At 38.1% G+C, this 576,716-nt stretch overlaps 5 protein-coding genes and 2 long non-coding RNA genes across 17 annotated transcripts in view; 3 read left to right on the top strand and 4 right to left on the bottom strand.

Annotated features, from left to right (window-relative positions):
* NR2C2 (nuclear receptor subfamily 2 group C member 2) overlaps nt 1-97,432 on the top strand; it is a 115,228-nt gene extending 17,796 nt beyond the window's left edge. Inside the window, exons 2-15 of one of the 3 annotated variants that reach the window (XM_031955691.1) lie at nt 3,948-4,031; nt 49,120-49,230; nt 57,418-57,618; nt 60,074-60,176; nt 62,899-63,078; nt 69,995-70,142; nt 71,239-71,332; nt 73,784-73,917; nt 74,815-74,992; nt 76,163-76,284; nt 78,380-78,519; nt 80,231-80,368; nt 82,589-82,694; nt 89,604-97,432. In XM_031955691.1, coding sequence (XP_031811551.1) covers nt 3,972-4,031; nt 49,120-49,230; nt 57,418-57,618; nt 60,074-60,176; nt 62,899-63,078; nt 69,995-70,142; nt 71,239-71,332; nt 73,784-73,917; nt 74,815-74,992; nt 76,163-76,284; nt 78,380-78,519; nt 80,231-80,368; nt 82,589-82,694; nt 89,604-89,778 — 1,890 coding nt within the window. In that variant the 5' untranslated portion in view covers nt 3,948-3,971 and the 3' untranslated portion in view covers nt 89,779-97,432. The remainder of the gene's footprint in view (nt 1-3,947; nt 4,032-49,119; nt 49,231-57,417; nt 57,619-60,073; nt 60,177-62,898; nt 63,079-69,994; nt 70,143-71,238; nt 71,333-73,783; nt 73,918-74,814; nt 74,993-76,162; nt 76,285-78,379; nt 78,520-80,230; nt 80,369-82,588; nt 82,695-89,603) is intronic. The other 2 variants (XM_031955697.1, XM_031955706.1) reach the window with 2 other exon arrangements.
* Nucleotides 97,433-101,075: 3,643 nt separating this feature from the next.
* On the top strand, nt 101,076-108,447 carry MRPS25 (mitochondrial ribosomal protein S25). The gene is made up of 4 exons (XM_003762451.4): nt 101,076-101,271; nt 104,589-104,695; nt 105,208-105,295; nt 106,972-108,447. Exons 1-4 carry the CDS (start codon nt 101,138-101,140, stop codon nt 107,162-107,164), a joined length of 522 nt encoding a protein of 173 aa, XP_003762499.1. The 5' UTR covers nt 101,076-101,137; the 3' UTR covers nt 107,165-108,447.
* Nucleotides 108,448-110,403: 1,956 nt separating this feature from the next.
* Nucleotides 110,404-130,067, bottom strand: RBSN (rabenosyn, RAB effector). Of its 3 annotated transcripts, none has more exons than XM_031955659.1 (12): nt 129,979-130,067; nt 128,578-128,887; nt 124,714-124,851; nt 123,360-123,460; nt 121,811-121,856; nt 121,551-121,712; nt 120,159-120,403; nt 119,042-119,112; nt 116,431-116,517; nt 115,600-115,702; nt 114,707-114,811; nt 110,404-114,286 (listed from the first exon to the last, which is right to left on the bottom strand). In XM_031955659.1, the coding sequence occupies exons 2-12, from the start codon at nt 128,723-128,725 to the stop codon at nt 113,156-113,158; spliced, it is 2,337 nt and encodes a 778-aa protein (XP_031811519.1). In that variant the 5' UTR covers nt 128,726-128,887; nt 129,979-130,067; the 3' UTR covers nt 110,404-113,155. The 3 variants fall into 3 exon arrangements, with proteins under 3 accessions (XP_031811519.1, XP_031811530.1, XP_031811536.1); XM_031955670.1 differs by lacking the exon at nt 129,979-130,067 and adding an exon at nt 129,916-129,935; XM_031955676.1 differs by lacking the exon at nt 129,979-130,067 and adding an exon at nt 129,554-129,654.
* Nucleotides 130,068-165,022: 34,955 nt separating this feature from the next.
* Nucleotides 165,023-172,117, bottom strand: TRH (thyrotropin releasing hormone). Its single transcript, XM_012543649.2, has 3 exons — nt 171,998-172,117; nt 170,028-170,236; nt 165,023-166,705 (listed from the first exon to the last, which is right to left on the bottom strand). The coding sequence occupies exons 2-3, from the start codon at nt 170,221-170,223 to the stop codon at nt 166,230-166,232; spliced, it is 672 nt and encodes a 223-aa protein (XP_012399103.1). The 5' UTR covers nt 170,224-170,236; nt 171,998-172,117; the 3' UTR covers nt 165,023-166,229.
* A 102,394-nt stretch (nt 172,118-274,511) lies between these two features.
* TMCC1 (transmembrane and coiled-coil domain family 1) lies at nt 274,512-520,384 on the top strand. Of its 7 annotated transcripts, none has more exons than XM_031955615.1 (7): nt 274,512-274,684; nt 279,022-279,273; nt 352,699-352,755; nt 357,465-357,721; nt 499,785-500,725; nt 513,998-514,133; nt 516,172-520,384. In XM_031955615.1, the coding sequence occupies exons 4-7, from the start codon at nt 357,506-357,508 to the stop codon at nt 516,484-516,486; spliced, it is 1,608 nt and encodes a 535-aa protein (XP_031811475.1). In that variant the 5' UTR covers nt 274,512-274,684; nt 279,022-279,273; nt 352,699-352,755; nt 357,465-357,505; the 3' UTR covers nt 516,487-520,384. The 7 variants fall into 7 exon arrangements, with proteins under 7 accessions (XP_031811475.1, XP_031811472.1, XP_031811481.1 ...); XM_031955612.1 differs by having other exon boundaries at nt 279,019-279,273; XM_031955621.1 differs by lacking the exon at nt 279,022-279,273.
* LOC116421869 lies at nt 347,317-348,749 on the bottom strand. Its single transcript, XR_004232454.1, has 3 exons — nt 348,633-348,749; nt 348,283-348,500; nt 347,317-347,545 (listed from the first exon to the last, which is right to left on the bottom strand). It is a non-coding gene; the product is annotated as an uncharacterized LOC116421869 (long non-coding RNA).
* Nucleotides 498,257-507,896, bottom strand: LOC116421871. The gene is made up of 3 exons (XR_004232457.1): nt 507,708-507,896; nt 504,566-504,720; nt 498,257-498,795 (listed from the first exon to the last, which is right to left on the bottom strand). It is a non-coding gene; the product is annotated as an uncharacterized LOC116421871 (long non-coding RNA).
* Nucleotides 520,385-576,716: the final 56,332 nt, after the last annotated feature.

Genomic DNA, 576,716 nt, shown 5'->3' with positions numbered 1-576,716 from the left:
CCTGACCCATCTCTCTACTGACATCCAATCTCACATCTCCAACTGTCTTTCAAACACTCTGAATTGGATGTTCAGTAGACATCTTAAACTAAATATATCCAAAACAGAACTGATTGTTTTTCTTCCTAAACCCCTATCTTCCCTATTACTATAGAGGGCAATACCATTCTCTTGGTCCCTGAGGCTCACAAACCTAGAATTCTTCACTTCCTCTCATCCCCTATACCCAAGCTATTGTCAAGGCCTATCAGTGTCCCTTCTGCAACATCTCTTGAATATGTTCCCTTTTTTTCCTCTGAACTCTGCTCCTCTGAGCATTTCCTCATCCATCTCTTAGCTGGATTGTTTATATATTTGGCAGTGGGTTTGCCTGTCTCTCCCCATCCCAATCCATCCTGCCTTCAGCCACTGAAGTGATTTTCCTAAAGCACAGGTCTGATCATGTCTGATCATGGAGGAATCCAGGAACAAATACAAAATACTTTTTGGTGTTGAGAGCCATTTGTAATCTAACCTCTTCCTACCTTTCCAGTCTTATTATTGGACTCCTTAGTACATACTCTTCAGTCCATGAACTCGACATTCCATTTCTCAGCTCTGGGAATTTTTTCTGGCTATCCCCCACGTTTGGCTACTCTCCCTCCTTTTCTCCAATTACAGACCTCCCTGGTTTCCTTTGAGTACTAACTAAAATCCTAACTTCCATAAGAATCCTCTCCAAAACCTCTTGATTCTGGTGCCTTCCCTATTTAAATTATTTCCTATTTTCCCTATATTTGCAATTAGATTGTAAGATCCTTCATGTGTCCCCAGAGTTTAGCATAGTTCCTGGCACATAGGATATGCTTAATAAGTGTTTATTGATTGCATTCTGAGCAGCAGTGGACTATGCCAATCTCATGAACATTTGACATTAATTTGGTGAAATAAGTAGTAGGATCAGTCTAATGAGTAGCCCCTGTACTTCTAGCCTCAGTGAGATAGGAATGCCTACATGTTGATGATGATGGCGATGATACAAAAAAATCTTGAGGGAATAAAGGCATTAGCAGCTCATGGCACTAGGAAAGACTTCAGCAGATATTTTAGTTCAGTCTTGTGGGAAATAAGGAAAAGAATTTTTGATTTATTATATCTTACAGATAATCATCTAGCCTCTGCATAAAATATCCCTAATAGGAAACCCGTTTAACAGCCCCAATTGCTAGAAAGCTTATTTTATTTTGATCTAAAAACTTTGTATACCTAACACTTAGCACAAGTGCCTGGCACATAGTAGATACTTAATAAATGCTTTTGACTGACTGATTTAGTTTTGCCTTTAAGAACCATACAGAGCAAAACTATTCACTTTTCCACTTGAGAGCCTTTTAAATAGTATTCTCTTAGTCGTCTCCAATGTGAACATCTTTAGTTCTTGAAATCATTTTGTCTTCTCCATCCTGTTCAGGACATATGTTAGTTTGTCAGCTTTTGCATATGAAAATTCATAAATGTTTGATAGCATAGTATTTATAGCATGATTGAGATGATATTCTGCAAATATATGTAAAAAGTATGTTATTTAGAATAATTATTAGAATTATTTAGAATAATTGCAACTGGGCATGATCTATAAATAGAGATAATTCATTAATATGTCTTGGAATGTTTTCAGACCTTCCTTCATCCTTTTTAAATTTTTGACTTTAACTGAAAATTAATATTTTTACTAGTGATCTATGAAAATTTTCTAAAAGCTATCTTTGAATAAAATAGCATCTCATGACCTCTTAATTGGACTCTTTTAGCCCTGAATTAATGGGAATTAATTGTTCCTAAAGTATATATTGCATATAAATAGAGGACATAGAGCTCTGTGTTGGTGGCTATAAAGGGAGAAAGAAGCTCCAACAGATGGAGGCAGCCATTCCTCAAGCTACCATTTTAGAAAACAGTTTAAAAAGTCGGAAGAGCCCCCAGCTTTAGTGTGGATCAGCCAGGCGATGTTTCCTCTTTCATAGCACCTTGCACTTAATGGGCATCTAATGGTGGATCAGTTGCTAGTTAATCAATGGATAGTTACAGAAAGTTTGGGGAAGTTATCTAAATGTACATAAAGTACTACCTTTGATCATAGATAGCATTTAATTCCAGTCATTTAAGCAACTTTTTCAAGTGAGAAGAAGAACTTCTAGTGCTGTTCTTTCCGCTCTTTATGCATGTATTTTTCTTAGTTTCACATTTCCTCTAGCAGATTGCTGTTATTAGTAGTACAGGAGTCTGGTACTAGTAGTGCAGCAGTAGATCCTCGAAAGGTGATAAAAATTAGAAGTTAAAACACCAAGCAAGGTAGGATTTTTATCATATTGTATATAACAAATCATTGGCAATATTTATCTATTATATTATTTGGAAGACTATTATTTACCCTTTCAGGGGAAAAAGGTTAGATTTCTGCTTCACAGGGCTTTTGCAAATAATGGTAATGTGTTTTTGTAATATTTGGTTTGGAGAAAAGTAATTCTGGTTTTTCTGGTAGTCATACATATTAAGTTATTTTTATGTTTGTTTTATGTTTGTTGAGGTAAAAGGATATATAGAGGGAAGAAGGAATTAGAGAGAGAGAGAGAGAGAGAGAGAGAGAGAGAGAGAGAGAGAGAGAGAGAGAAGGTTCTATAAGTTTGTACAATAAACTATTACAGGTAACTAAAAACTTAGAGCAGTCGGGTAAATGGATTTTTGTATTATGTGTACTACATAGATACTGTATGTTATTTGCATATATGAAGGCTAAAAATAAACCAGTGGAATCTTCCTGTGATGCTAAATGCTAAATTTATGGTCAAGCCAAGAAAATGAAAACCTTCTGTAGTATAGTAGAAAAGAACACTGGCAGGAGACCTGGATTCTAGGTCTTGCTTTACCATTGAGTCACTATGTAACTTTGGATATATCTCTTTGACACTCTTGGCCTCGAATCCCTCACCTAGTTGCCAGTAATATAGCCCCATCACATAGCTAGCTCACTCATATCTGTGCTGTTGTAATTATAATGAGACTGTAATGTTGTTACAATGAGCATCATAAATGGTTTCAATTAGATTCATAAGCAGCTCGGCACTGGACTAAGTGACACACACTAACGTGCTACACATGAATTTGGCTTGTGAGAAGCTTCTAAACATTCATGCTGTTGAAAAAACTGATGAGGCCAAATAGAGCTTTATCACTAGCATAATAGCTAAATTCCAGTTTTTGTTTCTTTTTTGAATTAATTTTTTTTCACAATTGTCATTTTCGAGGGAAGACTTTAAAAAATTAATTTCCTGAGGAACATATTCTTAGCATGCTTTAATACTGTTAACGTTTTGTTGTCCTATTGTTGTTGGTTTTATATGTATATATTTGTTCCTTTTTTGTTAGTGATAGCTGTTGTATCAGCACCTCTAAAGAATTTTTCCTTTGCAGTAACACTAATACCAGAAGTAGAGTTGATGATAGCAGCTTAAAGGCTCAGTAGTAGCCAGAGTTGATCAAGAGCCGTTCTCAAATAGCCACACGCTTATCCAATACCTGTCATAGGAGCTGCCCTTTAAGGTGTGATATCTACCTAAGCATTTTGCAGGTTGCATTAGCAGTTACAGTTCCAAATTAGTTTTTTTTCTGTACTTGGACTGGAAGGTTTTTCCTTATGTGGAATGTTTTTGTTGGTCTGGTTTTGCCTTTGGGTTTTTTTTGTTTTTTGGATTTTTTTTAAGTCTTGTAGATAATTGAAGAAGATATTTCTAATGAACAGTATCCCCAGATGTGCAGTAAGCATAATACACTGCTTGCTTGCTGCCATGTCTCCAGCAGAGGGTAAATTCACATTATATTATGCCAGAGATTAATTTTGATTATTAATAATTTTCAAGTAGCCTAATTTCTTCTTGCCTGATGGAAGTTGCTGGCATCTTTCCAAACAGGTTCTCTAATGATCTTGCTTCACCATGGCAACAAATATGGAGGTGCTGGCTCAGCAGATAGTGGAGACACAGCAGGTGGCTGAGGTGAGTGACAGATGCTCTTCCAAATAGCTGGCACACTTGCTTTTGCAAAAAGAAATATGTCAGTGTGCTCTGTTGATTCTAAGTGATGGAAACAAGGTCAGGCATCCTTACTGGGCAGATTCTGTTTATGCTGTGGAATAGATGAGGTGTCAAAATAATATATATCATCCCATTCTTTTTGTAGGTTATGTGAGAAGTAAGGTGTCCTATTCTAAAATCAAACTTCTTTGAAAAATTTTAACTTTAACTCTCTTACTTACTCCCCAACCCCATGAGTAAATTGATGCTTCTAAAAATAAGAGGACTACATTTTGACTTGAACTCCATTTTAAGTTCTCACACTTGATTCCAAGCTAATGCTGTGGAATTACTGAAGACCAACTGCTTTTGAACTGCAGGATGTATTTCCAAAATAAATACACAAAAGTATAAATGTGAAACTTGTAAAGCATAAAAATTTGGAGGGATTTAGAAATTAAACACACAGGCATTTAAAGCAACAAACATGAGTAGATCATTCAGATTTTATATTAGCTTTAAAGAAATCATTCACTTACTCTATAAATAATGATTTCTATCAGCTGGGAATAAAAGAGATCAAAGCAGATTCATTTCATTAAAATATTGAACTTTTCATATAACTTACTAGTTGTATATTATGAAAAAGTCAAGTTTGTAAAAATATTTACTCTTGTAAAATTTGTGTACTTATTTCCTGTTTTATGTTTTGTTTGTGAACTGATAAGAGAAAGAGTAATTGCCTTCAAAATCCCTACAGACTATAGTACAAATGTAAAACAGGAATGGGGAGTAAGTTGAGTCACTAGGCTCACTTTGCAGTCAGTAAAGTTTATTTAGGGAACTGATTTGGAAACTTTATTTTATGGGTCATTCCTTGTGGGAACAGAGACCTTGGGAGCTAATGGAGGTGGGTGCTACACCTATATTCAAAAAATTGGCACCTGAAGAGTCCTATGGATTCTGCTTTGCAACTTTATTTTTTTCTGGGTGTTTATACACTGATGTCTTTCTCAAGGGGGAATTTATTTAGCATGTTGTCTTGATTCCAGTATTATTTCTTTTGGCAGAAATTCAGATCTATAAATTTATAAAACAAAAGAAGCCATTTTAACATTTACCAGTTGTGGGATCCTGAACAAGTCATTTTACTTTTCTTAATCTCAGTTTCCAAATGGCCAAAATAATTGTATTTCCCTCCCAGGGTTATTGTTGAGGAGCACTTAAGATCATCTATGCTTTGTAAACCTTAAAGCACTATAAAAATGCTTTAAAATTTTTTTATTTTTATATAAAACATATATATATGTTTACATAGTTTATTTTCATATTCACAATTTGGATTATACAAATGATTTTTAATGTAAAAAAATTTTATTCAAAAATGATTACATTTTCCTTCAAACTTTTAATTTTCTTTGAATTTTCCTCCCATCATTCAAGCTTATTTTTTAGGGGGGATAAGGAGGACAAAAGGGAGGGTTCATTTATAATATTTTAGTCTCAGTAGTCTGGCAACTTTAACAATTTCCAACTGAGAGTTAGTTAACAAAGGAAAACCTAGAAGACCTAGAAAGAATACTTGTTAGAGTGATTCAGAAATAGATAAAATAGATCATTGTTTTTCGACTTTACTTGATAATCAATTATAACACAGTTATGTTTATATCACTTACTTTGTCAGTATACAATCATAGATCTTTAAGTCAAGTGAGATAATATTTGTAAAATGCTTAGCACAGTTGCTGGCACATAGTAGGGCTTTGATAAATGCCTGTTCTCTCTCTGCTTCTCACACCCTGCTTTATGTTACAGCCAAACTGGCCTTCTTTCTAGTCCCCAAAATTGTCTTTCTAATTATCTCTTTTACTTTAATACAGGTTTGGAATTTGCTTCCTCTTTACCTTTGTCTCTTAAGACTACCCAACTTTTTCAAGGGTTTAACTCTGGTACCACCTCATATAGGAATTTGTAAGCACCTTAGAGGCTTTCTAATTAAACTGATGAGCAAAGTGAAGCCAGAGGTGGCTGCTTTGTCCAAGGTCACACAGGTGGGAAATATCATAAGTGGGATCTGAAGTTATGGCCTCTTGGAGCCAATACTCTTTCTTTTCTTGTTCTTCCTGGTAGTTAGTGTTCTTTCCTCTTCCAATTATTTTGTACACATTAATGTACCTGCTGTTTCCCTCTCTTCCCCCCAACCCCAATAGATAAGCTTCTTGAGCTTGGTGCAATTTTTAGTTCTTGTAGTTCCAACACCTAGCACCATGGCTTGCACATCATACTTGCTTAATAATGAGTGAATCATATGGTTTAATTTTTTCTTTCAGTTATGTGAGGCAACATGATTATTATTATTATCCCCAACATACAGATGAAGAATCCCCAAACTAGACAAATAGTGGTTACATTATCAATAATGATAGAGTCAGAACTGGTGTAATGTACATTAGTGTGGAATAAATGGACCATTTTATCAGCCAGCTGCTAATAAGTGCAAAAGTCTGTAATATGCTGCCTTCTCTTTGTGAGTCTAAGAATGATATATACCTAAAGAACTGAAATAAGTATCTAGTTTTATGATAAATTAGTTGTAGTTCACAAAGTTCTTGGTAACCTTGTTCATTCTTAGTAGAGTGTTTGTAGGCCTTCATTCCCAATCCCTTTCCTTTACCCCTTTCCCCCCAAAAAACACCTACACAAAGAACAATATAATTTCAGGAATTGGAGGCATAGATCATTTCATATGCTTCAAGTTTGAAATTCTTATATGATAGTATTTTTGGGTTTTTTTTAGAGAACTTAAAGAACTTAATTTCTTAGGAAAATATAATTTTAGAGCATCAGTGGTTAAAAACACAAAAATATTTTGAATGGAAAATCTAATTAAAATCCTTCTAGATAATTATGAAATAAACTTTTGAACACAAGCTAAGGATCTGTGAATGAATTTTGGACATGTTTATTTAACAAATTTGAAAGATTATTTATATGTGATATATTTTAAGTTGTGTTTATTTTGTATTTAAGGTTTTAAAATGAGATATCTTATTTTTAACTTCCTCTATGGCTTGATATTATGCATAATTAATGTGTGACATTTATATCATCTATATGCAAATAAATTGCAAAGAACTCACAAATTATAATGATTGTTATGAAAAATCCTGTGCTTTAGTCCTAGTAATTAAATAAAGTCTTAAGATCCAAATACATGGTTAACAAAAGTATGTGAAGACAATGTTAAGAATCAATCTTTATTTTTATATTAGCTGCCATATTGGATTAGATATGTCTTATAAAAGATAAAATTCAATGACATATCTATTCTCAACAATACAGGGTTCCAAGATAACTTTGAAGAACTTGCAATGACAAATGCTGTTTATCCCTGGGGTGAGGGTGCGGATGGGAGTGGGGATTTGATGGTGTCTGAATATAAATTGAAGTTTGCTTCTTTTTACTTTTATCTTTTTTTTAAGGATAATTTTTTTGTTCTATGTTTTCTTTCACAACATGACTATTATGGAAATGTTTTGCCTCATTACATTATATAACCTATATCAAATTGCTTGCATTTTCAGTGTGGGTACCAGTTTGGTCTGGTAACTCAAAAGTTTTAAAATCTAATGTTAGCAAATAATTTTTACATATAACTGGAGAAAAATGAAATACTATTTAAAAAAATTAAAATTCAACAAATGAGCAGCCTTTTCCAAAAATATTAGGTATTTGTATTCAGATTAATCCTTGAATATAAGAAAAAAAGATTGATTTTTTTTAAAATGGGAGTTTTAAACATGTTCAAATACCATTTATAAAACCAGCATCTTTAAGGAAGCCACTTATATCATTCATCAAAAATAATTAGATGGAAGAAAGAAAAAGAACTAACCATTTATCAAGCTGAGTATACTCATTTATCTGTCCACAGACTGTACTAAAAATTTTAGGATATGAATTTTAGATGTTTTTATATGATGTGAATAAGATATAATAGTGATTGATTTTGCACATACCCAAACCACTCAACAACAATTTCAAACTATTCAAATTCCAGTACCTTTTTTCCTGTTACTGTAGATGGTAGAGGCTGAAAAAGGAGGGAATATAGCAAAAACAAAATAAATCATTTCATTCTATCAACTTAATTGCAGTTCACTGCTACCTCCACATCGCTTTTGAGTCTTTCAAATATTGGTGATCTTGAAATTTCCCCATAACTATACCAACTTAGAAAGATCCTGATTTTGGAATCTTTTTTTTCTCCTCATGGGAAAGATAGTCACTTCCTCCAAAAGACTAATAGACCAAAAGTCTAGTTTATATGTCATATCCAGTTGAATCATTCCTTCTGCTATGGTATTATATCCTTTCTAATAACAGAAAGTTGGACAGCAATCTATTTTCTCTTGATATAACACCTCTTAGAAGAGGATTTTTAATCTAACCTAATTAAAAATTTTAAGAGTAACTTTTTTTCCAGATGACTTACAGAAATACCTGGGTTTGTATTCTTTCGCTCCAGTATCTCCTGGTCTTCAGTCCTACATCACCAATTGCCTATTGAACATTTTACACTAAATGTTCCAGAGACATATTAGAATTACCATAACCAAAACTGAACAGATTCTTTCCCAATGTACCACCATCCTTTAGTCTTTCAGATGTAACATTAGCATTAACTTCTACTTTTCATTCTTTCCATTTCTACCTTCACAACATCTCTTGCATCCAACTCCTCTGCAATCACATAGCTACCACTTTAGTTCAGTCTTTCCTTGCTTTTCACCTAGATTATTGCAAGAAGGCTCCTGATTGGTATCCCTGCCTTAAATCTCTTACATCTCCAGTCCATCCAACAATGCTGTTGTCAAAGTAATTTTCCTTAGATACAGAACAAGCTATATGACTCCCTTACTCAATGATTTCCTATTTCCTCTAAATTAAAATATAAACTACTCTCAAAACCCTATACAGTTTGATCCCAGTCTCACTGGATTTCCCCTTCAGTGCTCCAGAATAGCCAAAATAACTTTTACTCCTCATAGAGGTCATTTCCATATCCCTTTTTATGCCATTATTTATGTCATTTTTACCGACTGTTCCAAATGACTGGAATTCACTTCCTCTTTGCATCTGCCTCATAGATCCTCTCTTCCTTTAAGATGCCCTTCAAGTATTATCTTCTGCATGAAAGTTTCCCCAACTTCTAGGGCTAAGCACTAGTGCTTAGAGCTATAAGGAAGCAGGATCTTGGGCAAAGACTACTACAGACCAAGAAAGCAGTGACCACACTTCTCCATGGATCACACCACCTTGGAAACACTAATAACTTGGAATTTCCCAGAACTAGCTCAAAAAACAACTGCACAAAAAAGCCTAAAATTTGGAACAGGACTCTCAAATGGTACTTCCCACCCTCTAAGTGAGCAGAGCCCAGCTTTAATATAAACTTCAAAGTTGGGAAATAGGCTGGAACAATGAGCAGGCAAAAGAAAAGAACTTGGTCATAAAAAGCTACTTAGGGTAGCAAGGAAGACCAAGGCAAACTCAAAAGACAATAACATGAAAGCAGCTACAAACAAAATTTCAAAGAAAAATGCTAATTTGACACAAACCTAACAGGATTCCATGGAAGAGATAAAGAAAATGATAAAAGTGGTAAAGGACAAATTAGGAAAAGAAATGAGAGTGGTGTCAAGAAAATTATAAAATTATGAATTATAAAAATTGTAAAAGAAAATTATAAAAAAGAATTGTTTTTTTTTTTTTTTAAGACGCAAAAACTCACTTAAGAAAAGAATTCTTTAAAAAAGCAAAATAGATCAAATGGAAAAAGAGATTATAAGCAGTTCCTGAATGAATGAAGCAGAAGTGGCCAAATAGATAAAGCTCACTGAAGAAAATAATTCCTTAAAAATTAGAACAGGGCAAGTGAAAGTTAGTGATTCCACAATACATCAAGAAACAACAAAACAAAAGTTAAAAGAATGAAAAAAAAAAATAGAAAAAAGTATAAAGTAGCAGAAAAATGACTGACTTGGAAAATAAATCCAGGAGAGTGAATATAAAAATTATTAGATTATCTGAAAAGCCAGGATAAAAAAAAGAGGAGAAACCAGATACCATATATTATTAAGGAAATTATCATCAATTTATCAAGGAAAACTGCTCTGATATCTTAGAACCAGATAATAAAATAGAAATGGAAAGAATCGACCTGATCACCTCATGAAAGAGATCTCCAAATGATAACTCCCAGGAATATTATAGTCAAATTGCAAAGCCTCCGGGTTAGAGAGAAAATATTCCAAGCCACCAGAAAGAAATAATAATATTATGGAGCCACAGTCAAGGTAACACAACATTTATCAACTTTTACATGTTAGGATCAGAAGGCTTGAACTAAGATATTATGGGAAGGCAGAAGAGTTAGGATTACAACCAAAAATCAACTATCCAGAAAAATTTAGTATAATCTTTTGGAGTAGGGGAGGGACGGATATTTAATGAAATAGAGGGCTTTCAAGCATTTCTAATGAAAAGAACAGAGCTAAATAGAAAATTTGACATTCAAACACGAGATTCAAGAGGTTCACAAGAAAGTAAACTTTAAGCATTTTTTTTTTTTTTTTTTTTGCTGAGGCAGTTGGGCTTAAAGTGACTTGGCCAGGGTCACACAGCTAGGAAGTTTTTTTGAGGCCAGATTTGAACTCAGTTCTCCTAACTTCAGGGCTGTTGCTCTGTCTACTGCACCACCTAGCTGCCCCAGAAAGTAAACTTGAAAGAGAAATCATAAGGAATCAATAAAGTTAAGCTGCTTATATTCCTATGGAAAGATGATACATGTAACTCCTCATTTTCATGGTCTCTAAATACATAAATAAGTTGATTATGTTGTGATCTCCAAAATAAAAAAGGAGAAAAAGAAGTGAGAAAGAGGGATGTCCTGGGAGAAGCAGAGTGGTGAATTTTTATCACATAAAAGAGCTTTTGCAGTGAAGGGGAAAATGGAGAGAGGGTGGCGGGAAATGTTTGAATACTTACTGAAATTGGTTCAAAGGGAAAAAAATTTATATGTACACTATATATCTTTTATCCAATTGGGAAAGAATAGGAGAAGAAAAAAGGGTGGGATGGGGGAAGGATAAAAAAGGAAGGTACATCAAGGCAGGCAGTGATCAGAAGCAAAGCAGACTTTTAAGAAGGGACAAGATAAAAAGAGAGAAGAATAAACAGAAGAGAATGAGTTAGAAGAAAATATACAGAAGTCATAACTATGAATGTGAATTGGGATAAATTTACACATAAAACAGAAGTGAATAGTAGAATGTATTAGAAACCCACATTGAATAATATGTTGTTTACAGAAGATTCTTGGAACAGAAAGGACTAGAGCAGAATCTGATATGCTTCAGCTAAAGTAAAAAAGGCAAGGGTAGCAGTCATGATCTTACACAAAACAAAAGCAAAAATAGATTTAATTAAACGAGATAATCAGGGAAACTACATTTTGCTAAAAGATGCCATAGACAAAGTAATATCTAAAATTTTTACAGCAAGTGTCTCTGCTAAAGACCTCATGTCTCAGAGATAGAAATGAGTCAAATTTGTAAAAATAAGAGCCATTCCCTAGTTCATAAATGGTCAAATGATGTAAGGAGCCAACTTTTGGAAGAAGAAATCAAAAGGATCTCTAGTCTTATGAAAAAAAGCTCCGTCATTATTGATTAGAGAAATGCAAATTAACTTTATGGTAACAGCTCACATCTACAGAAATGGCACAAATGCTGAAGTGGATGGGAGAAAATAGATACATTAATGCGAGGTTAGTGAACTGGTTCAGCCATTCTGGAGAACAATTTGGAACTACTTCCAAAGTTCTGTTAGACTGTCCATACCCTTTGATCAAACAGTGGTACTACTAGATGTATATTCCAATAAAATCAAATGGAAAGGATCTATATATGCAAAACTATGTCTAGCAGCTCTTTTTGTGGTGACAAAGAATTGGAAACTGAGGAGATGCCCATCAATTGATGAGAAACAACTAAAGTCACATATGATTGTGATGGAGTATTACTGTACTATAAAATATAAGTGAGATGATTTCAGACCTATATGAACTGAGCCACAGTGAAATGAGAGGAACAGGAGATCATTGTGCACAGGAACAGCAATGTTATAATAATTAACTATAAAGGAGTTAAGCTACTCTGATCAATGCAGTGATCCAAGACAATTTCAAAGGATTCATGATGAAAAAATGCTGCCTCCAGAGAGATAAATGAGGAACACTGAGTACAAATTGAAGTATAATTTTCTCATGTTCTCTTTTTTTTCTGCTTTTTTGGGCAATATGGAAATGTTTTGCCTGATTTCATATGTTAAATTGATTTCATATTGTTTGTCTTCTCAGTGGGTGGTGGAAGGGTGGGAGAATTTGGAACTTAAAATTTAAAAAGAAAAGGCATCAAGACATTAAAAAAAAAACCCTACATACCAACTTTTTGTTTTCTTTTTTTGAGAAGCAATATGTATAGAATGCTATATTTGGAGTCACAAAAAAAGCAGGGTTTGGAAAACCACATCAGATACTTTGGAGCTATATGACCCTGGGCAAGTCATTTAATCTTTCTTAACTTCTGTCTCTTCATCTGTATAAAGCTAATAATTGTAAAGGCTTAACACAATGCCTAACTTATAGGAGGTACTGTACTAGTTTTTAGTCCCTTTCTTTACTTTCTTTGCCAACCTTTTCTAGCAATGATTTTTAAAAGAAAGTTCTTGACACCAAAGTCCTGCCAAATGGGTGAGCATCAGAAAAGGATATTGTTCTATCAATGAATATAACTATAGAGAAAATGTATTGTATTTTAAGGGTCATGGAACCTTCCATCTTGACAAGGAGTAAAAATTGTCCTATTTACATTTCTCTCTATTAGAATATGAGCTCCAGGGAGAGAAGAAACTTTTTTTATTTGTATCCCCAGTGCTTAAATATACTTCGAATAAGCACTATCACTTACTCATTTGGATAAAAGACAGAGAATTTAGATTTTTGAGCCAGATATCATGACAACAAAATAGTAACTTCTATGTAAACATTAAAATGCTCTTACCTATCTGTTTTCATTCAGAGGCATTATTTAGCAGCCAACATTTGCTAGGTTCTATGCTATCCATAAGGACAAAAATGAAATTGTATCTGCCACAGGGAAGAACAACATGTTTGCTTATAAATGTGTATGCAAAATAAAACTCATTATTTGATAAAAAAAAAACTGCTGGAAAAACTGGAAAACAATAAAGCCATATTAGATTAGACCAACATTTCATACTGTATATCAATATAAGATCAGAATGGCTACATGATTTAGACATATAGAGTGATACCATAAACAAATTAGAAGACTAAGGAATAGTCTGTCAGATCTGTGAAGGGAAGAACTCATGACCAAATAAGTTAGAGAACATTACATAATATAAAAGAGATAATTTCTATTATATTAAATTATGAAGCAAAATTTAAAAATTAAAATATATAAAAATATATAAAATTGTATAATATATAAAATATATTAAATGAAAACATTGTTAAAAGGTTTTTTTGCACAAGCAAAATCAATGCAATCAAGATTAGAAGGAAACAAAAATCTGGGAAACAATCTTTACAGGATGGATGTATCTCTCTGACAAAAGTCTCATTTCTCAACTATATAGAGAACAGAGTTGAATTTCCAAGAATATAACCCATTCCTCAATTGATAAATTGGGTAGTTTTCAGATGAAGAAATCAGAGCTCTATAGACATATAAAGAAGTATTTTAAACCACGTTTGACCAGAGAAATGCAAATTAAAACAACTCTGAAATACCACTTTACACCTATCAGATTGGCTAATATGGAAAAAAAGGAAAATATTAAATGTCGGACAATATGTGGGGAAATTGGGACACTAATACACTGTTGGTGAAATTGTGAGAACAATTGGAAACTATGCCCAAAAGATTACCAAACTTTGTATAACCTTTGCTCCCAAAGAGATCATTTAAAAAGGGAAAGAACCTAAATATGCAAAGATATTTATAGCAGTTCTTTTTGTGGTGACAGAGTATTGTAAATAGAGGGAATACTCGTCACCTGGGGAATGGCTGGAGAATGGGAAAATATTGTACAAGAAGAATTGATGTGTAGGCAGATTTTAGAAAAAACCTGGAAAGCATTGTATGAATGGATGTAAAGTAAATTTACTAGAACCAAAAAAAAACTGTATACAATAACAGCAGCATTGTGTGATGATCGACTGTAAATTACTTAGCTCTTCTCAACAACTCAGTGATCCAAGACTCATGATGGAAAATGCTGTCCACATCCAGATAAAGAACTCTTGGACACTAAATGCCACTCAAAGAATAGATTTATTCACTTACTTAATTTGTTCACTCATTTATTTATTTATTTGTTTGTTTATTTCCTTTTGGTCTGTTTCTTTTATAAGTGACTAATGTGGAAGTCTGTTCTATGTGATTACATATATGTGTGTGTGTATGTGTAAGTAAATTAACAGCTGGAAGAATCTAGGAAAAAACTTGGAATTCTTCTAAGAGAAAGAGGTTAGGAAAAAGAACATTGCTGGCATGGGAGACTTGCTGGAGAAAGACATGAAGAGAGGAATTTATATATGGCCTTAAGTCCACTGGTGCCAAACTCAGAGAAACAGGGGCTATTTAAAAAGAAATTGAGACTAAGTGACATATCCAAGATCACAAAAATAGTGACAGATAGAACACTTGTATTTGTCTTGTATTTGTTCTACTGGATCAAACTAACCCTAACAAGAATCCAGGGTAGAGCAGCTTTTGTGGAAAAGGGGCCCAATGCGGGGGGGGGGGGGGGGGGGGGGGGGGGGGGGGGAGGGAAGGAGGGAGCAATGGGCGAAACCCCAGGAGTTCTTTGGATATATGGGGCAAAGAAGAGGGAACAGACAAAGATAAGACCAGAGAGCAAATCTGGATGATTTGGGAAGACTGAAGTTCCCTGACAGAAGTAGAGAAGTTCAAAAGAGGGACCTTTGCAGAAAAAGATAAGCTCTGTTTTATCTATGTTGTTTGAGAAGCCTGTGAGTCATGCAGCTGGTAGTGGTCCACTTTGTATCAGGTTTACAAAGCAAAGGTGAAGAATTAAAGAATTAAAGGTCAGGGGGAAGGGAAGGGAGTGTGCCCTCCTGGTTAAGGAGTGGGATATGAGTGCTGATCCAGCAAACCAACCTGAAGAGAAATTATAGATTTGGAGGAAGAAAAGGAAGAGGGGATGGAGAAGAGAGGAGAAAATGGCCACATTTTGTAATGTTCAGTGTGATTTTATCCTGTTGCTAGAAGAGGTGAGTCAAATGAGCAAGCATTTGTTAAGTTCTTGTCACATCTCTTACTGTGGAAGCACTAAGGACTCAAATAAACCACTCCCCTCAAAAAAAAAAAAAATCCTTCCTTTCAAGGAACTCTGTCTAATGCAGGAGATAATATGCAAAATAACTATATGCAAAAAAAAAGAAATATAAGTTGGAGATAATTTCAGAGAGAAGACCCCTAAGATTAAGGAAGATTAGGAAAATGCAGAGACTTGAAGAAAGCCAAGTAGATGAGGAAGGAAAGAATTGTAGATATGGGATACAGCCAGAGAAAATGCCCAGAATTGGGAAGTGGAGTACCATCTCCAAGGAATCGTGGGCAATTCAGGACCAAGGCTCCCAAGATTCAGGGTCCTGGGCTCTTCCCTCTCTGAATCAGAGGGGAGATGGTGGTCAAGGCAATGGTAGTAACTTGACTTCCCTGAAACATGCTGCCTTCTTTCTTTCCCTCAGAATACCCTGCTACTTTAGTTAAGCTGGCTTCCCTTACCTGTTTGTGGAAATTGGTGGAGATGGCTGGGCCCTTTGTCTTCTGGGGAGTTGCTTCACTATTTTGTAATTGTGAAGTTGATAGTGATATCCAAAGTGGAAGGTATCTGCAGATGAAAAGGTATGCTATATGATCCATTGGGGTGCTGAAAGAAAATATAAGAACTTCTATTTCTATTCATTTTATCTAAAAGAAAAAAAATTTTTTTAAGATCTTAAGCTTTACTATGGTACTCTCATTCATTTTATGTGGCAGACAATCATATATCACATGAGAGCTATCTTGAGGGAAGACTAGAAGTTACAAAGCATGAAAGTGCTGACAATGCCTCCTCCATTCAAGCATTCACTAAGCATGTTGCAGTGAGTGAATGAATGAAAATAGCATTTATCAGTGGGCAAAACACTCTGCTAAACTCTGAAGATACAAATGGCGTAGCAGGGGCAGTTCCTTCTTCCAAGAAGCTCGCTCCCTTTCTGAATGGAAGGACAACTCTGTGATGTATTGCAGTTTACATATGCCCAGTTAAGTTGATTTATGTATTAGATTATCTAGTTTTAATCAAACCAACCCTAACAGTTGGAAAGTATCTTTAAAAGATTCTTGAAAGGAAATCATGGATTAATAATATTAAAAATATTGTGAACATAAGCGAACAAGGACAAGTGGGTGGCACAATGGATAGAGTGCCCAAATCTGGAGTCAGAAAGACTCATCTTTCTGAATTCAAATCTGGCCTTGAGCACTTCCCAGCTGTATGACCCTGGAAAAGTTCCTTAACCCAGTTTACCTCAATCTTCATCTGTAAAATGAGTTAGAAAAGGAAGTCGAAAATTACTCCACTATCTTTCTCAAGAAAACACCAAACAGGATCTTAAGGATTTGGGCCCAACTAAACAACTAGCAAACAAGAAAATAGAGTTGACATTTCTACTCCTATTATAAGATGTCACCCATCTTTTGAGATAAAAAATGCTCACAAACTAATCAGATCTAACAAGAAGTATGTTTGAGAAAAAAAATAGTTATCAAGATTTTTTGAAAATGATTTATATTCATTGTCCTTAACAATAAACTTTCCCCTAAGTTTATTTTGTTGCTTGAGATACTAGCCAATGATAATTTAAAGCTGTCATGATTAGCAAGACATTTAGAAACTAAGTTTTTATTCCTGAATATGATTTGTGTCATCAATAAAAACTTATTTTTACACTTGAAAATTTAGGAAACAGAATTTTCTTTTTATGAATCTTCCAAATAAATTTTTTGGTAACTTTTGAACTCATTTGTTAAAACATTTTAAAATGTAGCACCTTCTGATTATGAGAACAACTGATTAACATTAGGAAAAATGAAACTTAACTAGCCAAATTTCAACCAAAAAAACCTCAAAATCTTGATTGTCAATAACAATAATATTGACTGATATTTATAAAACCCTTATGTGCCAGGCTAATCACCTTATAATTATTACCTTGGTGATCCTCACAACAATCCTACTCTGCTAGGTAGGAGCTATTGTCCTCTTTTTTTTTTTTTTTTTTTAAACAGATGAGGAAAATGAGACAAACAGAGGTTTCATAACTTGCCTACAGTTAATAAATGTGTGAAGTTGTATTCAAACTTAGGTTTTCCTGCCTCTAGACCTAGTGTTTTATCTACTGTGGTTCTTAACAATGCTAAATGTGGTCAGTGCTGATCTTCCATTTAGATTTCTGTCTTTATAAAAGTATCTTGTCCAATCAAGATATTAAAATAATGTATCAGAGTAATCTGTACTTAAAATCAAATTTTTGAATCTTTTGTAGTATTAAAGTTTTTTGAAAAATGAAGTAATTTGATCATAGTACTCCCACTAAAATGATTATTATTAATAACACTTTTATTTTTGGACCAGACATGGAATTTTACTGGTATTAGTAACTTTCAATTAGAAAATTTCTTATGTTAGTATAGCTTGGCACCTGCTCTTCAATTTAATCCTAGCATATTGCCTCAGAATATTAGGTTCCTTTCAAATTGATAACAAATCATCAAATGTCTTTTTGATGCAATCATTTAGCCATCATGAACTTCCCCATCTTGTCCACAACAATAATCTGAGGTACTTGTTCAAAGTTTTATAGAAAGATAGATAGATATAAATTACTTCCACCACATTCATTCCTCTGATCTACTAGTCTAATGACTCTAAAACAAAAAGGGAAATAATATACTTCTACAGTCTATTGTTAGGGCCAAGCTTCCTCTTCTCTAAAGATTTACTGATCACTTTTTTTTAATAGCTTTGTTAATAAGCTATTAAGAGTTTTACCAAGAACTGAATTCAGACATAATGGTGTAGAATTCTCATTGTCCTCAAGAACATTTGTCTATCTTCAGTGTTCCATTCTCTATAATCTTTTCAGTATTGCTGATGGTGGCCCAGAAGTCATATCTGCCAGTTATTTTAGTGCCTTAGGGTAGAATAAATACAAATCTGGTGATTGGACTATATTAAGGACAGCTAGATCTTTTCTCACTATCTCCCTGTTTACTAGTTATTGCCTTCTCCCAAAGCTCATTCTCTTTGGCAGAGAAATTGGAAACAAAATAAAAGTTGAGTAGCTTTGTAAACTGCTGTACGTCACAGAGTTGTCTTCCCATTCAGAAAGTGAGTTGCTAACCCCAACTTGAGAAGCACTAGCTTAATGAAGATCTTTTCAACTACTTCAGATTTTGACCTACCAAGGCCAGTTCACTATTAGTGAATGAATGAAAGAGAAAAATTGAGACATGAATCCATATGTTTCAGGCTTTAATCCTAATTTGATATCCAATATTTATATATTATTACTATATTATAGGTTTTATCTGAAAGATATTTATAACATAAAATTTTTATTACTCCCAATGAAAGGTATCCACTTCACTGCTGCAACAACACCCTATGCAGTTACAGCCCAAGTAGGATTGGAAAAGTTCACAGCAAGAAGACTGAATAGTGCAGAAGAGAGAATAGTAATAATAGAATAGTAAGGGTCTGAAGACTTGACAATTTACACTTCATAGTATATTGTTTCATCTGCCTCTGATCCTGTTCTTTCTTTGGTCCTCTTTTTTCTGTTATGCCAAAAAACAACCTTTTTCCCTTTAACTTTCCTTATCCATTTCTGCTCATTCTGAACTTTAGAATCTCTGACATTTTTCTCAGAGGATTGGGTTGTACTATATTTTTATACTCATCTTCCATTATGTGGCCCTTCTTCCACCTCTAGTGTGTGCCTTCTAAAAATCCAAATAGATGAATGAATTCAGTATGCATCTACATTGTTTACTAAAATGTTATAAATGGCTCTTCTGAGTAGTGTGTGATTACTATCTAATTGTACTGTTCCAAAGAGCCAAATTGGTCTTTCTACAATCTCTTCAATTTGTTCCTGTCTGAGAATCAGTATGACTTACCATACTGATACCATTCTGATTTTTATAGCTTATAAAAGAAATATTCCCCCTTGAGACTATTGGGAAGCCTTCTCTTTGAAATAGATTAAAACAATAAATGAGTGGTGTTGAGTCATTTCATCTATCAAGAATAAATTGGGAGAAATGGAAGGACCAAAATTTCTCATTTGTGCTTTTTCTTGACTTCTAATTTTATGGTAAAGTTTGGCTCTGCTTCCAGGATGGAGGGGGCACTATGCAAAGCTTCAGGTATTTTGTGCAGCTCTCTTCAGAGCTAGTTCTATAAGCTTTCTTATGAAGAGAGGTAAGCTATAAAATAATATATGACCTCCAAGCAGTCAGAGGGCAAAAAGAAAAGAAAAGAAAAAAGGGGCAGCTAGGTGGAACATGAATAGACACTTAACAGTTCCTGGCTGTGTGACCTTGGCAAGTCACTTAACCCTAAATGCCTCAGTCTCCCCCCCCCACCAAAAAAAAGTTTTTTAAAAAAGCATTATTGAAAAATTCTGGGAAGATGATGGAATAGGTCTGTTCAATCCTCCAAATTTCCTCCATGGTGGAACAGGAAAAATATGCCAAATTTAGGGTAAAACAGTTGTTCTATTAAGACAAAGAGTGGGGAACCTCTTTTCTGCCAAGGACCATTTGGATATTATAAATATCCATTTATGGGCCATACACAATTATCAACTTAATAGAAATTCAGCTGTGATAGATTATTGTACCTAGCTTTTAGCTCATCATTGCCTGCAGTGGCCATAGCTAATGATTTTGTTGGCCTTAATGTGGTCAGAGTCTACTCCTTTCCAAAGACAACCTAAGAAGACCCCAGAAAAGATCTGCCCTCCTGAAGCAGAAAGGGTTGGCCTGAGTGAAGTGCAAACACCTCCAGGCCAACTCTGAGATCAGCGGACAAGCTCTGTGGGCAGCTGGGATTTGGGAAACTCCTTGGAAACTTTCATCTCTCAGATAGTGTGGGGGTCCGAAGGCTAAGTACAAGAGTGAAGGACCTTCCACTATCAAGAGACACCAAGTACAGCTATGTTGACCAGAAGATCCTGGCTGGACCACTGCAGGGGAGAAGGAACTAGCACACACCTGGAGGAGCGGGGGTAAGATGGATTCTGCTAGTGGTGGGCACTTGCAAGTGAGCAGTCACTAGTGTCAGTTCTAAGGCAGAGAGGATGACTGTAGTTTGCAACCACTAAAGGGATAGTAGGAAATAAGATCATTTGTAGGATTTGGGATTACACCATGGTTTAGGAGTAGAGCAGATCTCAAGATTGAGACCCATGACAGACTACAGAAAATAATAGAGCTTGAGGTATTATTCCCCATATCTTAGGACTAGAACTTAATCACACTAATAGCTTATAAAAAATTTTTTTAATGACCATCAAAGAAGAAAGAACCCAACTATGCATAGTTACTATGGGGATGGAGAGTATTAAGTTCATATTCACAGGCATCAGGTAATGGAGTAAAAATGCCACTCCTTTTTCAGGGAGAAACGTCAAATGGTCCCAAGCACAAAACGGTTTCTTGGAAGAACTTAAAATGGACTTTAAAAACCAAATAAGAGAGACTGAGGAAAAATTTGGGAAAAAAAAAAATAAGAGCAATCCAAAGAAATTTTGAAAAGGAAGTCAACCGCCTTGAAAAACTTAAGGAAGAAAATAATTCCTTGAAAACTATAATTGACCAAAGAGAAGTTAGTGATACTCTTAAGACACAAAGAAACAAAATAAAATCAAAAGAATGAAAAATAGGAGAGATTGTAAAATATCTCATCAGATAAACAACAGACCTGGAGAACTGATTGAGGAGAAATAATGTAAGAATAGTCAGACTACCTGAAAATTATGTTTAATAAAGAAACTTGCTGCAATATTACATGAAATTATCAAGAAAAAAATGCCCTACAGTTCTAGAACAAGAAGGCAAAGTAGAAATAGAAAAAAATCTACTATGGCACTACCACCTGAAAGTGATCTCAGGAAGAAAACTTATAGGATGTCAAAGCCAAGTTTCGAAGCAACAAGAAAATTAAAATTTCATTAGAGAGCTGCAATAAGTACTACTACACTGGTTGAATGCTATGTTTTGTAGAGGAAAATAACTAGAGTTATGACCAAAAGGGTATTAACAGCAAAGTTAACTATAACCTAAATTTAAATTAAAAAAAAAAAAAACTATAATGAACTGAAAGATTTGTGGGTATTTGTGATGAAAACAGAAGAACGTAAGGGAAAATATGATACATAACATCTTAGAGAAATATAAATCAAACAAGGACATGTATAATATAATATAATAATATAAGCAATAATAAAAGACTCAATAGGATCAAATCATTTTGGTTACATATGAAATTATTTTCAGTTCTTTTATGACTCATTTTGGGGGGTAGTTTGAAAGAAAGGCTTAGGTTGAGTTGAGTGTGATGGGTTGGTTCTTAAAAATACAACTGTTGAGATATAAAAAGGAACAATTATTTCATACAGATGAGGCAAAAAAAAAAGGAAAAAATTGATACAAAAGAAGCTAGTAGAAGGAAGAGTCAATAGTGCTGAAACTCTTGGGAATGGGTTAAAGAGGGAACAACATACATACAAAAAATATTCAGAAAGAAACAAGAAGGCAAGGGGATAGCTTGGGGGAGAGAATAAGGGAGGGATTCTTGGAGGGGTGGGTAGGTTAAGGAATAGGAAGGCAACATAATGGGGTAGGAGTAAAGCAGAGGACTGAAAAAGGATAGGAATAGGGTAAGAAAGATAGTGAGGAAAAATAGGTAGTAGGAAAATTTACAGCATGTAATTATATCTTAGAATGTAAATGGGATAAATTTACCCATAAAATAGAAATTGATCACAGATTAAAAATTTGAAGTCAACAGTGTTACTTTCAGGAAATGCTATAAAAATTAGAGATACACACAAATATAAAATAAAGGTCAGGAGTAGAATTAACTGTGAAAAAAAAGGGGGTAGTAATCATGATGTTAAAGTTAAAGCTAAAAAAGATTTAATCAAAAGAGAAAAATAGGGAAACTACACAATATATAAGCCATTGTTTTAGATCATTTAAAATAACTAGACAATATAAGACATCTAACAATATACTTGACAAAACAGACTCAGGAACAACATAAACATAAAACACTTTATATAATAAAAGTTAGGTCTAAATAATTAAAGTGTATTTATTGTTCATGAGTAGATAAAGCCAATATAATTTTTTTAAATGACAATGTTACCAAACTAAACTATGTAGTTCCATCTCAGTTAAGTTATTAAAAATTTATCTTACTGCATTAAAAAAAATAGTAAAGTTTATTTGAAAGAACAAAAAGTCAGGAACTTCAAAGAAATGGGAGCAGAGGGGAAATGTAAAGGAAATAGATTCAGAAGTATGACTCTAAACCATATATAATGTGAGAGCATTGTTGAAGTGTAAATTGTGTGATTTTGTGTATTTCAAATTAAAATTGTGTAAATAAAACCTAAACAATCAAGAATAGAAGGAATGCAGAAAACTGGTAGAGGGGAGGGACTTTCATAGATAGTCTCTTAAATAGAATGGGATTGGTTTGGAATATTACTGTGGAAAAAGAAACGATGAGCTAGTTGATTTAGAAAAGCATGTAAAGGCTGAGATATATGAAGGAAGATTCTGTCTATCATCAGAAAAATGAATGACAAGTGGAAATAAATGTTGTATGATCTTATATATATGTGTATAAGTATATAGATGAATATGTGTGTATACACTCAAATATGGTATATATACATTTAGATATTTGTGTACATAAATAAATATGTGTATGTATATATTTTATATATATGTGTGTGTGTGTGTGTGTATATATATATTATCCTTATGTCTGCATTTAATTGTAGCCTTCTTTGGAGAGGATGGAAGTGGAAAAATTAAAATAAAAAGTAAACAGAGAACAACAGAAAACCTACAAGGAAGCAAAGAAAAAGTGGACAGTTTTGAAAACAATATAGGTTTTCTTGAAATGGAAATTTATTGTTTTATATTGAATCCTCTCATGTTCTGCTATGACAATGTTTTTTTCCCTTTGTATTTATTGGAAATAAAATTTAAAACTTAAAAAAAAAAGATTATTGAGTTGCTGGAAAAACAATTGATTGAAAACCCTAATCCTTTCTGTCTTTTGTTATAAATGCAAGTAATAGAATACAATCCAACTAGCCTCCGTTGTAGTGCAAGAATTGCATAATTCAAGCCTTAGTTTTACTGTGATATTTCTAGTTTAATTGAAGATCAGACTTATTGAAACCTTAAGCATTTTTGATGGTGTCAAGCCCAGAAATTGGAAAGAAAGAAAAAAGTGAATGTTGGGAGGGGGGGCAAGGAGAAGATCAAGTGACCTTGGGGAGCAAAATATGCCCTGCCGGAGAACAGAACAAGGAGTAAAGAATTGAGGACCCAGAGATTTAACCTGACACTTCTCTTTGGCTGATGATAAATACAACTGCTTAGCTACTCAGAAGCTCAGAAAAATAATAGTAGGGAGTGGAAAAATAGAAGGAATGTAAAGAAGAAAAGAGTAAACTACAGAAGCAACAGCAGAAATTAGGGGTGCTAAGAATATGAACAATATCTTTGGACAACAGGGGAAAAGACTGCAGATAGCAGAAGAGAAAAGATAAAGCATTTCAATAAGGGAAAACAGGAGGAAAGGATAGTTGACTACTTCTACATAATTAATTTCCATATACTGTATAATGACAAAATTGTACCTGTCTGTAAAACTTTTATTTAATTAAACTGAAATGAACAAGGATTATTAAACAATTACTAAATTATGAGGCCAAATGCTGGGAACTGGGGGTATCAATCTAGGAAATTAGAAATTTTCTATCAATGGATGTTTTTCTCAAGAAATAGGAGGGAGATGAATATACTCAGCAAACCAGAATAACTGACATATGTTTGTTTTTGTGCTTTCCCCCTCCTCCCCCTTCTATGCACTATTCTGCAGTGTCATTGCATCTGACCATGAGGAGAAAGGATTTTAATAGATAGAGATGGCGATTAAATCTTTCCTAGGCAAGGGGGACATTCAGGCACATTCCCATTCTGGCTGCCATGTTCATGCACAAAATCTGAGATCTGGAAACAGCAAGTTTATAAAATGCAGTATGTTCAAGAAGGGAGAACCATAAAATAAGGTTGGAAAGGGTAATTTGGAGTTCTGACTAATAAGCTTTATATGCCAAACTAAGGAGTTGGTATTTTATAATAATATGGGTTGCATTCAAATAGCAATGTGAATTTTAGAAAGCTCTTTCCCTACAAGAACTCTAGGAATTTAATGGTGTAAAGGTTATTATCTGCATTGGGTAGATGAAGGAACAGAATCAAGTTTTCACTTAGCCAAGTCAGAAATGGGAAGACACTTTAGGGACATGATGCAATGAAATTAGAAAGATTATTTGGGTAGGAATATGAAGAATGGGTTGAACAAAGGAAAAAACTAAAGGCTTGGGAAACCAGAAAGGTATTATAATACTACAGGTAAAAGATAATTAGGGATTACAGTTAGTGGCTACAGTGAGAATAGAAAGGAAGTGATAAATGCAGACATTTTGAAATGACAGGGCTCGGTAACCAGTTGGCAGGGGTGATGGGGTAAAGAGTGTAGATGAGTGAATGGGAAGAGTCAAAGATCACTCCACATCTTTTAGCCTGCATGTTTAGAAAAACGTAAGAAAGAGAATTTAGGAAGAGCAGATTTTAGAGAGAATTCAGTATACCAAACATTAGTTAGTGTTTACTGTGAGCTAATCATTGGAAAATGGATGAACCCTATTTGGGCCATAATTAAGTTGGAGGTATTGGACAAATATTTAGGTAGAAATATTGAATAAGCAACTTTAAATCAGAGGGAGTTCAAGAAAGGTCAGGCCTAGAAATATGCATTTCATTCATTCTAAAACTATTTACTAAGTAAGTACATTGTGTTTAAAAGGAACTGTGCTAAGCATTCTGGGTTCAGAGACAAAAATGTAACAGTCCCTGCCCAAAAGGAACTTATTGTCTACTGAGGGAAAACAGTTTGTACCCAGATAATTCAATATAAAATATATACAAAGGAATTTCAGAGGATAGAAGAAAGGCTCCACTTAGGGGGAAGGGAGGGTCAGAAAAGGGCTCCTATAGGAGCTAACATCTCAACTAGATGTTGTAGAAAGAAATTCTGGGAACCAGGTGAGGAGTGAAAGCATTCCTGGCATGGGGAAATGGTTGTACATAGACTTTTTTAAAGTACAAAGGGAATTGAATATTATGTACAAGGAATAGTAAGTATGCCAGTTTGTCTCAAACTTATAGATAGCCTAAGGGGGAATAGAATGCAATTGATCTAACAAGACAGGTTAGAGCCAGATTGTGAAGGGTTTTAAGTGAAAATTCAAAGGAGTATGTATGTATTTTATCCTAATGGCAACAGGGAGTCACAAGCTTCTTAAATAGGAGAATGATGTGGTCAAAACTATGTTTGAAAGATTATTTTAGTAGTTATTTGGAGGATGTATTGGAGAGGGGAAGAAACTAAATGCAGGAAAACCAATATGGACACTATTACAAAGGTACAGATAAGATTTGGAGTGACTGAGGTTGGAAACCTGGGAAAAGCACCTCAACAGATATGTTAATTAAGAAAAAATAGAAATGGAAAGGGAGGAATAATGTGTTGTGTCTTAGGCATGTGGAAGATTGCATATCTGTATCTGTAAGAGAACTCTGAGGCTATGTGATCCATCACCTCTTGAAAGTTATGAGGCCTTATTTCAAGTCATAAGAACAGAGTAAGATTCAGATCAGACCCTGACTCCTGACCACTAATAGGAAAACTTATGTTATGTTATGTGCCCCTGGGGCTGGATAGACAAATTGGGATTCCTCTGCATAGAGATGGTCAGTGAACCTATAAAAACTGAACCCACACTGTGGGGAATGACCAGAGCTGGGAATCAGACCAATTGAAAGTCATTTGCGTATTGAAACCCCCAAAATTGATGAAATTGCTACTGAAAAAGATGTAGTAAGAAGAGGCTTACACTATGCTCCCATATAGGAGATACTGTAGTTTAAGATGCTGGAAAGGACCTTGAATACCATTTGATTCAATATCCCCCTTCTCTCCTGCTCTTCCCACAGTTTCATTTTTACAAATGACAAAAATGAAGTAAAAATAGCCCAGGTAACATGCTCAAGATTCCGTAAGTAACTGGGTTTGGAACATAGGTCCTCTGACTCCAGTATCTATCACTTTACCAATAATATGCTGCCAGCTATAGAAGGGGGCAAGAGGAAGAAAAAACAGTAAAGGAAATGAAGGGATGGTAAGAGAATTAGGAGGAAACAGCATTGTAATAAATCGGGGAGAGAAAGAGAATCAAGATATAGAGGAATCATAGATTCAGAGATATTTAACTGTCGATATGGAAAAGCCAAAGACAATAAGGACTAAGAAAAAGCCATTTGCTTTGGCCATCAGGAAGTCATTGATATACTTTACAGAGACCAAATTCTTCAGAAGAATGATAGGAATAGAAAAGAGACCACAGGAGTGTAAGGAATGAGTAGATAGGAAAATAGTAGGGGTAGTTCAGTATAGACCAGTCAGTGTGAGAATTTAGCAGTAAAGGGACAAGAACAATAGCATCCATGGACTGGAGAGTCAGAGAAGATATTACGAGACTGGGAAGATCTGAATATGAAAACAACCAGGAAACTATCTGTACAGAAGAAAGATAAAACAAAGGGGGAAAATGATCATTTAATAATAGCTAACATTAATAGAGTGTTTTAAGATTTACAAAGCACTTTCCATATATATATATATACCTTATTTTATCCTCACAATAACCCTGAAAGGTAGGTGCTATTATCACCATTTTATAAGTAAGGAAACTTAGATTGAGGTTAAATGACTTGCCCAGAATCATAACTAGTGTCTGAGATGGAATTTTGAACACTGTTAGGTAATGAAGTACAAGGTGTAGGTGGAAACTTTCATTTCCTCAAAGAAGAGGGCCAAGTCAGGGAAGAGAGAATGGCAAAAGAAGAGAAGGAGATTGGATGCTTGTTAGTTGAAGAAAATAAGATCCACTCTACCATCTTATTGTTTAATGAGACCAAAAAAGTCAGTTGGGGCAGAGTTTAAAAAAGCTTTAAAAACTCAACAGAAGTTTCTACTATGATCTTGAGCTAATTTTTAAAAAATGAAATAGATCATTTTATAATCAAATCCCATTATTAGTGGTATTCAAAGGAGTCACAGATGACTGTGTCACTTTGGGCCTGGGTAGAATTATTATATTTAGTAGATGCCAGAGAGCTCATAACTTGGTTTTAATTTTTTTACTTTATTTTCTTCAACCAGCAAGCATCCAATCTCCTTCTCACTCACTCCCAACTTAAGAGAAACTATATCCCACAACTAAACCAAAATAAATAAGCGTAATCAAAAACATTCTTCACTTGTCATGTCTAAAAATGCGAACTTTCCTCAGCAACCAGTTTGCTCTCTCTCCAGAAGGATATAGTCAGCATAGCAGCCATTTTGAGACAATTACTGACCGGTCTCAATTGACAGAGAAGGAAAGAAGCCCATAGAGATGAACTAATTTGACCCAAAGTCACACAGCTAACTAATGGCAAAATAAAAGTTAATATCAATGTCCTATTTTGTAATTCAGTATATTCACATTGAGTTGTTGTCTTTTTGAATATGATTCCCTTAAAAAAAAAAACCGCCTAGAGCAATGAATGTTTACAAGTTAGAGATGCTAAAAGGTCAAAGGAGAGGTTTCAACAACTCCACTTGTATTAACTGGCAAAGTCCTGTTACACTTATTATAAAATGAGACATTAATAAGTTGAAATGAAAGTGATTTATCATTTTTTTCTATGATTATACTGGAGTCTTTAAGAGAATGGAGATCTTTATTGTAATTGTACAAGACCAAACATACTAACCTTTTCTTGAAACAGATAGAAAGACAATAGTTATATTTATATAGCACTTCCATATTCATTATCTTGTTTAATCCTCACAATAACCCTATGATGTAATTATGATCTCTACAGAGAGGGAAACTAAGATTTGAAAAAGGCCAGAGATGGAGTGTTGTATGAGCCCTATCTATTTAGGGGCAGGTAGAGTGGGAGAGGAAGAAGAAGGATATGTAAAGAGGTTGCTGGAAAAATAGATTGGGACCAAGTTGTGCAGGACTTGGCTATAAAAGCTAAACAGAAGAGTTTATAATTGATTTTACCAATGGGATTGAGAAGATAAGTAACTTCCATCTGCACTTAAGGAAAATCTAGAGGATTGCAGGGGCTTGGAGGCAGAAGGGAGGAAATTTGCCATAAAACAGATTCTGAATTGGAACACAGCTCTATAAAGAAAGAGTTTGGATGTGAAGAATATTGTCAAAAGTAGTAAACAACAGCATTCGATAATTAATTGGATATATGGGATGAATGTCCACTTGAGTTAGTATGTTGAACCAGGTCATACTGACTAGCAGATTATAAAAAGACCATTGTGAGCATTTTCAAAATTGAAAAATGCTACAAGTCAGGTTTTGGTTTATTGTTTTGTAAAGGGAAGGAGAATGAGCATTTATGTAGTGCCTACTATATATCAGACAAGGTGCTAAGTACTTTACAAATATTTCGTTTGATCATCACAGTAGTCTAATGAGGTAGGTTCTGTTATGCTTATTTAACACTTGAAACTGAGACAAACATATTAAGTGACTTGGCAGGGTCACACAATTCCAGACTCAGCAGTGGAAAAGGTTAAGCTCTATCCTAGGTGTCATCTGATGTCATCTGGTATGTGCTATTAGCATTTTCCTAATTGTATATATACATGTGGAAACAGGCTGAGAGTGGTCCAGTCCCTAGAAACCACAGCCAAGGAGGAAAGAGAGCCCACAGTGGCTAGGAAACCTCAACTTCTCCCAAATTCTGTTAATGAGGAACCCTCCCTTTCCCAGTAGTGACAAGGGTACTGGTCTGAAAAACCCTAGCCTAGAAGATATTGTTGTTATTCTTGTACTTTTTTTTACTCTAGCTAATTTCCCAATTCTTCTCAATTATAATTGTCCTGTATACTTAGGGTTAATCAATTAGACAAATGCATATTGATTATATGGAATTCATTGGACATATAATTCTATTAAACAAGCTCTTATGGAGTCAGAACGTCAACAAAAATACTCCCCTGTAGAAGCCACTATTGGTTGTTGTCCTTTGTTCTCAGGGGTCCAAAATGACCTCACTATGTTAGAGTTGGGTTGCAGCATGTCCGATGTGTCAGATCAATATGAGCTCGGAGTTCTCAGCCACAGGTGGGACATAAACAGTCTCTATGGATGTTTGGGGATAGCTTTTCTAGTTTTGCTCATTTCGTGTTTCCTTTAGGCTAATTCAGTTCTGCTTTGCTCATGGCGCACAGCACCTTCTCTGATGAGGGCACACCATGCTGGACAGTCCTGTGTCAGTGTCTCCCATGTCATACAATCCAAATTGCAGATTTATCTACAGTCAGATTATCTAAATTTCTTGATAGACCTTGAGAGTGTCCTTGTATCGATTTTTCTGACCATCTTGTGAGCACTTTTCCTGTCTGAGTTCTCCATAAAATAATTTTTTTGGCAAGTGTACATTTGGCATTAGAACAATGTGGCCAGTCCAACGGAGTTGTGCTCTCTGCAGAAGAATTGGAATGCTGGGCAGTTTAGTTTGAGAAAGAACCTTAGTGTCTAATACCTTCTTCTGCCAGGTAATTTTCAGTCTGCCCAAAACAATTCAAATTAGGGGTACCTAGGTGAGCCAGTGGATAGAATACTTGTCCTGGAAGGGAGAGGACCTGAGTTCAAACCCAACCTTAGACACTTGACATAGACACCACTGATAAATTGACCAAGGCCCATGGACAACTCATGTGCTATTTTTATGGCCCTGAGCTCTTATAATTTCCTGTGCATATCATGTACTTAAGTCTGTATTCGCTAAAGACAGCTCGGACAGTGAATCTGAAATTATGCTTGGCATGGATTCTGGAGCAGCACAGTCATTGACCCAGGACTGATGCTGACCTTGTGAACCCTCCTCCTACCACTCTCCATACCCTAACACTGCCAGCATTGTCTGGGCTCTGCTCTTCCTCCTAGCCTCTTCTCCTGTTCATTCTTAGTTTGTGCTCTACTTGTACAGACTAATGTGGTCGAGGATGTGTCAGTTTTCTTTTTACTCTCTGGCTGCCTAAGTTCTCTAAGTCAGAAGTGACAATGGGTTGACCTTGATAGGACTGAACTAATAGGTTCAAAATCTATTAGTTAAACCGTATTATTAGATCTCAGTTAGAATATCCTGAGAATCCTTAACATGCTGATCATCTGAATACTCTTCCTCCCTCCCTACTCTACAATGCTCTACTTTCAGAAAAGTGGTTTGTTGTTGAGTTGTTTTGTTTTGTTTTTTGTTTTTTTGAAGTTTTCTATGATACAGTGATCTCTACAGAAAACTCCCATCTAATAAGCACATGTGACTCGTTCTTGAGGCTATTTGTTGCCTTTGGAATAAAATAGAAGCTCCTCTAAGCATTTAAAGGTCATCATGATCTGGGGTTGGCTCACCTTTCTCAGTTTATTACACATTATTCCCCACCTCACTTTATGCTAAATTGATTGGTTTTTGATAATCCTTTTAGATAAGATTTCATCTCTCATGTTCATTTTTTTGAAGTCTCTCCTCCATGCATATACTATATTTCCTTCTTATCTTCACCTTTTGAATCCCTTTCTCTTTTCAAAGCTCACTTCAAGTGCCATATCCTTCATGAGGTCTTTCCTAATTCTCACCTAGTTTCCCTCATGAAATTTCTTTGTTTTACCCTTTATATGTTATAATTATTCTATGCACATATTGTTTCCCTACAGTGGTATATAACCTTCTTAAAAAGGATTTTTTGTCTTTGTATCCTGAAAATTAATATTATTATTAGCATATACTAGGTGCTTAATAATTATTTGTTGATTGGTTTCTTTTTACTAAAGTACCACCCTGTATCCAACATTCTAGCTTTGAAACTAGGTAGACCTAAAGTTTAGTCCTGTCTCTTACATCTACTAGTTCTTTGACCTCAGGCAAGTGACTTACCCTCTCAGTGTTCTAGGAAACTTTCCATGACTAGAAAGATGCAAAGCCAGGTTCAGTCTTCACTAGTAGAGATAGTTCCTTAATGGGAACTTCCTATACTAATATAATTTCAGGATTAAGATTTAAAAAAAAATGTATAGTTCTTTACCTGAACACTGTCTTTTAAAAAGTGTCTCAAAATGATTCTATGATATATTTTTACAGATGGAGAAGCTGAGGCTCAGAGAGACCATGTTGCTTGTTAGACGTAATACTGAATGAAGCCTTTCATTGTCTTATCCAGCTCCTTTATTTTCTATCTAGATAAAAACACTGAACCCAGAAGGTTTAAGTGACTGCTCCAAGTCCTCTTGCTAATTAATTTCATATGAAATTCCAAATCCCAGTTTCTATACACTCCTGTGTATTTTTTGTTAACCTTATTTATACTGCTTCTCTTCTCCTGGGGTTTCTCTGAAAATAAGCCTCAGAGCATGATAATGTCATGTAAACTACTTGCAAAGGTATAGAAACAGTTCAAAGTGTACAAGGCTGGCTATAATTGTATTTAAAAAAGAAAGGCTTAAACTAATATTTTAAAATGCCATAATACAATAAAAAAATGAACAGTTAATATATTTTACAAATCTTATTTTAGGGAATTTTCCCCAAGAAAATGATGTCATAGTCCTTAATTCAGTACTTTAGTACTTTCTCTCCCCATTCAGTTTTTTCAAGTCTAGCATATCTAACTTTTCTAAAATTCTATTCAACTTCTTAACTTCTTGTTTATTTTGCAATTAAATTTATCTAGGTTCTAAGATGGTGAGGTTGAGAAACCCCAGTAGTAGTATAGTTTTACTATTTCCTCTTGTAACTAATTTAACTTCTCCATTAGAAATTTGCATGTTATATCATTGGTGCATATATATATTTAGTAGTAATATCTTCATTGTTTTTGATACCTTTTAGCAAGATGTAGTTTCCTTCCTTATTTCTTTTAATTAGATCTGTTCTTGCTTATGCTTTGTCTGAGATCACAATTGCTATCCCTCCTCTTTTTACTTCAGCTGGAGCATCATAAATTCTACTTTAGTCTTTCATTTTTACTCTGTGTGTATGTGTTTCTCTGCCACAGATGTGTTTCTTGTAAACAACATATTTTAGGATTTGGGTTATTAATCCATTCTATTTTATGAATTATCCCATTCACAGTTATGATTGCTGTGTATGGAAAATCTATCTTATTTTTCCTATTTATGCTTTTTTTTTGTCTCTCTCCTTTTTATTCTGTCCCTCCTCAACAGAGTTTTCCTTCTAACCCAGGGCTGTCTCACTCTGCTCTCCCTTCTCACATTCCTTCCTTGTCTTGTCCCTCCCTCCTCCTACTTAAGGTAAGATACATTTCTAGACAACTGAATGTGTTATTTCCTTTTTTGAGCCAAATCCAGTGAAAGTAAGGTTCAAACAATATTCACTCCTTTCCTTTTTTTCCCCATCTACTCTTCATGTCATATAATTTACCACTTTCTGCCTCTCCCTTTCCTTTCCTCCTAGCACAATTCTCTTTCTCACACCTTAATTTTTTATATTATCTCAACAAAGTCAGTTTATACCCATACCCTCTATATATACTCCTTCTAGTTGATTTTATTATTTGAGATACTCTTCTTTTTTTATTTAAATTTTTAAAACTTTTTACTTTCAAAACATGCACAGATTATTTGACATCATTGACCCTTGCATAGTCTTGTGTTTCAGATTTTCTCCTCCTATCCTCACTCCCTCCCCTAGATGGCAAGCAATCCAATATATGTTAAACATGTTAACATATATGTTAAATCCAATATGTATAAACATATTCATACAATTCTCTTGCTGCACAAGAAAAATCAGATTAAAAAAAAAAAAGAAAGTAAATGAGTAAGAAAACAAAATGCCAGCAAACAACAACAAAAAGAGTGAGAATGTTATTGTGATTCGCATTCAGTTCCCATAGTCCTCTCTCTGGGGGTAGATGACATCAGTCATTTCATTGTTGGAAAGAGTCATGTTCATCAGAATCGATCATCGTATAATCTTGCTATTGCCATGTGCTGCTCATTTCACTCAGCATCAGTTCATGTAAATGTCTCCAGGCCTCTCTAAAGTCATCCTCCTGATCATTTCTTATAGAACAATAATATTCCATAATATTCATATACCACAATTTATTCAGCCATTCTCCCTTTAATGGGCATCCACTCAGTTTCCAGTTTCTTGCCACTACAAAAAGGGCTGCCACAAACATTTCTGCAATTGTGGGTCCTTTTCCTTCCTTTAACATTAAAGAATACTGTTCTTAATGAGTTCCAAATATTATCTTCCTATGTAAGAATGGAAACAGTTTAATATGTTTGGTGGTTTTTTCTTCCCTATTTACCTTTTTATGCTTCTCTTGAATCTTGTATTTGAAAATTAAATTTTCTGTTCAGCTCTGTCCTTTCATCAAGAATGCTTGAAAGTTCCCTATTTCATTGAATGTCCATTTTTTTCTCCTGAAAGATTATCCTCAGTATTGCAGGGTAGTTGATTCTTGGCTGTAATTTAAGCTCCTTTGCCTTCTGGAATATTATGTTCCAAACCTTCCAATCCTTTAAAATAAAAGCTACTAAATCCAATTTAATCCTGACTTGACTTCTTGATATTTGAATTGTTTCTTTGTAGATGCTTGTAGTATTTTCTCCTTGACCTGAGATTTCTAGAATTTGACTATAATAATATTTCTGAAAGTTTTCATTTTAAGGTCATTCTCAGGAGGTGATTGTTGTATTCTTTCAATTACTATTTTACCCTCTGGTTCTAGGATATCAGGGCAATTTTCCTTAATAGTCAAGGCTCTTTTTTTTTGATCATAGCTTTCAGCTAGTCAAGTAATTGTTAAATTATCTTTGGATCTAGTTTCCAGGTCAGTTGTTTTTCTAGCAAGTTATTTTTTTTTCTATTTTTTTCATACTTTTGATTTTGTTTGATTGATTCTTAGTGTCTCATAGTATCATTAGCTTCTATTTGTTCTAATATTTATGGAATTATTTTACCTCCTTTTCCATTTGAACAGTTATTCTTTTTTTTCCCCTGAGGGAATTGGGGTTAAGTATTCGTCTTGCCCAAGGTTACACAGCTACGAAATGTTAAGTGTCTGAAGTCAGATTTGAACTCAGGTCCTTCTGACTTCAATGCTGGTGTTATATCCACTGCACCACCTAGCTGTCCCCATCGAGAATTATTCTTTTTAAGGAATTGTTTTCTTCAGTGAACTTTTGTACCTCCTTTGCCATTTGGCCAATTCTGCTCTTTCTAAGGAATTGGTTTCTTCCATTTTTTGTGCTTCCTTTGCCAAGTTCTTGACTCTTTTTTCCCCCTGATTCTCTAGCTTGTTTTTCCATTTTTTCTTTAACCTCTTTTATTTGATTTTTTGAAATCCTTTTTGAGCTTTTCCAGGAGGACATATTTTGTCTGAAATTCATATTACTCTTTGATGCTCTGCATGTAGGCATTCTGACACTGTTGTCCTCTTCTGAGTTTGTGTTTTTCTCTACCCTGTTGCCATAATAGCTTTCTATAATAAGAATCTTTTTTTTTTTCTTAATTGCTTACCTTCCAGCCTATTTCCTGATTTTTCAAGTTGAGCTCTGCTTCTAGGGTGCAGGGATCATGGTCCCAAACTTTTAGAGCTGGAGGCCAAGGGCCTGGTCATTGACCCTTTGTGCTAGGGCTTCTGGGGTTGGCAGCTCTGCTGTGGCACTAGGAGGACTGGGCCTCTGGCTTGGGGCCACATTATTTTTTCTTGGATAGCTCTAATTTTTAGGAAATTTTCCTTGATTTCAAGTCTAAATGTGCCCTTTTGCAACCTGGGAATTACTCCCACTAGTTGCTCCCAAAAAAGCAACCATCTTCTCTGGTAAGTCTTGCCTTCTTCAGCTTCCTGAGCCCCCCCCTAGTCATTAAGAAAATTCAACCTAACCCTAGAGGAAAGGGAAAAGAAATGAAGAAGAATCACTGGTGTTCATGCTGTCTTTCAGTCATTTTAATCATGCCCGACTCTTTGTGACCCAGTTTGGGGTTTTCCTGGCAAAGATTTACAAACATTGGCCATTTCTGTCTGCAGCTTTTTTTATAGATGAGGAAACACAGGCAGACAGGGTGAAGTGACTTGCTCAGAGTCACACAGCCAGTGAGTGTCTGAGGCCAGATTTAAACCATGGAAGAGAAGTCTTCCTGATTCCAGGCCTGTTGCTCGGTGCACTGTGGCACCATCTAGCTTCCCTGGTTAGCATTTATGTAGTTCTTTAACTTTGTAAGTCATTTTATTTGTTCTTTCCGTAGATAGTCTCAATTATTATCCCCATTTTACAAATTAAGACACTGAGGCAGACAGTGGTCATATGACTTGTCCAGTCACACAGCTAATAAGTAAGGTAGGATTTGAATGAAGATCTTCCTGGCTCCCAAGTCCAGTTCTCTATACACTGCACCACCTAGCAACACATCATGGCCACATTGGGATAAGTATCCTTGATGTGGATGCACTGTGCTAAGTACTTTATAGATATTATCTTTTTGATCCTCCCAACAATCCTGGGAGGTGGGTGCTCTTATGATTCCCATTTTACAGTTGAGGAAACTCTGTTGCACCACTAGTTGTATAGACCACCCATGGAGCTTGGATAAATATATGTACAGAATTGGGGAGCTGGGGCCAGAACTGGACAGGAAGAGAGACCGAGTTGGATTATCTTCATAGAGTTAGTTATCTTAATAACTCTGTGCTTCCTGAGATATGAGACCTGTTTTTTAACACTGTTGAGTCTTATAATGGAGTTATATTACTGGGTATCTTGGAATAACTCAGCCTCTGAATAAATGAAGCTGTCATACAAAGTACAATGGAGAGGCTCATGGTGGGCATAAACAAACATTACAAATGGGAAATTGTCCTGGAGAAGCATTATAAAGGATGTCATCAAAGCATCAAAGCCATCTTTCTTATTGGGTATGTAAGAAAGATAGACCAGTCATATTGTGCAAGTGAGGAAGAATCAGTGAATACTCTATTAAAATCTACACAACGTGAAAAGAACAGGAAGAAAGCCCCTAGAATGCTGGATGGAACTTTTTTGATAGATTCATAGGAAGATAATGGAGATGAGTCACATTAAATGAGTATGTGAGTTGAAATCTCTTAAGCATCAGTGGAACACAGTTGGTCTTGTTGGGAGGTGTTACTAATATCATTGTGACCACAGACCACAGATCCATAGGCTTATTGGTCTAAGGATAAACTTTCCAACAGAGCTTCCCAGAACTGAAATGGGCTGCCCAAAAAGGAGTGGTTCTCTAGTTCCCCTGACTAGAGACGACTTGGGATTTGTTTAGATGGAATTCTAGTCCCGGCATAGATTGAACTAAATGGCCTCAGAGATTCTGAATACCCATATCAATGAAGTCATGGATCCATCATCAAAGTAATAATACTCAAAAGAAGCCTGAGATCTTAATGGTACTAAATAAAAGTAGAACATTCTCTCCCTAAGGGGGAAAAAAAAGGAAATATAACCTTCCCTCCTTTTGACAGGGCTTTACAGTTTTCTTTGAAAATAAAGGAAAAAAAGATTTCAAATAACATTTGTACTTTGAAACATTTTATATACAAATTAAAACACTTTGATACCAACACTTTTTCTCCCTGTCTTCACCTCCCCCCCCCCCTTTTTTTTTCATCTAAAAGATTGTATTAGTAAATTGTAAATATTTACATCTCACAGCATTGGCATGCAATCTTCTCTCTTTCCATCAAGTGATGATAATGTAGACTACATGCAGAAAATTTAGGGCTTTTATTCTTTCCCATTCCCAATCCCAAGGGTCATATTGCTTTCATCTCTTTATCTTTAAACCATACAAAATGACATATATCTAAAGCCCCTCGATGTATCCAAGCATAATTCTAAATATCTGTGGGGGGGGGGTTCATTTAATTTTATAATTTTCCAAAACTCACTGTGATGAACGATATTTTTTCATAATATTAAGGCAAATAGTCACACACACACCCTTTTCAGGAGAAGGCTGATATTCATTGGGTAAGAGAAAGGCCACTGCTCTGGGAGCCTAGGAATCTTGCTTCCAACTTTGACTCTGCCGTGACTTGGTGTGTGACATGTTACTCTTGTCCTGGGTCCGTGTATGTGTGTGCGCGTGCAAGTACCTGTGTCTGTGCGCATGTCTGTGTTGGAGGATTATTGTAATCTGATCTCTGAAGTCATTTTCTGCTCTCCCATTCTGTAATTCTCCATATAGGTGGCTCTGTTTTTGTGACTTCATCTTTGAAAAGGATTTGGGATTTGTAAGGGACCCTGTTTCTTTAAATCCATTAGCTTAATGAACTATTCAAATAAAGATGCACTGAGGGGAGTATGGTGACTCTGTTTCTTCCTTATTGTGTCCCAGAATAATGAAGAGCTAGTCAGAGCCTCCCTAGGATAGCCTTCTGTTTTCCACCTTCTCCGTGCCAAGAAGGGCTGCTGTCTGAGGGATGTCTATTCGGGTAGAGGCAGGAGGGCAGGTGAGGAGCAGAGGCTTGCCAGAAGAGCTGCTCCTCCAGAAGAAATTAATCGCATTATTAGACAAACTGCTCCAGCAGCTGGCCAACAAGCAGGAGCCCGGCAGGCAGCTCTGCCTCCTTGGTTACAAGGCATAGTGCACTTGACCTTCAGACGAGCAGGGTCACTCAAAGGGCAATTTTTAAAAATCCTCTCTCAATTCTGGGACTGGAATTGCCCTCCTAGAGCTTATATTCAAATGCCTTTGAATGTACTAAAAACAAAAACAAAAAACCTCACTACTTTTTTGAGTGGATTGGTTTGGTTTAAGAGGTTGCTGAAGAAAAATGTAAATAAAGCTGCAGGAAGAATTTAACACTGTGAGTATTGGAGTTTTATAGTGTATAGCTTTATAGCTGCTCCTGGAAGCAAACAATATAGGGGTTTTTGAAGCAGATTCTCTTTCTTTTTTGAGGTAGAATGGGATTTGCTGCTTTTTCTTAAGGGGACAGTATCAAGAAAGCAATATTTTCAATGAGTACACATTTCAAAGAAATATTAAGTATGTTTTAAATGATGTAGCCTTAAGATTTATTAGGAGGTCCATTTTTTCTTATTGCCTTACCAAGTTATTTCTAATTAAAGCTGTGTGTTTGTATGACCAAAGTAGAATTGAGCCTCAGCTTAGGAATGAAAGTTTTATTTTTAAAAATCTACTATCAGCCTTTAGTCTACCCAGTTGCAACAGATACAAGTGAATATTAAAGGTTTTCTTTTTGAATTAGAAAAAAATTTACTCTTAGAGATACAGAACCCTTCTCATTAGGCTTCATCCCATTAGGGGCACCCATCTGAATGTTCCTTGATGGCTGTGACCACTTAAGTTCTCTGCAGGCAAGTTGGCTGGATTTTGTTTTTTTCCTTAACCTAGGTCATTTTCTAAAAAATGTCTCCTCTCCCATTTTATTGTAAAGAAAAGCAAATCTCAATCTGTACCACTGTGTCTGAAATTTAAAAAATAATGCAACCTGTACTTACTGGATTTGTGTTATTTTTCCAGTTCATATTAGAAATAGTCTCACCTGAAACAAATTAGATTTTATACCTTATAATCTTTTAGGTGAGAGTGATCTGCATTTTCCTGTTTCCTCTAAGATGCAAATTGTGGCTTGGAAAGTTTAGTTTTTTCCTCTATTGACCTTTCACTGTAACTGGAGTTTAATTCTCTACCAACCTCAGTATGATAGGAAGTTATAGTATATGCTAGTTTAACTATTGCATATGTTTCCAACTTGAAAAAATTAACCCCACTGAGGCACTTAAGTCATTCTTTCAGTCTGGAATATTATAAAGAGCATAAGTCTGTTGCTGGGGGGAAGTGAGTCTGGGGGCTATTAGAGTGTTTGGGCCTTACACACAGGCCAATGTAATGATGTGTTCTGCCACAGAATCTGAGTATCACCATCTTTCTATGAACCCATGAGCTGAAAAACAAAAAAGGCATTGTTACAGGCAAAGCACATAATTACATATTTGGGAACTAACATGGTTTTAATAATGAAAGTTTTATAGGCTTGATGTGATGGGCTTTTCCCTTTTTTGCCCATCTATGAAGAAAATATAGATATAAACATAAATAGTACAAAAATCTTTTCCTAAACATTTCTTTTGAAAAGTGAAAAGCAGTATTTTTTATTCCATTCTTCCCCAGTTAAATGCTAGTAGGTATATCTTTCCTATAATTAGTACTAAGAAATATAAACAGTGGTTTGAAATTTACAAGGTTCTTTCCTCACAATAATTCTGTGAGGTAAGTAGTGCTAATATTAATATTCCCATTTTTAAAATGAGGACACTAAGAAAGTAATGAACTTACCCAGGGCTAATCATAGAGTTAGTGACAACACCCAATCTTTCCACCAAATCTCCTGATTCTAGATCCTTTCCACTTTTTTCACTTCAGCTCTTTCTACAGTACACTATGCCACAATATGCCCTGACTTTTAGTAAGTGGATTTTCTTGAACAAAGGGAGTCTAAGAATTTTATTAAGTAAGATCTTTTATTAAATAACTTACATATTAAATATTTGTATTTTGTGCAAACTATTTGATTATGTTACTTAAGTAAAATAATGTATACTTAAATCTACAATAGCATTTTGTTTTTCAAAGACTTTTCATAACTATTTTCTGTGATAATCTTATGAAGTAAATAGAGTGAATGGCAGAACCCCCATTTTCAAGATAAGAGATTTGAAGCCCCCCAAAAGTAATTTGCCCAAGATCACAAAACTACTAAGCATCAAGGCCGACTCCAAGGCCTAGGAGTCCTACCTCATTTATATGACCAATGCCAACTTTGCCAATATAGTATGGTGAGAGGGACACCTAGGAAGACTTATGTGCACATATGTCTTCTCTGTCTTCTTTTACTGATGCTAGGAAATTTTATTTTATTTTTAAAAATTTGTTTAGAGTATCATTCTTTTTTTTAATAGCTTTTTTTTTTTTTATTTACAAGTTATATGCATGGATAATTTTACAGCATTGACAACTGCCAAAACTTTTGTTCCAATTTTTCCCCTCCTTCCCCCACCCCCTCCCCCAGATGGCAGGTTGACCAATACATGTTAAATATGTTAAAGTATAAATTAAATACAATATAAGTATACGTGTCCAAACAGTTATTTTGCTGTACAAAAAGAATTGGACTTTGAAATAGTGTACTATCAGCCTGTGAAGGAAATCAAAAATGCAGGTGGACAAAAATATAGGGATTGGGAATTCTATGTAATGGTTCATAGTCATCTCCCAGAGTTCTTTCACTGGGTGTAGCTGGTTCAATTCATTACTGCTCTATTGGAACTGATTTGATTCATCTCATTGCTGGAGATGGCCATGTCTATCAGAATTGATCATCATATAGTAATGTTGTTGAAGTATATAATGATCTCCTGGTCCTGCTCATTTCACTCAGCAGCTAGGAAGTTTTATATTGAATGTTTATTCCTCTGGATTAAGGTTTAGTTCTCAGATTGTGAATAGGAGTGAACAGAATGTTGAACTAGAGTTCAGGAAGACTTGACTTGAATCCCATCTCTGATATTTTCTGATTTTGTGACCCTGGGGAAGTGATTTAATTTCTCTAGGTCTCAATTTTCTCATCTGTACTATTAAGGTGGTAAACTATGAAAACTCTCAAGTCTATCAAAGCTCTTATTTTATGATCCTACAAATCCTTGGGAAGGGTAATAGATATTGAGCAGGTATCAAAATCTCTAATGTAACACAACTTATTTCGGAGGTAATGGTTGTTCAGTTGTTTTGGTTATATCTGACTTTTCATAACCCCATTTGGGATTTTCTTGGCAAAGATACTGGAGTGGTTTGCTTATTTTACAGATAGGGAACTGAGGCAAACTAGATTAAATGACTTGTCCAACATTGCATAGCTAAGTGTCTAAGGGCAGATGTGAACCTGGAACTTCCTGACTCCAGGCTTGGCTCTCTATCCACTGTACCATGTAACTGCCCCAGCTAATAGAGAGTTAAAAGTGATTTCAGATCCTCTAGTATAACCCCTTTATTTTACATGTGACCCACCTTTGCCCCCAACAGCAGAAAGTAGCTTTAAATAGATAGAATGTGAGGGCAGAGAGCATAATGACCCTGGAGGGAAGGAAGACATAGGTCACAGAAAGGAGGATTTGGGAATTAGAGTAGAGACACATGAGGAGCAGTGAACTGACTATAGAAGACATCTTCACAAAGTCTTTTCTTATAGGTATAAGAGAATAGTGAGTAATCTGGACCTGTGATTTCATTGGTATTGAAAATTCCCCTTGTAGCCCCTCTCCCTCTGCACATATCAGCAGTCTTTGCTGACTTTGAATCTTAGGGTCTTGCTTGGGGGGGGGGGGTGACTAAGAGGTAAAGAGGTCTATATCAGTGAGGATATTTATTTATATATATTTTATCATATATATATCATGTGTGTGTATGGGTGTATGGATCATTGCAAAAATGTACTCTCTCTTACCAAGACCACTAAGGTATCTCACCCCAAAAGTTTACTTTGCCAGCCTTGAATTGACTTCTCTTCCAAAATTTAGTGGATTAAATTCACATGGATTATATGGAGAACATATTTTTCTATCAGCCCCTAAGACTAAAAGAGAGTTTTTAATTAATATTTATGTTTACCCTATTCCAGGACCCTTTTCATTTACAGGCAATGTGGTATTATAGAAAGTATGCTGGGTATAGAATGCGAAACTGGGTTGAATAAACAATTCTGGCTTTTACTTTGCTTAAGAATTTGAATGAACCACTTAACAAGCTGATCTTAGCCTCAGTTTTCTCCCCTGTAAAAATTAGGGAGTTGAATTACATATAAAGTTCTTTCATCCTAAACTCACAGTTTTCCAAAGATCTTCATAAAAAGATATCCTGTTAGCTAACTTGGACCCATCTCAGTATTTAATAGCTATCAATTTTTCAGTGGCTATTTTACCTTCTGGTTCCGGGGCATCAGGACAGTTTGCCTTGATGATTTCTTGAAAGATGTCATCTGGGCTCTTTTTTTCATCATGGCTTTCAGGTAGTCCAATAATTCTTAGATTGTCTCTCCTGGATCTATTGTTTCAGGTCAGTTCACTTTTCGGTGAGGTATTTTACATTTTCTTCTATTTTTTTTTTTTTTCATTTTTAAAAATTTTGTTTGACTAATTCTGGATAACTCATTGAGTCATTCACTTCTATTTGTCCAATTCTAATTTTTAGTGAGTTGTTGTTTTCAGTTAGTTTTTTTTTTTTTTTTTAACCTCCTTTTGCATTTGGTCAATTTTACTTTTAAAGGAGTTGTTTTGTTCAGTGGAATTTTTTTTCCATTTTGCCAATTCTGGTTTTTAAGGAATTGTTTTTCCATTTCACCAATTTTTTTTTAAGAAGTTGTTTTCTTCAGTATATATGTTCTCATTTTTCCAAATTTATTTTTTAAGAAGTTGTTTTCGTCAGTATGTATTTTTTCTATTCTGCCAAAGAATTGCTCTCCAGTCAATTTCTGTGCTTCTTTTTCCAAGGTGTTGACTATTTCCCCCAAACTTTCATAATTCTCTTGTATAGCTCTCATTTCTTTTCACCATTTTTCTTCTTTTTCTTTTATAAGATCTTTTTTGAACTCTTTGAAGAGAGCCTTTTGAGCTTGAGACAAATTCATAATCTGCTTTGAAGCTTCACCTTGGGTTTAGTGTCCTCTTCTGGGTTTATATTCTGTGCTTCCCTCTCTCTATAGTAGCTCTTTATGGTCAGAGGTCCTTTTTGCTTTTTTTCTCACTTTTAAAGTTTGAAGTATGCTCCTAGGGTATTGGGGAAATTGTCCTGAACTTCTTCTTCAGGGTGGTTACTAACTTCCCTACTGTACTTGGTGGGCCTGGCCACATTTTGCCGGATTTCAGAGGCTCACTATTTGCCTTTTGTAGTTGTGTTGGAGGTCTCACAGCTGGTCTGGTGATCCACTGGCCTTCTGAAGCAGGACAGAGTAGCCAGTGCTGCTGTAATTTGGCTAATTCCCTGCACAGAGTCTCTATGCCTTGGGTCTCCTCCCACTTCACCTGTGCTGGACTGCATTCTCCCCTGCTCAGGTGAGACAGACCTTTCCTGAAGTCCTTCTAAGATATTTTAAAGTGGGAAAATTACTATATTCCAACTGTTTGTGGATCCTGTCACTCCAAAATCCATTATGAGACTTGATCTGGTGTTGATTTGAGGGAAAGAAGGAAGAGCTCAGGCAATATTCTGTCTACTCTCAATCCTCCCAGTCTAATTGGAACTAGCAAGGAGCCATCTCTCATGAGTCAGCATTTACCCACAATGCCTTGGAGGTTTTTGTTGAGGTTTTTTGGTGATTTTTTTTTCTTTTATCGGTATCTTCGTAATGGAACATTCTCTGCTCATGATATGTATTGCAGATCCTCCATGCCTGCCCGTCTGGGTCATGTTTGTCTATATTCTTCTCTTAGGTATCATGGGGCACCACCAGAGATTCTGGGGCTCCTTCCCTTGTATTCTCTCTACATTAGAAAGATGCCAGTGGAGCCCTTCTCTTTCCTTCTTGCCACATGACTGCCCGTTTCTTAGATGTCTTTTACAACACTTTTTACACAAGTTATTTATGATGTAATGTACCCTGCTCACACCTACCATTTATTTGCCTCTCCATTGAATAGATATTGTAAATAGAGTAATCACATTTTAGAGCTCAAAGATCATGTAGGTAGTTTGAATCAATAGAAAGTAGACTGGGTTTGGAGTCAGAGGAATGAGTGTGCAGGGGATCTTATCTGGCCCAGAGAAAATCACTGAATTTCTTTGGGCTTCAGTTTCCTCAGCTATAAGATGGAAAAGTTGATGAGATGACCTTGAAGGTCCCTTCTAGTTCCTAAATCTGAGGATCATGAGTGTTATCCCAGTCTTGGCATTTGAAAAGAATCAGGCTGATGGAATCATTTGCCTGAGACCACACAGTCGGTGAGTGACTGAGCTGTTAGCAAATCCTACTTACCCTACCCAGTTGTCTCTCTAGCCCACCACTGTTCATCAGTAAGGTGACTATTGATCATGCCAAATTAGTAACCCTTTCAGCTTAGAGACCTGAAAATATTCATTTCCAGGGAAATTCCAAGGAAAATAGCAAAAAAAAAAAAAAAAAAAAAAAAAAAAGCAAATAACCTAATTTAATCGGAGGGGGAGGGGACCTGGCAAGGTAATTTTTCAAAATTGGATTCTGGGATTATAGATTTAGAATCCAAAGGAATCCCAGTAGCCTAAAGGAAAACTAGTATGGTTTCCCTGTCATTTAGTTGGTGTAAATTTAACAGGCATTTATGGAAAGTCAAAAGGAAAGCATCCCCTTACTTTCAAAAGTTTACATTTTATTTGGGAAGAGACAGAAATAAGGGTATATAGATTAGATATGCTTATATACAGAATAAAAACAAAACATCAGGGCAGGAGGCAGCATAGGGAAGAGAGGTATGCAGAATGCCAACAATTACAGGAATGGGTAAAGGCCTCTTATTAAGAGGTACCACCTACACTGAACTTGGAAGAAAGCTAGAAATCTTTTGAGGGAGGTAAGGTAGAAAGCTTTCCATGCCCAGTGAGGAGAGGGCAAAGGCACAGAGATGAAAAATAGAAACTACATATACAAGAAAAATAAGTTGGCCCCACTCACTTGAAATGTGAAATGTGAGGAGTAGTAAACAGACAATCTGCAAACAGAGGCTGGAGTCACACTGAAGTGGTTCAAATGATAGGGTGTTTTTTTTCTAAAGGCAAATTCTAAACTGAAGCTCCTTGAGTAGTTGAGTGACTTTAGAAGTATTACTTTGGAAGATGGATTGGAAGACAACAGGGCTTGAGGTCTTTTCAGGAAGTTATTGTAATGGTCCAGCTGAAATGGCTATGTGAGACAAGGGAATGGATGAGAGAGAAGTCATGGAGGTAGGTAGAATTTTGCACCCAGTTCAGGAGGTTAGGAGGGTAATGAGAGTGAGTGAAAAATCTGACAAATTTAAGGGAGAAAGAAACCTGGGTGACCAGAAGGATAGTTGACAGAAAGAAGGAAACCTGGAAAAAGAATGGGCTTGGGGAGAAATGTATGTGCAACAGACCAGTTTATCTCCCCCCCCCCAATTTAATTGTATTTTATTTTTTTTAATTACATGTAAAGAGAGTTTTCAACAATTACTTTTGTAAGATTTTGAATTCCAATTTTTTTTCCTTCTTCCTTTCCTTCCCATCTCCCTCCCCAAGACAGCAATTTGATATAGGTTTATATATTTGTGTGTGTGTGTGTGTGTGTGTGTGTAATCATTTTAAGCATATTTCAATATTAATTATGTTTTGAAAGAAAAAAGGAAAATCACAAGAAAGAAGAAACAAAAACAAAAAAAGATGAAAATAGTATGCTTTGATCAACATTCAGTCTCTATAGTTATTTCTCCGGATACAGATGGCATTTTCCATCTCAAGAATGTCTTGCATTACTGTATTTCTGAGAAGAGTTAAGTCCATCATAGTTGATCTTACAGTCTTGCTGCTACTATATACAGTGTTCTCCTGGTTGGGCTCATTTCACTTAGCATCAATTCCTATAAGTTTCTCCAGGCCTCTCTGAAATAATCCTGTTGATTATTTCTTATAGAATATACAACTTACTCAACCATTCCCCACTGATAAGCATCCACTCAGTTCCCACTTTCTTGCCATTACAAAGAGGGCTGCCACAAACATTTTTGCACATATGGGTCCTTTTTCCTCCTTTATGATCTCTTTGGGACACAGGCCCAGGAGTGGCGCTGCTGGATCAAAGGCTGTTCCCAGTTTGGTAGCCTTTTGAGCATAGCAGCAGACCAGTTTTAGACACTTTTACAATTCAGACAAAACAAACTGCTTCCCAGTGTGGCTCCCACTTATCTTTCCATACTTTCTTCATATTACATTCCTTCACATAGCCTACATTCTAGCCAGAATGACCCATTTGTTCCCATCTCCTGCCTCCTTTCTTGCCTTTGAAGAGACATACCACTCTGCTAAGAATGCCTTCTTACCCCACCTCATTTGAAATTTCTAGGTGAATTCAAAAGCCCCCAAACACTGTTTTCTTCATAGTGTTTGTTGATTCCTATACTTATTAGCACTTTCCTACCCTAATACTCCCCCCATAATTTTCTGTTTACTTTGTATGTTATATTTAATAAACTATGTTCATGTTGCACACAACAGAATTGTAAGCTCTTTGCAAACAGAGACCACCTCTATATGCCCCAGCATGTGCTTATTGAATTGAACTGAAATATTTTTAGGGAAATCTTGATTTTTATCCCTAGCTCAGCAGCTACTCAAGCATCATAATGGGCACTTGGTAAATACTGCTTTATTGATTTACAAGTCTGATTGTGTGAAGATGACAGTTTAAACCAGAAATTTTGCACACAATTCCAAATCATCTTGGCATTTTATATGAGTCAAAAGCTACCTGATTGATTTGCAAAGTAGCAATAGCTTCATTCAAAAACACAATTTTAAATAGGGTTTATTAAGTGTTTTGTCAGGAAGACATTCATATTTTATTACTTATTAGAAATATAGCTAGCAAAAATTCAAATTCATGAATAGAGAAAGATATTGAGGATTATATTTTAATTCTAATTGTAATGTGATTTCGCTTAAAAAATTGTCATAGGAATCAATTTAAACAAATATTCATTAAAAATAATAGCAGGTGTTTATATAACATTTTAAAGTGCAAAGCCTTTAAAAAGATTATTTCATAATTCCCATAACAAACCCATTGTTATAGACAATACAAGAATTATTAGCCTCATCTTTCATATGGAGAAACTGAGACTCAGAGGCCATGGGCAGGAGTAAAATTTGAACTTTGATCTCTTCTCACTCCAAGTCCAATACTATCCACTCTCCTCCCCATTCCAATTCATTGTCTTCTTGTTTGCTATAGTGATTTTTCCCAAAGCATAAATCTAACAATCTTACTCAATAAACTTCAAGGGCCCTGTTGCCTTTAGGACTAAATATAAATAGAAGTTCTGTTTGACTTTTAAGTCCCTGCTCAAGTTGGCTCCAACTTAACTTTACAGTCATGTTGAACATCACTTCCCTTCTGGTGCTACCATCTAGCCAGACTGATCATACTCTACTTACCATATATCTTTGCTCTCTTTGCTTTAGCTGTACCTGGTACCTTTAATGCACTGTCTCCTCCCTTGTGTAGGTCAGAATCCTTTACTTCCATCTATCCTCAACTCCAATGCCTCTTTTTACAGAGAGCCTTCTTCCCTGGTACTCCCAGATTATTAGTGCCAGCCTCCTCTCCCAAAAAAAAAAACCCACACCATGCCCACTAATTACTTCATATTTATTTTGTACATACTTAAATATGTATATGTTGTCTCCCTTGATGAAATAGGAGTATCTAGTAGTCAAAGCCCATTGCATTTTTGTCTTTGTATCCTCAGTGCCCAAATAGTACCTGGCAGACCATGGATACTTAATCATTTCTTGTAAAGTGATTGACTTATGTGTATGGCACATACTGGGCCTGGAAAATGGAACACTCATAAGACCCATGAATTGAAGAGTCTATTGTCCAATGAAGAGTGATGTGGTATAAAACAACACAATGTGATGATGTCATGAGAGAGATAGTATGTGGGAAACCTAGAAAAGGAGGTTCCTCTAGTTTAATGGATGCTGTCATTGGTTGCCTGCTAATCATCCACAGGAAAATTTATACTTTATCTGTAGATTGGTTTTCCACGAAGCCTCCAGACTTCTCTGTGATTGATTGCCACAAGTCATCCACATGGAGCAGCTCTTGATTTATGTGCGAGCATCTGTTTAGTATTTTAAATGTCAAATTCACTTTACCTTACCATACCAAACTGTTTACATCCTTCATGTCAAATCAGCAACCTCTGAATGAGCAGCCTACCATCTCTACTTGTCTATCAAAAATTGGTGAGAAAATTAGGTGACTATTTCTGAAAAATTCTTTCTTTACCTTTGTTCTGATATTAGATGAAAGAGGCACTGTTCTGTTTCTCATTCCTAAATTTTAAAGCAATCCAATTGTTTTGTTTTGAGATCATGTTTTTTGGTAACAAACCTGTGTTCTAATTCTGTGTGCTGAATCCTAACCAGTTTGAAATGCATAAGCATTTATCTTCAATATAATCTGATGGGCTTTAAATATTTCCTGCTGTATGTGTAATGAATATTTGTTTTGAAAGGACTACCCTTTAAAAGGATGGAGAAATGGCACACTGTTCATGGCAAAAACGAAATCCTTTTAAATGTATTATCCTTCTTGTTTGAGTCTCCTGTTTCACTGTTCACACAAAGTGAAACTACTTTTTGGTTTTTAACAGGTACAGACTGTGCAGACATCACTTTCTGAATCTCCAGTAATGACCAGCCCCTCACAGCGCATCCAGATAATCTCTACAGACTCTTCAGTTGCTTCACCACAACGCATTCAGGTAATTCACTTCTTTTTATAGCCTGGGGTAATCTTTCCCTTTTAGTGCCTCTCTATATACTAGAATCTTCTCTAGATGTAACCCAAGGCTAAAGATTTGACCAGATTATTCCATTCTTAGTGATCAAGAACAGTACAACCTCATAATTCAAACTATAAGGAAGATGTCTTTTTTTATTTTAAATTTTTGAATCATTTATTATCTTTTTCTTCCATACCTCATCCCTTTCCCCTCCACCTTCCATTGAACATTATTTTTAAAAGAGAAATTTTACATTGCCCATGATCAAAATTATATATCTTATTCTGTATCATATATCCTTTCTGACCAAAGTTAGATGACTCTCTATCTCCAGTCTTCAGGACTCAAGTATTATCATTTCATTGATAAGAATTTTAATCTCTCAGAGTTGATTTTTCTCTATGATGTTTGTGTTCATTGTATAAATTATTCTCCTACTTCGTCTTACTTCACTCCACATCAGTCCATAGATACTTTCCCATTTGCCTCTAAAACTGTCAATTTCATCATTTTTTATGGCACAATAACATTCAATTACAATGTAATAATTATATTAATAAAATATATTTGTTTAGTAATTCTACAGTAGGCAGGCATCCCCTTGAGATGCAATGTTTTTGCTACTACAAAAAGAGCTGCTATAAATATTTAACTATGTATAGGTTCTTTTCCTATTTCTTTGACCTCTTTAGGATATAGGCCCACTAGTGATATTGCTGGGTCAGAATAGGGGCAGTTTAGTGACCTTTGGGGCATGATTCCAAATTGCTTTGTGAAATGACTGAGAGCCATTCATGGTGCAGCAGTGTGTCTCTTTTCTTATAGCTTCTAACATTTATTATTTTCTGCTTTTATAATATTTGCATGGCTTTTGAGACAAAATCTCATAACTAGTTTTTTGCCTTTTTCTAATTATTGATGATTTAGAGCATTTTTTCATATGGTTGTGGATAGCTTGATTTCTTCATCTGAAAACTGTTCATGTCTTTTGTCTATCTATTGGAGAATGGTTGTTAGTCTTATTAAATCATCCCTTTTATATCTTGGATATGGGACCTTTATCAGAGAAACTTGCCACAAAAATTTGTTTTCCTTTTACTTATTTCCAAAGAGGAAGTTTTTTCAAAATTCTAACTGAAAGTTAAAATATTTTATAATGTGGACTTTTCAGAGTAAAATATTTTTTGTTATATATTGATATCAATTTGAAGAGGGATGGCAAGTGATGTATCACTGAATTCTTTTTCTTCTTGATTCTGTGACATTTTTCTGTCAGTAGCCTAAATATAAAGAAAGTATACTTATCAGATTTTAAGATACCTCAAAGTTAGGAGGAATAGTTAATATATTGAAACACAGAATCAGAATTTAAATTGTTTTCATTAAAGTAGAATGATGATCTCAAACCAATAAATTAAATGTTAACTTGGATAAATGTGAAGTTCAGAAATATATAGTTTGGGGAAAATCTGCCTGGATAGAAATTCATGAAAAAAGACTGAAGGAGTTTTCGTTAACTTCCAACTTTATGTGAGCCACAAGTGTGCTCATTTGCAAAGAAAGTTGATATAATCTTGGGCTGAATTAATAAAAATATGGTCTCCAGATTAAGGGAAATAGTACTCCTATTGTTTTCTTTGCTGGCTAAATTGCATCTGGAGTATAATGTTCATTTCTGGCCCACATTTCAAGAAGGACTTTGGCAAACTAGGCTATAACTGAAGGAGAATGACCATGATGTTAAAGAATCTGTAAAACGTTGTTTTACAGGATCTGGGTTTGTTTATTCCAGAGAAAATAAAACTAAGGAGAGCAGGGTGGTCATCTTCACATCATAAAATTGTGACCTTTCAGAACTAGAAGGGAAGTCAGAGGCCAAATGGCCTTGCCTCTACCCATAAATACTCTCAAGGCTGGCAGAGAGGGCACAGCAACTTATCAGTGCTACAGCGAGCAACTGTAACAAAGGGCACAAGTGGGGTTTGAAGGGAAGAGGTTGCAGCTCTGTGTGAGAAAGGGTGCGGTCAGCTGCCATTTGTGCTTCTTAGACTAGTCCAGAGTTTAGCAGTGTATTCAGTGTCCTTTTGGTGTTAAAATACAATATTTGAATGTCTAGTAGGCATTAATAAAACTTTATACACTGTTGATGTTTGTCTTTAAAAAAAAAAAAAAAACACCAAACCCCCCACAATTTTTCCTGGTTGTTGGTACTTAGTCTGGTTCCCTTTAATGAAGTTCCTTTCTTTAAATCCCAATGAAGGGAGAGTAGGAAGGGGTCCGTTATGGGTCAGAGGTAAAAACTCAGGTTTTTGTCATGGGGTAGAGTATAGTCATAGGCTGCCTGCATTGGAAGGTGTCTTACTGGTTCTGTAATCTACCCGCTTCACTTTAGATGTTTGGGGATGTTAAAGGCCTGAGTTTATACAAAATGCACCGTGCAGCTGGGGCTTGAACTCCAGCCTCCTGACCCACCTTCTTTTCACAGTGTCATCATCCTACCTCACTTGCTGGCATTTATTAAGTGCCTGTTATATGCCAGGCCCTATGCTAAGCCCTGGAGATACAAAGAAAGGCAAAAGCTAGTGAACTTTTCAGGGAGATCACAGTCTAATGGGGGAACCAACACACAAACAGGCTTTGTAGGGAATATATATATAGGCATAATCAGGAAAGGGAAGGCACGGAGTTAAGAGGCCAGCAAAGGCCCTCTCTAAAGGTGAGACTTCATATGGGATCTTTGGGAAGCCAGAATCGAGAGTGCGCTGCGTCCTGGACGGCTCCGAAAATGTCCCGAGCCAGGAGATGGCAGGATCTTTGAGCTCCAGGTCCCGGAATGGAAGGTTACACGGTGGCGTCTGAGGCGTGGGGGAGGGCGCAGGAGTTTGTAGGAGCCACTGCAACTTAGTCAGTAGTGGGGACAACTGGAGCGAGGAGACTTGAGGCAGCAGAGCCAGCAGTCCGGAGTCCGGATGGGGAGGTGCTGTCTCAGGAGAGCAAAGGGAAGGGAGAAGCTAAGGGTTATGGCAGCAGATTAGGTGGAGCAGGAGAGAGGGGACCGATGGCCCGAGGCGCAACGGCAAGCCCTCAGCCAGACTGGGGAGGAACTGGGGGGCGCGGGGGGTCATGAGCTCCATTTTGGCCACGGGGTTTGAATAACGGAGAGGAAGCTGGAGTTGTGGAAGTCGAGGTCAGCAGAGAGGCTGGGGCTAGATTAGGAGAACCCAGGCTCCTAACGCCATCACCGCATGCGTGGGAGCAGGGAAGAGCAGCGGGCGGAGGAGGGAAGAGAGCCGGGGCCCAGCACGCAGCCCTGTGACTGACTACCCGGGTCTGGGGAGGGTGGGCCGGCAGAGAGGCCGGCCGGGAGGAAGAGGTCCAGAGGGGGCTGAGAAAAGGCGCCTTGGGTGACCTCAGAGCGCGCGCGGGGTGGCGGGCGAGCCCGACCGCAGCGGAGGCGGCGGAACTCCCTGGGGGCGCCTCCCCCCGCAGTGGAGCCCAAAAAGCGGAAGAGGCGGGGCAAGGGGTGACCAGGGTGGCGCCAGTGCGAGGTGCGGACTAGGAGGTGGGGGCCCTAGGCAGCCGTTAGCCAGGCGGCGCCGTCTCCTCATCTGTGGTCAGGGACCATAGTGGCCTCCACCTTCGGGGTTGTCGGGACAATATGAGGGAATATCTGCAAAAGGCTTAAGGGCCGGCTGCCCTCGTGGGAATGGAGGAGATCAGTGGACTGGAGTATCAGGCTGCTCCGAGGGCTCCCCTGCGGTGGAGAGGAGTTAGGGGGATCCTGGGCTGAACCGCTGGGAGAAGAGGGGAAACGGGGCTCCTGGGTGGCCGCCGCTAGGGGGCGCCTTCTCAGTGCGGGGAAAGCCTGGCCTGGAAGTCGCCCGACCCATCGCCCTGAGTCCCACTTCAGCCGCTAACGCTTATTAGGGGTGATCCTGGGCAGGTCACTCCGTCCCGGTGATCTCAGTTTCCATCTGTAGATAAATGGCAAACCCCTCTCGTGCCTGTGCCAAGAAAAGCCAAAACGGGGTCACAGAGACTCAGACGGGACGCACATGTGTCTGCCGCAGGAGAACTGTTGTCACGTTTTTCTTGGTGGTCCTGAGGCCGCCCTGCCTTCGGCGCTGATCACCGAGAACCAGGATGATCAGTCACTGTCTCTGTGCGCGCGTGTGTGTGACTTTAATAACAAAAGAGAGAGGCGTTGCCTCTGCCCTTCCTTTGGCGGTTTGCTTTTCTGTGAAGCAGCGGTTATTAAGAGATGACTGTTTCTTCCTCTTCGCATTTGGAGAGCGGGAATCATAGGCCTTTACGATGTGCTCCTAGTGGCTCTGGAGGGGCTTTGAGATGGCAGGCCTCACTCAGGCAGCGCAAATGACCGGATCGTGTAGGGAGCACAGTCGTTGTTTGTCCGTCCTTCTCGAAGACATCCGGGAGGTGGCGCCGGGGCATGCAGGCAATCCAGCGGCCAGACACAGACCAGGGCTGGAGATGGCCCTGGATAAAATGGGAGGCTGGGCCTTTTTCAGCTACGGGGCGGCACCCATTCGGTGACTAAGGCTAGGTAACCGAGGTGAAGAAGGTCCTCTTCTGCCTAGTCCAGGTAGCCGAGTAGGAAGTTTGAGAGATGGGGGTGTGGTATTGGGGATAAAGAAGGACCCATAGTCATTACATTTGAAGAGAATTGGCAGACTCTGCAAGGTGAGCTTAGTGATGAAAGAATTAGGGGCTTCCATGACTCGGATTTGAAAATTAAGACTTGGACTGGGGAAGAATTAGGGATAATGAAAATCCCTTTAAAATGTACTAGAGTCTGGTTTCTGGTTGTAAACTTCTTTAAAACTGCCATCACTCTAGATTTTGATTTCTTGAGATGATTTGGTTTTGGGTTGGGGAGTTTTGGATTTTTTTTTTAATACACCTTTAGGTTTTTTAGTCAGAATCATTTCTCAGGGAACCTTTCGTTTTATAGACCTCATCGTCTGACACCTTCTTGACAGATCCTCTCCACCCTGTGGTCATTCCCTCAGCCTCTGAACTGATTAGCTTTCTTCATTCTGTTCTTTCTTTTTCCTGTTACTTTATACCAGAATCATCTGCTTTGATGCTTTTTCAGCCAATTACCTTTTTATTGGGACAAACTAGATAAATATAAGCATGGCGGTATTTACCCTTTCTAACACTACTGTTTTGAAACCCCCAGAATCAGTCAGCCAACAAGTATTTACTGATGGTCCCAGTCCTTACAGAGGTCATTCTTGCTTGGAGAAAAGACTAATACACAAAGCATGTAGAGAGTATTCCATGACAGATTTTATCACAATCAAAGTATATGGTTTGCAATTATGTGCGGACTTATATCATACAGATTGTATTCCATAGCACTTCCAGAGTGAAGATTAGTGAGCTGTAGTGTTGTCCAAAGAGGGTTTACAGGGCAAGTTTAATTTTATTTGGCTTTTAAAAGATAAGAATTTACATAGGAAGATAGAAGGCCACTGTTCCTGTTGAAAGCTGACTGAAGGTTTTAGGACTGAAGTGAATGTGTTATGATTGTGAAATAGTAAGGGTACCAGGCTGATCTAGAGTGAATTGCACTTAATGGGGAGTAGAATAAGTTGGATTGAAAAAAGGTGGGACCAGATTTTGGAGTAGCCTTGAAGAGACCCCAGAAGTCAAATATCTTCTTCTTCTTCTTCTTCTTCTTTTTTTTTTTTACTCTGGTCCAGGTTTTTATTGTTTACAACTTCAGAGTAAATATATAAAGATTTTCACTTTGTAAATGAATGCATTCAACAAATGTTTTTTATGATGACTATTGTGTGCCAAACTAGCCTTCCCTCAAAAAACTTGCACACTTCTAAGAAGAGCTAATTAAATATAAAGTTTATAGAAAGTACTTTTAAAGAAAAGAAGCGCTGATAGAATCAAAAATAATCTGCAGGAGCTAGACCCCAACCTTGGCTTTGGAGAAGCTTGAGATTGATTCCCAGAGGTAGTCTTACATTTGTGTAGCTTTCTAGTTTACAAAGCTTTCATTATTTCTTGACAATCTTGTGAATTAGGTAAGATAGGCAGAGTCCCCATTTTGAGATTTACAGGAGTTAAATGACTTGCCCAAGATTCTACAGCTAATAAATAGAAAAAATAGAGTTCAGATTACAAGCTCATTAGTTATATAGCCGTTCGAATTTTCAGTGAGGTTTAGGGAAAGCTTAGCAGTTGTGATATTTTAGCAAACTCATTACCATAGGATTCTATTTATTTGTGTTTACAATGAATGATAGATATTCTTAGAGAGTAGTTACTTATGCAGTTTTAGACTGGCATATAAATCACAACAATTACATGTCAGCACAATACAGTATACTTAAAACTTCAGGCTCCATATTAAGGTGCTTCCTACAAAGAAAGCATGCAAAAATCCCATAATATTTGCCAGTGGATTCATTTTGTTTTGTTTTTCGTGTAATTTTTATTTTATTTTACTTTTTTTCTCTCCCTAATTCCTCTTTCCGACTAAAAAGAAAAAAAAACTTTTCTTTTTTAATAATAAAAATGCATAGCTCAGTGAAACAAATTCCTGCATCATGCTACTGTTTTTGGAAATAACTTGTTATATCCATCTAGAAAGCATTACATTATAATTAACTTTTAATTCTCCATGAGTAGTATAAATAGCTACCCAGAATCCTTTTTGTGTGCCTTTCCCAGCACCTACTATCCTGCTTAATAAACATGTGATGAGCTAAATGATCCCAAGGTCCTTCTAACTCTTAAGATTTAGGATAATAAAAGACCCCAGCAAAGGAAGGTGATAAACATGGAAAGAAGACATAATTTGTGGAAATGTGAACATTTGGCTAAAGCTGAGAACTAATTATACATTAAGATTCTTGTCGTGAAATTATGCCCTATTTTGAATTTCTTAATAGGGAAATTGCTTTAGGAAAAATTTATAACTATATGTGTATGTATTTATAAAAGGAAGCAAAAAAAAAAAAAAAAGAATAGAAGAACAGAGATGGGAGAAATCTCTAAAAGGTCATCTAGTTCAACTTCCATTCCAAGCAAAAATATCTGGTAAGAGGTCAGCAGCTTCAGCTTGAACATTTCAAATTAAATATCTTAAAACTTTATAAGCAGAAATATCTTAAAATGCCCTTGTTATATATACATTTCTCTTCTGGATTTTTTTTGGGAGGGTATTTATAACAAGTATTATTTCAAGACAAAACCAAAAATCTTGGTTTTGTTTTTCCCCTTCCCTCAAATTCTCTCTGTTTTTGACCTATAAGACTGCTAGGACTGTCCATACAGAGATTGTGGACCCATTCACTAGTCACATATTTTACATTAACACTTATTATTTTAGATCACATTTGAAACTATTTAATCTCTATTCAAGGAAAATGGTCCCTTTTAAGAGATATGTATGTATATATACATAGATGTTTGTCTCTGCATATATGTTTATATATACATACACACATATACACTCATTGAATAATAGGTATTCCTTCTGTACTAAGTTCCAAATTTATCAGTGTTCAGTTTGTATAATTCTGTTCTCATTTGAGAAGCATAGTGATACAATAATAATTCCCATTTCTGCATCACTGTACGATTTCCAGCCCTACTGTGATTGCAGCCCTAGAAAGTGCATTGTGCCAGTATCTATTATTCCTGTTTTACAAACCAAGTGAAGTGCCTTACTCAGGGTCACATCACCAGTTAGTGTCCAGTTGTACCTGGAATTGAGGTCCTCCTAATTCCTTCCAGGCCGCTCTGATCTCCACATCCATGACTGAGAGCACTGGACCTGAGCTCTTCCCTGGGATCCAGTTCTTAGTAGAATGGTGTTAAGTTTATACTGGTCACTTAATTTCTCTGGGCCTTAGTTTCCTCATCTGTTAAGTAGAGAAAATATTGTTGGCCTACAGGGATGTTGTGATGATCAGTTAGGATAATGTAAGTTAAACCGCTTTGACAACTCTAAAGCATTCTACATTTTTATATGGTAAGTTATTATTGTCATCATGGTAGTAGCCAAAACCTCAGTTACTTATATTGTTTCAAACCCATCTCCCGTCTGTAGCAGCATTTAGAAATATCAATGTCATCTTGTGCTTCTCAAAACCCTCCTTCCTGCATTTTATCTTGTAGATTGTGACAGATCAGCAAACAGGACAGAAAATCCAGATAGTGACTGCAGTGGACTCCTCCGTATCCCCGAAACAGCAATTTATCTTGACCAGTCCAGATGGAACTGGAACAGGAAAGGTGATATTGGCATCACCTGAGACATCCAGTGCCAAGCAGCTTATTTTCACCACCACGGACAACCTGGTTCCAGGCAGAATCCAAGTAAGCACAGTCAGCAGGAACCAGGGTGTATCATGTGAGCAGACATTAGACGAGAGCTTCGGGCTGACCCCTTCTAGTAGGACTAGGGACAGGCCTAGCAAGTTACTGTCCTGCAGCAGCTCTTGGAGCCCCAGGCCTTGAGCTCCAGCCAATCACTGGCTCCTACCTTAGCTGAAAGGTATTTTAAGCCTTCTTGCCAGAGACAGGCTTGCTTCATTTCCAAGTCCTCTTGTCTGCGGCATGTTCTATCTGTAGATGCCTTCCATTTATTTCAGCTCTCCTCACTTTAAACCACATTTCTATCTTGATTCCCACCATTGACTCTTTACTTTCTGCTAGTCTCGGTCCTGGGTTTCAGTCTTAATTTTGACTTTCAGTCTAAAAGCATAAGATTATAGATTTGAAGCTTGAGGGAGGCTTTGGTCTTAGCCTTTCCCTCAGTTGTATACACCTGACGAGTCAATTATGTAGCAGTTGGTGACATACTTAAGCTCACAAAGGTGGCAAGTCCCAGGGCCTCTGATTCCAAATCTGCTGAATAGCCACATAGTAGATTTTGCCCAGTCTCCTTTAACCATGTATCCCGGTACTTGGCACGCTTGCTTATCTCTGTTCCATTTGAGCACTACTAAACTAGAGAGTGGTTGTAGATTCATACGTTTTATAAGCCGAGGGGTCCTTGAAGGTCATGTAGCCCAAAAACCGTTAGACCTTTACCACCTAGTTCTTTATTAGACTTACTTAGGCAGTTCAGTATTTGGAAGCTTCAAAGCATCTGTGGGAAGAGGTAGAAGAAAGATTTGTGTGGAAGTGTTAGGGGAAAGAAAAGTGTCAATAGAGTCGAGCCAGAGGTTATTTCAGTGCCACATGCATGTTGTGAGTCTGTTCTGTGTAAGGCACTGTGCTCTGGATTGGGCTTAATAAAGACAAAAAAAGAACCCCCTCCCCCCAAGGACCTAGATTACAGGAAACAGGACAACTTTTCATTTCCCCCCACGGTCAGTGGCCAGGAGATGTAGATTCCCCCCCCCCCAAAAAAAAAAAAAAATCCAACATTCAGAAACTTCCATCACCCCTAGCCATGAAATGTACCATAGAGCTTCTGAGGTCAGAACCAGCATAAGTCCCTATAGACCATTTCTGGTTTTAGTAAGCACTAAAAAAGAAAGTAGGAGTGGAGTATTAGGATGAACCAGAGTTCAAAGCTGTAAAATATCAACTTCAGATTCACTTTTAAAAAATTAGTTAACCTTTTTCTTCCTTTCTCAGAGAATTTTCACTTCATTGGAAATCCATCAGCTATTTTTGTCTTACTGAATTATTTGATTATACAGTTTTGATGATTTTGTTTTTTGTTTTTTATAAATCTCATCCCCAAAAAGTGAATTGTTGTGATTTTTTAAATGTATGTACTGTCAGCATTAACAGTAACCACAATCAAGGATATGATATGACCCCTTTTTGCATTATCCTGTCAATACAGTAAGTTGATTGCATATATTATTGGTGCATTTGAAAAGAAAGCCAAAGATAGAAGGTTTCAGAAGTAATGTGGCTCCTCAAAAAAAGAGTACTGAACTTGCTATGTAACCTGTAATCAGATCTGTAGGGTTGCCTGCCAGAAGGCTGCTGCTTGCCTAGGATTTTGTCACTGAGGTTTTTCATGCAGTTATCACCTAGAAAGCATGAGTGGTAGAAATGTTTGCTGGACACAGCATCACACCCTAGAAGGACCATAGACGGATGCAGTTGGGAGACCTGAGTTACAACACTTGTAATCTGTGGGGGTGGGTGACCATAACGCTTCATATCATGGTCTCCTGGTATTTAAAAAAGAGTGCTGATGTTTGTGCTATCCAGGTCACACTATTATTCAAGGGAAGATACCTTGATGATCTGCAAGCATCATAGAAATATAAGGTACTATTGTTGTTATTGTCAAGTGACCCCCAGAGGCATTTCATTTCCATGAATTTGTTAATGAGAGAATTCTCAGTCTTACATTCTGTGTATTATGCGAAGTGTATTTATTTGCACACTAATAAGATATTATACAGTAAGAAGGAAAGCTATCAGGAGTACTTGGCAAGTGTCTCTAATCTGGATGATCTAGGTAGCTGCCAGGTTCTGACCCTCGTGTAGACTAGGATTCCACTCTACTCTGTGGACTCTTATCTTACAAATGTATGCCTTTGGTGACTGCAGCGACCTTCAGACAGAAGCAGTTAGAAAGATGGTGTGCATATATTCTTTTTCTGCCCATTTTTACTGATGACTGGTCAGAGGAAACAGTGATAAAATTAAACCTCTAAAGCCTCATATCTGCTGTCTTGGTGTGCCCATAGGTGCCCCTTGTTTAGATTCACAGGATTAGGACTTTGTGGTTAAACAGTCCTATATGCTAGGTAATTCAGTTGTTAATCAACAACTTAACTGTTTGCAAACTTCTTCTTAGATTGTGACCGATTCTGCTTCTGTTGAGCGCTTATTGGGGAAAGCAGATGTCCAGCGGCCTCAGGTGGTAGAATATTGTGTGGTGTGTGGAGACAAAGCATCAGGTAAATATACTGAAAGTACGGGCTTTGTAGGGAAATTTGCAAAAAAAAAAAAAAAAAAGCTAATGAGCCGAATTTTGGTAAGAGACAGTTCAGAGAAAGAAGCTAGGAAACGTCTCAAATAATTTGAAATACAAAATCAACTTTTCTAGTTACTGCAGACCCTGAGAAAATGAAAGGGAAGTAGATAAAACCAGGTTTGATGAGCCAGCTCTTGCACCCGTGTGGATGCAGGGGTTGGTTCTCTGGTGCTATCCTCAAACAAGAATAGGGCCCAGTCACCTCCTGGACTTGGCCTCTCTTTGATTTGCCTTTTGCCATCACTTAGAAGCCTGGCAAGCTAGTGATATGTGTTCCTATGACCTAGAAAACATCTTATTCCTTGTTCCAGATCACTTATGCACACAGCCCTGCCCAAGTCTACTTTCTGGGAGAATATATATTAACGTCAGAGCCATTTTTAAGAGTGCTTGACCTTGTTTCTTTTCAATCCCCAAAACACTGAGTGAACACAGCCACAGTGTTTGTCACTCTTGGGTGACTTGCCTGATTTCTGGTACTGCTTCTAGTAGTAACAATTCCATATTTCTTTCGTGATTATCAAACACACATATGTAAGTTACATTAGGATCTAGGACCAGTTTTATCAGTGGTTAGAACACAGTGCCACTTAACCTCACTCTGTTTCATTTCCACAGACCATGCCCTGAACTCTGCCCAGTAAGCTCACTGTTGTATGCTATTGTTCTTAAGGAAGACTAGATGAGAGAATGTGGATAGATAAATGCAAATCCATCCCTGCTTCTGGGAAAACAATTCAAGGCTATGAATAAAGGCCAAGGGAGCAAAATGTCCCTAAATTCGATTGCACTTCTTGGTTTTGCTGGGGATCGAGTATAATTTCAGTCCCCAAATTGTTGTCTAGTTTCCTTAGTAGTTTTTTTTCTAACAACAATGGCAGTGTACTTCCTCAGCACCCTAGGAAGATCAAGATACAAGTAGAGATGTAAGTTCTTTCTGTATTTTTACAAATCATGTGGCTTTTTAAAATATTTTAATTTGTATGATAAGCAAGGGTATTTGCAAATTCATTTTTTAATCTTACAAAACCAGACATTGACTATATGTGTAAAGAAAATTCACTAAAGTGAATGTTATAGTTACTTCTAACAGTCTTGCCATCATTTAAATTTATAGCTATGTCATTTAAGCTATTTTAAATGTAATCTACTTTTATATTGCCTATAATATGCTTTTTAAAATTTGTATATGTCAGGCAAATGTTTTTGTTTCATCATAAGCTCCTGTCTAATTTTTCTTGGCATTCTGTTCATATTACAAAACTTTTTGAAGGAATGGCATTAATTTCTCAAAAGTTGTGAATACATTTTTAGATTTAAAAGTTAGAAAAAGAAAACAATTCCAAGGCACAAGATAAAAATAGTGGTGTCTTCATGTAAAAGGGAAAAAGTGGCATAGCAAGAAATTTGAAATGACCAGAAGTTTCCAATCTTCATAGTTTTCTTTTTGGTCTTATACAAGAGCAAAAAAACTCAACGTAAGGCGTTAATGGTATTTTCACATATTACTGAACTATAAAAATTCAGTCAGAAAAAGTACCAAAATATCTACTATGTGCTAAATACTGTTTTAGACAGACCTTGGGTACATAAAAATGAAATGAGGTAGAATTTCTGCCCTCAGGAAGTTCACAGTCCCAGTCAGGGTTTAAGATACATGAAGAACCTTACAAGACCCATTTTAGTAAGTGTATCTGAGGTACCCAGAGATGATGTGAGAGATTTGGGAAAGTGGGGTTGGGGTATGAGATTCCATATAGCCCAAGAGTTCAAAAAAGGCCTTCATGGAAATAATAATGACTCTGGAAGAAAGAAATGAGATGGAGCAGCCAGGTGGCGCAGTGGATAGAGCACCAATCCTGAAGTCAGGAGGACCTGAGTTCAAATTCGGCCTCAGATACTTAACATGTCCTAACTGTGTGACCCTGAGTAAGTCACTTAACTCCAATTGCCTTAGCAAAAAAAAAAAAAAAAAAAAAAAAAGGGAATGGGACAATAGTGAGTGACCAGTGGCATGAGCAAAGACACAGGGTTTGATGATGGCAGGATGAGATGGGGAGAATATCAAGTAACAACAGCACTGGGGGTGGAATGGGACAGAAAGAGCAATGTGAAATAAAGTGAGAAAGATTAAGAAAGGTCCAAGAAATTTGTATTTCATTCAAAAACAGTGAGAAATCAGAAGGAAAATCAGCCCACAGAGATATGCAGGATGAATTATAGAAGGAAACTTGGTGATGGGAATTTAGGAAGGCAATAAGGAGGGAAAAAAGATTTGGATGTGGAATTGCATTTCATAGTTGTATTCTAGGATGACCAGAACCCCAGCAACTCTCATCTCCCTCAGAATCCCAGAACAAAAGGGGGCCATTTAGCCATGGCACTTGTCAAAAAGTCTTTGATGACATCATGCCCTTATCTAGCATTCTACTTCTTCTGAGAAAAGTTATATGCATTTGTGATCAAAGACACAGTCTGAAACTAATGAACTTCTCTCCTACTGTAGCCTTCACTGTTGAAAATTATATTTTAAATGATTTAACTGTGCGGCTCTTCAAGGCCTAACTTAGAAATGTTATTGGGATTGGGGGGGAGGGGACTTAACTTTCTTTCGGTGAACTCTCATTCGTTTTCTTTCTCTCTAGGTCGTCACTATGGAGCTGTCAGTTGTGAAGGCTGCAAAGGTTTCTTTAAAAGAAGTGTAAGGAAGAATTTGACTTACAGTTGCCGAAGCAACCAAGACTGTATCATCAATAAACATCATCGGAATCGCTGCCAATTCTGTAGACTTAAAAAGTGCTTAGAGATGGGAATGAAAATGGAATGTAAGTAATGAGTAGCACTAAAAATTATGGTATACTTGCTGCAAGAAAAAATGGGTACAATCCTATTCAGAAAATGAAAATTTTTAAAACATTCTGGGGGGAAAAAAACAGCAGCCATTTAATTTTACTTTCAGTATAAATTTGGTAGTTAAAGCAGTAGGTATTTTTAAAAATTAACTTGGTAGTTAATGCACTGAATCAGTGAGTAATCTATATGTAGCACTCATAGATAGGACATTACCCTAGTTTCGTTAGGGAGATTTAAAAAAATAAACTTTGTTTTAGACATTATTTCTTATTTTTCAAGAACTAAGACTAGAGATATTGAAGATTGATTCTATTCAAATACTCTTGCATAGCATTCATGCTATGGGCTTATCAGTCTTTTAGAAAAATGTTAAATTTCTGTAGTGAGTTATACATCAGTGCTTTTCCCCAAATATGGAAAGAAAAAGATACATTGACAGTTTGAGTGCATATCAACATCTTTTGTGTTCTTTTTTAAGCAGTGCAAAAGTATACTTTTCATCCATGAAAAAAGGAGGAGGTTTTCTACTACGTCTAAGTCCTGAGTTGTATATATAATGAAACTGCTGGATAGTCACATGTATTTGAATTCATACTATTCAGAGTTATAATTATGTGAAATGTAGTCATTGGTTCCAGTCCAGTGGAAACAACAGGTTATGTGAATTGTATGTGAAAGAGGGGCAGCTATTTAGGACAACTTATTCTGGAGTTGTTCAGGGAAGCTGAACTTCCCTGATACTTTGATACTTCCAGGTAAGTCTCTCCAACAGTGAACCAAAATAATTGAATGATCTATGTTTTTAATGTGTTTTATTGAAAAAGTCAGCCATCAGTCATCCTGATGATGAGCTTTTTTAAACTTAAGTAGGCAAATTCATAAATGATTAACATAGAAACCAGTCACCATCTCTGTACTAATATTTGGTATGTTATACATAGGACCAGAAATTTTTTTAAAGTTCATTTAATTATTTAAATAATAAAATTATTTATGTTTCCTCAGACATAAAAACAGTTTTTAACATTCATTTTTAAAACTTGTAGTTCCATATTCTTTCCCCTCCTCTTTTCCCATCCCTCCTTATATCGAGAAGGCAAGCAATTCAGTTTAAGTAATGACTGTATGTGTAGTCATGCAAAACATTTCCATAATAGCCATGTTGGGAAAGAATATATACATTCCCCACTTTCACTCCCCAAAATGCAAGAGAAATAAGGAAAGTAAAAAAAAAAAAAAAAAAAAAAATGCTTCAATCTATATTCAGATACCACCAGTTCTTTCTTTGGGGATGGATGGCCTATTCATAAAGAGTCCTTCAGAGGTATCTTACTGTAGTGTTGAGAATAGCAAACAAACCAGAAATTCTAAAGTGAAACTGTCATGAGAAGAGAGGAAAAAATAATTTAGAGAAAGGATGTCTCTACAAAAACATGGAGATCAAAGCCTAGGAAGAAGTGGAGACCATAGACAGGAACATAAAAATTGCTCAGAAGGCTTACCCAACTTAGATCAGAAACTCAGGAAAATTAAGACTAGTATTTGGAGAACCAGCCAGCCTGGAGGCATTCCCAGAAAAACACCCTTTAGTGTGACAAATCATTTTGAATCAGGTCATTCCATAGACTCACCCACTTCTCTTTCACCTTTTCCTACATAGTCTTGTGGGAAAGCTGGTTAATGGCACATAAATTCGGGAGAATGAAGGCAAGTACCTGGAGAGGTACCAGCCTGGAGGCATTCCCAAGAGGTGACTAGATGAAAGATGGAGCAGGGACCTGGTCCACATTACCTAAGTGGCAACTTTAAGTTAGTCATTATTACTTTGCAACAGCAGCAGTGGCCAGAGTTAACACATTCCAAATAACAGATATAGCAGCAAACTTAGGATATAATCTTAGTAATACATTACCTGGCTTCTGGCCCAAAGGACACTTTCTTATTCTTTTCCTTTTGAAAAATACCATCCTTGGTATTTGAATATTATGGATTATTATTGTTCTGTAAGAAACGATCAGCAGGATAATTTTAGAAAGGCATGTAGAGAGCTAAAAAAAACTGATGCTAAGTGAAATGAGCAGAACCAGGAGATCATTATATATGGCAACAAGAAGATTATAGAATGATCAAATCTGATGGATGTGACTCTCTTCAACAATGAGATGATTCAGACTGGTTCCAGTGATCTTCTGATAAAGAGAGCCATCTGCACCCAGAGAAGAGAACTGTGGGAACTTAGTGTGGATCACAACATAGCAGTTTCACTCTTTTTGTTGTTGTTTGCTTGCATTTTGTTTTGTTTTTCTTTTTTTTCCTTTTTGATCTGAATTTTCTTATGCAAAGTAATTATATAAATATGTATACATATAATTGATTTAACATATATTTTAACATGTTTAACATATATTGGATTACTTGCCATCCAGAGGAGGGGAAAATTTGGAACACAAGATTTTGTAAGGCTCAGTGTTGAAAATTATCCATATATATGTTTTGAAAATAAAAAGCTTTAATTAAAAAAAAAAAAAAAAAAAAGGAAAAATAACACTATGTTGTGATCCACACTCAATCCTCACAGACCTCTCTCTGGGTGCAGACAGCTCTCTCCATCACAAATCCATTGGAACTGGCTTGAATCACTTCGCTGTTGAAGGGCCACATCCATCAGAATTGATCATCATATAATCTTGTTCCTAATAACTGGATTCTTTATAATGACTAGGTGTTTGGGATACATTCTCCCTGGGTACTTTTTCTTTAGTTTTGATATTTTCTTTAAGTAGATGTTTACTTGAAGCAGGGCAATACATACAGAGTAAATGTGAAAGGCTGGAGCAGAATCTACTATGCTTCAGGTGATGTCAAAAAAACATCCTGATCTCAGATCAAGCAAAAGCTAAAATTGATCTAATTAAAAGAGATAAGGAAGGGCACTATATCTTGCTCTAAAGGGCAGCATAGATAATGAAACAATATCAATATTAAACATATGCACCAAGTGGTATAGCATCTAAATTTCTAAAGGAGAAGTTGAGAGCTGCAAGAAGAAATAGAGAGCAAAAACTATATCAGAACTAGATAAATCAAACTACAAAATAAATAAGAAGTTAAAGAGGTAAATAGAACACTAGAAAAATTAGGTATGATAGATCTTTGGAGAAAACTAAATGGAGAAAGAAAGGAGTCCACATTCTTCTCAGCAGTTCATGGAACCTATACAAAAATTAACCATATATTAGGACATAAAGACCTCAAATTCAAATACAGAAAGACAGAAATAGTAAATCCATACTTTTTAGATCAAGATGTAATAAAGATTACATTCAATATAAAGCCAGGGGAAAATAGACTAAAAAGTAATTGGAAACTAAATAATCTCATCCTAAAGAATGAATGGGTAAAACAGCAAATCATAGATACAATTTGGGTTAATAATTTAACCCAAGAGAATGACAATAATGAGACATCATACCAAAATGTGTGGGATGTAGCCAAAGTGGTAATAAGGGGAAATTTTATATTTCTAGAGGCCTATTTGCATAAAATAAAGAGAAAATCAATGAATTAGTCTTGCAACTAAATAAGCTAGAAAACGAGCAAATTAAAAATCCCCAATCAAATACTAAACTTGACATTCTAAAAATAAAAGGAGAGATTAATAAAATTGAAAGTAAAAAACTATTGAATTAAATAAAATTAAGAGTTGGTTCTATGAAAAAAACTAACAAAATAGATAAATCCTTGGTAAATTTGATTAGAAAAAGAAAAGAGGAAAATCAAATTGTTAGTCTTAAAAATGAAAAGGGAGAACTTTGCACTAATGAAGAGGAATTAAAGCAATAATTAGGAGTTACTTTGTCCAACTTTATGCCAGTAAATTTGATAATTTAAATGAAATGGATGAATACCTTCAAAAACATAGGTTGCCCAGATTAACAGTGGAAGAAGTAAATTGGTTAAATAGTCCCATTTTAGAAAAAGAAATAGAACAAGCTATTAATCAACTTCCTAAGAAAAAATCCCCAGGACCAGATGGATTTACATGTGAATTCTACCGAACATTTAAAGAACAATTAACTTCATTGCTATATAAATTATTTGAAAAAATAGGGAATGAAGGAGTCCTACCAAATTCCTTTTATGACACAGACATGGTACTGATACCTAAACCAGGTAGGATGAAAACAGAAAAAAAAAAAATTATAGACCAATCTCCCTAGTGAACAGTGATGTAAAAATCTTAAGTAAAATATTATCAAAAAGATTACAGAAAATCATCCCCAGGTTACTACACCATGACCAAGTAGGTTTATACCAGGAATACAGAGAGGTGGTTCAATATTAGGAAAACTATTAACATAATTGACTATATCAATAACCAAATTAACAAAAACCAAATGATCATCTCAATAGATGCAAAAAAGGCCACTGATAAAATTCAACACCCATTCTCATTAAAAACACTAGAGAGTATAGGAATAAATGGACTTTCCCTTAAAATAGTCAGTAGCATCGATTTAAAACCGTCAGTAAGCATCATATGTAATGGTGATAAACTGGAACCATTCCCAGTAAAATTAGGAGTGAGACAAGGTTGCCCACTATCACCATTACTATTCAATATTGTATTAGAAATGCTAGCTTCGGCAATAAGAGATGAAAAAGAGATTAAAATAATTAGAGTAGGTAATGAGGAAGTCAAATTATCACTCTTTGCAGATGATATGATGGTATACTTAGAGAACCCCAGTGATTCTACTAAAAAGCTATTAGAAATAATCTACAACTTTACCAAAGTTGCAGGATACAAAATAAATACACATAAATCATCAGCATTTTTATACATCACTAACAAAATCCAACAGCAAGAGATACAAAGAGAAATTCCATTTAAAATAACTGTCAATAGTATAAAATATTTGGGAACCTATCTGCCATGGGAAAGTCAGGAACTATATGAGCAAAACTACAAAACACTTTCCACACAAATAAAGTCAGATCTAAACAATTGGAAAAATATTAAGTGCTCTTGGATAAGTCAAGAGAATATAATAAAGATGACAGTATTACCTAAACTAATGTATTTATTTAGTGCTATACCAATCAGACTCCCAAAAAACTATTTTAATGACCTAGAAAAAATAATAACAAAATTCATCTGGAAGAATAAAAGGTCAAGAATTTCAAGGAAACTATTAAAAAAAAAAAATCAAATGAAGGTGGCCTAGCTGTACCTGATCTAAAACTAGATTATAAAGCAGCAGGTCACCAAAACCATTTGTTATTGGCTAAGAAATAGACTAGTTGATCAGTGGAATAGGTGAGGTTCACAGGACAAAATAGTCAATAACTATAACAATCTACTGTTTGACAAACCCAAAGACCCCAACTTTTGGAATAAGAATTCACTATTTGACAAAAACTGCTGGGAAAATTGGAAATTACTATGGCAGAAACTAGGCATTGACTCACACTTAACACCATACACCAAGATAAGATCAAAATGGGTTCTTGATCTAGGCATAAAGAATGAGATTATAAATAAATTAGAAGACCACTTCTAATTTAGTTTACCTCTCAGACCTGTGGAGGAGGAAGAAATTTGTGACTAAAGAAGAACTAGAAATCATTCTTGATCACAAAGTAGAAAATTTTGATTATATCAAGTTGAAAAGCTTTTATACAAACAAAACTAATGCAGACAAGATTAGAAGGGAAGCAATAAACTGGAAAAACATCTTTACAGTTAATGGTTATGATAAAGGCCTCATTTCCAAAATATATAGAGAATTGACGCAACTTTATAAGAAATTAAGCCATTCTCTGATTGATAAATGGTCAAAGGATATGACAATTTTCAGATGATGAAATTGAAACTATTTCTACCCATATGAAAAGGTGGTCCAGGTCACTATTGATCAGAGAAATGCAAAGTAAGACAACTCTGATACTACTACACACCTGTCAGATTGGCTAAGATGGCAAGAAAAGATAGTAACGAATGTTGTAGGGGGTGTGGGGAAACTGGGACACTAATGCATTGTTTGTGGAGTTGTTAATGGATCCAACCTTCTGGAGAGCGATTTGGAACTATGCTCAAAAAAGTTGTCAAACTGCATACCCTTTGATCTAGCAGTATTACTACTGGGCTTATATCCCAAAAAGATCTTAAAGGAGAAAAAGGGACTCACATGTGTAAAAATGTTTGTGGCAGCCCTGTTTGTAGAGACTAGAAACTGGAAACTGAATGGATGCCCATCAATTGGAGAATGAGCAAATTGTGATATACAATGTTATGGAACATTATTGTTCTGTAAGAAATGACCAGCAGGATGAATACAGAGAGACTTGGAAAGATTTACATGAACTGATGCTGAGTGAAATGAGCAGAACCAGGAGATCATTATACACTTCAACAACAATACTATATGAGGATCAATTCTGATGGAAGTGGCTCTTTTCAGCAATGAGAAGATCCAAATCAGTTCCAGTTGATCAGTAATAAACAGAACCAGCTACACCCAGCGAAAGAACACTGGGAAATGAGTGTGGACCATAACATGGCATTTACACTCTTTTTGTTGTTGTTTGCTTACATTTTTGTTTTTCTTCCCAGGTTATTTTTACCTTCTTTCAAAATCCAATTTTTCTTGTGTAGCAAGACAACTGTATAAATATGTATACATATATTGAATTGAACATATACTTTAACATATTTAACATGTATGGGACTACATGCCATCTAGGAGAGAGAGTGGAGGGAAGGAGGGGAAAAGTTGGAACAGAAGTTTTTGCAAGGGTCAATGTTGAAAAATTATCCATGCATATGTTTTGTATATAAAAAGCTATAATAAAAAAATAAAAATAAACACGTTTATGTTTTTTAAGCTGTTCAGAGTGAAAGGAAGCCTTTTGATGTGCAACGGGAGAAACCAACCAATTGTGCAGCTTCAACAGAAAAAATCTACATCAGGAAAGACTTAAGAAGTCCCTTAATAGCCACACCAACTTTTGTAGCCGACAAAGATGGAACAAGGTCAGTGGAACATCCTGTCCCTTTGTTTGTAGGATATAAGAGTGAAGGTATAAAATTAAGGTAGAGGGAAGAGGCTCAGGATACTTGAGTCAGACTCCCTGAAATGGATCATGTTATATCTTCTTCATGCTTCACTGTCTTCACTTGCTGACTAATAGAAGATGAGCTCTAAGTCATTCTCTGTCCTATCTCTTCTTCAACTGATTCCCATTATACCCTCCCAGTTATACCCTTATGAGAAAAGGAATTGTGCCTAAAATGTTTTATTTGTAACAGTCATGATACCTCTACCAAAAAAAAAAAGAAAGAAAGAAAGAAAAATCTTGAATCATTTGGCTGCTCTCTCTCTCTCTCTTTTTCTTTTAATATCAGAACTTTTTGTTAGATGCATTTCAATCTCTGAAACTTTTACCAAGTATAGACTAAAAAAATCTTTTTTGCTGAGTTCCTTCCAGATCATATTGGATACCCAGTAAATGATATAGTGACACCTGACTAGACTAATTAATTATTGTGTCAAACAATTTAAAAGATGCAAGAAAGACAAGGAAGTCAAAGATCTATGGAGAGCACTGGTTCTTGAGCTGGTATCCATGAACTTATATTTTTGGTTTAGGATTTTAATTTAAATAACTACATTTCATTATAATTGACCGTCTTTGTAATCCTATATATTTTATTTCATGTATTTTTAAAAAATTGATTTTGAGAAGGGGTCCAAATGCAGGCTTTGCCAGGGCTATAGGATACTAGAAAGTTTAAGAATCCCTGATACAGAGGACGATGGAATTGAGACCAAATTTGTGATATGCTGAAGGGAACTTCCCTTCCCTGGCAGAATTTCTGTAAACCACAGCCAAATTGGAGACTTCACAACACTTCAAAGTAGTCTTGTAGGTTGTTGCCTCAGATGTCCACATCCCAAGAAAAGGAGCGTTATCTATTCATTATAGAGATTTTTGTCAAGAGCTTTCATCTTAGTCCAAACCTTATTGCTAAGAATTTTGAAAGTTTTAGTTTATCACATGAGCAAATCCTAATAGTGTAACTAATACAACACCAGAAGTTGCTCTCATGGTCTTTATGTCTCTACTAGACAAACAGGTCTCCTTGACCCAGGAATGCTTGTCAATATCCAGCAACCTTTGATCCGTGATGATGGCACAGTCCTTCTTGCTGCTGACTCCAAGGTAACAGCCGTCCCCTGGGACTTTATTTTCCTTGAGAGAACTCTGGGCTTGTAGACAAGAGAGTCAGGCTTGTAGCCTGACTCTGCATCCATCCTAGTGTCTAGGGAAATTGCCACAGTTCGCCAGCCTTGAGTTCTAGCCTCAAGATCCAAAAAAGTCAAAATATCTTAATTACATAGAAGTAATATTTTTACTGCCAACTTTACAGGGTTATTGGGTCATTCAAATGAGATGAAGCATGTAAAAGTATTTTGTAGCCCTAAACAACAATAAAAAATGAGAGTTATTATTTACTTGAAATAAATACTGTGGAGGTTTTCTGGAGGCAGCCTTGGTCTCAGTTGAAATAAATAATTACTCCAAAATCGCAGCCAGCTGGTAAAAATGCAAACGTTTATTTCTCCTTCCAAATTAACCCAGTTAGCCCAGAGACCTATCTCTCTGCTTGAGCTCTTGCAGCTTTGTCCTTGGCTTCTGCCTCTGCTTTCTTCAGCCTCCAGCCAGCACCAAGGTAGAAGATACGATGAATCTCTCTTGCCTCTAAGATAGGGCTTGTAGGCTTTCTTCCAGAGTGTTCTGTCTCTGACCCCCATTGATGTTCCGGAGAAATTCTCTCTAGCTCTAAGAGCTTCCTCCATATATATCATCTCCCAAAGGTTAACTCCTCCTTCTCGAGGCAGGGATTATGGGTTATCTCCCAGAGTGTTCTCTGGTCCTAAGAACTTCAAGGGAGGTGTGAATTCAGACTAAGCCATCCCTGAATTCTCCCAAACGTGTGAACTCCATTGAGTACTTAGATACTTATGAGCTCTCTAAAGGTATGAACACAAGCATTGTTTCCATCAGTTGTACTTAGTGCTTTGTTTCAAGTTCTGGCCCAAAATATCTTTTTCTAAGATCAAATCAACTCCAATGGCTTAACAGTTTGTAAAGATTCCAACAAAATACATCACAAATTTTTAACATAAATTATCACCTTGGTAGTATCTGTATCTGTGCCGGATTTGTTGTCCTCACTGAAATAATTTGCTATTTATTTAGATTATGATAAGGACCCATCACCAATAACCAGCACCTCTCAACTCAGTACCATTCACGAAAATGTAAATTATCTTAAGAGAAACTCAATTTTTGTGTGTGTGCTGCATTACTATTGTCATCTCGTAATCATTAAAACATGTTATTATGCAGATTTCACTTGTTGAAAGTGCCATGGCTTCATTCTGATGAAAATAATTTGCTTTCTAGCACACAGACATTTATTATGTAGTAGTTATGTTTACTTGTTCAGAATTCCTTTTGAAAAAGTTCATTATTATTACCTTTTTATAAAATTGTTCTGGGATCATATATTCACCTAGGTTTCTAAAAATGAACTTGGTGGTATATTAGCTGTTTGAAATTGAATACACAGCAAGTCACAAAATAAAATGGTACATGCATCATTTGAGAGACATGTCTGAATTAAAACCAGCTAAAGTAAAGGCCTAGGAAAACAAATACTCTGAGGGAAAAGTAAAAACAATTTCATCCCATGAGAAGACAGTATCCTAAATGATATTGGATTGCAAAATTGCTTTTTTCATTGCAGTTATTATGTTGATGAAGCTTTCTTCTTGATGTCACCCTCTACAGCAGAGCTTAGAGACTTACAGCTCTAGGAGGGCCCCTAGAGATAACCTAGTCCATATCACACATCACTCTGCATGCCCAGCTCTCTGACCAGTGTATTTTCTGGTGATGCAGCGTAAGAATAATAAACTAAAATCAAACTTTTAGTATAATTGTTAAATTATGTTAAATGGAGCAAAAGTTAGTGACTGTGTGATTGAGATAATTCTGTCCTTGATAAAAAGATTCCTCTTAGTATCTGTCTAGTAGTTTTTGTTTGTCTCACATTCAGTAAAAAGCCTGAAGGATTGCAGATTCACCAAGGAACATTTCTCAGAAAAATCGTTTTTAAGAGAAAGCAAAAAGTGAGGGCTTTTCACAAACCTGCCTGCAGGGGGGAGGTGGTCCTATTCTGCTATGCAACAAACTCTCGGTCTTTTGGCAGGGAGTAAGTGTATGATTGTAGGTAGGTAAAACTGTAGCAGTTCCACCACATGCCATTGAAGGAAGGTAAGTGATTGTGTCAAGGTTTTGAAGAATCCACAGCAGGGTCTCATTAGTAGAGTACCAAAATCTGAGCTTGGAGACCTCAGACCTAGTCCCAGCTAACTTTATCTCAGCTTCTTCCTTCACTGATCTATCTCAGAAAATGTGGTATAGCTCACTTGAGTGAGAGGACCTATTTGAAGACTTTGGATCCTTTTTCAAATGAAAGGAGCAGAGAAGCTAAACAGTTTGCATCCTCTCTGTCTCTTTGACTGGGGTTCGAGCAGTGTGGGAGCCACAGAGTGAGCACATATCTGCATTTGACCATGTGATTTTTGTGTTTGTTTTTTCTAGGCTGAGACAAGCCAGGGTGCTCTAGGCACATTGGCAAACGTAGTGACATCCCTTGCCAACCTGAATGAATCTCTGAATAATGGTGACCCTTCAGAAATCCAACAAGAGGACCAATCAGCAAGTGAGATCACTCGGTAGGAACTCAGGGTAGCAGTGTGCATGAAGGCTTCCTTAGGCGGCGATTGGATTTTTCTGCTCTTCTTTAGACTGTCATGTCATCTACATCCTTTATTTAGACAACTACAGTATAACTTTGAAGTTGTTACTGTGAGCCTGTCTCTTTTTTTACATAATAGTTATTAAGATCGTTTCCTATGTGAGCAAATCAATCAAAAGTGGTTGCAGTAAGTAACAGAATTACATAATTGCACAAATAGTGACAGACACACAAAAAAACAAACCCCAACTCTAATAACACTTTTCTTTACTAAATGAATGTTGCTTGCTATTCAGCATTTTTGTAGTATTTCGCTTTTATCCTTCAGTTTTCCTTTTTCTTTTTCCTAAGTAACTATAGACTAATAGCATCAGTTGGTTCCAAGCTTCTATAAATGAAAAAAAGTAGATATTTCCCTCCCAAAATTCCACTGTTATATGTTATACCAAATGCTTTGCAACCAGTTTATTCTTGTCATCAGCTTTCTTTAAGAGTAAACAAGTCAATTCCACCTTGTTGTTTGCTGTATTTTCTAAGTGGAAAAATGAGGACTAGATTTGGGATCCCATTCACTTGCAGCCTGAGGTAGAAAACTAAAATCCATGTTGTGGCTTTATTCAGTTGGTATAATTCACTGTCCTTTCCCTACTTCAAAAGTATATTGTATATTTGAACAAGATTCCAATCTTAAAATATCTTTAGTTATTCAGGAAAAAAATGCTGCATTAAAATTCAGGATGATTGTTTTCTCTGTTATGTTATGTAAAATGTTGAGAAGTGTCATGTCATCCTGGAGCTGCACAAAGTTTATGATTTATTTCCTCTGGGAAATTATTGATTCACATACTTGTATATGATTTGTTTTTGCTTTAAGGGCATTTGATACCTTGGCAAAAGCACTTAACACCACAGATGGCTCTTCACCACCAAACTTAGCAGATGGGATGGATCCTACAGGAGGAGGGAACATTCATGTCATCAGTAGAGATCAGTCAACACCCATCATCGAAGTAGAGGGACCCCTACTTACAGATACACATGTCACATTTAAAGTATGTGCCTTCTTTGTTGTGTTGTCCTCATTTATGATGTCATAATAATGAAGTGATGAGGGTTAGCTTGAATTGTTGTTGGTCCAACCTTGGAGTTAGGTGTTTTTAGTGAATTGATGTTTCATTTATATGCTTGCTTCGAAAGGTTTGTTTTCGGAATGTCTTCCTTTTAGTTAGGAGAAAAGTACCATATTTTTATTCTTTAGTCCAGCATTCCTTCGATCACAGACCTTCAGTGATTAAAGTCTGCTTGTTTCATTAAATCCTGATTAAAATCCTTTTCTTTGTTAACTACTGATTTTTCTGATTTTATAAACTTTTGATGATGATCTATCCACACTACAGATATGTCCCTCTTGTCTCCCTGTCATTTGAGTTGACATATCTTCCATTCAGTCCTGGAATTTATTATAGAACTTGTTAGCAACCTGTATCCATCAGAGTTCCCAAAGTCTTTCCCAGACAAAATTGAAATTTTTTGTTATTTATCTTTCCTAAATTTGTATTCAGTGTTATCTCATAGCTAACTATAAATCTTCTTTCATATCATTTCCAATGAATACTATTATTGAATACAATTAATACTATTATGAGTGAATTTTACCCTATTTCTTCTTTCTTAAATAAAGATTTTCATCACATCTTCATGAGCTGTTGACATAGAACAGCTTATGTTAAGCCAATAGCTGGTTAACTTTAGACAGAACCTCTCCAGATCTCAGTTTCTTCTTCTACAAAATGGAAATAACAATACTTCATGGGTTTGTTGTAAGAACAACAACAACAACAACAAAAAATGCTGTCTATACTCCTAAGCATTACATAAATGTGAGATGGTGGTGGGTGGGAGTGGTAGTGGTGAGGAAGAAAAGGAGGAAGAGGAGACCTTAATGAGCCAGGTCTTGGTGCCGTGTGGTTAGTTAGCATGACCTGGCCATTTAATTCAAATACTGAAGCCTCCTGTTCCTAGAGAGAGGGAGCAGAAGAGTGTAGTTGGATCAGCCCAGCCTGGCAAAGTTCAGACCTTACCGATTACTGTCAGAAGTACTACCTTCAGAATAAAATCTGACTTTAGGGTTGTTTAATTCTGACTACATAAGTTAAAAAACAAACAAACAAACAGCATGTCTGCTGTTGACACTACGCGCCTTGTGCCTCCTTCCTCCCCAGCTCACAATGCCTAGCCCGATGCCAGAGTACCTCAATGTGCATTACATCTGTGAGTCAGCATCACGGCTGCTGTTCCTCTCAATGCACTGGGCCAGATCCATTCCTGCCTTTCAGGCCCTTGGGTAAGTGAACCTCTTCTCTGACTGAGTAATTTAATCTCTGGGCATAAATCAAGGAACCCTAAGAGGACAGTGGCAGCACAAAGGACAGAGAGGTCCTGCTTCCATTCATTTAGGAATTTGTTGTTCTTCCCTTTGTAAAACACTCTGCTAAATATACAAAAAGGTCTAGAACAAGGAGGTTATACATACATCAAAAATGAGATGATTTCTTATACTCTTATTGTAAGAGATCTTAGAGTCAGGACTCTTCCGGTCTTCGTTCTGCCACGAACTTCTCTGCTTCAGTTTCCTTTTCTTTAAATGAGGGCATCAAGCAACAGGCATGTATTAAGTGTCTCCTCTGTGCCAGGCTACTAGCCAGGTGTTCACCTCTGGACCAAGAGTGACACAGGCCCTATCTCAAGAGCAAGCTTTCCAACAGATCAGTTGAAACACCAAGATCTCTTCCACCTCAAACATCCATGTCTCTAAATGTTACAAAGCCATGTACCATGAGGACTCAAAAAATACTAGAGTGAATGATAGGTTATAAGACACAAAGAAGGAAGAGATGATTGAGCATTTTGGTTGTTGGGATAGGTTTCAGAAATAGCTAGAAAGAGAAAGCAAGCATTTATTCAATATTTAGTGCTGGGAATACAATAAAAGCAGCATTGAGAGTTCACAGAGCTTGCTTTCTAATGAGGGGAATTGGAAAGCAAAGGGAGCCAGGCTTGGAGTAAAAGGTAAGAGACAGGATGATGCCCTTGGGGAGTCAAGACTGGCAAGTGTCATGGAGGTCCCAAGTTTCCAACAGAATGGAAATGAACCAAGGAGGATTATAGTGAGAAGACAGTGGATTCATTTTCTTTAATAGTAGGAGGGAAGAGATTTGTTGTCCATATCTTCTAAGGTAAACTATACAGGATATATCAGATAGTAGCCAGTGACTACTAAAATAAATATTAATTAGTGATAGTAAGATGACCCAAATTTGTATCTACTCTGTGAAAGGAGATCTACACACTGCCCGTGACTCCAGACTTTGCTGTCATAACCTCAGTGTCACTGATATTGAGAACTATTCTTGAAGAGTTTTTAAAAGCTCCAGATAGGGGTCATTCATGGGTCTTCCCAGTCTTGCTTTGATCAACATGGGAGCTTTCACTTATTTTGTTTCTGCCTTGACCCAATTCCTACACCAACCTGGTGGCCCCTTCTGTTCTTGAGAGCATATTGATTCCAAATTTGATATGGGCCTCTGATCTGTGTGGCCCATGACTGCTCAGACTGAGACCTCCTGGCTTCAGCCTCCCTAGGGGCTGGGATTGCTCACATCTGACATTGCTCACATCTGACATTGCTGAAGAACTTTTAAAAGTGGAGGGAGAGCGATTTCTCACTAGATGTATGATTTTGGTTGTGTTATTTGGAACTTATTTAAAATCTCACATAAAATATGAAATCTGTCTTTAAGAACTGAAATGCAGGATTGGAATGCTAAACTTATTTTGACATTTGAGAAAGATGAATATCATTGTGAAACTGCATGTGAATAATGGTCCCTCCACTTAGCCCTGGCCTAGGTTTGCTGAGTCACTTCATAGGTCTGGTTTTATACATGTCTATGCCAGGGCATGGGGATTGCTGTGATATAGGAAAAAGATCCCTGGACTTGAATTTGAAGAAAGTGCTATGAGCTGCTGTTGTCGTTGTTATCGTTATTGTTATCATTGTCATTAACATTACTGTTAGTAGGCTGATGACTACTTATTTTACCCACTATAAGCCTCAGTTTCCACATCTATAAAATAGAGCTAAAAGTAGTTTCAATACTAAACCTACAGAATTTTTGTGAAGAAAAGGAATTATAAAGTGCTGTGAATTGTGAGCTGTTAGTATTAATCACCAAGATTATCTGTCAGACAAGTTTCTTTTAACACATCTTGAGAGAGAATATATAAATTCAGAAAGTTTTTTTAAAGACATGAAAAGAGAGTTATAAATGAAACACTTCTGTGTTGATCATTAAAATAATGATATCTGAAGAAATATCTGGAAAATATAAACTGTATAATCTGTCCTTTAAAAATAACTTTTATATCTTTCTCTCTAGTCAGGACTGTAATACAAGCCTGGTACGTGCCTGCTGGAATGAGCTCTTCACCTTGGGCCTAGCCCAATGTTCCCAAGTGATGAGCCTTTCCACTATTCTAGCAGCTATTGTGAACCACCTACAGAACAGCATACAGGAAGGTAAGTGGGGTCATTACAGCTTTTCTGTAGGGCTTGCATTTGGGCTTCTCAGTTTCCAGTCATTTTCACAGATAAAAGTTGGCCCTAGAATAATACATATCTTTGTGGTAAGGTCAACTTCTAAGGAAGGTACGGCTTCTCAGACTTAAGAATTGCTACCTGTTACTGACATGCTTTAAAATTCTATAGTATGTCATTAACATTTTTTTGTCTTTAAGCCAAAAATAATTTAATTTGGCTATTTTAATCAGCAGAGAATGCTACAAGTCCATACATTGAATTTTTTATACAAACTGTTCTAATTTCCTCCGAATGCGGAAAATTATGAGTAGAAAAAATTTTCAATGCTCAACTCAATAGTGACACAAAAAATTATAGTGATGGGAGTTTTGGTAAAACCTACAGTATTGATAATATCATCAATTTAGTTGACTTACTTTTCTATAGTACCCTACATTATCTCCATTTCTTCACTTGAAGAGCTTAAAGCTCAGATTCCACATGCCTCCAAATTCCATTTTCTTTCTACTGGACCACAGGGCATAAAACTGTCTACTCAATATGTAGTAAAAAGAGAAGAGAGTCTGTTACACTAATAGGATAGTGCATAACTAACGTCTCCATAGACAAGAGAGGCAGGAGATGTGTTCAGAGCACAGGTCCATTTTGGTACAGAGGATAAGGAATAAGATGAGATGAGAAAAGAAAGTTATCTCCAGATTGTGGAGCATTTTGAATTCCAAAACAAGAAATTTGCTACTGTATAGAGTTAGTTCATGAAAAACTGAAAACATTTAATCAGAAAAGGAATAACATAAACAGGCTTGTGTAAAAGGGAGACTTTGCCATTTGTAGTATAAAAGGCAGATTAGTGGTGTGAGAAGAATAGCAAGCTATGAAGAGGACTTAATTTGAAATGAGAACACTTAGGTTTGCATCCTTCTTCAAATATGGGAAAAAAAAGAAGTTGATTTAAATCATATCTAAGTCCCTTCCAAACCTCAATCTTCTGATCCTATAAAATCATCACATGTGGCACTAAAATTTAAGAAGAAATAGTTATGAGGTCAGCAACCCAGAATTTAGGCAGAGGAGGAGAGCCAACATTTACATAGTGCTTTACCCATATTATCTCATTTGACAAAGCTGAATAAATAAGGAAAGTTTGCTTTTGTTTGTGTGTTTAAGAAAGGATAAGCTCTTTAAATCAGATTATAATGAGACAAGTAGAGATCCCAGGCCTAAAAAAACTCTGATTGCCACTCTTGAGAAATTACAAATTAAAACGGGTGACACTAATGTAAACAAATACTTCTGGAACTTGAGAACAAAATAAAAATAATAGAATTGTGTATGTTAATATTATTAGAGTGGGAATCAGAGAGAATAGATATGAATTTTTGATGACTAAAGAAAATATAGTGAAAAGCTGTTAACTCCTCAAGGTGATATGGATGAGGGAAATTTAGATGTTAAGATAATGGTTTGGCAAGAATGGTGGCAGTTACTTTGCACAGTGAATTACCACTTTTCCTCTTGCATTTTGTCTCAGTTCAAAAATTAGGATTTGAACCTGTTGAGATTTTAGTGTTAAAATTAAAATTTAATTTATTTTCTAGTTTCTGTTGATCTTGTCATAAAAGAGGAGAAAAGTATTTCATTGGGTATATTCATTCTGCCTTTTTCAGAGAATTTCATTTGTATTTTCTAGATAAACTTTCTGGAGACAGAATAAAACAAGTCATGGAACACATATGGAAACTTCAGGAGTTTTGCAACAGTATGGCTAAGCTTGATATCGACGGGTATGAATATGCATATCTTAAGGCTATCGTACTCTTTAGCCCAGGTAAGATGGCATGCAAGAGTTATTACAAGGCTTCCATCAAATTTTTAATATGTACATGAAATGATTTCATCAGTCAAGAAGTCATACCAGTCTATTTATAAATTCTTTTTTTATAACATTTATTTTTTTTTTCCAAATGCCCTAAATTTATTTGAAGAGGGGGGAAAAAACCACTTAAAACACAAGAAATAATAAAGTCCAGTCATTTTCTTTGTTACATTATTTATTACATTATAGAGTCTTTTCTGATAGGTAAATGTTTGTGATCTTTTTTCCTTATCTATTTTTAGAATTCATTAGCATGTGTAAATCAGTATTTTCCTTGAAATTACTCTCTAAAACATACATTTTAACTAAACAGGAATTATAGAATACAGGTTAGACAAGGGCTGATTCTCTGCATGTTAAGGAATTCTATATGCTTTTGTTTCATCATTCCTTCTCATCTCCCATCATTCCCTATAGATTCAACTCAAAAAATTTTGAGGAATAAATGTGCAACATTTTTTGTCTTCATAATTTACCCTATGCTGTGTTATTGTGCCTGTTAATAGCACCAAGAGCTGAAGGATTGGTAAAAGCAGGTTCAGGGAAGTGAGGGACCCTGTTTGGAGAGTGGGAAGATTTGGTTTGGTAAGGAAGGTGTTACCTTCTTACTAAATTAGGAATCCATTTCTCCTTAGCAACACTCTAAATGACCTCTTCCCTTCCTACATGTGTTTAACCACTATTCACCTGGCTTCAGCTACTCTCATCAAGTTTTGTGATTTCTTCAAATGAAATGTTTGTTTTGTTTGTTTTTCATTTTCAAAAATGTATTTATTTTTTAGCATTTTTTAAAAATTTGAGTTTTATATTCCCTCCTGTCCCTCCCCCATCCACTAAAAAGGCAAGCAGTACATCAGTTTTACATATGAAGTCATGGAAAACATTTTCATATTAACCATATTGAAAAAAAAAAGCAAGTAAAATAGAGAAAGTGAGAAAATTATACTTCAATTTGCACTCAAAATTCATCAATTCTCAATCTAGTGATGGAAAACATTTTTCATCATGAGTTCTTTGAAATTATCTTATATCATTGTCTTATTCAAAGTAGCTAAGTCTTTCACAATTGATCTCATTACAGTATTGTAATTACTAGGCAGAATAATCTCCTGGTTCTGCTCATTTCACTTGACATCAGTTTATATAAGTTTTTCCCAGTTTTTTTCTGAAACCATACTACTTGTTATTTCTTAGAGAACAATAAATTCCATCACAATCATATGCTACAACTTGTTTAACCATTCCCCCCCCCCAAAAAAAAAAAAAAACTGCTCTGAATATTTTTGTATTATAGGTTCTTGTTCTTTTTCTTTTCATTTCTTTGGGGTATAGACCTCATAGCAGTATTGCTGGGTTTAAGGGTGTGGATAGTATTATAGCCCTTTGGGCATAGTTCCAAATTGTTCTCCAGGATATTTGATTGGACCAGTTCACAACTCCACTAACCAGGCAATAGTGTCCTTATTTTCTCATATTCCTTCTATCATTTGTCATTTCTGATGGATATGAAGTGTAATATCTCAGAGTTGTTTTAATTTACATTTCTCTAATCAACTGTAACGTAGAACATTTTTTATATTACTATAGGTAACTTTTATTTCTTCTTTTGAAAACTGATATCCTTTAATCATTTATCAACTGGGGAATAGTTCTTATTTTTATAAACTTGACTCAGTTCCCTGTATACTTATGAAATGAGGCCTATACCAAAGAAACTTTCTCTGATAAAGAATGAGATTTTACAAAATTTCTTTGTAAAGAAATTTACAAAAATTATAAATATTTTTGATATTAAATGAATTGATATTTCAAGCTGCAATGATTAGGTTTTTCTTCCCACAGAAGTTAACAGCAATTTACTAAAGTGATTCTTCTCCCTTTCTTCCTTCCCCCCTACCCTTGCTCTACACCTCTTTAATAGTAAAATATTGTTAAAAAGAAGGAAGTAGAAAATTATGTGAGTAAATATATTCAGAATAGGTGCTAATGTCTAATAGTACTTAGTTATTTTTTTCAAATGGACACAGATTTTATGTTCTTTATCTCAGAAATCTTCAGCATCTAGTCTTTTACCATGTCTCAGAATGTATTCCCATAATAAACTGGACTGAAAATATTAAATTATTCTACAGAAAAGCTCTAAGAATATGAGTCTTTCTTTTCTGTTTTCAGATCATCCAGGTTTGACCAGTACAAGCCAAATAGAAAAATTCCAAGAGAAGGCACAGATGGAGTTACAGGACTATGTACAGAAAACCTATTCAGAAGACACATACAGGTATGTAAACATTAAATGATTGACTGGGAGAATCTGATAATTCATCAATAATTTTAGTAATTATGGATAATTTAGTTTCATTACCAAAGTACATTAAATTAAAGTTGCTTAGCAAATGGCGAACATGATTAAGTAACTATAATTGTATTCATTATTGTTATGATAATATGCTTTTAGCAGTGTGATTTAGTGTAATAATCAATGAACTGAGTTCTAGTTCTTTATTGACCACAAGCTAACTATGGGACTTTAGTTTTGTAAATGGTAAAATGAGAAGATTAAGGGGAATTCCTTCTAAGGTTTCTTCCCAACACTAACATTTTATTTTGATGAGAAGATTTGCTCAGAATAGGCTGTTTTAGTAAAGTTTCTCAAGAGAGGGTGACTGGCTGAAGAGCTATGGTCTTAAGGCAGCATCTTTTGATATATGGATGTATTTCACTGAAAGAAGTGAGATCATTCCTATCTAAAGGAATAGGGGTCTAGAAAAAGAAATGATATCCTTACTCACATACATGTTTCTGAAATTGTTCAAATGACAAGTTACTATTTGCAAATAAATTTTTTATAAGTTGGGATTTGCAGTTAGAACTGGGACCCTGTTCATACTCTTCTTCTTAAATTTATCTTTAACACACATTCCTTTTGTAAATCATGTTGGGAGAGAAAAATCAGAGCAAAACCATGGGGGAGAGAGAAAAAAAAAATCAGAAAAAAGAAATGAACATAACTTGTGTTGATATATATTCAATCTCCATAATTCTTATTCTGGATGGAGATGGCATTTTCTGTCCAAAGTCTATTGGAATTGCTTTGAATCACTGAACCACTGAGAAGAATCAAATCTTTCATAGTTGATCACCTCATATTCTTGATGTTATTGTGTACAATGTATTTCTGGTTCTGCTTATTTTACTCAGCATCAGTTTGTGTAAATCTTTCCAGGCCTTTCTATAATCAGTTTGTTCATTATTTTTTATAAAACAACAATATTCCATTGCCTTCATATACCACAACTTGTTCAGCCATTCTCCAATTGATGGGGATCTACTCATTTTCCATTTCTTTGCCAGCACAAAAAGAGCTGCTACAAACATTTTTTATATGAATTCTTCTAGCTTATTTCATTGCTTCTTTCTCACTTGGGTAAGGAGCTTCCTAATGGATCTCCCTGCCTCCAGATCCATCCTCCAAACAGCTGCTTGAGTGATTTCCTGGAAGTGGTGGTCACCTCCCTTCCCCTCCATATACGGTCAATTCCCTGGTTCCGCTTACCCCCATGAGCAAGTCTGGCTCCCACCTGCCTCTCTAGGTTTGTGCTCTGTTACTCTCCTCCTCAGTCCGGCCAAAGTTTCTGATCTTCCTCTTCTCTCCCGGCTTCTGCACTGACTGCACCCCACTGGCACAATGCACCCACAGCACAGGTGCTAATGTCTTCATGAAGTCTTTCTTGATTCTTCCAGCTACTTGCACCATCCCATTGCCACCAAAAAAAAATAATAATAACTTTTTTATTTTGCATATATTTCTATGCATTTTTGTGTACGTGTACACACACACACATACACATGCGCATGCTCTCACCCTAAGAGTAGGGACTGTTGGTTTGGATCTTTCTATCCCCTGGTTTGGATCTGTCTAACACAGAGCAGACAAACTTGAATAAACGCTTGTCTCCCTACAATCACTGTATAACCCAGATCTTGGTATAGGCTTGAACATGAGTTTTAATGTCAGAGTCATGAGGGCCGAAAGGGCTTTTAGTTGAACCCGTGTTGCTGTAGCCCTGCTAGTGTGGGATGTGCCTATCTTGGGCAATGGAGAGTGTGGAAGGTGCCTTCCCCTCCCTGGTGGTGCATCCTGCAGCCTCACTCACACACGGCACTCCCTTTGCTTTCTGGCCCCTCATTCTATATCTGTCCAGGAGAAAATGAGGTGGACTCTGGGGGTGCAGTACACTGATGGGAAGGGACTTGATTTGGAGCCAGAGGGTCTAGGTTCAGATCCTGACTCTGCCTCTTCCCCCTTGGGTGATTCTGAACAAGTTACTTCTCTCTGGGTCTCATTGTCTTTATCTGTAAAATGAAAAGTTTGGGCTGAATAGATAATATCCGAGTTCTCTACCAATTGTAAATCAAATAGAAACTATGATCATTTTATATAGGTTGTGATTTTCAAGTAATTTTTTTATTTAAAGGAGGAATTAGGGGGTGGAGTAAGACAAGCTAGGATCACTTTTGCAGTGGATGAGGAGAAGGGAGGTAGTGGAGAGCTTGTGTCCATTCCCTTCACTTCCCCCCCAAAAAAATCAAGAATAAAGACCAAGGACTTTTGCTTATCCTGACTCCGGCTGATTCTAAGGCATTCAGGGTGCTAACCCAGACTTCACAAATTCCCATACCACACTGTCAATTCGTGCTTAGCTTTGAGTCCTAAACTCCTGTCTCCCCACCTTTTTTTTTTTCCCCAAATAAACTATAATAGCCACATTCCACCCAGTTGTAAGACTTTTCACTTTTGCTTTGACCCAATATTCCTTTTGACCGGTTGGTATGGTAAAGGGTCACTTTACTGCTGAGACTCTAGAGCAGGGGTCCTCAAACTTTGTAAATAGGGGGCGCTGAGACTCTAGAGCAGGGGTCCTCAAACTTTGTAAATAGGGGGCCAGTTCACTGTCCCTCAGACTGTTGTTGGAGGGCCGGACTATAGTAAAAACAAAAACTATGAACAAATTCCTATGTACACTGCATATATGTTATTTTGAAGTGAAGAAACAAAACGGGAACAAATACAGTCTTTAAAATGAAGTAAAGTTAAATCAACAGACTTACCAGTATTTCAATGGAAACTATGGGCCTACTTTTGGCTAATGAGATGGTCAATGTCTGGTTCCATATTTGTCACTGCTAGTTGTAACAAGTGATGCAAGTGTGCATCCGTTAGTCTTGATCTGGTTGGAGATTTCAAATGTTTCATTCTAGAAAAAGTCTGTTCACAGACATAAGTGCTGCCAAAGATGGTTCCTGAGATGAGGATATGTCTCAGAGGGGAGAGATGCATAGAAATTATGAAGGCTGCTTGACTTGAATGCGTCTTTCAGAGTCACAATTCTGCAGCTCAGCCAGTTCCATTTGGTAAATTGTATCCACATTTTCAATGTCAATAGAAAATGGGTTATGGAAAAGCTCTATGTCCTGTTCATGGAGATGAAGCTCTTTAAATCTAAATTGGAACTCCTTTTGTAATTTTTCCAGTGAATCCACACATGTTTTGTTTGGGAATGTAATCAGCGGTTCTTCCACTAACAGATTTTGAGTTGTGGGGAGATGGCAGAAGTTTTCCTCCTTCACTTGTTTGATGAGGAGGCCTAATTTTACTTCATATGCTTTGACATGTGATTGCATTTCACAGATGAGCTTCCCCTTTCCTTGAAGTTGCATATTGAAATTGTTGAGTAGCTCTGTTACATCTGTCAGAAAGGCAAGGTGCCATTTCCATTCTGCATCATTGAGCTGTGGTACTTCTTTATTTTTTGAAAGCAGAAAAGTTGTAATCTGTGGAGTAAGTCATAGAAATGTTTCAAAACTCTCCCTCGACTCTCAGCCAGTGGACTTCTGTGTGATACAGAACATCTTCATACTCAACATTTAGCTCAGACAGAAATTCCTGAAATTGTCTGTGATTTAGTGCATTAGCTCTAATGAAGTTAACCCAAGATACCACAATTTTCATAACAGAGTCCACTTCAGTGATTTACTACACAGTGCTTGTTGGTGGATAAGGCAGTGTATGGCTATTGGATGAGAATGGTTATGTTTGTCCATCTCTTGGTTAATGCGAGCAATTACTCCTTTCTTAGACCCCACCACACTAGGAGCACCCTCAGTTGTCACGCTGGCTAGTTTAGCCCAGTCTAGCTCCAAACCATTCATAGTTTGGCAAACCTTTTCATAGATATCCTCTCCTGTAGTTGTTCCTTTGATGCTTGGAAATGCAGCAAGCCCTTCTGTGACTTCAAAATAATCATTCGTCCCATGAATAAAAATTAGAAGTTGTGCAGAATCACAAACATCATTGCTTTCGTCGAGTGCCAAGGAAAAATATGAAATTTTTTTTATGGAGTTTTGCAAATGCTGATGCAGATTGTCTCCCATTTCTTCAATCCTCCATGTAATTGTAGGTCCTGAAAGACTCACTATGCTAAATAAATCGGCCTTCTCTGGACACATCTATTTGGCAAACAGAAAGAAGGCATTTTTTAACAAATTCTCCCTCAATGAATGGTCTGCCAGTGTGTGCTATTAGCTTGGCCACTTGAAAACTTCCTTGCAATGATGAAATATTTAGCTGCTTCTGCTTCTCAAAGTATTTTGCTGAGTTGTCGATGTATTTTTCAGTTTTAATATTTTATCTTTTCTCACTTCTCCAACCAAACAATCATATTTATCTTTATGTTGAGTTTCATAGTGTTGACGCAAATTATATTCTTTGAACACAGACACTATATTTTGGCATATCAGACATACAGCTCTTTCCTTGTACTGCATGAAAAAGTAATCATAAGTCTACTGTTCTTTGAATATCCTACACTCTGAGTCAATTTTTCTTTTTCTTCACATCATTATTTCCTAGGGCTTCCAAATTGCTATTAGTAAAATACCTATATATATATATATATATATATATATATATATATATATATATATATATATACAGTACTACAAAAACAATATACCAGCAATAACTTTGCCCACACAGAGGCATACAGACTGCAATGCCCAACTTCCTCCAAGCTGCCTCTGCGCTGTGATGCCTCCATTTCCCGCACTCTCTCTCCTGCTCGCGCTCCCACTTCCGACCTTTACTGCTGCAGTGAATTCCCCCTGCAGTGGCCATGACATGCACAGCATGCACTGTACATCCCCCGCCCTGTCTGTTGTGGTGGCTGCTGTTACTGTACAAGGCCACGGGCCATCAGTTCTCTGTCTTCTGCATCTCTCTCCCTTCCCCACACCACACACCCCAACCTGGGAACTCACCTCACCTCAGTATCGCCTCACACTCTGTCTCAGCCTTCCTGATCAGCCTCAGCTCATTCTGAGTTTTAACACTCTGGACACTATTTTTTTTAAGCTTTTTATTTACATGGGTATTTTTTCAACATTGACCCTTGCAAAGCCTTCTGTTCCAAATGTTCCTTCCTTCTCCCCACCCCCTCCCTTAGATAGCAGGTAGTCCAATACATGTTAAATATGTTAAAATATGTGTTAAATCCAATGTATGTGTACATATTTATACAGTTATCTTGCTGCCCAAGAAAAATTGAATCAAGAAGGAAAAAAAAAAAAAAAAACCTGAGAAATAAAACAAAAAGCAAGCAAACAACAACAGAAAGAGTGAGAATGCTAAATTGTGTTCCACACTCAGTTTCCATGGTCCTCTCTCTGAGTGTAGATGGCTCTCTTTGTCACTGAACAAGTGGAATTGTTTGAATCGTCTCATTGTTGAAGATGGCCACTTCCACCAGAATTAATCATCATATAGTCTTGTTGTTGTCGTGTATAATGATCTCCTGGTCCTGCTCATTTCACTTAGCAGCAGTTCATGTAAGTCTCTCCAGGCCTTTCTGAAATCATCCTGCTAGTCTGGACACTATATTCTTCCAGAACCATGCCATGACCTAGAATTCATTCTTGTTGACCAGCCTTGTATATGATGCACATAAAATCTTAGCTGACTGATTACATCCTATATATCCATACCATTCTCCTTAGACTATTCTCCCTTTTCTCCTGTTTGGAACTTGTTTCTTTATATCTTTAGAATTTCATTACTGAGAGTTTTTCATCTATCCTAGGCCCCCATTCCTCTGAACCTTTAAAAGCCCCAAATTTGACTTGCACATCAGAGTCAAACCATCACAGACGGGGCAATCATGTCCACTTTTCTCAAAGTTCTCATCATTTCTACCCTAGCAACCAGTTAGTTTTTCTGGGTGGGCATCAGGTTTAGGATTAAGTTTGTCTTACTGGTCCTTCCAGTTTTGAAAAATTGAATTACCAATAATGCATGTCACTAAGTAGTTAGCTGATCTGCTTTTGATAGAGCAAGTGCTTTAAAAAGCATATGATTTCTGTTTCCCAAGTCCCTCATCTAGTTTCTCTTTCACTCCAGGTGATCTGTAGCCTCAGTTCTGTTTCTGCTCTATTGATCTTCACTAAGATACCCTCTAGTTCCTAGTTTTCCTCACTATATAACTCTATGTCATTAATATATAAATACTACCTGTGGATAGGAAACTTTGAGATAACATATACCCTTCTTGATCCATATTCCAATCCCAGGTCCCTTCCCACCAACCTTAGCAATAATTCTATCTAATTTGTCTCCTGGTGTTAAGGATATCTTGGTCACACTGCCCATACCTTTTTTACCTATACTTTCTAGATTTGTATACATACATATCTCTTAGGAATTTCTGCCCATCCCTCTTGCAGTTTTATTCCCCATGCTCTAGCTCCTCTCTATGACATCTAACCTGGCGAATAAAAGTTTTTTCTCTCTAACAAGCTGAAAAGGCTTTTATTATAGCCTCAGTAAATGATTGTCATCTAAGAATCAAACTAAGACTAATCATCGAAAGGTTGGCCACCAATTGATGTATTTTTTTAGCCACTGCAATCCATGATTCATGCTTGGGTAAAGAGGATCTTCCATAAGTAAAAACAGAGCAGATGCCCACTTCTGCTCTGATGTATTAAAATGAAGATGTGGTACCATTAAAAGAAGCAGCAACCCAATAATCAAAACACTCAGGAGGAAGAGACCCTGAATTGAAAGGACAGTCCCTTTCCAGTTATAACAGGCTCCAGAGTTTCATTTTCCTAATGTTATGCATTTCTCTTCCAGGCTGGCTCGGATTCTTGTTCGTCTCCCAGCACTCAGGCTGATGAGCTCCAGTATTACTGAAGAACTTTTTTTTACTGGTCTTATTGGCAACGTTTCAATAGACAGCATAATCCCCTACATTCTGAAGATGGAGACTGCAGAGTACAATGGCCAGATAACAGGGACGAACTTATAGTGGGAACAACACATCTTCGTGGATCAAATTCATTTTCATAGAACCAGTAACTACCATTAAGATAGAAAGAAAATAAAAAATAGCGATATTTTGGTATGTACAGATAGTTCCCGTATGTTAACCATTTCCTACCTGGTTTCTTCTCATCTAGGAGGTCCCAAGACTAGCTACTGAAAGCATAGGCTTCTTTTCTGCCACAAGGAATATTTTAATGACTTTTGATTTCAAAAAAAAGAAAAAGAAAAAAAAAAAAAACAAGGCGTCAGATTTCTGAGCAACCTTTTAACTTACTTTGTATTTAGAAGTTGACAAAGGGCAAAAAAAAAATGTTTTATAATGTCAGAGACTAGTATTAAAGAATACTAAAAACAGTATCTGTATATACATATATGACAGTGTCCTTGGGAATATTTAGCAATTTACTACCAGGGTAATGACATGAGCACTTTCTAAGAACTTCTTGTCCACTTGATAATGTTATCAGTATCTTGCCTGTGAATAGGCGAGGAGAAAATGTTCTGTGTCCTTGGCCAAAATGATGATTTCTATGAAAACTTAAAGGGGGACAGAAAAAAGAGACAATCACTTCTACTTAAGGCAGAAAGGCAGCGTGAGTTTGTATGCACATGTTGGTGATGTGCATCTTTAGAGTCCTCAAAAGTACTGAGGGTGTGGTTTCTTTGCGGCATGTCTATAGCACAATTAGCAGCTAAATAACTGCCACAGCCATGGCCCACGCAGGGACAGTCAGTGATCGTGAATGCCCTAGATGGAGCTCTTGATATGATCATGGAAAATCAAGACTTGTTCTAATCGCTGACTCTGAATTGCAGTGCAATTAGTCAGTAATTAACTGCCAAGATAGACATCCAGCCTATCCAGTAACTGAACACATGCCCATACTTCCTGCTGTTGGCTTCCCAGGGTGGTGGGTATTTTGTTGGCTTTTGCAGGCCCACAGTAGTGCTGCTTTGATCAGTCCCAGATAAGTACCAAGTTTTCCATTCCTTGCATTAGTTCCCTGAATTCTCCCATTTCATTTTACATTGATGTCCCACTTGGGTTGGCATTCAGAATTATATTCTATTAAAAAAAAATCATGTGCTCCTGCAGTTAATGACTAAGTAATTGTATTGAGGTCACTAATGTCTTTGGCTTTTGTCCTGGAGAAGTGACTCACAGTATCACGGTATTGATTTGGTATTGATAAGTTCCTTCTTAAACTGAACAGATTATGTGTGACTGGGGATTCTTCTCTGTTGTCATTCAGACAGCAGTCATATTGTTTTTATTGTGTCCTCATCAAACTGCATTGATAAAATGTAACTTTTCTATTTGTAAGGCCAGTCACGAAGATGAGGGCACGGGCATCTGATGTGCAATTTTGTTCATCTACCTTTATAATGGCCAGTTTCACATCTTGGGCTCCTGGGTGTAAGGATTCAAGCAAAGAATATAATATGCCCACTATTACTTTAAAAAATGAGCAGCCCTAGATGATAGGGCATAGATAAAGCATTTAAATTATCTCAGAAGTATGTAAATAAGGGCAAAGTGATTTGTCCAAAGGGAATCTAGATTCACCACAGTTCCTTTTTTATGTGTTCATGCATAAAAGACATGTTTTTTGGTAAGAAAAAACATCCCATAATGTGGAATTCATTATTGCGTCCCTTGGCAGAAGGGTCTGTTAGCTATTACAGGTGGCTGTTTGGAAGTAACAAATATTTTCTTTAGGTAGCTAAATAGGCTGTACAGGCTTCAACATTACCCATTCACAGTAAGACTTTTTCCCTGGCCACACTTGTCCTTTGCCTTACGGGTACGGCTTCTTCCTCATTTTGATCTGCCACATTCCAATAGCTCTCTTTTCATAACAATTGGACAAATTAACTGCCCAGTATTATATACAAGGTGCCAGAGAAAACTCATCACCCCTCGAAATGCACCTGTAGTTCCCTGTGCCACCTTGTTAAATGAGCTAAGTAAAAGCTGCCAAAGCTTTCTGGAATCTCTGCTCAGAATCAACCAAAATTAAGTATTAGTCACTCTTTAAGACGGCCTTTGTTAGTGGGAAGCTCGTTCACTTAAGACATCAGCTCCCCACTTCTGAACTTCAATTTTGGTGGAATATCTCATGGTATTTTTAAATTATGAGCATTTTTTAATTATGTAAATATAAAGAAAAAGAATATTATTTTTCTCTTTGGGGACAAGGTTTGTTTTGTTTTTTGTTGACTTCCCTATGTTTTGAATGATAAAGGAAAAAAGAAATTTGGCCAAAATAATGGAGTTGATGACTGTCTGTAGCAATTCAAAGAATGTGGATAGATGTCAGTTGTAAACAGTAGGTATCCCATAAAAAGTAATACCTTTTTTAAAACAGGCACACTGATGATCATGTGGTATAATTCTAGAAGAACAGTCTGTTGTCTTTCAAGGAGCCATGATGGCTCTGAGCTCCCTCTTGGGAGTGCCTTTGAACAGTGATGGCATTCTAGTTCACCTGATTCCCATTTCATTTGAGGAGTGAGGTGGGGGATGCTTTCCATGTTCATTATGTTGTTTTGATTTTAAACTATCTTATCAAATTGTGTTAGATCATCATAAAACTTAGAATAATGTCTTCAGAGACAAAATTACTTCAGATATATTAGAAGAATGGAATAGAGAGATCACCATAAAATTTATTTTTCTTTTCTTTAAATTACTCAAATGCTAAAACTTTGGTAAAGATTCAACCTTAAGAAAGATTAGGGTTTCTGCTACAGTGACTTCATAGTGCCTGAAGAAACAAGTCAGCTTTGGTTCTTTGTTTACATGATTTTAAACTTCCTTGCCAGTGCTCACCAAACTGCTTTTAAGGAACCAAAATATTTTAAATTTTTGAAACATTTTCCTTGATGCCTAGGTTCTTCTTGATTTTTTTATCAAAGAATAATTTTCCATAAGGACTATTTCAAGTGAATAGGACAGAAATTGTCAAGAGCTTAGGATTGCCTTTATAGCCTTTTTATTTTTGGCCATTGGACAAAGAAAAACAAACTCTTGAATCATGACTTCTTTAAAGGAATTCCTTCCAAAAGGTTGAATTCAAACTTTGATTAAGCCTTAAGTTATGAAATAGTAAATATAGCAAGAAGAGAAATCGGGTCTTTATTCACTTAAGTAATCTGAATGGTAGAAATGAAAGTTGTCTTTAGACAGTGAAAGTCATTTTAGTCTACATTCATAAAGAGAATGCCTTCAAGATGGAGAGTGCTCTTAACAACAGCCAGATAGTTTTAGCTATTAGCTTATTTCCTGGGATAGAGCCATCAACACTTAGATTTTTTTTTTATTTTCAATTTATGAGACATTTTCCCCAGCTCTACACATAACATTCTGCTGCAGTGCAGTCATATATCCAGGAAATATGAAGTTGATATCATTACTGATAAAAAGAGTATGCCTTAAGTCTAAGAATAAAAATAAAAAACACCTACTTCAGAAATTCAGTATCTCCACTTAAAGAAAGATATGGCATTTGGTGATAGGAGAAATGATTATATCCTGTAAACCAGTCCATAGAAATTACCAGGAAGATATTTGGCCCGGGAGAATGAATGCTTCCAGGTATTTTCTTAAAACCTGAATGCAGAAAGGGTTGCTGCTTGGTTCTCTGATTTGGAAATGGAGAAAGAGGGAGAAGGTGGGAACACTTAAGGAAAGAATCTCGAAAGAAACCTGACCCTGAACACTTTTACATTCAACAAAAGTACAAAAAAAGTTGAAATCTATTGTGATATTTATACCATGGCTGTCCCTCAGCCAGGCTTCCACTTACTGCCCTCCTCCCTCAGATGACCGTCAGGAAAGAGATTGTTTCCAGAGTCTCAAGGTAGATATGGCCTTCATTTCCTTCACAAACACATGCCCTTTACTTCTTCTGCTAAATAAAACCTTGTTTTGAAGACTTATGTAGAATCAGTTGATTTTAGAAGACAGTGATCTGACACTTGGAATGGTCTAAATCATATAAGAAAAGAATTAACGTTTTCTGATTTCTGTTAGGTTTACAAAGATCAGAATTTCCAAACAATACTAAGCATTTTTTTTTTTAGAGTAAATATAACATTTCTCTAGTTGTGAAATTTGTGGTTCTGAAGATTTTTTTTTAATATTATTTATTGTCCAATTCTTTTCCAAGAATGTGATGTTTTGAGTTTGTGTGGGGGTTTTTTGTTGTTTTATTTTGTTTTTGCATTTTAAGGTAAATTGTTGTGTGTTAGGTATATAATTCTCCAATTTAGGGATTTTTTTTAGGTTTTGTTAGAGTCAGTGTTTAATTAACTTTGGGTTCATGATGTTTTAGATGCCAGGCTAATGACAGTGTAGCTGCATCTGTTCTATTACAAGCATCTTTATGTTTTTAGCAACCCCTTATATAATTTATTTGTGTCCACACTACAGACCTAGATTTTTAATTTACTTATGGGGTTGATTCATAGAGCTAGAGTTTTATAACCATTTGGCTGGATATGGGAAGTACATTAGGCTGGGGGAGAGGGAAAGAAGAGAAATCCTTGTCCTTCTGGCAGAATTGTATTACAGATCCATCTTAAAGATCCAAGACTTGTTCCATACCACATGTGCATATTGTAGTCATTTTTTGAAGCCAGGACAGCTCCAATTCAGAAACAGTTGTCCATTTTGGTAGACAGACCTCTTACTCAGAATAGAGTCTGGCTGTGAATCATCCCTATTTTCCATTGCAGATTCTACTGTGACCCCCTAACATTTCTTTTACTCCACAGCACCATTTCCTGATGTAGCTTAAATTGGAGTGGGTTCTCAGTTCATTATGAAGTTGGTCCCAGTTGGCAGAGTAGAATACTCAGCTCTACATGCTTCCTTTGATCTCACTTTTTCAAACCCTTTGGATTATGGGAGATTCTTTTTAAAAGAAATATCTCAACTAAGATATAAATGACAAAGAGAGAAAGCCCTAATAGATTTGGGGTTATTTGGGGGGTGGGTTTTATATGCAGGTTTATAAATATCTTCTTTTTGTGCCTCCCAAAATTGTGCATTTCTGCATGTCCTGTATTAGGAATCACTTCAACTATGTACGTGTACAGATTTGTATGTACGTGTGTATGAATGAATGACTTTATAAGTGTTTATACCTTATATATATGTACAGTGTAAATATGTGTGTATGTTTATATATATATGTATATTATGTATACAGATATGTAGCCATGTATTCAAACATTTTTATGTTTAAAGAGAGTTTATGATTGAGTTGCTAATGTGAGCTAAAGTGTCCTCAATGTTTATACAATCCCCCAGCATTGGAGGTTTTCCTAAACCTTTTTATATTTTTCTTATTTGGGTGGTCGGATTGGGGGCGGGGGGAGGGGCGCAATACACCACCCAGGGTAAGAAAAGTTAGCTAAGTCCTAACTGTACGAGTAAAAAAAAGAAAGACAAGATGAAATAAAAACTATTCCAGTAGAATGCACATGTCCATCTATTCCCTAATTATGTAGAAGAGGATATTGGCTTGAGTTCAGAGGGCATGGGACAAGGGGCATTCTAATTCACTGTGTTTAAAATATGGTCATTCAACTTGCTTTCTTCAGTGCCCAAGTTGAAGTACATTGTGAGGTGCAAAACTAAATTCGTGTTGCACTTCTCTGTTTCTCAGAGCACACTGGGAATATCCCACTGTCAACTACAGTTGTCCCAACTCAGATTCAGACATGAAGAATGTTATTTCAGTGATGTGGACTCAGTTTCCAGGAGTGGTGTTAGTTTCCACTCTTCTTGGTGCCTCAGTCAGAAGGATCCTTTCATGCTGACTATGTCTGTTGGTGATAGTGGGAGGGGTGCTGTTTTCTAAGTTCCTGGTGAGGATGGGCTTGGGGAGATGAGGGAAAGGGGAGCCAACAAGCAAAAGATGTCATAGAGAGGGGCAGTTCTAGAAGGTGATATGTATTTTTTTAAAACAGTATTCATTTTTGAAGGAGGAAAAAAATGTATGCATATTTTTACTACTGTTGACTTTTATGTGGCACTTATTTTAGCCAAATTACATTTAGTCACTTAAAATCAGTGGGGAGGGAGTTTACTGCCCATGATTATGCTTACTTTCAACTTTGGAGCTACAAACGGCTCTTGAGAAATGCAGAACCATCCGTTAGATTCCATACTGATCTTTTTGTATTTTGTTTTGTTTTTTTAAACATACCGTTATTTGGATTTACAATTAGAAGTTCCACCTAAGGAGAAAGCTATTATCCACATCAATCATGGTACAGTTTTAAAAAAAAAAAAAAAAGATGGCAACATTTTGGAAGAATTCTCTTGTGGGAAATTGGTTTACAAAAAAGAGCATGCTGCAACAATTTTAGTGACTAACGGAAATATAAGAGGGATAGAATCATATAGGATTTTTAAAAAATACAAAATAAATTGCCACAGAGATTACTGAATTGTTTTGACATTTATGAAAAATTAATAAATGATGGCTATCCCTAATCAAATAGGAGGCTGTGGGAGTTACTGCTTTTCAACATTTTAGGTTTCATCATAAAGTTTTAATAACAATCATCCCATTGATTCTTTCTGAGGAAAGGTGAAGGAAAAAAGAGGTACAAAAAATGAAGTTTTGATGACAACATAATTTTTAAAATATCAAATTTCCTTAAAAGTAGATTGATCATACTGACTGACACCATTTTAACGATAAACAGGATTTTAAAGAAAAGGCACTCATATAGTGAGTGGTATGATAAGTGAGGAAAGGAAGAGTGTGTCAAGGCTTTTTGTGTATTTTATGTTTAATGCATAGATTTTTGATTAACCCGGGAAGTGTGAAGACCTTTTTTTGTATATTTACATACACCTAGCACCTAGGAAGCCATATTGGAGAGGATCTGCCATTATTGCTTCCTCAGAATGTTTATTTTATGTTTTAGTTAATAATGAAATGAAGAGCTTTCACTTTAAGCAGGGGTCTTATGTAGGAGAAGTACAATAATCATTTAAATTACCATAGCACCATGAAAAGAAAGCTGCTGCCACATAAAATTCAAGGACTGGACTGTCTCTGGAGAGTCTGCTATTCTCCAGAATGCTTTGTCAACCTGTTTTCCCCTTGGTTTTCGGACTGACAACCCGCACTCTCTCTGTAGGCCCAGCCTGGCCTCCTCTCCCTGCTGCTCGCTGTGCTGTACCCGAGGCTGCATCTTCAGTCTCAGGAAATAGTGCCGCTCCAGACATCGGGCGTCGTTTGCCATGGGACCTTTTCTGTAACCTCTGCTCTTCATCCTTAGCAAGTGTTGTTTATGCCGTTACATTGGAATTCCAGGTTTCAAACCTGCTGGAGGCTGTTGCTTCTCCCAGCTCTGTAGAAATCGACTTTGTATGTGTGATGGCATCTAAAAAAATAATAGCATGTTCTTTTTTATCTGGATTTTATATCTAATCAATGTCTTCAGACACGAAGAGGAATTTGCATTGTTGTGTTTGTATATAGAGTATTGCAGTGCATGAATTAGCTTATGCATTTTATTAAATGCTGTTTAAATGTGGCATTATATTGTTGTGGCTTAATACTACTACCTAAATGAGGTTTATACTATTAAAAGTGAATTATAAATGGAAATGTATCTTTGACTTTGTTTTTTAAATAAATTGTAATAGAATGGTGGGTTTTATAGACTCCCCTTCCTGTTACCTGAACACTCTTTTCAACTACTCCTAATCTGTTTTAGAAACTATTGTTTCTATAAAGATGTTTCCTATCCAAAGAAAACTTGAGCTGTATACTCTTTCTTATAAAATTTTATACTTGGGGAATCATTAGTATTTTTTAGAGCTGGAAAAAAGAGTGTGGCAGCTAGGTGGCCTAGTGGATAGAATGTTGGCCCTGCAGTCAGGAGTACTTGAGTTCAAATCCAATCTTACTGTGTAATCCTGAGCGAGTCACTTATCCTACATTACCTCCCCCCCCACCCCCCCAAAAAAAAACCATAAAAAAATAAACATTGCCTAGTTCTACTGGAAATGGAATTGCCATTTGAGTCAGAGAGCCTGAACTTAAGTATCTCCTCTCAGAAGCCAGATAACTGAGGAAGTCTGTAAAGGAAATGGTCTTTAATTACATATAAGAAAAAATTTAATAATTTGGGAAGTCTAGAATTCTCCCCTTCTTCTAAAGTCCTGATTAAGCTGATAGTGAGCCCAAGGCTGAGGTGACCAAGATATAGGGAAGGTGAAATGATGTCGCTCAGGCCCTCAAATTTTTTTTTTTTCAGATTAATATCCTTTATTCATGAACCTAGTTGTGGTACTCTGCTCAAAACTTTTAGTCTTCCTATTGCAATTGAATACAAGATTCAGAGTACTCAGTCTGACATTCAGGATCCCTCTATAATATGGTGTTATTCCTTCTTTCCTGTCTTTACTCATATTACTCTCCTATACATTCTCTACATTCCCACAAAATTATTTTCAGTTTTTCATACATGTTTTATTCTTTTCCACATGTGCCTTTGCTTATAATGTTTCTGTTGAGGAATGTTCCTCTGTCACTTATCCTTTCTTTTTCTTTCTTTTTTTTTTTTAATTATATTAACTTTTTATTGACAGAACCCATGCCAGGGTAAATTTTTTACAACATTATCCTTTGCACTCACTCCTGTTCCAATTTTTCCCTCCCACCCTCCACCCCCTCCCTCAGATGGCAAGCAGTCCTATATATGTTGAATATGTTATAGTATATCCTAGATACAATATATGTGTGCAGAACCAAACAGTTCTCTAGTTGCTCAGGGAGAATTGGATTTAGAAGGTAAAAATAACCCGGGAAGAAAAACAAAAATGCAAACAGTTTACATTCATTTCCCAGTGTTCTTTCTTTGGGTGTAGTATTGTTGTTGAAGTATATAATGATCTCCTGGTTCTGCTCATTTCACTTAGCATCAGTTCATGTCATTCTCTCCAAGCCTCTCTGTATTCATCCTGCTGGTCATTTCTTACTGAACAATAATATTCCATAACATTCATATACCACAATTTACCCAACCATTCTCCAATTGATGGGCATCCATTCATTTTCCAGTTTCTGGCCACTACAAACAGGGCTGCCACAAACATTTTGGCACATAGAGGTCCCTTTCCCTTCTTTATGATCTCCTTGGGGTATAAGCCCAGTAGAAACACTGCTGGATCAAAGGGTATGCACAGTTTGATAACTTTTGGGGCATAATTCCAGATTGCTCTCCAGAATGATTGGATTCGTTCACAACTCCACCAACAATGCATCAGTGTCCCAGTTTTCCCGCATCCCCTCCAACAACCATCATCATTTTTTCCTGTCATTCTAGCCCATCTGACAGGTGTGTAGTGGTAGCTCAGAGTTGTCTTAATTTGCATTTCTCTGATTAATAATGATTTGGAACACTTTCATATGAGTGGTAATAGTTTCAATTTCATCATCTGAAAACTGTCTGTTCATATCCTTTGACCATTTGTCAATTGGAGAATAGGCCCTCAATTTTTCATATAAACCATTTCCCAGTATGTTAACCAGAGTTGATTACAGCTTCTCAAAAACACCTACTCTTCAAAGGGTATATAATGTGAGCCTACCACCAGAACTGTCTTTGATCTGTCAGGGACCAAAGCCAATCTTGGTCTTATTAATAAAATGATTAAATTGTCCAGAAATCATGTCTCAAAAATTTTTAATCACTACACCTACAGATTTCACAAGCTTCTGAGGAGTGAATGACATAACATTTGTGAAGTATTTTATAACCCCAAACCAAATATGAAAAACGGCACAAGGTAGCAGAAAGACACTAACCTTAGAATCTGTAATAATAATAATTGAAGCCTTAACTGCCTTTTCTAACAAAATAAGTTCTAAATAAGTTGCCAAGTTTTCAAGCAGGGACTTTCCTGTATTTGTGAAATCTTAGCTCCAGGACCTTCCCTCCCCCCCAACCCCCCCATAAAACTTTTCTTTAATAGCACACACACACACGTGTGTATACAGGTAAATATAAATATGTTTAATATAAATGTAAAATCTGTTCTAGATATGTCACTAAACACTGAGTAAGCGGGGTGATGTATCTCTCACTTATCCGCTTTGAGCCTCAGTGTGTTCATTTTCAAACTGAAAGGGTTAGATAATCTCTTTTGGATCTTCAAATGCTATTCCCTTCCCAAGGCCAAACAGGTAACAGCTAAGTATGAAGGCGGGGATTCCAACCCAAACACAAACTGTTCTTTTCCTGCCCTGGAGTAATAAGCCCTTTCCTGTTCTTACGCCCAAACCACAGAGTGGTACGTAGTGAGCGAGGAACAAGAAAGGACCTGCGCTGGATAATGAAACAGAGCGTCCCGTGCACGTTCCAGGACGCGACATCCGGGGCCCCGCCGCACCCGGGGCCGGACTCCTCGGGCCCCCGTGGGTGGTTTCCTTGGCAGAGACGCCGCTGGCGGACAAGGGACCGCCGAGGCAACGAGCTCGGGGATTGGCCCAGCGTCGCCCGGCTAACAGATGCCCGAGGCCGCATCTTCTTCCCCGCAAGGCCAGCGCTCAAAGAGAGACGGGACGTGAGCACAGGCAGTGATGGATCACGCGTGCACCGCCGCCCGAAGCGTCGGTGTCCCTGCTGGTGGGGGCTCCGCGGGGCCCCAAGCTTCCGCAGTGACGGGCACAAGGGGACGGCCGAATCCCGGTGCTGTTTCCGCAGCTGGAGGACGCCCTTGGTCCAGGACGGGGCAGCTCCCCGCCCCAAGGGCTGTAGCGGCCGCCAGCCTCCGCCCCACCTCCTGCCCCCGGCCGCCGACTCCAGAGGCGCAGCTCGCCCCGCCCCCAACTCGGCTATCTCAGCCGCCGAACCACGACTCCCAAGCGGCTTCGCGGCGGCGCCTGCGCAGCGCCAAGGGCCGCGGAACCTGCGCGGATCCGCTCGGTAGGAGGAAGTGCTGAGAGTTTGAGGCCGGCTCTCCATAACTACATCTCCCAAGCTGCCTCACAGGAACTCCTGCCGCAGATTTGCGCAGTAAGCGGGAGCGCCGGGACTACGGGGCTGGGAGGCTTCAGAACCACATCTCCCAGGCTGCCCCGCGGCGGCGCCTGCGCAATGCTCCGGGATGCATGCCGAGGCCGCGCGAATCTGCGCAGCAGGCGGGAGTGCCGGGACTACAGGGCTGGGAGGCTTCAGAACCACATCTCCCAGGCTGCCCCGCGGAGGCGCCTGCGCTCAGGGATGCATGCTGAGGCTGCGCAAATCTGCGCAGTAGGCGAGAGTGCGCTCCGGTTCACGTTCCCCTCACCGACCCCGCCGCCGCGATGCCGATGAAAGGGCGCTTCCCCATCCGCCGGACCTTGCAGTACCTGAACCAGGGCGACGTCATATTTAAGAGCTCGGTCAGGATCATGACGGTGAATTACAACACCCACGGGGAGCTGAGCGAGGGAGCCAGGTCAGTGAGCGCGCCCGTCCCAGAGAGGGAAAACCGAGGCCGGGGGGCGGGGGGCAGGGGCTGAGGCTCGGGGGCGGAGCCAGGTCAGTGAGCGCGGCCGGGCCGCACAGGCGCGCCCGTCCCAGAGGGAAAACCGAGGCCGGGGGGCCGGGGGGCGGAGCCAGGTCAGTGAGCGCGGCCGGGCCGCACAGGCGCGCCTGTCCCAGAGGGAAAACCGAGGCCGGGAGGCCGGGGGGAGGGGCCGGAGGAGGGGGCGGAGCCAGGTCAGTGAGCGCGGCCGGGCCGCACAGGCGCGCCCGTCCCAGAGAGGGAAAACCGAGGCCGGGGGGCCGGGGGGCGGAGCCAGGTCAGTGAGCGCGGCCCGGCCGCACAGGCGCGCCCGTCCCAGAGGGAAAACCGAGGCCGGGAGGCCGGGGGGAGGGGCCGGAGGAGGGGGCGGAGCCAGGTCAGTGAGCACGGCCCTCCTAGGGACAGAAAACCGAGGCCGGGGAGCCGGGGACGAAGGCCAGGGAGCCGGGGGACGAGGGCCGGGGCCGGGGGCCGGACCCCTCACTGGGCCCGCTGCGTTGCGGGAGGTCCCCTGCCTGTCCAGCCAGGGGCAAGAGTGCCGGGCGCGAGTTCTTACTCTGAGGCTTTTCATGCAGCGGGGCCTTGGGCCCTGGTTCTTCCCAGGCTCCCCTGCCGGTGGCACTTACTAAGTGTGTAATCCTGTGCGCATTAATTAGGCACCTGCTGGGTGCCGGGGAGTTGGGCACTAAAAGGCAGACTGAGGACCGGGCCTTGTCCCCAGGAAGGTTGTGGGGCCCCCCCCGCCAAGGAGACCCCCCCTTTTTCCTGCGCTTGGAGGCGCCGCTTGCTTGCACGTTGCTCTCAGCCCCTGGCTTGGCATCTAGCAGGGACAGGGTAAGTGCCCGTTGACTCGTGTCCCGCTGTTCCCGCCTTCCCCAAGAGCCCTCACTCAAGGCCCGCAGAGTCTGAGCCCGGGGGAGGTGCCCCACACAGACTTCCCTCCGGGTTCCTTCCCCGTCACAAGCCGTTTGTGCTTCCCGTGCTCCCCCCCGAAGGTAGTTCCGGGCATCCCCCCAGCCGGAGTGGCCCCCGAGGTGTGTGGGGTATGTGGGAATAAGGGGAGCGGGGGGGCCCCGGGGGGGGCCGGGGGGGGGGGGGGGGGGGGGGGGGAAGGGAGGGGCAGCAGCCGCAGCCGCCTCCTTTCTCCAGGCTGTTGCAACCCTAGGTCAGAAAAGGCCTGAGGCCCGAACCTTCCAGGATTGTCTTCCTTGTGGCCTCGGGGAAGCCTCCCAGCCGGCCTCCCTCCTCCTCTCTGGAGCTGGCTTTCCCGGGCCCCTTCCCCAGTCCTGCGGCCTGGTTGTCGCTGCCACTGAGAAGCAGACCCTTGGATCCAGTGCCCGGAGCCGTCCTCCTGCAGGGATCATGGGGGAGGTGGCAGGCCCTTCCCTCCCGCAGTGGCACCGGAGCTGCTCCCTTTGTGGGCTGCGTTACCCCGGGCCACAGGGCCTGGGTCTGTGCTCGGCCCCCTCCCCAGGGGTGTGGCGGGCACCCCTTGTCACCTCCTGGGGCAGCCCAGCCACCACTCTTCCATTTGTCATTCTTCAATCCTGCCCCACTCTCCATGACCCCATTAGGGATTTTCTTGGCAAAGATACTGCAGTGGTTTGCCATTCCCTTCTCCAGCTCGCTTTACAGATGAGGAAACTGAGGCAGACGGGGTTAAATGACTTGGCCAGGGTCATCCAGCTAGGAAGTATCTTGGTGGGCTTGAAATTCCCTGACTCCAGGCCTGCACTCTGCACCGTGGGCACTCTCAGCACCATCCACTCCAGGGCAGCTGGGATTGATAGGAAAGCTTCTTACCCAGGTTTCAGAGCTCCCTCCGCTTCCCTCTGGGGCCCAGCACCGTGTGGCAGCTCGACCATGAGCTGGGTCTTTCAGATCCTTGAAGAGAGTTTATTAAATTTCTCGGTCTGCATCATCTCTCATTGTCAACACTCGCACATTCATCTCTCTCTCTCTCTCTCTCTCTCTCTCTCTCTCTCTCTCTCTCTCTCTCTCGTCCTCCCCTCCCTATTTATATATAAAGTTTTTGTGTTTGACTTAAGTACATTTGCAGTAATTAGTTCATTGAGTTTGCGGGCTATTTACTACAGGAGAGTGAGTTTTCTTGGGTCCTAAAGGCCCGCTTCTAGGCTTCAGGGAAGCCTTTATTTGCAGCTCCATGTATTCTAAGTGGGCCCAGGTTGTTTTTTACCCTGTACTTCTTGCCTTTCATGATGACCTTGTCTGGCCTTGAGAAGAACCTTCATCTGTGCGTTAGAGCAGGGGACCAGTGACCACAGCACAATGTCACGTCATTATTTTCACATGACATCTTTCTTGGAGTCCAAGTCACCAGTCATTAAGCACCTACAATGAGTGACAAGATAGAGATCCAGAGGGGGAGAGGACCCCAGAGGTTACTGAGTCTGTTTTACAGATGAGGAAACACACCCTGGGGGTTCATGCCAAGAATAGATAAGAAGCAGCCCTGTGCAGCTCCAGGAGCTTATTTGCCCAAAGTCTCAAGAATTGGGTAAAACCCGTCCCTTGATTCCAGAGCCGTTGCTTTTTTCTCTCTCCAATTGCCTGTGTTTGTAACACACTCATTCTTGAGAGGGGAGCAGAATATGTGAGTAACATGTTCTAGGGGCAGTCTAGAAAACACCTTCCTGTTCTCAGCAATCCACGTAGAGACCTGGGCCCTGCAAGAGCCAAATCCATGGCAGGGGTAGCGGACGGGGACCACCGTCAGCCTCTTCAGTCCAAGTGCTCACACGGTGCTGTCGCCCACCTTTCCCACCATAGGGTTATCTGCCTCAGTTTGTCCAGTTGTCAACAGGACAGGACATTCTGAAATGTGGCCCTAACCCAGTATTCCTTGACTCCCCCTTCCCCCCCCACCTCCCATGAAACTGCGAGGAGAGATATCACACACCATTCCTCCGCTTTCTCTGGAAGGTAAAAAGGGGAGGAAGCGCCCTGAGGTGACATGGGTCGGGGTCCCCTGTCCCCCTAGTCCAGGGCTGCTGGCATGTAGTTTTGGGTACGGAGCCCTGGGGAGGGAACAGTATTGGGTCTGCATTCTGGCCCTGGTTCTGCACCAGCCCGTTCCAGCCTTTGTTAACAAATTCTCCTCAGAGGCCTCCCGCTATGGTGGGTAACCCGGGGAAAACAGCGCCCAGATTCATGGCTGCTGAAGGTGTCCATGGATGTCATTCTTGTACCTCCTAATAGTCTTTCCTGGTTTTTTTTCCCCTTTGTAGGAAATTTGTGTTTTTCAACATTCCTCAGATTCAGTACAAAAACCCTTGGGTGCAGATCATGATGTTCAAGAACATGACGCCATCGCCGTTCCTGCGGTTTTATTTGGGTGAGTGGGCGGGGCTGGCGGCCAGGCTGCGGGAGTGCCTACGCTCTCCTGCCAGCCACAGGCTCTAGCTGCGGCCCCAGAGCCCGGGTTTGCCAGCAGCAGCCACCGAGGCTCAAGGCCTGGCTTTTAACATTCTGCCTCTCAACTCATTGGACCAGTGACCCTCCTTAGCTCTTTATCAGCAGGCCAAGCCTAACCTCTTTCTATAAGACACTTAATCTGAGTTCAGATTGCAAAATGAAGCTGCCTTCTAGGGGCTTTGCCAGGCGAGGCTCAAATAGGGGAACTTCGGGGTGCAGATTGCCCCCGATGGGTGGTGTGCGTTCCCTTAGAGGACCAGCTTTCTTCAGGTACTGAGGATGTGCTGGATTCTGCCCCTTCCTTCTCTGCTTCCCGGCAGTGTTCCTTTCCCTTGTGTCCCTTTCTTTGGTGAATTGGTGTCAAACATGAGAACTGGGGCCTGGACTGGTGAAGGGGTCATGGTAGGATCCTGTACTGTGCTTCTTCTCTAGATTCCGGTGAACAGGTCCTGGTGGACGTGGAGGACAAGAGCAACAAAGAGATCATGCAGCACATCAAAAAGATCCTGGGGAAAACCGAGTAAGTTGCTTGGGGGCTAATTGGTGGCCATAGGAAAAAGTACAAAAGAGTGGTTGGCACATGAGGGTAAGAAAGAGCAGGTTTCAGGTACCCACAGTCTCCTGGATCCACAATCACTGGAGAGCTCCCACTTACATTGGGGGTACTCCACCTTCTGGAACTACTCCCCTTGATGGACAGTGATCACTAGCATAATGGGTCCTGACAGAACGCTCCCTCTAGCGTGTGCTGAGGTCTCAGGCACAGCTCATTTGGTAATCGGGAGGCTTTCTGATCACTTAAACAGGTTGGCTAACATTGTTAAGTGTTTGTTAAAACCACAAGGGACTGTGATAGTTGCCGTCTCAGTGTTTTTGCTTTATAATTGTCAACTTTTGAAAAGTCATTCATCTTAAAACAAAACCAGAAACAACCTGACCTACAGTGCATGGTAGAGGGCCACAGCCACTTAAAGTCATTAAGTAATCATCTTACAGCACACTTAATCTGAGATCATCATGCTTTTTTCTTTTTATTTTTTTAATCCAAAATACAACCCAAAGTTTTTTTTTTTGTTTTGGTTTTTTTTGTTTGTTTGTTTGTTTTTTGTTTTTCAGAAAAAGGTTTTGCCACAACTCATGCTGAATCTAGCTTGGAATTATAGTCTCCTCCCAGTCATTCTAGCTCCTGCATAAATTTTCTAAGCATTAATCCTTGACTCTTCTTTGTTGGTCTTAAAGTACTGTAAAGGTGAAGTGAAAGTCTCTACCTTTCCAGCTTCCCCAATTTTAGGCTCTTTCTACATGTAAGCATAAAAGAAAGAAGAGAAAGGCTTGGTGCCTCTTTTTCCATAATCCAGAAGAGATCTTTCACTTCAATTTTTATTGTCCCGTCGGTTTTTTCTAGTAGGGAGTTAGTGGCTTAATTTTTACACAATAGCTGATTTTATAGACTGCTTTTATTCTAAACAAAATGTCTTAATTATCAGCAAAAGTGTGTTAACAAGGGCTTAAAAACTGGTTTCATCATCGGTACTGTTGGCATTTCGGGAAAAAGGATTCTGGGAAGAAATTCTTAGTATCAGCACGCATGTACCTTACTGTATGCATCAAGAGTATGTGGGTGTTCCTGGCTGTGTGACCCTGGGCAAGTCACTTAACCTCAATTGCCTCAGCAAAAAAAAAAAAAAAGAGAGAGAGAGAATATATGAGAGGATTTCTAAATCCCTTTCCCCAGGCTGAGGATGATTTGGGGGAATGCAACCTAGTTTTTGGATTGCCTCCAAGGGAAGTAAATCTGGCCAGTGGTGGGATGTTCCCTGTAAATGATACGAGGCTTCTGCTCACCACCTATCCTGGGCTTGTCACCGAATTGACTGGTCTTTGTAACCATAATAAACAGTTGCTATCATTATTCTTTCTTTGAGAGGGGAAATGTTGACCTAAGTTTTTATTTTACATTTTAGAAGGGGAATGAGGCACGAGTCCCAAGATAAATTGGGAATGTAGCAATAGAACCTAGGTTTAATATTTATTCCAGTTCTGCCATCAGTAAAACACTGAGCAGTGATTGGTGAAGAGGTACAGCATAGTGGAATGCTTCCAGACCAGCAGATTCTCCCCCTTCTTTTTGTTAATTGACCCAAAGGAAAATTGTCTGAATATCACTTCACTGGGTCTCATCATTTTTTTTGACAGGGAAGTCCTCAAGATGGAAGAGCTAGAGAAAAAGAAGCTTTCTCACCCAGCTAATTTTGGACCCAAAAAGTATTGCCTGCGGGAATGTATTTGTGAAGTAGAAGGACAGGTCCCCTGTCCGGCTGTCGTTCCTTTGCCCAAGGAGATGACGGGCAAGTACAAAGCTGCTCTGAAAGCCAGTGCCCAAGACTGAGGGCCCACTGTGGAGACTTCGGATGCCTGGGACATCCAGGCCGGTGCTGAAAGCCACGGGCCTTAGAGACCAAGTGAGACCAAGGCAGAGATTCACGCAGTCTCAGCAGCTGGGAAGCTCCGAGACCTCTCCAGAGCCCAGGAAGGCCCAAGCTACCTTGTATTCCAAAGGACCCATTTTGGAGACTTGGCACAAGACTAGAGGAAGAAGACAAAACAACAAGGCTGGGGGATAGAAGAGAAAAGACTTGTTTTGCTAATAAAACACTGTGTTGCTTCTAAAAATGTGATTTCCTAGTTCTCTAAGACAAGGGAACATTTTTACTAAGAGATGCATTTGTTTACTGGGTAGTGACGATGTAAAAACTGCCTAGAGTTGGTATCATCAGGTCTCTAAGCCTCTCTTTGACCCAACTTGATGTATTTTGATGCCAAGTCGTCCCCACCCCCATATTCTAGCCTTCATAACCATGAGACTGCTGTGTTTTAAGGGCTGCAAGTGATAATGGGCTTTCAACATTTATGCAACAATAACATAAAAGTCTTTAAAGGTATTGTGTGAAATTAAGAGATTTTAATTGCAGTTATGGGGATGATAATTTAGTGTCAGCATTTCAACCTAAATTTTGTTTTCATATCAAGGTGAATTTAAACTGCAGTCTATCAATCAATTACATGGTATTAAATATCCCATACACAACTGTGTGGGATCAGTTTGCTTTTAAAAGGTCCAGTTCTTTACACTGAGGCATTAAAACCTAGAAATAGTTAACAAAGGCTTGATTCCCTTCTTTCTGGTAACTGGGTACTTGCTTATAGTTCCTGAGTCCTTCAGGAGAAAGAAACACAGTTGTTAGGAGAACTAGCAGTGACCAACCAGAATGCAACTGGAAACCTTTGACGTGTCTTATCACACCAGCATGGAGTCTAGAAGACCTGAGATCAGATCTAAGGTCAGGCACTTACTAGTCCAGCCCTGTGTGGCCCTGGGCAAGGCAATTGACCTGTTTCCTAATAATAGCACCTCTCCCCCAAGGTGTGAGGATCAAATGAAATAAGGGGAATAAGCATCCTTATCACCCAAGCACAGTGTCTGGCACATAAGAAGTGCTATAGAAATATTGATGATTATTATGTAGTTAGCTAAAGGTAAGACAGAAAAAGGAAACTAATAAAGTTAGTGAAACAAAACTAGTAAAAGTACAATGGGGGACTGGAGCCTGCGGGCGATATGAATAGAGCTAATGGAAAGAGGATTGTTTTGAAACAGATTAAGCTAGAAAATAAATGAGAGAAAAATTCAAATTTGGTGTGTGTGGGCTATTACAGATAAATGATAGTGGAAAGTAAAGCTTAAACTTTAAATATTAATGGATTAACCTATCTGATAAAATGAGAAAGAATGACAAAATTTGTTGCTTATATAGAAGAGAACTCCCTTTCTGCTGAAAACTGATAAAACTGGAAATCAATCTGGCAACAATTATACTCAGACTGGCACATTTTACACCATATTCCACAATATATTCTAAATGATGTGTGACTAATGTTTGTTAGAGATCAAACTAATAAAAAATTAGGAACAGATTACATCTCTCTCAGGTATGGATGGAATATACATTTTAACCAAAGGGAAAAGGCACAGAAAATTAAAAGATGAGTCATTACATGAAACTGAAAAACTTCTGCACAGACAAAATTAACATGCCTAGGATAAGGGAGGTGATCAAAAGGGGAAAAATGTGTATACCATACACATACCTTATTCGTATGCATATAAGACCAATGGTCATTTCTCAGTAGATAAAAAGATCAGAGGATATGAACAAAAAGTCCTCAAAAGAAAATCTGCAAAAAGAAAAACTTTACAATTTGAAAGATTATTCACTTTGGGCAGCCAGGTGGTACAGTAGTCTGGAGTCAGTCAAATGGATTCATCTTTCTAAATTCAAATCTAGCTCTGGGACTTTGGGCAAGCCGCTTCACCCTTTGCTTCAGTTTCCTCATTTACAAAATGAGCTGGAGAAAATGGCAAGCCACTCCAGCATCTTTGCCAAGAAACCCCAAAGAGGGTCATGAAGAATTGGACACAACCACAAAACAACAGAACAAGAAGTCATCAATGATCAAAGGAATGCACTCAAAACAGATCTGAGCTTTCATTTCATACCCTGAAAACTGTCCAAATTGATAATTATGTTGGAGGGACTACCGAGAGGCCCATGCATGTTTTTGGTGGAGCTATGAATCAGTATGACCCATTTCGTCATCTTCCCAGAATCCTCTGAAAACTTTTTCATTACATAGCTAGCAGAATTTCCTTGGGTCTTTCACCTTTCCAACAAAGAGTAGTGATTGGAATAAGTACTATAGTGTGGAAAGCAATTTAGAGTTATGCAAAGAAAGTAAATACAATGTCCAAAAATCCACACTTTGGACCTAAAAACTATCATTGGGCTTCTACCTCAAGGAAATTACTGATGAGAAAATCTTCAAGTATGAGAAAATGGCATTTCTGACGACAATCAAGAAATAGAAATAAACTCCATGCCTAGCTACTGAGGAAGAGCCAAACAAATTCCATTAAATGAATGTAATGGAATATTCTTTGCTCTAAGGACAGATGTGAAGATAGAGAAACATGAAAATATCTACATGAATAAAGGCAGAGTTAAGCAGAGACAAGAAAATATAAACTATAACTACTAACAATGTAAATGAAAAGAATCACTGAAAAAAATCAAAAGTGAATGCTGCAAAAATTATAAAGCATTAATTTTAAGTTCAAAAATAGTGAAGAGCTGACACTCCCAATTCACCCTTTTCCAGAGGTGAGAGGAGAGATCCATAAGTGCTGAAAATATTGTGCACATTCTCAAAGGTTTTCAATGTATAGACCAGTTAGGCTTTTTCCCGTTTTAAAATAATATTGTATGTGATGACTGAAAGTGGGGTACTGCTGATAACAAGACGTTAATAACAATTTAAAATTTTTTCATTTCCGAGTTACATTGAGCATAGAATATCTTCTTAGTGTAGCAAAAACATCTTCCAGATAGCGCAAGACTTCTAAGATGTCCAAATAGAAAGGTACTCACCTAGTTACCCACTTCCACAGTGGGCAGGATTGGTGTCTACAGCTCCTGATTCCCAGCTCAGTTATTCACCTTGGTTCACGGTTATTTCTCCTGTTCATTCCTTAAGAGTTGGCTTAACTTTAACTTAAAGCACACAACCACAAAAATTTGTTACTTTATTTTTTTTACATTTCAGTACAAGGATGCGACAGTGCATGCAAACGTACAAACCAACGCTACATGATTCTGGGGACAGGTGGCTTTTTCAGCTATCAGTCTGTATCCCCGTACGGCCCAAGTACAAACAAGTAAGCTTCCAGCTTTTGGTCAGTTACCCGACTGCCTAGTCTACCACATTGACCACAACGACACGGAACTAAAAGGTACACTTCAGCGTCTTAGCAAAAATACACTGAGCTACATGTACAATAAGTATACTTGATTAGTGTATATTAAACAGGAAAAATAGAAAGCATAATGCAGAGAAACCCAATTTATCTGATGTATAAAACCCAAATGTGTCTTAACACATTCTCTACCTTTAAGAAGAGAAGCTAAAAACAGACCAACCCCTCTGGCTTCACCCAACTCAAATCTCTGGTTAGAGATGACACTGCCCCGGCTCAGATGGCTTACAAAGGGGTGGAACATCCACACAGAAGGCAAGGACTTAAAACTAGTTTCAAATCCACAACTCATCACCCGTCGACATTGTGCTGGCACAAGAAATGGATCAAGGGGCAGTAAGTGGTGGATAGTGAAGATCAGTCACAGAGAATTCTGATCCTCCAAATGCCCCTGTGTTCTTATTACATGAATATGGTTCCAGAAGAACTCAGCTTTGGAGTAATATTGTTCCTGTGAGGAAATGGATGTTTTATTTAGTACATTCAATAAACTCGTCTAAAACATACCCTATAAATATGTCTCTTAGTGTTCTTGAAGTTTAGGGACTACTGATTCAAGGGGTAAAACTAAAGCAGCCCTCTTTTAGGAAAAAAATACTATAATTATAACAGAAAAAGAGGGATTTAGTTCTTGAAGTTTCTATGAAGAATCCTGGCAATGCTGTCACCCTAAATGTATATAGTCAAAAACAATGGAAATCAGAAAGGTCCATTGAGAAGATTTACTGGACTTTGGCTCTGCCCACAATTAAAGTAATATACAATTGAAACTTGATTAACACAGTAGCAATTACACACGTCGTTGCTTTGTTCCCTAAAGCACTTAATTATATTTGTGTTGTTCATCCATCCCAAAAACTCCACCTACACACACATACATACACACACACACTCTACCTTTTCATTAATCAGAATCATAAGGCCAAAAGTGCCTTCTCCCAATTCTACCCCTTTTCACTGGCCAGTAGAAGCAGAATGTGCTGAACTTTACAGCAGTCTGAACAGTTTCAAGAGATTTTTTTTTAAGTTTCTACTAGAAATTCCATGATAGAAATAGTGATGAGCAACAATCATTCACTAATAAGAGAGAAATGATTTTTGTCATCTTTTGCAGAGAATCAAAAGAACAGAAATTGGTTCAGATCACATAAACGTAATGGGGTACATGATTTTTAGTCAGTAACACAAATTTTACTGCCAGAAGTCTACTTAAATATGAATGTGGCAATAGGTCCAGTTCTTCATAGGACTACACTAAATTTAACCCTTAAAGTTACTTAGGTTCTGTTCTTAAGAAGTGCAGTGACTACTAAGGGGTAAATTAAATATTCTACTTTTTAGCCTTGAAATTGTGACAATTCAAGTTATGCAGCTGTATTATAACAATCATATATTGTGCTTCAAAACATACAACTCTTGTAATACTAATAGCAGTGGTGAAAATGTCTCCTCTGACTCACTACCTTGAGGGAGGAATATATGGAACTGTCTCAATCTGTCCCAAAAGGTATCTGAATTTTTCCTCTGTTTTAAGAACATACTCCTTTTCCCATAAGTGCTAAAAGAGGCCTAAGTAATAAGGAGTGGCTTTTCCAAAGTTTCAAGGCAAGGAGTTCCAAAAATACATACATCATCATTTCATCTGTCCCTATATATAGTTTTGGGATTATGTTTTCCCCGAGATGGTGCTTGTGTACCAAACAGCAGCAGCCAACTGTTGGGTCTCAATTGACTTGCTGACAATGGGATGTGCAAGCCACTTTAGGTTCAGAAATAAGGAGAAGGGCTAAGGTCTAGAGAGGAATTTTAACATTCCATTGCTCAACCCCTCATTCCCATCTCCCGCCCAAAAATATTTCCACTCAATATTCTAAAAAGAAAATTGCTGAAAAGTCTAATGTCTGTTTCTAAATATCACGGTCCATGTTTCTATTAGAGTAAACAACTACAAAGTTGGGCACAAGCCACAGTGCAAGGGAATATTACCTGCTCTTAAATAGCTGGGAGTTTTTGGTAAGCTACATGATGGAGCTTTAATATGACGTTATTCCCTTTGAGATCACAGACCTCTGCCTCAGCACACCAAGTTTTACTCTTGGTTTGGTGGAAGGCCAGTTTTTAAGGCTGCCCCATAATACTGCATAATGATTAAAAGAGAAGTAATAAAACTGACCCATGTGACTTTAGCTAGTTTTACTCTGGCCCCCAGACCTGCATAGCATTTAGATAACAATTCTGGGGGGACTATTTTCAATCCCTTCTTAAGGGGGAAAAAAATAAGAACAGGAAAACAGCAATTGAATGCTTATTTACCTGTTCATGTACCCCTTTTTATTAAGTTAGTGGAAACACCTCAGTAAAAGTGCATAGCATAAACTGCAGATTCCCTTTCATAACTTTGTCCATCTTATTTTGTCCCCATTTGAAGCCTCCATCAGCCATTGCTCCCATTCTCAGACCACCTTGTGAGCGCCCCCGGCACAGGTAGTATTCCCATGCCTGCTCCCATCAGTTAGTTTTCTCCTTCTGCTTGACCAATGCGCGCTTCAGTTCTTTCAAGTTCTCCGTCAGCACTTCCACCTCATCTAAGCGGCCACATTGCTTAGCATCAAAAATATATGCTTTGATATTGTCAATCTGCTGGAGAAGCAGCTCTTCCTCTATGAGCTCTTCTCTCTCAGTCTCACTGTCATCTATGTCAAAGGGATTGGTGGAGACTGGCTCCTCAAATGGGTTGCCAGGATTGGGAGGGCTGGAATGCTTTTGATAAGGAAGATCATCCACTTCAAAGGGATTGAGAATGGGGCCATCTGCATCTCCAGGGGGTTCATCTTCCTCATCTTCAAAAGGATTATATTCTTTTTTAACACTGGGGACTGCTGAATGAGGTGAAGAACCTCCATGAGCAACATCTTCAGCAAATGGATTAGTGAAGTCTTCGTTTCCAGGACTAGAGATTTCTTCCTCTTCAAAGGGGTTCAAGGAAGCTACCTCATTTTGATGTACCCCAGTACTCTGCTTCACTATTTCTTGACCAAGCATAGGAAACATAGATTTCTCTTTATTTGGCTCCTGGACTGAGTTGGGAGAAGGGCTCTTAAAAGTCACATTATTTCGGACCAAAGAGGGACCCAGGTCCAAAACATGTGCTATCTGGTTCTGAGGTTCCATCCCAGGTTCCTGCTGAAAGAGCTTGTCTTTGAAGTCTAAAGAATGAGTCCGTGAGTGATGAGAGAGTACCTGGGACTGCTCCCTCTCCCATTCTTTTTCCCGAAGAACCTGCAGTTGCTCCCTTTGCAGATCTTCCTCTTCTGCCTGCTTTCGAGATAGTTCAATGGCTTTCTGTGTCTGCTGCTGGTCATACTCATCCTGGAGCTGCCGTAGGTTCTCCTGAAGCATGCGTACTTCATCAATCCGGTTAGCTGCCTTGGCCTGCTTAATGAAAGACGTGATGTTGTGGATCTGCTGCAGGAGGGGGTCTGACTCCTCATTGTGGTCTGGCCCACTGGACATAGGGAGCCAGCCCTCTGCTTTCCTCACAGCACCTTTATGGACAAAAGTCTCTTCTCCATTCACCGCACCTCGGGAACCCAATTCTTTCTGTCTCTCTTCCGATCTTCGCTGTAGTTCTAGAGCAGCCTAAAAAGTCCATGCAGGAAAGAAACAGTAAGATTATCACACGAGACTACATCTCTAAAGTTCCTGCCAGTTCCACAGTCTAAGACGTTTTATACAAGTGAATCCCAGTAATGTCTCTAAAAGAAGTTCAAAATTTGGGGGAGGACAATTACTACATTTATTCTTATGTATTTCTAGGGACTGGGAAGCAACGGTAGAAAACAGGAATAGGTAATGACACAAAAACAATCCACTAAGAGAACATGAAAACAAAGAGCAAGCTCATCTGTCTCCCCCCCCCCCCCCCCCCCCCCCCCCCCATCACCACCACCACCTCCTGTCCCCTGAATTTAAGAGCAGGAATACTAAACTGAGCACTACAACCAACCATTCCCAAAGAGTCGAGCACAAACCTGACTAAGCCCCAATAACTGGCTTCACCTGTCTTTCCATGATCAGTTTCCTTTCGATTTCCTGCTTCCTTTTCTTTTTCAGTTCTTCATACTGTTCTTTGGTTGGCAGTGACATCAAACCAAGTAACTTTTCCTGCAAAGAATCACAGATTCCTTTGAAATAAAATTATCTGGCTGAACATACTTAATTGTAAAGGACCTTAGATTCTGAACATAAGGTGTAGCCTCCCTTAGACCATACAGGGAATTCAAAGACATTAATGATATCAATAGTTGGAAAAAAAACAACACTTAACTTCAAATCTTCACTTCCAAATAAGGGAATCTTTTCTTTGAAAAAACCATACAAACCATGCATGTTACTTCTCTTTCAAAAAGGTTTTTGAAATAAATTATGACAGATTGAGCTCTTTTCAATAATGCAATGATCCAAGACAATTCAGAAAGATTCATGATTGAAAATATTATCCATATCCAGATAAAAAACTATGGAATCTGGATGCAGATCTGAGCATTCTATTTTCTTTTTTTGTTGTTGTTGTTATTTTTTTCTTTCCTCTGGTTCCCTTTGGTTCTGATTCTTCTTTTACAACATGACTAATGTGGATTTATATTTGATATGATTGTACATGTATAACCTTCATCAGAATGCTTGCCATCTTGGAGAGACAAGAAGAGAGTGAGGGAGGGAGAAAAAATTTGGAACTCAAAATCTTATAAAAGTGAAAACCATCTTTACATGTAATTGAAAAAATTAAATACTATTAGGCGGGGGTGGGGAGTATTTTTTTTTTTTTTTGGTCAGTGAACTTCCCAGAAAATGGTTAAAGTATTTCTGTCTTAGAAGGAGCAGTCACAGTGATGAAGAAACATTTAGGAATAAAATGCCTAAACAGAACTTTGCTAAGAGTAGGGCTTTACCTGTACAAAAAGCGTAGCTGAATATCTTATCATTCTCTGGAGCTGCAAAGCTCTGGGATGTGGCTGAGGCTCCTGGTTCAAGCCTAGTGTTAAAATCTTCTTACTGAATTAAAATAAACACATCAATGTAATGTCCTTCATCATCAATGAAAACACAATGGCAGAGTTTATTTTGCAAAGAGTGACTGAGGATGTGAAGGAAAAAACCCATAATGATATCAAACATTCCACATTTGGAAAACACTGGCAGACATACAGCCACTCAACACACACACACACACACACACACACACACACACACGGAGTTGTTACAGTCCCAGTTATCCTAAAGGACAGTTATATCCCTCCACACCACACCTGCTCTTTGCTTCTTGACAGCAAAACCCCAAAATGTGTAAGGGACTCATCCATAAGCCAAAAACTACTCTTAAAAAAGCATCTAGCTGGGGGAAGTTAGAGGGTAGAGTGGACAGAGCACTGGCCTTGGAGTTAGAAGGTCCTGAATTCAAATCTGGCCTTGACATTTGACAGTTACTAGCTGTGTAATCCTAGGCAAGTCATTTAACCCCAATTGCCTCACCCCAAAAAAAAAAAAAAACAAACAACCAAACAACAAAAAACATCTAATTGGAAGCTTCCAGGATATAAAAGCATAAAAGTTATTATCTTTACTTTTAACTATGCATATTTCCATCACAAACACCAGAAAAATATTTCCTTTCAATGGCTTCATAACATTTAAATAAATGCAGGACACTATCCAAGCAAACCAGCTACTAAATCATGACCCAAGTGCCTCATTTTCAACACTTCTCTCCAAATGTACCTTACCTTAAAGCATCTATTAATTCATACACTTTCTGCACTTCTACTCGGAGGTCATTAGCATGTTCCAAACTGTAGGTTGTTTCCCCAGCACTGAGAAGAAAGCATACATTCATCTGTATTAGATCACATTTTGTCAAAAAAAAAAAAAAAAAAAAAACCCACTTAAAAAAATCAAAAGTTACATCACAAAATGAATGACAGCAAAGATATTATCCAGGTAAAAGTGGCATTTCAAGACTTTCTATATAAGATAGCATTTCTTTGCTGAAAAGAAGATAATGACTATTGAGAAGATGATGACTCTTTTAGAAGTGAGCTTTCAGTTTACAGCCCTACTACAATATATTTAAAAGAATATTCATCAAAACTTAATTCAAATGATCTGGTTTGAACTCAAAGGATCTCATCTAAACCTCCATTTTACAAATGAAAAAATGGAGTCCCAGAGAAATTAAATAAGTTTTCAGAGGGTTTATTCAGTTACATAAGGGAATGCTAAAGAGAGATCTCAGGTCTCCCAAATGCCTCATAATCTAGTGCTCTTCTCAATACATAATGCCTCTCTTAGTTGGGTTAAAACTAGCAAATTATACCATGTCCTATAAGATGCATGGGGAGATGCTCTAAACATGTTAGCTTAAACAAATAAAATGTGAAAGGAATCGGAATTTCCCCTCTTAGAGACCACAGCAGGGCAGTGCAAATTCTCTTATGTAGTCACAAAGAGTTGGACATGAAACAACTGGCCAACAACAAAATACTTCAGAGTTGTTGTGAAAATAGTACTTTTTAAGACTTAAAAGGTTACAAAAATGTCAATTATCACAGATAGAAAGGTTGTAGAAGCTGACTTGATCTAACCTCTTGTCCAATTAAAAAGTAACTCCTCTGCAACCTCCTTAGAGGGTAGTTATTCAACCTTGCTTGGATATTTCTAGTGGGGGAAGCCTACTACATATAAAAGTAACTCATTCTGAAGCTAATCAGCTCTCATTTTTAAGGTGGAAGATCTATCTTCTTTTAATTTTTACTACTAATTCTAGTTCTCAAAAAACAAATCAACTTTTTTCCACATGACAGCCTTTCAGACAACTAAAGAGAATGATCCTGTCTCCCTAAGTCTGTTTTTTTCTAGGTTAAACCTACCCAGTTGTTCCTCATTTGATAAGCTGCCTCCTCTAAACAAAATCAGTTTGCTAATACCCAGTTGCAGAAAAAGAAATACATTTCAAAGATCTCTCAGCTGATACAATCTTGAAAATGGCTACTCAGCCACAGCTGAGTTATGCTGAGCAAACTGAAAAGGGCTTTGGCTTTCTTTCATTTTATTGCCTACAAGGCAAAGCTTACTTTTTTTTTTAAGCTGTGAGTTTTAGACCTAAAAATAATTCTTTTCAATGACCAATAACCTTATGATGTGATAGAAAAGAATAAACTGGGAGTGAGGAGAGCTGCTCAGCCATGTCTGAGCTTCAGCTTCTTCCTCCAAAAGAGGGCTCAGAATAGACATCCTTTGACATTCTCTGAGTTTTTTATACTTGCAAAATGGTCTCTGATAATTTGTGACCAATGAACTGAAAGTCTTTTTTCAGTTCTCCAAAGATATTTGTCCCTTGAAAGTCAATCTAAAAAGATCATAAAATCTCATTCACCTCTATTATGCATTTTCAGAACAAGTGTCAAGGGACCTGTATGAGGAAGAATGAAGAACGGTGACAAGAAAGAAGCAAAATTAGGATGGAACAAGAGAAAACTGGAGCCAGATGTGAAAAGCCTCAGGGTTTAAGATGCTTCACAGGATGAAGAGAAAGGGGGTGGAGGAGGTGGTGCAGAACAAAGGCAGAAGAGTATTTCCAACTTCCCACTTCCTATTTCTTCTCTCTCTGTCCCCTTTCCTTTCCTTCTTTTACCAATCACACCAACAAAAGCAAGAGGAAAAGGAAAGACATGTGGATAACAAGGAGTAAAAAGGGTGTGTCAGGATGTGCCTCCTCTCCCATCAGTCCAGACCACCAAGGACCCTACTCCTCAATACTCAAAGACACTTTGGTGAGATAAAAACTAGGGAACAAAGATGGGATGAGGCAGGGATGGGAGTCTCCAGGCCATAAAGCCTACAGCAGCAGAGGAAGAAAAAGGGAGAGTTCCTACAGTGGTTTAATCTGCAAAACTGGGCCCAAATGACTGACTATACTTAACCTACCTGATTTTCTTCACATGAGACATGACATGTATTTGTTTACATGGCTATAGAAGGCCATGAAAGAAAAGTCAGGTGTACACTTCAAGTCAAAGTTAAATTTAAGTAAACACAAGCTCTTGATCTGTTTCATATTTGTGGGCAAATCACTTTTAAAGACCTCAATCTTTCCATTTCCACAATAAGGTAATGTGGAGTACATGATCTTTAAGCCTCTCATAGCTTTAACATTCATAAGCCTTTCTATGATACTCCCCCTCACACACACATTAATTGTACTTAAGATTTTTATTATTATTCTTATTAGCTGATCTTTAAAAGTTTTTATTTTTCAGGTACAAAACGTTATCTAGTAGAGAAAACCCAAAATGCATCACCTTACCAACATGGAAAATAGAGAGCAAGGTGGCTTACTTCAGTGATGCTGCCATTTTAATATACTCGGGAGCTTTCTGGTCAACTTTCTCCATACAAATTCGTAGTTTCTGAAAGAGGAAAAATGATGGGGAAATGGGATTTTTCCATTCCAAGAAAGATTTACTTACAGATCTAGATCAAGAGGCTAAGACATGTCAATTTACCATTTCTTTATCAAATGATTCAACAAGGGAAGAAAAAATAAGGGAAGAGAATTTCTGTCCCTGAGTAAAGCAGAGATGAGTCAAGTGATAAATCAGTTTGTTCAGCATCATGAAAAAGCTGATCCCTTCACTTTTCCTTGACAATAACTGTTCCCAATGCTCTTGTCCATTCTGAAGCAAGAAGATTCCAGAAAACATTTTATGGAATCCCTGCATACCCCTTCTCTCCCACGCCCCACGGAAATAAAGATCTGAGTAGTTATGTACAAAAAGAGAGAGAGAGAGAGAGAGAGAGAGAGAGGTTAAAAAGTAACAAAAGTAATGAAGTCCTTGACCAGAGGCAGCAACTGCCAATTTTCCTTCTCTACCAAAAAAAAAAACAAAAGGAAATCACAGCATTTTTTACCCACAAGGATTAAAAAATCAGCAAAAACACAAATCCCAGATTGGCAGATGGGCTTCAGCTCTCCCTGCACAAAAGGGGAAGATAAAACCACATGCTTCTCTGCTACTGGAATCATTAATAACGTCAGGAAATGAGGTATGTGAGCAGTCTTAAACATGGCAATGGCAACATCTCAATGAATCCTCCATTACCAGGGACAATTCACCAGGGCCAAGGGTCCATCCAGTCCTGCCTCTGGCCTTCACCCATCTTATTCCATGCATTTCAGCCATCCTGCCACCATTTCTCATTGTCACCAAGACATTCACTTTCCTAGTCACAAGTTGGCAATAGTGAGTGAGGAAACCCAGGATGTTGCCACATACCCCAACGCCTAGCTAGAAATAGGACCCCAATCCTGTACAGGAGATCTGGAATAACTTGAGGAAAGGAACCTGCTGCTTAAAGAAGTTAAATTTAAGTAAACATTGTGCTTTAGGTATACTTTTTGCATACACCAATATCCACTTGGTACACAGCCCCAAGAAAGTGAACAATGTTCTACCTCATAGAGTTTTACAATGTCAGGAGTATGTTCCTTCTCATCAATCTGCTGCTCTCTCTTAAGCAAGGCCTCTTTACAATGTCCACAGCAGCGGATACGCTCATCGTCTTTCTCATCCAATACAGAGCTAACACTGCTCACGCTACTGATGCTGCCCCTTCGCGAACCATGGATGCTATTAGGTGACTGGTTGGGACTGCTGTGGGAAGTCAAGGAGGCCTCTTTGCTGGCACTGGTGAGTTTGCCTAGAAACACACAAATCACAAGTGATTCAGTAATGACCCTAAATCAAATTTCCCTTCTCCCATCTCATTAAGGTTCAGACTTGTATCTTCAGATTTGGGAACTGAAATTTTTCCAAGTAGTTCAATTATAATACAGCAAATAGACTATTCAAATGCAGCCTCCCCGGTTCAGCTTTTGTGAGAAACTTCAGGGGGTTACAGGCTAGAACTGGGCGTGGTTCCCTCCTGCCTACTAAACCACCTCACCTTTGCATTCCAGATCCTCTCTAATCCTGTTTCAATCCACTTTTCAGCTTTCTCTTCTATTCTATACACCAATCAAAATGAACTTTTCAGGACACACTGAACATTCCTTACACTTTCCCACCTCCTCGTCTTTGCTCATCCTGTTTTTTCTCTCATGGAATCCCTTCTCATCTCAGGAACTGTCTCAAATACCAACTTCCTCAAGGTTTCCTTAGTCACCAGCCTCCTGCTACTTAGTTTAAAATAAACTGAACTCAACTGAACCTCAAGAGTACTTCATCCCCCTAGTACAGTCATTTCTGTCTTCTCTACCCTAATTTCCTAGGGAGCAGGAAGCATTCCTCGTTCATTTTTCCTAAGCACAGTGACTTGCAGCATGACTACAGCAAGTCCTCAATCAATATACTCGCTGAACAAATAAATGGGAAGCAGTTTTCCTCTACAGTCAGGAAAGTCCAACAAGCATTTTGTCTCAGAGAGAAGAGTTTAAGTTGATGGTAGAACACCGGTGGGATAAAATCAAAATGGCTTATCCTCTCATGCTATTCTCAAGGGCTCTCTCTGACTGTTAACAAAGGGCCAGGTACACTCTTGCCAATTATACACAAAGGAAAGGTCAGCAGTGTCTGATCAAATAGTGTGACATTATGCCCTAATTCTTAAGAAAACTGTTCTATTTTTGTTTGGTTAGTATATATTTCTGATGCTAATGGCAATAACTAGTCTCAAAATATAAAATCAAGTTCTTAAATCTCTTCCACTAATATCAAGGCTCTAAACATGAGGTGTTCTCAGTAAGGTAGAGCCAGGAAGCTTAGTCCTTCACTCTCTTTACCAACATCTTAGTTGCAACACAGCAAAACAAAAAAAAAAAAAACTTCATTCACCCCATGTTACATACTTGCCAAGGGAAGGCTGATCAGTTCCATACACTTCTTGCACATAATTGATCCACAAAGGCGGCAATGGTGACGGCGGTTACGAATGCTGAACTTATTTCCACAGTCAGGGCAGAAAGGAACATCCTGATCGTTGACCCATGGTACAACTGACTTTTCTATTGCTTTTATGAAAAACCAAAAACACAGATGACATCCTTGAAACTGATTTGGTCAGTCAAATACACATGATAAATGACTTGGGAAAACATTCTGAACCCACCTCTTACTTTAGCTGACTCAGTATTTGTTCTGTCAAAGGCTGTAAGCTATCAGAGAAAATGATTCCAAATAAAAGAAGTCAGGTAATGAGCATATTTTTGTAATTATGATTATAATTAAGACAATTATTACATAAAAGTTGAATAATTCAACTGTCTTAAGAACTCTAGCTGTAATCCAAAACCAACTAATCAAAAATTTATTCTCCATTTAACAGATTCACATGAGCTCTGGAGTCAATTCTAAGTCATCTGCAGACAAAGGGTAATAATTCATTCCCCATAACACTTCCCACTATATCCATACTCCTATATCTCAGCTGGAAAATTGAGAGTGTCTTCCCTTCATTCCCCATCCCCCCAAAAATACACAACGATTTCTGCACAGAGGTTGCAAAAATGCCCAACAATACCCTCAGGATAATAGTGCATATGGTAGAAAATAAATTATTTTTAGGAAACAAAGTAAAATGAGTGCAACAATAGAGAGTATATCTATTATTCAAGGATCAGACTAAATACAGGGGAAGTCATAACCAAGCTAACTACAGGTGATTTTTTTTTAAGTGACAGCAACATCTATAATCCTTTCTATTAAATTGTAGAAAAGTTGGCATTTGTCCAGGTGAAGAGAGCATTCACATAAATAAGATAAGATCACTGGAGCAGTAAAGTAAGGCCAAATGATGCCAGAGGAAGTTTACATTAAACAATAGAAAGGCCTATGTATAAATGTGTTACTACATGACGTACATATCCCAATCTAAACAGTCTTCACAATAAAAGGTTTGTTTTTATTTTTTTTTTTTTGGGGGGGGGGGGGTTCTTTGGGGATGGGGGAAGGGAGGAACACTTCCTTCAGATGAAACAACACAATATACCCAATTACAGAATTATCAATAAAGGAAAAGCAGCAACAGGGAGAACTAAAAGGCTTGTTAATCAAGTGTGTCTTTAGTGATGGTTCTAGACACAAATCAGAAAAAAAAAAGCCAAGTCTGTCCAATCTTTCTACATAGAAGGGATTCAAGAGTATATAGTCTTATTCCTTTATTCTCTGTAGATGGAGCAACTAAATCATTTAAATGGTCATTTAAATTGTTTCAGATCTGTCCCAAGTCCATGTCCCCTTGTTTCCAGATCAGTACTTCTAGCATTCTTTCAACCAGACCATGAAAATATTGCTGCACGCATCAAATCCTTAGCAAAATCAGCCTATTCTGTACCATGTGACCCTAGGCAAATCATTTTACCTCTATCTCTTGGCCTCAGTTTCCTCATCTGCAAAATGGGTAGAATAGTACCTATTTTCACAGAATTATTGTGAGGCTCCAATGAGATAATTATATATAAAACTTTTTAAAACATTGAAGCACTATACTAATGTTAGCTATTATTACTAAACTCCAGGGTTTATTAAAATCTTCTTGAATTTGAAATGAAATATTTAGTCACAAAAATTATATATTTGCATATATTATTCATTTTTCCATGGCTTTAATTACCAAATCTACATATATACTTGCCCAAAAATTCAGAGGAAAAATATACCTTTTCCAACCTGATTATTAATTTGTTGACTTCAACAACATAGTGGTCAATTCTGGCAGCTCGATGTTTTTTGAAATCAGAAAGATGACTCCTCACAGCACCTAAGAGATGAAAGGGAAACGAAATAAGATGTAATTCTTCTCATTAATCTGCAGAGCTCTGTATCAATTGTGTAAAAGAAACTACTTATTTATTTACACTGTATTTATTCCCTATCTCAATTCCAAAGAAATTTCAAAAATGGATGAAAAACTTAAATTTTTAGACATATTTAAATTGGAAACAGAACATCCACTCTGAACTGACTAGCTCCAGTAACACATGTTAATCTTATATCCAAAAAAGGTCTCTCAATAGTTCTAGCCCTCACCACCTATCCAACGTCACCTATTATTCTATTCCTAACACCAACTCTGCTACCAAATCACTCCTAATTCTGAATTCTTGTTCATGTTCTTCCCCCAGACTAAAATTCCTCAATGATTACTTGAAACATATTTCCATGATGTTTTCCCTGACTAAGTTATATGGAAAACTCTTTTCCAAGAGTTCTTCCTCCTTCCTGGCACCATTTAGCCCTTTATCATGTGCTGAATTGGATGATTAGTGATTAAATGCCTAAATCTGTAAGCAGTAGCATACAAAGTGTGCTACACTTAGAATCCAGAAGTCTTGGGTTCAAATTCCACATATTTGAAAGTTACTAGCTGTGTGACCACAAGCGTCTTTGAGCTGCCAAAGTTTCTTTATCTGTGACATGGAGACATCTCATAGAGTTGTTATAAGTCAAATGAGAATTATGCAAAAGACCTTAAAAACCTTGAAGTTATAAAAATGCCAGCATTATTATCTTCACTCTTCCAACTATACCATAAGTTCATTTAGGTTAGAGCCCAAAACATGCCTGATTTTCCACAATTGTTTATTAACAATCATGAGCCATGGCACCAAATATCTAGTAAAATTTCATATGACTACGACTGGCATTTGGGTTTCTAGTGTACTGTTTTAGGTTTTCAAAAATGACTTATCTCAGGATAGATTTTGGCAGGCTCTCTATCTTCCCATTCCCTCCCCCTTACCTTGGGTAAAATTTCTATGCTCGTTTGCATCCAAATCTACAATTTTACAATTCAGAATAATACCTCCCATGGTAGATTGTATAATGTAAGTAGAAAACATATCAATAATAACCAACATTAATTATTATAGGCTATATCATACTGTGGCTACTTAAGTTCCATGAAGTGTAATTCATTTCAAAAGGAATCAGTAGCTATACTATAATTAAGCACCTCAATAAAAGTCAACACAGGTTGCTACTTCAGTTTACTGGAACAGAACCTTTTCTTACCAAGTTCCTGTGGTTCCCACATGTATGGATCTACCCCTCCATAGCTAAAAGATTCATATCCTTGTGTCCCAGACTCTGACCGATCATCTTCTCTTTTCAACAACTTATTTTTTGCTTTCTTAGCCTTCTGGACCAAACCTTGGGGAAAAAAATGAACCAAACAATACAAATGAATTGCTAAAGCTCTCGTAATGAGACTCAATCATTTGGATGACAACCTCTGAAAAAAGACTTTTTTTTTTTTCTGCTGAGGCAATTGGGATTAAAAGTGACTTGCCCAGAGTCACACAGCTAGGAAGTGTTAAGTGTCTGAGACCAGGTTTGAACTCAGCTTCTCCTGACTTCAGGGCTGGTGCACTATCCTCTGCGCCAACTAACTGCCCCAAAAAGACATTTTAAAATCATTATGCCTGATGAAAAATCATTAAATATTCCAAAAGGATCAGAAAAGAGACAGACAGAACAAATAGCAAATTATTACATAAAGATAAGTGATGTGCCTGCATTTCCTCTAAAGCAAAATATTTAATAAAAAAAAACATATTTGGAAATTTTAAAAAATTAAACCTTGCTTAACTACATTAAGAATTTTTCTGGCCAAAATTCAATTCTAAAATATAGTAATAAATATAATAACTGAGTACTAAATAAACTGAGCACTTGAAAAATATCAAAAATAGTTGATTTCTGGTGCTAAGAGGTGAAATTTTTACTAATGTAGTAAAGTACTTTGTACCTTTAGAGTTCTTGCTTTGATCTATTTCAAAAATACAAAGCCTTTCTATACATACTAAACATAAGGACAAACACGTGCCTTCAAAAACTTTGCATTTTATTAATCTTGAGTATGTTTTTTCTAAGATTTTTTTTCTCCATATAAGGAAATAGATGTAACCTAGAACTTTGAATGAGATAGAAAAATAAAATTGTTTATTATTTCCTCCATGAATCCTCCTCCCCTGATCTTCCCAGAAGTAATCTGTCCCTTCTCTGGAGAATAGAAATTTTGATATCCCAATTTCATAATCTATATTGTATTTTGTTTACATACATATCTTATCTGTTCAACATGACTGTAAGCTTCTTGAAGGCAGATACCAGTTTCATTCAACTTTATATTCTCCATAATACCCAACTAGCACAATATTCTATACATAATAATCTATAAATCTGTATTTACATGTATATATACATATTTATCTTGTGAACAATCAACATGCCAACACCATTTTAGTTGAAATATTGTTCAAAAGCTCAAATAAAAAATTCTACTTCCATTACTTTGTTTAAAAACAACTTCTTGTTGATTATAATTGATATCTATTTCAATGTTAATTTTAAAATAAAGTGATAGGATTAATATAGTCATCCTACTAATACAAAAAATGTTTTAGGAGTTATTAATAGCAACATATCAAGCAATCATACTAATTATCAGTGACTCTAGAGAATTTTTTCAAAGGCCTACTGAAAACTAAATAAAGCTGTTTTTAAAGTATTATGGCCATGAGCCCTGTTTGTAGTGGCTAGAAACTGGAAAATGAATGGATGCCCATCAATTGGAGAATAGTTGGGTAAACTGTGGTATATGAATGTTATGGAATATTATTGTTCAGTAAGAAATGACGAACAGGATGAATATAGAGAGGCCTGGAGAGACTTTGATGCTAAGTGAAATGAGCAGAACCAGGAGATCATTATATACTTCAATAACAATGCTGTATGAGGCTGTATTCTGATGGAAGTGGATTTCTTTGACAAAGAGACCTAACTCAGTTCCAATTGATCAATGATGGATAGAAGCAGCTACACCCAAAGAAAGAACACTAGGAAATGAATGTAAACTGTGTGCATTTTTGTTTTTCTTCCCGGGTTATTTTTTACCTTCTGAATCCAATTCTCCCTGTGCAACAAGAAAACTGTTTGGATCTGTACACATATATTGTATCTAGGATATACTACGACATATTCAACATATATAGGACTGCTTGCCATCTGGGGAAGGGGTGGAGGGAGAGAGGGGAAAAATCGTAACAGAAGTGAGTGCAAGGGATAATGTTGTAAAAAAATTACCCTGGCATGGGTTCTGTCAATAAAAAGTTATAATAATAATAATAATAATAATAATAATAATAAAAGTATTATGGCCATGCTTATTAATAAGGGGGAAAGCATATAGCTTGAAAAGAACAAAAAGGTGCAAGGCAGACAACTGGAAATATTAATGCACTTTACAAATGAGGTTAGATAGCACTATATTAGAGATGTTATACCCTTTATCTTCTATTGAGTGTCATTGATGTAATTCCTGGCAAACTTCACAAAACAGGTGTGGCCCTTCATCAGGAAGCTAATTAGAAATGATTCTACCATCCTTATTTTTAAATAATCTTTTCTGAAATAACTGAGAGGTCAATTTCAACTCTCAACAACACCTTCCCCTATTTAAGCAAAATTATCACTCTAATAATAACTAGGTCCAAAATAAATCAAGATCCAAAGACCCATACAAAGGAGTTTTCTTAATTAATAATTGACATTAATTAGCCATACAATTTTTCCATGAACTCCAGGTGTACCAGATTCAAAATTAGCTCTTTTCAGTTCAATACCTGTGATGCTTCCACCTCCTTAAGCTAGCACTGTGAAGTCTGATTTTACACACGACTTCCTGGGACCTTTAAGTAACTTTATAAATAAACCTTTTAACTACATAAAAATTAAAATCCCCAAATGGGAAAATAGAGGTACTTTTAAGGATTTTCAGGGTTTCTTTAAAAGGAACAATGTCTAATTTCATCTATTTTAAATGACTCTCCTAAACATTATTGTAGATGTAAACATATTTTATGAAACCATCCAAGAATTTTTTTTGTCTGCCCATCTTCTTTCCCCCCACCCACAAAAAAATTGGGGGGAACTTCTGAGTAAATTTAATTTTAAAAAAGGCATAGGAGATAGGTGATATTAGAGGATAAATCTTACTGATAGTCTAATATATAACCCTAAATCTACTTCATACCATTACTGACTGGTGAATTAATATTATAGAATTACCTGTTATATCAAGTATAAAAAACTAGTAATAAACATACATCACTATATACTAATTCTTTGTAGAGGATAGAGGTGCATATTAGCACTGAGGACCCTAAATCAAAATTGCCACATTAAAGATGCTATTAATCACATATTCTCAAAGCTTTTGGACATTTTGACAGCTTAATGAGAGTTGTCTTGGGGGGGATATATTTAGGGGATTTGGAAGAGATCAGTGAATTCATTGGTATAGGGAGCTCCTAGTCAGAAACCTCTTCCAATGCAGCTTGGCATCTTCTCTGCCAACTTACAGACTTAAGAGTAACCTAGAACACTGAGAAATTAACTGACTTGCTCTCCCACTTCCCCCAACCAGAGATGAAACTTCAACCCAGATCTCCTGATTTCAAGAATTTTCTATCCCCTATGCCATTCTACTTCTCCAATACTCCTCTATATAAGGAATATAGTTGCTTTTTCTCCATTGCCATCACCACTTTATCTTCCGTCCCCTCACCTACCATCATTCTAGGCATATCTTGTAAAAATAACATTTAAAATCATCATCTCATTTCCTCCTGTGTGCAAAATGCCAGTGACGAGAATAGGTTTGCTGGCTCATTAGCAAAGTGGAAAAATGTTAAATGGAAAAGGAATTCAAGTTTCTTAGTAATTCTTACAGGCTCACTATAAAACTAAAATGGTAATGACAGCTGATGACTATTAAACTACTCTGAGGAAAACAAAGTCTGTGACCTGAAAAAGCAAAGCATTATGCCTCTTGCTGCCCAAGAGTCCAATGACAACAATGTTTACACTTCTTACTTTTTATCTGTCCTTTGACATCTCTGTCCTCGCTGGAGTGTTCTTCTTCATAATGTGACTGAAGCTGATAAAAAGACTGTAGATCCTTTAAGCACAGAGGGCAAAGAAAGCCCTCCCTCACTTCCCCAGGATCATCAAGAGATGCCATGACGGTTGTATCAATTCAAGATACCAATCAGCTGCATGACAAGAAGCAAGCACAGAATCTTAGCAGTCCAAGTTGTCTGGTGACATCAGCTTAAAAAAGCAGATGGCGGGGAAGAGCATTATTCCCTAGATGGGCAGTTCCTTGTCTGCACTAAAAAGAATCCTGGAAAATAAATGGGAAAGAAGCTAGATCAGGTAGGTTCACTTAACTCCAGCATTTTCTTTGTACCTCTTTAATAATTTAGCAAGAGCATTTGATATTTGCTGAATTAGAATTTAGAACAAAAGTAACTTCTGAAAGTTCTACAAAGACAGATTCTCTACAGAGCCAAAAGACCCCAATAAAACACATGGCCCATGAGTCTAAAACCCTTTGGCCTTTTTGTAACTTTAAAAACTGAGGGAGGGGGTTTTGTTTTTGTGGGTCATACATATTGATATTTGCTGTGTTTAGAAATTCAAAAGTCTAAGTACTATTATGAAAGTAGTTTTGACCTCAAATCCCCCCCCACAACAAGCTCCTGGAACCCCAGAACCTCAGAACACAGTGGACTACATCCACTCAAGAAGCTAAAGAAATGGAAACTTCAAAAAAAAGAGATAAATGCAAGATTAAATCTGCATCGCTCAGTCCAACGGCCCAGCGCAGCCTTCCTGATCATCTGCATGCTCCGTATTAAATGCTGCAGTTTCAGACCCCGAAGGCCCCGGCCATCCTCCGGCCATTTCCGCTACAGCTTCCTAGGAAGAGGCCAGTGCAGGGAGGCCGCCCGCCCCCCTGGGAACCGGGCAGCTGGGAGCTAATTCCCCTGTACTGGGCTCGATCTACCTCTGGCGGACGGAAGAACGCTAAGGGACCCGCGGCGAGCTTAACATAAATAAAGCCTGGACGCTGCTCTGCGGGCCTGACGGCGCACGTCCTGAGCTGACCGGGAAGGAAGCGCGCAGGAAGGGCCCGGCCCACGCCACATCCCGGCCCCTCTCCCCTTTCCTCCCCGCCAAGGGGCGCGCGCCGGGGCCGGACCGGCCTCCCCGCTCCCGGGGCACAGGCTACGCACGGCGCTCCATCGGGGGGGGCGGGGGGGGAAGGGGAGGCCGCCCCTTCCCCCTCTCCCTCCCACTCCCCCTCCCCCACACCCACAGACACGGCCCACTCGCCCGCAGCCCCGGGCTCTCCCCGGCCCCGCACACCTGCCTCCAAGCGCCCCGCTCGCCACGCCCCCTCCCCCTTCCGCAGTCTCACTGCTGGCTCACCCGGGGGGCCCACGGAGCGGGGGCGCGAGAAAGGGGCGCCCTCCGCTGCGGGCGGCGGGTCCCCGGCTGGGGCCGGTGCCGCCGACGCGGCCGGGCGGCTGCCCCTCCTCCGCCTCTCTCCCTGTCACCGGGCCCCGGCGGCCATCACGCATCCGCTCCCTCGGCCCTCGGCAAGAGAGCCTGCGCCGCAAGCAGGACAGCCACGCACGCAGAGATCGAGCACCGAGTCATCGAGCCACCGGAGGCGGGGAGAGACCAGAGCTGGTGGGAGGGAGCGGAGCCAGGCCGCGCGAGGTGCGCGTCTGCGCAGGCGCCACGTGAGAAAGCAGGAGGGAGGGCAAGAAGGAAAACCGAGTTCTGGGATAAAACGAAGCTTCCGAGCTCGGCCCTGGGCTGACGGTCGCAGCTCCCGAGCTAAAGGGAGCTGCAAAGCCAGCCCGTCCGACCCCCTTGTACTGATGGGGAAACTCTCCACATACTCGTACAAAAACCGCAGAATCCCGTGGTTGTGGGGTCCTGAGCTTGCATACAGGCGTGGGGCCTTATGGGTGCTGCATCCAGTGACGCTGTCGCGCGGCCTGTGTGGTCCTGGAAGTGTGTGTAGGTGTGTGGTTGTGGATGTAATTACAGGCGGTGAAAGCGTCGTGGTTAACCGCGGTGCTGTGGTTTTCTATGCGTGACTGCGGTTAGATGTCGTTCTATATGGCTGTGCACAGTTTTGTAGTTTGCACTAGTTCTGTAGTTTTTGTGTGGGTACATAGTTATAATTCTATATAGTCTCACACACTTATACATTATATACAGTTACATAGTTATAGGTATGTAATTATAGTTACATAATCACAGTTTTATATGGTTACACAGTTATAATTCTATATAGTCTCACATAGTTATACATTATATACAGTTACATAGTTATAGGTATGTAATTATAGTTCTATCATCACAGTTTTATATGGTTACACAGTTATAATTCTATATAGTCTCACATAGTTATACATTATATACAGTTACATAGTTATAGGTATGTAATTATAGTTCTATCATCACAGTTTTATATGGTTACACAGTTATAATTCTATATAGTCTCACATAGTTATACATTATATACAGTTACATAGTTATAGGTATGTAATTATAGTTATATAATCACAGTTTTATATGGTTACACAGTTATAATTCTATATAGTCTCACATAGTTATACATTATATACAGTTACATAGTTATAGGTATGTAATTATAGTTATATAATCACAGTTTTATATGGTTACACAGTTATAATTCTATATAGTCTCACATAGTTATACATTATATACAGTTACATAGTTATAGGTATGTAATTATAGTTATATAATCACAGTTTTATATGGTTACACAGTTATAATTCTATATAGTCTCACATAGTTATACATTATATACAGTTACATAGTTATAGGTATGTAATTATAGTTATATAATCACAGTTTTATATGGTTACACAGTTATAATTCTATATAGTCTCACATAGTTATACATTATATACAGTTACATAGTTATAGGTATGTAATTATAGTTATATAATCACAGTTTTATATGGTTACACAGTTATAATTCTATATAGTCTCACATAGTTATACATTATATACAGTTACATAGTTATAGGTATGTAATTATAGTTATATAATCACAGTTTTATATGGTTACACAGTTATAATTCTATATAGTCTCACATAGTTATACATTATATACAGTTACATAGTTATAGGTATGTAATTATAGTTATATAATCACAGTTTTATATGGTTACACAGTTATAATTCTATATAGTCTCACATAGTTATACATTATATACAGTTACATAGTTATAGGAAAATTATGTAACTATAATTACATAATCACAGTTTTATATGGTTACACAGTTATAATTCTATATAGTCTCACATAGTTATACATTATATACAGTTACATAGTTATAGGTATGTAATTATAGTTCTATCATCACAGTTTTATATGGTTACAAGTTATTTCATATGGTCACAGTTCATAACATTATATACAGTTACATAGTTATAGGTATGTAATTATAGTTCTATAATCACAGTTTTATATGGTTACACAGTTATAATTCTATATAGTCTCACATAGTTATACATTATATACAGTTACATAGTTATAGGTATGTAATTATAGTTCTATAATCACAGTTTTATATGGTTACACAGTTATAATTCTATATAGTCTCACATAGTTATACATTATATACAGTTACATAGTTATAGGTATGTAGTTATAGTATATAATCACAGTTTTATATGGTTACACAGTTATAATTCTATATAGTCTCACATAGTTATACATTATATACAGTTACATAGTTATAGGTATGTAATTATAGTTCTATAATCACAGTTTTATATGGTTACACAGTTATAATTCTATATAGTCTCACATAGTTATACATTATATACAGTTACATAGTTATAGGTATATAATTATAGTTCTATAATCACAGTTTTATATGGTTACATAGTTATAATTCTATATAGTCTCACATAGTTATACATTATATACAGTTACATAGTTATAGATATGTAATTATACTTATATAATCACAGTTTTATATGGTTACACAGTTATAATTTTATATAGTTTCACAGTTATATACAGTTAGTTATAGATATGTAATTATGATTATATAGTTATAGTTTTATATGTACACATTCATTTAGGGTACACTGATCAGTTTTATTTCTCGCTTAGAGTCTCATAAATTCAGCTCCATCTCTTCCCCTCTTTGAAAGATCTTTCTGGGCCACTCTAAGCTTCACATTTTATGATCTTGGAAACCTGTGACTCCTAATTAAGTAGCCCATGATTAACTATAACTGACTAGGAGCTGTTTGCCCCTTATGGAAGAGGGATCATCAGAGCAGGTCTTTTTTCCTGTTTCTCAGATCTAGAAATATCAGCTTATACTAAAGAGCTCCCGGCTGATCCAGATCATGGGTCCATTTCAGTGCCTTTTGGGGGGCACCTTTCTATCTTTATCTTTTCCGTCTAACCTGGCCTAGATAAATATCAATGGCTTCAATTCACATTTCACGCACTCACATCTTTATACAAGGAATGTCCTTAAAGAAAACAGCTTTTTTTTTTTTTTTTTTTTTTTTTTTTTTTTTTTTTTTTTTTTTTTTTTTTTTTTTAATAAGAGATAGATCACTGAACCTGGAGTCAAAAAGATCTGAGTTCAAATGACAACTTTGTTGCTTACTAACCTGGGTAAGTTGCTCTGTTTTCTCATCTGTAAAATAGCAATAATCACAACTACCTCTTAGCGTGGCTGTGAAGATCAAAATAGATAACATCTGTAAAATATGTTGCAAACCTTAAAGAACTATCTAAATACTAGTGATTATTATTATTATTATTGCAATACCCCACATGTTTCATGCATATATTCATAACCATATGTAATTCCTGCATATTATAAGAGAAGAACCATTTATTCACAGTAACTAAGGCTAGTGCAGGATGGAATTTTCATTCCATTATTTTTTGCCTCTGTAATCTTGAACAAAGACACAGCCTTTTTCTAAACCTCACATTCTTCCTCTTTAAAATGTGTAAACTGGACCAGTTGGGAAGAAATATGATAAAATGGACAATGCAGTAGATTTAGAGTCAAGAAGACCAGAATTCAAATCCTGTCATAAACATTAATTGTATAACGCAAGGTATGCCTCATAATCTGTTTGTGTCTCAGTTTCTTCATCTGTAAAATGAAAGAGTTGAAATTTATGGCCTTTAAGGACCCTTATAGTTCTAAACACAATTTATGGCTTCTGTGACTGTCCTGTGATGTTTAAAAGTTCTTTCTGTTTCTAAACTCTATGATCCATGGAATCAAGACTTTTGGAAAATATATCTCCCTCATTAACTGCATCCCCCAAAATATAAATAGAAGAATTTTAAAACAAATAAATAATAGCAGACTAAATGAAGAAGCCCCAATTGTCACTGTCTCGAGAGTGTGCATTATTATCCAAATCTATCACAAGCAGTTTAAAGCCTTTTGGCACAAGGTGAGATTTGCCTAATGGGAAAAACAATGTTCTATGTAAATTCAGCTGGAAGGCTTACAAGCACATTATGTTCATCCCTATGGCATCTTGCCATCTCCGGTATTGATGAGAAGAAGCATGATGCACCTGCCATCTTCTCTTTTAGTGTACAGGTTGTATTAGTTGCACCAGGATTGGGTATGGTGATGCTTGATGAATGGTAATGTCCAAGGAGATAATGAAACTAGTTTAAGGAACATGATGGGAAATAATGGTTTGGTGCAGCTGAAAGGGGGGAATCCACTTGAAGTTTTGACACATACAAAGATGAGAGGGAACATTGAAGTTTTGGCAAAATCTCTGAAACAACCATCAAAAACTGTCTTTTCTAGGCCTATGCAAATCTTGGAAAGTAACAACCCATCAAGAAAAGCCTTTAAAACAAAACAGAACAAGTTTCTCTAAGAAAAAGAGAACTCCTTCCTTCCCACAAAAATTCTACGTAGTGGTCTACACTCTGAGAATGTTTTTCCTCTCTATGTGTACCTGCTGAAGATCCACTTGTGCTTCATGACATCTCTTCCATGATTATCCTCTGCCCAAATGTGGCTCTCTCTCCTTCAGGCTTCTACAAAACTTCCTCTGAGCCTCTCTAATATATTCTCTCTTATAGTATGAAATAATCTATGTAAAATGCTTTTGAAAATATTCCAATTACATAAATAATAATTACTATCTGGATATAAATTTTTCCTGCTTTTCCTATTTTAAGCTTCTCAAGGCCAGGGATATGCCTTGCTCCTCCTCCTCAGCAGCAATAACAACCACCTCATAGTAAGCAACTACTATGTAACAGGCACTGTGAGATTCTCTGGGGATACAAAGAAAGGCAAAAGCACAGTCCCTGTTTTCAAAGAGCTCATATTCTAATGGAGGAGGAAACATACATTTGACAATTCTGTGTATAAAGATATGTGCAGTATAAATGGATTTCAGAAGGAAGGTACTCTCATTGCTTCTTTACCCAAACACTACTAGAAGTATTTTGCTGAAATTGAAATGAAAGAAATAATAAAAGAATAATTCAGAATATGATGAAAATGTGGCCAATGTTGTTGGTCTACATGGTGGTAATAATGATAACTAAAATTTGCAGAGCATTTTAAAATTTGCAAAATACTCCCCACTTTCTACCTAAAGCCTTCCCTGATTCCCCTAGTTCATAGGGCAATTAATCAAATTAATCAAATGACCAAATATATACACATCTATATATGTTGTATAGATAATATCTGTAAAGTACATTGCAAACTTTAAAGAACTATTTAAATACTAGTTATTAGTATTGCAATACCCCACATGTTTCATGCATATATTCATAACCATATGTAATTCCTGGGTATAGTAAGAGAAGAACCAGTTATTCACAATTGAGGTTATAACATGAATGTATTTATGTCCAAAATAACTCTAAGGTATTTTTAGGGGTAAGAAAACAAGCAAATGGGGATCAAAAATGGCTCATAGAGAATGTGCAATTCAAGTAGAATAAGAATTCTTGGAGACAAAAGTCAAGAGGAAATCCATTCCTGGGGTGGAGTCTGGTCATCACAAAATCATAGAGAAAGAGAGATGGAGTATCATGTGTGAGAGCTAGTAAGAAGGTTAACCTATCTGGATCACAAAATATGTGGAGAGGAAAAACAGAATAAACCTGGAAATATAGGTTGGAGCTAAGTTGTAAAGGGCTTCAAATGTCAAATAGAGATGTTGATAATGGAATGTCAATGGAGTTTATCAAGTACACGTCGTGTACTTTAAAAAGGAAATCACTTTGGCAGTTGTATGTAACATAGATGGGAGGAAAGGTAATGAGGAAGTTATTTGAGTAGTCTAAATGAAAGGTGATGACAAGATGGACTAAAGTGGTAGCCATGTGAGTAGATAGATGGAGATGGATACAAGAGTATTGTGGTGGTAGAATTGATAAATCTTGCAACTGGTGGATGACTCCTAGATTCAGAATCTAGGTGGTGAGCAGCCAGAAAGAAAGAATCCAAATACCAAGGATCCACAATCAGAATCACACACAATTTAGCAGCTACTGTTCTAAGGGAACAGTAATATTCTGCACTGATATTGCAAAAGGGAAAAACTTAACAGCTAAGAATAACTTATCCAACAAAACCAAAAATATCTTACTGGGAGAAATGAACTTTTAATGAAATAGAGATTTCCAAGCATTACTGATGAAAAGGCCAGAGCTATATAAAAAATTTGAAGTTCAAATACAAGAGTTAAAAGAAACAAATACATGAACGAACAAAAAAAAAGAGATAGATATATACTTTTAAAAATGATACATGTGTCCCCTCTAACCCCTAGCATCACTGGGGTCACAGAGGTAATCTAATGAGACAGAAGATCGGGGAGCATTCTGTTAAGTCTTCATGATATTAAAAGAAGTAGCAAAAGGAGGGGAAAATTAAAATATAGTTTGAAGGAAAAGGGAAAGAAAAGATAAAGAAAAGGTGAAATCTATACAAACAGGGAGAAAGAGGTGGCAGGAGCTGTTGATACTTAAATTTCACTCTCTTATGAAAGAGAGGAGAATACATATATGTAAACAAACAAACAAGCAAGCAAGCAAACAAAAAACCCAACCTTCACTTGATACTAACATCCCTTTATGCTTTTCCTTCTCTTCATGGCTAAACTCTCTGAAAAAACTAACTGATCACTCTGCATCCATTCTTATTCTCAATCCCATCCCTCTGACTTCTGAACTCATCACTCAAATTAAAGTGCTCCCTCTGATCTCCAAGGCACCAAATTTGAGGGATGGTCTTTTTTCAGGCTTCATCCTTCTTGACTGTGTCCTTCTCTCTTGACCATCCTGTACTCCTGGGTAGGCTCTTCTCTCTTAGTTTTCATGACATTATTCATTATTCATTCTCTTCTTACTTTTCTGACCACTTTTTTAAAGACTTCTTTGATGTATCATCATCCATGTTATAGCCTCTAGACCCAGAGAGGATAAATGATTTGTCCAAAGTTATATAGATGGCAGTCCTATGGTTCAGACTCAGGACGAGATCCCAGTACCATGTTCTCCCTCTCTGCTACTGCAATAAAAGTGTTCCTTTTTCAGTAATAAAAATAGCCATTCTTTTCTTTTGATGGGACCTTTATTAGTGAAATGCATTTGAACCCTTCTCAGGGGATACTCCTATGTCAGAGTAATCTAATCCTGACTGTTGGAAATGCTTATCTGGGTTGTTACTAAGTACAGAAAGAATTTGGGGAGACCTCACCCTTAGGGAGTGGAGAAGGAAATGTCTGAAAGGTGAGTCATTAAAACAACCTGGAGAAGTAAGCAGAATTCAAATACTGAATCAAGGAATATGTCATCACTCATTAAGCACAGAACAATGCTATTCCTCCCTGCTCTCCGAATGAACCTATTGCTGGAGGAGTCTCTAAGAGTGAGATCTTTGACAAAAGAAGATGGAGGCAGCTTTACTGGATTTTAGAGAGAAAAACCTGTTCTAATGCAGAAAACTCAAACTGTGGATGCAGAACCATAGGATTTGATTTAGACATGAAAGAGACTTTAGAGGTAATTTAGGTCAATTTTTTTTAACAGATGAAAAATTGAGGCCCATGGAGGAAACAATTGGTCCAAAACCACAAATATAATGGGAAAGAAGCTACACAACTTCTAGGACAAATAAGACCAAATGCTAGCCTAAGAGAAAAGGTAAATGAACAAGCTTCTTAATAAAGCCTTACCAACTCACTTGAAGTAAGAAAAAAAAATGGCTTAAGAGAGGGATAGGGCATTCTGAAACCAATGCCATGGAACCTTCCAAAGAGAGGCAACTGCTAACTGGCCTGAAGCCTAATCTTCATGTATCTGGTGGGGCAGAAAGAAGGTCTTTCAAATGCATGGAGCCTGGACAAGGATAATACCTTTCAAAGCCGAAGGCATAGAAATTGATATGAAGGAGTCTTAGCAAGTAGACAGTGATTGCAAGGAAAATCAGAGACCTAATAAAAATCATTTACACTCTACATGTCATCTTTTTCATCTACAATATGGAAGTAATGAGAGCAGGGAAGGCAACTGAATTGTATTATCTCTGAAGTTGAGTAAGGAAGACTTTATCAAGTGAGAAATTGGTTTCTAGAAGAGACAAGGAGTCCTGAGTTGCTTTTGACCTAAATCTATCTTAACATAGGAGCCTGAGCCTAGCATGCAAACCAAATGAGGGGTTCTCGAGGAGAACCATGATATCAGGGAGGTGATGCCTTGACATGCAAGTGAATTGGATTTAAGTGAGGGAGGAAAGTTACCAGCCTCACTTTCTCCTCCAGAGATATTTGGGTTCAGGGGCCAGATATGGACCAGGAGAACAGGAGATGGCTCTGGATGAAATGGAAGACCTGGGGCAAAGGACAGAATGAGTGAAGGAGAGCTTAGAATGATTAGATCTGTTTATGGTTCATGGAAAACCAAGATTAGCTTCAGTCAATTCATCAATAAACATTGATTAAGCACATACTAAGTCCTATACTAAGGGATGGAGAGACAAAAAGAGGCAACCGACAATGTTACCATTAAAAAATGTATAATCTAATGAATTAGTTCAATAACCTTCCCTTTTTGTTTGTTGTTGTTCCCCACCCTACCTTTCAGTTACTTTGATATAAGGAACTCTCAAAGTGAAAATTCTTCTCCCCAAAGTCAACCAGCAAACGTTCCTTAAATGGTCTTAGAGAGTTGCCAATGACACAGAGAAGTTAAATTACTAAGCACCAAAAGTAAGAGCCTGGTTAAAGGAAAAGGAAAGAGCAGTGGAAATCTAAAGGAGAAACTTCTGTAGTTCCCCTCTGAATAGTTGGGTTTAAGAGAAGGAGGGCTGGGGGCAGTTAGGTGGTACAGTGGATAGAGCACCAGCTCTGAAATCAGGATGACCTGAGTTCAAATCTCGTCTCAGACATTTAACACTTCCTAGCAGTGTGTCCCTGGGCAAGTCGCTTAACCCCAATTGCCTCAGCAGCAAAAAAAATAAAAAAGAGGGGGGCTTGCAAGGTCACCTGCCTTACTTTCCAGAGCCATTTGGGACCAAGGGCCAGATATGGACCAGGAGTACAGGAGATGACCCTGGATGGAAGACCCAGTGGCAAAGAAGTGAGTGAAGTAAAAAACTCCCATTTTCCCTTTCCCCCATTCTTGGTACCATGGAAAGAGCACTGGATGGAGAATTAGGAACCCTAAGCCTGTCCTGCTCAATACCTTGCTGTGTGGCCCTAAGCAAGTCACTATTTTCTTCTCTGGAGAAATGAGTGCTATGATGCCAGGATGGAGGGAGAGGACTTTGGGGAAGTGTTTATTAAATCTGCCACCAGGTGGTGCCCTCAACTCACACAAAAATCTTTTGATCTATAGCCTCCCCCATCCTAAAAAAGAAAAAAGAAAAGAGATTAGCTTTGTCCCCAGCTTGTCCAGCCCATATCTCCTCACCAGGTCTGCTTTAGAGCAGGGGAAGCTGCTTAGTCCCTTTTTCCAGCTGGAGTTTGTTTGGGTTTTTTTTGGTAATCCTCCACAATGTCATTCTCACACTCTTTCCAGAAGAGAGATAGAAGGCATGGTGTCCCAGGCAGTCAGTCAGTGCCAAAGCCTTTTCGCATTCAAACCCAAGCATTAACCATTCTGCCTCTCCAGGCCTCTTAATTATCCCGATTCACTGGCAGAGGACATGACAGAACGCAGTGAGAACATAATGGGAACTCTGACTGGATGATGAACAAAGCCTGGAGCGTAGAGCAAGGCTCAGGCCTGGACTCACTGGTGCAAAGGAGGCTGTTAAATTTTCTCTCCTCTAGTACAGAAGGCGAAAAATGGGAAGATGAGATAAGGATGACAGATTTGACCCAAAAGTGACTAAAAAGGCAAGTGATGGATTGGTAGCTGAATGAGAAAGATTCTGGAACTTTTATTTTTTTCCCCTACTCTGTCCCCCAACTCTTCCTCAATTAGAATTTAGAGCTAGAAAAATGGTCAGCATCTAGTCCATCCCTTTCACTTATATGAGTGAGATAGACTAAGGAAAGGGGAGAGGGAAGGAGAGAGAGAGAGAGAGAGAGAGAGAGAGAGAGAGAGAGAGAGAGAGAGAGAGAGAGAGAGGAGAAATGAAGCAAAATGGAGAGAATGGAGAGAGATGGGGAGAGAGAAATGAAGAGAGATGGAGACAGAGAGAGACAAACAAAGAGAAGTAAAGAGAGATGGAGAGACAGAGAGAGAAAGACACAGAGGCAGAGAAAAAGAGATAGACAGAGACAAACACACACACACAGAGAGAGAGAGAGAGAGCGCTTTTGTTTTTCATACCACCTTCATAGGCAAAATATATCGTATATCTGAGGCAGGGTTTGATCCCACTTCTTGGTTTCCAAGTCAACTCTCCATTCATTCTCTCTTACCTTGTAAATAGTAGGTGCTTAATAAATATTTACTAAATTGGATTGGAAATGCCGAGAAGATGTAGAACTGGAGTGTTGCTGAAAACTCAGAGGGATCAGAGAAAAAGGTTTCATGTGTGTTAGGAATTAGGAGTTTTGGAATTTGGGGTAGTCATGAAACAGAACCTTCTTTGGAAATGAACTGTGCCAGATGGAGAAGCTCTGACTGGACAACGCTGAACCTGGTGAACACAAAAGTAGATGATGTCATAACCCCAGGAAACATCGTTAGAAATCAGGCCTTATTGGAACAAAGGCAGGAAGAGGGTGCAGAGACCTGGAATTTTATGGAGAATAGGCAAAAGGAAACAACACTGCTATTTGAAGGCAAACATTCCCCTTTGCAGTGGGAAGATAGACTTTAAAATGTTTGTGCAGACTTATCTCAGGGGCACTGAGAATAATCCAGGTGTAGACTTGTTCCTAAAATTCTTTGGTGAATAAAAAACTCTGTTTTTTCAAAGTTCTTTCACACAGAGTAATTCATTTAATCAATTCCATTCAGTAAATCTTTAGATGGCTCTGGAACAGAGAATGAGGCAGGTGACTTTGCACAGTCCTCCCTCATTTAAATCCAATTCACTTGTATGTCATGGCATCATTTCCCTCATGTCATGGCTATCTTTGAGAAGAAAAAACAAATGACAACAACAACAACAAAAAGATACAAAGATACAAAGTTGAAAATGGAGCAGTCCTTTCCTTCAAGGAATTTACTCTCCAGTGATATATGTTAGCAAATAAATAAATACAGGGTAATCTCAGGAAGGAAATATCACTAAAGACTGGAGAAGACCCATGGAGGAGATAACATGGGGCCTTTTGAGGTTGGCAAAAAGGGAAGTATTAACTTATTTTACAGATGAAGAAACAGAAATCCAGGTCAGCGACTGGCCCAAAGAGATAGGATAGCTGGCACTTTCAGAGGTTTGAATTCCACCATAGGCCCTTACTGTCTGTGTGACCCCTGGGCAAGTTTTTATCAGTTTCCTTCCTCTTCTGCAAAATGAGGGGGCTGAATTATATGACCTTGAAGGTCCTGCCCGGCTCTGAATCTCTGATTCTTTGATCTTTTTGCAATGTGCCAAAAGCAGAAACTGAGAAAAACTGGAAAACAGAAAGTGGCTATTTAGATGTAAGTTTAAAGAAAGAGTAAGAACCACCTAGTGCCAAAATAGCTCATCTCACTACATCAGCCTTCGGTTTTTGCCCAGCTTGCTCTCTCTTTTTCTTTGTCTTTGTTTACACTGTCTGAAAGGTGCTCCCATTTCATCTCCTAAATTTCTATCCATACTAGAAATCCCAACTCAAATGCACCTCCTTTAGGAAACTTTCCCCAATCTCTCCTATTCATCACCCTTCCCCTGGAATTTAAGGTAGCACCTTTTTGGGTATCTATCTCGTACTTTTATACTATTTAAAGCATTGCAATGATCTCAACTGGTGTGTTTTAACTTCTTAATAGATTGTATTCTTCTTCTTGTCTTTATTTATTTATTTTTTGCTGAGGCAATTGGGGTTAAGTGACTTGCCCAAGTTCACACAGCCAGGAAGTGGCTTTAGGTGTCTGAGGCTAGATTTGAACTCAGGTCCTCCTGATTTCAGGGCTGATACTCTATCCACTGCACCACTTAACTGCCCTTAGATTGTATTCTTCTTGAAGAACATTGTCTTAACTAAGAATCTCCTCCAGCACCTCTATAGTATGTACTTAATAAATGGTGGTAGTCTATGGGTGTGATATTCTGTTACCCCAAAACTTTACTCCTGTCTTCCTGATCTCTTCTGTCTCCATGTTTTTCATCATGTTATCCCCAATGCCATAAGTGCACTCTTGTCCACTTGCATCTATTGCGATCTCTTTCCTTCCTTTCTTCTTCCCTTCCTTATAGCTTTCCTTCATTTCTTTCTTCTTCTCTTGCTTTCTTCCTCCCTTGCTTCCTTCTTTCCCTTCTTCTTTCCTTCCTATGCTCTATTCTTCCTTCTTTGCTTCCTTCCTAATCTAATTCAGATTTACCCCTCCCCCAAGATAAAAGTGATTTCATTGTCTTCAAATTTTCCTAGATCCCTTTGTTTGGATCTCCCCTTTACTCTTATCACACTCAATTTTGCACAATGATTTTCTGTGTATACTACATAGCCTTTCTGTCAAATAATAAACTCCTGAAAGGCAAGGAGTATGTAACAACTTTGTATGCTCAGTATCAAGTACAAGACCTGAAATACTGCAAGTATTTCATAAATATTTATTGAATTGGTCATTGATGTCAGTTCCGCCAAGGCTCAGAGTCATGTACGATTTCCCTTTCATTGAGTTGGGAAAGGTCAGTATAGAGTCTTAAAGTAGAAGAGATTCTCCAGTCTGAGCAAAGGATAATGTAACAGATTTATATGATAGCATGATATAGGCAGAAACGCAGTTGATGACGCACCTTTGCCTGCCCATTTATCTGTCAGAAGCCTAGTTCGGAGCAAGACATGGATAGGGTTAAATGTTGTTGTTCAGTTGTATTAGTTGGGTGCAACTATTCATGATGTCATTTGGGGTTTATTTGGCCGGGATACTAGAGTGGTTTGCCATTTTCTTCTTCAGCTCATTTTACAGATGAGAAAACCGAGGCAAACAGGGTGAAGTGACTTGCTGAGGGTTACAAATTTGAACTCAAGTTCCTGATTTCAAGCCCAGTGCTTTACCATTGTGCTACATACCTCCCACAGCAATAATAATAACTAACATTTATGTAGTGCTTACTATATGCCAGGCACTGTGCTTTATAATCATTATCTCATTTGATGCTCACAACAACTTTGGGAAGTAAGTGCTATTATTATCCCCATTTTACAGGTGAGAAAACTGAGGCAAACAGTTATTTAAATCAGGGCTAGTAAGTATCTAAAGCCACATTTGAACTCAGATCTTTCTAACTCCAGGCTAGGCTCTGTATTCACTGCACCACTTAGCTGCCCAGCAGATTAAATAGAGTCATCCAAATATTTGAAAAATAAGTATATGGTTTTTTTCTTTGTTTGTTTGAACATTTATTTGAAAAACTTAGATTAGGTTAAGAACTCTTAGATCAGATGCTCTCTAAGATCCCTATTCAGGTTTTAAAGTCTATTGTTCAAGGTGACCAATCACTTTGCTCCCCTCTAAAGGTAAAAGTAGTGTCAAGGTACTCTCTGGGTTATCTATTCAAAACTGTGGTCCAGGAGCCCCCACTCATTAGTTTCCTTCTATCACACCAAACCGGAAGAAATGTTCATTCAAAAGAAGAGAACTGAATTATACAACCTAGTAAGGTAAAGGACAAGAACGAACTATTATCTCATATCTGCAGACATTCTCCCACACATTCCCATACAAACAACAGAAGAAGAAACACCTATAATCTGGACAAGTTATGGTTCTAAAGATAGAGCATCTCTTGACCATAAATACTGCTGTTTCCCTGCAGAGTTGCTAATGTCATTTTGTGGGATGCTTTCTTTGCTAGCTTACCTACCATTCCACTGAATTGAAATTGCCACCTACTGCTTCCTTAATGAATTGCTGAGATGCTACTGATATCTTATGCTTCTTTTGATTTAAAATCTCTAGACATCTTCCTAAGAGAGAACATTACTGCTCTTTTGTGAGTCAGCCCATAGTTTCAGGACTATTTCAGCTCTTTTGGGAGTGAGACCCACACCTACGTTCAGATAGATGGTACAGCAAAAGGCTCCCCAAATCACATCCATTTCTTTAACAATTTCTGCTACCCTTCAAAGGGACCTCTCTAAGACTTGTTTGATATTTGAACTCAAACAAGTAAATTCTTTTCAAGTAATATCATACACTTGAACAATTGAACCTGGGCCATTCAGTTTGCCCTGGGGCTTCACTCATCCACATTAGAGGGAATAAAGGAGTCGAACAGAAATAATTCTGCATTCTTTCAGTTTAACCTAAATCACTGCCCCCAATATGTTTATATTGTTGTTGTTAAAACTTGTGATTTCTTGTGCGTTTTTAATGTTTCCCTGAAATTTGTGGTTTCTCTGTTCAGGACAAACAGTGTTCTCTTCTGTTTTCATTAGAATTCATAGGATTTAAATTTGGAAGGGACTTTAGAAATCATTTAGTCCAATGGACTCATTTTACAAAAGGAGAAACTGAGACCCATAGAGAGAAAAAGTTATTTGGGAGTAAGTAGCAGATCAAGGTCTTCTGAATCCAAATCCAGTGTTTTGTTTGACCTACTTTGAGCTGAGCTTCTTTGATCAGTTTATGCTCTCTTCTAACTCTCCACTCAATCCTTTAATAAAGTCTTTTAATAAAAGAACTTAAATAAAATCCTTTAATAAAGCCCAAAACTCTTTTACAATTGCTTTTGTCCCAGATCCTTTCTTCTACCTCAACCTCCTCCACAGGCTTACTGAGCTTTTACATTAACCTGCTGAGGAAATCCACCCTTTCCTCCTAACCCATTAACTCTGGCAATGTTCTTATAGAATTAATATTTTTAAAGTATATGTGTAAGTACAATTTTTTTAACCTCTAGCTCTTTATTCTGAGATCTTCCATCACACTGCAGAGATTTTTTTGATGAAAAGGGGGATGGAGAGGAAGAAATTTGCCACACTGATGGCTTTCCCATGCCTGTATGATGAGCTATCTAGTAATAATTATATAATAGCATTTATATAGTACTTTAAGTTTTGCAAATATTATTTCATTTTACCCTCACAAAAATCCTGGGAGATAGGGGATATTATAATCTCCATTTTACAGAAGGAGAAACTACAGCAGACAGTGGTGAAGTGGCTTTCCTAGATTCACATAGGTAGGAAGTATCAAAGATCAAATTTGAACTCAGATTTACTTAATTCCAAATCCAGCATTCTATCTAATGTACTCCCTAATTGCCACAATATGAGAGTTACAAACTACTAGCCAATGGTAATAAGGCTGTTTAAAAATGAAGATAAATAAGGTATTGGGCTGCATTAATAGGATATTATCTGCAGTGGGGAAAGTGATGGTCCTACTTTATCCTTCTTTGTCAGATCTCACCTAGAATATCCCTTTTAGGTCTGAGCATCATATCTCTTAAAAGGACCACTGATAAAAAAATGTAACCAGTGAAGAGTAAGGAACCCATCTTATGTCAAGCACTCAATCAACAAGTATTTGTTAAGTGCTTACTGTGTGAAAGGTACCATGTTTCATGCTGAGGATATAAAAATAAATAGAAAACAGTCTCCACTTTCAAGTTTCAAGAGGAAACACTTAGCAACATTTACCTTGGACAAAAAATCAGAGAAGGACTTTCACATAAAAGCAGGAACAAACTTATGGCTCTAGCTAGTGATGCTCTGGACAAAGCTCTGAGCCAGGAATCAGGAATCTATACCGGGTCTCAGATTCTTACTAACACACTAGAACATAATAGACTCAACAAAAATGTCAATCTCTTTTCCTTTCTTTCTCCTGTGGACTAACTAAGCTTAAGGGAAGCTCGTCAATAGAGAGGCAAAGTTAAGCTCAACCAAAGAGCTTTGTAAAAATCGGTCCTGTCTACCAATGTGATGGGTGCCTCAGGAGGTAGTGAGTTGAAATCAGTTTGTACAAGCCCTCACACATTTTCCCAAAATCTTCCTGTTTGTCATTTCTTAGAGCATATTATTCTATTGTGTTTTTGTATCAATATTTTTTTAACCACTACCCAAATTGGTACTTCTCATTTTTCCTAGCAGAATAATCACTGCTATGAATATTTTGGTATATATGAGTCCTTTCTTTCTGTCACTGACCCTGTTGTGATCAGGATATGCTCAAAAGTAGAATCACTGGGTCAAAAGAAATGAAGAGTTGGGTGACCTTTCTTGGATAACTTTACTTTGTTTTGTGGAATTCAAAGCTCTCTCAATAATGTGTTAGTGTTCCTGGCCTCCTCCAGCCAGTCCCACATGAATTGCTTCCATATTGGATTATCCTTACCAATCTGATGAATGGGAAATGAAACCTGAGAGTTGTTTGGATCAGTATCATCTCACTTCCTTGAGAGCAGAAGTCCAGGTTTGGAATTGGGGATGGAGAAGTAGAGGAGGGTGTTCCTCTGGGGAAGATCATTGCATATAGGATTTTTTTGTTTGTTTGCTTGTTTAAAAGCAAGCTTCCCTTTATTTAACTAACTGGCTACTTTCTCTTTATTCCTACTTGTGCTCATGGCTCTCAGAAGGCCAGAATAGGCCATGAGGGTGTCATTATTCCATCATCAGAGAAAGGGAGCAAGCCCTGATTAGTTGCTTCTTTCCCAATTCTATGGTAAATAAATTCTCCACTCCTCTTTCCCTTCCTTATCCTTGCGATTCAGAGTTACCATATATTGAAGCAAAAATCATTTCCCCCTACTACTACATCTCTTCCTCCATTCAACTCAACCTTGTCCATCCAGAGCCCATATTTTCCTCTCTGCTTCCATTCCATCATGCTCTCATTTGATCTCCCAGCTTCAGTTTCCTCATCTGTAAATGGGAACAATAATATCATTTGTTTCACAAGATCATTGAAAGAATAAAATGACCTAACATGTGCAAAATGCTTTGCAAACCTTAAAGCACTTATGTAAATATTGGTCATCATCATTATCATCATGATCATCATCTCTGCCTTAATCTTTTTCCATCTTCTGGTGTTAATTTACATTTCTACTTTTAACATTTTCATCTCCCTTCATCTCCTCACTCAACACTCCTCATCACGTGGTTCCTTCAGAAGTCACTAAACCCCTGGCCACAATCTCCATTATTCCACAGTGTCCACACTTACAAACATAGGACCAAGGGAAAGTGTATTCCAGTTCCTTGCTCCTCATTTCCACCTCTTGACTCTCCTCTCTTTACCCTCACTCAATAGCCTCTTCTTTTTCTTCTTCTTCTTTGTCTGTCAGAAGATTAGGGTTTAGAACTGGAAGAGACTGAATAGATCTAGGCTGACAGAGATCCGGGTCATTTCCTTGCCCTTCTCAAGGAGTTAATTGATATCATCTTCAGGGATTTCAATGTACACTTTTACACCTCCTTGAACACCTTCCATTCCCTACCTCCACCACCAGTTCATGGACTTTCTCAACTCCCAACACCTAGATTTTTATCCTGGGCATGCCTTAGACCTCCATCCACCATGACATTCCTGTTCTTGACCTCTAAAATCTTTCTCTGATGTGGAGTATATTAGGGAAGGGTATTGGTTGTGGCTTGTGGTTCACTGAATCCCAATTAATAGAGGGCTCACTATAATTCCTATCAGGATTTGATTCCTCTCAAGTCCCCATCTGGAGCCCTTGCTTCTGAGAATGGATGTGTTTGCACACAAACCAGGGCTGGAGCCAGCAATTCTGCCTCTTTTCAGTTATTTCTCAGTCCTGTTACATAAGCTTTTTCTTGTATGTGAATATTGGAGCAAACAAGAGCCTGCCCACTCCAAGGCCCCGGGCAGGGAGGCACTGTAGGAATGAAATGTATAACAACAGAACAATGACACCCTCATGGCATGTTGCTCTATGTTCTGGCCTTCAGAGGGCCATGAGCACAAATTGGAACAAAAAGGAACTGGCCAGATAACATGCCTTGTTGATAAGTAGAGAGAAGCTTGCTTTTAAGCAAGCAAACAAAATCCTGTGTGCAAACTCTTCCCCTATTCCTCCAGCCCCATCCCAAACCTGGGGTTCTGCTCTCAAGAAAGTAAGATGATACAGTCCCAAATAACTCCCAGGTTTCATTTCTTATTCATCAGATAAAATATGGAAACAGTTCACATGGGACTGAATGGGGGAGGCCGGGCCCACTGTCACATTGTTGAGAGAGTTTTGAATTCCAGAAAACAAAGTAAAATTATCTAAGAAAGGTCACCCACTGTTCATTTCCTTTGACCCAATGATTTCACTGTTGAGCATATTCTGATCACAAGACAGAAGGGAAAGTCCCATATGTCCCAAAATATTTATAACATTGTTTTCTCTGCTAGGAAAAAAAATAGAAGTATTAATTTGGGCAGTGCTTAAATGTTGGTACAAAAATATAATGCAATAATATTATGCTAATATCAGTATTTATAGCAGGTCACTCTAAAAACAAATGAATCAGGATTAGGGGGTGGGAAAGTGGAAAGGATAGAGTTATGTTTGTGTTTCTAGGTCAATAAATAGTTGGTGTTCAAATCCTCTCGACTAGGATGAACTCATGGTTGGTGCCAGCTTTCACTGATCTTGGCATGTCCCTCAAAGAGCTCAATTCAATTTCTTCTGACAGTTCCTTTCTCCTACAACCACATTCAGAAATCTTTAATAAAAGGTTGTTCATCTATTCATCCGTCTCTTGCCAATTTTAGTCTTCCAGCCATCCTTGATTTTCATAGGATTCAGAACCAACAGGCCCTTAGTCCTCATTTGGCCTAATATACCCATTTTATAATTAAGAAAATGGCATCTACAAATTTGCCCAAGGTCACATAGTTTTAGAGATCCAGGATTTGAATCTAAGTTCCCTCTAATTGTTTAACCTGTGTGCTAATGATTATGATCCATGAGCCACAAACTACAAAGACTGAACACAGAAGAACTCGACTGGGAAATATGGCAATTACATTCCACACCAGCTCCTAAGGGGCAAAAAGAGATCCTGGTCTAATGACACTTAACCAAGAAAAGATTGGAGCTAGATATACTTTTTCTAGATAGTTTTTTTCAAAAAAGAATGGTGTTTCCTGGACAGCAGCCTAGGGGCTAATCATCAAAATAACCCCAAAGCTTGGGAACAAAGGAAGTAGGTAGTGAAAAAGATTCTGAATCTGGGAGTGATCAAATGAGCACTGGGTGAGATAAAAAGCTTGTTCCAGATCCCAGTGACCACTATGGAGTCCCAGGACCCAGGGAGAACCTAATGGAAGGTATTGGTCCTCAGCCCCACTCCTCTCCTAATTAATATTTTTAAATTCTACATTTAGTCACACTACTTGATATTCCATCAATAAGAAACTAATTTAAATGAACAGTATTCTCTTTTCAAATGCAAATACTCCTCCAAGTTGAAGATTTATCAATCTTTTACTTTTTTAAAAGTAAATTATTTTAACTAAATTGTTTTCCTCTAAAGCAGAGATATTTTTAAAATATTTTATTTTTCCCCAATTACATGTAAAAACAAATTTTATATTCATTTTAAACAATTTTTGAGTTCCAAATTCTTTTCTTTCCTCTCTCCCTTCCTCTCCCCCCAAAACAGTGAACATTTTCATAGATGTTACACAAGGACAATCATACAAAACTTATTTCTACATCAGTCATATTGTGACAGAAAAGACAGATAAAAAACACCCCCAAAAAGTGAAAAATAATATTCTTCAATCTGTATTCTGACTCCAAAAGTTCTTTCTCTGGCGATAGATAGTATTTTTCATCATGAGTCCTTTGGAATTGTCTTAGATCATTGTATTGCTGAGAATAACTAAGACATTTACAGTTAATCTTCATATAGTATTGCCTTTAACTGTATACAATGTTCTTCTGGTTCTGCTGATTTCATTTTGTATCAGTTCATGTAGGTCTTTCTGAGAGCATTCAGCTCATCATTTCTTATATAACACAATAGTATTCTTTCAAAATCATTATACTACAATTTGTTCAGCTATTCCCCAATTGATAGGTGTCTACTCAATTTCTAGTTCTTCATCGCCACAAAAAGAGCTGCTATAAATATCTTTGTACAAATAAGTCTTTTTTTTTTCCTTTTTAAAAAAATTCTCCTTAGGAAACAGACCTAGTAAGACATTGCTGATCAAAGAGTATGCAAAGAGTTTTGGGCATAGTTCCAAATTGCTCTTCAGAAAGGTTGAATCATTCACAACTCCAAGTACACTGGTATCCCAATTTTCCCACATCTCCTCCAACAGTTTTTTTTTTTTTTGTCATATTAGTTAATTTGATGATAAGTATGAAGTGGTATCTCAGAGTTGTTTTAATTTGCATTTCTCTAATTAATAGTGTGATTTCATGCATTTTTTCATAAGACTATAAATAGCTTAGATTTTTTTGACTGAAAACTGCCTCTTCATACCTTTAGACCATTTATCCACTGTGGAATGACTTGTATTATTTTTAGTTAAAGCTTTTTTATTTACAAAACATATGTATAGATAATTTTTCAGCATTGACAATTGCAAAACCTTCTGTTCCAAATTTTCCTCTCCTTCCCTCCACCCCCTCCCCTAGATGGCAGGTAGTCCAATACATGTTAAATATGTTAAATCCTATGTATGTATACATAGTTATACAGTTATCTTGCTGTACAAGAAAAACCGGATCAAGAAGGGAAAAAACCTGAGAAAGAAAAAAAAATGCAAGCAAACAACAGAAAGAGTGAGAATTCTATGTTGTGTTCCACACTTTGTTCCCATGGTTCTCTCTCTGGGTGTAGATGACTCTCTTTATCCCTGAACAATTGGAACTGGTTTGAATCATCTCATTGTTGAAGGGAGTCATGGAATGACTTGTATTTTTAAAAATTTGACTCAGTTCTATTTGAGAAATGATGTAAGGCAAAAAATTCTTAACCTGGGATCCACAGAATTTCAAGATGTCTATTGCATAAATTTCAGAAAATTTGTGAACTTGGATCAAAAAAATACATTTTTATTTTCACTAACTTCTAACTGGAATTTAATATTTTCTTCAATAATTTTAAAACATTTTTCTGAGAAAGGATCCCTAAGATTCACTAGATTGCCAAGGGGACCATGATACCAAAACAATTCAGATCCATATTCTAACCTCTTTTTTAACATGAGTCACCCTGAAAGAATGAAGAGTTAGTTGAGGGGTCAGTAGAGAAGATGAAGAAGGGAGTGCATGTAGCAATAGAGGTGAGGACTGACTTGGTCAGTGTTATCCATGTCTTCTGGTTAACCACTACAGGGTATCAGTGAAGATTCAAGGTGCTTCTGGGGTAGCAATGGAGGGTGGGTTAAAGATGAATATAGAGAAGTATTGAGAAGGCAGGTATCAAAAATATATTTCTTTAGAATTTCATCTAGGGTTGACTCTGCTTTCATCCCAGAGGGCCAGATAGAAAGAATTTACAGTGGAGAGTCTAGACTGTTGTGGGTAGTAGAATTGCCTGGGACATGAGCCTACTGTTAACTAATCTGCTGCCAGAGTCTCCTCTAAAAGCCCCTCTTCCTCTTTTTTTACCATAGTTCATCTGATTCTCTAGTGAAGCACATGGAGACACAAGGGACAGGCTTAGAATTATTTGTGTGCTGAAAGTGTACAGTGATCCCAAAACTGTTCCCCCTTCCCTGTGCCCAGAATCATCTTGTATGTCCCCTATCTCATCCCCTCTTTCCAAAAGAAAATTAAAATAAACCTCTCAAATGTCCAGTTCAAGTAAATGGCTCTTAAACTCACAAGTAGGCAATAAATTTTTATTAAATATAATGTCAAGAGACATAGAAGAAAACCTCTAGTACATTGAGTAAACCCACTGTGGGGCATTTATAAGAAGATGTGGACATGAGTGACACAAAATGGGAAGCCATGGATGGATATCTACATAGATGTAAATTGAAAAAAGATGTGGACATGAGTGACACAAAATGGGAAGCCATGGATGGATATCTACATAGATGTAAATTGAAAAAAACCCAGTAAGTTTCAAAATATTCACCTCTGGCCTGACTCCACCTATCTTTCCATAAACCTCTTATCTTTTTCATTCATCTTCCCACCCCTGTACTCACCTTTCTCATGCTACCTATCTATATTCTTTTTTGATTTCCAAATTCTTTTCTTTCCTCCTTCCCTTCCTCTCTCCCTAAGACAATGAACATTTTAATATAGGTTTTACAAGGGCAATCATACAAAACATATTTCCATATCTGTCATATTGTGACAGAAAAGACAGATTAAAAAACACCCCAAAAAGTGAGATACTCTCAATTGTCTGCCAATTAGTCTCATTCATGTCTTAACTTATAATGACTAGATAACCTCTGAGGGCTGAGAGAAGAAAACCCGAGGGATTTCTGGCAAAAACAGAAATAATTGCTATTTACATTCACACAGAGCCAAGTGGGATCCAAATAATGGCCAGCTAGGCTTGGTTTAGGATCTATTGTTGGCCAATCAATGAAAGACAAAGGGATTTAAGAGATATTCTGGGTCAGGCTGCCCAAAATGACTTTTCAGATCCTACCTTGTGAATAATTGCCTATTCTTGCCTGTGCATAAGGGTAATTCTGTCATGAGAAAGACTTCCCCCAGCTAGAAATAATCTCTCCCTTCTCTCATTTTAAGCTCCTCTGTAGTAGCCACTCCCTCCTCTTCCCATCACCCCAGGTCCCAATTGCTAAGATTAAGTAGTCTTTCTTCCTAAGGTTAACCCCTCTATTATCCAAACAATCCAATGAGATGGATCCTTCCATCCTATCTCTTCCAAGAGATTGCACTTTTGGTCCTCCTCATGCTTTCACTTATTTTCTCTTTCTCAAGATTTGAACTCAGGTACTCCTGACTTTAGGGCTGGTGCTCTATCCACTGTGCCACCTAGCTGCCCCTTTCACTTATTTTCAATGTCTGCCTCTCTACTGGCTCATTTCTTACTGCCCACAACATGCCCATGTCTTCCCTATCCTAAAAGAAAACACTCATTTGATCCTTCCATCCTTTCTATCACTCTATTTCTCTTCTGCCTTCTGTGGCTGAGTTCTTCAAAAAGGCTTTTTTTTTTTAAACAAATGGCTGCACTTTCTCTTCTCTTACTCTCTTCTTAATCCCTCACAATCCAACTTCCAATCTTATTACTCCACCAAAACTGCTCTTTCCAAAGTTACCAGTGACTGTTTCTCAGCCTTCATTTTCCTTGACCTCTCTGCAGTCTTTGACACTGTTGATTGGTTTCTTGTTTTTTTAGGTTTTCAGGAAACCATTTCTCCTGGTTCTCCTCCTATCTCTATGACTGCCCTTTCTCTCTCTACTTTGTTGGATCCTCCTCCAGATTATGTCCTCTCTTGGTACCCACAGAGCACCACAGAGCGCTGTCCAGGATCATTTTCTTTTCTCCTTCACTTGGTGATTTCATTAGCTCCCAGGGGTTTAATTACCATCTCTATACCAATAATTCTCAAATATACCTTTCCTGCCTCAATACTTTTCTCCAATCTCAGATATTTCAAACTAGATGTCCAGTAGACACATTAAATTCAATATATCCAAAACAGAACTTGTTATTTTTCCCTCTAAATCTTCCACCCCTCCTACCTTTTCTATTACTAGCAATGGCAACACCAATTTCCCAGTCTGTAAGGCTCACAACCCAGGAGTCATTATGGGCTTCTATCTATCTCTCAACCATCATATCCAATCTGTTGCCGAGGCCTGCTTATATTACCTTTGCAATATCTCTCAAATATGTCCCCTTTTCTTCTCTGACACTGTTTCTATCCTGCTGCAGGCTCTCATCACCTCACACTTGAGATTATTACAGTAGTCACTGGTGGATGCTGAATGGTATTAAAATCAAAGAAGAGGAGGCTAAGGCAGGAGTGAGGCAGGGGTGGTGATTAAGAATGGAAAAGAAATCCGATTTATTGGGTTTGGTCCCTGGAGATAAAACCAGGAGAGACTAGTGAAGTTACAAAGAAAGAAATTTAGCTTTGAAGTCAAGAATAATTTTCTGATGATTAGGACTATTTATAAGCATCTGGGTTGCCTCAGGAGGTGTTGGTTTGTCTCTCACTTGAAGTCTTTCAGCAGAGTCTTCTAGATAACCACTTGCTGGGTGTGTTTTAGAAGGGAGGATTGACAAATAAATGACTAACTAGACACTTTATTTCCTTCCAATTCTGAGATTCTGTGACCAGTCCTTGACACTGTGAGAAGGAAACTGTTTTTACTCAGAAAGTGAAAGGTAGCCTTGGTCCTTTTAATTCCACAGCCCCAGAAGTGTGATGTTCCCTGAGTTATTCTTTCTGCTTGAACAAAGGAGTCAGAAACATCTCTCCAATCTTATTTCTTTTTTCTTCTTCACTCCTCCCTCTCCCATACTAAGATTTGCCATGGAAGGAAATAATTAAGGGTTTTCTCAACACTAGAAAACTACTGAGTGGACACTAATAATTATGTTTGATACTAGAAACCAGAGATAGGGCAACAATGTTATGTCACATGGACCTCTGGGAGGCGATGGGAATAGGCTTGAATGTATTATAAGCAAACCATACCCTTCATCCCCTACAGAGAAGACTTCAAGATAAAAAATAATAAAACATTTGCACCAACAAAGGAAATCAGCATGACAGGGTGGCTAGAACACAGTCATGGAAGAAACCATTTTTCAAGTTGTAGTGTTCCCAATAACCAGCTGTGTGATCTTGGGCAATTATTTCCCTTTTCTGAGTTGTTCTTCCATCATCTATTAAATTAAACTGCTAGACTAGATAATCACAAAAGTTCCTTCAAGTCATGGTGACCTGAAAGCTGATAGACATTTTCCATACCTAGGCTGAGTCATTGTCCTGTCTGAAATCAGAACACAGTAGTACTCTGGGTGAAAATTAGCATTATAACACACTCTACTTGAAGAAAGTACAATCTCAGTCAACCTACACATTTAATGAAGTTAGTAAAATGAAAAGCCCAGAGAGTCCCAAAGATCAACTCATCCATCAGACATGCTGCTCTGAGAAGAGGGCAGTGGCTGAGCCAACCCAACCAGGTAGCAGCTGACCCACAAAAGAATGTCTTAGCCCATCCACTCCAGTAGCAGCCATGCCCAAAGGCTGAGAAGCCCATCCATTTTAGGGTAGTAGCAGCCAAGTCTGATGAGGATCCAGCCGACCAACTGAATGACGCTCTTGATGTAGCCCAAAAGTAGAATGAAAAAGAGAAAAGTCTCCATAAGCACCAGAGCGACTCATCTTTCACCAGCCCTATGGTCCACAGTGAATTTTGTGAGAACTCTCTGATGTAAAAGAGATCAATGAGAGCCTAAAGTTCCAGTTAGGTTTTGTCTTAGCCATAGACATTACCTACATCATGTACTAAAGACTCTGCTTCCTAGATAAGTGATTATGTTTGTACATCTTGAAGTGAATCTCAACACTACAGAGATTTGACTACCTAAGACCATTCTTGTGTGTGTGTGTGTGTGTGTGTATCTGTAATCAGTATAAGAAGACATGCCTGGCTCCAGTGAGAGAGATCCAAAGAGAGCTGAGCAAAAACCAGAGACCAGGGTCCTGAGGACAGTATTTGGTTTCTAATGTATGATAGGGTAATGAAGATTCATTTGGTTCCAGGAGGCATGAAGTCTATGCATGCATCCCCCTACTCAGCCTCAAAGATGGCAGTCATGGAGAGGCAAGGACAGGGTATCTATGAGATAGAAATGACTAAGAATAGTGATAGTGTCAAGAGTTCCAAGACACTAAGTTTATGGACACTGAATTTAAGATATAGTGAAGAGGCAATGACAGACACATTGTAGCTACATATATTTTCTGTATTGTTTTGTTATGGTTTGTTAAAGATATATTTGGTATTTCTAGATTTTTTAACATCAAATTATTATATTTTCTCTCTTCCCTATCATATGATCTGGTTTTATTTTGTTTTGTTTTTTTCTTCATGTTCTATTTTTATAAAGGTATCATTTTGTCCTAAGCTGTATATATTTTCTTTAATTTGTCCATCAAAAGTTGTCATAAGCCTTTTAAGTTCTCCAATAACTACATTTTCCTTTTAGTTCATCTTTCTGCTAAATTTGTCCAGCTCTGAAAGAGAAACATTAAAGTCTCCTACAATTTTTATCATATCTGTCTTTTTGAAATTCAATGAATTTTCCTTTATGAATGTACATGGTAGGTCTTTGGTGTGCATTTATTTTTATATTTTAAATTTTTTGTTACATTTTAAGTTCTGAACTGTATCCCTCCCTCTCCATCCCACACTAGAGGTCACTATTTAACACAAAGACACACATACATATATTGTGTGTATATATTCATATATATATATATATATATATATATATATACATATAATACTCAGAATAACTTGTTCACAGTTATTCTTTTAAAAATATTGCTGTTACTGTAAACAACATCTGCTTAGTTCTGCTTCTTTTACTCTTCATTATTTCATGGAAGTATTTCCATGTTTTCTAAAATCAACCTGCTCATCATTTCTTATAATAGCATGACAGTATTACAGTAGTACTCCACCACTATCATATACCAAAAGTTGCTTAGGTATTTCCTAATTAATGGGCATCCCATTAATTTCCAGTTCTTTACCACCACAAAGAGAGCTGCTATAAAGATTTTAGTACATATAGGTTCTTTTAACCTGATCGTATGGGAAATAGAGCTAATAGTGATATTGTTGAATCGAAGGGTATACAGTTTTATAACTCTTTGGGTAATTCCAGATTGCTCTTTAAAAATGTTTGAATCAGTTCACAGTTTTACCAACAATATATTATTTTCCACATCCCCTCCAACACTTGTAATTTTCCTTTTCTGTCCTATTAAAGATGGATCAGTAAAATAAAGTAGACATACTATAAACAATAGTAAATAATTAAAGTGATTTTGCATTTGACAAATGTAAATATTGCTGATCCATCTTTCTATTTCTTAGTACCAGAGAGTTTGATTATTACTGCCTTAAAATATAGATTGAGGTCTGGTATTACTAAGTTTATGTATTTATTTAATGTTAATTTGGTTGATGGTCAATGGCTCCTTTAAACATAATATAGTTTCCCTTCTCTTTTTCGATATTTTGAATTTTTTTTTTATCTTAATTGCAACTGATATCTTAATTGCAACTCTTGTTTTATTGCTTTCATCTGATGCATAGACATTTTGTTCTAGTCTCTCACTTTTATGTTTTTTTACTTTTTAGGTATGTCTCTAGTCCATAACAAATTGTTGGGTTTTGTTTTCTCATAAAACTCACCCCTAAATTTTTCTTTTGTATTCTCTTTTGGACCAGTTTGGAGTTACCGTTTGTCTTCCAAACATCTCCTAGATGTCTTGTGGGTGTTTCAAAATTCAGTATATCTGAAAGAAAATTCATTAAGTTTCCCCAAATCCTTTCCTTCCCTCTAAACTTTTATATTTCAGTAAGGGCACTGCCATATTTGTTGTAACCTAGTTTTACAACCCCAGAGTTATCCTCTTCTCCCTCAGTCTCTTTATCCAGGAAGCTTTCAAGTTTTGTCCATTTGACCCTTTCTGACATCAACCTCATTCTCTCTCAATTTATGCAATCTATATCCTGTTTCACATCTTCATCTTCCACATGGACTATTGAAATAGCTTCTTAATTTGTCCCCATTCTTCTAATCTCTCCCTTTTCCAATCCTGTTTCTTCATTGTTGCCAAACCATTCCTCCTCTCAAATTTTTCTCAACTCTTCCAGTTGTCCTCTGACCAGCATGTTCTCTCTTTTTCAATCTCTTTTGCTAGATTTTTCATTCAGATGATACCCACTAACAATGGGTATCCCCCAAATATCCTCACACTTCTTCTCTTTTCCTTCTATACTATCTCATTTGGTGATCTCATAAGCTCCCATTGACTCAATTATCATGTAGATGATTCTCAGATTTATTTATCTAGTCCTAAACTCCATCTTCTTAATCACCTGGAATCAAAATCTAGATGTTATCCTCAGTTTCTCATTCTCTCACCCCACCTATCCAAACTATTGTTACATTCTGCCATTTCTATCTTTTCAATACTTTTTAGATATGTTCCTTTCTCTACTGTGACACAATCATCACCCTGATGTAAGGCACTACCTCTTGCTTTTGACTATTGCCAATAGTCTGGGTGATGGGTCTGCTGCCTCAAATCTCAAATATCCCACTTCACTGTCAATATGATGTGGTGTAACCATGTCAACCTGCTGCTCAACAAACTCCAGTGCCTTGTCATTACTTCTGCACTTAAATACAAATTCTTCTGTTTGGCTTTTAAAACCTTTTATAAGCTCAACTCTACTTTTCCAAACTAAACTTCACGCCTTCCTGAGAACTCTAGGATTCAGGAACATTGGTTTAATAACTGTTCTTACACATGACACTATATCCCAACTCTGTACTTTTGTACTATTTGTTTGCATGATTGAAATATTCTCCTTTTTTAACTTTTACTTCTGGGCTTCCTTGGTTTGTCAAGGCTTGCTCAAATACCATTTTCCCCAAGAGATCTTTCCCTATCCTCCCCAATTATAGTGCCTTCCCTCTGATATTACCTTATGTTTATGCCATCTCTATCTTGTTTGTACATAATGTTGCCTCCTTCATTAGAATGTGAGTTCCTTGAGGGCAGGGACCATGTTTTTGTATTTCTTTGTATCTCCAGTCATTTTGTATATTGCTTGGTACATCATTGTTATCATTGTTGTTTGTACCTCATACTCAAAAAGGACCAAAATGATATCAAAATGTCAGGATCACTGTATAGTGTGTCCAGATCTGGCTGGTCATACCAATATGGGCTCAGGCTCTACCATAGATCAGGCACAAATAGCCTGTATGATTATTTAGAAGGAAAATGTTTCTAAATTTGTGCATTTCACATTCTGTTGAGTTATTGTAATTCTGCTTTGCTCATAGGGCACAGCGTCTTCTTGATTGCATGCTACATTGGGTGGTCCTGTGCCAGTATCTCACGATCAATACCAAAGGTCTTCAGAGAGATTTTAAGAATGTTTTAGTGTGACTTCTTCTGACCATCATATGAGTGCCTTATGTGTGAGTTCTTCCATAAAATAATCTTCTGGGCAAATGTATATTTGACATTTGAATAACATGGCCAGACCTTCAGGGTTGTGCTCTCTGCAGTAGGGTTTAAAGGATTGGCAGTTCAGCTCTAGAGAGGATCTCCATGATTGGTATTTTATCTTGCCAAGTGGTCTTCAGCATCTCCCTAAAACAATTCAGATGAAAGTGTTTCAGGTTTCTGTCACATTGCTTAAACACTGTCCAGATTTCACTGGCATACGACAAAGAGCTTAGCATAGGAGCTCTGTAAACCTTTAGCTTGGTAAGCAGCCCAATCTCTCTTCTCTCTCATACATTTTTGCAGACCCTCCCAAACAGGGCTAGCTCTTGCATATGTCAACCTCATCATCCTTGGAAAGCATACTGCCGAGGTAAGTGAACCTATCCACAGCATTCAAATTTTCTCCGTTTGATGTAACTAGTGGTTCTTCATATGGATGGTGCCATGCTGACTGATAGAGAATCTCTCTTTTCCTGATGTTAATTGTCAGGCCAAGATTAGCACAAGCAATAGAGAATCAATCCAACTCCATAGCATCTTGATCTCAGAGGCTGCATTGAGTGCACAATCATCTGTGAATACAAAGTTTAAAAAACAAAGAAGGAGGTTAATCAATGTTTATTGTTGATAATGATGAGAATGAATGGATAGAATAGAAATAACAATGGATTTGAAGTCAGAAGGCCTGATTAAGTCTACTTACTATCTTAGTCGTACTCTTCCCATTTCCAAAATAATTTTTGTACTTAAATCGTCTCTAAGCTATCTTCTAACACTGGTAAAGTGAATTTTCTAGATATTAAACCTTCTAGAAATGTGAGCCCCTGAGGTTCATCTGAATCCAGATAAATAGGATGGGAATGTGGAGAAGGAGAGAGCATGTATTATATTTTGTCCTTGGCCCCCCAATCCTATCAGGAATACCCACAAACCCATATACCCTCTAGGCTCACCCAGGTGTGTTCCCTTCCAGTTGCAAAATCCACCACAGCCATACCAATGTGTCAAAAGATTCTGCGTGTACATGGTGTACCTGTATCAGAGCTGGGAAGATTTTCTCCACAGCTGGTAATTAGAAAGTCACTATCCATAATTAATGCTGGGCTAATCAGAGTGCCAATAATTATATGGAGCAGAATGTAGCAATTATTCATGAAAGATTATCCCCAAAGACAGCCACCATTTAAATCCTGGCATGGATCACAGGTCACCTTGGTAACTTGTAACTTTCAGTGATATTTAGCAGGGGAGTTAATTGTTGTTCTCCAAGGTAATAAACCTGCAGTGGGCTAATCTGGACCTGTCTAACTGGTCCTGTCCTATAGGTGAGAAAGAAAGCCCATATGCATTCGAGGAAATAGGAATCAACACTCTGTAGTTAAAGTGCTTTAATTGGATTAATTAATCAAAATAGAGTTTGTAGAAAGAATTAATTAAAAAACACATCAGGAGACATAATGACACAGAGATGTTTTACAGCAGAGTGGAAAGGCTGACTTCTCAGTATTCTGATTGGTACCCATTTCAGAAATGTTCTCTATCTAACTAGCTCTGGTGTTTCATTCAAGATTTAGCTTAAGTTCCAGCTTCTTCATGAAGCCTTTCTAGACCAATTCATGACGGTCTCTCCCTCCTGGGAAGGAGCATGAGGTAATGGAAAGAGTTTTGCCTTTGTGATAATAGCAGCTTAGATCTGGAAGGGACCTCAGGAACCACTGAATCCAACCCCTCCTCAAATTCTGGATCGAATTTACATTGGTCTTCATGTGGGGTCATGCTCAGTTTAAAGACTTCTAATGATATGTAGCACCACTTTTTCTCTCCAGGTTGGCTTTCACTACCTTTCCCATCTTATTTCCCGTAATTTCCCCATCATAATCTTAGTGTTTAAGACAAACTGGACCATTAATTGTTTCTTGAACTCAATTTTCCCTCTCTCATTTCTATATTTTCATAAGGTCATCTCCAGTATATAAAATACACTCCTTTTCCCTTTATATCTTCAAAGCTTTCTTCCCTCAAGTTTCATCTTCAGAGCCACATTTTCTGTATAGTCTTCCATGATGGCTCCAACTTAGTCTTAAACATCTTTTTTAAAGATTATTTTATTTTCCTTTTGGTCACCTGCTGTTGTTCAACAAACACAAAGGAGGAGAAGAAAACATTTGCTCCTCAAATATCTTTAGAGAAATTTATCTTGATTTTTCCTTTATTTCTGTCACTTCAAATCTTATATAATATATCCAAGGAAGGTCTACATTTGATGTAACACCTACTACCTCTCTTTGGAAATCTACTTTCTCTCTGGACTGATTTGTTTACTCTAGCATCTCACACTATCAGTTCTGGATTCCCAGAGGAAGAACTACCATGTGGTCATATTCAAACTCTCACATGGTGCTAGGTGCAATCCTATTGAGGGGAAATATATTTCTTCTACTTATAACTCTTAACTTTTATGCCCCCATCAATGTGTTACTATTTTCCCAGCCATCCCTTCACAGTGACACATTTAGATATTAAAAGTAATAACAAAAGAAACTATAATGTTGCAAATTATATTAAAAAGTAGATAAAAAATAAATGTCACAATCTATACACAATCTGGTATTATATTCTTCCACCAATATACTTAGTATCCCCAGTGGGAGAATAGGCACACACTTACAGAAATTTGTCAAGGAGACATCTGAGTAAGGAAAACCTTTGTAGTCAGAATTATTTCACAACTCTAGAACTATAAATGTCAGTGTTCTGGTTCTGTCATGGGAACTATCCATAAAAGTTCTGTGATAACTATAGTTTCTATACTGAATAGAAAATTCAGCTGCTAAACTGAATTGTTTTATGCTGTGGTTAACTAATACCTCACGGGACATGACATGTCACCCAAATGAGTTGCTCTACAAGGAGATTTCCCTGATTCTCTACTTCCAATCTATTCCTTCAATCAACTAGATTTACTCTTCAACCGCAACTGTGATATCACTTAAAGATTCAAACTTTGCTGCTGCAGTGATGAATTCTGTCTTTTTCAACTTTCCTTTTCTCTGTCTCTGTCTTTCTCTGCCTGTTTCTTTGTTTGTTTCTCTGTCTCTGTGTATGTGTTTCTGTTTCTCTGCCTCTGTGGCTCTGTCTTTGTATCTGTTTCTCTCTTTTTCTGACTGTCTCTGTCTTTCTGTGTCCATCTCTCTCCTTTCTGTATTCCTGGGTCCACACTATGGATACTCCCTGAGAACAACCCACCACTTAGCATATGACTAATAATAAAATTCTCATCTGTCTGTAGTAGGAAAAATTACATTCATTTTGATGTCCATATCTTTCCAGCTTATTACAATTTTTCATATTAAAAACTCAGTAGACATTTCAGAATCCTATGACTCAATCCCCAGAAAAAGTCTCTGAGTAAGTTTTTCTTAAAACCCAGAGGAAGCTAAGCCTAGCAATAAACATTAAAGGGACAGTACATTACACTTGAATTATGATTATGTATATACATTCAGAGCATGTCCCTCCTCCTTCCAGAAGAATATAACTTTTTTGAGGGCAGGCACTATTTTGCTTTGTCTCCTTAAACATTGTAGGCAGTTGATAAATTTGTTAAATTGAATTAAAAAACAATGTGATATAGAGGTTAAGGTGTGGACTAGGAATCAGGAAGATCTGAAGATCCTCAAACATTGACTTGTGTGAATTTGGCAAGACATTTGGCCCTCTGCCTGCCTCTGTTTCCTCAACTGTAAAATGGGATGATAACAGCAACTCCATAGAATTGTTGTAAAGATAAAATGATATAATATTTTTTAAATGCTTAGCCTGGCACAAAGTAGGTGCTTACTAAATGCTTATTTCCTTCCTATTTTTATTTAGAACTTCAGTGAATTTGTGGTTTTATCAATGTGGATATCCATACCTATCACAAGTCATCCATACATTTTGATTCTCCCCAAAGGATATTTCATTCTAAACGCTTTTCTCTATAGCTGTTTTCTGAGAATTACCCACCTTAGTATTTGACTAATAATAAAACTGGCACAGTCTAAATGTCTAAGGTTAAATTTGAACTCAACTTTTCCTGGCTCTAGTCCCAACACTGGAAAGGACTCTAGGACTAATCCAGTCTAAATTCACCTCCCCATCCCCTATAACTGCTTCAAACTGAAATTCAGAGGGGCAAGAGATTTGCCCATTATTGTAAAGATTTCTGATTTCCTGGTGGATTGACTATTCAATCCATTGTCAGTACAGTATAAATTCAAGAAGTCATCGAATGTAAATAAAGCAAAAGTCAAAGAAGGCCCAAGTGAATATCTGGGTGTCAGTGTGGTACAGGCCCAGGTTTGAACAAGAGCACCTCCCTCCCTCGTTTGATTGAGAGTCAAATGAGATAATAATTGTAAAGCACCTAGTACAATGTCTGGCATATAATAAGTATATAATTATATAAATATTGGCTAGTATTATCTGTAAAATGAGGGTGTTGGAAATGGCTTCTAAATCTATTGTCTCAAAGTTTATTTGAGATAAAGTGAATTTAAGGACAAAATTCATAATGTGATATTTGCCTCACTCATTTGCTATTTTTTACATGTTTTTTTATTAATATTTTATTTCCTCCAAATTACATTTTTAACATTATGTAACATTTTATTTTTCTCTAGTTATATGTAAAACAATTTTTAACATTTATTTTTAAAACTGAGTTTTGCCTCAATCATTTGAAAAAAAAAATGGTATAGCATTCTTAAGTAAACATAAGTAAAGATTATATGAGCTCAAGCACTGTTTCTATTACTCAGGCCCTTGGTTAATCCTGTCATCTTGGGAAAGTTACTTTTCCTTTTCTATAAAAGAAAGGAGATGTTGAACTAGTTGACATCTAAGGTCCCTTCCACATCCCAAGCCTTCAGGAATTCACTATTGCCTTTTCTTATCTTCCTTGGAGTCTCAGTTCATGGGAAGTCTTCTCAGTCCCCCATATTGTTAATGCTCTTTCCTTGATCAATTGAAGAAACTGAGCATGTTTAACTTGCAAAAGAAAAGCCCAAAGGGTGGGAGTAGAGGTAGGAATGGTAGCCATGGTCACAGATGTAAAGGGTTATTTTGGGAAGGAAGCAATGGACTCTCATTGCTTGATCTCTGAGGGCAAAAGCAAGAACCTCGAGTGAAAGTTAAAAAGAATTTAATCTGGATATGAGGAAAGATGTTCTAACAGTTTGAGATGCCCAAAAGGGAAATGGGTTAAATCCTCTTTGGAAGTGTTCAGCCGGAGGCTGGATGACCATTTGCCAGGGATATTATATTAAATATTCTTTTCATGTATGGATGGGACTGGGTGACCTTCCAATTCCCAAATTCTCTGATTCTATGAAATTGCCTCACATTTATGGATCTTTGTATATAAAATACAGAGTAGATATAGTGGAAGATCTTTCACAGCAGGGATTTTGGGTATATGTGTGTGATTGGGGCTTTTTTTTGGCCTAGATTGCCTCTCAGATCCTTCTTGATGTTTAGATTTTCTGAGTTTCCATTTTTGCTTCTGCAAAATGGAAGTGTTCAATTAAAATGACCCCTAGTGTCCCTGCAGGCTCTAAGATTCTGAGATTCAGCAGAAGTGCAATCACAAAGTTATAAGGCTCATCCAGATGCAACTTTTATTAGTGTTATGAGGTTTCCAAAGGGACTGGTGTAAATGTACAAATCACACTTGCACTTTGATATTAAGATGTTCATATATACAAACATTCCTACCCATAGCCAACATCATTATACCACAAGAGAGCTTTACTAGAAAAGTAGCTTTTCCACTTTCATTTAATTTTGTTTTTTTCAATCAAGGAGAGATTTTATGGGTTTCGAATGTATTAGCAAACTGTCAGGGGATGCCCATATGGGGATAGAACAGGGAAAATAATCAGGGAAAGACCTGCAGGCTACCTTCTATTGGGGAGCAGAGGGACAGAAAATTATCTTTGGCGAGAGAAGATTTATGAAGTTTCAGCTCAAGAAAGGGAAAGACAATGACCAAATCAATGAAGATCCTCAGGGATTCCCCTAGTGACTGCTGATTTTCTCCTGGGGTTTTCTTTGCGCAATGATGTGCTTGAGTTTGGGAGCTCCCCATTCCCCTGTCTGAGCTTTGCCCACTGCCTGTTGTTTGTAGCTCCTTCCCTGTGTCAGGTCTTGCTCATACTCAAAGGGACAGTATGATGATTCTGTGGGGAGATGCAGGGAAGGAGGAAGGCTGACTGTAGATGGGCCAGCTCCTGCTTTGGACTCTTTCACTGCATCTGTCTTGAATAAGGGAGAGGGAGACAGATCACGTCCACTCTCTTGGCCATCAACCCTTCCTGAGAATCTTACCCTTACCAGAAGGAAACTGGCCTGAATCTAACGGATCCCAGGAAACCAGTGGGCATGCCGGACTGAACTGGACCGAGGGAAAGGCTTTGGTCCCATGGACTATGTTCAGAAGCTTGACCACATCACCTTTCAATCATGGGTCAGACCCTCTGCCCCCTGTCCCCTATCCACAACCTTTCTCCCCTAACCCAAGATTTGCTGAAGAGGAGTTGATATAACCCAGGGCATCTTAGAAAGGGACTTGAGGGTGCTGGGCTTTCAGTAACAAGGAATAGAATCCACCTTCTTCCACACCCCCATTCTCCATCCCCTGCCCTCAGAGCTTAGGGAACTGGTGCCTAGGGGTCAGGGACATTCTGGCTATGTCACTAGCAGAGGATCGAGAGGACAAAATGAAAGAAAAAACAGCCTGTAGGTCTTATTCACAGCACATCCAGAAACCATCCACAGAGGCTTAACCTTTCCCCCTCAGACTGGCCAGGCTCTAGTCCTCTTCCCCGTCTGCTCCCCAGAGTGACCTCCTCCCCGGGTGCTGTCTCTTCTCAGGCCCCGGGCCCCTGCGGAGATCCTCCAGGAGCTCCAGTAAGAGGCCACAGTGGGAGGACCCCCGCGGGCTGCAGGGGAACATAGGATCTTGGCTAGCAGGGCCCAGGCTCCGTCTGCCCGGATGCTGCCGTTTGGAGATATCCCCCTCACTGTCCTTGAGCCAGGAGGCCCTCCGGCCCGGATGTTGCCTTTTTTGTTCCTTGCCATCCTCCTCCCAGGTCTCCTCCTCTCGCTTGCCTGGGTGCTGGCGTCTGTGGATCTCTATGGTGGTCCCTTCATCCCCTGCTTCCTCCTCCTCTCCCTCATCTTCTTCCTCCCTTTTGCCTGGATGCTGCCTCTTCTCAAAGATCTCAGAGAATCTCTTCCCAGGGTGTTGCCTCTTCACAAGCCAATCTAGTGGGGGGGCCTGCAAATCTGGGGAAGGAAATAAGAAATGAATGAAAGCTCCCATCACCATGTTGCCCTCAACACCAGCCTTTCATGCACCTGAGATAAAATTGTCCATGAGATAAAATCATAGGGAGCCTCCACTGCCTCCCCCCAGATGCCATCACAGTGCCTGAGGTTCCACCTTTAGAGTTTCATTGTTGGGGATTATTTTCTCTGCCCATGAAATGAATTTGCCCTATAGTGTAAGAAACTAATCACTATTTGGGGGGTGGGAAGAACTGAGGCTACAAAGCTAGAATTTGTCTGTCTAGCCACATACCAGCCAGTTGCTTTACAAGTTCCTTTGAGGTTAGAAAGGGAATTTCAAGCTGATTCTATGTGGATCCCGTGAGTGGTTCCCATGATGGTAGCAGAATGGACAAATGAAAGTAGGGCTGGCTGGGATTGGGGGGGGGGGGGAACAGGATTGAGTTTCAGCCAGCTCCTATTGGCTTGTGAGAACCAATTATCATATTTTTCAGTATGAGCATTTATACCTTAGAAATCTGGATTTCTGGATTTAAGTCAGTGATGGAGAAAATGTTCATAATCAAATTAAATTTAAAAGTGCGGCATATGTACAGTTTTCTTACAGAGGCTGGTTGTTAAACATTTATTAGCCAGGAGAGACAGGGCTGTTTTCAGCCCTGACCATCTATTACGCTCATATACACTCATACACTCAGGTACACACAGACCCTGCTTTCTCTCAGAAGCATATTCTCTCAGAAGATCTTAGATTCGGTGAGGGATTGAAAGTCATCTAGTCCGATGTCTTTGGTTGAGGAAGGGGTTAAATGGCTTGCCTAAAGTCACACAGGTAAACCTAGATCCCAAGAGTTAAACCTAGGACTTTTAATTTCTGCTCTCCTTCTACTGTTCTGCAAATGTCTCCTCGATCAAAGCCCATTCATATTACCATTCTCAGTCCTAGACACACATTCACTTAGACATTCATGTATAAGCACATGAACCCACTCTAACACATACATAGTGAAAGGACAGCCACACACTCTCATACACACACTGTGCTCCCTAACTATACTCAGAGATTAAGTAGGTTCAGTTACTAATTATGCTAAGCCCTGGGACTCAGAAATAACCGCTCTGACCCCTTCGTCAGCAGACTTCTTGGGTAACAGAGAATTAAGCTGATTCTTTGGGGAAATCATTTCATAAAGCTATTCCCACATTGCTGACCACATGAAAAAGGCTGGATTGATAAATGATTTAAGCTATGCTCAGCAGTTAAATGATTTCAGCTGTATCACCCAAAAGAAATGATTCAGCTGGAAACTATCCCCCACTGGACAGAAGCTTCAAAAGGTCTCTGACTAGGGAATGACTCCTCAAATAGCTCAGGGGAGAGAACATTAACCTGAAGGGCCTGTTCCCTCCTGGGTTTTTGGCAAAGGCTTTGAGACAGGTAGCCAAGTGCCCAGGATAGGAGAAAAGAAGCAAGAGTAAAAGCTGGCTTTGGGGGAAGAATTAATACTACCAGTCTGTCTCCCATTTCACCAACCTGTGTCAGTCAATGGGTATTCATTCTGTGGCAGGAACTTACGAAGTGCTAGGGAGGCAAAGAAAGGCAAATTCAGAGTCCTTTTTTGAGGGGGAATGAGGGTCTTAAATTAGCTGATACTGTCAGCTCAGCACATGGACAAGCAGTATATTCATAGATGCATACTAATGCATAAATGCAAATATAGCTTCACATGCAAACGGGTATCCTCACCCACGTGTGTGCACAATTCCCCTTCCCTTTACTAAAAACGGCATAAAGATGGGGACCAAATAAGAAGAGAAGGCTTGGAACAGAGAGACAGCTAAGTGATAAAAGTGGATATTGTGCTGGACTTGGCATTTGGAATACCTGAATTCAAATTTGTACATATATATGTAAATAAATATATAATTGTGTATATATATGCACAAATAACATTAGTAAAATGTTCGGCAAACCTTAAAAGCAGTATATAAATGTATGATTATTATTATTATTAATGAGCAAGAGCCATTACATAAGTGCCTGGAGAGAACTCTGGGCTCAGGCAGGTGTTGGTATAAAATCTTCCTAAGCCAGGCAACTAGATCCCTATCCCTATACCCTCAGCATCAGATCTCAACTGTTGGTACCCGCTTTTAATATTGTTTGGGCTCTAATTGGCTCAGTGTGAGTGTAAATAGCAATTCTTTCTGTTTTGGCCAGTCTTCCCCTTCCAGACTGATTTTTTTTTTGCTTAGATAAAAGACCTTAATAACTGATTGGGCGTTGTCCCGGTTAAACTAAAACCTGTTAAAGATCTCAGCTTAAAAAGACCAAGGTCTCCCACTACATCCAGGGCCACCTCCAGTCATCCTGATCTCTATCTGGCCATTGGATCCAGATGATTCTGGAGGGAGAAATGAGGCAGGTACATTCCTTCACTTAAATCCAATTTGCTTGCATGTCATGGCCATCTTTGAGAAGAAAGGCAACAACCCATAGAATCCAAGCTTCACAGACCCAGAGCCTCAAAGCCCAGGCCAAAATAGAGCCCTCATCATTGCATGGCTTCTAATTAAAAGTGAGCAGGAGAGAAGAAATAAATTGCTCCAGAAGGGGCCACAACAAAGGTATGTGACCAATGTCAGCACATGTAGGGAGATGTGGGGGAAGAAGAAAGAAAGGAATCCTATGAAAATTACAGCATTGCTCTAATATCATTAGTTTTTATAGGATTTGCTTCTTTAAGATTCATAAGATGATAGGAAAATGGGATCAAAGTATCACAAAGTCTTAACTCTAGACCTGAATGGATCCAGTTTTCTCATTTTACACATGAGAAAATTAAGGCTTCTGGGAGGTAAATAACTTGACTAAGGACACACAGGTAGTAAGATTCAAAAATAGGATTTGAACAGAAATCCCACTACAATTGGAAGGATTTTTTCAGATCATCGGATCCAACTCTCTCATTTTACAGATGCAAGCTTATGTCTGTAAAGCAAAGGGTTCAATAAAATAACTTATAAAGTCCTTTCCAGTCCTGGTATCCTGAGTCTATGGTTTATTTGCAGAAATTAATAATTTAGTGGAAACCCGTTAAGCACTTTCCAACCCTTGATGTTAGAGAGAGCTTAATCACCACAAACCAGAGGACAAGTGTAGAGGGGGAAGGGCAGTAAGATCTAGAATGAATTTTTTCAATAGCACACGATTGACCCAGTCCTCACTTTACCAGGACCCCACTGTCCCCTGCATGCCCTCCAAGTCTGAAAAGGCAAAACCCAAGTTTTGGAAAGGGCAGGTGACCCATTGCCTTACCTGAGTTGTTCTCTCCTTCCTCTTCTAGCTTTTGCAGGTTTGATTGGAGAAAGAGGTTTTCAGCCCTCTGCAAGATCTCCTCCAGGCGACCCTTCTCCTCACTGTCTGCTTCTGCTGCAGCTGGCTGGCCAAGATTTATGGAGAAACTGGACAGAGCCAGAGACAGGAGCAAGGGCAGCAGCCACAGGTGGGTCATGGTGGTGCTGGAGCTGTCCAGTAGGGAATCAGGAGAGAATAGCACAGAGCAGGAACATGAGTGCTTTGGAGACCAGACACCCACTGATTTCTGAACAGGAGGGAATAAATCCACATCCTGTACCAGGGGGAGAAAGTCTGTCTGCCCCACCCTAATCCCCCTCTCTCCCTCCTTCCCTTTCTCCTTCCCTCCTTTCCTCCATCCTTTTCTCCCTCCCTCCTTCTTTCCCTTCCCTCTTCCTTCTCTCTCTCTCTCTCTCTCTCTCTCTCTCTCTCTCTCCCCCTTTCTCCTTCCCTCCCTCCCTCTCTCTGTCTGTTTCTGTCTCTGCATCTCTTTCTTTCTCTTTCTCCCTCTGTCTCTGTCTCTGTTTATTTCTCCCTAAAAATTAAAAAAACCTTTATCACTCCCTCCAAGTCATTGTTTCCCTTCACTATATTCTGCCTTCCTCCTCTCCCACTCTTCCTTTTTTTCCTTCTTGTCTTCTCTTCTTTCCCCCTTTTTTCTTTCTTGTCTCTTTTTTCTTTCTTTCTCTATTCCTCTTTTTTTCTTTCTTCCTCCTTCAGTCACTGTCCATCTCAATTTTTACTTCCTTTCCAGTTCCCTTTCTTCTTTCTCCCCCTTTCACTCTTATCTCTCTTTTTTTGTTCCATTCTCCTGCACTTTCCTCTTCCTCTCTCCCTCTATTTGTATACAGCTGTCTATATAGAGATATGTAGAAACATAAATATATAGAGATAGAGATAGATATGAAGGCTAGGGGTTGAACCTGTTCTTTCATTGATATAAAGAGTTCTAGATGAGGAAGCTCTCTCTGTTAATGCAGGTCAGCACCTTCTCTGTAACTTAAAGAGTGCCCTAGAGTACTAAGTGGTTGAGTGATTTGCCCAGATCTATTGGTGACAGAAGCAGAATTTGAACTCAGATCTTCTTTGTTTTGAATCCAGTTCTATATCTACCACACCATGCCACCATTTATTTATATGTCACCTTGAAATCTTTTACAATATTCACCCACTCTTCTCTACATTCATAAGCATATAGAAAAGTATTATAATCATATATATTCATCATAGAAATTTAAAGTTAAAATTTTACAACTGGAATCTCAGAATTCTATTAGATTGAAAGCCAGAAGACCCGACTTCAATTCTCTTTTCCATCACTTATTGTGGGTAAGGGCATTTCCCATCTCTGGGTTTCAGTTTTGTCTTCAGCAAAGTGAGAGAGTTGGGCCACATGGCTTCTAAGCACCCTTCTAAATCAGTGACTTGGTATTCCTAGGAATCTTAAAGTCAGAACTTTAGAGTTAGGATTTTAAAATCTAAGATTCAAGCACTAAGATTTTATGACCAATATCTTGAAAAATATGACATTGGTGCATTTGTATAGAGGTGAGAAATGAGCCTTATTGAAGCCCATTCATGATTGCACAAGTAGTCTGTATAAATATTTTTACACATGCTACATACATATTGTAAAACTATGCATTATACATTTCTAGATTTATGCTCAAGTGAGATAACCTGCAGAGAAGCACTTGAAAAGTATAAAAGACTACACGAATGTGAGGTTTTCATCAGTCTACACCTGCATTTCTGTGTCTAGATATGTAGTTCCCTGAAGCATCCCACTTGCTTTGGATGTAAAATTTCTTATCCAACCTTTTCAGCTCCAACCTCCAACTCCTACCATATCCTCCTACTTTTATTCATTGAGATAAAAAACCCTCCAATCTCAAGCTTCCTTGAATTCAGAGAAAAAGCTTGAGAATTACCTGTATGATGCCAAATGGTGAGTTGACTTCCCTCTGGGACTGTATCAGAGCTTCTGGTCAGGCTGGGCTTCTGGGGCTGGGGCTGGAGGAAGAGTAGCGACAAACACGTGCAGTAACCAAGGTAGCTCCTTCCCAGCTGACAGTGCCGATGAGGTGCTGCCTGCCCTATTTATACTGAATTGTCTGCGGGGTCTGATATGCAAATAGCTGGGAGTGAGGTCACTCCCCACCCCTCTGAACCCCCAACTCCACCCACCTAGCCAAGCTTGATGTCATCGAAGTGGGGCTCAGACCAAAGCTCTTGGCAACCCCTTCCAGGATCCACTAGTCACCCTGGGTCCTAGTGAGTATTCTTTCCAGGTTCCAAGAGCTCTGGAGTTCTTTTATGGGGTATTCAGTTTAAAGGGTGAGCCATCCCTCTCTGAACAAGGGGATTTGGTGCTATACAGATGGGGAGCTGAAGAGGATGAATGAAGGACTAACAAGTGGGAGAAGGGGGAAAGTTTTTTCAGACCATAGTAATCCTGATCTGAGAATAGGCAAGAGAGACCTTAAAGATCTGGTTTTAGCATTTTTATTTTAGAGGGCAGCTAATCTAGCTACCTCATTCTACAGGTGAGGAAACTGAAAGGTGGGAAGTGCCTTAGTCAGTGTCACACAAGGGAGTGAGGAACAGAGCTAGGATTGGGAGCTAATGTGTGTGTATCCATTCTAGTAGCTTTTCTACTATATCAGACCATAAGAATTTGGAAAGGACCTTAAATGTCATCCAGTCTCATCCCCATATTTTATAGGAGCAGATCCAGAGCGATCTGCCTCGCTCACAACACCACAGCAACTGAGGGCAATAACTGAAACATTAAAGCTCACAAACCATTCTGGTGCAGGATAAGGGGGGCATTGAGAAAGACGGCTCCTTGCTGATAGCACCTCCCTATAGTGCTTATGGGTGTGATTTGAAAACTGGACTAATTGCAGGATTTCTAAGGGCTCCCTGGGCAGCAGTCCTTGCCCTGGCTCCGAATGGATGCTGATGAGAGCTGGGGGATCTTTTTTTTAATCTCCAATTTCTGATGGCACATTTATTTCCAGAAAACTCCCATTATAATGGGTGCAGCTGGGACTGACCATCATTGATCCACAAGAGAGAAAACTAAATTTAAAAAAAAAGTCAAGAACTGAGAGTAATCAGATACTATGCCTAAGAGGGTCATGAGCCCCCAAAAAGAATTCTAAAAAATGTTTCACCAGAAGCTTTTGTTCGTTTCATGATACACTCAAACAGTTGATCAGGAAGGAGGCTATTATTCCTGAATTATAGAAGTGAAAACTAAGATCCATAGGGCTAAAGAAGTTGTATCTTTTCTCCTGGCATCTGAGGCATTCTAATACCATTGCCCTACTCTCACGCTAAAAGACTTGCTGTGATATAAAAGGATATAAAAGTGTGTTTCCAGCCTAAAAGGTATTTACATTGGAATAATCTCTAGGAGACTTCAGGATGGAATGAGATTTAAATCCCAATTCTTCTGCTCTCTCTATAATCATGTGACTTGAGAAGTCTCTTCTTTCTACAAAAACCTCAGTTTCCTCATATGTAAGGTGAAAGGATTAGACTAGCTGACTTCTAAGGTGGAAGCTTAGATCTAGAAAGTGAGTATTTTGAGCCTAGAATGTCAGGCTCTGTGACAACAGGTAAATTTGTGGAACTAAGCAGTCTCTTCAGTATCTCTGGAATCAGGCTATGGAGGAAGTGTCTGCATGTGTCTATGAATTGAGTCATCTTGGGAAATAAGTCTTACTTGTTTCCTCCTACTACACTGAGAAAAGGACAGAGCCAGAAATATACTCCTAAGAGGTATTAAAAGTGTGAATTATGGAGTCAGCAGACATGGTTTCTAATCTCAGCTCTACTTGATCCTGTCATCTTCCCTTTTTTGGGCTTAGATTCTTCATCTAGAAGAGAAGACATGAAACATTAAAAGAACCAGAGGACATTTTCTAAGTGGATGGCTTATCAGAAGGTTGAAGTGAAAACACAGACAAGAATCACACATAGGAAGATGTGCAATGGTAGTGGTAGTGAATGCATGGTAGGGATGGTGCAGATTTCCTTTTGCATTGGTGAAAGCATAATCACATTGGTGAGATCAATTAAAAATGAGCAGTCTATACTAGAAGGTCTCCAAGGTCTGGATCACAAATTCTCAATTGGGATATAAACTAAACCCCCTGTTTCCCAAACCACTGTTTTTTAAAAATTCAACCCAAAATTATTCATTCATTCATTCATTTGCTTGTTTGTTTATTTGTTTATGTATTTATTTTAGAAAGCAATTGTGATATAAAGAGCACTGAGTTTGGAAACAATACTGACTTTGAATGCTATCCCAGACACTTACAAAAACTGCATGGATTTGCACAATAATAGTTATTAGCATTTATATAGTATTTTAAGATTTCTAAAGTAATATATGCATATATAAACATGTTCACACACATTGATATATGCAACATATAAATATACTACATGCATATATATATGTATATATGTGTATTATTTGATCCCCACAGAAAGGTCTGCAAAATGATGTTGTAGCATATAATAATAATAGCTAGAATTTATATAGAAATTTAAGGCTTCCAAAGCACTTTACATAAGTTATTTCATTTGGTCCTTATAACAACCCTGTGAGGTAAGTGTTATTATTGTTCCCATTGTACAGATAAGGAGTTAAGTGACTTGTCCAGGGTCACACAGCTAGTAAGTGTCTAAGGCAGAATTGAAATCCAACTCTTCCTAATTCCAAGTTCAACACTCTCTCCACTTCTGAGTAGGGTGAGAAAGGATTAAAGTTTAAGGTCTACAACTTATAATCTATAATTCTAACTCTATGATTTGCAATGATTTATCTGACATGGACATAAGACTTCTCTCTTCTAGGAACTTACATTCTATTTGAGAAAATAAAAACACACTTACATGTGAAACTGTTTTATGCCAAGATAAAGCAATTATGAATTAAGTGCCTCTAGGGCAGTGGTGCTGTTTTAGGGGTTCATAGGAAGTCTAGATCACAGTGGGCATTTTGTAATAAACCCAGCTCGCATCGGGATTGAAACGCTAGGATCTGCAACTGATTTGCAGCTGCAGTACAGACTTTTTAGCACCTCAGGGGCAGAAAGGGAAGAGCAATTTTGTGAGAAGTGCTGTCCAAGGTACCAAGTCCCTATCAGGTATCTCTCAGGTATCCAGTGCTATTCACTTTTCTAGCTCTCTACCATTCATTGATTAAACTGACACAGAAGATGAGAAATGCCCACAGCAGAAAGAAAGATTGCAGTTATGGAACTTAAATTCTAAATGGAACTAAATTCTAAAAATGACAAGGCAGAAATCATGTAATGGTCCAATGTAAGGTATTTGAAGTCACAAGACCAGGAATAGAATCACGTTTCTATTCATTGGCTCTAATTTTGAGTCATTCATGTCTGAGATTCAAGTTCCTCATCTATATGATGGGGGGGGGGGGAGGGCTAGACTAGATCTCTTAAGATCCTTTTATGCTCTAAATCCTGTGAGCTTAATGTCATTTCAAATGAAATCATAGAATCTCAGAACTTGAAGGGACCACAGAGGTTCCTAGTTCATTATCCCACTCATTACAGTAATCACTTCTACAGGAACCTAGACAAATAGTCATCCAGTTACTAAGTAAATGTCTGGGAAAAAGGAAAATGAGGAGAGAGGTAGGGCACCACTCAGTATCTAGTTTCCTTTAATGGTCACCCATTTTTCTTACTTCTATCCTCTAAAGACCTAGATAATAAATATGATCCTTCTTAAAGACAGATTTTCTGATTATTGAAGACATTGGATATGCTAGAGAGTTTGAGTTTTATTTTGTGAATAATAGGAAGCTACTGAAAGTAAAGAACAACATAGTGTATAAATGGTTTATCTTACTCTTACAAGTTATGACCTCTCAGAGTGGGAGGAAGATTGTCTTTATGATAATTTGTCTTGGAAGCGAAACAATCCATTGAGCAACTGATGTTTTCATTATTCAAAAAGGTTCAGACACCTTCAACACCTACTATTTCTCAGGATCTTCTTAAGATCACTCCAATTCAGTTTAAGGATAACTATTATGCACCCATAGCTATGTTAAGTAGTGGAGGTGGGAAGAGACAAGACAAGGAGAATATATCATCCCAGTCCTGGGGGAGTTTACAATCCCCTAAGGGATTACACACAGGAAGCAAGTGAAAACATGGCAATATATGCTCATTGAAACTGTCTTTCAGGGTTTTACATCAGAAAAGGAATATATCACTGGCAAATAGTATAATTAGGGAAAGCTTCTTGGAGGAAGTGGATCTTGGAAGCCAAGTGAGTCTTGAAAAGATTCAATGTCCAGACTAAGGAGATTTAGGGCCCAGTTATCTCAGATGGAAAAACAGAGAAAATAGAACTCAATAGCCTTGTCCTACCGCCTTGATCAGGGTCATCCCTACTAGCTGAGAAGAACTCATCTCTCCTGCACAAAAAGATATTCACAAAATAAGATCATTAATATTTTAAACCCTAACTCTAATTAAAACACATTAAGTAATTGTCATAGTCCTGGCTTCTTATGTGGTCAAATTGTCTCATCTTTCATTCCAATTTTCTCTTCTTTAAAATTAGAGGCTTTTACTTGGTCATCTATAAGATCCTTTCCTACCTAGAATTCTATGTTCTGCCATTTTGTGCTCTAAGGTTCCTTCTAGCTCTGACATTTTTTGGTCTAATCAGAAAGTCTACAATTCTGAGTATAAAACCTCCATGTAGAAAAGCAATGAAACAATGCAGAGGTAAAAAGCCAATTTAAGGTTTCAAGAACTCAGCTCATTTCCAAAGGTTACTTTCTTTTTCAGATTGTGAGCCAGGTAGTTAGACTTGTGCTTAGTAAGGTTTTTGAAAATAAAAAATTCTATTTGACTTAACTAGCCAGAAAAACTTAGGTGTCTAGTAACAAAATCACCTACACCAACTCCTCCTTTTAACAGAGGAGGAATAAGATAGTAAATATTAGAGATTAGTCAAATAAAGTGTCAACTGAATGAGTCAGTCACCTTTAGGTAGGTCTTTCATGAACTTTAATTTTAGTTCTGAGTAGAACCCTCTTTTTAAAAAATAGCCCAATAAACAAAAAGCCAAACTTAACAAGAAAATTTAAGAATGAACTTGCACATTAATAAAGGATTCACAGATTGCTTTAAAAAAAGCAACTTCCCATAGACAGGGTATTGTCCAGCAAGTGAATTGGGACCTTGGAAAGCTATCTTAGGTTCTATCATTTCCTTCAGTCAATTGTGGGAAAAGATTTTTTAAAAATCACAGTGATTTTAATGGAGAAGGGAGTGGGGATGGCAGAATGGATCTCCAGGGAGTGTCCATGTTGTGACTTTGTCCTCTTGACTAAGGACTTGAATTTGTAAGGAAGCAGGAAGGATTAGGAATTATTATGTGTTCTGGATATTGAGGTTGTGGCTGAAGTTTGGGACAAAACTAAGGAGAAATTAAACTCATGTACTTGTCATCAGCAACTTAGAGCTCTAAACAAGAAGCTAGACAATTGTCAATTAAATCAAGACTAGATTTCACCAGCAGAGGCACTGTTATACAGTGTTAGTTGCCTGCCAGATGGAATCCAATCCTCTTTCATTGACCAAATGACAGAATAAAAGATTGTCAGAGCTAGAAGAAATCTTAGCAATCACCTACCTCACCCAGCTCATTTCACAAATGAGGCAGCTGTGGCCCAGAGAAGAAACGATACTTGTCTAAAGCCTTACAGGGGGGGAAAAGCAGAATAGAACTTAAACTCAGGCTTCCAGACTCCCAGCCAAATGATCTCTCCCTAGCACTATTCTGCTTCTGTCATTCCCATTTAAGAGTGAAACGTATTTAGAGTCATTTCATTGAACAGACCAGAGACAATGGGAAGTTCATGCAATATCTCCATGTGTTTTATTTTCTTTTTTTAATTTGTGTGTGGGTAGAGGTGAGTTATCTGAAGCTCTAGTCTTGCCTTGAAAGACTGCAGTCTTGCCTTGCTAGCATTTCTCTTCCAATAGTTCATTTCCTTTTCCAAAGCAGCCCCTCATTACTAAAACTTTGAAATCCTGTGCAAAAGGTAGTAGCTTGCTTGAAAAAAATTCTGCAAAACTCTCCAAGGAAACCAATCCTAAAGGGAGGAAGAAGTAGATTTGGTACTATTTAAGAATACTGGGGAGAAAATTCTTACTGATCTTCTAATCCAGTCTAGCCTGGCAACCACTCTATAGCATCTTAGAACTGGCAGGGACCTTCAAGACCACTAGTCTAATTCCTTTATTTAACAAAGAAATGAGGACTTAGAAAAGTGGTGTGATTCATTCAAAGTCATCAAACAAGATAGAGATACTGAACCAGAATATAACCCTGGTGTTCTGACTTCCAATCAGTGTTCTTTCTCTTATACCAACTGAACTCAACAAATGTTTTCAAAGTTTAAACAGAATGATGTTGATGGGAAACCAAAAGATGGTCCAAATCCTAGCTTCCTGTATTATTTTGGACAAATCCCTTTACTTCTGAAATTTTTCCAATCCAAAGTCCTTAATATCTTGATTTGTATATACAGGATCACTTTCAAGGGCCCTACCAGCTCTAAATCTACATAGACTCCAGCTATGATCATAAGACACATCTGTTACATGCCTGAAGTTATGTTCAGTTTATCTTGCATATATTTTGTTTGTATAAAACTATTTATATCCAGTCTTCTCCATTAGATTTTGAGCCCCTTAAGGGAAGGATCTGTTTTTGCCTTTCTTTGCTTAGTGCTTAGTATAGTACCTAATAGACAAGAGATGCTTTAAAAATGTTTGACTTGACTCACAAGACCCAAACATTAATAATAACAGCAAGCATTTATATTGTACTTTATAGTCTACAAAATGCTTTTCATACATGTCTTATCTGGTCCTCTGTAAGGTAAGTAGTGTAAATATTATTGTTCCCATTTTACAAAAGAGGAAAGGCGTTCCCAGATCACACAAGTGATGTAACCAGAATTCATAGGTAGGGTTAATGGCCCCAAGTCCAGGACTATTAACACTATACTACAGTGGTTCTCAAAGTATGGTCTAGAGAATCCTGGGGATCTCTGAAACCCTTTTAGAGGGTCTACAAATTCAAAATAATTTTTATTTCCAATATGGTAAATGTCTATAAATATAATCCAGATAAACAAAAACGCTTTGGAGAGATCCTCAATAATTTTTAATAGGATAAAGATACTGAAAACACAAGTTTGAGAACCACTGCACATAGCCCCTTGGGAGCCAGCCAGTATGTGATCTGGATATTCAGGCTGTGGCTGGAGATTGGGACAAAACTAAGGAGAAATTAAACTCATGTACTTGTCATCAGTGATTTAGAGCTTTTAACAAGAAGCTAGGCAGTTGTAAATTAAGATCAAGACTAGACTCCACCAGCAGAGTCACTGTTATATAGTGTAATTCCAATGGATAGAGTACAGACTTGACATCAAGAAGACTCATCTTCCTGAATTCAAATCCAGCCTCAGACGCTTCCTAGCTATGAGACCCTGGGCAAGTCCCTAAACCCAATTTACTTCACTTTCCTCATCTGTAAAATGAATCGGAGAAGGAAATTGCAACCACTCCAGAATCTCTGCCAAGAAAACCCCAAATGGGGTTATGAAGAGTCAAAAATGATTGAAAAACAATTCAATCACATGTAAACTTCCTGGAACTAGTAATCTAATTGGGAAAAGATGGCACATACATAAATAATTACAATGTGGAATAGAAAGTGATAAGCACCTTTATAAGCTACAAAGTGTCATATGAAGTTTGTAAAAAAAAAAATAATTCACATTTACTTAGTGACTTAAGGTTTGCAAATTGCCTTCCTTAAACAACCCTATAGGAACTCATGGAGGAAATGGCATTTGAGCTGATTTCCAAAGAATATGTGTAATTTGAAAGACCCATTCGGGAGGAAGGAAGGCATTCAAAGGTAGGCTGGTGGTGAACAAAGGCAGAGAAGGATTATTGAGATGATTTCCATAGAAGCCAGCAACATAAATCTTTTCAACAGAGACAGCTAGGTGGTGCTTTGGATAAAGTACTGGAAGCCAAGACTTTAAATTCTGCTTCCAACACTAACTAGCTACGTGACTCTAGGCAAATCACTGAACCTGTTTCAGTCTCAGTTTTTTTATCTGTACCATGAGAATAATAATAAACAACATTGTAAAATGAAGGTGATAACAGGTAATATAGAGAGAACTTAAAGTACTTTATAAAGGTTATTATTAGTTATTATTATAAACTATTTTTCTTATAAATTCAAAGTTGCCAGATTCTTCTACCTTCTTCACAATATTTGACCCTAAGTAGTCATTTTGTGCTGGTCAGACCCAACACTGTGCACATGTTTCAACAGAAGGGTCTAACTCTCAGGGAAAAAATTCCTTTGGTTCTCTAAATTTCTGATCTCATAATGAGCTGGAAAGGATGAAAGAGCTATTGTGTAACAGCTAACATATAATAGCACTTTAAATTTTGAAAAATGTTTTGCATTTGTTATCTTATTTGATCGTCACCAAAAGGTAGGACATAATAAGTGCTATTATTAACTTTATTCTAAAGATGAGGAAATTAAGGCTCAGGGCCCAATATCATCACACAGCCAGGAACTGCTGAAGGCAGGATTTGAACTTGGATATCCTAAACTCCAGCTCCCAACACACTAGTCACAGTGCTACCTAGCTGCCCTCATCAGGAAAGTAACCAACACTTGGGGATTCATGAAATAGTAAATGACTACTTACTTGTAAAGCCTCTGAAGAGTGACTCTTACTCCTCTCTATACCTATTCTTTTGTTCCTCCCCTCTTGATGTCCCCTTCACCTTCTTTCTTTCACATGCTGTAGGATCCATGTCCTTCATCCTCATCAAAACCCACTTCCAGGAAATTACCTGAGAAATTGATACACATTCTATACAACGAACCAATCAAAGCTTTATGAATGTGAACCTCTTTGGGGGAGATTTGTATTTAATATCTCAAGCCAAAAGAGTGGCTAATAGCAGAATGTCAGACATCAGCAAGTTGGCAGTGAGAAGAGAGGTATTTAAGAGGAGTCTTTCCTATGTAGGTGACTATTTACTTTGTCTACTTTTCCTACACTTAAGGCTAGCTCCACCTTCAGCCATGAATTTCAAGTTCCATCATTCGTTGATAAGATTCAGTTCCAATAGCAGTATGCCTATTTGATGGTCACTTGACAAGGTAAAGGATGCCATCAGAGAAATTATAGGACCAGAAAAGGATGAGTGAGGGGGCATGACAGCCAGCCAGCCTGTGCACTGGTACCCATGAAATATCTAGAGGAAGGTCCTTAGCATATTGGATGTTCTCCTTGAAGAGGAGGAATGGAAAGAACTGGACAAGAGTCTACAGGATTCAAAGGTATAGATGGGATATATGTTGTATCCATGGGAAAAGTATCCATATCAATCAAATGTTCATGACATCTAAAGTACAAAATGTTGAGTTATGTTGATAAAGAATGGGGAAGAACCAGGTCCTGGCTAGCTCCATGCTTTTCACCAGCCTCTTTTTTCTTTTTAAAATTTTTTTTTAATTATATAGCTTTTTATTTACAAGATATATGCATGGGTGTTTTTTCAGCATTGACAATTGCAAAACCTTTTGTTCCAACTTTTCCTCTCCTTCCCCCCATCCCCTCCCCCAGGTGGCAGGTTGACCAATACATGTTAAATATGTTAAGGTATATGTTAAATACTATATATATATATATATATATATATATATATATACACACACACATGTCCAAACAGTTACTTTGCTGTACAAAAATAATCAGACTTTGAAATAGTGAACTATTAGCCTGTGAAGGAAATCAAAAATGCAGGCGGACAAAAATAGAGGGATTGGGAATTCTATGTAGTGGTTCATAGTCATCTCCCAGAGTTCTTTCACTGGGTGTAGCCGGTTCAAGTCATTACTGCTCTATTGAAACTGATTTGGATCCTCTCATTGTTGAAGAGAGCCATGTCCATCAGAATTGATCATCATATAGTATTGTTGTTGAAGTATATAATGATCTCCTGGTCCTGCTCATTTCACTCAGCATCAGTTCATGTAAGTCACTTCAGGCCTTTCTGAAATCCTACTGCTGGTCATTTCTTACCGAACAATAATATTCCATAATATTCATATACCACAATTTATTCAGCCATTCTCCGATTGATGGGCATCCACTTAGTTTCCAGTTTCTGGCCACTACAAACAGGACTGCCACAAACATTTTTGCACATGTGGTCCTTTTCTCTTCTTTGAAATCTCTTTGGGATATAAGCCTAGTAGTAACCCTGCTGGATCAAAGGGTATGCACAGTTTGATAACTTTTTGAGCATAGTTTCAAATCGTTCTCCAGAATCATCCTCCTCTTTCAATCTTATATTTCCATTTGATAGTTTGCACCCATGAGAATAAATACGTTCAATTTTGTGAAGGAGGAAATTCTCCATGTGAGGTGAAAAGTGAAGTAGGGCCAACAAGATCAACTCTGACAGCTGCCGCTGGATTCACAGGCTGCTCATCCATCAAGCCTGTCAAAATGATAAGCCTTCCTTCTTTCCTCATTTATTAGAGGGGAAAAAATTGTCAAAATTATACATGTTAATTTAGGTGTATTTATTCTACTGTCAACCTCCTCACTCCTTCACAATCTACCTAGATCCCATCTTTACAGCAAAATGATTCAGGATGATAACTAGGAGAAAAGATGATCCATAGGTATTGGACCTGGGTCAAATCCCTTTTCTTCCATTTGCTACCTATGATACTCTGGACAAATCACTTAACTTATGCCTCAGTTTCTTCATCTGTAAAATAAGAAAAGTGTGACTGAGTGACCTCATAAATATGGAGATTGGATTAGATGTCTCTGAGGAATCCTCCCCGCCCCAGCTCCAAAGCTATGATCCTAGAATCCTCCATTTGGGATGACACTGGCTCAGAGAAGCAGCTGGATGGGGAGGAACTGGTGTTTAAAAAGCCAAAAGGCTCATATACTTATTGTGAACAACCATTCTATAATATACACAGAACCACTATCAAGTGAAGGGTCTGGACTTTTTCTTTCCTCTTGCACACTCCTCAGATGGAGTTTTTGTGTATCTACTTTCAGCAGTTCAAGCATGATTCAGTTCTTGATTTTAATCTGATTTTGTCTAGATAAATTTTAGGGCATTATTATGTCTAGAGTTTTCATACCACCTTCAGGTTAATGTGACAGGCTCAGAGAGGTGCTTTTATTATAGTTACAGGACCAGGCTTTCTCAGGAAGGCCCGATCATAGACACCTTTAATACTCCTTCCCCTCACCCCACTATAATATAAGTTTTCTTAAGAGAAAGAAAGTTTTTTATATTCCCAGTGCTTAGTACAGCTCCTGGCACATAGTGCTTAATAAATGTTTATTGGATGGATGAATGGATAGTGTATTATAATGTATTATGAAACACACCATATTGTATGAAAACTAAGATTATATAATTTAAACAATCAAATTTTTTGGTCTTCTAATATTTATAAATTCTCAAAAAATGGATGGATGGATGGATAAATACCAAAAGACAAACTCCCAATCCAAAGGAAGGTATCAAAAATAACCAAAGCACAGAACATATTCTGAGGCAGGGGAAACCTGCTCAGATAGCTCAGTTCCTTTGCTCAACTTCCTCAAGGTTATCATCCGAGTAGAAACATACCATAACATCCTCACTTCAGGTGAGTCTTCCAGGGATTCCAGAAATATAGCCAGGCCCTTCCTAAACTCTAGAAGTTCAGTTGGTCTGGACTGTCTTTTGAAAGAAGGTACAGCTTTTGTAATACTCTCTAGGGATGGCCAGTCTCTGTCTACTAGCAGTTAGACCTACTTTTCCTCCTCCTTAAATCCCCTGCATTTCACAATGGAGAAATAATATAATTCAGATAATTCATTGATATTCTGAGTAATAGGGGGAATCAAGCCATGGTTCTATACTTTTTCCTCATTCTTAGCCAGGGTGCTGACTTGAGATATAAAATGGAAGAAAGACTGCATTGGACTTTGAAAACAGCAAGGATTTGCATTTTCTCAGCCATCACTAATTAAGTACTGTGTATTGTATATTTTTGTGTACATGTATATATACATATACATGTATGCATGCACACACACATGTATATTTATATATATTTTTTTCTGCTTGCTTCTTCAAAAGCAACTTAAGAAACTTAAGAAGTTAACCTATGATGTTTTCTTGTCTTCCTTTATGATCCTGTTCACTTCTGGTAGCTCAAGGTTTCCCCAGTCCATACAATTCTCCTCTTCCTTTTGCTCTCAAATAAACCTCATTAAAGTATAAGCTAATAATGACCCATATTCTTAATAATAAATAATTCCTTAATAATTAATAATGATGATTAATCATTTCTTAATTCCATGATATTCTTTCTAGGGAGTATTTCCATTTTCAAAGAAGACTCTTCAAGAACAAAAGAAATTAATAAATTTCTCATAGAATTTCAGATACTGTGCTGGAGACTGAGAAGATGCTTTTGAGCAGGGAGCCTGACCTTCTCAAATCACACTGTACTATTTTTCTGTGTAAGAGAAGACCTCAATTTACAGTCTTCCATAGTCTGGTTCCAACCTACCTACTTCTCTAGGCTGATAGTGTTTTCCTTGCTTTCTTCCACTCTGAAGTCTAATCCAACTGACTTATTCTGTAGGATCCTAGATATCAAGCTGGAAGGTAAATTGGAAGACATCAAATCCAACCCTTCCATTTCACAGATGAGGAAGCTGAAGTCTAGGTAAGTTGTGACTTAGATCCCACAGTCATTAACTGTCTGAGATGGGATTCGAATCCAGGTCTTCTCTGATTCTTGGGACCCTCACTTCCTTCAAGGTTCAGCACATATACTTGGCAGGAAGACTTTTGGTTCTTGGTGTTCTTCCCCATCCTCTCAAATTATCATGTACATTCCCCCTGCTTACAAGTTGTGTTCTTCATAGAATGTAAGTACTCTGAGGGTAAAAACTGCTTTTCATCTTTGCATCCTCATCCCTCAGTGCAGTGTTTTGATCATTTAATCACTCAACAAGCATTTATTAAAAGATTAATTACTATGGCAATGGCTGGAGATAAAAAGAAAGGTAAAATCTTAATAAATGCTTATTGGATTACATCATGTACAGATGATTTTGCTCCAAGGGAGATTTTTTTTTTTAGAAAGTGACCAAGACTCCCAGGACCATTAGCATTATCACGTTCCCCAGTGTTGGATTCCAAGGAAGCAGAAGTTTGGTTTTTCTCTAGGGTCAAGATGACTCAAAGGTGAGCATCATATTGCATCTTCTCTCACTGGACTGCAGCAGACCAGTTGATTTGTGGAAGCACCGAGAGTCCAGTTCCTGGAAACTTCAAAGAATAAGTCAAGAGAGGAAGTTCAATTTAGGAATCAATTAGGAAACCAGGGACAATTTGCATAATGAATAAGACCGCTGGGGTATGAGACATGACTTTCATTTAGGAACTAGGGAAGTTGTTAATAGAATTAGCCAGCTCTACACCAGCTGGAGATCCAATCAAATAAAGGCCAGAGTTAGGGACTCTTCCAGAACCTATATTCCAGTTGTTATTGAAGAGGCAGAAACCCAGAAAGTCATGGGATATTGGATTTGAGACTGGAAGGGAGCTCAAAGACATTCTATTTCAACTCCCTTCATTTTATAAAGACACCCAGAGAAGTTGTATGATTTGCCCAATGTCCCACAGAGGTGGGATTTTATCCCAGATCCTCTGACTGCAGAGGAAGACTCTGATAAAGGAGGGACTGGAAACTATAAGGGAATAGCCTCTATTGAGCTGATAGGAGAGCTGAACCTTCTGGGGAAACCAAAATGCTTGACTAAATGATATTTCACTTAGACATACACACCTAGGAGTAATAGGTATAAGGGCACAACTTCTAACACAGAAGAATCAGATTTACTTTAACAGACCCTGGACCTTTAAAACCAAGGAGTCTGTTTCCTTGAGACACAGCTGAGAAATGAACCTATACTGCCTCCGGTTGACCCTTGATTTCATTGGCCTAAGGAAGACAATGTAGAAATTCCCTCCATCAATATGGGCTACCAATCTGTCTGTAACTTATGCTGCTTCTTTTTAAAAATAATATTTTATAGTATAGATTTTTAAGAGTATTTTCTTTTGATCACATGCAAAGGCAGTTTTTAACATTCATTTACAAATTTCTCAATAGTATTTTACTTTTTCCAAATACATGTGAAGATAGTTTCCAACATTCATTTATATGATTTTGTGTTCCAAATTTTTCTCCCTCCTTTCCTTACCCTTCCCTAGACAGCAAATAATCTCATATAAGTTAAATGTGTACAATTCTTTTAAACATATTTCTATATTTATCATGTTGTATAAGAAAAATCAGACCAAAAGGGGAAAAACTATGATAAAGAAAAACAAACAAAGAAGGGTGAAAATACTATGCTTTGATCCATATTCAGTCTCCATTGTTCTGTCTTTGGATGCAAATAGCATATGAACATTAATTTCTTTAATTTTGAATTCCAAAGTTTCCTCCTTCCTTTTCTCCCCTTCCCCTTCCTAAAACAGTATGCAATTTGATATATTCTATATATGTACAATCATATAAAACATATTTCCACATTAGTCATATTGTGAAAGAAGAAACAGATCAAAGGAAAAAACACACACACAGACAAGAGTGAAAATAATATGCTTTGATCTGTTCATCAGTTTTTTATATTGATGTGGATAGCATTTTCCAACATGATTCCTTTGGAATTGGCTTGGATCATCGTATTTCTGAGAAGAGCTAAGTCATTCATAGCTGATTGTTTAAATGTTGCTCTTAAAGTTATCCCATCCGCATCTCAGGGACATTGTACCCCCCCAAATCTGGAAAATCCCTATAAATTTTTTTGGTCTTCTCTTTGTACTAAAGAAAAAGTCTGAATTTTTTCTTATTCCTTTAAGGGGTGTTTACAGTACCACATGGTAAAATTTGGGTTAAGTATTTGGTCATAAACTATATGTCGACTTTAGTACCTAGAAACCCATTTCCTTCATGGCCATCCACAGAAATAGCCTCTGACTATGGCTTCTGGTCTGTCAGGCACGCCCACCATGCCCTGTGTCTTGATCTGCTGGGTCAGTAACAGCTTTGGACCCATTTCACCAAATCGTGTTAGCCTTGAACTCTGAAATCACTTCTTCCTTCATTTTGCCCATTCTCTAAAGGCTTTGTCCTGGAACCTCTTCTCTTTCCAAATGACTTTATCAACCTCTATGGATTTAATGACTATCTCTAGGCTGATGATTCCCAAATCTATTTATCTAGCTCAGTCTTCCTCCAGAACTTCAGTCCCACATCACCAACTACCTTCTGGACATTGGATATCCTGGACATATTTAAGTATCAAGATAGTAAAACCTATACACCCAAATCATACCCCTCTTCATAATTTCTCTATTTCCATAGAAGGTTCTTCTATGTATTCTTCCACTATCCTAGGTTTATAATTTTGGTGTTTTCCTAAACTCTTCATTCACATATACAATCAGGAGCCAATTCTTGCTGGGTCTATCTCCATATTCTTTCTCCCATTTGACCCTCCTCTGTACTCATACTGACCCCACAAAATTCAGGCTTTTATCACTTCTTACCCAGATTATCCCACTGGCCTCCTAATTGGTCTTCTGTCTCAAATCTCTTTTATCCACTCTAATCCAGCTTCTATAAAACCACCAAAATTATTTCGTTTAAGCCTAAATTTGATCATATTAATATCTTACTCCATGAACTCCAGTAATTCTTTATTGTCTCTAGGTAAAAATAGAATTTCTTGTGTTTGACTTTTAAAGTCCTTTACAACCTGCTTTCAAACTATCTTTCCAGCTTCCTTATGCAATACTCTCTTTGGCAATCTATAACCTTTCCTAGGCTCTATTTCTCATCACTAGAATGCACTCCTTGCTCACCTCTTCAGAATCCTTCACTTTCTTCAAAACACAATTAAAATATCATCTTCTACATGAAACCTCATCTATGAATGAAAGGATTTGGCTGTATGATTTCTGCTCTTACATGCAAACATGACAGAGGAGGGTATAGTGGTAAGAGGGTTGTGTCTGGAGTCAAATAACAAGGTTCAAATAGTAGCTTTGTCCCTTACCATTTTGGGTAAATCTCAGCTACAAGGTGCTTCAGTTTTCTCATCTGGAAAATAAGACTTGGACTAGATCATCAAAGTTTTTTTTTACTTTATATCTATATTACAATAAATGATAAGAGCACAGTTATTATTATGCTTTAAGTTTCCTGAAATGCTGTTTTTATAACAGATTTGTGAGGTGAAAAGTATTTTCCTATTTTTAAAGAAAGGAAATAGGCTCAGAGAGTCACATAGCCAGTCAGAGCCAGAATTCAAAACCAGGACTTCTAAAACCTGAAACATTTCTCCACCATCCAAGACTGCCTCTCATTATTTGATTCCCCAATTATTTCTGCTGAGCTGGCCCCTTGAGTGATCCACCCAAGACTATGAAGACCTCAAGTATCTTTCTGAAGTCTATTTTCACTTTCAGAAGGCACCTTGCAACAATCTAAGCCTCCAAGCCCTGAGCTGTCCACTCCAATTATTGGAAATCTTAAACAGGAAGGCACAAATTGCTAAACTTTCAAGAGTCCTCTGTCTCTGGCCCCATGTCTTTCTTTTCTTCTAGGGTTTCTTCAGCTTTTGAGCCCCTGCTTTCTCTTGACTTTGCTTTCTCTAAATTCCTGCTCATCTTAGCCTTTCCCCAGACTTCTAGCTTCCAGCCATTGCTACCAAATAGTTCCATCTCTTCAATCCACAACAACACAGAGGTGGGGGGCTCAGCTCAACGCACTTAGCTTTCAGAAATGAGTGGGGGAAATGAAATGATAAAAAGCTGGGCTGAGTGACAATAATTCCTCCTATCAGTTTCCTGATGGCCTTTTTAATACTAAACAGCCTATTATGAGTCAGGCCCTGGAAGGCTTAATTGGGAACTTACAAGTCTGTTTTACTTGCATTGGATTCTCTCCAGGAGAACAGGTCTAAATAAAATATCCCTGTGCATCAGCTCCGCGGTGTTTTTTATTACACAGTTGATGTACCCAGCTTTGCACGCAATTCCTTCTCATTGGTGTGCAGAGGAGGAGAGAGAAGACTAAATTGGTGGCTGCCCTCAATTTATGAAAGGTTAGAGAAAAGCAGGAGGCAAAGAACTTAGCCTGTGTATTTGTTCCAAGAATATCAGTCTCTTGAGCACAGAACTGGGTTCTTTTCATGACTGGGGCAAGAAGGGATTAAGAAGATCCACAGGATTATAGATTAGAGATGAAAGAAACCGTGAAAGTCGTCAAGACCAAGATCAGAGAGTGACTTATCCAAGATCACAAATGGCAGATACAATGAAAGGTAAAAACAGTTTCTCCCCTCAAGGAGCTCTCTATCCAACTAGGAGAGATGACACTTAAGCAACTATGGACAAACAAGATAGATATAGAATAACTTGAAGAAGATCCCAAAGGGAAAAAAAATCATTAACATTAAGCACTAACATTAACTTTCATGCAGAAAGTGGAATTTTGAACTCAAGACCTCTAACTCCAAATCTAGGGCAGTTTTCCCTGTGCTATATTATTCCTCTAATAAGTAAATGTAAATTTTCATTTTTAATAGGCACTATTTCATTGAATTCAATCAAGAGACAACAGACATTTATTAAGTACCCATTGAAGATACAATACTGTGCTACTCATATTTCAAGTAGACATCTGTGTGGTTTACTACTCTACTAGCATATTTGTATCTCATCTCATCAATCTCATTTAACAGATGAGGAAATTGAGGTTCAGAGAGATGAAGTTGTCCAATGTCACTGAGCTCAGGCTAGAATCTCCTACTCCATATCAAGCTGTCTCTAAGTCTCCTATAAGCACTCCATCAAGGGATAAGCTATACAGGATGGTGATAGGACACATGACATAGAATCCAAAAGGAGAGGAATAGATTTCATTAAAACATACCAGAAATATTGGGCCATCACAAGAAATAGCAAAGGCTGGTTCCCTAGACTCTGCCCCTAAAAGTAGAACTGTTATTTTGTTTTGTTAGATTTTACTCCATTATTGGACTTCAGAGTAATAGAATAGAGAAAGGGCATCTGCAAGCATCTTGCCCAACCTACCCCCTTTTCTCTCATTTCCTAGTTGAGGAGGAAGTACTAGTCATCATGGGGCTTCTAAGCAATGTCAACCCATAAGCAGAGACTCAGTATCTAACCCATTCTTGGGTTACATGAGCCCATAATTTAGATTCACTTCTCTCCAAGAAATTTTCCCAACTCAACTGGCTCAAATTCTCCTTCCTTCTCTTCAGATTGGATTTTGTGGTGCTATAGAACTGTGATAGCCGAGAAGTCTTAAAGCTGGTTCTTTGCAATATGAAGTATTAGAATTGGAAGGTACCTTAGAATCATAGCTTCCTGAAATATTAGATGAGATCAGTCACACAATTCATTCACAATGATCTTTGGATTCAAACTCATCTCCTAGCTCCCACCTAGGACTTTTTTCAGTTTCCAAAATAAGGATAAGATTTTCATCCCAAAAGAACACCTACGCCCCACACATCCAAACTTCTCTAAAGCTAATAAGCTTCCTTATAATATAAAGAATCCCTTCTTTTTTGCATAATAGAAGAATAGCTCTGAGTAGAACAAAGAGGTGCAGTTATAACGAGGATGCAATGCCTGGAGCTTTTTTCCAGGGATGCTGATGATCACCATCTTTAGGGGACAGGGACTAAGCAAGCTTCCTTTATGCATGACCCCTCTCTCCCAGTCCTCTGCTAGGGCAAGGACCCCACCAGCATGAAGTCCCTCTCCCAAAAAGATTTACTTTCCCCTTTCCAGCTGAATTTGTTCCAAGCTACAGAATTTCTAATTACAATATTTAAGGCATTTAAGGAATTACAGGTCTACAGCTGGAAGGGACTTCTAATCCAATCCCCTTCGTTTTATAAATGAAGATGTTGTTTGCTCAGTTGTGTCTAATTTTTTGTGACCCCAATTGGGGTTTTCTTGGCAAAGATACTGCAGTGGTTTGCCATTTCCTTCTCTAACTCATTTTTCAGATGAGGAAACTGAGGCAGACTGGATTAATTCGCATAACTACATAAGTGTCTAAGGCCAGATTTGAATTCAGGAAGCTGAGTTTTCCTGACTCCTAGCCTGGCACTGCCTATCTACCCATAAGTACTGTGGTCTAGAGAATTGGCTTGCCCAGGGATCCATATGTAGCTAGCACAAGACAGTTCTGGCATTCAAGCCCCCATACCTTGGCCCAAGACTATGCACTGTACCAGATGCTACCCTTTACATGTAAACCTTATATCCCTCTGGAGCAGAAATAAGTTAACTTTATCCTCCCCATAATTGTCCCTTGAATTTATATAGCACTTAGTAGGTCTCAAAAAGCCTCTTTATTTATCAATATTATCTACTATTATTCATCATCCATTACTTCTTTAGAGCCTCACAATGGCAGATAGTGGATAGAGCTTTGGATCTTACTCAAAAAGACCTAGGAGTGAATTCCATTTACAATCTCTATGACTGTGGACAAATCACTTAATCTATCTTTACTTCAGTTTCCCTCTATGTAAAATTATTGGACCCAATGACTTTGAAGATCCATTCCAGCTCTACATCTATCCTATGAACTCTTTCAGCTAGGAATATTAGGGATTATTACTCCCATTTTCCAGGAATAGAAAACAAAGGCCCAGAAAAAGGAATTAAATTGCTCAATTAACACAGTTGTTCTGAATTCTTCACAAAGTATATATCCCAGTAGCTTTGAGAAGAGAAAAAGGAGAAAGGATCCTTAGATGGGAAAGATGGTATAAGAGAAAGGAAGCAGAAACCAGGTCTCTCCTGAAAGAATGAGTCTTCTGAATTATAAACAAAAACAAAATATAATGGCATTAATGCCAACATACTGCACCTCTTTTCCCAAATTCTCTCTCCTCATTTGATTTGTTTGTTTGTTATTTTTATTTTTTCTCCTCATTTGAATAGAGTAGGCCTTTTTAATCTATTAACTTGTTTTTTGATAACTCTTCTCAAATTTATGTTTGAAAAATATTTCCTATTTGATAACTCCATTTTAATATAATTATTTTCCTTTGTAATGCTACTTATTTTATACATTTAGAAGTATTTTTTCTTAGAGATCCAGAAGCTTCACTATTCTGCCAAAGGACAGAATTCTTGACTGGAGGAACAGAAAATCATGTTCCTTTAATCAGAGGATGGTTGTTTATAAAAGCAATCAACCTGGGAGTATTGATCAGCAAGCTTAATTTTATCAGGACAGACAGATCTGAGTCAAGGCTATTTGCAAGGGAAGAGGGAAGAGTAGGGAGAGCATTTAAGTTTCTATCATGAGAGAGGGAATTAGGAAGAGAAAAGACCTTACAACAAATGCATCCTCTAGGAAAAACTGATGGAACAGGAAGGGCCCTGGCCTGGAAATCAGCAGCCCTGCCTTCTAGTCCCAGCTGGGTCTAGATATTGGGCTTCTACATGTTGGGCAAATCACTCCCTCTTCTCTATGTCACAATTTCCTCTGCTGTGAAATAAGGAAATAAAACCAGTTGCGTTCCAAGGCTCTATCTGGCTCTGTGGTTCTTTGGGTAAAGGTAAGGTAGGATAGAGGAAAGAGGACTTCCTGTGTCCGGAACACACTTCTGACTAGCATTCTATTCACTGTATCACCTAGCTGTCATTGTATCCCTATACTGAGTACCATCTGTGGCATACAGGAAGCACTTATTCATTGCTGTTAGGTTGATTTTTGTGTCTCTCCCAACAGCTCCTTATATTGCACATAGTCGGTACTTAATAAATATTGGTTGAATGTGAAATGGGGAATCACAGTTTTGTGAATCACAGAGAGAGCTAGAGGAGGCTTTGAGATCAGCTAGTGTCCAAGTACCTTATTTTATCAGGGAAGATGCTGAAGACCAGGAAAGGTAAAATTTCCTGTTCCCTTGTTCCCTTATTTCATATTTTAAGAAACCCAGCTGGGTTTAAAGAATCCTGCCTTGGTGAGGCAGACATGTCCCAAGCAAGTTGCAGAGATTCCAAGATGAAACTGAGTTGTAGAAGAATAGAGCACTGGACTTGCTTTAGGATGAACTGAGTTCTAATCCAGCCCTAGATAATTACTAGCTGTGAGATCCCGGCAAGTTATTTACCTTTTGTCTGCCTCTATTTCTCCAAGTGTAAAATGAAAATAATAATGGCACCTGCCTCCTAGAATTATTGTGAGAATTAAGTAATTAACATTTATAAAGGTCTTGGCGTAAAGCCTGGCACCTAGTGGGCACTTAATAAATGCTTATTCTTTCTCTCCCCTTCCTCATTTCTCTTCTTATTCCATTCCTAGTTGTTCTGGCCTCATTCTGGCCCTCTTGGCTCGCTCTCTTTTCCATTCTCCAAGTCAACAAGCATTTATGATTAAATGCCTACTAAGTGTCAGACACTATTCTAATCCTTTCTTTGACAAAACTTAAAAGTAGGTCAAATGTGTCCTTGGCACTTTCTAGCTCACTTTCTGTACCCCTTTTTTCCCCCAAAAAAACTCTTTTTCCTTGACCTCCCTCCCCAGACCCACTCTGTATAAACTGTCCAATTGGACTGCTGCTGGATTAGTTTTGCCAGAATGCATTCTCTCTTATCTTTTATTCTTTGTTATAAGGAATAACTTTCTGGGTGAGTCAGGGGAGAGGGCTATGTTAGGAAATGAAGGTGATATAAAAAAAGGAGGAGGGAAATCAATCAAAGATTTTAATTTTAAAAAGACAACTGAGTTATGAGTCAACTTATCCTTAAGAAAAGTTTAGATACATCAGGAAATCAATCTTCTAAGAGTTTATTGAAAGTCATTTACTATCTGAGAAGAGTTTTGAGTCAAGTCTTCTCTGTCTGAGAAGAGACAAGGTAGTACAGTAAATAAAATGCTGAATTTAGAGTCAACAGGATCAGGTTCAAATCTCTGCCATGACACTTGCTAGGTGTATGAGCAAAGTGTAAGTCCTTTAATTTCTCTGTGCCTCAGTTTCCTCCTATGAAAATTTGGATAATATATTTGTAGGACCTATTTTACAGGGTTGTGAGAAGATCAGAGGAGACAATATAGGTGAAGCATTTTGCAAACTTTAACACAATTTGTAAATGTCAGTTATTATTATTTATTTATTTTTAACATTAAAAAAATAGTTCCAAATTCTCTCTCTCCCTCAAGCCTTTCTTCCACCCATTGAAAAGACAATCAATATAATGTCAAATATTGGTTATTGTTACCAGAAACATGGTAGATTGGGGGGGAGGGTAATAAGTTCTATTTTAAATGTGTTGAATTTGAGTTGCATCTAGTTTGAAATATCCAAAAAGCAAGTATCAGAGCTCAGGAGACTAGTTAGACCTAGATAAAGAGATCTGGGAGCTATCTGCATAGTGATGATCAGTAAACTCATAGCAATTAATAAGGTAAGGGAGAGAGAAGAAGAAGACCCAGGATAATCTTGGAGGATACCCACAAATGGGACCACAGTCCCAAAGGAGACTGGGAAAGAGCAACCAGGCAGGAGGGGAATCAGGAGAATGAGGTGAGCCACAAAAAAAGACAGAAAGTCTCCAGGAGGAGAAGTCATGAATGATGAGAAGAAGAAAAAAGCTTTTAGACTTGGCAGTTAGGGGAGCATTGGTAACCCTGGAGAGGGAGTTCTGCTGGTCAATGAGGTCAGAAGCTAGTCTGCAGCTGGCTGAGTTGGCAGGAGCCATCATGGAAAACTCTCTTCCCACCTCAGCCAGCCCTCTCACCGTAGTTTCCTTCATTATGTTTCAGCAGACACATTTAATATTGGAGGCATTGGAGTGATTGATCTCCCCCTTCAAGCCAAATAGGTAAGGGAAATTAAAAGAAATTAAAAAAACAAACTTTTAATAAACTCCACTCAGACAATTAGTGCCCAAAGTGACAAAGCTTGACATTCTTTCAGCATGAGCAATTGTTTATGAGAACTCAGAGAATTAATTATGGTAACTGGGCAGTGTGGTGGCTCTCACCTCAATTTAGTTATGAATGGAAGGCCCTGACATCTTCATACTTGGGGCCAAGAAGAAGGACAGGAGAGCCACTCGGGTGCCTTCACAAGGATTGCTGTTGACATCGTTAGTTCCTGGGTCTGCCATCAGAAATGCTTGCAGAGCTGCAGGAGCCCAGATTTAATGTGTGTGGGGTCAGCTCCATTCTACAAAGTCCCAGATCTTTGCTGCTCCTTCTGCTTTTGTTATTCTACCCTGATCTCTGTTTCATCAATCAGCCTTTCTCTTTTTTTATATGCTATCCCTGCAGGCTCTCAGTCTCCCTTCCCAAATTCTCTCCATCCTTTTCCCTCCATCATCTTCTTCCTTCCCTTCCTTCCATTTCAACCAGCTCTTAGGAAGAGGTTCAGAGAAGTTCACTGATTTGCTGACAAGTGTCTGAGGCAGAATTCAAGCCCACACTTTGTCCATGACATTGTCCACCATATGAAGCTCACTCTGAAGTCTAGAGCATTCATTCCAAGTGTGTTATTGTTCAATTACTCAGTCATGTCTGATTCTTTTTGACCCCGTTGGGGGTTTTCTTGGAAAGATACTGGAGTGATTTGCCTTCTCCAGCTCATTCTACAGAGAAGGAAACTGAGGCAAACAGGGTGAAATGATCTGTCCAGGGTCACACAGCCAGTACGTTTCTAAGGCAGGATTTGAACTCAGACTTTCTGACTCCAGGTCTGGCACTCTATCAACCATGCTATCCACCCTCTAAGTGTAGAGACCTGGAGTAAGGTTGTGTAGTTCAATGGTAAAAGAAAGAAGAAAAGGTTTAATACAGTTCAAACAGGGCATGAGCTAAGGCATCAGGCAGGGTGGAATAGAAGGCTAATATGCATTTGGAATGGATCAAGTCAGCCTGATACTCTCAGTTTCTCTGGAGAAATCCAGCAGCTACAAAGGAGCAGACAAATCCAATGGTGGTGATTGTCTAGCAAGGGGGATTCATGGAACAAGAAGAGCAAATAGTTGTGGAGCAAGGGATGTGGGATTCTAGAATAGAAGCTAGTAAAATGTTGAACTGGAGAACAAAAGAGTCAAGGCTGACACTGAGGCAAAAGAAATGTAAGTTGGAAAGATCATAAGGTGAAGGATTTCAGATGGGAAAGGAACTCGGCAGGCATCTGGTCCCATCCCTTTATTTTTCAAATAAGGAAAAAGACCCAAGGAGAGAGAGTGATTTCCCAAGAAAAATAGGGAGTAAATGGCCAAACTTGGGGAATAAGCATGAGTCATGGGAATAAAGGTTATGGTGGCCATGGAAGCCAAAGAAACTAATCCCAGCTTAGGTTACATTAAGAGAAGTATGGTTTCCAGGATAAAGGAAGTAAGAGCCATGTTACAGGCTGCTTTAGTTAGAATATACCTGGAGTATGGTGTTCTGTTCTGAGAGCCACATTGGAGAAGAACAATAACTGGAACATATTCAGATAAGGGTAATCCATATGGCAAGAGGTTTGGGAACCACATAAGGATCAATTGAATTAGGTACTTAGAAGTATTAAGAAATTGTTGTTCGTCCTTCATTTTCAAACAGGACCAAGGACATCAGAGGGTGATGTCTTGACTTGTGAATGAACTGGATTTAAGTGAGGGAGGTCATCAGCCTCACTCTTTCTTCCAGAGACACTGAAGTTCATTTTCAAGACAAAAATCAAAATGAGAGTGGCAGGCTGGGATGCTGTGGGTGATTTTGGCAACTTTGATGACTGCCCAAGTTCTAAGGACCACTCAATGCCTGCCTGAGTTACCTCCGTGGCTGTTGGAACAAAATGTTCCCATGGATCCATTCTGCCAGGGGTTGTCTTCACATGCTTGGGACAGACATTCCCCTAATCAACAAGTTTGAGACTTGTTGATAACTCTCAACCCCAGGCTCCAAGAAACTGCTGAATATGAAATAACCGCTCTTTGATAAAATTGGCTCAGCAATCCAAGCTAATTTAAGAAGTAGGGAGTATTTCGACTAAAGTAGAGAAGATACCAGGGAGACAAAATTGCTGTTATCAAAAACCTGGATGCCTGCCATGGGGAAAAGGTATCATATTGTTCCAGGGGAGAGAAGTAAATGAAAAGGAAGGAGGGAAGTTACAGGATGGCAATTTTCCACTTAACACAACTCTATGACCATTGGAGTTGTTCGGCAAAGGAATAGGCAGCCTCACTAGGTAGTGAGTTCCCTGTTACTAGAAGTAGAGGAAGCAGATGTTGGGGGAGCACCCATCAGGCATCACGTAGCAAGATTTTCTGCCTTGACTAGGAAATTGGATGTGATGATCTCCAAGCTCTTCTAAATGTCAGCATTGTACGATGCTAAATGTGAGAACCCAAGGGAGCAAAGGGGAAGACTGCAGCTGAAGGGAGAGAGAGAGAGCTTTCATTTCCCTGGTGACTCACTGTGGCCCCAGCCCAGACGCCATGAGAAATGCCAGGACTGATTATTCCAGTGTGACTACCTGATAGAATGTTCCCACTGATATAAAAGAGATAAAGCCCATAGGGAACAGTGAATGACGTCGCTCAGCAATGTTCCTGATGATCAATGTACCAGGTGGAAATGAGCCTCTTCAATACTCCCTTAGTCCACTCAATCACCAGCAGCTCAGGGCTTTCTGGAACATTTCACATCCCCAGATGCTTATAGCCCCTCCCATTTTACCAACTGCTTTACCCACAAAACAATATGGTTTGGTGGAAAGAACTGACCATGAAGCCAAGGAGCTAAGTCCCATCTCTAATACATACTGGCTGTGTGACCCTGGGTCTATCAGTTAATGCTTATCTGCTTCAATTTCTTCATCTGCAAAATGGAGATAATAATAATAATACCTATCTCCCAGGATTATTGTGAGCATAAAATGAGATCTTCGTTAAGTACTTTATAAACCCCCAAATGCTATAAAAATGTTAACCATGGTTACAATTATTTCCTGTACCTAATACATAGCAGCCATCTAATCATGCTTGTTGAATAGAATTAACCTGGGCAGTCTCCCACAGGACTTGCATTTTTAATAGATTAAATTTTAGAGTCAAATAAATAAATCTCTAATTGTAGGATTTCAGACATCAGTAAAACTGATAAGGTAAGTAAATGGGGTTGGGGTGCTAAAGTATTCTCAGGACCCCTAAAAATCACACCCTATAGATAACCATTTATTTTGTCTAATTATAAAGTCAATAATTTGGCTTTGGCTTTAGATTCTAGAACAGTAGTTTTTGTATCATGAGCCCCTTTTGTCAGTCTAGGAAAGCACAAGGACCCTGATTGCTTCTCAAAATAATGTTTTTATTTATAGAAAAAACACATAAGATTACAAAAGGAAAAAAAAAACATAATGACTTCGTTATAATTTTTTAAATATTCAAGTCCTAAGAATCTATATTCTATTCTAAGCAGAGATACCAAAAGAGCATATGAAACAAATCAATCAATTATTATTGATCAATCAATCAATTAAAGCTGTAGTGCCAGGCATTCTTAGCAAACCAAAAAGTGCTCTTGAAATATGGATGCTTCTGGCTTTGCAGTTTTGTCTGGAGCTAGGGCTGTGATTTGGTTTGACCTCCAGAGATTTAAAACTAGCCCACTTCTCTCTGAAAAAGAAAAAAGTATCAAGAAGTAAAGGCTGTGGACAAGGAGAGAGAGAGAGAGAGAGAGAGAGAGAGAGAGAGAGAGAGAAGAGAAGAGAAGAGAAGAGAAGAGAAGAGAAGAGAAGAGAAGAGAAGAGAAGAGAAGAGAGAGAGACTGGGACTGAGATGGAGAGACACTGACACTAATAGAGACATAGACACAAAGACAGAGAGACATGGATACAGAGACAGAAACACAGAGAGACAGAAAAAGAAAGAGAGAAATACAGATAGAGACAGACACACAAGCACAGAGAGACAGAGACAAAAAAAGAGAGACAGAGACAGACAGAGAAGGAGAGACAGACCCACAGAGACAGAGAGAGAGAGGAAGGGAGATAGAAGGGGAAGAAGGGAGATAAAGACATACAGAGAGAAAGAGATAGATAGATGGAGAAAGACAGAAAGAAAGGGAAGGAGAGGGAGAGACAGACTGAAAGAAAGGGAGACAAATAGGGGAAGAGACAGAGTGTGAAAGAATCACAAACTTCCAAAGAGGCTGAACACATTCTCTCCTGTCTTTGTGACTTCCCTGGGAAGGGGCTGATTAGGCGATCAGGAAGCGACTGGCGGCTGATTAGATGGCAGCAGACACCTGGAGTCAAGTATGCCCAACTTTCTCCCAGGCTCATTATTGGCCCTGATGTGTGCAGGGAGGAGGGAAGGAAGCGGCTTCCTTGTTTACAGCAGGAAAGGAGGCTCTCCCTGCAGAGCCAGATATGAAGCTAGACTCTGCTGGGCACCAAGCCCCCTTTCCCCTGCCTGGTCCCAGGGCCTTTCCTTCCTCTCACTCCACCAGAGACCCGGGGGGCAGTCTGATGTAGTGGCAAGAATGATACAGTCCGGAATGAGACCTAAATTCAGTCCAGTCCCAGCTCCCTCGTTCTATGGTCTCTGATTTCTCTCTTTCCCTGCTCTGGCCTTCAGTTTCTTCCCCATCTTGCTACTGTGACTGTCAAAGGATTGTAAACTTAGGACTTGCAGGGACCAAGCCCCTTCGTCTGGCAGGTGAGGAGACAGTGATTTGGCTAGGGCTACATAGTAAGTGTCTGAGGAAGAATTTGAACTCTAAACCTTGTGGTTAGATCCAAAGCTCTCTCTCCACCTCCCCTCTTCTGTTTATTCCCCATGTGTTCTATTCCTCAGAATTTGCTGCCGCTGCCGTTTCCTCCTCCTCCTGCTCTACTACTACTACTACTACACTACTACTACTGCTACTACTACTACACTACTACTACTACTACTACTATTACTACTACTACTACTACTACATTATTGCTAGTATGATTATACTACTATTACTGCTACAACTACTATACTATTACTAGTATGATTATACTACTGTTACTGCTACAACTACTACACTATTACTAGTATGATTATACTACTATTACTACTACATTAATACTATATTACTGCTACAACTACTACACTATTACTAGTATGATTATACTACTATTACTATTACACTAATATTTTATTATTGCTACAACTACTATACTACTACTACTACTACAACCACAGTACTACTCCTACTACAATAACAATTATAATTTATGTTTCAGGCACTGTACTAAGCACCAAGTATACAAAAAAAGGCAAAAAGGCAATCCCTGCCCTCAGGGATTTTACAATCTAATGGCATAATTACATCAAAGGCAAGAGAGAGTCACCAGCTGGCATTCCCAGGTCCACAGAGACCACAAATCAGGGGCAGACATTTTTTTTCATCTCTATTCTGCTAACACAAAAAGAAGATACATTACTAGGAATGCTTTGGAACGAACCACTCCCTTAAGTGATGCTTGCTCTACTAAAATATAAAATCTTCTAATAAGAGAATCATTTAGGGGCTGGGACTTATGAGTCGCACACATTTAAAAAAATCCTTTTTACAAAATTCAGCCAAGCATCTATTTGCTACCTTAAAGCCAGGTTAAGTAACAGTTTGTCTGAAAAAGATCTAGGGTCTTAGTGATCACAAGCTAGATACTAGTCAACAAGAATTTAAGTGTCTACTACATGCCAGATGCTGGGTTAGGAATTGAGAATTCAAAGGAAGACAAAATATTAATAAAAATAAGATCATATTCATTGAAGTTATTTGTGTTTAACCACACTGGCAGTTCTAGAGAAGAGGCCACTAAACTATACATAAGGATCCTTTCAGACCATATATTAACTTAGAAAATTGAACATTGGTATTATTTATGTTTTATCTCATTTGTATTTTTTTATTTTTTAATGATTTATGGATGTATTTTATGTCATTGACACCTTACAATAACTCACTATACTCTTAAATTAGTTTCAAAAACAAAAACATCTTGTCCCCATTGTGTAAAAATGTATATTTTTTCCAGAAACATTTCAACATTCATTTGTAACATTTTTATTTATTCTGTTAAATATTTCTCAGCTACATTTGAAACTTGAGCATGTTGAGGGCAACCCACTGGATACATCTGACCCAGAGACTGTTCTACAGGCAGCAGAACATCTGTTTAAGGAACTCAACATGGCTGCTGAAAAGCTGAATTGTTGAATGCCTCACTCCTGCCCACAGAGTTGAGCTGGACAGTTCCATCAGAGACCTGCAGACTCCACTCTTTCTTCACTCTTGACTGTTGCCTTGTGGGACTGCGGCAACTGAGTCCAGGATGGGAGATGGAGCTCGGGAGGGACCTCTGCCATTGATTGGCTTCCTTCTCAGTGCTGCCTGCAGAGGCGTCAGGGGGTGGGATGATTGGACAAGGTGTTCTCAACTTCCCAGGACAGCAACTCAATTATAACTCTCCTCAAGGAGGTGGTGAAGTGTGCAATAAGTATAATTGTTTCATTAGAAACACAGTGTTTAATTTAGATAAGCTTTACACTTGATACAGAGGCAAACACTGGGTTTGGCTCGGAGCTTGTCACTTGTGACACTGTTGCCTCCTGCCCTGTAGACTGACTCTCACCGTTACCAGTCCCAGCTCCCCAGCATCATTTCCTTTCCAGAGCCACTGGGGTCGCTCTTACTTGGGATCCTCAGAAATGATGCTTGAGCTATGGAAAGCATCTCCTAACTAGTCTACACAGCCTCAGTCTCTTCCCACTCTAAGCTTTTCCTACCTAGGTACTTACAAGGTTTTCTAAGTAATTACAAAGGAAACAATGCAGAGGGAAGTAAGTAGAACAAGAAGAAGAATTTTAAAATAAAACACTTAAAAGAAAAATTTAAATAAATTAAAAGAAATAAATAAAATAAAAATAATTTTAACAAGAATAATATCATTTTAAAGTAACAATTTTGAATGAACATGAATATATGTTACAATGATTTTGTGTCTCCCTTTCCGGAGTAGGGATGGGTGGGGGTAGGGAGAAAGTAGAAGAGAAAAAAAATGCCTGATAATTGAAAATATATATTTTAATTTAAAAGATAGCAGAATAAAAACCATAAAACATAGAAGGAAGTTCAGGAGTAAACACAAATAACTAGAACTGTTTTAAAATAACATATTAAATTATTTTATACTTTAAAAAAATAAAATGGTATAAAATGGAAATTTATGGTTTTGTAAAGAATCTTTTTGTGTTCTGCTGTATATATGAAAATGCTCTGTCTCTCTGTCACTCTGTTTCTCTCCCTCTCTGTTTTTCTCTCTCTCTTTCTTTCTCTCTCTCCCTCTGTGTGTGTGTAAGTTCAGAATTTTTAAAATTTTAAAATAAAAAAGCATAATGTTATCAGTCTCCTCTAAATAGAATTTGGGAGATTCTGCCATACTTTCAAAGATCCTAATTTGCCCATTGACACAAAATCTATTTTTTTAAATCACTGACATTCTCTGCAAAATGCTGTATCACTATGAATCATGGTCCTCAAAAAATGAAAATTGAGGGGGACTCAAAAGGCAATAGAGAGACTCATGTTGGGCATGAGCTTCTGTTGAGTAATTTTTCAGTAATATCTTCATGACGCTTTCTTGGGTGTCTTCTTGGCAAAGATATTCTAGTAGTTTGCCACTTGCTTTCTCAGTTTATTTTACAGATGAGGAAACTGAGACAAACAAGATGAGATGACTTATTCAGAATCACACAACCAGTGAGTTTCAGAAGCTGGATTTGAACTCACCAAAAAAACCACACATATGTAGCCACAAAATATTATTAGGACTAGAGGAACCCAATGTCTACAAAAGAGCTATGGAAGGACATAGATATTGATGACATAGATGGAGGCCAAAAAAATTATGAATCTATTCAAGTAGAGCAGGGCTTCTTGAACTTTTTTCCACTTGTGATCCCGTCTGGCCCAAGAAATTTTTATATGATCCTGATGTATAGGTATAAAAATTAGGTCTACAAATTAAACATTTACTGGTAACAAATCATAATTTCATGACCTCACATTTAGTTATGAGATCCCATATGAGGTCGCAACCCATAGTTTAAGAACTCGGGAATAAACGATGCTACAAAGTAAAAAAAAAATTGGGACTCTGGTTCTAGAATGCCTTGGTGGCCTATACCTAAAAAAAGGAGTCTGCCAAGCTAGAACTGATGAAATCATGATTTCTCAACAGATTAATCTTTACTTATATCATTCTGAGATTAGCAATGCTATCACTAAAGTGATTCTCAATCTGCTTGGTCATGAGGTATCTCCTACTATTCTCCTTTACTTTTTGGAAATGGGAATGAGCTTTGTAGTAGGGGCTAATTAAAAGTGACCATAATAAATCATTCTTGGTGGTCAGTCTTAGCTTTCATAATCAGTAAGCATTGATTCCCCCAGTTCATTCAGATCCTTGTGTTCACCCCTGGGGATAAACAGTTTGATTTGGTTTAGCTCTTCCTCCCATCTACCCCAATTGATATGATAATAAAAATCTAGAGGCAGATAAATCTCATTACAAAATGTAAAAGAATTATCATTGATTGAATTAGAAGAGAGAAAAATGATGAATCAAGGAATATAGACCACTGTCCAGATGACCCTTAAAAAGCTGCATTTACCAGTTTTCTGTTACATTCAAGAAGGAGTCAGAAATTGAGGAAAAAAGCAGTTGAGAGAATGGCTCTTCACTTCTTGGGAAGGAGATCAAGAAAGCGCAGCTCAGGGAGTGCACTACAAAGACAAAAATGGAAAATATTGCCTACCTTCATGGACCTTACATTCTACTAAAAAGAAAATGTGTGTACACAAATAAATCAATTTAAAATAAATGCAATGTCATGTTTAACCTATATTGGATTACTTACTATCTAGGGGAGGGGAATGAAGGAAGGGAAGGAAAAAATTTTTTGGAATACAAGGTTTTGCAAGAGTGAATGGTAAAAACTATCTTTAAGTGTATTTTGAAAATAAAATGTCAAAGACAACTGATGGTGCCACATTTCATAGAGTGTTTGGCCTAATATCAGGAAGATTCCTCTTCCTAAATTCAAATCTGATCTCAGATATTCACTAGCTGTGTAATAATAATCCTATCTGCCTCAGTTTCTCTATCTGTAAAATGGGCTGGAAAAGGAAATGACAAACCATTCTAGTATCTCTTCAAGAAAACCCCAAATTGGGTCATGGAAAATCGTTATGGCTGAAAAAAACACAAAATATGGACAGGCTTGTGACTTAGGAAAGTCTGTTTAATAGCTATGTGAAGGAGAGCTCTTTTGCCTCCTTGATCTCACCGACCCTTGCAGCAACCTTGGGAAGTGAACAGGGCTGAGCTAATCACCCCTATTTTATAAATGAGGAAATTCACAAGAGTTCAATGATCTAGCCAGGTATACCCACAGCTCTTAAACTGAGAGTTAGACCCTCTTTCTGCTGGGATGTTGCTTCCTAGCTAGCCAGAACAGCTCTAAACAAAGCATATTACTTGACATCCAATGTGCGTACCTTAAGAATTCCCAGTGGCTCATAGTGACATATTGGTCTGATGACTACTTTGTTGGAGCCCAGTCTAAAATGCAACCTATTTTAATCCCCAGAAACTTGATCTAACTTGATTCTACTTCTTTTTCTTGTTGTATCTTAAGAATTTAGCATCATCACTGGCACATAGTCAGCCCTCAATAAATCTTTACTGCATTTTATTATTTTTATTTTTTATCTATCTATTCATTTATTCATTCATTTGTTTATTTTTGCTGAAGCAATTGGGGTTAAGTGACTTGCCCAGAGTCACACAGCTAGGAAGTGCTAAATGTCTGAGGTCCAATTTGAACCCAGGTCCTCCTGACTTTAGGGTCAGTGCTCTACTCCCTGAGCCACCTAGCTGCCCCAATCTTTACTGCATTGAAATGGCCTCCAGTGGGAAGAATCCATGGCCTCCTGAAGCTTATTTCTAGACAGCTTCATTTGTCAGAAAGTTATTTTTGATCCCATCACACCTAAATTTGTTTCTTTGTGACTTCCACCCATTGCTCTTTGTTCTCCTCACTGGGGCTAAGCTGAGCTACTATCTCCTTCAAACATTTGTCTCTGGGTCTTCTCTTCTCCAGGTTTGCCATCCCCAATTCCTTCAACTAATTCTCCCCAGGCACGAAACTCAGGACCCTCATCCAACTCCTCTGCTTATTCTTCCTTGTATCATTTTGATTTTCAGCTTTATTTCAAAGATTGAGCCAACACCACATGCTGTTTTACATACCTTTCACCGACTGCAGCCTTTGGTTGAAATCAAGACAAATACTTCCTAAATTTCCCATTGCTACTGACCTGGAAGGTCCCATATTCTGAGTCCACATTGTGGAGCACTGACCCTTCTGCTAATAATGCTGGGATTTGTCTCACTTCCTGCACTCCTCATCCCCTCCAGCTGTCCTCCCAGCCCCAGTGAGTCACCATGCAGAGCATGGAGGAGTCCTCTCCATTCTTAAACAATTAAAGATTCTCGGCTCATATAAAGCTATTCAAAATGATTTCTTTTCTCTCTGATTTTTTTCTTTTGGTTACTGGGTCTGTTATTTTCAGATTTAATTAAAGTTCCACTTGACTAATAAGAAATTATAGAGGTGGCTGTGGTCTTAGGAGACAATAAGGCTGTCATAATTAATTGCCATCCCCGAGGTGGGGAAGAGTGAGCCTGTGAGGGGCTGGCGACATATGTGAGGGGGTGGCAGAGGGCCATGTTTAGAATATCCCCTAAGATGCCTCTCTCCTGAGAGAAAGTCAATGGGAAAACTATGTCCCTTATATTCCAATGATTCTAATAATAATAACAATAGCTAAATAGCTTTAAGGTTTGAAAAATGGTTTATATATTTTATCTTGTTTTGTCCTTAAAACAATCCTGTAAAGGTAATTTTATTAACTCCATTTCACAGATAAGGACATTGAGTCTGAAAGAGTTTAAAACCTGCCTTGGACACTCATCACCCCAGGCAAATCTCTTAATAGTTCTCAGCCTCAATTTCCTCATCTGAAAAGTGGGAGGGATAATAATAGTAAGGATCTGACAGAATTGTTGTGAGAATCAAATGAGATAACAGATGTAAAGTACCATATGTGTGCTTTTTTTGTTGTTGTTATTAAGCATATTCTCTTTTCTGTGCCTTTGCTCATGATTTTTCTCTCCCTGGCTTGGAATGAGTTCCCTCTCTTCTCTGCTTGACACTATTTCAAGGCCATTTTCTCCATAAAGTCTTCACTGATTAGTCTACATGACTATGTTCCCGGGTGCCTCAGGTAGGATTCAAACTCAGGTCTTTGGACACAAATGCGTCTTCTGGATCACCTTCAGCTAGGTGGTACAGTGGAGAGAGTGGAAGACCAGAGTGGAAAGTTGCTCTCAGACACTTACTAACTGTATCATCCCTGGGCAAGCAATTTAATCTTTGCCTCAATTCCTTCATTTGTAAAATGTGGATAATAATAGCACCTACTTCTCCTGGTTGTTCTGAGGATCAAATGAGATGATAATTATAATCAAATGAGATCATAATTATAAAGCCCCTAGCATAGTGTGGAGCACATAACAATTACTATCTAAATGTTAAGTATTGTTAGTTATGGTTAGCTACTATTTCCTCCACTTACTGAGTATACATCTTGTAAGGATTTATTAACATGTTAGACTATATGCTCCTGGAGGGAAGGGATACCCACAAATATACATATATGTGTGTTTATAAATATATATATATACATAAAAGTGTGTGTATTTGTATACATACATATGTATATTTGTAAATATGTATTTGTGTGTGTATACATACATACATATAAATTCTTTGAATTTCCAGTTCCAATCCATAGTTACTTTTTCCACAGATAAGATACATACTTATCCATTGACTGATGTATGTCATTAATATTGCTAAAGACAGGACTTTGGGTGATGCCATAAAGTCCAGTGCCTTTCTATTGCATAAAGGGGATGATTTCACAAATATTAACAGGAGCAATATTAAGAGCAAAGGTATTTTCCCTCCAGAGCTGTTCTGAGTAGAACTAAATCACTGAAAATGTTGACTTGCCAAGTTCTCAATGGACAAGGTCTTCAGGAGGGGAGAGGCAGGAAAACAGAGGTCAAATCAACAAGTTGGGTCCAAAGGACAGCATGTACAAGTCTCTCCCTCTCCTACCTGCCCCAATTCACTCAGAAAGTTCCAATAAAGCTGATGTCTCAATAATGAATGTACCTTCCTCCTTGGCACAGCACTGAATGGGAGCTGACTAACAAGGCCTTTGAAGATGTCACCAACATCAGAGCAATTAGCCGGCCGGCTGCCTCTGTCTCACTCCCCTGAGAGGGTGGGGGGCTCCAGTTTTTGTTTCATCAAAGGAGAGGGAGACAAGATCCCCTCTCTAAGCTCAGTCGCAGTGACCCGAGGCTTGCCCCCACTCTATTTTGAAGAATGCCTAATGGCTTTGCCGGGGGAGGTCAGTACATATTGATTTTTCCTAACAAAGAGACCCCAAATAGAAAAAGCTTTTTTTTGCCTGATGTTCCCATCTAGAATTTGTTCTCTCCTCCAAAAGAAAAAAATAAAAACCCACTAAGGGATGAAGGGGTGGGAGAAGGGAAGAAGGTGCTCAGATCTAAGGACCAGTAATATGAATTCTTTGATTCTCTAGCTCTCCTTTTGAAAAGCATCTGAGATATGTGAGGAAAAAACTGGAGCCTCCTAGACTGTAGGAAAGAGAAGGACATGGTTTGTCCATTTCATATCTTCTCAAAATCCCATCTTTTGTTTCTAACGTTTTTATATGACTTCAAACTATGGAAACACCCAATGTCAGGAAGACTAAAATAGTAAATAATCCAAAGAGCAATTGCAAAACTGATGGAGGCTATGGTAAGGAGGTCACTGGATGTGGCCAATATTTATCTGACTTGCTTTTATGAGTAGTGTAGGTGATATTCTCAAGTCCATGTATATCTTGATGATAACAATATCTTGGTGATATTTCTCAAGGAAAAGGAGATGAGTCAATCAAGTATGAGGATGCAAGAAAATAGACAAAGTTCACCTTAGAAATCAATACTGATCTCCCTCCCACTCCCCACAGACACTAAAAAGGAAAAAAGGAAAAAACAAGGAAAATCAGGACAAAAATAGAACAGAATAGGATGTGGAGTGACTGACATTGATGGGGAGCATACTTACATCAATGAAATCTTAGATCTATCAAAAATATAATAAAATTAGATCAAGAAAGACATATGCAGTTCAAAATTCTTTGATGGAAATAAATAAGATATTTCCTATTGTCTCTCTGAGTAGATTTCTTAAAAGTTTTACATACTTATCATAAATACAAATTTATTTTTTGTTTTTGCTCCTTTTGACCAGTGAAATTGTCACATCTACATCTAAGATTTGACACATTTGTGGCTTGGTTGTCTATTGTTGTGCTCCCACAATCTCATTTCAGGCTTGATCCTCCTTAATGGGAATCCTTCTTTATCCCACCTGCAAAGGAACACAGTATAATGGAAAGATCAGAAGCCATAGGTTCCATTTCCAGCTCTGCTACATGAGAGACAATGAGATAAATACATAGAGTGCTAAACTTGGAAATGAATTCAAAACCCACTTTCTATTCTGTGACCCCTTAGCAAATCACTTAGTTCTTTGTAAATCTCAGTTTCCTTGTTTGTAAAATTAAAAATTTTAATATTTTAAAGTAAGCATCTACTGTAAAGGTCAATAGGATAAGGTTCAAATGTGCTCTATAGATAATAGTTATAATTACTTATTCAGTTATAACACTTTATAACAGTTATAACAGTTATAATTAACATGTGTGATTGTTAATAGAACAATTCATCTCTCTGCACTTCATTTTTAGAGTGAAGTGAGTGAACTAATTTGTCTCTTAAGTCCTTTCCCATCTAAGATCCTGTGGCTGTTAGAATTCTGACCTTCTGAGTGAGACCTGGTTCTGTTACCCTTCATCTGGGCCAACATAATCCCTCTTTCTGTGGCCCCTTCTTCATACCCTTCTTGCATTGTCTCAAGTCTCCCTGGGACCCACACTGGGATGATTCACAATAGCAGCTGCCTTCCATTTATTTGGGTCACTGCTGGGTTTCTGGGTTCTGAGAACCCCATCCAATGTGATAACAAGACTCATCCTCATCCCAGCACGGTCTTCTCCCCACGTCGATGCCTCCCTGCTGGCTTCAATATTGTCCACAACCAGAGGAGTTATTGATAGTCACCGGAGCACAGCTTGACTAGTGGCAACTACCGAGAAACTCCGAAAAAAAAAGAAACTTTTCAAACTACAAAGGATATTAAAGACCGATCACTAAATCCAATCCCTTCTTTTTACAGATTGAGAAACTGAGTCCCAGGGAGAAGAATCACCTTGTCCAATGTCATCTCCCTCTCCTCCATCTTCCTATGTCTACTTGTCCAAGATCTCAGCAAAAAGCAGACCCTGACTCTAGAAATGTGTTGTAGAGATAATGATTTTGAAGAAAACTTTCAAATTCCAACTAGTCTTGCCACCTTATGCACGGTTTCTCCAAGTATCTCCTCATTAATTGATCAATTAAAATGTATTAACAGATGCTGATTTAAGAGCTAGGGATACAGGTATAAAGAATGAAACAAAGCATTCCTCATCTGTAAAATAGCAGCTAGCATTCTTACCTTGCAGGGTTGTAAGTATCAAATATGACAATATGTTTATATTATTTTATATAACATATTAATTTATAATATAATATTCTATGTTATATAGTACATATTGACATATAATATGTTTATATACAATATTAACATTATTAACATAATATTAATAAATAATATACTAAAATTAATATTCTATTATATTAATTTATAGTGTAATATAATACTATTTTCTATACCTATGTATTTCATTTAATCCTCATAATAGCCCTGAGAGGTAGGCACTATTATCCCCATTTCACAGTTGAGAAAACTGAAGCACAAAACAGAGTTGAAATGACTTACCCAGCAACACATATCTACTAAGTATCTGAGGCCAGATTTGAAGTCAGAACTTTTTGACTCCAGGCCCTTCAGGCACTCCATCAAGGTTAGAAGCCTCCTGTAGGCAGTGGCACTTGTTGAGTCTTGAAGGAAGCCAAGGATTCCAAAAGACAAGAAGGAGACCCTTTCACAGCAGGGTGTGGCCAGCACAGAGATCCAGAGAGGGGATGGAGTGCCACATGGGAGAAGCAAGTGGGCAGATATGGCTGGGCCATAGAACATGTGGAGGGGATTAATGGGTAAGCATCCTGGACTAAGAGTAAGAGACTGGATTATAAAGAGCTTCAAATGACAGAGGAGTTTTTTTTTTTTTATCATTGAACCTGGAGGTAATAGAGAACTACTGAACAGCTTTGTGTTTTAGGAAAATCAGTTGAATATCTATGTTTGGAGTGGGGAGACACTTGAGGGAGAGAAGCCAAATAGGAGGCTGCTCTAATACTCTGGAAAAGAAGTGATAAATCTAAACTAGAGTAGTGACTATGTAAGTTGAAAGGAAGAGATACTACAGATGTCATGGAAGTAGATAGAAAAGACAAGATTTGGGAGGTGATTCAATAGGAAATGAAAAAGGTTAGGAGTGAATAATGATGCTAAGTGAGGGGTCAAGGATGGTGCCAGCCATCACCTAATTAGAGGAATAGCAACGCCTTGTGTATTAATAAGGATCAGTAGAAATTATGTGAGTTTGGAAGGAAAGATGATGAATTCTGCTTTGTACATGTTGAGTTTAAGCTGCCTTGACAACCTCCAGTTTTGAATGTCCAGTAGGCCATTGGGGATGTAGGATTAAATGCAAGAGAAAGAGTGGAGTTGGATACGTAAACCTGGGGTCCATCTGCAAAGAGAACCAATTGAGGTCACCAAATGATAGGGTACAGAGGAAGGAAAATGAATGTCTGGGACAGAGCATCTGAAAACACTCATGATTAGTTGATGTGACATAGATGATGCTCTAGCAAAAAAAAGACTAAGATAAAATAGTCAGACTGAAAGAAGAGAGCAGGCTTCTGGAAATCCAGAAAAGAGAGAATATCCAGAAGGAGAAGATGATTGCCAAATGTAACAGAGAGATTAAGAACAATGGAGACTGAGAAAAGGTCATTATATTTAACAATTAATACAGTGGTACTTTGAAGAGTGCAATTCTAAATGAGTGGTTTGGTCAGAAAGGGTATAGAAGAGAATAAGAGGAGAGGAAGTAGAGAGACTGGGTGTAGATGGTTTTTTTCAAGACATTGACTGAAAAAGGGAGAAGTGTGAGATGATAGCTAGCAAGGTTAGTAAGATCTAGTTAGAGTTTTTTAAGAATAGAAAAGACTTGGGTATGTTTATAGGCAGCAGAGAAGGAATCAGTAAATAGTGAGAGATTGAAGATTAGAGAGAGGGAAGAGTGGGAATGATCAGATAAGAATAAAAGCAAATGTAAGTGGATTGATAAGAAAGGCCACATCTTCATGAGAAAGTAGTGTAAAGGAGATAGCAATGAGGGATGTTGGTGAAATCATGTGAATGGGAGATGAAAAGGAAAGGAGAGGCAACCAATGAGCAAATAGATTAGATTTTGAGGTGGTAAAGTATGACACAAGATTCTCAGCTGAAAAGATATCTTAGTTGATGTGACAACTAAGATGCTGTGGAAGCTTGAAAAGAGAAGGAAATTTGCAAATGCTACTGTTATAAATGGGATAGAGAATCTGTTAGAGAGAAATAAATGGGTTGTCTTCCTACAGTGAAAGTCCAGTTGAGATTAAATAACATGAATTTGTAGTGGACAATCAGCAAAGTTACATCAAAGAAAATGAATAGTGGGATTTTGATAAGACAAGACTGGTAACAGGATAAAAAAGCATAGGACTTTTTTGTTGATAATTTTTTTTCACACAAAGATGGATATAAACAAATGGAGAAATTTTAATTTTCATGGGTAGGCTAGGCCAGTATAATAAATATGACAATTTTACCTAAATTAATTGGTATAGGACCAGTTGAACTTGTTCACCAAAAAAAAAAAAAAAAAAAAAAAAAAAAAAAAAAAAAAAAAACTGAGACCAAATAAATGCTAGAAAGGTACATGGGAAGTAAGAGTAAGCTTCAACGTGTTAAAAAATATAATTTTGAAGAATATGAATAAATATGGTCCCTAGGGAAAAGTAGGAGCAAAAAAAAAAAAATTGAAGGGCTGGTCGCATGGTAGAAGTAGGGGATAGCTGAAGTATAGCTGGTGTTCCACAGTAGTAGAAAAATCACTCATAGTTGTAGGAAAATCAAGAATCCCCCACTACATTGAATAGAATCCTGTAGCAAACTTGTGTGAATATAGGAACAAGAATCTCACAGATATGAGTGAGTTGGGATCTGAATCATTAAAGGGTAAATCTGAATTGACAAAGTCACAGTTATTTGAATATTTGGATATATAAGATATATATAAGATAGTAAAAAAAATCACAATATTTTAGAACAGCATACCAAATATTTTTCTCAATATATTTTTATTTTGTTAAATATTTTCCAATTACACATAAAATTTGTAACATTCATTTTTTAAAATTTTGAGTGCCAAATTTTTTGCACTCCCTCAGTCATTGAGAAGACAAGCAATTAGATATCAATCATAAATGTGAAATCTTGAAAAACATACTTCCATTTTATCCATTTTACAAAAGAAAACTCAGACAAAAAATGGATTCTTACAAATCTTCCTTTTTCTGAAGCCATCCTGCTTGTCAAGTCTTACAGCACAATAATATTCCACCACAATCATATAATACAGCTTGTTCAGTCGCTCCCAAATTTATGGACATCCCCTCAATTTCTAAGGTTTTGCTACCATAAAAGGAGCTCCTATACATACTTTTTGTACACGATTCCTTTCTCCACCCCCTTTTTTTTATCTCTTTGAGATACAAAGTAACAGTATTTCAGAGTCAAAGCTTATGCACAGTTTTGTACCCCTTTGATTGCAGTTACAAATTGTTCTCCACAATGGTTAAACCAATTCACAACTCTACAATGCACTAGTTTTCCAATTTTTCCATATCCCCTTCCAGTATTTATCATTTCCCTTTTTTCTCATTAGCTAATATGATAGGTGTGAGGTGGTAGCTCAGAGTTGTTTTAATTTGCATCTCTAATCAGTAGTAATTCACAGCATTTTTTCATGTGACTTTTGATAGTTTTGATTTTTCCTTCCAAAAACTGCTTGCTCATATCCTAGGACCACTTATCAATTGGCAAAACACTTTTATTTTATTTTTTGGAAATACTCTCACTTTTAAAGATGTAGCTCAGTTTCCTATATGTTAGAGAAATGAGGCCTTTTATCAAAGAAAACTTACTGTAAAAATGTTTTCCTAGTTTCCTGTTTTCCCTCTAATTTTAGCTGCATTAGTTTTGTATATATGAAAGTTTTTTTAAATTTCATGTAATCAAAATCATTCATTTTATTTCCTGTGGTCCTCTACCTCTTGTTTACTCATAAGCTTTTCTCTTGTCCATAGATTTTGGCAGGTAAAATTTTCCATGCTCCCCTATTTTGCTTATGATATTACCCTTTACATCTAAATCATGTACCCATTTGACCTTATCCTGGCAAATGGAATGACATGTTTGTCTATGTCTAGTTTTTGCCAAACTTCTTTCCAATTTTCCCAGAAATTTGTCAAATGATGAGCGCTTGTTTCAAAAGCCCAGATTCTTGAGTTTATCAAACACTAGATTACTATGATCATTGACTACTATGTCTTATATACTTAATTTATTCCACTGATCCATCATTTCTTAGCCAGTACCAGATTATTTTCATGGTTAGCATTTTGGAAAATGATTTGAAATCTATCACTTCTAGGTCACCTTCCTTCACTTTTCCCCCTCACTGATTTCCTTGATATTCTTGACCTTTTATTATTCCAAATAAATTTTGTTATCATTTTTTCTAGTTCTATAAAATAATCCTTTGATAGTTTGATTGTTAAGACACTGAATAAGTAAATTAATTTAGGTAAAATTGTCATATTTATTATACTGGCCTAGCCTACCCATGAAAATTAAAATTTCTCCATTTGTTTATATCCATCTTTGTGTGAAAAAAAATATCATTGTATTCATATAATCCCTGGGTTTCTCTTAGCAGGTAGATTCCTAAGTATTTTAAATTGTCTGTAATTATTTTAAATAGAATTTTTCTTTCTATCTCTTGCTGTTGAGGGTTTTTTTTTTTTGGTAATATAAAGAAATGCTGATGGTTTTTATTTTATATCCTGTGATTTTGTTAAAGTGGTTAATTATTTCAATTGGTTTTTCAATTGAATCTCTATAAGTATACCATCATATCATCTGTATCTATTGATATAATCATATGACTTTAGTTGTTTTGTTATTGATATGGTCAATTATGCTGCTAGGTTTCCTAATATTGGACCAATTTTGTTTTTATGAAATCATTTCAGAGTACAAATCCCACCTGGTCATAGTATATGATCTTTGTGATATATTGCTGTAGTCTCCTTGCTAGAATTTTAATGAAATTTTTGCATTGGTATTTATTAAGGAAATTGGTTTATGGTTTGCTTTCCTTGGTTTAGGTATTGAAATTTTATTTATTTCATAAAAGGAATTTGGTAGGAATTTTTCTTTACCATTTTTATCAGATACTTATATAGCATTGGGATTAAATGTTTGGTAGAATTCACTTTATGACGCCATCTGGTCCTGGAGATTTTTTCTTAAGGCATTCATTTTTGACTTATTCAACTTCTTTTTTTAAGATAGGGCTATTTAAGTATTCCATTTCTTCTTCCATTTATCTGGATGGCTATATTTTTGTAAGCAGGCATCCATTTCACTTAAGGTGTCCATTTTACTGGCATGAAATTGGGCAAAATAACTCCCAATAATTGCCCTAATTTCATCTTCGTTGGTGGTGCATTCACCCTTTTGAGACTCTTTGATGCTCAGCCGCTGCAGGGAAGTTTACTCACCACCTCATTTGGTCTTTCGCTTTCCCCATCACCCACAATCAATAAGTCGCCTTCATTAGTAACTGTCGGCTTCCTTATTACTTTTGTGGCTCTTACTTAATTTCCATGTAATCGTATAGATCATTTGGCTTTTCATTTCCTCCTGGACATCCTGTCCCATTTTCTCTCTTCTCTTAGTTCTTTCAACTCTCATATCCTTTTGTTCCCTCCCTTTCCGAAACTGTCCAGTCTGCTTTCGTAATTACATCCCATCCTTCCTTTGAAGACTCCTGCTCTTAAGTTAGCCAGAACTACACATCCCTGTACTCCCTCCATCCCCCATTTCAATTATATTTCTCTCTTGAGTCTCCAGTCTTTTTGTATTAGTAAAATCATAGCATCCATAATGTAAGAAATTCTTACCCATTACCTAATTTTATTCCTATCTGAAATATGGATGTCCTCTACAAAATGCTTGACTAAGAGCAACCAGGCTTCACTTGAACACTTGTAGGGACGGGGAACTTGCTCCCCTAGGAGGTGGTCCATTGATTATTAAGTTATTTGGATAGAAAGTTCTTTTCTGTCTGAACAGAAATCTCATTGTAATTTCTATTTATTAGTTCCCTCTTTTGCCCTATTATGGGTCCATCCCCAGAGGCAATGGGTAGAGTTCTGAGACTGGAGTCAGGAAGATCTGAGTTCACATTCAGCTTCAGACACTTACTATGTGACCCTAGACAAGCTATTTTATTTCTCTTTGGCTCACTTTCCTCAACTGTAAGATGGGGGTAATAATAAGGGCAATAACCTACCCCCCAATGCTATTAGGAAAATCAAATGAGATAATATGTGTGTGGCAATCAGGGTTAAGTGACTTAATATATGTTAGTATAAATTTTTTAAAAATTTTGTAAGTGAAAATAAGACAATAAGATATGTGCAGACTCAAATCAGCAGAGTCTCATAATTTGCTCAACAGCATTTGAGGGCAAGAGCAGAAATGGCAGATGACCTAGGGCCAAGAGCTCACATATCATGAACAGTGAAAGGACAAGGGGACAAAACATTTAAGGGGGTAGGGAGAGCGTATAGTTGAACTTGTTAGTCTTTAGCAAGGAATCTGGCATATAGAAGCAGGAAGAAGAAGCTAGAGCTAGAGCCTTAAACTTCAAACATCAGAAAACAGTACAGATTAGGGATTGGTTTATTGTTTTGTTGACTGTATGGACTTAAGGAAGGGGAAAAAAGATTAATGCAGCTTAAATTTAAATTTAAATTTTAGGGTTAAATTTAAAAGTATGATCTATATACTTTTCTTTTTTCAATGACTCAGTTGTTAAACATTTACCCCCATGCACACTCTGATATGGTAAGCACTTACTTGATATATGCTTGTTGACTTCCTGGTTAACTCTAGGGTCAAGATTGTGAAAACAGGGAAATAAAGCCAGAAAAGGTGATGGACTGGGAGAACAGGAAGGAATAGAGAGGTACTGGGGAACAAAGTGACAACAAAATCATTTTTAGGAGGAGTGAAATAGAAAGAGAGATGGAAAAGTATTAAGTTGTGGTTAGAAGGGAGAGTTGCAAATTTGAAAATTTGTATAATTGGTGTAGGATGTGTTGGTGGAGACTAAGATGTGATCAGTGATCTTACTCAGTGGTTCTCAAAGTGTGGTGCAGTGAATCCTGGAGAGTCCCTGAAATCCTTTCAGAGGGTCTACAAATTCAAAATTAGGGGTTTTTTTTCTATTTATGATAAATATCTATTATGTAACCTATATAAACAAAAACTCTTTGGGCATATTCTCAATAGTTGTTAATACCGTAAAGATACTGAGAAAAAGAGTTTGAGAACCACTGAATTTAGTGAACAGAATAGAGAAAAGATGGAGGTTATGTACACTGAGGACTGGGAGGCAAGGGAATTGGAAGAAATCTCTGCATGAATGATCAATAAGTCTGTCAACAAACATTTATTAAACACCTACTAAGAGCCAAGCACTATGCTAAACCTCAAGGGCCAAATACTAGCATCTGGAGCATCAGGCAAGTCTTTTGGTAGAAGGTGAATTTTAATTGGGACTTGAAGGAATCCAGGAAAGAAATGAGGAAGGAGGAAATTCCAGGCAGGGGGACAGAGTGAAACCTTCTGGAGTTAGCAGAGTTAGGAGTTAGGAGAGTCTTGTTCAAGGAGCAGCAAGGATGCCAAGGACACTAAACTGGGGGAGTGTGTGGAGAAAGGGATTATAAGCTGTTTGTAAACAAAAGAGGTGGGGGGGGGGGAGAGTGTGTGAAGGATTTTGATTGCCAAATAAAGAATTTTCTTTTTGATCCTGGAGATGATAGGGAACCATTGGAGTTAATTAAATAAGGAATGGTATGGTCAGACCTGTGCTGTGGGGAATAAGCAATAATTAAGAACTTATTATGTACCAGACACTGTATTAAATTTTAGGAAATCAAATAAACATTTTTATACAATAATCCACAGCAGAGAATAAAGGAAAACTGGGAAGGAGGCATAGAAAGCGAAATAGCTTCGTCAACAATATGTAGTATTTCTTATCTAGTTTTTTTTAAGTAAACAGAATGAAATATAAATGAATGATTTTATATCAAATCATTTTTTATGCTGTGCTGCAAATATGGAAATGTTCTCCTTTTTATGTCTTTATGTATTAATGAATTTGAAAAAAAAAAAAAAGGCAGAATGACCTCAAAGTAAAGATCCAGAAGAAAATAAAATCAGTTCTTATCCTCCATGAGCTTACATTCTAATAAGAGAGGCAATAAGTACACAAATAGGCACATATAAGATGTCTATCTGTCTATATCTATGTTTATATAGATATAGATATATAGAATAGATAAAAGGGAACCTTAGAACTTTGAAGTACCCAAGTGAGGGATGAGGGATGGAAAGGAAATTTGGGGTCAGGAACTTGTGAGGGATGTAGAAGACCCTTATCCAAAATGACTACTCAGAGATCATTCAGTAAAAAGCAGAAGAGTTGTTTATTAAAAACCTCCGGAGAATGAACTATCCCATCACAAGATAAGAAAGAGAAAGCTCACGGTAGGAAATGCTAAAGAAGTAGTAAAGATACATAGCTTTTATACAAGAAATTACATCACAAGTAAGAGAGCATTGAGAAGGGGAGGGGGAGGCATCTAATTGGTTGTTGCTATCTGGAGAGATTGGAATGGAAGGTTTCAGGGAAATCTCCTGATTTCTAGGAAACAGAAAATCGGGCCTTTAAGCTTAATCAAGCAGAGAGTGGTCAAGCTAATAGTCTAAATATCAATAAATGTCAAATACTGATAAATGTCATCAGCTCAGGTTAAGTAAATATGTTTATAGCTGGCCAAGACTCAAGTAAATATGAGTCTGAACATATTATACAGATCATAGGGGAAACACGGAAATAATGAAAATAAACTACAAAAAAAAAAAAATTCATACATTCCTGTAAGTTTCTTTACCTTATCTCTCTATTCCACACAAACTGAACTCTGTTAAAAAGGTAAGTGAATTGTCATTTCCTAACGTATTGAAACCCCTCAAGAATCTTTGGTGGCTCCCTATTGCATCTAGGTTTAATATGTAAATCCTTCATCTTGGAATTAAAGTCTTTTACACACACACACACACACACACACACACACACACCCTAGAAGCCAGTTAATGGAAGCAATGTAGCTCTGGACAGAGTGATGTAAAGGGTGATTGACAAGGGAGAAATTACTGCAAAATATAGGATCTGTGATGATTTAAAAGATTCAAAAGACATAGTTTCTAGGTAATTTAATCATTTTATTAATAAGGTCAGCATGTAATTAGTAAAAAGAGCTGTGTCTTAGACCAAAGACTATTACAGAGGCAGGTTCAGAGCTTATATGTTCTTTTGTAAGAAGAATGAACTCAATTCTGATTGGTTAACATAGTAATAGTGAGCTATATTAAAATGAGGGGCTAAGAGTGGCATTATGTCACTCAGACCACCCCCAAGCTAGGGCTACCTAGACAAAAGAATTTGTCTCCACCCAAGCTTAATTGAATAGAACGATTCCTTGTAGGGTTGGGTTGAATCAGATAGACAAGTAAATTCAATCTCATTGTCAATAATGTCCTTCTAGAGATTGAATTTTTAAAATCAGGAAAAAGGGAAGGGGGAGGAACTCTGGATCTCCCTGAATCATTAGTTATTAATCATCATTTCTCTCAGATCATAGATCTAGAAGATCTTCAATTCCTACTTCTAGTGGTCAGGAGATACATAATCTTCTCTCTGTCCCTCAAAGTTCAAAGCTTCTTAAACTTTGAGTCTTAACCCTATATGGAGTCCTGTAACTAAATGTGGGAATTGCCAAAAAAAAAAAAAAAAAGAGGCAACAGTAAAAGGTTTGTGAATGCTCTACATCCTTCAGTAATAAATATTTCATGGAGATTTAATCTTTATGTAAAAATAAACAAACATCCATCTCATTAATATATAAATTTGATTTTGTCTTTAATAAATGGTAAAATTATATATATACATATATATACCAAATAATTATTTTAAATAAATTTCTTTATGATTTATTACCAGTAAATATTTGATTTCTGTACCTATTTTAAATACCTGGGATCCCATGAAAATTTCTCTGGTGAAAAGGGGTCATGAGTAGAAAAAGTTTAAGAAGCCCTGGTCTAGAACAACTTACTCTTAGATCATTTTTTATTTTCTCTAGTTTCTAGTCCTCTCTTATTCTTCCACTTCCAGCCTCACTGGAGATGAGGCAAGGAAAGATGCAAACAGAGTGAGAGAGACTTGTTAGTAGCATGAGACTGCAGAGGTTAAGAAAGATGAAAATGGAGGAAAGGCAGTTTGACAAGAAAACCACTGGTGACCTCCAAGAGAGTCATTCAGTAGAATATCAATGTTGGAAGGCAGATTGCAAACCATTAAGTAGACAACGGTTGCATCTGAGCTAGAGCTGAAGTGAGGCAGGAGTGTGTTCCAGTCATGGGAGAAGACTTGTGGAAATGATGATGTGGAGAAACAGCCAATAATTCAGTTTAGCTAAGTGTGTGAAAATAAGTAATGTGGTGATTGCACATGTATAATAGATATCTGACAGCTTATCATCTCAGGGAGGGGGAGGGAAGGGAGAAAGGTATACATTTGAAACTCAAAACTTTTTTTAAAAAGTCAAAAATTATTTTAATGTCTAATTGGGGGGAAATAAAATATATTTTAAAAATAAGTGATATGAGATAAGGCTAGAAAAATAAGCTATCCAGTTATGGAGAGCCTTAAATGCCAAGACAAAGAATTTATATTTTAAAATGTGTGTGTTTTTGTGTGTGTATACAGGAAAAAAAAAAGAGAGGCAATAGGAAGCTGCTGAAGATTCTTGAGTAGGAAATAGTAATAATAAATATTTAGTGCTTGAGAGTTTACAAAATGCTTTACAAACATGATCTCATTTTATCTTCACAACAACAGTGAATTTTTCCAATAAGGAACAGAGCAAACAAAGAATTTTGGTGACTTTCCCGGCTAGGGACACACAATTAATGTCTGAGGCTGAATCTGAACTCGGATGTTCCTGACTCTAGGTTGAACACTCTATCTACCATATCATCAATCTGCTTAATTGTCATCTCTATATAGAGATGATAATTGCAATCTAGGGAACTGAGGAAATCACCAATTGAAATAGCATACCCAGAAAAGGAAAAGGCCATGACAGAGGCCTGTGGGATACTTGTGATTAAAAGTCAAAGGAATCAGAGAAGGAATGGTCAGAGAGGCAGGAGGAAAACTTGGAAAGAGGGCTTCCCATTGAGAAGAGAATATCAAGGAGAAGAAGGTGATTAACAATGTTACTGTTGTTGTTCATCTTTGGTACTCGATCAACATCACAATGTTGTGTCAAGGTACATTGTCTCCAACTGTGACAGATCAGTCCAATAGGAGCTTGAGAGCTTCTACCACAGATCAGGCACAAATAGTCCGTTTGAACATTTGGAATCAGTATGTCTCTAGAGCAACACATTTGATGTTTCCTTTGTGCTACTGTGATTCTGCTTTGCTTATAGAACACAGTGCCTTCTTTGATGTGGGCTTGCCATGCTGGATGATCTTGTGTCAGTGTCTCCCATGTCTCATCATTGATACCAAAGTGTCCTTCACTTTTCTTTTCTTTTCTTTTCTTTTTTTTTGCTGAAGCAATTGGGGTTAAGTGACTTGCCCAGGGTCACGCAACCAGGGAGTGTTAAATGTCTGAGACCACATTTGAACTCAGGTCCTCCTGACTTCAGGGCTGGTGCTCCATCCACTGCACCACCTTGCTGTCCCCCTACCACTTTTTATGACCTTTGTGTGAATGCTTGACTCGTCTGAGCTCTCTCTAAATTAGTCTTTTAGGTGAACATACATTTGGCATTTAAACAACATGACCAGTGTTGTTGAGCTCTCTGCTGTAGACTTTAAATGCTTGAGAGTTTAGTTCAGGAAAAGACCTTATCTTGCTAGGTAATTTTCAGACTCTTCCTAAGACAATGTGATTCAGTTTCCTGGTGTGACACTGGTTTGTTTGCTATCTGGCTTTCACAGGCACAATGAAATCAACACAATGGCTCTGGAGACCTTTAGTTTGGTGATCAGTCTAATACCTCTTCTCCCTCACACTTTCCTTCAGTCTCCCAAACGCTGACACAATGCATGCATCCATCTCATTATCCACACATACTTCCCTAGAAAATATTCTGGATGCTGTGGATAAGTCCACAGTACACTAGAATTTCTCCATGTACTGTTATCAATGGTTCACATGCGTTGATGTGTGGTGCTCACTAATAGAGAATCTCTGTTTTCTTAGTATTGATTGTCTGGCCAAAATTATCTGGCACAAATGGCAGAGAATCAGTACATACTCTGTTTCATCTCAGCACTGAGTGCACAATCATTTATGAAAAAAAAGACATGCACCAACTCTCCCTCTGCTTTAGTCTTGGCTTGTAGCCTTTTTGAGTTATACAGACTGTAGTCTCCGTGTGGTAGCTGTCTTTGAAGCTGTTTTTGTCTTCCTTGAAGACGTCCAACAAGATCATTGAAAGTAACATGCTAAAAAGCACATAGTCTTGCTTCACTCCATTGATGAGTGGGAAAACTTGAGAGCATCATCACTATCCAGAACCCATGCAATCATGGTGACATGGATGAATTTCTCCAGACAACCAAATTTTGCCATTGCCTTCCACAAGCCCTCAAGCACTGATAGTATCAAAGTTATGGACAAAGGCAGCAGAGAGGTCAAGAGTAGGGAATGAGAACAGGTCGCTGCATTTGGCCATTAAGGGATGATTTCCAGTCATCCCTGGAAACTCTGGAGGGAGCAGTCTCATTTCAGTTAGATGAAACCAGACTGCAAACAATTAAATGGTAAGAGGAAAGAAGCAGAGGCTTCTATTACAAATGGACTTCTCAAGGAGTGTAGCCACAAAAAGGAGGAGAGATATAAGGTAACAACTAGATAATAATTTTGAAGATGGGGAGACATAGGATATTTGGAGGCAATAGAGAAGTAGTAGCCAATAGAAAGGGAGGGATGAAAGGTTGGCGAGAGAATGGGGGTGATGAGGGGCAATCTTCCAGAGAAGAGAGGATGAAATGGGACTACTTAGCCAAGAAGAGAATATAAAACTTCCTCATCTTGTGAGATAAGGGAGAAGGAGGAGATATGGTGGAAGGCATCTGAGTGATGGGAGATGAGGAGCAGGGGACAAGGGGAGGACCCTACAAAGTGAGCAGGTAATTGTCAGATGGGAAGAATTCTGGATTTGGAGCCAAAGGAGGAGAATTTGAATCCCAGCTCTACCACTGACCTATGTGACCTCAGGGGGATTCAACTGTTCCTCTGTAACATGGGGAGATTGCATAACTAATCTCTAAGGTGTCTTGCAGTTCTAAATCTATGATTCTCTGATGTTCCAAGTAGTCCTAACACTACCTCTTCCAGGAAAACTGAGGCTCGTGGACAGACTGTGTGAATATTCAAGGTTGGGGGCATTCTCTGAAATTCTCAGCTGATCTCTACTTCCTCTAATCCATCCCTGTGAGCATCATAACCTCCCAGGAGCACCAGGGCAGCTATACACCAGACCTATAAAAAAATTAAGAAAACCTTTTTTTTTCCAGAAAAAAATTGTTCATTTTTTGTTTTTATATCATCATTTTTTTTCTTTTTCCTCTCTCCCAGGAAGCATGCCGTTTTAACAATTTTTATCTCAGTCACTTTTTTATAATAGTTTCTGACTTTGTGGCCTCATTTGGGGTTTTCTTGGCAAAAATACTAGAGTGGCTCATTTTACAGATGAGGAAACTGAGGGGAGCAGTATTTGTGACTTGCCTAAGGTCACACAGCTAATAAGTATCTGAGCCAGATTTGAATTCAGGAAGATGAGTACAGACCCAGCATTCTGTGCATTATGGCACTACCTCGCTGACCACTCATGATAATAACTGGCACTTGTATAGCTCTTTAAGGATTCAAAGCACTTTACAAATATCCTCAAAATTTGATCCTCAAAATAGCCCTGTGTTATTTTTGTCCTGATTTTATACAAAATGAAACTGAGATTGCCAAATTTCAAGTAACTTGCCCATCTTTCTGACTTCAGGTTTAACCCTCTATTCCTTGTGTCACCCAGGTGCCCTTCTAATAAAAAAGGAAAAAAAATTCATCAACACTAATCAAAATATCAACTAAATTCAACAGTATGTTCAATGTTCCACTCCCAAAGGTAGAAAAAGGGGAAAAAGCTACATTTCTTCCTTCCTTCCTTCCTTCCTTCCTTCCTTCCTTCCTCCCTCCCTCCCTCCCTCTTTCTCTTTTTCTTTCTCTTTCTTTCTTCCTTCCTTTTTTCTTTCTTCTTTCTTTTCTTCTTTTTTTCTTCCTTCCTTTTTTCTTTCTTCTTTCTTTCTTTCTTTCTTTCTTCCTTTGTTTCTTTCTTTTCTTTGGAGCTAAGCATGGTCATTGAATTTCACAATATTCAGTTTTAATTTTGTTGTCAATTTCATCATTGTAATCATCATGTGGATCATATTTTCCTGATTATGTCTACTTTTTTCTGAACTAGTTCATGTAAATATTCCCACACTTCTCTGTATTATCACATTAGACATTTCTTATAGCCCAATAACATTCATGTACCACAACTTGCTTAGCCACACGTCCAATTTTTAGGTATCTGTTCTGTCTCTAGGTTCTTTGGTACAAAAAAGTACAGTTGTAAATATATTAATGGACAGTTGTAAATATTTTGGTGTAAAAAAGGTCTCTCCCCCTTTTTTTGCCACTGACTTTCTTGATAGTGATATCGCTTTATCCAAACACATGGACAATTTAGTCACTTTCTTTGTTTAATTCTCAATTGATTTCCAGAATGATCTGACAGATCCATCAACAATGCATTTAGTGTGCCCATTTTTCTATGCTCCCTCAAACATTGATTATTCTGATATTTTTTCACATTTGCCTATTTGTAAAATAGAAAGTGAAACTTCAGAGCTGTTTTGATTTATATTTCTCTGATTATTAGCGATTTGGAGCAGTCTTTCTAAACATTGCTTATTCTTTTGAGAACTGTATTTCATGTTCTTGGCTGCTAGGTGGAACATTAGTGCATGGAACACCAGGCCTGAAGTCAAGGAGACTCGTCTTCCTGAGTTCATATTTGGTCTCAGACACTTCCTACCTGTGTGACCCTGGGCAAGTCACTTAACCCTGTCTACCTCAGTTTCCTCATCTGTCAAATGAGCTGGAGAAGGAAACGGCAAACTACTTCGGTGCCTTTGCCAAGAAAACTTCAAATTCAATTGGAATGTCTGAGGAGCAGCAGTAGCAACATTTCATGTTCTTGGACCTTTTATCCATCAGGAATGACTTTTTAGTCTTGAATTTTCATGCTAATTTCAAGCAAGGAGCTTTTTTAAAAATCCTCAAATGAAATTTGGGACACTTCCGCCCTCTGGTGTTGGGAATCAACCATCTACCCAAATCCTGAAATCTTGGCTGCTCCAAGCAAGAGACCATTTGGAAGGTCATCTCATCCAGTCTCCTATTTTCTGGAATAATTCCCTCTATAATATGCTTGAAATTTGGGGGAAATGGCAAAATACTAGAATGGGACTAATCCCATTATTTTAGGACATGAATAATTCTCAAAACTCCATTTTTGCAAAGAAAAGTGTTCTTTTGTAGAATTTCTAAGTGAAGACACAATCTTTCTGAGTCCATAGGAATTAGACGTGAAGCATATAGAATATTAGTTTTGGAACTAGTGGTTTTGGTGACTACCTAGTCCAAACACTACATTTTACAAATGAAGAAACAGATTCACCAAAATTTTTGATAATATTTTGTTTTTCCAAAAACATATTTTGTCCTTCCTTCTCCAAGAGGACCATGACATCAGGAAGGTGACACCATGACATGCAAGTGAATTTGATTTAAATGAGGGAGGTCTGAGCAAAGTCACCTGTCTCACTTTCCTCTCCAGAACCATCTGGGTCTGGTGGCAAGATAAGGATCTGAACCACTAGAGATGGTTCTGGTTGCAATGGGAGACTGTGGTCTTTTTAAGCTAAGGTCTTCAGTGGGTCTCAGTTTGAAGGAGGCTGCAGTCATTCAGTGATTAAGGCTAGGTAGCTGTTTAGGCAAAAAAAAAAACCTCCTCTTTCTAAAGTCTAAATAAATGGAAAAATAGTTTTCAGTATTTATTTTTCTAAGAGGGAAGAAGAGAAAAAGGAAGAGGAAGAGGAAGAGAAGGAAGAGGAAGAGGAAGAGGAGGAGGAGGAAAAGGAAGAAGAAGAGGAGGAAAAGGAAGATTCAGATACAAGTGAAAATTACTAAAATAACAGGCTCAACTTAACTCAGTTCCCAGATAGCATTAGTCCTACTAAAAGTGCTGACCTGTCTCTGCTTCTACTGGCCTGGGTAACAGAAGAATACCCTAACACTTCCTGAGACATCAGGCTGATCCCGACGTGCTGGGATGCACAGTTCTGGAATTCACAAGGTCGGAGACTTCACTCCTTCCATTTAAAGCAGGAAAAAACCAAATTCAGAAACCAAAGACCAAAGACCTGTCAGGTCCACCTGTCTTCAGAAGGGAGAATTCCCTCAACATCATCTGTTATTTATAGAATTGTCTCTCGCTAGACACTGAATAGAGTCATCCCACAAGAGCACTGAAGACAGAAAGGGGAAAAACGTGGAAGCTACCCAAATAACAGTCATTATATGTCCCTAAAGCCGAAGGGCCTTCCATTAATCGTGTGGCTAGCAGACCAGAATCGCGTATAAAATGCCCACAAAGTTCTCTCCGAGAAAATTCCCTTGCATATCATTGTGACTTTCCCAGAAGCAACATTCTCAGCCTGTCCATGTGGAGGGAAGCGTCTGAGGCACTCCGGGTATGCACCAGACCCCCGCTTCATACCTAGTTTCCACCTCACCTTTACACTTTACTATCTTGTTTCTCTGTATTACTCAGCCTCCCATGTTAGAGAAAGAAAGATTACTCATACAGAGAGTGTGTGACTTGGAAAGGCCACAAGGACATGATGACCAGGGAGATTGAAGGGAGGCTCTGTCTCAGGTCTACTGTGCGACTTCATGATTTCAGGTCAGTCTGGACCTCAGACTTCTCATCCATCAACAGGAAAAGAATAATATCTATCTTATACATTCTCATTGAGTCAGTCCCTGACTCACTCCTCTTTGGGACCTAGGGACTCACTGGCAAAACTGGACCTGCTCTTCATGCCAAGAATCCCTTAAACAAACTCTGCCTGCTCTCCCTCCTCCTCTTCCACCTCCTCCTTCTTCTCATTTTCTTCCTCCTCTTCTTCCTTTCTTCTTTTTTTTAATTTTTAATAGTTTTTTATTTACAGGTTATATGCATGGGTAACTTTACAGCATTAACAATTGCCAAAACTTTTGTTCCAATTTTTCCCCTCCTTCCCCTTGCCCCCTCCCCTAGATGGCAGGATGACAATACATGTTAAATATATTAAAATATAAGTTAAATACAATATGTGTATACAAGTCCAAACAGTTATTTTGCTGCACGAAAAGAGTCGAACTCTGAAATAGTGTACAATTAGCCTGTGAAGGAAATCAAAAATGAAGGTGGACAAAGATAGAGGGATTGGGAATTCAAAGTAATAGTTCTTAGTCATCTCCCAGAGTTCTTTCGCTGGGTGTAACTGGTTCAGTTCATTACTGCTCCTTTGGAACTGTTTTGGTTCATCTCATTGCTGAGGATGGCCAGGTCCATCAGAATTGATCATCATATGGTATTGTTGTTGAAGTGTATAATGATCTCCTGGTCCTGCTCATTTCATTCAGCATCAGTTCGTGTAAGTCTCTCCAAGCCTCTCTGAAATCATCCTGCCGGTCATTTCTTAGAGAACAATAATATTCATAATATTCATATACCACAATTTACCCAACCGTTCTCCATTTGATGGGCATCCCCTCAGTTTTCAGTTTCTGGCCACTACAAACAGGGCTGCCACAAACATTCTTGCAAATACAGGTCCCTTTCCCTCCTTTAGTATCTCTTTGGGATATAAGCCCAGTAGTAGCACTGCTGGATCAAAGGGTATGCACAGTTTGATAACTTTTTGGGCATAGTTCCAAATTGCTCTCCAGAATGGTTGGATGTATTCACAATTCCACCAACAATGTATTAGTGTCCCTGTTTTCCCACATCCCCTTCAATATTCTGCATTATCTTTCCCTGTCATTCTAGCCAGTCTGACAGGTGTGTGGTGGTATCTCAAAGTTGTCTTAATTTGCATTTCTCTGATTAACAATGCCTTGGAGCATCTTTTCATATGGCTAGAAATAGTTTCAATTTCTTCGTCTGAGAATTGTCTGTTCATATCCTTTGACCATTTGTCAATTGGAGAATGGCTTCATTTCTTATAAATTAGAGTCAATTCTCCCTATATTTTGGAAATGAGGCCTTTATCAGAACCTTTGACTGTAAAAATGTTTTCCCAGTTTGTTGCTTCCCTTCTAACCTTGTCTGCATTAGTTTTATTTGTACAAAATCTTTTCAATTTGATATAATCAAAATTTTCTATTTTGTGATCAATAATCATCTCTAGTTCTTCTTCGGTCATAAATTCCTTCCTCTTCCACAGGTCTGAGAAGTCAACTATCCTGTGTTCCTCTAATTTATTTATAATCTCATTCTTTATACCTAGGTCATGAATCCATTTTGACCTTATCTTGGTGTATGGTGTTAAATATGGGTCAATGTCTAGTTTCTGCCATACTAGTTTCCAATTTTCCCAGCAATTTTTGTCAAACAGTGAGTTCTTATCCCAAAAGCTGGGGTCTTTGGGTTTGTCAAACACTAGATTATTAAAGTTATTGGCTGTTTTGTCCTATGAACCTAACCTATTCCACTGATCAACTAGTCTATTTCTTAGCCAATACCAAATGGTTTTGGTAACTGCTGCTTTATAATATAATTTTAGATCTGGTACAGCTAGGCCACCTTCCCTTGAAATTCTTGACCTTTTGTTTTTCCATATGAACTTTGTGGTTATTTTTTCTAGGTCATTGAAATAGTTTTATGGGAGTCTGATTGGTATCCCGCTAAACAAGTAGATTAGTTTAAGTAATATTGTCATCTTTATTATATTTGTTCACTCAATCCAAGAGCACTTAACATTTTTACAATTGGTTAGATCAGTTCCTTTCTTCTTTTTCTCCTCCTCTGCCTCCTCCTCCTTTCCCTCTTCTTCCTTCTTCCCCTCCTTTTTCTCCTTCTCTTTCTCTGATTCTGTTCTGATCCATCCTCAGTAGGACTAGAGATCTGAGTTTTGCCTCTAGCAACGAGGGTGAGTTTGCAGTGAGTGATCCACGCTTTTGGCTGGATTAGAGCTTCTTAAACCTTTTCCACTCTTGACCCCTTTTTGCCCGAGAAATTTTTACTCTATTATATATATTATCTATATATTATATTATAATTAAGGAGCCACAATTACGAGGTTGCTGGATGAAGTTAAAGTTCCAAGAATTTGTTCTTTAAAATACTTTTAATGGCTCTATATCAACATATTCGATTTTCTTTGTAATCCTATGTATTTTATCTTATGCATTGAAAAATATTCTGAGTAGAGAAAGATGTTCAAGGTTAAAGAACTACTGTCTGTAGCCAGGATTAGGAATCATTGAATAACAAAGCCCACAGAAGAGCCAGGAACACAACTCCTGACACCCTTGTCCGACATCAGCCATAGACCTAATGGGAAATATATACATACATATGCATGTATATACATATATGCATATATACACACATATATACATACACATATGCATATATACATACACATATGCATATATGCATATGCATATAATATGCATATGTATATATGTATATGCATATGGAGCTCTGCGCTCCGGGGCCAGCCCAGAGTCGCCCCGAACCTGAGGAGGAATTGAAGGTGTGAATCCAGGTGGGATCAGAAAGGGCGTGAAGCTTGATGCTGCAGAAGGAGCCATAGTCAGCAGGTGGCGGTGCAGGCTAGAAATATCCATCCCCCTTTGGGTCTATAATTGGAAGGAACTTTAAAAATGATTTTCGCCCAGTTCTAAAAACCCTTTAAAGAGTCTTTTAAACTTCAAAAAATAGTTCATGAACTTTCCAACAGGATGGTAGCTGTATTGTTAAAATATCCCTTGGCTGTTATGACAGAATTCTATTATGAATTCAACGTTTTATTTGAATTTAAAATGTATTACTGGCCATTTTACTCATGGACGTTTATTTGAACAAGGTAGTTTTTTGGTCTGCCCCAATGACTTCACTATGTGGGAAACTTCCTCTTCTGATGCTAATCTGTAACTTCAGAGTCTTAAAAAGATGCCGCCGGCCCTGAGCGCTGGGAATTTGCCCAGGATCACAAGGATAGGCTGCGGCAGAGAGCCGGCTTCAATACAGGTCCCTCCAGGTCCATCCTTGCCTCCTGCCAACTTTCATATCCTCACGGATGTAAGGTAGGGCTTTATTGAGACCAAAGAGAGCTATGTTTGCTTATTGTTAGCTTGGGAGCATCCTCCCGTGAGGCAGATGATAAGTCACCCATCCTTGCTCCTAGAGCTTTATAAACGCTACCTACAAGATCTTGCGAGGGGTCCCTTAGATCTTTTAACATCGCTAGGAAAGTCCTCGCACCACCTTGCTTTGATTATCCCTTGTTCTTGTTAGAAACCAGCCCAGTTAGACACGCATTTCCTTAGTATTGCTTTTAAATCCGCTCGGAGAGTGCAGTTTGTGATACGCTTCAGTACGCAGCCCACTCTCCCCACTTCTGTTTGGATAAATTACACTACTGATTCCTCAACGCTTATGGGCTCCATGATTCACTGACATATTCATTCCTGGAAGAATATTGCCATAAAAGGAAATGAACTTGGCTCAAGGAGAAAATTAGGAGCCACAGAAAATCCTGTACAATTTCACAATTCACCCGATCTGCTCTCATCTTCCTACCTACCTAGTTCATCAATCATTTTCAATGTCTACCAAAAAGAATATAGATAGTTATATATTTTTATATAACATATATTTCATTGACTGTCCCTTACATTTGGATAAACATATTATAAATATTGCATTTATAATATAAAATCTGCATAAATACTTGTGATTTTATTTAAATATAATGTAACTTAAATATATATATTATAAATATATATTGCACATAATAAATGTAACAAAGATCACATATTGCATAATTATATATTGTATTTAATACATATTTCATTATTTACATTATTATAACATATTTTTCTTATATATGTATATGTGGGGAGAGAGAGAGAGAGAGAGAGAAAGAGAGAATAGATACTCTATCAGTGGAGAGTCAATGGAATCCAGAACTGAATAGGAAGAACAAATCAGACCATACTGTCTTTTTTAAAAGTTATATAATCCTTTCATTGACTTTCAAATGGATAGCTATATGTATACACATTTTTATATATAGCATACCTATATATTTATTCCTATGTATTATATGTATTAAGTATTTATAAAAAGATAGTTTCCCGAAAGCCTTAATGCAGAAATATTTCTATTATTCAGGTCATCCTGGTCTTTAGCTGGAGCATAGAAATGGTCCATCAGTATATTGTGTGTTTATATGTCTATGTATACGTGTATGTACATGTATATTTGTATATATAGACTCATGTACATGTATATATGCATATATAAACTAATACATATGCATTAATGCATATATTTATTGATCTATGTATATAAGGACTTATAATTGTGCTATTAATAGGTATGCATAGCTATACTTGTATATACACATAGACATACATATACACGTACAAAAACAATGATGGGCCATTTCTAAGCTCTAGCTAAAGATCATAATGACCTGAACAAGTGAAATTTCATCCTCTTAATTTTTTCTGTGTGGATTATTAAGTTGAACTCTTTTGAGTAATTAGATTTTATTTAGGATATTCATTCATATTCTAGGGCCCAGTGCAAATTAATACAAGGTCATCTACAAATGGGAAAATCCAGAAGACCTGATGAATCCTGTCTAGGAAATCTCTCTTCCATCTGGATTCTGAGTTGCACATACTCTATGACCATGGCAAACATTTTTGGTAAGTATAGACTTCCCTGTTTATGTTGCTATATGAATGTTATTTTTGATATTAAGAAATGATCAAACAAAATTATTGTTATACCTCATAAATTTTTAACATAAACATGGGAGAAAAACAATTTTAAAAAGGAGAAAGGATTTATTTCTACAAAAATATTCATAGCAGCTCTTTTAGGCGTGGCTAAGAATTGGAAATCAAAGAGGTGCCCATCAGTTGGGGAATAGCTAATCAAACTATGGTATATGATAGTGATGGGATATTATTGTACTATAAGAAATAACAAGTGGGATGATTTTCAGAAACTTGGAAAAATTTACATGAACTGATATAAAGTGAAGTAAGCAAAACCAGGAGAACACTGTACACAGCAATACCAACATTGTTCAATAAAGAATTGCTATTGCCAGCAATGATCCAAGACAATCCCAAAGGACTAATATGAAATATAAAGCATACTACCCACCTTCAGAGAAAGAATTGATGTTGTCTGAATACAGACTAAAGCATTCTATTTTTCTCTTTCTTGCTGGCTTTCATTCTTTTATTTTTTTTTTAGTCTTCTTATACCAAATGACTACTATGGAATTATGAGATATATAACCTATATCTGATTGCTTTCCATTTCAGGAAGAGGGGAGGTAAGAGGAAAGGGAAGAAGTGAGTGATGGAAGGATAGAATTTGGACCTCAAAACTTTAAAAAGTGTTTTAAAGTTATTTTAACATGTAATTGGGAAAAATAAAATGTTTTATATATATATATATATATATATATATATATATATATATATATATATATATATATATATATTTAAATACACAGGGGGAAGAACATTTTTAGAGAGATTCTCAAAGACTGCATTTTGTATTACCCAGTCAAGTGGGGAGAGGTTTATAGTCAGCAAACCATAACCACAGAAGGACACTGTACTCTTTGTGCTTTTTAATTTATTTGTGTACCATTGTCTGTTTGTTACCTTCTTATATTTTCAGGAACAATGTCTTTGATATGATTGTAGATTATTCTCATAAAGATTTTATAGAGATGAGAAAGAAGGTATAACCTCTTAATTGCCTTTTTCTTGGTTAACAATAACATTTGTGATTCCTCCCACATCCCAGTCATTCAGGGTCTTCCCCTCTTTTAAGAACTGAATCCCCCAACAGTCTCAAAACTGTTTTGCTTCTAGAAGACCTCACCGATAAATATCTGATTTGACCCACTGACTTTCTCTATCTTTGTTTCCTTTAGAGGCATTTCTACTTCCTATTGGGCTCCCCTGTTTGTTACTGAACAAACTATAACTGTTTGTTGTAACAATCTTTATAAATCTGTTTCATATTTTTTCTGGTTGTTGTCCTTCCAATTTCATCCTCAAATGATATAAGGATGACCTGCTTCTTTGGGACTCAAGAAAAGCTTTCTAAAAAACTGTTTTATCCTTTCCACATTTCCCACCACCTCTAAAAACTTTTTGAGGCAATATTACTCATGATGTTTCACAAATGAGTTTTCTTTTTACAGCAAGAAAAACAAGAGATGGAGTGTATGTATGAGAAACAATTATGTTTAGTAAAGGGAAGAGAGGATAATAAGGCAGCCAAACAATTTTGCATTTGCTCCTTATGGTAATAGGGAGCTCTCAGAGTTTATTGAGTTGGTAAGAACGGTGGATAGAGCACTTAGCTTAGAATCAGATAGATTTAAGTAATTTTAGTAATTAAGTAATTTAAGTAAGATTTAGTAAGCTGTGTGACTAGGGACAAGTCAATTAACTCTGTTTGCCTCAGTTTCTTCATCTTTAAGATGAGCTGGAGAAGCAAATGGCAAACCACTTTAATATCTCTGCCAAGAAAACCCAAAATGGGGTCCTGGAGAGTTGGACATGACTGAACAAGATAGACCTTTATATATTCCTGAATTTGAAGTTTTGTTCCTGTCTCCATCATTCCCCTTCTCTTGTATATATGTCAAAGATCTTGCCAACTTGATAAACTCTGGGAGCTCTCCATTGCCTCTAGGAGCAAATGCAAAATTGACCAGTGTTGGACAAACTTTACCCCTACCCAATCCCATTGGTTTAACAATAGTAATAATAATGATGATAATAATACAATTTTACTGCCCTTTAAGGCACCTAGGGTCAAATATGGCCAAAGATATTTAATAGCTGTGTGATCCTAGACACTTAACTTCTGTTTGTGTTGGGTTTCTCAACCAAATAGTTGTTATGGTTGTTTGTCCATCATTCTCCAAAAAGCCCATGACATCAGGGACGTGACGCCATGACATGCAAGTGAATCAGATTTAAGGGAGGGAGGGCTGTGCAAGGTCACCTACCTCACTTTCTTTTCCAGAGCCATCTGGATCCAGTGGCAAGATGTAGATCAAAATGATTGGAGATGGCCTGGGAATACTAGGTGCTATAGGTTTCTCAACCATAAAATGAGGATAATAATAGTACCTCCCTCCAAGGTTTTTAATATTTGTAAAGCACTTAGCACAATATCTGACACATTGAAAGTGATTAATAAATGCTTATTTTCTTTCTGTAAGGTAGTTATAATTATTACATATGATAATTTTAAAAATTATTTTCAGTAATTATAACTGTTATTAATTATTCAGAATTTATTTAGTCATAGGATCATAGACTTAAATCTGGAAAGGTCCTTAGTTTTTTAGTCCAGAGCTTTTTAAATTTTTTTCACTGGCAACCCCTTTTCATCAGAGAAATTTTTAGTGTACCTCAGGTATATAGATATATAAAACAAGTATAAAAATCAAACATTTTCTCATAATAAATCATAAAGAAATTTATTTTAAAACCATTCTTTGATTTATATTTAATTTTACCATTTATTGAAGACAAAAGCAAATGCATACTAATGAGATAGATTTGCTTGTTTGTTTTTGCATAAAGAATTAAATCTTGAATGAGATGATTCAGGCCAATTCTAATAGACTTGTAATGGAGAGAGCCATCTACATCCACAGGGAATGGTTGTAGGAGGCTGTAGGGTCCTACAATATTTGGCCCTTTTTGGAATTGCCTGTAACCGAGTGCTTTACATTCAGTGAGTGTAAGGAAGGTTACTGCTAGAAGAATGGGATTCAGAACTTACTGAATATAGATCACAACATAATATTTTCACTTTTTTGTTGTTTGTTTGCATTTTCTTTTCTTTCTCATTTTTTTCTTTTTGATCTGCTTTTTCTTGTGCATCATGTTAATTGTGGAAATATGTATAGAAAAATTGTTTAACCCATATTGGATTTTTTGCCATCTATGAGAGGGAATCGGGGGAAGGAAGGGAGAAAAAATTTGGAACATAAGGTTTTGGAAGCGTGAATGTTGAAAATTATCTTTGCATATGTTTTGAAAATAAAAAGCTATTATTTAAAAAAAAGAATTAAATCTTGGCAAAATATTTGATACGGCAAGATATAGAGTGTTCAGAAACCTTTCACTATTGCCAAAACTTTCATGACCTCCACATTCAGAAAGATAAGATTTACCCAAGATCACATAATGAGCCAGGGTCCAGCCACAGTTAGAACTTGGAGTGCCGTTCTCCCATGCCAATGCTTTTCCCACTCTATAAAATTGTCCTTCATAATAATTTTACCATATGTTTGTATGGTGCATGAATAACTTCAGACTTGTAAACCTGCTTTGCCAACTATATAAAAATTTTATAAGAATAATCAAAATATTCATCAAGAGAACTCTTGGCAAGTATATATTAGAAGGAAAACAGGCAGGATTTTTCAGAAGATATTCCACAGTAGACTACATTGTTACCCTTAGACAATTAACTGAAAGATGTAGAGAATACAAGTGCCTATTGTACTTATTGTTTGGCTTTTAAATAATAAAGTATTTATTGCTACCTTTTGTTTAAACATTGCCTAGATTTCTACCACCATTCTTCCCTTCTCCCATCTCCCAGCGTCATCCTTTATAATAAAATTGTGGGGTTTTTTCCTTGAAGGGAAGAAGATGGGAAAATTAGCAAAACCAATTAATAAGCCAGTATATGCAATGGATTATATAAATATAGAACCCTCTGTTTGGCATTCAAAGCCTTTATAACCTGCCCTGTCTCCTACCTGTCCAGTGCTTTATGCTCCATTCTGCTCTCTGCCCCCATCCCAACTTGCCTCTCCTTGGCTCTGTGACTAACATGGACTTCTTACAACTCCTCACAAAAGACACTCTGCCTCCTAACTCTGGGCACCTTCTCTGGCTGTCCCTCAAGCTTGGAAATCTCTCTCCTATTTATCTCCATCTTCTGCTCTCTAGCTTTCTTCAGGACACCATACTTGGTACCTTCATGTCTCCATTCCTGCTTTCACATTCTATTCCTATGAACATACTATTTTCTCAGAGTTGTAACCAGGGAAGGGTTACCAGAGCTTTGTCCCAGGCCCTGACATTTAAAGGATCGTGTCTTTTAGCAGGAGAAAGCAATTGAACTTAGCCCCAGATAGCAGGAACAATCAGTTAAGATAGACTGGGAACTCTTTCCCCTTCCTTCTTATTCCCATGGATACTCTAAAGCCAAAGATGTCACCTCAAGAGCATCTCTCTCCCAACCCCCTTTCACTGCTTATCCCAGGTATTTGAGATACTTGCTCCAGGTCTCAGTTTTGTGAGTCATAACCCCTCTCCCCCCTACATTTTCTCTTTCTTTAAGAACATAAGGTGATGATTGCCTTTCTAGAAATTTTATTATCTTTTGTTCTGGTAAAAGGAGTGACATGAAGAAAAGGACATGAAGAAAAGATTTGCCATTCTCTTCCAGGACTGTACTAATGTATAATATAGTAAATATCTGTAGATATAACCACATAAACAAAAGCTTTTATTGAGAGGGAGGGGTCGTCAATAATTTTTAGGAATATAAAAAATTCCTAAAATCCAAAAGCTTGAGAAAACCTGTCCCAGAAAAGAGAAAGTCTGATTTGCTCAGGGTCACACAGTCAGGATGTGTTAAGTGTCTGAGGTCACATTTGAACTCAGGTCTTCCTGACTCCAGGGCTGGTGCTCTATCCACCATGCTACCTAACTGCCTCAGTATATTTATTTTTTTACATATTTCTATATGAATCACCTATATGGTTTATGGCACTACCTTTTGTAATAGTGCTAACATTTTAAAATATTTTTTTTTATTTTTAACTCTTGTATTTTTAAAATCTGAGTTTTGAACTCTCTCCCTCCTTTTAGTCTTTCCCCAACCCATCGAGAAGGCAAAAAATATGATTTTGTTTATACATGTGAAATCAGAAACATCTTCTAATGGCATAGAGGGAAAACTAAAGGAATGAATCTGTAACAGTGAAATTTCAAATGCTGGGACAGATGGTGGAGAGATTTTTTTTGAAGTAGGGTGACCCTCTCTAACCATATAGAGATAAACATGGGGAAGAACTCCTGCTTTCCTTATTGCTATCAAAAAGAATCTCTTTGAAATAACTACAAACCATTAAGGAAAAACATTCTGCATTCTTCCTAATCCTGTAATCTAGGGTTCTCCAACCTGTTTCTTTTGATTTCCTGGGTACATTTACATGAGAATAAGTTCTGCCTGGGATGCTGGTTCCCTTACTCTGCCATTGAAGTGACAAACTGGTTGTCATGGAAATAGGCTAGCAGGAGCAGGAGGAGGTGGAACTTCAAAGAATCTGTTTATCTGTCATTTATGCAAATGAACAAAAACTCTTCCCAATGAGAAAAGGTGATTTAGTCATTCCTAGCACTTATAACCCCCTGGAGAGAATTAACAGGAACTCAAAGACTGTGGACTGGGAGGTCCCAGTTTGTTACATAAAATCCCAGATCTGTTTCTTCCTAGCTGTGTTAACTTGGGCAACTCTTCCTATATTTGGTCAAAAGATCAGAGATTAAAAGTTGAAAAGGTCTAAGTCCAACCCTCCCATTACAGAGATAAGGAAAAAGAGACTCACAGTGATTCATTCTTACTCAGAATCACACAACTATCATCTTTGAGTATAGAAGGACGTATTTGAACCATTTTTCCCTGGTCCAAGTCCCAGACTCTCTAGTAGGACACGTTGTAGTCTCCTCACCTACAAAATGAAGGGACTGGACCCAGAGGTCCTCCTGAGGACCTCTTTCAGTTCTAAACTTATGGTCTGGAAATGTTACAAATTAGAAGAGAACTGAGAAGTCATCTAGTCTGAATCTTCATATTACAATTTGATAAATTGAGACCCAGAGAGAGAAAGGTCTTTGCTAAAAGTCATACAGCAGATTAGGTATTTTCTAGGTGAAAAAATCTTGAAGTTAGATGGCAGCGGGTCAAATTTTTCATATTACACAAATGGAGAAACTGAGGATCAGCAACAGTTGAGCATGCCTTTGCTTCTCACCAAGCTGTCCAGATCCTTAAGCACATAGGATATAAAAATACAGCTTTCTAACATTCTCCAAATTTTACAGAGGGCTTAGATTATTCAGGGCAGATTTCAGAGGGAGAACTTAATGCAACTAAATGGGAAAGAGATGTTCCCTCCTTGTTTCAGTCATTCAGGGGTGTCTAAATTCTTCAGGAGTTTAGAGTCGGGGGACCTGAGTTCAAATCTCAATTCTGCTTCTTCCTACCTATTTTATCTCCAATTTACTTAAACACTCTGGCCAGGATGTGCTACTAATGTTTTAACAACCGACTGGGTAAAAATGTATGTAGGACACACTTTAAAGTTTAATCTCACTATGAACCATAGGATAATAATATTATCTGTGGGGTTTTCTTGGGAAAGATTCTGCAGTGTTTTACCATTTCCTTAACCAGGATCACACAACTAATGTGTGTCTGAGTCTGGATTTTAACTCGGATCTTCCTGGCTCAGGACACCAGCATTTGAGGGCAAATTTCCTCTCTATGGTACAACCTTTTGTCTCAGCAATTCATGGTCTTCCATCTTAGACACCCTCCCTCCAAGGGAAGAAGGCTACCATAAAGGCACTAGAGCTTTGCTCTTCAGGCTCTCCCTTCTCCATGATGCCCTGGAGGGAATATACTCTCTTAGAAGGGATAGACTTCCCTTAGAAGATCTCATGATTCAGAGATAAGATCAGTGGATTTTGGAGTCAGGAGGACTGATATTTCAAGTCTCTATTCTACTTCTCTCTATCTATTCTATCTTTAACTTATTTACCCAGTCTGGCCAGGATATGCTAGTGATTTTTAACAACTGATTAGTTAAAAATGTATGCAGGAAACACTTTAACCTCATTATTAACATTTTCACTATCACCTTCTTAAGTCTAGGCAATCAACAAATGAAGTCCTGTTTTGTATAATTTCCAGATGTCTGGGTATAAGTGCTCACCCTGAAAATGTGACAGTCTTTTGGAGCTATGTCAACACACTCTTGTGATTCAAGTTTAATCATTTTTCAAATGAGAAAATAATAAATAATAGACAGATGAACTTGAAGGTCCTTTCTACATATATGATCTCAGATCCTTTTCTCCTGAAAAAACTACTATTTTCCCAAGATCATATTTGGGTCGCAAGGGAGGTATCAATTGGCCCTCATGTGATAGTTCTACTCTTTGAAAATAGTAAGTGGTGTGCATAATTCTTCAGGTAATATAAAATTATACACTTGCATTAGATTAGTGCAGGAATTCAGGATTTAGAAAAAATACAGTTGGTTAATGGCTGAAAAAGCCATCTATATAAATGTAATGGAATATTATTGTTCTATAAGAAATGATGAGTAGGTTGATTTTAGAAAAGTTTGAAAAGACTTAAATGAACTGATGCTGAGTGAAGTGAGCAGAACCAAGAGAACATTGTACACAGTAACCAGGTTAGGTGATGATCAACTGTGATGGACATGGCTCTTTGCAGCAGTGAGGTGTTTGGAGGCAATTCCAATAGACTTGGGATGGCAAAAGTCACCTGCAGATAGAATAGAAAACTATGGAGACTGAATGGGAATTGAAGCATAGTATTTTTATCTTTTTTGTGGCTATTGTTTATCTGTTTTATTTTTTCTTATTTTTTCCCATTTTTTTGTCTGATTTTTCTTGCACAACTTGATGAATATGGAAATATGTTTGATGGGATTACATATATTTCATATATATATATATATATATATATATCAGATTGCTTGCTTGGGGAGGGAGAAAATAAGAGGGAAAGGGAGAAAAAATTTGAACACAAAGTCTTACAGCAATGAATGTTGAAGAATATCTTTAAGACTTATATGAACTGAGTGAAGTGAGTAAATCCTGTAGAACATCATACACAGAAAGAGCAAAATTATAAGATGATCATTTCTGAGAGACGTGGCAATTTTCAACAGGGAGGTGATTCAGGCCAGTTCCAGTGGTCTTGTGATGAAGAGAGCCATCTGCACCCAGAGAGAGGATTGTGGGAACTGAGTGTGGATCATCATATAGTATTTTCATTCTTTTTGTTGTTTGCTTGCATTTTGCTTTCTTTCTCATTTTTCCTTTTTGATTTGCTTTTTCTTGTTCAGCATGATAATTGTGGAAATATGTGTAGAAGAATTGCACACGTTTAACATATATTGGATTATTTGTTGTCTAGAGGAGGGATTGGGGGAAGGGAGGGAGAAAAAATTGAAACACAAGGTTTTGCAAGGGTGAATGTTGAAAATTATCTATGTATATGTTTTGAAAATTAAAAAAATAAACTTAACATGTATTTAGGAAAATAAAATACTTTTGAGAAGAAAAAAAGAAAGACTGAAAAAAAAAGCTAATTTTTCTCTCATTACCAGGTTTATACTCTAAAGAGACCAGTAATTAAGAGAAAGATCCATATTTACCAAAATATTTATAATAGCATTTTATAGTAGTCAAGAACTTGAAACAAAGTAGATGCCCAACAACTGGAACCTGAATAAATACATGGTGATATATTAGTATGATTAAATATTACTCCACTGTTAGAAATAATTAATATGAAACATAGAGAGATGCATGGGAAAACTTTTATGAACTGAAGCAAAGTAATCCCCACCATGAAAAGTAGAGTTAACTGCACCCAAACTTGTTAGATGAGCTAGGAGTCACCAATTATATCTTTTCTGATAAGATTATATCATTATTATTATTATATTATATTGATAAGATCATCAAACTTTAACCTCGGCAGACTATCAGATACTATCACCTGATCTGTCAATGTACTCTACAGATCTCTGGGACTTGCCATCTGTCCTGCAATTACACCTTTCTCACTTCCAACTTTTCCCACTCACCCTGAAGCTGAAGCTGCCTTTATGTTCTGTCTCTTCTCAATTAAAGTGTGAGTTCTTGGAAAGCAAGGACTGTCTCCCTTTCCTATTTGTATCCTAGCTCAGAAAAATTCTTGGAATGTAGTAAAGGCTTGATTAATAAATGCTTTTTCATTCATTTATTTCCCCAAGAGGGAAAGTGAGGGACACAGTCTTACAGCAATCCACCTTCTAGCTTAGTTCCCACAGTCTCCTTGTCAAATAAAGTATGAAGACATCCCTTTTATTTGATGTTCCAGAAATGAAACCTGTTTAGACAGTTCTTGAATGTGGGCAAGGGCACTCTGTCCTCACAACTGAATATGCACTAGGTGTCAAAGTGCCTAGTTGTGGCTCTGGCCTCCATCTAATAATACGGTTGACTATTCTCCCATTTAATATCTCTTGCCTATTTTTTTGGCTGCTGTGGATACTTATTTCCGAGACTGGTCCTTTAGGCATCTTTCCTTTCTTTTTACTCTTTTCTTTGATTCCCTTCAGTACTGAAATGTTCTCCTTTTTTCCCTTCTTTGCCAGCTTTTCCAAAGAACAGGGCAATATTCCTCTTAAATTAATTGTGAGAGCTAATTGCTCAATTTTCAATGTGAGCTTTTACATCTCATAAACTCTTAATCACTATAAATCAGGGTATGACATTATTTTGTGGATTTTCTAGAGTTAAGAAGAAAGTGTTAATAATATAGATTAACTTTTTTAAAAAGTGTGTGCATATATTTTTGGAGATGGAGGGAGGGAATCTAGTTGTTAAACATTTCCCAATCCCAATCCCAACTGTTTTGCGCCATAAATACTGAGTTCAGCAAGCATTCAGTAAATTTAGGGAATGAGTTCATCATCTGACTGGAGAATAATAGTAATAAAAACTGGCATTTATAGAGAGCTTTGCAAAGCTCTTTCTGTCCCTGATTTCATTTGAATTTCACTACAGCCTTGATCTTTTCCAATTCTTGCCCATAGCCTCAGTTAGGGAAGGTGGGTATCATGAGTTGAGAGGGAGGGACCCAGTTAACTTCAGTTTAGGTTTCCTTGGAAACTTTATAAACCCAGTCACCCTACAGCTGCCTCAACCCTAACAAGGGGAACTGGGAGCCCAAGCTATCATCACATGATTTTGGAACAAAAAGTTCCTCTTCCCTTTTTTCTGCTCCTCCCTGACCCTCCCTGACCCTCCCAGATTCAAGGCCTTTTATTCAAGGGTCAAAGAAGCCCTGTGATTATCTAGACTGTTAGTCAAACACACACACACACACACACACACACACACACACACACCCTTAAAACTTTCCTAACTTTCCATAACTAGGGAGGGCAACAGGATTTTGCCTCAGGGCTCTCATTTAGAGGGGGCATGATTCCTTCCTATGACTTCTAGAGGCCCTGTCATCTCTGAGCTCTGTTATTCTCCATAGAAAGGAAAGTCTTGGAGAAAAAATAGTAAAACTTACTAATATCTTTTTGTTTTTTATATAGCCTAAATTTCTTATCATATCCCTCATCCTTTCTGTCCCAGAAAGTTGTGCTTTGGAGCAAGATTTTTTTTTAAAGGGCAGAGGAAAGGATTTAAAAAATCAGTATTAACTATTAATATACTGAAAAAAATCTAACAATATAGGCAAGGTCTCTAACCTCAGCAAAGGCGGGAGGACTGATAACATCTCAGATCCCATTTTTAAGATTAATCCTGTCCTTTGTCATTTTGCAACATTTATTTTTTTATTGTTTTATGATTATTGCTCTTTCTATTTACTTTTCTGTAGTCATTTGTATATCATTTTCTTCACTCGGTTAACTCCACTTTGCCTCAACTCACTTTTTCCTTGCTTCTTTATACTGATTATGTTCACTGTTTCTTACAGCACAATAATGTTCCATTTCCCTCATATTTGTTTAGCCATTCTTCAGTCGATAGACACCGATTGATTGTTTTCCAGTTCTTTGCTGCCACAAAAAGTGCTGCTATAAATATTTTGGTGACTGTGGAGGCTTTCTTTTTATCAATGACCTCCTTGCAGTATAAAACCAGCATAGAATCTCTGGGTAAAAGGTTATAGATGTTGTAGTCACTTTATTTACATAAAGGATTGAACCTTTTAATAGTGAGATTTTAACTGTTGAGCAAATGTAAGCAAAAGAGGACCAAGGATGTTTGACTGCTGGAATATGTACATAATAAAACCCGGACTGTGATGTCTTTCACTTCTTCATTTTAATTTTGTTCTGGCCCAAAGGGTTATAAAATAGTACATACCCTTTGACCTAACAATACCATGTCTGGGTCTCTATCCCAAAGAGATAAAAGAAAAGGGAAAAGAATTAATTTGTACAAAAATATTTATAGCAATTTTTTGTGGAGGTAAAAAATTGAAAATTGAAAGGATGTCCATCAGTTGAGGAATGGCTCAACAAGTTGTGATTGTGATGAAGTACTATTATGCTATAAGAAATAACAAGGAGAATGGTTTCAGAAAAACTTGGAAGACTTATATGAACTGATGCAAAGTCATGGGAGCAGAACCAGGAAAACATTGTATGTAGTGACAACAATATTATCATGATCAGTTCTGAGACTTCTGCTCCAGATGATAATACAAGCCAATTTCAAAGCTACCCATCTGCAAGGAGAGAAGTGATGAACTCTGAGTACAGATTGAAACATACACACATATACACTCATATATATAAAAGCTTTTTACTTTCAAAACATATGCATGGATAATTTTTCAACATTAATCCTTGCAAAACTTGTGTTCCAATTCCCCCCCTTCCTCCCACTCCCTCCCCTAGATGGCAAGTAATCCAATATATATGTTATGCATGGTAAAACATATATATACACACATGTATTTTTTACTTTATTTTCTTGTTTTTGTGTGTTTTTCTTTTGCAACATGACTAATATGGAAATAGGTTTTGCATAATTTCCCATGTATAATCAGCATCATATTATTTGCCTTCTTAAATGATGGGAATGAGACAGGAAGAAGGAAAAGAATTTGGAACTCAAAATTTTTAAAAATGAATGTTAAAAACTTCTTTACATGTAATTGGGAATTATCTAATAAAAAAATCAAAAATATATTTTTTAAATTAAAAAAAACTACCATCTTGGACCTGGAAGAAATTTTAGAATGTAGACTTTAAAGCTAGATTAGATATTATAAAATAAAATTTAGAAGGGACCTTAGAACATAAAATGTCAGCACTGGAAGGGATTTTATGACATCCAATCCAGAGTTTGGAGGGAACCTTAGAACATAATCTGTCAAGACTTGAGAGTGATCTTGGGATACAGAATAAAAAGATACAGAATGTTAGCTCTGGAAAGGTTCTTCAAACATGAGTATCAGAGCTGGAAGGAACCTTAGAACACTATGATGTTGTAATGAATGAGCAGATAATATCAGAGCTAGAAGAAATCTTAGAACATAGGATGTTAGAATAGATAATAGCAGAATTGGAAAGAACCTTAGGACAGGGAATGTTAAGACAGATAATGTTACAGTGAGAAGGGACCTCTAACAATGTAGCTCAAGTTTCCCGGCCACATTGTGCACTAGGGAGTCAACGCTAGCATTTGGGAGTCACCTAGTAAGTCCCCAAGGAGGCCTTACTTCTGGCGCAGTAAGCTCGGAGACAGGAGAATTAGAAGTTTGAATCTCCCCCACATTATGTGACATTAGGGATTTTGCCTGAGTCTCAGTTTCTTTATCTGTAATATGTGGAAACTTCTGACATAAAAATTCTCCCTATTCAATGGAGAATGGTGATCACCAACTGTAATTTAAATACTCACCCAGGGACCCGGAGAGGTTACATGAATTCATAATCACAATGTGTACTTGTCAGGGGCAGACTGGCCCTCCATCCCTTAAGCCATGTGGCTCACCCTTCTATTCATCCTCCCCTTCACTCCTAGGAGTGACTGCCTCTTGTTCCTGCAGCCCCCTAGATCCCACTCTGGAGTTTATGGACAAAGATTCCTGGATGTAACAGATTCTGGCAGGAGAGACCCAGAATTTAAACAGCTCCCTGTGCCCATACCACAGGAGAGCTTGTCCATGTGGTTCCACTCTCCCTCGGCTCACCACAAGTTTTCCTGTGGTATGGATGAGGTTTATGGAATTCTGGGCTCCTTAAGCCAAGAGGGGCTCACACAAATTCAGGGCACCCCCAGGGAGAGCAAAGCACAGAGACACTGCAATCTCTTTGGAGAGCCCCCAGAGCTCTTATCAATTATTCATTTGCCACCCACACTGGCTAAAAGCCCTCTGTTTTCAGAGATTTATTGGCAGTTGCCACCTTTCCCCCTAGAGGTTCCTTTATTATGGATGACTGATGTAGTGACAGATGAAATTTCTCTACCTATAAAACTTTCAGTCAATCAGTGGTCTAGGGCCTTGGTAATTGCTGGCCATGATTTCCGCAAAGGGATGGGGCCTGAACTATTAATTTTATGTCATTACAAGATGGTACCTTCTTTGCAATTTATGATATTAAAGAGACCCAGAGAATACTGAGTGACCTCTCAGGGTAACATAGCCAGTATGTGTCAGAGGTAAGCCCTAAATTCAAGAGTTCCTGCCTCCAAAGCTGGGTCTTTCTGCATCCCCCAAAGGATGAACCCCAAGGACAGGAAAAAATTAAACCCTAAGAGTAGGAGGTGATTCTATCTTTGACTGAAACCAAAAGAATCTAATCATTATGGATGGGATTAATGTTTTATGGTATCTTACAATGATATGGAAAGGTAGCTGACAGGTTAAATTAAGGGCTTAAACAAGCTGTTATCAGCAATTTTTCCAGTTTCACCTCCAATACTACCCTTTATACAAATGACTTTCCCTCCAGTCAAATTAGTCTAAAGAGCTTTTCCCATGTACCTCCCAGCACACTCTGGATACTATGCCCTTGCTCAGTTTCCTCATCTGCAAAATGGGGATATTGATGACTCCTAAGTACCCTCTCATCTCTATCACTCTGACCTAAGGCAGCTGGGGGATATCATAATGCACAGGGCACCAGACCTGGAACACAGTAAAACTCATCTCCCTGAGATCAAACTCAGATACTTCCTAGCTATGTGAACTTAGCCAAGTCACTTAATCCTCTGCCTCAGTTTCCTCATCTGTAAATTGAACTAGAGAAGGAAATGGCAAATCATTCCAGGATCTTTATCAAGAAAAACCCAAATGAGATCAGGCAGGACTGATGAATAACAGCTGTTTCTTCCATTTAAAAAGTCCTTCTACCATGTCCACTTGAAACCTGCTACTATCCTTCAAAGTTTGATTAAGAGAGCTTCCTTCCTTAGTTGTCCTCTATTTGAAATCTTCCCTGATGCTTGTCCCTAACCCTCACCCCCAAAATGAGAAATGACCTTTCCCTGCTCTGAACTCTCAAGGGACAGTGCTTTGTAACCAGGAGCCTGCTGGTAAAACTAAGTGATCATATCACACTTTTTTTTTTTACTTATGGGTTTATTTTAAACAATATGAATCTTATTTCATTTAAGTCTAAGTATTCCAGCTGAGAAAGCTCTTTGAAGGCAGGGAGTGTCTAACTTTTGCATTTAATATAATTTGGTAAGTATTTTTTCTTATTTTGTTTTGTTTTAAATTTTTTTCCCCAATTACATGTGGAAACAATATTGTTTTGTTATACATCTACATTCATTTTTTACATATTTCCTCTTGAATCTTGTTGAGAGAGAAAATCAAAATAAAAGGGAAAAACATAACAAATAACAGGAGAGAAATAATAACAGAAGAAAAAATGAGTATAAGATATGTTGATTTACACTCAGTCTCCATAATTCTCTCTTTGTATTTGAATAGTGTTTTCTAGCCAGAGTTTATTAGGATTGCTTTAGATCACTGAATTATTCAGAAGAAGGAAGTCCATCATAGTTGATCAACTCACAATCTTGCTGTTGCTATGTACTATGTTTTCCGGTTCTTGTTTTGCTCAGCATTAATTCGTGTAAATCTTTCCAGGCCTTTCTAAAACCAGCCTGTTCATCATTTTTTACAGAACAATAATATTCCGTTACTTTCATATACCATAACTTATTCAGTCATTCCCCAGTTGATGAGTATCTACTCATTTTTCATTTTTTTTTTTGTCATCACAAAAAGAGCTGCTACAAACATTTTTGCACATGTGGATCTTTTTCCCTCTCATACCACACTTTAAAACTTCATCTGCAATATGCACATTTTCTCCATTACTTCCTTAAATCTAGACAATAAAAAAAAAAATGAAGTTCTGATTTGTAAACATTGGCAATTTAACAAACAGCTCTCTGCAAGCAGTTGGAGTTGGCTCCTCTATGTAGTTTCAAATGCTATAATCATAAGTATAAACTCAATTATAGAATTTTAGAATTGGAAGAGGCCTTGAGTGTTATCAATGTAGTGTCAAAGGAGAGCACTTAACTCAGAAAAGCTTAGTTCTAATCTTGTTCTTGTTATTTACTAGCTATGCAACCTTGAACCAAATTTTTAAAATTTCAGCCTCATCTATCAAATGAGAAGGCTCACCCCGTTCTGATAAGCCCACAGGATTGCTATGGGTCTCAGTTTCCTCTTTTGTAAAATGAGTTGTTGATGACCACTAAAGGCCCATCATGTCCCAACATTCACAATTTTCTAAAAGGTATCAAAGGAAATTATAGCTCTGCAAATACTATAAAAATTATAGCAGTTCTGATCAAACTAACAAAGGACTATTTTATAGAGCTAGAAAAACTAAAAACAAATGCATCCAGAGGAAGAAAAAGTCAAGAATGTAATGAAAAAAAAAAATAGGAAAGGAGGAAGTGACAGTTAAATTCAGGTAAAAATAAATATTTTAAAAGAAAATTTTAAAGTGCCATAGAAATTGTAGGGATTATTTTTAGGATTTTGGACTTGGAATTGGAAAATACTTTTATCCATCTTGACTTCTTTATGTTTCAGGGGAGGAAGCTGAGACCCAGAGAATCACAGATGGTAAATAACATGGCCAGGATACAGTTCCATGTCTGCTGACTCCTTAACCAGCCCTGTTTTATTGTACTGTGCTGTCTTTTCTGTTCTCCTCATTCTCCTCCTCTTCTTTTTTCTATTTCTTAATATTTCCTTAACTTCCTCCTCTTTTCTTTTTCCTCCTTCATGGTTTTTTCCTCTTCTTCCTTATTTTTTTCAGTCTTCCTGGAATAGCTGGAAAAAGTCCTGAGACTCATAATTATGCTTTCTGTATCCTTTTATGTTTTTACTGTTCTGTAAACTCATGCAGGTGGATAAAATGACTTTTTAAAATAAAAGAGTAAAGGTATAGGCTTTATGAAAGTATTTTCAGTATCATTCCAAGAACAGTAGGATGACAGGGGTGATATAAACCTCATGCTGATTTCATATTTTGATTTCTTCTAATAAAGCTGTATAGTTTGAAAGTTCTTTAAATTTCATGTTGATGCTCAGTCGTTTTAGTTCTGTCTGATTCTTAATGACCCCATCTGGGGTTTTCTTGGAAATGATATTAAAGTGGTTGGCCATTTCCTTCTCTAGCTCACTTTACAGATGAGGAAACTGAGGAAAACAGAGTTAAGTGACTTGCCCAGGGTTTGAGATCAAATGTGACCTCAGGAGAGTTCCTGACTCTAAGTCCAGCACTCTCCTGCGCTCCCAGCTGCCTTCCTTGCTTGAGATAGCAACGCCAGCTTAAAACATCCTTAAATTTTTGTGGATCATCATAACGTCTGGGCAATCGTGGGCAACAGATTGTCTGTGATAATGCTTTGTTTTTAGTACAATTTAGTTGCAGAATTCTCAAGGATATTTTGAGATCTGTACAGTTATTTGTAGTACTGAGATTTGTCAATTATATTTGTTATTCATCTAGTTCTTGTCTTTTTTTGTGGAGTTTGGATAAAAACGGGCCTGGGAGGCGTGGCTACCTCATTTTTAACTAGAATAAACCAGAACTCTTCCTGACAATGTCAGCAATGACACAAGGGTGGTCACTGTTATCGCTTCTATTTGACATAGTACAGAAACACCCACCATAGTGAGAAGACGTGAGGGAGAAGTTAAGAGAATGAGTTCCGTCCTATCAGTGACCCACCTTGGTCCACGTTCCCTTAGTGAGGGATTGGAGCGGGGTCACCACTGACAGAAAGGGACGGAGAGGTCTTGCCCAGAACCACTAGGATGCTTCTGATGCTGTGGAGATATTCCAGTCTCCAAGCACAGTTGGGACGGGCATTTCCCCAGCTCCTGGACTTGCCCCCCCAGCCCTTGGGGCCATTCACCCTGAAGCTTCCCCAGGGAGCGAGTGCTTCTGCTTGGCTCTTGCCCACATGGCCTCCACACACAGGAATGCCCTCACTCCGCAGCCCCCCAAGTCAAGCCGGCCCCCCTCTGTACTCTGACTCTCACAGCAAGTATCCCGTGGACCGGAGGGCTGAGCCGGGTACCAGGAGTGCCTGGGTGGTGTTCCCATGGGGCGTGAGCAGGACCCCCATTACTACCCCCCGGTAATGCTCAGCCACCGTAGCTATGGGGGGGTGGAGAGGAAGGGAAGGCCAGGGTGGGAAGTCCCGCTGCCCATGACCAAGACTGGCGGGCTTGTCTGTGGCAACCCCCTTTCCACTCCTTCCCCCAACAGGGACAGTAAAAAGGTCTTGGAAAGGACTATTGTTTCTCTATACTGCTACTACCTCCACCACCATTACTACCATTATCACTATTACTACTATTACCACTGCCATTATTAGTACCACTACTACCACCTGTACTATGACTACTACCACCATTACTAGTATCCCCTTATTACTACTATCTCCCCCACCATTACTACCATTATCACTATTACTACCACTATTACTGCCACTGTACTACTACCCCATTACTACCACTATCACTATTAATACTACTATCTCTGCTATTACTAGTATCACCACTACCACCTGTCCTATGACTACTACCACCATTACTAGTACCCCATTACTACTACTACCCCCACCATTACTACCATTATCACTATCACTACTACTACCACTGCTGTTACTACCATTATCACTATTACTACTACTATTACTGCCATTACTACTAGCCCATTACTACCACTCTCACTATTAATACTACTATCTCTGCTATTACTAGTACCACCACTACCACCTGTCCTATGAATACTACCACCATTACTAGTATCCCATTACTACTACTATTACCATTGCCATTACTAGTACCCCATTACTACTACCCCCACCACCATTACTACCATTATCATTATTACTACTGCTATTACCAGTGAGAATTTATCACCATCACCCCACCAGCACCTCCTCCTCCTCCTCCATTACCACTACTGTTACTCCACAATCATTACTACTATTACTATTACTGTTGCTGCTGCTGCTACTACTACTAGTTTGCCTCAGTTTCCTCATCTGTAAAATGAGCTGGAGAAGGAAATGGCAACCCACTCCAATATCTTTGCCAAGAAAGCCCCAAATAGGGTCACACAGAGTCAGACACTTTTTTTCTTGCATAACATGACGAATGTGGGAATGTGTTTAACCTATATTGGATTGCTTGCTGTCCATAGGAGAGGATGGGGCAGGGGGAAGAAGAAAATTTTGGAACAAAAGGTTTTGCAAGGTGAATTTGAAAACTATCTTTGCACATATTTGGAAAAATAAAAAGTTATTTAAAAAAAAAAGATGAACATTCTGCACACATATATTGTATCTAGGATATACTATAACATATTTAATATGTACAGGACTGCTTGCCATCCAGGGGAAGGGAGTGGAAGGAGGAAAGGTAAAAGTCGGAACAGAAGTGAGTGCAAGGGATAATATTGTAAAAAATTACCCAGGCATGGGTTCTGTCAATAAAAAGTTACAATTAATAAAAAAATCCTTTGTTTTGCACAGTGATTAATAAGTGCTTTTTGAAGAATCTTTTGTTCTTTACCCCTGGCCTACCTGTGCTACCTTTCACCTTCTAGAATGTAAGTTCCTTTGGGCAGGGACTGGCTATGGAATGAGGGGTAGAGATTCATATTGTGTAACTTCTGTAACAGCCAATTAATGGGGAAACAGGGGAGGAATTTGTGCTTCAGGAAAGGAAATAAAATGCTGCCTTTGGAGTTTCAAAGGTGTGTCTACTAACCTAGGTACCCATTATTGCAAGAATGTAAGAAATAAATCTTTCCTGCATTAAAAAAAAAAGAATGAACATTTACACTTCAGAAATAACCAAATGCTAAAACCAAAAAAAAAAAACACAAAATACAAAAAAACAAAGAGTAAGACATGATTGAACAACAACTGAACAAGAGTAAAAATAATAAGGAAGTTTTCCCGGCCCCTTTGGCTTTCAGTCCTTGCTCCAACTCCTGCTTCCTGAGGACAATAGAATGAGACAAATCCATCTTCCATCCAGCAGCTTTGGGAATTCGAAGACAGCCGCCATGTCCCCCCACTAAATATCCTTGATGACTTTGTTTGGCACTCAGACATGTTTGGAGCCCTTTGCCATCCTTTGCCTCCTTGGACATTCTCCAGCTTCTCAATGCCTTTCCTAAACACGAACCTGGTGTTCCCATGGAGAGTGAACAGGGCATGGTGCAACAGTCCTGGGACCTCTCCATTAAGCTACTTTTAATGTAGCTCAAGATTACGTGAGTTTTTTAGTTCCCATACTGGCTCATGTTGAAAACCTTCCCGTCCTTTTCAGATAGACAGCTGTCTATCTAGACGCGTCTCCTCCACCTTGTGCTTCTGAAGTCACCTCCTTCAATCCATCTTACATTCAGTCCTAACCAGGTAAGACCCATGCTGCAGCCCAGAAGTGTTAAAGCTGCAACCCCCCAAGACAAGTGCCCCACAATACCCCCGAGGGCAGTCTAGACCATGTTAAAATGTAATTCCTTTTTTTAATGTGTTGATGTAATAACAAAAAATAAATATACAACATTTGTGACCTATGGCAATCTGCAGCCCACAGAGAACCTTTGTAAGTTGGTGACCCCTGTTTCTCTCCGAGTTTGACAATAGCTGGTCAGGATCTCTTACTTTCTTACCCAGTATATCAACTACTCCCCCCAGTTTTGTGTCATCCAGTTCATTTGTTTGTGTGCTGTCTATGCTTTTATTCAAGTCACTGAGAAAAATATCCAACAGCACAGGGGCAAGCGCAGATCCCTGGGGTGTTCCCAGACCACCTGCCAAACTGACACGGAACCATGAGTAGTTCTTCTTTTAGTCTGGCTATCTAACCAGTTACTGACTCATCTAATCGCTCGGATGTAGCGCACAGATCGCCATCTCTTCCATAGGAATAGTAAATGTAATCAAACACCGTACCACCACCTAGAGAAACTTTATCTATAACCCTTCTCTGAGCTATCTGTCACAAAAGGAAACAAGATCAGACTAGCAGGACTTTTTCTTGATTAAGACACGCTCACTCCTGTGATCAACGCCATCCTTTTCTTCTTATGCTCTGCAATTTTCCCAAGAATTGAAATCAAGCTCACTGACTATTAGTTTGCTAAATAATAATAATAGTAGTAGAGTAATAATAGTTCACATTTATATAGTGCTTTAAGATTAGCAAAATACAAATATTTCATTTTATCCCCATAATAATCCTGTGAGGTAAGTGCTGTGACTGTTAGCCCCATTTTACAGATGAGGAAACTGAGGCAGACATAGAGTGATTACAGTGACTTGCCTAAGGTCACACAGCCAGGATGCATCAGAGACTGGATTTGAATATAGATATTCCTACTCTAGGACCATCAGTCTCTCCTCACATCACTTAGGTGACTATATTTCTTCTCTGTATGTCTCATTTTCCCTTCAGTAGACTTAGTGGTACTCCTGCTTAAAAAGTTAATGTAAGTAAAATCTAACTCAGATTAGATGTCAGACATTTTAAAAACCCTAGTGTCTATAAATAATACTCCATGAAGAATAATGCTAAACAATAATGCTCAAATGGCTTCTATCTGGATAGAGGGCTGAGTTCTAGAAGAAATTAGAAAACTTCAATTTTAAAAGCTTAGTTTCAGTAGCCACACCTGTTTCTAAACTTTCCTCCAACTTATTAACCTCTTAACCTAACAAAAAAAGGAAATGAGGTTACTCTGGTCTGACTGACTTGTGCTTAGTGAACCTAGGCTGACATATGGTAACCACGACTTCCTTTTCCAAGTGTGTACAAGTCATCTTTTGAAATACAATTTCTAAAAACAATGAATTGAGTATTGTATAATTATAATGACTAAAAGACTTGGTCCTGGAGGTGAGAAAATACAGTTCACTTCCTTCTCCCTCTAGACAAGGAGGCTATAGGTGTAGAATATTGCATATATTGTCAGGATTGACCAATGTGTTGAAGAGTTTTACTGAATCCCTTTTTTTACTTTTTAGGTTTTTTTCTGGAGTGAACTTTTATGTTCAGGTCTTATTCTATCAGATGATTCAACATTATGGACAGATATAATTTTATCAATAGAAATGACATTAAAAACAATGCATTGCCATCTGCTTTGCTAAGGACCATGGGTCTCTCCATCTGACTTGCAGCTGAAGGCTCCTGCATGTGTTGTTTCACTCATGAAAATGGGAACCCCTTGAGAGTTGTGTTGTATTTGTGTTCCCAGAGCTGAGCATAGTATTTTCCACAGTGTTTAGCAATTCCTTTTTCTAGCCACTAGCCACTGCGGAATCATGCACAGAACATACTATGGGGCTAGGGAGAGGAAAAAAAATAGTAGCATGAAGATGAGTTAGGAGGCTATTGATATAGTCTAAGAGAGAAAAAGCAAGAGCCAGAACTAATCTGGTGGCAATGAAAAAGGTAAGGACAGAAGCAATGCAAGAAATTTCATGAGATGGAATCAGAAAAAATGAACAGCTCTTTGGAGTAGGAAAAGGGTGAGGGCAGAATCAAAACTTTAATTTGATTCAATTCAATAAATATTTATTAAGCCATACTATGTGTCAGGCACTGTACTAAAGACTTGGGATAAAAAAGGCAAAAGCTAGAACCTGCCTTACAGGAGCTTACAGTCTATTAGGGGAGAAAACATGTAAACAAATATTTACAAAACAAGCTATATACAATGTAAATAGGAAATAATTTTTAAAAGGGAAAGCACTGGAATTAGGAGGGGTTAAGGAAGGTTTCCTATAGAAGATAAAATTTTAGTTGAGACTTAAAGGAAGCCAGAGAGCCCCATAGTTGGAGCAGATTAGGACGAGCATTCCAGGAATTTCAGAGAAAATGTCCAGAGCTGAGAGATAAAAAGTATCTGGTTTGTGGACCAGTCAGGAGACCAGTATCACTGGATTCAAGAGTATGTATTGGGGTGGGGTGGGGGTAAAGCATAAACAGATTGTAAAGGTAGAAGAAGGCTAGCAGGACATTTTAAATTTGCTCCTGAGAACAATAGGAAGCCACTAGACTTCATTGATTAAGGAGGTGACATGATCAGACGTACATTTTAGGAAAATCATTTTGGTGGCTAAATGGATTGGATTGAGGAATGGTTTGGAACCAGCACACCCACCACCCATTATTAAGATTTCAAATACAAGTGATTGGGGAGATTGGGGCACTACTAACAGAAAACAATTGCAGGAGGACGAGGTTTAAATCTTAATAAGGTAAAATTAGGAGTACAATTTGACCAAGTTAAATTTGAAGTGTTTGTAGGATCTCCAGATATTGGATAGCTGAAGCAAAGAAGTATAGAAATAAATCTGAATGTCATAAATCTAAAAGTGATCTTTGAAGCTGGGAAGATATGAGTTTAGAACAAAAAACAGACTCAGAGAGATAAAGAGGAAAAAATGGGGAAGAGAGAAGAAGGGAAGAAAGGATAAACTCTTGAACCATATTTAAACAGAAAGCAGAAAGAATCAACAAAGGAGACAGAAGAGGAACTGTCAAACAGATAAGAGGAGAGAGAAATATTGCAGAAAACAAGGTGTGAAACCATATTAATTTGGGGAAGGATGTGGCTCTGGGTAGGAATGCCAATAGCATCAATTGTTGCAGAGAAGTCAAAAAGGATGACTGAGAAAATGTTGCTGTATTTCACAATAAGGGGGATATCCCTTTGAGTACACAGTTTCAAGAATGAGATGGCAGTGGAGCCTTCATTTCAGTTAGGGTATGAGTTGATAGTAGGGAAATGAAGGCAATAAAAGCCTCTCCTTTTTGAAGTGAATGAAAATTCTGGACTAGGACTCAAATACATCTGCTACAACAGCTATCATTCATAAGAATACTGTAAAGTGTGCAAAATAGTTCTTTCCAGCTATCTCATTTGGAGGTAAGTGTCTCAATTATTATTCTCAATTTATTGGTGAAAAAACTGAAGTAGATGGTAAGAGACTTGTGCAAAGTGACACAGCTCATTAGTGTCTGAGAATGGATTTGAATTCATATTTTCCTAATTCCAGGCCCAGCATTCTATACACAATGCCTCCAATGAAAATGGAAAACATGTTTAAACATTTGTAATGTGCAAAGCAGTGAACTAAGTACTAAATATACAAGTAGAAAATTATGCTAGTACTCTGAGGGAGCCTACATTCTAACTGGGGAAGACTACACATAAAGAAGAATTCATAGCTCGTGACAGATGGAAATTTTAGTCAGAGAAAGCAGCAGGGCAGATGGCAAGGTCTCTGGAACTTTTGGGAGGGGTAGTAGGGTTGATAGGCTATGACTAGGAGGGTAAGTAGGTTCAAGGGTTAGTGTGAAATGGGGCTCTGGGATACCTCCAACAAAAGTAGGGATCTGTAGCTTAGCATCTAGCTGACAATGGTTCCCACCAGTTCCTTCACCTGGTGGGAACTGGATATTGGGAATTAGTTTAGAGTAATGATGATCTCTGGTTTCCTTCTAGGTTTAAATCCTTTTACAAGAGAAATAAGACAAAAAATCCAAAGGGGCATCAGAATCCAGAAATTTTTAGAACTGGGCATCTGAATATATTTATAGTAAGAAGAGAATAAACCAGTAAAGAGTGGAATAACAACAGACTAGAGAGAACTTGAAACTATGCCCTATGAGGAAGGGGATGTTCAATTTTAAAAAGAAAAGATTAATGGGGGAAGCAGAGGGAAGGTATACATATGAAGGCTGTCATGTGCAAAATAAATTAGAGTTATGTTGTTTGGCTCCAGATGGTGAGACCAAAACTAAATGCAGAGAGACAGATTTCAGTCTAAGAAAGAACTTTCTGATAATGGGGGCTGTCCAACAGTAGAACATAATGTCTCTGAAGGTGGTGTGCTCCTCAGAGCTGGACTTTGTCCAAGAAAAATGAATGACCACTTATTAGGAATGCTGTAGAGGGGATTCATGTTGCTGATGGGATATGGAGAAGAAAACCACTCCATTCTCATTTTGTGATGTTTTAATTTGACTTGGTCTTTTCTGAAAGGCAGAGGATATGGTTTAGGATTGAGTTTTTCCTGTAGCATGGAGAATGATAAGGGTCATTTTTATTATAGTGGGTGATAAGAGCAATCATATTTGAGAGAGATAAAGGTAGAAGAGCTTATAATTGCTTTATTTTTCTTATGGATGATAAGAACATTGTGTCTTAGATGCTGGATAAGAAAATGAGTATGATCTTATTCAATTAAGTTCAATTCAATTCAATAAACATCTATTAAGTATTTGTTATTATAGTATATATATCATATATACAAAGACATATAGTATATATATACAAAATCCAAAATGAAATAATCCCTATCCTAATAGATTTTTCGTTCTACTGGGAGGAAAGGAAAACCACATGTACACAGATAAGTAACCAAAATACATGTAAAAATAAATACAAAGCAATCTGGGAGAAGCAAATTTAGAGACTCAGCAAAGACTCTAGAAGAAGATGACACTTGAATTGAACCTTCAAGGGAACTCAGAGTCCCAAGAGGCAGGGGTGGAGAGGGAAGTACATTCCAAGCATAGGAACAGATGATGGAATGTCATGTAAAAGGAACAGCAAGTAGACCAAAATCTAGAGAACATCTAGGGAATAATATGTAAGCAGCCTGGAAAGATAGGCTAAAGCCAAATTGTTGAGGGCTTTAAATGCCAGAGGACTTTTAATTTATCTCAGAGGCAATAATCAGTTAAATATCTTCAGTAAGTGAGTGACACGATCATATCTCCTTTGGGTTAATAGTTCAGATTCGTGGTTGTTTGGAGGGTGGTTTGTAAGAGACTAGAGAGTTGAGGAGACTACCTGGGATGTTATTGGAGTAGTCTGAGCAAGGAATGATAAATCAGTGAAGATAGCTATGGTACGGGTTCAGGAAATTCAAGAGATATTGTATACATACAAGAGATTGTGTGGAGGTAGAATTTTGGGCTGTTGATTGGATACTGAGGATAAATGGGAGTGAAGAATGGAGGATAATCTTAGATAATGGGTCTGGGTGGAGCCTTTGATGGAAAAAGGGATGATAAGAAGAGGAGTAAGCTAAAGAGAGAGAATAAGTTCCACTTTGAATGTGCTGAGTGTGAGATACCTACAGGACCTTTAAATTGAGGTATCTAGTAGGCAGTTAGTGATGCTGGATTGTAGTTCAGAAGAATAATAAAGGCTGAAGGTTGGATAATTGGGAGCTGATGAGATCTTTGAGAGAGTAAATGGAAAAGAGGAGAGCCCAGGACAGAGCCTTGGGATTTATTCATATACAAGGAATTGCGGACATGAATGGTGATTCTGTAAGAGAGACTGAAAAAGACCAATCTGACAGGGAAGAAGACAACCATTTTTGGGAAGAGAGGAGAAAGTATCTAGGTGGAAGGAATGGTTAACAGCTTCAGAAGGTAAAAATAAATAAGAACTGAAAAAAGGTGATTGGATATAGAAATAAAGAAATTATTTGTGATTTTGAAGAGAGCATTTTCAGTTGAATATTGAGTTTGGAAGTCAATTTATAAGGGTTTGGGAAGTTAGTGAGTGGTAAGAAAATCGGGAACTTTTTCTAGAAGTCTGGTTAGGAAATGAAATAAATACAGAGACAATAACTTGAGGGGATAATAAAGTTAGGTGACGAGGATAATAAAGTTGTTTTTTTTTAAATGAATGAATAATAAATTAATGAAGAAAGATTCATTTATTTATTTCTTTGTACAAGGCCTGGGACACAAGTAAAAAAAAAGACAGTCTCTGTTCTTAAGAGGCTCACATTTAGCAGGCAACACATGAGGTTTTATCCATAAGTCAAATGTAAATGCCTAGTGGTCTTTGAAGTACAGATACAAAAGAGATCATACTGTATCTTTTAAAATTTAATTTCTATGGATAAAATCATATTTGTATCTCATGTTGAATCATTTGACAGTGCAAAGGACTTTGGAGATGAAACTCTTTTCTGGGTCTTCAGTAGTTGTGACTACTGAGAAGGTGCTGGCAAACACCTGGCAGTTACTAGGTCAAACAGGTCACTTCTCTAAACAACAGTTTTGGGGAATAGGTTGGTGACCTAGTAGGAGGTAACAATACTATACAAGATACTGAGATTTACCTCCCCTCCAAAGGCAATTTTATATTTATAATTTTTAATTTATATTTATAATTTTATAGCATCCACTTGAATTTTTTATGGTTATTCTTTCCATTTATATTGTGTTTTTTTTTTGACTCTAGTGACTTTATTTTGAATTAGTTCATGTAAATTTTTCCATGTTTCTCTATATACATCACATTTATCATTTTTGTGTAGTCATATTCAATTACACTCATCTATCATAATTTGTTTAACCATGTGTCAATCAATGGGCATTGACTTTGTTTCCAAATTTTTGCTGTCAAAAAAGGGATACTAGAAATATTTAGGTCTACATGGCTATTTTTTCCTTTTTTTCTTCCTTGGGATATAAACTACATGGTTCTTTTTTTCTTTCTTGGGATATAAACTCAGAATGGAGTCTCTGCATCAAAGAACAGGAGAATTTTAGTCCCTTTATTTGCATAATTTCAAATTGCTTTTCAGAATGGTTATACCCGACTCATATCTCCATATCAATGGCCTAGCATTCTGATCTTCCCCAAACCTCTCCAAAACTTACTATTCTCATATTTTACCACCTTTCCTAACTCATTTTAAACAATTAAAACCCCGAATTCTTTTTTATATGAGCTTCTTTCTATCTAGGTCTCCCTCCTTCTCTGCCTGTTGTTGACTTTTCAAACCTAAGTTTAGGACTTCATGTTCACCTCTGCTGATTTTCATCTGTAAGCAAACCTGGCCCATTGTTTTAACCCACTGAGATTCTTTGTACCTTAATTCTGTCATTCAACAATTTAGAAAATTTAAATTCAATTCAATGAAAAAGGTTTGTATTGATCACCAATGTATTCCCATCCCTGTAAAGCAGGGTAACCATGAACTTGCATTCTTTTTCTTTTTATACTTTGATAATAGCATTTGCTTCATAGAAGGTTTTTAACAAATATTCATTCCTTGATGAACAGCCAGTATTTCTACCTTGCTTTAAGATTTACAATGTATTTTTTAACACATTATCTCTCTTTTGATCCTTAAAGCAAACCTTGAAACATAGGTACTATAGGAATAATCATCATCCCCATTTTGCAGATTATGAAAAATTAAATAATTTGCCATAGTGACATAACTAGAAAATGTCTCAGGTGGGGCTCCCTAACTCCTTTTCAGACACTTCTTCCTCTACCAAGTCACTTCTCTAATAAAAAGAATGAAGGAAAAGACACAATTTATTATATTTAACAAGCTTGAAGTCTAATTGAGGAGATGAAGTAATGGCACCAAGGGAACAGTGTCCATTTAGGGTAAATTGAGTGGCCCACTTTGTATTGGATACCAAGGGAGCAATAAGGTTTTAAGAGGGCTCCCCTGCTTCCAGGGAACTGACATTTTTCATTTCTAGCATACCTGGGAGGGGGAAGGGGGAAGGTGGGGTGATCACTCACACCCATCACCTGCTGATGACTTCTGGGTCAGGAATGGCTGGCATTTGGAATTAATTCTTGGTCTCAAGAGGGTGGTTGTTTGGGAGGGCCGGAGGTAACTGCTTCCTCATGGAGCCATATCCTGGATTTCAGAACCTAAGTGATTTTCTATAGCTGTGGTCCAGCTTCCTATTTTGGCTCCATGTTACAGACAGAGGAATCGAAGTCTGGGAAGGTTCAGGGATACCTGGTGAAAGCCTGGGGTGAATATTGGAAACCAGTTTTCATTTAGCAAAATGGTAAAGTCCTCAGCCTTTGTCTTGGACCTGACTTCTTTTTTAGGGACCCTCTCTATTCCCAGGGCCCAGTGGATCTGGTCTTATCCACAGCACTCCATGGTGCACTGGCCACTTCCAGATCTCCTTTACTTCAAGGCTCGGCTTAAAATTTGGAACTCTGTCCAAAGGGTCCTCAAGTTGTGCACACCCTGTGATCTAGGTCTGTATCTAAAGAGATCTTAAAGGAAGGAAAGGGACCCACATGTGCAAAAATGTTTGTGGCAGCTCTTTGTGTAGTGCCAGAAACTGGAACCTGACTGGATGCCCATCAGTTGGAGAATGGATGAATAACTCAGGGCCTATGAATGTTATGAAATGTTATTGTTCCATAAGAAACGATCAGCAGGATCATTTCAGAGAGGCCTGGAGAGACTGACATGAACTGATGATGAGTGAAATGAGCAGCACCAAGAGAACATTGTACACAGCAACAGCAAGATTATGTGATGATCAATTCTGATGGACTTATCTCAGCAATGTGGTGATTCGGGCCAATTCCAATGGTCTTGTGATGGAGAGAGCCATCTGAATCTAGAGAGAGAACACAGTGTGGATCACAACATAGAATTTGTTGTGGTTTGCTTTTTTGTTGTGGTTTGCTTGCTTTTCACTTTCTTTCTCATTTTTTCCCTTTTTAATCTCATTTTTTCTTGTGTAGCAGGATAAATGTAAAAATATGTATAGAAGAATTGCACATGTTTAACAAATATTGGATTACTTGCTGTTTAGAAGAGGAGTGGGCGTAAGGGAGGGAGAGAGAGAAAAAATTTAGAACACAAAGGTGAATGTTGAAAACTATCTTTGCATGTATTTTAAAAATAAAAATCTATTATTTAAAAAAAGAACTATTCTCTGTGAGAAGTCTTTTCCCAGTGAATACTTCCCTCCTCCTAAATCCCCCTGGTGTTTATTTTGTACATGCTTCTGGATACACATGTTCTATAAACTCCTTGAGAATAGGCACTTTCTACAAATAAAACACTCCATGTCTCTTCTCTGGACATTTACTCTGGCCATGTCTGGATGACTCTTACTCTTAATCTCTGCCTATTGACTTTCCCGGCTTTCCCCCTCAAATCTCACCTCCTAAGGAAAGCCTTCCCCAAATCCTCTTAATTCCAGAGCTTTCCCTCTATTATTTTCTATCTAACTTGCTTGTATCTCCTTGTTTATTGTCTCCCCCAATAAATTGGAAGCTCCTTGTGGCCAGGAACTGTTTTCAATCTCCTTTTGTAATCAGTCACAGTCAATCTCCACCTTCTGGGTACAGACACTGTTAGTGCTAATCTATCAATCAATAAACATTGATTAAGTTTCTACTATGTGCCAGGTTCTATGGATAGCACTGATTGATTAGCACTAACACAGTGTCTGGCACTCAGTAGGTGTTTATTGTAACTACATTTCCCATCTAGTCTGGGGCATTTACCTGAAGGCACTATGCTGGAGAAATGACTTGGAAATGGTGGAAGAATGCTGAGGTGACACTATGTGAACATGCATGTCCCGATAAATGCTTGTTGGGAAATTTAATAATTAATCCTTGCCCCTTTCACCCTCCCTCCACACTCTGGCATCAGTCCCATGCCCCATGGTGGGGTCTTTTTCTCAGTCAACTCCTAATTAATCCACACTAAATTGTTAGCTGAATATGGTTTAAGATGCTCTGCTTCCCAGGGGTATTAGCATCTCACAGGGGACTCTGGGAAAGCCAAAAAACCTCTAAGCCTTGAAGTAATGAAATTTTAATAGTGGAATTCAGGCACTGTAGCAGCCAGTGGGAGAGAAAATTTTGGGCAGACAGGTTCTACCTGCCACCCACTCCTAAATCAGAGCCCATAGGCGACTGGCAAGCTGACCCCACTCACTGGCGCTGAAAGCAAAAAAGAGTTGAGTGGAGTAAAAAGAAATCCAAGGGAGTGTTTACTTTTAGGTCTCTCCCCCACCCCCTTTTTTCTAGTTATCTATCAGACCAAGCAGAGATCACTCCACTTTTTCATCAAATCAGCTTCCACTTCAGGCATGGGGGAGGGCAAAGCTTTCTAAAAATACTCTTGAGCCGTCATGTTGGATAACATCAGAGTCTGGCTGGGAGTAGAGATGCTGCCTGCCTCGTTGCCTCTGATCCCTCCGAGCCTCTGACCTTTGCTCTTCCGCTCCACTGGTCCATTCTGAAGGCCCCTCCGAGGAGGTTCTGGCCACGCTTGGAGAGCTCTGACCCAGGAGCCCTGACCCAACTCTGTCAGATGCTCCAGATTAGGGGACTCTGGAGAGAATCGGCCTGGATTCAGACCCCACAGTCTGGGCCTCTGACCCACCTTTGTCAGGTCCTCTAGATTAAGGGGCTCTGGAGAGAATCAGCCTGGATTTGGACCCCACAGTGTCTGGGAGCCCTGGGCCTCCGATTCGCCTTTGTCAGGTCCTCCAGATTAAGGGGCTCTGGATAGAATCAGCCTGGATTCGGACCCCACAGTGTCTGGGAGCCCTGGGCCTCTGACCCACCTTTGTTAGGTCCTCCAGATTAAGGGGCTCTGGAGAGAATCGGCTTAGATTCGGACCCCACAGTGAGCAGGCCTTCCTGCCTCACCCTCTTCCTCGCCCTGCTCAGTCTCCACACAGTTGCCAACATCATTTTCCTTAAGATCTGCCCGTATCACTCCGGAGGATTCAATAAACTCCAGTGCTTTCTATTGCTTCTGGGATCACAAACATGAGCCCTGCACAACCTAATCTCATTCTGCTTTTGCAGCCACATTCTACATTAACATGCCCTCCTATGCCCTTGATGTTTTGGTCAAACTGGTCTAGTTTGTATTCCGTCGCCCATCTCCCATCTCCATGCTTTTGTACTAATTATCCCATTGGTCCCCATTCCAGGAATGCCCTTCAGCCTCACCTCTACTGTTTAGAATCCTTTAAGATTCAAATTAAACCCCATACTCTGCATCCTGGTTTTCTCTCCTCCCTCCCCAGTTTTCAGAGTCTTTCTCCACCAAAATACCCTAAAAAAAAAAAAAAAAAAAACCCTTGCTTGTTTTTGTATATACATACACACATACATACATATGTATGGAGAGAGAGAGAGAGAGAGAGAGAGAGAGAGAGAGAGAGAGAGAGAGAAGTACAAGATCAGAGATATCAAGCAAAGAAGAGACAAAGACAAGAGACAGAAGAGTAGAAGAGACAGAGATAGAGACAGAGAGATAGAGAGACAGGCATGAGAAGAGAGAAGACAAGAATAGAATAAGAAGTAAAGAGAAGAGAGAGACAAAAGAGAGACAGAAAGCAGAAAGACAGAGAACAGAAGAGAGAGAGACATAGAGACAGAGCAGAAGAGAGAGAATAGATAGCAGATACATAGAAGAGATGATAAATACAGACAGAGCAGTAAAGACAGACAGAGTAGATATGCAGATACGAAGACAGAGAGATCAGAGACGAGATAGAGAATATCAGAGAAAAATAAAACAGAGAAGAATAGAGAGATCAGAGACAAATACAGATAATCAGATAGAGAATATGATAAGTATATCAGAGACAGCAGCAGACATGCAGAGAAGCAAAGATATATATAATAAGATATAGATCAAGACAGTCAAGTATCGAAGCATACATAGACAGAGACAGAGATATAGTAGTATATATATATATATACAGCAGAAAGCATAAATAATATGATCGATATATCGACATAGACGATATAGAACAGTATATGATACATGAGAACGGACATATATATATAGAGTGACATAGTAAGAGTAAACGAAACATAGATAACAGTATAAATAAAAGATATAAGCACAGAGAAGAGAAAAGAAAAGACAGAGAGTATAAGAGACAGAGAGACAGAGAAAGAAGACAGAGAGAAGAAGAAAAGCAAGACAGAGAAGAAGAAGAGACAGGACAGAAGAAGAAGACAAGAAAAGAAGACAGAAGAAGGAGAAATAGAGAGACAGAGACAGGAGAGAGAAAGAGAGGAGAGAGAGAGAGAGGAGAAGAAGAAGAGAGAAGAGAGAGGAAGAGAGGAAGGAAGAAGAATGAAGAATGTATAGACTATGAAGGTCTCTTATTTAGCATCCATTGGCCTCAAGAACCAGTGTAAGACAGCAAGCATATCCTGTTTGCTAAGCACATCGGTAGAAAATGAGCAATAGGGAGAAATTACCGACGAAGGAAGGAGGAGAGACTAAGGATAGGGTCCGAGAGACTGAACAGACCGAGGTGAGAAAGAGGGACTAGAGATCAGGAGGAGACCGAGCATGAACTTGACCCCTAGTAGTTGCCTAACCCATGTTTGATTGATGGTCCGCTCATTTCATTTTGCAGTCAGAGAAGGGACATTGATCCTCAGACTACCCCAGGTGCTGTGACCTGGGACAAGGCAATCTTACTCGGTCCTGGTTTGCCGTCAGGCATTTCCATCATCTTGCTAGAAATGCCAGCTGGAAGAAATACTCCACTAGATGGGACAGAGGAAAGCCCTGAGAATGGGTCCTAGATCTCCTAACTCCAACTTTTCATCTCTCGAATCAGGCGGCAGGTCTGAATCCCCACAACACCCCCAGGTCCACGGCAGGCGGCTGAATTTGACCCCTAGTAGTTGCCTAACCCATGTTAACTGATTGCATGTCCGGCCATTTGATTGAGGTCAGACAGAATGGACTTTGTCTGATGATTTCACTAGGTCACTCAGGTAGCTGGCTTGGGATAACATTCACTCATATTGAAGACTCAGTCTTCACCTGAGATCATACCCTTCCAGGCTTTCAGGCATTATTCCTGATCTATCCATTTGCTGGAGCCAAGCAGAAACGCTAGGAAGAGTCAGGAGGATAGCCATCTGCTCAAGCTCATTGAGTCATCGTTCAATCCTCCAGGACAAAGCGAACAACAAAGCTACTATGTCTCCTGCATGATCAGGCACTGATTGAAGATAGCTCTGATCTCCCAGCCCCCACGCGGGTCCCCACGGCAGGCAGGCTGAATTCTCCCCCAAGCCCAGCGCTGCACAAGTACAACCTGTAACTGGAGCAGCCGGCCCTTTGATGACGCAGACAAATGGCTATTTGTCTGAAGATTTTTTGGCACTGAGGAATCCATCTATTACTCCTTGGGATAATCATTCCTCATTATTAGGAAGATTCCCCTCTTCATCGTACTGAGATCTAATACCCCCCCTTCCACTTTCACTCATTATTCCTGATTCTTCCCATTTTGGACCAAACAGAACAAGGCTAGAAAGTTCTGGCTCACAATTAGCCCAAATCTGCTCAAAGCAGCTTCTCATTGAGTCATGTTCAATCCTCCCAGGACAAAGCAGAAAACAACAAAAAGCCACTAAATGTCTCCTGCATGACAGCACTTCAGACCCTTGAAGATAGCGATCATGCAAACTGTCTCTTATGCTCCGTTTCCCCTCTCCCCTCTCCAGAGACTCATGCTTGTTATTGCTTCTGTTGAAATGGGGGTTTCTTAACCTTTTAAGGGGTCACACACCCCTTCGGCAGGCTGGCAAAACCAATGGGCTTCTCAGAATCACATCCCTAACAGAAGCAAAAACCACGTTTCAGTTAGAAGTTAGTGAAAATAAAGATGTATTTTTTCCCATTCCAAGGTCATGGACCCTCTGAAATCTATCCAGGGACCATTTCAGGACAGGATGGGTCCAAGGATCTGCTGTGAGGGATGTTCGGGAGCTATGGCAACATCGCTAGCTAATATAAGGGTGTACCAGGATAGGGGAGTGCCCACCGGGGAGCTAGTCCCCTCCAAGAGGAACGGCTTCAGTGAACTCAGTCACTTCCCTCTCTGTTTGAGAACCAAGGTTCTGCCGGCAAGCCCCGACAAGTAGGGAAGCCGGCAAAAGGCAAGCTGGCCTGACTTGAATTCCTGAGTTCTGCCTAGGTCCCTTTGATTTCCCTCCTATGTAGGTGGATGGAGGTAAGTCGAGTTGGTTTGATGAGATGGTTCCCTCCCCTCCCCATTTGGGTCAGCCCTGGTTCCGAGATAAAAGGAGTTCTTGGCAGTCAGGGAGCCAGGGGCTCACTGAGAAAAAAAGCTCCTTAAAGGAGGAGAAAGAACACTGGCCTGGGAGTCCAGTCTGGTTCCGATCTTTACCAGATGCCTGGGGCTATGTTCCTTTATCTCCCTGAGTCTGATTTTTCTCACCTGTAAAATTGGTGTAATAATACTTGCTCTTCCAGCCTCACAGAGTCGTTGTAAGACTCACACCAGAGAATGGATGTGAGATATTTTTCACACCTTCAAACTCTATATAGATGTCACATAAAAAAAAAAATTCTTTACTCTTCTTCTCAAAAATGAGCCTCTAAGTTTGACTCCTCCTCTCTTACATTCTAATATGGTCCAGTTTATTGAAGCTTTCTGTAATATGGGATCACAGAATCACAGATTTATTTGTTCGTTTTGCTGGGGCAATTGGGGTTAAGTGGCTTGCCCAGAGTCACACAGCCAGGAAGTGTTAAGTGTCTGAGGTCAAATTTGAACTCAGGTCCTCCTGACTTCAGGGCATCGTGCTTGCCAACTAGCTGCCCCAAGAATTACAGATTTTGACAATTGGAGGTGAGCTTGGATGTCCCCTAAATCTGGAAATCCTAATCTAATGTTCTCAGACCTTTATAGGCCTGGAGATAGATTTCATGAACCTGGATGGGAAAAATTCCTTATTTCAATATAATTTATTTCTTTTGACATTTATTTTATGCATTTAAAGACATTAATCTGAGAAGACTTTATCAGGCTAACAAAAAAGAACACAAAAATGGGTAAAAACCCACTAATCTAAACCAGCTGGCACCCAAATAAGAATCCTCCTTACAACATCTCGGATATGTGGTTGTTCAGCCTTTGCTTAAAGGTATTTAAAGAAGGGAAAGCCATTCTCTCCCATGATGGGAGCCCACTCCATTTGGGGACAGCTTCTCATTGTTGGGAATGTTTTCCTTCTTTTATCTCCCTCTACCATTTCTACTCACTTTAGTTTTTCCCTCTTGGCTCAAACAAGAAAGAAGCGTTCTTTTGTATTGTGGCTCTCTGCTCCCTTACCCCATGGCTTGGTTCAGAAACTGTTCCGCTCCAGGCCATTTCCTGAGAGTTGCTTATCTCATCTGTGAAATAACAGTTCCTTTGAACACCTAAAGAATGCTACGATATGTCCCCTAAGTCTTCTTCATTTCTACAGGTTAAAACAGTCCCAGTTCCTGGTAACACTCATTAGTTTTTCATCTGAGGGAAGGAGATGGAGATCTCACAGGAGATCTCAGAGATCTCATGCCGAAGGAAAGGGCTAGGAAAAGCACTCATGGCTAATAGAAAAAAGAAAATGTAATAATAAATGATAAACCGTAATAATAAGCATCATTATACGTATTTCAGAGAAGGAGGAAATAGGAAGTAGAGAAGAAACACATCATAGTGAAGTCAGAAGATGATGGACAAATTGATTTGTTTTGGTAGGACTGTATTTCCTCAATTCTATCAACCCACAGGCGTTTATTAAGCACTTAGTATATATGTTAGGCAGTATGCTAGGTTCTGGAGATACAGAGAGAAAAGTGAAATAATTCTTACACCCAAGCATTGTGTCTGGAGTCAGGAAGACCCGAGTTCAGTCACAGCCTCACATACGTCCTATGTGACCCTCCATCTTCCTTTTTTTTTCTTCAACTGTGATAATATGGAAATCATAATAAAAATACCCTCCCCACAGGATCAAATGAGATTATATTTGTAAAGTGATTAACATAAAGCCTGGTTCATAGCAGGATCCCCTTCCCTCTATGTGGCTCACTTTTTTCATCTATGAAATAGAGATAATAATAGCACCTACCTCTGTAAGGATTAAATGAGATATTTGTAAAGTGCCTGGCTCACTTTAAAGCACCGTATGAATTTTAGTGGTAATTATTACTACTTTTTATTAGGAGAGGCTGTAGGCACACAAATAAGCTGAGTGTTGGAGGAAACATGGAAGTCAAAAGTAGGACTGAAGTGGAGGATGGGGTCTGAGAACTCCCTGACCATTGTCAGGTCTCCTTGTGGGAAGACGGTCCGGGTGAAGGCCATGACATGCAGGACTGAGTGCTGGGTGTCAGGAACAGCATAAAAGGCTCTGGGAAGGACCCTGTAACACACCTGCGTCCTAGGGCTGGAGGAGGTGTCCAGTGAAAGGCTTTATTGCCAAACTGGGCAGCGTGCGTTCGATTGTAAGGGTAAAAGGTCTTTGTGGAGACCAGCCCTTTCTGGGATGGGAGCTTTCCTGGAGAGGGCAGTTGGCCAACAGGACTTGTAAGGCTTTCGTCTTCCTCTAAGTGCTATGAAGTCAACTGACCTCAAAGTCATTATGTGAAACCAGGGAGGGCTGGGACTTGTGAGGATTAAATGAGGTAATAGATATTAATAATAATAATCTTAAAGCTCTTGGTTTATAAATGGTACAAACAAGATTCATCCTTGGAGACTGCTCACTAAACATCCTTCAGGCCCAAATCCCGACTCAGGTTTCCCCGGATGCTGGCAGGGTTTGCTTGGTCCAGGAGCTCTCTGCCTGACAGTGCCCACTTTGATAGCTCTACCTGTGGGGAGGGCCACGGTTCTGTGAAGGAGCTCTGGGTGCATAGCAAAGGACCCCTCCCCTTCTTCTCTCTTTAGTTCTCTAGGCCAGAAGTGCAGATGGCTAAGGGCCGGGATGTCACCATCACAACGGATAATGTACCCAGGGCCCAGCCTGTCAAATAGTCCCAACATGTTCTTGAATTTGCTTTTTAAAAACTCTAAAGATAATAATTGAAGGAACAGAGTCTCCTCCTTGGGTCTTTAATGCAAATAGTGCTGAGCTTGATCAGAAGGAGCTAAGTTCAAATCCAGCCTCAGATACTTAACTGTGTGACCCTGGGTAAACCACTTTAATCTCTGTCTGTCTCAGTTTCCTCAACTGTAAAATGGAGATAATAATAATAGCACTCACCTCCAGGATTGTTGTGAAGATCAATAGAATAATAATTATAAAGCACTATAAAAAAAGTTAGCTGCTATTATTATTTTATGTATGAAGGCATAAAAACTCAGATTACTGAAGTTTATCTCTTTAAGCAATCACTTTCACATTTTATTTTAAACATTATGGATGCAAATTTTTTCTAAACCTTTTTCCCTGCTTCTTGAATATAGTGTATTAAATCTAATGAAACCTTTTTCCTTGATGACTAGAGGTTAGATTAGGAATGTTAATTTTTGTACTAACTCTATAGTAATGTATGCATTATAGTATATTGTATATACTGGAGTACTATTTAGGATAAAGTATATTATGTTGTATATTAATGTATTTGTATAAACTAATATATATATACTATAGTAGATATATAATAGTACCAACTATATAATAATATATACATAAATATGTTTATATATTGGTACTGACTATAGAACTGCATGTGTGTGTATATATTTATATATTTTAGTACTAACTACATAATAGTATTGATTCTATAACAGTATATATAATAGTACTGACTCTAATAGTGTGTATATACATAATAGTACTAACTCTAATAGTGTGTATATACATAATAGTACTAACTATATGTAAGTATATCTAGTAGTATAACTACATAATAGCATATACAATAGTACTATTGTATATAGTATTGATCTATTGATCAATATTGATCAATTATATATAATTGATATATAATATTGATTATATAATAGTATATGTATAAATATATAATAGTACTAATTTCATAATCATGTATATATAATTATACTGACTATATAATAATATGTATAAATGTATAAAGTATTGATCATATAATCATGTCTACATGTATATATAATACTGACTATATAATAGTATGTGTATAAATATGTGATAGTATTGATCATATAATCATATAGGTATATATACTTATAGAAAATACATAATATAGTATAATTTTAGTATAAATATATAATACTGAATATATAACCAAGCATGTATTTGTATATATGATAGTACTGACTACATAATAGTATGTGTATATATCTGTATATAGTACTGAATATATAACTATGTATAATTATATAATAATACTGGCTATAATAGTAGTGATTATATAATAATGTGTATATATAATAGTGCTGAATATATAATAATTTGTTTATATAATACTGACTCTATAATAGTGTGTGTGTGCATAATAGTACTGAATATATGATACAGAGATGACCCTCATCAGCCATCGAGTCAGCTATTATTGCTTGTCCTTAATCTAAATGGTCCCTGGGGGTTCTTTTTCCATCCTTGAATCTGCTCTGATTTTTCTACTTTTTTCTATATTCTATAAGTCTATATTTTTTCTTCTCTTAAGCCCACTTTCACATATTGCCGCAGTCAACCTATTTCTAGAAGCCTTCTCCATTCTACTTGGCAGACTGCGTGAGCTGAGAAAACAGGCTTTGCTAGAACTGTGTATAAATTGAGTCATCAGGCTCTGCGTGGGGGCTGGGAGAGGGTCTTAAGAATTCTCCTAGAGAAAAACTGGAGAGCTGCGGACCCCGCTACATGCGATCTTTTGCTTACTCCCGGTCTCCCTGTGGTGAGAGACTATCCGACGTGACAGAAGCTGACTCCGGAGTCAGCAGACAGGAGTTAGAATCCTGGATCTACCATTTAAGTGTGATTTGACCCCGAGCCAATCCCTTAACTTCTTCTGAGCTCAGTTTCCTTAGATATAAATTAGACACAATGAGATCACCAATGTAAAAATGCTTTAATTGTTTTTTGGAAAGTGTTTGCTTTATAAGTATGGATTCATAAATAGGATAGAGGGGGATTTAAAGAGATTTGAACAGGGAGCTAATGTTCCAGATAGGTGAGACAAAGTAGAACTGATTTCCAGATAAAGGAAGTTTCACTGCACTCCTTCATTCTCCCCTTCCAATGGAAAATAGCTGGATTCTAATGGCCTTCTAATAAAGGTCCGGGCATATGGACCTGTTCTTGGCCCAACTTTGTCAATAACTTAAGTGTATGACCCGTTTTCTTAAGTTCTGCTCCATGGAGGAAGAACAGGAGGGTCAGACAGGATGTCTCAAAGGCTCTTCTAGCTCCTAGAGATCAATTTTCTCTTTTTTATTCTGCTGCTGTGTCAGAGCTTCTCTCCATTAAAGAAGTCAGGACTCTAGGTACATACTCATGTTTATACTCATGGTTGAGCAGACAGGATATGTATAGTCTGATGTTTCTTTAGTTTTATATCCTACAAGGAGCAAACACCTGAGGCTTAAAAGACCACCCTTTGTAAAGTCCAGCAAATGATGTCAGAAATGGAAGGATCTCACATATTATTGTACAACTGTGGTAGACAACTGACATCTACATAGTCCTCTAAGATTTGCAAAGTAATTTGTTTGATCCTGTAAAGTAAATATAAGTCCTAGAAGTGAGCACTATGGGTTTTTTTTTTTTTTTTTTTATCATTTTACCGATGAGGAAACTGAGTTGCATAGTTTAAATGACACAGCTAAGATATGTCAAAGGTAGGATTGAAAACAGGATGTTTATGGCTTCTGAAATGTGTACAGTAAGTAGAAAGAGCTGGATTTGAAGAGGACCATGGACAGCAAAAGAGATCTTCTCTCAAGAAGGGACTGGATTAAATGAGGCAGAGTTTGATAGTCATTCTTTGCTCTCTCTTCCAACAGGAAGACAAAAATCGGGATGACCGGCTATGGCCCAGGATGCAGTGGATGAGCTCAGTGACCAAGTGCTAAAAGCACTCCCCAGCACCTGCTTCAGCCGCTGGAACAAACTGTCCGGGTCCGCCCGTCCCGCCAGGAGATGTCTTCACCTGTTTGGGATGGACATCCTAACTCGCTGAAGGTCTGAAGCCTGTCAGTTACACTCAACCTGGTTTAGCCTGTCTGCAGAAACACCTGTGGGTGTGGCCACAGCTTCTTGGAGCCACAGGTGAGCAGTGGGTGACAATGGACCCCAAAGGAGAGTGAGCAGCCCTCACAGCAGAGGTGCCAGTCCCCCGGTGACCTTGTTTTTTTAATATTTTTACGAAATGAGGAACGATTCTAGGAAGGGCAAAAGGATGGTGGTTTAGAAAAAGGGATTAGGGCTTAATGTACGAGGGAGAAGGCTGGATGGATTAGGGAAGGACAAGAAGGTTCCAACTGGGAAAATGCAGGTGTTGTTCTTGGACGCCGGGGTGAGGAGGGAATGAGGGAAAGCTAGGACAAGGGGAAGAAAGAGAGGGGAAAAATCGGAGGAGGGATTGGGTTACGGGGAGGAAAACCGGAGGGAAGGAGAAAAGAGTTTAGAACACGGGGGGAAATACCAAGGGAGCAGGGGGAACAAGGGACCAGGGAGAAGAGAGAACAGAGAAGTGTAAGTGGGGAAAGACATTAAAACGAATGATGGAGGAGAAACCCGAGGAAGGGCAAGGAAGGGAAGGGGCAGGAGACAAAAAGGACAAATAGGAGCAGAGGGGAAAACGGGGAGACGGGGAGGGAGGACAGAGAGACCAGGAAGCAAAGCTGGAAGGAGGGGGGAGGGGAGAGAGAGGGAAAAGAAAAGGGAGAAGAGGGAGAGAGGAGGGAGAGGGGAAAGGAGAGGGAGAGAAGGAGGGAGAAAGGGACAGAGACACAGGAAAACAGAGACAGAGAAAGGAAGAGGGACCGAGGGGGGAAGAAGAGAAGGAGAGAAGACAAAAGAGAGACAGAGGGGAGAGAGGGGGAACAGAGGGAGGAAGGAGGGGACAGAGACAGAGCAAGGAAAAAAAGAGAGACCGAAGAGAAAAAAGAGAGCAGGGGGAGAAAAGAAACAACAGAGAAAAGAGGGAGAGGAGAGAAAAGAGAGGGAAGAAGAGGGAGTAAAAGAACAGAGCAGAAGAGACAGAGAGGGAAAAACAAAGAGAAATGGGAGAGAACAGAGAGAAAGGGAGGCAGGAACAGAGAGAAAGAGAGGAGAGACAAGTGAAGGAAAGAGAACAAAGAGCCAGAGAGAGGAAAGAGGAAGACAAAGAAGGAGGAAGAACAGAGAAAAGGGGAAGAGACAGAAGACGAAGGGAGAGAAGGGGAACAAGAGAGAACATTAAGAAGACAGAGACAGGGAGGGGATGGAAAGAGACAGAGAAAGAAGAGACAGAGACAGGGGAGAGAATGCGGAAACCGAGGGAGAGAGAAAAGGGGGAGAATAAAGAGGAAATTATAGAGAGACAGAACCAGGGAGAAGGAACAGAGAAGATGAAGAGAGGGGAGGGCAGGAAAGATGGAGAGAGAAAGAGAGGGGAGGAGACAACAAGGGTGGAAGGGGGGGGGGGAAAAGGGGGGGACCCAGAAGAGAGGGGGGGGAGGAAGGAACCCCCCTGGCGCCCCACCCCCGCGCTTCGCCCCGCCCCCTCCTGCACGGGCGTGCGCGTGCCCGTCCTCGCCTTCCGCATGACGCGGCCGTCGTCGTGAGCGCCCCGGCCGGGGAGCGCAGCGCGTGGGTCCGGGCGGGGCTGCGCGCGCGTTCCCGGCGCGCCCGCCCTCCTGCCTGCTTGCCTGCGTGCCTGGCCTGGCCGGCCTCGCTCGTTCCCGCTCCCGCGCTCCCGCCCTCGCTGGGTCTGAGGCGGCCGCGGCGGCCGCAGCGGCGGCGGGCGGGGAAGGGGGAGGGGTGCGAGGGGGAGGGGAGGGGTGGGAAGGGAAGGGGAGGGGGGTGGTTGGGGAATGGACCGGGCGCGGCGGTGGCCGCAGCGGCAGCAGGAGCAGCAGCAGGAGCAGCAGCGGCGGCGGCGGCGGCAGCAGGAGCCGGAGCGACGGCGACGGGGCCGCCTCCTCCTCCTTCACCTCCTCCTCGCCCTCGCCCTCGCCGTCGCTCTCGGCCGCGGCCACGGTCACGGCCACGGCCTCGTCGCCCCGCGGGAGGCCCCGCAGCCGGTGAGTGTTCGCGGGGTCGCAGCGGGACCTTCTGCCGCCCCCGCCCCCCCGGGGGTCCCCCTCCCCCCCCCCGGGCCTAGGGCTTCGCCGGCGTCCGGGAGCATCCAACTGTCATTTTCCTGCCCAGGGCTCCTCGGTCGTCTGCGGGCTCCTCCCGGCCGGGAAGGGGGTGCAGGGGCTGCGAGAGCCCGCGGAGAGGGAGGGGGCAGGGCGGGCCCGGGCCCCTCCCCCCGGGTCCCCCCGGGGCTGCGGGGGCTCCGCGGGGAGCCCGCCTCGGGCGCCTCTGTCACCGCCCCCGGAGCCCGGGGCTGCCGCTTTTGTTTTCGCCCCAAACTTGGAGCCGGGGAGCGGAGGCCGGGGCGGCCGCGCGGGGCATTGCGGCACAGGTGCAGGCGGGGCGGGGGCCGGGGGCCGGGGCTCGCGGGGCGCGGGCCCTCGCGGGTCCTGCCCGGGGCCGCTGGGAGGCCCGGCCCGGGGCGAAGAGGGGACGCCTGCGCCGGGCCGCGGAGGCGGGCGGCCTCGGCCCCTGCGGCCGACCAACTAAGTCCAAAGTTGCCGGGCTGACCGCCGCCCCTGGCCGGGGAAGACCCGCGGACCCCCCATTGTTCCCGGCCTGCCGCCGGCTCCGCCTCCCCGCTTGGGCCGCCGGCGCGGGCATCCGCAGCAAACTTGGCTGAGACACCTGGTTCCGGCGGGGGCCGGGGGGCCGCCGATCCCGGGGTGCCGGCGCTCGGCTCTCCTTCCGGGCCGGTTTGTCGCGGAGAAGGGCGCCGGGTGGCCGCTGCATCCCCGAGCATCTTCTTTGGCGGGGCCCCAGCCGGCTGTCCCCCGAAGCCGGGCGGCCTGACCCTCCGAGGGCTCCGCGAGTCCGCTTTGGCTTCGGCGCCAAAGCCCCGGCTTGAACCGAGGCAGAGGTCTGCGGCGCGGAGAGATGTGCAGCGCCGACGTGGGCTCTGCCCCCGGGGAGCCAGCTGCTTCTCCCCCTCCCGGAGATGGCCGGCGGGGGCTGGGGAGCCGGGCCGGCCCGGAAGGTGGGCAGCTCCCTTCTTTAATCTCCCCCAGCCTCCAGAAGCTGTCCGAGGCTGTAAATTATGACACGGAGGCGAAAAAACAATGGCCTGGAGATAAGAAAACCGGGGGACGGGGTATAAGCAGTTTGCCTAGACTAGTCATCAAACAAAAAAACTCTTGAAGAGGCATGCTAAGCCCAAGCTTTTGTCCCTCAGGGCCCTGAGTGCGGTTGCGATTCTTTAAAAACAAAACAAAACACTGCCATTCTTTGGCTCGTATAGAAAGAGCTGAAACTTGGTTTTAGACTCTTGACCTTTTGCATTATTAAGATTTTTCAATTGCAGCTTTTACCTTCAGTTTCCTGTAGAATGGCTGTTAATGAAGAGTACAGGGAGGATCAGGATAGTTAGACACTCTAGTAATATATGAACAAATGTCATTTTCATTGAGTAAGAGCCCACGCTATGGGTGCTTTGTGAGACAAAGAAGTTATAATTTGCGGTTCTGGGGTACTTGCATTTTGATATAAACAAAGATGCAAACCTTTTGGGAATATATTTCACATGGTTTGATAGTTGTATATAAATACTGTCATTGACTGTCAAAGACCTTTTTAAATTACTTAAGAACTTTAGTCTACCCAGCTGTGACCGAGTCCCACACTCTGACTTCTTCGAAAGCACTATAAAGCAACCCATTATCTCTTATAGAGATTTTCTCAATACCTAGAACCAGATTAGACTCCTTCCTTCTTGTGTAATTAGTTCATAAAATCTATTGTGATTTTCCTTTGCTATGATAGCAAATCTATATAGTATGAAACAGTGAAACTCCTCAGTCTCAATTTATCTAGCCAACATTATCTCCTATTATGATCCTAAGTAATCTTTGTTGTTCTTGGTGGGGGAGGGGGCTTTCTCCATCCTGGAGTGCTATTTTTTTTTTTTCTTCTTTTTTGGTCCTTTTTCTACTCATTGTTTAAGTTCCCAATGTAAGTTCCTCTGTTAAAATTTTCCTCATGACTATCTTCCCAGGAGAATGATCAAAGATTGTTCCAGTATAATTTCACCTTTCTTTAAGAGCAAATCCTCTAACTCTGGCCTGCTTTGAAATTCTCCCAAAATTCTGAATTCTTCTCAGCTAGATGGCTGGTCCTGGAGTTCAAATCCTGTTTCAGAAAAACATACTAGCTGTGTGATCCTGAACAAGGCACTTAACCCCGTCTGCCTCAGTCTCCTCCTCTGTAAAATGAGCTGGAGAAGAAAATAGCAAAAGTATCTCTTTGCCAAGAAAACCCCCAAAGGGGTCACAAAGAGTTGGACATGATACACTATTAAGGCACACCAACAAACACTCGCAGAGTTTTGTTTTGTTGAATGGCTTTGGACAGCTGCCCAAGATACACCTCTGTGCTCTTTGTGCCTGGGCCAGATCACCTGGAAGATGATAAGAAGCCTCTTCCTGGGTCCTCTGGATCACAGAGTCTGACCCAAACCACAAGGTTTCTCTGTGTGCTGTGCAGCCTGCCTTGGGTCATCATGCAGAAGGACATGAAGTTGGATTCCCAGTCTGGCCCCCAGCTAGCATCGCTGACAGGCCCGTGGTTTTCCTTCCTGCTAGCCACATTCCTTGAAGTTTGGGGCAATGAGACAAAAGCATCAACATTTTTCTTTTTTCTTCATCACCTGAAACTAAGTGCTTTGCTTTGCAGCTATTAATCATCTTTTGCTTAAACTCAGATTAATGTTCAAAGAATCATTTGGCAAAGATTTCCTTCTCTTTCCATTTTAAGGTTCCCTATCTTAGTCGTTATCCTATGTCGTCAAATCTTAAATCTAAAGCCTTGAGAAGTTATCGAGGAAAACTACCCTTTTTTACAGATGAAGAAACTGAGGCCACACCTGCTCTGAAAATGCCTGCTCTGGTGAAAGCTAAGCAAGTTGTAGCCTAATTAATGTTTGAGTAGGAGACCGTCTGGAAATAGCAGCGCTTTGGGCATTCTCATGGCTTCATGGAAGAAAATCCTTGCTAAAGGCCTAAGTCCAGCCTTCCTTTTGAGCTTTTTAGCCTCCCTGGGTGCGACCCTCAGGGAAGATTGGGTTCTCCCTCAGATCCTCAGTCCCCAGTGAGCACCTTGAGAAGTCTCTTGGGTGAGGTCCCAGAAGGGCCCCGTGGTCTCCCAGTGTGCACGAGTCCCAGCCTGGGGGGCTGAGCAGCGGGTTAGTGGACAGATTCTTCACTTGTCTTTGTGCCACAATGTCAGCCATGCACCCCATGTCTTGAGAATACACGAGACGGGCACCATGTGTGCCATCTTATGCTTTGGAAAGCTCGGGTCAGACAAAGCTCAGGACCAACTTGTGGTCATCTGGCCAGGAAGAGGCACATAGGAGGTTGCTCCCGCAGGGCTGCCTGGCTCCAGGTCTGAGGCTCCCTCCTTTTGTGGGAAGAGCTCCAACCAGGATCCAGGTGACGGCTCGTCCTATTTCTACAGCAAACTTCACTTCCTTTTTCTGGGCTCCTAACTAGAGGGGTTGAAGTACATAATGCCTCCCTAATTTGTGACCTTGCTAAAAACAGTGTACTGTGAAGGTGCCCAGTGATATTTGTAATATTATTTTGTCCAAATAATGCAGAGAGACCTGAAGTAATCTCAGTATTTCTATGGGCTTAGTCACATATTGCACGCTACTCTCAATTATGGGTGGGTAGAATCTGATAAGTCTGTGGAAGTGTTGCTTTCTGAATTATTGCCAAAACATGACAGATCCTTAGTTCGATGAGATGTCTGACTGGGGTACACAGAACCACCCTACTTGTCAAATTAATTGGCTTTACTTTGTTAATACATTCTTCATTTTCTACATTGGCTTTAGTTTTTTTTTTTCTAGTTACATAGTTTTCTGCATGTTTTTGCCTTATTGCTTCAAATTCAGACACTATTGTCAGTAATTCTACAGCAAGTAGGCCGTCTGCTCCATTTCCCAGATGAGTTATGTTATTATCACTCTTGGATAGTCTTCTTTCTCATAAAAGGATACCATAACCATATGGTGTAAAGAACAGATCCCTTCTCCCCCGCCCTCCATTCCAACTCTGTTCCCTGGCCTAATATTTATCTAGTAGTGAAAGTGGGCTTATCCCATGATGCCATCGCTATAAATTTGCCCCTCTGAGCTGGGGCACTTGTAGCCAGCAGCGGGCAGCCTGGGAGCATTCACCAAGAGCATTCTTTGTATTTGGCAGCCTGAGACTTAGTGGAGGTTTGCTGGTCAGTTACGCACACTTAGTGGTCTTTTTTCCTTCTTTCACTCCTGTTCCAGCAGGTTCCAGGCTCCCTTTGGGAGGATACTCCCAGTTCTAGCTTCCTCCTGAGGCTGGCTCTCCCGCTGGACATCTGCACCCTGTCCCAAGGACTTAGAAGACACAGAGCTCCCTCCTGGCACATGGGGTCACTTTCTTATGGAGCTTGTATGTCTATGCCTTTTTAAAAGAACTTTTTCCACAAGATTTTCTGGATCTCACCTGCACCTCTATCTATGCAAAGAAGGAAAATCTCTTGCTGGAATTGTGAGGAGGTATGTCTGTTGCTTTCTCCTGTTAGAGATGGCACCACCTGTGCTTTCAGAAGTATACAGTAGTATGGGACCACCTCTACACTCCTGGGGGGAATGAAGCCAGAGCTCCCTCTTCCCCCTGCTCTTCTTTTTTGGGATGGTCAGGGTTCAGTCAAAACCCCATGCCAGCACACACAAAGGGCTTAGGCATAGGCTTAGGAGGCAGCTTCTTGAAGTGAGGCCTAATGATCAGCCATTAGATCCTGCTGCATGGAAAGCTATGCACTTCTTTGCATTTTTTCCACAACTGATTAGGCGGAGGGGGGGGGAGGGGAGTATATATATCTACACATGTGTGTGGGGTAGGAGGGAGTAGTGTGGATAGAAACAATTTATTCTGTAATTTAGAAATACTAGGAAGCAGCTTGGAGTTAGTTTCATTACCGAGGATAGAAATGATGGCTCTGACTTGGTTTTGCAGTTTTGATTTAAGGGCTTCTTTGTTTGTTTATTTCCAAATGAGATAGCTGTAAGAGGAGTTTAGGATACTCAGAATCATAGATAAACATTTTTATACAAGTTTTCTTATACAAGATAGAATGGTATATAGGGTACCTTTGTCCTATGTTAGTGCAAGTTGAAATTCGGTCTTGAGGCTCATATGCTGCCTCCTCCTTACAATCTGCTTGCTCCCTGTAGTCAGAAATGAAGAAATGATTCTTTCCTCCTAAAAATTCTCATAGCACTTTATTTGTGCTTCTCACATGTTTGTAATATGTTTTATTTTTCCGGAACAGTTTTTTAAAATCTGTGATTTTTATCAAAGTAGTTACTTCTTCCAGGAAACATCAGAGTCCCCTCCAAAGATTGTATGGTTTCATAAAATGCAATAACTCAAAACGTAGGTTTCTTGGTAACTTACTTGCTGAGGAGCCACTTCTTAGATGACAAAGGCTGGAAGCCTTTTTAACTTGGCCAGACATGCCAGACTTGTAATCTGCTGACATAACCTTTAGAAAACCCTTAGTTTCTTCCATTATAATGAAGTGTTGGGTAGGACTTTAATGGAGGATTACCTTGCATTACCTTGCAAATTCATCATACTATACGTTTTCAGGGTTGTTTTTTAGGCCAGAGAGTCTATCTTATTTGGCTGAGTTCTTCTCAGCACTTATCTAGGACTTTGCATCTACTTGGGGCTCAAAAACTATTGCTTTAGTCAAATTGAGTTCTAGGAGAGCTCTGAACTGGAAGTTGGGGCAACTGGATTCTGGATTTGAACTTGGGGTCTTTGGCCAAGTGCCTTTCTTTTTTCAACCATAAAGTGTTGTTCCTAATACCTATCCTACTTATCTTAGGTTCAAATGAAATCATACTGTGTTTCTGTAGAGTACATAGAGGCACTGTACAGAATATAGCCACTTCATGTGTGTTTGACATCTCTTTTATAAGTTATTACTGAGTAGAGTAGCAAGCATCTGTCCTTCCTTGGACTGAGTGATGACCTATTTTTGTGGTCCCCTTTTCCAGATAAACTTGTAGCAGAGTTCTGATTTTGACAGGATGGAGACTCATAGATCCAGTAGGCACAAAGATTTAAGTTTGGCAGCTGGAAAACTTTCCTGAATGAATACCCAGCAGCTGATTGGTACTGCTTCTTGGTGTGATGGTTTCAGCTAGTTTTATTCAGGATGACTACTTGTGAAATAAGCAGAAGCAAAATCCTTTTTCCTATGGTTAGAATTTTGATATTGTTGAACAATGCAGAAAAGCTTACTGAACAAATAGCTGGCAAGACCAGTTCATAAATGAAGAATTAGAATCCCAAAGAAAGTTGGGAAGATTTTTTTTCTTCTATTCTTGGATCTTACAGGACAATCCAGCATGCAATGCACTTTTTTGCTACCCCCTAGCATGGTACATTCCACATAATAAACTCTTGATAATATTGAGTTGGACTAAATTTTTTTGGTGATTTCTAGTTTATATTGTTTGAAACTTTGAAAATAGCAGCTTAGAGAAAAATTGATAGTTCTACCTTATGATTTCACTTAGTGTTAAGTCCAAATAAAATACAGCTGTAGTTACTACTTAGCATAGTGTCTGTCATATAGTAGTCACTTAAAAATGCCTATTGATTTACTATGAATTAATTCAGTCCTGTTCCTACTAGGTTATGGACTCTCAGAGATGGAAGAGCTTTTCCAGATAGATCATCTTCTCCAAACACCAAATTTTACCCAGAGAGATGATGCCAACTAGACCTCATTACTTGCTATTCACTATATTCTCATCACTTTAAGTGGGTACTGTGGGCAGTTTTCTCAGAGTGGTTACCGATCTGTATTATAAGAGATTTCCATTCTGAGAGTCCCTATACCAGTGACATTTAAGGTCTGATTCACACAAAAAAACAAAAATCACTTGTAGCAAACTATAAATTTCTCATTTTCCCAAAACAGAATATATCTGGAAACTAGTAAATATATTACAATCAAGGAAACTTCTCAAGGTTGCTTTTGTCATATAAATGTTTACCATATTAACCTAATATCTACCCATTTGGTTTGTAAAATTTTATAATAGTTTATAATTTGATTTGGCTAAATCTGAAAAGTCTTTTTCCTCTGTCCCACAATCTCTTCCCACTTTTCCTCCCCCTTACTGATTTGGAGTGTTCTAATAGATCAGAATTCTATTCTTTCTTATATTATGGATGACAACTTCCATGAATTTGAACTGAAGAGCAGGGACAGGACATTTTGCTCAGCTGCTTTGGGGTAGTGACTTATTCAGGACTTTAAAAACAGGATAGAGGAGATCTGGGGGCAGAACATAGACATATTCCCAACACAGCAAGAATAGCATAGACTTACTGTTTCTCTGCAGAGACTGAGTCACAACAGTCAAGAATGCCTTACTTAAGGTTATATTTTATGTTGAGTAGCTTCAGTCAGTCCATGTGTTCTGATTCCTACTTTACTTTCTATGACATCAAAAAATCAGTGGAGAATTACTGTTTCGATTCTGGCAGAAATTGTGTAATATTTACTTTCTTAGAAGATATTTTGTGAATTTGTCTCTTAGGTGCAAACATGTCAGATCTGATGGTCTTTTCTCAGTGCTAATGCTTCTTGACCTACCTGTTGCATTTGACACTACTGATTACCGGGTCTTTCTCTGTCTTTTGTAACTCCAGGATCTCCTTGTTCTTCTGTCTGGCTGATCAGGACAGGTCTGTTTTGCTGGGTCATCTAATGTTCCCTACCCTTCTGTCCTAGGTCAAATAGTCTTAGTACTCTTAGTATTGTTTCTCCCTTGGTAAATTCATCAACTTTTATGGATTTAGTGACATTCTCTATCAGTTAACTCCTTGAGCTATAAACCAGATTCTTGTCTCTCTGGTGAGCCTCATTTCTGCATCTTCACTTGCCTGTTGGACATTTCAAACTTAATGTCCCAGAGACACCCTGAAATTATCTGAAATTAATTTCATCATACTTTATTCCCCTCCTTCCCCCCCCCCCCTCCATTTCCTATTTCTGTTGAAGAGGTCAATATCTCTGCAAGCTTCCTTGTTTGTAACCTCAGCATTACCTCACCCTTGCTCTCCCTTATGGCATACACCCAGTCAGGTACCAGATCTTGCCATTTATATATATATACACACACACACACACACACACACACACACACACACACACACACACATTTTTTGCATTTCATCCCTTTTGTATACTCTCACAGAGATTGCTCAGGCCCACCTCATCTCTTCCTGAGTGGCAATATCCTCCTGATCTCAGGTCTGTCCTGTATGTTGCTGTCAGTGTCACTTTAGTTGAGTGCCAGTGGAGCTCGTCCCCTTCTTACTCAGCCTCAGTGGTTTCTTATGGCCCCTGGATAGATTATCCAAACCACTCAGCTTGATGGTCAATCTTTGTGGACTTTGGACCCAGCTTATTTTTCTAGCTTCCCTGGACAGCATTCTTCCTTCCATACTCTGTGGTTCAGCCAAAAGGACCTTTTCTTGGTTCCTCATCTGTGACATTCTAGCTCCTGCCTCTTTGTCTTTGATTGCTGTCCTTGCCTGGGATGCCCTCCTTTCTTACCTATGCCTTGTAGAGCTCCCTCTCCCTTTAAGATGAAAGCTTAAACATTATCTGCTACATAAAGTTTTTCTTGGTCCCTAGAACTACCTTGTATTTTTAATGATTTTGAACATATTTGGATTTATATGCTTTCTGTTTATGACATCTTCATATTTATATGTACTTGTCTTCTCCATTAAAATGTCATTTTCTTGCCTGTATTGTTTCATTCTTTGTACTTGCATGCCCAGTATCTAAAATGCTTCTGGATTTTATACATATACATGGCACCTATACATACATCTGTATCCTGCTATAAGGATGTAGACTTTAGGCATTTACTGGTTGTATGACCCAGAGCAAGTCTCTCAGTTAAAATGGGGAAATAATATCATTCACTTCCCAGAGTTATTGTGAGGATCAAATGAAATAATATTTGTAAGTATTTTACAAACCTTAAAATTGTTTTTATTATAGCTTTTTATTTACAAGATATATGCATGGGTAATTTTTCAGCATTGACAATTGCAAAAGCTTTTGTTCCAATTTTTCCTCTCCTTCCCTCCACACTCTCCCCCAGATGGGAGGTTGACCAATACATGTTAAATATGTTAAAGTATATGTTAAATACAATATATGTCTACATGTCCATACAGTTATTTTGCTGTACAAAAAGAATTGGACTTTGAAATAGTGTACAATTAACCTGTGAAGGAAATCAAAAATGCAGGTGGACAAAATAGAAAGATTGGGAATTCTATGAGGTAAATCTTAAGATGTACCTCATAGAATTCCCAATCTTTCTATTTAAAGAATTATCTTATTCTATATTAAATTATCTTATTCTATATTAAAATTCTTTATAAATGCCAACCTTGATGACTATTAATCATGGAATTTAGATTTTTCACATTTTATAAAATTCTGAATTTAGCAAACATAGCTTAAGAACTGAGTGATCTAGAAAAGCAGATAAGCGGTAGCGAGCATCATGAAGTGATTCTCAAGCATCTTCCCAACTTCCTAGACCACACAGAGGTTAGGACAGTGCTATGATGCCTAGCCAACTGAGAGAAGTTCCAACTCATGTGACCTGCAAAGGTTGTGGGGGAGACAGGTGAGCAGAACTGTTTGGGTCCTGTCCTCAGAACCCCAGAATTCTTCTTTAAATTCCTCCTTGAATCTCTCCAGCACTCCCTGTGCCCTCTGAAACCTCTTCTTCATCTTTTCCCCAGCCTGTCAGGATCTTTTCTTTCCTTTGCAGTCTTAGACTTCTATCCTCCTCTCCTTCTGTACTCCCGGGCTCTGTTGGAGAAAGTTGCCTTCGGGACTGTCCCGATTTTTCTCTTTTCTCTTTTCTCTAACAGGGCCTTTTAGGGCTGCACAAAAATCATTTTGTTCTCATTCTCTAAATCTTCTCTCCGCTCCAGCTTTCTGCAGTGTTCAGTCATTTTTCCCTTCCCATAGAAGAGCTTGTCCTACTTTCCTAAGAAGATAGAATGCATCCATGGTAATCCCCTTCCTCAGTGAGGGCGGAGAGGTGACCTGGCCTGTTTATCTCTGCCTCATTCTAATCTCTCAGAATTTCCTTCTCCGGAGAAGCAGGGTCACCCTCAGCAAGTCTGTCTGCAGTGCCTTTAGCCAGGCCCTGGAGAGCTTCCGAACAGGTAGACAGCCAGTTTGCTTTTGTGAATTCCATCCACAGGAAGCCTGAAGGTGGAGAGCTTTTTATCTTCCTTAGCTTAGAACCCTGATCAGTTTAAGCCTAAATGGACCTGAGAGACTTTTTAGTGCATTCCTTGCATTGCATAAGTAGAGAGTTTGAACCCCAGAGAAGTGAGGAAGTGACCCAAGGTCATGCTGCTCTTTAAGGGAAGGAAGCTAGCCTTCCAGCCTGGTTCTGACTCCAAATATGTTGTGAAAAGGAAAAGGTGGTCAGAAGAACCCAAGATTTGGGGTCAGCAGGCCCCACTTGGTCCCTTACCTGCTTGGGATTGTTCACAAATCCTTAAACCTCCTGGAGTTTCAGTTTCCTCAGGTATGAAATGATGCATAAAGGATCTCATCAGAGAGATGAATGAGCAGAGATTCCTTGTTGGCCTTTTCCATACCATCAGAAAATGAGAGGAAGTTATTGTTTGTTAAGAATGCTAATTGATGTTTCTTTGTGGACAGATCTCTGTGTCACTGATATTGCTCAAGCATCTATCTGGAGATAGATCATATGTGCCTTCTTGTGAAAGATTTGCAAGCAAGTGTGGATAAGAGCTGCTTGGGAAGGGAGTGTGCCCATTGTTGAGATCAGAGGGCCATTAAAAGAGAGCAGTGTGGTAGTGGGATATGGCACTGCATAGAGTAATGAGCCTTGTTACTTGGAAGTATTTAAGCAAAAGGAATTAAGATTGTCCTATAGATGAGTCCCACATTGGATTAGAACATGTCCAAAATTTTGTTCTGCTGTATGGTTCTATAATTGTTGTATATGATATAACATATATTCTGTGTGTATGTAATGACTAAAGCCTTGTTGCCTACTGTTTTTTAAAAAGCTTTTTATTTTCAAAATGTATGCATAGAGAGTTTTTAGCATTCACCCATGCAAAACCTTGTGTTCCAAAATTTTTTCTCCTTCCCTTCCCCTCATCCCCTCCCCTGGATGGCAAGTAATCCAGCATGTTAAATGTGCAATTCTTGTATACATATTTCCACAATTATCATGTTGTAAAAAAAATCAGATCAAAAAGGGAAAAAATGAGAAAGAAAACAAAAAGCAAGCAAACAACAATAAAAAGATGAAAATGCTATGTTGTGATCCACACTCAATTCCCACAGTTCTTTCTCTGTGTGCAGATGACTCTCTCCATCAAAAGTCTGTTAGAATTGGTCTGAATCATCTCATTATTGTAAAGAGCCACATCTGTCAGAGTTGATCATCACATAATCTTGGTTCTCTTGGTTCTACTCACTTCATTCAGCATCAGATCATGTAAGTCTCTCCAAGCCTCTCTAATATCATCCTGCTGATCATTTCTTACAGAACAATAATATTCCATAACATTCATATGCCATAACTTATTAGCCATTCCGCAGCTGATGGGCATCCACTCACTTTCCAATTCCTTACCACTATAAAAAGAGCCACTACAATTCTGTACATGTGAGAATTTTCCCCTCTTTTGTGATCTTTTTACTGGGTCAAAGGGTACGTACAGTTTGACAATCCTTTGGGCATAGATCCAGAGAACTCTCCAGAATGGTTGGATCAGTGTACAACTCCACCAACAATGTATCAGTGTCCCAATTTTCTCATATCCCCTTCAATATTCATCCTTGGCTTTTCCTGTCATCTTAGGTAATCTGAGAGGTATGTAGGAGTACCTCAGAGTTGTCTTAATTTGCATTTCTCTGATCAGTAATGATTTAGAGCATTTTTTCATATGACTATAAATGGTTTTAATTTCTTCTTGCCTACTGTTCTTGACTAAACTGGGAAAGAGAAAATGAAATGATTGGTAACTAAAAATAAACTATTGTTTTTGGGCTTAGAGATTTTTTTTAAAAAACTAAAAAGTCCATAATCTATTAAAAGCAAAACAGTGACTCTTTCAAGATACGGATGATGATTTTATGAGGAATGAAAGGAGGTCTTGAAAGATTTGCTTATCTATTTAGAGTATTCTTTTTTTTGTCAACATTTTATACAAATATATCAACTTGAACTGAGAGAGTGTCAAAATTCCTTTTGTATTTTCAGACATCTAGAATAGGTCTTTTTGCTGTTATAAGAGTTGGATCTCATGTTCAGGGAAGTGTCTGGTGAACAGAATGTCAATGTTTAATCCCCTCTGTGGTCATTGACTTCCTTGTTGAATTGGACAACAGTTATGATATGGAGTAACCTGTGACACTCTGGGACACACTTATACATACATATGTATGTATATGTATATCTATATATTTGGGAAAGTGGGCTCAAGCTGAGAGTGACTATGGCATGGGGATAGCTCAAAATCATTTTGGAGCTAGTATAGTTTATTGTGGGCTCCTGGTACAATCCTGAAGCTGTCTGTCTTTCCCCCTGTGACTTTTTTTTTTTTTTTTTTACTCTTGATGCAGTTACTATCAAAGTCCAGTTTATTTGTGTGTTAAAATAAAAATCAACATGCTACCTACACTTGAACAGTTCTCATCTTTCTCCCCCTCATTTTCATCCTAACATTGGACTCTATCCCTGTCATCCAGTGCTAATAATTGAACTTTTTTTAATCAAATTTATTTTACTTGAAGAAACAGAAAAAAAACCCTCAGAAAAGCAGTACAAAAGAGAACATTGTCATATGCACAGCAGAACATTGGAGAGGATTCAAAATAGATAACAACAAATACTAAATTAAGAAAGTGTGTGTATGTGTGTGTGTGTATGTTAGTAGGAGAAACTATATTCATGAATGTTTTATCTTTATTTCCTTGTAAATTATTCTTTTGTTCTCAGCTGTGCACCTTTTTAACTTTATTCTTTTTTTCCACCTTTCATCCCTTTCACTACCCCTAAGCAGGCTACAGTTAAGAAAGGATATATTTTTATATATGTATATGTGTGTGTGTGTGTGTGTATATATATATAGATATATATATATATACACACACACACACACACACATACACAGACTTATACATATCTCCTTTTCATCCCTCCATGATCCCTAAATTACAGTTAAGATATATTTATGTAGATCTATTCATACATATACACTGACACACGCACCCATCCCACATACACACACTCTTTCCTATCCCTGCTGATTCTTTCATTAAATTCTGCTCTCTAATTTGCCTTACTAGTACTCTGTTAAGGACCATGCCTAGACATGTGAAGGGGCAGGTCAATTCTCTCAAGAGCCTTCACAGCTGTGGATCATAATATTTGAAAGAGTTTCGGGGCAGCCTTTGCTGACACAGGTGTTGCTTGTGGACAGAAATGAGATAAACTGGAGGCAGAGGGAAGAGGAGAGAGGTCAGACAAAACAATGGCCTCTCAGTGGAGAGGTCAGAGAATAGCAACTGCCTCTCAGTCTCCTTGTATTAGCATCATCCACTCATATGAAGAGATCCATTCTACAGGTCTGAGTTAGACCTCCAGCAGCCACTGTCAGTGGGCTCCAGAAGCACAACAGTACTTAACCCCCCCCCCAAACCTCATGTAAGGGATCCCTCCCTTGTATTCTGCCCTCACCCTTTGCTTCCCCATCCAGCTCTTCCTCCCCCATTATTTCTTTATAGATTTTGGAGGGTGCTGTATCCTTCATGGTATATATGTGGTGTCCTATTGAACCCATTCCCGATGTGAACAGGTTTTCAGAACTATGAGCTCTCCTCCCCCCCAATGCCTCTGTCAATTATTCCTCTGCACCTCATTTGTATTACATGATTACTATTTGTCTTTACTCTGCCAGTATTTCTTTTGAGCTACTCTATTGTTGATGTAAATCTTAAACATAAAGTATACATTTCCCATGTTAAAAGAAATTGTCCATTTATAAATAGTTTGTCCATGATATTATTGGCTCTTATATGTTGAATTTTCTGTTAAGTTCAGGTTTGGTTGATAGAAAATCCTGGAAATCTTCAAGTTTGTTGAATGTCCAGTTTTTTTCCATTCAAAATTATAGATAACTTTGCTGGATATGAAAATTTTGGCCACAGGCCTAGTTCTTTTGCTTGTTTGTGGATAGGATTCCAGGACCTGCAGTCTTTTGTTGTAGCTGCTGATAAATCTTGTACAATTCTAATTGTAGCTCCAGCATATTTGAATCTTTTTCTTGTTTCTTGCAAAATTTTCTTTTTGATCCAGGGTTTTCAAAATTTGGCAATAATATTCTTGTGTGTTTTCCACAAAGGATCTCATTTAGGTGGTGATTAGTGGATTTTTTCTGTTTCTACTTTCCCCTCATGTTCTATCACTCCAGGGCAATATTCTAGGATTATTTCCTGCACTATTGTGTTAAGGCATTCTTTTTGGCCACAACTTTCTGGCAGTCCAACTATTCTTATATTTTTTGTTCTTGGTCTTTTCTCCAGATCCTTTGTTTTTCTTATGAGATGTTTTACATTCTGTTATATTTTCTCAGTCTTTATAATCTGTTTTGTTATTTTTTGGTTTCTCAGCTTTACTGACTTCCCCTTGCCAAATTATAATTTTCAAAGAGTTATTTTCATCTTTGAGGCTCTATAACTCCTTTTCTGATTGGTTAACTTTTTTTTTTTCATAATCTTTTTCTTGGATGGCTTAATTTTTTTCTTTTGTTTTTCCTCAGTGTCTCTCATTTGGTTTTTGAATTCTTTTTTGAGTTCTATAAATTCTTCCTGGGCAGGGAGTGATTTCACATTACTCTTTGGGATAAAAGCTTTTTTTTTTTTTTTTTTTTTTTACTAAAGTGTACTCCTCTGAAGATGAATGCTGGTATTCCCTGTTCCAATAATATGTTTCTATGATGGGGTTCTTTGCCGGTTCATTTTTTTTTTTTTTTTTAATAAGAGGTATTTCTCTAAGCACTTCTAATCAAGGGGTGGGGTGGTGGTGCCTCAAGCTTCCCTTCAGCTCTCCCCTCTGACCAGGACCCCCAAACCAAGACTCCCCTCTTCTACAAGTGCCCAGAACCAGCAGTGTCAATGCCACTCCTCTGTACTCACCTGGTTCTGGCTCCCTCTTGCCCAGGGCCATGTCTCTGCAGCACAGCTGAGCCTGATGTTCCCATCTGCTGAGGGTTACTCTGTGTTCTTGGACTCAAACCTCGACTCCTCAAGCAGTCGAGGAGGTGAAAGTTTCTGTGGATCCTGCTAGGCTTCAGCCACACTCTGCCAGCTTCAGGGTCCCCACTTGATGTTTCTCTGGAGATGGTTGCATTTCTGACAAGTTAATCGCAGCCCGAGGTCTTTCTTTAGATTTTTTTGGGTTGTATCTGGAGGACCTCTGTTCTGCCCCAAGTCTTCTGATTTTTCACCAGTCTGTGTTCTGCCCTGAGGTGCAAATTTGTTCTATTTGTGGGGGAAATTGGAAGTTTGAAATTCACCAATTTACTCCCCATCTTCCCAGAATCCTCTCCTTAGTAATTGAACTTTTACTTTATTTTGGCAGGAACTTGGCCTCTATTTTATTCACCTCTACACTGTATTATCCCTCCCTCCATCCTTCCACCTCTCCTCTTTGTATTGTCTTTCCCCATTAGATAAGCTCCTTAAGGGTAAGATCTGTCTTGGTTTTATTTGTAAATTCAGAAAGCATAGTACCTGGCACACAGTAATGAGTGCTTAATAAATGCTTTACCTATCTAATTTAAATGCAAATAGTTAATTGTACTGGTGTTCAATGTTAGTTTATAATGGTTACATTTTAAAAATGCAAAATGCATGAAATATTTTTGAGTTAGCCAACCTCCCCCCCAGCTCATATCCAAATAGTTTCCAAGGCTTACTGTTTCTACCTCCACATGTCTTAGATCTATCCCTCTTCTCTCATGGGCTGCTCAGGATCTTATCCCCTTTTGCTGGATTATTGTGGTGGGCTAGTAATTGATTTCCATGCCTCCAGTCGTTACACATTCCATTTCATACACTATTGCCAAAGTAATTTTTCCTAGGTGCAGATATGCTTGTGTGATAACTTTTAATTTAAAATATAAACTATTTAATTCCAAAATCCTGTTGGCCCTAACCTATCTTTCCAGCTTCTCCATCTAAGACTGTAGTCTAGCCAAACTAATCTCTCTGTGCCTCACATATAGCACTCCATCTCTCATCTCATTGCTTCTTTACTGATCATTCCCTATGCCTAGACAATATGTCCCCCTTTTGTTTCAGGGAATACCTCTTTCTTAAGGAGCAGCTCAGGTACCACTTCTGTGTGAAGCCTTTCCTCATGCCCCTTCATTGCTAGTGCCTTCCCTTCTGGTATATATTTGGTTCACTTTCTGTTTATGTTGTATTTTTTTTATATGTACTTGTCTGTTAGAATCCTTACAAGGTGTTAAGTCACTAGAATTGATAGAAACAATGCTTATGTTTACACCTTTGAGAGTTCACACATTAGCTCACACTTTAGTCCACAAGTCCGGGAGATTCACAAGTCAGAAACCCACAATCCCACTCTCTCAGAGGAGTCGTCAACCTTTGGGTTCACACCTTTAAGAGATCATATATAAGGAGCTCCTGGAGTCAGTTGAAGGAGAGTAGAGCCAGGATTCAGAGGGAGCTGGAGGCTGAAGCTGGCTGAGGCAAAGGACTAGCAACAAGTGCTCTCGGAACCAAGGAAAACTAACAGGGCTGTTTTGGAAGAGACAATAAAAGATTGGATTTTAACTCCTGGCTGCATTTGAGGTGATTATTACTCTGAATTGAAACTAAGGCTGCCTCCAGAAGCCTCTCCCCCCCCCCCCCCCCCCCCCCCCCCCCCCCCCCCCCCCCCCCCCCCCCGGAACCTGCTCCCAGAGAACCATCATATTTGAGAAAAGAAGAGAATACCACACTTGTCTTCTCCATTACCATGTGAGCTTGTTGGGATTTGGGATTTTTTCTTTATTCTTTTTATAATACTTATATCTCCAGGACATTAATATCACCTTCCTCATTAGAATGTAAGCTCCTTAAGAGCAAGGAAGATGTTTTTGCTATTCTTTTTGCCTGCACTCAGCATAGTTCCCGGCACATAGTTAAGTACTTAATAAATGCCTGTTGATTAACTACTCCTGATAAATTGACATAATAAGATTGACAGAGATCCCAAAGTTTTCCTGTTTTCTTAAGACTTACCCATGTCTACCTTATGCTCAAAAAACAACTTCTATAGACAAACAGATAACTGGAAAAGTAGTCACTTTTCATGGACATTCTATATCAATCTAACAAGAATGATACTATTTCAATTCATTGGTTTATAGAAGTAGACAAAAAGAGTAACAAGCAAATGACAAAATTGTAAGGGAAATAATGAAGTAGGAGTGAAAGAGACATAGTATAAACAGATTTCAAATTATATTACAACTCATGAATTATAAAAATTGTTTAGTACAGATTCAAGAAAATAGAGAACAGACAAAATAGCAAGTCAGAAACACACAGTAGCGTCACATTCATGATGTCCATGCAATAGTTAGAAAAAGCTGTGTGATTCTAGTTAAGTTAACCCCAATTGCCTCTTCTCCCCCCCCCCCCAAAAAAAAAAAAAGTATTCTATAGTCAAGAAAGAGAATCTGCTTAGAGCTGATTAGAGATGCTGAGTTTGAATCCCAGCTTTGGGACCTTTGGCAAATCACTTACCCTTCCCTGGTTCTAGTTTCCTCATCTGAAAGACCCCCCCCCCCTTGTTCCTTCCCCTTCCCCCATGCTCTGCTCCTGTCTTGTGAGACCGCACCCCCCCCCCCCATGCTAATGACATTGGCTCTATGTTTTCGGCATCCTGTCTCAGCCACGAGTCAAGGAGTCACTACAGCCAGGCAACAGGTTTACCTCTTCCCCCATTGATTTTCCAGCCATTCCAGAACAGTTCTCAAGTCTCCCAATCAGCCCTCCTTCCTTTCCCTAGAATATCCTGTGACATGAAAACTGAGGCCATCTGATCCCTTCAGTAGAGCTTTAGATCCCCCAGCACCATCCTCTCTTCTCTGGAGGTCCTTCTCTCCATTTATCCTTGGCCTTGTTCTCTATTGCCAGTTGTTACTCCATTTCTCTCTCCCTCCCCTCTCTATTCTCCTTCCCCACTCTTTCTCCCTCTACTTGCCCACCCCAGCCTTCTTTCTGTTGGCCTTTTCCTGGATTTTTAAAAACACACACATGTCTGTCCCATCCTCAAAAAAAATCCTCAATTTATTATTGTACTCAGAAACTCCCACCCTGTCTTTTCTCCCTTTCTCAGGATAACTTAGAAAAAGTGGGCTGTGCTTGTTGCCTCCCCTCATGCTGGGCTCAATCCCTCAGCCCTCTGCCAACTGGCTCCTCATCTGATCACTGAGTTGAAGCTCTTCTTTCCAGAAGTGAGCATTTGCTAGATTTGATGCCATTTTCTCCCTCTGCTTCCTAAAATTTGACACTGGCTCTCCCCTCTTCTCTGCTTAGTCTGTTCGATTTCATGCTATCTCCCTCGCCAGTGGTAAGTAAGTCTATTAGTCTCTCTTCTTTCTCAACACTCATGTTTGGTGGCCTCTTAATTTTATGGGGGTTTGATGAACATTTCTGTGTAGCTGATGTTCAGATCTATATATCCAGCCCTTGTTTTTCTCCTGAATTCCAGTCTTAAGCTAATGGTCATTTCCACCTGGATTTCTATAAACATATCAGACTCAACACATCCCCTAAATCTCATTATTATCCTTCTCTCTAAAAGCTACCCACCTTCTGAAAATATACCTTCTGTATTTTGTTAAGGGTACCACCAATCTCCCCAACTACTCATATTCACAACTTCAGGATCATTCTTACCAAGAAAATCACTTCAGCTTTGGACATGCTAAGTTGAAAATGTTGATTTAATATTGAGTTTGTGAAATCCAAACTTTGCTGTAGATGTGAGGTTGGGGAGCAGGGGCAGCAGCTAGGGCCAGATGAATGGAGCTGCTTTTAGCTGATACTGATCTCATGAATTTTTCTTATTCAGTTGTCTTTTGATTTTATTCTGTCATTTTTTTTAACCACACCTGCATTTCTTAGCTCTAAAGCTGCCATTATCTTTTTCTGTAAGGGTGAGTAAGCCAAATTGCAGATACTAACAATTTAAGAGGAAAGGGGAAACATAACTTAATAGAGGAAAATACAAAATTTAATTATAACAGTTAATGTAAATATATCTTGCTCTCATTAGCAAAGAGAAACAAAATGACCATGGATATGACCAGGAAACCTCCCACTTGTATACAAGAAAAAAATAAATTAAAGCACAAACTCAGGCCTCTAAATGCCTTCATTTCTTAAGAGATTCTGTTTCTATGCTTATTTCATTCTCATTCCTTCTTTTGTTGTTCTGAACCCTTCTAGACGATTTTGAATTTTCCTGTCATTTCTTGATGGAGTTGTACTTGCCCTTTTACTAAAGATAGATTTTGCCTTTGGTTTCTTTCTTTCCATAATAGCCATTCACTGTATTGAATTTCTTGTTTACTTATCACTCTTTTTGAGAAAAAAAAATTTGTTTGTCACATCTTTTTTTTTTCCCTTTGGTTCATTTCTTGCTACTTTGATATTTTGGAGCCAAGTGGGCATACTCAGTTACTTATCGGCTCTTTTGCTGGAATTTAGCTTCATTCCTTCTATTACAAAGAGTATGTCTAAGACAGTTTTGTGCCCCTTTCCCATCCCAAATCACCTGTTCTCTCCTGTCCCCATCCTCATCCCCCTAGTTCAAGTAGTAGCTGATGTTTATATAGCACTTGAAGGTTTTCAGAGCACTTTTCAAATATAGTCTTATTTTATCCTCACAGTTTAGGCTTGAGTTTAGGTGACATTTGGTGACCTGTTTAGGACCACATAGCTAGGGCAAGGGTCTTAGTCTGGATTTGAATTTATATTATGTGTATATGATTCTATGTTAGCTGCTCTATCCATTGCACCACCTAGATGCCTTAAGGCATGGTAAATTAAACATTAGACAAAATGGGTCTTAAGAGTTTAAGTGATAGGAAATTTTCTGTTAACCCAGTCCCTGCAGATGAATAAAATGGTTGTTGATTGACTTCTAGGCTTATTCCTGTAGAGTTGGAAGACAAGTACTTTCAATGGCCCAGTGAGGCCTCTAGATTTCATGTATATATGTGATTGAAAGTATTTACTTTAGAGGAAGTGGTGACTAAGGACTGTTTTTATTTTTTATTTTTTTATTTTTTTATCTTTGTTGCATTTCACTTTTAATCATATCATCATATAATTATCACAAAAATCACCATATTTATACATATTGCAATGAAAGTTGAAAGTTAGGTGCCATCATTATTTTCTTTCTTTCTTTTTTTTTTTTTTAATAGCCTTTTATTTACAGGATATATGCATGGGTAACTTTACAGCATTAACAATTGCCAAACCTCTTGTTCCAATTTTTCACTTCTTACCCCCCCACCCCCTCCCCTAGATGGCAGGATGACCAGTAGATGTTAAATATATTAAAATATAAATTAGATACACAATAAGTATACATGACCAAAACGTTATTTTGCTGTACAAAAAGAATCAGACTCTGAAACATTGTACAATTAGCTTGTGAAGGAAATCAAAAATGCAGGTGGGCATAAATATAGGGATTGGGAATTCAATGTAATGGTTTTTAGTCATCACCCAGAGTTCTTTTTCTGGGCATAGTTGGTTCAGTTCATTATTGCTCCATTGGAAATGATTTAGTTGATCTCGTTGCTGAGGATGGCCAGGTCCATCAGAACTGGTCATCATCTAGTATTGTTGTAGAAGTATATAATGATCTCCTGGTCCTGCTCATTTCACTCAGCATCAGTTCGTGTAAGTCTCTCCAGGCCTTTCTGAAATTATCCTGTTGGTCATTTCTTACAGACTAAGGACTGCTTTTAGAAAAAAGTAGGGCTTAAGCTTTAAATTCTGAGGTAATTTAAACCTGCAACTTTTTTGCTACTTCCTCTGCTTTGTGAGTTTACCTGTGTGCTAATTCCCAGATAAATTGGATGGGGCCTATTGGATTGGGAGTAGATATTGGTCCAGATTCTCCGATTTCTTGTTAGTGTCTTTTAGGACAGATATTTTGAATTAGGTGGAGAATTCTTGACTTTTCCTTTCCAGTTTGCCTTTATAATGCTCCCAGTAGATTTTCTGTACGTGTGGAACAAGACTAGATGGATCTTAAAACACAGTTGGGGGACCTCTTTTTCTTCTTGTCTCTGTGTGATATTAGAGGAAGTCACTTTAACTCTCAACCTTTGTTTTCTCTTTACTGAAAGAAAGCAAAAACACGGTAATATTTTCTGAGTACTTTAAGCTCATCATTATTCATATTTATTAGAGCTCTAAAAACTGGGTGAATTAAATCTGTTGTTTTCAGCCAGTGAAATCATTGGAAAGAAATTTAACATTCTTCCAACTCAGCTGTCTTGACTGAATAGGCAAAGCATAAATGTTATGAACTGCTTTTCTCACAAAATTCTGAGCTCACAGCCCTAATTGAGCAATATATAGTTAATTAAATTAAATTCAAAATTAAGAACTTAGGGGTACAAAGACCAGAAATGTCCAGTTAATGTACAGAAAGTAACATGGTAATTAAAAGAAGAGAGTCATAACTGCTAAGGGAAATTGGAAGAGAAAGACTTCTGTGGAAGGAGGCTGCTGGGCTAACCCTGAGGTGGACATTCCTTCCAGGCATAGCAACGGGCATGGAGGCAAGTGATGCAGTCCTTGGGGGGGACATTTCAGTGGAGGGGGAAAACTAGGAAATGGGACTAGAAATACCGAGATAGAACCATATTTTGGCAGATTGTGTTTTAGGAGTTTGGATGATTTGCATTTGCCCAGACTTTCCTTTTGAGATTTATGTGTTTTAGAGTTTTATTTGTTTGAAAAATTATTGCCTACATAGGAAAAGAAAAATTGATTGGTTTAAGTGCCCAGGAAAAAGATGTAATATTCCAGAGCTATATAATAGTTCTTGGCTTTCTCCTGCCAGTCTCTGACCTCAGAAAAAAAAGGACTAATCTTGCTAATAATAAAATTAGATATGTATAAAGTACTTTTCAAATCTTGAAGCACTATATATCAGATCTGTGGCTTCATCAATGTAAGTAGTCCTATTAGTACAGATTGAGGTCTAGACATAACTCCTCCAATATGCTTTTTGTTTATGTTCTCAGAAGAGGATCTGTGTTATAGGTTGGTAGGTTTTCTGGGTACCTATGGGTAAAGGGAAAGGAGAAGGGGAAAAGCCTTTATACAGCGCTTGCTATGTGCCTTGCATTGTACTAGGGGCTTTTGCAAACCTGATCTCATCTAATTAATCCTTACAATAGCCCTGGGAGGCAGGGACAAACTGAGGCAAACACAGGTTAAGATACTTGTCTAGGGTCAAAGAAATACTTGGGCTGTCTATCATTCATCCCCTTGCTTTTTGTTTCTTGACTGGTTTAGTGCCCTTTTTTGGGCATAGGTTTTCTGTTTAGTTTGGTTTTCGTTTTTTGTATGCAATTAAGTCATGCTACCTATTTAGGGCCACCATGGAGCTCTTACCTCCTTTTTGGATTATCTTTAACTCTGATTTTTTTGGGTAATTGTAATGTTGCAAGATTTACAACTGTATAGATTTCACTGAGTGCACATTGGTGTTAAATTTTTTTTTTTTTTTTAACCATAATTTGCTCTCTTTAAACAGTGTTTTGTTCTTTTAATTATTTGACATTTATATCACATGCAAAAAGATTATAAGATCTTCAAATGCTTTTTTCTTTTTGTATTTCCCACAGGCTTTGTATTTGATAGGCATTTATTTATTGGATAACTGATTTGCTCACCAGTTTTGTAACTTTCTAAAAAAAATATGGAGGATAGTTGAGCTTATCCAACAGATTGTGTATATTCTTTTAGAGCTTTGATTTGTGACCCCAAGGGGTAAATGTTGAACTGTCTTTTTCTTTATACATAAGCAGTCCTTAGAGGAGAGTTAAAATAATTTAAAATAGTTTCACAACAAATATGTGAAAGTCATTGTTGACATTATTTTGTGGCATTTGTCATGTTTCCTGCACTCTGAAAATTGCTCAATGTTATAATGTCCCTGAAACTGGAACTGATGGGAGGAGTTTAAATTACAAAATGCATATAAGTAGTGAGGAAGTTAATTGTGAAACCATATTAATCATGGAAGTTGGATTTTGTGTGAATCTTTACATGGTACTATTTGACATGGTAAAGTTTGACAATCTCTCAGTGTTTTCTTTATTAAGAAAATTGATTAAAGACTTTAATCTTTGATTAGCTAGCTCTTTAATTTCTTTGTTGATTTAGGGCTTAAATTTAATGCTAATAATTTTAACTTGTCACTTTGGGAGTTTTAATAGGCACATTCTAATGGAATAGTGCAGAGAAATAATTTAGGCTTTGGGCAAGCTTGAAATTCATATTTTAAGCAGTGACCCTTCCTGCCTCATTGTATGTCATTCTATGACATTGTGTGGTAAGGACTTAAGAAATAAGAGAAGGGGAAGCTAGGCGGTGCAGTGGATAGAGCACCAGCCCTGAAGTCAGGAGGACCGGAGTTCAAATCTGGTCTCAGACATTTAACAAGTCCTGGCTGTGTGACCCTGGGCAAGTCACTTAACCCCAATTGCCTCGGCAAAGAAGAAGATGGGCAAAGCCAAAATGGTGAAGTGTAGAGGCAGGAACTCATTTGAACTCCCCTAGATTCTTCTCCAAACAACTTTAAAATAATGTTCGCAAATCAAATTCTGTAGTGGAGAGACAACAGTGGGTTAGGACAAAACCATTTTCTAGCCTAAGGCAATTTAGGGAGATGAGCAGGAAAGGTCTTGCCCTAGGACTCATGGGGCTCAGAGTGGAACATCAGGAGCAGCCCTCGGAGTTGGAGCCATAGCAGCTTTGGGAACATTGCCCATGGGCCAGAAAGAGACTATAGGGGGGCCCTTTACAGGTACTGGTATAGAGCCCTGTGGCATGGCCCACAGCCATGCTGGGTGGCAGTGCCATGGTGAAAAGTAGCACCAGCTCTAGTGACCAAGGGGAGCACTAGCATTGTGCTGCAGGGGAGGGAGGTCTCCCTTTGGGTAAAGCTTTTGTGCCCCCCCCCCGGAAGCACCCCTGGACTGCCTTGGAAAAACCCTGCCCCCTCTCCTTCAGGAGCAGACCCCAGAGTTAGCATGAAGTTAAAAGTCAAGAAGTAGGCTGAAAAATCACCGAACTGCAAAAAGAATCCAGTCATAAAAAGTTAGTTTGGTGACAGGGAAGAGCTAGGCAAATTCGGCAGGCAATTGCCTCAAAGAAGAAGTGTAAGTTGAACATGAGCCCAACAGAAATTCCTTGAAGGTCTTAAAAGGGGTTTAAAAAATCAACTAAGAGAGGCAAAAGAAAAATTGGGAAAAGAAAAGAGAGAGTGATGCCAGAAAATATGGGAAAAGAGTCAACAGCTTGATAAAAGAGTCACAAAAATAATACTGGAGAAAAGATCACCTTAAAAAAGCAGAATTGGCCACATGGAAAAAAGAGATACAAAATTCACTGAAGAAAAACATTCCTTAAAAAGTACAATTGACCAAGTGGAAAAAGAGGTACAAAAGCTCACTGGAAAAAAAATAATACCTTAAAAATTAGAATTGGATAAGTAGGAGCTAATGATAACATAACATGAGACATCAAGAAACATAAGTCAAAAGAATTTTTAAAAATAGAGGAAAATATTAAATATCTTATTGGAGAAAAACAAATGAACTGGAAAATAAATTGAGAAAAGAGAATTTAAGAATTTTTGGTCTACCTGAAAGCTAGGATGAAAAAAAGAGTCCAGGCATATTTCAAGAAATTACAAGGAAAACTGCCCTAATATCCTAGAACCAGAAGATAAAGTAAAAATTTAAAGAATCCAAGTCTTCTCCTGAAAGAGATCCCAAAATGGAAACTCCTAGGAATATTATAACCAAATTCCAGAGCCAAGTTGAGGAGAAAATATTGAAAATTACCATTAAGAAATGATTCAAATATCATGGAGTCATAGTCAAGATGTTATAAGATTTATCAATTTTCGTGTTAAAGGTTTGAAGGACTTAGAGTATGATATTCAGGAAGTCAAAGAAGAAGGATTACATTTAAAAAAATAACCTATCCAACAAAATTGAGCATCATCCTTCAAAGAAAAAAAATGGTGTTTAATTAAATAGGGGACTTTCAAGTATTCTAGATGAAAAGACCAGAACTGAAGAGAAAATATGGGTTCCAAATACAAGATTCAAGGTAAACACGAAAGAAAAATCCTAAGAGATTCAATAAAGTTAAACTGTTTATGTTCCTATATGAGATGATAATGTTTATAACTCCAAAGTACTTTTATTAAGGCATTTAGAAGGAATATACATAAAGGACATTTGTGGGACTTAACTGTGATAATTAAAAAATTAAAATTCAGAAATGAGGAAGAAGGATGCACTAGAATAGGGAAGGGAGTAGAAGATTATGATGGTGATATCAGGCAGTGCTTAAGTCTTACTGGGATCAGAATTGGCTCAAAGAAGGAAAAACGTACAAACCTAGTTAAGTACAGAAGTCTTTTTACTTTTAAGTGAAGAAGGAGGGAAAGGGAATAAAAGAAAAGGGGTACTGATAGAACAAAGGAAGGATTAAGGGAGGTAGTGGTCACAAGTAAAACAGATTTGAGATGCGATAGGGTAAAAAGAGAGAGATAGAAAAAATAGAATGGAGGAAACTAGACAGAATTATAAATGTGAATGTGAGTGGGATGAACTTTCATAAAATGAAAGCAGATAGCAAAATGGATTAAAAATCAATCTAACAGTATATTGATTGCAAGGAACACACTTGAAACAGACATACAGAGTTAAAATAAGAGTCTGGGACAGATTCTATTTGCTTCAGCTGAGGTTAAAAAAAAATCAGGGGGTAGCCATTGTGATTTGAGGCAAAACAAAAGCAAAAATAGTTCTAATAAAAGATGTAAGTAGAAAACTACATTTTGCTGAAAAGTACCATAAATAATGAAGTTATATTAGTATTAAATATATAAAATCAAGCATCCAAATTCCTAAAGAAAAGTTAAATGAGTTACAGGAAGAAATAAACTAAATTAATGGGAGATACCTCAACTTTTCCATTTCAGAACTAGATAAATCTAACCATAAAATAAACAAGAAAAGTTAAGGAGATGAACAGAATTTTTTAAATAAAAAAAAAATTATCAACTTCTGGAGAAAATCAAATGGGAATTAAAAGGAATATGTCTTTCTCCCAGCTATATGTGGCACCCTCACAAAAATTGCCCATATATTAGGGCACAATGCAAAAAAATTAAAAGCATCCTTTTTAGTTCATAATACAATAAAAATTACATCCATGGAAACATAGATTTTAAAATTAATTGATGATTAAATAATCTAATCTTAAAAATGAGTGGGTCAAAGAATAAATCATAGAAACAATTTCATTAAAGATAATGACAACAGTACAACATGCCAGAATTTATGGGTTGCAGCCAAAACAGTACTTAGAGGAAAATTTATATCTCTAACTGCTTACATCAGTAAAAGAAAAAAAAAGCAAATGAATGAATTGGGTATGCAATTTTATAAATTAGAAAAAGAACAAATTAAAAATTTCCTAATTAAACATAAAGCTGGAGATACTTTTAATTTTATGAATCTCTCCTTGGATTTTGAGTAAGAAAAGCATTGAACTAATAAAACTAGGAATTAGTTTTATTAAAAACCCAATAAAATAGAAAAGCCTTTATTTAATTTGATTTTTTTTAGAGAGAAAACCAAATTACCAGTATAAAAAAAGAAAAAGTGAATTCATCATCAGTGAAGATAAAATTAAAGCTATTATTAGAAGTTATTTTTAACTAATTTTCTGCTGGTAAAACTGACAACCTAAGTGAAATGGATGAATATTTACAAAAATATAAATTGCCCAGATTAACAGAAGAGGCAATAGAATAAATATGATAAATATATGATAATATCTTAGAAAAATAAATAAGTCATAGGTGAACTCTCGGGGGGAGGGGGGAACAAGACCACATGGATTTAGAAATGAAATATACCCAACATTTAAAGAACAATTAATTCCAAGATTGTATACACTATTTAAAAAAAAAAACAGGCAAAGTAGTAAGGAAATTATAGCAATATATAAAAAAAAATATTATGACCAGGTAAGATTTATATCAGCAGTACAGGGCTGACTCGATATTAGGAGACCTATCAGCATAATTAGACCATATCAATAACAAAAACAATGATTATCTCAATAAATGCAGGAAAAGTTTTTTTTAGCAAAATATACCACTCATTCCCGTTATAAATACTAAAGAGCATAGGCATAAATGGAGTTTTCCTTAAAATGATAAAGAGTATTATCTAAAGCCAACAAGTATTATTTGTATTGGGATAAGCTAGAAGCCTTCCCAGTAAGATAAGGATTGAAGTGAGGATGCCCATTATCACTATTTCTCAGTATTGTAATAGAAATACCAACTATAACATTGAAGAAATGAAAGGAATTAGAATAGGGAATGAGGAAGCAAAACCATCACTTTTTGCAAATGATACGATTTATTCTTCGAAAATCCTAGACAATAAACTTTTTTAAAAAGTTGAAATAATTAACATATTCAGCCAGGTTGTAAGATTTAAAACAAGCCATAAATCATTAGCAATTCTATATATTGCCAACAAGAGTCCAGCAGAAATTCTTAAGAGAATTTCTTAAATTCAAAGAGAAATTCTATTTAAAATAACTGCAGAGAATATAAAGTACTTGGGAATCCACCTGCCAAGACAAACCTAGGAAATGTTATAATTTACATGCAGAGGACCTAAACTAAGGTAGTAGGTGGCCATGGGAAAGAGAAGGGATTGGAAGCAAAATGTGCTATGTGTAGATCAGACAAAATTTGCAAACCCATCAGATATGTGAGATTAGATTGAAATGAGTCATATATGATAAAAACAGCTTTAAACCAGCATTGACTCTTCTTGTATCAATAAGGTATGATTGAAATATGTTTTTCTGAGGACTCACTATGAAGCTTAGCTTGCACACAGACATGTGTATCACTTATAAGGAAGGGGGTGGTCCATTAACTTCCTTAATTAAAAGTAATTACCTTTGTTAAGTAAGAAAGCTTCTTTATTGCATCAAACAGAACGAGGTTTAGTTCACCTTTTTATCAATCAAGACTTTCAGGTAACATGCCAGATTGTCTGAGTGAGGGACTTGGTCTCAAAACTTAAGTAGCTTGTGAAAGCAGAAACTAGTATAGAACTGGGAAAGAGAGCTAAAGTAGGTGTTTAATAAATGTATATTGATTGATTATTTGGTAGGGTCAGTCCAGGCAAGACAACAAGCATTTATTAAGTGCTTCCTGTGTACCAGATACTGTGCCAACAAACATGGGAGGAAAAAGAAAGCCCTTGCCCCCAAGGAGCTTACATTCTGGTAGATAATATTCCAAAGGGAGCTGAAAGACAGCAGGAAGAGACACAGGGAGGGCCATGGTGTCTACCAAGTCAGAAACAAAACCAGGATGAGAGTGAAGGTTGTCCAGCCTGAACCTTTCCCTAAAATGGATGCCCCGGAAAAGCACACTCATGGGAAAAGTGTTCTAGGGGAAAGTTCTCAAGGGAAGGAGGATTCAGAGAAGCTACAAGCAGTTGGAGAGAACAAATGGCCTTGGGGAGGAAGGCTGGGGACATGTAGAGCTGCTATAGCACAGGGGCAGTGGGAAAAGAGAGAAAGGAGGATGGTGGACCTGATGGGGCTGTGGCTGATGGCCACAAGTAGAATCTACCTCCTGAAAAGTTGTGCTTGTTCCTTCAAGTTCCGATGCTAATGTCTTCCTAGGAATAGATTCCGTAATTTATTTGCTTCTTTACCTAAGTTTTTTTTTTTTAATCACAAAGAGGGGAGATATTAGCTAGAAATAACTATAATTGGAAATCAAGGCAGAGAATCAAATCTCCAAATTTTTAATCAGTCACATTGGAATCCCAAAGTAGTAGAGGAGTTGTAGGAAGTAGAAGAAGGAACTAAGGTAGATGGTGCTAAGAGGCTTAAAATGAGCAAAAAAATTTTTTTTAACACACTATTGAGACTTAAGAATGTATCCTGCTTGTCTGCCATTGACAGTGAGACTTAAAAAAAAAATACCATTTGAGTAGGGTTCCAGCCTCCAAATTCCCAATTTACCTTTGTCCTCGGGTCTTACTCAAGTAGGGTTATCTGGAGCAGGGTTTCTTAAACTTTTCCATTCATGACCCCTTTATATCTAAGAAAGTTTTACATGATCCTGATGTATATGAAATAGGTAGATAAATCAAACATTTACTGATAATAAATCATAATTTTGTGACTTCCATATTGTTATATATATATCAGTTACGTAACCCCACTTGGGATCATGACCTACAGTTTAAGAAGCTTTGCTCTGGATTCCAGCTTCTTCAACTGTAATTCTAGACCTCACATGGGGTTGTGTGGGGGGTCATGAAAAATTTGGCAACAGTAAAAGGTACTAAATATTCTGCCAAGATTTAATTCTATATGTAAAAATAAACAAGCACATTATCTCATTAGTATGTAAATTTGCTTTTGTCTTTAATATATGTATACCAAGGAATTGTTTTAAAGTAAAAATTTTGGCTGGGGGGGGAGGCAATTGGTATTAAGTGACTTACCCAGGGTCACACAGCTAGTGTCTGAGGCTGGATTTGAACTTTGGTCTTCTTGATTCTAGGACTGGTGCTCTATCCTACAATAAATTTCTTTTTGTATTATCTCTTTTTTTGTTTTTTTTATTTTTATGGTGGGGCTTTGTTCCTGGGATAAAAGGGGTGCTGTCCCCAGCAGACTGTGCAGCTCTGAGCCTTGGCTTTGAGCACAGAGCCTGCTTGTGTTTGCAGGGGCAGCTTGGCCTGCTCTTTTCAGGAAACAGCCCGGTTTCCCAGAGTTTTGCCTTCCTAGCTGGTACTGGAAGCTGCCCCCCTGTTCTGCTGCTCTGAGCCAGGATTGAGGGGCTTTGCTGCTGATCTGCTGTGATTAAGACCCTCTCACTGGCTTTCCCAGGCTCCATCTTAGCTGGGCGGAGTACCCTTTTCACTCCAGTGAGACTGACCTTTCCTAAAGTGCTTCCACTCTGTCTGGAGCTGGAGTTTTCTTTCATTAGACTTTGTTCAGAGGCTTGGTTTCATGTGATTTTCAAGGGAAAGTGGGAGAAGCTTGAGCAGCTTCCTGGCTTCATCTTGGTGTCTTTCTTTCCACAATAGTGATGTCTTGGTGTCTATCCTACAATAAATTTCTTTATGATTTATTATCAGCAAATGTTTGGTTTTATGCCTATTTTGCATACCTGGCATTGCATAAAAATTTCTCAGGTGAAAAGGAGTCACAAGGAGAAAATTTAAGAAGCTCTGATCTAGTGAGTAAATAATGTTGATGCCGTTGTCACCAAGAAAATTAAGTAACTTTGTGCTTAATTGCTTCCTCAGTAAGTAGAGATCTAGTAAAGAGTGAACAGGGAAAATTTAGCTGGCTTACATTGTAAATAAAATGGCTAAACTGTAATGAATTTAATTATCATCCAAGTTAACATTTTCATGTCCCTTTTTCCAAGGAAAACTACCAGGATGAAAATGTTAAATGTTAAATCCTAGGACAACTTAATCTACTTACTTTATAAATTAATGATATAGCATTATATTGTCTTACTTAAAACCTGTCCCTCTAAGTCAGATACTTAAGTTTTCCCAGAAAGTATTGACGTTCAGTATGGTTACAGTAGCATGGTTTAAAAATTAGGTTGAGGAAATATAAGTCAAAAGTTTTTTACCAATGGATGTAGTCATGGAATATGAACAAGTAATTTTCAAAAGATTAACTGAAAACTGTTAATAGCCATATGAAAAACTACTCCAAAATGTAAATCAGAAAAACTCGGGTTTTACTTCATACTTTGCAAGAGGATAAAAGGTTGGAATAGTCAATTTTGAAAGTATTGTGGGAAGAAAGGCACACTAATATCCAGTTGATAAAACTATGATTTGGTCTAGCCATTCTGGGAAGTAATTTGATATTATACAAAATAAGAAAATAATTAGAATATCTGTAACCTCTGACCTAGAAATTTGAACTGAACATCAAAATATTCATAGTGGTATTTTTTTTTTTTACTTTTTTCATTGAGATGGATGAATGAAAGAAATTGTTGTGTGTGAATATGAGAATGCAACTGTACTGAATGTTGAAATAAATGATGAATAAAGAGAGACATGAAAAGACCTATGAATGGATGCAAAATGAAGTAGAACTAAGAATACAGTCAGTATACACGATGTAAATGGAAAGAACAACAACAAAATACTTGAACATGAGCATGGCAAATTTATAAAGGCCGGACTTGATCTCAAAGGAAAAAGACTGTACTAAACTTTTCTCCCTGTTTAGAGATGGAGGAATTTTGAGAGTACTGTAGTGTCAGAGTTTGTTGATGTATTGTTTAGTATTGCAGAACTCTCTCTGCCTTTTATTTTTTGTTAAATGGGATGACTCTCATTCTCCAGTTGATAAATGATCAAAAGATAGGAATTATGCCCAAAGGGTTATAAAATCACGCACATCTTTTGACCTAACAATACCACTATTAGACATGAATCCCAAAAGAGGAATTAAAGTAAAAAGGAAAAGAATGTCCATGTGTATAACAATATTTATAGCAGCTCTTTTCTTGGGACAAAGAATTGGAAATTGAGGGGATGCCCATCAGTTGGAGAATGGCTAAATAAATTGTGGTTTGTGAGTATGATGAAATACTAGTGTTCTATAAGAAATTCTGAGCAAGATGTTCTGAGAAAAAAACTGGAAAGTCCTCCACAAACTCAAGAAGAGTGAAATGTTACCATATACAAAGTAATAGCAGTGATGTGGGATGATCAACCATGAATGTCTGTGCTATTCTCAGTAATATAATACAAGACTATGAAGTACTTAAGGAAAATTCTATCCATATCCAGAAAAAGAACTGATTGTGTCTGAATAGATTGAAGCATACTTTTTTTACTTTAGTTTTTTTTTTTTTTTTCAGGCTTTTTTGGTGGGGTGGGTGGGAGAGATTATTATTATTATTTTTTTTTTTTTTTGCAACATGACTTATGGAATGTTTTGCATAATTTCACATGCTCCTTCTCATGGAGGGGAGGGTGGGGAGAAAGGAATAAAATCTGGAAAAATTCTAAAAACAAATGTAAAAAATTGTCTTTATATGTAACTGGGGAAAATAAAAATATTAAATAAAAATAGATGGCTTTCTAGGAGGGAAATAGATATATAAGATATATATATATATATATATATAACATATATAGATATATAATATATATAGATATATAATAGATATATAAGGAAAACACTTTTTTTTTTTTAAAGAAATGATTTTTTTTTTTTAAAAAGGTAGTGGAGAAGCAGGCAGTAAGGTTTTTATGGGAGACAGATTTCTTTATGGATTTTCAACTAGTTGAAGTCTTATTTGCACAAATCTCTAAATTTCATTAGTATAAGGAAATCCCTGTGAGGAAAAAACCTCTTTCCAACTTAGAATTTGAGAGCCTTTCCAGGGATTAGGAAGTTCAGTAATTGGCCAGGGTCACATGGCAGAGGAAGGACTGTAGCTGAGGTCTTCCTCACTCTAGTTTGCCCTATTTGCCATTATTCTGTCCACTTTGAGGGAATCCACAAAATGGCAGATAGATGGGAGATCAAACTGAAGTACTTTTATTGCTGGCAGAGGCTGCATCTTCTAACACAGTGATGACAACACCCTTCAGTCATATGGTTTAAGTTCATTTTTCATTGATGACACTGGGGTTCAGAGATATTGGGACTTGTTCAAGATGCTGCTGCTAAGCTGCATTGAGAAGGCTTGGTCAGAACCAGAGGAGAGACAAGCATTTTTCTTGTTTTAGGTGAAGGTGAATTTTCCATCCATTTTGATTCTTGTTTCTTTCCCTAATAGAGCTTTTATTTTATTTTCTTAAAAGTACAAATAGTTTTTGAGTTTTGATTTTCTTTTGATAGACTATTTTAATGAACCTCATTTTCAGTGATTTCTTCTTGCAATAAATTTAGAATTCATTAGAAAAAAAGTAATATACTTGTTCTTCAATTCTGAGATAAAAAGGTAGAAGTATCTCTGTAATGAAAGCTAGAGCCACATGGATCTAACTTACTGGTTCCTTGTTGAAGAACCTGTGAAGCAGGTTCCATCAAGTAGAGACTTCCAAGGGGACAAGTTTCATTCTCTCAATATGAGCCCCCTAAAGAAGAGAGGATGGTTAGGATGATGTGGTCAGTAACCAAAGACAGTGAGAAGACTGCCAGAATGTATCTTATTTGTCTCTTTCTAGGCAATTTTAAAGTCACTCAAATTCTTGATTACTGAACTTGGTTAGGGGATAAAAACATTCTTTAGAATTGAGTGTTTTTCATTTCTGTTAGTATATAGTATTGATACAGGTTCTATAGATTGTATGCTATATTATTTTGGACTTAAAAAATTTAAATATGAATTATAAATTTCCACATAAGAATGTGCATACAAATAATCTCTTTTATATACTCATTTCAAGTGCATAGTATAATGTAGTTTTAAGCATAATACAGATACTTAGAAGATATTTTTCAGATGAGCTTATTGACTAATTTTCATAAATGTTTTTCTTTTTAAACATCTAAATATTTTATTAAAAAGCTAAGTACATTAACACAACCAATTAAACTTTCCTAATTTAAACCATTTACATTTAAAATAATTTTGAAGCATAAATTATAATAGTTTTCCAGTTGCTTCCAAGTGTTCACGAAGGGTCTTTGTCCATTCATTCTCATGTACTTTTCTTCTTGGTAAATATTTGTGACAAGGGTTATTTCATATTTTCTGTCTCCTAGCACCTTGGCATTGTGCCTGGCATATAGTGCAGATACTTAAAACATGTTTCTTGATGTTTTCAAAGATTAATGTATTTATATATCATTATTCTGACTTTTGTATTGTTGCATTATTTCATAAATATTTCCAGATTTCTTTGTAGTCTTGAATTTAATTGTATTACAGTAGTATTTCATTGCATTTATGTAGCTTATTAAACATTAGAAATGTTTTTCTCATGGAAACTCATGTTCTCTGTATTCATTCAACAAATACTTATGGAGTAAATGTGTACAAAGCACTGTTGTAGGTGGCATAAGATTTTTAGACAAAAAGATAAATAAGCTGTGGTCCCTGATGTTATGGAACTGGTTATATCCCAGTTGTTTGACCTTAGAGCACCATGTAATCCTTTTCAAGGCTATATGTTATAGACAAATTAACGATCTGTATTGGTGGAAACATTTTTTATCTTGAAACTTCCCTGTGGTAATGAAATCACAGTTCTAGACCAAAAAAAAGTAATGTTAAAATGCAATAATAGGTATGTTCAGTTTTTAACTGGGGGTGGGGGGAAGGGAAGACCTGAATGCTTTAAAAATGATGACATCATCAACTAACATGTATATTAGTTTGATAATTTTCTTTACAAAAACCCCATAAGATATCAAGTGCTGTACTTGATATTTTCTACAATGTAATGATGGTGCTCAAAATCTTATGACTTAATGTCGTCAATCCAGAAAATTAAAAAATAACCAGTATCTCATTTAAACTCTTTTGTTTGGTTCTGAGGATCCCAACTTTTCTCTGTTCTGACTAAGAAGAGCCTAATGGAGTGACATTTAGCATGTCTGAAGAGGCACTTATTTTATGACTTTCTAAAATTAAAGGGTGGCAGGTACTTGGGGAATGCCTTTTTAAAATTAGGCAGCTGGCATGTACATTTTGAGAAATGTTTATTCGAAGGGGGTTTTTGTAACAATGTATTTCCAATCTCTCTGCTGGAAGTATGATCCATTCAAATGAAGCTTTTGTTCTTCTTTCCTCAAAAGCTTAGAAAGAGACCTCCAGGAAGAGAAGGAACGGATGCTGAAAGCCAAAGACTGGTGCACATGGGACTGTGGGGTGCAATAATTCAAAAGCTTTACAAATGACTGGCCAGATCTGTTGGGAAGCAGGTTGGAAGTCTGACCGTGCACTATTTACATGCTTCTAAGAGCTAATTCTGAAGAGAAGAACCTGGGGAAAAACTGGATTAGAACTGGAGTTGGGAAAATTGTTGTATAAATTACTTTGGGAGAAAACGGTTTAATTTTCTGTTGAAGCTGTGACATGCTCTCCTGTGATTAAATTTTTGTTTGATCACAGCAGTTAAGAGTTGTTATTTTGGATAGGATAATTTTCGTGGAGGGTTTTGACTAACAGGAAACTTTCTGAAATTAATTATCTCAGGTCAGACTTAAATAGGTGAACAAATTCCAATATGGTAAGAAGAGATAATGTTCCTTTTTCTTTTTTTTTTTTTTTCCTTAGGGGGGAGGAAAGAACCTAAAAAAACACTAATAATTTTTTTACTTATAAGGTTCATAATTCAAATAAGTGCTTTTTGAAACTGAAGACAAGTGGAAATTGCTTTACAATATGAAAGGAGTAGTGGGAGTCTTTCCTTTGAGCGAGTCTGACTCACAGCTCTTCAGTGACCTGGGTTTTCCTTTATTCTTAGTCCTTGGCCTCTGTGTCTATTACAGATATAAAAATGAAGTGTTGAAAATTGCATATTTAATTAATTTCTCAGTGAAAAATACAGATATATCAAAACTCCAGCAAAAATAGCTGTAAAAAGTAGCCATTTCTAACATTTCTCTTTGCTTTTTGTGAAGTAGTCTATGGAAGTTTAGGGTCTTGGCTGTGACTAGTTGAGTGGTCTTAGTCAAGTCCCTTATAACTTTTCTGGCCTTATAGGGATTTATAGGATCAAGAAGTATAAAAGATGGGAGGGACCTCTTCAGATACTTTCAAAACCCCCTTTCCCAATTTTATAGAAAAGGACATTGATGCTCGTAGTGATGAAAACTACTTGCTCAGGGTTAACACAGTAAGTAGCAGAGCTAGAATTTGATGAAGCCCAGGTTCTTTGACTTTACTTGGCTCTTTCTACTAGATCACAATTTTCCTTATTCCTCTGTTTCTTCACCCTCCTCAACTCTATAATTAAGAGATTCTGTAATTACATAAAAGTGTACATATAATCTTTCCCTTTCTATAAGTGCCATAGGATATAGCATATGATGCCAACATATACTATTGTGATTGTATTTATGAGTAAGTAAATTGAAAATGCAAAGTAAATAATACACCATTGAAGAAATTCTTGAAATGACCACTACTTTTGCTTATTAAATCTGAAATTGACATATACCACGGTTTCTTTGAGGTTTGCTATTTTTCCCTGTTTGTAGCTTACTTTTCCTGATGCCGGACTCAGCTTTGACCCTTTTAAAGTGGCTGCTCTGCTAATTTGGCAAGAAGATGGTGAGAACAGAGGCTTTTTTCCCCCTTTTCATGTTTAGAAAGAGATGGCCAGAATAACTAGAACAGCAAAATGAAACTTTTTTGCTATGCCCAATTCTTTTTTGGTGAAACTTTTTAGCTATAAAGCAGAGAAAATGTACCTGTTCTGGGTTTGTTTTATGGGAATTCTTATTGTTGCATTTGGTACTCTTTGAAGGAACAAAATACTGGCTCTACTGCTCAGCATTATTCACTTAATTCTATTTTCAGGAGCCAGTGGTTTGTACCTAAAGAGACCACATACAATTCAGACTTTGCTGCTGACCAAACTTTAAGTTTCTAGGCTGCATCTACAATAAGCTCTATCAACCCATTCAGGTGGCTTTCCCACAGGCTTAATTCTTCCAATAGATTCTCCGTTATCCTTCTGACACATAACTGGCCTTATTGTTTCCTATTTGATTTATCCAAAAGATTCTAGAAACTGTTTTAAGAGGTAGCAATGGGGTGGTATATTTAGTGGTCCATGTTGGCCACCAAATAGCTGTGTAATCATAGACAAATCATATTACCTCTTATTTTTAGCTTCCTTCGACATAAATGAGAGAATTGTAGTAGTATGTTTATATCTAAAGTCTCTTCTAGCACTTCTATTTTCTGTTCTGTCCTCTTAATTAATGGAGAGGCACCGTGGACTATTTGCTTTTAAAAATAGGTTGTAGCATGGAGCACATGACTGTTTAAATCAAGCTAATTCAAAATAAAATCAAGTTTCTCATTTAAAAAAAATAAATGAAAATAGGTTGCCGTATTGCTTCTCGTCTTAAAGGGAGGTACTAAAAATTAAATGGGCTACCGCTTAATTTGAATAGTAAAAATAAAATCTATCCTTTATTTTAAATTTATATTTTATTAGGACCATCGAATAGTGCACAATTTCCATATCATATTTATCTTTGCTGATTTACCTAGTTGTTGTCTTGAAGGCATTTTTTTTTTAGGGTTTGAAGGTGGAACTGTGTACACTAAAATTTATTCCAATTCATCATTTTGATAGGAGGCCCCTCAATCTCAATATTTGAAGGCTATTCTAGGAGACTAAAAACCTTTGTAGGTTCTGTGTGCTCAGAAGCCTTCAGGTCCATTTCTGTGACAGGCTGAGTTGGCTGTCTGCAGATCAGCTTAGTGGAGTATAGAGGTTTTTACCAACAAATTGGCCACTAGCTGAGGAATTTCTTGATTTTGGCAGTATGTGAAACAAACGTGGTTTAAAAACAAGAGGGACTTGTACATCCTCTTTTTTTTTTTTTTTTTAGTGATAATACTGAAATGATGGGAAAAGGGATGAGTGCCAAGAATGAGAGTTTAAAAACTGTAGCAGCAGGTGGTACAAGTGCATGGAACCTTGGACCTGGAGTCACTTACAAGTGAGTTCAAATCTGGCCTCAGACACTCAATAGTTTTGTGGCTCTGGGCAAGTCACATAACTTCTCTCTGCTTCAATTTACCCATATATAAAATGGGGGTGACAATAATATCTCCCTCACACAATTGATGTGAAGATCAAATGAGATAAGAAAGGTACTTTTAAAGTTATTATGGTTAAAAGGAGGTAAACTGAGGCCCAAAGTTCTGAGCATGATCAGTTTGTTAGTGAGGTGCAAATTTGCCAATAAATCTCAGCTTCCTCAGCAAAGTTAAGGCCTCCAATGAGGGGAACAGCTCTTTATAATTTTAGGCAAACTACAAAAATACCAAAAAAAAAAAAAAAAAAAAAAAAAGAACAGGACTTTGTAGTGGTCGTATCACTATGATTGATTACAGAGCTGAGACATAGGGTACAATATGACTGGTTGGAAATTGGGAAGGAAGGGCTAATAAAAACTCCCTCCTTCCCTCCTGTGACTAAAAAATGTTCATTATTTGAGTTCTTCTACAAGATTAAAGGTAGTGGACCAGACTTCTCTGAGTAAAAAACCCAGAAATCCTTGAAGGGTAGCTTGGTGGTGTAAAGAACCTAGACCAGACTCCATGGCATCATGACAGATAACAGATTTCCTTGAGGCAAGAATCAAACAATGATTAGTAGAACTGGATTTCTAAACAATTCATTATAGGTCAGTTGAATTTCTGAACTAAGTTCAGAGACAAAGAGCTATGATTTAGCCAATTTACAGGATAGAATTGAGTTGTAAATAAGGCTCAACTAAAAAATGCAGAATCAGTCTAGTTTTGAAAGTTCTGTATAAATGTTAGCTCCTATTAAAAACACATGTAAACATTAGCTTAGTTGCTATAGTTAAAGGTTGGTATAGGTAAAAGAATTTTCTCTAATGAATAACTAATTAAGCTATTATTAGAAGACATAAAATACATCATTATTGTGTTTTTTTATTATAATGAATGAAGCTATAAAACAAAAGTAAGTTGTAGCTCAATGGCAGGATAACTTGTGGGCTTTTTTTTTTCTTAAAGAGGCAAAGAAGCAATTTGTGTCTCACCACAAATTTGACCAAACTTGACCAAAGACAGTAATATCATTTCCTGGAATCTTTTGGTAATTTTGCCTAACATTGCTTTTGGTAGACAGAAACAGGAAGATCCCCATGAAAATAATATCTGCTTATACACCAGTTAATCAAGCATTTACTAAGCACTAGAAATATAAACAATGCCAAAAGACATTTCCTGCCCCCAAGGAGCTCACAATCTGATGGAGAGAGGGCTTACAAACAGCTGTGCACAAACAAGATGTCTGCAGAGTAAATTGGAAATAACCTCTGAGGGAAGGCCCTAAGATTAAGAGGACTGGGGAGGGGTTCTTGCAGAAGGTAGGACTGTGTATGAAACCTGAAGGGAGTCAAGGAAACTAGGAGGCAGAAATGATGAGAGAGAAATTTTTCTTGGGCATGGAGACCAACAGTGAAAATGCTGGTTGGAAGAAAGAGTGCCGCGTATTAAGACCAAAAAGGTGGCCAGCCCCCTACTTTGCAGAGAGGTGGGTGTGGGCTTTAAAAGTCAGACACAGGATCCTGGAGGGCATTGCACAGAAGTGTGTGTGCACTGTCCTGTTCCTGCTGCTGTTTTCAGAAGGTCAGTTCGAAAGCTAAGGAGAGGCCTACCAGGTGGCAGGCTCAGGCCATGTGAGGGCTTCCTCCAGGTAATGGCAGTATCACAGAGAAGGGGCCTCATGTAATAGGTACTCCTGCGATACATACAAAGGGATAATCAACAGGTTTTGGTGACAGACTGGATATGGAGGGGGAGCAGAAGGCTTCTGGATTGGGAGCCTGGCTTACTGGGACTCCGGCTGAGGAGAATGCCACGAGCTTGTTTTGGACCCAGAGAGTTTAAGATAGTCATAGGACAGTTACAGTTTGGCTGTGCATTCAGGAGGCAACTGAGATCAGCAGAGAGCTTAGGCCTTGCCAAATGAATCCGAGAAACTTGGTACAGAGAAGGTAGCTGGATTGGTTGGGGGGAGCTGACATGACTAAATGAAATAGTGCACAAGGAAAAGAGGATGGTGGAGGATAATTTAAAGAAATAATGATGATGATAGCTAGCATTTGCCAATTTTGAGCTGGCACTGTGCTATTTGCTTTATAAATATTATCTTATTTCAGCCTCATAGAGGTAGGTACTATTATATCTTTTTTACAGTTGAGGAAATTGAGGCTAACAGATTAGATAGCTAAGAACTCATCAGAACCCTTCCTACCAAATTTAACATATGCTTTGCTTATTTGGTCATTCACTTTGAGAGTGAGACTTCATTTTGAAGGCCTATTTAGGGGGAAATGGTGAAAAATATGTTGAGACAAAAGAGTCGAAAACGAAGTGAGGCAAACGGCTTGTAGAAGTGATTAGGAGCCTTATGCTTATTTATTACAGTGTTTAATTTTACAAAGTAGTTGAACATGCTGAACTAGGGAGTCCTGAACATTATCATAAAAAATAAAAAAAGCTAGAAACTGGACTAATTAATTACCCATTTAGAGATATTTCAGAATCTGTTAGGTACAGTTAGAACACTGATTAATTATATATTGGCATCATCACTGAAAAGGATGAAAGAATAAATATAAAAAAAATGCTGTGTGCAGATCAACTTGAATTCTTTAAAGTACTTATGCTGAAAAAGTATGATATAAGAAAAGGCAAGGATATTAACTTTACTTTTTGGATAAAAACATAACTGATATAAAGCAGTCACCATTACCCAAAGTATGTACTTTCCTTGACCAGTGGATATCTTGGTAGTCAAGGGTAACATTGCAGAGGATATAAAAGCTACTTCTCAAGAAAATCATGAATGTTATCAATTCAAAAAAATCCAACCATCCAGTAGAGGTAAAAATAGGTCTGAAAAACCTCTCTAGGCAGTATACACATACTGAGAGTGAGTGTATGCTCAACTCCAGACTCACAGTCTCCAGACTCTATCCCTGACCATCCTTATGGTGACTTTCCTGCCAAGTCAAGTCAAGTTAATGCCAAAGAGCATTTGGCTTGATAAAGCCAGCTGCAGCTCACAAGTCAGCTTTGATGAGTGTCTGCCTTGTGCTCTACAGACTCTGTGCATAGGGCACAAAGAAAGGCAGCAATAGAACCTGCCCTCCCAAAACTCAAGCAAGCAATAGCTACATATATACAAGATGTATACAGAGAAGATAAGATGGAAGGTAATCCCAAAGGGGAAAGCATTAGCAGGTTGGGCAAAAGGTGACATTTGAACTGATTTTAAGGAAGTTAGTAAAGAGGTGGACCAATGGAGGAGGAGAAAGGGCATTGACAGAATCAGGAGATACAGCCTCATATGTGTGGAAAAGCTGGAGGGCCAGTGTTGTTAGATTGTGGAGTTTGTGTAGGGGAGGGAAGGAAGGGAAGGGAAAGATGAGCTTTAAGTGCCAAAGAGAAGGGAGTGGGAATCACTGGAATTCATTGAGATCAGACCCAGCTTTAGAAAGAGCATTTTGGCTGCAAATGAAGGAGGTAGAGTTATCAGTTAGCAGATATTGCAGGAGTCCAGATGAGAGGTGAGGAGAATCTAAATGGGGTTGGGGCTGGGTGAACCAAGAGAAGCATCCCCTTTTATACAGCATAGAGACATATTTCCTGGATGCTCTTAAAATCATTTTTCAAGGATCATAGAATCATAGGATTTTGAGCTCCATGTGATCTTAGTGATGATCTAGTTCAACCTCTTCATTTTACAGGTGAAAAAGCAGAATTCCGGATAGGTAAGTGACAACACAAGATCAGATAACTACTAAGTGGCAGGTTCAAGCTTTGAACCAAAGTCCCATAAAATCATTGTTCTTTCCATTGATGATATCCTCTAACCAAGTTTATCTCCTAAGGACAACTCTATGTTAACCTGCTTTCTGATTATTCATGTCATGAGACATAAGACAGGGAGAGAAAATGCTCACTTAGGTGTTTGTCACTGTCTTAAAGATATCCTATGGAGAGTCCAAGCCAAGGTGGGGGACCCTGAAATGGGTCTTGGGAATGGCTCATACAGTGGTACCTTGATGTGGCTCAGTGTAGAGTTTCCCAGCTCCCAGAGTGGTAGTCCTAGAATGGGGTGTTCTGCAGGAGGAGAATCGGCAGGTGGGAACAGGAATATCGCCCAAGTGGAGGGGGGTAGAGGACATTTTGGATGTTGGCCAGAGCCCTGGGCTGGAGGACCATAGCTTCCCCCTCTACATCCAGCCTTCCCCCCACTCTTCACTCCCCAGGAAGCTTGGAGGAGGTGGGCTTAGGGAAGACTATAAAGGGGTGGTTCCTCTCCAAAAGTGAGTTGTGTCAAGAAGGAGCCCCCCTGGGTTCTCTACAGAACCCAGCTGGAGGCTCCATTTGCCCCTTTGGGGGTTTGGGTGGGGAGAGTTGGTTAGTCCTTAGACTGGCGACGTCCTCCTTATGGGAGACATTTGTTAGGTACTCATTGTTCTTGCCATGCCTTCTGGAACCAATTCATAATGAGTCCCGAGGTACCACCATAGATCAAGAGTTGCCCTAGGATCTATGAACTTTAAAGAATGGGTTTGTGACTCTACTTCAGTATAATTTGTTTCCTTGGTAATTCTGTGCATTTACTTGATGCATTTAAAAACCTTATAATAAGAAAAGTTCCATAAGTTTCACTGGACTACCAAAGGGATCCACACCACAGAAGAGATTAGGAATAACATTCCTAGATGTTCAGGACTTCCAGAAGATCTTATTTGTGAATGACTAACCAGCCGATAGATGCCATCAGACCCCCAAAAGCGGCTGCATAACACAGTGGGTAGAACACTGGACCTGGGCACAGGGAGACTGGAACCCAAATCTAGCCAAAGGCCTTTATTAGGCAGTGTGGCCCTGGACAGGTCACTTAACCTCTCCCTGCCTCAGTTTTCTCATGTATAAAAGGAGGATGATAATAATAGTATCTGCCTCCCAGGATTGTTGTGCAAATCAAATGAAACTATCTGGAAAGTATTTAGTACAGAGTAGATACTTAATAAATGCATATTCCCTTTTTTTGTCCCCCTACCCTAAAAATATTACAGGACTTCCTCAGTGATAGTTATGATTGTTCTAAAGCTATCCAAAAAACATGTTTGTTATCTAGACTAAGAATACCTTAAGGTTCATTGCAGGCCAGTCCGAGGTCAGCATTATAGGTCAGAATTGACTAAGGTAGGGAAAACAGACCAGGAAGTTGCATAGTATCTGTAACATTTCCAAGTGGCACTCATACACAAAAACCTGTCCATAATGTCAATATAATCTTGCTTTAGGGTTACATTTCTTAAAAGTTATGAATTGATCCAACAGACAGTGGAGAAATGCATAATTTTGTTCCCAGTGCTGTCCTATAAACAAGTGACAAAAGAGTATACAGGAAATGTATGGTTGTAAAAGGAAATGGGTTAAGATGCATAGAGAGAGGAAGGAAAAAATAAGATGGTATCTCATTTCCCATATGGCTGCACTCTTTTGAAATTGTTTATTCTTCCCTGTCATGGCCCAGGAGCCCCTTCATTGGGAAATCTCATCTACTTGGTACATCTGACTAGATGGCAGAACCATCCTCCCCACCCCCAGACTTCTGGGTGTGTGTGTATTGTGTGTTGTGGGTGGTGTGTCTGTGTTGTGTGTATGTTATGTGTTGTGTGTGTATGTATGTTGTCTTTCTCATTAGACTGCATAAGCTCCATGAAGGCAAAGACTTTCTTTTCATTTGTATTTATATACTCAGCTTAGCACAGTGCCTGGGACATGGAAGGGGCTTAATAAGTATTTATTGACTGATTGACTAACAGAAAAAGATTGCTAGCATATTCAATGGAACCTTAATGAGGTGTCTATGGGAGAAAATGGACAAGAATCTTGTTGGATGAGAGTGATTAGCTTGTCATTTACCCTGATTCAGGGAATAATGGTCACGATAATTATCTCTAGGGAAGAGGTGGGACATGTAGTAGAGTTAGTTTTGAATATTTTGAATAATCCTGGTATTAAGGAGACAAGAAAATTTAGAAAACTTTTCATTAATTTTGATTTTGATTGATTTGATTTGAATCAGCTTAGAGCTTTGATTGTTTTATCTTTTGGACAGTATGCTTCCAACGTAATTGCTGATTTTTTTGGTGTAAAATTGAAAAAATTCCCTAATATTCTGGAATAGAAGATTTTTTTTTCTCATTGGAAATGCCTGATTTCTGTGTATCTCTTAATCCTTTTGCATTTTTGGAAAACATTTTTGAAGTGACTTTGAGTTTTCATATCAAGATGTATAATGTTAGGACATTCTGAATGGGATGAGGGAAGGGAAGAATCTTGCTTTCTCTTCATACTTCCATTGTCTTCCCCCCCCACTCTGAAAATATTACTTAATAATTATAATAGCTAACATTCCTATAGAATTTACTATGTCAGGCACTATGCTAAACACTTTACAATTATTATCTCATTTGATCCTCATAGCAACTCAGTGAGTTAGGTGTTTTTATTATCCGACCATTTTACTGATAAGGAAACTGAAGCAGGCAGAGCTTAAGTGATTTGCCCAAGATCACACAGCTAGGAAGTATCTGAGGCTGGATTTGAATTCAGTTCTTCATGGGTTTAGGCCCAATTCTATATTTACTATACCACACTAAAGTTTGGAAGGAGGAAAGAGAGAAATATATATCAAAAACAGATAGCTCATTTTTTTTACAGATTTAGAGGTATACCATTGGAATATGTCAGTAGACTATAGACAACCTGATTTTTGATAAATTAATGATAAATGAAATTGATAAATTTGATAAATTAAATAAATTAAGCTATTATATATTCAGTAATTGTTTTTAATGTGCTTTTTCCTGTGGGAAAGGGGACATAACAAATTAAGTCACCTTTACTTAATTTTAGGAAAATAACATCTTTTAGTTTTTCCAGTTTATATGACAGCAAAAAGTTGAAGATAAATTTACAGTCATTATGCTCTCGTTGAATGCAACTTTTGTCACATGGGATTTTTTCTTTTTTGCATCGTTCTTCTTTTTCCAATCCCCTATCAGCAGTTATCCTACTTTGTTTTTATCGTATTCACAGACTGACAATTGACTTTTTTTGGGGAGGGGGGAGATGAGACAAATTTCTTCATACTTTCACAAGTATATTGTTTGATTTGGTGTGAATATTTACATACTTGCTTTTCTGTTTTATCTATTAAAGTAAAACAGATGAAAGGAAAAAAACCAACAGTGAGCTGTGCTTTGAAGAGTTCCATACACTGTCCATCAAATTACGATCTGAGTAATCTGAGAACCCAAAGCAATGAAATGTTTTGTCCATAGTCCCCCAGCTACTTTGTGGTAGTTAATTTCCATTAGAGGGCCTCTGAGGGTACTGAACAGAATTTGCTGAAGATTCTGAAATATGTTGAAAAAATGGCAACATTTCTAAAATAATGTATTTTTGCCAAGACAACAAGAATGGTTACAAGGAAGAATGAACGGGGGGGAGGGGACAGAGAATGGAATGAGTTTTATTACTATTATTTCCATATGCCAGACTCTGTCTAGCAAGTCCTCCTTCCCACCCCCAAGCACACAAATATTTTGTAAAAGAGGATGAGAAAGGGGAGCAGTTTACCTAGATTGTCAAACTTTGAAAGGCATATGTCAAGTTAATCAATTTTTGTCAGTATTCATAATTGGGTCTTCATCTTTCTCCTCTTCATGGAGTGGATATATCCTTGAGTTCCTGAAGGATATGCCAGCAGAAGATAAGATCTGGTGGACTTTACCAAGTATGACATACTTTTAGGAGGCCTTCTGACAGGTGTTAGATCTCTGGGTCAATCTGACTAAATTCAGTGGTGAATATCAGGTATGGCTTGATTTTGGCCACAGTCACTTATTTTTTTATTTTTTATTTTTTAAATATTTATTTATTTATTTATTTTTATTTAATAGCCTTTTATTTACAGGTTATATACATGGGTAACTTTACAGCATTAACAATTGCCAAACCTCTTGTTCTAATTTTTCACCTCTTAGGCCCCCCCCCCCCCCATGGCAGGATGCACAGTTACTTATTAAAACTATCAATTATATGTTTTTCTTTCATTTTTGTTAATATCTTCTTTGATTTTCAGAATTCCTATTTTAGGTGTTTTGGTAGGTTTTTAATTTGTTTTTTAGTTTTAGTTTTTTTTTGTTTGTTTGTTTGTTTTTTTAACATTTTAAGTTAAGATTGTATGCTCAATTCATCTGCTGTTCATCTCTTTTGTTGATGAAAGTATTTGGAGCAGAGTTTTTAACCTTTTTGTGTTATGGACCCCTTTGATAGCCTGGTGAAGTCTGTGGACCCCTCTTCCAAATAAAGTTTTTTAAATTATAGAGGAAACCAAGCATATTGAAATGCATTTATCAAAATATTGGGAAAAAACTTTACAAGCTTATTTATAAGAACTCTTGCTTTGGAGATCTAACTTTTCCCCTAAGAACTATTTTGCCTGTGTCCCAAAAGTTTTGGTTTGCTGTTTTGTCATTGTCTTTGATTAAATTATCTATTGTTTCTTTAATTTGTTCTTTGAGTCAGCCTCCCCCCAAATTCTTTTAGATTAAATTAAAATTTAATTTAATCTCCATTTAAGTTTTAATCCTTTCCTAAGGCTTAAGGATTAATTTATTAAATTTAATGTTTATTGCACTATGGTCTTTGAAGATGTGTTAATATTTCTTCTTTTAACATAGCATAACATAAGCATTTGTTTATGAGGTCTTTACATATTTTTGTAATATGCTGGGCACAGCTGAAAATATGCATACTCCTTTAAATTTTCATTTAGCAATTAGATATTTTCTATATATACTCTTTCTAAAATTCTTTATACAGAGAGACACACACAAAGGATGAGATTATTTCATTTTAAATGGGGGATAGTGAGGAGTTGAGAATGTAGGTTCAGAGACTTGGTGACTGGAAGAATGGTAATATTCTTGATAGTAATAGAAAAGTTAGGAAGAGGGAAGATTTTAAGGGAAAAGATGATAAGGTCTGGACATTTTGAGTTTTGATATCTATGGAACATCTAGCTTAAGCTGTCCAATGGGCAGTTTGAGAGGCAAGATTAAAGGTCAGTAGAAATTTTAAGACTGAAAAATAGATCTGAGAATCATCTACACACAAATGATAACTGAATCCACAGGAGCTAATGAGATCACCCAGTGAAATAGTATTGAGGGAGATGAGAAAAGGATCCCAGACAGTCTTGGGGCCATCCAGGATTAGTGGACATGACCTGGGTAAAGAACCAAGAAAAGAAATTGAGAATGAGTGAGTAGTCCGATATGTGAAACAAGAACCAGGAGAGTGTAGTGTGATAAAACATAGAAGGAAGAGACAACCAAGGAGAAGAGAGAGAAATAGATAGTATCAAAGACTGTAGAAATGAAGGATAAGAATTGAGTAAAGGTCATTAAACTTTGGCGATTAAGAAATCATTGATAAATTTGGATAGAGCAATTTCAGTTGAGTAATAAGGTCAGAAGTCAGAGTGCGAAGAATTGAGAGTGAGAGGAAAGGAAGTTGAAGTACTAATTTTAGATGGCTTTCTTAAGGAATCTAGTCATGAAACAGGTGAGATGATAGCTAGTGGAATGGGCAAGTTGAGGGGTTTTTTTGTTAAGGAGGAGAATGAACATATTTATAGGTAGGAGAAAAAGAGCTAGTGGACAGGGAGAAAGTAAAAAATAGTGACAGCATGGATGATAAAGGGGGGAAGGAATCTGCTACAGAAGATGGAATGGAATGAAATCAAATGTGCGGGGAGAGGAATATATGCCTTAGTGAGGAGAAGGGTTACCCCAATATGAGACACAGGTGGAAGAAATATTGGCGGAGACATCTGAGTGATGTTAGAGAAGAAGAAAGGAAGAAGAGAGAGCTCTTGGTGAATGAATCACTCCATTTTCAGTGAAATATGAAGCAAAGTTCCCAGAGGACAGAGTGGGAGGAGAGAACCATGGGATGTTTCAGAAGGAATGAAAGAGTTTGGAAAAGCTGCTGTGGTGGGTGGGAGAGTGAAATGATTAAGGATTGCCTTGTACCATAGTGATGACTCAGAAGAGATTTTGTACCATAAATGTGTCCTGGGCCTAGCCAGCATAGTTTCAAGATTTTCTTCAGCCATGTTCAATTTCATGTTAATAGACATGAAGGCAGCAAATGATGAGTGTAATTCAAGGTTGGGATTGGCTGAATGAGCTTGGCAATAAGATAAGTGGCCAAGAGACTCAAGAGTGGAGAATACTGTAGCCTTCGATTGATTAAGACTGGTGAAAGAGGAAAGTAATCAGAGCAGTGTTGATGGGCTGAGAGGTAGAGAGATTAGAGGTCATGGTGAAGAGGAAGAACAGGACTAAGTGTTATAAGGTAGAGGGAATGATGGCCTCCATATCACCTCTATTTTGAGGAGTCAGAAGAGAAATTTAGTGAGTGGAGGAAGATTATCACATATAATCTAATTACCTTTTTTAGTTGATATGTAATATGTGTGTGTGTATGTGTATGTATAATATGCAATCTAGAATCTAGAACCTTAAGCTTTACACTTAAGTCCTGTCCTTACTATTCTAAACATTGGAAGGAAATATTTTAAAAATAATTTTTGGTTATGTAAGAAAATGGATGATAGTATAGATAATCTATATCTATATTTCCAAAACATAAATCCAAATCCAAAATATAAAATCTTTACTTAAACTTTTGTTATTTTGAGTTTCATCTTTATTTCTAGTGTTTAGTAAGTAAGTTTCTAGTTTTAGTTTAGTAAGTAGTTTCTAGATTTAGTAAAGAGAATGATGTGACTGAAGTGATCATGGGAATAGTTTTCCAAAACAGGGGGGAAAAAAGCAGGTTGCAAATGAAAACTTTAAAAGTGGATAAATAAGACAGTTTCTACAACTCTATCATGCCTAATTGGCTGATAATTCAATTCAGTCAACTTTTTAGTTAGCTATATACTATGTGCTCTTTGGCTTGATTGCAGATATGTAAGTCAGTGTTACACAATGTCTCTTTTAATGTAGCTCCATTGTAAATAATTCTCTATTTTTCAATAGAAAATTTTTAAAAATAAAAAATAAGGAACATAGCTTCTTACTTTTAAACAAGTCTAAGGCATACTGAGGTAATAGAAAGTAGAGGGTAGATTCCTTCTGAATGTCTGCAAACAGGAAATGGCTGTCTTTTGATTTGCTTACCTGAAAAGCTGAGTCTCTGCTAGTCTTGGGATATCTTTTGGTTCTGGAAATTGGTCTTCGAATTCTACAACTAGGTGACACAATTAATAGAGCCCTTCACCTGGAGTCAGGAAGATCTGAGTTCAATTATGACCTCATTATTTACTACCTGTATGATTGAGTAATTCATTAAACCTGTGTTGCTTCAGTTTCCTCAACTGTTGAATAGGGATAATATAACATCTAACTCCCCCCTTGTTATGAGAATCAACTGAGATCATATTTGTAAAGCATTTAGCATATAGTGGATGATATATAAATGTTTATCTCCTCTCAATAATGTCCCTAGACTGTCCCTTGCCCCCAGACTGATAATTTTGCCATGAAGGTTTTCGCAGAAGTCTGTGTAGTGATGTCTTTGCAAGGATACTAGAGCCTGACACTGCTGAGCCACTAAACTTGTCAGTACCCTCTCTATGCTAGGGCTGGTTAATTAGGCCTCATCTGGCTTATCTAAAATAAGGTATGTGTAACCTTAGTACTTACCACATAGACACAAGGGCTTTCTTATGCAATAGCAGCATTATAACTCAGATGTATATCTTATGTAGGTCATATTTATATTACATTTATATCCCTTCTTCTTTTCATGTGACCCTCACTCAGGTCTTTCCAGGTAGATCAGAGAATCCCCACCCCAGAACCTAATGATAAGAAAGAGAGGATGGTTCCGAGTCTGTCCATCAACCCACCCATATTGAGTCTCTTTTCAGTGGTATGAAGGTCTATCTGGGCTCCCCTGAAAAGAAGGATGTCCTTGAGTGATCCTGTGTAATTGAGGAGGGATGCTGTGCCTGGGGTTTCCTTTAGGTAATGTTGCCTTCACCAACCCCTGGAAGGTACCTGAGCCCTGACCCTTTTCTGTAGTAACAGACTTCATCCCTGATTTCCTTCTCTTGAATCTGAATCTTCCATATATGGCCACAGTTGTCCATGACATTGGATAATCAGTCAAATCTATCTCCTCAACAACCCCTTCCAAAATGTGTGGGAAGAAATTAGATTTCATTGACTTAATTATTCCTGCTGTGTCTCGCATCCTTTTTCCTCTTGACTTTGATGGCTTTTCAGAGTCATGGCCCCAGCCCAGGCAAGATCTCCTTTCCATTAAATCTTTTCAAAATCCCTGCCCTCACCCCCATTTTACATAGATCTAGATGGGCCCTGCTGCTCTAGTCCCTGAGATTTGTCATTCCTTGATCAGTCAGAGCTGATATTCTGAAATTTCTAATATCAGACCCTCTGGGAGGCTTGTCTTCTATTTATCAATCTTCTGGGTCCTGAGAGGCAGCTTCTTCCCCCGCTCCCTCCTCATACTTCTCCCCCACATACCATCTCCCTTCAAATAGAAGAAGCTCTAGCTCCATCTCTTATCCACCAAGTTGTTATTCTTGCTGTCTCTTGAAAATACTTGGCATTTATTTATTTGTGTGGGGTTGTTTTCCCAGTGTTAAGGCTAGGAGGCAGCTTTGCCATAGGATCCTTACCACTCAGTTCAGTGCCATGGGTGCCTATTGTTTGTTTGATTTATTTTAATCATGTACTAAGGCTTATGGGGTCTTCAAAGTCCTCACAATATTACTGTCAAATGGGCTTGCACAAATACACTTGGCCTTATTTTGCATTTGAAAAAGCTTAACCAAAGGGCAAAATGATAATAAATATTGGAATTAGACCTGGTTTCAAGTCTCCTGACTGCAAGCCTATTGCTAAAAGTTTTAGTGCAAGAGTTTTTAGAATAGTCTAAAACCACACTAAGACTGTATCGTATTAATCTCTTTACTTCTACCATATAGCCTCACTTCTTATCCTTAAAAACAGCTCTGCTATTTACTAAGCTTTGATCATTACCAACAGAAATCTTGTCCATTTTAAAAGTAAATATAGTCATAAAACTGTATGAAGAGTTGTCATGGCAGAAAGAAATACTACAAAAATTACTATATTTCTATTGGTATTGTTCATTTCTTTTTCTTCTCTCAACTATTTAAATTCGTTTTATTTCACTGTTGCTTGTAGTATTAATGTGCTTGGTCAGCATTATTGTAGAAATCTAGGTTGTTAAGGAGAAAGATTTGTGCATGAAGTACATAGTGAGGAGAAAGAAGTAGTAAGAAATCATGAAATCCTTGGGGATGTGGTTGGAAGCATGCTACTTTGGGAAAATAGAAGCATGTGAAGAAGTAATGGTTACAGGAATAGAAGTGTTGAATTAATTCCCAGTGTAGCAAAGCATAACGCATGTTTTCACCAAAGAATCATGTTGAATGACCTGTGAAGGAGAAAGTTCTTGGAAGATGGGGGTTGACTGAAACCTCTTATAACCTTAAAAGCAATGTAAAAGCTTACATTTCCAAACTGGATCATTACAGGCATTGTTAAAAGGAATCTAGCTTGGGAAAGTAGGGTACTTTATGATATTTTAATTCAAATTGTATTTCAAACCGTCTGAAGGTTTTCAAAACTTTCTGGTTACTTACCTTGCTTGTGCTTCTTCCTTTTCCTCTTCCCTCTCCTCTTTCCTAATAAGTAGATGCGGAATGCTAGATTATTCTGCCTAAGGATTTTGAAAATAGAATGTTAGTTGAACTCTCCAAGGTCTGTGTTATAAACAAGTAGGAGATTGCAGTGGGGATGCAGTTTTACTTTTGCTTTTCTTTGACTATCAAATGTATTTTAATGTGTATTACATTATTCACATTTGACTCCACTGTTTGTTCTGATCCATTGTTCTTTTCACAATTTTGTATATAGGTTGATTACTTGACATTGCATTTTAACTTCTCTAATTAGGAATGTCAGAGTATGGTAGACCATAACTACCTGTAATTCCACCTTTCTCTGAGATACTTCACCTGTACCTGTTCTTCACTACACTTCATTCCTTTCTATGTACGCTATGATTTAATAACACTGGCTTCCTTACTGTTTCTTGTACAGGACGCTCCTATCTCCTTTCATTTATCCTCCCCTACTCTTGGAATTTTCTCTCCATTTCTGCCTCCTAGCTTTTCTGGTTTCCTTTAAATCTCAACCAAATTCCACCTCTGCAAGAAACCCCTCAAGATCCCTTTATTGATATAGTTTCTTCCATCTGATATTTATCTCCAGCTTACTTTGCCTGTATCTTGTTTGTATATAAATTGGTTGCTATTTTCTTTGTATCCCCAGCTCTTAGCTCAGTGCTCGGCATGTAAGAGATGGTTAGAAGATGCTTTTTATTTTGACGTATCTCTTGTCCCTTTGTCCTATTGAAACTTTTCTGTTGTCAAACCTTAGTCCTATTATTTCAAGGATTGTCTCCACATAGGTTTATTTCAACCTTGCAGTACCTGAAGGACTCGGGTTAGATGAGTGCCCCTGAGGCTAGGAAATGGTAGTTTATGCTCTTCCTAGACCTTAATGGAAACCTTCTTCCAAATTTGCCTGTTTTTGTTGATGGTACCACCATCAACCAAGACACTTCTTGTCTCATAGGTTCATAATATTCACTTTCCCTCGTTCAGTTTCTCAGGTAGCATTTATTAATATGAAGCACTTACACTGTGGTAAGTGCCAGGAATATAAAAACAAGTAGAAAGAAAGACAATTCTTGACTTCAAGGAGCTCACATATTAATGGGGGATGAAAAAGAGGGGAAAGGATACACAAAGGCATGGTGCAGGAAGTCTGGAGGGTAGTCTGGAGAGAAATGAGACTTTGTTGACCTGGGGTGTCCTCCTTAAATGGAACTTTTGGAAGGAGCCTCCAATTGGGGAGAAGTCAGAGGCAGCAGGTTCCTCTAAGGTAGGACTTCAGACTGAAGAACTGGGACATGGTAGAGGAAGTTTAGAATGCAGTTTGAGAGGAATAAAACCTTCGCCCCACATATCTACTCAGTTAAACAAATCTTGTCTTTTTTTTACTTGCACAGCATTTTTTTTTATCCTACTTCTCTATATCTTTGCGGCTGACATTTTAGTTCAGGCCCCTATCATCTTATTTCTAGATTATTACAATAATTTCATTGGTCTCCCTAACTCAGACCTTTTAATACTCCAGTCCATTTTATACACACCTGTCAAAATAATTTTCTTTAAGCATGTCTCTAGAGGACTTTAATGACTCCCCTACTCAGCACACTCAAGTGATTTCCTATCCCCTCTAAAATAAATTATAAAGTCCTCTTTTTAGCTTTTAAAATTCTCTACAAGATAGCTCTAACTTTACTATCATATCTATATGATATGATTAAGCCATCTGTTTGAGCCTCTCCTGGTCCTTTGATTGACTAGAGCCACCCTCTTATCTTAAACTATGTTTTGGTTTTTTGTTGTTTTTTTCTTACTGATTTGTGTGTATACATATTCACATGTGTATAATATATCACATTTAAATTTATACTATATATGTTTTTATATGTATGTGTTTTTCCTATTTGAATGTAAGCTTGTTGTGAGCAGGGATTTATCTCTGTTCCTATATCACAATGCCTGGCACACCAGTGGGTGTTTAATAGCTTTTAATTGATTGATTTCTGCAGTTTTACTACATCAGAATTTAGGAAGAAATAAACCCTTTTCTTTAATAAGAGCACTGTACAAATACCATTTATTTCATTTCCTCCCATTTTCTTGGGAAAATTGTCACCAATCTCTTTCCCCTTAGACAATTTTCATTGTCTCTCTAGTAGCTTGTTCCTTTCTTGCTACCTAGAAGTATATATTTATCTCCTATTCTTTAAAACATAATTCTCATAAAAATCCTATTATCCTCACTAGCTATTGTCAAAAATTCTATTTCTCTGAACCAAACTTCTTAAAAAGCAGCCTTCATTTCTCAGTGTCTCTTTTCCTCTACCCTCATTCTCTTCTAAATTTTTTGTAATTTGGCTTTTGATCAAGTCATCAGTAATCATGAATACGTATACTTTTTGAGCCCTTTGAAACATTTGACATGGTTTACCCACTTCTTCCAGAGACTTTCTTTTCCAAGTCTCTCAGCCTGGCATATCACATCCATTATCCACCATACATATTAGAGTAAATGAGACAGTCACCAGCTACCATCTTTTGGGTAAGATTGAAGGTCACTGGGGACTTGTTGCTCTGTCACTATACCCTAAAGTACATCAGACTTCATCATTTGTTCTTGCAACCATACCCTAAAGAGCACTGGAGCACTACCATTTATGCTACCCTTGTACCTTCCAGAATGGATAACTAGAAAAGCATTTATTAAGTGTTTACAATGAGGATATAAATAGAATCAGGATAGATTTCCCTCTCAAGTTGCCTAAACACAAGTGAGAGAGACAACCCAAAGTGGAATAAAAAAAGGAGAGACAGGTGAAAGTCACACACTTGTTTGGAGAGACATGGGGACCCAGTTCTAGGAAGATGAAGTGAAAGCTCCTCTCTTAGAATCCCTGTTGCAGGATCCAGAATGTAGTTAGAAGGGAGATGAAGGGGATGAACAGAATACAGATAACAAGATTTGAAATGTCCAAGTACTGTTCAAAGGACCTTAAAGACCACTGGGCCTTAATCCCTGCCCTGTCCCTGAGCTCTACTAAATGTGTTGTTTCCCACAATTAAATCTGAACTTCTTGAAAGGAGGGACTGTTTTGCTTTTTGGTTAGTATCTTCAGTGCTTACATGGTGCTTGACACACAATTAAGTGCTTAATAAATATTTTTCTGTGACACTGTTCTTTCTTGGTTCTCTTCATACCCTTTTGACTGTTCTGAGCTCTCAGTCTCCTTTGTTGTGTCTTCATTCAGGTCATGCTTTATAACCTCAGATGGTCTCCCAGGTTCTGCCCTGGCCCTCTTCTTTGTTTCCTTAATGCTAGTTCACTTGGTTCAGTTATATGCATATGACCCCTAGATCTTTATAGCCAGTCTTTATCTCTCTCCTGATGTCTATCTAGTTCCACATCTTCCGACTGCCTATTACTGTGCCTACTTGGAATGGAGATACTGCAGGCATTTCAAACTCAGCACTTAGAAACAGCTCATTGTCTTCTATTTCTCAGCCCTTACCCCAATCCATCTTTCTTCCAGATTTCCTTTGTATTGGTGAGATTTCTTACATCCTTCAAATCCCCCAGATTTATAATATTAGTATCAGCTTCAAGGCCTTAACTCTCACCGATGTGGACAGTCAGTTGCCAGATTTTGTCTCTAACAACACATCTTGTATATGTCCTCTTTCTATCTGCACAGTCACAAGTCTTAGTTTAGGCCTTCAGCACCTTTCCACCTAGATTACTATAGATACTCCTAATTGGTCAGTCAACTAACATTTTTTAAATTTACCCAGTGCCTGGGGGCTAATGGTAAATGATGGGAGATGCAAAGAAAACAACAACAAAAATCAAAACCAATCCCTTCTCTCTAGGAGCTTACAGGAAAATATTTTTCCCCATTCCATTTCATCCTTCACCTAGTCGCTAAAGTGATTTTCCTGAAGACTAAGCTTGCTTTCTAAGTTGTATGAAAAATATTCCCAAACAGTAATAATTAGAGAAATGCAAATTAAAGAAACTTTGAGGTTCCATCTTACACTATCACATTGGGCAAAGTTGACAAAAACAGAAAATGACAGGTGATAACAGGGCTTTGGGAAAATAGGCTCATAGATATCTTATTGGTAGAGCTCTGAATTGGTTCAACCATTCTGGAAAGCAATGTGGAACCTTGCTGTGACTAAACTGCCCCACTCTACCATTATTAGGCCTATACCTGAGAGATCAAAGAGAGAGGAAAAGGAAAAATGTTCATAAGAGCTCTTTTTTGTAGTGACAAGCAACTGAAAATCATGGATTACCCATCAACTGGGAAATGGCTGAACAAATTATGCTACATAAATGTAATAGAATACTGTTGTACTGTAAAAAATAGAAGAAATTAGTTCAGAGAAATTTGAAAAGACATATATGAATAGATGCCAACTAAAATGAATGGATTTAGAATAATTTTTACTAAAAAAATAAACATCTAATTTCTAATTCTAAAAAATTCTAATCAATGCAGTGACCAGCAATAACTGAAGAGGACTATTGATGAAGCATATTGCCCACCCAACTGGGAGATGAGGGCATCAGGGTGCAGAAAGAAATATTTTTTTGGACGTGGCCACTGAAGGAATTGTTTTGCTTCAAGACCATGTATATTTGTTACAAATAGTTCTCCCTCCCCCAATTCTGGTCGCCGTGGGATGGGCAGGAGGAAGAGAAGGTACATTTTTGTTCTTTGGAACAAAAATTGGATTAAAAAAAATAAAGTGCAGCCTTTATCATGTCAACTCTTTACTCTGCAGTGGCTCTAGGATCAAATATGTACTCAAGAAAACACAGTGGATAGGGCACAGGTCCTTAAGGCCTTAAATTCAAAGGACCTGAGGTCAAATTTGGTCTGGCTTAACACTTACTAGTTGTGTTTACCTAGGTCTCTTACCCCTAATTGCCTCACCAAAATATATACATACGTACAATATTTACACTTTCTCTTTGTGTGTCTGTTTCTTTCTCTCTCCTTTGACATTTAAAGCTCTTCATAACCTTTTTCCTTAGTATCTTTCCATTATTTCCAACCATGTACTTCTGTGATCCAATCATTCTGGCCTACTTGCTGCTGCTCACTTTGGGAAATTTTTCTCAAAACTTGATCCTTGTTTTAGCTTGCTCCCCCTGTCTACCATGTTATTCCTCACCTCTGCATTTTATAATCCTTCAAGATTAATCTCAAATCTCACCATCCAGTTGCAAGTGCCTTCTCCTCTACATTTATATTTTATCTACTTTGTAAGTATATTATGCATATTTTGTTTTCTTAGTACAGTAGGAGCTTCTTGAGGAATTATTTTTTAATTTTTCTTTGTATGTCCAGTATTTTATATTACCACCCAGTAAATATTACTACCATTATTATCTTTTTATTTTTGGATGGTTTCAGCTAATTTAAGGGCAGATCAGCTGCTGCTATCACTTTTATTTATGGATATACATGATGGATATGATACCTGGTCTTATTTTCCATGTGGTTTTAATTTCTTCTACTAGTTCTCTATGTTTTTGAATACATTGATTCAGTGCTATCTGGAGACTGAATATTTGCATGGTGGTATATTCTAAAAAGTTCTAAAATTCTATCAGTCAGTGTTATATGTCTCTGTGTGGATAATTGTTCAGTATTGATGTTTCAGATTGAGTATTGTTTATATTTTGAATTTTCAAAGAAACGTTGATCTGTATTTGTAGTTCAGAGATTTGTTGCCTATTAGTTTATTAAGACTAGAAAGTTTTTGGTGTATAATACTGGTTACTTGAAGGTATCTTTTTAAGTGTTCATCAAGTACTAGGTTTTTACAATCTGCAGTGATTTGTTCTGTAGATGCTACTATCTTCTTGCATAATCTAGACAGAACAATATATTTAGGCTCCTTAAGAATAACCTTTGTGTAATTCCTGCTTTATACTGATTTTAGTCATGATTTACTACCATAAATATGTCAATTTCTTTAACATCTATATGACATATTGTTTTGGTTTGTGCTTCTTTGATGTACTTTGGGTTGAATTTATGTGGTTGTGAGACCTCTCATGGAAGATCTTGATTCTTGGATTTTAGCCATTTAATTGATTTTCAAAAAAGGTAAATCACTTTTCCTTTTGACATATCCCATGATGTATGCCCATTGTCAGCTTTTACTTTTACAAAATTATTTTTAAGTTTTCCACTTATGTGTTCCTAAGAAGTCATAATCTTTGGATAAATTATTTTTATCTTTTTGGTGATGATAATCATCGAAGTTAAAGAGTGTTATTGAAGGGAATTAACTAATATGTGACTGGAGGAGCCCAGGAAAATGGATTATACGATGACTTAGGTGAGAGACACAGAAACATAGAATTTAAAGAGGAACATTTTTAGATAGTGGTCTAGCTTGGATGAAATGGAGTGTATGAAAGGAGAATGATGTGAATTAAGGCTGGAAAGTAGGTTGAAGTAGATTGTTGTGGGTCTTAGATGTTTTTTCCACTTGCTGATCTTGAGTATGGCACTCCATTGGCCATCTCTGTGCCTCTGCCCTAGCTGTTGCCATGCCAGGTAAACTTACCCTCCTTACTTCCACCCTTGAGAATCCCTGTCTCCCTCCAATACTCAGCCTAGTGGGCACCATCTGTAGGAAGCCTTTTTGGATTTTTGAGCTCCTTACCGCTTTTCTGTCCAAAATTAACCTTGTGTCCATTTTGTTCATGCCTTGTTTTAAATATCTGTAGATATTTAAATGTAAGCACCTTGAAGGCAAGAGTATTTTTATTTATTTTTCCAGTGTTTTGCATAATAAACAGATATAGTAAGATCAATTTTGGCAGCTGTGTGGAAGGCGAGTCCAAAAAAGGAGAGCCTGGAAATAGGCAGACCATTTAGGAATTCATTACTGTAGTTTATTTCTGTGGTGATCGGATCTTGAACCCACAGGACCATTTGAATGGAGATAAATGTTTTAGAAGTCTAATCCCACAGAATTAGGTTAATGTAGAGTCACAAAAGATCCTGAGGTTAGAACCTGTATAATTGGTAGACTGATGATCCCTTCACAAGAAAGGGGACATTTGGGGGAGGTGATTTTTTTTTTTTTTTTTTTTTTTTTTGCATTTCTTTTGCCCTTTGGATAACTTGCACTGTTGAAAGTTCTGATCTTGTAGCATTCTGTGACTGATATTCAAATAACATCAATAGGAGATTGGTATTAAAAGGGAAGGGCTTTTGTGGCAGAGACTCAGTAACTGAAAAAAAACTGGTTTTCTGAATGCATTTTTTGACTTCTCTTTCCTTTTCTGATTTAATTCTGTTAAGTTCTTTGTCCTTTTGCATGAGATGCTTAAGGTTTATCTATTGATGAATTAATTCAATGGATGACCTATACAACTAACTACTTGTCAGAATTTGGGGAACATGTATTTTTCAACCACTTAGTGGATTGATAGACATGTTTCATTTTTTTTTTTTGATAGACATATTTTCTTTAAGTGGCTTTGGATCTGTCTCATAAAGAGACCTTATAAGGATTTCTGAGACCTTTGCAGTTATTACAATGTCATCTTCAGATAAAAGCATTTGCAGATGTTCATCATTTCCTTTACATGTATCTATATAAAATATAATTTATCACCATCCTGTTGAGAAGCTCTAGTAGCTCCTTTTTTGTTCTTAGGATAAATTGCAAATTAAAACTACTAGTCAGAAAAGAGAAGGCTATTGAACAAGATGTTGGAGGCAAGAGGGATCAAATGGCCCAGGAGCCAGTCCGGAAATGGGTGTTATTGAAGAAATCCCATACCAAACCAGGAGTGCCGGTGGAAGAATCAGGTCTTGGGAATAAGGTTATATGTGAAGCACCTCCAAAGTCTGTCTGTCAGGATCCCTTTATCCACCACCAAAAGTATACCAAAAATCACCTCGGTAATAGGAAGTCACTTGAAGTTCAAGGATGTGTTTCAGGGAGAGTGGAAACCAAAGAGCAGAGACCTGGCCCAAAAGATCAGGAACAGAGTTTGGTGAAAAGAAAATCAAGAAATCAGAATCAGAGATGTCATGATCAAAATTAAGGTAAACTGAGGCAACAGAGTTCCAGATATGTTAAACTTACTTGTAAAGTGAACAGTTAGCAATAAAAGGGGTCTTTAGCTGCTCAGAAAGCCAAATGACCCTGAATAAAGGGTGTGACAGATTATTTTATGGATTTTAGGAGGGAACATCTAAAAACTAGAACTCGGCATCATAGAAGGGGAAATCAATTTGATTGCTTACAAATCCTGTAGCATAACACATGGAAAAAACAATATAATTGGTTACATCATAGGCATGGCGAACAATATGATTGGTTGGAAATGCAGGACTAGTAAGTCTTATTAGTTAAATTCTAATTGATTCAGTCTTCCTATAAGGCGCGTTAGTGATATTGAGGTAACAGATTAGACTTCCTTGAAGGACCCCTAGTGGTACAGAGAAGATAGATTTTCAAAGTGGCTTATAGGAAACTGAACTTTTAAGCTTAGAGAGGAAGTCTGAACTTTTGAACCTAAGAACTAATGAATTCTGTTTTGAACATAATTAGTTTAAGATGTCTGTTGGACATCTAGTTCAGTATGTCTGAAAGGCAGTTGGAGATTGGGCAAGAAAGGTAGATTTGAAAATGTCAACATACAGGCAGTTAAATGCATGGGAATTATAATAAGATCACAATCATATAGAGGGAGAAAAGAAGTCCAACATCTCACACTGAATACCAAGATCAGGTCAAAGTGGATACCTGATTTAGAAATAAAAGGTGAAACCAAAAATAAATTAGGAGAGCAAGGAATAATTTTCCTATTAGATTTATGGAGAGGGAAGAATTTGACCAAATAAGAGAAAGAGAGCATTATGAAATGCAAAATTGGTAATTTTGATTACTTTAAATTAAAAAGGTTTTAACAAACAAAACCAAAGCAACCACGATCAGAAGGAAAGCAGAAAGCTGGGAAACTATTTTTATAGCCATTGTTTCTGATAAAGATCTCATTTCTAAAATATATAAAGAATTTAGTCAGATTTATAAGAACAAGTCATTCCTCAGTTATGGTCAAAGAATGTGAACAAGCATTTTTCAGATGAAGGAATTAAAGCTGTCTATAGTCATATGAAAAACTGCCCAAAATCACTATTGATTAGAGAAAAAATAACTCTTCAGGTATCACTTTATGTTATCAAATTTATCATTTTCCTTTCTGCCAAATTAGTCAATGTTGGAGAATATATGGGAAAATTAGAATACTAATACATTGTTGATGGAATGTGAACTGATCCAACCATTCTAGAGAGAAATTTGGAACTATGCCCTTTGATCCAGTAATACACACTACTAGGTTTGTATCCCAAAGAGATAAAAAAGGGGGGAAGGGCCCACATGTACAAAAATATTTACAGCAACTCTTTGTGGTGGCAAAGTATTGGAAATTAAGGCAATGTCCATCAACTGGGTTATAGTTAAACAAGTTGTGGTATATGAATGTAATGGAATACTATTAGCCTATGAAGAATGAGAGCAGGTAAATTTCTTTTTTTTTTTATTAAAAGTTTTTATTTTCAAAACATATGGACAGATAATTTTTCAACATTGATCCTTGCACAGCTTTGTGTTCCAAAATTTCCCCTCCTTCTGAAACTATGCAGAATACAAACCAAACTATACTACTTTCACTTTATTTTTGTTTTTTCTTATGCCTTTTCCCTTTTGTTCTGTTTTTTTCTTTTACAGAATGACTTATTATGGAGGTATGATTAATATGATTGTATGTATATAACCTATAACAGATTGCTTGCTGTCTTAGGAACAGGGGAGAGAAGGATAGAAAGGAGAAAAGTTTGGAACTCAACATACTATAAAAGGGAATGTTAAAAATTATCATTACATGTAATTTAAAAAATTAAAATATTGAGAGGGAAAATAAAATATAATTAAACTTAAACAAAAAATTGCTTGCTAATTTGCTTTTTTTTAACATAAAAAAACTTTTAGGTTACATTGGCTGTAAACATTTTTCTTTGCAAATACTTATATGTTTCTTAAATGTGCATATTTATTTACATGTTTTTCCCTAGTCTTATGACAAACAACTATTTCCAACTTTATATTTCCAGTGCTCAGTGTAGCACTTTCACATAGTAAACACTTAATATAAGCACTTAATAAATGCTTATAGATTGAGTGATTGACTTAATGACCACATCTGGATCTGTCAGTCCTTCGTTCCTTCCTGTGAATGTCCTTCATCCAATACTGGTGATTTAGAGGTGACCTTTTGACTGGAAATGAAAGAACAAAATGGCTGAAAGAGAATTAACCCACAGGACAAATAAGGACAAGTTGCTCTGATGAATTCAGGTACCCTGGATTTCTTACTCTTGCCTTATTTATCCCTAACCAAGTAGATAAGCTCCTAGAAGGTAGGGAGTGTTTTATTTTTATTTTGATCTCTGTATTATTTTCAGTATCTAGTTCTATGCTTTGCACATAGTAGATGTTTAAGATGAATTTCTTTATAACATCCAATTTCTTCACTTTCTTTCCTTTTTTCTCTAGCGTGATACCATTCTACCTCTATCCTCCCAAAAATGCAGGTCAGGTTTTCTTTTTTTTCTCTTCACATTTTCTGTCTCTGTCTCTGTGTCTTTGTCTCTGTCTCTCTTCTTTCTCTCTCTTCCCTTTTCCACCCCTATTACAGCTCCTCTCCTGTGTTTCTTTCTCTTTAAATGAATACCTTCCAGGTGCCCAAGAACCTGGAGTATAAAGAGGCATTTTGAGTGCAAGTTACTGGAAAAGAATATTCTTCTCTCCAGAATGATTAAACTCTTAGTTCCTTATTTTTCAGGCTGCTTGTAAATATTTATGATCTTTCTCTTCAAAAATTTGGTTAATATTTCCTATTATGTTTTCAACAATTCTTTTCATCCTTTTATAGTCATTAAGTACTTAACAACTTTGAAGGCTACATCTAATGTTCTTTGCCTTCTCTCTTCAACTTGACTTCAACTATATTCTAACTTCTTTTCCATCTCTCTTTTTTAAAATCATTTTGTTTTATTTACTTTTTTTTAAATCCCTTGTCTTAATTCAGTTCTTTTGATCAAATAGGATATTTGTAAAATGCTTAGTTCAGTTTTAAGTAGGCACTTAATAAATACTTATTCCCCTTCCTTTTCTTTTACTTATTCTTTACTTTTTAGGCTGAATTTTCCTTCATTAGATGATGGATCATGAATGTACGGTTGGAAGGGACTTTAGAGGCCATCTTCTTTAAGCCCCTCATTTTGTATCTGAGCAAATTGAGGTTCAGGTTGGCAAAGTGACTTGCCCAGGAACAAATGCAGAGTGACAGTGAGAGGTAATATCTGTACTGTGTCATTTTACTTGTGTCAGTCCTTTTTTCACTCCACCATGCTGCCTCCTTCTAACCAATGAAAGAAATGGAGTGTCAGCTCATCATTCCCAAATCTTTTTGCTCCAGAGGAAAAGTAGCGTTCTTGTAAACATTTGTGAAATAGACTTGTTCAGTGCCACTGTAACTTGCCTCATGATGTGAAATGTTTTGATTCTGGTGTGGAATAAATAGACTGTTCCTGTACCTCAAGCCATACTTTTTATTTTCTTCCTAAGTATGGATCTTTTTTCACCTTGAGAATTAACACATTTCCTTTAGTTAAAGAATTAACTACAGCATAAATCTCTTTGAATTGATTAGTCTCAAAAGGCCATGAGTCTTTTATGTAAGTAAAAATTCATGCTATACTATTTATCGTTTTAGAGTTTTGGCCAGTTTGACAAATTTAGAACAGAATCTGCATAAGTGGATTATAAATATTATTTTATTGCTTGCGCCTGATAGGTACCTAGTTTTATTTCTCAAGTGAATAAACTGCCCATTAATTTTATGGGATTAGTTTATTTATAATGAAAAATTCTGATTTTCATGTCCTTGATAACTTTAGATCATTAAAAAAGGAAGAGTTTCTACTGATGATGTATTGGAATGTGCTTTTTCTATGATTCTACGAGTGTTTCCTGGAGAAAGCTGAACCAAACAAATCTGTAAATGAAACAGTATTACTGGGCAGAAGTAGAGAATGTATACAATGAGATGTGGGATTAAAATAGTTAAAACAGCCTTTGTGAGATATTTAGGAGATTTCATTGAGGGAAGTATCATTTTTAATGTTTTTTATGTTTTTCAGTTCTCTCTCTCTCTATATATATTTTTTTCTTTTTTTTTTAAATTTAATTTAATTTTCTTGCCGAGGCAATTGGAGTTAAGTGATTTGCCTAGGGTCACACAGCTAGGAAATCTGTCTAAGGACAGATTTGAACTCTGGTTCTCCTGACTTCAGGGCTGGTGTTCTATCTACTGCACTAACTAGCTGCCCCTTATATTTATTCTTTCGTTTTCTTTTGACAAAAAAAAAATTACTTTCCACTTTCTAGTCTAATTTTTCTTTCATAATTGAGTTTTTCTGTTCCTTTTCTCATTCATTCTATTGCTTTCAGAGGTAACATGATTAAATGCAAGAGAATTGTAGCTGTATCAGTTAAAGCATAGATAAATCATGCATTCTTTTGCTATGCATTAAGTTTTGGTGTAATTGATTATTAGAGCCCTTAGCATTTTTTTTTTCTATATGGATTTTAGTTCTGAAAAAAAAGATGTCAATTGGGAAACTTGAAATAAATTTACTATGTTACAGGCAAACTAGATAGCAATTAGATTCCTTTGGATTTTATGCTTTGTCAGGGAAATGTTTTTAAACTTTTTGGAGCAAAGAGCATTATTTGAAAGGGAAAAAACTAAAACTTTTCTGTAGTAACAATAATCAGAGAAGATATTTATACACATTTCTGCACTAAATAGAAATCAGTTGGATTTAGAGCTGTTGGAAGGAATCTTAGAAATTATCTAGGCAGCTTCCTCACATATGAAAACAGCCATTAACAAAATTAATTTTTAGGCAGAATTCCCAAGGAAAATGCTAAGTGGAAAAAAAGCACTTAAGATTCAGATACTTGACCCTTGAATGAATTCATGATTTCATCAGTGTAGATAGAGTACTCCTTTTGCTGATGTAGATTCCAGCTTCACACTTGGATCTATCTGATTTCTGCCCACCCCCCCCCCCCAAGCCTTTGCATAAAGTCTCTAGAAAAGGTCCAAAGTACTAATTTTCCTGGATCTTTTAATATCTTGACTGCATCTGTGCCACTGAAGCTGCCCATTTCATGTCATTTTGTAGCATGATTTGATTCATCACTTTTTTCTTTCTTATATATGTCCTCAGAGATGTCTTTTATATCACCTCTGTTGTTCAGGTCATCACTCATAACTTCTTGTAGGCAATCTGTATTTTGTTTTCTGTGTAACTTGTATTATTTATTTTTCTGAAATTGTGATGTTACATGATTCATAATCAAGACTTTTATCAAGATGAGAGGGGTCTCAAAGACATGGGTTTTTGGTAATGAACAATTTGGGAAAACGCTGCACATTTTTTCAAATTCAATTTAGGCTGATATTTCCCTCCTTATTCAGTTTTAGCTCAGCTCAGTCTTTCTGTAGATCCTGCCCCAAACAAATATATTAATAACTGATGAAATAGGCCTCTTATTCCCTCTTTATCATCTACTCTTGTTTGAATGCTTTTTTTCTTTTCCCCACTTTCCTTCCAGCTACCCTTTCTAGTTTGGCTTTCCAAGTTACAATGTAAGCAACTTGAGAGTAGGGACCAACTTATTTTCTTGTTTCTATGTTCCCCCCAGCCCTTGATCCAGTGCCTGGCAATAATGATTACTTAGTCAATTCTCTTCCTGCTCTGCTTCTATTCCCTTCTCTTCCTTGTGCTCTAGCTTGTCAACATCTTTACAGTCCTTACTTTTATTTATCCACTCTTTTGAGCTATCCTTCCTAGCTTTGTGCCATCTGCACATTTGGTGACTTTCTTGTGTATAGCTTTTTCTAAGTCCCTGATAAAAATATTAAAAACAGTTCATGGCCAAACACAAATCTGGTGCTTTCCATTAGAGAACTTTTGTCATGTTAACAGCAACTTTGGACATTTGACAGGTTCAGAATCCATCTGTTTGTCTTATTATTGATTCATATCTTTTTCTCTCTATAAGACAGCATGAGATATTTTTATTAAAAGTTTTTCTGAAATCTAGATAAACTATATAGTGATCTTGTCAAAAGAGCAAATGAGGTTTGGCATGAACTGTTCTTGATGAAGTTGTGCAGGCTCTTGATAATTTTACTAATTCTCTTTTGAGATGTTTTCAACCTATCTCTAATGATCCAGTTTAGAATTTTCCCAGGAATTGGAATCAAACTCTTGCCTTTAGAGACCCTATTGAGGTTTGGAGGCTCTGTTCTTTTGCTTTTTGGGGAGTGGGTGGGTGGAAAATTGGGACATTTTCTCTTCTCTAATTTTGAGGTACATTTTTCATTTCCTGTAATATTTCATATTACTAACTGTGGCTCAGTAATCCCATCTTCTAGTTCTTTCAGGACCCAGTTTATCTTGTCTAGAGAACTTGAATTCATCAAAAATAGCTGGGTGCTTTTTATTATCATAATTTGGATATTAACTCTCTGTTCTTTGTAGAAAAAAACAAATCTTAAGAATTCAATAGTTCTGCTTTCTCACTATTATCAGTTATTATTGTCCTGTACATCCCAAACAAAAATCATGTCTTTTGATTCTCTCTTTTCTCTAAATGTAGCTTAAAAAAAAAGCAAAACAAAACTTTTTCCTTAGCTTCCCTTGCCAACCTTTGCTTTTAACATGTCTGACATTTTTTACAGTACTATGCCATATTCTTATATCGGTCTTCTATTACATAGTCTTGCTTCCCATCTTACGTGCATTTTTTAAAAATCAGTGTGAAATCATTTATCTTTTTTAAATTTAGTTTTTAGTAACATTTTAAGTTCTGAAGTGTCCCTGTCCCTCCCTACTCTGCACCAAAGAAAGCCACCATTTAACAAAGATCTATAAATATATGTAGAACTGTACTATGCATACTTCTTTTTATCAATTACTTCTCTAGAGGTAGACAACATCTTCCTTCATAGGTCCTTTTGTGAATTGATAAAGCATGCATTTCTTTTTAAAATCATAGTTGATTGCTAAATTCTTTATACATTCACATTAGTCTGTTCAAAGAATTTCCATTTTCCCCATCTATTACTCAAATTGTTTCTCTTTGTGGATTTAAAATTTCACTATTTTTCTCCCATACCTCCTGGGCTGACTTCCTATGAAGCATTTTACTCTATGTAATTCTACCATATTTCCTCTGCCTGCTTTCCCTAAATCTAGAATGTTTTTCTCTCTTCTGTTACAAGCTCTAAGATGAAATGCTCACTTCCCCCACAAGGTTTCCATTGAATTTTGCCCTACTAGGTATTTGCCCCCTCTTATTGAGAATCAGATGCAGCATAAATTTCCATTTGTTTGCTTCACTTTTTGAAAGATGAAATGATTAGAAAATCAAGAAATTATGAGCTTCTTTGCTTTTGGCTGAGAGAACTTCTGATCCTGCAGATGTCTGGGTCACTAAAGTCTACATGATACTCTGTCATGTGTCTGTGCCAGACTTCTGGTCTGTTGTTTCCCAAAATCCTTCCCCTCTTTTTTGCACAAGTTGTCTGTAGTATTTATTTCAGTGATAATCACTTGTCTTTCTTTCTCCTTTGACCTTTACCAAAATACTTTCAAACATCCTTCCCTTTTTTGATTCCTGGATTTCACTAGGCATTTCACATTTTGTATGCCTTCTTAATAAGGGGTACTACTATCCCTTCTCCCATTTATTAATGCTGTTTTCTTTTGAATAAAGTGTATGCATTCTCTTCAGTTTGCGCTTATTTTGATGTTATAGTTAGTAGATTATTCAGTCATTATCTTGATAGTCACATCTGTCATTGGGGGAGTTGTGTGATTCTAAAATTTGTATGGGAGAGATCTATTTTGAGGAGTGCCTTCAAATTTTTTTGGTCTACTGAATCAAATACTTTTTAAAAGCATTAAATAATATACAGTTTTTTATTCTCCCTATATTTTAACTTGTGTGGTTACAAATGATAAACTGCTCTAGAAAATTATCTGTAAAATCTTTCTGTGCCCTTCTTATATTTTTATCCAGGATACCCTTAATGTATAGACAATTTGTTGATAAAAACTGGTAAGATTCAGTATTCCCAAAGAAGGCTTTCTTTAAAGGTTCCTTAGGATTGCATTTGATTGTTCACAGTTCTCCAAAAGGTTGGAAACAGTAACTATTATTAAATATAACCTATCCCAACAATGTGTTTCCAGTACATTTAGTTTTTTCTTCTAGAAAGAAAAACTATATTCCAAAGTAGATTAATACTTAAACACATAACTTGTTTACTTATAAATAGCTTGAGAGATTAAAAATCTCAATTTAAATCAGAGGTCCTTAACTTTCTTATTTTATTAACCCCTTCTCAGAATAATAAAGAAAACTTAATTGAAATAAATGCTACATTCTATTATAGGTAGCCAAGATAAAGATTTTATTTTTCTTGCTCATCTAAGTTTGCAGACTTAGATTATATATATATATATGTCCATGGACACATTGAGTGGAAGTCTGTAGACTCCATGTTAAGAATCACTTGCTTAAATTATGCTTCTGTTTTAAAGAAATCTTTATTTGTCATGCTTGTCAAATAATTGATTATAAACCTTCTCCAGAATCTTAAAATTTTAAGAGCTAGAAGGGACCATTATTGAGCATGCAAATTGCCTTTTATAAATAAGGAAGTTGAAGTCCAGATAAGATCAATGATTTGCCTCAAGTTGAAGAGCCACAACAAGAATAAAGCATGGAAGTTTAAAATATACTTACTGAATAAATTAACCGAAAATAGTGTGCTTCAGTGTGGAAACAACAGTTTCCACCAGAAGCAGCACCATCCTCACTGGATTTGGGAATTTGGAGATGAAGATTCTCTTCTGAGCTCTGGCATTGGCTGGATTGACATGCAAGAGCACCTCATCAGGTGCATTCTCTGGACCCTCTTTTCTCCTCATATATAAAAGGAGGGGATTGAAATATATAACTTTGTCAACTGTAAAAATATGGAGTTTTATGAATCTTAATTTCTATTTTCAAGTGAACATAATGAGTCAAGCTAACACGACAAAAGCGACTTCAGGCTCCTTCTCAGCAGAGCAAAGAGAAGGGACTGTTACATTCAGGAATCAGGATATCAGCAAAAGAGATTTTTAATGATGTGAAATGGGTGAAAAAAATCACTTAAATTCATATTGCGTATTTTCTGTGTTGAGTATTTCCTCAGCTACATGAGCAGTCCCCATAGTTGGGGGAATTAATAAAGTTAATTGATGCTGTTTTCTTTTGAAAAAAATTAATAAAATATTATAGGGATTGATTGTTGAGTGAGTGGTGGTGGCAGTAAGGAGAAATGTTAAAGAGACCTCTGTGATTGTGATTATGGTAGCATTAAATTCCAGATATTTTTCCCTTGTAAAAGCATCAGACCTTCCAGTTAAAGAAATAACAGGCAATCGTAAATTCAATCCAGTGAAGTATAATTCAATAGTAGTTAAGATGCTTAATTTTAATTTATTATACTACACATTGCATTTTCTTCTATTTTTTGGTCCAGATCTGTAATTTCATTAATATATAGAGTTCCTATTGAAGAAACTCCTGCCACCAATACAGATTGCAAATTGACCTTCAGTTAGTTGTCATAGAGAGTTGCTAGGAACACTGAGAAATTAAGTAGCTTGTCCACAAGCATGTTAAGACAATGATAGGACTTGAACCGTCTTCAGGCTTTAGGCTGCTTCTCTATTAGACTGTGCTGCCTCTCCTAGTAACATTAATTGCTGTTTATTTTTCATTTGTATTTTGATTGTTGAGCAAATATAAATGTCAAAATTTTGGTAAAGTGATGGAACCCTAGATTCAGAGCTTTCTAGTTCACCTCTTCTTTTGTAGACAAGGAAATTTGATATAGAGTCCAAATGACTTGCCTAAAGTCACCAAGAGTGGGATTCACCCCCAGCTCCTCTCTCTCCATGTCTAGGATTCTTCCTGGATGATAATTCCTGCAGGCTCTGAGCTGCTTCTGTCACCAGAAAGAGAATCCTTTATGGGTAATAAAAAGTGTGTTTGACAGGTAGAAAGAAAAAATACCTGTTCACCACCTACATAAAAAGGAGGAGATAACTACAACCAAGTTAATGATTGGAGACAGTGATTCTGGAATAGTTTGGTCAGCTATGGAGGCAGGACAGAAGATTCCATGAGATACCTTCCCAGCCTGCTGCTTGTCACCAGTGCAGAATGCATGTGTCTATATGTGCACGCATGTACACATGCTGGCATTAACGAGAATACTATGTTTATGAGGCACCAGTGACAGCATATGTGTCTTTTCAACTCATGAGTCAGCAAAGTAGTGATGGCAAAAGCACTAAATTTGGAGCAAGGAGAACGAGTTCGGTGCTGCAGCCAGATCAAATGGGAGAGCTGATGATTCTGTTTTCAGAAATCAGCAATCACTCCAGTTCAGGACTTCATTATAACATTGGTTAAACTGAAAAGTCTATGTGTATATATTCTACTCCCAATCCTAGTTGTTAAGCATTTACCAACATACATACCCCACTTGGGTTTCATACAGCTCTAAGGGCTAGTTGTGACTTTGCGCAAGTTCTGATCTTTCAGGGACTGGCAGCTCTCAAATTTTCTATCTCAAAGCACTGTGAACCTACTACAATAAGTATTTTGTGGGATACAATGACCAGATAAGTGATGAAAATAGTCCTTGTTCAATTAGGAGATTTCAGTTTAGTTGAGAATACAATTTTAATCTTGGGAAACCATTAGAGAGTAATAGGACTATTTATAGTTAAATGTGAAGAGGCAACACATACTGAAACTTAATTGAAGAAAGCGTCCCAGATGAACACATGAAGTGGGGCTGTGAAAGATGTATTTCTTAGGAAACCAGGATATTCAATTTTGAAATATTTTAATGATTCATGCTGGAGATAGCATGTAGATTATATCACATGTGACCTATGAATTGCTGCCTAGAGGAAATTTTGCTCTAGGATATTGATTCTGGACCCCCCCCCCTTTTTTTTTTTAAAGTGTCTGTATCCTTTCATTGTTTGATTCAACATGCCTGTATTTTTTTATATTAAAGTGAATTAAAACTTGTTTAAAGATATTTTGAGAATTCTGCAATGCCTTTATGTGTATATATGTCTACATATGCACATGCATATACATATACACATATACATTTGATAACACCCTTAGGTATTATAAAGCCAGAATAAAAGAAGAATAACAGCAGTTGATGTTTATGTGGGTCTTTATAGTTTGCAGAATGATTTATAAACATTAATTCATGTGAGCCTCATAAGAGTGTGTGGTAGGTATGTCAAGGGGTGTTTTCTCAATTTGCCCATAAAGAAATGGGCTCTGAGAGGTTCAGTTAATTGCTCACGGTCACCCCGTGAGAGAGTGGTAGAGGTTTCCTGACCAAACTTCTTTGTACCACAGACATCACTCTGCTTCTCAACTGGGAGCCAGAGCTTGAGGAAAGCACAGTAGGGCAGTTACTCAGGTTGGAATGGTCATCCGTTCCCTCCTCATATTATGAAGAGTCTTTTGAGATAAATCTTGAACAGTACATTGGCTCTTCTTCATTCCATTATTTGAGATGCTTAATTTCACCCCATTTTGTTACTTATTTTTCTAGAGAACCAGACATATTCTTTTCTTTCCACTTGTAACATTAATGGGATTTTAACTAATTATGAAAAAATGCCACCCTCCCCCCCCCCCCAAATTACTCACATGCCTTGGTCCCATAACTACAGGTCAGTGTCTTTCTGAAGACCTTCTTGATCCTTATCTAATGTGACTTAAATGACAGAACTATGGAGTTTTTCCAGCCTTCTCCCCTTAGTTAAAGATAATTCAATCAATTGTTGTTTGTTTTGTCCCTTTCTACTTACTCTTAAGATTCTGGGTCATTAGATCAGAGAATGTTTATGTTTTTGTTTTTGTTTTTTAACATGTGGACTTGTTCTTTGAATATCTATGAATACATTAAGCAAGAGGTTTAAGGTGCTGCTGTACATCTTAGAACAGTATGGCCATGGGCTGTTCATTTTAACTCTTTAGGTACCAGAGTTCTCATGTGTAAAATGGATATGTTTGTATGTAGGATCTATCTCACAAGATTGTTGGAAAGAAAGTACAAATTGTAAAGTGTTGGTTATATGAGTGTATGTTATTCTACCAGGGGTCCTCAAACTACGGCCCACTAGCCAGATGCGACAGCTGAGGACAATTATCCCCCTGACCCAGGGCTATGAAGTTTCTTTATTTTAAAAGCCCACAAAACAAAGTTTTTGTTTTTACTATAGTCCGGCCCTCCAACAGTCTGAGGGACAGTGAACTGGCCCCCTATTTAAAAATTTTGAGGACCCCTGTAATCTAGGCAAGGGGGAAATGAATCTGGATAATTTATCACCATACCTTCTTCAAATCCTCCTGCATGAGTACTTTTATAAGGGCTTCTGATAAGTAATTAGGTTTCAATTCCCTTTCTTGCATACTTTTCTTGTCTATCATATAGTGGAGATGTTGAATTATCTGTAATAAAAGGGAAGAGAAGTGAGGCTGGGATAATATAAAATTAATTAGGAATTGAAGAAACTACCTTTGTATTCTCCTAGTATCTTTGAAGTAGTCCCTTAAAGTCATATTTCAGTTATGCATCCTCGCCTGGAGGTGACATTGGGTTTTCAAACACAATAGAAGCCCTGCTAAGTCCTACCCAAGATTCAGTCCTGATGTCAGGCTTTGCTCTTTGCCTGTGTCTCAATATAAAATAAGGCTAAGTATCAGGTGAGGAAATTTTCATCCATAGCAGTTTATAAAGACTATTATCTGAGGTTCACAGGAGTATTGATCTGTGTGTTAAAAATGCCTACAGGGATCTTTTGGAATTTTAAGTAATAATTATCCCTTAGTTTACCCCCTATCCTTATATGTCCCCCCTCTAATATGTATTATATTTATCCAGGCAAATATTATCTTTCATACTAGACTGTAATGTCCATGAAGCAATGAAATTTATAGCACAGAGCCTTGTGAAATGTTGAGTGGTCTTAATAGGTTCATTTTGTCATCTAAAGATTTGTTCAATTAATCATTAAGCATTAAGTATCTACTACATAAATGCTAGTATTATTGTACACTCTCTCTCTCTCTCTCTCTCTCTCTCTCTCTCTCTCTCTCTCTCTATATATATATATATATATATATATATATATATATATATATATATGAATTCAGGAATTCTAAAAGTTTGGAGGACAAATTCATACCATAGATATGTCTGTGACAACTTGATCTCCCGTTTGCCAAAGCCATTCCCTCTATATGTATGATTGATTCTGTCTACTGCTTTTTCCAGTAGATTGCAATCCTGATCATACCATGTTTTTCCTCTTTCCAGCCTTCTCTCTAAAATTTTAAACCTCTCCCTTTTTACTGGTTTCTTCTCTTTTGCCTTCGAACATACCCAAGAATGTTTGCCCATATCCTTAAAATAAAAGAAAAGAACTTTCATTAGATCCTCCTTTTCAAGTTATTCCCCTTATCTCTTCTTCTTTCCTTATCCAAACTCTTTGAAAAAGTTGTCTTCACTGCCTTAAATCCCAGCTCTGCCTCTGACCTCCAGTCTCATTAACCAATAGAAACTCCTTTGTCCAGATTTTCCAGTGATTTCTTAATTTCTGTTCTTGGTTCTCAGTCCTCATCTGTCCAGAATTAGCTACTGCATCTGACACTCTTGACCACTATTTCTTTCCCAAAACTCTCATCTCTCTGTGTTTCCATGACATTTCTCTTCCCTCTTTTCTTTTGTTTTGACTTCTGTGCCTTTGTGTGCTCATCATCTATATCACACTTCCTAATTGTGAGTGTGCCCCAGGTTCTGTCCAACTACCTTTTCTCTTGTCCCTATATGCTTTTGAAGTTCTTTGAAGTCCAGGAACTTTATTTCTAAAATATTTTGATAATTGAATTTCAACATAATTTTTTTCCTTTGTAAATCTATTATTTTACATTAAGCATTTAAAAACATTATTCTCGTGTCCATAGACTTTACCAGGAAGCTGAAACAGTTTGTAACACAAAGAAAGTTAAAAATCCCTACTTTGTATTTGCTCTTCAGGCCACCTCTTGAATTCCCATGATTTACCCATCTTATTTCTATAGATTACTTGTAAATCATTTATTTATTTAGCCCCAGTCTCTTCCCTGAATTCCAGTGCTGCATCACCAGTTGCCCATTAAGCATTTTCAGCACAACCTGTGTAAAACTCAACTTTCTTTTTTCCAAAACCTTTCTGTCATCCAGACTTCTTTATTTTTGTCAAAGACACTAGTCAGTCACTATTATTTATTAATTTCCTGCTATGTGACAGGCATCATACCATCTTCCTTTCAGTTTCTGAGCTTTGTAACCAATTGCCTGATGGCCTTAAATACTTCTCTTCGTGTTCACTCGCTGGACCTATTTAGTCAGTTGACAAATATTATTGTTTTTTATCTTACTCCTTCTCTCTGTTCATACTTCTTGCCCATATTACTACAGTAGTCTTTTAATTCGTCTCCCTATTGCAAGGCTTTTCCCACTCCAGCCATTCTACATAATGCTCCTTGAGTGATTTTCCTTAATTGAAGATCTGATCATGTGGTTTTCCTCTTTAGTAAACTCCAGTGGACTCCTTCCCCCAGTAGCCTCTATAATAAAAGCTATTTATCTGTTAAAGCTCTTCATCTTTCTCCAGTCTATATCTTCATAGGATATTACTTTCTCTACCATTCTCTGGCATTTCACAATACCCACATTCCATTTCCCATTTTTGGGTTCCCCCTCCCTTGCCAGAAATGCACTTTGTTTTCCTCTCTGCTTTATAGATTTATATTCCTTTAAACTACATGAAACTTCTGCCCAAAGCTTTTTCTGGACTTTCCTACTGCATGCTCCCTCTACCTCCAACTACCAGGCATTTAAATATTTTTTAAATTCTGTGTATTCATAGTGGATATTTTATCCCCAGTGCCTAACATTGTACTTGGTACATTGCAGCCCTTAATAAATGCTCATTGATTGGCTGATTAATATATTCTTCATAGAAAATGCAGGTGAAGAATGATAATAAAGAAAGAATGACAATTCCTGTTATGTTTCATTGAATATTTTTTATCCGCATCTGTGATTGCTCTGATGTAGGAAACTCCTTCCTGTAGAAACTTCCTCCTCTGATGCAAATAGGCTGAATTACTGGGGTGGGTAGGGAGCACTGAGAGCTTGAGTGACTTGCCATAGTAAATATGGTATAAACACGATTATAAAACCAGCCTTCTGTTTGCCTCGTTTCCTTGTACTGCTGTACCAATGAAGGATGGACTTGCCTTATAGTGCTTTCAATAATAGTTTCATGCCAGCCATGCAAATAACATACCAAGAAAATCTATTTAAAAAAAAATATGTGTGTATATATATATATCATAATGCATGTTTATGTGTAAATATATAAGAGGAAAGACAATAAAGGAAATACTGGGTTTTTTTTCTTTCCAAGGTAGGAATGCAAAGCAACAACCTTCTGAGCTACATCTATTGAATTCATTGAAATTGAAATTATAGGCCAAATTGAAATTCCCTATAAGTGTCTATATAATGATGCTTCATTGTTCTTCCCTTGGGGCCAAGGAGAAAAAAATTTAATCCTTAAATTTAACAGGTTATTGAATCATTTGAATATAGCTTAGGTTATCATACCTGCCCAAAGTCTTCAAGCTAAACATTTCCTAATTCAGTTCCCAAATAAACATATATTTACTTAGCACTTGGTATATGCCAGGCATTGGTTGGCAATAGACATAGAAAGATAAAAAAATGAAATATTCCTTCAGTTTGAGGAAGTTTTATTATTTGGGGCAAATACCATGTGCTTCAATAAGTAAATACAAACTAAATATAACCTTCAACTAAAACTCCTCTATATAGATCCTGAGGCTCCTCTTTATCCTGGTTACTTTCATAGGGGTACTGTAGATCAGTAACCCAGAATACACTACAGTACTCTAGATATCCTTTGATCAGGGCAAGGTATAGTTAAACCTTTTCCTCCCTAGTTAGAGCTTCTCCTCCCTTGACCTAGTTACTCTTACCTTTCCTGATGCAAGCTGAGATCATGTTAGTGTCCATATTGATGACCTAAAGTAAGCTTTCTCTGTGTTCGTACATCCAAGGACCTTCTAGATGAGCTGATGTCTAGCTATATATGTACCTCCTCCTTATATTTACCTATTTTTTTAAAACTCGAATGTGAAACTTTAATTTAATCTCTGTTTAATTTCTTCCTAATAAATTTTGTCTTGTATACCAAAGATCCAACTTCCATCCAACATATTAGTTTCATGGCATCTGTAAATTTGATAAAGGCATCAGCTCCATATATATATATATATATATATATATATATAATATATATGTATATATATGTCCTTTCCAAATTATCATTGAGCTATTACTGAATACTCTTCTTGCTTTTCCAAAGGAATTTCATGTATCTCTTTGCTAAAATATAGGTAAATTATTTAAACTAGTTGCTTGATCTATCAGTCTAGAAACGCTAAAAGATAGTCTGGTATGATCTGTTATTGATGAAATCAGGATGGCTTTTTGGGATCTTAGCTTCCCGGCATGTAGTAGGCACTTAATACAAGCTGCTGGGTTGTTTCAATCTTTTTGGGTCTTCAGTTTCCTCGGTTCTTAAATTAGAAATTTCTGAGATCTCTTTCAACTCTCATATTCTGTAAGGTTGAAACATTTTCCTCTTTTCAGTGACTGCAAATAGCCAATTGTAAGGAGGCAGATTAAAGCATCTCTAGGTTTTTCATTGTAATAGTGATGGAACTAGGTATTTGTAAGACCTTAGGAAAATTTGGAAATTGTGTACTCTTAGATTTCTTGTCCATAGGAGGCTAATATTAATCAACTTCTTGCAAAAGAATTTATTGTTCCTAAGATATGATTCACTGAACCTGCCTTTTATAAAACCTAAATAGCCTTCATTAGTTTTTATTTTAAGTTTAGGTTGTGTATTTTTTTGCTTTTAAATGAGATCTCATTTTAGGCCAGAATATTGGACTACTTCGAATGGGGTGAATTTCAGCATGAGTAATTGTGGGGTATTATATTTTGTGATTAATTTCACAGTTAGCAGATGAGATAAATAGCATTTCTTGTGGAAAAGTGGAGCATATAATACTTGTATTTAGACCAATATGGTACATACCTAGATTTCACAATTAACAGAATTTGCTAGCATTAGCAATATGTTTATTTTAAAAACAAATCCTGTCAAAAAGTGTTCTTATTACTTCTATCCTATATGTTGTGTTGTGTAGGACCACCTCATTCTTGAGTTCTGATTTTGCAGTGTTGTATAGCACACATTGTTACCAATAAATTCAGAAACAATATACAAAATTGTCAGACATTCAGGAAAATATTGTTGTAGAAAGTCTTGTGACTTTTCATGTCCTTGTTTTGTGATTGGGATTACCAAAGTACCATTTGGTAGAACCATATTTTAAAAAGGCTATATTACTGTTATTTTTTTTTCCTTATTTTTAGTGATGTTTGCTTGCTTCTTTCAAGTCAATACTTTAATTTTTCTTTCAAGAGCTTTCTTCCTCCTAATACTTTCTTTGTTTTCCAGCTTCCTGTCTTAAGAGGATCCTTGCACATTGGTTATGCTTAAGGAAAAATGGAGGAGGCAAGTATCAGCTCTTTGCAGTCTGTGGAGTTGCTCTGATTATATTTCTGGGAGGATCAAATGGGTTCAAAACATCAAAATTTGACCTTTTACCAAAAAATTGGTATATGTTTTTGGATGGCTTCTGTAGAATGTTCCACTTAGTATTTGGTAGAATTAAAAAAAAAAAAACCATATAACAACATCATTGAGTTTTATTTCTGATCATTTTAAAATATATTTTTGTTTCCTGTGAGCTAAAGTGTTTGCTAACTTATACAGTTGTTTTTGATAAAATTATTGTGGATGAATACATTTTAAACATTGCTTTTACATTTTTTCTTGATAAAATTGGTCCAATGAATTAACAGCTGCTAAAAACTAGCATTTAAAGTAGCTCTAATTTCTCTAGTGGCAATGATTGGTCTATTTAGAAGTTATATTTTCAAAAGAAAGCTAACATGACATTTGACTACAAAGGCAGTTGTAATGAAACATTGGGATTATACCGTTTTCAAAACAGCACATTTGCCTTTCCAGTTGGTCTTGTGTTCACAAAATTGAGAATTTGTTGCCTCAGTTACATTTACTCAGGGGGATCTTACCTTCTGTGTAAGAGTGGTAACAGGACAATTTGGAAAGATGAAGCAGGGAAGCCCCAAAAAGTTTTATATTCTTTTAATTCTTTTAAAAGTTTGATTTCCCAGCTAACTATTTTAGTTAATAACTCTTAAGTAATAGTTTTGTCTCGGGTACCTTTGGAGAGTGACATTCAATCTTTCTTAATATTTTTGCTTATTTCTAAAGTCATTGTTTTATCAGTTTTTTTAAAAATCTGTCTCTTCAGAGGAAAATGTAGCTATCTTCTAAGTGTTTATTCACTCCTTCCCAGCTGTGCCTCAGTCATAAGACAAGTCTAATGACTATGAACATCACTAAATTTGGAGAATTATAATAATAATCACATTTGTTATTGCTTTTTTCTTAAAATTCATAAGATTTTTCTCCACAGCCTGATTTTAGAGCTCAACCCAGTTTCTTTTAGGCTTTGGAACTGCAGAAACAGTGCTGCTTTGCATGGCTGTGAGAAATCTTGCCTTCAGAATTCCTGGCATTCATTACTATTCTGCTAATTGATTTTTGTTACAGCAGCAAAAACAATAAGTACAAGCCTTTGCTATGAAATTTACTTATTTATTTAGTCTACTTTGCCTCTAGAATTTTGGCATCCTTTTATTCAAAACAATAGCTATAAATATACTAATGAATTTTAAAAATTAAAAATTAGGTTGGAGTGTTTTCTTTATAATAAACAGGTCATTTTATCTCTAAAGAAACATATTTGTTAAACTAATAAATTTACAATACATTTATATGGGACAAATGTCTTGATACTACTTCATTAATTAGAACATTGTTTTATTTGATTCAAAGTGTTTTTATCTTTTAGAATTTTTCTTTCAATGGAAAATTATGTGGATTATCTTGCTGTTTTAACACTGTTAATTTTAAAAATCTCATCTATGGACTTACTTTCTGTTCCTTTAAATTCCTCCCTTTCCTCTTCTCACAGTCCAGTGACTAAATAGTTCTGTTTTGGAGTTAAATATTCTTATTGGATTACACTAAGATAAATGGCCTCATGTTTCTAAGCAGCTCAAAGTGTTTTACCAAGTATAAATAATCCAGTAACTATTTATTGATATAATAAATTCAGGAGGAAAGGTAAACATAATTCCAGATATATATACACTATTATTTTAATAAACCCTCTACCTATAGGGAACGCCAGAAAATCCCAACAGAAATAGTTCTTTGCTGCTTGTAGTAGTAGTTCTTTAACCACATGAGTGTGGCATATTGATTTCTGGGCTTTTCCTTTCCCTTATCTAATCACCCATTAGAAAGATTACAAATGTATACATATGCACACTTTCAAATTAAGAAAAATATAAAAAATAGTGAGTGAAATAGCAGTCTTTTAGTAGGTTCAGAGTCTTAGAGAGAGATTGTGGGATATTTCTTTCTTTTTTTTTTTTTTTTTAAAACCTCCTGGCTCCATGGCCACAGCTCAGTTCCTCCCTTGCCTCTATCTCATGTGAGAAAGTGAGATAGAAAGATATTCTGTCTCATGAATAAAAAGTCTTCTATTGAAGACCTTCGTGAATAGGAATTTTTCTAACTGCCTTTTTAGGTTCTTCTGCTTTTAAGAGTCTCAAAAAACCCCCCCCCCCAAAAAAAACAAACCTCGGCAATGTAGGTGACTTGGTAGATAAATTTGTGGACTTGAAGTCAGGAAGAACTTTCCTGAATTCAAAAGCGGCCTAAGACACTCACTGGCTGTGTGATCTTTGACAAATCACTTAACTTCTATTTGTCTCAGTATCTACTTTTCTGGGGGTTATTGTGAGGATAAAATGCGATATTTTGTAAGTGCCTAGCACAATGTCTTGATACTTAGTAAACATAATGCACACACGTATATGTAGACATATATGTTATTATCATTATTATTAATTTAATAACACTGCAGTGTGCTACAATATTGGGAGGACCTTGGATTGAAAACAAGAGGTAACTGTGGAGGAATTATCCTTTTGAACCTCAGTAGACATAAAGGGTTGCCTACTATGCCACTTGTATTCCACATTTGAATAAGCAGAAAACCAGGTCTAGAACCTTGAAAGGCCCATATTATACAAATAAAGGTTCTTTGATTTTACCAATGTAACTAAGAACTTGATGAGGAAATAGCTTTGAAAAAGCAGAGAGAAAATTAGGGAGACATTCATTCTCCCTTCAGTCGTTTGGAAATAGAATGGAATTTCTCATCTCCTATAGATCAATATTTAGGGCTTGTTTCACTGTATGTCTGGCATCAGTAGAATTGTTAGAGGACCTATGTAACTCACGTGTTGCATTGGATATATTCATATTGCACACATGGTAACACATTATCTAGGGAATATTGAAGTATGGAATGAATATTAGTTTTCTAATTTGCTTAAGCATCCCAGCAATGTAAACTGGCTGAGGTTTCACTTGGTAGATGATACCTGACCTTGTTAGAACTTAAAGCAAAAGTTTGTCTTTTTAACCAAAGTTAAAATTTTGAGATTCCTAACAGTTATAGAAAAAGTGAAAATAAGTAATTCCAAAAATCAGTTATGTGATATTTTGCTTTCCAGCTTTATATTACATAAAAGTTATTAAAGCAAATGACCTGAACATGTGTTGCATTTCTGCTGGCACCACATTTATCTGCTAATGCTACCTTATGCTCACACTAAGAACTTACTTTTGTAGTTCTGGGTTTTAATTTTCCACAAACAATGGAAATTAACACATTCTGCAAGGATTGAACAATACATTAGTTTTTTTTGCTTGTGATGTCAATAACTCATGACATTTTAGCTAACTTTGCATTTCACTAGTTTCAGCTTCCTGCCTTTAATATCAGTATTTGATTTACAGTTGACGGGTTCTTTTCACTCTGATGCTTTTGTACTCAATCCCATTCAAATTGTTGCCTTCTTTCCTTTTAGCCTTTTGTGAATGTAGGAGTAGCTTCTATCATACATGATACTAGTTTCAGGGAAAGGGGTTTTTCACATCCCTTTTTCTCAATAACTAGTGGTGATTGAAGCTTTTTTCTTTGGAGGCTGATGCTGCCTGGACCATTAAGTAAAGTGGTGCAGAAAAAGGTCTTTTGTACTACAAGAAAGATTTTTATTCCTTTATCTGCATTTACATGTAAACTAATATCCTTGATGAATATGGATAGTATTAGAAATACCTCACAGTTTATTGGAAGACATACAGCTGTGATTGAGTAGACATTTTCTATTAACCTTGGATCTATTCAGTTGGGATATGACATATTTGATAATTAACTACAGTTAAAATGGAAAAGATGAGGTTTTTGTTTAAACTAAATATGTAAATTATGGGATAGAGATCAATCAGTTACTTTTCTGTCAGTTCTTTTGCTATAAACACTTGAAATGGTCCCTCTAGTATCTGTTTCTCCATACATTAAAAAGAAAAGATACTTTTAATGTTGCAATTTTTTCTCTCTTTGCTTTTTGCTTTGGCCCTTCTTTCTCATGCTAGAGAAAAGATATTCATCATATGCAATTTGGAAATCTATTATTAATCTTTGGATATGATGAGAACAAATATTATTTTGGCTAATAGCATGTTTTAATTTAATCCCGTAGTTTTTTGCATGGATTTATAATATCAGCTTTTTTTTTTTAACATTAGATAAGCATGAGACCTTCGTCGCACAGCTGCATGTGTAGGCACAGTTGAAGCAGTTGCCCGCCTATTGGTTGACAGTATTGATGTGTATTAAACAAAAAACAATTTAAAGACAGGCAACATCGGTATTTATGAGTTTGCAAATAAGCCTAGTCAGAGTGTGCTGATGGAGCCTTCTGGCAATGAACAGTTATATGATGACCCAGATCCTGGAGGCAAACCCCAAGATCCAGAGGCCAGAAAGCCTCCCGAAGCAGAGCAGAAATTGTCTAAAATGACCCACAATGCTTTGGAGAACATTAATGTGATTGGCCAAGGCTTGAAGCACCTCTTCCAGCACCAGCGCAGGAGGTCTTCGGTGTCTCCTCAGGATGTGCAACAAGTCCAGGCCGATCCGGAGCCTGAGATGGATCTGGAGAGCCAGAGCTCCTGTGCTGATATTGATGGTGTCTCCACCCACCCCACAGCTTTGAACCGGGTGCTGCAGCAGATCCGAGTGCCCCCCAAGATGAAGAGAGGCACGAGCCTGCACAGCAGGCGGGGCAAACCAGATGCCCCCAAGGGCAGCCCTCAGATCAACCGCAAATCCGGTCCGGACATGGCAGTCGTGGGGCAGTCGGGCCGGCCTCGGTCATCTTCGACCACCGACTCGCCCACCAGCTCAGCTGCCGTGGAGATAGCCTGCGCTGCCTATCTTCCTGGGGAGGAGACCACTGCTGAGCGGGTAAGTTAGCCTTGCTTTGTTGCCACTTCTTCTGTTTGCTGGTCTCCAGCACTGGTGGAGTTTACTATTGCTTCTAGTTAAATAAGTAGAATGAATATGGACTGATTTCTCAGGTTTCTGTTCTTACTTGGCGTATTGTTTGACTGATTTGTACCTGATTATAAAACTCAAGCTCTGATACAAAACTGTTAATGGCAGATATCTTCTCTTTATTTACTAAAATCACTTACTTTTGTACAGCAGTAGGGGTTTAGGTTTTCTTGAGTCCATTTTCTCCAAAGAAAAGAACTTCAAGCCAATTAGTGCATGGTGTAAGCAGGAATTTTCTATGTTATAGATTCTTTATTGTCTCAGAATGCACTTATGTACTTCAATGGCTTTTGCTTTGCCAGCCTTACTGTACCTGGGTCATCTGCATGTGACAGATTTTACCTTTAATAACCAAGTAGCTACAGGTTGACAATTCTGAATTAAAGGATTGATTTTTGGTATGTGCTGTATGAGAAGAAGTTTCATTTATATAACAGATATAGCTCAAGCCTAGGAGTGTCTGCTCCTAGGAGTTTTATAACTTTTGGTATTATCTGTACTATGGGGATTACAAAGAAGTAAGGAAAATTACTGTTTAGTAGTTCATTATTTTTGAATAAAGCTTTTGCCACATCCAATTTTTCTGGAAGTTATTTAGCAACTCTGATTGGCTTACTTCTGATTTACGTGAAAGAAGATTGAATTCTAATGTAAAATTTATAATCAGTCAGTATGCATTTTTTAAGAGGTTACTATGCCCTAGGCACTGGTGATACTGAGGATGCAAAGAAAGGCAAAAAACATCCCTGCCTTCTATGAACTTCTATTCTAATGGGAAGACAGCTTCTAAATAAAAAAAATGCATATGGAGTCAGTGGAAGATCACCTTCAAGGGAAAAGTGAGAGAACTAGAAAAGGCTTTTGACAGAAAGTAGTATTTCAGCTGAATCTTGAAGGAAATCAGGGATGTCAAGAGGCAATAGTGAGGAGGGTAAGGACTCAGACATGGGATCCAGCTTAAGGAAAATGGGAGATAAAGTGGTTTGTGTGTGAGAAACAGGTAGGATAGTATGACTGATTGCAGGGTGTGGAGAGGGGAATAAAGTACAAGAAGTCAAACAGAGTTCTTGGTATTTGATCCTCGAGGTGATCAGCAACCTCTGGTGGGAATGGTGGAGAGAAGGTATGTGAACAGGTATGTGGCCACAGTGGGGAAAGACATGCAGCATGAAGACCACAGTCCCACCTATCTCTGAGGAGATAGTGGCTGTGGCAGTGGAGAGAAAGAGCTGGGTAGGAGAGAGCTAAAGTTGAAGGCGTAAGGTTTGGCAGTTGGTTGGCAGCAAGATCACATGGAATTGGAGAAAGCATCTCACTGTTTTTGTTTAGGAGGACATGCTTTATGATGAAAGGGAACATTTAGCTGATGAAAGATGACTCAAATTTATTAGTGATAAAAACTAGCAGTACACATTGCAGGGTATTTCAGTTCTTGTGATTACTAAATCTTGAACAAAAGAAGACTGGATATTTTGGGAAAAGTGGTTGTGAGATTAAAGGTCTTTATTTAAGAAGAGTCTCTTTAATATAAGATGTGCTTAACTTTTCATGTTACTAATTTCTCAAATTATTTTAAAAACAAATGGAAGGATTAATTTCTAAGGTATTTTATAATAGCTCAACTGTTGCTGAGAATTTTAAGTTGACTGTATATTCTTACTCATAGAATTAGCAGGTGGGGTGACTCTTCAAAGAGGTTTCCTCTTAGCTTCCTTGTCAGGAAATTTTCTAGAAGCCAAAATACATTTCTATTACATGCATAAAATCATTAATTCAAGTTACTTGAACAAGGGTTTTATTCATTCATTATGTATCAATACTTGTGACTATCAAGCTCCTGCTATTTGCAAGGTAGGACAGTTATATAGTGGGTAAAGGACCTGTCTCAGAGTCAGGATGTTTTGGGGTATGAGCCCTTTTCTGGGGAATCTTAGCTTTGTCATGGTAAGTAAGCCACTTATCTTCTCAGAATTCTGTATATTGCTTGCAGTATATACATTTTTAGAGGGAGTTTCTTCACCTAGAGCTTTCTGTGCTGATTGCAATCCCTGCTCTGGTCCGGAGGTAGGACTTGGTGCAAGGTCTTGGTAGGAATTCCTTGGTAGGCCTTTGTTCCAGGAGCTTTCATTAGGGCAGATAGCATGAATATGTACAAAAGGTAAATACTAAGTAAATTGGAGTGAAGACAGAGAAAGGACTCATTGGGGAAATCAGGCCTGGCCTTGTGAAGCTGGTGGCAACTAAGCTGAGCCTCAGAGAGCTAGGCATTCAGAGGAGGTGGAAGTGAGCATTGCCAGGCACAGGGGAAAGCTTTGGGCAAAGACAAGGAGCTGAGAGATGAAATGCTATGGCCAGGAAGCAGCAGATCAGTGGCTGGACTAATGTGAAATCGCACTAGAAAGTCAGGTTTGAAGTGAGGGAGATAAGAACTCGGGGGTGGGGGTGGGGGGAGGGGAAGGCTGAAGTGGTGGGTGAGGAGGACACCAGAGAAAATCCATAACCTGGAAGTGCACAAAGTAGGAGGCTCTTAAATGCATGATGACTTGCCTTAACTTATTGTCTCCTGTATACATTTGGTCCAATCCAGCAGCTCTTCCTTTCTTTGTCCTCTTCAGAACTATTTATCTCTTATTTCTTTGTAGATTGGCAAATGTGATGGCCATTATAGTGAAGTAATTTTGTTATGGTCTTTTTGCTTTTTCATCTCCCTGCAGTCTTCCTTCTCTTTACATTCTAATTGTCTCTGGGTTAGCTTCAATTAGTTGAACTTTTTGCCATGCTTTTTTAAAAAATATAATTTGCTTTTCCTTACATTTTCTTTGCTTCTTGTTGCCCACTAAGATGATCAAGCTTATGATTTTCATTATCCTTTTCTGTAAGAACATTTATATCTCTGAGTACATTTATATTTGAACTGGCTTTGTCTGTGGCTATCATAAATAACTCTGCCAAGGAAGGAGACTGTAATTCCTAAATTCCTGTAAATTCCTAATGTGATAGCATTTCATTTATATATTTTTTCCAGAAGTTTAACCTATTATAATTCGTGTCAGTGTGCTTTCTTCCATCCATTTCCCATTTTTCAATAGTAATAGTTTATTTAAATCTATTAATTCTGTTTAAATAGATCATGTTGAAGTAGTTTTAATTGTACAATGTGTCTTATTATTCTACTTTTATTTTTTTCATTTTATTTTTGTCTTTGGTTTTGCAGAGTAGATGGTGTAATTATATACAGTTAATTCAGGAATGACTCCCATTATCATTAACTTGTTCCCTGTCTGTTAACATGTAATCATATATATTTCATGATCTAGGTGTTTTTCCTGCCAGTCTGTAATCCTTTATGGTTCTTCAAAACCTTTACTAGCCAGTGATGGTCGAAATGAATTGAAGAATAGTGAGACCATATTGCCTTGGCTTAACTTACTCTTCATTGTCTTTTCCAAGTTTTTTTTTGTTGTTGCATTTTTGCCTATTTTTATTTTTGCATTGAAATCAATAAATATCAAAAATATTTTTATTTAATTTAGAAGGTCCTAAGTTCCATGTAGAATGCTACCTCTTTCTTCATCTTTAGCAATAGTTATTGTAGCACAAACTTCAGTCATTTTCATAGTGTTCTTTTTACAGATAATTTTGAGTATTACACTACAAAGTGACCAGATGTCATAGGGAATGTTTGTTATCTGTGGATGGATGCCTGATGAAACTAATTTGATCAGTTCTTTTGTTTGCTGGTTTCCTTTTTTTAAATCCCTATTTTTTATTTAAAATTTTTTTTTGTTACAGCTTTTTAAATGACAAAACATATGCATGGGTAATTTTTCGACATTGACTCTTGCAAAAACTTCCATTCCAACTTTTCCCCTCCTTCCCTCCATCCCCTCCCCTAGATGGCTGGTAGTCCCATACATGTTGAATATGTTAAAGTATATGTTAAATACAATACATGTATACATATTTATACAGTTGTCTTGCTACACAAGAAAGAGGGGGTTTAGAAAGAAGTTAAAAATAACCTGGGAAGAAAAACAACAATGCAAGCAAACAATAACAGAAAGTGTAAATGCTATGTTGTGATCCACACTCATTTCCCATTGTTCTTTCACTGAGTGTAGCTGTTTCTGTTCATTACCAATCAGTTGGAACTGATTTGGATCCTCTCATTGTTGAAGATTTGCTCGTTTCTTTTATAGAGAAACTGTCAAGATTGAGTTGGCCTTTATGAGCCAAATGTCTACTTGATCAATGGACAAGGATTTGAATTTAAGAATATCAAAAGCGGTTACTTTTTTTAATTAAAGCTTTTTCTTTTCTTTTTTTTTTTCCTTGTGCTTTTTTTCTTTTTTGGCTAATGTTCTTTTTTATTATTAAAGCTTTTTATTTACAAAGCATATGTAATTAAAGCTTTTTATTTTCAAAATATATACATACATGGATAATTTTCAACATTCACCCTTACAAAACCTTGTTCTAATTTTTTTCCCTTTCTTTCCCCCCCCTCCCCCATAGCAAGTGATCTAATATACGTTAAACGTGTGCAATTCTTCTAAACATATATCCACAAATATCATGCTGCACAAGAAAAATCACATCAAAAATGACAAAGAAAACAAGATGCAACCAAACAACAACAAAAAGAGTAAAAATGCTATGTTGAGGTCCACATTCAGTTCCCACAGTCTTCTTCTCTCTGGGTGCAGACGGAAAAGCTGTTAGTTTTTACACCACCTATAAAAAATATGATTCTTCATTCTCTCTTTCATCTCTTGCTCTTGATTTGGAAAAAAAGAAAAAGAAATGTGTATTATTTTTATGAATGAAGCTACTGCTAAAGTCTCTGCCTCTTTGGGAAAAATGAGAGCTCTCAGGGAAGCCTGTAGCATTATATGCAGTAGAGTCATAAAGATCTGAGTTCAAATTTGACCCCAGACACTAAATTATTATATGACCTTGAGCAAATCATTTAAACTTTGAGTTTCCTCATAAGATAATAAATAAATAATATAAATATAATAAATAATAGTGCTAGTCTTCCATAGCTTATTGTGAGGATAAAATGAAGTATTGTCAGTTAGTGAATAAAAATTTATCAAGTGCCTAAGTTTCTTCTTATTATTTTTATTAAGCACTGGGGATACAAGGAAAGGTAAATGTATGCTAGCTGTTATTATTTAAATGGAATATTTTGATGTAACTCAATCTAAGATACATCTAATTAGTTAAGAATTTATTACTTTCTTGAGTTAAAGAAAGAAAATCTTTTACATGGCAGGTATATCTGGCAAATTAAGAACTTTAATACAGTTTTTCTTCAGGCTTTTAACTTGAAATTAATAGTCATGAGAATAAAAAGAAAGAAAATTTCTTTTAATCTGTCCTGATTGCTACACCACATAGTCCTTCCTTTATTATTTAAACACTACCTGAGACATAATGAGCCCTTAGTAATAATTAGTTAGCTAAATGTTAATTCTGACAGAGCAAGGCCATCTTTAAGCAGAATACAAAATAAATTTTGAGTGAGACAGATGAATGATAGGTTACTGTCATGCAGGACAGATAGGAAATTTGCTGAACATTTTTCTGAGAGGTTTTTTGACCCCATGACAAAAGTCATTCCCAAAGTCTGGCATATGGGGGCTTCAGCATGCTGTATCATTACTCCAAAAATATCTAGAAAGAAAGCTATCAGTTTCCATTAGATCACAAAGAGCATATTTAAACAGACAATATTTGAACATATAAGGGCCTTTCATCCCACAGATTTTTCTTAAATAACATTTATGTTAAGGATAAAGTCTAAATATGAATTAGTTTTCATGTTTCAAAAGTAATTTTCTGTAAATTTGAGTGTGCTGGGTTGCTTGATAGGTGAAAGTTTTTGTGCAAATGAGGCTGTGACTGACCCCTGGGAGGATGATGGATGACTTCGACAATTGGACAGAAGAAGGGAAAGGTCATTTGAGGTAAATGGGGTCAGAAAAGGTACAAAAGCAGGACAAGCAGAGTGGCTTTGAGAACAGGGCTTCTGTATCTGGAAGTGGAGCTACCCGATTATTTCTGTATGTTCAGGATTCTTCGAATTTAGCATTTTGTCTTGTCTTTTGGGTGTAAAATTGTGTAGTGGCAGTTGTCGGTCTGGGTTAAATAAATGAAATTTGAAAGTAATTGTGAGGTGGGTGGTTTTGATTGATCTGTTATGGAAAAGGCGTAGTCATTAAATTCTAAGTTCCTTGAGTATCTCTGGTATTATAGTGCATAATAAAGGAGTGATTGGGAATTTTTGGTACAGTTTGGTTATCAGTAAAACTTTATTGATAGAAAAGTAATGGCATGTTTAAACTGATTTGTATTTTGTCAAAATGAATGTGGATATTTAGACATGAAGAAGAAAGAAGAACTAACATAGCTCAATTGAAAGACTAGTTTAGAATAGACTTTCCCCTAATGTATAGTTAGTTGATGATTCTATATTGCCTGCAGAGAGCTAAGGCCCTTCAAGAAAAAGAGGTTTCTGTAAAGGTCAATCACTCAAGCAGCAAGAATTTATTAAGTGCATATGTTATGCTAGGCACTGTACCTGGAAGATTAGAGTTGAAGCCTAACATGCCTCAGATTTTACCATGTTTGTTAAATTACTTGAGGTTTAAAAAAATCCTTGGCGACCAAAGAACTATGATAGGAATAGCTAGAGAACCTTGAGAAAGTACGTTCCTGACAAATTTTAGCCAGAGCAGCTTGACAGAGGCCCTCCTAGATTGAAATCAAGATGTAGCAAATAGTAATTATCAAAGAATGTAGTATATGATACTAACCTTTAAATTCATAATTCTGAGAGGAGAAACCCAAGTCAGTAGAAGAAGGAAGGAAGATTTTTGAATTCAGAATTATTGTTCTATATCACATAGCCCAGTTCCCAAACTCAAAATTCTTTTAAAATATTATTGATAATGTTCTTATAATGCTTTTATTTCTAGATAGTATCTCTCCTTTTCCTATATCTCTCCCACAGAGCTATCCTTGATAACAAAGAATAAAAAAGGAATGAATAGCAAAAAGCAATTAATTCAGCAAAACTAGCTGCCACATTGAGTTGGATGATTACAAACACACTTTCTGCATGTAAAGGTTTTTGGGGTAGTTTTTTTGGGGGGATTTTTTTTGCAAATCTTAATTCTTTGGCAACTATACTGCTTATAAAATTTAAAGTGGAAAATTGCGGGGGGCAGAATAAAGTTATTTTAAAGACAGTTTTAACCAATTTTGTTTTATTCACTTATTTTGCCATTTGTTCACAAGGTGATCATATTCAACTTGGAAGCAGAAAATTTTTAAAAAGCACATTTTAACACTGAATTCAGTAGATTCCCATTATAGTATAGATTTGAATACTCTTAAGAGAGCTGAATCACATTCTCTGAATCATCATATGTGATTAAAAAAAACCCAAAACCTGTATATAACTTGGCTATCCTGTAAAACAACTTGCATCAAGACCTCACGGTATATTATAAAGCAGTAGTCATCAAAACCATTTGCTATTTTTTAAAAATAGAGAAGTAGAGCAATGGAACAGATTAGAGAACATTAGACATAATGTAACTCTTTATTTGACAAACCTGAAGACATAAATTATTTATGAAAGAATTTTGTATTGAGGGGGTCAAAATTTAAAAAACAACAATAACCTATTCCATTTCAGAAATTGGAAATCTATAAATACAGTGATTTGGGGGCAGCTAGATGGCACAGAGTGCCAGGTCTAGAGTCATATAGACCTGAGTTTGAATCCAGCCACACTTAACTAGCTGAGTGACCCTGGGCAAGTCACTTAACCCTGTTGTAAAATGCCTTAGTTGTAAAATGAATTGGAGAAGGAAATGGCAAACTATTGCAGTATCTTTGCCAAGAAAACCCCAAATGTTCAAAACTGGACATAACTGAAATGACCGAACAGCAACAACTCATTCCTTGGAGAATGGCTAAAATAAATTATAGTGTATTAATATTCTGAAATCTTCACTATGGAAGGACACATTTGAAGAAATCACAGAAATGGGAAATTGCCTTTCACCTACTTTATAGGTTTAGTCATGAAAATGTTGTCTTGCTGTTAGTTGGGATCTTCCTTGAGGGCAATGCTCATATTTTTGCATTTCTTTGTCCCCTTATTGATTAAGTTTAGTGGTTTTAGCATTGCCTAAACAGATGCTTGTTAACAGATGTATTTGAATGGACCATACAGAATGAAGTGCACAGAATAGGGATTGCAACATGCACTTTGGCATTAATAATCTGAACATTAAAAATGTGCTCCCTAAGGGACTTGTATGTGCACGAATGTTTGTGGCAGCCCTCTTTGTAGTGGCCAGAAACTGGAAACTGAATGGATGTCCATCAGTTGGAGAATGGCTGAATAAATTGTGGTATATGAAAATTATGGAATATTACTGTTCTGTAGGAAATGACCAACAGGATGATTTCAGAAAGGCCTGGAGAGACTTACACGAACTGATGCTGAGTGAAGTGAGCAGGACCAGGAGATCATTATATACTTCAACAACAATACTAGATGATGACCAGTTCTGATGGATCAGGCCATCCTCAGCAACGAGATCAACCAAATCATTTCTAATGGAGCAGTAATGAACTGAACTAGCTATACCCAGAAAAAGAACTCTGGGTGATGACTAAAAACCATTACATTGAACTCCCAATCCCTATATTTATGCCCACCTGCATTTTTGATTTCCTTCACAAGCTAATTGTACAATATTTCAGAGTCTGATTCTTTTTGTACAGCAAAATAACGGTTTGGTCATGTATACTTATTGTGTATCTAATTTATATTTTAATATATTTAACATCTACTGGTCATCCTGCCATCTGGGGTCGGGGGTGGGGGGTAAGAGGTGAAAAATTGGAACAAGAGGTTTGACAATTGTTAATGCTGTAAAGTTACCCATGCATATGTCCTGTAAATAAAAGGATATTAAATAAAAAAAATAAATAAATAAAAAATGTGCTCCCTAAAAGGAGCAGAACTTGGAGTAATTGAATGATTAATCATAGGTCCCAGATGGCAGAGAATAGCAAAGTCCTCTCTATCAGGAGGTGATTGGATCTAGATTGGGAGCTTTTATTTTATAGTTTTCTTTGTCACAAGAATTTTCACTGATGGGAGGTTATTTGGGGAAATGAAAATAATGCAACAATAAAAGAAATCAGGCTCAGAGAAGAGAGGTACATTTTAGTTGAAGTCTAGTGGTGGGTTTCATGGAGAAGGTAAGACTTGAGTTGGACCTGAAAGGCTGAGACTTGGAATTAGAGCAGGGAAAAATACACAGAATAAGTTCAGGTTAGGGGTTTTTCCAGAGCAGTGCAGCTTGTGAAATTACAAATGTGGAGACAAATCAGTAATGCTTTTTTTTTTTTTTTTTTTTTAAGTTCTGTTCTGGTATTCTATTGGTATAGCCAGATCCCAACTTGTCCTCTGTCTAAATGGAGGCTCTCCATGACCCCTGAATAACTATAGCGATCTCATCTTCTCATCTTAATATGTAAATAGTTTATCCTAATCTAGTTTTTGAACATGATTTGCTCATATTTACTTTATTATGCTGCTTTTGACTTCTTCAAAATTCTGGCTTTTTTTTCCATTGGGAATGCTCAAAAGCCCTCTATTTCAGTAATGATCCATAGTTCCCCTTTAGGATTATGCAATTTTGCTGGATAAATTATTAGTTGAAATGATAATTTTTAGTAAAGTAGCAGGATATAAAATAGACTCTCAGTAAAATCATCAGCATCCTATATGTATCACCAACAAAAAACCCTGTAAGAAGAGATAGTAAGATATCCCATTTAAAATAACTTTAGACAGCATAAAGTATGTAGGAGTATATCTGCCAAAACAAATCCAGGAGCTATATGAACAAAATTATAAGAACTTGTTTATATAAATAAAATCATAATTAAATAATTGGAGAAATAATAATTATTCATAGATAGGCAAGGGCCAACAAAAATAACAGTTTTATATAAAGTCGTTTTTAGAGATTTTCCAAGTATTTCATTCTGTCATCTGCAAAGAAATAGTCTTATCAACTCTTTGATCATTCTGATTCCTTGAGTTTCTTTTTTCTTATTGCTATTGCTAGGATTTCAAGTTGAATAATAATATTGGTGACAGTGGGCATCCTTCTTTCACATACTTCATCTTTCTGGGAATACTTCTAGCTTATTCCCATTATGAATAACATTTGCTGATGTTTTTAGGTAAATGTTTATTAATTTAAGGAAAAAATCCATTTATACTTATACCTTCAAGTGTTTTTAAACAGAAATGAATGTTAAACTCTGGAATATGTCTCCTCTCCTATTATTGCTGGTCTCTTGGTGTAAGCCCTTACTCGCTCATGCTTGTTCTGTTGCAATAGCCTGATGCTTTTTCTGCCTGCCTCATTTCTCCTCATTCTAGACCATCTTCCATTCAGTTATAAAATATATTTCCCTAAATCATTGGTTCAATCATGTCACTCTTTTCAGTAAATTCCAGTGGCTCTGTCCAATCACATCTGGCATCAAATATGAAATCCTGTTTGGCAAACCAAACCCCTGCCTACCTTTCCAGTCTTCTTATACTTTACCCTCCAGTAACAATTACCTACTGATTTGCAGCATTTTCAATGGATGTCCTCCACTGGGATTCTCTCCTTTATCCCCCATTTCTTAGCTTTTCTGACATCCTTCAAGTCCCAGCTAGAATACCAACTTCTTTAAGAAGCCTTTCCTGAACCACCTTAATTCTAGTGCCTTCCTTTTCTTGACTATCTCCAATTTAATCTGTGTGTATCTTGTTTATATATGAATATTTGAAATTTCCTACCTTGTTAATTTTTTACTTATTGAGAATAGAATCTTCTTGCCTTTTTGTAGTTCCTAGCACTTGCCACATTGTCTAGCTCATAATAGGCACTTAATAAATGCTTACTAAATACTGAGAACTGTCTCAAAGGTGTGGTCCTTTTAAGGGTGCGTTGAGCCATCGTTTTGTAACCTAACCAACATCATCAACTGATAAAAATGTCTTAGTTCTCTCCAGGGGAATGTGGGAGCCTGAGATGGGGGAAGAGGACACAAGGAGGAGTTGCTTTTATGAAATATATTGTGATAAGTAGTCATAGAAAAGAACTGGTGATGAATTCTTTATAAAGGGAGAAGGGAAACTTATGATGCTATGGGTCCACAATATGTGTAGAAAATAGGAGATGATAGAGGGTTTGTGACAGACATTTCCAACGAGTCAGAGGTTGGGAGGAGTGTAGAGCCCGATGAAGGAGTGTCATTGATTCGCTAGCCAAGTAGGAAAGACTTTCCCAGTCAAAAAAGGTCCGTGGGATCTTTGACAACCTTTAAATGCTGTTCCAAGAATAAAACTGGCAGCTGAGAGTGTTCTGCAGATTGTATACATGGAGGCCAGAGTTAGTGAGAGTCAGACTGTTTTTACTGAGGTTCACAGAGCCATTCATTTTATCCTCAACTAATTTGATAATGATGGGAGTTTGTTCCTGAGAGGATATGCATTTTAGGGGAGGTATGAATGTAACAGCATTTTTGTATTTCTAAACTAGGCTCAGATGTGAATACCCTTTCTCTTTTTGTCATGCATTATAATAAATTTTATGTCTATTCAAATGCTTATTGGAAAATTGAAGGGAACACTTAGGAATAAGCTAAATTCCTTGAGTTCTTGAGCCCTGGTTGAGAGTAAATATGAGGCATATAGATTGTCATTTGAAGGAAATTCTTAAAATTTAGCCTGTCCTGTAAAAGGAATAGGTTATGGGGGTTACATACATTTTTAGGTTTTAAAAAGTATAGACCTTGGTACTAAAATTATTACCCACTAGTTTTGTTTTCCTATTGACAAGCAGCTGAAAAAGAGTATGGATAATGAAGAAAAGGAGAGAAATGCTTTTTGTGAAGGAGCACAAATGAAATTTTAAAAACTAACCAATAGGAATAATTGAAGGGGAACAGAGGGGAAAATCTGTTTGAGAGAAAAAAAAATTGTACAAATATTATTGTAGGGCAGCTAGGTGGTCCACCGTCTCTGAGTCAGGAGCACCTGAGTCTGATTCAGCCTCAAGCACTTACTAAATGTGTGACCCTGGTCCAGCCACTTAACTATTGCTTGTCTTAATTCCTCTTCTGTAAAACAAGCTGGAGAAGGAAATGACATATCATTTAAAATATCTCCACCAAGAAGGATCACAAAGAATAGGACACAGTTGAAATGACTGAACAATAACAGCTGTCTTCATAGAACAAAAAGCAAGACATGATTAATTTAAAATGCAGATATACATTTTTGGAAATGACTAATGTGGAAATTTATCAGACTTTCTATCTTTGTACTGAGGTTTTTATTTTTCCTTCTGTCTACTGTAAACCCTTATTTTCTGATTAGTGACCTATAATGAGCTAGTTTTTCTTTATTCTCTATATTCCTCATGTAATCAAGACTTCAAAAGTTTTCCTTTGTAAGCTCATCTTTAGGTAGTTTCTGCTACCACCTTGTAGGACTTGTCCTATGGAACTTCCTTTTCCATTGTTCCTAGCTCTCAAAATAAGGCCAGATATTGCAGGTGTCACCATGGTAGGGACTACCTCTCATCATGTTCCTGATTATGTACCTTTTCCTCCCATTTACCTCAAAATCTTTTCTCTAGGACCATGCTTTCTTATAGACTCAGGTATTAGTTGCTCCTTAGAGTTCTAACTCCCTCTCTACTCAGGTAAGCTAAGGGCATTTTCCAAGCACCCGCACCCTCCCTTCCCCCCCCCCCCCCCCACCCCCAGCCGCACCTAGCATAAGGTTTCCCTTGTCTTACAGAGGCCATCTCTCTTCATCCATTAGTACATTCATTCTTGGAACTCCCTCCCTCCTAAAGCAAAACCTCTTTCCATTTCTCCTTTTTATTTTACTCACGTCCCTGCAGGCTCTTCTCAGCCTCCTCTCATGCTGAGCCTCCCACAGCTCACTAGCCCACATCTCTGTTCCAAGGGATTCTTGGTCAGTGCTCCCGTTGGACTTTGAGCTCCTCCCCTCTGGCCTGGTGGAATGCTGCCCCATGCCTCTTTGCTTTCTCACTGTCCACCCCACTCTCTGCTCCTCAGTTCTCTGCACTGGCCCTGGCAGAGAGCTGCTGCTGGCCACGTGGGCTTCTCCTTGTGCCTAGTATGCCAGTAAGCTGAGCTTTGCAGCCTCGCGGCTACAGGGTTGTCTACCTTGGCAGCAGTAGTTCAGAGCTTTGGTTGTTTCCCCAGCCTTTTTCTATGGAGTCAGGATCCCCACATTCCTGGAAAAAGGGAAGTGGGGCAGGAGCCTGTGGTGTGGAGCTGAGTTTTGTTTCAAGCCTGCAGCCTTGCTATCAGGAGCATAGGACATAGGGAAAGATGTTCTCTGAAGCCCAAGATCTCTGAATTAATGTTTACAGGGTTTTTTTTAAAGCTTTCTTTTGGATTCTTAGTGTCCCAGACCATAGATACATCTGTAGTTGCTTTTTTTTTTTTTGGCATATGATTTATATTTTGGAGAATTTCAAAATTGTCTAGTCCTCCATCTTGTTGCTCACATGACCCAGAAAACTCTCAATTCACTAAATATTTTTTACCCTAAACTCACATTTCCATTAACTATTTTCCTTATGGATTATATATTTTATATTTGCAAATAATAATAGTAACTTGCATTTGTATGACATTGATTCTCAAAACAGCTCTTATAAGATAAGTGGTACATCATCATGATTATAATTGTCCCTCTTTTGCACATAAGAAAACTGGGATGTAGAAGAAATTAACTGATATTGGTTATATCGCTAATGAACAGTCTAGCTAATGACTGGACCCAAGACTTCTGACTCCAAATCAGTTGCCCTTTCTACTCCACCATTATCTGTTCTTAGATTGCTATTGAAAGGAGATTGCTGGAGGATGCACTTCTATGAGACTGTCCAAAAATGATCCATCTGAAAAAAAAATGGGCGAAGGAGTAGGAGGAGTGATTGGGAGTAAGGTGGGAGGATGTGTGTACTGACTAAAGCAAATTTGCCTTTGTGTGAAGTGATTAGTAGAAATCAAATAAAGGTTAAAGGAAAAGAAGATATGCATGAGACCATTTTTGGATAATATTAAAGAGCCAAAGCACTATAGTCAATGAAAGGAAAGTCGGGAGACTTGCAGGTGATAAGGTTTCATTCTTTCTTTTGAGACACATTTGTTGAAGGCTTAATTCTGAGCACACTCCTGTATTGGGTCTGTGATAGAGACCCAAAGACACAGATTATGCTCAGGAGGGAAAGAAACAGGCTTATCTACCTGGAAAGCAATTACACAACTATATAACAGGGTTGGATAACTTGGGAAGAGCTTTTTTTTTCTTTTTAATACCAAAATACAGATATAGAAAAGGAAACTTTTTAGAGGAGATACTTTCTGAGCTCTGACTCTGAAAGAAATTGGAGCATTTTAGCAAAAAAAAAAAAAAGGAAAAAGGAAAAGGGGCAACTAGATGGCGCAGTGGATAGAGCACCAGCCCTGGATTCAGGAGGACCTGAGTTCAAATCTGGTCTCACACACTTAACACTTCCTATCTGTGTGATCCTGGGAAGTCACTTAACCCTAATTGCCTCAGCAAAAAAAAAAAAAAAAAAGAAAGAAAAGAAAAAAGAAATTGGAGCATTTTACAGGTGGAGGGAATATAAACAAAGATGTAAAAATGGAGATGGCACATTCAGGATAAGCAAATAAATGCCTGTGCCAGGGGCTCTTTTGAGGAATAGTAAAAGTTAAAATTAAAAAAGTCTGAGTTTATATTTGGTGGGCTTTGAGGGATGCCAGAAATTGAGGATGGGAGAAGCGAGTTGATGAAGATTATGAATGTAAACCTGAAGAAGTTGCATTTGATAGACAATTATAATCATGATGATGTGCCACTTATTTCACAAGAGCTGTTTTGAGAATCAAAGATGAACAAAAAGATAGGAAAATACAAAATTAAAAATGAAACCATCCCACCACCAGGAGCTTGCATTTTACTGGGTAGGTAGAAATCCTACAAAGCATATACAAAGCTATACACAATTTCAAACAAGTGGGATCCTTTGTGTAAAGATCCATGTTGAAGCAGACTTATGTACACGAGGATCAGCTTACTAGACAGAGTTTGTGAAAAAAAGAAGAGTAGCAATTTGACAGATATTTGCAAGATAGTTTATTTGAGAACAGTAGGCAGTGAAGTTGATTAGAAAGGCTTTTGCAATAGTTCATGTGAGAAGAGATGAATACCATAAGTGGGTAGAGGCTGGAAGGATATTGTGGAAATAGAATAAACAAGATTATCAGAGAGTTGGGTTCATGGGTTGAAGGATGAGGGATGAATCCAAGATGACTTAAAGGTTTTCACTGGTAGGGCATAGGTGTCTTCAATAGAAATAGAGAAATTTGGAGGCAAAGATTGGCAAAGTGGGAGGAAGATATTAGATTCCATTCTCATCATGTTGACTTTAAGCTGTCTGTAGAACATCCAGTAGCAATATCGTGCAGATAGTTATCATAAGAGGAAGATGGAGGTCAGTAGAGAAATTAGTCCTGGATAAATAGATTTGGGGCATCTGAACCTATTGATACTGATGAGATTTCCTTAAATAAGAGAGAAGTTGGGGGAAGAGAAGAGAGAGGTGGAAGGGAGGGAAGGAGGGAGAAAGAAGGGAGAAGGAGAAGGGGAGGAGATAGGAAAGGAGAGATCAGGAAGATGGAGATTCAAAACTGAGCCTTGGAGGAAGATCCATACTTATAAGATGGAAAACCCTTCAAAGAGAAGAGAACCCAGGTCTTTCTTCCAGCCTTGAAGCCCCTTTTCAACAACACTGCCTACTTCCTTTTGTTTTAAAACTTGACATTCCTTTTCTTTAATGTAAGTATGCCTTTTAGTAGTGTATTTAAACTTATCAACTGATTATAGTAATTTCTAAGCTTACAAAAAAGATTGAAAAGGGAGAATTTTTTCTATTAGATGACTAGAGGAAAGTTGAGGAAACAGACAAAAGGAGGTAAATGAGCTGTGTCTACATTTAAAAAATAGGTTGCTTGAAGTGGAATTCATTGAAATTGTGAGCAGCAAAGTGAGATTAAAATGGGAGAAGACAAAGAAGTGTCTGGAGACTTTTGGTCAGACAGAGCTCAGTCCTGGCCACTAGGTGGCAGCATCAGACCAGGACTCGAGTGTGTGGTGTGGGCTGGGGTGGCTTCCGAATGTAAGGGAGGATAAGGGGCTTCTCTTTGTAGGCTTTGTCTGTAACCTGAAGGATCCAGAAGAAGGTCCGGAGGATGGGGAAGGGCTTTGAGGGTCATTGAGAGGAGCCGGAGATGTTTAGTCCAAAAAAGACCTTTTGTGGGGTGAGAGAAGATGTAATAGTAATTTTAAAATATTTGAAATACAGTTGTGTAGAAAGGGTCTCAGACTGGTTCAGCTTGATTCTGGGATAAAAGTGGGAATGGTGGGTAGATACTATAGAAGTCTAGTCTTGCTGTAGGATCCTTATCCTCCTTCAAGGCAGGTGGCTCCTGGGTTCTGAATCTTCCTGTTGGTGTTCTTTTCATCTTTAAGTTATTTTATATTTACTTAATTGTTAATATTCCCCCCACCCTCCATAAAATGGAAACTTCTCTTGAGTACAAGTACTGTACTTCCATTGTTTCTGCTGACTTGCCTACACAGATAGATGCTTAATAAAGCTTTAACAAATTGAATTGAGATTTTTTTAAAAAATTAGCTTTTTATTTTCAAAATAAATTCAACAATAGTTTTCAACATTCAGTCTTGCAAAACCTTGTATTCCACATTTTTCTCCCTCCCTTCCCCCGTTCCCTCCCCTAGACAACAAATAATTGAATATATGTTAAACATGTGCAATTCCTCTATACATATTTCCAGTTATCATGCTGCACAAGAAAAGTTGGATCAAAAAGGAAGGAAACAATGAAATTGAAAACAAGAACAAAAAGAATGAAGATACTATGTTGTGATCCACACTCAGGAGAGGTACAGCCCTCTCTCTAGGTGCAGATGGCTCTCTTCATCACAAGACCATTGAAACTGGTCAAACAATCATCTCATTGTTGAAAAGAGCCATGTGCATCAGACTTGATCGTCACATAATCTTATTTTTACTGTGTACAATGTTCTCTTGGTTCTGCTCAGTTCACTCAGCATCAGTTCATATAAGTCTCTCCAAGCCTTTCTGAAATCCTACTGATCTTTTCTTATAGAACAATAATTTTAATTGAGATTTTAAATAGATCCCACAACATAAGTTTCTGGCTTCTTTTCTTTAAGAGATCTTTAGACAAAGACAGTATGACTACTTGTTTGGAATGTTATAGGAAGAATTCTTACTCCTTTACCAGCTGGAATAAGGAGAAGGTTTAAGGAATTTTCTCTAATTCTGAGTATCCATTCATTCACAATCTAATGAATGTTTAGACTAGCTCTCAGTAGATCTGGAAAGAAATGACAAAACCGAGTGAATTTGTTGAATGATAGTGTGAAAAGCAAAGAAAATACAATTTTAAGACTTTTGCTCTGAACCTCAGGAGCCAGCGGAATAGTGGTTTCTCTCTATTCGTATGGCTCTTTGTCAGGTAGTGAAAAAATGGTCAATTAGATATTTGCTGTAGGCATTGATTGTTATATGGGACTGGACTGGAGGTCTATTGCTTGTGTCTACCCCCAATCCTCCTAAAGCACTTACTAAGCAAAATAGGCTCTGAGACATGGTGGCACAGCCAGGTGGCTCTCTATATTGCACAGAGCGCCAGGCCTCTGGAGTCAAGAAGACTTGTCTTTCTAAGTTAAGATCTGGTCTCAAGCTTTCTGACAGTGTAACCTTGGACGAGTCATTTAATCTTATTTGCCTTAGTTTCCTCATCTGTCAAATGAGCTCAAGGAGAAATGACAAACCACTTCAGTATCTTTGCCAATAAAATCGCCAAAGCAGCAACGTTTCTAAAGGAGGAAATTGAAATGTTAACATATGTTAGTACTTGAACCTAATCATTTACAATTAATAAGGCTCATCTCTTTTCTTCTCAGTTTTTAGAGTTTCAAATAATACAGATCCAAATTCAGTTGTCCCATTCTTAATGTTCCACTATTGGTGTTTGTGCTCCATATAGGCAAGTGTACTTTGAATTTCCTCAATCGTTACAGGTAGATCCTTCAATTCAACGTTCATTATAGGCTTTTGCTGTGTAAAATGCTGTAGTGGGGGGGAAAAAAACAAAACTCCAAGGAAGTTTCCAGGCACTTGATTCATTTCACTTGAAATGGAGGGGAGGAATGGGATATTATGTGCATGGAAGTAAATGTGTTAGAAGGTAGGCGGTGAAAGGAGTAAGAGAAAATCAAATAAAGTCATTTTGGGATATTTGAGGAAATAGCACTAGTCCTTGGAGGGCTGTAACAGGAAGTCAGTCTTGAGAGGGCAGAAGGTGTCACCTATGCTGTGCACCCTGGGCCTTGGAGACTGGGAGGATTGTGCCTATGGAGGATTGGAGAGCAGAGTAACCAGTCTTTTCAGAGACTTCTTTTACTGAAGATTTGGAGCTTTCCAGCAAGTTTAGATTCCATACCACATGTTGACTTATCCCCAACTCCCATTTAACTTTCTTTTGTGTATTGTCATCCCCACACTCCATCTCCTCTTAGATTGTAGTCTTTGAAGGAAGGGACTAGCTTTTCTTTTTCTTATTTTGTATTCCTTGTATTTAGTTTTGTATCTAGCATTTAGTAGTATGCCCCAAAGAAATCAAGGGGGAAAAAAGAAAAGGATTCATGGGTACAGAAACATTTATGGCATATCATTTTGTGGTAGCCAAAAATTGAAAACTAAGAGAGTATTGGAGAATGGCTAAACATATTGTAACATACGAATGTAATGTATTATTTTGATGCCATAAGAAATGACGAAATAGATAATTTGAGAGGAAACTGAGAAGGTGCCCGTGAACTGAAGAGTAAATAAAGTGAATAGAACTAGGGAGAATAATATATGCTGTGACACCATTGTAAGGGAAAAACAACTCTGAAAGATGTTAGAACTGATCAACACAATAATAAAAAAGAGAATAAAGATTTTTTTAAAATGCCACTCTCCTCACAGAGAGTAAATACTTAAAGTACAGATATATTTTGGACATTGGGAATGTGAGAATTTATTTTCCTAGCCTTATGCTAGGCCTTGTGCAGCCTTGAATTGAGGGATTTATTTATTTATTTTTGTGTTTTAATTTGTGCAGTTTGGGGAAAGTGTGGGAGGGATGAATAAAAGTTTAAAATGTTTTTGAGTTGAAAAAAATAAATGGAAAAAAATTTTAATGTATTAAAACTTGAGTCTTAAGAAATTTACTTTTCCTCCCCTCAAGTACCTTTTTAAATACCTGTAGCTTTATTAAACTGTGAAATTCAATGAAGTAAGCATAGAAAAGGTTTGGCTTTAGGAATAATGACCTCATTCCAGTTCTTCTTTTCCTTGAAATAACATCCCAGCAAAAATAATAGAAATCTTAAGCCACTGGGGGAAAACAGACATAGTTCTTTCGTACTTTAGGATCATAAGGTGTGTGTGTGTGTGTGTGTGTGTGGTGTGTAGGAGAGTGAAATAAGTGATTCAAGAGGTACACAAGAAAGCAAAGAGGAAGAAACTCATTTTAAATGAATTTCCTTTACGTTAGTGAACATCAAATCTTTGAGACTATCACAATAACACATAGTCGATATCTAATAAGATTATCATTGGAGTTCAAATAAGTAGTGTTGTCAGAATCCTATTTAATCAGTATCTTGGGTGAAGCTAGTAACAGTGCAGTGGGCCACAGAAGAAAAGGCACTGGTGTGCTGAAAGAGTTGAAATAGTAGTTTTAGGGTTCACGTCTTGAATTTGCCACTTGGATGGTTTTAGGGGCAAGTTACTTGCCTGACTTCCCAACTTCTCCTTTATAAAATGAGGGTCTTTAACAGTCTTTGAGATCCTTTCCAGCTCCAAATCTGTTGTTCCTTCATCTTAGCTATCAATCAAAACATCAATTTGGTCTAATAAGTGACATTTTAATTATTGTCTTTCAGTCTTAAGCTTAAACTTTTTCATATAAGAAGCTACATTTTATCTTTAACATCAAATGATGACATTTTAGGAATATAGGCAATAATTGCTTTCATGTTCAAACTGCTCTTTTGCCTGATTTTGGTCACACTTGACCTTTTTTGCTGGGAAAAGAAGCAGAGGGGGTTTTTTATTCATTGCTCAGATATTTTTTGAACACATGTTATATTAAAAGTACTGTATTTTTTGAACATTACTGTACCAAAGACCCAGCTTTTAAAGAGCTTCCAGTGTCATTGGAAAGATATGTATACAGTTAATTGTAACATAAGAGAGGTTAAAGTACTGTAAGAGTACAGGAGAAGGAGAGATGACTTGTTGCCTGAGGGTGTCGCTGAAGGCTCCTGGAGGAAGTGTTGATTCATTTAACAAGAATGTATTAAGTGCCTGGCACTCTGGAGGTACAAAGACAGAATTGAAATAACTGCTATTTTCTAAAAGGTTTCATTCAACCTCTGTCTGTCTTCCAGTTGTTTTTTTTTTGTTTGTTTGTTTGTTTGTTTTTTGGTTTGTTTTTTTGGTTTGTTTTTTTTGATGATTTCCTAGAATGAGTTTCCTACTGAGGTATGAATTGTACTATATAAACTTTTGACAATTTTTCTTTTTTATTAAAGCTTTTTAATTTTCAAAACATGAATGAGTAATTTTTCAACATTAACCCTTATAAAACCTCGTGTACCACTTTCCTCCCCTTCTCCTTACTCCTTTCCCTAGATAGCAAGTAATCCAATATATATTAAATATGGTAAAAAATATATGTTAAGTCCAATATACACATGCATACTTTTACAGTTGTCTTGCTGCACAAAATACAAAATTTTTAAAAATATGCTTCATTTTGTATTCAAAGTTCTTCAACCTCTAGAGGTGAGGTAGCACATACAAAACTAATGTAATCAAAAAGCAGGAAAATGGAGGGGGGGGGAATGTACAAAGAATTTCTCAGATAAAGACTTCCTCAAAGATATAAGGAACTGAGCCAGATATATAAAAATAAGAGCCATTCTTCAGTTGATAAATGGTTAAAAGTTAGTTTTCAGAAGAAATCAGAGCCATCTATAATCATGAAAAATCCTCTGCATCACTACAATTAGAGAAATGCAAATTAAAACAACTCCGAAATTCTACCTCACATCTCTCCATTTGACTAACATGACAAAAAGAGGAAAATTACAAATGCTGGAGGGGATGTGGAAAAATTTGGATATTAATGAATTATCAGTACAGTTGTGAACTGGTCCACCATTCTGGAGAATAATTTAAAATTCTGTTCAAAGATTTATAAAACTATGCATATATATGTGAACACACACACACACACACAATCATTTGACCTAGCAATATCATTACTATTTTAGTAAACCAAAGAGATCAAAGAAAAGAGGAAAGGACCTATTTGTACTAAAATATTTATAGCAGCTTTTTTTTGTGCTAGCAAAGAATTGAAATCAAAGGGATATCCATTAATTGAGGAATGGCTAAGTTATGGTAAATGATTGTTATGAAATACTGTTGTGTTATAAGAAATAAGGGGGATAGGTTCAGAAAAATCTGGGAAAACTTGTATGAACTGATGGAAAGTGAAGTGAGCAGAACGAAAAAGAACATTGTACATAATAACAGCAATATTATAAGGATGATCAACTGGGAAAGACTTAGCTACTTCATTCAATACAATAATCCAAGACAATTATAAGGACCCACTATAAAAATGCTATCCCTCTCTAAAGAGACAACTGATGAACTTTGAATGCAGATTGATTTTTTTTGTTTGTTTTATTTTTTAAAAAGGTTTTCTTGTGCACTTTTTTTTGCATCATGGCTACTTTGAAAATATGTTTGATCTGAGTTCACATATGAAATCAATATTGTTTGCCTTTTTAAGAAGGGAAGTGGAGCAAGAGGGAGAATTTAGAGCTCAAAATTTAAAAAAAAATTAACTATTTTTTACATGTAATTTGGAAATATTGAATGGTGGGTGTGTGTGTGTAGATAGTATTGTCATAAACTGTGCTCTTTCCTCTCAGAAAATTAAAAAGAAAACCTCTTTGGTATTAGGAATGATGTTTAGTGAATACTTGGCTGAAATAACAGAATTTGTGACAGAAACGAAATGGACAAGATAACTTCAAAAATCAGCTTTTTGGATTTAACATCTGTGGGGTTTTGGGTTTTTTTTTTTCAGTCTTTTATGTCTGTCACATTTCTAAGTATATTTACATTTTTTTTTCTTTTTCAGGTGAGGGTCACTTGAATTTAAAAGTACTGCCCTTTGCCTTAAAATATTATTAACAATCCTGTAATAAAATCTGGAAACATTTTATATAACTGCTTCCTGGGGCAACATTTGAAACATTTTAACCTAAATAAAAAGCACATTTCAAAGATAATGCTGTGTTTCCAAGTAAAAGGAATTAGATTTACCAGAGAAGAATCTTACGTACATCTGAAGTTCTGTATCTACAGTCTCTAAACTAAAGCACATAGTTTATTGGAAATATATAGATTTTTTATATATTTATTGCAGATTTATTATATTTACATATAGTAAAAGTACTTTATTTGTTGTTTCAATTATGCCCATTTAGGGTTTTCTTGACATTTCTTTCTTTGGTTCATTTTACGGATAAGAAAACTGAGGTAGACAGGTTTAAGTGATTTGCCCAGGATCACATAACTTGGAAGTGTATCTGAGGCTGGATTTAAATAATTAAATTAATTAATACCTAATTAGTAAATTAAATAGAAGAAAGCTACATTTGCCCAGCTATATAAGTAATTCTTACTTTATTTTTAAAGCATGAATGTATTAGAATTCCATTTGCCAAGGATAGATATAATATATTTAGTCTTGAGTCTCTCTAAACAGAGCATAAATAGATTTACCTTGTGATAGTATGTGAAAACAGCATTTGTATCTGAAAATGTTATGTTGGGTTACTGGTAAATAAAAAATTCTCTAGTTTATCAAAAAAATTGACCTAAACTTTACCAGAGTTATATTATCCATGTGAAATGGGTTTTCTGCTATATCTGTTAGGCAAAATATTGGTCATGGTTGAAAAATACACAATAAATATTAATAGAAAGACTTTGGAGAATCTTTACAATGCAATAATGAAACCATTGCAATGAAACTCACTTTAATCATACTTTTATGGTTAACTTTTATAAATTTTAAATAAGAAAAAGAATTGTCAATAAGTATCTTAATTATGTTTTAAGATTTTAAAATTTAAAACTAATAAATTCTTAATTTTTTTTGCATAAAATAAAATGTAAGAAACTTATTTGTATAGATTGTTTAATGAAAAGTGTTATGGGGCGCCATACTTTTATTTTTGTTTTTCCACAAAAAGGAGGTTGTCACTATCTAGTTTGGAAACCACTATTTTACATGATCACCTCAAGTGAGTTCCCCGAACCTTGGCATTTGATAAAATCTGAACATAAATGCATATGTGATCACCACTTTTTCTTCAGGCAGTTAACCAGCAGGTGTTAAAAAGTAAAGGGTGGGCTTCCTTGAGCATTTATTGATGGACTTCTACTGCTGTTCTTCATTGTCCCACATAGTTGTACAAGAATGGGATTAAAGGTTTAAAAATCAAATTAATGGGTATTTCAGTGTCTTTAGCAAAGACTTTTGTTTTGTTGTCTTTTGTGCCTTGTTGATGCTTTTGTACAAGCACTTTTTTGCATATTATTATATGCACAGGTTTATGAAATTTTGCATAGAATAATTCAGTCTACATTGATCATTTTGAGCATTGTGCATATTTTCTCCTTTATTGTTTTTTAATTAGTTAAAGCTGTGCTTGAATAAATCACTTAATTTTTACTGTCATTAGATTAGTAATTCATAGCATCATATCCTAGGATTGCTTTACTTGACAAAGAAATGGTATCTTAATGTTTGACAAAAGTTTTATTTACTAATTGGCAGAATTCCCTCAAATAGCCTATGGAGAAAAACCATTGTTTTTATAGAATTCAGACTAAGATCTGTTATTTTAATTATGTATTTTCATTTGTACACCCTTCTCTTACCTCTTTCTGCTTACAAATTGGTACCTGTCTGTTCTCCCTCTTCCCCCCCCCCCCCCGCCCCCCCCGCCCCCCCCGCCCCGCATCATTCATGATCTTTGTGCCTCTTTCCTGGTGCTTAACGGCTCTTCTTCTGGTCCTGATAATCACAAATAGAGGCTGTGGAGCATTCTTATAGTAAAACAATGAATTTTGATATTAGACTTGGAATAAATTATAGAAACAGATTTGTGAGAAAAATATTCTACAAGGTAGATGGACATGTCTCTAATCATAGAAATATTGAATTCAGGGTTAAAAAGAAACATATCACCTTGTTCATTCTTTGCCCTTAGGAAAGATTGTACTTTGAGTCATTTTAGATCTGTGTCATTCCTATTCCTAAATAGGAAGGAAATTTTCTAGTCTCTCCCAGTACCCTATTATAGCAACTCCCAATTAGCAGTCATGAAGTTCTTTTTATTGTCTAACTTAAATAAAATTGTTCTAAATAAAAACCATCAAAGTCTTCAATATCATACTACCTTCTTAAAAGAAACCTTTGTCCAAATGTTGGGTATTTTCACCGATTGTTAATGGTTCTTAATCCTTTTTCTGTAAACTGAGAATTTCTTGAAATAGATGAAGCCTTTGCTATAAGGTAGAAAGACTGAAGACAAGAATCCATTCATTTCTTCCCATTCCTCAAGCAAAATAAGGGCTCAGTGATCCAAGAAACAAATCCAATAGACTAATATCATGCTAATTGCTGCTGTACTCATGTTTCATCTAAAATTCTGTTTTCACACAGCTAATAAAGGAAACAAAGGACTTTAATATGGGGTATGCTTTTAATGCAAAAGTTACACCTTTTTTATGTCTTGAACACTTTTAACAGTCTAATAATATTTGTGTCCCTCAGAATAATGTTTTTAATACATAAAACATACTATTATAAAGGAAACCACTTAATGTAGTTATCAAAAAAAAGTTTTTTTTTGTAATTTATGGACACCCCAGGTTAAGAAACATGCTTTAATAGAATATTCTCACTAACTCAAATGTTGGTTTGATTATATCTTATCTTTCACTTTCTTCTAAATATTCTGAAATCTTGCTTTTGGATTCATCATACTACTGAAGCTGCTCATTCCAAAGTTACTAAGGATAGCTTAATTGCTAAATCTCATGGCCTTTTTTAGTTTTTATCTAATGTAGCACCTTTTGATATTTTGGTAAACTAATAACTAATATTGTCAACATGATTATACAACCAAAGAAATGGTATAAGGTAGCTATTGAGAATGGAAAGAACATTAGGGTTAGAGTCACTGTTGACTATCTCTGTTTATCATCTCTTATGGCTCTTTTCTCCCTGAGTTTTTATGATACTAAGTCATTCATGCTTTTATATTAATTGAGGCAAAGCTTTGACATGATGAAGTCAATCAGAACTAAATATGTGTCTTAACATTATTGTTTTCTTTTAACTCTTTGCTTATTAGACATTGCTATGCATGCAAAAGTTAAATTATTTGGTGCTATGAAATAGTAACTAATTAGGTTAAAAAGTTTTTGGAAAATCTAGTAGCTGGAAGCGGTAACCACTTAGATTGTAACAGTGGCATTTGATCCATAAGAATTATTTAATGAAATATGTTTTAAGACCATTGGTATATGACAGCTACATATCTGTTTAAAAATATAAAAATAGCTATAAACGTTATAATTTAGTTTTATTTGTTTTTTTTTTTTTTAAAGAATTTCAAGCATGTTTTTTTCAGGGGTCAAATTACTAAGCCTGAATGGTTTCTAACTGTAAGAAAATTTGATATAAACAAAAATGGATGTCATTAATTTTGCAAAAGATAATTTCCTTTTAAAGTTTTATAATGTTATTTGTAGAGAGAAAACGGTTTAGTTTTCTAGGAGTCCTCTATTGAAATGCAGATGGGAGGTCTTAAGGTTTTTGGTAGCTAAGGTGACTGACCTAGCAAGAAAGCTTCAAATAGTCACCTTGTGGGTGAGTGACCCAGAGAAGTCCTCCTGGGTCAGAGTAAGAAAAGGAAAAAGGGTACCAAGGAAAAACCTAGTCTTCTTCACAATCATGCCCAGTATAGAAGATGCCAAAGATCATTGATGGGTTTCATGATCAGTTTTGTAGAATCAAATGATTTCAGGATTGGAAAGCATGCCAGTGATATCTAGTCTATGCATACCTTACCAAGAATTCTTAAAACTTCAAAAAAAAATCATCATCTAGCTCCTGCTTAAGACTTTCAGTGAAAGGGAACTGACTGCCTTCTAAGGCAGACTCTTTTCTTCCTTTGATGCTTAAAGAATTGTTGGGGTCATTATTGTGGGCATTTCAATCTCTATTTATGCTGATTGTATTCCTCTGCAGGAAGAGAAAATTATGGACTTGAAACTAGGAAAACCTGGATTTGATTCCTGCCTCCGACATAAGGCATTTAGCTAAACTTCTCAAGTCTATTCTTCATCTATAAAATGGTATAATAATGATTTAATAATATCAGTGGTAGCTATCATAGTGCTGTTATGAGATGGAAACCCTATTTGATAAATGTAATATACTTTGCGAACCTGAAAATTTATGAGTGGCTATGGCCAATAATTTTCATTATCTGGTAGCCAACCTTCTGGAGATGTACGGTTGTTTTTATTCAGTCTTTTTTCAGTCATATGTGACTCATCATGACCCTGTTTGAGGTTTTCTTGGTAAAGATACTGGTTTGCCATTTCCTTTTCCAGTTAATTTTACAAATGAGAAAACTGAAGCAAACAGGATAAAGTGATTTGCCCAGGGTCACACAATTTGGTAAGTAGTCTATCTGTTGAGCCACTTCGTTGCTATCTAGAGATGATTCTCTTTAAACTTAGACTGGTGCATAAATAGGTACAGTTATTGGACCTGCCCTCAAAAGCTTTTGAAAATTTATGTGGAATGTAAGTTTCTTTCCAGTACAGACAATTTCATTCTTTGTGTTTAAACCCTTGCTGTCTAACATAGCACTTGATACATACATGGTAGGTTTTTAAAAATTCTTATTGATTAATTAAGAGATCTGCTAGAGTTTGCATTTTGCTCACCTAGTTTTTCTTGTAATGCAGGGACACCTCCATGTCACAAGGAGGCATCAAAAAAGCTTTTTTTAATTGAAAAATACTCCCGTCATCCTCAGATTCTTCTTTTTCAAATGGAGATAATAGCAGCACCTATTTTAGTGTCATTATCAGGATCAAAGAAGATGATAGAAATAAAGTGCTCTGCAAGTCTTAAAGTGCTGTGCAAATGTTAGCTACTTTTATTGTTGTCATCATTATTATCTCTTCCCATGTATCCTTATTGTTAATTATATTGGCCCATACTGTGCCCCACCAGACCCTATTCCACTTTTAGATGCTAATCACTAAGAGACTAGAACTAGAACCCCTTTGGGATCTGGGGACAGAATACTTCCCACCTGAACTTCAGTTCAGAACCTTTTTCTGTTTTTCATAACACTTTCTGCCATACCAAAATACCAAACTTATATACCAAACTTTATAGAGCTAGAAAACCAACACATTTCACCTGAAAGAATGAAAGATCAAGAATATCAAGGGAATTAATTGGGGGGGAGGGATGCAAAGGAAGGGGACCTAGCAGTATCAGATCTAAAACTATATTATAAAGCAGCAATTTCAAAAACTATTTCGTACTGTTTAGGAAATAGAAAAATAGATCAGTGGAATAGATTAGGTACACAGGACACAGTAGTTAAATAACCATGGTAATTTTGTGTTTGACAAACCCAAAGACCCTAGTTTCTGTCACTATTTGAACAAAAACTGCTGGGAAAACTTGAAAACAATATGGCAGAAACTAGGACCTGTATCTTACACGGTATACCAGGAAAAGATCAAAATGAGTACATGGTTTATACATAAAGGATGATACCATAAGCAAATTAGGAATTCAAGGAATCATTTACCTGTCTGATTTATGGAGAAGGAAAGAATTCATGATCAAATAAGAAATATGATTTTGAAATGTAAAATAGATCATTTTAATTATATTAAATCAAACCGGTTTTGCACAAACAAAACCAGTGCAGACAAGATTAGAAGGAAAACCCCAAATTGGGAAACAAACTTTACATCAGATCTCTCTAATATAAAGCCTCATTTCTCAAATATAGAGAGAACTGGATCAAATTTATAAAAACACAAGCCATCTGGAGAGACTTATATGAACTGATGCTGAGTGAAATGAGCAGGACCAGGAGATCATTATATACTTCAATAACAATACTAGATGATGATCAATTCTGATGGACGTGGCCCTCTTCAACAATGAGATGAACCAAATCAGATCCAATAGAGCAGTGATGAACTGAATCAGCTACACCCAGGGAAAGAACTCTGGGAGATGACTATGAACCACTACATAGAATTCCCAATCCCTCTATTTTTGTCCACCTGCATTTTTGATTTCTTTCACAGGCACTATTTCAAAGTCCGATTCTTTTTGTACAGCAAAAGAACTGTTTGGACATGTATACATATATTGTATTTAACTTATACTTCAACATATTTAACATGTATTGGTCAACCTGCCATCTGGGGAAGGGTATGGGGGGAAGGAGGGGAAAAATTGGAGCAAAAGGTTTTGCAGTTGTCAATGCTGAAAAAATACCCATGCATATATCTTGTAAATAAAAAGCTATAATATAATAAAAAAAGAAAAAAAAACACAAGCCATTCTCCAATTGATAAATGGTCAAAGGTTATGAATAGGTAATTTTCTTTTTTAAAAAAATTATAACTTTTTATTATAATAATAATTATTATATTTATAATATAAATTATAACTTTATATTTACAGTATACAGTATTGTATAACTGATACAATGCATCAGTACAGTATCAGTAAAAAGCCCATGGCTGGGTAATTTTTTACAACATTATCCCTTGCACTCACTTCTGTTCCAACTTTTCCCCTCCCCCAGATGGCAAGCAGTTCTATACATGTTAAGTATGTCAGAGTATATCCTAGATACAATATATGTGTGCAGAACTGAACAGTTCTCTTGTTGCACAGGAAGAATTGGATTCAGAAGGTAAAAATAATCCAGGAAGAAGAACCAAAATGCAAACAGTTTACATTCATTTCCCAGTGTTCTTTCTTTGGGTATAGCTGCTTCTGTCCATCCTTGATCAATTGAAACTGAGTTAGATCTTCTCTTTGTCAAAGAAATCCACTTCCATCAGAATACATCCTCATACAGTATCGTTGTTGGAAGTATATAATGATCTCCTGGTTCTGCTCATTTCACTTAGCATCAGTTCATGTAAGTCTCTCCAAGCTTCTTTGTATTCATCCTGCTGGTCATTTCTTACAGAACAATAATATTCCATAACATTCATATACCACAATTTACCCAACCATTCTCCAATTGATGAGCATCCATTCATTTTCCAGTTTCTAGCTATTACAAACAGGGCTGCCACAAACATTTTGGCACATATAGGTCCCTTTCCCTTCTTTAGTATCTCTTTGGGGTATAAGCCCAGTAGTAGCACTGCTAGATCAAAGAGTATATACAGATTGATAACTTTTAGAGCATAATTCCAGATTGCTCTCCAGAATGGTTGGATTCGTTCACAACTGCACCAACAGTGCATCAGTGTCCCAGTTTTCCCACATCCCCTCTAACATCCGTCATTATTTTTTCCCGTTATCTTAGCCAATCTGACAGGTGTGTAGTGGTAATTCAGAGTTGTCTTAATTTGCATTTCTCTGATTAATAATGACTTGGAGCATCTTTTCATATGTCTAGAAATAGTTTCAATTTCATCATCTGAAAATTGTCTGTTCATATCCTTTGACCATTTGTCAATTGGAGAATGGCTTGATTTCTTATAGAGTCAGTTCTCTATGTATTTTGGAATTGAGGCCTTTATCAGAACCTTTAATTGTGAAAATGTTTTCCCCGTTTGTTGCTTCCCTTCTAATCTTGTTTGCATTAATTTTGCTTGTACAAAGGCTTTTTAATTTGATGTAATCAAAATTTTCTATTTTGTGATCAATAATGATCTCTAGTTCATCTTTGGTCACAAATTTCTTCCTCCTCCACAAATCTGAGAGATAAACTATCCTATGTTCCTCTAATTTATTTATAATCTCATTCTTTATGCCTAAATCATGAACCCATTTTGATCTTATCTTGATATATGGTGTTATGTGTGGGTCTATGGAATAGGCAGTTTTCAATAAAGAAACCAAAGCTATCTGTAGTTATATGAAGAAATGCTCTAAATCACTATTGATTAGAGAAATGCAAATTAAAATAATTCTGAGGTATCACCTCACACATTGACTAATATGACAAAAGAAAAATTATAAATTTTTAAAGAGAATGTAGAAAAATCGGCACACTAATGCACTGCTGATGGAATTATGAACTGATTGAAACTTTCTGGAGAACAATTTGGAATTATGCACAAAGGGTTATATAATTGTGCTTACCTTTGATCCAGCAATACCCCTACTAGGTATCTCAAAAGGATCATTAAAAAGGGGAAAGGATCTACATGCACAGAAATATTTATTGCAACTCTTTTTGTGATAGCAAAAGATTGGAAATTCAGGGGATGTCCATCAACTGGGGAATGTCTGAACAAACTATGCTATAAGAATATAATGGAAAACTATTGTGCCATATGTAGAAATGATGAGCAGGCATATTTCAGAAAAACTTGGAAAGACTTTTACAAACTGATGCAAAGTGAAATGAGCAGAACTAGGAAAACATTGTACATAGTATCATCAACCTTGTGTAATGATCAGCTATGAATGACTTTGTTCTCTTCAGCAGTATGGTTATCTAAGACAATTACAAAGGATTCATAGTGGAAAATACCATCCACATACAGTGTACTATTTTCATTTTATTTTTATTGTGTTTTTTTTCTTTTGTTGTTTCTTCTTTCACAATATGACCAATAAGGAAATGTTTTGCATAATTGTACATATATAAAACTTTTATCAATTTGCTTACAATTTTAGGGAAAATTGAAAGGAAGAAAGTGAGGGAGAAAAATTTGGAACTCGTTTTGTTGAGTATTAAAAATTGTTTTTACTTATAATTGGAAAAAATAAAATGCTAGTATGAAAAATAAAGAACACTTACTTTCAAACTACTTCCCCAATTCCTAAAACATGCTGTATACATGTTATTAAGGACTCTGTTGGTTTGAACAATATATATTACATGTCAGTGGCTTAATTCAGTCTTGGTTATTTTCTTTTTTTCCCCTAAGGTTGCTAGAAGGCAAACCTTAATTTATATTTAAGCATAGAGGGGGAGACAAAGGGAGACAGACAGACACGCAGAGATTCAAACAGCATAGTCTCTCTTATCTCCAACATGACTCTGCCTACAAGACAATTTTTTTCTTAAATTATGTTTTGTTTTATTTTATTTAGTCTGCAAAAATCTACCTTCTTTCCCTTTTACCTTAATTTCTCCCTCTCATCCACCTCCTGTTGGTAGTGAAAGAAAAGCAAAACCTCAGATGCAAAAAAAAAAAAAAAATAGAACAAAACCAATTTTTGCATTGTCTATGTCCAAATGTGTATGGGTTCATTTTTCATTCACCCTGGGTTCTTTACCTCTCTGTGAAGAGGTAGGGTTGTATGTTCCATCATTTAGGTCATGGAATTATGACTAATCATCAGAGTTTCCAAGTCTTTCAGAATTGTTTGTCTTTACTAAGTTGTTTTCATTGTATGAGTTGTTCTCCTGGTTGTGCGCACTTTACTCTGCATCACCTCATACAAGTCTTCTCAGCTTTCTTTGACAAGGGCCCCCCTCACTTACTTATTTCTTAATTTTTATTGTCTGTCCATCCATCTATCCATCCACCCATCCATCCATCCATTCACTAGGCTATTGGGCTTAAGTGATTTGCCCAGAATCACACAGCTAGAAAGTATTGAGTGTCTGAGGCTGCATTTGAATTCAGGTCCTTCTGACTCTGGGGTCGGTGCTCTATCCACTGCGTTGTTTAGCTGCCCCCACCACACACACACACACACACACACACACACACACACACACACACTCTCATTGCTTATAGCACAGTAGCATTACATCACATGTGTTTTATTGGGCACTTCACAGTGAGGGTCAGGAAAGGGTCCATCCAAAAAGGTGTTGCTGGTTTGTATGCCTGGTATGGGGAGCATCAGGGCAGAAAGAACCACAGGTGTTGTGTCATGGGTGAGAAAGAGAAGGGGCCTTGAAAAAGGAGAACATCCAGTTAGACTACAAGAATAGACTAGGGCCTGTTTGTGAAGGGCTTTAGCAGTTCATCAGAGGAGTTTATAGTTATTCTATAGTAGAAGAGTCATGATCAGGTATATATAAGGAAAATGATTTTGGCAACTTTGTGCAGGATTGAGTGCAATATGGAGAAACATAAGACAGGAAAATTAGTCAGGAGACCATTGCTATGGTCTAAGTGAAATATCAGGAGGCATGGTAACTAAGTTAGAAAAGAGGCGAGAAGATGTGTTAGTAGAAATGAAAAGAGTTGACATCTGAGATGCTATGTGGGAAAGTAAAGAGTTGAGGCCACTGACAAGGTTGGAAAACTACAATGATGATAGTATTTTTTTAAAAAACACAAATAAGGAAGTTTAGAAGGGGAAAGTATTTGGAGGGGAAAATAAGTTCATTTTTGGACATATTGAGTTTGCTAAGTCTCTGGCACATCCAGTTTGAAAGAGTTAGTTAGTTAGTTGTCTACATTAGAAATGATAATTAAATCCATGGGAGCTAATGAAGTTACTGAGAAATAATAAAGAGAAAAGAAAAGGCAATTTAAGAAAGAGCCTTGGAGAACACTCAGGGGAGCATGATGTGGCTGATGATGCAGCAGAAGAAACTGGGAAATATTTAGATAGGTTTAGGAAAAGTAATAGGAGTACGTCTCAATATATTTATTCATTTACCAAAAGAAATAATTTTGCCCATTTGTTAAGTGTCTTTAGAACATTAAAAATAGAAAATAACAGTGTGGCAGTTTGTCATCCTATTTCTATCTGGAATCCATGAAAAATATAAGAATAAAATAAATGATGATAATGATAATTGATATTTATAGGTCTTAAAGTTTTAAAAGCTCTTTATAGATATATTACCTGATTTGAACTTCACAGATTCTGTGAGATAGATTTTTTAGGCAGGTGATAACCCATTTTATAGAGGAGGAAACTAAAGCTGATGATCAGATGATCTATAACTTGTCTATGATTATAGTTTTTAAGTCTTAGAAGATCTGGGACTTTATCTGTTATTCCAAGAGCTTTTCTTTTCTTCAGCATAACCCTTCTTTTACTTAGTAGTCCTTTCCAATTCCCCCTTGTTGTCAGTGCTTTCTTCTTTCTCAGATGATTTTAGTTGTCATATAATTGTTATATCCTCCAATAAATTGTTATCTTTATGAGGGTACTATTTTTGGTTTTTATGTTTATATATAACTCCATTACTAGTATTGTGGCTTGCACAAAGAAATCATTTTAGTTCTGTAGCATTCAAATAGCATTTTCTTCTTGAATTGCATTGTTAGGGTCATCCAGAAGTGGAATGGACTGCCTCAGTAGGATGTGGGTTCCCTTTCAGTACTACTATTCAGTAATAAAATGAATACTTGTGATTTTGTAAAGAAGATTTTTTGTTCAGGTCCTTTTAAATCCTAAGTTACCTAATTTTCACAAGAAAATGAGGTAGAATGAGCTCTAAGAAACAGTTTTGGATTCCAATAGGTCCATGTTATGGTCTTGGTTCTGCCACTAACAAACTGTCCAGACTATAGTATGTCTTGAGCTCAGCTTTAAATGATGGCTTAGTTCTTGTTTTGTATACTGATGTTTTAAAGAATTCTTTCTAGTTTTATAATCTTAAAGCGTTATAAAGATGACATAGTCTAGTTCATACTCTGGTCCTTCTCCCTCTCTTCTAATCTCACTTCTTCCACTATTCTCCATTACCTCAGGGCTGCCTTTCCAATGTCTTATTATGGTACTGTGGGTATCATGCATGCATGCATGCAGTAGCATGCAAAAAAAAGAATTTTTAGAAGAGGTTCAGGACTCAACACTCCAAAGTTGTGCAGCAGACAACATCTGTGATGCCCAGCTCTGCACCCCTCAGTTGTCCCTGGATGTCTTCCTAGTTTCAGTATTTTCTTACTGCTATCTTCTCTCCCTCTTACCCTACCCTTCCTAGGTCTAGCTAATTAAAGAATCTATACTGAATACTTGTAATAGTTGAAGGAACTGATTTTGAAGATTGCACCTGTTTAATTAAGAGATTTCTTTTAAAATGTCATCAATAGTATCTCCCTCTACTCCAAATTAAAATATGGGATAAAACAAACAATTTGTCATCTTTGGAATTGTGGCACTGAGGGCCATTCTATGTTCCAGAGGTTTGGTTTAGTATTGAAAACATTATAATCTGGAGCCTATATTTAGTAATAGTTGTGGTACCCCTCTATTCTATTTTTAAATTTTTATGAGTATAAAATTAAGCATTGCTTATTTAGACTTAAATCTAAATAAAGTGTGTTGTTACTTTAACAGCTGTCTAAGGAAGCTTGCTTCAGATAGAAAAATCCCTGGGGTTCTGCCTGATCTTGAAGAAATATGTAGTTTAGTATTTATAACTGGCATTTGCTGGTCTGAATAGACCACTGGGCATTGCTAATGGAGATCGGTATTTCTCATCTCTAGGACTTTACTTCAGTTATTTGACAGGGGGCCTTCTCCCTGGAGATTTCCAGAAAGCTTCCCTAAGATAATTTGACTGCTTGTTACATATGGAAATTTACAATCCAGGAAAATTAAAGGATCTTGCACTCCGTAAAAATGATTATTGTTCATTTATTTTTGTTAATTCCCCACTCAAATCAAAAACCCAAAGAGGTAGTTGTTAATACAGTTTTTTCTTAATTTTATATAGAGTATAAATAGATAAATATGTAGCATAGTCACAGACTATAGAAAATAATGTTAGCTGCATGTCAGTACTAATATACAAATAGTTTGCTGAACTAATATCTTTTCTAGACTCTATTTCTATCTTGTCTGATGCTTATTTTTAATTTAAAATTATTTTTCTCAGTTTTTTATTTTCTCAAATATAAAGATAGTTTTCAGCATTTATTTTTTGTAAGACTGTGTTCGAATTTTTTTTTTTTTTAACCTCCATTCCTCACCTCCCTCCTCCCTTGAACCATCTCATTATTGAAAAGAGCTAATCTATCACAGTTGATCGTCACATAATCTTGCTGTCACTGTGTGCCGTGTAATCCTGGTTCTGCTCACTTCATTTAGCATCAGTTCATGCAAGTCTCTCCAGTCTTTTCTGAAATCAGCTTCTGCATAATTTCTTATAAAACAATAATATTCCATAACATTCATACACCATAACTTATTCATCCATTCCCCAACTGATGGGCATCCACTCAATTTCCAGTTCCTTGTCACTATAGAAACAGCTGCCACAAACATTTTTGTGCATATGGGTCCTTTCCCATCTTTTATGATCTCTTTGGGATACAGACCCAATAGTGACACTGCTGAATTAAAGGGTTATGTACAGTTTGATAGCCCTTTGAGCATAATTCCAAACTGTTCTCCAGAATGGTTAAATCAGTTCACTCCTTCCTTATCTTCATCTGAATGGAACTTTTTTCATAACAAAGAAAAATAATTAGTCAGATAAACCAGGTAGCAACCCTATATAATATGTGGGGCACATTTTGCCTCTGTACTCCCCTACTTCTCAGAGGCTTATGCTTCTACATTGGTTTGGGGGAACCCTTATTGGGTTTTCGCTAACTCAAACTTTTACTTTATTTCATTTTAATATTTTCATTACAAAAATTTGCATCAATTCATGCATATCTCAGTTTTTAAAATTTCTATTGATTATTGCATAATTGTTCATTACATTCATGTAAAGTCAATTACATCCCCTTCCATAAAGAGTGTTTCAATAAATATTTGCTTATATGTCTGACTTTATTTGCTATCTTTGACTTCCTTGGAAGCATATGTCCAGTAGTGAGATTGCTAGTTCAAGGGAAATGAACAATTTAATTATTTTTCTTGGATAATTCTAAATTGGCATGCAGAACAATTGTACCAATTGTAGCTTTACCAAGAATGTTTTATTAGGCTTGTATTTCTTCTCTCTCAACTTACTTTCCCCCCATAGTTTTATTTTATTTGCCAGTTTTTATTGTGTGAAGGGATCTCAAAGCTGTTCCATTCCTCTGCCAATCAGTGATTTGTAACATATTTTTGCCTAGGGTTGTTTATACCTTAGAATTCCTCTTTTGGAAACAATTCATATCCTTTTATCATTTAATCTATTGTGTTTTGATTAATGGATGATCCAGACATGAATAAATGTGGAGTACAGAACCTTCTGAATTCTCCAAATTATATATTTCTGAATTATATGTCCTTCCTACCAGGTTTTAACAATGATATTTAATGCAGAGTTCTTATTCTATCTCATGGTGCATTGGAAAAAATGCTGGGTTTTCAGTAAGAGGACCTGGATTTGAATTCTCACTATCTAATAATACTTGTGTGACGGTTAATAAGTCACTTCATTGTGCCTGGTACATAATGGGTGTTTAATAAATTGTTTATTAATTGATTTACTTCTCTGGTCTTCAGTTTATTCATCTAAAATGGTCAGTTTAGATCTTATCTCATTCTTATTGGTCTTTTCTACTTCATGTCTACCTTCCTATACCTCTAGTCATTGAGAAAGGAAATAAATTCTAGCATTTACCATGCATATACATAAAAAGATTAATTTTTCCTACTCAAGAGTATTTTGTAACTTAATTGGTTTAAAAATTGGTTATGAGTTTCTGTAGCATTTCAATAAGATAATGTTGTTTGCTTTTTGTTTGTTTGTTTGTTTTTTTACCAAATATTCCCTGTATAATTTTTATAAATTTCTACATCCTAGCTTGGAAAACCCTGGGCTAATTGATACCTAAGGTATCTTACAGCTCTAATCTGTGAACATATGACTTGCCTTACTGTTGTACTTTTACTCTCTTTTCTTTGTTGTTGTTGTTTTTCCCCAGTATAGACAGTTGTAGTCAAGTGTGCGTGATCTCATTCTCAAACTTTTCTGGGGAAAACTTGGTAATATGTTTTTGAATTGTTATTTACTTGAAGTTTTAACATGTTTTTCCTACAAGAACCATACATTGAAGATATCTTAAATTATTTTTGCTTTCAGGGTTTTGTGAAATTCTTAGAGATAGTTAGAGACAATTTAGGGTAGCACTTTAAGATAAATTAGATTGAGTCCTGTCTTTTTATTATTTTTTTTTCAAATTAAGGGATTCCACTTTAGGAAAAACTTAACATTTAACTTTCATGATGTTGAAGATTGGGAAAATAAATATCCCATTTTATATTAATTCATCTCTGGATTAGCCATCAGTCAATTTTCTGTTCTTAGATTGGGAGGAGAGAAGGTTGGTGGCAGTGATCATTGATATATTCAGTAAACTTTTATTAAGTGCCCATCCTGTACTATGGAAAGGTCCCTATAGAAAGGAAAGGCACCATTGTGCACAGAGCTCTGGCCCTGATATCTGGGGGATTTATCTTCCCAAGTTCAAATCCGCCTCAGACACTTCTTAGCTATCTTGGTGATCCTGGGCAAGTCACTTCACCCTGTTTGTGTCTGTTTTCTCTGTAAAATGAGATGGAGAAGGAAATGTCAAACGCCTCCGGTCTCTTTGCCAAGAAGAGCTCCAAATGGTCATAAAGAGTTGGACATGACTGATAGAGCTAAATGGCAACACATGCACGATGGACATTGCTCGGGGCTGGAGATACGATGATAAAGTTACCTTTGACCTCAAGAATGGTTACTTGGAGAAACTTGGAGAAACAAGGTACACCTAGCTGGGGTACAGATGATCAGGCTGGCTCTCCTGGAAGACAGCACTGAAGGAAGCAGAGGTTTTAAGAGACAGCTGCGAGGAAGGTGCATTCTGGTGCTGAGGGACAATCTAGACAAAAGCATAGAATAGGGAAGTGTGGTCGGCTTGACTGGAACGCAAGTGTCTGCAAAGGCCGGCTGGAGTCAGAGTCAGGGCCACGAGCTTCTGAGGCAGGAGAGTGGTGTGCTACCGTGTGTGAGAAGGATCGGACATCACAATAATAGCTTGCATTTGTACGGCACTTGGATAATCACGGAGGGCTGGGTATCAACGGAGTTTCGGGGAACTGAGTGGGCCTGGGGTTTCATCGGTGTAGGCAGCTTCCTGAGCGCAAGCGCCTTCCCCCAGCTCCTCTGTCTCCGGGTAGCAGCTTCCCAGCTGCTCTTGAACTCTTCATCTTCGAAAGCTGGGGCTTGAGGGGTTGGTCACGTGGCTAATGTGGGTCGGAGGTGGGGCCTGACCCGGGGCTCCACAGTCCAGGCCTGGCCTCTGCTCCCGGTGCTGTTCTGCTCTCTGTCAGTAATGACCTGAGGGACACCGAGCTGTCTGTCTGTCCTGTGAGCGTTTTTTGCCCCATTTCTCACAGGAGAAAAGGAAACGACTTTTTGTCCAGAGTCATGCAGCCAAGCGGCCTTAGGTTCATTGGCAGGAAAAAGCAGCTCCTCGCCCTGCCTGAGCCCAGTGGCTGGCGCCTGGGCAGTGGGAAGGCGTGGAGCAGTCAGGGAAGCAGGTCCCCAGCGCGGGACTTTGCCAGTCTTTGGCAGTGCCCGTCCGGCTGGGGGGGGGGGGGTTGTCTCTTTATCCCTCCTCGTAATTCCCGGCCGAGTTGTTCCCGAGAGCGAGGCGGGCCTCTGGAGGCTTGGATTCCAGTCCTGGCTGCAAGTGGAAGTCACTTGCCCTTCGCTGCCGAGGTCCCGTCACCCCCCCCCCCCCCCCCGGAGGAGGGGGGGAACTTGGCCACCCGGTTCAGACAAAGCCGCGGGGCCGCCCAGCTGAGCGGGGCCGAGCCATGACTGTGCGCGACGCGGAGGGCTTCCCCTCGCGGCTCTGCGGGGATGGCGGGAAGGGGTGCTGCCTCCTTAAGATGACACTCTCAGCCGGGAGGAGGAAGAGGAGGAGTTGTGCAGTTGCCGGTTAACCTCTTCGCGGGAGGCAGATGCTTTATAACCCCCGGCCTCTGCCGGTCCCCGTGCAGCCCCCTGGGCCGTCCCTTGGCGGGCGGGCTCAGGTGGAACCGAGGCAGCACCCCGGCCTAATGACTCGGAGGAAGCGGAGGGAGGGGTGGTGGGTCGGCCGGACCCCTCGCCGCTGACTCACAGGAAGTGCTGAAAGAGCTTGGCACCCGGTGCTCAGCCCCGGGATTCTGCTCCTCCCTTCCCCCTCCCTCCCCCCCTTCGCACCCTCCCTCCGCCCCTCCCTTCCCCCCTCCCTTCCCCCTTCGCACCCTCCCTCCGCCCCTCCCTTCCCCCTCCTTCGCACCCTCCCCCCGCCCCTCCCTCCCTCTCCTACTGGATGGAGGCTTTGCAGTGGGTCTTGACAGAACAATGAAGTGCTTCTAAGTTTGCCGAGACTCGGGGAAATCCCTGGGACTTGTGCTCTGACAGTCTTCAGGATGCTTTACCTCAGACTTTGCTGAGGGCTGTCAGAGTCCTCTCCCTGCGCGCTTTGGGTCGCTTTGTGCGGGGGCTCGGGATCCTGACCATGGTTCAGCGCTTCAGCCTCAGGAGGCAGCTCTCCAAGGTGGGTCCTCTGCGCCGGCACGTGTGGGCATGTGGAGGGGCTTCCTGCTCCCGGAAAGCTCTGGGCGGCGCAGTGAGGCTTCCTTCCCCCCGAACAGTTGTGTGGAGTGCCTGTTCCTCCAGAGGTATCTGTGCGCGTGAGGGGAGGAGGTGTGGGGGTGACGGGGACGGAGCTCTGCCTTTTGTTCTTTCATCTGACAGACACAAAGGTTTAAGGCTGACTGCCGGCCAGCTGGGGTTGTTCCCTCTAAACTAGGCTGATACCGGGGGGCGTGGGAGCTTCCTCTCAGGGTAAATTTTCAGAGGGGTGTGTGTGTGAGAGGGAGAGAGCTGGAGTATGAGGTCGGGGGTGGGGGTCATGTTTCTGCTTAGGAAAATATTCTGACAGCTTGTGCACCTAGAGGGAGATCCTTGATGGGCACTGTACATTACAATGTATTTCACCAGGAGTCTGGGGGAAGGCATCTGAAAAGCTAATAGAACCATAGCAAGGAACGATTCCATTAAGAAATAAGCTTATTTAATAACTGAATGCATATATAAAAATTTTTTTAGAGGAGGCTCATGAACTAGTATGTAGAATTCTTTTTTATGTTGAAAAATAATTGAAAATTAGATCCCAAGTATATAACTTTTTAGGAAAAAACATTTCAGAATAAATCACACTAAGAATAAAAAAGAGTCACAAACACCTTTCTGGGGAGGATATTGATTTTTCTGCAGTGACAGCTCGCCTCCCTTTTTTGTACAATGAGAAGACTAACATTTTAGCAGTTTGGGAAAGAGGAATGGCAAGAGTCAGCCTCCCCCTTCCCCCCCCCCCCCACTGTCTTGTACTTGAAATACCCTATTTCAGAAATGCAGTAGTTGGCAGCTAAAATGTGTTACAGTTCATTCCCTGCAACCAGCAATTCAAGCAGATCCTTGTGTTGCAATTCAGCAGGCATCCTTCACATCCCTAGTTGTTAGTCAGAGTTGTTAAATCCCAAACTCTGCCATTATCCTAGAGGCAAAGCACTTAGTCCTTCACCAGTTGCTCAGGTTTATATTCTGGACTCTTGGACAAAGTTTAGAAGGACTCTCTTCATTCCCTGCTTATCTTCACCTTCCTTTCTTGAGCTTCTGAACTTAGAGGTTGATCAGGTAAGTTATTTCTGTCCCTCTTTTCCATTCTCTCTTAATCCAATTGGGTTAAAAATCCCCCCCCCCCATCCTGGAAGCTTAGCTTACACAGCTTTGTCAGGTAGTGAAAGAATCATTGTTCATTTAGGTCCTTGGTGCTGTTGAGGATGCTTTGCAGCTATTACTAAAACCTGGTAGGTACTTTATAAGGCTAAAATTAAGAAAAAAACAACCACTGAGTTCCCAGGCTGAGATACTTTTAAAGCAAAACTAGACCACAACACCTACTATACTCTTGATAGATGAGTTGACTATTTGTGAACCAGCTGGTGTTTTATTCTGAGCAGAAAATGACAAAAAATTAAATTCTGATTCTTAGACCCATCTTTCTTTTTTCTCCCCAATAATGTGTTGAGATCAATCATCTATTTTTATTACTGCATTACTGTGTTACTGAATAATGGGCCAGTATAACCATTAGGGAAAGCTATTTTTAACCCAATTGGATTAGAGAGGAACAAAACCCGTTTACCTTTTGTCTGTTCTCTACCTGGCATAAAATAATTTGTAGACTTTAATATGTATAAGTGTGTATATACATACACACACATAATAAGCACACACATATACAATTGGAGTCATACTTCCATGATGCATCTCCTATAAAGATTCAGTAAATATTTATTTAGTGAACTAATGGAATGAGTAGTATTTCAAGTACTTTTAGAATCTTAAGCATATAAAGAATTATAATATAAAGGAGGAAAGTGAGCAATTAAACAGAGGAATAAAAAAATTATGAAAATTGTCAATTAAAATGCAACTTAATTCTGTGAAATTAATCTTCTTGCTGTATGTAAGGTGCTTGTGGATACAAAAATGAAGCTCTCAAAGAGCTTCTGTTCTACTGGTGGGGTATGGCAGCAACATATCTAAAGATAAATGTAATGAAGAGACCCATTCTCTTCATGGTAGAGTTTGATGAGGACAGAAGAAAGATTGAGGCCTGCTGCTTGAGAAAAATTTGAGAAGGGAGAGAACACTTCATCTGGGAAAATCAGGGAACTGAAAAAGGAAAAGAAGGATTTTGTTAGGCAGGTAGCGAAGGTGAATTTCATGTTCCGTATAAATACGCAGAAGTGAGAGATGACATATTGAATACAAAAAACAGCAAAGTGTCTAGTTTGGAAGGAACATAGAATGCTTGAAATGGGGATAATGTGCTGAAAAGGTTTATGAATACCTCTAGGACTAACATGGCTCTACTCTACTCTTTCCCATATCAAATGAGATAGCATTGTAAAGCTCTTAGCACAGCCTGGTACATAGTAAGCTCTTATTAAATGTTTTTTTCCCTTCTCTAATGTCTCGGGTGCTTTCTACATGATAAACTCGGTGATATTTAATAATGAGAAAAACTGATTAGTCATAATATCAGGAATGATTAAGCAAGATGCAGGTAGGGAATAAGTTAGTATGTTCAGTTTACTTAAGTATATAGCAAAGTAGACAGTGGCAAAAACAGTGCTGTGTTGAGAAGTGTAACTTAAGTTGCTGTCAGATGAAAAGGTAAAGTACAAGTTATATTTGTGATAGGTATTTTTAAATTAAGTTGTTGAAAAAAGCCATGTCCATCAGAGTTGATCATCATATAATCTTCTTGTTGCTGTGTACAATGTTTTCTTGGTTCTACTCACTTCACTTAGCATCAGTTCCTATTAAGTCTCTCCAGGCTTCTCTGAAATCATCCTGCTGGTCATTTCTTACTGAACAATCATATTCCACAACATTCATATACCCATAATTATTCAGCCTTTCTCCAACTGATGGGCATCCATTCAGTTTCTAGTTCCTTCCCACAACAAAAAGGGCTACCACAAATCCTTTCCCATTTTTATGATCTCTTTGGGATACAGGCCCAGTAGAGACACTGCTGGATCAAAGGGTATGCAGTTTGATAACCCTTTGGGCATACATAGATCTGTATTGCTCTTCAGAATGGTTGTATCCATTCACAAATCCATCAACAATATATTAGTGTCCCAGTTTTTTCACATCCCCTCCAGTATTCATCATTATCATTTGTTGAACATATTTCTACTTTGAACAGCACTAGAAAGAAGGGATCCACCCTGAGTATATTACTTTAATGTCATAATTGTCGTATTTGCATCTGTTTTATATTTTCTCCCAAATAATCCATGGTTGATTCTGAATAACTAATATTCACATCTGTTCTGAGAAGGAAGAAGAAATAAATGGGAAGTGGTTTTTTTTTTGTTTTGTTTTGTTTTGTTTTTTAGAACTGTTCAGATATTGGGAATTTGCTTAGATAATAGGTTAATTGACTACTAGAAAGTACTCTTAGGTCTGTCACTACTTACTTGCACATTTTTGCAAAACTATTCTTAAAGTATTTTTCTTTAATTTCACAGAATTATCTATTGAGTTAAAGTTTGCTCCATTTCTTCCTCCCACATTGTACCTACCATATGAATGAAAAATGTGGGAAAATATTCTGGCTTTGGGGGGATTTTTTAAAAAAATGATAGCATATTAATTTTTCATAATTTGATTCATCTATTTTCCATATTTTCTTATGTGTTGATATTATGGAATATAACTTTTTCTAACTTCTTTTATTCTTTTCTTATTAACTTATTAATAATAATAGTAACAGCAACAGCCAATATTTTTATTATAGCCTTTTGTGTGCCAGGCATTGTGATGAAGTGCTTTACAAATATTATATCATTTCATTCTCGCAACAACTCTGGGAGATAGGTGTTGTTGTGCCTATTTTAGAGTTGAGGAAACAACTTTGTTGAGGCCAACAAAGATTGTGACTTGCCCAGAAATACAGCTAGTAAGTATTTTGGGGGCTGTCAATATGGTAGCATTTATAGGAAATAGATGTAGTCCTGATAATCCATAACAACAGTATTTTCCTTGGTTAGTGGAAATCACTTTGAAGTGGACATTTGGGCTTTAGTAGAATATGATACTATAACACACAGAAGATGAAGACTTAAAAGAAGCAACCTTTTAAAGCCTTCCTATTAAGAAAGGATTGGCTTCTCAGACCTAACAGTTTGTTTTCACATAAGCTTTTCCAAAAAATCCATCTGACAAGAGTAATTTTCTTGGTGGTGTCCACCCACCAAACTTTTCCAGTGTCTTTCGTTCTTAAGCAGGGTAGAAAAGCATGAGAATACATTCTTAGATATGTTTATTTCAGAAAGGTACTGTCTGCTTCTTTACCTCATCAAGTAATAGGGTGCTTTTAATTCATCACAAATGATCCATGACTAGTACTTCTTATCTAGGGCATTTTTTTTTCTTTTTAAAGACCTGAACACTGTTATTTTGCTTTTTCCTTTTAGCTTCGAAAAGTTTGAAATAAAAAAAGAAACCCTTGAAGTCACCATGATATTGAAATATGCCTTTTGGTGGTTCTTATCTTTTAACCAAACTTTTTTTTTCTCCCATTTAGATATTACTTCATTTAAGATTTTTTTCTTTTAGTACTTTATTTCTTTGAAATTTCACACAATAGGGGCAGCTAGATGGCAGAATGGATAGAGTACCAGCCCTGAAATCAGGAGGACCTGAGTTCAGATCTGGCCTCAGACACTTAACGTTTCCTAACTGTGTGACCCTAGGCAGATCACTTAACTCCCCCCCCCCAAAAAAAAAAAAAAGAGGAGGAAAAGAAAAGACATTTCACACATTAAAAAATTCTTTGATAGAGTAACAAAATCAAAGCAATATATTCCAGATTGTGTGATTAAAAAAAAAATAGGAATTATGTTGGGAATCTTTTCCTCCTTCTGTCACTGTTCACTGACCTTAGATTTGATCTTATAAACAAACTGAAAGTATATTTAATCATAATTTTTAACACCAACCTTACTTAGTTCAAGCCTTTAACTTTAATCATGGTAGCAGCTCACATTTGTATAACACTTTTTAGTTTTAAAATTACTGTTCTCTCATAAGAATCCATGATCATAAGTTTGGAACTAGAAGAGATCTCAGAAGTCATGATCTAATATATCTAAACTTATTTTATAAGTCCTGCGTCATTTCTTTCAGATCAGTCATCTAGCATCTTAAACTGTGGTTCGTGATCTCATATGGAGTCTCATAACAAAATGTGTGTGTGTCACAAAATTATGGTTTATTATCAGTAAATGTTTAATTTGTAAATATCTATTTTATATACCTATATGCCTGGGATCACGTAAAAATTTCTTGGATGAAAAGGAGTCACAAGTAGAAAAAGTTTAAGAAGCCCTGATCTAGACTGTAACTTGACCATTCTGTGACTAAATTCTGATTAGTAAAATAGGAATAATTATTCTTGCTTTCTATTTTTTATTAAATTACATTTTTAGATCTTTATTTTTTATTTTTTTTCCTTAAGGAGATAAATTACACCTTTACTTTTGGTACAGGCTGACTCAGTTATTTTGAGTTCTTTAAAAGTGAATGTTACATAAATAATATATTATCATAAATAATTATATCAATCACTAGCTATGCCCAGAAAAAGAACTCTGGGAGATGACTAAAAACCATTACATTGAATTCCCAATCCCTATATTTATGCACACCTGCATTTTTGATTTCCTTCACAAGCTAATTGTACAATATTTCAGAGTCTGATTCTTTTTGTACAGCAAAATAACGTTTTGGTCATGTATACTTATTGTGTATCTAATTTATATTTTAATATATTTAACATCTACTGATCATCCTGCCATCTGGGGGAGGGGGTGGGGGGTAAGAGGTGAAAAATTGGAACAAGAGGTTTGGCAATTGTTAATGCTGTAAAGTTACCCATGTATATATCCTGTAAATAAAAGGCTATTAAATTTAAAAAAATAATAATTATATCAATCAAATGCACAGCTGGAATCAGAACAGTTACTTTTAAGTAATATAAGATCATATTACAAAGTGCATATTTCTGCACTAATTTTTATACTCACAGAAAGTATTTGCCTTCAGCAAGATCTGTTGCATTTGTTCTGGTTGTTAGTACTTGGACCATCCTCATATTATTTTGTGTTATGCTTAACCACCGTGTACATGTTGTACTCTGTTTTAATAAAATATGTTTCTTGAGCAAAAAATATTTTTCTCTTTATATGTTAAGTTCCTACCATAGGATAATAGATAATAAATATTGGTTGTATTTTTGTCACTGGATTTAATCATATGGTCTTGTCATTGACCGATATTCAACTATAACTTATTACTAGAAAGAATTGTTAGCCATATGACACCAGTATAGCATAGGACTACTTTGGGGCCCTACTACTTTGTGAAAATAGGAAGTCTGCTACTATTTTTTCTCTTCTTTCAAATGAGACAACTTAAGATTAATTCAGTATAGGTACAATGGCCTATTTTCATTCGTGTGTTCCATGTGAAATGTCAGGTGATGATTCTGTAGGGGTAGTTAGTTCCATGGAATTGGTGATATTTCTTCATATCAGTGAGCTACAATTATATTAAAAATATTATTGTGAAAGTACATTGGTTGAGACAACCTTGTGAGGAGAATGTTTATCTAGGTTTGGAGCAGAACTTAGTGATTAACCATTTGTAAATATTTTGCTATGATAAACTATTGTTTGCCTATGTATGATAAATATACCCAGTGATGTAGATTGTATGTGCTTTTTAAAAAGTTCACTGACTTTCTTCTGGTTAAATTTCTCTGACTGGGAATGTATTGGAAAAATTGGGTAGGTAAAAACAGTTTTTCTGTGTGCATATAAATCTAGTGCCTTGACTTACTCTACATCATTTAAATAGATTTTTATGTTGCTTTGACTCTCATATAAATAAGTAAAGTAAAATAAGTAAAGATTCCCCTCCCCTTAACATATTTTGACCTAACACCTTTACAGACAATAAACTATTAACTTAATCCCATTGCAAAGTGTGGAGAATTTGAGTAAAACAGTAATGCAGTTTGCTTAGCGTTAGCATGGGCAATTTTTCTAGTGTTTTTGTTTTATTTCATCTCAAGCTTTAAAAAAAAACAATTCATTTCCTTTTTCTTAAGGAGCATTAGTATTTTGTGTAAAGAATTGAATATCCCAAAGATGACATTGCAATAAAGACTTATGTTTATATTTACTGCTGTATCCCACTAGACTACTCTGCTATGAAATAGCCATATTTTCTGCTTATGGATACACAGTTATTTCATGTGTATTTTCTGCTGTTAGATTTTGACTTTGATATGAAATAGAACTACTTGGGAAAAAATAGTTTGACTTACTAGATGCTTATTTATTCAAATTATTTAAATGTTATACTTGGGAATCAGCATGGCAATTCATTAATAAAGAAAATAAAGATATAATATTTTGTTTTGATAATTATCAAGTAAATGCTACATTTCGTTTTTTGTAACCTTTAAAAAAGAAATACATGGATGACATTGGAAAACTTTTAGTGAATTAATAAATTTAAGTGAAGAAAATGTATCTTATGTGAAACTGTCAGAGCTAAATGATCATACCTAATATTCTGTCTTGTTTGGTTGGTCACTCTCTCACTTCATCTGGCCTATTGTTAGGGCAGATCCCAGACAAGCTTTTCTTTGCTTTCTACTCCCTTCCAAGACCATCTTCTTAACAAGGAGCATATCCTGGAGATCACTTTTTTTTTTTTTTTTTTTTTTTTTTTTCCTGAGGCAATTGGGGTTAAGTAACTTGCCCAGGATCACACAGCTAGGAAGTGTTAAGTGTCTGAGGTCTGATTTGAACTCAGCTCCTCCTGACTTCGGAGCTGGTTCTCTACCCACTGTACCACCTGGCTGCCCCATCCCTATTGTTCTTAAGAGAAAATGGTGTGTGTCTGCTCTCCTATATTCTCATTCCTCCCTACTATCCCATTTTTGTTAACTCCTTCATTTGAATAACTACAGCAGTTACAATGATACCTAACATTTCTATAGTGCAATTATTTTCTTCTAAAATGGAGAGAGAATTTCAGTTATTTGTTTAGGGTTGAGGCATAATTCAAACTTGGGTCTTCTTGGCTCTTAAGTCCAGTGTTATTTGCCCACTATGGGATAGTGAACGTGCCTTATAAACTCCTTGTAGACTAAGATAGTTTGCTTTTGTATTTGTGTCCCTAGCTGTTAGTGCAGTTCTTGGCACATAATAGGCGCTTGTTAAAGGCCTTTTAATTCATTCATTTGATATATGACAAAAATCAATATATTTTAAAAAATTTTTTTCACTGAATTTTTCAACTGATCCAAGTTAAATCTTAAATGAAGTAGATAATTTTTTTACTCTAGTTAATAGTGCTTTTAATCTATTATGTACTTGTGTTCTATTGTCCTTAAGAGTGACTTTAAAATTAATTTGAATCAGAAAATATGCAATGACCAACTTATCTAAAAGCTAGGTATCTTGAATTTTGTTGTATTTCACATATATTTTATGGTCTGACCAGCAGTTTAGTGTGGTAGGTAGTAAATAAATGTATTGTATTTCTTTATAGAAGAGAGGAAAAGTGAGAGCTCGGAGAAGCAGGAAAATCCTGCTGAACGCTTTATTATGTGGAGATTGAGAATATGATCGCTTTATAGTAGCTGGGATCTGTAACTTCATCCAATCCAAGCAGATTGTATGCCCTTCATATTGTGGTTCATTGTCTTCAAGAGGTGGTATAGCATCATCCTGCAGCCAAAGCTGCTAATTAGTCTTCTGACCTAAGATTAGTCGTTGGACACCCCCAGTTTTCATACTGGCAATTAATCATGCCAATTGGGGCAAACCTCCCAGTTAGCCTTCTCTTGGCATAGTCTTTGAAGTCCTGGGGTCACGTCATCCTACTTTATCACATTTATTTACATAGCATTAGTCTGAAATAAGATATGTTCCTTGACTTCATCTCATATGGAAATTTAAAAGCTAAAATATCTTTTAGTATTGTAATGATCTCTAGATGTCTTTGAAACTGAATATGATTAGAACTTTAGAACTGGAATATTATATTGGCGTTTAATTTCTACTTTCAGTTTATTGCTTAAAACATGATCTCCTTAAGCTTTTTGCTGCTTCTAAGAAATCTACCTGTATGTTAAAACAGAAAATGTTCTTTCTATATGCTGTAAACACCTGAATTCTGAATGAATTTGTAGTTAAAAACTACTGCATTAGGAGTCAGACAGCCTTGCTTTGAACCTTTTGCAACCTGATACAAGTGACTAACTTCTCTGCACTTCATTTTTCTTCTCTGAAAAATTAGGGATATGTCTCCTTTTTGCTCCAAATCTGTGGTGTCCTAATTTTAAAAACAAAACATAGTAGTTTTCCCAGAGAGATCTTAGAACAGAAATCATTATATATTTAACTGTTGTGAGGTTCTTGCATAGTAATTTTAAAAGAATTATGTTGTCCTAATAATGATATATAGTATGTTTATATTTATATTGCATTAAACTCAAAGAAGTCAAAGTATTTACAGAGACTGATATAAAATTAAGGCAGTGGTAACAAAAAAGTGGTAAAGTATTGGATGTATTTTTTCCCCCTGCACAGTTTTACAAGAAACTTTATGAGGGATCACAGCAATCCATGAAATAGGTAATGCAAGTGTTGTTATCCAGATTTTATAGGTGAGAAAATTGAGGCCTAGAGACCTAAAGTGACTTACCCATGGTGCTTACCTAGCTAGAAAGAATCATGAGTGAAACCCAAGTATCCTCACTCTTAAGATCAGGACTCGTTTTATACCATTTTTTAATGAATCATGTTGAGAGAGAAAATCAGAATAAAAGGGGAAAAAAAAACAAAACCCAGAATAAATAGGGGGAAAATGTGAGCAAAGCATGTGTTGCTTTATGTAAAATTCAATCTCCTTGTTTTTTTTCTGGATGCAGTGATGTCATTTTTTATCCAAAGTCTATTGGGATTGCCTTGGGTCACTGAACCACTGAGAAGAACCAAGTCTTGCTATTATTGTGTACAATGTATTCCTGGTTCTGCTTGTTTCATTCAGCATCAGTTCTTGCAAATCTTTCCAGGCCTTTTTAAGATCAGTTTGTTCATCATTTTTACAGAACAATAATATTTCATAACATTCATATATCATAACTTATTCAGCCATTCTCCAACTGATGAGCATCTACTCAGTTTCTAATTCCTTACTACTATGAAAAGATTCACTACAAACATTTTTGCACATGTGGGTCTTTCCCTCCTTTATGATTTCCTTGGGATCCAGACCCAGTAGGGGCACTGCTAGTCCTTTGGGCATAGTCCCAAGTTGCTCTCCAGAATGGTTGCATCAGTTCACAGTTCCACCAACAATGCATTAGTGTCCCTATTTTCCCACATCCCCTCCAACATTTATCATTATCTTGTCATCTTAGCCAATTATTGACTTTTTTATAAATAGCAAGCTATGGTTTTTTAAAATGGTTTTGTTTTGGGAGTAGATTTCAGGTTTGTTTACTCCCTAGTTTAGTGGTTACTCCCTAGTTTAGTGGTTATTCTACTAGACATCACTGGATCTATTTACTAGGAAAAATGAATCTTGAATTTTTCTTTCATGTATACTTTTAGATAGGAAATTGAATTAACTTGACTCACTGCTTTATATTCCGTGACTTAGGGAATATGTCTTAAAAATTGTGAATAACATTATACTCAGATATCCGAGTTATGTAAGTTACATAAGAAGTATTTCAGCCTAGAGGAGAAAATGTTACTTTATTTATTTGGCATGGGCACTCACCCTTGTTACCCACAAAAGAAAAACTACCTTGTTAGAGGAGAACAAAAAAGGAATAAAGAGAACATAACTTCATTTCAACAGGCAGATAATCCTCTAGTCATGATTAATTAGATGAAAAGTGAGGTATTAGAAGGGAGGAGGAGGCAGTTGGGTTGTGGTGGTGGTTGGTTTGTCTGGCATACAGAATATTGATTAAAAGATACCATTCATTGGTCAATGATATTTCAATTTACCTTTCTCAATTGGAAATTAAATTGAGAAACTTGTGACAAGGGAGTGTGTGTGTGTGTGTGTGTGTGTGTGTGAGAGAGAGAGAGAGAGAGAGAGAGAGTGAGTGAGTGTGAGCGCCACAAGCATGAGAGGGAAAAATTAGAGAGAGGGGTTGTTCATTCTTTTTCCTTTTTCCTGTCAAGTTTCTATTCTTCCTGCTGTAATTATTTGGTTTGTTTTTTTTCTCTTCCTTTTGAGCTCTGGATAGGATATGATCCAAAGAAAGTGCTAAAAATTCAGAAAGACAGTTGTGCTTCTTTACCCTGTCTTTGGAACACTTAAATCCAATTCACACACAAGTTAAGAGAAATCATCTGTGATGTCCTTGGCCCTCATTGAAAATGAATAACAGCAACAACAAAAATTGGTATGGAATACAATACAATTCTACATCAGCCTAAGGGGATATGTTTCTGAATAAATCTAGGCCTCTTTCTGAAAAGTCTTGTATCTTCTGATACAACAAGTCTGTTGTATTCCTGGAGCACACCTCATAATAGTTAAATGACTGGTAAAAGGCCAACTAAACTAGTCAAATACTGATTTAAATCAGTATGGAATGGGCTTCTTTCTCCCCCAGTTCTTCAACTAGCTCATAGGGCCATCAATGACCTTCAGTTTGCCCTATTCAGTATTCATCCATCTATACCAAAACAGCCTTCTTTTCTGGTCTGAGGCTTCAACGTCATTCTTCCCATGCCATTCTCATTTGACTCCTTAGGGTTAGCATTCATAGGAATTTTAACCATTCCTTAATTTATCCAATCATAATTTTTATTTTTAGCCCATTTTTTTAATCTGCTGAGATAATTTTGAATTCTGATTCTGCCATCTCTCTTGTTTTTAGCTTCATGTAATCTACAGATTTGATAAACATCATATTTTTGATGAAAACACCTAAATTACATTGTTGTGGGAATTGAGCAAGTCTGTGGTCTCCATTTTATGACTCAATTCTGGATGTAACTCAGTTCCTTTTCTATTTAGTTATCTGTCTAGTCTAATTTCTGTCTTGTGAGAGAACTTTATTTAGTTTCAGGATTTGTGAGGAAACTTAACTATGTTGTTTGAACCTGTCCTTATATGAACAAGAAGCTGAACTACCTCTACCTGTTGATTAGAGACCATTAAGAACCTAGATTATGCTGACCAGAATGCCTTAATGGCATGACCTTTATTCAGGGAGTTTTCTCACAGTTGTACAACTCAAGCAACCCATATGTCTTCTCTGAAATCTGGTTCAATCTTTGATTAGATATTGATGCTTAGGGGAAATAGGACAATTCTTTTTTCCCCCCTGCTTTCAGAGAATTGAACCTGTTTGTTCTCCACTTCCAAGCTTGAAAAGTCCCTCATCTTTTCTCCAATTAGAAACCAGAATCAGAATCTTTGGAATGACTAGGGAGAACCTTGACTGCATTTATACCTGTTTTGCTAATAAATCATATAGTTCATATTGTTTCCTCAGTTGTTATTTATCCACCAAAGTACCAAGCACACATTTCTAGGACATTCTATTAGATAAATAGAATGCAAAATTCTTTGCAAAATGAGATAAAACCATAAATGACAATTATTTGGAAGGGACCATCCAACCAATTCCAAATACACCACACTCTACTATTAGCTAAATTACGCCTTTTAAATCTTGTTCACAAAAATGTCAGGAAAGATTTTTTTCAGATGTTTTGCTGCAATCTAGTAAGTGGTTAATTAAATAAATTGAGGAATTGAGGCAGAGTTCAGTAATCAGAGCTGAGAAAATCTGCACAGTAACTACAAAAATGTAAATAGAAAAAAAAAGAAACCAACAACATAAACAACTATAAGGGTAAAAGTAACAGAATTATAAAGATCAAGCAGGACTCGGAAAAGGAAAGATGAGTCCACAGGTATAACAAATGAAATGGTTTGGAGATGTTTTCGATGTATTAATCAATTTTGCTAATTTTTTTCCTCTCTAAAATTACCATTAGTTGTGGGTTGATTCTCTGAGAAGGGGAGGACAGGAATACTTGGGATAAGTATGATTGATGAGGTTTAGATTTAGGGAACCAAAATGAAATTAGGGTTTCTGATGGTCAGGGAGTTAAATGAGGTCTAGAGGCAGGTTCGGGGTTCAGAGAACCAAATGGAGAGGTTTGGCTCCCTTGCAACCCCTTGGGATTCGGCACAAGGATAGGGAGTTTGGGGGACTCCCTTCTGGCGGTGCAGAGGTACTCTGTAAAAGAATTTACAGACCAGAAAACCTAGATTGATAAAAAGGGTTTATTATGGGGATTGGAAGTAAGAGTAGAAATCCTGACAGAGAGGCATAAAGTCTGATTAGGGAAATAGGTGAGGGTAAAGAGAGCATGGCACTGGAAAAGAATATTATTCCAGCAGGCAGATGCATGGAAAATGGAGTTTTGCACTGAGAATGCAATTCACAGTGGGCAGAAAGTCCTGGTAGCTGAGTAAGCCACTGAGGTCCATCTGCAAAGACCTTAGTTGATGGAAGCTCATTATATTGCTTGTCTTGGTGGGGGTTGGGAAACATCTACAAGTCATAATGGGGGCTGGGACAACCGGAGCAGATCAGAACCAGTTGGGGCTGGGAGAGCCTAAATTGGCTCACATCCAGTGGGGGTCTGGACAAGTCTGGATCTCCTATTGGAATTCAAAGGGGTGCTTTTGACCAGGACTTGTGAATCAAAGGTCCTGGCTTCCTGGACTGATATGTCTCTGCCAGGAGGGGATGGGAATCTGAAAGGAATCACAGATCAATCTGAAGGGAATCAAAAATCAATAGGAAATACAGTTTCTTAAAGGGACCACAACCCGCTTCATGATGATATGAGAAACAAAAGACGTCAGCAGACACTTAATTTAAATTTTTTTAAAAGTTTGATATATTTTTCCACAGATACACAAAGGATTTGGGGGCAAGTAGAAGCAAATTTGTAGAGCAAACTCATATAACAAATGGGTTACAACTTCTTTTTCTTCTTGTGAAACCATATGAAGTTCCTTTGAGCTGAATGTTTTCCCTCCTGGGGCCCAAATATCAAGGCTCTTGTGATGAATGCAGAGAAGCATGAAAAGATCTATAGGAATTGATGCAGAGTTCAGTAATCAGAACCAAGAAAATTATATGCCTTATGTGAGAGACAAAATACCTTACCAGGAACTTCACTGACTCACTGATGAATGCAGGAAAGATTTTACATTCTTGCAAGAATGGGTGCCTAGCTAAGTAGACACACCTTTGAAACTCCAAAGGCAACATTTTATTTCCTTTCCTGAAGCACAAGGCCCTCCCCTGACTCCCCATTAATTGGATGTTAGAAGTTGTAGAAGTTAGAAGACATGAATCTCCTCCCCTCATTACATAGCTAATCCCTGTTCCCAAGGAACTTCCATTCTAGAAGAGGAAGGTAACTGAGGAGGGTTAAGGGCAGAGAACAAAAGATTCTTTTCAACTCTCTGGTCACAGCCCCTGAACACAAAAGTCAGACCCTACTCCAAATGAGCTTATATTCTTTTGGGAAAAGGTAACCCCCACCCTTGATTATTCCTTGATGTCCTTGTGAATTTCAGTTTTCTAATTTGTTTCGTTTTTCCAATTTAATTTTCGTAACAGTGGAAAAGGAAAAAAGACCATCCATTTTTCACACATAGTAACTACAAAAATGTGAATAGGGAAAAAAGATTCCTAGGTTTTATTTGTTTAGTTTTTCTTCTTTTATTTCCTGGAGGAATGCTTAATTTTTATTGGTCCATTCTCTCTCTTGGCATTTTCAATCAGTTGACAAGGTAGGAAAATATAATCCTTTCTCTCAGGGTCATGCTTCATTTTCCCTTATTTTCCTCCAGTACACAATAAGCTCAAGCTCCCTGTTTCCTCAAGCTACCTAAGCCTGATTCTCAATGAAGTTGCTGGAAACTCTTTATGTACCTAGACTGAGAGGTATGTTTTGTTATTTCAGCTAATCCCAATATATTTTAAGTATAGTTATCTCATTTTATTTCAGTGAGTAGAAGCAAATTTGATTAAGTAGGTTGTTCATTCTTAGGTTATGAGTTTTCTTAATTGATTCAGTAAAAATATAGGTGTTTAGGAACAGTTTATACATTTGATACTGTGATTCAAAGAGATTCTCTGCTGATAGAGATATCAGGGCATGTGACATCTTGTTAGGGTAAAAGTAATTGGCATGGAGATGGTTCATTTAGGAAGGTAGCCTGGGTCATTCTGTATTTTATTGGAATAGAGTTAGACTTTTTAGCAGGATTCTGTCCCCTTTTCTGCAGAATCACTGGATTATAGATTTAGAGCCTGAAGAGATTTGAAAGGCTTTCTAGTCTATTTTAACTTCCTGATTCCATCCATGAGAATTCGAGATCCAGAAATATTAAATAGCTTGCCCAGACTCACACTTGTACAAGAGTAAGCTTTGAAATTTAGGACTTCAAATCTATAGCTCTTTTCACTGTACCATGTTGCCACAGTTCATGACTATTTAGAAGAAGCTAAACTAGTCATATTTCCTTTATTTGAAAAATTTAGATTGTGGGAATTTTGTAGTTAACCTGTTTCAGCAAGGACTTGTTAGAGTTCTCATCCTATTCATATGGAAAAGATGGAGAGATGTGAGCTCCATGATCACTGGAGACATGAAGAAATGTCATGTGGAAGAGTGATGAGATTTGGTCTATTTGACCCCAGAGGGCAGATTTAGGAGCATTTAAGTTGAAGTTACAGAGAAGCAAATTTAGGGCTTGGTGCCAGGAAAAGCTAACTAATCCTTGGAACTCTTCAAAAGTGGAGCAGATTGCTTATAGAAGCTGTATATAGGCTTCCACTTGTTACATAACTTCAGATGAAGTCTGGATATGAGCACTTGTTGGGCAGGTTTCGTACTGGTTCTTTTGGGGGTGTGGATTAAATGAGGAGGCCACTGAGGTCCTACTGACCTAAAATGCTATGATTCTGGGAGGGAAAGGCTCAGCATTACAGGATGGATCCAGTAGGAAGGCTGGACCACATATATTAATGACAAGGATGTTTAAAAACTGAAGATCTCAAATAAAAACTAAAATTTATATATGTAAGTAAACAAGCTACATGCAACAATCTTCTGGTCTCCCAACCTGACAAACTTGTCAGAAAGAAAATGAAATGAGTCTGATGTCTCCTATACTTGATCAAGCAAGCTGTGTTGTCTTAAGTGGTGCAGTGGAGTCCTGGAGTCAGATCAGGAAGACCCCAGTTTAAATCCAGCCTCAGACATTTGCTAATTGTATGGACCTGGGCAAGTCATTGAACCTTTTTCTGCCTCAGTTTCTTCAGCTGTAAGATGGGATAACATCACCCCTTTGAAGAGTTGCCATAAGGATCAAATGAGATAATATTATGAAATTCTTAACAGAGTATCGGGCACATAATAGGTCCTTAATACAGTCTTGTTTCCTTCTTTCTTGATCACTACTTCTTTTCTTTGTGTTTACTATCACTTTAATGATAAGTTTCCAAATTTTTCTATGAATTAGAGTTAAATTCAGCATCCTATGGTTTTCTTTCTAATTTTGAAAATCAGAATTTTTATCCTTACTTTAGTAAGACTTGGAAAACTGGAGATGGCTTCCAAAGCATATAGAATCTCCGGGAAATCTATATGTCCTGACTGAGCACTATGCTATAATCCCATTTCTGATCTTGCTGCTGATCAGCATCGTAATCTTATATTCTACTGTCACTTTGGGAAACAAATTGTTCATAGTTAAATATTATACGTGATAATTTGAAGAGAGCACTGACAATGGAAGGATCAGACCTGAACTATAAATAACAGAAAACAAAGCTTATTAGAGGGAGAAATGAGGAAGAGCATTCCAGATATGGAAGATGGCTTTATGTGAAAGCATTGTAGCAATGGATGGAATGTTTAATAAGAATGACTTAGTAGCCCATGCTTCCTGGAATTTGAGCTTTAAAAGGGAAAGAAATGTACAAAAAAGAAATATTCTTGAGAAGGGTGATCAGTATCTATCTGAGGAGTTTGTATTTTGTGAAGGAATCTGTCATAATTGTTTTCAAGTTGAGTTCTATTGACATATTCATTTGAAGTTAGCAACAAGACATCCAGGAGAAAATAGATACTCAGGAGGAGTTGAAGATACAATACTGGAGTTTCAAGGTGGGAGATTAGGACTAGATAAATAGAAGAATTCTTATTCAAACAAGTGAATGTCTGAGCAATGGACAGCATCTTCCAATGTTTCTCTAGAGAGTTAGTAAAGCCATGTAGTATTCATTGCATTCCTATTCTGTCTTTGTTCCCTTCCTGATTAATTCCTTCATCCCTACTAGGCACTGGGCCTTGGCCCATTTTTGGTCCAGAGAATAGGACCATATCAGCATTGCTGCATTGTTCACCTTGTAATATCCTTGAATTATTATCATCATTATTCTAAAAAATGTTCCCCTCCCCCCCACATACAGGCATATTCTCAGAGATATTGCAGGTTTGGTTCCATACCAGTAAAGCAAATAATATGACTTTTTTGGTTTCCCTGTTCATAGAAAAATTATGCTTCTAATTGTTTTATGTCTATAATAAGTTTTATGTCTATAAAGCAATGTATATACCTTAATTAAAAAATTCTTTATTACTAAAAAAATTGGTGGCCATCATCTTGAGAATTTATCAACTTATAATTTTATTGCTGATAGAGGATCTTGCCTTGATGTTGATAGCTGCTGACTGATTAGGGTGGTGGTTCTTGAAAGTTGGGGTATCTATGGCAGTTTCTTAAAATAAGGTAACAATGAAATTTGCCATGTCAGCTGACTCTTCCTTTCACATGAATAGTTAGAGGCCATTGTAGGGTTATTAACTGGCCTGATTTAAATATTGTTGTGTCTTAAAGAATAGAGAAGCTAAAGGAAATGGGGAGAGATGGGGAAGGGCTGATTGGTGGCACATTAGAACTCTTGCATTTATTTAAGTTCTCCATCTTATATGGTCAATACAGTAATTACAAAAGCAACATCATGGATCATTGTAACAGATAATAAAGTAATAATGAAAAATTTTGAATTATTGTAAGAATTACCAAAGAGTGGCACAGAGATATAATATGAGCACATGCTGCTGGAAAAATGGCACTTATAAACTTGCCAAAGGCAAGGTTCCCCATAGACCTTCGATTTGTTTGTTTGTTTGCTTTTAATTTAAAAAATTTTAAAATTATCTGCAAAGTACAGCAAAGGAAAGCACACAATAAAAAAAGGTTTGTCTTTATGCCTATGAGCTAGGTATTGTACTAAGGACAGAGAAATAGATTTCTGTCTGCTTGAAGCTTTACATTTAAGGCAAAGAATACTTAAACAGTACAATTAACAGATGTTTGAATAAGTATATCAAGAAAAGATGAAAAATAGTTTTTAAAAAAGAGTGAAAGTGACTGACTAGAAGAAGACTTATTAAGGGACATTGCTGAAAAGAAATCAAATTCTATAGGACAGGGTTAACATTTGTGGCTAGAGAATGCTTTGGTAAGGGCATAATGAGACTAAAATTTTGATAAGATTAAATCCATTTTTTGAAAGAAAATGGGAAGAACCAAAAACCTATGGGAAGAACCAAAAACCTATGGAAGTAAATCCTGTGATTGTATTCCTTATTTTTCCGTGTATTACAACCAAAGGATGGTAACTAGAAAGGAGTGTTTTGTTATAGCTCTTGAGGTTTAAATTTTAAATGAAGTATTTTATATCAGAATTAAGTGAAACATGCATATTATTTTGGGTGGGGAAACTTTAAATCAATAATGGATTAGTTTTGCCTTGCAGAGTTATTCTTAAATCAGAAAGGGTCACAACATTTAGTTCTGATAAACTTTGGGAATGATGGAGGGATTTTCTCCTTTGACACATTTGTGGTCTTGCTGGATCCCTAAGTGTCTATATCCTGGCATTCTTCAGGAATTAATTTGAAGTGAAATTGTTATTATTACCCTAAAATAGAAAGCCTGAATGCTAATTATATTACCAAAACATTCTTTTTGATATGTGCTCATTTTCAAATGATTGAATTTGGGGGGAAATGATTTCTTTCTGTGAACTTAAAAGATAAAGATCTAGTTTTTTTCTTTCCTGCGTTTCTCCTACACTCCTGACACCAGTGACATTGTCTTTGTATAGCTCACAGGGACAGTAGAGGTCACTGAGTCCACTCCTCTCCTTATAAAAGAAAGAAATCTGAGTTCCAGAGAAGTTGTGTCTTAACCCAGGATTACACAGGTAGGAAACACATGAGCCAGAATTCAAACCTAGGTCCCACAACTCAAAAAATCAGTAATTATTCCTCTCAATTAGACTTCTTGTGCTTGAGAGGAAGTAACCAATTAAGGAAATTTGAAAAATTAATTGTTTTTAGTATTTTTCTTAACACATGTTTAGATTGATCTTAATGTAAGACACAATAAACACTACTTCCTCCTGCAGTCAATATTATAAATACACAATTAGAGAAATACACAAATAGAGGAATAGAAATACAGTAAATCACAGCATAAAACAAGATAAAATTATAATTTTGAGCATCATACTACAGTAACATGAAGATGTCAAGGAAATAACCTTGACAATTCATGAACTACATACAGGAAGCATGATTTTATTGAATGGTTTATATGGGGGTAGATTTAATGGATAAAATTTCACCCCATTAAAATTCAGGATAGATTGATGTCAAGATAAAGATTACAAATAATGCACATGTAGCTCTGTTATAATTAGAGGGAATTATTTGGTTGGTACCTTTCCAGTTACTCCAGACAGTTCTATGACCATAAGCAAGTCACTTAACCCTGCTGACCTCAATTTCCTCATCTGTAAAATGAACTAAAGAAGGAAATGGCCAATCACTCAAGCATTTATGCCAAGAAAACCCTAAATGAATTCAAGAGTCAAACGGGACTGAAAAACAATTGAACAACAGGAAGATACATCCACAGTAGGAGGAGCTGTGACTTGGTTTAGTTATTCTGGAGAATACCTTAGAGTTATACTAAAAAACAACATGAATAAAAAAATATATGTGTGTGTGTGTATGTATATGTATATGTATATGTATATATGTATTCTCCCAAATAATTATAACAGAACTTTTTCGTGGTAGCCAAGAAGTAGAAACAAAGCACAAGCCCATGACCAAACTCATTGTGGTGCTTGAATATAAAGGCCTGTTACTGCTTACAAAACATGATTAATAGGAAGAATTCAGAGAAGCATGGAAAGATATATACACTGATGCATAATAAAAATAGAAATAGGAAAATAGTATACATAGTTACTACAGTGTAGATGAAAAACAAACTATCTCAACTGAATACTGTATAATTATGACATCTAAGCTTGGCTCCAGAGAAACATTGAAAAATTCACTTCCTGCCCTTCTTTTCAGAGATGAGAGACAAGAGGGAGGTGAGTATGAATATTTATATATAGTGTCAGATCCATAAGTTGATTTTGCCAGATTGCTTCTATTCCTCCCTCTCTATTTTTAAGGGGGTTGGGGAGAGATGTGCTTAGATATGAGTGACCTAAAAACAAAAATATCATTAATTTTTGAAAGATCATGTTCAGGGACAGCTAGGTGATAGATAAAGCTCTAGCCCTGGAGTCAGGAGGACCTGAGTTCAAAATAGGTCTCAGACACTTAGTAGCTCTCATTGATGTGCTAAGAGTACTTACAAGCCTGAATTTGGTGACATTGAGTGGTTTGTTACACATACTAACTCCACACTAATCAAGACATAAGAAACCTGACTGAAAGGGATGCATATAACAAATAGCAATAAGTCAACATTGACATGTGATATAGAATTGTATTTCTATAGTAGTCTTGGAGTAGTATAAGGTTTTCATACACCAAAATATTTATACCTTAATTTTGAAATACAAATATCAACTGGTAATTATGAACTAGCTATTAAAAGCTTCTGTTGCTAATGAGTTACTAGTGAGATATGTTAAAATCATTTCCTTTGATTAAAAATACTTAAAATCCTCAAATAGCTATACACTTTTAATATCACAGTCCCAGTTGGGATAACACAAGAGTTAGAAATGACATTAAAAAGAAGAAAAATGGGAGAATGAGTTAGATTAGACTAATTGCTAATTGATACATTCATGATAATCTTTACAGCCAGTATTTCTGATAAAGTTCTCATTTCTAAAATATATAAAGAACTGTGTCAAATTAATAAGAATACAAGTCATTCCCCAATTAATAAATGGTCAAAGGATATGAATAGACAATTTTCAGATAATAGAATTAAAACTATCTATAAGTTACATGAAAAATGTTCTAAATCATTATTGATTAGAGAAATGCAAATTAAAACAACTCTGAGATTTTACCTCACATCTCTCAGATTGGCTAAGATGAGAGAAAAAATATGATAAATATTGAAGGGGATGTGGGAAAACAGACACTAATACTTTGTTGGTGAAGTTGTGAAATGATCCAACCATTCTGAAGAGCAATCTGGAACTGTGTCCAAAGGGCTCTCAAACTGCATTTTTTTAAAATCTAGCAGTGCCATTACCGGATCTGTATCCCAAGGAAATCATAAAGGAGGGGAAAGGACCCACGTGAAAAAAATATTTATAGTAGCTCTTTTTGTGAAGGCAAAGAATTGGAGTAGAAGCCCATCAATTGGGAAATGGCTGAACAAGTTGTGATTTATGAAAATAATGGAATATTATTATTGTCCTATAAAAAATGATGAAAAGCTGGTTTTAGAAAGGCCTGGAAAGATATACATGAACTGATGCTGAGTGAAAGCAGAATCAGGAATACATTGTACACAATAACAGCAAGAATGTTTAATGGGCAACTATGAAAGATTTGGTTCTTCTCAGCGATTCAGCAATCCAAGACAATCCTAGTAGACTTTGGGCTACTGCTATCTGCAACCAGAGAAAGAACTAAGGAGACTGAATGTAAATCAACACATGCTATATTCACTTCTTTTTTCTGTTTTTTTTTTTTTTTTTAATCTCTTCCATGGTTTTTCCCTTTTGCTCTGATTTTCCTCTCCCAGCATAATTCATAAAGCAATGTGTGTTAAAAATAAAAAAGAGAACATTATTAATACCCTGAAACATGCCAATAACTATCATGTATACACTCTTAAGTATTAAAGAGCAGGCAAGATTTAATAAATGATGTTTCACAGTATACCATATCTTTACTGCCACACAATTAATGATAAATATTATTATAGTTTAGGGAATTTATTTTTCTTTTCTCCCATTGCATAAAGTGATCTTGGCTATATAAGAGTTGAATCTTCTAATTTTCCTTATCTTTATCCCTTATATTTATCCCTTATTCCTTAACCCAGATTAATGATAGAAGAAAGTTATTAGTTGAAGCAGCTCACTGTGGCAAAATAAACTTAATTCAAGCAGGAGTAGTTATATATCTTTGAATGTCCTATACCTCATCTATCTGTTATTTTTTGATCTGCTATACTGAAATATTATTTTTTAAAAAGACACTTAATAGCAGTACATTCAGTTTTTTAAAATTGCATTTTTAGTGGTTGTGGGTACTAATAGGAAAGCACTAGGATGATAATGCTTTTTGTGGAAGAATAGTTCTATTATTTTGATTATCTAAGGTAATAAGCATTTATGTAGCAGTTAATATATGTTAGATACTATGGTGTTTTTATTTGTTTGTACAAATATGACCTCATTTGATTCTTACAACAGCCCTTCAAGGCAGATACTTTTATCCACCCCCATTTTATAACTGAGTATACTAAAGCAAACAGGCTAAGGGTTACTTAGGGTTACACAGCTAATAAATGTAATTTTAAGTAAGTTTAACTCTTTAGTCCTATTCTTATCTGCAAAATGACGCCTAACATTCTTTACAGTCAGTCAACAAGCATTTATTAAACACCAACCACATGAAAGTTTCAAAAGACTGGGATCATAAAAGAATCAAAACTGTTAGGTGTTGGACCAGCTAATATATCCATGAGCCAATTTTGTGAGAACTAGTCCTTTGAGAGCCAAAGAACTGAGCACAGGCTCCCGAAGCAGAGTGCAGAAAGCCATGTAGAGAGGGGCTAAGAGCAGAAGAGGTTCAGAGGATAATGTCAGGAGAGGGCAAAAGGGTAAGAGCCAACTTTCCCTTAAAATGGTTTTTTCCCATTAGAAACTGAGAGTACTATATTGTCTAAAAATTCTCTTAAAAGACTTCAAGAAGAGGTACATGTTCCCATCAGTTCATTAAATTTTGACATTAAGTGAACTCATCTGGATTCCTACTTGTCAGATAAGCTACAAAGAGGACCTCCTCAATATTCTCCTATGGAAATACATTCTAGGGTTTTCTGGAAATAGAGACATCCTATTTCTCATTAACTGCTGCTGGAGAAAGTCAGGAGACTTCACCCTACTTTTCTGTTGGTTGCTTAACTAAGCACAGCCGTTAAAACCACTGTATAATGCTCTGCTACTATATGAAATAAGAGAGCTTACTTTCCTTTGCAAGTTAGCTTTCAAGTCTTAGAACATGGTAGTAGAGCACAGCACGTAGCCCAAAGAGTCTAAGAACCAACAGGTGGTAGCAGAGAGCAAGCACTGCAGCCAGGAAGGCCAATTGAGAAGCTCTTTTGGGAGCAGAATGGCTCAGACAAGGTTACCCAAGGATGGGGGGCATTCTTGTTTGTCCCTGCATATGTTCCCCTTCTCAGGGATTTCCTGGTTTTCTGGTTTTTTTTTTTCTACAGGTAGGCATTTTGCCCTCTGATGAGGTGGAAGCCTCTGGGAAGAGGAAGAGGAATGTTTTCTTGTCATTTAAAGTGCCATGATGACCGAATTATTCCTTTGCTCTCAACTATAATGTATACTTTTTGATTTGCTTAATAAAATCAAGCACATTACAGGGAGCTAGCAAGATGTGATTTGAGTGAATGTAGATTTACAAAGTGCCTTAAAACTGGCATGACTTTTTTTAGGGTCCATTATGAGAGGGGAGCTGTGTCAAGTGCTGCATTTGAAAAGTATGTGAGGCTTCTTTTCAGTATCCTATACTTGTTTAAGAATTTATAGGGAGGTATGCTTCTTTCAGTGGATCCATCCTTAAGACTAGATTTGGGAAAGAGTTGGAGGAGAGAGAAATAATCCCTTATTATTAATTGCTTCCTTTTGCAGTGTTTTTTTTTTTTTTTTTTTTGGCAGATGAACAGTAACTTTCATACATTATTCTTCCCATTGATTAGTAGACTCTTACAGTGGAGAATGTCTTTGAGAATCTTTATGTTGTCAGTTCAGCAAACATTTGATATTGCTTATGTCTCTGCTTCATATTTTGTAATGGAAACTAGAACCACACTGTTATGGAGTAGGAGTTCTTTTTTCTTCTGAATTCAATAGTATTTTATTTTTCCAAGTACGTAATTTTTTTTGTAATTTTGTAAGATTTTAATTATATATGATTTTGTATTATAAATTACATTTGTAAAATGTAAGATTTTGAATTCCAGAATTTTTTCTTCTTCCCTCCCTTACTTCCCCCTTCCCCAAGACAGTAAGTATTCTGACATAGATTATACATGTACAATCATTTTAAATATATTTCCATGATAGTCATTTTGCAAAAGAAAAATCAGAACAAAAGGGAAAAATCATCAGAGAGAAAAAGCAAACAAACAAAAAATAGGTAAAAATAGAATGCTTTAATCCACATTCAGTCTCCATAATTCTCTCTCTGGATGTAGATTGGAATTGTCTTGGATCACTGTATTGCTGAGAAGAGCCATGTTTTCATGGTTCTGCTCATTTTACTCAGCGTCAATTCATTTAAATTTTTCCAGGCTTTTCTGAAATCAACCTAAAGGAGAAGTTCTTAACCTGGGTTTGGGAACCTGGTTTTTAAAAATATTCTTATAATTATATTTGACTTTCTTTATAGTCCTATGTATGCTTGCCAGAAAAGGCTTTTATATGGAGAACTCAAATACGGAAGGTGTAGAGGGCTGGAACTCTGAAAGGGTATGCTTGAATCAAGGACAGCATGGTGCATGTGAAGGTGCTTATAAAGTGGTGAGAAAAAGCAATACAAGGACACTCTCAAGGTTTCTCTTAACGTTAGAATTGATTGTTTGACATGGAAGATACTGGTACAGGACTGCCCAGTACAGTATACCCTCATCAGAGAAGATACTGTGATATATGAGCAAACCAGGATTAAATTAGCCCAAAAGAAACGCAAGATTGCATAGTTAGTCCCTATGAGACATTTGGGGATGGTTCCTCTATTTGTGTCCCATCTGTGGCAAAACATTCCAAGCTCATATTGCTCCAATTAGCTACAGCCAGACACATTAACTGGACTCTAACATAGTGATATCATTTTGGTTTTCTTTGAGAATGAAGGACAAACAGCAAAAGTTTCTTTTTTGTTGTTCATCTTTGTATATAGACATCTTCATCTTTGATGAAGTTGATGTTTGTCAAATTCATAATTAGAAAAGAAAATTATATAAAAACAAACTTTCAAAAGAACCATATGGTAAACTTATGCATTTTAGGACTTCCTATTGCAAAATTCAGTTTTTTTCCTTTAAGTGTCCTTTGCTAATACTTCAACATGAGACATTTAGATTTCTTTTCCAATTTTCAGCCTTCTAAGAATATGAGAACTTTCTAGATGCAGAAGATCAATCAAACATGTAATAATCACCCATTATATGCCAGTCATTGTGCTTGTAAATATGAAAAAAGAATAACAGTTCCTGCCTTCAAGGAGCTTGGAGTGGTTGTAAAGAGAAAGGACAAGATGCAGGAGTGGTGGAAAACTCAGCCAGAGAAATCCCACAGTAAGGCACCAGATGGGAAATGAGAGGTCTGTACTGAGCTCTTTGTTTCTAGTTAGAGAGGCAGACATTAGGGATGAATTGGAGTCCCAAGGCATCTTAGAGGATGAGGAGACTATTCCAATGATGAATTTCTTAGAGCAGGGTGGAGAAGATAATAAAAAAAGTCCCAAAATAGGGCATTTAGGTGAGAAATGAGGGGAAATGCCAATATTTCATATTCATAATACAATAATGAGGTAGGGTTTGTTAAATAGGTACTTATGGATATCAGATCTAGGTAAGAGACATTCTCTTCCATCAAGGAACCTACATTTTAATAGGGGACAAGATGCCAACACAAGTAACCATAACATGCAGTAGTACCTACTAAGAATATTAAGAAGGTTATGAAATAAAATTCCATTTTTTCTTCCATAATCTAGCAGAATTAAATTATTGGGAGTTATTAACAACTTGTTTTTATAATGCCCACCAATTTTCTTCTGTGCCTCAATAATGTACATTCATGATTTATTTGTATAACAGGTATATTGTCTCCTCAATAGCAAAGAATAGAATACTAGATCTGGAGTCAGAAAGACCTAAAAGTAAAACCAGTTTCAAATACTTAATAGAGGTGTAAGCCTGGACAAGCCATTTAATTTCTTTCTCACTCAGTTTCCTCATCTGTCAGATGACATTCTTTGAGTTGTTGGGCTCAATAAACTTTAAGCTACTATATAAATGTTGGTTATAATATAATGGTTACTGTTATTATTCTATTCGATTTAATTATCTGATCTTTCATTTAACATGGGACCTTATGGTAACTTCCTTGGCAACTTCAAGTAATTATCAATCTCAGGAACAAAATAACTTGGTTGTTAAGAACAAAGAGAGCTCCACCTTAGTAAAATGAAAGAAAACAAAGTTTGATTTTGCACCCTAAATTCAGTGCAGGGCAGGGCCCATTTGAGTGCATATTCTTCTTGAATAAATGATAGATCTACAGCAAAATAATGGATACATTGGCTGAAATATTAACCCTTTGTTAATCATCACTTTATAGAAGTATTAGAACTAATTGAAAAGCTTTTCATCATCAGGTTGACTTATTGGTTACCTGAGTAGAGATAAAGAAATGAACACTAAGAAAACATAAGGCTTGAACCTGGTCATAACATTAATGTCACCCCAATCTCATAGCAAAAAGAAATTAAATCGGTGTTTGGACAATGCACCAATATGCTTTTTGACTTTTTGAAGCCCAGGTGTGTGACTAATAGCAGCAGCAGGGTTGGAAATTTTGACACAGACACAAGAAATTATCAGACTTGTATTTAGAAGATCAGAGACTTCCATCCAAAAAAAATGCCATGTTTGTCAATTACATTATACCATCATTAGTATACTGTTGTGAGGAGAGAGAGAGAGAGAGAGAGTGTGTGTGTGTGTGTGAGAGTGTGAGTGTGTGTGTGTGAGTGTGAGTGTGAGTGTATGAGGGAGAGGGAGAGGTAAGTGGGGAATGGGAAGGAGGGAAGGAGACCTACTTTGTCTGTCCAATCCCTCCAGATTGTGAACTCTGTAAGGACAAGGACTCAATTATCTTTGCATTCTTTCAAAGTTTGTAAGGATGCTTTGCATGTTCTTCAGTATTTTACAAGATCCATGATTTTCATTGATGTTGGTGGTCTATCGTGAAACCTTTGCTAAATACACACACATGCACACACACACACACACACACACACACACACACATACACATATATAATACCTTCAGTTCTTCAGCAGAAAATATTTGTCATTCTGGTGATATCCTTCTGCTGTTTAATATTTTCTTAAATTAACCACAGCAGTCAAATTAAACAATTTAGTGGTGTGCAAAAATTTATTAAACTACATATATTATAGAATTATGATCTATTTTGTATTTGGGTTGTTATATGTTCATATATCACTAGGTTGTAATTTTTATTAGTCAGATTTATATCTTCAATTCAGCCAACATCCATCCTGGCACTAGACACAGTGTTAGGTGCTAGAATAAAAAGATGCAAAATGATAAAACCTCTGATTTTTAGCAGTTTATAGTCTACTAATGTGAAGAAGCATATACACAGATAAATATGAGAAAAAGTAGACTGTGACAAGAACAAAAAAGTCAAAGGCAATATTTAAAATTATCATAATAATGCCAGTTTCATAGATTCATGGAAGAGATAGCACCTGAACTGAACTTAGAAGAAAGAGAATTTTAAATGGTAGAGGAGAAAGTATAACATTTCTAGCATGGGCAGACGGGGATGAGATTGGAGAGGATGAAGTCTAGGTTTAGAGTACTATTTATGCAAATGAATGGAGTCAAGTTGAGATTGGGAAACAGCCAATAATCTAGTCTGATTAGAATATAAAATATATAAAGTGAAGTAATATGAAAGAATGCTGGAAAGGTAATTGGGAACCAGATTGTAAAAACCCTTAGAAACAGGGCTAAAGAGTCTGTATTTTATAGCAACTGTTAAAAGTCCTGGATAGCAGGATAGCAGCATGTCCGTGATTCCATGTTTATAGTCTCTATACTTGAGTAGGACCTGCCAACATGTGTGCTGTGTTGGTATAGCTTTTTGAGAATCTATCATCTTTAGATCTTTTAGTGAAGACTGTCCAGGTGCCAAAAAATAATGAATGAATGAATGACAGCAAGCAAGTCACAGAGGAAACCTTTATTTTTTGAAAGACAAAAAAAAATTAAAATGGTAAAGGGAGATTTGAAATTCAATCATTTCTCATTATCATCTTTTATAGCTCTAAAGTGATATTTTAAAATATAAAAGCAAATTGAGATTAACAGAATGAATACAGAGAGGCTTGAATAGACTTGCATGAACTGATGCTGAATGAAATTAGCAGAACCAGGAGATAATTATACACGGCAACAACAATATCATGTATTATCAATTCTGATGGACATGGCTTTCTTCAGCAATGAGAGGATTCAAATCAGTTCCAAATGATCTGTAATGAACAGAACCAGCTAAACCCAGAGAAAGAACACTGGGAAATGAGTATGGACCACAACATAGCATTTATACTCTTCCAGTTATTGTTTGCTTGCATTTTTGTTTTTTCTTCTCAAGTTATTTTTACCTTCTTTCTAAATCCGATCTTTCTTGTGCAGCAAGATAACTGTATAAATATGTATACATATATTGTATTTAATACATACTTTAACATATTTAACATGTATGGGACTACCTGCCATCTGGGGAGGAAGTAGAGGGAAGAAGGGGAAAAGTTGAAACAGAAGTTTTTGCAAGGGTCACTGTGAAAAAATTACCCATGTATATGTTTTGTATATAAAAAGGTATAATAAAAAAAGGAAAAAACAAATTGAATATGTAACAGGATGTATTGATTTTCATTTCTTAAAAACCTTTTTTTGTCAAATAAGCATTAATTTTCTTCCCCTTTCTTCCTTCTTCCCCCTTAGGAAACAAAGTAAAACACAAAAGTTGTAACACAAACAGAGCAGAGTCAAACAGAACAAGTTCTCATATTGACTATGTTTTTTATTTTTTATTTTTTTTACATTTTATTTTTTTATATGCAATATACTTTATTTTTTTAATAACTTTTTATTGACAGAACCCATGCCAGGGTAATTTTTTACAACATTATCTCTTGCACTCACTTCTGTTTCGATTTTCTCCCTCCCTCCCTCCCTCCACCCCCTCCCCCAGATGGCAAGCATTGACTAGGTTTTTTAAAAAAAAAAAACGTGTCTCATCTGTACAATGAGGCAATCATTTCACAATTACGGAGACAGTATGCTTCATTTTTGGACTTATGGAATTGTGGTTGGTCATTGGATTGATCAGAGTTCTTAATCTTTGTTTCAATTAAAAATTTTGCTCCAGGCCCTTATTTTAACTCTCTGTGAATCTTTTTATTTCAGTTCAGTTTATTTTGGTGGGGTCTTTGTTTTGTTTTATTTTTGGTAAACAGTGTATTATTGGATTTGCTTTTTTAAATCCATTCTGATATCTTCTATAACAGATATTCTCTATATCTCTTCTTTATGGGAGAGTTCATCCTAATCACATTCACAGTTGTGATGTTTTTTGAAATATTGCCCTCTATTCTGTTCACTTGTACTTTTCCCACCTCCTCTTTATAGGGAAGAAGATAGTGATAAAAGAGTAGTTTGTTCCAACATCAGTGCTCCTCGTTGGTTCGGAGTGCTTTTGCTCCCCTGCCTTTCTTCTCTTCCCCTCAGAGACCAACCACAGGTTCTTATCCACTCTTTAAATCTCTCTTTTACAAACCACTCTTCTCAATTAAGTGATTCTTAAATTTTTTCTCTTCAGTCTTTTTTCCTGTTCAGTTTTATTTTTGTTGTTTTGCTATAAGATATTTTATATATTCTTTTTATATTTAATATTTAGACTTTGTTTTTAACATTGCCTAGTTTTTACCATTTTGTCCATTCTGATTTTCAGGAACTTTGTTGCTTGGGTAAAATGTTATACTTCTCATGCCAAGCTGCTAATCCTATTTTTAATACTTTTTTTTTCATAGCTCTATTTTTTCTCCATTTTTTTCTCTAGCCCTCATTTTTACTTAAATTTTTAAATTAGCTCTTTTAAAAACTATCTTTTACAAGAATTTTAATTGTACCTATATAAAATTGTGCTTTCTTTTAAGGCTTTTAAAACCTTTGAAATAAATCTCTTGTTCTGGGTCTATTTTTATCATCATAACATAAAATAACAACATAACATAACATCACTTCTTTACAGTGAGATACTTTTTATGGTGGCTCATTGTTTCAACCTTTTTTGACTTTGGACTTTATCTTAGAGTCAAGTTCTATGCATCATTGGGAAAAATGTCTGTCTGGGCTTTTGTCTCCTCTTGACTCTTGCTGCTGCTTTCTTGAAGCATTGAATATTATTTTATTACATGATCTCAGGGGCAGCTCAGACTGGGGACCTGCATGCTTTCAATACTCCTACAGTGATGTGGCCAAGTGGAAAGTCTTAACAATTCTCCCACCTCTCATCTAGGTTCTTCAAGCCCTGACCTGGTTTGAGTTTGAATAGCAAACTTGGGAAAATATGCTACTATCTGGATTTCTAGTAGATTGTGATTATATTCAGCCACTGTAGTAGCAAAGTACCAGAATTGTAGGCTTCCCTTTAGACCATGTTTCTTCATCTGGTTATCATGCTAAAACCTTCAGCCTAGACTTGAAGCTGAAACTGAGACTACCATTCTCCTTTACCCTGGATTTGGAACCATAAACCTGCTGCTTGCTTCTGGAAGGGTTCCCTACTCTTTCCACAGCCTACAGTTTACCACCATTACTCACTCTGGGATTGCTACCCATGCAGCATAAGTCCTGTTTCAGTCCTCTCGAGATCTGTGACTTGGAACTGCATAGTTGAAAATCAGAACTATCCAGTTCTATCAGTTGATATTTATTCTTGCATTAAACAAGGCCAAACCCTTCCATTGGATCTGGGAACAAATCCTTTTTGTCTTGGTACATAACATTGATTCTTTTTACTCCTTGCACTGCAGTGCTCAGCAGGGCTGTTGCCTGTCTAGACCTCCTCTCCAAATGTCTTCAAACCTGTGTTTTTATGCCCTTATGTAGACCTAGGCTGAAAAAATGACTCATTGTGACTTCTCTTGGATTTCCTAGTTAGAATTCAATCTGATGTGTTTCTAGTTCTTTTGGGAGGAATTGTGGAAGAAAGCTCAGTTCTTTTCCTGATACTCTTGGTTCCTCCTTAAAATTTATTTTCTTATAAAATTATCTCATTTAGTATATTTAGATTCCCCAGACACATTTTTCAGAGTTTTTCTTCCCTTTTCTCTATTCTGATGGAGGGGAAACTTTTTGACTTTTTCTATTTCCTTCCTTATTTTACTTACTACATTAGATTCCTTAGAACAAGGAGGACCTATTCTGTGTACTTGAGCAAGGGACACTGTGGTCTTCTGTGCTTCTCGTTCCTTTAGTAGTCAAAAAAGACAGACAATTCTAGAATTTTAAAGCTTAACGGAATGTTTGGAATCTACTACCCTTAATTTTGCTGATGAGAATGACCAATGGTACAATAAAAAGAACATTATGAGCTCTTGAGCCATAGGTCCTGGTTTCAAATCCCACCTCTGAGCTCACTTTCTTTTAGCAAGTCATCATTTAACCTCCTCAGATTTCAATTGTAAAATGGAAGAAGGATGGACTACATGACTTTTGAGATCCTTTCCAGATTAAAATATCCAAAGATATATTTTCAATCCTGTGATTCTGATCCCTTATCTCTTATAGATATTATGAAGGGCAGCTCTGAGTAAATAAAATTTCAACAGAATGCTCCTGAATTTATTGATAAAAGTAGCAAATCTTGATATGTTTAACCCAGTATTATCTTTAGTTAGAATGATCCATTTTATCTGAAATTAGGGCATTCAATCTTGTAAAATGGTTTTTGGTAATCTTTTTTAAGCAGACAGTCTTATAACCCTACTAACTAAGAAAAAAAGATTTAATTGTTGAGAGTTTAGGAGGTGATGATACTATATAAGATGAAAACAAAATATCTAAATCCCAGTGCATATGTCACTTCTTTAAAAAAAAAAAACTTTTGGAAAATATACCCATGTTAGTACTTTTTTTGTCTAAATGATGATTTTTAAAGATACTTGATTTTAAGGCATTTGGAGTTTTATTTTTAATTCTCTTTCAAAAAGCCTGTCTGCTTAATTTTGAGAGGGCCTGTATCTTGCCATTTATTAGAAGTATACAATGCTTATAAGTAAGCCTCGTGTGAAAATTTTGATTTTAAAAAAGTGTGTTTCTTTATAAAATTATCTTTCATTTATTAAAGAGATTTAGTATGTGGTGTTCCTTGACCTATCATGTACCCTTAAAGGACATAACAGTTTTTTCAGAAACACTTCTATTATAATCACATGTTGCATTGGATTTTTTTTTAGTCTTTTTCTGAACTTAATTAAACAAATAACAATTGTAGTTTCTAAAATATTTTAATCAAACTTTATTAGAGGACTCTAATAAATTAAAAAATTAATCAGTTTGTATTTTGTTTCTTTTCCTCTCCTTGTTTTCATTACTTCTTTGGATATATTTCTAGTTTTCAGATGGTGTCAGGGAAAACAAGGATCCCTTACATATCTCCCTTAAGTCATCTTGTTAAAAGCCCTCACATGTCGTCTCTCTAATCAGGTGTTCACTTTCCAAATCTGCTTTTCTCTTATGAGGGTCTGGCTTTTGATTGACTGTGTGGTGTTCTTGCCTGAGACTTTGTAAAAGGATTATCATCTGACCATATCTTATGGATACACATAAATTTTCCAAAATGGAGAATAGTCATTGCATTTTAAAAGTCATTTCTCTCTTACATTCTGGGTAGTTACTCTGGAAAATAGTAGGATTTTCGTTCTTATCAAGTCAGCTGGAAGCTGGTGCTTCCTTAGCCATGGTCAGCATGGCCACCTCCTCTTTGATTCTTCATGAAAGGGCCTAGAGGGAGAGAGCTCCTTCTCCTCAGAAAGAGCTTCCCACCTGCTGCTTGGCTTCAGGCTCCATTTTTCCTTTTTCTTCTCTCTGATGTTCTTCCATTCTCTAGCTTTCTGACAACAGCATTCCTTGCCTCATTAGATAATTTTTCTTTATTGTCAAAGTTTATTCTCCTTGATAACATAGAAAGCAAAAATCCGTCATTGAATTACTTTCCTTTCTCTTCTAGGTTAGTCCTTTGAGTACAGATAGTAATCACTTGGCCATGAAATACAAGTCAAAATGGTTCATTCAGAGAATGAATGAATGATTGAAAAAGAATGGATTTAAGCTTATCATGTGTAGAGCATTGGACTAGCTGAGCAAGAGCCACTACTTTCAAGGATCTCAATTTTCTAGTAGCAAGCTAGGATGCAGTTCAGATGGTCCATAGGCCATGTTAGGCAAGCACATGGTGAGGCATCTTCATTACACCTCGTTTCCACTGATAAAACTATATCTTGTGGACAGTGCCCCACACTTTGTTGTAGAGAACTTTGTTTTCTGGGTTTTCAGTAGCTTCTAAGGAAGCATGGACTACATCCCTACCAATGCAGTTTCCGAGTTATATCACTACAGGAGTTGTTCTCTTGAACTGGAAACAGGGCTTAAGCGGGAGGGCATTTAGGGGCGGAACCAGGGTTGGGGACGAAGTCACTACAAATTTTCTTTGATTTCCATATTTACTAAAAGCAGGTCTCTTTGATTCCATCTCCAAGTAGTATTTCACTATGCCAAGCTGATGTGCCATATAAAGATGGCCCTTCTGCAGACTATTTTCTTTAGCTACATCAATGACAATTACAGTATTCTACACAAAAATAAAATTAGGAAAATATTTTCTTTTAATATTGCCAACCTAACAAACAGACTTTCTATGGATACTGAATGCAAATAAGCCAATAATTTTCTGAAAGGAAAAGGAGGAGATAACATATAGCACTGCTTGGTTTTCATGTTTATCTTGTGATTAGAAAAGCTAATGTTTAATTTATATGTTGGGTTAGTGCATCTGTGAGCAAATTGGCACTTAAAACTTTGAACCTAGATTTCCTTTTCTGTAAGTCTGATATTTGAAACTTTTGAAGATCTCCTAGGTCTAGAGCTGACACAAGCTCTGGATAATTTTTGCTATTTTAAAAACTAATGTCATTCAGAAATCTTGCTACTGTTTCTATACTTCAAAGATATCAATGATAAAGGAAAAAGACACAATATTTCTTGCAGCACTTTTTATGTGACAAAGAATTGGAAACTGCCTAGATGCCCACCACCAAGAAAATAACTGAACAAGTTAGGGTTTATGGATATGATAGAATAATAATAGTGTGCTATAAGATATGGTGAAGAGTACAGTTTCATGGAAATCTGGGAAAACTTCATTGAACTTGTGCTATGTAAATTGAGCAGAATTAGGGGAAAAGTTTATATAGAAAGAATAATGAAGTACTGTAAAGACTAATACAACTCTTAAAAAAAACCTTAGAAACTCTGATTAACACAATAACTAACCATAGTTCCAGAAGAATCATAATGAAACATATTGATGGACTAGATGTGCAGATTGAAAAATGTTTTTTAAGGGGACTATATGTTTTGGTAACTATACATATTTGTAACAGAGGTTTTGTTTTTCTTGTTTTCTCAGTGGAAATGGGAAAAAGAGGGGGAAAGGCAGATCTGGAAGGAAATAAAATAGAATATAGTTTTTTAAAATTCATGTTGCAATCTCTAGGAAAGACTACAGAAAGATCAGTTAACAAAGACTTTAATTATACTTAAATTCATCCTTCTATTTTAATATAATTGTTAAAAGTCTGGGTTATGAAAGTATGTTGTTATTTCATAAATGTGTTTGTACTATTTATACTTCATAGTAGAAAACATAGTAGGTTTAGAATCTTACTGAAAATTTGACAGATTGTGAATTACCCTGACCAAAAATCCTGCTACAAAGTCTTATATTTTTTGATTAACACTTTGTGTAAAACTGGGCTTTGCATAGAACTTTAGATACCTCTAGACTTACTAAATAATTGAGATGTGACCCTTGTCTTCATGTAGTTTATAATCCAGAGAGAGAGAGAGAGAGAGAGAGAGAGAGTGTGTGTGTGTGTGTGTGTAAGCAACTGTAAAAAAAAAAAACTGTAATATAAAATAGTTTGTTAAATAAAAGAAGTGCAAAGTATTCTCACAGTTGACAGAAGGTTGTCATGGATATTTAAAACTGTCTTTAAGGATGGGTAGGATAGATAACAGAAGGTAGTGAAGTCTTGCTTGTAGCCCTTTTGTAAACATTTTATTGTTCTATTTGTGAGTTAATACTTTAGAAAAAGATCTCCCAGTCAGTTATTGTTCTCCACTCATTGACTAAGGATTTCCTAGGAACAGTAAGATTTATATAATTCATAAATGGCTTTATTACTATAAAATTCTTTCATTGACTTTAAGTAATAAACCTAGAAAACCTCACTGTAAGAGAAACTACTTTAAATCACATAAGAAGGGAACTTGATTGACATATTTGCTACTAGAGATTACTTGATTTTAAACAACTTTGACTTATTACTTTACATATATACATTGTTTGAGGCCATTTGAGGATTCTAGGAAGAAATATAAAAAAGGTAAATATAATGAGGAATAGTAAGGGACTTAATAAGGTTAAACTGTTTATATTGCCAAGTAGAAATATGATGCATATAACTCCTGAGAACCTTATCCTTACTGGGTCAGTTAGACATCTCCATTAATAGAGGGTTGTCTGTTATGGTGAGCTGATCTCAAAAGAAAAATGGAAGTGGTGAGAAAAGAGTTTGTACTGAGAAAGGGAGAAGAATGGGGAAATTATCACAATATATCAAGATGCACAAGGAAGAGTTTGGTGGGGGGTTTTTGAGTAATGGAGGCGTAAGTGAGGTAGAAGGTGGGGTGAGGTGATGTTTGAACCTCACTCTCTACTGAACTAGTTTGAAGAGAATGTAGATGTATACACACAAATGTGTATACACACACACACACACTTAATTGGAATAGAAATTCATCTTACCTATCAAGGAAGCAGAAGAAAGGGGAGACTAATAAGAGGGAAGACAGGTTAAGGGAGGCAGTGTTCAGAAGCAAAGCAGACTTTTGAGGAGGTACATGGTTAAAAAGGAGGGAGACCAGGGTAAACAAGAAATGGGATGTACAGAAGTACAAAGTTGGCAGTCATATGACTTTCAAGTAAATGGAATAAACTTAACACTTAAAATGGATGCAGATAGAAGAATGGATTAGATTTAGAATCCAAAAATATATTGTTTACAAGAGACACACTTGAAATAGAATGACACACATAGAGTTAAAATGAAGGGCTGCAGCAGAAACTATTATGATTCAGCTGCAATGAAAAAAAAAAAAGCAGGATTAGCTATCCAAATCTCAGCCAAAACAAAAGCAAAAATAGATCTAACTAATAGAGATAATCAAGGAAACCACATTAAAATACCAGAGACAATGAAGTAATATTAATACTAAATATTTGCCTCAGATCCTAAGAAGGAAAAGGATTCTTAAAAGAAAAGTTAAATGAGTTACAAGAGGAAATAGTGAAACCATACTAGTGGGGGATCCTATTTTCCCAAATTGCCAGTCTCAAAAATGAAAAGGTTGAATGAACAATGAAAGCATTTATTAGGAGCTATTTTTTCCCAATTATATGTCAACAATACTGACAATCTAAATGAAGTGGATGAATATTTATGAAAATTTAAATTCTAAGATTAGGTTTCAGATCTAAAAAAATAATCTGAACAAGCCATCAAAAATGATTTATATGCACTATTTCTGGCAGAGAATTTTTCATGATGTTTTGCTGTATATCTGGAAACATTGACCCTTCATATTGCTTTTATCCTTTGCCTTTAGTGGAGCTTAAATAGGATTTCATTTTATTACACCCTTGTGAATCAGTTCCATTTGTATGGCTAAATGATTAACTTCTTCCATATATGAACTTTAAACTTAGGTTCAAGATATGCTTCCTTATAAATTGTAGTTTCTCACTGTTTCATTTTATTCTCTGCCATTCTTCAGTTTTAAATCCTACACCCCAAGTCCATATATTACTTTGATAAGGTCTAAAAAATTAGAATGTAACAGGATTTACTTTAAAAAAGGGAAGATGAACTTTCATCTGAAAATTGTTTTATTATGTATTTTAGCCTTATTGAGGGGGATTCTTCAAAAAGGCAAATGAAGTAAGCTTCTCCTGACTGCTCTCACTGCCCCTTTTCAGGGGAAATTGGTTTGTTAGTATATTATGGGATGGGTGAACACACATATGTGTATGCATGTAATAAATGTCTTACTCAATTTATGTGATCCTTTTTATTATGGCCTATTATCTTAAGTAGATTGAATATGCCTTTCAAATGTGGCACTTTCACTGATGTTTTCCAAGAGTCTCTTTAGAACCAGACTATATTTAATTCAGAATTGTAATTTTAAAAGATAATCTCTTGGCAAGAGCAGGATGTTTCAGTTTGGGTTTCCCTCAGAAATGGGCATGTGTGATGACTCCCCCACAATCTTTCTCTAGAGCATGTGCATTCTTTCTTATAATGAGTAAAGGATTTAACTATATACAAATCCAGAACCCAATTTTAGAGAAAAATGGGGCCACACAACACTCACAGAAATTCTTTGCTGACATGATCATCTCCAGAATGATCACTGCCAAGTTCACCACAGTTACTGTGCCAATGGACTGGGATTACTTTCAGCTGACAGCTGTTTAGTATAGAATTACCATACCTTGAGGTGAGGGACAGACCTTGCTTTTTTTTCATTAGGATTAAGATGAAACTTCTAAGTTGAAGTATTTAGATCATTCTGACCTTTTATAGGCTGTTTCAGTTAGGAATAAACTAAAGAAAAGTGTTTCTCCCTCTTCCCAAAAGTTACCTTAACTTTAAGAGTAGTGATCAAAAGGGTATCAGCTAAACAAGCATTAAGGAGTCACTATGATAAGGAAAAGACTATAAAGATTAAAATCTTGCTGAGCCCTTCAGTCCTTTAACTAAAGCAAAAATAATCTTCTGTGTGAAGGATGAAATTATCAAGAAAGATCTATTTCTTTCATCAAGGCAGTCTGAGATCGAATGCTTGAAATTCAATAGTGTATATTTAGAGCATGTTTAATGACAAACTTTTTCAGAGCAGGAAGGGGGAATTAAAGATCATCTAGGGCAACCCACTCATTTTGCAGATGAGGGGCATTAAAGCCTTGGGAATGTATGTAACTTAACCAAGTCTCAGCTTGTTGGTAAGTAACCTGATCTGAAATCTCTTTAAAAGAGAAGGAAATATGTATTTCCATGAATTCGGTTTTTATTTTGACATATCCATTTTGCTAACTTATAGTTTATGGGAAGTTAGAATTAATTTGCTCAGTAAAAATTAAAGTAACCTTCCTTTAAGTTTGAAGATGATTCAGCATGTGCCACTATCCTGTCCCTATTGCATCCTCTTGTGTGAGGGGATTTTGGTTTGTGGAGGAACAAAGACTTATTTTATTGCTTGATAATGTACCTAAAGATTCAGAATGGTTAAAGTGTGCTCTATAGCTGTCATGAAGCAGAGAAACTGAAGGAAAAGTTGAATAGAGAACATTAAATGGAAATGTTTAGTGATCACATGATACCTGGCTATTTTTTATTTTTGTATAAATATATACTTTGAAATATATATATATATATATATGTAGTTTGAGATCAATTGATAGGCTTATCAAGAGTGACAAAGTAATTTTTTTATTAGTCAAAATCAGACTTCTGGAAAAATCCAGATTTTTCTTGTAACGTAGTGTTTCAGTCTTTTATAATTTTGTCCTTTTGCATCCCATATTTTTGTTTCCCTAACAGGCAGTGAGTTATTGGGGATGGAGTACTTGAAGAGTTAAAAAGTTTCCTGGGTTTGAATTTCATGACCAACACTTAAACTTTAGCTATGTAACTATGGGTATTTAATCTCTGAGCCTCAGTTTCCTCATTTGTAAAATGCAGATAAAATACTGGTGACATCACCCTCAAGAAGTAGCATTATGGCACAGTAAGTAGAATAAGTCTCAGAGCTAGGAAAACCTGCGCATATTCTGTCTCTGATACTTGCTAGTTATGGGACTGAACAACTCACTTAATTATTTCCCCAGGGACACTCTCTAAGATTAAATGGCATTAGTAGAGGGAATCTCCATATCCAGAAATTCCTTTGTGATCTTACTCTTGTCAGTAACCTTAACTACCTTACAGGACATTCATTGTGAGGCAGAAATGAGTAGATAGAAAGTGTATTGTAAACTTTATAAAGTTTTATGAAAAGGTCAGTCAGTATAATTCACCTCAATTAAGTTAGAGTACAGTTCTGTGGGAAATAAAAAGAATCCAAATGTTGTTATATAAGAGCTATTCTTTTTTACCTATTTACCTGCCACCTCTTCCTTCTAATTTTCCAGGATCTTCTCTTTTTACCAAAGGCTAAAATTTCAACTCCACACTAAGGAAATTTTATATCCAGTCTGGCAAACTAAATAAGATTATATTGCTGCTTTCTGTTTCTTATGTCATCATAGCTATCTCTAGTATCCCACCCTACTTAATAAATAGTATTTTTAATAACTTCCCCCCAAAAAAGGGGGGGGGAATCAGCATAATTGAGCAATATCATGAAAAAGTCTGAAAACATATGAATCTCTTACTTCTAAGAAGAGGATGATAAATGAAGTTTTTAGCTAATCCTTTGCAAACTGAGAACAATAAAATCAAATTCAGTCTGTTTTATGTTAAAACTTTTAGTTTTTAATTCTCTTAAAGCAGTAATGCTGCATTGAATTTTTATAGAACTTTTTACAAAAAGATCGCCAAATAACACAAAGTTTCTGTATTTGATTACTCCTCTCACATCTTCAGAATGACCTCCTCACATAAATCAATCCCTCTTTCCACATAACTTGGGCAAACAGACTAGGAGAGGTCAGCTTCTATAAGTTTGACATGTCTACAGTGAGTTTCATTATTTGTTTTCCCCTGATCAGTACTATCTATTTATGGACAATAGATTGTTTTCTTGGGGATTTCGTGTGGCAACAAAGCTTAAGTTTTATTTCAGAGATTTGACCCTCATTCCAAAATCTCTTCCCTCCCCTACCTTAGTTTTCTGGCTTGGCCTGCAGAAACAGAGGGGGGGGGGGGAAGGAAAGTTGTGGTATTTCATATCAACTTTTGTCAGATTTGAGTTAGCTCCTGGGTAGGATAGGGATAGAAAGTAGCTTGGGACTTTGGTTGAGGGTGACAGTTTCTAAGAGATATGATGCCTGAGTATGGGATAATATTAAATAGAATACCATCCTGCAAATCAGAATTCATGGATCTTGATTTTTTTCCAATACTGAGTAATGTACATTAAAAGACGTTTTTAGCAACTGTTTTTAGTACTTTTATAAGGAACTAAAGACCTGTACTACCTGAAGTCCATCCTAAAAAGTGCTATATTGAAGTAACATTTTCCTTCCTGTACTTTGGAGAAATGTTTTAGAGTATATATGACCCTCTGTATTCTTTTAAAATAAGAAGAATCAATTTTGCTTGTATTTTTTTCTATTGCTTATATGATCTTTCTTTGTGACCCTGCCTTTGGGCTCTTAGTGCAACGCATAGATACTAAATTTATGGTCAGAAATACCTGGGTTCAGATCCTGCCTCAAAAATTCATTAGCTTTGAAACCATGAACAAATTACTTGATCTCTCTGATCTTCAAATCCCTTACTTGTAAAATTATGATAATAGCATCCACATTTCAGGACCAAATGAAGTAGTATATCTAGAGCTCTTTGCAAACCTTGGGGCCACTAATGTACTGAATGGGGGCCAGATTCTTGTAACATTCATATGAGGCCCTTCTTAGAGTAAGTTTTCTCACTATAGGAATTGCTATAGCAGAGTCTCCTCGGTATGGTTAGAGTTATAGATTTGTAGAAAGGATGAGAAATACTGGTCTGAGAATGAGGAAATTGAATTTCTGGTTCTGCCAATTCTGTTTCTGCTACCATCTGTCTAACTGATATTCAGAGCAAGGTAAGCTTGCTCTTTGGGCCTTGATTTTCTTGTGTTAAGTGAGGAATATGTTTACTTTTTAGTTTCAAAATCTTTTGATTCCATACTCTTGTTTATCATCTAGATGGAGAACATCCAGAAAAGAACAACAAAGATGGCAAAAGCTGTCAAGCTCATGTCATATGTCAGTGATTTGAAGGCTTTGGAGATGTTGAATCTTGAGAAAAGAAGATGCTGGGGGAGGGAGACACATAATAGCTGTCTTTAAGTACATAAAATGTGGTGATATGTTAAAAGTGATTTTAGACATACTTTTCCTGACCTTAAATAGGAGAACCAGAATTAGTAGATGGAAGCTATAAAAAAGGAAAAATTAGACTTGACATAATGAGAATCTTCTAGACAAAGCTGTTCAAAGTAAAATAGACTGTTTCAGGAAATATAGAAAACTCTCTCTTGGAGGCTCATAAATAGAGGGATGTCCATTTATTAGGTTTCTTATAGAAAGAATTCTCATTCATTTATGCATTGGACATCATGACCTCTGAGAGTCTTTCCAACTTAGAAATTCTGAACAAAACTAATCCTAGTTCTGAGCAGGCTGAGTACCTTGTGTTAGCTTTCCCCCATCCCCTTCCCCAACTCAGCTTCTCTGTCTAATAAGTCCACTCACCAGAAGAAAAGTATATTTAAAAAAAAATCACATGCTGATCCTTTCCTCAAGGCAGAAGGAATGTAAGCCTTGTGTTTTTACTCTGTATACAATGTTCTTGAATAAATCTCAAGGAGCAGTGGTGACCTTCTGGCTACTTTGTTTTCTCTCAGTGAGTAATAATATCTGTGTGTTTCTGTGCCCTAAACCTACTCTGATTCTTCCACCTGGGTAGGTGGATGAGTGTGCTTTCAGAATTTCTTCTTTCCCTTTGCTCAATGGAGTAAAGTCTCTGTGGGGACCAAAGACAGCATTGCTGCCGTCAAAAGCTCTCTGGGGTAAGCCGAGCCAAGAGAACAGTTTTCGCAATGACCACTAACATAAAGGAAAACAACATTAGGAAACTTCAGAACAACTATCAATGTAACATATAGTTCTAAATTCAGAAGATTGATGGCAGTTTTCCTCTAGGCTCTTAACATAAAGCTTTAGGTGCCATATGTGGCGTACTTTTTCAGAAATAACCAATGTAATTATTTGTTTTGCTTGATCCTAGTGATTTGTCATAAGGGAGGATTCTTTTGGGGAATGAGGGTGGAAAGACGAGAGTCACTGAGAAGTAACAGTAATGTAGAGAAAAAACCATCAGTAAAATATTAAAAAAAGAAAAAAGCTTAGGTATCAATATTAGTAGACAGTTGTCAAGGACTCTACATATTTTGATTATCTAGATCATATTATATTTCATTTAGGACATTAATTATTGTATCACATTAAACCTTAAATGCCACTCTCCCAAAACAGAAAGCTTTGGGGGTTCTAGGCCTCAATGGCCCTCCCTGTTGTGTTGTGTTCTAGTTTTTATCAAACCAAGGTTGCCTTTTTCTAGTTACCATTTAACTAAACCTCCCCAATGTTACATACTCTACTACATTTTACAAGAATTTTTTTCTATCTTAGAAAATATTCTTGCTCTATACTGCCTGACAGAAGGGGTCTTGCAAACTACTCTTTTTGACAAATATATAAAGAATCTGTGAAGGCAATTACATGTCTATGTGGAATTTTTTTTTGGGGGGGGGCGACCATTTTGCTGGCAACACTGATAGAATTTTTTAGCAAAACATTAAATACCAAAAGAAATCACAGAATCCCAGACTTGTAAAGAATTTCAGAGATCATCTTTTATAACCAGAGAAAAGATAACAACCGGAGACTTAAGGTAGACAGACACACTAATAAGGTGTTAATTGAGCTGTGAATTGATCTAACTATTCAGAAAATCAATTTAGAATTATTCTTTTAAAAAGTGCCTAAAATGTATATCCATGCTGGACCAAGAGAGTGTTTCTCATCAAATAGATAGATAGATAGATATAAATATAGATTTATATATGTTATATACGTATATATGCCAAAGAGATTTAAAAAGAAAAGAAAATAGATCCTACATGAAAATATTCATAGCCACTCTTTTTTTTGGTGGTGGTGGTAGTAGTTGTATTAGTAGTAGTAGTAGTAGTAGTAGTAGTAGTAGTAGTAGTAGTAGTAGTAGTTAAGAATTGGAGATCCTTGTTTAGGGCAACAATAAGATTGTTTGATGATCAATTCTGATGGGGTGATTCAGGTCAATTCTAATGGACTCAAGATGGAGAGAGCCAATCTGCATTCAGAGAGAGGACTGGATCACAGCATGGTATTTTCATCTTTTTTTGCTATTGTTGTTTCTTGCTTGTTTTTTCCTTTCTCCTTTTTCCCCTTTTTGATCTGATTTTTCTTGTGCAGAGTGATGTGTGGAGGCATGTTTGGAAGAGTTACACATGTTTGACTTATATTGGATGGCGCACTGTTTGGAGGAAAGGGGAGGGAGGGAGAGAGATTTGGAGCACAGGCTTTTTCAAGGATGAATGTTGAGAATTATTTTGCATGTATTTTGAAAAATAAAAAGCTATTGCTATTTTAAAAAATAAAATCTTTGTTGCTTTTTGTTCAAGTGGACAGAGAGCTGGCCTCAACCCTGGAAAGACCTACATCTAACATGTCTTGTGTCATTTAGCTTGTCGGCACTCTGGGAAACTCTTTCAAACTTTCAAACTCTTCAAATGCTGCTCTGTGCCTGGTAGAAGCACCTTCCTTAACTGAGAGTTCTTTCCTATAATGAAATCATAGCTCTAGTCCTTTCCTTACAATGGATAAGTAGCTTTGAGGGAGAGGGATTGGGGGAGGGAGAAGAGAAATAAATTCAGAAATGAATGTGACAAAGGATAAAACCATGAAGAGAGTTCTTAAGAAAATTCCCTGTACAACATTCTGAACCAGGAGATTTATATAACCTTTACTTGAAGACTGTGAGTGAGGGAAATGTTCCAAGACAGCCCATTCTACTTATGCATTGTAGTGCCTTAAGAAGAACCAAAGATTATGATATTATTAGCTCTAATGGAGGGAACTATTGGACAGCTAAAGATGTCAGAGACTTTTTTCTCTAAATAGAATTGCACTCTATTTCTCTGCAGCTTCTGCTTATGTAGGTCCTGCCTCTGAGTTCTGTACTCTGGGGTCAAGCAGAATATGCTTCCTTCCTAATGGTACCCATTCAGATACTTGACAACAGTTGTCATGCCCTGACTTCCTTCCCCAACCATCATAAGACTTAGGTCCTATCATATCCAGGATAAACAACCCAGGTTTTAAAAAACTGTTTCTTGTATAGTATAAGATATTACCCTTGTTGCCCTCCAGTTTCTTAATGACTTTCCTATAATGTGGTGTCCAGAAATGAATGTGGTACTCTAAATGTGGTCTGATCAATAAAGTGGACTGTGATTGTCACCTCCAAAGTCTCCTAGACCCTGATTCTCTAGCTCTTTGAATTGCCTTGTGACATTGATTCATTGAACTTTTAGTCCACCAAAAGCTCCAAATTTTTTTTAGACAGACTTCTATATAACTATAACCCCCCCCTCCCTGTGCCTGTCAAATTGTTTTTGAACAAACCATTTATTGAATTAAATTGTTTGACCCCACATTCTAGCTTTCCAGGGTCATTTAGGAGGATCCTTATACTTTCATCCAAAATGGCAGCCATCACTCCTACATTTGTGTCATTTACAAATATAATACACTTTCCATCAGTACCTTTTCCTTTTTTAATAGTTTTTTATTTTTCCAAATCCCTAGTCAGCAAGCAATTTGACATAGATTAAACATATGCATTCTAAACTTATTTCCATATTCGTCATGCCCTACAAGAAAAATCATTTCAAAAAGTGAAAGAAAAAAAATATGGAAAAAAACAAGCAACAGTATTGGGGGGAAAGAAGAAAAATATGCTTTGATTCACATTCAGTCTCCATATTTCTCTCTCTTTCTGGATGCAAATGACATTTTCTATCCCATGTCTATTAGAATTGCCTTGAATCACCTCATTGTTGTAAAGAACCAAGTCCATTGTAGTTGATCATCACATAATCTTCTTGTTGCTATGTATGATGTTTTGTACAAAATCTTTTAAATTTAATGTAATCGAAATTATACATTTTGTATTTTATAATCTCTTCTAGTTCTTCTTTGGCCATAAATTCCTTCCTTCTCCACGGGTCTGACAGGTAAACTATCTCTTGCTCTCCTAATTTGCTTAAATGCGCGCTTTTATGTTTTAATCATAAACCCATTTTGGCTTTATCTTGATAGAGGATCTTAAATAATGGTCAGTTCCTTGTTTCTGCTATACGGTTTTCCAGTTTTTCCAGCAGTTTTTGTCAAGTAGTGAGTTCTTATCCTAGAAGCTGGAGTCTTTGGGTTTATCAAACACTAGATTACTATAGTCATTGACTATTGTGTTTAATGAACTTAGTCTATTTCACTAATCCACTACTCTATATCTTAGCCAGTATATATGGCTTTGATAACCTCTGCTTCATACTCTATATATATAATTTGAGATCTGATACAGCTAGGTCCAGCCTCCTTTGTGGTTTTTTTTCCATTGATTTTCTTGAAATTCTTGATGTTTTATTTTTCCAGATGAATTTTATTATTTTTCTAAGGTTATTGGGTAACTTCTTCATAGTTTGATTGGTATGGCACTGAATAAGTAGATTAATTTAGGTAGAGTCATCATTTTTATTATATTAGCTCAGCCTACTCATGAACAATTGATAACTATTTTGTACTTAGATTTTATTTATTTATTTTGTTTTTGTTTTTGTTATACCTTTTTCTTAGTAATTAATAGAAAGGCTATTTAACCATATCACTGAAGTGCTCCACTCAAGATCTCCCCCCAGGCTGACTTTCCCCCATTAAGAACCACTTGGACTTTGACCATTCAATCAGTTTTCTCCTATCTCTCTCCATCGTGTCCACAAGAAGGACATTTGCTATTATGTGCTTTAGTAACATTCAGGTAAACTCTGTCTCCTCAAAGAGGCAGCATATCATGGAGGAAAGAATTTTGAGGAACTGGGAAGACAGTAATTCAAATCCTAGCTCAAAAATGTCCTAGTTCTATGAACCTATATTAGTCACTAACCATTCTTGATCTCATTTCTTCATCTGGAAAATGGAAAGATAGATTCAAAGACCTCTAGTGTTCCTTCTAGTTCTGGATCTATGATTCACTATTATAAGTAACACTGTTGAAATAAGGAAGTAGAGTTAGTCTGATAAAACCTGTTCTTGATTAAGCCATGCTATTTCTTTTTATCACCAGTGTTTCTGGTGTTTATTAGATAATTCTTTGGAATAATATTCTAGAATCTTAAAAGAAATTTTTATACTCCTAGACTTAGTTTGCAGCCTCAACTAAACTTCCTTTTTAAAAAAATGAGATAACACTTGCCTAAATTTCTTGATACCTCTCCCATTTTCCTTCACTAACAATGGCTTAGAATTCATATCAACCATAGGGTGAAATTTGTTTGGGCGTGATGATTTAAGTTCATTCATTTATTTATCTTGGGTTTCAGTTTCTAAGTAGAGTCATAAAGGTTTAGTGCTCTCTGGTCCAAGATGATCTTCAACTTGAAAAAGACAATAAAAGTAAAACAAGAATTTGAATAATTTCTTCTCTGTATCTATTATTATCATTACATCTTTTCTGAGCAGTAGCAGGGGCAGCCCTATCCTACATACACTATGTGTGTGTTCAAATTCTAAGACAGAGTGGTTAACTTTATGAAATATCCATCACTTCTACTTGAAAGAGCAGTTCTTCATTGTTCTTTGGAATCGGGTAGAGAAGAGCAGTTACCCTTGTTGGTTCCTTGACTTTTTGAAGAATGAAATTATCATTTAGAATTTATTAGCTCCTTTGCTTTTTGGCAGAGAGAACTTCAGCAGAGATCCAGATGAGAAAGAGAAGGAGGATGATATTTCTTCTTTAAATTCCTTGCTTGCTTCTCATCTTCCTCTAAGCTATTGGAACTCAATGCCATTCTTTTCCTGGGCGTCCACATCACTTTGTTTAGCCAAATCTCTCTTCCTTTCTTACCATAATTGTTTCTCTTTGTGTTCCCCCAAATTTTATTCTTGAGAGCTTCCCATCCTTCTTGGACTGGCTTTTTCTCTTACAATTTTAGTCCCTGAATTTCATACATATGCTTAGACCTTTTGCTCTCTTAAAAATCAAGAGTACATGTTATATTGTGCCTAACTCTCTTATAGTACAAATTCTAAGATAGAATGGTTCACTTCTTCCTCCATTCCTAGTTTAGAAACCAGCTTTGTTGGTTAAGTCAGTTTCAGAATAAGTCATCCTTGTTGCTTCCTTGACCTTTTGAAGGATGGAATTATCATTTAGAATTTATTAGTTGCTTTACTTCTGTCAGAAAGGGAGAGAGGGAGAAAAGAAGAAAGGGGGAAGAGAAGTGAAAGAGAAACACGCCAGCATTTCCCCCCACCATCAGGACTTTAAATTATACTTCTCATAAGCAGTATTTTTAAAACTACTGATTATGAAATTTTTATGAGCCTTTGTGCCTTTCCTAAAGAGAAACTAATCAGTGCTTTGTAGCATTTACTTCTCTAAAACTTAATCTGCAGGAGAATATTGTTTTATACATGGAGCAGCTTGAGGCACAGTATAAGTATGACCTGCTGGCAATGGAGCTAAAATTAGAGCCCCTAGTCTCACAATCACTACATGTCAGACTATCCAGCAGATAAAATTCAGCAAATTTTAAAATTTGTATAAAAGCATGTATGTAAATATATGCACATATATTTACTAAATCCTTGCTAAGAATTTTTTTAAACTGAGAATTTTTGACTTCTCAGTAATTTTTTAACAGAAGGAAAAAAAGAAAAGGGACTTAGCTTTTGATATTATGACTTTTGTGCTCCATTATAATGTGTATGCTTTGTGTTATAATTATGGAGGAACAGATAGAGGCTAATACCCATAGGATCTAGTATGTTTGGTAACCCTGCCCTAGAGGCAAAGTATGACTGCTTTAGAAATTTCCCATTAGAATATTTGCTGAAAAGGTAACAGGGAATCTTAGAACCATTGTGAAGCTTTAGTTGGTATAGGCGAAACTACATAATGAAGTCTGCTGCTTTAGCTCCGTGGCATGATACCAATGAAGAAGCAGTTGGTGCCATTTTGAAGACAAACCTAGGAGAGAGGAGTGAGCGAGTTAAAAAGGTGAAGGAAACAGCAGTAAAATGTTTCACAAGCCAGACACAGAAGGAGAAGATGACAGTAAGTTGAAGTATATCTGAATCTACAGTCTGCACACAGTGTGAATGTTTAGAGCATTTATATTTTTGTTCCAGTCCTTTCCATCACCAGACCAACAAATCTTCCTCAACATTTGCAGTGCCTCTGGTAATGCTGCTTTGTACTTGGAAACTTAAGTACTCTCATGACAGTGAAGACATGTCATTTTATATGTCATTCAGTGTTAATTTAACACTTAACAGGCAATACCAAATTCTAAATTTCTTTACCATCCTTCTTTCCCTACCTTTTAACCAAAGTCATAGAAATACTATAGTTTAGCTGCTTAAATTACCCTGTTTTCTTTTTAAGAAAATCTCATTTATAGATTAATGTAGTAGTATATTACAAGAGATTAGCTAAATAAAGTAGTGAGCAGATTGTATTTGAAAGTTATATATATAGGCTTTTCCATCTTTAATAATTATAACTATATAACATTCAGTCAGCTTTCTGGAGTATGCAAACACGTATCAACAACATAGTGAGAAAAGAGAACAATAAATGATTTTGACATTTTGAACATAGTGGTACTGGGGGATCGAGATTCAAACAAATTAAATCTACCCCTAAGCAATTTAAATTAACCTAGGAAATATAGAATGTCTATTAAGCTGGTATGTTAATTGCAAGACGACTTTTAGCCTATCATCTCTTGATCAAAGGAAGGAAAAAATAAAGTAAAGGACATATATTAAAAGCTTACTATTGTTAAGCTGAATGTTAAGGCTACAAGTAGAAATACTGAGGCAATCTCTGTTCTTGAGCATCTGCTATTCTAATTGGATATGATGACATCTTTCAGCTGCAGATAGAAAGAGGTCAGAAGGCAAGACTGGGCTCTCATCAGTGTAGCATAGATCAGAGATAATAAGGTCTAGTGAACCTTGCATGGCAACTGATAAGTCTTGGTATTCCTCTGTTTTACCAAAACGATTTTTGCTATGACTTCTTGCCCATCTAAACGGTATGAGTGCCCATATCTGCCCTGAATTTACTTTTCCATAGAAGTTTATGGAAAACCATTGTATTGTTTATCAAAAGTAAGTAATATGGCATGATATTGTTTTTGTTTTTGTTTTTGCGGGTTTTTTTCCCATAGGGAAATTTACTGCTTAATTCTTGCAAATAGGATAATAGTTTTGATGTTTTTTAAAAATAAAAAAATCAGTAAAACAGTTTACAACTGTATGAAAAACTACTTGAACCTTATAACTTTGACCCTGTTATTAAGTTTTCTCAGCACCTTTCCCCTTCATAGTTTTCTTGGCTTTTTGGACTAGTGACCAAATACTTCAACTAATACAAGGAGGCGTGTTAGAGTAAACCACTGAACTAAGAAATAGATAATTAGGAAATGAAAATTTCTGCCATGCTGCATTAGAATTTTTTTTGACATGGAGCAATTAAATTTTTTTTGAACTACTTCTCTCTCCCTCTCCCTCTCCCTCTCTTCCTTTCTCCCTCTCCTCCCTCTATCTCTCCCTCTCCCTCTCTTTCTCTCCTTCTCCCTCTCCCTGTCTTTCTCTCCTTCCCTCTCTCTTTCCCTTTCTCCCTCTTCCTCTCCCGCTCCTTCTCCCTCTCTTTCTCCCTTTCCCTCTCCCTCTCCTTCTCCCTCTCTTTCTCCCTCTCCCTCTCTTTCTCCCCCTCTCCCTCTCTTTCTCCCTCTCCCTCTCTTTCTCCCTCTCTCCCTTTCCCTCTTTTTCTCCCTCTCCTTCTCCCTTTCCCTCTCCTTCTCCCTCTCTTCCTCTCTCCCTCCCTCTCCCTCTCCCTCTCTTTTTCTCTCCCTTTCCCTCTCCCTGTACTTCTCCGTCTCTGTCTCCCTCTCCCTCTACCTCTCCCTCTCCTTCTCCCTCTCCCTCCCTCTCTTTTTTCCTTTTCCTTTCTTCCTCCCCCCACAAACTCTATGTGTCAAAAACAACATTTATATCCATATTCCCAAATGTTAACACTACTGTTACTATTAAGGATACTAAAATCTTTCTAATTACCAAGGTATTACTTTCCTTCATTTCACCTATCCAAACAAACAGTTGCCAGTCTTGTAGTCTCTGCTGTATCTGTTTTATATGTTCCCTCATTTGTGTCACCACTCTCTTTTAATATATTCTTATGACTCCCTATTACTTCTAGAAGCAAATACAAACTTCTCTATATAACATTTAAATCTCTTCACAGTTTTCTGCTTTCCTACCTTTTTTCTTGGCTATTACTTTGCTTTATGCACCAAGTCTCAGCCATATTTCCACATTTTTTCTGCACATGCAATTTTCCATCTTTAGTCACTCTGCTTGTGTATTGGTCATCCCTCATGTTCTGGTTTTCCCCCACACCTCCTCCATGGAGTAAATGGCTTCCTTCGTGACTTAGCGTTAAGTACCATGTTCTACATGAAATTTCTCCTGATATCCATAGCTATGATACATATTCTCCCCAACCAATCTATATTAATTTTGTATATTTTCTATCTAAGTAAATATGTGTGTGTGCATGTGCGCACTATTTCCCTCAATAGGATATAAGTTCCTTGGGGGCAAGATCTCTTTTGCCTTTGTACGTTGTACTTTGTATAATGTGCCTGACAATTACTAGGTGTTTATTGAATGAGTCAACAAATCTAGTATCATGTATCTTTTGTCAGCCTTTATTATTACTCAGTGAAATGATATCTCTTGGTTCCTAAAGTATTTCTATAGGTTTTGGCTGGTCTTCATATATTCTAAATATATTTGTCAGACTTGTGCCTCCTTTTTATATGGAAATACTAGCTTTTCACTCTTACCTTAGGATGATCCCTATCTTTAATCTCTTATGCTCTTACTTTGATATCCACCTAAATAAAAGAAATAAACCTCTTTCTTATGTCAAAAATTTAATCTAATGAAGAGGTTAATGTAGAACTGTCTTTTATATTCCCAATAAATCTAGACTATTGTCATTGTCCTGTGAATTTTCTGGGAAAACTATGACTTTGATATAAAGGACAGAACAGAAATGAGTTAATAGGAGGTGATTCTGAAAAGATCATGAAGAATGGAAGATGACAATGGGCTTTTGCATGAAGATCAGTAACATTACTTATCAGTTTTTTAGTATCTAAGCAAGTCATTCATTTAGCCTACTGACAAGAAGCAAAGGCACTAGTACTTCTCCTGAGAGTCCTCGTTAGACATTTCTGTTCTGTCCTTTTTTTGTCCAAAGATCATTCTCCTTGGCAGAGAAAACAAGCAGAAGAAAGCCCTTTCTTTTCTTTTTTTGTCCCTTCTACAACCAAGAGGATTCCTCTCCTTTCTATATTTCTCCTCTTTTCCCCAGTAAAAACTGTGGGTTTTCCTTGCACTGTTGCCTTATTTGGCATAATGGTAACTTTTAAATTGTCATTTTGTGTTCTCATTCTTCTATTGCTGTTTCCTGGTGAAAATTAATTTGTTCAGTACAATCAACTCATTTCTTACCCCAAATTAGAACTTGCATGATATCAAAGAAACCAGAAAGCCGGAGGAATATATTTTTTTATTCTTTTTTCTGTTCCCTCTCTCCCTCCAGCACCACACAGCTGGTAAGTATTAAGTGTCTGAGGTCGAATTTGAACTCAGATCCTCCAGACTTGATGACTGGTGCTCTGTCCGCTGTGTCATATAGCTGACCTAAGAATATGTTTTTGTTTTAAAAACATGGACACAGGTAGAAAGAATTTTCTTAAGAAAATGCTTAATCTCAAATCCCAATCAAGATTCTGTTTAATTGATTTTAAAACAGATTAAATAGTTGGCTTTTTGTCAAGACACACTGCATTGATTCTTTGTTACTGATTACTCCAAACAAGACTCAGAAAAAGCTTTTGAGCCACCTACTTTCCCTGAATCCCCTCCTAACTATTTGAGTTTAAAATAATATCAGTGATCTTGCTTAACTGGGTTTAAGATTGTTGCATGTGACAACACAGGTCTCTTGTTTTGGAATAGCCATTACTTTCTAGAACAGCCACTCTGTGTTCCTGCCAATGTGCCCTGGGTTCCCTTGCTTCATATTACATTGATACTGCTTTGTCAGGGTAGAATTCAGCTTCCCAGAGCCGGAGTCAGTCTCTGCTGACCTCCCGTCACAGTACAGCATGTTCAAATCCCAGAGAAGCCAGAAGGTTCTTCAGCACATTCCTCCTCTCAAGCATGGAACCCTCACTTTCCTCGGAAACCGTATGTTGTGTCTGTGTGTGTATCTGTTCTCTGATCTCCTTCCACTCCTATAGCTCTGTAGTGACATGGGGGCGGCCTGGTGGACGGGTCCTAGGAGCCAAGGAGCTGAACCTCCTCGTTTGTTGGCAGGGAGCAGCTCTGAGCACTGGCCTTTGCTATTCTGAATTGTTTTCCTTTTTGTTTTGTTTTGGGTCTCTGTTGCTGTTGTTGCTTTTGAGAGACTGTGGTAACTAGGAAATGAAGAAGTATGTGCCCTTTTTTACTCCTGATTGACCCTTTCCCCATCCATATTTTCTGCAGATTGCACGGTCACTGTCAGATCACACACACTTCTCTCTCCTTTGATGGACTGTTTAGATACTAGAGAAATGTTGGTCTGTGGATGGAGTTATAGAAAGACCATAGCTCATCTGGCTGCTGGCCCCACTAAGTATTAAGTCTGAAAAAGTTTGCCTTCAACTTCTTGAGAAGTACTTGGGTATCTTTTAAAGAGAGCAGCAGGCATGACAAAGAATCCTTAGGTTGGAGCTGTTTGAAAGAATATTTCTCATTAAAAAAAAAAAAAAAAGCTCTTGTTTCTTAGTTCCTCATTAAGAATTTTCCTTGGAAACACTTTTTAAAAATGTATTTTACAAGGACCTGAAGCCAGGTTGATTTCTAAAGTAAAATATGCACACAGCAGTGCTGAGCATGGTGTTAGATGTCAGTGGAACGAGTTCCTGCAATGCAACTGGCATATTTATTCATCAGTTATTGAACAGGAAAGGAGCTCTCTTACTTGGCAGGAATTGGTACAAATCCGGCTCTGTCTGTGCCAGTGCACAGATAATCGGCTCACCTCGCCCTTGCTCTTCTTCTTGTGTTTTAATTTGAACATAATCTTTAAAAAAGTGATTTATTGAATTATTACAGGGTATTTTTCTAAATCTCAGGTGCTGATTGTCCTAAAGCTTAGTAGAGACTGAACACCCTTTGCCTATTCCTTATTCCTGATGGTAAAAATGTTACTGCTGTTGAATAATTTGGTTTGGGTTTGTCATATGGATCTTTTCCCACAGAATTTAACATACATTTTTTTTTTTTTTGCCTAACCTTTTTAATGTCAGCCCTGTTGGCAGCTTCCCTTTTCTCTCCCCATAATTCTGGGCTCTTTGCAGAGCCTCTCCCTCTCCTGCTCTTTGTTCTTAGACTCTGTACATCTTTGTTTGTTCTGGGGTTATAAAAGGTCAGTTCACTAACCACATGTTTTGGGGGCATCACAGCCAGGCATGTTTCATAGAAAATCCCTAGGAAAAAAAGGAACAGTAAAAACTTTAACTTCTTCCTCCTTTATTAGCCTAAGAGAAAAAGGAAATGGGCACAAAAAACATTTAAATAGATTTTAGCAATTTAAGGTAGGTTGATTTTCTTTTAAGTTGCTTTGGCAATTCAGAAAGATAGTTAGTATAAGAAAATTTTAGTGCCAGAAAATAGAATTGTTGCTGTTGTTGTTAGATTTGGATTTAGTTGGATCCCAATAAATACTTGTGTATCTTTGTCTATTCACACTCTCTGTGGACTTTAATTATAATTTCAATTTAAAAAATATCAACAGAGCCACTGTTAGAGAAGATGTCCTAGAAGATTCTAAATGGCAGAAGGATACCCTCTAGATTTTGAGGTCTTCCAGATATTTCTTTGTAGATATCATTTATACAAATTGCACAAATCCCCAGAATTTCGGAGCCTTTCTCCTAAATAAGATTTACAACTACTCAGATATTCAAAGCTCAACATTCCATACAGGAAAACAAGTTGATAAGGAAATCTAATTGTTCAGGCTGTGATCCAGAGTTGGATGAATAGCCCATTGAGCTGAACTTCTCTTTGGGGCGGATACTGTAAATCAAAGGTTCTCAACCTTGTTTTGTGTCATGGTTTGGAACAATCTGATGAAAGAAGCCTGTGGAGTAATGCTTTTAAATGTATAAAATAAAATATGTAGGATTAGAAAAGAAAACAAATTGAAATAAAGATGTAATTTTTTTTCTCTTTCAAGTTCATAGATAATTTGGGATATAATATAATCATGGATCCCTTTGTTGTGGACCCAAACCATGTTGTTAAAAACCCTGCTAAGATATACTGTGAACTGGGCCCCAAACTGAATATGCAGAATAGCATAAGCTGGATTGCATTTAGGATTGGGCTGTGTTTTCAGTAAGTAACGAACTTCTCTCTTAAAATAAAAAAATGTCTTTTATAGGGCTGAGGTGGGGGTGGGGTGGGGTAAGGCAGTCAGGATTAAGTGACTTGCTCAGAGTCACATAGCTAGTGTCTGATGCTAGATTTGAACTTGCAACGATCTATCCACTATACCGCCTAGCTGCATTTTGCTATATTTTGGTGGGGGAGTTAGCCATCTTTTTAATATGATTGTTTTTACCTTATTGCTTTATCATGTAATATCCTGATAGCCAAAGAATAAAGTATAAAATTTGTATAGCACTCAAAAGAGCAAGAGAGAAAACACTTGATGAAGATAAATTATCTGCAGCTTACTGCCAACAGTAGCTTATACACAAGGAACAGTGTAAAAAGGAGTAGCTGAAGAGAAGAGTGATTTGAGAAGTAGGTGGGATGGCAGGAATGGCCCGTGGGGTGCATTGTCTTGTACAGGGTGCTCACAGCTTAGAGGAAAAGTTCTCACCAATGTGTGTGCCAATGTAAGACCATGATCAGTTACCCAGGATGTGAAGGTGTACATAGGTTGCACTTTGAGGTATTACTAATAATGACAGGTAAGACTATATAGCACTTTAGAGTTTGCAACGTGCTCTGCCTACAGTATGTCATTTGATCCAACTGTAGTACCTATGTTAACAAGACTACATCCCTTGGACTCTTCCATTCTCTTCACCTCTAGATCCAGTCAATTGCCAAGTTTTGTTGATTGTATTGCTACAACCTCTCTCTGAGTCTTTCACATCATATAGTTGTCACCTTAAGTCAAACTCTTCCTTCTCCAATCTATTGGAGAAAAGCCCTTTGACTCATCTCTTTGGATCAGGCAGCTCCAGAGATAAGGGACTTTGGCCCCCACTTGAGAGACCAGTTCTCTTGAGTACCGTCCAGATTTTTGTCTTTGTCCTGCTGAAATTTTGTTTAATATTGTTAAATATTTTTAATAAAAAAAAGATACTTAATTTTTAAAAAATCTTTGCTCTCTAGGTGTTTTCTTGGGCTCTTACTGTTTCATAAAGGAACTTCACTGTATAAATTTTCTTCTGAAATACAGTGTTTCCTTGGAGTTTTAAGGCAAAAACGTGGCACATGATAACCTATTTGACTCAGGGCAAGACTGGTGGCATAAAAACTGAAGTAAAAAAAGATTCCTGAAAGCTGCATATTGACTTAGAAATCAACATATTAATATTATTTTTATATATTTTGTTTAACATTTCCCATCTTCTAAGTTCAAATCTGGCCTCAGACACTAATTATTTGACCCTGCCCAAGTCACGCAATCCTGTCTGCTTATTTGCAAAATGAGCTAGAGAAAAAAATGGCAAACCACTTCAGTGTCTTTGCCAAGAAAATTCAAATGGGGTCATGGAGAGTTGGAATGACTAAAAATGGCTGTATAACAAAGGCTAGATATAATATTCAAGTACTTAGGAATAAAGTTCTCTACTACATAGGACTCAGATACTCTTTAATCTGACTAAGATTTGAAAGAGATTACACTTTTTAAAAAAAAGAAATAAATTCAATTTGTTCTATTTTTGCTTACTTTAGATCGAATTGCATATGGTTAATTAAGTATAGTTTAGTGCTAATAAATGTTTATTAAACTGAATTTAAAGTAAAATTAGAAGTATCCCAATGCTCTGTCAAGTACGAAATCTTGAAATTGACACAAACACTACTCCTCTTAGAAGTGAATGGATACCCTAACTCACTAAGATCAGTATTAAAAAACAAAGTCTGCTATCATATAAAAACCATAGACCAATTTAAAAAAAGGTTATTGCTCTTGACATTGGCCAGAAATAACGAAAAGATTGCTAAATCTTAGGAGAATAGATATACAAAAAATGCTACTAAGTTTAAAAAAACCAAAAAAAAAAAAAAAAAAAAAGGAAGACCAAAATATGAGAAAGCAAAAGCCTTTCTTCAAGCTTTCTAATTGATCTTCCTAAAGTACAGATAGCATAGTCCTTGACACATACAATGGTCATCTAATAAATACTAGTTGCCTTACTAACTGACCAGCTTTCAAAAAATTTAACTTTACTAGAGCCCTTCAACTAATCTAAGACTAGTTATATATTTATGTATTATTTTTATTTACTTAATCTTACAGTCTGAGTTTCAGTTTAAAATCTAAGCCTGTAGTTATACTTAAATGTTAAGAATTATGCCTGGGTGAAAGGGCAGGTCAATTCTCCGAGAGTCTCCACAGCTGTGGATTGTGACTCTTGAGGGAGTTGCGGGCAGCCTTTACTGGCACATGTGTTGCTTGTGGACTAGAATGAAGAAAGAGGAGAGAGGTCAGAGAAAAGCAACTGCCTCTCAATCTCCTCATATCATCATCATCCACTCACGAGAAGAGATAACAATTCCAGGTACTGGTGTCTGGATTCTGGAAACCACACAATAAATTATTTCCTTACCTGTATTCTTATTTAATTTTTCTACTTTACATAGCATTGTATGTGTATTATATGCATGTGTTTACATATGTTTGTATATGTATATCCATACAGAAAAATGGATTTCTTAAGGATAACCAGGATATTGAAATAATAATAATAATAATAATATTTTAACTTAGACCTTTCTTAAAAGAAAATTAGAATATATTTTACATACTTTGTTTTATTCCTTTGCAATTAGTTAACAAGGATTTATTAAGTGCCTACTGTGTACCAGATACTGTGCTACGCTTTGGGAAAATAAAGAAAAATTAACCAGTCTTTGGCCTCAAGAAAATGATAGCTATCTTTGGGTATAGCATATTGCTACATTCTGAAGTTTATAAAGAAAGAGAAAAGAGAAGAGAAGGCCTCTGCAGCTTGATCAGGCAGACTAAATAAGAAGAGATTTATTTAATTGTTATAATCTGTATTAGTAACTTAGGATATTTGCAAACATTGGCACACTTTTAAAAATGCCAGATGGAACTGTTACAAAAATTTTTTAAACTTTTTTTGCATTAGAATTTTTTAAAGTATGCACACATGCCCATAGAGGAAAACAGAATTCTTAATAGCTAAAATAAACAAATACAATTTAACAGTATCTTCTCTTCAATTCCGAACTTCACCCTCCAAAAAAAAAAAAGAAAGAAAAAAGAAAGAAACCTGAAAAGATATCATCAGTTGATGTTGGAAAAATCGATTTGTTGGGACTGTTAAACAGTAAGGGTTTGAGGCTTTTGTTTTAGTTTTCCTTTAAAAAAAAAAAAAACTTATTTCAACTAACATGAACTTTGATAAGTGGCATAAAGATCACTTGATATCAATTAGATTAAGTTGTTATCTGGGTGCAAAGTTTTGATTTTGTCAAAAGGCTTTTCACATGGAATACTATTCTTGGAATTGGATGAAATATTATTCTTGGGATCAGAACATGTTTTACAGTGTAATTTTTATTTTTTAAAAAATATTCACAAAGTTGATTTTTGCCATACTGTTATTATTGTGGAATGAGAGGATGAGGGCAAGGAAATATTTTTCCTAATATTACCTAAAAGACTGAAGAAATCAGAAAAAGAATAAGAAAAGTTTGATAACTTTTTATACAATACTAGGAACGTAGAGTTTATAAAGTGTACTTGGCTTTTTTCCCCTTCTTTTTTATGTAAATCTTTTCCTTCTTCTGAATCCAATTTGCTTGATATCAAGCAAATTATGTAATGATATTGTAAATTTCTTTTTGTTCTTCTAGAATTTAACATTAACCATACCTAAATATGGTCTAGCTAATGTTATTAACATCATCTCATATTTCAGTTAGCATAAGTTCGACCTTAATAAAGAGCTTCAGTGTTATTTTCAAAGCCTTAGTCTCAATACTTTAGGGCTCTTTTTATTTGTTGCTGATTATTCTGACTGAACCAAAAGTTCAAGACTTGCTCACTAATTTAGCAAATTCATTGAGTTAAACCAAATACACATTATATTGGAATGAGCACTAGCTTTGGAATATGTTGGCTTCTCACTGCTATATCTATGGGAATTAGCCTTATCCAAGCCTCCTACAGTGAAGACAGTTGGGTTAAATGGTGTATAAGGTCCCTTACAGTTCAGATCTATGACTCCTCTTTTCATCCTGTACTTTTGTAAGATCTTTTGGTCAGGAGGAAGGAGACTTTGGTATAACCTGTAGAAACTTACCTTTTCCTGAGAAACTGAAATAGTTCTGTAATGAATATACTTGTAATACATTGGGACAATGCTGTGTCCCTACATGCCCCCTCCCTCACCCCCAACACATATCAGTAAGGAGCTCGAGAACATTTCAAAATTCCAGGCCTATAATCGAACATATTTATAGACCCAGTGAGGGCAAAAACATGTTTTTGCTGTGCTGTGATTTATTTATTCCTTCTATCATTAGGTTCTATGGTACCATGTTAAGTAGATCAAGGATTCAGAAGTTCCACATTGACCTCATGTACCACAAGGTCTATGACCTTGGGCAAGTCATTTAATCTCTGCTTGCCTCAGTTTTCTCATCTGTAAAATAAAGATGGTAGTACCACTTTCCTCACAGAGTTGTTGTTAGGACAAAATGAGACAATATTTGTGAAGTGCTTTGCAAATTTTAAAGCACTATATATGTTAATTATCATCACCATCTCCATCTCTTGTTTGCTTGGTTACCCACATTCCTTTTATTAACAATGAAAATAGCCTTATCTAGTGTTCTGTTACTGCTTTCAGTGATCTCATTTTTCACCTGGATTCCAGCAGAACCATAGAAATTTGGACTTTGCCATTGGCTTTCAGTGTTTAGTAATCACCTGCATTTAATGACCTTATGAATGCTGATAAGAACTCTTCTTAAATCACCTTTCTGGTTAGAAACTCAGTACAAGATTCAGAGGTGGAAGATTCAAAATAATCATAGATTTACTGATTTCTGGGCCAGATTGTATTTCAAAAGTTCCTAGGATGTTAACTAGAACGGGTCTTAAAGCCCATTTAGCCCAGTCCGCTTATCTTCCAGATGAAGCCAAAGCCCAAGGAGGTGGTGATTTGGCCAAGCTCAGACTGACAGTAAGTGACAACTATAATTTGAGCCCTGGTCCTCTGATTTGTAATCTAGTCAATAGTAATTAATAGAGTAGTATTAATATTACTATTAGTAGGTTAAACAGAGTTTGGGTATCACTTCATCCCATGAAGCAAGTAGTCTTAATCATATTATCATTTTCAGGGTCTTTTTAAATAGATCATTCTAAGAAAATCATGTGTTTAATCATGCTGTTATATAGTATTAAACAAATGGTAGTATTGAAGGTTTTCAGGTCTTTTAAATAACCATTTCAATGATAAAAAATAATAGTAATTGTTTCTTCCTGATATTTTTTTATTTTTATTGTTGCAGAGCATTACATTGTTGCTGGATAGTCCAAATGCTTCCAATTTATTATAAGGTAACAAAAGAAATGCCTTTTAATTTGGTCTTCCTGTTCTAGATAGATGCTAGTAGGCATAGGTTTTATTTCTTTTAATACAGTATCTAAATTCATTGTACAAATCGTTAGCAGTCAGCACCTTAAGCAAGAAGATATTTAATAAAATCTCTTGATTTCCCCATCCCAAAAAAGAAAACTGTTCTTCCTATACTACACAGAAGTGAAGAAAATAAAAAAAAAAATGTGCTTAAAGTACTTGTCTTGTAGATCTGGGTAGCCATTATTAATTCACTTCTCTCTTATGATATTAATTTATGGAAACTAAGAAAAATTCATTCACCTTTTAAAAGTCAGCTTATTCTAAGAGGAAAACATGAAAAATGCTCTGCAATCTGATCTAATGGTTACAGCCGTCTAAGTTTACAAAATTAAATTGACAAATATTTACTGAGTCCCATGCATGACCCTTTTAGATTTACAAGAATCATGTGCTTTGTAATCACTAAAACAAGGAGAGATATAAGTCAATGTAATTATCAAAAGAGGAAACTAGTTTATAAGAGCCATAGTTCGTATGTTTAAATAATCATGCAATAGTTTTTTTTGTTTGTTTTGTTTTGTTGTTTTTAAGTAAGGTCTAATTCTTCAAGGAAATAGCTATGCTTTTCTCTGCCGGAACTGGGCTGGAGGAATAGGGAAAGGGCTTGTGAGAATGGGGGGTAGCGTAGTTTTCATCCCTCTGTTAATATCTCTTTGGATACTGATCTGATAGAAAGTGCTGGACTGTGAGCAGGAGACAGCTGGATAATGGGCTGTGCAGCCAGTCATTGACATCAACAAAACTTGGTACCCTCTTACAAACGGGGTCATTAATTCAGCTTCTCTGGGTGCCAAGTTCTGACTCCCATTTGCAGTATTGCCCTTTTCCTTGCTCTGCTTTCCACTGCGCTTGGATGGTGTTCTCCATCTATCAGTCTCTTTATACACATGTGTGTATGTACATCTAGAATCAGTGTATGTATATATAGATATTGATGACAATGCTCATTCTTTGGACTGAATTCCCTCTCTTGATTACCATATCCTGGCTTCACTTTCTCATTGTACTTTTTACCTTTTCATTCAATTGTTATTTTAAAAAAACAGACCAAATAAAAAAAATTCAAAGAGTTATTTTTGAGATAATAGCGGACCTTGCTGGACTTGAAATCATTTGACCTTGGGCAAGTCATTTAACCTGAACCTGTTTTCTTCTCTGTAAAATGTGAATAGAAATACCTGTGGCACCTGCCTTACAAGGTCCTTTTGAGGTGCAAATGAGATAAAATGGTAAAAAAAAAAAATTTTTTTTAACCTTAAAGAATTTATATAATTGTCACTTATTATTAGACAAATTTTATAAGAGAGTTCCCTAATAAGTAGATGATAAAGCAGGATCTTGTTCATTGTGGGATTACATTCTCTTCCTTCCTGTCTTCCCAACACCTTTAGTAGATATTTGAATTAGCCTACTAATAGTAATATTAATACTACTCTACTGACTACTAATAGGTTGCTATATATGTCATGGTATTTCAGATATCCTTAGGAGGATGCAATATGTATATTTTTCCAGTTGACTTCCCTTTCCCTCTCTTGCCTTTCTTCCTTACTCATCTACCCATCTCATCATTACTTTGGGAGTTCATTGTTAGGAAAACCTTTTTCATCATTCTCCAATATTGCATCAGTCTTGATACTATACCTCATCATATCTCTTAGGCTTTATGATTGGAAAGTGGAGCCATGAAGTCCAAAATCCCCTTTTAAGCAGAAGGGCATACTCCTTATTTCTCATCTGACTTTATATTTCTTTGGGACATAGCCATTCATGCATTGTTAAGTGCCTTCTGCCACAAGCGTCAACCCTCAGCTTCTGGGAGTATTATCTTCTCCCGTAATATTATAACTTCCTTCAGTTCAGGGACTGGCTTTCTTTGTTGATATTTATGTGCCTAGCATCTGACATATAGTAATTGCTTAAAAATGTTTATTGACTATTGATTGCCTGATACAATTCTCCTTCATTTTGCAACGTTCTGTTCTCATTATATGCTCCCTCCTACCCCATACACCTTTTATTCTTTGAATAAAACTGAAAACTAAGGTAGAATGATGCTCATTTCCTATATTGGCTATTTTGGAATGGAATTGTTAATCCCAGCAGAAATCATTATATTTTCTTCTTTCTCTCTCTTTTTTTTTTTTTACTCTGAGAATCAGTACTACCTTGATTTTTATGTCATTTTTACTAATTCTGAAGTGTTTTATGGTTTTCAAAATAGCATTTGTGCTGATCTGATTCTACAGAGATATAGAATACTAATAGAAATATTATAGAAGTCATCTGATTGTTAGTTAAAACTCTAAATTTTAAAGTTTTTCACTTAAGTAAAAACATTTTTCAGCTTTTTACTTTGTGTCTCTCTGTTCAGACTATTCAACTTATCTTTCTTGTCTTGGCTTATATTAGGTTTTTGTTTTGTTTTGTTTTGTTTTGTTTTTAATTCAGACTGGTTATGCATTTCTTCCTAAAGGGATGTTCTCACTTTTGAAAATTAGAAACTACACAAATTAAGCCAATTAAATTTAAAGTTAGTTTAATGTTTCAAATTATTTATAACCATTTTCAAATTATTTCTCCTTTTTAAAAAAAAATACTGCTTTAGGGAAACTAACATATTTTACTGAAATTTTGGTTTAATCAAGCATTTTTATTTCTTTGGTAAGAGAAGAGTAAGACTACAGGCACACTTATCTAGTAACCTAATACCATAGCCAGATTCTTTATCAGGGCTCAATACTAATAATCAAAGTGTAATCTATTAAGGTTACAGAAAACAAATTCTTGTGAATCAAAATTGAGGGAGAGGAAGAAAGAGGAGGAGAGGGAGGGAGAAAGAGGAGGAGAGGGAGGGGGAGAGGGAGAAGAGAATGAGTGAAAGGGATGCAAGTATAAAATAGTGAAGAGTCAATGAGGCATTTCAGTCAAGTGGGGAGTTTTGAACTATGTTCTGAGAGATAAAATATTAGAGGACAATTGATTACAAGTACAGCAGGTGTTTTCTGTTCTGCCTGGAAGTAGCAAAGTTTTCGTGGGAAAAAATATTTTCCTTGGCCTTCATGAGTATGTAGGCAATGCGCATAGTCCTTTGCTCTAATATCAAACACTCTAGAAGCACAATTAAAAAAAAACCTAGATTCCACAAAACTTAACTGAGAAATAAATAGATGTTAATGTTTATTTTTAACTTCAAATTTATATACTTCACATTTTACAGTACAATGGAATACCTTCACAACTCATTGTATCTGGAAGGACTGGTGGAAGATCTTAAGTCTCTTGATTTGATAAGTGCAAATTCAGATTTGACCTTCTTTGTACCTGTTGTATTAAATAATTGCAGTGGTGCATTCACTTTCACTTAATAATTATTTTACTATTTAGTTTTATTTTTGTTAACTTTCATTTAAATTTTTTTTTTGTTGAAAGAGACATTGTTTGTGCCAAGTTGTACTTGAAAATGTCTTATGATTGTTCATTGTTCACATACAGTTTTAAAAACCCTTCCCTAACTCAAATGCATGGTTGGTAGAATTGTTAACTGATCTAGCCATTCTGGAGAGCAATTTGGAACTATGCCCAAACAATATCAAACTGTGCATCCTCTTTGATGGAACTACTAGATCTATAGCCCAAAGAGATTATAAAAGAGGGGAAAGGATACACATGTGCAAAAAAATGTTTATAGTAGCTCTTTTTGTGTCAAGGAACTAGAAATTGAGTGAATGCCCATCAGTTGGGAAATGGCTGGATAAATTATGGTATATGAATGTAATGGAATATTATGGTCCTGTAAGAAATGATGAGCAAGCTGGTTTCAAAAAAGCCTGGAAAAGACTTAAATGAACTTATGCTGAATGAATTGAACAGAACTAGGAGAATGTTGTACAAGGTTAACAGCAAAATTATATGATGATTAACTATGATAAATTTAGCTCTTCCCAGCAGTGCAGTAATCCAAAATGGTTCCCACAGACTTGAGATGGAAAATGCTATTTGCATCCAGAGAGAAAACTGTGGAGACTGAATGTGGATTGAAGCATAATATCTTTTTTGTTTTTTTCTTTCTAGTAATTTTTCCCTTTTGTTCTGATTTTTCTGTCACAACATGACTAACATGGAAATGTGTTCAAAATGATTGCACAGGTATAACCTCTATCAGATTGCTTGCTGTCTTGGGGAGGAGGGAGCTAAGAAGGAGAGAGGGAAAAAAAATCTGTAATTCAAAATCTTGCAAAAAATGAATGTTGAAAACTCTACATATAATTTAAAAAAATAAAATGCTGTTGAAAAAATAGAAAGAAAACTCTGCTTTAATAAGTACATATGTCTTATGATTGTTCATTGCTTCACATATAGTTTTAAAAGCCCTTCCCTAATTCAAATGCATGGTTGGTAGAATTGTTAACTGATCTAGCCATTCTGGAGAGCAATTTGGGACTATGACCAAAGGGATATCTAAAGATTCTTCTTTTATTCCCCTTATTCTAATGACTACTCTTATAGTAGACTTTAAGTGAATTTTTTAGAGAAGAAATCAATCATTCCTTGAATAGCTAAGGCATGCCATATCTTACCAGAAGAGAATTCATTTCTTTTCCCTAAAACTCACCTTTCTCCTTAACTTCCCTATTTCGTTGATAACATCACCAACCATCTGGTCACCCAATTTCATTGACATAATTGAATCCCCTCTCCAGCTCTATCTAACCATCACATCCAGTCAGCTACCAAATCATGTCATTTCTACCTTTATAGAATCTCTCTCATCCTTCCTCCTCTTTATTTTTTTTTTCCCACACAGCAACCATCATCCTTCTGGTTATTACTTCCTCTTTCCTGGAAAATACTTATCGGTTTTCCATTGATCTTTCTGCCTTAAATTTCATCCCTTTTCTTAAAATTCAAGTCTGACCATATCATTTCCATATTCAGAAACTCCCAGTTCCTCCTTGTTATTTCCAGAATCAAATACAAACTGCTCCATTGACATTTGGAATACTAAATATTCCCTAAACCCAAATTACCTTTCCAGAATTAGTAGCATCACTTCCCTTTTCAAACTAGCCTTCTTGCTCTCCCTCATATACAGCACTCCCATCTCCCATTTCTTCGCATTTCAGAACCAGATATAGCATTGTTGTCTCCCATAGTTTTCTGGATGCTTCCCTCCTAGTTTCCATCTCTTTGAACATACTAGTTTCTTTCAGTGTTTAACTCAAGCATTGCCTTCTACATGAAAGCTCTTCCTGATCTCCCAACTACTTGTGCCATCTCTAAAAAATCATCTTGTATTTATTTTGTATATTTTTGCGTACTTAGATTTAGAGCTGGAAGAGACCTTAGAGATCATCATAGATGACAAAACTGAAGCTCAACAAGAATAAATAACTTGGCCAATGTCACATCTGAGGCAGGATTTGAACCTAAAAGTATGTTTACTTTAAATACTCTATCCACTTACATACTGTCTCTCACATATCTCCCTGATAGAATAGAAGCTTCTTTAAATAAAGACTGTTTCAGTTTTGTACTTATATCCTCAGTACAGTGTCCAGCATATAGTCTGTAAGAATTGATTGATTAAGCACTTGCCATATGTTAAGTGCTAAAAATATGAAGATATATATCCATAGACCTTTAAGGAGTCTCGGGATTCCATTTTAAATACCCCTATGTTTAGTGCCTCTAAGCATTATGTGGAGTAACCTAAAATTTAAATTTGTCTTCCAATGCTATTTGTTATGAGGCCAAAATTGTAGCTTTAGATGATCTTATATGTTTATCAAATAAACTGTTAGATCACAAGGCCTAGTTCTCCATAATTCTCTTGGTAATACATCTGGTACAATGCCACCTCTAGTTAAGTACTTGCTGATCATCTGCCTATTCAGTGGAGGCAGGAAATTAATTTTGTTCACTTATTATTGGAGGCACTTTATGGTTATTATGTAGCTGTGAGACAAGACAATATGTGCATCACTCTAGAAATGGTACTTCAGTACTAGAATATCATTTATTACTCCCATCTAAAGTAGGCAGAGCATTTTTCAATTTTGGAAAAATTGCCCCTAGAGGAATTTAAGCTTTTTATTTTATTTCTCCATTTAAGTATCAGCAGCACAAGAAAGCCAAGTTAGCTAAATTTTCAAAAAGTTTTCATAGCCCTATATTTTCTTTTCCTAAATACTCAGCATTATATCAAACAAAGATTCAATATGAGTTTGTTTTCAGGTAGAAAAAGCTTTTCATGGTGGAGAAGATTGCAAACATTCTAGGTTATTTTTGCTTGTTTCTTGTTTAATCTGATTAGCAACAAATTTATCAATTTTATATATCAAATTTGTCAATTTTATTAGGCTTTTCAGAGAATTACTTTTAGTTTTATTTGCCACTTCCATGATGAGCAATGGGTTTATTTCCAATTTATATATTTCTCCTTAATTTTTAATATCTTCTCTTTTGTGCTTATTTTAGCTTTACTTGTGACTTTCTAATTATTTAAAATGCATATTCAGTTTATAATGTTTTTCTATTTTGTTATGTTGTTTCACTTTTTTTTACATAGCTGTGGTTTCTATGATTTGTTCTTTGATCCACTCATATTTTAATAGTTCATTGTTAAGTCTTTATATGGGTCTTCTTTATCCTTTGTGATCCTTGAGGGAATTTTCCATTTTTATTGACTTATAATCTTTAAAGGAAGTATTAACTATTTTTGCCTTCTTACATTTATTTGCAGTACCTCTGTATCATAGTACATGATTATTTTTATTTTGCTAAAAGTTATATATGGTACAGAGAAAATTATTTTGCATTCTCATTTAAAGGATGCAATAAGTCTATTAACTTATTATTCAACAATATATTCTGTTCATATTTTCCATTTTTGTTTATCATTCCCAAATTGAGAGATACTGAAGTGTTCTGTCACTATTGGACTACTGTCTATGTCTTCTTGAAACTCAGGTGTTTTCTTTGTGAATTTGGATGCTAAGACATTTGGAGCACTTAAGTTTATTACTGATAGAGGTTTGTTATCTATGATTCTTTTCACTATAGTATAGTTGCCTTGTTTATCCCTTTTTATCTTTTGAACGTTTTTTCCTTGTCAGTTAAAATGATGGCAACTCTTGCTTTTTTAGATTTACTTCATTTATGTTATATTTTGTTTCTGTCCCCTCAGTTTATTTTGTTTTTTAAATGTATTTCTTGCAAGCAACAGATGGTAGAATTTTGTTTCCAGTCTGTTACTTTTTTTAGTTTTGTTAGATTATTTACTCCATGCAAGTTTATGAGAGTTAGGTTTACATTTTCTTTTATCTCTAAGATTGAGGTTTCTTCAAATTATGATTTCCTTCTCTTTTGCTATAAACACAATATTATGCTCCTTCACTTAATTTAAAATTTTTTAAGGTTGACCTGTTCCCACTGGCTTTCTTTCCTTCACCCCGATTCCTTCTCTCATTTGTTACCCTTTCTCTTTTGCATTTTGTTTGTTTTTTTTCTCTCTTGTTTTTCTCTGCTTATATAATGTTTCCCCCTCTCCATTTTTCCTCAAATAGATCTCACCTTCCTCTCTTCTCTTTCATTTTGTCCTATTTGTTAGATTTTTTATTTCACACCCCTTTACACATTTGCACATTTATTTTGCACCCCTTTACAAAAATGACTTTTCTTACTTTCTTCATTATTTGTCTTCCCTGTCCAATCTATACCTTCATTTACTGATTCATGACCCCTATAAGTTTATCTGGATTTTCTCTTTTCCTTGTATTCTTCATGCAGTCAAAGATTCCAAAGTATACATTTTAAGCTCTTCCCTCTGGGTGTTGTTACCTGCCTATAAGGCTTACTCCATGGATTTTTACTTACTCTTCCATTGTGCCAAACTTCTTGGACGATGTCAGATTATTGTAGGTGTCAGTTAGGATACTGCCCCATCCCCTTTGCCATCTTGTCCCTAATTATGCTACCCCTTGTTGATCTATACCCTTTCCTTGTTACCATTTTTTCCCACATTGACTTTAAAATTTCTTGCCTGTGTCCATGCTTTCTCACTTCCTCAGGTACCAGTACCCCTCAGGACTTAATACTCTCCTTAGTCCCCAATATAGGATAGGTAGACTTTTCAGGCACCCAATTTCCCAGACCATATCCATTATAGGGTCTTGTTATATTCTTCTGAGAGACCTATGATTCTTAGGCTGCATCTTCACATCCTGTAATAATCATATTTTGTTTACATGACAAGCATTTAATGTTTTCATTTTTTGTTTTTGTTTTTTTTCTTTTAAAGTCTCCTTCACGTCTTGCATTTGCATCCCCAGTCCAGTGCTCTCTTTCATTTCTTTGGCAAGCCTTGCCATTACAGATTCAGATTTCTCTATTCTGTTCATTCTTTCTGTGTAGACTACGAATTCTCTTTTCATAATTCTCATTTCTTCTCTTCTGAAAAACTTAGGAATAACATATTACAGTATTATGGTGTCTTCAAATTCCACATCAAATTCTCATCAAATGTTGAATCATTTTGTTTGTTTTGCAATATTTTTTCAAAGATGCCAGACCTGACTTATTAGATCTGGAAGCCATATTTTCTTCTGTTGTTTTTTCTTCCTGTTGATTAATTTATTTATGTTTGAATTTTCTTCTGCCTGTAATCTTTGATAATTATAAAGACTAATCTATTTATCCCCCTGTATTTTCCCTATGCTCTTTCTGATTTTCTACCCTCTGATTATGGTTTTCCTGGGAACTGGATCTCAAAGTGTTGCAGTCTTCTTCCCATGTTAAACAATTCATGGTTCACCAATCTAGGTCTTTTTTTTTTTTTAATTATTTAGTATTTTATTTTTCCCCAGTTACATATGAAAACAATTTCTAATATTCATTTTTAAAACTTTGAGTTCCAAATTCTCTGTCTTCCTCTTTTCTCCTTTTATTGAGAAGGCAAGCAATTTGGTATAGATTATATATGTATAGTCATGTAAAACATTTCCATTATAGTTATATTGTGAAAGAAAAAAGATCCCCTGCTCCCTCTCCTCAAAAATTTCAAGAAAAATAAAAAAGTATGCTTCATTTTATATTCAGGTATCATCGGTTTTTTCTCTGGATATAATATTTTTCATACTAAGACCTTCAGGGTTCTCTTGGATCATTGTATTGCTGAGGCTAGTTAAGTCATAGTCACAGCTGATCATCTTACAATATTGCTGTTATTTTGTACATAATACATTTTTTTTACATCAGCTAATGTAAAAGTCTTTGCAGGTTTTTCTGAGAGCAATCTATTCATCCTTTCTTATAGCTTAATAGCAAGCATTCCATCATAATCACTTACCACAGTATGTTCAGCCATTCCCCAATAAAAATAGATGGACATCCCATCAATTTCTAATTCCTTGCCACCAGAAAAGAGTTTCTATAAATGTCTTTGTATATATAGGTCCTTTTCTTTTTTTTGTTGTTGTCTCGTTTGGGATACAGACCTAGTAGTGGAATTGCTAAGTCAAAAGCATGATCTTATAGCCCTTTCTATTCAGCTGTGATCTTTTTATGAAGACTGCTTTAAAGTCCTCTATTTTATTGAATATCTATTTTCCCTTTGAAGAATTAGCTCCTTTGCCCTCTGGAATATCATATTTCAAGCCCTCCAATCCTTTAACATAGAAGCTACTAAATATTGTGTTATCTTGACTGTGGCTCCATGATATTTGAATTGTTTCTTTCTAGCTGATTGAATTATTAATTTTTTCTTTGACCTGGAATTTGGCTATAATATTCCTGGTAGTGTACATTTTGGGATCTGTTTCAGGAGGTGATTGGTGAGTTCCCTCAATTTCTTTTTTACCTTGTGGTTATAGAATATCAGAGTAGTTTTCCTTCATAATTTCTTTAAAGATGATGTCTACACTCTTTTCTTGATCATGGCTTTTAGGAATTTAACAATTTTAAAATTATGTCTCCTGAATTTGTTTTCTGGGTCAGTTGTTTTTTCAGTAAGATATTTTGCATGGTCTTCTAGTTTTTGTTTTGTTTTGTTTTGTTTCTAGAGTTCTCATAAAGTCATTAGCTTCCATTTGCTCAGTTCTAAGTTTTCAGGAATTATTTTCTTCAGTGAGCTTTAGCACCTCATTTCCTTTTGACTAATTCTACTTTTTTAAGTTGTTTTTCTTCAACAAATTTTTGTACCTCCCTTTTCCATTTGGCCAATTCACCCTTTTTAAGGCATTCTTCTCCTCATTGGTTTTTTGTATCTTCTTTATCATTTGGCCTACTTAGTTTTGTTTTTTTTTTGTTTGTTTTGTTTTTGTTTTTACTGTTGTTTTCTTCATTATTTTTGTGCCTTCTTTAGCAAACCATTGACTTATTTTTTCATGATTTTCTTGCATCATTTTTACTTTCCTTCCTAATTTTCCTCTACCTCTCTTATTTGATTTTCAAAATCCTTTTTGCATTCTTTTATGGTAAGAGACCAATTCATATTTTTCTTGGGCATCTTTGGATATAGGATCTTTAACTTTGTTTCTTCTGCGTGTGCATTTTGATCTTATCACAATAGTAACTTTCTGTGATCAAATTTTTTCTGTTGTGTGTCCATTTTACCAGCTTTTTTTTTTTTTTTTTTTTGGCTTTTAACACTTTATTAAAGTAGGGTTCTGCTTCCAACATGGCAGGTGCATTATCCCAAGTTTCAGGAATTTTATACACTGTTTTCAGAGATACTGAAACAAGAGTTTTCAGTTCTTCCAATGTGGTATGATCTTAAGAGAGGTATATTTACTATTCTGCTGGCCTGTGCTCTCTTCTGTGAGTGACCACAAGCACTCTTTTCTGCCTTGGAACTATGAGAAGGGTCCTTGCTTCACTGTGGCTGGAATTATAATTTTAGGAATAAATATTATAATTCCATTATATATATATATATATATTCCATTATATATATATATATTATATAATAAAATTATAATTCCAGAATAATTTACCCAGCAAAACTAAATGTGATCCTTCAGAATAATAATGGATATTTCATTAAATAGAGGACTTGCAAACATTCCTGATGAAAAGACCAGAGCTAAATGGAAAACTTGACATTCAAACACATGACTCAAGAAAAGCATGAAAAGGTAAACATGAAAGAGAAATCATAAGAGACTTAATAAAGTTAAGCTGTGTTCAATCCTATAAAGGAAAATGATACATGTAACCTCTAAAACTTTTATCATTATTAGGACTTTTAGGAATCTGTATAGATAGAGGGCATAAGAGTATACGTCTCATCTCTTGAAATATCAAAAAAATGGATCAGTGAGAAAAGAGTTAACCTGGGAATTATCTCACCTAAAAGATGAATTCAAGGAAGAATTTGTATAATGAAGGAGAAAATGCAGAGGATACAAGAAATGCTTGAATCTCATACTCATCTGAACTGTTTCAAAGAGGGAAGAATATATATACACACACTCAATTGGGTATAGAAAACTATCTTATCCACAGAGTAGTAAAAGGGAAAAAAGAAAAGAGAATGGAGGGAACAAGGGGTAATAAGAAGGAAAGCAGATTAAGGGAGGCAGTGGTCAAAAGCAAAAGAGATTCTAGAGAAGGAACAGATAAAAGAAAGCTAAATAGGATGGAGGAAAATATACAGTGAGCAGTCATAACTATGAATATGAATGGGGTGAGAACTCATCAATAAAACAAGCAGATAGAATGAATTAGAAACCAAAATCCAATAATATGCTGTTTATTAAGAAAAACACTTGACACAGAAAAATAAACAAAGAATTAAAGTAAGGAGTTGGAGTCAAATCTATTAAGTTTTCTCAGAGGTTTAGAAAAAAGAAAAGAGTGAGGGATGGCAACCATGATCTCAGATAAAACAAATGCAAAAATAGCCCTAATTAAAAGAGAAAAATTAAGTAGAATATATTTTGTTAAAAGATACCATAGACAGTGAAATATTATCAATACTAAGCATAGCATCTAGATTCTTCAAGGAGAACTTAAATGAATTTTAGGAGGAAATAGACAGTAAATCTATACTATAGGGCACCTTCACTCTCCCCTCTCACAACTAGATAAATCTAACCATAAAATCAATGAGAAAGAAGTTAAGTAGATGAATAAAATTTTATAAAAGTTAGATATGTTTGACTTCTTCAGGAAATTGAATGGGAATAGAAAGAAATGTATGTTGTTTATAACCACTTTGTAAAAATTTTTCTGGCTGTCTATAGCTACTTTATAAAAATTGGCCATTTACTAGGGTGTAAAAAACTTCACCAAAAAAAAAAAAAAAGGGACATGGAAAAGCAGAAATGTTAAATGATCCCTTTTCAGACCATAATACAATAAAAATTGCATTCAATAAAGGACTATGGAAGCACAGATTAAAAATTAATGGGAAACTAAATAATCTGCTCCTAAAGAATAGATGTGTCAAAGTACAAATCATAAAAATAATTGATAATTTCATTAACAATGAGATAACATACAACAATTTGTGGGATGCAATCAAAGTAACTTAGGAGAAAATTGAATATCAATAAAAAAGAAAAAGAGCAAATCAATAATGTAACTGCGGGGGGGGGGAGAGAAGGAAAGGAACATATTAAAATATTTTCAATTAAACTCCAAATAGGAAATCCTTAAAAATCAAAGGAGAGGTTAATAAAATAAAAAGTTTTTTAAAAGCCCCTCAAAATATTGAATTAATAAATAAAACTACAATCTGGCTTTATGGGAGGAGGGGGAGAGAATGAAATAGCCCATTGGCTAATTTAATTTTTAAAAAGAAAGACCAAAACACTAGTATCAAAAATGAAAAGAGTGAATATACCTCCATTAAAGATGAAATTAAGGCATTTATCAAAGCTGTGTCTCCCAATTATATCTGCCAATGAAATGGATGAATATTTACAATAATATAAAATATATAAAATAAAAAATATAAATTACTTAGGGTAACAGGAGAAATACTTAATAGTATCTTAGAAAAATAACTTGAACAAGCTATCAGTGAGCTTCCTAAGGAAAAATTTTCAGGAATAGATGGCTTTACAAATGAATTTTACCAAACATTTAAAGAACAATTCCAGTATTATGTAAATCGTTTGAAAAAATAAGTTTAAAAGGAGTCCATCAAATTCTTTTTTAAGACAAAAATATGATTTTGACAGCTGAGGAAAAACCAAAGAGGAAAACTATAGACTAGTTTTCCTAATGACTCTTGATGCTTGACATCTTGATGATGACATTTTAAATAAAATTATTAGCAACAATATATCACAAAGATCATATACTCTGATCAGGTGAAGTTTATACTAGGAATGTAGGACTGGTTCAATATTAAGGAAATAATTAACATAGTTAACTATAGCAATACAAAAACAACAGAAATCATCATTGCGTCAATAAATGCAGAAAGAAAGAACGATTTAAAAGGGAGACGGGGATGGTAGAAATCATGGAAAAGTTAGTTGTATCAAGCCTGAGGATACAGTCTCTGAAAGATTCTCCACCTTTACCATTCTTATAATAAATAGCCTGAAGACTACTATTCCTGAAATTAGTGACCATGACTTAGTTGTATCCATTCTGTCCATTGACCAAGAAAAGCCCACTCATGTTCTTTGCTCTAAATCTTTTTCCTGCTTGCTCCCATTTTTCCCCTTTTCTCCCTATTTCTATACTACCCAGATCCTAGATGTTTGACTATAATCCTTGAGCTTTTCCTTGTTAAAATATGCAGTAATAAGAGCCTATTGCTGATTCTTTTGTAAAAACTCCATCCCCAAACTGTTAGTTCAAATTGTGGTACTCCAGGTAATTTTAGTTATCAAATATTAAAACATACCTTTTTTTGGTAGAGTTGGGCAAGAAGTGGAAAATTTCTGTTTCCTATGTCAATATCAGCAAGTTGCATTTTAGCTGTTGCTGTGCCCTTGGCAGAGGAATATTCTTAGAAGAGTTGAGTTTACTATATTCTCACCCTGACCCCAGGATGCAAAAGAGGAAATTTATATCTTATATATCGTTGTACATGTCATTGATTTTTTCACTGAATAATCTTAAATGTTATAGGAAGCTGAACTATGGGATCATAAGCTTAAAATTGGGAAGTGACCTTAGAAATCATCAAGCCTAATTTCCTCCTCTCCCAAGTGAGGAACTGAGGCCAGGGAGGAGTAGAGTTATTTGGCTAGGGTCACAAATGCAATGTGTCAAAACCAGGATTGTTATTTAAGCCATCTATCTCCAAATCCAGCATCTCTCCCCAACCCCATTACATGATGCTATAATTTAATACAATTTCATTTATTAATGAATTCACTGTTCAAAATTTTTACATTTGTCTGAGAAATCTATATATCTTGTGCAATTGCCAATTGTATTTCTTTACTCTACTCAAAAAATGAATTCATGAAGACATAGTTAGTGCAGTGCTATACAAACTGTTCTGTTTGAACATTGAACATTGAACATTGAAAATGTTTTGATCAAAATGGGATTTTTTTCTTTTCCATTTAAATACTTCATCATATCTGTGATCTCATTTGTATCCAATACAAATTCCATTAAAGCCCATATACACTTTCTTATCCTATGCAGTTCTTATTCAAGTCTTTCCTGCTGTTTTCATTTATATTAATTATAAATAGGATATACAGTTTTATAATTTAGTGTAGAGCTTGGTGCCTCTGTAACATGTAAGTGTTTGAATTTAATTGAACTAGAAGTGCTTAATATATTTAAGCATACAAAGCAACTCTAAAACCCCTAGTAGACTCACTATAAGAAGAAGACTCACTATAGGAAGAAGGTAGAGAATAATAATTTAAGTTACTTAATTAACCAAATCAGGGAAAATCAAACAAATACAGATGTTACATGCTCAGGTTGCAATAAATAGAGCATTATGTAACTATATATCTCTATAGTTTTGTTTTTGTTTTTGTGGAACAGACGTGTTTATATATTAGATGGTATTAAAACTTTTAAGATAGCCCTTCAGTTGTGGTAGTTCCATGATCTATATGAAGCTTTTCAGAAATCTTCATTGCTGACTTTGAAACTTATCTACTCTTCTCTGCCATGCCCAGGAAGCTCATCATTCACATAACTCCATCATCCTGTAAGATCTCACCTACCTTGGTACACTACCCCATCACTGCCATCTGCCACTCTGGGGCCATAAACTCCAAACTTGATTTAAGGAGAGTGCTCAGCTCAGACATCACCTCATTTCTCATCTGGCTGCACTATTTTGGGACTTCTCTGAGTTTTTGATCATGTCCCTGCATCTGGTAACTTCTGCTACCTTTCCTCCCTACATAAGGTTCTTGAGGACAGAAACTTTGTTTCTTTTTTTCATTTTTGTATCCCCAGAACCTAAAATAGGGCCTGGCACATAGTAGGTACATAATACATTTTTATTTACTGATTGATGATTTAGGTCTAGAGAGTCTTAATTCCATTTGTTTGGGTAACTTTTTTTCTGCCAAGGGCCATTTGGATATTTATAACATCATTTGCATGCCATATAAAATTATCAATGTAGTAGGAGGTGGCTGTCCCTATCTTTCAGCTCATAATCATCTGTGATTGCCCTAACAAATGATTTCATAGGCCTTAGTGACATGTGGGCTGAACATTCCCTTCCCTTGCCTTATATAGAGAGAAATGTTTCAACCAGGTCTTTACTTTTAAAATTTTTTCTAAAGTGTTTTAGATTCAGTCCACTTAGCTTTTTTTCCCTACTTAAAATAGAGTGTGCTGTGGGAAGCCTATTAGTTCTTATGGAAAGAATGTCTCAGGCCATACCATACCTTAATGGCTCAAATCCCACAGCAGCACAAAAAGTGATGGTAACTTAAAAGTTCATAGGAATATTTTTGGTAGGCTAGTTTACATTTCTTTCACATTCGATTTCTGTCCTTCATTATAATCCCTTACCTGGAGCCCTGAAACTTTATGAGGACTCATTTTCATAGTACTCTGTTATTCCTGTCTTCTTGTTATTTTTTCTTCATATGCATATTTGATCCATTCTACCTTCATGTGTGAGCTAAGCTAAATATAACCAGTATTGGCTGCCTTACTCTTTTTGCTTATGAGCAAATTGAGGCAGAAGGCATGCAATTTAGTCATAGAATTTAGAATAGTCATAAACCTAAGTGGTCCATGAATTATCCATCTAGTGGTGAGAATCTAGTACATTTTACAAATGGAGAGACTGAAGCTCAGACAGAGAAGACTTGATGTATGGGAAGTAGCACAGCTAGTCTAGGATCTTCATTGAAAAACTGTCTCTCCTTACTTGTTTGAGGGAAACCTTGCCACCCTCTCTTGCTAACTCCAATTACTTTGGATTTCCTAGGGAATCCTTAAGAATCTCTTCAAGTTGTTCAGGTTTTCTGTAGAACATGGTGGGTACAGCATGAATAGATTCTAGTGATAATGCAGAGACATTGTGTATTTTCACTTTGTGCTAAAACTTCACAACCACTTCCTTCCATTCAGAAGTGTTTTCCTTCCTTTTCCACAAGGAACAAGATTTTGGACTGGATTTTGAGTAAGAAGCTCAAGATACAATAGAGGGTCCTTTTGTTCTGTTTTGTTCTTCTCTGAATGATTTTGCAAATAGCAAGAAGGAAAGAATTAAGGAAGGTGAAATCTAAGTAGAACATGATATCTATTCAGCATTGTTCTGCTTAATATCTTAATCTTACTAAGAAATGTACCTGAATATCTTTCTCATTTTCTCCCCCATCTCAATCCTTGTTTAAATTCAGTTTCCTAAAACTGCATCAGTTTAAGACTGGGGAAGAATTTTTACTTTCTTTCCATTCCCTCAATCCTTTGAAATATGTCTAATGAGAGGGGGATACGGCTTTTAAATTTGAATGCTCTGTACCTTTAAATCGAATTAAACCAAAGCTCTTTATTATTTTAAAATAAATAAATAAAGATGCTCACAGCTGGAAAAAAAATAGGCAGATACTGTCTGCTTCCAGTTGTACTGCTCATTTGCATTAGCAACTCGGGAGAGCTGCATGCACACAGGGATGCTTGTTTTGGCAAAAGCTTTCTGTTTATACAGCAAGCACCCAGGGCCCTCTGAAGCTCCCAGATGTAACAGCCAGCGAGAGGTGGTGCAGGAGAATCTAAGCTGTACTTAGCACATAGATGAGCAATGCGGATTGGCCATGCAGGAATGTTCATGTGGTGTGGCTGTACCTACATGTGCTGTGAAAGGCATGTCTCTGAGCCTGGGAAGGTGAGAAGCCCAGGGAGCCCCTCGGAGAAGCTTCACTGCATCTGATTTGGTTGGGGATGCGCTCCCACTAGCTCCTGCCCTCATTTGCAGCATTATTCTTGGAGATCAAGCGTGAGGTCCTCTGGGTACAGCTATATCACAGCTCTTCTGCAGTTTGGAAGCTGGGACATATGGAGAAAGGCATTTATATCCAAGCAAAGGTTGTGATTTGTATTCAAGATACAAGCATGCTCTAACAGTACGCGAAGGAAGGATGAGCTTTGTGGCTAGCAAAAGCAGCTGACTGTCCTACAGGAGCTTGGGGTAAGAAAAATGTGTTAACTGTGATTTTTTTTCTTTTCTGTCTCACATACATATTTTGATTCTAAAGAATTTTGCAGAATCATGTTTGACCAGGATGATGATACATTTGGGAGGGATAGGGGAGAACCATTATTGTCCTGTACTTGTGACCTTCAGAAATAAACAAAGTTTTCTCTGAGCTCAGTGAACAGACAGTAGCCAGAAATTATCATAATGGAAGATGTCAGTTTCTAATTACCCATTTCTTTTCCTCCCATGAAGAATAGTAATTGCCTCTTTTTCTCCTAGCCTTCATTTTGGTTTGAAGTGAGGGAGGGAAAATAATGCTTTTTTTTTCCTTTCAAAGCTTTTGCCATTGGAACAGCTAGTAGGCCGATAACATAAGTGTTGAGGTGGAGGAAGACAAAATGCTGGAACCTGCTATTTTGGTAACTGTGTTGGTGGATGTTTGCAATAGAAATTTTATCAGTGCTGTTTAGTATTAAGTGGTTGTTATTGCTGCTTTTATTTGACCTGTACTAGAGTCAGTACTTTTATATGCTCTGCTTTCAGCAACAGCAATTGTGGGTTTTTTTTTTTTTTTTTAAGATCTCACTGTCCTAAAATTAAGCCCTTTTTTCTCTCTTTAAACCGAAAGTTGATCGGATTCTATTAAAGGAAAGATAATTGAAATAAGTAGCACTGAGATGAAGGTTTGCTTTTCCTTCTCAAAGACAGATAAGACCAAAGGTTTGATTTTATTTGTCAAATATTACTTGCAGCAGATTGCAGCTTCTTAGTCCTTACCAAAATTTGTAATGAGAAGAGAATAGAATATATTTGAATATGAAAAAACTACCACTTAAATTGGTTTCCATTTCTTTTTCTTAAAGATGAAATTTAATTTTTCATACTCTAACCAAGAAAAGTATTGGTTGAAATTTTATTGACATTCTTGTCCTATTAAAATTGTCCAGTGCTAGCTCAGAATTTATTTTCCATTACCCTTGTCTAGAGGAAATGGGGATAGAAGATGCATTCAAGTTTCCTAGCTTGATATGAAAACATATCAATAGAAATCCTCTTTTTGCTGATTCATTGGTTATGTAAGCCCTGCAAATAATGGCACCCCAAAACTGAATAATGCTGCTAGGCAAATATTCTCTTCCTAGTAAATATATTATTGTTGTTGTTTGGTAGAGGAAATTTAAGGGTGCCCAATGCAGGATTCTCTGAACAAAGGTCATTCCCATCCATTTACCTCATAATTTTGGAAGTCAGGTCACATATCTACCCTGTATTCATTCCTTATGAATTACCACTTTACATTTAAGTTTAGGTTGGATGAATACCACATGGCAATTAATATACAAATAATTTTGTATGTTCTATATTCCTAAACTATGTAACGATTAAGCATCACAATCAGCATTCTTATGCCAGTTATTTCTGAAGTCTGCTATATAACTCAGATGAAATCTGCTTCTTCCATTATGGCCAGATTAAATGAATATACTCCTTTGTGTATTTTGAAGAGTCTAAGAGAATAGCTCAGGTAGAAAGATCTGCCGGGATTGAACTTCGAGAATATCTAAAGTATCTGCTATTTGGACCTACTATAGCTGTCTGAATTCCTGCTCTATTGATGATCCGGAGTAACCAGTAGAATCTCAAATCAGGCTCTAACTAGCTGTGTCATCTAGAAAACAGAACCGTTTTCTGTTCTTAGGGACCTCTAAGGTCCCTCTCAGTTTTATCTTCTGATCCTAGGATTTATCTTAACTCCCCCAATTGTTCCTAAGCTCTGGGACAGCTTTTACATTGGAGAACTGTCATCACCCTCATTTTCTATCCCTCTCCTTCATCTTAACCAAGACATGGAATAATCTCTTTTCTTTGTTGTCCAGACTAGATTGAGACTTTATCTTTATTTTTATTTTTTTGCTGAGACAGTTAAGGTTAAGTGACTTGCCCAGGGTCACACAGCCAGGAAGTGCTCAGTGTCTGAGATCAGATTTGAACTCAGGTCCTCCTTTCTTCAGGGCTGGCGCTCTATCCACTGCCCCATCTAGCCGCCACTTGAGACTTTTTTCAAAAGATACTTTTACTAAGCAAATAATGGGTTAGGACTAGCAAAAAGAAACAAATATGAAAGCAAATAAATTAAAAGCTATTGTGGCATTACAAGAAAGAAATGGGCTATGGCATTATAGTGCCTGGGTTTAGGCACCAAATCAGGTATGTATTAGATTTGTGACCTTGAGCAAGTCAGTTAATGTTTCTAAGCTTCAATTTCTCCACTGAAAAATAAAATGGCTAAATTGGAGTCCTTAGAGGTCCTTCAGCTCTACATCTATGATACTAAGTTTTATAAATTAGATTTTTGAATTTCACTTGTAACCTACTTAGGGTTAGATTTGCCCTATGACTTTTTTTTTTTTTTTTTTACTGCCCTAGTGCTGTTTCCTTGGACTTGCTCCCTTTACAGTGAATCTTTGGCATCCATGCTCTCAATTCTTTGGAAAATTAATCCAGTCCATTCTGGAACTCCTCCACTGGAACTGAGTTATCTTCACTGGTCATCAAGTGAATTACCTCGCTCACTGTACATAGACAATCTCAGACCATGTTTCACATCCCATCCAGCCACCTACCAGTGCCATCTTGTCACATGCCAGGCTGCTGAGTAAACATCTCTCCCACCCTTTCCATCTCACTCTGGGCATGGTAATCAAATCAATATTATAACCATTGCTGCTGTTCTCTGGGTCAGTCTCATATTTTTCCAAAGACGTAAGTTGTACCCCTTATTGGAATATAAGTTTGCAGGGAGAAGAAAAGACTGCCTGATTTTTTGTATTTGTATCAATATTATGCACTTTGTCTAAATGCTTTTTTATTCATTTGTATTGTTTAGAGGTACTCTTAGGCCTTGCTTTCTTTCTCTTACCTCAATTGGTATAAGCAGCGCGTGCGCGCGCGCACACACACACACACACACACACACGCGTGCGCAATATTCTAATCTGAAGTAGAATTAGGTTGGTTCTACTTAAAGTTCCTGAACTTATGTTCCTATTCTGCTGTTTCTGGGACTCCCAAGGAGAAATAAATGGATCTTAACCACTTTTCCCTTTTATTATCTATTTTTAGAGCCACTAATAATAATAAAAACTCATAGCTTTATCAGGCAGCTCAAATTTTTTAATTGCTGTCCAAATATGAGGAAACCACCAAGGTTGTAAGAGCCTACAATCACAGCTGACTCCATCTCTCCTCTCTTAAGTTCCTCCATTTTCTCTGCCTAGCTCACTATTAAATATTATTATATACATGTCAGATACATGCCATAGGTAATATTTTTTGAGGAGACTGGTCAGTAATGTTTTTTTAATTCTGTGGAAACTTTGTTTTTTTTTTCCTCTGAATCCCTACTTGGAGTTTTTATGATAGTACTCTAAGGTTGGCTTTTTGTGCATCTCTGTACCTCTAATAATTCTTTATAGTGGGAATTTTCTTTAGTTTACTTATTTCTCTAGCCTTTCCTAGTTCAGTTTCCAACTGGGGCTTCGAAGGAGCCAAGTTCTGCCCCCTGCTAGGGGTTATAAGTAGCATAATTGGCTCTTCTCAGTTTCATCCTTACACTGACCTCTATCTACTTCCTCATGTGTCATTGCCAGTAAGTTTTGGGCGTTTCTGAATCTTTGAGTTTCAAAGCATTGGATCTTCAGGACTTTCTAGAGACCTTAGAGTTCCCATACACTGTCAGTTTAGATGACCAAGGTCACTGTCTCTAGGTCACTTCCTTGGTCTATACTATATGTTTCCAAACACCCTGGAGGTTTTTTGTTTAAGCTGTTGTAGTTGAGGCTGGAAGAAATCATTTAGCTTTAGTTCCTCATTGGATCTCTTGATTATTATTTGGTTTGGTGCTAACTTGAGGGTGTTGCTAAAAATAAGTGGGAGCTCGCCTGTCTCTGTTCAAGTAGTTTTCTTGGAACCAAAACTATTATTCTCTTTCCTGTCACCTTTGTTAATTCTCCTTCTATTGTCCCCTAGAGTTCACTAAGGCCTGGATCTTTATAATTTCTTTCATAATATTAAGAGTTCTTAGATTTCTTTCTTGATTAGTAATCTGAGAAACAAGAAAAGCATTCTCTTGAGTGCTACGCTAATAGAAAATTTAAACAAATTGGTTCATATTTATATAAAGAGGCTTTCTTTTAGCCACAGGTTATGAGTGGCCCTTTAGATTTTACAATTTAAAAGCATAGATTGAACAGAATTTTTGATTAATATCAATGGCGAAAATTGGTTTGTATCTTTTATTTTGTTATTTGAGTTAAACAGATTCAACAAACACTTCTCAAAGCAGTGTGCTGGTGGTCACTCTAGATGCAGAGATGGTAATGTAATACCTGCCCTTCAAGGATTGTGATGATGTAGCATTCATACAAAATCACATTGAGGACAAAGAAGAGCTCTAGACAATGTTCTAGGAACTTTGGAGGAGTTTATTAGAGAAGGCTTCAATGGAGGAGGTGGTGCATGTAGCAAAGGTGAATTTAGTACTCCTACTGGTTTTTAGTATAAACTGTTGCTATAAGATGTCATTGTGAATATACAGACCTAGAGACCTAGTTTAGAGAAATGAATTTCTATAGCTATATTCTCTTACCTTCTGCAAACAAGTTTTCAAAAAAACATCTTTTTTTGTTCAAATTAACACATCGGAAAGAGGTAGTCTTGTGTACCTCAGGCCAGAAATACGGAAAGAAACTTGATCTGGTGAGATTTAATAGCTAATCCATTTAAATTAATTTTAACAGATTTACAAATTGAATTGCAGGTTATTAAGTGATTACTTCAAGTTGTAACAGTATAGAACCATATAAGTAGCCAGCCATACACCATACATAGGCCCTACAAGTTAACATTCTGCTTTATAAGCCTTGGGTCCCATGGCTTATGTTGCAAATCAGTGACTTCTTACACTACAGATGGAGAAGAAGTGACAAATAAGCCCCCTCAGAGGTAATCTTTATTTCCTCAACCTGCCAATAAGGAAAGCACTGAAATAGTAATGAGCAAAGCAGAAGGGTATGTGGGAAAGTATATATGATTTCTGAGTTAGTCTAGCCTGGCATACAGATTCCCTTTCTCCCTTGGAAATTGAACATCACTCTTCATCTGCTACTCACTGTTTCCCTTAAGGCTTCCATTATTTCTTTCTCTGTCCCTATACAAATCAATCACAAGCCATTGAGAAGAAAACTATCCCTGCCTCCCCACTCCTGTTTTTAAACCACCCTCCATCACTCCCATCCTTCTTATTAATTAACCCTTCCCACCCTTGTCCCACCTGAATCGCCCCTGGCCCTTCTTTCATGTCCCTCTGGAATTCCAGTCCCACAGTGAATGAACTCCACTTCATTCTGAATCTCTTTCCACATCTTCCATTTGTTACTGAATCTCCAGCATTGGCTATATACCTTCTCTCACATTTTCTAACATCCTGGTCCTGGATAGATTCCAATTATTCCTTTCTCACCAAGGTCACTTCTAGACTCCTTTTCCTTTTCCACTCAGCAAACTTCCCTCCTTTAAAGTCTACTCAACCAAAAGTTTCCACCCTGTCTAAATTGTGGTGGCTTTAGTATACCTGCCCCAGGTCATCCTCCCTCAGTTCTCAAGCAGTTCAGTACTAGGTTACCTGGTCTTTCTCTTCTCCTCAACTCCTGGCCTTATATGAAGGAGGTACTCTCACAAGCTCTCCCTCATCGCCCAGGTCCTCAGCTTCCTTAATCCCATAAATCTACCTCATCTATGAGTAGGAGTTGTTCACACAGTGGAGCTCATTAATTACCCATGACTGGTCCGCTTTTCCTGATTAAAAATGTTGACCATAATCTCCGTTCCAAGGCTCTCTGTGCCTTACTCCTTTGCTCTCATTGAGCCCTCAGCCCAAAGCACTTCAACTTCTCTGAACTTTCATCAGATATTATTTACCCACCTCTGACATCACTTTCCTCCCCTTCTAATATCAACTCATTAATTAGCCATTTCAAACCTACATCATCCCTTGCTCTCAAATATCTTTCCCCTTTATCCTGTTCATACTCATATCTTATTTAAACTTCAGTCTTGGGTTACTCCCACTATTCACCTCCTCACAGTAATGCCACCTTCTACAGAAACCATTTCCTGATTCCCCCCATCTGCTGATGCCCTCTTTCCCAAACTTGTATTTAACTACTTTGTATACATTTGTTATTAATTAAATTTATATTTGTGCCATATGTATTTTATATATGTGCTTTGCTTCCCATATTAAAATATAAGTAATTTTAAAGATAGATTGTTTTGTTGTGGGTTGCTCCTATCTTCAGTGCCTGGTATTTGGAGGTATTGAATAAAATGTTGGTTGGATGACTAACTGATTGATAGGCACAGTAGGCTCTCATTTTTCTATTAAATTTAGCCATGCAGCAGACAGTTTCCACCTGGCTTTGGCAGAATTTTATCATAAAAATTATAGTAGGGGAATTCTCCAAGGATTAAATTATTTTGTTAAAAACCTCAAGTGATTGTATTCACTTCTATCGGGTTTTTGTCAACAATTTTTTTTAATCTGTTATGTGGAAATATTCCTTTGAACATTGTGTAAAAATGTGCAAAAATTGTTCACTGAGTTGGATAATTTTTTTTGCAAATTCTAACTATCTTCTAGATTGAAAAATCATCATTTTTTTTATCAGATAAATTTTGCTCTTCAAGTAGAGAGAAAACATGAGTTATAGAAACAAACCAGAAGACACTTCCAATTCATATATTCTGTGACCCACAATATAGATTCATGAAGGGAATATCTTGACTGTTTGACTGTTCAAATATATTTTAAAATTATCTTTTGGAGAATTAAGTAATTATATGCCTTGTCTGACAACTAAACATGCTCCATTCTATAAATCCTTGTGTCTCAGACTTTTATAATACAGAGGCCCTAAGTAACCATGACAGATATTCTTTCCCTCCCCCCAAAAACTGGGAAAATCATTCCCCAAACACCACCCAGAATTCTGGTACTGACTCCTTCCTCATGCAGACAGAAATCACAAAATTAATAAAGAATAGTCAAAGAAAACTTAAGAGTTTTAAAAGAAAAGTTTTTAAAAATAAAAATATCTTCTAATTAGCAGCCCTGTCTCAAGGTCTGCAGTCAGCCATCCTTAGGACTCCAGCAGGTTCCTGGCAGCTTCACCCCCCCCCCCTTTCTCAGCTGCCACTTGAGGCTGTTTTCTATATTGGGGTGTCGCCTGCAGTTCAGCACAGCTCACAACAGATGGTGTCAGGCGTCATGTCCCTTTTGGCTCCTCCTCTAGCTTGCTGCAACTTTCTTCCATGGACTTGAACAAATCTTTGCTACTGACATATCCTCCTCCTTCCCTAAAAGCCACAGGGCACTGTTCTCCCTGTGCCACCACGTTCTTGTTACAGTGTCAGATGAGGGAAATTGCGTTTATTCCCCTTAGCTACTCTCTCTGTGGACTCCGGCCTCAAAAGCTTACTCAGGAAGCTGAATGATAATCACTCTTTTTTTGTTGTTGTTGTTCAGAGTTCCAGTCACCAGCAGACAATATGTCAGTAATAAATCTGGATGCATTTCTCCTCAGACATGCAAATAATATTCCCTATCAAAGTGAATACTCATTGCTTGTTTATATGTTCCCAGAGCAGCCCAGTTTCTCCTTATGTATCTGTCTTCATCCCCAAGTGATATCTGAAGAAACTGAATAAGGTTATTCAAGAAACCCTAGGTTTCTTATCAACCAGCCCCACATAAAGTGGATAGAGGTATTTAGGAGAAACCCTAGACTAGAGGTCCTCAAACTACAGCTGTGAGCCAGATGCGGCAGCTGAGGACGATTATCCCCCTCACCCAGGGCTATGAAGTTTCTTTATTTAAAGGCCCACAAAACAAAGTTTTTGTTTTTACTGTAGTCCAGCCCTCCAACAGTCTAAGGGACAGTGAACTGGCCCCCTATTTAAAAAGTTTGAGGACCCCTGCCCTAGACTTTCCTGAATCTCTAGGACATATTTGGGGCACATCATATCTTTGATAGTATTAGGGGGCAGGAGGGAAGGGGAAAAAAGAAACATTCCCTGTCTTTGGTGTACCTTTATTAAAATAATGAGATAGAAACCTGTATTAATTAAATTCTTATTTCACTGCCTCAATATGGCTTGACAATGACTAGATTCTGGGCAGTTGTGGTAACAGTATAAGTTCGGGTAGATTTTGCTAATAATAATAATACCTGGCATTTATACAGTATTTTAAACTTTGCTAGGCTCTTTTTGCATGTCTTATCTCATTGGACAAAATCGTTGTCTCTGGAAGCAGGTTTCTTGGGGAGGTTTTCTGGAGGCAGCCTTAGTTTCAGTTCAATGTAATAATCGCTCCAAAATGCAGCCAGCTGATAAAATCCAAACGTTTATTTTCTCCTTCCAAAATAGCCTGGTTAGCTTTCTTAGAGGCCTATCTCTACTTGGTTCCAAGAGCTCTTGCAGCTTGTCCTTTGCCTCTGCTTTCTTCAGCCTCCAGCCAGCACAAAGGTGGAAGATGGAATGAATCTGACTCTGCCTCCAAGAGTGGGCTTGTGGGCTTCTGTATCTCCCAAAGTGCTCCTTGGTCCTGAGAGCTTCTTGCTTATGTGCTCCACACTGAGTACACACCAATCATTATATCACTGGGAAACCATTATTTGTTGTATGATTAAATCAATGCTAAACTAGATTTAAACATTGTCTCCTCAATTCCATTTAGTACCTTGTTTCAAGTTCTGGCCCATAACATCTCCTTGTAGGATCAGATCAATCATACTGAACCATGTTAAATTAGATAATTATTGTCTCTATCAACTCTAATGAGTTAACACTTTGTAAGAATTCCAACATATATGTGTCCTCAAAGAGCTTATGTTTTGTTGGGTGAAACAATGTACAAGTAGGTAAGTACACAAATCATGTGCAAACTCAATGACAACCAGTTGGTCTATTCAGATATTGTAATTTATCATTTTATTGACATAGATCATGCCATATTTGCAAAATATTCTATGATAAAACTGATCTGTCAGTTAAGAAACTTCCACTGGTGTCCCTAGCCAGTCACAGCCATAGCGGGAAATACCTAAACAGAATTGTTCCTCCCTATGATTGAAATTGAGCAAAATGTGTATGAAAAGCATTAAGTATCACAAACCCATTTAGTTTATCCCAATATATTACACCTCTCACTTAGCACACACGTCAAACATGATGCATCAACATGATAAAACAAAGCAGTCAGACTTTGTCATGAAAGTAGCAGCACCACTCTAGACATTACACGTTTAATCATTCCAATTGTGCCTAATTTGTGTGGACAAGATATCCTTCATATTATCCTCTTTATAACAATGCCCTGCAGTTGAGTGTGACAATGCAAAGTCCCAATGATACTTCTCCCACCCTCTTCCCCAAACAAGTGCACAGACTCCTGCTCCTTCACCAAAGGGCTTGGCATGGGATTTGGTACCTCTTGGTATCTTCTCACAAAGGACCCACAGATTCAGAGCTGGAAGAAAGTCTAGAGGCCTTTGGAGAACAACTCCCTTGGTTTACACAGGAAGAAACTGAGACCAGAAAGATTGAGCCAGGTCCCCATGTAAAAAGTCAGTGGAAGAGAGGAAAAGGCCCAGTCAGGCTTTGCCTTGGACTCAGGAGGCGAGTGGAAGGTCTCACCATAGGTCCCTGGCCAGCCCAGGGCTTGCCTGGAACTTGAGGCTAAGCTCGAGTCTCAAAGGATGAGCACCCACATCTTTACAGTGTTAACATGAGTTATTCAAAGTCAAATGAAAAATTATCATTTTTTTTTTTTTTGGAGACATGGATGGTGTCCCTGATGTATTAATAGCTTTGTTGAGGAGGACACTTAGAATCAGGAAGATTTGTGTCCAGATTTCTAGTATTGTGACCATGGTCAAGTCACTTAATCTCGGCTTTCCCACTTATAAAATGGGGATAACGAAAGTACCTACCTCTCAGAGGAGTTGAGAAGTTCAAATAAAATACAGTATGTAAAGTACTTTGTAAAGTTTATGGCATTCTAGAAATGTCACTTATTAAATATTTCCATATGAAATATTTATGAATTTCCATATGGAATATTTCCATATGAAATATTTATATTTATATTATGAAATATTTCCATATGTATGTGTATGCATGTTTGAGAAATGCTTTCTGAGTTTGAAAATGTTGGCTCTTTACATTCATTATCAGAATCCTAAATACATGTTAAAGAATCAAGATAAATTCGTACTAAAACAGAAAATAATATTGCTATAGTGATGAACAGGGATGTTATTCACACTTGGAGGCTTCTAGGCCCAACTAGAATGCTAGTAGTGGGAGGGAGGGCTACCAATTCATAATTCTCGGCCTTTTTTCTACCTGTGCTCTGAGATTAAGCAGATGTTTCCATGGAAGAATCAGAGAGGGGATTGTGGCTCTAGAATCACACAATTCTAGTTCTAGTACAAACTGATCATTTTCTAAGTAAGGTTAAGTGAGTCCCAAGACAAGCTTGTTGGCTGAGTGAGTGCCCAGGAATCAAAACCTAGGAATCAAGTGGCAAGTCCAAATGTGTGAAGGAGAAAGAAAGGTGTTAGTCCCTAAGGGTATCTACCCATGAGGCATACTGCCAACACAACAATAATGGAACACATGTCCTAAATGCTGGGCCTGAGCCTAGCAAGCCTAGCTATATCACCTGCTGAGAAGAACAGCTCATTCCATTTGGAGACAGCTCTCATCATTAGAAGGTCCTTTCTTGAGATAAGTCTAAATCACATATTAGTTTAATATAATTTTATCTTTTTGCTGGGATTCTGTTGCTTTCATTTTCTATTTCCCTCACCAGAAAACAAAAACCCCACCATTAACTAACATGACTTAAGGTGACAACCACCCTCACTCTTACATGGCAGAGATTGTTATTTAGGGTATTTCTAATTCCTGCTACAGCTATATCTTCTTCCTCTTCACTGAATTAAAACAAATGTTGCAAGAATCTGACTAAAATTCATTTTAAGCTTTCACTTTTTTAGTATTTAAAAATGAGAAGACCACTTGAATTAATAGAGAATTTTCTCAGTCCAGGAAAAGTCCAGGTTCTCCCCTCTAACATACTGGCCATCGGACTCTGCGCAAGTCATTTAATCTGGTAGTATAAGTGCCTTTGGAACCAGATTCAAATGTAATTAGGAAATATTTACCAAAATAAATACAAACATAATTTAAAAATGTAGATAATATGGCACTTTAAAAATAAGTCATTGTGTTGCTGCAGGGATCCTTCTGCCCACAGAAGTGGCCCCTATTCTATTTGAGTTTGACAGCCCCCCACTCCAGGCAACTCTTAGGCTGTCCTTCCTAGCAAGTGCCCAGAAACATTTGGCAGAGGGAGCTTCTCTCCATCATGAGGCCTCTGACATTAATCAGAGATGACTTTGATAAAGCAGGGCCCAGGGAAGCCCTTGTACTTGGCCTTTTGCTGATCACTACCCTTTGACAGTAGAATCAGATCTTCCCCCAAATAGTCTGTACCCCTGAGGATGCAGCCTGTGGGCCCCAAAGACACTTTTTTCACAGTCATCTGCTTAAAGGGACAAAGGCTGCTGTAACTGTCTAGCTCTGACCTGGTGTTTCGAGTTTGCCATTCAGCTTCCCCTTTATTTGTTTCCACAGCCGAGTCCAGAACATTTCTGTTTGCTGCAGTTGGACTCTTTTTTCACTGTCTGGTCCTCTGTTCTCTTTGCTGCCATCTCTGTCCTGCTGACTTGAGGGCTTCCATGAATTCTTGGCACAGAATTTCCCTAAAATAGGCTCCTTCTTGTTGGGTACAGATAAGTCGAGCCTTTGATAGCCTTTTGTTTCTGCTCTAAAGTTTCCTCCTTGAGCACACCAGCAGCTTCTTTGTCTGCATTAAAACTCCCAGGTTCCTTGCTGGCTTGACTGCACTTTGCCTTGTGTACATTAATCTTACGGCAATCTGCTCTCCCTGCCCATCTCTCATCCTCTGCTCTGTCTCATTGTGCAGTCCTTGCCTCAAACTATCTTCTGATTGCTTTGTTCATGTCAGATGGACATCCATTCTTTAATACGGGATTATGGAGAGTTACTCTGATTATTGGGAAAAGGAGCTAGAGAGAAGATAAAGGAGGGCAAAGAGAAGTGAAACAAAAGGTGTTACAAGTACCAGATGCTTACCTGATAATTACCAGAGGCACTTCTAAATGCTGTATGGCCAAAAGTCATTGACCCAGAAGTAATCCAAAGTCTACCTTAAATTATGCATGACCATAATCCGGTCACTTTCCTACATGAGATCTAGCTTCTTTTGTCATAAATTGAGAAACTTGAAGTAGGTAATATCCAAGGCCCTTTCATGTGTAGAGCTGAAGCTGCTATTTGTAGAACCTGGGGATTTATTCCCCACAATCTGACACCTTTTTTGGGGGCGGGGCTCTGATTTATGCTCATAAAAGTAGTCTTGTTGCCATTAGTCTTTCCTTCTACAGATATTCTAGATTATCACACTCTGTTCTCCCCTAAAATAATCTCTTTTCTAATTCTCTGGTTGGTTTTGGTAGGCAAGAAATAAATATATCCGGTTGTCATCTCAAAATAAAATGTCAATGCATTTCTGATATGAGATTTGACACCTGCTTACCTAGGATGAAGAATATGATCTCTTCATTGGATAACATCTGATTTTTCTGTTGACCAGAGAGAAATTTCTCTAGCTTCTCTGAACATCTTCTAAGAAGACAGTCTGCCCTGCTGGGACAGGGAAAATTATACTAGCTGTGGAAGCAGAGAACATAAACCCTAGTGTCACTTCTGTTCTATTTTATCTGTGCAACATGGGGCTCTTAGCCTCCATTTTCTTCAGTGTAAAGTGAGGGTCTTGTGCTCTCTCATGTCCCCAAGGGAGATACTCCTCAACTAGCTCCCTACCACTTGCTGTTTCTACCTTCACTTTCCTCTCTCCAAAAAAAGTGTTATAGGCCCCTAGGAATTGACTTTAACATAAGGTTAAATTAACACAGCCCCAAATTCCCTTCCAAACTGGATTTTAAATCTCAGAGGCAGATGGAAAACAAACAAACAAACCACTTTATCTAAATTCAGAATATTAGGATCCTTCTGTTTAGAATGTCCCCTTCTAGCTGTTCTATATCTATTATAATGTCCCCAGCTAAACTTCAACTCCATGAGGGAGGACTGTTTTCACTTTGATTTTTGTATATCTATTGCCTAACATAATACCTGGCACATGGTAGGTAGTAACTATTTGCTAATTGATAGATTTTGCTTCTTTATAGACATTATAATGAGTTGGAATGGAACGTTCTAAATTGGCTGTTCATATTCTGAATGTAGATATCACATAATGTATTGCTTTTTCAGTAGTCTGGGAAGTACGTACCACTAATTGAAAGCTATTTACCATCAATAAATCATTACTATTTTAGGATTAATTTTCATTGAAAACATACTTGTTCATAAAAGCTCTCAAACATATTAGGATATAACCCAAGATTCTGCTGCTGCAAACTACCTACCTTTTTCAGGATTTCTCTTACTTTATTTCCTTACGCTGGAATTAGTCCCTTCCCTTTGTTGCATAACTTAAGCAATTGATATTGAATTATGAAACAAACCCCTTAAGGCTGCCTTTGATGACCTTCTGCCGAGCAGAAATGCTGAGCACTTACAGAAAAGTTTCTTGGCTGCTGATTCTATTTGATTTTATTCTTTAGCTCCTTAACTTCAGACCTCCTCTACTAGTAAAGAGAACCTAATGTGTCTGCCACCTGGATGTTACCAATTTTCACATCCTCAAATCTGACATGCTCTTTAAAGAAACTAATTGCCAGTAGAAAATGATTGTGTGTTATTTCTACTATGAGAGGATAAAGATGGGTATTTACTGAATATTTTCCCTCCCCTAACAGAATGTCAATTCCTCAAGGACAAAATTTTCATTTATGATTTTGTACTTTCACCACATAGCTACTATGTGCCATACACTGTAACAAGCACATTTCATAAACATGATCTCCTTTGGCCCTGACACATAGTAGGTGCTTAGTGAACACTCATTGTTAAATTGAATTGTACTCATAGAAGCCATTTCTTCCAAGTCAGGAGCACCTGGTTTCAAATTCTACTTTTTAACATTTAGTGGCCTTGTGATCATGGCTGGGCAAGTTACTAAATATCTGAGATTCAAGTAATATAATGCATGGAAAGTGTTTCAAAAACTGTAAAGCACCATGTTGATTTCCAATTTTATCATCATCATGATCACTGAAAATTGTTGCAGAAAGCAACATCTTTTCTTTTCTTCCCTGAATTTCTTTCCTTCTATGAAACCCAGAGACTCGTTTGTCAATTTGACTATGGAGAAAGGAAGAGAACTGGAGAGGAAATCTAATTTTTATCAGTGCCAAAAAATGCTTGAGGAACTACACTGACTATTTAATATTTCCTTCATTGTATCGTAAAACCAAGATTTTCTGGTGTAAAGGCAAAAGCTAGACATTTAGAAGTTTAAAAGGAGGGCAAACAATTCCTTTTAGGAACCAGAGGTTATTAAGCCAGTAATTCACCTTTTCTTTTATACCTGATTTGCCTAGCTATAAATTCATGGTGTTGATATTTATCCACTTCAAAAATAGAATAAAAACTCTTTAGCTTGACATTTAAAGCCCTTTACAATCTGGTTCCAATCCACTTTTTAGTCTTATTTTCCATTACCCTTCTTGACACATAGAGCACTAATAACAATCATAAATAATTCACATTTATGGGGAACTTTAAGATTCACAAAAGGCTTTTCTCATAAAACACCTGTGAGGTAATACAACTAGTAGTATCTCTATTTTTCAGACAAGGAAAGGGAGGAGTTTAAAATTTTTAAGTTATTTGTCTAAGAACCTATAGGTTTTAAGCTTCCAAAAGTGGGTTAAAGTATCTACCCTAACTCCAAAACTAGAGCTTTCCCCCAAAACACAGGAAAACTACCATTTTCTTTTTTTCTTTTGCATTCATGCAGGCCATTCCTCATTCATGAAATTTATTTCTACCTCATTTCTGCCTATTAAAATACTCATCTTCAAGCCTCAGATCAGAACTGTCTCTCCTATGGAGTCTTCCCTAATCCTCCCCAGCTGAAAATGAAAATGTAAATTTTCCTGAATAATTTTGGTTGAATCTCTTCTTATAGTTTGTTTATATCATATATTTCTTTTTGAGAGAAAGAAACCTAAAGAGGCATCTGATAGTTAGTTGTAGGTTCTTAATAAATGATTGTGGAATTAAATCAAGTATTCCAGGGAAATTTTTCCCATGTCCCTAGCCTCTTTGATAGCTCTCCTCTTCTTAAAGGATGAAGGAGAGAGAGATTGCCCCTTTCATCTAGTTGGAATCAGAGAAATTCATTGATGTGCAGAGTAGAAAAAGTAGGCGCAAAGGCACTATGAGATAACCATACAAGTAACAGAAATAAGATCATTTCATCATAGTGAGTAAACAAACGGTTTGTTAGCTTTTATTTAAAACTCTGATATCAAGGTTAAGAGGGTAAGAGGCTGTTTGGAGAATCCTGGATCTGCTTTATTTTATAAAAGCTTCATTGGATGTGGCACTAATGAGTATTTTCAAGGGTGCTACAAGTTATTGATTATTATTCTCAAAGCTTAATACCTATAGTCCTGACACCATCATGGAATCCTTAGAGAAAGATTGATAGAGTTGTAGTTGTATCTAAAATATAGATTCTGAGTAATTAAAAAGCATTATCATTCTCATTCTTATTGTGTTCTAGGACCAATCATTTTCTTATATCTTTGTTTATAAAGTATTTTAAGCAGTTTCTATCTTGAATAATTGACATGTCATCTGATTTCAGCAAACAGGTTCTTGATAGATATAAAACACTAAAGAAAGAAGTGATTTGGGGAGGAAATGTGCTCCAGTTCTCAGCATCAATGAACTCTAAAATCTTTACTTCTGGTTCTTATATGATTTCAACATTGAACACTTTTTTTCTTTTCTTAGCAAATGGGCTAGTATCAGTATTGACAGAACACTGTGGTACTGGACAAAGGAGTAAAACATGTCTAAAATAAAGATGCTCATGATAAAGTTTTCATCATTGTGGACCCAACAGTAAAGAAAAATTAGTTTTAAGGGAAGAATGTAGAAAAACATTTACAATTTCTCTTTTCTTTTTTTTCTGTGCCTTACTTTTGTTGCCATCCAGTCACTTTTGCAGGGCTGCCGGTACAATATACAGTTCTTAAGAGCCAAAGCAGATTGCTAAAATATTGCAGTTGGCCAAAGCCAAACTAGCACCCAATCCTCCTGACCAGTGTTGCTGCCATTTAACTTTTGTCAGCTTTTTTGTCCTTAATTTTTAATATCTTTCCTGAGAGATTATTTCATGGTTATCCTTGTCTGTACAATAGATTTGCAATGACCTCTTCTCTCCCTGAAGTCCTATTTCCTTCCTTCCCCTGGGCTGGGAAGGTGGAGTATTGTTTTTGTCTTTCTGTGCTTAGCGTAGTACCTACAACATAATAAGCCCAATTTAAATGTTTGTTCACTTTTTAGCCTATAGGTTGTCTAAGAGAAAAATAAATAATGTGATTGTATTTATTTCAGCCTTCTGTGTCTTATCTTTTGGAGGGGTGAAGATAAGGAGAGCCAATTAAAACTGTGGAAAACTAAAAAGCTTAAGACATTTACAGACTCCCCTTGGATATTTTCTCTGAATTTAGTGTAAGAAATTGTATGAAGTAGAGGCAGATGAAAAAGATTTAGTGGGCAGAGTACCCAATTTGAAGTTGCACAGCTAGATTCCAAACAATATTAGCAAACCACACTAAACCTCACTTTCATAATCTACAAAAGGAATCTGTCTCTTAGGTCTATTGGGTATGATCTAAAATAGATAATGTATATAAGGCATCTAACTCTTAAAAGCTACAAGTGCCATTTATTATGAAAAAGGGGAAAGGAGAAACCAGGGTTGGGAAGAAAGCATTTTAAATAGGAAAAATGGCAAGATGTTTCTGTTTTGGCAATATTCCTATCCCCTTAATTGATTTTCTCCTTAGTACCATACTCTTTGAACATCAGGCTGCTTCATCTGTTGATACAGTTGATACAAAAACTCAGCAATTGAGTTAGATTTGATGATTCCTTAAAAAATAAAATAAAATAAACTTAATGGACAGATTTGATGATAGTGTCATTTTTTCAAGACTTCCTTCCAACAAACACTTTTACTTGAGAACCAAAACAGTTTTGATTTTAGTTGCACTGAGAACTCTCAGAGTCCATTAGAGCAGTGTGATACATGCCTAGCATATTCTTGGATCATGCGACAGACCTATGATATTTGAAAGAACATTATTCCCTGTAGTTTTTCATTAATAGCAATCATGCCTGGGAATCTTTACCCACTTGGTTTTGAGACAGATGGTAAAGTTCAGTACATATTAAAACTAATTGTTCTTGAAGATTTTGAGTCCCAGAAAGATAGAATTTTTGCATTTAAAAACTGGGTAAGAAGTAAATGATTATTTGAAGATCTGAAGGGGGGGGTGCAATAAAGTAAAAGATAAGAAAAAGGAAAGCATGTGCCATCATGGAAAGAGGGTGGGGGAGAGAAGTTTCTTTGCTTCTTAGCCAGTTCTTATGTCCTACAAGACCTGAGATGACTAAATATCTTGACTCATCCCTATTTATAGCTGATATTCTCAACAGTTGGTACTCAAACTACCAATCTCACTTCTGGAGGAGTTATTCCACTGCTTTATAGTCACCTTCCTCCAGCCAGATATTTTCTCTCTTTCCTGAACTCAACTAAAACTTCAGCTTATGCTTCTTCCCATGGTGTTAGGAAGCCACTTGGATGGCTTAGTAAACAGTAAATTTAAATTCTTGTTTTTAAAATATAAGATGAAACATGTCAAATGACAAGTTATTTTGTCATTAATTTCATTTTTTATGAATTTATACCAAGCCAGTTACTTACATAGGAAACATTTCTATAGTGTATTTCTAGAAATGAACTTCTTATTCTGCATTGAGAATCAATGTCTTCAGGTATAATTTGAATACCTGTCTACTACCGAGGAGGTCCTCTTCCCCACCCCTACCCCCCCATAACTCTGTTTTGGTGATTTGTTGGCACTTTAAATTCCCAAGTAGTGAAGAGCTTTAAAAATCCTCCCCATTTATTTTATAAAATCACTTCAAAAACAAAAACATCTGTTGGAATTTTATAAACTAACAGAAAGGGCTCTGGGAGAACCCCGTTGAGAGAAAAGATCTTTTTGACTGAAATCTACCACACAAGAACCAAAAAAAAAAAACAAAGGAGGAGCTTCCACAAATCTAGTTTCAGTGTTTGGATATTTCCCCTTCTAGTGGTGAGAAGAATGTGCAAATGACTCAAGATGACATAAGAGCCTTCTTTAGAGAAACTAAGAGGGAAATCCCTAAGGCATTGGGAACAAAAAGTATATGGGAGAATAGTTTCACTTCAGCAAGATTTCTGAGAGAACTTCCAAGGAAGCTTGCCACAGAGAAGACACTTTTTAGTTGTAGATAATGAGGAAAAAGTTAGGGTTTTTTAAAAATGTATTTTGGGGGCATGACATTTGGGACTTTAAAGGGAGAAGTCTGTTGTCCATGGCAGAAGATGGCCTAAACTTTGATTCTGAAAGCTGCATAAGTTACTGGAAAAAGGCTCTAGCCCTAAACTAGAAAATGTGTTTAAGTACCTATTGTACAAAACTTTACAGAGTACATATGCTCCTTAAAATTAGCAGAAAAATTAATTTCTATGAAGTGAACTATATTTTCCTGTTTGCCTCCATTAGATCAGCCATAGAACTGGAAATAAAGAGAAAGGGAACTCTCCTCTCTTGAGACATATAACTGTATTACTGACCTGCAGAGCAACTTAGAATATACTGCTTAAGATACATGCAAACCAAATACTATTTTACTGTGTTGACAGTAATTACGTTGTAAAATCATGTTCCCAAATTCACATTTGATTAAGACTTATTAGGGAAAGCCAATAGAACCCTGCTCTTCTGCCCATCGTGAGCCTGGGACCAGATTTCTTTCTCTCTTTCACAAGATCATATCTTCCACTGAGACCTAACTGTGAGTTTTCCTAAAGGTTATTGAGTCTCAACCCTTTGCCTTAATCTAGACTGTTCTCACGGAGAGTGTCCCTGGGTGAGATGGCCTTAGGTTAGGTGGATAGAATGTGGGGCCTTGCTAGCTGTGTGACCCTAAGCAAGTCACTCACCCCAATCTGCCTCAGTTTTCTTATCTGTAAAATGAGCTGGAGAAGAAAATAGCAAATCACTCCAGTATCTCTGCCAAGAAAACCCCAAAGAGGTTTTAATCAGACATGATTAAAAAACTACTGAAAAACAGCAAAAAGATCCCTGAAAAAAAGTCCACATATAGAGAAGGGGAAGGCACTTCAGAGGCCATCTCACAGAGGGTTAGCCAACTTTCCCAATCCCAAAGTCCCACAGGGAGAGAGGGTTGTTAAGTCCAGTAAGTGGCACAGCTTTCGCATTCAGAGCCCAGCCCACCTTCTACCTCTGACATCCTTCCCCTTTAAGATCTCAAGTACTATCCAGTTAGCCCTGTGTCCCGTTGGAATCTGAGATAGACAACTGAGGTCAGTGAACAGAATTCGGATTCCTGGAAAATTTGTCCAGGATCACCTTGACCTCTTTGGAAACAAAGAGAGCCAGTCCGGGCCTTTCAGACCACCGAACATAGCTGCAGGCCTCTTAGGGAGCGCTGGCCAGAAGCTCTTTGTCAGTACTTTTGAGTTGCTGAGTTTGACTGCTGGCCACAGTGGGGTGTGGAATGAATTAGGGAACAAGGAGGATAGTCCGAAGAGTGTTTACAGTATTTCTGAAACAAAGTCACCTATTGAGACTGGTGGTGGTGTTATTATTGTTGGTATTACTATCACCACCACTATTATAACTGTTTCTCATGCTATCACTAATCTGACTACTGTTTTAAATATTCCTGGGTCAGAATCTGTGGGTCACTAGGTTATGCCTACTTAGAAAGACTTAGAAAGGTAACACTTAAGGAAACTTTTTTTAGTTTATAAATATTTACAACTAAATAAGATTGTCGTTTTAAAAAAAAATCCACTTTCACAAGAGTAGTGTGATCCTTTCATTACTTCCTTCAGTATTGCTACTTTAATGGAGTTTAGATCATATATATATATATATATATATATATATATATATATATATATATATACATGTATATGTGTGTGCGTATATGTACGTGTGTGTGTGTGTGTAAAATATATCTTTATATAGTGGCTTTCCCTTTAAGAACTTTGTTCCTGACTCTGGTGATGTCATCTTGCTTCTTCCCTTCCACCCCCCAACCCCAAAGTCTTTAAAGTTAAGGCCAGCCTAGAACTGGGGAGGAGTTACTGAGTAATGGGCTGAGTCATGGTTTCAGGTATTTTAAAACTACTTCCCTGGTAAAATAATGGGTTAGTTTTATTTAAAGAATGAAGTCTGAGGAGAATTGCTGTCAGCTGAATTGTTGTAGATATGGTAGCAGCCGGGAGTGGTGGGAACCATGCACTGGCAGAAGTTGCTGTGGCTCGGGAAAGCCCAGGTAGGACAGAAATAACCTTCCCCACAAGCCTTGTTGTACTAGGAGTTGCACTCTTAGTAAAGGGGGTTTGAAGGGCTCTTGCATAGGTGTTTTAAAATTTAAGGTTTATAAACAAGCTTGTTTATACCAGTTTACCACAAGTGTGGTCCATGTGTATTTAAATCACACTTCTTCCCTGAGGAACTATCAGGTTTTTATCGATTTCTAATTACTTGTTTAAGAAGTCATCAGATGGGTTGAACACAAAACTACTCTTCCCAGATTTCTGAAGGAAAATGAGGTGTCTAAGAAACTGATTCTTTTTCCTGTCGCCAATGTGTGACATGTGCATTTTAGAACTATTCATTCTATTAGGTCATTTAAATACTAGCTCAGAATCTAAGATAAGATCTAGTACATGGGAAGAATTATACTAGTATATTAGCTATTGACTTCTTTTTGCCATTCCAAAAAGTTGCAAACTCTTTTAGGCTCCCACTGAACTTTTTATGACTTTTGTTGGTTCCTTTTCCCCAAAGATAGCAACATAAAAAATACTAGCTTTCAGATGGAACTTAAATCCTTGAATATAAGTGGAACTCAAGGAGCCAGACAAAATCTAAAAAGATCTATGAAAATCTAAAGGTCATAAAGAGTCACATCCCAAATTACTTTGTGATTCCAGATGACTTGAGTATACAGAACCCTGCCTTCTTGTCTTCCTTCCTCCTGCTAAATTAACCCACCATTTGATCATTTTTCAGCTTATAAAAATTCTCACAGAAGACGTATAGGGCCCAAAAAAGTGAAACTAAAATCTACTGATCCTGCAAATTTGGCAAAATTGAGAAGGATGTTCAAAATAATGGCAAAATGTCTAGGTTCTTTATCTGTTGCCTTCAAATATTAAAACATTGATATTTTAATTGCCTTTATTCCCACTAATGGTAATTTATTGAATCCAACAAAGTACTGAATGTTCTTAAGAACTTGAACTTGAACTTCTGTCCCTCCCCCCCCCCACTCAAAGACAAATTTAGGAGAAAAGGATATGTGCAGTCTAAGAAAAGATTAAATTAAATTGCATATATTTTTAAGCTTCCAGTGGCTAGGAAGAAGTACTTCAGGTTTTTTCCTTGAAATATCAATCAAAAAGTATGAGATCTTAAAATATATATTCACATATGTATGGGGGGGAGGGGGTATAGGAGAGGAGATTCTTTTCCTTGAAGTCTAAGGAGAAATGTTTGAGGGAAAGAGCCCATTTTTTTACATCCCCTTTAGAAATCATTTATTGGAATGTTCTGGTAGTTATTTTATTATTGCTCCCTTAATACGGAGCAGTTTCCAAAACTTTTTGAATTCCTCTCTCATTCATTACCTCCTCTCCCCGGGAGGAATTGGTGTGAATGTTTTTTCTCCTATATAATCTCTGTGCTCTCCCCTAGGGTGAAGCCCAATCTTGAAGGGGCAGCTTAACTTTCTGGAGCTGAAATTGATTCTCCTTTCTCAGTTTCTTTCCAATTTCACATGTGGTTACCCCTAGAAGAGAAAAACATGTTCACACTGTAAGACTTGACTTGAACTGACTTTGAACATTTTGCTCACTTGGTTTTTTTCAGGTTTTCACTCCTTAATGACCATTTCTCATTTTCATGGTTATTGCCATATTGAATCACATACTTGTAGCTTATTATTACTATATGTTTATCATACCAGAATTTGCTACAGATTCTTATGTGTTGGGGAAAATGCATTTTTAACATTATTTTTATTTGGTAGCTCATTTTCAAAAGACTTTTTTTTAAAACCAGAACTCATAAAATAGGCCTGCTTTAACTGGATTACTACAAATGTTTTTCATTTATTCTCACAAACTCTTGCCACTTATAAAGATGTCTTTTCATTTACTTTTGCTTATCCAAATCTACCAGACAAGGAAATTTAAATTAAATTAAATTAAATTATATCCAACTTTTGTTAATGGTTTTGACTTTACAAAGCAAAACATTAAGTTTTGACTTTATTTGGGTAAAAATACACAGGCATAATGAAAGTTCACTCTGTGAACTATATTATTGTTTTAAAATGACTAATTGGCATCCATAAATTGCTGATTTTTTTAACTAAATTGTTTTTGTAGAATGTGATAATGGAGGTGGGCATTGCTGTACACAGTGGTAGAGCACCTTTAAAAAAAAAAACTTTGTCCCTTTTTTGTAACTCAGATCAGTTAACTTAACCATTAAATCCTGCTATTTAAAAAGTATTTTTATGAATTTTTTTTCTAAAGAAACAATTGTAGCTAAATTTATCTATAGTATAAAATTGGTTGTTTTTAATCTATGTGATTCATTTAACACAAAATACACCTGTAGGAAGAACCAGCAAGGGAGAAAGGGGACATTTAATAGAAATCATTTGTGTACTTTTCCAGAGATGTGAGTGGAAAGTGTGTCCTGCCCCGTTCTGAATGAAACCTATTACTTTCAGCATCCTTTTAATGTCCACCTCTCTTCCTTTGATACTAGATTGATCGGTTGGAAGTAAGCAGCCTTGCTCAGACATCCAGCGCAGTGACCTCTAGCACCGACGGCAGCATCAACACTGAGTCAGTGGATGGGACGCCCGACCCCCAGCGCACCAAAGCAGCTATCACCCACCTGCAGCAGAAGATCCTAAAACTCACGGAGCAGATCAAAATCGAGCAAACAGCCCGGGACGATAATGTTGCAGAGTACTTGAAACTTGCTAACAACGCAGACAAGCAACAGACTGCTCGCATCAAGCAGGTGTTTGAGAAGAAAAACCAGAAGTCGGCCCAGACCATCCTACAGTTGCAGAAAAAGCTAGAGCACTATCATCGGAAGCTACGAGAAGTAGAGCAGAATGGGATCCCCCGGCAGCCCAAGGATGTTTTCAGGGATATGCACCAGGGGCTGAAGGATGTGGGGGCAAAAGTGACTGGCTTCAGTGAGGGGGTAGTGGACAGTGTCAAAGGCGGACTTTCCAGCTTCTCCCAGGCCACTCACTCAGCTGCGGGCGCTGTTGTCTCCAAGCCTCGAGAGATCGCCTCATTAATTCGGAACAAGTTTGGCAGTGCGGACAACATCTCTAATCTGAAAGACTCTTTAGAGGAAGGGCAGATAGAGGATGGGCCTGGGGGGAAGCCCCTGGGAGTGATTGCCAACTTTCAGTCGAGTCCAAAGTATGGTAGTGAGGAGGACTGTTCCAGTGCTACCTCGGGCTCGGTGGGAGCCAACAGTACCACTGGGGGAGGCCCTGTGGGAGCATCAAGCTCCAAAACAAACACTCTGGAGATGCAGAGCTCAGGGTTTGATGCAATACTTCATGAGATCCAGGAAATCCGAGAGACGCAGGCCAGACTAGAGGAATCCTTTGAAAACCTCAAGGAGCATTATCAGAGGGACTATTCCTTAATAATGCAGGCCTTACAGGAGGAGCGATATAGGTAAGTGCTGCTGGAACAGTTGTACATTTCTGATGGAGGGAGTTGAGCCACTTTTCCTGGGTCATCTGGGCACGAGGCATTACAGAAAGGAAGGGAAACCCATGAGGGCTTTGACCTTCTACTCGAGGGTTTTGTGCCTTAGAAAGTCTTATGCCTCTTTCTTTAGCAGTCATGTCTCTAAAGCTCAAATTTTTCTAGAAGACAGACTAGACATGTTAACTATAGATCTCTGCTGTGTCATGGTCGATTAAAGGAATCAAAGTTAACAGAAATGTAATAAAATACTATTAATGTTTGGTCCTTGAGTACAGTATTAAATATCTGAGAAATGAAGCCATGTAGGAAATCGGTCCTGATAAACATGTCTGTTACTCTTATTAAATTTTGGTGGGACTTTGGGATGGGAGCAGATTTAGCAGGAAGTAGCTCAATAGCAATTGAGGTTTCTCAAGGGACCTGATTCTTTTAGGCATAACTGTGTAAAAGGTAGAAGCAGAGTCCTTTTGGTATTTCACATTGTTCATTTCTTAGCTGTTTTCCATATGTTGTCCTCCCCCATCTGTTTTCTTTTCCTTATAAGAGAAATATTCTTGTGGAGTGTTGTTCCTGATGCTAGGACTTAAATAGTTCCCCTAAAAGAGCATTCTCCCATGGAAAGCAGATCAAGGTCCTACTGAGGCAGGAGGATAGAGTGGAATGTCAAAAAGGCTGGGGATTGGGAAATCTAGGCAATTAGAAGACCTAATTCTGGTTTGATCTTGCTGGATATGACCTCAGGCTAGGTACTTAATCACTCAGTGTCTCATTTTCCTGTTCTTTAAAATGAAAAAGTTAGACCAAGAGATGTGTAAGATCCTTTCCAATTCTGAAATTATAGCTTATCTGATTATCTCAAAGCACCTTTACTTCTTGAGAAGAAATTAATCGTCAAGCCATATTTTCAGTTGGTGAAATTAAAACATAGAAGTCCTTACACTATCTTAACTATTTTCAGTTTATATTTCTACAGCAACCAGCATTTTATATGTCTATTAGTGAACAAACATTTACTAAATACCTACTCTATGTTTAATCAATAAACAGGCAGATACTGTGCCAAAAGCTGGAGATAGAGATAACTCCTCCCTTGCTTTCAGGGAGCTTATTTTCTGTCAAAAAAAAAAAAAAAAAGCAGCATGTTGTGGAGTAGGGAGTGTGTATATGTAGAAAATAAAAACAAAGTAATGTTAAATAGTTTGGAGAGAGTGGATCCTAACAATTTGGAGAGTTAAGGCTAAGAAGAGGTTTTGTGTAGAACATGGGACTTAACCTAAGTCTTGAAGGAAGAAAGGGATTCTCTGAGACAGAAGTAAAGAAGGAAATTGTATACCATGTGTGGGAAGGGGGAGTAACGTACTAAGGCTGACAGAATGTTAGATCCAAGTTGTGAAGGGAAGTTAACATTGTACCCTGGACACAGTAGGGAACCATGAAAATGTATTATGGAGGTGAATTAATGGCAGCATCAGAAATGCATATAAAGAGCACTGTTTGGCAGCCATGTAAAGAGGATAAAGTGGAGATGGAGGCCGGGACATGACTTTGGAGACCACTATGATAGTCCAAATAGAAGACGATGAGGGCTTGAATTGGTGGTAGTTTTGTGAGTTGGGAGAAGGATATGACATTTTTGGCAGATATAGAAATGGCAGGATTTGACGACTAAATGGATATGGGAGGCAGGAGTCCAGATAGTATGCTCATGCTGTGAACATGGGAGATGAGAAACTAGAGATGCGTTTCACAGAAATGGAGAAACTGAGGAGGGTTGAGGGCCTGCATTCTCTTCTGGACTTGCTCAGTGTGAGATGTGTCTGGGCCATCGGGTTCAAAATGTCCAGGAGGCAGTTGGAGATAAGGGCTGAGAAAGAGACAGACAGACACTGTAGATGGATATCTAAATGTGTGAGTCATCTGCAGAAAGGCAGTGATTAAGTCCATGAGAACTGATGAGATCATCTGGTGAGATTTTGCAGAGAGAAGAAAAGAATGCTCCTGAGACCAGGAAGTCCACCCACAAAGTGCTGGTCTTCATGACCCAACCCAAGAAACTGAGATCCAGCCAGGAGTGTCATGAAAACCAGCAGAGCATAATCTCCAGGAGTACAGAAGGCTCCAGGAGAGATCCTCAGTCAGTGTGGAGAAATCAGTTTCTGTGGGGAGATGAGGTTAGAAGTCAGATGGCAAAGAGAGAGTGGGGAGAGGGGAGAAGGAGGGAGGGGGACAAGGAGGAAAGGAGGAAAGGAAGGAGGTGGTGAAAACAGTAGTAAGTAGAGTCACTTTTTCAGGAGTTTGATGGTGAAAGTAGAGGCAGAAAATGATGACTTGAGGTGATAGTAGGGGCCAGTAAAAGATTTAAGAATAGGTGGAGACTTGGAAATGTTTGTAGGCAATAGAGAAAGGAAGCTGTAAATAGGGACAGGTTGAAGAGCAGGGAGGGAGGGAAGAGAAGAGGAAGGCAAGGGAAGAGGCAGTCTCTTGGAGAAGATGGAAGGAATAAGATACCTGAAGAAGGGTTGGTTTGGGGAAAGTAAAATGGCACCAAATTGTCGGAGGCTTGGCCAAAAAGAGTAAAGATTGATCTGGATGTGTTTTGGAAAGGAGGAACTCCAGGAAAGGGCTGAGGAGAGGTTTGATGGAAGAAGACAGAAGTAGGTAGGGATCATTGAGGAAGGACCTAGCAGGGGTGTGCCAGCAGAGCTAGGGAAGAAAGTGTGCAGGTGCAGAGCAGGAACCTATCACTGGGGTGGCCGTTTCCCACCCCAGCTGAGCCTCACTCCCCATCCAGAAGTCATTCTTTCCCAAAGTCTTCCACTTTCTTTAGTGGAGGCAGTTTTGTGACCAATAGCATAGCTGTGCCTCCGTCTGCTTTTCTGTAGAGAGTTGTCTGTCTGTCTATCTATATCTATAGAAAGATATCTCTGTAGATATAGATAAATGCTCGAGAAGGGACAAGAAAGAGGAAGGCTTAAACTATTACCATTTTTGTGTCTAGAGATTAGACACTCCTAGGGGACAGAAGCAGTGGTACTGTTGAGGTTCAGAAGGGAAACCCAAAAAGTTGGGGTCAGAGACCAATGTTGTGAGGTATCTCAAAAGAATTTACAAACTTGAACCCATCTCCAAGTCAGGGGATAGAAAAGTTTATTGTAATTGTAACGCCAATTGAAGTGCACTAAGTTCCAAAAGGATTTAGCAAAGAATCAGGAGCAAGTGGATAAATTCATCCAGTTCTTCATCTCACTGATAAAATAATTTTATGGCCCAGACATAGACCTGAGAAGTGCTCTATTCACTGTTATCTCAGGAATTTGGTTATCACTGACCAGCAGATTGTCTATCTGACAGTCAGCAATGTTTGTAAGACTATCTTAAGGCCAGAAGACTTTAGAATCATTGACAGATTGTAGGAACAGAAGCACTCGAAGGTCAGGGGCCCTCATCGTTATGTTTCCCCTAGAAGCTGTATATGCTTTGAATCAGTGTTCTGACCCATCACTGCCATTCATTGAGTTCTCCCTGGACCCATAGTATCTTCTGCAAATCTGATGAGCAGGTATCACATAAACCCAGAAAGCACTATATTAATTTCTTGGGGGACTCCACTAGGGAGCTCCTTCCAGTGTCAGAGGAAGCTGTCCATTAGTATTCTTTGGATTGGCCATTCAGTTCCTTCCTAATCCACCTCACTCCACTGTCACAGAGCACGCATCTCACCATCTTTTTTTTTACAAGAATAGAACAAGAGACTTTGTAAAATGATATCTTAAAATATAGATAAATTAAACCTGTAGCACTCACATGACCTATTATTCTAGTAACTGCCAGAAAAATCCATTTTTGATGCCTTCACTGGTTCATGATGAAGTTATGATGACTGGCTTTGCCATTCTTGCTTCCTTGATGTTTTTATCCATCAGATTTCAGCTTGACGTGCCTTCATGTCAAATTTAGAGCTGATGGGAAAAAAAGCTAAGAAAAATTACTTCCCAGACATACTTTGCATCTCAACTATTTTTTCCCTTCCTCTTTTATCTCCTCATTACAACAGGGAGTCCAAACTCATTTATTTTCTGACAGTTTTTATTCTCTACTGTAGGCAAAATGGTCCTTTTTACAGAATAATCACTAGGATGAAAGAGGATATGTAAATCCATTAAACTAATAGGAAATACCTTAGTTTGAAAACAATAGGACAAAAGTAGCCTCTACAAACTTATTTTCTTAGCTCATATCAGCTCTATACTGGGATTTCGTTCTTTAAAATCCTGAGACATTCCTAGTTTATGTTTTTCTCTCAATAAGGTTCTTTAAAAACCACTGGAGCTTAGATCCTATTCCTGTCACCATCCCAGGAACAAGTCACTTATTCAACCAATCTGTTTTGAGTAGCTATTCTATGCCAGAGAATGTTAAAGAACTTAAAATACCTTATCCAACAGCTTTGGAGAATAAAGTATTCTCAATAAGTGAATTTTCCAGATAACTATGGAATCAGTTAAATTTTAACCAGTTGTGATGACAATCTCTCTAAAACACATTTTTCTGCCTTTTAAGAGCATAATAAACATCATTTGATCTTTTAAGAAGAGGATGCAAGCCTTCAGAGTCCATGAAGGTGTGAAGAACTATGTATGTGTACACATGCTAAATAAGCCTGTGTTTTTTGAGTTCTGTGTCTGTTCTTGTGGAAAGCTTTTTTCTTTGTTTTCATTTTTCCACTGCCATACCTGGACCTCCTGGTTAGAATGTTGGTTTCTTACCTGTGGTAGGCCCCAAACTTACTAGAATTGTATATGAAGGAAAAGTAAATAGGTTCTAAATGGAAAGAACACAGGGAACTGGGAGTCTTTCCTGGAAGAGGATCCCAATAGTCCTTACTCTCCATTTTATTTCTAGACTCACCCTTAGCTACAGTTACTCAGCAGTAACTTTTCCTCATATGACATTAACTAGATTAAATTTTCAGGATAGGGATTATGTATCAGCACTCAGGTCATTCTCCCAAATCTTTAAATTCAGCTCCCTATTTCTGGGGTTCCTCTCCTTCCCAGTTCTTGCCCTAGTACTAAGGAACTTAAGTTCCCTTAAAGTCCCTTAATCTCCTCCTGTCCCATTACTTGTTCCTGCACCCCATACACAAGAGCGATCTTACCATTGCCCACAAGCAGTCTACTCTTTCAAAAATGCTGCTATTCTGTCTAATTGTAACCCCCTTTCATTCCATCCATCCCTCGGCCTCTGCCTAATCATCAGTGCTTTCTGGGTCCTCCACTTAGGATTTTCTCAGGCCTTAACCCTGCTTTGGCTTCCACTTTTGCATAGCGGTTTAAGGCTTGCAGACTGCTTTTGTGATCCCTATAACAGCCCTTGTGAGTTGGATGCTATTACTCTGACTTTTCAGATGAGGAAGATGAGGCTCAGGGTGTTTAGTGACTCGGCAAGGTCACAGAGCCTTTGAGCTCCCATCTCCTATGCTCTAGACTGGCATTCTGTCCCTCTTTCTTCTCTGCTCTGGAATCCCTCCACCCCTCTTTCCATCCCTCATCCCTTGATGAACCTGCGACCTGAGTTTCCCACCCCCACCTCCTTCTCTGCTCCTGAATAAAAGCAGCTTTTATGGAGCTGAGAAGAGACTGAACACTGACACTCAGGGACATTACCAATGATTCTCTCCCCCTTCAGCTGGCCCTTGCCCCAAGGCAATCTTCTTGCTAGTCCCTGTTTGATTTCTTCTCTCATTCTGTATGGAAGAAAATGCAAATCTACTCTCCAATCTTCTGTCTTCTCCCATCTCTCCCTATCCCCATCCCCTTCTCCCGCAGCACAGGAGGTAATATTGGTCCTGGATTCTGAAAGAGCAGAGTTTAAATTCTCCCTTAGGCTCTGTAGCCTTAAGTCTTTGTGTCCATGTAGTTTTTGACAATAGAATTCAGCCTTCTTAAGGATGAGGGTTGTCTAACTCATTGTGTTTGTGCCCCCAGTGTGCAAAACAGTAACTGGTTCTTGATTGATTAAAGTAAGACCTGCTCTTTAGTGTGTGAATTTTAGAATGCTTGTATTAGCTCAAAAATCTCTCTTTTTTGATTTCTCTGCTGTGGTCAGATAAGTGAAATTGTTGCTAAAGCTCTATCCTGCTCTCTAAGGGGGAAAAACTCTCTGCAGTTTGTGATGGTCAGTGCAGTTTATGAATTTCAGTTGTGTCCATATCTTTAAATAGGTACCTTATTTTTCTGTTTTAAAAAATAATAATAGCTTTTTGTTTTTCATAATACATGAAAATATAATTACCAATATTCACCCTTGCAAAACTTTGTGTTCCAAATTTTTCTTCCTCCCTTCCTCCACCCCCTTCCCTTAATAAGTAATCCAATATAGGTTAAACATGTGCAGTTCTTCTAGACAAATTTCCACATTTGTCATGCTGCAAAAGAGGGAAAAATGGGAGAAGGAAAACAAGCAAGCAAAAAACAACCAAAAAAAAAGGTGAAAATACTATATTGTAATCCACATTCAATCCCAATAACCCTCTCTCTGGGTGCAGATGGCTTTCTCCATCACAAATCTATTAGAATTTGTCTGAATCATCTCATTCTTGAAAAAAAACTACAGCCATCAAAATTGATCATCAAATAATCTTGTTGCAGGTATAATCATTTCCTACTTCTACTCATTTCACTTAACATCAGTTCACATAAGTCTCTCCAAGCCTCTCTAAAATCATCCTGCTGATTGTTTCTTATAGAAAAGTAATATTCTATTACATTCATATACCATAAATTATTCTGATGGGCATCCACTCAGATTCCAGTTTCTAGCTACTACAAAAAGAGCTGCCACAAACATTTTTGCACATGTGGGTGCTTTTCCCTTTTTTTTTTTTTGTGATCTCTTTGGGTACAGGATATCTTATTTTTCTCAGTGTAACATTAAAAGCATGTACCTTGATTAAAAACAAGCACATCAGTAACTTTTGTGGATTCTTGGTCAAGAAGTACAGTGTGAAGCTTTTTCATCCCATCACCACCTCCCTCCAACCCCATGTCACAATGGTTATTGCTACTCCATTTTCACAGACCCTCTGGACTTTTGCAGGTGACTTACATGGAAAGAAAACAGCACTAGTGTTCAGCTCTGTCCAGGCTGGTCAGAGAAAAACCAAAGAGAAGACCTGTGGTGTCCCTCCAGGGAACATCTCATCTCCTTCATAGTATTTCTTAAGCCTCAGATACTGCCTTTGCTGTATGTTACACCCAGTTCTGGAAGACTTGGCAAAGGCTTTGGCTGAGCCATGCCCTTATGGGCCAGGCTTTTATATATGGAATCACTATACAGTTTGTTTTCAATCTTCATTAATTCTTTTTATTTTATATGGTTTTATTTTTCTGGTTATATATGTATATTAACTTCTTAAATTTACATTTCTTCATGAATCATGTTGGGACAGAAAAATCAGAACAAAAGGGAAAAACTACGAGAGAAAAAAATAGAAAAAACTGTGAACATAGCATATGTTGATTTACATTCAGTCTTTGTAGTTCTCTTTCTGGATACAGATAGTGTTTTTTATCCAAACTTTATTGGGATTGCCTTGGATCACTGAACCACTGAGAAGAACCAAGTCTGTTGTAGTTGATCATTGCACAATCTTGCAATGTATGACCCTGATCCAAGTAAGTGAGCTAAGGTCTAAGTTTCAACTATGCTAAAAACACAGCTTCTCCCTATGGGGCTTCAGGGCATTTGAATTGCCTGGCATAAAGTCTGAACTTTCTAAGTCCTCTCTGCCTATTCTTAGTGCTTGTCATCTTCATATTCTTGCATTACTTACCCTCTAGGTTTTTTAGAATTAATCTGCCTTCTTTCCCCTCCCACAACTTTCGACACATCTTTTTCAGTCCTTAACACTAAATTCCAAAGCATTTGGGAGGATGAATTCTACCCCAGCCAGGTAAATTTACCTTTCTCTGATCTCTCCATCATGAAGAGTAAATACAACAACTTTACACTTCTCCTCTAGGATGTAGAATCCAGAGCTAGAAAGCACTTCTAATTTTAAAATATTTGCAATACTTTGAAGCCCTTAGTAATCTTTAACAGCCTAATGAGACCCCAGTAATTTTTAAGGTTGTATAAAGAGATTGAAACCAATCGTTGACCTCATTTTACATTTTAAAGTGATTCGTGGAGATTTTTCTAGTCACAGCCCCATCATTTCATATGTTCATATGTTGTTTGTGCATTAAAATTTTTTCAACAGCCTTTTTTTTTTCCCATTTGTTTGACATAACTCTTGCTAATATCTTTTTTCCCAGGTAAAGGCAGAACAAAAGTTTATATATAAAACCTCTATAATAAGCACAGTCAGTCAAAACATACACACACAGGAGCTATGTCCAAAAATGTTCATCTCTTTTTGTAACTTGAATCCAGCATCTTCCAGGGTGGATAGGTAACATACACTGGAGACATGATTAGCCATTTGTTTGATGAGAGTACATAAGTTTTTTAAAGTTGTTTTTCTTTTTCCATTTTTATTTTCCCCAGTTACATGTAAAGCTACATTTTTTTGGTTCCTGCACATAGATTCATTTTTTATTTATTTCCATATGAATCATGTTGAGAGAAAAAAATCAAAATAAAGAGGAAATGCCACAAGGAAAAATAAACAGAAGGGGAAAAAAAGTGAGCATGATATATATTGATTTATATTCAGTATCCATAGGTCTCTCTCTTGATGTGAATGGTATTTTCCATCCAAAGTTTATTGGGATCACCTTGAATCATTGAACTACTGAAAAAGAACCAAGCTTTTCATAGTTTAACATTGCACCTTCTTGCTGTTATTGTGTATAATGTATTTATGGTTGTTTCACTCAACCTCAATTCATGTAAATCTTTCCAGGCCTTTCTAAAACCAGCCTGCTCATCATTTTTTTTTATATAACAATAGCATTCCATTACTTTCATATACCATAATTTAGTCAGCCATTCCCTAATTGATGAGCGTCTATTCATTTTCCAATTTCTTACCACCACAAAAAGAGTTGCTACAAATATTTTTGTACATGTGGGTCCTTTCCTCTCTTTTATGATCTCTTTGGGATACAGACCCAGTAGTGACGCTGCTGAATTAAAGGGTTAGTACAGTTAGATAACCTTTTGGGCATAGTTCCAAATTGTTCTCTAGAATGGTTGGATCATTTCACAACTCCACCAGCAGTGCATTAGTGTCCCAGTTTTCCTACATCCCCTTCAACATTTATCATTATCTCAAAAATTGTTTTTCTAAACAATGTTTTTATTGTCATACCAGTTAGGGTCCCAGTTCTTTTCACTTCACTATAAGAAAGTCATTTCTACCACTACACTTTCTTCTGCCTTCTACACTAGTGTGTTCCTTTTACCTCTTTTTTTTTTTTAACAATTTTTTACAATTCTTTTTACAATTTATTTTTACAATTCTTAAAACCTTCAGAATTGAGTCTTCTGTTTTTCTTATTTAACCCCCTCATTGCTCTTTGAAGACTTTAAGACTCAGAAGAAATATTTGTTTCTCCTCTTTACTATTGATCCTACATCTTTTGCCTTTTGGAATATTGTACCCCAAGTTTATATTTCATTTTGAGTTTATTCACTTATTTATAGTGGAAGCTATCTAGTTATATGTGATCTTGACTGTGGTTTCCTATTACTTCTGTTTGTAGTATTTTTTTCCTTAACATGGAAGCTCTGGATTTTGGCTATAAGTGTTCTAGGACTTTTCCTTTGGAGTTCCCTTCAGGAAGTAAGCAGTAGATTCTTGCTTCACATTACCCCCATTTTCACTTAGGACTTCTTGAAATAAAATGTTTAGGCTTTTTTTAAAATTCTAATATCCAGAGAATCCAATGAATCTTAAATTATCCTTGACCTATTTTCTGAGTTAGGTGTTTTTGAAAGCAGGTACTGCTTATATTTTTCTCTCTTTTTTTCCCCAATCTTTTTATTTTGCTATAATGTTTCTTATTGTCTCTTGAAGTCGCTTATTTCTCTCTGGTCTGTTCTAGTTCTCAAGGTATTCATTGCTTGAGTGAGGTTTACTACTTTTTGTTCCAAGTTATTTTTTTCCTCACAGAGCTTTTATTTCCCATTACACTTGTAAATATTCATATGCTCCTTATGGAAAATCCATTTTTTTGTTTGAGTTTTTACTTGCACATATTATGGAGTGATTCTCTCTTGTGTTCGATTTTTGGCTATTTTTGGATCTAAAATAATTTTTCATAGTGGAGAGGATAGGGCCTTCTTCTGTTTACTCATCTTTCCATCTCTAGGACCCAGTACTGGAACTTTGTACTAGGACTAGGCTCTTCCCTCTACTGGGGGATTTGACCCTGGTTGATCTCAACCTGAGTTCCTTGGGTTTCTGCATTAACTTCTGTGTTTTACAATGTGTCTTTTCTAAGAGTACTAATAGATTTTAGGCCCTCCTGGATCTTTGATGTTCAGAACAAGAAATCGTCAAGACCCTTCAGGATGTTTAAGGACCTAGAACTAGGAAATATTTGGGATTGGTTACTACTATTTCCACTTGCTTCCAAGGTACACATTGTAGGTTTCCAGTTGTTTTAGAACTTTCTTGTAGGAGCCCTGTGGTCTTGCTGCTTCTATACAGAAATGTAGGGGCTACAGGTATCTTCTACCTACCTATTTCGGCTCTTGTTGATCAGCTCTATCTTGTTTGACTTCATTGGTGCTGTATGTTCAGTCAAGCAAACTTTCCTGTTCTCTAGGGAACAGGAACAGGAATAGGAACCTCTAGGGGTTCTGAATAATTCTTTGTCTAGTTTTGAAGTGGTCATTGTAGTTTTTTACTGGATTTGTTCATCATCAGTTGGCTATATTTGGGGTGTTGTGTGTGTGTGTGTGTGTGTGTGTGTGTGTGTGTGTGTGTGTGTGTGTTTTTAAGGTGGACTGCCCACCTTAGTCCAGTCTATCTATGATCTTTATCAAAAGGCTCAGGTCTTCTATTAGGTCTATTATTGTTCACTGTTCTATATTGTCTTTTTCCTGGTCAACACTTGACCCAAGGTTGCTGAGAAACTCAAGGCTAATTTAAAATACCACCTGAGTGTGCTGATGTAATGTTTGTTAAATAGTGAAGGTAATCTGATCACAATCACTTATTTGCTTTTCAGTTCTTTGTCCTGAGGTATGGGGGGAATAGATTTTTTGTTTTTGTTTTTGACTGGAAACTAGTTCTTCCTGTTTCTCCTGGCCTGTGCTACAGTTGTCTTAGCTATTCTGCTTACAGATACTTTACAAGGGGAAACTATTGTTTTACTGATCTGGTTTCAGATATTTTAGCCCCTCCCCTGAAGGTGATACATCAGGTGAGAGATTTCAAGCCTATGAAGTTATCTGGCTTCTCATCATCAGGAATCTTAACTACACAGAATTGTGGATTTGTCTTTTTAGTGGAGGTTTCTTCAAGGGTAGTATGCATTGTATATTGTGGTCACTGACTGCAAATACGTCATTATGCATTGATTTCTGAACCATGATAGGGGTTTTGCTTCTAATTTTGTAAAGTTAAAAGGAATCTTTCTACCAAATTATAACTTAACCATCTCCCTTGCTAAAATACACAACTAAAACAGTAAGTTTTCAGTTTGAGCTTGAGCATATTAAGCTTTGAAAAATAGATTCATGTTGATGTTTTAAAATAAAGAACCTTAAAATAATGATAAATTCTAAATATTTGTGTATTTAGAACAAAATTGAGTGTAAAGCATGTACTAACTTTAAATTATCCTTGAAATTAGTGGTGGAAACATTACTCAGAGAATACAGTTGAATAATGTTAAGCACTTCAATAGGTTCTTAGCTCTTTTGGTGGCTGTGTACCCCATTTGTCAGCATAGTGAAGCCTGTGCACCCCTTCTCAGAATCATAATTTTAAATGCATAAAATAAAAATGCACAGTATTACAAAGGACACCAATTAAAGTAGTCATGAACGTGTTAAAAAGATAAATTCATGGACCCAAATTTAAGAAATCCTTAGAGGAAGAGGAGAAACAAGAACTATCTAGAAGAAGGCACAGGCATTGTTGATATGAATCCCTTCAGCATTTGGTTCTCTGCTTTTTAGAGAGTAGCAGATGATTCAGACAAAGAGATTTTACCTTTATAAAACAGCCAAGTGAATACTCTGGCCCTGGCTCAGCTGCTCTTTCCCTGACAGATCTGAGCAGTCACCTCCCTTCTCTAGACCTTCTATTCTTCACTTGTTACACATAGATCCTCATGAGTGGGGTAAAAGAAATGGAGTCAGATCTTTTAAGGAACCAAGTGCTTTAACGCAAATTAAGGTAGAAGTAGTTTGTGCTATTAAAATAAAACTTACTAGTGTCTATTTTTTTTTTCTTTTTCTTACATAAACTTGACTGTGTATGGATTGTATAAAATAGGTTGGGCTATGGCAGCTGCTGGCCCTAAGACGTTGTGACTGGGCAGTGCTGAGCAGTCAGCCTTATGCCTCTGGCTTGTTGGCACTGGTAATTTGACAGCAAAGTTTGGGTGGTTCTGCTAGGAAAAAAATTTCTGAAAATGGCGGTCTTGAAATTAAAGTTCATTCGAGTGTGCTCTGGGCACACTGGGCTTTGGGACATGGTAGGCATGTTGCCAGTCTCTTTGCTCCATAGAATTTGTTCACACCCCCACTTTATGACTTCTTCTCAGTTTCCTCCCTGATGTTTCCTGTAGATTGAGACTGTATTTAGTAGAGTTATGCAGACCAATTGTTTATCTCCTATCAGAGGATTTCAAGCATAGAATAACAGCTGCAGTTCTCTCTTCTTGGAAAAAGCTGCCATTCTCCATCCACTTGTGACTTGAGGAGGGAAGCAAATGTTGGTAGTTAGAAGCCAGCATGTTACCTGGGCCTGTTCCAACTGAGCCCACTGTAGGACTTTGTAGTTGGGAATTTCTTCCTCATTTGGGAAATGTGTTGCATTCTTCTTACCTAGATCATGGGGATAGTTTGGTATAGCTAATTTCAACAACAGCAACAAAAATGGTGCTAGAAACAAGATAAAATTGTTCATTAACAAGAATCTTTGTTTGGAAAGCTTCTGCTTGTCATTTCCCATGTGACTGGGAACCAAAGATATGCTATGAAGGCAATTTGAAAATTACTAAAAAAATTCTGATGTATAATATTTTCTGATTTCTCTCTCCCACTTTTCAGATGTGAGCGATTAGAGGAGCAGCTAAATGATCTGACGGAACTCCATCAGAATGAGATTTTGAATTTAAAGCAGGAGTTGGCCAGCATGGAGGAGAAAATCGCCTATCAGTCCTATGAGAGGGCCCGGGACATCCAGGTTCGTATCAGGGCTTAGAGACAGACTATGAGCCCTCAGACCCATGCCCACTTAAACTCAGACTGATCTGTTTCCTGAAACCTCCTAATTCTCAAGTTTTGGCCAGTCAGTGGGTTGGTCAACTACTAGGACTACAAAGACAAAAGGGAAACACTACCCTCGAGGAGCTTCTTCTGAGGGATACCACACATATGTTTGTATAGAAGCAGAGAAAGAATGAGCGCAGGGTCAATCCAAGGTGCTTAAATACAACCCAGAACAGCAAGGATACTAGTAGCTATGTGGAATAATCACTTAGGTAGAAAGGGGTATCATTCTTGCTGGAGAAAAAACTCTTCATCATTTACTGGAAAGCCTGTTTATCTCTGCAGACTGGAAAGTCCCAGCAAAAGGATAGCTCTGTGTATTCTCTTGAACTAAGCATATTGGACTGTTCTCTCTTTTAACACGTCCAAAAGCTGTCTTGCTTTGAATTTTACACAATGAACACAGACCACTGAACTTGATCATAAGGTAGCCAGCTGTCTTAACCTGACAAACAAAAATCTTTTGCAGAAACTTTGTCAAGCACCCCTGGATAAGGACGGGGGACAGGGAGAAGATTAATGGTCATCCTTGCACTGCTCCTCCCACTCAAAGATAAACACCATTCCTTCTACCTTTCTTACCCAAGAATATGTTACTGAGTGGTAACAACTTTGTAGATATAAAAAAAATCATTAAATAAACTGCCACTGATACTGATGAGGATGAGGATAGCCTACATTTATTTAGCTCTTTAAGGTTGACAGAGTGCTTTACAAATTTTATTTCCTTTAATCCTCACTATGACCCTGGAAGGTAGGTACTGTTATCATCTTCATTTTACGAACAAGGAAATGAGGCAGACAGAGGCTAAGTGCCTAGCCCAGTCCAGCATACTTATAGTACTGGGTTCCATTCCAGGTCTTTCTTATTCCAGGTCCAGTGCTCTGTCCACTGCATGACCTAGGGGCCTGCGCTCAAGGGAGTCAGGAACTTACTTTTGCTGTGAGCAAACTCGCAACCCACAAGAGTTCCAGTACAGCCAGAGCCAGATTAAAATGCCATTAGAAAACAGTTAAAAATAAATAAATCAAAATATAGAACAACCTGGATAATGTTAATTTGTGATATGAGGCCCACAGGATCTATTTGAGAAGAACACCACTGACTCTGAGCGTTTCTCCCAGTGCTATATTTTTCTAGGCTTCCTAGGATGCATATTTCTTGAAATCTCCATTTTCAGTCTGTGACCTACCTGGCTAGACTCTTGAGCTTGTAGAAATGTAAGAAAATAGGAGGCAATCCCACCCTCATTCAGTCCATGAAATAAAACTGCCAGGAATGTTATCTCAGTTCCCAGAAGGTTGGCAGGGATGTGCCCAGGTGAAAGTATCTGGGTTTCCCATTTGAAATTCTGAGATAAAATGTGGGATGAGAACCTCTGCTATAAGCAGTCAGAATCTGTACCCTTGAAACATGGAGGGATTAAAATAAACTCATTAGAAGAGCCATTAGATTATCAGTTTTTGTGTTTGGTGCAGACCCACAAAGCAATGCTAAATATCCGTCTGTGCCTTCAGACATCATGGGAAGGAGGAACCCCGAAGTTATAAAGTCAGCAGCATCAGAGACGGCTCTCAGCCTCATCTGTGTCCTGTGGGAATAATCCATGTCAGGCATTTGCTTGAATTAAAAGGAAGGAGCCTCACTTTGAAAGACAAATGTCCCAAATGGAAGAACCGGGGCGGGGGGGGTGGGGGGGGGTTGAGCATGTTCAGCGAGAGCCTGCCAGGGGCTCGTCTTCCCAGTTGCTGTCTCTGAGACAGGCAGAGCGCAGGGCAGCCAGGCGGTTGCCCAATTTCTTAAGGGGCCAGTAAATTACTTGACTTGCTGAGAGAGCCCCCATCCCCCAGCGTGCATGCTTTGAATGTGATGTAATCTCTCCTAGTGTGGGTGCCCTGTCCCCCGAGGGGGGCTCTTGGAAGGCTTACCTGTTCCCTGTTCTGGCCCGCAGGAGGCGCTGGAGGCGTGCCAGACCCGGATCTCCAAGATGGAATTGCAGCAGCAGCAGCAGCAGGTGGTGCAGCTGGAAGGACTGGAGAATGCCACGGCCCGCAACCTCCTGGGCAAATTCATCAACATCCTCCTGGCCGTGATGGCTGTCCTCTTGGTCTTCGTCTCCACCGTGGCCAACTGCGTGGTCCCTCTCATGAAGACTCGCAGCAGGACGTTCAGCACTTTATTCCTTGTGGTTTTCATTGCCTTTCTCTGGAAGCACTGGGACGCCATCTTTGGCTACGTGGAACGCTTCTTCTCGTCCCCCAGATGATGACACGGAGGCAGCTGCTCCCTGACCCTGGCGCGTGCATGCAGCAAAGATTTAGACAGCAGCCTGACTACTCTGAAGTTTTAAACGACAAGAAAGAGTCGAGTGAATCTGTTTACATTTAGAATAACGTTTTTTCTCTGAGAGACGCGATTGCAATAGTATTTTTTAGATTTTATCCAAGAAGTTTTTTGGGCAAAAATCCTGGATCATTTTTATGTAGCATGATTCTCCTGGGATGCAAACCTTAAAAAGATCCTTTAACATAAACCAACACAATCCGGAGCACAGCGATGGGCATTCTAAATTCCGGCTCGAACTACTGCACTACAACCTGATAGAAAGAGGAGTCCACTTCAGCCAGTTAGGCCTAGCCACCTGCCTTGTCTGGGATTGTCCCAGACCCTCCTTCCCCAGGCTCCCCTTGACTGAGAAATCCTAGCACATTCCATGTCTGAAGTCACTGATTCAGGCTGGATCTTCCTTAGCCGCGGAGAACGCATGGAGGAACACGTGGATCGGCCCTACTGCGTCCACGCTCACGGCAGCCACTCATGTGCATCTCGAAGGGTGGTCATTTTTATATCTGGGCCCTTCCCCTTTTGCAAGGATATAGTGTCACGCCCGACAGGATAACTGCACAGTCCCTACTACAGTATTTTGAAGTAGCCCTCTAAATACTTAATCTTAAGCAAAAGCCCTTGGCCGCACTTTTAAGGTTTTTTTTTTTTTATATATATGTGTATAGTCACAGATTTAAAAAATAAAAAAATCCGAACAGCATACTTGAAGAATGTAATACTCAAACTCTCAGTGCTTCCTTATGGTTTCTAATAGGATTTTTTATTATTGTTATTATTATTATTATTATAATTATTATTGGGGTTTTTTTGGAAGGGGCTGGGAGGGTGTTTTTTTTCCTCGAAATAAAGAAGTGATGTTTTTAAATGAAGAAATGTGTGGATAATTAAATGTGCTCTGTCTTGTCTCTAAACAATTTGAGGAAAGTGAGACCTTGCAAATGCCGCCCTCTGTTGCCCCATGCTTAGAGTTGCAATATCTTAAAACATTTTTCCTCTCTCTCCATCATTTTTCCCCCCCTCAGTGGAGTTGATTTAGTTGGGGAATGATGGTGACTCTATGAATCTCAAACCAGCACTATCGAAATAGGGAATATTTCCCTTAAAATTTACTTCATTTCCTAAGCTGGACTGGGGCATTCTTTAGGAAAGTCTACAGGAGACTTTATCAAGAAATAGAGTCAACCCTAAATCACTTTAATTTTTCTTTTTATTTATAAAACAAAGCATCCCCAGCAACTGAAGCCAAAGTGATCCTTCGTTTCTAGCTGATGGTAGGCAGATTGTTTGTCCTTCTGTCCGCTCTGTGGCCCGGGGAGCCTTCTTTTCAAAGCTTTATTCTAGCTGCCTCCCTGGGGCAACTTGAGATGATTCCCTTGAATGAGAACAAGAAAATAAGTTGGGTGATGAAGGCTATTCCTAAGGCATGTGTATGAATGTTTTGTCAGTGATCTGCTGTCCTTCACTGGCTTTCCTAACAGAATTATTCTCACTCTGGGTTCTGTAGTTTGTGTTGATTTTTCTTTTTCTTTTTGAATATGAATTCTATTGTGTGGAGAGATATTGAGCCAGCCCCTCTCTCTTTTCTGTAACTAACACCCTCATGCTATTGAGTGCATGCTTCTGACTCTCCACAAAGGGCACAGAGTTTCTGCACCATTCCCAGTATCAAACTGTACCTGCTGTTCTCCCCCTGGCTCCAATTCTGTGCAACCAAAAGATAGAATGCCGCGCACTAGGAATGGGAAGCCAGGCTTTAATTATTTTCTTCATTCCAAAAAATTATTCCTGAACGAGATTATCATTGCCCCTTTTGCTGGGAAGGCAGGGTTTAGGGTTCCCGTGGCTGCCCCGGCCTTGCTTAGCTTTAACCAGCTAGTCCTTCCAACCCTGTAACCCCTGTGTGCCTCCTCCAAGAAATTCAGCATATCACCTCTGTAATCACAAAACTCAGGTACTCCTGCTCTTCCCCTGCCTATCTCCAAAGGGCAGCCTGTCTGCTGCTTGAATTGCCCTCACGAACTTGTTCTTCCCTTTCCCTTTCCCCAAACTAGGAGAAGCTGCAATGATTCATTTTTTTTTTTTAAGAAAGAGTAAAAGGAGATGTATTCCATCCAAGTTCATATTGAAATGAAATCATTCCTGTTTTCCACTGCATTACAGATGAATTCTGAATACTTGGAAGTCTTGTTTTGCCTAAAAACATAACTATTGCTAAAAAAACAAAAACAAAAAACTGGAGTGCCGTAGAATGTAATGCCCTTATGTAGCTGAAATAGTTTCCTCCACTGTTATGCATTTCTCCATGATCCATTTTAATACGTTTTCTAAAAACAGGGAAGAGACCTCTACGATATGAAATACACGCTACAAACATCATCTTTCTTAAGCCCAGTCTCTTTGCCACTTGTTAAGCCAGTACGTCTCTTAAGTTGTGTGGAAACTATTAACTGTAGTGCACACTGGAAACTCTGGGGAGCAGCCTGTGCACCCCAGGGGCTTCCCCCCCATTTGCCTCAGGTCTGTGTTCGGTGCCTCACTCCTTTGTTCTCTGTTCTCTTCTCCACTCTCAACTTGGCCCTTACTAAAATACCCTGGTCATTGAGCCCTGAGCCCCAGGCCAGACAGGGATAGAAAGTTCTCCATCTTCCTCTTTCCAACAGAAACGCTCATTCTAGTTAAGATGAGACAATTATGTCCCCCTTGAACAACCCTGGTCCTTTTCCTTTCCCAAATGTCAGCATTTCCCCCACTTTTTCCCCGTGTTCCTAACCCTGCTGCCTTTTCTTCTGACTCGATTACTTCCCCTGCACTAAGGTGGTTTCGAGATGTTCCCCTTTCCTGGAATCTCTTCTGTCACCTCATCCTAATGGTCTAACAATTGTTATCTTGTGGGAAACTTGACTCTAGCTCCTTTCCTTGTAAAGGCTACGTTTGTTCTCTTTGAAGGAAGGATTCCTGGATTGCTCGCATGAGTTGGTGCCTACCCTGGTGTGTGTGTGACTGGCTGTGTCCTGGGACGGGGACCGCTTTCAGGTTGTAGGATGATTTCCTGACATTTCACTTTGTTTCTGTTAAACCTAAGGCACTTCTTTCCGACTAGACCTCAGGGTGGGGTGTTGAGCACGTTCCAGAATCTCAAACTGGGGAGCCGAGGTGAGCCACGCTCCGTCTGGAAGGATTAGGGCTCCTTCTCACCCCATGCCCCAAACTGAGAGACAATCCGAAGTTCGAGAAGACGGTTTGAAGGAATCTTCTTGCTGATCTCTCGATGTCGAACCCAGTTCCGTCGGGCTCATCCTCTCGGTGTTTGGTTTCCTTGCCAGTCTTGCGTGTCTGTAGGGTACAGTTTGATGAAATGCTGAATTCTGTTTGTTGTTGCACTGGGTCCTAAAAGGAACTGCCTCCCAGTTTGGAAAAAAATATGCATTCAATAACCAAATCAAATATGATTGTGATGAAACAAGCCAAGGTTGATAGAGCTGTGGTTGCCCCTTCTACCTAATGGAACTCGGATTTCTGAATGTGACTCTAGCGAGTTAAAATATGTCTGTCTGCGTGTTGTGTATGCCGGGTGGTACCGTAGTAGGCATTGACTAGACTGTAAGTGTGTTTTTTCCATTTGTAAAAGAATAAAAACTCACTTGCACGGGTTGAAAAGTTCAGAAATGACACTTGTGAACGTAACACTGTAGTTGCTAGATCTTAAGCTGCTAATTGTTGAGAGAGATTTACATTTATGTTTTGTCTGATTGCTGCAGGTTTCTTGGCAGCACTTTTACTGTATATAAAAATTTAAATAAAGACCTCAACTATTAACACGATGGTCTGACTCCAATTTGTCTGGCTCTTTTTTGTTATTGTACTTTCAATTGCCAAAGATCACTGAAAGTAAGATGCTAGTAAAACGCTGGGAAGTGAAAACTGCATATTTATTCTTTCCTTTAAAAACAAAACAAAAGCAAAAAATCAGTCCCTTACAGCTGCACCATATCAGGTGCTCTTAGTTATATCCCTAAATTTATAGAAGTCGTATCAGATTAATTCACATCATTATGTCTATTGGAAATTTCAGGAAGATGTGTCTGAGGCTGGATTTGAACTCAGGTCCTGCTGACTTCAGGGCTGGTGCTCTACCCACTGCACCACCCAGCTGCCCTTATTTGACATTTTGAAGGAGGAAATGATTTGAGGTTTCACTGAGGATAAACTCTATGGCACTGATAGTTGCATTTAAATTTCTTGTTTTTATTTCCCCCTGATAACATCCCCAACCTGATAAAGAACAGGAAGCATGAGAAACTGGAAACTTCAGAGTGGAAAGCTCAGCCCTGGCCATGCTGTGGCACTGAATGAAGGTGGGTAATACATCTAATCTAATAGATTATTTATAATAATCTAATAGATCTAATCTAATAGAATGCTAACTTCCACTCCAAGAAACCCAGGTCAAGCACTGAATCTTGAATCAGGAAAACCTGTGTACAAAACTGGCCTCAGATAGCTACTGCTTTTGTTCCTAGGCAAATCACCTAACCTTGCAGCCTCAGTTTCCTCAGTTATAAAATAGGTATTATTACAGCCCTGACTCCAAAGTTGTTGAGGATTAAATTGGATATGTAAGGCACCTTTGTAAACTTTAAGCACCCTATAAATCTCTTATGTTTTGACTTCTACCTATACAATGTATAATATAGAGAATAATCTTCCTTAGCAAAGTTTTTTTGTTTGTTTGTTTGTGTTAAGGGGAGGAGGATTGCAAGGGCTAATGTGGAAAAATTGTCCACTGTTTTGAAAAATAAAAAGCTTTAATTTAAAAAGGGGGGAGGAGGCGGGGTCAGGAGAGACTCAATCTGCTTTGTTGTGAAAACATAAAGCTTCTTGGAATAAGAATCAAATTCAAGGGGAACATGTGTCTCATTGTTCAATTCTTATGTAGATTTTTCACCCACTATTCTGTACTACTGCTGGCAGTAACCTCTCCTTTTCCCATATTTTGCTACAACCCCACTGCAGAGAAACAACTTAATGCACTATATAACAGTGGCATCCTTTTACTATATCATGAGATACAGGGTATTTGGGGTATTTTACTCATATAGCTCATCTTTTCCAATCATACTCATTCCTAATAGTGGGTTTTTTTGTACTTCTTATGAACATATATTTGATAATATGTTGCAACCATTTTGGACCCATCATCTATCAACAGCATTTAAGTTGAGCTTTGAAGAAAGCTAGCAGTTGTAAGATGCAGAAGTGAAGGAATAGATCCCAGGCATAGGGAGTGGCTATGTAAGGTCACGGAAAGAAGAGGCGTAAAGCAGTATGAGAAAGGATGCTCGCTGGGCTGGTCCATAGAGTGAGTGAAGTGAGCGAATTACAAGGAGACTAGAAAAGTGGATTGTGAGGTTGGGGAGCCTTAGAGCCAAACAGGACTCTGTATTTGATCCTGCAAGGAAGAGGGAACTTCAGGAAGTTTATTGAATAGAGTAATGACGTGGTCATACTTGTACATTAGGACTCCTAAATAGAGGGATGGATTGGGAAAGGACAGGAGAGACCATTGTATTAGACCAGGTGAGGAGAGAGAAGGGCTTGACACAGGGTGGTCATCAAATGAATAGAAAGAACAAGTAGAAGAGGTATAGAGGAGTTAAAATTGACAAGACTGAACACTGGATATGTGGGATGAGGGAGACTTAGAAGTTGCAGTTATAATCATGGGTCATTGGAAAGATGGTGATGCTCTCCAAAGAAACGGAAATTTGAAAGAGTTATGAATTTTAAGGAAAAGATAATGGGTTGTTTAGAGATGCCTAAAAGTCATGCAGTTCAGAAATGTCCAAAGATAGTTGACGATGTAAGACCTGAACTCAGAAGAGCGATTACGGCTGAATATATATAGCTCTGGCAGCGTCTACCCAAGGAGAGTTGGATTATCTCCTCAATTAGGTATGTCTGGAATACATTCCTTCACTTCTTAGTTTTCTTCAAACTTAGCTTAAATGCTGCTGATTGATAGTGGCTCCAAGTTGGTTGCAACATATTATTAAATATGTGTTCATAAGAGGAGCAAAACACCATCAGGAATAAGTATGATTGAAAAAGGTGAGCTACATGAGTAAATAATTCCTCCTAATAAATGAGGAATATGTGAATTAATAAGAAAGAATGAATGAATTCATATTTACAGGATGCTTATTGTGGGACAAGCACTGAGGATATGAATACAAAAATAAAGTGGTCTTTACTCTCAAGGAGCTTACATTCTAATAGACAGAGACTACACAAATGGAGAAGTAGGGTCCAGAGGAGAATTTTGAAATGTTAGCAGTGGTTGTGCTTACTTGATTATGGTTCTACATCTGGAAAGGGTGGTAGAGGAGGAATGGCACTGTAAAAAGTTCACAGATAGAAAGCCAAGGCAGCCCTATATGGGGAAGATAGTCAGGAAGGAGAGGGAAGCCTGGGGGGAGCCTTCCTAGAGAAAGTGAACCACACACAGCATCCCCCAATCAGGACAGCACAGTCCTCGAGCCAGAAATCCATGAGCCAGAACATCAGGTCTCCAGCAGAAATGACTGAGAAGGAGTGGTCAGAGAGGTGGACGTCAAGCCAAGATGGAGCAGTACCGCAAAAAGCCAGGTGGGAGGGGTGATCAGCGGCATCAGCTTTGCTCAAAGGCCACAAAGAATGAGAACTAATCCTGGCATTTGGTGATTGGGTCATTGGTAACTGGAGAGAGCATTAGCTCAATGATGAGGTTAGAAGCCAGATTTCAGAAGGTGGGAGGGGAGAAAATGGAGGCCCTCACAGGTGTGGACGACTTTACCGGTGGAGTTTGAAAAATATCAGTGTTAAAAAATTAGGATTTTGCAGCAGCAAAATAATTTGAATAAACAAATTTATAGAATTAGTATCATTGGAAGGGCTGTTCAGTGACCCAGATGTGATCTAGTCCAACCCCTTCTTATTCAATTCAGGTCCCAACTCGGTGTCCCATCAATAATTACACCTGTGCAAGATCAATGTACTTATGGACCAATTTGGACTGCCCATACAATTGCACATTATAATCTTATCAGTCCCCATCTTTCATTTGTTGTGGCCCAAACACCCTTAGTAAAAACACAACCTCATGGATTCCTTAAGACAGACTTAATGGGGTTCCAGAAGGGAACACATGGCATCTGCCATCGGAAGCATTTGAAGAACTAAAGTTGTATTGTCTTGTATTCCCTTGAAAAAGAAGAAAAAGTCTTCTTCTTAGACAAGTATGTAGGGCATCATTCACAAGATGTGGAAGGATGTGGTTCACAAAGCATCATTTTATTGTTCGGAACTTTCCCCACCAATGCAGATCATAGGTCCACGTGATTTAGTGGAGAAGTCCTGGGGGGTTGTCTGAGCATTAGAGGTTGTGACTTGCCTTAGGTCACACAGTCAGTAACTGTCACTGAAAGGATTCGAGGCCACATTTGCCAGACTCCAAACCCAGCTCTGTTTGGGATCCACTGTATCCCATTGCCTCACTTACTTTATTCTCCTGTGGAGAACCTGGAGAGGATCTAACCAATAAACATGACTAAAAGAATGGGAGGAAGACGAGTAAATAGAGGTGAAAAGGAGTTTTATGGTGTTCAATTTGTAGAAGAGAAGACTTGGCAGTAATATAATTAACTCCCTGATGGTTTTATATAGTTATTTGTGAAGACACAGAACATCTGTTATTTTTTAAAGCCCAACAAGAGAAAATGGGCCGAAATTATAATGGAAAGAGATCTGTTCCAAAGAGGAATATTAAAGTGCTCCTCCCAAATCTTTTCTGTTGCCAGCCAGTACTCCAGGCCCCTGAAACTGATTGTGAGTCTACTTTTGTGAGTGGGATAGCTTCCTATCTACAACTCATAAACTTACTATAAAAGCAACCTCCTCTGAGCTAAGGAAATAAATGGGACATGGGGTTCTTTCCAAATAAACCACTTACCCTTCTATTCTCAGCAATCTTGTGCTTTCCAGTCTTTTTCTTTTTGGCAGCCTAAACATGGATCAAGGTACTGAATACCATCAACTAACATCAAATAGTCAGCTAGCAGTCCTTATGATGCACCAGCACTGTGCTAAGTGCTATACAGTGTACAAAGAAAGGCAAAAGATAACTTCCTTTTCTTAAGGACCTCCCTGTCTAATGGAGAAAGTAATTATTTTTAAATAAGCCATGTACAAGAGAAAATGGAAACAACAGAAGAAAGGCACTAGCCCCAAGGGGGACTGAAAAAGGCTTTTTCTTTCCTTTTTTTACATTTATAACGTACTTTATTTTTAATAATTTTAATATTATGTTATTAATTTAATATTTTCTTTTTCCCCAATTACATGTTTTAGTGTTCAGGTTGATTTTTGTGGAGGTCTCTCAGCAGAGTAAACAACACAAGAATAGCCAGGGATAAAGTCCAAATTCTTTATTATCTCCTTCACAGTCTAATTTCCTCCCCCGGGGTGGGGGTGGGGCCCAGGCCCTCCAGAATGTGTCTTGGTTTCTGTGGGGGAGGCAGGAAGACCACTACCAAGGCTTCTGTCTTGAAGTCTGTCTCAGTCCGAGGGCTGGTGCTCCAGCCTCCAGGCTTCTGCCTTCTCTGGCTGTCTCCAAGCCCTCTCGAGTCTGTCTGAGTCTTTCTCTGAGTCTGAACCATTCTCTCCCAAAGTGCAGGAGGAAGGAAAGTCTAACCAAAGATGGAATGTCCCTCTCTCTGTTCTTGTTGGCTTCTTATATACTTTATTATAATTACATCATCGTAGGTGTCAATCTTGTAGAACTATATTAAGTCCTGAGTATATGTACTGAACTAGAGAACTATTAATCACCTTGCTAAACTAGCTAACCATTATATTATCAATTCCACCAATTTAACACCTTGTAAGAATCCTTGTTTCAGAGTTCTGGCCCATTACAACATGTTAAATTTTTTTTTTAACATTTTTTTAGAGTTATGAATTCCAAACTTTATCCTTCTTTGTCTCCTTCCTCTCATCCTTCCTGAGACAATAGGCAATCTGATTTAGGTTATCTGATGTGCAATTGAGAAAGATTTCTCCCAGAAGATGGAACTTTAACGTAACTTGAAGGAGGCCAGGGAAACTAAAAAGTGGGAATAAGGAGAAAGATTGTTCTAGCCATTGAGGACAGGCAGTAAAAATACCCAGAGTCAGGAGATGGGAGTGTTTTTAAAGGAATAACAAGCAATCCAGTATCACTGGATCATGGGGTAGAAGTATAAAGAAATTGGAAAGTTAGGAAAGGAGCAGATTTTTGTAAGATATTTGTAAGCCAGACACAGTATTTTATATTTGATTCTGAAGGCCATAGGGAACTGATTGAATAGGAGGGTGCCAGGGCCAGACTAGCCACTTTTGAATGATCCATTTAAGCTGAATCAAGTGGAAAGAGACTTAAGGGTGACTGACCAGCCAGTTATTGCTGTGGTCCAGGTGTAAGGTGATGAGGACCTGTACCACAGTGGTGGCCAGAGGGAACATGGATGAAAGAAATTATAAAGCATCACTTGGTAACTGACTGGCTATTCAGGGGAGGAGAATAAAGAGTTGATGATGACCCTCAGGTTACCAGCCTCGGTGACTTCCTCAGGAGGAGTAAGGAAGTTAGGGAGATAAGAGAGATTGGGTGGATGGTGGGAGATGATACATTCAACTTTGGTTCAAGATATCCAATGGACAGTTGGAGATGAGAATCTGGGATTCTAGGGGAAAGGTTAGAGGCAAACAAACCAATCTGAGAATCATTTGCATGGAAGTGATGGTGAAATCCATGGAATCTGATGAGTCACCATCAAGTAAAAAATTACAGACAGAGAAGAGGGACCAGCCCAGAGCTTTGAGGAGCCCACATGGTTAATGCCTAGGAAAGAGTGCCAGACAAATAGTAAGGGAACCACAAAAAATCAATGGCATGAAAATCTAGAGAGAAGAGAGTTTCAAGGAGAAAAGGGTGTCCATCAGTGCCCAAGGCCATTGGCTTTAGCCACTGAGACATCATTGGTGCCTTTGGAAGGAGCACAAATGAGGTCAGAAGTCAGACTGGAGAGTCAAAAAGAGAGAAGAAAAGGAGCTAACAATCCAGGAGAATTTTCTCAAGGAATTTTAACAATAAGAGGGAGAAGAAATAGAAGACAAAAGCTAACAATGAAGGATGATGGATCAAGTGGAGGTTTTTGAGAATGGGGAAAGTGTAGCATGAGTGGGTCAGCCAGAAGATTCAGGGAGAAATTGGGAATTATTAGAGAAGAAATCAGCAGAAGACCGAATGGAAAAGGACATCCCTTTGTCTGTCACAAGCCATCACAGGCTGGGGCTTGCACACCTTCCTCAGACCCTTGCAATGTAACTCCTGCCCAAAGTAATAAATACACAGAGATGTATTATTTTCTGGTGTTAAACATTTACACTTCTAAAGAAAAAAAGAAAACTGCATTTCTGAAAATAATTCTCAAAAACTGACCTTTGTCATGCCCTATCATGGACTCCCACCAAGGCAGGTGCCTACTTTGCCTACCCGTGTTCCCGCTCTGATCTTGATTTTGGAATACCACAGCAGGAGCATTCTCTGAAAAAGAAAAGCAAGCTGCTTCCCCCTAGGGATGCACAGGGCCATTAGAGCTTATCCAGACAGTCAGTTGTTGAATTCATTACTTACTAGTAGCACCTCATTTATCTAGCATTATCGGAGCTGTCCGGCCCAAGTAAATTTTTTAGATAACAGAAACAAATCCCTTTAAGCCTTAAAATTCATAAAATGTTAAACCTTGTGGATGGATGGAAATCTCTCTCTCACTTAGAGAGAGTATCCTGAATATAATTGAATGAAGTGTTACAGCAGAGAGGCCAGATGGGCTGAAGATACTGTGAAAAGAATTCCACTATTGAGGAGTTGGATGAGATTATTTTTTAGGTTGCTTCCAACTCTTAAGACCCATAATTTTATCTTTTCCCAGGATGATCATTATACATATCAATTTCTTCAACTATTAGGAAATAGTAGGGTCATTCTCCCCTGAGCTGAATAACTCCAGACTGCAAGGTTTTTAAGCATTCGTGTCTCAGTTTCTTGTAGTTTTTCTCGTTCTTCCCGATCAGGGAGTCCATTCTTGCTGGTGTCATTACTTTTATATCAGTGTTTCCAGAGAGGTCACGGTGGCTCTGGAGAAAGGGACTCCCATTTCTCGACTATGGTTTCTAATGAGGTTGCTGATGAGAGGACAGAGTTGGTAAGGATGATCAGAGACGATCGATGATTCAATTCAGTTTAATGTTATGACTTAGTTACCATTGGGAGGGAGGGGGATAGGATGACAAAAGAATTTAGAGGCAAAAAAAAAAAAAATGAAAGAAGGAGGGGTTTGAAGAAAACACCATCTGGCGTGTTTCATTTCCACTTGGTATGAAGCATTCCAGGACTTGTCTGTGCAGTTGGTCAGGGCACATGTTTTCCAAAAAATAAAATTAAATGGAAAAAAATAGTCCTGGCAAAGATGAGGGCCATTTGTGGGCAAGGGGTCCAAAGCACTAGGTCAAGGTTCCTAACAGGGCTTCTCTGTTCCTAAACCCAGCTGCGTCTCCCCCTAATCTCAACAAGGTCAGTTCTGGATGGCTAACTTTCAAGTGAGAGGGAGAAGGGAAGCATGTGTTCCTTTACCATCTCTGGAATCCAGAGCAAATGAAGAAATGGCAAAGAAACCCATTCACCCTTCAGTGCCCAAGACGATAGTTTGAAAGGAAAATCTTCTGCTGTGCTGGCAAGCTGTTGTTTTTAGTAAAATTATATCATTTATATAAATTCATGTAAAACTTATATAAAAAAAATTATAACAACTAACCTTTATAAAATAGTGTAAGATTTCCAAAGCACTCCAAATACATGACCTCTTTGGAGTTCCTCAACAACCCTGCTTTGAAAATTACAGCTAACCTAATATATTTAATAATAAAAGTAAATGGTACATCATAGACCTGGAGTTTTATATAAAATTAATTTTTTCCTGTTCCTACTCCTAATCTGATCATTAACAACACACACCATTGTGTTGGGAACCAAGCATTTGGACACACCCCGAAGCATGGAAGGTGATCTCAACATGCCCCTGAGAAATGCATAATATAAAAGTCATAGCCTGGTTTTACATTCATTTATGCAAATACGCATTGTATTTTGTGTGTGGTTAAATTGAGAATAAAAATAAAAATAATTTTTTAAATGCCCCTTTAGGGGAGGTCTCAGAGACTCTTAGGTCCAAGTCCTGACTTGGAATCAAGAAGATTGAAGTTCAAATCCTGCCTTTAATACTTACAGGCTGTATTAATTAATTAGTAAGTCACTTGTCTGCCCCAAACTTCTGTTTTCTTTATGTAACCTCTCAGGTAACCAGACAAGTTACTAATTAATCTGTATTACTGCAGGGAATCACCACTCAATGTGTTGTCTATACTGATGAAAGCTCAGCGATATTAATAATAATTAATAATAACATTAAAAAATATTATCTTCACTTCTAAAACTGAAGCTTCTGGAGATAAGCTGATTAGTGACTGGCATTTCTCTGGAAGCACTTCTTACAGAAACACCTCTTCCCTCTGGAGAACTTGTAGGACCAGGATCTGATGGTTAAAGGGCGATTAAAGTCTGCTATGCAGGAGCCAAGCACTGGGACACCCTGGAAGGTGATGTGGACACACATCTTAGAGCTGTAAGGAAGGGGTCTGAGAGAACGTCTGGAACAACCCTCTCTTTTACAAATGAGAAAACTGAGGCCCAAAGAGGAAAAAGTGATGTGTCTATGATCACGCAGACTCTGCAGAGCAGGACCCGACTCAGCTGCAGCCCGTCAGTGAACCGAGAGTTCTGCGCCTCACGTTCTTTTCTTTCTGTAACAAGTGGAGATTTATGGGCGGGGGTTACAGGGACCGCTCTGCAGGATAAAGGGCTGAGCAGGAGCGCAGCAAAGTTCGCCGGTTTTACCCAGTTCCCCTGGGGCTGAGGGTGCTTGGGGTCTCGGGTTGGTTGTGGGCCTTCGTCCTCGAAGGGTCCCAAAGTGGCGTCGCTGTGTCAGGGTCGGGGGTCCAACTGCCCCCGTGCCCCGTGTGCCCCGAGTCCCCCGTGCGCCCCGTGTCCCGTGTCCCCCGTGTTCCCCGTGTGCCCCGTGCCCACAGTGTCCCCCGTATGCCCCATGTCCCCCGTGTGTCCCGTGTGCTCCGTTTCCCCCGTGTGCCCCATGTCCCCCGTGTGCCCCGTGCCCTTCGTGTCCCCCGTATGCCCCGTGTCCCCCGTGCGCCCCGTGTCCCCCGTGTGCCCCCGTGTCCCCGTCTCCAATAAATGAGCTCTGGGCGGTTAAGCGCGGCCTTGCGGGTGCCCCTGTATTGTCCTGTTGGTCTGTGACCGCCCCGGGAGCGCTGGCTCCTTGTTCTATATGAGAGTCTTTGGCAAGCGAGCCTTGGGCCCCCAGCGCCGCGGCTGGGAGGGCCCGGGGGGAGCCTAGAGCAGAAGCAGAGCGGGGCCGGGCAGGAGGGAAGCGCCCGCCTCGGGGGCTGCTGGTCAGGCTGAGGTGCCAGGTCGCCAAGGAGCCAAACCTGGGCCGGCAGGGGCCGGAGACCAGCGGACGGCAGCAGGGCGCTCCTCCGGCGGCCTCGGGCTGCGCAACCTTTCCCCAGGGGGCCGCGTCCGGCCCGGCGCCTGCGGGAGGTCAGGCGCGCCGGGGAAGGGAGGTTCTGCCCGCGGCCTCCCCTCCGGGCCAGTCCTTTCGCTGCGCTCCGTCCTCAGACGCCCTCCGCTTTCTATCTCCTGGCCTGAAGCAAAGGCCAGAGCCGCGGGCCGCGGTTCAAGTGGCCGCTACCGCAGATTTACGGCAAGGCAACGTTCGGGCTTAGACTGGTCGGGGCGTGTGCGGTGCTTTAAAGCGGGCGCAGCGCTTTACGTGAGCGTTTGATCCTCAGAAGGCCCCGAGAGCGAGAGAGTTCAGACATCAATTAGGGCTAAAAAAAGGGACACTGCTTGTCTGAGGTCCCAGAGGCAAGCTGTGCTCCCGGACGCCGCTCGCCGCCTCCTACCCGTGACCTAGCGTAGTGGGGCGGGAAGGGCGCAAGAGAGCGGGGAGCCACGGTCCTCGCCGGCAAGGGGTGCGTAACTGTGAGCCAGTGGGAGCCAGGTGAAGCGGCCTGCACAGCCTGCCTCTCCAGCTCAGCCACGCGTCACGCCCTTGTTCTGGCCCCGCGTCTGGGATCAGGAACTTTGGAATTCCCGGATCTGACCGTAGCCTCCTGTCGTTCCGTGTCCCCCCAAGCCTTTCTCCTCTCGACTCCATTCATCTTCGCCATCTCCTACGATCCCCCCTCCCCTCTAAACCCGGCCCCTGCCCTGGCCAAACTTCACGTGAAACGCTTCCTTTCCACCCCTGCCCCTCCTTGTTGATATTCTACCCGACCTTCAATTGTTGTTCAGCCGCGTCCAACTCTTCCGGACCCCATTTGGGGTTTTCTTGGCCATTTTTTCCACAGGCGAGGAAGTTGAGGCAGATAAGGTTAAATGACTTGCTTAGGGTCACAGAGCTAGGGAGTCTCTCAGATCCTAATTTAAACTGGAGGAGATGAGTCTTCCTGATTCCAAGCCCAGTGTTCTATCCACTGCACCACCCAACCTTTAAACCCCGCCTCATCTGCCTCCCTCATGAAGGCTGCCCAGATTTCCCTAGCCTATGCATTGGAAATCCCCAACAGCCTGACCCACCCAGCCATCTAGGTAGGCGTTTCCGTCTATCCTATGAACGGCTTTGCTTTAGGCTACCAATTAGTGCATCTCACAATGGATCTATTATTTAATGTTTGTTTCATTTGTGATTTATCTCCCCCTTAGACCTTGAGCTTCCCAACAGCAGCTTCTCACATCTGAATTTTGTCTCCCAGCATCCAGCACAATGCTCAACACACAGGGTGCATGCTCAGCAAATCTGCTAAATTTATGTGAAATAAATCAGATGCACGAATGAAAGAATAACACAAACCCTACTCCGCTCTAAGCTCCAGCTTTCATGTCTGGGATAAATAAGGGAATTCGATCATTCTAAGCTCCCTTTCCAGAGAGATCATTTTGGGAGGATCATTAAAATCTACGCCATCCCCAGCCCTTGCTAAATTAAATTGCTTTTAAAAATCAGCCCACTGTATTTTCTCTCTTTCCAGCAGGTTGCGTCGCCTCCCACTCTGATTCCTGGGGGGAGGAAGCGGAGGGAGAGACTTCCAAGAATCTTTGGAGCTGCTTTGTCAGTCAATCTACCACCATCCATGAAGTGTTTGCCAGGCCGGGTGCTGGTGTTACGAATTCTGCCAGGCAGAAACGCCTTTCCTCCCCTCAAAGAGCTCGCGTTCAAGCGCAGATGAAACTACAGGTACGAGAAAGCCGATCTGCGCAGGGAGCTGGAGACAACTCGGGGACCGCGAAGGAAGCCGTCCCCGCTCGCCGGGAACCAGCTCATAGCTGCGAAAACACTGTCAGTAAAACTAGGAGGAAAAACACCTGTGCTGAAAGCTGCCCGGGAAAGTCCCCCAGCGGGGGCTGTGGCTCTGGCCGTGCTGGGAGGTCAGGAGCTTCAGGGGTGACTTCGTGAGGCCCCGAAGGTTGGATCTGACGCTCAAACCCGAAAAAGTCCCGAGCCCTCCCCTGCCCCTGCAAGCCCAGCCCTGGGCGGACAAAGCTTTGTTTCTGCTGCCACCTTGTGGCCATTTTAGGGAGGCGGCTTCTCCGCCCCTCCCTCTAAAATTAACGTGGTAGGAAAACGGGATTACAAAGCTCAGAGTCTGATGGACTCAAAAGAGTTAGAGACTCTCCCCTTTCTATCTCCAAATTCGCACCTGGTGCAGTCACTCATTATCCCCCCCGCTCCTTTTTTTAAACAAAGGAAATCCCCATGAAATGCCTCGCCCCAAATCACAAAAGCAGCAAAGGTCAGAGGCGGAACCTAAACTGGGACTCGGTGCCTTTAGAAAACGTTCATGGGGATCTGAACCGCGAACAGGCGCCCGCCCTTAGTACACGCAGAGCAGCACGAGAACGGACTGCGTGGGACACTGAGCTTCTGCGCTACTTATGCTTGGATTGATTTTTTTAAAAAAGGAAATGTATATGTGCTCAAAAAGTTATCCAACTGTGCATACCCTTTGATCCAGCAGTGTTGCTACTGGGCTTATATCCCAAAGAGATTATAAAGAAGGGAAAGGGACCTGTATGTGCACGAATGTTTGTGGCAGCCCTTTATGTAGTGGCTAGAAACTGGAAACTGAATGGATGTCCATCAGTTGGAGAATGGTTGAGTAAACTGTGGTATATGAATATTATGGAATATTACTGTTCTGTAAGAAATGACCAACAGGATGATTTCAGAAAGGCCTGGAGAGACTTACATGAACTGATGCTGAGTGAAATGAGCAGGACCAGGAGATCATTATATACTTCAACAACAATACTAGATGATGACCAGTTCTGATGGATCAGGCCATCCTCAGCAACGAGATCAACCAAATCATTTCCAATGGAGCAGTAATGAACTGAAATAGCTATGCCCAGAGAAAGAACTCTGGGAGATGACTAAAAACCATTACATTGAATTCCCAATCCCTATATTTATGCCCACCTGCATTTTTGATTTCCTTCACAAGCTAATTATACAATATTTCAGAGTCTGATTCTTTTTGTACAGCAAAATAACGGTTTGGTCATGTATACTTATTGTGTATCTAATTTATATTTTAATATATTTAACATCTACTGCTCATTCTGCCATCTGGGGGAGGGGCTGGGGGGAAGGAGGAGAAAAATTGGAACAAGAGGTTTGGCAATTGTCAATGCTGTAAAGTTATCCATGCATATAACCTGTAAATAAAAGGCTATTAAATAAAAATTTATAAAAAGGAAAAAAAAAGGAAATGTATATTTCACAATATACCACCTTGTTCAAATACAATAAATACGTTTGTTACATAGATATTTTAACAAGATAGTAACAAAAACACCATATTTGTGTCCCTTGTATCTCTTTGTTTTCTTCTATACATTTAAAGAAAGCTTTTTTGTTGTTGATCATTACCTACTAATCTCCCTCCTACCTATGGCAGCCCTCTATTGTAAATGGTGTGTATACACACACACACACACACACACACACACACACACACACACACTGAGAGAGGAGGGGCAGGCAATTTTTTAAGATGAGAGGAGAAAAGGAGATCTCTTTCACTGGTGCGTCTAGGAGAGCTTTTAGCTATGTAAGATTAGAAGTAAGTGAGCATAAAAGATAAAATGAAAACTTTTAATTATATAAAATTGAAAAGCTTTTTGTGCACGCAAAAACGATAGAATCAGCAAAGAGATGATAGGGAAAAGAGCTTTGAAGAAGATTTTTTTTTTCTGGTAAAGGTTTGATATCAAGATATATAAAAGATTGAGAGAAGTAGGAACAAGAGCCATTCCCCAAGAGATAAGTAGTCAAAGGAGATGAATAGGCAGTTTTCATGGAAGAAACATAGTAGACCTATTCTTCCAGCCCTTGTTCCTAACACCTCTGTCAGGGAGGCTGTGATAGTTTCCTTTTAAAAGTGCGGCAAACGCATTGAATGAACACGACTTCATTTTGCTTTAAGATAAAGGAAGCAGCTTTAGGTAATGGGAAAGAGTCAATTTGAGGTCAGAAGTTCTGAGGTTTAAATCTCAGCTCTGCCCAGTGCTGCTTCTGACAAGTCACTTAATTCCATGAGTCTCAATATCCCAATTTTTTTTTAAGGGGAAAAGAGTTAGAGACTCTCCCCTTTCTATCTCCAAATCCTACGACAATATGATCCTAATAACTTCTTTGAAAATAGTTAGAGGCTTCTCCCATAAAACTAAGTTTGAGGAGGGGTGTGGGGGGGGCACTTTGTTGCCACTTGGAAACATTGTGGAGGAGGCAGCCTGGCCCACTAGGAGGTAGTGTTATACAGTGGAAGGACTGTTGGCTTTCCAGTCAGATCTGGGCTCAGAGTCTGCCTCTGATGTTCCCTGAACGTGTGGCTGTGGATGAATCAGCCCCTCTCCACGGGCTGGATTTCCTCATCTATAAAATGAGAGGATTGGTCCAGAAGGCCTCTCACATCCCCTTTTTTTCTTTTACTTTCTTTTCCTTTATTAAAGTTTTTTATTTATAAAACGTATACGTGGATAATTCTTCAACATTAACTCTCATAAAATCTTGTGCTCCAATCCCCGCCCCCCCTCAACTCCTCCCTTAGATGGTGGGTAATCTGAGATCTTTTCCAGCTCTGGTGCTCATGGCACCATTTTGATTCCCGGGTGTCCCCCTCCTGCGGGCGTCTGTAGGAGCTTCAGCTTCAGATGTGTCCCCTCCCCAGACCCATGGCATAAGAGGTGGGCCCTTTTATGGTCTGCGTCACCGAATCTGAGATGAAGAGGGACCTCAAAGGCATCCATTCTAGCCCTTCCTCACTTCACAGAGGAAGAAACTGGGTTGGGGGAGTGGTCTTTCCAAGGTATAGCAAGTAAGGAGGAGGAGAGCTGAGCTTCTGACTCCAAATCCAGAGCTCTTTCCATTATATCATCTTGTCTTCCTTCTCTCCAACTTTTTTCCCTTTTCTGTTTTTATCTGAGGCAACATACCCGTTGGAAGAAGCTCAAGACACCTGAGTTCTAATCCTCATCTTGCCATTCTTAAACTAAAATGAAGGATCATTCTCCATCTAAATCTGAAATCTTGCAGCCTCTTCCTGTTTCCCTTGTCTGTCTCCTTACTGATCTCTCTCACTCTCTTCCTCTTCCTCCTGCTCATTTATTTTCTTACTTCCCTTCCTCCTTCCCCTTTGTTTCTTCCTACATCCCTTAATTGGTCATAATGTGAGATCAAAGTACTCTTTAAGTGTTCGTACCTATTGACAGAAGATTTATATTCCCTGTTCTTAACATGAAAAAATATGAGTTGAATGTTTTATGTATCTCTAAAGGAGAAAAAGAAACAAACCACAGTAGAACGGTGCATTAGACCTTTAAAGCTATAAGAGGCCTTAGGGACTTTGTTCTGGTACCTTAGCCTCAGGTCTGCGAACTTGAGTTTTTTCAAAAAATATTTTGCTAACTGTATTTCAGAATAATTGGTTTACTCTGAAAGTCTCTGTGTTTTATTACACGCATTTAAAAACATGCTTCTGAGAAGAGCTCCGTGGGCTTCACCAGCCTACATGGGAGCCAGGACGCCAGAAAGGGCAAGCAGCCCTGCTGCGCCCCAGGCCTTCATGCTGCGCCCAGGGGAGAGAAGCCACTTGTCCAAGAGCACTGGACCGGCCCAGTAAGGAAAAAACGGAGGCCAGGGGCCGGCCTTCCTGGCTCCTCAGCCAGCATGTCCTCTTCCTGCTTGAAGAGTTAGTAGGCCCTGAAGCATTTTTTTTCCTGTCAGCTCATCAGTCTATCTATGTATCTGTCTATCAGTCTGTGCCTTATCCTGTCAGTTTGTCTGTCTGCAATTCTGCCTGTAAATCTGTCAACCTATGTCTGCCTGTCTGTTAATCTGTCTGTCAGTATGTCTGTTAACCTCTCAGTTTATCTGTTATTCTGTCTGTCAACCTATCAGCCTATTTGCCTGTTTGCCTGTCTGTCTGTCAGTCAGTTTGTCGGTCAGTATACCAGTCTAGCTGTCTTGTCTATTAATGTCAGTCAGTCAGTCTGCCTGTTCCTCTTTCTGTCCGTCTATCAGTCCACCTGTCAGTTTTCTTGTCCCTCTTTCTCTGTCAGTCTGCTAGTCTGTCTGTTAGTCTGTCAGTTCATCATCCTGTAAGTCTGTCTGTCTGTTAGCCTAGTCAGTCTGTCTTCTTCTCTGCCAGTCTTCCAGTCTGTTAGTCTGTCTGTAAGTTCATCACCTTGTCAGTCAGTATGTCTTTTCTTTTTTTCTTTTCTAGGGAGATGGCAATTGGGGTTAAGTGACTTGTCCAGGGGTATCATCAAAAACCTCTTTCTCTCCCTCAGGTCAGTCGATCCCGTGGGAAGCATATTACTAGCTGCTGCAGCCCTCCATTCCACTGTACTCCCCCTTGATTCGGTGGCCACAAAGAGGAGGCAGGTGGGTTAATGGGGGCCCAGGCCAACCCTCCCACCCTCTTCTGGGGATAGTTGTGCATTTCAGGGCCAAGAGTGAGGCTGCGAAGTGAACAGGACTCTTTCCAATAATGGATCCCAGCCTAGAGGAGCATCAGTACCCCCCCCAGACCAACTTGGGGTCCCAACCGAGAGCTGGTGTCCATCATCCCATCCTACACACCCCTATTCTTGTCACTTCCCCAGACTCCCACTTCCCCACTGAGCATCTCCAGTGCTCACTCCTACTGTGAGTCATCTGGGGAAAACCTGTTGGTCATTGCTTCTTTCCCCCCTTTGCTGTTCAGCACGCACTCTGCCCAGAGAGGCTCCTGAGCCCCTTGGAGAGCCCTCTTTGGCCATTGGTCCATCTCCAGGGCCTCGTTTTAAGAGGCACTGCCCGGCTCCTGCCTCCAAACGAGCCTTCACTGCCAGAATGAACACGGGCCCGGGAGTCGGGACACCGTGTGTGCTGAGTGAGTGAGGCAGCTCGTTCCACTCTGTGGGTAAGTGGCTTCCCCTATAAAGCAAGGAGGATGGACCGAATGACCCCTAAAATCAGTTCCAGTTTTGATTTACTCTGGCATTCTCCCGCTGCTGACAGTTTCCCAATACTTGAGCTATCATGAGAATCTCCCACACAAATGAAATCTTCTTAGCAGAAAGCAGTCGTACTTTGAGCCACTATCCCCAAGTGTTGGAGTGGGAAGGAAGCAGAGGAGAGGGTCAAGAGACCTGGGTCCTCCCCTCCAGTTCCAGGCGACCTTTGGCAGGTTCCTATTGCTTCATCTGTAAAGTGAGGGACTTAGAATAGATCATCCATAAGGGACTTTCCAGCTCAAAATCCAACAAGGAAAGACGTGGTCAAGTCTGGAGCAAGATATGAATGTAGCTTCTGATTTTGCTATCATCCTGTGACAAAACTGCCAGGGACTAGTTTATCAGATTAGTTTCTGCAGCTAGCATTAAGCTCAGGATCTAAGGAAATGGGGTCGGAGGGGAACTTGGGACTCTAGGTTGGGAAAGAACAAAGAGAGGTAGAGAGAGGAGAGGAGGGGAGGCAAGGCACAGATTGCACCAGAGAGGAGGGGTCCTGGACAAGGAGCTGGGAAGAATGGGGGCTTGGCAGGCTGGGCTCACTGGAGACAAAATGACAGCCTGGTTGTCACTTGGCACCTGGTGGAGCTTGTGGGACGGTTCCTAGTGCACGCTCCAGCACGCCTCGCCCTGCCCACTATTTCTCCATCACACATCAGTCATCTTGAAGCTCACCTCTTTCTCTGGGCACGCTCCTTTGCTAAGGTGATTCTGAAAGATCCCTGGAAAGTAAGGGGAGAGTCAGTGAGCGCCCTTGTGCCAGGCCTTGTGCTAAGCCTGAGGATATCAAGAAAGGCAAAACAGCATCTCTTCCCTCCAGGAACTTACCTTCTCCTGGAGGAGAGAGCGTGCAAATAACAAGGTAGATCTAAGGTGAGATCCCATGTCAGAAGGAAAGGTACCAGACTGAGGGAGGGGCCCTATGAAGGAATCCTGGAGAAGGGCAGCTTTGTGCTAGGGCAGGGAAAGGAGAGTAAGTAGGAGGTGGGAGAGGGTTCCCTTGGGTGCCACCTGGTTGGCTTGTTCTTTTTTTTTTAATTAAAACATTTTATTTTCAAAATATATACATAAATCATTTTCAACATTCACCCTTACAAAAGCTTGTGTTCTAGTTTTTTTTTTCCTTCCTTCCCTCCAATTCCCTCCCTTAGATAGCAAGTGATCCAGTATATGTTGAACATGTATAGTTCTTCTGTCCGTATTTCCACAAATACACTGCACAAAAAAAAATCAGATCAAAAAGGAAAAAAAAATGAGAAAGAAAATAAAATGCAAGCAAACAACAAAAAGATTAAAAATACTATGTTGTGATCCACACTCAGTCCCCACAGTCCTCTCTCTGGGTGTAAATGGCTCTCTTCATCACAAGGTCATTGGAACTGATTTGGTTCATCTCATTGTTGAGAGAGCCACGTCCATCAAAGTTGATCATCGAATAGTTTTGTTGTTGAAGTGTATAATGATCTCTTGGCCCTGCTCGTTTCACTCAGCATCAGTTCGTGTAAGTCTCTGCAGGCCTTTCTGAAATCATCCTGTTGGTCATTTCTTACCGAACAATAATATTCCATAACATTCATATACCACAATTTATTCATCCATTCTCCAATTGATGGACATCCATTCAGTTTCCAGTTTCTACTCACTACAAAGAGGGCTACCACAAACATTTTTCACATACAGGTCCCTTTCCCTCTTTTAAGATCTCTTTGGGATATAAGCCCAGTAGTAAAACTGTTGGATCAAAGGGTATTCACAGTTTGATAACTTTTTGAGCATAGTTCCAAACTGCTCTCCAGAATGGCTGGATGTAGTCACAATTCCACCAACAATGTATCAGTGTCCCTGTTTTCCCACATCCCCTCCAACATTCATCATTATTTTTCCCTGTCATTCTGGCCAATCTGACAGGTGTGTAGTGGTATCTCAGGGTTGTCTTAATTTGCATTTCTCTGACTGCTGATCATTTCTTACAGAACAATAATATTCCATAACATTCATATCCCATAACTTATTCAGCCATTCTCCAGCTGATGGGCATCCACCCAGTTTCCAGTTTCTGGCCACTACAAAAAGGGCTGCCATGAACATTTTTGCTGATGTCAGTCATCCAGCCTGTCCTTGAAGACTTCCAGGGAGGAGGAATCCACGCCCTCTGAAGCAGCCCATTCCATTCCCGCATGCTTCCAATTACAAGCAAGCTTCCCCTGACATCAAACCTAAATTGGTTTTTATAGAACTTTCACTCATCATTCCTAGTCTTTGTTCCTTGAGCCAAGCTCCCATGGGAGCAGGACAGCTTGAGGTGGAAGTTAAAAGGGCAGGCTCCTGCCTCAGGGCTCTCTTTGACTCAGTCTTGTCATCTTTAAATGGGTTACCAGCAGTACCTACTTCCTAGGGTGTTGCAAATACCAATGTATTTAAAATGCTTTGCAGACCTTAGAGTGATGACATAAATGGAAGATGCTTTGTTCATCTTCCCCTCCTCCCAAGCTTCTTTTCTCCAGGCCGGAATTTCCCACTTATAAAAATGCCCCCCCCCCAAGCTTATATAGGGGGAAATAGTCAAAGCATCAGAACTCGAACTCAGGTCTTTTCATTCCAAATCCAGTTCTCTTTCCATGAAACCCCCCCAAGTGTGTTAGAGATCTGGGATAGGGTGGTCAGGGGCCCACGGCCCCAAGATAGCAGCTTGGGTTGAAACCAGTCAGGCTGAGACGGTCTCTTTTAAGACATAGATGTGTCCTTAAGTCATTTCTGGCACTCGATTCTTGGATGCCTCCCGAGCCCAGCTGTTCCATCTGTGCCCCTCCTGCCTGGGCTGACCATTCATGGAAACCAGTGAGAGGCGACTCCTCTTACAGGACCGGCCAAAGCCTCTCCTCTGGGCTGCCCTGGCTCTCGATGGCCCTGCAGTGACCCAGTGGATGTGTTCATAAATGGTTTCGGTAAGTGTGAATCCTAAGATTCAGATTGTCTGTGATATAAGATAGGTTGTGCAAGAAATAATTTGCCTAATTCTTTCCAGGTTTCTCTGCATTCATCACATACATAATTTCTTACAGGACAGGAATATTCCATTGTATTCATGTGCTACATGCACATTTTTTAGTCATTCCCTAATAGAAAGACACTATTTCCAATTATCTTCTCTCACAAAAAATGCTGCTATAAATATTTGGGAATATATGAAGTCTTTTTTCTTATCTATGGCCTTCTTGGGCTATAACTCAGTAATGAAGTCTCTGGTTCAGGGCATGGATAGTTTAGTCACTTTATTTACATTAATTCCAACTTGCTTTCCAAAATGGTCGTCCCATTTCACAATGTATTGGGGTGCTTATCCTTCCACAATTTCTGAGATTGTAAAGGCAATGAAAGACCCCTCCCTTTCCTAGCTTTGTTACATTTTTAAAAAATATGTTCTTATTGATCCCTGTTTTTTATATTATCATGAGCTATTCCCAGTATCCCTGCCTGACCCTTCCCAAAGAGCCATCCCACATGGAACAATTAGTGTTTTTTAAAGAGAAGAGGAAAAGGAAGGAGGAGGAGGAAGAAAGGAAGAAGAAAATAAAGAGGAGAAAGATCAGTACAATTGAACCAATATTTTGGAAAAGTCCAAAAATGTAAGTTGGGGGAGTTCTCTCATATCTCTTCAGCTGAGTTCTGCTTGATCTCAGTTATACCTGTTACATTCATTTTTTTTCGATGTGGTGTTAATCTTTCCATTTACATTGTTGTGGTACTATATACTATTTATTGTTTCCTTGATCCTGCTTACTTCACTCTGCATCAGTTCACATATATCTTTCCAGGTTTCTCTGGTACGCAGGACATAGGTGTTTTAATCATTTTATTTACATAATTCTGATTTGCTTTCCAAAATGGCACCATTTTACAGCTTCACCAACAATATATTAGTGTGTTTATTCTTCCACAATTCCTTTAATAAGGATGACTCTTTGGAAGAGTTAGGAAGGGACATTAGGGATAGTTATGATATTGGTAAAAAAAAAAAAAAAAAAAAAAAAGGGATCAAAAAATTTTTGCCATCATTGGAGATTTTCAGGGTATATGGAGAAACCCCAGTGTTTTTTTTTTGATTTGCATTTATTTTATTAATAATTTGCAGCATTCTGCCAAGTTGGTTGTGAATATTTTGAAATTCTTCTTTTGAGAACTGTTTGCACTTATCTTTTAAGTACTCATCTAATGGGGAATAGCTATGAGAGAGAGACAGATAGAAAGAGACAGAGACAGAGATAGAGACAGAGAAAGAGACAGAGACACACAGAGAGACACAGAAAGAGGGGAAAAAGTGAGACAGAGAAGAGACAGAGGACTTAGAAAAAGTATTAGATAGACTGATAATGACATATAAAGAAAAAAGGAAGGAAGGAAGGAAGAAAAAGAAAGAAAGAAAAAGAGAGGAAGAGAGGAAGGGAGGAAGGAAGGAAGGAAGGAGGGAAGGAAGGAAGGAAGGAGGGAAGGAAGGAAGGAGGGAAGGAGGGAAGGAAGGAAGGAGGGAAGGAAGGAAGGAAGGAAGGAAGGGGGGAAGGAAGGAAGGAAGGAAGGGAGAGAGGAAGGGAGGGAAGGAAAGAGGGAGGGGGGAAGGGGAGAGAGGAAGGATGGATAGATAGGCAGATAGGTAGATAAATAGGAAGATATTATTCCTATATCTGGGATAGCAAACTCCAGGGCCTGCTATTTTGCACAGTCACTTCATTCCATCCTGGGTGGTTTGTGGCACAAAAATTTCAGCATCATCTTTGTCTCCTGCTTTTTCTTATCACAAAGGAGCGTAAAGATCCAGGAGGGCAAAGGGGACCACCCCGGCCCTGGTCTTTCTGATTAGAGGGACTGTGACATGCCCAGATTCAAGCTGGGTCTTTCGGGACTCGCTGATCCCTGGGGACCCCGGGCTCCCACTTGGCCCAAGCAGCGCCCCACTGGCCCCCGCTCTGCCCGTGTCGGCCAGCCTGCTCTGCAGAAGAGACCAAACCTCCAGCCAGTTCTAAAGGCCCCAGAGGATGTGGTCATGATTCAGAGAGAGAAGAAAAGGGAGAGGCGAGCTTGGAACAAAAGGATGAAGCTGCTGCATCACAGGCAACCTTGAAATGGCAAAAATGTTGGCGTGGATGTCAGAGGGCCCGGGGTTCGAGGCCCTGACCCCTGACGTAGGAGACCCGGCCGACTCCCCGGCCCTCTCTGGCCCAAGTTTCACTTCTCAGCCCTTCCTGACCCCGTATCCCTGCCCTTGACCACTGACAGTCCCCCAGTAACCCATTTATTCTCACTTTTCTGCTCATTCGGAAGTATTCCTACTGCCAGCCCTCCAGTGCAGCTCTGACGGGTCTCACCCTTCCCGTGTCCAGGGGAATCCCGCGTCCAGGGGAATCCCGCAGCCAGGCTTGCTCCCTGGCTTGGCTGGCCCCTCTCTGGCCCCCTTGCGCTTCCAGCTGGACCTCACCGAGCCCAGGGCTCCTCACTCCTGATTCCAGGACACTCGTTTCCATCCCCCCTCTCCCGGACCCCCAGTTTCACCTTCCCAGCTTTGCAGTGTTGGTCAGGCTGGACTCTGAGGGCCCGTGGGCGGTATCCAGGTTCCGGACCCACCCCCGTGGCAGAGAGTCTCAAGTAGGCGTGTGATAGAACAAACACCTGCAGTCCTAGAAGCATCCGTACTTCCCAGCTCTGTGATCAAAGGCCGTTCATGTAACCTCTCTCAGCCTCAACTTGCCTCACTGTTAAATGGGGGTACCAGGAGCTAAACACCACCTCCCTCACAGGATGATCTTGGGGAAAGGGCCTGGCAAACGATGAGCTGCTGCAGCCCGGGGACTGCGGAGGAGCTGGCTGGTATTTGCTAGAGCAGGGAAAGCCTAAGCTTTCACTTAATTTTGCATTGCTCCTAGCACCCCGCTTGCAGCCCAGCCTTCTGTACCAGCAGGTGCACAGGGAACCCTCCGCCTCCCACCAAGGCCCTCGAGGCTCCGTCCTGGTGTGGCGGTGACCTGGCTCACGGGTGGGCTCTGCCAAGCTGGAGCGCTTGGAACCGGGGTCCGGTTACGGCCGGGGACCGGGCAAGCTCGGTCAGAGAGGCTCCCAGCCTGGCTAGCTGGAGGAGGAGGGATCAAGCAACTCTTAGAGAAAGGTCCCAATTGGCACTGAGAGAGGGAGTGCCTGTACCCCAGAAATCCAGTCACTGAAACATGATAAACATATACAAAAATAGTAAGCATATAATATTATATATAACATATAATGTAATATGTAAAAATAAATATATTATGATAGACATTATTATATATAACATATTGTAACATTTAAAAATAGATATATATGTAACATAATATAATATAGAAAATATTATAAATAGCATATTTTAATAGTGTTAATTAATTATTTATGATTTTGTCATCAGACTTGGCTCATTCAAGGGGTGGAGAGAGCATCATTGAGAACACACGGCTCGGGTGCCCACTCTGACCGTGTCAGACAGAACCTGGGGTGAGGCTCCAAACCGGAAGGGGAATATAGCCCGAGCTCATTTTCTTCAGCTCCAAAAAGGATGGAAGAAGGACACACGTCTCTGTAAGAGCTGCACAAATGTAAGGCTTTGGGAATGCAAGCTTAAAGGGGTTTGGGCACTAATCCACCCAAGGGGGCTACTCTGAGGGTGAGGGCCCTTCTGACCCCAGTAGGGCATTGGTATGGAGTTTCTAGCTAGGGACCCGCTAGCCTCAGCCCTGTTTGCTCTCCCTTTCAGCCTTGACCATGATGCTAGGGCAGTGGATAAGAGGGCAGGGCCTGAGTTCAAATCTAGCCTCAGACACTTCCCAGCTGTGTGACTCTGGGTAAATCATTTAACCCTGTTTGCCCCAGTTGCCTCCTTTGTAAAATGAGCTGGAGAAGGGAATTGGAAACCTCTTCAGAATTTTTACCAAGAAAGCCCCGAATGGGGCACAAAGAGTCAGGCACAAGCAAAACAACTGAACAAGTACAGGAATGTATAAGCCGAATAGACGTGAGGTCTCAGCCTGGGACAGACGGGAGGGTCCCTCGGTGGCCCAAAGCTCGAAGGGCTCTGAGTCACAAAACCATCTCCCCACAGCAGGCCTGTGAGGCTAGGAGTGAACCTTCCTTCCACAGCTGGGGAAACTGAGGCACCGAGGGGCCAGGCTGCTGATCCGGCCTGGGATCTCATGACCCTTTCCACACTGTCTGATGTCCTGGAAGTAGGAGCCCCATCACTACGAAACAAGGTCAAGCCAAAATTGGTGATTAAGAATGCTGAGAGGGGGAGTGAGAGCCAGAGAGCCAGGGCGAAATTCAGAGCCAGCTTTGACCCCGACCGGCCTATGGGAAAACCAGCCGGTCTCCCAGCAGCCCAAGTCCTGGACTGGAGGCGGCCGGGCTGCCCTGTCCCGAGGGGAGCGGGGTCCGGAGGCAGCAGCAGCAGCAGTGTCCAGAGCTCACACCCAGTGGGCCAGGAGGTTCTGAATTCCCAACCCCCCCTTCCTGGCAGCGGGCTCTGCCATCTGGAGGCTGCATTGTGCTCCTTGAAGCAGGAGTCCCTCCAGAGTCACAGACCCCGTGCTGGAAGGGAGCCCAGAGGCGACCGGGGCCAACCTGCACATTTTACAAACGAGAGACCGAGGTCCATCAAGTGTCATTACTTGTCTTCTCTGTGCCACCAGGAGGACCTTAAGTCCCCTTTGTCGTCATCACCCAAACACGTGTATTGCATCCTCACGACAGCCTGAGGGATATTATCATATATAATAGTATGTGCTATATATTAGACCACAGGTGTTATTAGGGCTGTTTGAGAGATGGAGACACTGGGATTTGGTGGAGAAAGATGACCGGCCCAGGGCCACTGAGCTAGTCAGTGGCAGAGGTGAGCCCCGGCCTCAGGGATGTCCTTTCTCAAGTCCGGCCTCCTGGCCATGCCCTCTCCCTCTCTCCTCACCTCCTGGCGGGCCTGGGCTTGCTTCCCCACCTGGTCCTCCCCCCGCTGGGGCCCCTGCAGCTCAGCCCGAGCCAGAACAGTCTGGGGCCGGGAGTCGGGGAGGACGGCCTGGCCGAGCACCTTGGACAACCAGGGGAAATGGCCCCAGCGCCCGCCCGGTTGGGTTGTCAGCAGACAATAGGCGGCTGGGGGAGGGGTGCCGGGGAGGAAGTGGGAACAATCAGCGCCTGGGGAGGAGAGGCTGGCCCCCCCTTTCCCCATCCCACAGCTTCCGCCTTTTCTTTTCTGATGGAGGGCCCAGGCGGCCAAGGGGAAAAGGGTTGGGGGAGGATGGGGGGAGGTGGAGACCAGGGACCCCCCTGCTTTGTCTGGGTGCACGTCTTTGCTGTTTCGGGTGAATTCTCAGACAGAAAGCTCCATCCCCAGAAGGACCAAAATGGAGCCATCCCCTGAGGAAGGGGCTGCACTTCTCAGGAGGCAAAGCCATCTCGTTGGGGTCATTTTATAGAAGAACTGAGGCAGGGACTTCTGTAAGGTCACCCAGGAAGCAGAGCTGGGACTCCAAGCCAGGCGCTCCCCGCCCTCCAAGGAGATCAGCCAATTTCTGGCCAATTCTATGTGGGACCTGAGTCCAATTTTAATCCACTTCCCTGGGGCAGCAGGTGGTGCACTGAGGTGCAGTCTGCCCTCAGACACTTATCACTTCCTGACTGTGTGACCCTGGGCAAGTCACTTAACCCCAACTGCCTCAGGAAAAAATAACAATCTACTTCCTTGTGGGCGAAAAATGATGATGATGATGATGACGACGACGAAGACTAGCATTTACATAGCTACAAATGGCATGTATATGGTACATACACATGTACACATGCACATTTACATGTGAGGGTTTGCGAAAGTGCTTTGTAGTGGTATATAAAGGTAAGAGAATATTGTTGCTCAATTATTTTTATTCTCATTTCACAGGTGAAGAAGGTGAGGCTCGGAGAAGTCAAGGGTCTTTGTCCAAAGGCACACGGCTAGTTGGAAAATGAGGCTACATTTGAACTTTGTGAGCCCAGCGCGCTGTGTCCAGCACCACTTAGCTGCCTCATGTGCCCATCATATGGAACTTGGTAAATAAGATATTGGCCCTTGGGGGCTGTGCTGTCAGTGAGGCTGCATTTGTTCCAAGGATGTCCTCAGAGGTCGGGTGTCGGCCCTTCCCCGCCCCAGCCCAGCCTTCCTCACTGTCTAATGTCCCAGAACTCAGAGCCCCGTCACTGCGAGCCAAGGTCCAGCCAAAATGGGTGATGAGAGTGCTTTGCAGTCATGCTCCTTCATGTGTCTCTACTCTCCCTGTGAAGTCATGGACGTGGGGCCTCCATGAGGAGACCCTCTTTGTCAGCACAGACTGGCGCCCGTCCCTGCTTTGGGACTTCTTGGGAAATGGCCGAGAGGAGCAGATTCCAGGCTTAGATCTGGGGCTTCCTCCTGTCCGCTCTCCTGTCGCTGCTCATGTTTGACCAAAAAAGGCATCAAGTCACCTCAGCCTCTTTCTTCTCCGTTCAACGCGAGTGAGAGGACATTCCCTCATACCAAGAATAAATAATATTTATCAGGCGTCAGAAGACTTGCCAACCACAGCCCTATGTGTCAGGAGTGTGAGCAATGGTAGCCTCGCTTTCCCCATGAGCCACAGTGGCGGGGCTGGGACCCTCCGGACGCCGAACCCACTGCCCTCGCCTCCTTCCATGCCACCACCCTCTGGCAAGGAGCTGGTCTGACTGAGGCCCAAGAACTAGCTAAGATCCATGGGCTCCAAAGCCAGGACAGGGTCAGTGACAACAGTGGGGAGGGACGGTGGAGTTCATGTGAGAGAAGATGGCGGGGGGAGGAAAGCATAGGAGGAAGAGACTTAAGAGGAGCAGATTTATCACCTCTTCCTCCCTCAGACACCTGGGGCAGGAAAGGACCCGCCCTAGTGTTCCCCTTATCTTAATGTTTCCTCCTTTCTGAGGCAGGAGGGGCTGGGAGCATAAGCTCTGCTCCAAAGCTCCCGTGCTTTCACAAATGTCTTCCTCCGCTTCCCCCCAACCTTGCCCTTCCCTGCCTCCCCTCCCCACCTTCTTTGCCTGTACAAACACACTGGCCCCTCCAGCTTCCTTTCCATTCTTCCAGGAAACATGGGGCAAAGAGGGATGAACCTGGGACCAGCAGTCAGATTCTTCGAGGGGCTTTCTGGGTAATGTGTTTATGGGGGGACAGAAAGGGCAGAATTTAGATTCAAAGCTTCGGGCTCTCTCACCCCTCTCCTACAGAGGAGAATTTTTGAACCACTCAGAGTGGATGTTTTCTTTCATGTCCACAAGATGACTCACTTTTCTCAGGTTAAAATTTATCCTCTCGGATCTTTTCAGCCTGACAGTCAACCACAGACTTGGAGCAGAAAAGAGAGGACCTCAGATTCTAACCTGCACCCACTGAACAGGTGAGGAAACTGAATTCTCAGGGGGCTGAGTGGCTTGGGCAGGGCCACAGGTAGCCAGCATCAGAGCCCAGAGTGGCTATCACAGACACACAAACCGGCTTCGTTGCCAAGGGCAGATTTGCATCTCTTCAAGCTCTGCATTCTATCCTCCGTGGAACTGGCTGAACCCTCAGCCAAGGCCTCCCTGGACTGCCTGAAGTCCTACTAGGTGGCGGGTCCTCAAGGCTGGCGATGAATTCTCCCCAGAGAGTTGGGCTGAGACGTGCTTGAGACAGGCCCTCCCAAACCCTTCCATTCCACTGCTGAAGTTCACAAGAGTTCCATAGAGAAAATGTCAATGCTAGTGATATTTTTCCTGCTAAAATATTAAATATGAAAAGAAAAGTACATATGTGCCCTGAAAAAGAGGTGGGCTGATCACGCAGGGAGAGGAGGGGGACCAGATGGAAAAAGATACGGCTGCTGACATTTATGTAGCACTTTGAGATTTACAAGTTTCTGTGTATCCGTCATCACATCATCCCACTACCCCTCTAGGTGGTGGGTAATGCAGCCGTGGACAAGAATCCCATGGGACAGAAGGGGAGGATGGGGGGCTTCCTACAACGATGGGGGGAATATTGATGAGATATGACAAACATTCAAGTACTTATTAGGTGCAGCACTTTTGTGGGGAGCAAAAATAGGCTGCGTTTCTATTTTTCTCTCAAATTCCCCCTACCACCGACACCCCGCCCCCATATACACCCAGACACAGGTTATTACTGGGAAAAATATTCCAGATCCTCCCTAGTCAGGGATATGTCAGTAAATATTTAACAACAGACTGGGGGAGGGGGAAAATGTTCCCACAGTACCCTTATTCTTCTTTTTGCTCAATCAGTTGGGGTTAAGTGACTTGCTCAGGGTCACACAACTGGGAAGTGTTAAATGTCTGAGACCAGATTTGAACTCAGGGCCTCCTGACTTCAGGACTGGTGCTCTATCCACTGCACCGCTTGGTTGCCACCTGGTTGCCACCCCCCACTCCCCACCCACAGTACACTTTTAAGTTTAATCTGCATTACTGAAATTTTCTCCATCTCTTTCTTATGTCTGGATCATCAGCAAAATCAATAAATCAAATCCTGATTTCTAACCTTTGGGGCTTCCTGAGGTGTCTCTAAATTCTCACATTGAAAATTTAACAACCAGCTCTCACAGAATGGCTTAGCATACCCATTGAAAGACTTTCCGGATTATTTATGAAATCCATCACTAAATATCAAACCCCATCCCGTGAGATGAAATTAGTTTGGGAAGTGCCAGCTGAGAGTGTCTCCTGCCCCATGATGCCCCATGGTAGATACATTTTCCCAGGGGACTCTGTAAAGGGAAAAGCCATTCAGACCCAAGGAAATCAATTTCTCACAGTAAAGATCTAAACATCTGAGATTTGAAAATTATATTCTGTAGGTGGCCATCCTTGAGGTGCATGAAAGCAGGGAATAGAAGATGGGGCAGGTAAAGGGGGAGAGGTATCAAGGTCTCAGTCTTGAGTCATCCCGTCATTCACCTTCACACCTACATGTGGACCGCTGAACTAAGGTGGAAAAAAAGCACACGACTGTTCTGATTGGGAACACTACAAATTTATGCTACACAACTGGCTCCATCAACTGGGCCCTCGCTGCTGCTTGGCAATCCTTCCACACTTCCCTTATCTGCCCCCTGCAATAGGAACGCCCACTTTCTCTCCCTCCTCCCCTCCCCCCATCTCCCCCCCTCTCATTCCCCCGCATCCAAGTCCAGGCTTCTGAGAGTCTCTCTTCCTTATCTTAAAACCAGATGTTCAGCCTTGCCATCCCATGAAAAGCCGCTCCCTTCTAAGTTACTGACAGTCTCTCAGTTGCCAGTGGCCTTTTCTCCGTCCTTCCCCTTGACAACCCTGCAGCCTTTGACCTTACTGCTCACTCTCTCTTCCTCATTTCGCTTTCCTCGCTAGGTTATTGGGACACGCTCTCTGCTGGTTCCCTTACTACCTATCTCCTTCTCTGTCTCTGTCATCCTGATTCCCCCAGAATCTGCTGAGGATCTGTAATGGCGAAGAAACTGAGCAAGACAGAGATTAGAGACCAATTCAATAATTTATTAAATGGAGAGAAATACTGGGACCAATGCATCCATGTTGATCCCAGGGCTAGACAAGACTATCATCTCAAAGAGTCTAGCCCCAAGTATTGGGGCAGCAAGCTTTTTATGGAATAACAAGAACAATGACATTACTGATATTGTAATGACATGTGAAATGGATAAACCTTTATCTTGTCAAACATTAAGGGATGTCTATAAAACCTTTATCTCAAACATTAAGAGGGGATGGTTATAACCTAAGGCAGAATTACAAAATAGGACAATTGGAGGAACTGGTCACCCCATTAAAAGGGAACTTTAGCATAACAGATCCTCTTCTCTTTTTCCTTTCTATTACTTCCCTTGGTGATCTCATTGACTATACATTTGATTTCCATCTCTCTGCTGCTGATTCTCAAACCTACCTTTCCTACCCCAAATACTCTGCTAATTTCCAATCTCCCACTTTCAGGCATCTTGAACTGGATGTTCAGTAGCATCTTAAACTCAGTGTGTCCAGAACTGAACTTGGGATCTTTCCCCTTAAAGCCTCCCCACCTCCGACTTTCCCCATCACCATAGAAGAAAACATCCTCCTCCGGGTCCCTTCGGCTCACAGCATAGGAGTCCTCCCGTGCGCTCATCATCTCTCACCCCTCAGATCCACTCTGTTGCCACAGTCTATCAATTGCACTTTGCAACATCTTTGGAAAAAGCTCCATTTTCTGCTCCGACACTGCCATGACTCTGGAATAAGCCCTTATCAATCACCCCACACCTAGATTATTGCAGCTGCTGCTGGTGGTCTCTCCCCACTCCAACACATCCTTCATTCAGCCACTGGAGTTATTTCCCTAAGGCACAGGTCCAACCGTTACCCCTACTCCAACTCCAGTGGCTTCCTATTGCCTCTGAGATCAAATACAAAATACTCCATTTGGCCTTCGAAGCCCTTCGTACCCTAGCTCCCTCCTACCTTTCCAGTCTTATACCTCGTTCCCCAACACATGTTCTTCCATCAATGACACTGCTCTCCCGGCTCTTCCACAGACAAGACATTCTACCTCTCTGCTTTGAGCATTTTCTCTGGATGTTTCCCATACCTGGAATGTTCTCCCTCCTCTGCTCCTTTAAATCCCAACTAAAATCCCATCTTTCACTGGAAGCTTTTCCTCAATCCCTCTCTACTGCCTTGCTTCTATTAATTATTTCCTATTGATCCTGGATATATTGCTTTGCATATATTTATTTACAAATATATATACAATATATTTACATATTTATCATATTCTATTAATTAAATACTATTTAGCAAATAATTAAATAAATAATATTAATTAATTAAATGTTATATATTTATTTGTGTGTAGGTTCCTCTATTTAACTGTAAACTCCTTGAGGTCAAGGACTGTCTTTTGCCTCTTTTTCTATCTCCAGGCACATAGTAGGCACTTAATAAATGTTTCTTGACTGACTGGTTCCCATGAAGTCCTCTCCTTCTAAGCACCTTCTGGATCTATTTTCCAAAATTCAAGACAACTTGGAATCGCGAGTCTTCCCATGGGAAGAGCACTGGTATTTGGAGTCAGAAAGTTCATCTTCAGTATTAGCTCCAAACAACCACAGGCAAGCCTCTTGGCTCCTTTGTGCCTTCATTTCTCTGTTCCTCAAAACTGTTCAATTCACTAAAACATCTGTTAAGCACCCACTATGTGCAAGGTAGCATCTTATACCACATTGACTACAGAGTAGGAGCTTAATCATTATTTTTGGAATTGAATAAAATTGAGGAAGGAACAGGAAGGTTTTCACAGGCAAATTTCCACAGTAGACCACGTCTTCATTATCAGAAAATTGGCAGAAAGGTTCAGAGAATACAAGACTCCCACTGGGGTTGTTATTTTTTTAAAGTATTTTACTTTGTAGAACAAAGCTTGTCCTTAAAAATACTTCTCCCATAAAACGTGGCCCATTGCATATTAAAATCATTCAAGGTTCCTTGATACATGCAACCACAGGGATGACTTTTTCCCAACAATCCTCTTATCATTAGTGTTAAATCTACAGCACTCAGCTCCGTGCCAAGCTAGTAGGGGTTCGATAAATATTTGCTGATGGATTGATTGAAATAAAATGGAAATTAAGGAGAGGCACATACTTGGCAAAGGGGAAATCATCTAGCATATGGGGTGTTCATGGCAAAGTCTGAATGGGTGAGGAAGGCAGGTTTTTGCAAATGCTTCTTCTTCTTTTGCTGAGACAATTGGGGTTAAGTGACTTGCCCAGGGTCACACAGGTAGGAAGTGTTAAGTGTCTGAGGCCAAATTTGAACTCAGGTCCTCCTGACTTCAGGGCTGGTGCTCTATCCACTGCCTCACCTAGCTGCCCCTTTCCCTTGCAAGTGCTTCTTATTTTGGATATGATGCCATTTGTATCAAGCCTCACTATGCTACAAACGATTGTAGAGAAGAAATTCCAAGGCCATTTAACCCAACCCTGTTCTTTGAAACCAAGAGAGACCTGTCCAAGGTCACATTGGTGTGAAATGTCAGAGCCAGAATTTGAACTCAGATCTCGTGCCTCCAAGTCATTGCTCTTTCCACCATACCAGACTGCCTCCCTACAGTGATTTAAAGAAATTCAACCATGAACACAGACAGGAAAAGGAAATACTCCCAAATAATGACTAATGTCTACCATAGAGCTACTGAGTGAGTCCATCAGCATGTATAGCCTTTAGGGTCTTTGTGGATGGACAATGAGCTGGACCCAGAATTGAATAGGAGGAAGGGAGCTGGCCAAACCGCATCTGGGAAGAGGTGTGGTCCTTTAAGTGATTCCAAGCTGCTCCCTCCGCACAAATTCCTAATTTTTAATTTGTAATTAATTGTTTATATTTTCTACCAGCAACGCTTTCTGACGATCTAGTAAAGGACATCAGAGCCTTCAAAAATTCAGAGCTGTATGATCCAAAAGGTAACGATTGCATGGGAAATACCATCAGCTGTAGTACATTACATTACAAAGTCCCGACTTGCACGCAATAAATGGATGGAAAGATAGGAGTTAGTAAATGCAGGACTGGAAAAAGAGGTCGTCTGCTTATTTAGTCAGAGGAAGTGATAACAGATGGATGGCCTCCGGTGCCTATGGGATGTGGAAGGGCCTAGGGAGACGTCTTCAACACAATCTGGGATTCTTCTCTGGGGGGTTATAGGGGGACAGACACAGGAGTTGGGAGGATGAGAAAGAATAGATGGATTGTCAGCTGGAGGGAATACTTACTGAAGTATTCAAGGGGGATCTTGGACAAAGCTTGCCAGAAGGTAACTCGAATGAAAAGACTTGCCCCATAAAGCCCTTGATGTCTGGGTTTGTTTTTTATTTGATTCTCTGAGCGGGGTCTTGGAGAGAAGCCAATGGGATTGATGAACTTTTCTCCTAACTACAATTAATGATGTGAGTGCCCCCATAAAAAAGGTCATGGAAAACAGACTTTGCTGTTAACTAGCATTTAAACTTTACACCTTGTCTGTTGGCCTTTAATTGGTCACAGCACTGAGACTATGACATGGGTGGCCTTTCACCCTAGAACAGTACTAAGTGCCATTAATGCTTCCAAACCCATTAGGATCAATCAATAAACAAAGATTTATGACGGGTTTTATTGAGCACCTAGTAGGTGGGTGTCAGTAGGCTACATGTTAGTTACCAAGGATGACTAGCAAGTAAAAAATGAAGATGTCCAGAAAAAAAGAGGGATGGATCAGTCGTGTGACTAGAAGGAGAGGTGGTTTGATGGCTGCATTAGTACCTATGGAAGGTTAAAAGCTCCCCAAAAAGGGCCTTTCTTGCATTGGATAGATTGTGGAAACTTTTTTCTCCAATTTTATTTTATTTTTCCAAATACATGTAAAGATAGTTTTTGATATTTATTTTTGTAAAACTTAGCATTCTAAAGTTTTCTCACTTCCTTATTTACCCCTTCCAAAAGACAGTCATCTGATATAGGTTAAATATGTGCAGTCCTTTTAAACATATTTCCATATTTGTTATGGTGTGCAAGACAAATCAGAACAAAATGGAAAAAAAAAAAAGCCATGAGAAGGTGAAAATACTGTACATTGATCCCCATCCAATCTCCATAATTCTCTCTGGATGTGGCTGGCTGTTTTGATCTCATGTCTATTGAAATCACCTCGATAGATTATGGAAACTTTACAGAAAAACATGGGTGGAAAATGTTCAAGATAGGTAAGGCATGGAAAAAGAAACATGGAGATTATGGATCCATGGAAACATTATGTGTTCACTTCTGTGCTGGGGCACTGGTGGGGTGGGTAGGGGAAGGGACACATACAGAGAAATGTATCCCTTGACTCTGGAAGTAGGAGAGACACTCAGCAGTATCCCACAGTCCCACAGGCACAGCTGGCAAAGGGACTCTAAGCTAGTGCTCCTCAGCATGCTGACCATGGCATCCTCTATTCTCCAGCCTACCTGGAATCCTCCCCAGTCACAACTGGAAAACACCCCCCAGGAGGTTGTTCAATTCAATTGAATTCAATTGAAAAGACAGAGTATACGAAGTTTCCAATAAGAATAGCTGACGGATGTTAGATTTAAATCTGGCAGGGACCTCAAAAGTCATTTAGTCCAACCTCCCCATGTTGCATATGAAGAAACTGAGGTGCCCAGCCAGGTGGAAGGGGATCACCCTGGCCAGGTAGCATGGGGAGTGAGCCATGCTGCCTCTGAAGGAGAGACCCCTGAGGACTGGGTGACTCAGGAAGACTGCCCAACGGAGCTAAGATGAACGGGGAGAGCAATGGACTTCTTGGAGTTAGGGGACTTGGTATAAATCCTAGTGTATCGCTATGTGAGTGTGGACAAGTGTCTTTCCTCTCTGGACATCAGTTACAATCAAGGGCTTCTTAAACTTTTTCTATTCATGACCCTTGTTCACCAAAGAATTTTTATGGGATTCTGAGTATGTAGGTCTGTAAAACAAGTATATTTTAGGTATATAAAGCAAACATTTAATGATAATAAATAATAATCTCACCATCTCCACAGTCAGTTCCAAGTCCCCATGTGGGGGTGTGATCATATTTAAGAAATTGGGAGTTACATCCCCATAACATGGGGGTGTTTTCCAGTTGTGACTGGGGAGGATTCCAGGTAGGCTGGAGAATAGAGGATGCCATGGTCAGCATGCTGAGGAGCACTAGCTTAGAGTCCCTTTGCCAGCTGTGCCTATGGGACTGTGGGGTTTTGCCTTCCAAAAGTTTTGTCCTGGAAAACCAAATTACAACCAGTACCTTCTTCAAGCAGTCATAGAAACATCCCGGAGCATTTCCCAGTTCAACAAAGAGGTTCTCACCTTCCTGGGGTGGGGGGCGGGAAGAGGGGGAGGCATCATCTGGTGCAGGGACTTTCCTCTTAATGATGGAGAGGAAAAAGCATTAGATAATAGTAACTAATAATAGCTGACAGAGATTCTGGAGAGGGCTCTGGCTGGCTTGGAGGTGCAGAACAAAGGGAAACACAATATTTCTCCTCCCTCTTCCTTCCCTGGGCTACTGCATCCTTCAGAGGGGGATCTCCAGGGCTTGCAGGGGCAACTGTGGCGGAGGAGATGCTCTCTGATTGGCTGACCTTGGTCCCCTTGCTGTTCCTCACACAAGACTCCTTCTCCTGGCTCGGGGCATGTTTCCCATGTCTGAAACAAATGTCCTGGCTTCTCATCTTCACCTCCTCCTCCGGCTTCCTTCAGGTCCTAGCCAATATCCCCCCAGCCAGAGGAAGTCTCTCCCTGTCCCCACTTCACCTTAATGCTGGTGTCTCCCCTTAGGATTATTTCCCCAATTTTTTCTTTGCACATCTCTGTTTTCGTATCATTGTTCCCATTAGATGGAAGCTCCAGGGCAAAATATATGTTATTAATCCTTTGTTCTCGAAGAGGACCATGACATCAGGGAGGTGACGCCATGACATGCAAGTGAATTGGATTTAAGAGAGGGAGGGCTGGGCAAGGTCACCTGCCTCACTTTCCCCTCCAGAGCCATCCGGCTCCATTGGCCAGATACAGGATGATCGGCCATAGCCCTGTGATACGATAGGTACTTAATAAATGCTTATTGATCTGACTTGACTCTTGTCCATGCCCCCTCCCTATACTTCCAGAAGAGAATCCACCCAAAAAGCTGGAAACCTCCTTTCAGGTCTTTTAACATACTCTGAGGATGTGAGCTATAAGGCCATCCTTTTATTATCTTCTCTGTTTAGTGGTCCTCTTGCTCACGACACAACACTCTTTGCCGGGAGGAATCATGGCACAGGGAACATACCAGCTGGGGACACCACGGGAGAGTTGGGAGCCGTACAGATGTGCGGTTGCCTCCAATAAAAGCAGCTCTTTTTGTCGCGTTCTCTGTGTGTTCAGGATTTGGAACATGTTGAAGTGAGGATACCGTATGCTAGGCAAGTTTTTGAAAAATTAATTTGCCTACAACTGGGCAGATAGAATTTACATGAGAAAGCATTATCTATTAACTTTCTTTTCGATGGCATCCGGTTTCATACATTCCCTTTGAGCCCTCCTGACCACTCACAGGGCCCCTCCCTCTGATTTTCCACACCTACATTTCCCGAGCATGTCACCTCTTCCCCTTTCCTGTGCCCGTCACCACTGACAATATGCTGCCATCTACTTGTTTTTCATTTCTTTTTGTGGTGTTGCCCACAATTCTGAAGCCGAAGAGTCCAACCAGTTGGGATTTTAAGCCTCATGGCATTGTTTTTCAGGGTGAGAGCCCCAAAGCCTGACCCCCCTACTCTCCCGCTCCAAATCTTTTCTGTCCTACTTCATGAAACATGTCCCAACCAAACCCCAGTTCCTTAAGTAAGTCTTTTCTGCTGCCCCCCTATCCCTGCCCACCCCAGACTGGCTCACAATCTATTTGGGACTGGGGGTGGGGAGAGGTTCCATTTGACTCTTCACACAAGTTGGGTGAGATGGGAAACTACAACTCTATTCCTTCCAAAGTGAGATGGAGGACCATCGAGACTTACCATTGCTGCCACTGGCTCCAGAGTCCTCCAGGACATATTGTCTATACAGCCTATAGTCCTGTGGGATGTAGCCTGATTTTATGCAACCTGAGGACCCACAGGCCCGGCCACATCCATTGCCCTTTCAGCTTAACAGTCCCTGGCTTTTCATCTTCCTTGAACATAAATTTTCTCTTCTGTCTTGATTCCCCCAAATCAACTGTGAACTTTCTGAGAGCAGAGACTTTCTGTATTATGCTCTATGCATCCCTAGTACTTAGCATAATGCTCGATGGGTAGTAAGCCCTGAACAAATGCTCTCTCATTCACTCTTTGGGATTCACAGCTTGATCCTCCTGAAGAAGGTCAGAGGAGGAGAGTTCTAGTACAGACTTTAAGTTCCCAGAGAAGGTGTCATGGAGAATGAGCAAATTACTAAGTTAGGCGTAGAGAAGATCCTCAGACATCATCCACCCTAACCATGACCTGAACCAGGGCCTCGTGACATCCCCAACAAGCATCCAGTCAGCCTCTCCTCAAAGTTCCCCAACGCCTGACAGTTAGTTACAAAGCTGTAGATTCACAATGCTTGGCAAAGATGCCCAGGGGAGCCAGGGACTCTTTGGACATATTCTGAAATATGGGACCAGGAAGCATTTTTTTAAAGCTGGAAAATGATTGGATGGTTGATCTCCACCAAAAACCTAACATTTTAGTTAACTTATTTTTAATACACATTGCTTTCTGAATCATGTTGGGAGAGAAAAGTCAGAGCAAAAGAGAGAAGCCATGGGAGAGGTCAAAATCAGAAAAAAGAAGCGAACATAGTGTTTGTTGATTTACATTCAGTCTTCTTTGTTCTTTTTCTGGATGCAGGTGACATTTTCTGTCCCAAGGCCATTGGGATTTCTTTGGATCACTGAACTACTGAGAAGAACCAAGTCTTCCATAGTGATCACTGTACATTCTTGCTGTCATTGTGTACAATGTATTCCCGGTTCTGCTTGTTTCACTCAGCATCAGTTCATGGGGAGGTTTTTGCTCAGGAGGACCTGAGTTCAAATCTGCTCCCAGACACTTAACACTTCCTGGCTGTGTGACCCTGGGCAAGTCACTGAACCCCAATTGCCGCAGGGGGAAAAAAGATGAAGAAATTTAGGGTTAGACAGTGAGATTGCAACTCGGGCCTTCTGCCTCCTCAGCCAGGATAATCAGCAGGTTCTTGCGATGGATGAGAAGGATGGCTGCGCACTCCCTCATGATGGTCAGGTCATCTTCTGTCCCTTCCCGATAGCCGAGGTACCGCCTTCTCCAGGAAGTCTTTCCCGATCCCCTGCAGCTGCTGGCAATATTCTCCCTCCTAAAATTCACTTGAATGACTGTGCGTATTTTTGTATACTTGATGCATCCCCTCATAAAACTTCTCGAGAACAAGGAGAGCTTCATTTTTGTCCGGGACCCCCACGGGCCTGACACAGGACTTTACCCATTGCGGGTGATGGCTTCTTATTGGATGGAAGAGTATGGGAGTCCGGAAATGGGGGTTCAAAATCACTGCTTCGGACCCTTCCCAGCTTCCCCTTCCTCTGAGGCTCATTTACAGGAGGAGGAGGTTAACGCTCCCTAACTCACAGGGGGGTGGCGAAGGCAGTCTGGAAATGTGAGGGGTCATTCATGGGGGGGGGGGGGGGGGGGGCCGCGCCCCAGAGACACTCCCTCCCAGGGCCCGGAGCCCCTCACAGAGAGGGGGTGAATGAGGTGGACCGAGAGAACTGGGATGTGGCTCCCTCCCCCCTCGTGCTTTGGCCCGGGAACCTCAGAAGCGGGAGGCGGGGGGAGGGAGGATTTTGGGACCCCTGAACCTGGGAAATGGGAATCGGGTCGGTCCAGAGAGGGAGGAGGAGGAGGAGGAAGACTACGGGAGCCTCTGGCAGCCCCCGGTCCCATAAATAAGGGCTCCGTCATTGGGACCAGGAGGAAAAGGGACGAGAGGGCGAGGAGCTGGCCCTCATGACAGCCCAGCTGAGCCCGCAGCTCCCGCCAGCAGCCGCGTCCGGCCCCGGGGTGGGGGGCAGGGGGCGTCCAAACGGGGAATGAATCACGGCCCCAGGCAAGGGGAGGCCCTTCCCCCAGAGAAGCTGGGGATTAAAGCCAGGAGTAAATCACTCCGGCGCCGAGGCCTTCAGCGCGTAAGTGCCTTTTACGAGGCTCTCCACTTAACCCCCTAACAAGCCCGGTCACCTCCCAGCGCTGCCGGGACCAAAGCCCGGGGGTCCCCAAGGTGGCCGGGCGAGCTGGCGGCCGCCTCCTCCCGAGCCGGGTCCCAGCACTTCCCGCCGCCAGAGCCGCCCAGAACTGAACGGGCCGAGCTCCCGGTCACTGAAAGCGTGCATGGGATCGTGGGCCGGAGCGCAGAGGCCCGTCGGGGACCGGGAGAGGCGGGCGCTGGTCTGGAACGGAGGCCGAGGCGGGCGCCTGGGAAGTCCCGGAGCGTGAGACCAAGAGAGCGGCCCTCATCTAACGCATCAAGTTACTGTAATAAAGTAATGCTGTATGTTTACTTTTACTTAGACTTTTAGTTGTAGCTTATTTCTGATTTTTAAAATACATTTTATTCTCTATAAATGCTGTGTTTTAATATTTTTGTTTCTATATTTCGTAATTATTTGTTGAAAAAGTGGTTCGGTGAAAAGCGGTGGGTTTGGGCTCAGAACCCGAGTTCCAGGCTAACTGCTCCTCACTGTCTGTGGGATTTCAGGCACATCTAGGCCCCGTTTCCTCATTTGTCAAACGAGGCGCTCGGACCAGAGGCCCTCTGCCCCCCACCCCCCCACCCCCAGCTCTAAGTCTGCAATCCGGAGAAAACGCCAATTGTCCACCCCCGCCCCCGCACGGCCCCTGTCCGGGGCACGGCCACTGTACGCACAGACAGGCGCGGGCAATCCCGGCTTGTCCCGAAGGCCTGGGCTTTCACTCGCCGCTGACCGCTGGCCGACTCCCTGGCCCGGGGCCCTCTGCTCCCTTCTCAGTTTCCCCCTCTTAGAAAGGAGGGCGTCGGGCTAGACCCCACAGGCTTCCCCTGGTCATAGCCGGCGCTTCCCCTCTGATCCCGCGGCGGGGGCGGGGCCCAGGCCCTTCCGGGAGCGGCCCGAGGGGCCGAGCGGGAGAAAGGAAGCGTGGCCAAGCAGCCTCCCAAATTAGGGAAGCGAGAGCGGGCGTTTCTGCCGGTCCCCAGAGCCCTTTCTCCTACGGGAGGAAGCTGAGGAGCAGCGCCGACGCAAGGGGCCGCCCCGCCCCCCCCAGCTCCTCCGCGCCGTTTCCTTCTCTCCCCACGCAGGCCCTCGCGGCGGGCACGAGGCGGCCCCAGCTCCGGAGGCGCCCCTCGCATGGGGAAGGAAAGGAGAGCACGCGTCTTGGGCAGAGACCTTGGGCAGAGCCTGCCCCGGGCCGACCCCGCGGCCGCCCAGGGCCCGCTTCCTCCTGCTGAGGCCGGGGCCCGGGAGTCACAGCCCGGGGGGCATCGGTCCCAGATGAGGCCGAGGGGAAGAGGCGCTCCAGGCCACGTGGTGACGGAAGGGCCGCCCTCCCAGCGTGCACCGGGCGGGCGCCATCTTGTACAGTGGGCAGCCTCTCCCCTCCTCCACGTGCCCGACTCCCGTCCCGCCCACGCCCTTCTCTGAGGGGCCGCGGCCACGCGCTGGTTCCCTGATCTCCCACATCTCAGACGGCGCCTTTGTGTGTGCGAAGGCTCTCTGAACCGCGGCCTCCCCGGCCTGGGCCGCCCTCTTCCAGGATGCCCTTGTCCCGCGCTCCCTCCCGGCCAAACCTGCCCTCGCTGGTCTGCCTCTGCTCTCGCGCCCCCTTCTGCCCGGTTCTGTCCCTTCCGGGGCCCCCGCGGCCTTCCGGGGGGGGCCCCCGCGGCCTCCCGAGCGCCCCTCGGCACCGCTTCCGCCGGAAGCCCCCGACACGCCCCCTGGCGGCTGCTAGCCTCTGCCCCTCCCGGTGCTGCGGTGTTCTCTGTGCCAGCGGGGCGTGAGCTTCCCGGGGGCGGCGGTTACGTCTTTTTATCATCAGTTACATAGAGCTGAAAGGGGCCTCAGAGGCCCCGCATTTTGTCTTCATGTTTAGTTTAATTTAGATTTATGTTAATTCTTTTATGTTAATATTATCATTATTCATTATTATTCACCATCATCATGAATATCAATTATTCAATATTTATGCTAATATTATTATAATTTAATAATTTTAACATGACTCATTTTACAGATCAGACATTTGGAGTCCAGAGAAATTTAAATGGTTTAATTTAATTAGCAAAACCAATGAGTTAATTGGTTAAATTAATCTAATCGCTAAATTAGCGCGTTAAATGATTTAAATGGTTAAATTTAAATCAGAGCTCGGAAGGGAAAGGGGCAGCATTGGAACCCAGACCTCGCGCTGCTCCCTCCGCAGCTCCTTTCGTTTCCAGTGCCCCGGGCGGCACCTTACCCATAACAGCTATTGATTAAGTTCCTGCTGGACGGGATTGAATTTTACAAAAGGTGTCATCAGCCGATTTAAAGACAAGCCTCTGAAGCACTGAGAAGTGTCTGTGGTAAAATTCTAACTCAGTTCCAAACCTGCTCTTGTCCTCGGGCAGAGCCTGGAGGGGAAACCGTACCTAACCGCCCTGTTTCCCAGTCAGGACAAGGCTTTCCCTCATCTCCCTGGCCCTCAGTCTTCACATCTGTTGAGTGGGGCGATGGCGCCCGCCCTTGCAAACTACAAAACGCTGTACATGGAAGTGCGTTATTTGTGGCGCCGGGGCAGCTGGGCAGCGGTGGCTAGCGTGGGCCCGGACTCAGGCAGGCGAGGGTCCTGGAGGCGGCCGCTGCCAGTGGAGTCTGTCCCTTCCTGTTTCTATTTTTTATTTTTTGTTTTAAAGAAATAGAATGTTATAGATTTCTGCCCTGTTTAACACACTTGCCATCCAGGGGAAGGGGAGGAAACTGGAACGCAGGGTTTCGCAAGGGTTAATGTTGAAACATCATCCTTACATATGTTTTGAAAAAAGCTTTTAAAAAAAAAAAAAGGAAGTAGAATGTTATGGATTTGATCGCTTGCCATCTAGAAGAAGGGGTGGGGGAAGGGAGGGAAAACATTTGGAGCACAAGGTTTTGCAAGAGCCAATGTTACAAAGTATCCATGCGTATGTTTTGTAAATAAAAAAGAAGTCCAATGTTATTCGTGACAAATAAAATGTGCATTTTGGAACGTTGGCAATAAAATTATACTTTTTAGATGATACTAATTATTTCTGTGGTGCCTCTGCGGCCGGGGTTCTGTGATAAGCGCGCTGTGATTTTTAACCCGTGTGATCCTGCTCTGTCGGGATTCAAATCTGGCCTCCGGCACTTCCTGGCCGCGTCATCCCGAGCCAGCCAGCGCACCGATGTGCCTCGGTTTACTTGTCTGTACAGTGAGCTGGGAAAGGAAATGGCCCGGCGCTCTGTGCCTTTGCCAAGAAAACCCCTACAAGGGGACAGAGTCAGAGGCTTGACAAATGCCCGGACTATTTCTTGAGCTGACCAGACTGAGAGAGGCCGCCGTATCCCCCCATCCAGAAAACGGGGCCTGGGCTCTGGGAACCCGGACATCGGGGCGGCCACTTAATGGCTCTGGGGGCCCAGCGGGCTCGGGTCGCAGCCAGCAGGTGAGTGCTCTCTCCCAGCCCAAAGGCCTCGGGAAGTGCAAATTGGATCATTTCAGTTACCGGGCAGAGGCCGGCGCCCCGGCTCCTGTTAATGAAGCTGTTGGCCCGCTGAGCGGTCATCAGGGCCCCACTCGGGGCGGCTCGGGCCGGAAGGTTCTCCGTGGCCCGACACTCAGCCGACCACTTCCTGGCAGCGTGGTCCGGGCGGGCTGGCCCGGGAGACCGTCTCCAGTGGTGACATCTGGGAGCTAAGAACGCGGGATCTGCAGCCAGAGAAACCAGACTCACTCTGGGATGCTAAGCTGCTCTCCTGTGAGATGTGACGGATGGGCCAGAGGGTCCCAAAGGCCCTTCCAGTTCTTACCTCCATTTCACAGAGCAGAAAACTGAGGATCACCCAAAGAAGGGGAGCATTTGACCAAAGGTCACACAACATTCAAGGAAAATGAGAACTCAGATCTCTCTTTGTGGCGTTCTTTCCACAGTCTCGATGGGTTTTCCTGCTCCTGAATCTCCCCCCTGATCCCTGATCCAGGGATGTTATCCAGGGATAACAAATCTATTGTTTAACAGGGACCCCCCCACACAGGCAATGCATCCCCTCTCCAAGAGGAAGCAGGTATTTCAGGAACTATGGCAGACCGGATAGGGGACGTATTTTGGGGTGCCAGACTCTGATATTCCCAAGCATACGCCATGGAGTCATGAGGATCAGCAGGTGCCGGGAGGGCCAATTCACAAAAGGGAAGAGCTTAAGGAGAAAGTGGGGTCCCCTGGAAACCTTCTCAGAGGGCTTAGATGCGTGGGCCATTTGAAAAGTCTCCTGTCTCATCCAGAGACTGCTCTCAGCAAGACTAGGAAGGAAGGGCTTATCTTCATCATCTTCATCCTGCTCCCCATCTCCCAACTTCCTTCCCCACCCCCCTTTCAGAAATACTGATGATAGTCACAATAGCTCATATGTATTTTCTTCATAATAGAAGTATTATTTCCCCCAGTTCTACAGAGGAGGACATAGAGATGCAGAGAGGTCATTGGTCTGAACCAGAAGGACTCCCCCCCCCCCCCCCCCCAGGCCATTTTATCCAACCCATACATTTTGCAGATGAGAAGACTAAGCCATAAAGAGGCTCAACTTGCCACAAGGTCTTACACAAAGTGTCAGAATTTGAACCCAGACTCTCCGATTCAGGAATATGGTTTTTCCAGTCTATACTGTGACTGTCTTTTATTCAGAGACACATTAGTCATGTTGTGAGAGAAGAATCAGAACAAAAAGGGTGAACCATGAGAAAGGAAAAAAGGGTCTGCTCTTCCACCACCTCCCTTCGCTGCTCACTTTTTCTTTCTTTGATATTTATTTAAACAAAATACATTTATTTAGTACCTCCAACTCCATATACTATGGCCATAGATTTAGAGCTGGAGGGAAACTTAAGAGGTTCACCAAGTCTGGTTCTACAAATGAGGGAGCTAATAAATCAGTGGAATGACTTGTCAAAAATTGTACAGCTGGTCAGCACCTCTGTCTCTCTCTCTGTCTCTCTCTGTCTCTGTCTCTCTCTGTCTCTGTGTCTTTCTCTCTCTCTGTCTCTCTCTTTGTCTCTGTCTCTCTGTCTCTGTCTGTCTGTCTTTTTGAATCTCTATTTCTATCTCTCTCTGGTTTTCTTTCTTTCTGTCTCTGCCTCTGTGTCTGTCTCTCTTCTTTTCTCTCTCCTTCCCTCTTTCTTTCCCCTTCTCTCCATCTTTCTCTGTCTTTCCCTCTCTCTTTCCTTCTTTCCTTCCCTACCTCTCTTTATCCTCCTCTTCTCTCCCACTTTTCTCTTTCCATAAATGTTCATATGTATGTACATATATGTATTTTATGTGTGTACACACATATATCCATGCATGTGCACATGCACACACACACACATATATTATTTTTAAGTGAAGAATGGAACTCAACCCCAACCCACTTTTCTGTCCCTTCTAACAGAAAAAACACAACCAAAAACATCTGAGAGAAGGGATTAGTTTCCCACAATTACACCATTTCTCCCATAAAACAAAAACCAAACCCGAACCCGATCCCCTCAGTTCCTAGGAGAATAGTGCAGCGAGGAGCCTGGTCAGGGAGCTGCTTAGACAGCGTCATTCTGAGAGGAAATGGAAGTTTCTGTTCCTCCAGTCCAAAAAAAATCTATCTTTCAGTGGAGTATGAATATGATTAACTGGTCACCTTTTAATCGTTTTCACCTGAAGCATTTTCTGTGGTGGAGGAAAGAAAAAGCTGTCCTATAATTTAAAAAAACCATCTGAGAAAATGCCTCTGACAAGGTATCCAGTATTCTGCTGTGAGCGATCCTCTCACCTCTGTTTTATCATTAACTTTTGTTGGACAATCAATTTGTCCAAATTCAGCTTTCCCTAAGTGACCTTTTCATTAATATTGTCTTTCTCATTTTGCCTGACCTGTTTTTCTAAGAAGAAATGTCCAGTTCCTCTCTACTGAGAATTCAACAGATTCAGGAGATTCTTCTCTCAAAGGCAGAGGGTTATTTACTTATTTTTTTCTCAAGAGTATTTTAGTTTTCCAAATACAAGTAAGACAAAATTTTCATCCTCTCTCTCTTATCTTTTCCTCTTTTAAAATGTGACTGTTAAGAGTTTTGCTTCCTCTTTTTTCCCTAAAAATAGCTTTTTATATTTAAAATATGTGCAAAGATAGTTTTCAATATTCATCCTTGTAAAACCTTGGATTCCAAATTTCCCTCCTCCCTTTCCTAGACAGCGAGTAATCCAATATGGATGAAACACATAATGCTTTCTCTTAAAGAATGACTGTTGAATAGCATTCTCACTCTTTCTGTGGTTGTTTGCTTGCGTTTTGTTTTCTTTCCCAGTTTTTTTCCCTTCTTGATCTAATCTTTCTTGTGCAGCAAAATAACTGTATAAATATATATACATATAATGGATTTAATGTATATTTTAATATGTATTGGATAACCTGCCATCTAGGTGAATGGGGGGAGGGAGAGGAAAATTTGGAACAAAAGATTTTGCAAGGGTGAATGTTGAAAAATTACCTACATATATGTTTTGTAGATAAAAAACTTTAATTAAAAAAAAAGAATGACTATTGAAAGGTAGAATTTCTGCTGTGGTGATGGCGAGTTGGGGCCTATATGAGAGCAAAGAGGTCTTCCCAACAGTTCTCAAATTAAGAGATATGAGCAATCATCCATTTCTCCCCTGATTAAGGTTAACCCCAGTCCACAAAATGGTAAAACCTGATTGTCTTTGATTCGATTTGATGACGCCATCAGAGGTCAAAACTTCGGCAGGACTGAGCATAGGATGCTGTACAGGAAGTATCCTTGCAACTGAAAATCTTATTTTGCCTCTTTTAAAATGATAAAATTAAAGAAAGCAAGACTTGAGAATAAAAGACTGGATTCAACCTGGGCAATAGGCAAAAAGACCACAGTCCTAACGTTGACTTTTGCACATACTGTGGGTATGACTTAGCTATTGACACCAGCCTTATCTGCTGGAAGAGTAACATGTCACCTTGTTCTGGCCACCTCTAGATACTCTGCTTTAAAAAAAGCCCAAAAGATCATTTATTGCTATCTTTTGTCTTTACATCTCCCAAATTCCCTGTATCCTTTCCTCTCCTTCCCCACCCTTCAGAGCGATATCCCTTATGGCAAAGAATTTTTTAAAGAAAAGAGAAAGAAACAACAAAAATAATAAATTTTAGGGTATTATATGTAGTGCCCCCCACCTCTGGATCCTCCACCTCTAGGAGGAGTGAGTGATGTCTTCCTCCATCTCTCCTTTGGGGGAGCTTGGTTTTTGTCATTTGCCACATTTCTATATAATTCTATATAATATAATATAATATAACAATGTATTCTATATAATATATAATATACTCTATACTATAATATAATAATATGATTATATTATATATAATATAAACAATATACCCAATATATCGTTTTCCTGATTTCTTCCATTTTGCATCAGTTCATGTCAGTCTTTGCACAAACCTCTGTCTTCAGGATGTTTTTTGTTTCATTCGGTACCTCTGTATTCCATCACATCCATGCACCAAAGGTGGTTTAGCTATTCTCTCACTGATGGACACTGGCTTTGTTTCCAATTATGTGCATCACAAAATAGTGTTGCTCTCAATACTCTGGAGAATATGGAGCTTTGCTTTTTGTCAGTGACTTCCTGGGGTCTTTGCCTACCAGTAGCATCCCCAGGTCAAAGTCACTTTATTTGCATAATTCCAAATTGCCTCCCAGAATGGTGTCTTCATTCACAGCTCTGTTCATTCGAGCCTGTCTTTCTAGCATTGGTCATTACCGTCTTTTGTCATATTGACTGGACAGGAAGTGAAACAGTGAGTTTGTTCTGATGTGCATTTGTCTTATGATTGGTTATTTCCTATGGTAAATAACAATGAAAATCACATTTTAAGGCTGAAATGGACAAACTAGAGCACATCCAGAGGAGGAGGCTGGGATGCTAGCCAGCCTCAAGGCCATGACATAAAAATGAATGAATGAGTGAATTATACCATTTGTAAGGATAATTATATAAATATAAATCTGCTAATGGCAAGATGGAGAAGTGCAGAAGGAGCCCTCTGAAGCCCTTCCAAATCCCTCCAAACAACTAGAAAACTGCCTCAGGATTGATGTAGGAGCAGGAAAACAGCTTTCCAGCTCAGCAGGAAAGGTCTCTCTCCCTGGGTTGTGATCGGAGAGGTCCAAGAGCAGCAGCTGCAGCAATAGCCAGCCTCACAGCAGGAACCTGAAGCAAGGCTCTGAGCCTGGACAATTCACCTTCAGGGACTTGCCTTGGGCAGGTGAGCAGCTTGTGTAGCACAGCAAGGTCCCACCCCCAGCACAAACCACCAGAGGGACCTTGACCCTGTTGCTGATCTGTACTGAAGCCACATTCGGGGCTGGGCAACAGCAAGATGCTATTTCCAAAACAACCCAGTAGAAGGGTCTCACCCCTGGGGCAGACCAGCAATAAGATCCCTCCTCAAGGGCCATACTTCTTTGTGTAGCCATTGTGACACTATTGTCTTCTTCTAAGAGAGTTGGAATATAATATTTTGGAAGGCAAAGGAGTTAGGATTACAATCAACAATCACCTGCTGGTAAAACGAAATATAATCGTTCAAGAAAAAAGATAGATATTTAATGAAATAGAGGACTTTCAAACATATCTAATGAAAAAATTAGAGCTGTATAAGAAATTTGACCTCAAATACAAAACTCATGAGAAACATAAAGAAATAAAAAAGAAACAAGAAATTCAATGAGGTTAAACTCTTTGTATGTCTATATGGCAAGATAATATTTGTACCTCTTAACACCTTTATTACTATAAGAGCAATTAGATGGTGTATATGTAGACAGAGTGCATAGATGTAGGGTAACTTTGATAAGATCATGTTCCCTCTTCCCCCCAAAAAATAAAGGGATGAAAAAGAAAATAGCACTGGAAGAAAGGAGGAAGAGATTGAATGGGATAAATCATCCCACATAAAAGATCAATGAAAGAGCCATTCTAATGGAGGGGAAGATAGATGGGGGATGAATGGGCAAAATTTAAACCTTACTCTCATCAAAAGTAGTTCAGAGAGAAACAACATACACACTCAGTTGGATATAGAAATCTATTTTACCTCCTAAGGAAGTAAAAAGGGATAGAATAGAAGGGATAGAAGGGGAGGGAGGACTAATAAAAAGGGGAGCGTATTGGAAAAGATGGTGATCTGAAGTAAAACTCTTGTGAGGAGAGAAAGAGTGGGGTATAAGAGAGGGGCATAAACAAGAGAAAAATAGCTTGGAGAGAAACACACAATTAGGTATCACAACTATAAATGTGAATAACATGAACTTACCCATAAAACAAAAAGGAATAGGCAAAATGGATTATAAGATATTGTTTACAAGAAACAGTTAAAGCAGAAATATACACAAGGTAAAGATAAGAAGTTGGAGCAACATCTATTATGCTTTAGCTGAAGCAAGGAAAGCAGGGGTAGCAGTCATGATCTCAGAAAAAGCAAAAACAAAAATATGTCTAAGAGATAAGGAAGGAAACACCATTGAAAAGAACCATAGATAACAAAATCATATCAATGCTAAACATAAATGCACCAAATGGTATAGCATCTAAGTTATTTTTATAAAATCTTTTTATTTTTCAAAATACATGCAAAGAATATTTTCAGTATTCAGTCTTACAAAACTTTGTGCTCCAAATTTTTCTACTTCTCTAGACGGCAAGTAATCCAATATAGGTTAAATATGTGCAGTTCTTCTAAATACATGTTCACATTTGTCATGTTAGCAGCTAACTTTTTGAAGGAGCAGTTGAATAAGTTACAGGAGGAAGTAGATAATAAAATTTCCCCTTTCAGAACTAGATAAATCTAATCAAAAAATAAACAAGGAAAAAGTTAAAGAGTTGAATAAAATTCTGGAAAAGTTAGATATGATAGAATGAGAATTGAAAGGCATATACCTTTTTCTCAGCAGTACATGACATTGTTGAAAAATATCTGTGTATGTATTTGAAAAAATAAAATATCTAAAAGATTTTAAAAAGAAATAGAACAATGAATCTGTGGAAGAGGTTAGATAAAAATTACATTATAGAAAATGACATCATAAAGTATATGATGAACTCAAAGATCCAAGCTTTTGGTACAAAAACTCATTATTTAACAAAAACCAGTGGGAAACTGGAAAGCACTATAGCCAAAATAGGTATAGATCAACATCTCATACTGTATACCAAGATAATGTCAAAATAGATCCATGATTTACATGTAAAGGGTGATGCCATAAACAAATTAAAAGAGCCTGGAATAGTTTATCTGTCAGATTTATGGATAAAGGAAGAATTTAGGGTCAAAGAAGATAGAGGATTACAAAATGTAAAATACATCATTTTGCTTATATAAAATTAAAGACTTACCAAAACCAATGCAACAAAATTATAAGGGAAGCAAAAAACTGAAAGAAATTTTTGCAACAATTATGTTTGATAAAAGTCCTCAGTTATGAAATATAGAGAGCTGAGGCAAATTTCTAAAAATGCAAGTTATTTCCCAATTGCTAAGTGGTCAAAGGATATAAACAGGTAGTTTTCAGACAAAAAAATTAAAGCTATCTATAATCATATGAAAAATGCTCAAAATCACTATTAATCAGATAAATGTAAATTAAAACAACTCTGAGGTATCACTTTACACCTATCAGAGCAGCTAATATGATAAAAAAGGAAAATGTTGGAGTTGGAGGGGATGTGGGAAAATTGGAACACTAATGCACTGTTGGTGAAATTGTGAACTGATCCAACCATTCTGAAGAGCAACCTGGAACTGTGGCCAAAGGACTATAAAACGATGCTAGACCCTTTGATCCAGCAATACCACTGCTAAGTCTATATCCCAAAGACATCCCCAAAGGGGAAAAGACTTATTTATAGAAAAATATTTATAGCAATTCTTTTGTGATGGCTAAGAATTGAAAATCAAAGGGATGCAAATCAATTGAGAAATGGCTAAACAAACTCTACTATATAGCTGTGATGGAATATTATTGAGCTATTAGAACTGACAAACACAGTGGTTTAAAAAAAAAAAAACCTAGAAAGACTTACATGAACTGATATATAGTAAAGTGAACAGAACCAGGAGAATGTTGTACAGTAACAGCAATATCTGATGGAAAACAGTGAATGATTTAGTTATTTTCAGTAGTATATTGATTCAAGACAATCCCAAAGGACAGTGCTTCATTAGGAAAATGCTTCATTAAGTATTTTATCTGCCTCTACACAAAGAACTAATATTGATTGGCTACAGACTGAAGTATGCTATTTTCTACTTTCTTTAATTTTTTTCCTTTATTCCAGTGTTTTTTAACAAAATGACTAATATGAAAATGTAATTGGACATATATAACCTGTGTCTGATTGTTTGCCATCTGAGGGAGTGAGAGGGAAGGCAAGGATAGAGTTTGGAACTCAAAATTTTAAATAAAAATGCCAAAACATTGAGAAAATATAAATAAATATTTATAAAAATAAAACAATATTTATAAAAACTAAAACATATTACTGTTCTTGTGGGCAAAGACTCTGTTTTGATTGTTTGTTTTTTTTTTATTCCTAGTACGTAACACAGTGCCTGACACATAGTAGGTACTTAATAAATGTTTGTTGATTAATTAATTCCAATAGAAGATGAAAATACATATAGGAGAGTGGTGGCTCGGGAACAGTGTTTTGGACAAGAAGATGGTGGGATTTGCTACTGGACTCCTGTGGCCATTGATTGACCCGCCACTGATTCTTTTCCAGGAATGATAATGTTGACTTCAGGACTGGGATATGCTCTAGTCTAGAAAAGAGAAGACTTGGGAAGATTTAATGATGCTCTTCCAGTATCTGAAGAGTTGCTATTTGGAAGAGAAGGTAAACATGTTCCTGTTTGTCCTCAGAGAGCAGAATTAGGAGCACCACATTAGGAAAAGCGCATTTTGGCCCAGAATAAGGAAAAGCTTCCTAAAGCCTTCCAGAAGAAGAAATAGGTTCTTTGGGTGGATTCTTGGTGGTTGTTCTTGTCCGTCCTTCATTCTTAAAAAGGATCATGACATTAGGGAGGTGAGGCTGTGAGTTACAAGGGAAGTGGATTTACGTGAGGGAGGCTGTGCAAAGTCACCAGCCTCATTCTCTCCTCCAGAGCCATCTGGGTCCGGTGGCCAGATAGAGATCAGGATGACTGGAGATGGCCCTGGATTCAGTGGGAGACCTTGCATTTTTTTAAATGGGCAACACCCATTCCATGATAAAAACTAGGTTAAAAAAAAATAAGGCAAAGAATGGCCTTTTTTACTTAGTTAAAAAAAATCATTCTGAAGGGGAAGGCTCTCAAGGTTTCTGCTCAAAACAGAAACAATTGCTATTTATATCCACTGAGCCACCAGAACCCAAACACTGACCAAGTGAGGCGCTAAAGCAGAGACCGAGTCCCTCCTGGAGATGACGATGTGGTTCAGTGCAATGTATGTGGAAGCAGAAAGGGCTGTGTTTGTATCATCCCTGATACATTTGTTAGTAGTACGGCCCTATCAAGCCACCTAATTGCTACCAGCCTCAGTTGACTCATCTGTAAAAATGGGAATTAATAACCCCAATCATAATAATAATATATATAAGGTCCTTATTTAACCTAAAAGGGCTACGTAAAATGCTAGATATTATTATTTTTGAAAGACAGTGGGTAGAGCATTCCTGCTCACTTCAACTAATTGACCTCAACCATTCCTTCCAGCTTTGAACTTCTGGAATCCCAAGAGTCAATGTGGATTTATAAAAACAAAAACAAACTTTGACAGTGGGAGGCACAAGAAGACCTGGATTATAAAATAGTCTTTTGGGGAATCACTTGAAAGAAGGCTGGATCCAGGCCATAAGAACCGGATTTAGGCCACATTCCTTCTTCTGGGCTCAGTTTCTTCCTCTGTATAATGGATGTATGGGCCACTGGACTTGTAATTAAGAGGACCTGGATTCAGATCTCACCACAAACACCAACTAGCTGTGTGATGATGGTCAAGTCACTTAAGGTCTCTGAGTCTCGTTCCCTCATCCGTAAAATGAAGGATTTAGACTTAAAAGTTCCTTCTAGCTCTAAATCTGTCCTTCTGCCTCCTTGCTTGGAGTGGGTTGATGCTCCTGGCTGCATCAGCAGAGCCTGGCGGAGCCCAGCTTCAGGTGGTAGCAGGACAATGGGCTGGGGCTCTTTCCACCAGTGACCTCAACAGGATGGGGGGAGGGACATCCCCAGAGGCAGACTATTTTTCTGGGCTATTTGCTGGGATGGTCTTCCACTTCTGTCTCTTTCCTTGAGACTGTGCTTCCTGCTTCCCCAACTCGGGGAGGCCCCCATCCGTTCTCAGTGTTAGATCAAACACTTCTAAATGTAGTGTTTATGCATTTTGTTCATGTTTTTAGCCTCTGAGTCACTTCCTTTTCCACTGCTGACCATTCCTTTGGGGAGATTCTAAAATAATTTGCCTGATGGAGATGTCAAGGAAAATGAGACCAGGTGAGATAAGGCCATTCTGATCTAGGTGTTTGTTCCATGTTTGTTAAATACAGGAAGTTTAAAAAACATATTGGTATCTTTTCCTTTTCCATCACATTTATTTCCAACACTATCCCTTCCCCTCGCTATCCAAACAGTCATCCCTTGTAACAAAAAGTAAAACAGAAAAACGATACGAACAAAACAGCATAACGGAGCTATGCGACAACACCCGTAGTCATCCACCTCTGCAAAGAAGGATTTGCTATTAAGGGACTTGTGTTGGACAACACACTCACTTTACAGATGAGGGAACTGAGGCCGGTTGTAGTTCAGTGAATTGCCTGAAGTCATCCAGAGTCAGCAGTGGGATTTGAACTCAGGATTCACAACTCCAAGATCAGCAAGAATATTCCCCCTTTTTATACCAGAGCACACATTTTCTCAAAGTTTCTTCAGGGTAAAGCTTGGTCATTATAATTATACAACATTCAGTTTAGTGTCACCTCCCATCTTTTACTTGGTTGGTGTCATTGTATATGTTGTTTCCTTGGCTCTACTTGCTTCACTTTAGAACAATTCATGTAAGTCTTCCCAAATTTCCCTCAATTCTTCATATTCATCATATTCTGAAGAATAAAGGGATATTCCATTAAATGTAGGAAATATTGTGTCACTTCTTAATTTGGTGTCTCATTGCCATTCGTGTTAGACAAAAAAGGGGACTAAAGTATGGAACAGGAGTCAGAAGAAGTAGGTCCTAGTCCCAGAGAGGTTCAGTAACTTCTCCCACATCACTGGCCTAGGAAATACCAGAGCCAGATCTAGCCTAAAAGCTTCTGATTCTAAGGCTATTGTTTTTTCCAAGTCTTTCCCCTCTCTGGAACTCAGTTTTTCTATCTGTAGCCTTTTTTGTATCATGGACCCATTTGGCAGTTGGGCAAAATCTGCGGGACCCTTTTCAGAATAATGTTTAAATGTACAAAGTTAAACGCATAGGATTACAAGGGAAACTAATCTTATTGAATTTAGAGTTATCAAAATCATTTTTAAAAACAAATTTACAGGCTCTGGGTTAAGAGTCTGTAGCTGAAATGATCTTTTGGGTCCTTTCTGCCTCCGAGAGTTCATGAACATCTACTGATCAATGAGTTTTTCCTAGCAAAATCTTCGTTTTGGGCCTGGCATTGCAGCTTAGTTGTTTTTCTCTGTAACATCTGGAGTTTGAGGAAATAGGAGATACAGGAAGTATCCATTATCTTGTAAATCTCAAAAGGATATAACTCTATTTTTTTTCCAAGTATATTTCCATTTTCAATGGAATATACATATTTTGAAACAACCACAGCCTAGTGCTAGGGTTGGCAACCTTATAAATACGGAGACCAAGGCGTTGTCGCCGGGGGGGGTTATTTCAGTGATATTCAAGTCCTCATGACTTTCTTTTGGTTTAATGGGGTTTGGTTTTTGGCAAGGCCAGGATCCTGGATTGGCTTGCCACTTCCTTCTCCCGCTCACTTTACAGATAAGGAAACAGAAGCAAATAGGATTAAGTGACTTGGTCAGAAAGCGTCTGAGGTGGGCTTGGAACTAGGAAGATGAGTCTTTCTGATTCCGCCCAGGGCTTTATCTACTGCAATATTAAATGATCCTGTTTTCCTGGAAGGAAGAGATTAGAAGGAAGGCCCACTGATGGCCACACACTGACTCTGGTAGCTTCTGTGGCTGCTTGGAGTATGAGCGCCCTGAGTCCTAGACGAAGTTTGGATCTCACTCTGTTTTTTCCATTACACCTCAATTTCTTGGGAAGTCCTGCATTAAATAATGTATTAGTTGCAGCTTTGGAGGGAATCCGAATTTCCTCAGCCTAGAGGAAATCCTGTAAGAAAAGTCCTTCATGGAAACCAAATCAGGCTAGAAGTCAAGAGCCCCGGCTTTGGTTCCCATCGTCAGCACTTACTATCCGTCTGACCTTGGGCCAGTAACCGGACATCTCTGAGATGGGGGCTCTCTCTAAATGGGGTTAATTGCTCCACAGCCATAAAGCACTACAGAAATGCACGAAATTATTAATAATCCGACACTTCCACTCGAGGGTCTGGGTCCTTTTTACGGTCTCACTCAGGGGGGAGCTCCTGGGAAGCAGATGCTGTCTGTGTCCCCAGCCCTGGCACCTGGCTATAAGACCGCGCCACTTGATATACAGTAGTTACTTAATAAGTGAGTGTGCAAGGAAAGTCTTGGTTCTGGACTCACCCTCTGCCTCTGACAATGATACCTATCCGACCTTAAGCAAATCACTGGGGCCGGTTTCCTCATCCATAAAATGTAAGGAGTCAGACTAGATGCCTCCCAGGGTGCCTTTCAACTCCAGCTCCATGATCCTAAGTCAAATCCTTGTTGATTGATTGATTGGGAGGTAGTAGGTCAGCCTTGGCTCAACACCAAAGGCAGAGAAGAAGGCATGAGACAGATGGAAGGAAGCAAATTGATTAATCCAACTGGTCCCCTGAGCCAAGTGTGGGGAGAGGGGTGCTAGGGGGAAGGGCAGGAGAGGTGCAGAAAGCTCTTGGTCCTTCACTAATCACAAGGAGCCATTCTGACCTCCCTCTGAATCCCCAGATGCTGAGCCTGCCATGGTGAAAATGTTCAAGCAGGCAATGGAAGATGATTTGTTATAGAAACAATTCCTGCATAGGGTGGAGGTCAGACAAAGGGGCTTCCACAAGGAGGTGTCCCCCCAACACACCCAGCCCTTGAGGTAGTGGGCAAAGGACTCCCTCCAGACTGACCTCTGGTCAAAAACCTGAGCTCATGCTCAGGGGCACCCCTTCCCATCAGGACCCCAAGTAAAATGAATAAGAACCTCCCTCCCTCCCATGGATGTGCTGAGCAAGCTCCACTCAGAAACAACAAAGTAATGCAGAGAAAATCCTCATGGGTGCTCCGTGGGACCAGCGAGGGCTAAACTGGCACTGGATCTTGGGGCCAATGGGAAGCCTGGGGATTTGTAGATGGAGGGAGGATGTTCATTATCGAGTGTTTCTGCCGGCGCCCAGCCCCTAGGGTGCTCCTAATGATTTCTTTGCCTTGGTAGCTGGGAGCTCCCAGGCCTCCCTGCAGTGGCTCAGTGCCATTCACTGATGCTGCTGCCCAGGGTGTGTCGTTACTCAAGTGGCTGAAACAAACCCCACAACACTTAACGAGAATGGGGGCATCCAATGCCCGGCCCTCCCTTGTTTTTAAGTTAATGAAGAAGAATGGAAACAGAGCCCAGAAGCTTGTTGGAAGGAGGACCCAGCGGGTAATTAACCCTTATTATCACTAACAGGCAATTAATGAGCAGTGCTTAACAAGGATCTAGAGCTACTGGCTCTTTCCCAGGCTGGGGATTGTGGGAATTGCATTGGGAGGGGCAGCCACCATGCTGACCCCCTTGACACTTCCCCATCTGCTGTGAATCGTGCAATAGCCAAAGGAACTCTGACCATTGAGGCTAGAAAAAGAGGAGACTTGGATGCAGCATTATCTTCATCTTCACATAGCTGAAGGGCTGACAGGTGGGACGACAGCGAGCACATTCATTGTGTCCATCAACAAGGAGACCCAGGACCAAAGAGGAAAACCGGTAGGGAGACAGATCCCAGCCGAATGAGAGAAATCACGTTGAACAATTCATCGTTGTCCAATGATTCAGTGGGCCGCTTCCTACGGCCGGTTGTGAGAGTCCCATCATGGGAAATTTTCAAGCAGTGACTTCATCATGATTTGTTAGATATATTCTAGAAACGTGGGTGGGGGGGTCAGACTTGGTAACTTCTGAAGCCCCCTCCAAGTTGAATATTCCATGATTCTAAGATAAAGAAAAAAAGAATAAGGTGGGAGGGGGGGGGGGAGGAACAGGCAGGACAAAGAGATTTCCTCAGCATGAAAGGGAGATGCCAGAACTGCCTTT

This window comes from Sarcophilus harrisii, chromosome 1 (genome assembly GCF_902635505.1).
Source record: "Sarcophilus harrisii chromosome 1, mSarHar1.11, whole genome shotgun sequence".
In the NCBI taxonomy this organism is placed as follows: domain Eukaryota; kingdom Metazoa; phylum Chordata; class Mammalia; order Dasyuromorphia; family Dasyuridae; genus Sarcophilus; species Sarcophilus harrisii.
Note: the sequence above shows the minus strand (reverse complement) of the source record. Positions and strands in the feature narration are given on the sequence as shown.

Bases quoted from the DNA above. Each gene is read 5' to 3' on its own strand.
- TRH (XM_012543649.2), bottom strand. From the start codon at position 170,223: ATGACCCACCTGTGGCTGCTGCCCTTGCTCCTGTCTCTGGCTCTGTCC. The intron at 166,706-170,027 runs GTAAGGCAATGG...TTCCTTCCCCAG, and splicing joins GGAAGGAGAGAACAACTCAG to ATTTGCAGGCCCCCCCACTA.
- TMCC1 (XM_003762450.4), top strand. From the start codon at position 357,164: ATGGAGCCTTCTGGCAATGAACAGTTATATGATGACCCAGATCCTGGA. The intron at 500,726-513,997 runs GTAAGTGCTGCT...CCCACTTTTCAG, and splicing joins TTACAGGAGGAGCGATATAG to ATGTGAGCGATTAGAGGAGC. The intron at 514,134-516,171 runs GTTCGTATCAGG...TCTGGCCCGCAG, and splicing joins AGAGGGCCCGGGACATCCAG to GAGGCGCTGGAGGCGTGCCA.
- MRPS25 (XM_003762451.4), top strand. From the start codon at position 101,138: ATGCCGATGAAAGGGCGCTTCCCCATCCGCCGGACCTTGCAGTACCTG. The intron at 101,272-104,588 runs GTCAGTGAGCGC...TCCCCTTTGTAG, and splicing joins GAGCTGAGCGAGGGAGCCAG to GAAATTTGTGTTTTTCAACA. The intron at 105,296-106,971 runs GTAAGTTGCTTG...TTTTTTTGACAG, and splicing joins AAGATCCTGGGGAAAACCGA to GGAAGTCCTCAAGATGGAAG.
- RBSN (XM_031955659.1), bottom strand. From the start codon at position 128,725: ATGGCATCTCTTGATGATCCTGGGGAAGTGAGGGAGGGCTTTCTTTGC. The intron at 123,461-124,713 runs GTAAGAAAAGGT...TTCATCTCTTAG, and splicing joins GTGGGAACCACAGGAACTTG to GTGCTGTGAGGAGTCATCTT. The intron at 119,113-120,158 runs GTAGAACATTGT...TTCCTCTTTCAG, and splicing joins ACATTGTAAAACTCTATGAG to AAACTACGAATTTGTATGGA.